Genomic DNA, 576,716 nt, shown 5'->3' with positions numbered 1-576,716 from the left:
ACAACTATTGTGAGTGATCAGGGAAATGGAAAGAGACCTTCTATGTTAAAGCTCCAAGCCTTCTCTCTATGCCTCCTGTTTCCCTACCCAGCTCCTGCTAGCTATGAAGTCAGAACAGGATGAATCTATTTCCTTTGTTGCAGCTAATGAGCCTTCTCCTTATAGACCAGAGCCCACAGCTCCCTCTTCTGGTCCCCTCAGTTTCCCTTCTCCCTCCTCAGGAACAGGTGTAGCTAGAGTTTTCCTGCCTGGCCCACAGTCAGGACAAATCTCTCTCACCTGCCAGTTCCACAGTTGCTCAGACCCAACCAATTAAACACAGAGACTTATATTGCTTATAAACTGTATGGCTGTACCAGGCTTCTTGCTATCTGTTCTTACAGCTTAAATTAATCCATTTCTATAAATCTATACCTTGCCACATGGCTCGTGGCTTACCAGCATCTTCACACGCTATTTGTCATCATGGCGGCTGGCAGTGTCTCTGACTCAGCCTTCCACTTCCCGGCTTTATTCTCCTCCTTGTCCCGCCTATACTTCCTCCTGCCTGACTACTGGCCAATCAGTGTTTTATTTACCAACCAATCAGAGCAACACATTTGTCATACAGAACATCCCACAGCAAACAGGCCATCCACAAGGTCAACTCTCACTGGTACCCACTTTCAGCTCATCCACAGCCCCTAGTTCTCCTGCTACTTGTTCCCACTCTACCTGGGGACCTCCTCTCCCTCCTTGATCTAAACCAGCTCCGGTTCTCCCTTTTGTGAGAGGTTACCAGGGTGGATGGTTTAGTAAGGGTAAATGTCCCCTTCTCATTATCTGAACTCTCCTAAGTAGAAAAAAGTTTAGGATCCTATACTGTCAATTCTTCCAGTTTTATTAAAGAATTCTAGTACATTTCTCAATCCTATGACCTTACCTTTCACGATGTTCATATGATCCTTACCAACAATCTCCTCCCAGAAGAGCATACACAAGTCTGGGAGCAGGTTAGGGTCCATGCAGGTGAACTCCATCAAATGGATAACACCTACACAGTGAGGGCTAGGGCAGTCCCTGATCAGGAGCCTGAATGGGATTACAATACCCCAGGAGACATTCTAGCTAGGAATAGACTTATAACTGACCTCCTAGCTGGTCTCTGCAGGGCTGCCCTTAAGGCATAAAATTATGAAAAAATCCAAGAGGTCATTCAGGAAAAAAATGAAAACCTGTTTCAATTCCTCAACCACCTTACAAAGGCCCTCTTACAGTATACCAACCTGGATCCTAAGACCCCCAGATAGAAAGCATCTCCTTATGAAATTAACCTTTGGGTCACTCATTACTGTTCTTTCTCCTCACCAGTTGTCACACCTTTTAACATACAAGGGCCTTCTAACATTACCACCCTTCCAAGTTCTCTCCCTTTAGGTAGCATTGGTAGAGGACACAACACTGATTTTTCAACCATGTCTACCTACCTCTTAACATCAAATCTTCTCCCCCAACCAATCCTGGAATACTTCCCATCACACTCATGCATTGAGACCCCAGAAGAGCTATTACCTTATCCTATACATATACAGGAAAGAGAAATACCTCAGGCCTCTTATAAACGGTATACAGATGGCAGTGCCTTCCTATATAAAGGAGTGCATGAAGTAGGATATACTGTTGCTTCAGACACCACAGTGGTCAAAACATGAGCACTTCCAGCCCTCACCACAAATTAGCAGGTTGAATTAATAGCTCTTACCCATGCCTGTCAATCAGCAAGGGGACAATTTCTGAAATTATATGCAGACTACCAACCTACCTTTGGTCTCAGAAGAATGAGACCTCACAAACCCGTAAAGACTCAAGCCCCACCCTATTAGATCACACCCTACCTCTTCCCCTTATACTTCTTCCCACTCACTCCTATTGCTATCAAACTCTATGTATGGAGATTTGAAATTCAGGAGGCATATGTCCAGCAGTTCAACCAGACCACTCATGTCATAAGGTCTGCAGACTGCTGGAGACATAATGCATATTCAGGAAAACACTCTGTCTTTTTTGAAGAATGGGGAATCTTTCACATCCTAATTAAGGACCCATGGCACCCCAGGTGGAAAAAGGGAGTCATTGGTAAGCTTTACTATAGCATTTATCAATCCTGCCCACCAGACATGCTCAAAATACAGAAGGTACACATTCCACTCTCTCAACCCCTAGGAGTATAGTAGAAGAAGGGGTCCAAGTTCCTCAAAGGCTCTTACATCCTTAATATCACCCTTTTTTGATGATGTTGATCCCACTTCCCTGTCACACCATCTCTTGTTTCAGACCCCAACTATTGCATATCAGCTATTGAATAATGCTCAGCCTGACCATTTTGGAGAGTGCTGGTGTGTGTCCCTCCACAGTCAAACTCCCACTCACTATTTGGGGCCTCACCCACTGTCCTATTAGATTCACCTTACCACTTGTTAATTGTTCCAAGCCAAATGTCACTGCTACCCCTTATCTCTCTCATATTCCTCTCTTTGGCATTACAGACTGCTTTAACTCCTCAGGAACACACTTTGTGGGTACTCTGGATTCTGCAGACTTCAATAATACCATTACTCTTGGTACTATCACCCAGCCCCTATGTCCTAACATTCACAATGCCTCTATTCTCTGTGGTACTCAAGTTTATCACTGCTTACCTGTTAGGTGGTCTGGGACTTGTGCCTGGTGTTCCTGTTTCCTAAATTAGGGGTGGTACCTGGTAAAGAACCTATGCCAATTCCCATTGTCAAGTTCATAGCAGCAAGGCATGACAAATGAGCTATCCAAATAATACCCTTTCTAGCAGCCCTGGGCATAACTGCAGGTGTAGCCACTGGAATAGGACTAACTACTTCCCTAGCTATTTACCATCAGCTTTCTTCACAATTCATCCAGGATTTCCAATGGGTAGCTCAGACTATTCTTACCCTTCAGGGAAAAATAGACTCACTGGCCAGCAGAAAGAGGTGGTCTTTGTCTCTTTCTTGGGAAAGAATGTTGTTTTTATGTCAACCAATCAGGTGTAGTGAAAGATAAAATCCAACAACTCCAAATATATGTTCAAACTCAGAAACAGCTTGATACCTCTAGCCAGTGCATCACTAATAGTCAGATATGGAACTGGATGCTACCCTTCTTATCCTGTCTTTTCTTTCTTTTCTTAGTTCTATTAATTGCATCCTGCCTTGTAAACCTCTTGTCTAGATTTCTTCAACAACAGATGCAAAATATTTCTAACCAGACTTTTAACTAGTTACTATTACAGGATTACCAGCCCCTAGCTACAGAGACAGGGATCTGCTGAACCTGGTTGCATCCTGAGGAGGAAGATCAAGATTGTCCTAAGAACCTCGACGCCCCAATTCAGCAGGAAGTAGTCTAACAATAACTTTGCTCCCTTTTTAACTCCTAGTTACTTATTACTAAACAAAAAGAAGGGAATGTATGGAAAAGGGACAGGATAAAGAAACCCACCCGGACCCTGGAGCCTAGAACCAGTGAAAGAAACAGCTTAGATCTGGGACCCAAGCCAGTGAAATAAACACTTTATCCCTGAACCCAGAACCAAAGAAAAAGACTTTGTTCCTGGAATCAGAGCCATTGAAAGAAATATGCCATGGCCTTAGAATTAGAGTCAATAAAGGCCAGTGGAAGAAACACAGTTTGGCTCTGAGATCAGAACCATCTCTGCCCCTGACTAACTGACCAATGAAATCAACCAGTCACAGAGCAGGAAATGAACCAAGTCATGAGCACCCTGACCCTGGAACCCAGAGCCAGTGAAAGAAGCACAGCCTGGATCTGGGACCTGAGCCAGTGAAAGAAATACTTTATCCCTGAACCCAGAACCAAAGAAACATGCCCTAACTCTGAAACCAGTGCCAAAGAAATGTACTTTGTCCCTAGAATCAGAGCCAGTCAAAGAAATATGCCCTGGCCTTAGAATTAGAGCCAGAAAGCTAAGAAAATCCAGTGGAAAAAACAGTTTGGCTCTGAGATCAGGGCTATCTCTGTCCCCTGACCAATGAAACTAACCAAACCCTGAGTAGAAAAAAACTAACCAATCCCCAACAGAAAATCTCCCTGGAGAAACTCTGCCCCTAAGAAATTCTATATAAAATACCCTGCCTGTTCAGTTATCAGCTGTTCTTTCCCACCCTGGTAGAGGTAGCTATGCTGCTGGACAACTCATTTCTGAATAAACCTCTTTATCAAAAGAGTCTTGGTTGTAAAGCTCTTCATTCACTGGCACAGAGAAGAAGAACTTTGCTGAAACATCCCTGGCACAGAGAAGAAGAACTTTGCTGAAACATCCCTTAGAGGACTGAGCAGAAACAACCTTACAAAGACATTTTCTTAGGGGGCTGAGCAAGGTAGAGCAGAAAAGAAGAACCTTGCTGAGATGTTCCTTAGGGGACTGAGCAAGGTGGAGAAGAAAAAGTAACAACTTTTTGCCAGAGCTGGGAATATTGCTACATTTCTGCAGGGGTTTCCCCTTTAGCAGAGTAAAGCAAAAGAAACAAGATCTTGTGCTAGAAAAGGAGCCCCTTAAGTGGGGGCTGAGCAAAGCTCAGCTGTAGTGGCTCTCCAGAAGAGGTGCTATATCTGTATTGCTATATTCTGTGGAGAGACTATCCCCTACCATATCCATTCAAGATATAGCCTGACTCCCTGAACAGCCAGGATATCTTTCCCTTCAGGGCTGATTGTCCTATTGCAACTCCAGCTGCCAGAGCTATTCTAGCAGCTAGAAGTATCTTGTGACTCCCCGAGCAGTCAGGATACCTTTCTCTCCAGAGCTGAGCTGTTTCATTGCAGCTCCAGCTGTCAGAGCTGTCCTAGCAGCTCAAGGCATAGCCTGAGTCCCCAAGCAGTCAAGATACCTCCCCACCCCCCAGAGTTGCAACACTGGCTTACATCTCTGAAAGCATCACATAGTAACCCCTAAATAATTACTTATTATATTTAACACAGTTAAATAATCCTGTGTCCAAGAATACAATGTTATATAACTAAGTTTCCAATTCTTCTTAGATAGCACCCTGCAGTGAATCCAGAACTTCTTAAATGAGCACCTGACATCAATGATAGGGTAGTAACACTGCTTTGAGTCAAGCTAAAATGCCTCCATCTTATGCATCATTTCAACAATGTATACAAATAAGAAGACTAGTTCATGGGGCTGGAGGAGAGATGACTCAGCAATAAAGAGCACTGGCTGCTCTTCCAGAGGAGCCGGGTTTGATTCCCAGCTTTCACATGGTAACTCATTACCACTTGAGACTCCAGCCATAGGGGATCTGATACCTCTTCTGTCCTCTGTAGGCATCCACATGCACATGGTTTACTTCCATACACTCAGACACACACAATTTCACATAAACTTAAATAAATAAATCTTTTTTAACAGTAGCATAATGAAAAAGAAGAAATTTTAGCACTATTAAGGAAAGGTTTTGAGGTCATGAGCTACCCCAAAACACAAAATTTTATTTAAAGATTTAAAAATTTTAAGTATGTGTGCATGTGTGTGTGTGTGTGTGTGTGTGTGTGTGTGTGTGTGTTGTGTCATGTCATTCATGTGAGTGAAGGTACCTATGGGGCCCAGGAGAGGGCATCAAATAGATTGGAGCTGGAGTTACAGGTGGTTGTGATCCAGCTGATATGGGTGCTAGGAACTTAACCAGCTCTTCTTCAAGAACAGATGTATTCTTCACAGTGGGGGTCATTACTCCACACCCAAGCACAAGATTTTATGAAAGCAAATATTGCAGATACATTTGAAAATTTTCTCCAGTCTAAATTTTGTCATCATTTCTTTCTAGAGAGAGCTTCTGTCCTTATGTGAGTATGGACACATTCTGTATATGTACAGTTTTACTTAATGAATGCATGTTGATCCATGTTATGTAACATATTAGGTGGTTTATAACTTTATTCAAATTATACCTATGTACCATGCCATACTATACTTATTTTGTAAGCATTATTAGTCGACTTACTTTTTACTTCTCTATAATATGTTTTGCAATTCAACTATGTTATATACCTTCATTATATACCTTCATTTACATTAAAGACTGTTATAGCTTTCCACTGTATCAGTGTCACAATGTGTATATCTGTGTAAATAAACACAAACATATTAACAATCTACTTTCAATGTCTGTAAATAAATACTGTGTACTTCCTGAGGCTCTGAAATCATCAACACTACTGGATTTGGGGCCCAAGAACATATTGCCTTAGGCACAGATAAGATAGTTTCTTACAGCTATTTATTTTAAAGGAGTCTTGGTCTAAAAATAATACAAGAAAATGAACTTAGCCTATATTCATGTTATTAGAAACCTGTGTATTTATACATTGGCTGCATTATGAAAGAAGTTTTTTCTGGTCTTAATTAGGAAATAATTGATTATGATTAACCACGTGTAATATTATTTCTATCAGTAATTATATTTATCATTTTAAACAGAATGAAATCAGAGAAGCATGTTTGGAAACATAATGTGTTTTTAGCTGAAAATTGCTTATGTTTTAAAATGTATGACTGTGGAGAATTATAGTGTAATAACAGAATAACCTTGAGTAATGGTAGTAACATGCGCTACATTAATTTCTAAAATGTTGTGCTCAGCAAAGGTAAGCATAAAAAATAATTTCATATCCTAGTATGAGAGGGAATCAAAGACAGGAGATGGGAGCTTTTTCCCCAGAGTCTGCAATCATTGCTCCAATTTCTAAGGACTGATGGTAAACCCACAATGTGGGATGATGGATATTTACTGCCATGATGTAAAGGAAACAGACTGTGCTTCTGAAAACTCTGTGTCGTTTGTCTTCTTCAAGGTATCTAATAATGAATTTCTATTGGTTTCCAGATTGAATAGGAACACCTTTTCCTAGAAGGATGAGGCACCTTGCCATCTGTTATCTGCTGTCATTTATTTAAGGCTTGTGTGGACCTTTTATTTCTTTTTTGACCCCAAAGCATATAAATAAGCATATGTGATTCTGTATTTGAAGACTGCAAAGGCATAAGCATTTTTAATGGTTGAGTTTCTTTAGTCGCACATGTAAAATCATACTCCTGCCATCAAAGACCCAAGTATCAGTATGTATGGAAAGCATCTACTGCTGAATTGAATAATAATGATAGCAAGAAACTTGTCTACTTCCTGTTAACAGTGTTCTCGTTAATAGTCTCATACACTAGAGGGAAAACGCTGCTCATGCTTATATTTTTCTCAGCAGAGAGCTCATACATTATTAGTGTTGTGTGCTTTAGTTTTTCTTCATAAAAGATACATCCTGCCTGTGGGAGACTTTTGGAGGCAATTAGTTCATCAATGATTACAATCCTCAATTTAGAAACTTGTAAGACTAATTAGCAGAAGTCGCTTATCAAATTTAATAAATAGGTATATTTTAAATAATGGGTGTAAATTGTATCAGTTCTACAGAGCTATTGATGGTTGTACTTTTCAAGACCAATTGAAAATGAAGAGGTAAAAAATCTGCCCAATCTTTTTAAAAATATGGAGGTTTGAAAGGTAAATGTATATTTTTGATTGTTGGTGATTTAACACAGAAACTCAGATCAAGTCTAAGGTCTAAGTTAAATGGTAACAGTGCATGTGTGTATTATACTGATGGCCAAAGAATCAATTCCTACTTTTGAGTACAGGTTTTTCTTGTGCATAATAACGTGCTCCTTCAAATAGAAAAAAATAACTAATGGAATGTTGTAGGCGAAGGCAGGAGGATCATTCATTTAAGGCCAGCCTCATCCACATGAGATGGTGAGACATCCTATCTTTAAAAAAAAAGAAACAATGAAACTGCTAGCAGCATTAAGTTCTTCTTTAACTGTAATTTTAAATTTATACATACATTAAAAAACAGGGATTCATAACATTCATAACAATAGCATAGAGTAGGAAGGGCATTTATAAATCAAAAAATTATCTTTAGCAACCATCCCAGACTTTGCAGCTCTTCGTTCTCATAAAACCAGAAAACTGAAGCTGGTGAAACTCAGTGGTAAAGGCACTTGCCACCAAGCCTGACAACCTAAATTGACCACAGGGACACAGGGTGAAAGAAAGAACCAGCTTCCATGAGTTGTTCTCTGGTCACCACTTGCAAGTATTTGCAGTTCATGCACACTCATGCACACATGTGTACCCATGCATGCATGCATGCACACACAATAAATACAGTGTAAGAAAACATCTAAAAATGTGCTCTAAGTACATAGCAGATCTGTAAACTATGAAACATAAATTTTATTTCTTGGATAATCATGTTAAAATTAGAGATAGTCTATCAAGTCAAGCAAAACAAAGCCACAAAAGATATAACTGTCATTTCTAGGAATGTCCCAGAACAGTCAGGTAGTGTCTTCCCCACCACTATGATTGTGCTGTAACTTAGGTGTCTATACTTTATAATTTATCTCAGAACTTCTGTCAACTGAGGTATGAAACTAAGTGAGCCACTGTACCAAGGCATACTCTTTTCTGCCCTTTCATTAGAACTTTAAAGTAACCAAGAAGCATAATTTCCTTGCAGCTTTTTCACAAGAACTTTGGAGCCATTATATGGTATCCCTCTCAAGCTGAAGAGAGGCACCAAGATGTTACTACAGTTAAGAATAAGAGACAAAAATCACAACTTAATGATCCCAAGCCTTTCCACTTACCCAAGGGAAAGGTAAACGCCATGGATTACATTGTAAGAGGTGGAACTTGAGACATGTGAAAGGTAACCTGAATAAACATTATTTGGAACTATTATTTACTCAACTGAGACCATCCCTTCAACAGGTCTGGGTGCTCCACGTACCTGGAGGATCCATCAGGACTGCAGAAGTATGCTGCTGAGGCTGTGCAGAAGAAGCTGATCCAGAGCCTCCATGTTTGGGAAGCCTACATGCAATTATGCTTGAAGACAGCAGAACTACTTTCTTCTGATACTTGCTGAGAAGACAGATAAGGTTGAGTAATTAACACCAGCTAAGAATAGTCAGGAAACAGATGGGGGAGAAGACTTGTGTATGAACCCAAGATAGTTCAAGGTGAGAGAAGATTTTAAAATAGGAACATTTCATTTAAATAAGTCTAAAGCCAATTCAATTTATCACCATGATTATTTAAATCGTTGTGCTTCAGCTTTACTTTTTCTCAATGTAGAGAATTATGAGTGGGATTGGTTATGTGTTGAGCATATGTGCTTTGTAAATAAATATTTTTTTTATTACAAATGAAACTCAGAAGAATTCTAGGTGCAGATCTGAATGCCAGGGCACCCTCCAGCATGTCCTAGAGGCACTTGTTGACATATCTGGATTCTTGTGTCTTGGAGCAAAGACTTGTACCCAGGATACATAGTTAGGGCTAGAAACAGAGGGGTAGGGTGGAGAGGAGAGATGAGAAGGGGATCTGTGGTTGGTATGTAAAATGAATAAAAAATTGTTTTTAATAATAATAATGATGATAATAAATAAATAAATAAATAAATAAATAAATAAATAAATAAATAAATAAATAAATAGGAAAGCTCCCCTGAAGATGAGAGTGGGCTAGTGAGCTGAGCAGGAAGCATGATCTCAAAGAACAGGCTGTGTGACTTTTTACATGCCACAAAAGAGCACTTTCCCTCCACAGTTTATAAACCAGAGACTTTTTAAAAAGGTATGCACCTGTCCTTACATGAGGCCCAGAAGAGGGAGGGCTTCCAGTCTTTGCAAATTGCCTGGGACATATTTCATTTGTTCTGTGCAGCCCAGGTGAGGGAAGGCTTCTAGTCTTTCTGTGCCACATGACCTTTATCTTTTTTCTTCCTGAGTCTTATAAGCCTCCTCTACCCTTCATGAGGGGATCTTTCAATGCAGAGGAAATGGCCACACAACAGAACTTCGTAGCAGGCAGCTGATGGGAGCACAAAACAACACACTGTGCTTTTTCTACCTGAGATTTGAAACCAACAAGAATTGAGTCCAACAAATGAAGAGTCAAATAGCCCCTTGCTGACTAGTAACAGCAAAATTCCACCTTGTACAACTTCCTCATCAATCGTGTGGCCCCTGAAATACTTACAATGTGCTTCCTTTCTTCAGTAGATGGGAGAGGAAGATGAGAATTTGGCTTTGGATGTCCAGCTCATGCTCATGCTCACTACTGGATAACTTCATTTTGTGTTAAAGGGTGGAAGTGATATAGAACATGGGGAAATTTTAGGAAAGCCCCTTTATGAAAATCACAACGTTCTTCATTAATACTGCTTAGTATTTTTTTAAATCTCTTAATTCACTGTGCCTAATCATTTAGTATTATTAATCATTAAGAAATGTGTCCACCCTCTTTTGTTAACTTGACAACAACCTAGACATACTTGGGTAAAAGAAATCTCAATTCAGGAATAACCTTCATTAGATTGGCCTGTGGGCATGTCTGTGGGGACCTTTTTCTTTATTACTGCTTGATATGGGAGCACACAGGCCACTGTGGGAGGTACCATCCCTGGGAAGTAGGATCTTGGCTATACATGAAAGGTCACTGAGAAGTCATAGGCACAATGGTGTAGTGGTATTTCCTCTGCCCATGACCTTGGGCTCTACGGGGCCCAAAGGAGGTGGTGCTTCTTGCTGATGACTTAGGTGACCTCTTAAAAGGAAAGGGAGAGAGGTCACAAGGTCCCTTCTCCCTAGTTCCTGCTTCCAGGCACGGGCTGCCAGGTGGATTTGCTCCTGGGGAGGACAGAGGACGACTTCAGCTGTTTACTCAGTTTTGTATTTGTGAGTGTATTTCCTCAATTTATATCCTAATCAATTCCCTACTACTTCTTAAGCAGACTCTCGTGGATTTCTTGCTTTATAATGGGAGTAGGCAGCATTTCTCAACAGTCTCGGCTTCAGTACCTGCCCCCAAGTTCCTGCATTAGTTTCCCTCCATGATAGCCTGAACCAGTAAGCCAAATAATTTCTTTCTTCCCCAAATTGCTTTTGGTCATTGTTGGATAAGAGAAATCAAACTAGAAGCATATTCAATTGAGAAGTCCTACCCCATCTTCCTGAGACTGCCTCTCTCTCTCTCTCTCTTATTGATATCTTATAATACACCCTGATTTTGGTTTCCTCTCCCTCTATTCCTCTTAGTTCCTCCCTACCCCCATCCAGATCCACCCCCTTTCTGTCTCTCATTAGAAAACAGACTTCTCAGGGATAATAATAAAATAAAACAAAAACAAACATATTGGAATAGGACAAAACAAACAAACAGAAGGAAAAGAGCGCCCAAAGGCATAAGAAACAGAGATGCAAAGATCCACTCATTCACACGTGCAGGAAACTCATAAAAACACAAAACGCTTGAAAGCCATGATATATACGCAAAGGACACTCTACCTTCTCTTCTGCAGAGTTCCCTGAGCCCTGAGGGGAGGCATTTGATAGAGACATCTCATTTAGGGCAGAGTGTTCCAAGGTCTCTCATTTTCTGCATATTGTTTGAATGTAGGTGTCTGTATTTGCTGCAGGAGGAAGCTTCTCTGATGATGGCTGAGCAAGGCATTCATCTGTGAGTATAGCAGAATGTCATTAGGAGTCATTTAATTGCTGCATTCCTTTAGTAGAACAGTAGTATTTGGTTTTCTCCTAGGTCCCTTGGCTCTCTAGTTTCAGCTTCTTGGTTAACCAATCAATGTTGGATATGGATTCCATCTCATGGTGTGGGCCTTAAGCCAAATCAGATATTGGTTGATTTCTCCCCCGGTCTTTGTGCCATCACTGCACTAGCATATCTTGCAGGTAGAACACCATTGTTGACCCAAAAGTCTGTAGCTGGGGTAGTGTTTACTTTTATCCTTTGGTAGCATGCTGAATACTTTTCTGTACCAAAGATGCTAGAACATGGGGGGGGGGGGAAGGTTCTATGTGGGCACCAGCTCTACCTCTCCATGTTCAATGAGTTGTGTAACTGTTGTCTTCAGCAACAGGGCTTTGCTGTCAGGTTGTGGAGAGCAACCTATGACCTTGGCAATGCCCTGTTTAGAGGTTCCCATCAGACTCCTTTGGCCAACAACTCATAATCTGAAGGTTCTGAGGCTACTTTCCAATCATCACATCTTTGAAGATTTCCCAGGAATGTTGTTAGGTTGAATATTCTATAGCAAAAATAGTCAGAAATATGCTGAGGAAGTTGTTCTCAAAGATTCCAAGGCCACACATATGGGCTTATTTACTTACATTTGCAGAAATCTTTTAACTTGTCACATTTGAAATTTTTAAATTTTAGTGCCTCCCCTGAAGCCCAAGGATGTATTCTGAGAGGCATTTCCTTCCAGATTTTGTAAAAAGAATTTTCAGCCTTGTATCAGTGTGAAATGGGCCTCAAACTTTTTTTCTTATGAGCAGTTAGGACTCTTGGTAAGCAACGTGGAGCTCAGGTCGGCATGGATTCATGAGGCAGTAATAGAAAGGGGTGCAGTGCTCAGAACTTGGATGTGCTTTGAAGACAGGGCAGCCAGGATATGAAGGAAAAAAAATATCACAAGATTCTAGTGTGTTTTGAACTGAGCTACTGAAAAAAAAAAAGGAATTGCAGCCTAGGAGATGAAGTGCCATCTGAAAATTTCACCCAAGAACGTTTAAGCATTTTAAGTTCTGTCTTCCTGGTTGTATCTTTCAGGTCCATCCAGAGGTTTAACAGATGCCTGCTTATATCTATCATATTATGGCTTGCTTCTCTTCCTGGTTTTTTGCCCAGACAGATCTTAGTAGTATCTCAATGTCAACTCTCATTGTGACAGGGTAGGCTTAACAGTTTGTCTACCATGGACCATTCTGTGATGGCTGCTGTTATCTTGGGGCTTTGTTTGAAATAATGCTTTTAATAATCTAAAATAATATATTAGGATTCTAAGGGGAACTAATAATATTAGAAAAGAGTTATTAAGAAATGTTTAAAATGTGAGCTACACTTATTTATGTGTTTTGTTATTAATGCATTAAATAAAAGAACTAACATTAAATCCAAAGACAAATATCGAAGTAATAACAAATGTAATTAGTTAGCGAAAACGCAGTGTGTTTTCATAGTCATCCCGGTGCATGGAATGCCTTGGAAGATGATTTTACCTCCTTGAATGGAACATACATGAACTTTGGAATGAACAGACTATTGTATGAATGACAGGAAAGTAGTTCTCTAACACTGATTATATATAAAACATTTCTCAAACACTGATTATATAAAAAACACATCATCCCATTTATTTGTCATTGGCCCACTTATTGACAAAGAAATGTTGAACATTAGATATTATTCCTGTGTTTTTGGTTAGGAATTCAGCACATTGAGTTTCATATGTTTTGTTCAAACTCTTCTTGAAACTACAAATTTCCTATGTAGCACATAAACCAAGGGATTTCCGACTTTGCTTGATACACAGTTCTCTCTAGGAATCCCTGTGATGCCTTAGCATTTGGATAGGAATCTCTCAACTCTGTGACCTCCTTCATGTCATGATCCAGGTGAGGTCACTTTAGTACCTACCACTGGCCTAGAAATGAGCATAAACCTTTAAATTCCTTACATTTTGACTTGAGATGAAAATAAGTGAATATCTTTATAATACAAAATAAATATCAGAAGATTAAATGCCACCATTTTTCACTGTCTTTATGAAAAAACACCACAGGAGTTAGTGGTGGTAAATACTCAGTATTTGATTGCTGGAAAAGTCCAAGATAGCCCTTCTTGGTCTTTCTCAGCCAGTGGATATATCTCTGCTTGTGAATTACATACAGAAGCTGTACGAGGCACAGCACCCAAGAATCTAAATTAATGGCAATCTCACCCAAAATAAATAGGCTAATTAACATTACTATAATGAAAACACAAATCCTTACTCCATGTTCCAAGTTATATAGTTTATTTAATGAAACACGGACAGACATTTCTTTAACTGGGGAGAAGTAATCGTTGCTAACACCAAATTGTCTCTTTTTGCATCAGAGGCCTATAGTATAGTAACAACATCATGAGCTCATTTATTGATTTTAATGCCAGGTTGTTTGCTAAAATAGAAAGTCTCAAGTTGCTTTAGGATTCTTAGAAATTTAATACATACAGTGATGTGGGGGTAGAGAATTTCCCTTGGCTAGTTTTAATTAAAAAATACAATACAGTGAAAGATAAAACCCTAGGTTGATCAAAATGCTTTTTGTTCAGTGGGGAAAAAACCCAGACTTGTTTGCATTTACATTAATAATGAGGAACTATGAATCAAACTGAATACTTCTGTTGTTGCAGAAATGGCAATTTGTTAGTGCTAGAAGTTTTATTTCTTATTGATTAAGTAATAGATATAAAGAGACTCGCTGTTTTTTGGTGTTCTGACTTAAAGAATGTTAGCAGGAGATGATTTCAGAGGGGTTTTGAGTAATTCCCTTTTAAAGGACATGCATATTCTGTGTGTTTTTGTCTTAACCATATATTTTAAAAGTAGAGGCAGGTAATAAACTGAATGCCAACACTTAATTTATTTTTTAAAATCCAATTCTGTGCTAGAAAAACACATTGGAAAACAGTGTTCTAATAACTTAAGTTCCTCAAATGGCTGGGTTCCTCCCTAAGAAAGTACAACACATTGCATTATTTAGGGCATGGATCCAAAAGGTCAGAACAGAAGGACTTCCAGGTATCATATCTTCCCACCACTGCCCAAATGCCAAAGGAATATTTACACATTGTGTGTTTTCCATTCTTGAACTTTACTTTTAAAGATTTTATTGTTATTTAATTATATGTGTGGGTGATGTGTGTGTTGGGTGTGGTGTTGGTGTCTATATGTATGTGTGTTGTGTGTGTGTGTGTGTGTGCCTATGTATGTGTGAAATATCCATGGAGGCCAGAGACATCTGATCCCCTCAAAGCTGCAGTTTTAGGCAATCGATCGGAACCAAACTCAGGAACTTAGTAATAAGAATCTTCTTGATTAATTGGTGAGCCATCTCTCCAGCCTTCTTTAACTATTCTTCACATGGCATGTTAGGTAAGTTTTGTATTTTGTGGTACATGGCAGAAGATGTGACAGCAATCCAAAAATCTGCTAGCTGTTCCTATTTTTATTGTGATTAAAGGACTTGTTGGAAGAACTGTGACCATCCTTGCCCCACTGTTTGATGGGAATTTGGTGATCCACCTTAAACAGTCCTGACCTGTGCTTGGTTTTACTGTTTGCTTGCTTTCTTTTTGTTGTTGTCGTTTGTTTGTTTTGATTTTTATTTAGGTAAGTGCATTATACTTGGAAAAACAGCTAATCTCTGGGTTTCGTAGGTTACAAGGTAAATGGTAGCTTCAGGTAAGCAAAGGGGTAAAAATTTAAGTTTGGAGGCCTGACTCTGTAACTGGCCAACTGAAACCGATGAGAACAGTTTCTCTAGGAGACGAAGTCTTGAGTTGAGGATTGTTTCCTCATTGAAAATGTGAGGAATAGATGAACACTGCAGGGTGTGGAGATGGAAATGATGCTGCATGAAAACTGAGTGACTGGAACCCTCAGACGGTTTTTATAAAGGGGAGCAGGGTGTTAGCATGACACAATATAAAGAGGCCCTAAATGTGCTTACGTTTAGAAAGAAGTCTGATAAATGGAATAGAGTGAGGGCTGGTGATGGGGATAAGCACTAGAAGCAGAAAACCCAACCCTGGGAGTTGAGGACAGTAACCAGACATAAGAAGCTGATTTCTAAAGCAAAATGCCAATTTGCTCATTTACGACAGGGCAGCAACATTGAGTCTAACACGTGTGATGTTGATACTTTTTCATTCTGAAGATCATTATCCACACAAATTAAATGGGATACAGTGTAGTATTAGTGATTTCCACTTGAGGTGCTATCTACAACTGCATAGCCATCCTGCTTCTGTGAGGAGAGGAACAAAGATCGCCTTTCACTCCACGGTTTAATGAATGGTGCACTTCTCAAGACTGTAAAGGACACTTAGATATTACTGTCATGGGCACTTCATGTAAGGATAGCCAACAAGTGACGCTTCAAAGCTAAGCAAAGGCAGCAAACTCACTGGAACCTGGAAAATGGCATTCATTTTGCATCAGGGTTAGTATCAATGAGTCCTTTGAAGGCACCGCTCTCCAGCCACAGGGCCTGGATGGGTTAACTGTCTTTTCCAAATCTCAGATTTAACCAGATCAGTGATCTGTTTGGTAGTTTGTTCTGTGTGAAATCACCAGGCAAGAGAGTTATTCTGGGTGTAATACCATGGCACTTGGCTTTGAGTTCAGTAGCATCTTTTTTTTTTTTTTTTTTTTTTTTTTGTTGGTTTTTTTTTTTTTTTTAAATTTATTTTAATTTATTTTGCAATACAATTCAGTTCTACATATCGGTCACGGATTCCCTTGTTCTCCCCCCTCCCGTCCCCCTCACCTTCCCCCCAACGCCCCCCCCCCCCATTCCCATCTCCTCCAGGGCAAAGCCTTCCCCACAGACTGAGGTCAACCTGGTAGACTCAGTCCAGGTAGGTCTAGCGGGAGATCCCAGCTGGATCAACAACAGAGAGGGAGAACAAGGAATAGGAGACCATGGTAAATGAAGACCACATGAGAACAGGAAGAAGCAAAGTGCTAGAGAGGCCCACAGAAATCCACAAAGATACCCACACAACAGACTGCCGGCAATGGTCGAGAGACAGCCCGAACTGACCTACTCTGGTGATGGGATGGCCAAACACCCTAATTGTTGTGCTAGAAACCTCATCCAACTACTGAGGGATCTGGATGCAGAGATCCATGACTAGGCCCTGGGTGGATCTCTGGGAGTCCAATCAACGAGAATGAGGAGGGTTTATATGAGCGAGAATTGTTGAGACCAAGGTTGGATAAAGCACAGGGACAAATAGCCAAATGAATGGAAACACATGAACTATGAACCAATGGCTGAGGGGTCCCCACTGGATCAGGCCCTCTGAATGGGTGAGACAGTTGATTGGCTTGATCTGTTTGGGAGGCATCCAGGCAGTGGGACCAGATCTTGTGCTCATTGCATGAGTTGGCTGTTTGAAACCTGGGGCCTATGCAGGATTGTTTGGTTCAGTAGCATCTTACTCTTAGGTTTTGCCTTGGGTAGAATCACACTTTCAACAATATGGCGGTGTTTTCTGTACCTGGTCAAGTTGATATCTGCTTCAGAATCTTTCTGGCTACTTGTTGAAAATAGTAATTCTCATATTTGAATTTGTGTGGATGATCTTGTGGGCAGGTCCTAGGCACCTGTGTGTATGCTCTTGGGTGACTCTGGAAAGCTTCTAGATGCTTCTCTTTCTGTCCTGCAAAGAGGAACTTAGAAGCTACCCAGCAGGCCCCATGTTAAGGTGTTGTGTGTGGAATCTGTGGAAAGAGCTCCATGCTCATCTGCTCTAGGCTTGGTTTTCACTCTGAAAACAAACCCCTAGGGGCCACATGCTCTAAGCAGGCCTACACACCTATCTCTACTCTTCAAGTGAAGGGATCAGAAACACAGCTGGGCCTAAGCAAGGCAAAGAAAAGGGACCCTAGGTTCACACCTGACCCAGTTCATTGTCAGGTGCATGAAGACATAGAGGCTTTATGCAGCCAGTGTGACTATGGGGTGTTGGCTGCAACCAAGCAGTTTCTACTGTTCAGTCTCATGGCCTCCTTACAACCTCAACAGTGTCTTGGAATTCCAAAGACTTGGTTTATGCCAATTTACTCATATTTATTGTATCACTCATTGAAACTTAAAAATTAAAGACTTGATTATCTGGGAAAAAAAGAAGAAAAAAAAAAGACTTGTGGAGTCTAATCATTGTACGCCACTACCACCATGGACTTCCCAGTACTGAAAATCCATCCATCCATCCATCCATCCATCCATCCATCCATCCATCCATCGAGTCCAAATCAGAAAAGAAGTAAAAGTTATTTCTATTTGTTGCAGGTTGTCCTATCTGGACACCCCTTGGGGGAGGGGGTGAGAAGGCACCGCGTCAGGAAGTCAGGTGAAAAGCAAGCAGCAGACTCATTTATTGCTGACACAGGACGAACCTATATACCCTCTCCCAGTTTCCCATTGGCAACCAGAGACTCTCTTAGCTGTGCTGTCTCCTTTTCATTGGCCCCCAGCATTCTGATGGTCATGTGTCACCAATTACCAGATGCAGCAGCCGACTCCAAGTTGGCTCAGTGGGGAGTGGCTAGTATGCATGCCTATGCGCACTACCAAGAACAGGGCAGCTGCAGTTTTATCAGGCTAGCTGCTGTGCTCCTCCTAAAGTTGGTGACCTGATTCTATGTCAAGGAATCTCTAAAGACTCTATAAAATTATGGCTAGAAATAATAAATGAATTAAGTGACTTAACATATACCAAGTAGAAATATGACCAATGCTAAAGAATAAATCACTGTATAGTATTTTGTTGCCTCTCAGTTGAATGGCAGTAAATGTTAGATGAGTTTAGAATAGAATCCAAAGGTGGCACGGCAGCCAGGCCACGTTTATGTTAAAGAATTAGGTTTGTTCACAACAATTGCAATTCTTTATGTGGAAGAATCGGGGAGTCAAAGACTGCAATATCCTTAGATGAGGCTGTCTGGCTTGCACCAAGAGGTCTTCCCTTAAGTTAGGCTCACTCAGTTCATTCCATCCTTCAGTATGTATGGCCTCCTATGACCAAGATAGCATTCTGGCAATCAGACACATCTTATTTCCCAAGATCTCACAATGTGGTTGGCTGAGGGGGCTAATATGTAAAATCCAAGACATTATATTATGCAATAATCATCATAACATTTATTCATGTATTCATTCAACACGTGGTTGGGGCTCTCCCTGTGTTGCAAAGCTGTTGTAGGCACATGATGAACGATGACTCCTGTGCTTACTTTTTATGTGGCTCTTAAGTATCGAGCTGGTAAATTCTATTAAATGCCTTGATCATTTTTTTTTAATCAGCAACTTACCCTGAGTTTAGAAATCACTAAAATGATGAAATTTAATGAGTTTAAATGATAGGTGATATTTTTCAACAAGGATAGATTGATTTTTATTTTTTTATTTATTTATTTTACATTCTGTAAGGGAGAAAATGGTCCCAATGAAGGTTTACTCAATCCAAAAGTATTTATCTAATTGTCATTGTCTAAGAGTCATAGAGGAGGAGGAGAATTACCTGAGTTTCAAGTTGATCCTTGGAAATGACATAAAGGTGTTTTACTTGTTTAAATAAATTATTACTGGAATGGAATTCAAAAGAATTGTCCAGCTGTTCATTTAAAGAAATGCTGTGTTACTGATTTTATTAATGAAAATTACAATTTTTCACATCCTTATAAAACATTTGAATGGCACAGACAGAATTAAAAATGGCTTTAAAGCAGGTGGTGAAAGTGCCTGTGTATGTTCTTGAGATGCCATTTTCTTGTAGAATAGAAAAACAGAAACTAGTATCATCCTGATGTATATACTTATTTCTATCAAGGTGCTCTGGTAGGAAAATGATGGTTGTTTTTCCTCCCAGTGAGAAAGGACAAATATAAAGTACAGAAGTGAAAATTGGCTTGATAACTCAGAGCAGAAGAGGATTGCCTTTCTCTGAAACACCCAGGTCTCAGAATCAAACACCTGGACCTTATCAAGCCAGTATCCACAAAAGAAATTATTCTGCTGCAACTGGAGACACCTGAGTTCTATAACCAGGGGGACATTTAATGTTGTTTCTTAGTGCAGATGAAGGAAATCTCATTAAGTGATACATTATGTGGAATACTTAATTTTAATATTCAATTGATAGGTAACAATTATTTAAATTTAGGTGATTTTTTGACATTTGCATGTACTCTGGAATTATCAGCTTAGGACAGTTAATATATTCATTACTACACACACTGTTTACTTGCAGTAAGAACCTTTAATGTCCCATGAGGTATGAAGGAACAGGGATTCTGCCATTAATAATAACATGGGTGAATGCAGAAGATGTCATACTTAGGAGATAAACCAGATACATAAAAACAAATACCTCATCATCTCACTCAAAAATGGAGTTCAAAATCTCTCATTCCCAGGAGCACAGGGGAAAATAGCCGTTCCCACAGGATGAGGCAGGAGATGGTGGAGAGAGAAGAAAAAGATTCATTCAGCTCAGACTCCAGGACTCGGTTCTGGAAGTTTAATGTGCAGCACAGACCCATAGCTAATGAGTTTTGTTTTCATTGAATAATTTGTTGGAAAACAAAAACTGCAGTCACAGTTCAGAGCTATAGGATTTGTATGAGTACTTGATCAGGAAAACAATTTCCCCCAAACAGTAGAATTAAAGAATTATTTCCAAGGACCCTAGCACTATAGAATAATGTGCTGTTTTGAAATGTGAGTTATGAATTGAATTGAATCTGAGGTTAAGTTTTTAAGAATAAAATTTTAAAAATGAGTAAAATAAAAGTAAACAATAGGTTTGTCACTCGAGGTTGCAATCCTTATACAGGATAACAAAAGTTTGTGGTTACAAAGGGTAAATGAGGCTTGCGGTTTTCTTGAAACATCCTGACTGCTCAGGTTTTAGAAAGCAAAGCCTAGAGTTCCTTACTCTCTATATACATGTGTAATATTACATTTATTCCTGCCTTTTTAGCAGCTCGAGTCCCATGGCCTCTGGGTGTATTAACTAAAAGATTAAGGCATAAATTATCATAAGTAATACAAAGCTTCCACGGACAATGTAAAAGAAAAAAATGTATTTCCAAAGGAATGTAGTTCATGCTGGCCATATTAATTAGTACTCCAGAGAAAATTACTATGTCCTTTAGCATATATTTTTTATAATAGAAGAAAAATTAAATTTTGCAGGGAGGGTTTTAATTACTCATAGCCACCACAATAGCTTATATATTTTCATTTCTCCATTCGTCATGTCTTATGAGTGGCTGATGTGCTTCCCTGGACCTTCCCTCGTCTTTATTGCACACTTTACATCTTTCTATGGTGTACATTTTCTGTCAGGCAGTGTTAGCTCTGGAGGCTTGGATGCATTCAGGGTTGAATGCCTCAGCAAAAGAGCGAATTCTTCCAAAAGGCATTCCATGTCTGGCTGACTCTCATTAGGTGATATCAGTAACCATTTGTATCAGTGCCTAAATCCAAGATCTCATTAAAAATAATGCATTCCAAAAAAAGATATATTTATGTTTTTTGTTTGGCATACCATCACTTGGTTTCTCAGTGTTAGAGTTTTTACAGAAAACACAGGTAAAGTGTTTCCCCATTATCTACTAATATTTTAGATAGTTAATTGGTTTGACATTTTATAATTCTCCAAAGGTGACCACAGTTTTTACTACTATTATTAATGTAACTATTATTACTGTTATGGATCCAACTATAAATTGGTGTCTCAAACCATGCATTCATTTTTACTGGTTTCACCATTGTTTGCAAGTACTTTTTAGGAAATAAAAAAACACGCTCACAAACATAAAAATATTTCTGTATATATCACCGAATTTATGAATTTTATTAATGCAGATAAATACAATTTAAGATATAAAATTAAAATAATCTAACAATTTCTCTCTGCATTTCATTCCTATACTTTCTCAGCATAAGTCAGAAATGCATTTAGAATACATAAAAATAGAATTATGTCACTGCTCAATTATTTCATCCAACAATTCACAAATATCACAGTGTTCTGAAATATCAGCATGCAAACAGCCAACACTTCTGTCAAGAATGATGTTGAAGTAGTTTAAGATTTTTCCAGCAGTTCTCCTGGTCCTTTAACTACATTCAATGAGGTAGCAGAATTATATTTTACAGTGTCACTGGAATAATTCTATCTATACTCAATATGGTTGTATAGGTTAACCATCTCTAACACAAATCTAAGGCATAAAATGTTCCCTATCTAAAAGTTATTAAACAGGATGTGATATTACAGACAGAAAATTCTGTACCTCATTCAATGGACATAAGAGATGCAGCCTATGCCATTGATTAGATACTTAGTTTCATTTTACTTTCTGTTTTTAAGCACTTCAAATATTACTTTATAAATGTCAGTTTAACTCTTCATAAAATCTTTGTTTTAAAGGACAGACTGATAGTTTTATTGACAGGTAGAGAAACAAGAAGTCAGAGAGGAGAGGCTGGCGAAATGGCTCAGTGGTTAAGAGTACTGGCTGTTCTTTCAGAGGAGCTCGGTTTGATTCCCAGCAACCACATGGCAGCTCACAAGCATCCATAATCCCAAATCAAAACAAGAAAAACCAGCAAATGATATCAGGTGGTGGTGGCGCACACCTTTAATCCCAGCACTCAGGAGGCAGAGCCAGGCAGATCTCTCTGTGAGTTCAAGGCCAGGCTGGTCTACAGAGGGAGATTCAGGACAGGCACCAAAACTGCACAGAGAGACCCTGTTTCAAAAACAAAACAAAGCAAAAAGTCAGAGAGGTCTAGTATACAACCCAGGCAAGGTAACTAGACTTTAAACATATTTCTGCAGAAATCTGATTGCTTTTGCTATATTAACATAACTGCTTCCAATAAATATCTTGTGGGTTTAAATGAACTGCCACTTACACTCAGTAAACAAGTTCGTTATTTTGAATGTAGCTGTTGATGGATGTTTAAGTAGAGGGAAAATGGACCTCTACATTCATTTAAGCAGCTCACTATTTTTATAAAATGATGCATACATTTATCACTTTGTTTTTGAGCTTCTAGGAGGCACATTTTGCAGATCAGTTTGTCCTTCTACCATCAGTTCAGTCATCTGTATAGTGACAGCAGCTGCTCCCTGTTCGAGAACTGCTTGCCGAGTATCTACTATGGCATGGAACCTGCTGGCCACCACTGAGAGGATGGGGAAGGGGATCTTTTCTTTGTTCTCAAGGCTCTCAGGATGACCATCCAGTGACTCAGCAGTAGCAGCACCACGGACAGATCTCCAGGGGCCACTTCTTCACAGAACTGTTCTGTATATATAGAGTAAAAGGCTGCAGAGTATAGCTCAGTTGGTCCAGTGTTTGCCTAACACGTACAAAGCCTGGACTTTGATTCCCAGCACTGGATAAAACCAGGTTTGGTGGTATACACCTATAATCCTAACACTTTGGAGGTGGAGGTGGGAGGGTCACCAGTGGATACACAATGAGTTTGAGGCTTTTGCTGGATACAGAAGTAAGAAAAGAAATTTAACAGTTTACATTCACTTATACTTTAGTATCCAAGCTTTTCACATGGTATTTCTTTACTTGGCCCACAGCCAATCAGTGGCCAATCTTGACCTTGAATTTGCCCACTTCTTTGTAACTATATAATTTCAGATCATGTCTCATGGTGTTATTATTAAATAGTCTCGCTGTTTTCCTCATCTTAAACCTTGCCCTCTGCAATTAGTCCCTAAACCATAGTTACAGTGATATTTTGCACATTCAATTTTGTCAAATTACTTGCAACTGAAAAATTTCCTATTTTTAACAACTCTAATTGCTCTCAAGAGAAGTTTAAAACAATTTAATACAATAGAAACTTACTGTGATAAAGTTCCAACCCATTCTCCATCCTTCTGTTGCCCTTCACCACCTCAAACTCAAAGCTAATGAGTACGTTTTATTTCTAGAACATATTTTACTTCTTTTGTTGTGGTACAAAGAATGAAAGCCAGGCCTCACACATTCTGGACACATATTCTACTACTGACCTATGTCCCTGCATCCCTAGCCTAATCTTTTAACTATTATATAAGCTTCATTAATTACCTGAAGGATCTGGGCCTTCTCCTAAAACATATTATGCATTTCCCACACTCATAATCAAGAGCTATGGTTTCCCACTTAGAGAATCTCAGCTGATGTTTCCAATGATGACTAATTTTGTTTTTACATTCTATACTGTATCATGATGATGTTTGTCAATTTGATTTGTATTTTCTTAGTTTGTCTGCATTTTGCTTTGTTTTAAGAACCCAGGAGGCCAAGCAGTATCTGTCATATATACATACATACATATATACATATATACATACATATATATACATATATACATACATACATACATATATATATATATATATATATATATATATATATATATGACAGACTCTGTGTTACAGTCTTGTGTGCATCAAATCTATCTGTTTATTTAGCAGTTAATCCATCCTTCTGTATTAGTTAGTTTTATTGCTTTGACAAAATTCTTGTAAGAGGCTGAGGCTTGAGACACAGCCCACCATAGAAGCATGATGGTAGGAAAGAATGTGCTGTTAGTCTTCGATCTTTGCAGAACAAGAAACTGACAGCAGACAGGAAGTGGGGCTGGAAAGTCAGATCCCAGGATCACCCCTTAGTGACAGTTTCCTCCATTGAAGTTCACTCTACTCAAGTTCTACAGTTTTCTGAAACAGTGCCAGCGTATGGGGACCAGGTGTTCAAACATATTCCACAGTCAAACCGTAACACCCTCTTATATATTTTTACCTCTCATTCTTATTAATAGTGCTACAAAACCCCTGAAACCAAGTCGGAAACAGTGGTCTTTATGTTGCCCTTAAATGTTGATTTCATTAAGTCATTTTATTAACACCAACACTTCAAACATTTTAGTTCCATCCAGTTCAGTCTTCACTTCAGACCTGTCCCATCATTCACTAGGACCTTGCAGTGGTCATTTGATCATTCATTTTATTTCTAGCCTTGTTCCTTCAAATGACATAACTTTTAAATCATGCTTATTGTTATACTAATTAGAACATCTATATCATCCTCGGTCTAACACAGCAAGGATGGAACGAGCTTTACACCTTAGGTTTTCTGCATCTTATTTCTCACCTCCCACCAAGACTCCTTCTGCTGCAGCCAAGCAGCACTCAGAAAAATTTCTATAAAGGACCAGTGTCTTGGTCAAAGTTCTATTGCTTTGAAGAGACACTACTACCATAGCAACATTTTTTTTTAATTTGGAAAATTTTTTTATTCATTTTACATACCAATCACAGATCCCCCTCCACCCTCCTCTGGCCCCTCTAGCCTCCCCCTCTGAACTCACCCCTCATTCCCTCCTACAAGGAGGCAAGGCCTCCCATGGGGAGGTACATTTAGTAGAGGCAGATCCAACCCCCTCCCCTGCCTCAAGGCTGTGCAAAGGGTCCCATCATAGGTAGTGGGCTCCAAAAAGCCTGCTCATGCACCAGGGATGGATTTTGATCCTACTGCCAGGGGACCCATTAAGCAGATCAAGCTATACAACAGTAGCTTAGAGAACTACACAACATAGAGAATCTCAGCTGATGTTTCCAATGAAGACTAATTTCATTTTTACATTCTATACTGTCTAATGATGATGTTTGTCAATTTGAGTTGTATTTTCTTAGTTTGTCTGCATTTTGCTTTGTTATAGGAACCCCAGGAGGCCAAGCAGTATCTGTCATACATATATGTTATATATGTATGACAGACTCTGTGATACAGTCTGGTGTGCATCAGATCTATTTATGTGTTTATTTAGCTGTTAATCACTTATGCAGAGGACCTAGTCTAGTTCCATGCAGGCTCCACAGCTGTTGATCTAAATTTCATGAGTTCCCACTAGTTTGGTTTAGTTGTCTCTGTAGGTTTCTCCATCATGATCTTGATGCCCCTTGCTCACAGTCCCTCTTCTCTCTCTTTGACTGGTCTTCTGGAACATGGCCTGGTGTCTGGCCGTGGATCTCTGAATATGCTTCCATCAGTTACTGGAGAAAGGCTCTATGATGACAGTTAGGGTGTTCATCAATCTGATTACTGGGGTAAGCCAGTTCAGGCATCCTCTCCACTATTATTAATAGTCTAAGCTGGGGTCAATTTTGGGGATTCCTGGAAACTTCCCTAGCACTCAGTTTCTCCCTATCCCCATGAGGTCTCCTATTGTGGTATCTCTTTCATTATTCTCCCATTCCATCCCTGTTCCAGCTTGACCATCCCATTCCCTTATGTTCTCATCCCCCATACCCTACCCTCTATTTCTCACCCCTCATCCCCAGTTTACTCATGGAGATCTCATCTATTTCCCCTTCCCAGGGTGATCCATGTGTCCCTCTTTGGGTCCTCATTGTTAGCTTCTCTGGAGCTGTGGGTTGTAGTCTGGTTATCCTTTGCTTTACATCTAGTATCCACTTATGAGTGAGTACCTACCATGTTTGGCCTTCTGAGTCCGGGTTACCTCACTCAGGATGATTTTCTAGTTCCATCCATTTGCCTGCAAATTTCATGATGTCATTGTTTTTTACTGCTGAGTAGTACTCCATTGTGTATATGTACCACATTTTCATTATTCATTCTTCAGCTGAGGGGCATCTAGGTTCTTCCCAGGTTCTGGCTATTATGAATAATGCTGCCATAGCAACACTTCTAAAGGAAAGTATTTCATTGGGGTTTGCTTACAGTTTCAGAGGCTTAGTCCATTGTCATCATGGTGGGTAACATGGCAGCACACAGGCAAACGTGGTGCTGGAGAAGTAGTTGAAAGTTCTACGTCCAGATCCATAGGCAGCATGAAGAGAGATATAATCACTGGGCTTGGCTTGGGTTTCTGAAACCTCAAAGCCCACCCCCCAGTGACACACTTCTTCCAACAAAGTCACACCCCCTAATCCCTCTAAACAGTGCCACTCCCTGGTGATCAAGCCTTTGAATCTATGCCTATGGGGGCCATTCTTATTCAAAATAGCACATTCTACTCCCTGGTCCCCATAGTCTTATAACCATATCATAATGCAAAATTTCTTTCAGTCCAACTTCAAAGGTCCCCATAGTCTATAACAGTCTCAATATTGTTGGAAAGTCCAATGTTCAAAGCCTCCTCTGAGACTCATGACAATCTCTTAACTGTAACCCCCTGTAAAACCAAAAAATAAAAAAAAGCAGATTACATACTTCCAACATACAGTGACACATGATGTACAGTACCATTCCAAAAGGGGAGAAAGGGAGCATCGTGAAGAAATCCCGGACCAAAGCAAGAATGAAAGCCAGATGAGCAAACTTCAGACTCTGCATTTCCAGGTCTAAAGTCAAAGCACTCTTCAGATCTCCAACTCTTTTCAACTTTGTTCACTGCAACACACTTCTCTCTTGGACTGGTTCCACATCCTGTTTGCAAATCTACTCAGCAGGCACCCCATGGCTCTGCAATCTCCAACATTTTAGGGTCTTCAGTGATATTCAGGCTCCACCTTCACAGTTCCACACAATGGCCTTTCTAGACCTCCATGCAGGGACATCCCTGACACATGCCTGGCCTCAGTGGCTTTCTTTAGTCTCAGAGGGAGATTCTACAACTCCTTTCTTGTATCCTTGACTCTAAAGCCAGAACCACGTGGCCAAAGCTGCCAAGTTTTACTGCTTGCTGGGGCTAGAACATGACTTATAGTCAGGCATGATGGTGCATGCCTTTAATTCTAGCACTAGGGAGGCAGAGGCTGGTAGATCTCTGTGAGTTTGAGGCCAACCTGGGCTACGGAGTGGGTTCCAGGAAAGGCACAAAGCTACACAGAGAAACCCTGTCTTGAAAAACCAAAAAACAAACAAACAAACAAACAAAACCAAAAAACCTTTCTGTGCCCTGCCATCTTACTTCCTCTCTCCACCTAGCTACATCACTTCATCTTTCTGCCCAGCTATATCACTTCCTGTCTGTCTGCACAGATCTACAGACCTCTATGGTTAACTAGTGCTGGGATTAAAGGCGTGTGCCACCATGCCTGGCTCTGTTCCCAGTATGGCCTTGAACTCATAGAGATATAGATGAATCTCTGCCTCCTGAATGCTAGGATTAAAGGTGTGTACTACCATTGCCTGACCTCTATGTTTAATATAGTAGCTGACTTTGTCCTCTGATCCCCAGGCAAGCTTTATTTGTTAGAGCACAAATAAAATATCACCACATTACCCTCTGAAACTTCTTGAACTGTGTCCCCCACAGTTCAAGTCACTCTTAGCACCACCGTCTTCCACAATCCTACTCGGATGGCCCATTAAGACCTACTTAAAGTGTCCAATATTTTCCTAATCCAAAGTCCACATTCCTTCAACAAGCAACATGTTCAGGCCTATCACACCAATACCCAGTCTCTGGTAAAAACAGTAAATATTTTTGGTTTTATGACACAAAGTCTTTCTTATGACTACTTGACTTTCACTGTATCATAAAAGCCGTGGTAGATAATACAGAAAAGAGAGTAAGGCCACAGTTCCATAAACTATCACCAACATTTGAATTTCAATTTCATAAAACTTTATTTTGCCAAGACATATTCTTCTCCTCCTCCCTATGCCCACAGCTATCCAGAATATAAAGGAGATTCTGAGCTCAAAGATTATAGAAAAATCACCTCAGGAGCCAGATCTGACCCAGGGGCTATCGTCTTCTGACCTACGTGCTAAATCATCCTCAGAGCTCTGAACATGACATGATGTTTCAGGATTATTTTGCTTTGCACTAAGGAAGTTCTGCTAAATGAAGCTAAAGGAGAAGTAGCACTTGAGTGTTGTCTGCCGAGGTATCTGTAGTTGCTTTCCCCATGCTGAGGAGGTGCAGATCTTCTCCTCTTTATCTCTGACCTCTGGTGCGCTGCAGCTACTTTTGACTTTTCTGTCTCTGTCACACATTCATGGATTACTTTTTATCTGTTTTTTTTTTTACTTTCTATCTCTAGCATAAATTACTCCTGACCGCTCTTGTCTCAAAGGACCATTATGGAGAAAATGACAGCAGAGCAAGAAATTCACCTGTTCAGGCAATCAACTCATGAGCAGCTCGAGTTCAGGATGTAGAGTGAGGGTTTCTGGGTTTCCAATGAAAACTGAACTGTGTCTCCCAGAGTTGGCCGCCAGTATCATGGGCCTGAACCAGCTGTAGAGAGATTAAAGTAACCGGTTGTCTGGGACTTTCCACACAGAGTATAAAAGAGGGCTTTTATTTGTCTACTACAGGACATTGCAGGATATTCCGAGCAAACCCACTACCAACCATCAAATGCAGACTATAGTGGTAGAGTTGAGTCAGTAAGAGAGGGCAGATTTACACTGGATCACTCATCTCTTGAAGAGAGGACCCTATGCCATTAGATGTCGAGTCCATTTAATTATGATAATAATAGGAAAATCCAAGGACCAATGCCTAATCCATTTAGAATATACAACGTTGAGTAATTTTCAGACATATCTAAAGTGACTTTTACTCAGAACAAGGGATCAGAGTTTTGGGCAGGGGATGACAAGAATGGAATCAACTCTCAAAATAATCCAGTGTAATGGGTTATATAGTAATACTATTAGCAAACATGACAGAAAATATGATCTTTTTTTAACTACAGAAAACTGATGAAAATACAACAGATTACTCAGATTCAAGTAACTTAATAGTGTACAGAACCTTGGTTTGTTATTAATTAATCTAGTTATGAATAAGTTATATTTTAAATATATCTATCCTCAATTATTTTGGTTATGTTAGTATTATAGAGCTGAACATAATTGTGCAAGTTCTCAAATTTATATTTTATAATACGTATATAAAAGGGGTGCTATGGATAAGAATGAAACATCTAAGTAAGATATAAAATTAGTTTGACTGGTATTTAAATAAATTAGACTAGACTGGACATTTACAGTCATTTAAACTACATGGAAAACTCTTTATAAATTTAAATTTTATTAAATTCTCATAAAATGGAACTTTATGAATGGCCTTTATTTACATTTCATAATTTATGTATAAACTTACAACCATTTTTTCTTTTTCTTTTGTTCTGTTTTGTTTTTAAATAATTTATTTAACTTTATTTTATGTTCATTGGTGTGAAGGTGTTAGTTCCCCCTGGAACTGGAGTTACAGACAGTTGTGAACTGCCATGTGGGTGCTGGGATTTGAACCTGGGTCCTCTGGAAGAACAATCAGTGCTCTTAACCACTGAGCCATCTCTCTAGCTCCTTGTTTTTGTTTTTTAGTTGTTTTTTTTTTTTTTTTTTTTTTTTTTTTGAGACAGGGTTTCTTTGTGTAGCTTTGGTGCCTGTCCTGGATCTCACTCTATACCAGGCTGGCCTCTAACTCACAGAGATCTGCCTGGCTCTGCCTCCCAAGGGCTGGGATTAAAGGCATGTGCCACCACTGCCCGGCATTACAAACAATTTTTAAAACTCATGTAGCAAACAAGATAAACAAAAAAGAAATTATATGTTTTGGTCTAGCGTTAAAATTTCATAAAGGCATGTTAGAAATACCATTTCCCTCATAATAAGTAGATCTTTAAAAAATTCATAGAGGAGAGAAGGGTCTTAAGATTTTTCTATGTGACTTTTCAAAGGAAATGTTTTTCAACATACAATTTTGGGTATAATAAGTGTAATTATAATGTGGTATTTTGCACCTATCAGATAAACACACAAAAATTCGTTTACAAAGTTGTGTTGGTATTCAGATACACCTGCTATACTGGTAAACAGATGACTATGGTTAAATCAAGTTCCATCTGATGGAACTGTTTATAGATACATAAAACATATGAGAGGACTTTTTCTTAATCACTTGTATATGCATGACCATCGATTTTTCTCATTATCAGTTTTTCCTCAAAATTTTATTACTTTATTGGAGATTTTTCAGAAGTAAATGAATCTTCTACCCAAGGATGCTTTTAAGGCCACTGGGACTCTGTTTATGTGGCTATAAAGCTAATATTGCATCATTTTCAGAACTAACATAGAATGGGTACCGTTTTCTCATAAGCTCGTTGGCTCCAACCCTCCTCTCATGTCTCTCTCCTCTCAATCAAATGTCTAATGCAGTGAGTGGAATCATCTTAGGATCCTGGGCAGCATCAGGATGGAGTGAAAGTCCATCCCCCAATCTTTCGACATAGTTTTGGCATTCAGAAATTCAATGTGTAGGATGCTGTTGTAAATACATTAATCACTAATAGAGATTGAGAAAAGAAAATAACATCTTTCAATATCTGGAACATACTGTTCCATTTAATTCTAAGGCAGATAACTGGCTGCAGCACAGATTAGTTATTCTTCTTACACTACAGGGGCAAAGATGAATCCCATAAAATACAGCCCACATCTTCATATAGTGCTATAGTTAATATTGAATTTGTAGATTTGAAGTTCCCTAAGTTAAACATGTTTACACCATGGGTTTATACAACCCATGGTATATGCAAATAAATATTTGTTGAATAATCAAATAAATATTATACTTTTTCAGGATTTAACAAAAAATTCTAAACAAATTATTACAATAGTTACTGATACTCCCAACTTCCAGTTTTTATGACTCTGTATAGGCACATTGGGTTTATTAAGGAAGTTATAGCTCATAGAAGAAACATGACTCAGTGTTGTATGGGCAGCAGATAAGTGAATCAAAACATACGATTCTAGAAAATGTGAAGGAAAACAGTGGGAACTTGTTCTCCCTGATATTAAACAACAACAAATCAGTAAATAAAGCCTGCCATGATGACAGCATTGGGTTAAAGATGAAGTAAAAGGAATAGTTCCCCTGAACACTTGATTTCTCAATTATTGTTATGGATTTCCAATATAATCATGTACTCTTATTTCACTTTTCCAAGAGAAAATAGATGGTCTTATGAACAGGAAAGCATTATTTCCCTACAGATACCAGATATCAACGCTCTGGCCATAAGGTGTTTTACTATTTTGTGAAGATCAGTCTTCCATACGAAGTCATCACACACCCAGGTGGATTTTCAAATAGAGAAAACTGTTTTTGAGAAAAGGAAATAATAAGAATTTAAAATTTATTTCTGCCTTCAGAGAGACATGGGTTCTTTTGATAAAGAGGGAAATAAACCTCAAAAAATCTAGCAGAAGAATAATTTACAATAAAATGAAACTATTTCTGAGTGGCGTAAATGAGCAAACTCAGAGAAGGCAAAAGAAATCTTATCGTTTGGTTAGATTTTCTTTTAGACATTAATTTTTGCTTAGGGAAATATATCTGCCACATTTATGTATTTTCACTTGAGTTTCATGCAACTAATTTCCATAAAAATAAAAACTTCATTCACATAACTGGAGAAACAGAAATATACACACAATAAATGCCACTCTCTCAACTTTTCAGTGTTTCTTATTTTAATGGATAATATAAATATCTAAAAACATAAAATATTGTATAAATCATAAAATTGTTTCTATAAATTGTACTGGGATGCAAAGTTTAAATTTCTCTTAGCATATAAAAATATCATTTGAAAAATCAAGGTAAAGTCTTTGCTGAATAAATTGTAGGATTATCTTGTAGTTATAATAGTTTATATTTATAAGGTATATTGTAATTTGTAAAGCATTTTATCATATTTTATTATGATTGTGTTAGTAACATCTTCCTTAGAATTATATCTGTAACATAGGCCATGGACATCAACATGGCCCTCAGCCACTGCAGGACCATGGACCCAAACATGGCCTTTGGTGGCAGCATGGACCAAGGACGTCAACATGGCTGGGAGTTTGACCATGCTACAGTGAGCATGTGGGTGTAACTGGAGGCTTTTCTCTGCCCCCCCAGTCCTGCATGCATTTCCAAATAATAATTCAGAGGCTTATACTAATTATAAGTGTTTGGCCAATGGCTCAGGCTTATTAATATCTAGATCTTATATTTAAATTAACCCATTTCTATTAATCTATACATCACCACATGGCCTGTGGCTTACCAGTTCTTTCACATCTTGCTTCTTGGGCAGCTCACAGCATCTGTCCTGACTCTGCCCTTCTTCATCTCCATCTTTAGTTTGAATGCACTGCTTAACCTTGTTCTGCCTGGCTATTGGCCAAAACAGCTTTATTTATCAACCAATGAGAGCAATATACATTCACAGCATACAGAAAGACTATCCCACAATATATGGGCAATATAAATTTGACTGTTTTTTTCCTTATTCTCTTTTTTTAGGGCAGGGGGAGGTCACAAGGGTGGAGGCAGACCTGCAAGGACTGGGGAGTGAGTGTGATCGTGATGCATGATATGAAATTACCGAATAATCAATAAAATATTATGTTAGAAAAAACTATATATCTGTCTACTATAAGTTATCCAGACAGCACAGGTAAAAAGGATAGAGAGGAGAGAGGTAAGGAGAGATATTTCAATGATGTCTTAGAAGCTACTGATAAGGGAATGTCTGTATGCTACAAATATGTGTTGCTCTGATTGGTTGATAAATAAAGCCATTTGGCCTATGGCAAGGCAGCTTAGAGGCAGGTAGGAAATTCAAAGAGAGAGACAGGAAGAAGGCAGGGAGAGAGGAACAAGCTGCCCAAGGATCAACATGTAACAGGACACAGGTGAAGCTACAGAACATATGGCGGTACATAGATTAATAGTTATGGGCTAATTTAAGATATAAGAGCTAGCTAGCAAAAAGCTTCAGCCATGGCCATGAAGTTATAATTAATATAAGTCTCCGTGTATTTGTTTGGGGGATGTGAGTGGGAGAGATTTGTCCCCACCGCCAACTGGCCAGGACACAGGAAAACTTCCAGCTACAAGCTACCCTGCATAATTTCAAAGAGTGAATGTTTCATGCTATCATAAATAATAATAATAATAATAATAATAACAACATCAGTAAAACCAAGTAAGATTCAGACTGAAACATGTTTGCCATATGTGTCAATGAGGGAAAGTGGGGGAGCACACAGAAAGATGTAGTCAGAAGATTTACAAAGTTAATGATATTGAAGCATCAGGACCATTTGGAGACACAGTCTTCTTTGTGTTCTTAAGGACATGACTTGAAATCTTTATTCAACTTCAGTATGCCTCAAAACAGTAAGTGTCATGCCCTGAAAAGCCTGAGTAACTCTGTTGTGGAGAATGGATGTGGGAGATGGTGAGTATGGACCCTTCTTCCAAGCAGCCTGCTGGAGATGGACGGACTTGTGTGCATCCATGTAGCTGGCTGAACAGACATCATGGATGAGTCTGCAGTATAATCACACAGCACCCTACACTCAGAGGGCATCAATATTTTGGGTTTCATGCTGTCTTGGGATTATTTACAGCTGGACCTTTTAGATGTAAGAACCTGTCCAGGTGAGCAATGCTGACAACAATGGACAAGGCACAGAAGTATAAACGGGCTGAAGAGATGACTGGGGACATGTGATAACTCCTACAGAGGACCTGGCTTTGGTTTCCAGCACACATATAGCAGCTCACAACTCTCTGTAACTCCAGTTCTAAAGGACCCTATGCCCTTTTCTGGCTCTTATGGGTACCGCATGCATATGATATGTTGCATACATGAAGACAAAGCACTCATACACATAAAATAAAACCAAATAAATACTTTTAATTTTATCTTGTTATATATTTTATTTATTTATTTATTTTACATCCTGACCATAGTTTTCCTCCCCCTCTCCTTAAGGTCCCTCTCTCTACTTCTCCCCTGCCCCCGTCTTGCATCCCATGAATATCAATAAAACACTGCATAACAAGTTGCAGTAAGACTAAGCACCTTGCCTTGTATTAAGGCTGGTTAGGTGACCCAATATGAGGAATAGGGTACCAAAAGTCAGCAAAGAAGTCAGAAACAGCCCCTGTTCCCAGTTAAGAGTCCCACAAGGAGAGCAAATTACAGAACTGTCACATACTTGCAGAGGGCCTAGGTCAGTCCCATACAGGCTCCGTGATTGCCAGTTCAGTTTCTGTGAACTCCTGTGAGCCCAGGTTAGTTGATTCTGTGGGTTTTCTTGGATGGAACTAGAAAAAAAAATTATCCTGGGTGAGGTAATCCAGACCCAGAAAGACAAACATGGCATGTACTCACTCATAAGTGGATATTAACTGTAAAGGACAGCCAGACTATAATCCACAGACCCAGAGAGGCTGGGTAACAAGGAGGGCTCAAAGGGAAAGTAAAATAGAAGAGATTTCATGGATGGCCTTGGGGGTGGGTAGGGATGGGAACATGAGGGATCAGTGGAAGAGGGGTGGAGGAGGAGAATACTGAAAGAGATGACTGGAAAAGGGGTTCATTTTGGGGTCAGGTTAAAACTGGTGCAAAGGAAACTGCCAGGAATCTACAAGGATGACCCCAGCTAAGACTCCTAGCAATAGGGGATGCACAGCCTGAACTAGTTATCTCCTGTGACCAGGCAAGATCTCCAGTGGAGGGAGTGAGACACCAACCCAGCAACATAGCCTTTGGCCTATAGTCTGTCCTGACTATGGGATATGCTGGGGTAATGGTGGTACAGAGACTGTGGTACCCAATGACTGGTCCAGTCTCAGACCCTTGCCATGAGAGTGTCCGTCCTTGACACTGCCTAGAACTCCAGGACCCAGAGGCTGGATGACCCAGAGACCTAGGATAGAACCAAACATGACTGGAGAAAAAAGAGTCAATGTAGTGATGCTTAATGATATTCTACTCTACTCACAGCTGTCCTCAGAGAGGCGTCACCCGACAACAGATGGAAACAGATGCAGAGACCCACAGCCAATCATTAGGCTGAGTTTGGGGAATTCTGCTGAAGAGAGGGAGGAAGGATTGTAGGAGACAGAGGAGTACATAAATATTTTTGAAGTACAAAAGTATAAATAAAATATAAAAATATAAATTTAAAAATAAAACGAGAAATAAAATAAAAAGGAAGCATTACAACCTCAGTCATAGTTTCTTTCTGGTTGAGTGTGTGTGGCTTCACTCTCTCCATGGATTGTTCTTTTTTAGAGCACTCTCTCTGGAAGTGAGAGGTGAAGAGCTACTGTTCTCAGGTACCTCAAACAAGTTAAGCCCCTGTCCCCTTCCTGATAAGTGGGAGGTCCACTTTACCCAGAACACTAAGGTTCAAACATTCCTGTGCTTGCTTTTGTCACTGCGGGGGGCGGGGGTGTCTCTTTTGAGTCATTCCCACCAGGGCACAGCTCAAAACTGAGCAAAACCCTCCCCTCATTCCTGTGTAGCTCACCCAAGTAGCAGCAGGGAGATGCCTCTCAGTTCACTAACTCCTGGACACATGGTGAGAATCTCAGCCTCAGGCTCATACCATGTCTGCCCCTGTCTCCACTGATGACCTTGTTGGGTCTGTGTCTCTGCACACGGAGAAGGGAGAATCCAAGTCCTGATTTCAACTCCACATCTGGTACAGTGTCTCTTTGGTTCAGTGTTCTTGCAGTGTCCATGTCCAAGGTGGGAGAATACCTCACTGGCATTTATTTCCCTGACTCCAGACTGGTAAAAGCTGTTGGGTTACTTTTCTGTGATAAAAATCCCACCCAGACTTACTTCTTCAGTTCTTTGTCTTATAGGAAGAGGGTCTATTGCCTTTGTACACTAGCTTTGCTTTTCACTGGGTTATACAGAGTTGATGTCTAATCTGCCATGTTATCCATAGTTCTTTCTTTGATATATGTCTCCAAAAGGGAGATAATGTATATATAAAAAAAAAAACAGTTAGTGGAAAATCCCTCGTTTCTTGCCTGATGTTGATTGTTTCTAACAGATCCAGGGACTCAGCTCAAACTTGTCCTAACTGTTGAGTCAGGCCCTGTGTTTTACATAGAGGTATCTGCTTTACCCTTTTTAGTTCTGTGTGTTTGTCTCACATTTAAAGCCAGTGGAGTGGGTTTAATTGTGTGTCCATTTGGCAGAATAATAGTGGTAGGGTTCTCCCTAGTGCTTGTGACTTGTCTAGTCTCAAGTTCTTGGCCCCAATAAGAGTGCCAGGTATGAGTTTCATTTTGTGGAACAGGATCTAAATAAAAATTTAAAAATTAGTTGGTTATTCACACAATGTTTATGCCATTATTTCACCAGTGGACATATCTATCAATAACTCAGACTAAGAATATATTGCTACTCATGAGGTCACTTGGTTCCTGTTCTCTAGGAGAAGTATGTAGAAAAAATTATTCCACAATTATAAAATAAATTATAGTTGTACTTCATTAGAAGGTAAAAAAGAATGTAATAAGAGTATAGAATCTTGAGAATAATACATCCTTGTGTGTGTGTACAGAGAGGAAGGGAGGGAGGGAGGGAGGAAGGGAGGAGAGAGAGAGAGAGAGAGAGAGAGAGAGAGAGAGAGAGAGAGAGAGCGAGAGAGCATGAAGTTGGGAGGGAATAATAGTAGAGGGATAGGAAAGAACTGGAGGAATGGGAGGTATATTTAACCTATAATGATTTGAATGAGTATAGATTCACATACTTGAATGCTTGGTCTCTAGTTGGTGGAACTATTTGGGAAGGATTGGGGGCTATGGCCTTGTTGGAGGTGTGTCACTGGGGGTAGGCTTTGAGGTTTCAAATGCCTGTACCATTTCTAGTTAGCTCTCTTTGCTTTGTGGTTGTTGTCTCAAGATGTGAGTTCTCAGCTACAGCTACAGCTACAGCACCATGACTGCCTGTTTGCTGCCATGTTATCTGCCATGATAGTCATGAACTCACCCTCTAAAACAGCGAGTAAACCCCCAATAAATTCTTTCTTCTACATGTTGCCTTGGTCTTTGTGTCTTATCACAACAACAAGAATGTAAACATAATACAAACACATTATATGCATTTATTAATATTAAATAAAATATTTTAGAGGAAAATAAAGGAACAGGAAGAAACGTGGGACTCTTGATGATAGTTAGCCAACACATACTCAGATGAAGTGGGGTTGGAGAGAAGGGTGACACAGTGTGTGAGTGTTCCCAGTGCCATGTGGATGATGTGTGGAGGGGCTTGATTTATTCTGTGTTTAAAAAAGAGTACCTTCCTTACTGATTGTGAATTTAATTGAGGGAGAACATTTAACCACTATATGGGCAGAAACTTTTATACTATTTTTTGATACATGATTTTTAAAAAATATGTATAGACCCTTATAATGTATAGCCTTTGGTGTATAACTTTTGCCTCTCAATTCTATTGGAAAGATAAGCAAGAAAAAGATAATATGCTAGAGAGATGGCTTAGTGGTTAAGAGCATTCTTTGTTCTTGCACAGGATCCTGGTTTGGTTCTGAGCATGCATGTAACAGCTCACAACTGTCTGTAACTCTAGTTCCCGGAGATCTGACTATCTATGTTGACTTCCAAATGCACCAAGCACACACATTGGGCACATACATACAAGCAGGCAAAACACACACACACACACACACACACACACACACACACACACACACTAAAAATAATTGAATTTCAAAAGGAGAGAAAAAGATTTACATACACATTATGATGTGCACTTATAAAAGTAAGAAGTAGAAATAATTTAAAAATTAGCTGTAGCAAGACTTATATATAAATTATTCACCATGTTCTCTATCTATGTGTCTTTGAAACCTCTTAATTATTTTGTAGGGTAAATTTATCAAAACAGCAACATTCTTAGTGTTGTAGAGGCATAATTTTGCAGAGAAAGTATGGAAGAGCGGCATGCATTCTACAAGGTTGCATAGGTGTGTGAAGGATCCGGATCTTGACACAGGTCATCTGAATTCAGAGCCTGCTCTTCCCCACTGCATGACGTCACTGCTTGCCAACCAGTTGAGCAGGTCATAGACTATGAGATGAGGTATTCTACATGCATTAAAATCATCCTCAAAGAATACTTTATGATTTAGATATAATGTTTACAGGACAGACATCCATAAAAATTCATTCTGATATATGAAGCTCTATCTGTGACTTCAATTGTGTAAATTTAAAATGTGCGTATATGCATGATGAGATTACTCATCTGTATCAGACTACGATTCACTGGAGGCTTCCTCCCTAGATCACAGAACTCTGTTATTGCAAGGGGCCCTTTTCCAAGTCAATTTCACTGAATACACACTTCAGAAACAGCTCTGACTATAAATCTCAAAGACAGAACTTGCAAGTTACTGAAGTGCTGCATAAGAAATATTCACAGACTTGCCTGAGAAGCATTTTTTTTCTTCTGTTTGAAAGATTTGGAGCTGTGCAGGAGAGAGAAGAAGGTTGAGAGAACAGGCAGATGGGAGGAAGGAATTGAGCGACCTCCATGCTTGGGAGGAAAACATCCTTCCTGTGCAAGCACGAGGGATGTGTAGACACAGACCTAGTGCCAAATAGTTCTCTTGATGCTAACTCACATGTGTGTGATCATACTCTCTCTTGTGCCACAGACTGTCTACCTCTATTCATGGCAACAGAAGCAAGAATTCTGGAGAGGCTGTAGCTAGAAGACAAGCACTGTGGTAGCAGCTAGGATATCTTTCCTGTTATATAGCCATCAGAACAAAGGAGAGGCAATAGAGCAAAATGCCAGGTATGCTTGACTAAAAATGCTGATGGTAGGTGATTTCTATTATTCCTTAAACTTAATGGTATTTGAAACTCTTCTAGCATATTTAACATTTATGTTCAGAAATGGGTGATCAAGATAAGGATGTAATCCTCCTTGTTATAGGTGTCAAGTGTCTGACAACCCGTCTTACAGTGGATGCAGCTAACAGAGAGCTTGCAGCACTCCTGATTTGTCTTTGGAAGTCTAAATCATAAATAAATAAGCTTCGAAGCTTGAAGTCTCCACTATAAACCACAGGGGCATTGATTCTGGCATTGACTAAAGAGCCTTAACTTCAACAAGGACTAAAACTAAATTATTTTTGTCTTTTCACATATTTTGTCCTTCTGGCCTGGGTTTTGATCTACGATTTCTTCTTAGTATCTCCTTCCAGGGTAATTATCTCAATTACATTTTGACTTATTTTATGACAAATTAATGACCATCAGTCCAGAGGCAGAAACCATATTTCCATACATGATGATCAATGAACATTTAACTCATTGGACTGACCAATTGGGCTGCTTGGGTACAGTTGGGAATCATCAGAACCACTGGAAGAAATAATGTGGTAGAAGCAGATTACTGCTTGGCTTCTGTAAAGGGAGTCCCATACATCATTTTGAGAGTCTGAACTGAGGAGTTTTGAGGGACTGTAATAGTTCTTTGCACACTTTGTTGTTCTTAGTGTTGGGGCCAGGATTTCATGTAGCCCAGGCTGATCTCCAACTTGGTATATAGTCAAGGATAACACTCAGGTTCTTGGTCTGAGGAAGTGGTCTTCGGTACTCAGTTATTAACATCTATTGCCCTGCCTTTGCTTGAACATTGAAGTAGGCTCCATGTCTGTCACTTCAGTAGCAGAAGAGGGATTGGTAGAAAGACAATGGATTCACTCTCTCGAGTAGAACAAATTGTTTATTAAGTGTAGTCCAGAGAACACCAGGCTGAGCACTGACTAGAGTACAGCTTATAGAACAAGGTGGTGGGCTGTAGGGATCTGTGTGAGAGAAGTATGTTAATAGTCTCAGTGAGTTCTTTTGTGTGTAGTTTCCCCAGCATGTAGTTTATGCCGTGGTGGGAGGAGCATCTAGATCGATCAGTATACAGTTCTGGAGGGTTAGCATGAGATGCTGTGTATTGATTTCCAGTTGTGTAATGTCTGCCATGCAATTAGAAACCATGTCAATTAGGTCATGCTCAGAAGGGCAGCTATGGTGGAAGGGCCGGGTCATAGCTCTGGGGTGTCAGGTTGCAACATTCCTTAAAATGTATTATTACTGTCTCATCATGCAGAGGGCCTAGTCCAGTCCCATACAGGCTCCACAGCCATTGATCCAACTTTCATGAGTTCCCACTAGTTTGGTTTGGTCGTCTCTGCAGGTTTCCCCATCATGATCTGTAGCTAGAGTTTTCCTGCCTGGCCCATAGCCGCTCAGACCCGACCAAGTAAACACAGAGACTTATATTGCTTACAAACTGTATGGCTGTACCAGGCTTCTTGCTAACTGTTCTTACAGCTTAAATTAATCCATTTCTATAAATCTATACCTTGCCACGTGGCTCGTGGCTTACTGGCATCTTCACATGCTGTTTGTCATCATGGCGGCTGGCAGTGTCTCTCTCAGCCTTCCACTTCCCAGCTTTATTCTCCTTCTTGTCCTGCCTATACTTCCTGCCTAGCCAATGGCCAATCAGTGATTTATTTATTGACCAATCAGAGCAACACATTTGCCATACAGACCATCCCACAGCACCTCCAGTTTTCTTTTATTTTTTTCAAAAAGGCAGGTTTTAACCTTAACAAAGTAAAATTACATATAATTTGGGAATTTGGGCGTAGCTTCTCTTACTACTTCCTGCTGGAGGGGGGCGCTGTATCTTATGGGGACACAAAGAAAATTTTAGAATTATGGAATAGTCCATGAGGCTGTATTATCTGAGCCAGTTGCCTTCAAACCATTCTGGATGTTGGATCATCTGGGCCCTGGTGTCATCGGAGACCTTTCAGGGGGTCTTGGCTGGTCAAACCTGATGTATCTTAATCTGGAACAAATCCATAGCCTCTGGCTTTCTGTGGAAACAAAAGCAGAGTCTCCTTTCCAAAGCAACACATCCTTACATCCAAATTTTGAAGTCAAGGTATCTTCAAAATATACATATTGGTTTAACTCAACATCTTTTATGATCAAATGTTTTTCTGCAGTTAAAAATCCCAAAGACAACACAATCCAGATTCTCTGTGTAATATTCATCTTCATGTGGCTTATTTTTTATATTAATTTTACTGTCTCTTTAAAGACTTTATTTTTTAAAACTAGGTATTGGTTTATATAACTGTATTTATCACCTTTTTTGTCTCTTTCAAGCCTACGTATATTTTACACACATTGTAAACTATTACATCTGAATCTGTCTTAGTGTGAATCTATTCCTTTAAACCGCAGCAGCTGTGGCTGCTGGCTCCACCCACCTCAGCTTCCCAACATGGCGGTGGTACATTTTCCACCAGCTCTGGGAGCTATCGTGGGTCTCTATGCTTTTATCCAAGCAGTGTGTAGCCCAAAAACCTCTTTTTATGTTTTGTACTAGCAAAGTCTAAATCCACCATGCAGCTTAATGTGCCACTTGCAGAGGCCTCATTCCTGCCATACTGCAGGTCAAGCACACACGATAGGAACCCACCAGTAGCTCAAACCGGCAGCTGCCGCTCATTTGAGAGAGACAATTAGGAACTGTTTTTAGCTCCATTTTAGAATCTTTTCTCAGGTTTTAGGTGGAAACTCTTGCCACCACGTTGGACGCCATTTGTAGCTAAAGTTTTCCTGCCTGGCCCACAGTCAGGACAAATCTCTCTCACCTGCCAGTCCCACAGCCACTCAGACCTGACCAAGTAAACACAGAGACTTATATTGCTTACAAACTGTATGGCCGTACCAGGCTTCTTGCTAACTGTTCTTACAGCTTAAATTAATCCATTTCTATAAATCTATACCTTGCCACGTGGCTCGTGACTTACCGGCATCTTCACATGCTGTTTGTCATCTTGGCAGCTGGCTTTATTCTCCTCCTTGTCCTGCCTATACTTCTTTCCTAGCCAATGGTCAATCAGTGTTTTATTTATTGACCAATCAGAGCAACACATTTGCCATACAGACCCTCCCACAGCAATGATCCTGATGTACTTGCTCATGGAATCCCTTTTCTCTTTCTCTCCTCCTGGACTCCTGGAACTCTGCCTGGTATTTGGCTGTGGATCTGCTTCCATCAGTCATTGGAGAAAAGCTCTGTCATCTGCTTGGGGGGACCCCTGGTGGTAGGTCAGAATCCATCTCTGGTGTATGAGCAGGCTTTTTGGAGGCCACTACCTGTGATGGGACACCTTGTGCAGCCATGAGGCAGGGGAAGGGCTTAGACTTGCCTCTACTGGATGTGCCTCCCCATGGGAGGCCTTGCCTTCTTGTAGTGGGGAGTGGGAGTGGGTTGGGAAAGGGAGGCTTGGGGGGTTGGGAGGAGGGAAGAGGGGGATCTTTGATGGCATGTAAAATGAATGAAAAAAAATTCTTAATAAAAAAGAAAAAATTATTATTATTATTATTATTATTATTATTATAGGTAGTATACAAAGAGGTTTCAGTATAGCATTTTTCAAACAAAGTTTTTATTTAAAAACATTCTCTTCCCCATCTACATTCTTCCCCTGTGCTTTCACATGTCCAATAGCCGTCTTCCCACACTCACATCACATGCGTTCTATTGCCCCCTCCCCTCCCCCCATTTCTCTAATTCTTCTCTGCTCCTCTATTTAGATTGCTGGCCTGTGCTCCCTCTCATCCTTATTTGCACATATACAAAATATTGAAAGTTAGGATACGTGTATGAGAGAGAACATGTGAATTTTGTCTTTTGAAGTCTGATATGTTCAAGATCCAACAGTTTTCTTGAAATTTTCATAATTTTATTTGCCTTTTCAGTTGAGTAAAATTCCATTGTGCATGTGTCACATTTTTGTTATTTACTCTTGGGCTAGACATCTAGAGTGCTCTATTTTATTTTATTTTTCTGCTACTAGGAATATAGCACCAATAACCATGGATCCCTCTATGGCAGGATAGAGAGTCCTTTGGGTATAAACCCACAAGTGGTAGAGCTGACTTATATGGTAGTTCTATCTTTAATTTTTTGGGAAAGAGATTTCCATGATGGCTGAGCAAGCTAACGCTCTTAGCAGCAGTAATGAAGGGCACCTATACCTCACCGTTGCCATCATTTGTGGGCCTCTGTTTTCTTGATCATAGGCATTTCGACTGAAACAGAATCTCAGAATTGTCTTCATTTGCATTTCTCTCACAGTTAAGGTTGCAGAGCACTTTGAAAATTATTTGCCCATTTGTGTTTCTTCATTTGAGAATTATCTGTTCATTTCTTTAGCCCATTTATTGTTGTAGGGTTTTTTAGTGTACTTTTTTTGGTTTTGCAGCTCTTTTAACATGTTCTAAATAACCATCTCTTCCCTGAGGCATAGTTAGCAAAGATCTTCTCCACGTTCTCTAGGCTGCCTGTTAACTCTGTGGATAGTTTGGTTTTTTCCTGGGCAAAATCTGTTTATTTTATATCATTCTGTTTGTTGATCTTAGAACTGTTCTGTACACTGGAGTCCTGTTCAGAAAGTTCTTACCTGTAACTTGAAATGTTTTCTCTAGCAGTTTCAGCATTTTAATGTTTAAATTAAGGGTTTTTTATTCTTTTTTAAAATTGATTTTAGTGCAGGGCTCAAGATGCAGATTGAATTCCCTTCTGCAGTATCCAGTGTTACCAGCATGAGTTGTTGAATAGGCTTTTTCCCTAGAATATTGTTTTATGCTTTTGTCAAAAACTTAGGTGGCCATAACTGGCTGGTCTATTTCTGGGTTTTCCACTCTATTCCACCAGTTATATGACTGCTTCTGTGACAGTAGCATGCTGTCCTTGTTACTACAGTTCTTGAGATTAATTTGAGGGCAGGTGTTGTCACCCTCTCCCACAGTGTGGCTTCTGCATAGGATTCTTTAGGCTGCATGTGTCTTTTGTGTTTTTACATGAAGTTTTGGATATTTTTCTAGTCTGGTAAGACTATCATTGAAATATTGATGGGGTTGCATATGTTGGTTGTTTTTGATAATATAGCCTTTTTAAAATATTATTTCTGCTGGTATAGTAGCACTGAATGCCACTTCATCATCTGGCATTTTCTTTAGTTTTTTTTCTTCAATGGCTTAAAGTTGGGAGGTTAGAGCATTCTGATACTAGCAGTTCGGGATTCTTGAATCATCCTTGTAAAGACTCTCTAATAGGGAACTAACCCTATTTTCTGGTCTTTTATCAATTGTCTTCCCTCCACACAGATTTTAAATCATTTACCATGTGACTCAAATATGTACATTGAGGTTCAAAATACTGTTCTAAAGCTTGGCTGTTCACAATGTGTAAAGAAAAAAACAACAAAGTTAGCTTCTGCAAGGAGGCTGTAGTCTATGGACAATACAAAATTTCACTTTGGTCTGTATTTTAATTGAAATCCCAGGAAATTCCTAGTCACATTGTGCTTTGAGATGCACTGGTCTAGAGTAACTGCCTGCCCACTGACCTTTGTAGTTCAACTTAAAACCATTCTGGAGAGGTCCACTAGTCCTTTTTTAGTCTCTCTAAACTCTTTGTTTCAAGCTTTTTAATTAATGTATTGATTGTGTGAGTGCATGTGCTTGTATGTTCATATGTGTGTGCCTGCCACGTGTGTGTGTAGAGGTCAGAGGACATGTTTTAGGAGTTGATTCTCTCACTGGAAGATCAAAGTCAGGTCACTAGGCTTGCTTTCAGAACCTTTACCCGCTGAGTCCTCTCACCAGTCCTCAAATTCCTTCTGTGTGTGTGTGTGTGTGAGTGTGTGTGTGTGTGTGTGTGTGTGTGTGTGTGTGTCTGCACACACACACACTCACACACACACACACACACACACCACATACACGTATATAAAATCAGATTGTAAGGTAGCTTTCAAGACTGGAGCAAAAATGAATAATAGCATCCCATCCTTTCTTCTATTCTTGTCCCCAGCATTTTTTATGTAGTTGTTTTATACTCATAAATATTACTTTTATGTTTCTATCACTTTTTTAATTGGAGGCATTATCTGTTAACTTCACTCTAAAAAGAAAGTTTCTGTAGTCTCTCATTTCTACCTACAACCCACATAATCCTCTCTAATTAGATACAATTTTTATTTAAATCACTATTTAGTGCTTACATTGCTGTAGCTCTAGAAATCTTGTATGTTTTCTTTCTTATACAGTAGGGGTGTTTGTCCTCTCTATTCACCCCCTCCTCCCTCCCACCCTTCTTCAGCATCCAGTGGGAGTTGCATTCAACACAATAATCACCCTTTGAGGTAGAAATCCTGTGGTTTTAGTTCTGGGAAATTTATTTGAATGGTTTCCTTGAAAAATGTCCTACCTTATTTTTTCATGCGTTGTATTTTTTGTTGTTGTTATTTGTTTGTTTTGTTCTCTCTAGAACATCATGAAGATTGAAAAATGAACTATTTCACTAACTTTTTTTCTCTTTATGTTTATCTTCCATTGTTCTAATTTTTCATATTTTAGGACCCCTTCCACTCATATACTAATTAAAACAGTGTATAGAATTTCTATGCATTTCTCTCTGTTCTCTGAGTATAGTGAATTTTATACTATTCTGCTTTTGTTCCTTAACCATAGTCCATACCCACCATGGTGGTTTGAATGAGAATGGCCCACATAGACTCATATATTTGAATACTTGGTCCTCAGTTGGTGGACTGTTTGAGAAGGATTAGGAAGGGTGGCTTTGTTGGTGGTTGTGTGTGGTGATATTTTATTTGTGCTGAAATGTGATATTTTATTTGTATGTTAATAAATAAAGTTTGCCTGGAGACCAGAGGTCACATAGTGAGCCACAAACAGAAGTAAGGCGGTGGTAGCACACGTATTTAATCCAATCACATGGCAGGCAGTGTCTCTGTGTGGTCAAGGACACAGCCAAGCGTGGTGACAAGAACCTTTAATCCCAGTACCAACCATAGAGATCTGAAGGTCTATATAGACAGGCAGTAATGAGGAAGTGGTGTGGCTGGGCTTAGAGCCAATGAGAAGGCAGAACAGGAAGGCAATAAAAGTGCAGGTTAGACAGGAAGAAGCTCTCTCTGGGGAAACTACGGCATGGTGGTAAGCTAAGGCTAGTCATGACTGTTCACTATTTCTCTGATCACTTTGGCTATTACCCCTGTATTTGGCTCTGTGTTTCTTATATAATAAGACCGTTTAGAAATTCATCTACAGATTTGTGTTACTGGTGGTAGGCTTTGCGGTTTCAAAAGTCCAAGCTATTCTCAGCTCTCTCTGCCTCCTACTTGAACACAAGGGGGTGAGCTGTCCACACTGCCCTAGTGCCATGCCTGCTTGCCTGCTGCCATGCTCCCTGCCATGATAGTCATGGACACACACTCTGAAACTCTCTTCTATAAGTTGCCTTGGTCATATTGTTTTGTCGTGGTAATAGAAAAGTAATAAGTGTTAACGACATTATTTGAGATTTCTTTCACTCACTATTGTTTATACATTTCCCATTTATTTTTATTTTTTATTTTTTTGTCTCTTGGGAATCTGCCCATGCAACATAGGAGTGGGCCATAACAAACTGAATTGATGCATTTGTGTGTGTGTGTGTATGTGTGTGTGTGTGTGTGTGTGTGTGTGTGTGTGTGTGTGTGTGCATGTGTGTATGTATTCAGGACTCTGTAATTGGTACATTTTAGTCTTGGATTGTCTGTTTGATCTGCCCTATGGGGCCATTTCTGTGGAAAGCCTCCAATGACTGTATTTATGAGTCCAGAGAAAATTCTTCAGAATTATTTTGAGAATAAGAATATAGGTGCTTGAATTCTGAAAGTCCCATTTAACATTTCATTTAACTTCTTGGCTTTACATTTTCTTGTGCTCAGCAGGGCCTGGTATTCCCTTTGATGGTCATGCCTCAAAACTGTCCATACTTACCAGATCCCCAAACACTGATGAAGTGAAACTAGCCACCTAGAGTGGTTATGTGCACAGCATAATGCTTAGTCGGTCCCTAGCTCACCCATCCATCTAAGCTGAATATCCAGGCAAGTGAGTAAGACATACATTACAAGTATCCAAACCGTTCAATCTTCTCAGCCTCTGCCCAGGCAATATAGTTAAGTACATTGGAAATAAAAAACATCAACTGAACTCCTTTTCCCATGGAACACAGACACCAAAATAGATGGTTCTAACAATGTGCTCATAGAACAAAATAATTGGAAACACCTCAAACCAACTAAAAGCAAAAGGTATGGCTGGTCCAAGGATCTGTTTCTTTCTTCTCCAGAGAGTAGAACTCAGTGTTTCTGTTTGGGTAGATGCTGGGCAGCTCCACAGGGGCACAGGAAATGTGTGCACTGAAGGGTCTGACTGTTTCTTATGGTGGCATCTGAGCAAGTTTCTGTCCTTCAGTCATGATGTCACCTTCACAACTCTTGGTGATGAACCATTCTTCGATTCTGTGGTTAGATTCTATTGCTGCACAGTTCCTAGCACTGAGACTCAGTATTCATCTCCCCCGAGTTTTCCAAGCAGTTACTCCATCTATCTGCTTTTCCTTCCTTCAGAACCATGTTCTGATTAATCCCTCTCATGTCTCTTTGGTTTCGTGTTTTGCAAGGCTCTTAAGGATTACTTTATTTTCTGCTTTGAACCAGAAACCCCTAAAAACCAATTTTTGGAAATTTTTTTTTTTACTCAGAGAAGAACACTGTAGGTAAAATAAATGATTCATTTAAGTAGATTAAAGCTAATTACTCACAAAGAGGTAACTCTGAAGGCTCACTTGATAAACTTTGGGAAATCCACTCCAAACACTGGAATTCGCCGCAGGACTGGCTCAAGTGTCCTTTAAGAGCGTCCTTCTGATATCTTAGTTTGCTCATGAAAGTCATGTCTTTGAGTGCAAATGCTTCAAGAGAGCAAGGGGATCTGGGGAAACTGCAAAGAACAGAGTTAGGAAAGAAATGATTTAAGCAACTCAACCCAACAGATTTGCCTTTCATTCATGTCTGGAGATTTAGATTTGGATCATGTGAATCTGTAATATGAATTAATAAGAGACCCCCAGACAATTCTTTGCCACTGTACATAATGCAACATGGCTACTGTGGGGTTTTGATTTCAGATTGATTGTCCAAGCATGCAGCAGCTTTCACAACTGCCTGGAATCCCATGGGAATGAAGCATTACATTCTGCTGCCCCCTGGCAGACACTGTGTTTACTGAATATTGTGAGCTGCCCTAAGTGCAATGAAAACCAGATAGAGGTTGCTGTGTGTGCCCAATAGATGATGGGATAGTCTTTTAGTGTTTGTTGTCTGATGGACAAATATTATCACTTTCACAAGATTTTAATTGGGACTTCACTGAAGCAAAATCAACTTCTCTGAGTTCTTGGCTATGATTTTTCTTTCAATGATGATAGAGGAGCACGATAAATAAATAACAAGACAAAAGGTTTACTGCCACTGATGAAGATATATTATTTTATATTCAGCCTGCCAGTTATAAAGCTAAATAGGGGTATATTTCAAGTTCACTGTGTTTTTAGAGGTCGTTGGGACAAAGAACATTTCCCAATGCAAGCATTAATTGCACATACATTGAGGAGGAAATGTGTTGACTTGGGAAAAGGACCACACCATCCACCATTTTGTCCATGCTAAATTGCTATTGTCACATGACAGAAATAACATATGTTCAGACTCCTCCATATAAGACTCAAGTTCATGTGATTACAGATCTGTAGAGTGGATGTACAAAGTGAAGGCACTAAAGAGTATTAAGTACTAAACTCTATGGTCTGTGATTGTTTTTGACAGCAGAGAGATAAGCTCAATGATGACAAAGGAAGAGACACTTTCTAACTGCATGTAAGTTTTGCTAACACGTGTGCTTATGCCGAATATCTGCTAAGACATCAAGTGAAAAATAGCTTTCCTCTATCTGCATCCCTTTTCCTTTGGGACAACTCCGGACCTGACTAGAAGATGACAGTTAAAGGAGATCAGAGGTGGATGCCAGATGGAAGCATCAACCAATGGCTGTGGTTTATTGTGCCTTGCTCACTTTCCTTGGGATGGCATGTAATGTGTGTGAGCTTGAGGAGGAGTAAGGACAGCCTCTGCTGTCAGTTCTCAGACAGCACCCACTTTCCTTTTATAGGATCATTCTCTTACTGTCTCATTAGCTTGGACCTCTCCAAATAGGATAGATGAAGTGACCAGCAAGTCCCAAGGATGCTCTTGACTCCACCTCCCCAACTTTTGGATGAAAAGTGTATACCAGCAATGTGGGCCTTTCTTTTTTCTTTCACTGGGTTCTAGAGATTCAATGCAGGTTAACTGAGCCATCTCCCAGCCACTCCCCAGGCATTCATGATTTCCAGATGAGATAGAACAACTTTTTCTCAGTTAATTTCTCACAACACTGGCAGCATGGGGAACATCACTTCATCTTAAACTATGTGTGGACTGTGAATTGTGGTGGGGGATCTTTGCTATGCTACATATTTCCAACTACTTCATTTCTTGGGACTTTGATAGTGATAAACTGATCTGGTGCCACATTGTAGAAAGTAGAAAATCCAGCTTCTTCATATGCTTCCTTGAGTAAATCCCCTGTATAGGTGTTAAGTGTAAGATCTGCTTCCATTTAAAACAATTGAAAGTGCTATGCACAATTATCTCTTCCTTAAAAAACAAGACTTCTGAGAGATTAGGCTCTGATTCTTATTCCAGGGCTAGCACTGATCCATTGGCAACTTTTGTGTATATGAAGTTCTATGCACTAATTGTAGAATAATTTAAAACACACTGGAGAGAGCAATTTTCAGAAAGTTCCATTACAAGGCTAGTGCTGAAGTTAAAGGAATTCTGTTTACTTTCCCCAGTCAGCATGGGCACATGTCCCCAGATATGGCTCTGATTTATACGTCAGTGCTGGTGGTCTTTGTAGCCTAGGTTATTTATTATATTTTTATGTCGTTAAAAATTTAATTATAAATTCTTTGTTTAAAGAAAAACTATAAAGAAACCATGCAAAGGTAGTTTATTCATTTATTTGTGTGTGTGGCTAGTCATTTTAGTACCATTTGTTTAAAAATAAAACTATCCATCCGCTATGAAATTTCCTTTGCCTTTAAGACCAGGTGAGTATTTGGGTTGCTTCTGTTCCACAGCCCACAATTCCATATAAACCAGCATACCTCACTGTCCTACTTCTCTGTTCTTTTGTGCGTCCTTGATTACTGCATTGTCTGGACATTGGCTATTCTCAGCCCTCCAGCAGAACCCACTTCAGAACTATATGAGCTGCTCCTCTTTGTCTACCTTTGCCACAGTTGTTGGCATGTGTATTGTTGTTGGCATGTGAACACAGCCCAGTTATTTTCTAATTTGCATGGCATTTTATGTATAATAATTTAATAACCATCATTTTAGGGTTGAAAATTTTCAATATTTCCAATTTTCATTTTTATAAACAATGTCAGGACCATCATCATATTCGGTTTTTCTTCTTAATATTTACTTCTTTGGTCATGTTTCCCAAAGAATAACCCATATGACCAAATTTTAGGTAGTTAATTACTTTAATTTTAAAGGATTTTCTACACAGTTGTGAGAATGATTGATGTTGGAACATTCATTCCTTTCGTCTCCATCCCTATCACCAGAGACAAGTATTATCCTGTTCTTTTGTTCTCTATTACCCTTATTTTTCAAAATAACATTTTCATGGAACAGTAATTAAATTGCTAGCAGGAGCTTTTTTTTTGTAATTTGATTGTACTTCTCTATTTTTAAACTTTATTTGTGTGTTTATTATGTATCATCAGGCTTGTTTAGAAAGTGCCTTTACCAACCAATCCATCTTACAAGTTCCATAATCCTTTTCTTTTCATTTTTATTTACTTATTTTTATTCATTGATTGTTCCACACATGTATATAATGAACTGTAGTAATTTTCAACCCCATTCACTGTCGAGTCCCACCCAACTTGTTGAATGGTTCTGAAGGGGAGAGTGTGGAATTGGGGAATGATAGCTATGAAATATAGATGAAGATGAAGAAAAAGACAGAGACACAGGATAGCTTTGGGAGGACACTGGGTCAATACCATAGATGCCTGAGTTTTATTACTCACAGCCTTTATATACCCAAAGCAAGGGGGGAAAAAAGACCTCCCCCTTTCAAGGAGATCACAGTTCAAGGTACAAAGTACAATCAAGTGTAAACACCTCCTAGTACTCAAGACATCTGGTGACCACGACTTATGTCAAAGCATCCTGTAAATGGACCTTGAAGTATAAGACACCTGGCAACCATGCCTTTGGCCAAAACATCCTGTTATGCAGCCTTGCAGGGGAAGACAAGCTCAGACTCTCTGACCTGAGTCAAGATGAAAACAAGCCACAAGCTGGGGTCTCTATGGGCCCTCACAAATCACCTCTCTCATCCCTCTACAACCGTTCTTCCCAACAGCAACCCCTTGCTAGTGTGTCTTCTTTTCACGAGATAATTTCTGCTCATAATATTAGTTTGGGCTACTGGGAAATCCAAGGCTAAATTTTCATGCAGATTCTGCTTTATTCTTATATTTTTTCATCATATATCTTTTCCCTTCTCCTTCTACCTAATTTTTTCTCATTTCAATGCATTTAGGAATCCATGTGCTCACATTTTAAATTTATATTTTTCCATTGTTTAGCTTTTCAATTAGTTTTATAAATGATGAAAATTTTATTAACATTATGAAAATGTCAGCCAGGCTCTATAAACATTTTCTTCTGCTTACTGTTTATAGACAGTAAATTATATTTTTGAGTGTGTGTGTGTGTGTGTGTGTGTGTGTGTGTGTGTGTGTGTGTGTGTGTTGTTGTGTAGCCCAGGCTGGCCTAGAACTTGATGTGCTCCCACCTCAGCCCTCTGAGGGCTGAAATTCTAGTGTCACAACACCGAGTTCTGATCAACTCTTAATTCTCAGATGTTAGAAGTCTGGTAGTAATTATGGTTTGCTTTTAACTCAGTTCCTGTTGAGTGTCAGTGGGAAGCATCTACAGGTGTTAGTTCTAGTCCCCATAAGTCTGCATCCATGGACAGGAAATTGGTGTCACAGAGTCTTACCCCTAAAAGGGCTTCACATTTGATTTGATTCCCTGCTGCTTCTGTCTTCAACTTCTTAGTTGTTTTGTCTTAAACTCGTGATTTCTTAAAGTATTCTGATGAGTCAGTGGAGAATGAGCAGAATTACGCACAGTTCTCACCTCCTTTGGCTCATCGTTTCATATTGCTTTTCAGATAGTCTGGAACCACAGATTTCTGGTGCATCCACATTGTATGGAGCTCTGCCAGATTCATAGAGATCACAGGGGAACATGACACATGGTTCGCAGGGCCACTAATGGTCAGAGAAGACAGTTTCCATTGGAATAGCAACATGGAGCCAGAGAATTATAAAGTTATAAACAATGAGTCTCATCATGTCTTTATTCATGTTGGAACCAACCTCTTAAAAATTAAAATGGGCCGGGCGGTGGTGGCGCACGCCTTTAATCCCAGCACTCGGGAGGCAGAGCCAGGCGGATCTTTGTGAGTTCGAGGCCAGCCTGGTCTCCAAAGCGAGTTCCAGGAAAGGCGCAAAGCTACACAGAGAAACCCTGTCTTGAAAAACCAAAAAAAAAAAAAAAAAAAAAAAAAAAAAAAAAAGAGAGAAAAATTAAAATGGTTGCAGAGAAGGGAAAGCAGATACATGTTCCTACAGTTCCTTTAGCTCCTAACCCCTTCCTTGCTCACCAGAAAGATTCAGACTGTTTTAAAACATGTCAAGAAAGGTCAAGATAAAAGCAATTGACCTTATCTATCTGTCTGTCTGTCTGTCTATCTATCTATCTATCTATCTATCTATCTATCTATCTATCTATCTATTTGCAGTATCATTACTGTTAGGGAAGAAAAATACATCACAGATATGAACTATCAGCTTGAATCATGTATTTTCCACAATTTATCATGAAGTTTAATGACATTATGTTTGTACTTTAGACTATCACTGTACAATATAAAAATAAATGATAACACTTGAGTTAATAATTTAAAAATTTAGCACTAATTTTCATTATAGTAAACAACAAATAAAGCTATCATAACTACTTGAGAAAGACACCATAGAACAAAAAGTAAAAGCTTTACTTTTCTTACTAAATAATTACACTTTTGCCTTTTGTAGAAGGGATTCAGTGTAACTTTGGGTATGGTATTTGTGAATATTATAAGTTTCAGGGGCTTCCTGAGATTGATGAATTGTATTTTCTGAGCCCTGCAAGTTTTGTTTACTTCCTAAATGTTAAGTAGTCTCTTCCCAGGGTTGAATGTTTTAATTCAGGGGAAATTGTTACATAGCAAGTATTCCCTGTGACCAAGTGACCACCAGAGAAATAAAGTAGACATGGCTTAACAAATAATTTTGCAAAGTGTAGGGGCACCACTCAAAAGTGTATAGTTATGGCAGAATAGTCCAATCCCAGGATATCCCTTAGAAGTAGTTGCAAAAAGAGACACTCTAGTGGGTATACATTAAAATGCCTCATTTTTCCTAAATGAAGATGTGGCTAGTGTTGTGAAACAATATTGAGTTCCAGACTTAGCTAAAAGTTTGGTTGGAAAGCTATCATTTGGAAAGGACATAATCAGAGCATGGTGTTAACGGGGATGTACTCACTATTTTTATCTTTACTGTAAAAAATATTGGGGGAAAACCACTTAAGAAAGTAAAGATTTGTTTTAGCTCATGGTTTCAGAGTTTTCAGCCCATCATGGTAGGGAGAGTACAGTGGAGCAGAGAAACTCACATCATAGTGGCCAGGGAGCAGAAAGGAGAGTGCATGCATGTGCCAGCTGGCTTTCTCCTTTCCCAGTTTCATTCTATCTCAGTTCACAGCCTATAAGACTATTCTGTTCTTGTGTAGAGTTGTCTTTTCTCTCTTAATTAATCCTCTCTGAAAATACTCTGGAGGTTATTCGTGGACTTGGTCATGTGACCGTTCACTCTCTGCCCTTAACCTTGTTATATCCATTGCTGTGTACTGAAGCTGTCCTGAAAATTGCTTTCCCTGATAATAGTAGTTCTGTTAAAAAATATCATTTATGGACTTACAGAGCATCATAGACATCATGATGACATTCACATGGAGTTGCTTATAACCAAGGAAATCACTTGACTGAATAGGAAATGCAACAGTAAGACCATGTTTACAGAATGCACTGATGTTCCCAATGGACTCTAGAAGAGCTGGTTTGGTAGAATGCTAGAATGGTATTAGTTTATTCTTATGGGACCAACTACGATGTGATACTTTGCAGGGCTGAATCAGTGTCCTACAAAATGTGATGTATATTCTAATCCAATATGTAGTATTTGGTACTTGTGCTGCCAACTTGACACAAGCCAGAGTCGTTGGAGATGAAGGAGCCTTAATTGAGAAAATGCCTGTATCAGGTTGGATTGTAGGCAAGCCTGTAGGACATATTCTTAATTGGTGATAGATGGAGGACCCAACCAATTGTAGGTGGATCTACCCCTGGCCTAATAGTCCTGGTTTCTATAGGAAAGCACGTTGAGCAAGCCATGGGGAGAAAGCCACTAAGCAGCACCCCTCCATGGCCTCTCCAACAGCTTTTGCCTCTAAGATCCTGCCCTGTTCTGACTTGTCCCTGCCCCGACTTCCTTCAGTGATGAACAGTGACATGGAAAATAAGCCAAATACACCCTTTCCTCCCCATGTTGCTTTGGTCATGTTGCTTCATCACAGCAATAGTGACCCTGACTAAGATAGCACTCTTTTCCCCATAACCAGGAATCACACGCAGATCCAGAAATCATGAAGGGGAATTACAGTGGTTCTTCTCACTCTAACCCTACAAATCTACCACAAAGTTTTCCTCTCTGTACCCCGTGACTTTAGCTATCTTTGTCACCATTTATAAATTCAAAGGGGAAGAATGTTTCTTTTAGGGCTTTGATAAAATTTCCTTGACTCGGAATCTGAGATTGTCACTGACTACCTTGAACATTTCATGGACTTTTGGACTGTTCTGCTCTCATGAAGGGTGGTCTTTTCTCTCTTAATTAATCCTCTCTTATAGACAACTCCTAGGTGAGATTTACCAATCTCTTTCACTCTTCTCAATCCAATCACGTTGAAAAGATAAACCCAGAGTTCCAGCGAAAATGCGTAGCTAGACCTCTCTGGGTGCTACCTAATGAGAAGATACTTGTGTCCCCTATGAATGTGCTCTAAACATAAAAGGAAGATTTTAGTAGCTACTTAGGTAAGATAAGCCAGTATGGAGATGTCAGTGAGCTGCTCTCCCCAGTCTTCCTTGTCACCACCGAGCTCTGATAAAATTCCATTGACTTGGAATCTGAGATTGTCACTGACTACCTTGGACATTTCGTGCCACTGGCTCAACAGGAGAACAAGGGAACTGCTGTTAGTGGACACTGGCCACCACTCTGAGATAAGAATAAGAAGTGATTCTGGGGTGTAGGAACTGCTGTTAGTGGGACATTGACTGGAGCTCTGCAACAAGAATAAGAAGTGATTCTGGGGTGTAGGAACTGCTGTTTTTGTTTTATTTGAAAACCAGTGCTTCTTGCTCATGTGAAGATACTGCTTGTGTTTTGATTTACTTTCTCTTCTGCTCACCATTTGTTAACTTTTAAATTTAGTGAATATAAGACTTCCATTCACTTACTTTTGAATCATGCAATTAGTGATGACCAGGGATTTGGACTGAAAAGCTATTCAGCAATGTGGAATGTGCCAATTTTTGTTTTCCTAAAAATCTCAATTCCTGAATTTTTGCTAACAAACCAGCAATATGATTTTCCTATATTTCTAGAATAAAAAGATAAAGTGACCCTGAGCAGCTACTCCTAATGTTCATTTTCATTCTGTACACATCCTTCCCCTGTTTGGATCCTTTTCTGTTGCCCTCCATGTGCCTTTCCTTTATCTCATCCTCAGCAGCATGGTTGCTGAACAAATTGCTTCAGGCTTTTAAAAGAAATGAACAAGATTGGTTTCTGTCATGATTAACTTTGGGGATTTAGGAGGAGGCTGCTTACAAAGTTTGGGCAGAAACCATCCAGCCTGTGTGCTGCTGGCACTGATAACATGTAGACTCTGTGGAGAAGGTCTGAGAACTTAGCTTGTATAACTATTAGGCACACACTGTCATCAAGGTTGGAGGAGTGGTTTTATTACTTTCTGCATTTTTCAATCAGTTACTTAACTTGCAAAGAAGGCTCCACTATCTACCTCTCCCTGACTTAGAAAAATGTTTTAAAACATTGTAGAGGTAGGGGTGGTTGTGTGTGTTCTGTACTGGGGCTGTGTAGCTGTTTAGATGAATTGAAAAGAGGAGGAAAGAAAGAAGAAGGGAAGGAAATAAAAAAAGGAAGAAGGGAGGGGGTTTATGAAATTCAGGAAACTAAAGAAATATCTAAGACTCTAAAAGCTCAAAGGGTTTTAAGACTCGTGAGCCTCCAACTAAGGCTTTTTGTTTGTTTGATTCATTTATGTTCTAAGTTTTGGGGTTTTGATTTTGTATATATGTATGTATATGTATCTATGTGTATGCATATGTATATATTTTAACACAGAGTCTGTATAGCTCAGGATAGTTTCAAATTATCCCCTGCCCATGCTGCCAAATGACAGATGAGTAATGGGGACAGCTTTCCCATCCTTACAACTTTGGGGCTGGCTCACCAACATGTGGTGATATATTGTGTACCCCAATAAAGCTTACCTGGGGATCAGAGGACAGAGCCAGTCACTAAATTAGACATAGAGGTCAGGCAGTGGTAGCACACACCTTTAATCCTATAATTAGGGAGGCAGAGATCTGTCTGGATCTCTGTGAGTTCAGGGCCATACTGGGCTACATGAGAGAAACAGAACCAGGCAGTGGTGACACATGCCTTTAATCCCAGGAAGTAATATGGCAGGACACAGAAAGGTATATAAAGTGTGAGGAAACAGGAACTCTCTCTCTTGAGGCTGAGGATTTCATAGAGGTAGGAACATGGCTGGCTTGTTCTGTTTCTCTAATCTTTTAGCTTTCACCCCAGTATCTGGCTCTGGATTTTTATTTTTATTATTAAGACCTTTAAAGATTCATGCTAAACCCACACCTCTGCCAATCAGGCTGGCTCTGTTGTGCAGTCCATCAGCCTGTTTTCTCACGGATCCTAGAACTGTCAGTTCAGGGTGACACCACCCACAGTGGGCTGGGCCCTCCCTGATCAATCACTAATTAAGAAAATGGCCTACAGCCTGATCTTATGAATGGGTTCTCTTAATTGAGGTTCCCTCCTCTCAGATGACTTTAGCTTGTGTCAAGTTGACATAAAACCATACAGCACAAATCCCAACAAACTAGTTGATTCAACAAGGTAGACTTAGGTACAATCTTCTCTTTTATCTGTTTTACGTTCTGTCTGGAGTGAACAGTGTTTTTTTTCTCCAAATCTCCCCAGGAAGTTACTTGTTGTCTCTGCAACTGAGAGACAAAATAAGAAATCCGAGGACATATACTTAGACTGAACTACATAGGAAAATCCCAATTAAACAAGCAAAAAAACAAACAAACAAACAAAAAATACAAGGACTTACCAGGTGGCTCATCTGGCAAAGTCACTTTGGCAAAGTCTGGCAATGTAAGCTTTATCTTTGGAACCCATACAGTAGAAAGAGGCAAGCAATTCTTGAAATTTGTTTCATGAGTTCCACATGTATACCATAGCATGTCACTGTGATAGATGGATAGATAGATAGATAGATAGATAGATAGATAGATAGATAGATGTAATAAATCAAAGCAAAAAAAAGGGGCTAGAGATGTAACCCAGTGGTACAACACACACTCAACATATGCAAGGTGGCCCTAGATGATTCAAAGCAATAAAAATGCATTTTTGAAATACTGTAAAAAATAGATGGGTATGGTGAAGGTGAGTTGAAAATCTTGAGTCAAATTCTGCTTTTAGAAAATTCATAATTTTTGTCAGCTTAGATGAAGTGGTTATAGGTTATAAAGAAATAAAAGCTATTGATTTTTCATGAATAAGATATCAGAACTTTGATAGACTCAGTTCTTTAGTTATGAATGGTATTGTGTTATTATACTTACTTTTACATCGTAAGATATATTGCAATGTATCTAAGTACTTACAAATGAAAGCAAGATAGCATAGATGCAAGTATGATGGGAGTCAGGCCCTCAGATGGTCATCTCGATCTGTGGTCCAGGTGTTCATAAAAGTGTGATAAACAAGCATGAAGAATTTGAAAGTATGCTTCCTGTAAACTGACATTTCCTGTCCTGTCTGCATGTTCTCAAATAACCAGCAGCTGCTACCCAAATTGCCGTGCAAGTCCTATATTACTTATAAATGCACAGCCAATAACTCAGTCTTATCACTAACTAGCTCTTACATTTTAAGTTAACCCATATTCCTTATTTATGCTCTGCCATGTGGTGGTATGTTATTAGCATGGCACATTCATTTCCTGCTCCCTCTGCATCTGGATGATGACTCCTCACTCCTCCCTTCTCCTTCCAATCATCCTTAGTTTGACTTTCCCACCTAACTTTATTCTGTTCAGCTATTGGCCAGTCAGCTTGTTTATTAAGCCAATCACAGCAACAAATCTTCACAGTGTACAAAAGGATTTTCTACAGCTTCCCATCTTTTTTTTTTTCTGGTGTGAGATTATTTCCTGTGTTTTCATGGGTGTTATTTACCTCCTTGGGTTGGAGTTTTCCTTGTAGGACATTCTATAGAGCTGGATTTGCAGATATATATTGTTTAAATTTGGCTTTATCATGGAATGTATTGTTTTTTCCATCTATGGTGATTGACAGTTTTGCTGGGAATAGTAGTCTGGGCTTGCATCCATGGTCTCTTAGAGTCTGCAAGACATCTGTCTAGCCCTTTTGACTCTTAAAGTTTCCATTGAGAAGTCAGGTATAATTCTAATAGGTCTGCTTTGTATGTTACTTGCTCTTTTTCCCTTGCAGCTTTTAACATTCTTTCTTTGTTCTGTATGTCTAGTGTTTTGATTATTATGTGGCAAGTGGATTTTCTTTTCTGTTGCAATATATTTTCTATCCTGTATGCTTCTTGTACATTTATAGACATCTCCTTCTTAGGTTTGAAAATTTTTTCTTCTATGATTACGTTGAAAATATTTTCTGAGCCTTTGAAATTCATTTATTGCTATTATTCTTAGGTTTGGTCTTTTCATAGTGTCCCATATTTTCTGAATATTTCACATCAGGACTTTTTAGGTTTAACATTTTCTTTGACTGATATATCTATTTCTTCTATCATATCTTCAATGCCTGAGATTCTCTCTTCCATCTCTTGTATTCTGTTGGTGAAGCTTGCCTCTGTATTTCCTGTTCACTTACCTAGATTTTTCATTTCCAGAATTCCCTCAGTTTGTGTTTTCTTTATTGCTTCTATTTCCATTTTCAGGTCTTGAGCAATTTTGTTTGTTTTTTCTTGACTTTCTTGGTTTTTTTTAAAGGATTTATTAATTTCCTCTGTTGTCTTTTCCTTGATTTCTTTAAGGGACTTATTCACTTCTTTTTTTAAGGACCTCTATTACCTTTATAAAGTTTGTTTTATAGTCTTTTTCTTTCTTTGTTGGGGCAATGGTGTCTCAGAACTCATGAGAGATGGCCTAGAAACCTAGGGTAGAACCAAACATGACTGGCAAAAAAAATTAGTCAATGAAATGATTACTAATGATATTCTGCTACACTCATAGATGAGTGCCTATCCCAATCATCATCAAAGAGGCTTCCTTCAGCAGCTGATGGGAGCAGATACAAAGACCCACAGCCTAACATTAGGCAGAGCTTAGAGAATCCTGTGGAAGCGGGGATAGCAAGGATTGTAGGAGCCATAAGTGTTGAGGACACCACAAGAACACAGCCCACAGAAGTAAACAAGGGCTCATAGGGGTTCACAGAGACTAAGGCAGCAATCTTGGGGCCTGCATAGGTCTGTGCTAGGTCCTCTGCATAGATGTTATGGCTGTTTAGCTTTGTGTTCTTGTGAGACTCCTAACAGTATGAGTAGGGCTGTCTCTGACTCTTTTGCCTGCTCTTGGGACCCTTTTCCTCCTACTGGGTTGCCTCATCCAGCCTTGATATGAGGGTGTGTGTGTGTGCCTAGTCTTATTGTAACTTTTTATGTCATGATGGGTTAATATTCCTGGGAGGCCTGCTCTTTTCTCAAGGGGAAAGGAGGAGCAATTGATCTTAGGGAGAGGGGAGGTGGGGGAACTGGGAGGAGTGGTGGGAGGGGAAACTGAAGGCATGTGCTATATGAGAAAAGAATAAATGAAAAGAAAAAAAAGAATTTGAAAGGGGCAGATATAACGTACTTCATGGACCAGGCTAAACACAGAAGGAAGTGAAGCCCTTGACAGGGTGAAAAACATAAGAAATGAGAGAAGAGCAACTATGAGACAGCCAGTCAACCATAACTCTCAGACGCAAGAGATGAGAGGACATCTACTCGCTAGGTTGGATATTGGTGCCAACACTTTCTGAAGTGGAAGAGTCTAAGTTGTGGTCATGCTGAAGAGAGGAATAGAGGGGAGAATTTTAACAAGTCAGGTCAAAGAACCATGTAGCCAGGTTGACAGACATGTTTTAAATATTTGTAGAAATCTCCAAAATAATGTAGAGAACTGCATGGAAAATGAATAAGATATGGGTAGGTAATTCACCCATGAAGAGAAGATGGTGTGAGATCAGGTCACTCAGTCCTCTAAGGAGGATTGATGTCTGGTAGGAAGTCCACACAGCAGTTAATAACCAGGAGTGGCATCCCTCAACCTTTGAACTCTATGAGAGTCTTTTCTTGGTTAGATCACCATGCTTCACAGTCCTGATTTGAATGCTTGACTGTAAGCATTGGGTACCAGTTTGAAGGCTGTGCAGCTTGGAGGATGTAGGCCTGGCGGGCAGAAATGAGTCAGTAGAGGTAAGCCTTTGATAATTACTAGTCCAGACTCCAGTTCCTGCTGTTCCCTGCTCCCTGACTGCCATCACGTGAACAGCTGCCATCTTGCCATGCCTTCCTTACTGGGATGGACTGGGATCCTCTGAACCCATGAGCCCAAATGACCATTTCCACCCTTAAGCTGTTTCTGTCAGATATTTAGGTCACAGGAATACAAATTTAGACTATAAATATAAAATGCAAAATATAGACGCTGTGAGTGCTTGAAGGAGAGTAGTACTTAGAGCTTAAGACAGGGTTAAGAGGTGAGGAGGGTGGACGGTCACAGTTCTTACTTAGCGGAACATTAGATTGACCTCTGAAAATTTAAAACTCCACCTTGGCCAGGCAGGCACATTTGGCTCACGCTATTGATTTAGCATTTGGGAGGCTAAAGCAGGAGAATCTCAAATTCAAGGACAAATAGGAGACACATCGGGGACCCTGCTTCAGAAAGAAAACAAAGTGCCAGAGCTTAACAGAAAAATAAGCAATCTCTTACTCACACCTAAATATTGCATAAAATCACCTGTGTCTCCTCCTTGACATAAGGCCCAGTTTACAGCATGCAATACAAGTTCAGCACTGCTTGACAGGATGACTAGGGGAGAAGTGTAGGTCAGGGATGATTCAGCTAGGAGCAAGCAGAAGGCTGTCACCAGGGAGAGGAGACACAGGAGATGACCTAAGGGGCTGGCATTTGTGCTCCGGAGGCTATAGATTAACTGTTCTCTGGTGTGGGCTGAGACTCCAAGCTTCCTGTGTACTGTCATAGTCCTATGCTGCCTCCTGGGAGACTGCCATCACTCCCATAGGGGACACTGTGCATACGCAGGAAGTGAGACAGGCGGCATCTATGCGGATATGCTTGGGATGAAAGATCAAAAGTAACTTTCTTTCATCTCTCCCTCATCTCCTTCTCTTTTGTTTTTCTCTTTCATTTTTTTTTCCTGTATAGCATAGAGACCAGTGGAACCCTGCTATCCCTGTGAAACTTGAGTAACTGATTTCACTGTGGTCATTGCTAATGGTTGTCCTACATCTGCTGTATGATTGTCATCTGCTCTGTTTTTTGAGACAAAACACAACTTCTTTTTTCTTTTCTTTTTTATGGGTCACTGAGGCTTTTGTTTTGTATGTAGAGCTGCTGGGGCAGAGGTCTTACCTGCGGCCACCCCAAAGATTACAGTGGGCTTCAGACACTTAGCTTGGAGGTGAGGTGACAGAAACAATGATTCAGACCAATCACATGATTACAAGGTTGGATTTCCCAGCAGGGCTCCAGGTGGTCAGATGTGGCTGTCTAAGGACATCGAAGGAAGCAGTGGCATGGGAGGGACAAGTGCTGGGCCAGCTTTGAGCCTCCTCGTTGACATCAGGGACAAGGTCTAAGCAGCCAGTGGCTCCAGGGATATCCATGTACACTTTACTTGGCCAGGGGGTTCCTGAAGGAGCTGCCGGCAAACTTGGCCTTGCAGCCCAGCTCTTCCTCGATTCTAAGGATCTGACTGTACTTGGCTAGGCGCTCATATCAGCATGGGGCACCTGACTTGATCTGCCCAGTGTAGAGTTCCACCACCAGGTCAGTGATGAAAGTATCTTCAGTCTCCCCAGAGCAATGGGACACCACGACGCCTCAACCATTGGACTGACTTTGAGCAGGAGGCAGTTGCAGGACTTCTCACTCTCAGCCTTGGCAATCCTCTTAGGGTTAGTTACTGTGAGATCATCCCCAACCATCTGGATGCCTGAACTATCTGTGAACTTCTTCCAGGCTTCCCAGTCATCCTGGTCAAAGGATGGACATCACTGGATAGTCCTGGATGAAGGACTTATACAAGTCAGCCAGCTGGTCAGGCGTGATGTACCTGCTGGCATCATCAGGAGATTTGAAGTCCAGGTCATACTTGCCAGATCTGAAGAACTCAGAGGCAGCCACATCCATGCCGATGACAACCTGGTCAGTGTAGCCAGCCTTCCCAATTGTGTTCTTCAGCAGCTCCAGGACTTCTTTGTTCTCCAGGATGTTAGGCATGAACCTGCCCTCATCAACCACATTGGTGGCATCCTTCCCGTATTTCTCCTTGATGACATTCTTCAGGTTGTGATAAACCTCTACCCCAATGCGCATGACTTCCCGGAAACTGGACACCCCCACGGGGAGGATCATGAACTCCTGCATGGCCAGCTTGTTGCCAGCATGAGAACCGCCGTTGATCACATTGAAAGCGGGAACCGGCAGGATGACTTCAGGGTTGCCAGCCAAGTCAGCGATGTGATGGTAAAGGGGTACTCCCTTTTCTGCAACACCAGCTTTGCAGACAGCCAGGGACACTCCCAGGATGGTGTTTGCACCAAATTTCGATGTATTTTCAGTGCCATCCATCTCAATCATCAGTTTGTCGATCTTCTCTTGTTTCACAACACTCAGTTTCTTGCTAATGAGAGCAGGTGAGATAGTTTTATTGACGTGCTCAACAGCCTTTGAGACACCCTTTCCCTATGTATCGAGTCTTATCATTGTCACGGAGTTCCAGGACCTCATAGATGCCTATGGAGCATGGCAGCTCGGAAGAGACCTTTTGAGGTGCAGAGGTCAACCTCAACAGTGGGGTTCCTATGGGAGTCAAAGATCATGGATCTTGAGAATAGACATGGTGTGTTTCTTGCAGCCGGGTTGCTGTGTAGGAAATGAACAGATGTTTCTGCAAACACCCTGGAGAGAGTTTCAGAGCACATCTTCTTTACCAGTTTCTATAATTCTCTTTTTGTGAAGTACCAAGCGAAACCCAGAACCAATTGGATCTGGGTTCAAGAGCAATGGCAGTGGGCAGAAATCTTGGAGACAGACAACACAGGGCAGCCTGGGCCATGATCAAGCCTAATTTGCAGGTGAACCATCCCGGGGATCTGAGCCCGACCTCAGAGCACCAGGCTTCTCACACTATTGTCTTTAACAAGAGGGTTAATGAGTCCATTCACTTAGTTGTGTCTATAGCTCTGTTTACAGTTTGGCTCCCTCAGTATCTCACATTGGCCATATTATTCTTATTCCCTTTACAATCATGAAATAAAATGTCAGGATTTTTATCTTCATGGAGTTTACATATATACTATCCATCTACATTTAATTCTAATCTCCCTCGTGAGTCTATTCCAGTCTGAGTAAGGCCTGCAACTAGAACGTCAGAGCACTCATCAAGTGTCATTTATTTATTACAATTCACACCCTGAGCAGCACATTGGTAACATGGTCACTGGTCAGATTCCAAGAATTATTCTGGAAAAACCTTTGGATCAATAATGTGAAGACATTTGAATTGAGATTTTTATTTGTTGTGAATTTTTCTTCTTCACATTCCATAATAAAAAGCAATGTTGGCTCCCTTTATCTTTATTTTTATTTACTTTCTCACTTGTTTCATCCATTTCCTGGTTTATTGCTTACTTTCAAGTGTGTGGATAGGCTCCAGGGCCTCACGTATGCTCCTGTACCATCCATGGCCCTCTTTCATCCTTATAAATTGACTTTGTTGATGGAGAAACTTGGAGGGTTTCTTGGGTCTCTTTAAAGTCTGTGTTTCCTTAGTAGAATGTGCCCATGGAAATCTGTTGTAACATTGACTATTTTTGCAAAACTAAATATAGTAGTTATATGGTATGATTTGAAATAGAAGGCTCTAATTAGAACATTGACATGGAAGGATACACTCCAATGACTTATTTCTCAAGCCTTTTCTTCTGAATACATCTTGTTAAGGATAGGGGTTTCAACACATTGATTTGGATGGAAAACAAAAACATTCACATCATTTCGTGGAAGAAGTACATTCTTGATGAAAGGATGAACAGGATGAAGGTCATGAATTGAGCCATCTTCCACTAAGTGAGGAGTAGCAAAGAAGCCATCATGTCTGTAGTGATGTGGTACAAGGTGCATCTCAGAAGATGAAGCCAGAGATGTAGTTGGATGAGATCGGGAATGACTATAATGGACATGAGAAGTTAATCATCAGGAACTTGTGGGACATTGTAAATTCACTGAGGGAGCAGAGAAGGCACTGAGCAGAGAACACCATGCAAATGACACTTAGCACTCTGACATATGAACAGTAGTCCAGAGGGAAGGCAGGAGAGAAAACAGACATCATTTAGGAGGCCATTGCAGGCTAGAAGGGATATCCAATGTTTTGGACCAAGTGGTAGGGGTAGGGATTAAGTACTGATCAGATCATAGACATAACTTGAATGTTTAATTGGGAAATATTTCAAACATGGGTTATGAGCACAGAGAGGAATCTAAGATAGCTCCTGGGGCTTTGGGTTGCAACTAGAAAGACAGAATTATGTGGAACTGAAAGACAAAATTCAAAAGAGGAATACATTTGCAAGGGAAAAACTGCTTTGAATACTTAAGGATAGACATCACAGTGAATGTCACAGTGAGGTGTTTAACAAATTTATATGGAGTTTAAGGAAGAGATTTGAACTGTGGTTAAAATATTCAAAGGTTTGAATGCATATTTCACTAAATGCCACCATGGGAGAGGTTATATACAGAAAATGCAAGCTTGGACAGGTCATCAGATCAGTCTATGCTTTTAGTTAGGGAGTTATGCCTTCCTAGAGACCCCTATTAAAAATGGCTATCATCAAAAAAGCTAATGTGATCTCAGTGTCCTCCCTGCATTCTTTCCTGTGGGAATGATAAAATCAGCCTATGTCTAGCTCATGCCAGTCCATCCTAAGGCACACTCCATCAACCGGTCCTTCAGTGTGAAGTTAGGAATGTGCCTTCATGTCCATGCTGACTCCATGTGCTCATCTCTACTTTTGAGTTTTGTGGAGCTAATGGAATAAAACGATAGGGTATAGTTCATCTACTCACTTATTTATTGGATGGTATATTCTTTTGCTATTGAATATTTTGTGTTCTTTATGTATTCTGTGTATTAATCCTCTGTAAGATGAACAGCTGAAGGAGATTTTCTTCATTATATATGCTATCTCTATCTTGGCAATTGTTTTCTTTTCTTGGCAGAATGTTTCAGCTTCTTGCAATCCAGTTATCAGTTCTTTCTATTATTTCCTAAACATCAGAGTCCTGCTTAGAAGGTTCTTGAATAGGCAAACATCTTAATGTGTTTCTCCAATTTCTTCCTCATAGAAATGTACAATATGTGGCCCCAAACAAAATTATAAAGTTACTTTAAACATTATGAATTTTCTGTGTTTGTGATTTCCTTTTTGCTATTTAATTGGGAGATGACCTAGTACAAACTTTATAGATGACAATTTCATGTCATAGTGTCAGAAGTTGGACTCACCTGTTAAGTTCCAAGCTGTAGGACTTATATTAAGGTCTTTGTGCTGTGGGATGTCATTCTGTAAGCTGTGACTATGTGTTGCTCTGATTAGTTGATAAATACAATGCTTATTGGCCAGTAGCCAGGTAGGAAGTATAGATGGGGTGAGCAGATGAAAAGAATTCTGGGAAGAGGAAGGGCTGAGTCAGGAGTCACCAGCCAGACACAGAGGAAGCAAGATGTCAAGGCAGAACTGAGAAAAGGTACCAAGCCACTTGGCTAAACATAGATATAGAATTATGGGTTAACTTAAGTGTAAGAGCTAGTCAGTAATAAGCCTGAGCTAATGGATGAGAAGTTATAATTAATATAGGCCTCTGTGTGTTTACTTGGGGGACACGAGTGGGAGAGATTTGCTGTGACCACCAGTTGGCCGGAACACAGGAAAACTTCCAACTATATCTTTGGTTAAGTTTGAGTTGACTTTTGTACAGGCTGGAGGGTAGGGATCTAGTTTCATTTTCTGTACTTGAATATCCTGTTTTTCTCAGCATCACTTTTTATTGTTGTTTGAGACAAAGTTTCCCTACATTGTTCAGGCTGGCTTGAACTCTAATCCTAATGTCTTAGATTCAGCACCACATTTCAAAGATACTATTGCTTGATCAAGGCGTATATTTGACATCTTTTGAAATAATCAGGTGAATATAGTACACTGTCTTATTTCTGGGTTCTTTATACTGTCTCATTGGTCAATATTACTGGTGCAAGGAACAGGGTGTTTTTGTACAATGGATCTGGGAAATAATCTGAGTTCAGGCATATGGTACCTCTAGTATTTCTTCATCCTTTTTTTCTCCCTCAAGGTCATTTTTGCTATTTGGGGGCTACCTCTGCTCTTCCATATGAGTTTTGGGATAGCTTTTCTAGCTCTGAAAAAGAAAGCAATTGTAATTTTGATGTGAATGGCACTTTACAAAGAAATAAAAAATATCTTAGCTCTTAGAAAAATGGGTATCAAAACTATATTGACAGTCTATCTCACACCAGTCAAAATGGCTATTATCAAGAAAACATGAATGGTAGATATCAGCAAGGATACAAAAAAAGGAGATCCTTAACCACTATTGATGGGACTTTAAATTAGTATACACACTGTGAGAATCAATATAGAAGTTTTTTTTTTTAATTTTTTTTTTAATTTATTTTAATTTATTTTGCAATACAATTCAGTTCTACATATCGGTCACGGATTCCCTTGTTCTCCCCCCTCCCGTCCCCCTCACCTTCCCCCCAACGCCCCCCCCCCCCCCCCCATTCCCATCTCCTCCAGGGCAAAGCCTTCCCCACAGACTGAGGTCAACCTGGTAGACTCAGTCCAGGTAGGTCTAGTCCCCTCCTCCCAGGTCAAGCCAAACAATCCTGCATAGGCCCCAGATTTCAAACAGCCAACTCATGCAATGAGCACAAGATCTGGTCCCACTGCCTGGATGCCTCCCAAACAGATCAAGCCAATCAACTGTCTCACCCATTCGGAGGGCCTGATCCAGTGTGGACCCCTCAGCCATTGGTTCATCCCTAATCATCAGGGAAATGCAAATCAAAACAACTCTGAGATACCACCTTACGCCTGTCAGAATGGCTAAGATCAAAAACACTGAAGACACCTTATGCTGGAGAGGATGTGGAGCTAGGGGAACTCTCCTCCACTGCTGGTGGGAATGCAAGCTTGTACAACCACTTTGGAAATCAATATGGCGCTTTCTTAGAAAATTGGGAATCAATCTCCCCCAAGATCCAGCTATACCACTCTTGGGCATATACCCAAGAAATGCTCAACCACACCATAAGAGCACTTGTTCAGCTATGTTCATATCAGCATTGTTTGTAATAGCCAGAACATGGAAACAACCCAGATGCCCTTCAACTGAAGAATGGATAAACAAAATGTGGTACATATACACAATGGAATACTACTCAGCAGAAAAAAACAATGGCATCATGAGGTTTGCAGACAAATGGATGGATCTAGAAAAAATCATCCTGAGTGAGGTAACCCAGACTCAGAAAGACAAACATGGTATGTACTCACTCATAGCAGGATACTAGACATGAAACAAGGATGACTTGTCTGCTACTCACATCACCAGGGAGGCTACCCGGAAAACAGGACCCCAAGAAAGACACAGGGATCGCCCAATGACAGAGAAATGGAATGAGATCTACATGAACAGCCTGGACATGAGTGGGGGTAATGAAAGGCGAGGGTCGAGGGAAAGAGAGCTTGGGGGAGCGGGAGATCCCAGCTGGATCAACAACAGAGAGGGAGAACAAGGAATAGGAGACCATGGTAAATGAAGACCACATGAGAATAGGAAGAAGCAAAGTGCTAGAGAGGCCCACAGAAATCCACAAAGATACCCACACAACAGACTGCCGGCAATGGTCGAGAGACAGCCCGAACTGACCTCTCTGGTGATGGGATGGCCAAACACCCTAATTGTTGTGCTAGAAACCTCATCCAACTACTGAGGGATCTGGATGCAGAGATCCATGACTAGGCCCTGGGTGGATCTCTGGGAGTCCAATCAACGAGAATGAGGAGGGTTTATATGAGCGAGAATTGTTGAGACCAAGGTTTTTTTTTTTTTTTTTTTTTAAGAAACTAAAATGAGGACTGGAGAAATATCTCAGTGGTTAAGAATTCGGTTCTCAGCACCCATGACAGATAGCTCACAACCAGCCACAACTCCAGCTCCAGATAATCAATGCTGTCCCTAAGCCTTTGCACTTGCACCACACACACCCCCCACAAGTACACACACAAAATAAACAGATAAATAAATAAATAAAACAATTCTTAAAATGTACTAAAATTGAAAATTATGTACTTGTAATAACAATGAATGAAAAAAGAGGACTTGCATTTGAAAGAGAACAAATGAAAGGTGTATATGGAAGGGTTCAAAGGGAGTAAATGGAAGGGGTGAAATTATGTAATTATGTTATAATCTCAAAAAATAAAAGATGTAATAGACATTACAATAATATAACTACCCTATAATCCAGTGATGCCAACCCTGGGTTTATAGCCAAAGGAATTAATGTAGTAAGAAATAGAGATACAGGGAAACACATATTTATTCACAATAGTCAAATCACAAGATTGCCCTAGGGTGCCCGCAGGTGAATGGATAAATGATGGAAATGTGGTTCGTATACACAATGGAGAGTCATTCAACTATTATGAAACACAAAATCATGTACTTTGTAGGAAAATGGATGGAAACAGATGTAGTGATATATTGTATACCCTGATAAAATTTGCCTAAAGATATGTCTAGATCTCTGTGAGTTCAAAGCCACCATGGACTACATGAGATTGACTCAGTCTAGGAAAGAAACAGAGCCAGGCAGTGGTGGCACACACCTTAACCCCAGCACTTGAGATCTCATGCCTTTGCTTGGGAAGCACACACGCCTGTAATCTCAGGAAGTGGTGGCTGGGCAGAGAAAGGAGTGAGGAGATAGGAACTAGAAGTTTTTCAGGCTGAGGAGTCCTAGAGGTAAGAGGTGGCTTGTTCCTTTGCCTCTCTGATCTTCAGGCAAATTTTATTAGGGTACACAATGTGTCACCACATTATATAAGAGGTGGTGGCTGTGGCTTGTTCCTTTGTCTCTTTGATCTTTCAGCATTTACCCCAATTTCTACTTCAGGTTTTGTGGGAGCCCATTTTTAGGTTCTTAGTGGCTTTACCCAGCAGGTCCACATAGAGAGGATGTATAGCTGGAGAGTTTCTCTCTGGGTCCTGACAAGCCCTGGCAGTCCCACAGCCCATTTATAAAATAAACACTCAGATGCTTATATTATTTAAACTGTTTGGCCTAATGGCTCAGGCTTCTTGCTATCTAGTTCTTCTATCTTAAATTAACCCATTTTTATTAATCTATGTCTTGCCACATAGCTTAGTGGTACTTTACATCCTGCTCCTCATCGAGGCGGCTGGCAGAGTCTCTCTGCCTCAGCCTTCCACTTCCCAGCATTTTCTTCCCTCTTTGTCCCACCTATACTTCCTGCCTGGCTACTGGCCAATCAGCGTTTTATTTATCAATCATCCACAGCAACGATGATTGAATCATGGGCCTGAGTGCAGGTGTCTGAAATGGTCTGCAATTGGCTGTGCTGGGGGGAGGTCTTTTGCTCCACCTCTTGGCATTTCTATAAATATCTTAGGTCAGAGACAGTCAGGTCCCGGTTGGAATAGGTTCCAGGCCCTCTCAAGGCTATCCTGTATTTTCTATCTGTTTATCTCCACAATCTAAATCCTTTTATCTAATATTTCCTGCTACTCTCACTCAAGAAAACTCTGGGGAACTGTGAGGTTGGTGGGTAGCTGCCCTACAGTTTTTTTTTTAATTAAAAGTCCATTTAATATTCAAGCTACAACCAGAAATCAGCATGTTAAGTGAAATAAGCCAGGCTCAGAAAGACTAATATTAAGTGGTTTTGTCAAGTGTGGACTCTTAAAAAAAAGATTAGAAGTAGGAGGACTGTATAGAAATCAGGAAGTCAGCCAGAAGCACAGACAACTCTGATTTTAGGAGGACATATTTGTTATAAATTACATATATGGAAATGTCATACTGAAACCTGTTTTTTTTCAATTACTATGTAGTAAGAAAAGAAACTTCATTTAAAATCGCAGAGTATTCAAAATGATATAGAAGTCATTCAGTGTACACAGAAAAGGACTAAAGCATGGCATCAGAGCCTGTATTGCCGCCCATTTACATGGGCTTCCGGATTAGTGCTTTTTACTTAGAAAAAAACAATTTTAGTTAGATTTCAGCACTTGCAAGTTCTTCCACAATAAAACAATGTAGCACTAGATTTATGTTCATGAAAATAAAAGGCTCATGTGATGATTTTCCAATGAGACAGATATATACTATATATAAAATGTATAAATATATATTATATTAATTATATCATATATAATTATATATATAATTTATGAGAGGATGGACTTTGTGAGTGGTCTATATTTTCCTAGTTTTTAGAGTTCTATTATATAAATGTATGTGCTTGTGAGTAATAGGCATTCACATATTTCTAACGATATTTGAGGTAACTTATTATAATTAAGATGTGGAACAGTGTAGATTAAAAACCATCTAGATATTTTTATTTTACATGTACGAGGGATTGCTGGCATTCATGTATGTGTAACATGTGTTGTCATGAATACATGTACTGGTGTCTTGAGGAGTCCAGAAGAGGGGTTCAGATCCCCTGAACCCTGAGTTATAGGTGTTTGTAAACCACCAGGTGGGTGCTAGGAACTGAACCTGGGTCCTCTGCTAGGACAGCAAGTGATCTTTACTTCTGAGCCATCTCTTCAGATCCATCAGTGAAATGTTTAAGTTGGATTCATGACTAGAGATAAGAAAAAAGATTAGAATTCATACAAAACTCTTGTTGTCTGCATTCAGATTTGTCTTGGATAATTCTGCTAGAAGAGCTTTTAAATTTTTGACTAAATGCATGTATTTAAAGTGCTTTGAATTTAACATCAAACAATTAGGAGAACACACTATTTATGCTTGATAACAGTAACAATTCTTAAGATACTCATAAAATGAATTATACAAACAGAAAATGTAGAAAGTCAGAAATAAAGGGACCACAGAGAGAGGTCCATTGTTCACATCAGAAAGCACATTAAACACGAGTAAGTCCAGTAATTCAGCTCTTAACAAGGTAATTATGGCATTGACAAGCTAAATGAGAATTCAGAATGTAAGAGACACTTGGCAAATTCCCCACTAGATTCTCAAAATTGCTAAAACCTCTGCATGCCAACTCCAGTAATTAAATGAGGCAAGGTTCATGGAGAATATTCAAAGAATTCCAGCATAAGATGCTATAAACAAGGAAGACATTAGCAAATTGATAGTATTTATCTCAGAGAAGACCTGGTATAAAGTTTGGGCCATTAGGTTGCAGTCCTCTATCAAAATGAAACATCTTTTCTTTTTAAGATAAACTAGCTATTTAAGAGTTTCGAACAATGTGTTTTGATCATATTGAACCCCTTCCCCTGTTTCCAGATCCACTCTTCCTTCCCAACCCATCCAACTTTATGTCCTTCTTTCTAAACCTTCAAGAACAACTTGTACTGCCCAAATTCGTGGCCTTAAACTGGAGAATGGTCAACTTACCAGGGCTGTACTCAGAGAAAACTCTCTCTCCCTCTCTTAGCAGCTAACGATTGCCATATCTGTGGTATGAATCTTAAAAGGTCTTAGTAATAAAAACAAACCTGGAGCCAGGTATTGGGGTGAACGCTGAAAGATCAGAGAGACAGAACACGCCAAAGCTAACCTCACCTTCCAACTTCTCAGCCAATCCTGTTTCCTCAAACTGGGAGCCTCTGAGTCCTCATCTGGAATGCATCTCAACTGAACTGCTGCTCAAAAGCCTGAAAGCTTAACCAGGCCCTAGTTCCTGGTTTTCATGCCTTACGTACTTTTCTGCTTCCTGGGATTAAAGGCATGTGTCATCATGCCTAGTGGTTTCCAGTGTGGCTTTGAACTCACAGAGATCCGGATGGATCTCTGCCTCCAGAATGCTAGAATTAGAGGTGTATGTGCCACCATTTTCTGACCTCTATGACTATCTAGTGACTGTTCTGTTCTCTGACCCCAGATAGGTTTACTAAGGTGCACAATATTTTGGGGGACATAATATCACCACAAATATCCTCAAGGCTAGGCCTGGGGAAGTGTGACTAGTTCCTCTCTCCACACTGGGATTTAGTCTGGCTTGGGCTTGGACAGGTTATGTCTATGCTGTTGTAACTGTTGTGAGTTCGTATGTGTAGCTGCCCTGCTGTGTCCAGAAGATAATGTTTCCATGGAGTCATCATCCTTCATCTCCCAGTTCTTCCTCTTTTTCTGCTCCTTCTTCCATTGTGATCACTGAGGCTTGGGAGGAAAAGGTATGTGGTATCTATGTTCTCTGCAGGGCTGAGAATTCAGTAGTCTCTTATTTGCTACACTGTGGACAGTCATGTGGATCCCTGTGTTAATCTCCATCTATTGCAAATAGAATCTTTTCAAATGGAAGGTGAGAAATGCATTGATCTGCGGGTATAATGGTAAGGTTGCTTTTTTTAGACAGACAATAAACAACTTTATAATGGAAACAATACTGATTTCAGAGCCACAAAAAGTGTAGAGTAAAATCCTGGCGTTATTAGTAGTTGTTTGACTGTGGGAAAGTGAGTGGATCTTTCCTAGTTGCTTCATATGTAAAATAGGAATAAAATACAAGTTCATGGATTACTGTAAGACATAGTAGGTGAAATAATGCAAATGTAAGTAAAATATCCAGCAGAATACCAGACAGAGAAGAACAAAACAAAACAACTAAAACAAAACCAAAAAACATGTGGCAGAGACAGACCGGTGAAACTTGATGGTGGCATTGACATTCCATTGGTATTTATTCATTGTAATTAAGAAATTATTTGTGGCCCGGCACGGTAGCATATGACTTTAATCCAAGCACTGAGAGACAGATCTCTGAGTTGGAGGCCAGCCTGGTCTATAGAATGTATTCCTGTATAGCCAGGGCTACACAGAGAAACCCTGTCTTGAAAAACCAAAAAAGAAAAAAAAAATATTTCTGAATCTTTTTCTGCCTAAGTTCAGATCGTTGCTACATGGATCTGACCTGGCTTAACAATGTTCATCAATAATCTGTTTTTGTGGGAAATGTAGTAGGTTACAATCACCATCACTTTTCCACCACCAGTCAACACCATCATGATCATTATAACAAAATACACATACTTATTATGCTCCAAATGTTGTACTAAATGCGTACTTGCAAATATGAGATAAATATCAACTGTTGAATTCTTTTATAGTCACGATTTTGTATATTCTCCAAGAAGGTTAAGAAATTGTTCATTCAGCTCTGAATAGTGGAGCTAGCACTTAAAACCGCATTATTCACCAGCAAAGATTGGACACCTTGACATCATCATTTTGCCATATTTAAGAAGTTCAGGAAGTTGTACACCTTATCATGAAGTGCTTTGGTATTTTCATTTCATTGATTTCAGAGTCCTCTTATGATAAATTCTTGTCCTAAATAAATTCAGTGATTTTGGTATTAAATTAACTAGAATAAAGAGTTCATCAAAAAGGGAACAAATCTTTGATCTAGACATTTCTCAAGTGAAAGTTTTTCTAAGCGTGCACATGTTCTAGGAAATACTGAAAGCATAATGAACATAAAAAAGTGATCAATGTCACAAATGTTTAATGAAGTATTTACTATAATAACTGAAATAAATAAGATTGACATTGTAAAAGACAGTTAACGTCAACATTGACAAAGTCTTATGGAATTGCACATCATTATACACAGATGAATAAAGTATTAATCAGATGTTTTGTGTGGAAGTGCATGCTTGAAATCCCAGTGTTCAAGAGGATGAGGCAGGAGGATTGCTGCAAGTTCTAAGGTAGACTGAGTCAAGAGTGAGGACCAGCCTTGTCAGAGATGACAGGATGTGGAGACCCACAGAGGTTTCTTAGCGAGAACTTACTCAGGGTCTGAAAATTGAGCTTGCTTTACCCAGCAGGACTGCAAAAGGGGACGATTTGACCACAGGCATGGTTACCAGGTGTTTGGAAGGGTCTACACTTGGCTGTGCAGTGTGCTCTTATCTAGCAAGGGGGAGGTCTTTTGCCCCACCCCTTGGCATTATTATAAAAAGCCCTTTTGAATAAATGGAAAAGGTTGTTGGATATCGACCCAGGTCCTCCTGAAGCTATCCTGTGTTTCTGTCTTTCTTCTAGTCAACTAGGTCTCTCTTTCTATCTAGTATTCTCTTATCCCTCTCTCTTCCTCCTAGGAACCCTTGAAATGGCGAGATCTGGCCTCCCACAACAGGGGACTTGTCCCTAAATAAATAATAATGGTATTTGGAGAAGAAGAAACTACCTGGTAAGTTTGAAAAATATTTCAGTTTTACAGTTTATCTCGTATACTTGGAGAAACTCTTGTACATGTGCGATAATGAGGAAACATATCAGTTGTCCAGAAGTTTTCTTTGTGCAGCCAATAATTTATGTTCAAATAAGGAAATAGAGATTTTTTATTTATAAAGTAGAATGTTCATACAAGGTTCAGAATAAAGAATTCAGTATATGTATCAGCAAAATGGATAGATCTTGAAATTTTCAGAAAATTTAAAGTGTTAGAATGCCACATTGTGATACCATCTTGTAAGTGTAAAAATATTATGTATATATTGATAATATTTATAGACATATGTTGGAAGTTTAAAATTGTAAACTTATATGGTAAATGAGATAGTTTATTTTAATAGAAAGAGAAAATGCATATAAACAGAGCCTGTTGGAGAAAAGAGTAATTTAACATTTTGCCCTATATTTTATTTTATGACACAACAAGAAAAGCCACCTGAGGTGCTATGGGACAAATATGAAATATCCCCCAAAGGCTCATGTTTTACTCTTGGTCCTTAAGTATGGGAGCTTTATTGAGAAGTTGAAGAAATGTTAGGAGGTGGGCTTAGCTAGAGATCAGGTTAGTGGAGGACAGGGCTTGGTGGTGTATCATCCCTGGTCTCTTCCTTTCATGCTCTGTGCTTGGTAGATACCATGAGGTAATGAACTCTGCTCCTCCACCCTGATCTGCTACCGTGATGTTCTACCCAAGTACATGGAACCAAAACCATTGACTGAGTCCTCTGAATCCGTGAGCCAAATAAACCCTTTCTCCTTAAAAATTCATGTCAAGTACTGTGTCACAGTGACAGCACAGGGGGAAATAGAAAATACAAAGCACGCCCCGTTTGGGGATATAAATTCTTACCTTTGTACACTGTTATGTTTACACATTTCTTTCAAGATGAAATATAACAATATCAATGACCAGGATTCAGTGGCAGGATCCTGGGGGGAAAGAAGTCAGGGGTCGGAAACAAAGAAGAGAGAACAGGTGGACTCAGAAGCTCTTGCACAGATATATCTTACACCAGGTAGGTTTATTAAGAAGTGCAGCCTCTTTTATCCCATTTCTAGGGGAAACTAGGACAGTGTCATCGAGAAGCCATCATAGAATGGGATTCAGTCAGTGAGCGGCCAATCAAACAATGGTACACAAGGGGAACACTGGGTATCTCAAGAACATCATCGCCTCAGCACACAGGGGCCTTGGGACTGATAACCACAGCCCCTTAGGGTAGGAAAAGTTGAGTTCTAAGGATCTGAAGCTGGAGCTCCACCAAGGCCCTGGCCCCAGGCCATGACTAGCTCTGCTGAGAATATTCCTGGTTTGGGAGAAGGAGCCATGTTCCTTCTCCATACACCAGTGCCTCAGTTCAATCTAGCCCTCAGCAGCAAAAGAAAGAACATTTTGTAATTTTTTTCTAATGAATTACTTTTCTAAATGAGACATTAACCTAAGTATAACTACTTAAATAGTATGCAGAGATATAGTCTATTTTTAGAGAGACTTCATGAAATTATGGACATAGCTATGCCTTACATTCACAAACTAAGGAATTTCATTTTTATTTTAAAAGGTCTTTTTTTTTCTTTCTCATTAAGTGTGGGGAGACAAGAATTAACCAATGGTTCTTAAACCTGGCTGATTTTCCAATTCACCTGGGAGTCCTATGCACAAAAGTCTGGACATTGGCCCAGGTTATGGATCGCATTATCTGGATCTACCGATCCCAGGTACTTGTTCCCTTTATTGCTGCTGCCTTTGGGAGCTCCCAGTGAGTTTAGTAATTAGTTCTATCTTGAATCCTATCACCAAATGCCTTCACAAGTCCCCTTCTTCCTGATTATTTTATTTTAGAGGTTAATTGGTTCAGAATGGGACTGGAAATGTGTTCTTTCTCAGAGAGGGATGGGAAAGGAGTGGCAGAAAAGGCTTCCAGTTTGTAAAGAGGGGGGGGCTTTCTTCAAGTCTCACTTACTATACAAGTCAGCCAGGGTCTGAGATGGCCCACAGGTCTCAAAGCACAGGTGCTCCCAGGAAGGTCCTTTTCTGCATAGCACACCCAGTGTTCCCACCACTGTTGAGTATTGTGATTTTTTTCCTCCTCTAATCTTTAAGAATGTTACAGGATGTTGAATGTCAGGAAGAGCTTGTGATTTCAGCTGCCAGGAAAACAAACATTATTGCCATTTGATGAAGCTTCATGTGTCTACACAAAAGTAACCCATACACAGAGATCTTTGCTCTTTAATTGCAGTAGCCCTTGTCTTTCATTTGCAGGTGAATATTTCAAAAGAAAAAAAAGAGGATAATTTGTGCCTCTGTCACATGTCTCTGTGAGGCTGGCCTCCCCACAAATCCTTCTGAGGGTGCTGGAGGAATCCTGTACCTCATATATTTGTGGCTACAAATATCAAGGTTACATCAGGAATGTCCCTTGACAGACTTCTCATCTATATTTGTCATGTAGCATTTTTCTGGACACTAAAACAAGGAGAACAACAGAAGGGAAAATGTCAGGGAAGAAGTTTCCCTGTGGTAAAATTCTAAGTCAGTCAAGATAGTGTCCTAGGAAATGTATGTGTTCAAATTATTTTTTCAACATAAAAAGATAGAAGCAGTGTAGCCTAACACAGTGGATGGACATCTTGGTGAGTGCAAAGCTAAAACAAAAGATACAACAACAGAAAAACTATCTGCAGCACGTAAGGAAGTTATCTCCAAAGCAGGAGCACCCTTGAACAAAGGGAACTTGGCCGCATTTGGGGGAATGGTTAGCTTACGGTCATGATTGGAATCCATGTTTGAAGATGAAAATGGAAGACAAGAATGTCTTTGTATCTACCGCTTTGCATCATGAAGTTTTAGCTGACAATAGAGGAAATGACCCTTCAAAGAAGTATGGGTACAGATAGGGCTTTGTCCTCAAAGGTCTTGTTTAATGGCTGACAGTTGCCTGGTACCTCCTTGTTAATAAGTGACAGTCACATTTTCTTTTCTTTTGGTTGTTCCCTCTAATCAGAAATGGAGTTTCCTTTCTACTGTAACTCTGTGCCTTCAGTTCACGCAGACCCCATACCTTCTACTTTGTCCACACCCAAGGAAAGAGAGGAACCTCCAGAAACTGGAGAGATGTTCATACTGAAAGATCTGGCCTCTTCCTCCCCTCTTGCTGTTGTCCCATCTTCTTCTCAGTTCTCTGATCTCCTGACTTACTCCATGTGTGCGTGCGTGCGTGTGTGTGTGTGTGTGTGTGTGTGTGTGTGTGTGTGTGTGTGTGTGTTACACTCTATTCAGGTGCACCTGTGTGTATGGTTGCATGCTCACATGGCATCCACAGAGGATGGCCTTTGTGCTGTCTTCACATGCCACCCTTATTTTATATTTGAGACAAGGTCTCTCACTAACTACGCTAGGCTACCTGGCCATCAAACCCTAGAGATATTTTTGTCTGCAGCTCCCCAGTACTGGCATGTACTGGCATTACAAGCACCTGTCAGCATGCCTGGCATTTTATCCATGGGCTCTCATGCTGGTGAAGCAAGAACTTTACCAACTGAGCTGTCTCCCAAGTCCCTGACTTTCCTTGTCATAGCTGAATGCTTGCCCCTGAAGTTCATTCTGATTCCTGCTTTCCACCTTCATCCTCCAGTCTGCTGCTAGCCTCAGCCTTGTCCTATTTAACTGTTCTTCTGTTTCTGGAATCTACATCTACACAGCATTGTCTACTGCTGCTCTCACAATTAGAAAGAGTGTGGACACCATGCTATGTCTAAGATGGGGACTGATGCTCGTGGGTCCCAGTTTGGTCTGAGGATCAAAGAAGAGTTCACATTAGTTTTCTAGTACTATGGGAATGTGTGGCTGGATAGAATCTGTACACATTTGTTGTATGTGTGCAGAGCTTTGCTTGTATTCTTCTGGTCCTGCATAACCAGAATATTTTTGAAACACTACAATTTGATTATTCTAAATATACACCATACATGAAAAGAACTCAAATTTTGCTGGGTGAGCCTATTTCAAATCTATACAGCCTTATTCTTTACATGAACATTTCTTTTTGCTTTAAAATATTCCAACTTTTGTTATATAGCCTATTTATAGCATGCACTACTACATAAATAGGGAAAATGTGTGAAATAACTGATTTCCTCTTCCCTAAGTCTGGTAATATGAGTTTTAAAAATTCATTTGGCATATAATGGAGAGGAATTTCCCAACAAGGATAGATAGAACAAGTTTCAAATAATGGCAGAATTCCTGGAAGTATGTGGTCTCTAAAAAGGGGTTTGTTTGTTGTTTGAACCCTTGAAGACCAATTGTGCTGCCCAAATGGTCTTAGGTGTGTGATCTTCCACAAGAACAATCAACTTACCAGGGCTACACTCTTAGAGAAACCTCTCTGTCTCTGTGTCTGTCTGTCTCTCGCGCTTTCTCTCTCTCTCTCTCTCTCTCTCTCTCTCTCTCTCTCTCCCAATAGCTGTCAACTGTCCATAGTTCCAGAGTTTTGGGTGGGATTGTGTGCCCAGCTCCCCTCTCCTTGCTGGGATTTGGTCTAGCTTCAACTTGCACAGGTCTTGTATGTACCATCACAGCCACTGTGAGTTCATTATGAGTAGCCACCTTGTTGTGTCCAGCAGATAATGTTTCCTGTAGCTATATATACTGCCTCTGCTCTATACTCTTTCTGCTTCTTTTTCTGCAGTGATCCCTTTGCCTTGGAAGGAAGGTTGTATGTATCTTACCTTCAGGGATGATCATTCTGCATCTCTTATTCTTTGCACCTTGGCCAGTTGTGGGTCATCGTATTAAACATCATCTGTTGCAAATATGTTTCTCAAATGAGGGGTGGGAGATGCATTGATCTATGAGTACAACAATAAGTCAGTAGGAGTCAGTTTCCTACTATGTGCTTTTAGCAATATAATAGTAGTAGGTTTTCCCTTAGGAACTGTGACCTGTTTAGCCACAGGTTCTTAGCCAAATAGTGGTGCTAAGTATGGGTTTTATCCTAGATTATTGGGGATGGCATATAAAGATACAGTGGAAGGGTTTAATCACCTTTTTGTACTTTTATTGTGGAGATAAGTGAAGAGATCAGAGTGACAATAGCATTTCCTTCTTTAATTTAGTACATTAACCATAAATCTCCTCTCACCTATACATAGATTGATAATATCAAAAGAAGAAGCAGTTATAAGGCCTCAAAGAAAGGGGGAATTGAAGGCAAAGATTATTTAAACACAGAATATCAAAGAAAACAATTAAAGTGTCTTCAGACACTATGAGGGTCTCTGATCAACAAGCACGTTCTTTCTTGGAAAGGGCATGCTGGCATCAGCACCCTGAACAAAGGTCACATTTGTGACATTGCTGATGCCTTGATTCTTGTTCATTTCATTAATGTGGAAAGAAAATTCAAGCTCCCATTTTGGAATGTGTCTAATATTGGAGAAGTGGGAATTGAGGTTGAGATCAACATAGCTCAGCTGTTAACAACACATATTGCTCTGGCAAATCACCTAGGTTTGGTTCCCAGTATCCACATGGTGGCTCATAACCATCTGCAAGTCTATTTTCAGGGGAATGGATGCGCTCTTTGTCTTCTGGTGGCACCAGGCATACACTTGGCACACATACATCCATGTATGCAAACACCCTTGTACATAAAATAAAAATAAGGTTTCTAGCACAACAATTAGGGTGTTTGGCCATCCCATCACCAGAGTAGGTCAGTTCGGGCTGTCTCTCGACCATTGCCAGCAGTCTGTTGTGTGGGTATCTTTGTGGATTTCTGTGGGCCTCTCTAGCACTTTGCTTCTTCCTGTTCTCATGTGGTCTTCATTTACCATGGTCTCCTATTCCTTGTTCTCCCTCTCTGTTGTTGATCCAGCTGGGATCTCCCGCTCCCCCAAGCTCTCTTTCCCTCGACCCTCGCCTTTCATTACCCCCACTCATGTCCAGGCTGTTCATGTAGATCTCATTCCATTTCTCTGTCATTGGGCGATCCCTGTGTCTTTCTTGGGGTCCTGTTTTCCGGGTAGCCTCCCTGGTGATGTGAGTAGCAGACAATTCATCCTTGTTTCATGTCTAGTATCCTGCTATGAGTGAGTACATACCATGTTTGTCTTTCTGAGTCTGGGTTACCTCACTCAGGATGATTTTTTCTAGATCCATCCATTTGTCTGCAAACCTCATGATGCCATTGTTTTTTTCTGCTGAGTAGTATTCCATTGTGTATGGATGCAGAGATCCATGACTAGGCCCTGGGTGGATCTCTGGGAGTCCAATTAACGAGAATGAGGAGGGTTTATATGAGCGAGAATTGTTGAGACCAAGGTTGGATAAAGCACAGGGACAAATAGCCAAATGAATGGAAACACATGAACTATGAACCAATGGCTGAGGGGTCCACACTGGATCAGGCCCTCCGAATGGGTGAGACAGTTGATTGGCTTGATCTGTTTGGGAGGCATCCAGGCAGTGGGACCAGATCTTGTGCTCATTGCATGAGTTGGCTGTTTGAAACCTGGGGCCTATGCAGGATTGTTTGCCTCGGCCTGGGAGGAGGGGACTAGACCTACCTGGACTGAGTCTACCAGGTTGACCTCAGTCTGTGGGGAAGGCTTTGCCCTGGAGGAGATGGGAATGGGGGGGGGCGTTGGGGGGAAGGTGAGGGGGACGGGAGGGGGGAGAACAAGGGAATCCGTGACTGATATGTAGAACTGAATTGTATTGCAAAATAAATTAAAAAAAAAAAAACAAAACTTGAAAAAAAAAAATAAAAATAAAATAAAAATAAATAAATCTAAAAATTACACAAGTGCCTTGATATTGGGGTGGTTATGAGATGAGTATCTTCTCAGGGAAACTTTCAACTAAAGTCAGGTGACTTCTGTGATGTTGATAAAATATTCACTGGTGAAACCACACTGACTGATCGCCCATGGACTGTAACTGAAGTTTTCTCCAGTCCTGCCCAGCCCCATGGACCCCACAGCTGCTTATAAAATAATCACTCAGAAGCTTATATTAATTAAAACTGCTCAGCCATTAGCTCAGGCCTACCACTGACTAGCTCTTACATTTAAACTCAGCCCATTTCTGTTAATCTATATGTTGCCATGTGTTCTGTGGCTTTACCTGTGTGCCATTACATGCTGCTCCCTAGATGGCAGGCTGGCATCTGCTGTTGTCTCAGACTTCCATTTCCTAGAATTTTTCTCTCTGCTTGCCCCACCTATACTTCCTGCCTGGCTACTGGCCAATCAGCATTTTATTTATCAACCAATCAGAGCAACACATATTCATAGCAAACAGAAAGACATTCCCCCATCACTAAAGAAACTGCCAGACATTCTATAGGACACAGAGAGAAGTGACAGAGAGACTCTAGGCCTGTGGGCTGAAGATGGATGCCCCAACTTTGCAGAGGAACTTTGATGACTCTCCAGGCAGACAGCTGTCTCTGTCATTCTAGATTTTTAGAAGTTGCTTACAATGCACTTCCTATTTACTTAGGTAATATTATATCATTCTGAGGTCTTTGATGTAGTTGAAGACTAGATAGTTATAATTTTCCTTGGTTACAATACAAGATGAATTAGATATAAAACTTTAGACTCACAAATACAGGATAGATAGAACATTTTCTTTAATTTTGCCAAATACAAATAGACTAGATATTATAACTATAATTCCTGCTTGATTACTGTTTCGTTATATGTAATTTTAATAGGTTAAATTTAAAACCTTCCTTTTGTTTAGACAGAAAAGAGGAAGAGATGGGGGAATGTCTTTCTGTATGCTGTGAATATGTGTTGCTCTGATTGGTTGATAAATAAAATGCTGATTGGCCAGTAGCCAGGCAGGAAGTATAGGTGGGGCAAGCAGAAAGGAGAATTCCAGGAAGTGGAAGTCTGAGACAGCAGATGCCAGGCCGCCATCTAGGGAGCAGCATGTAATGGCACACAGGTAAAGCCACAGAACACATGGCAACATATAGATTAACAGAAATGGGCTGAGTTTAAATGTAAGAGCTAGTCAGTGGTAGGCCTGAGCTAATGGCTGAGCAGTTTTAATTAATATAAGCTTCTGAGTGATTATTTTATAAGCAGCTGTGGGGTTCATGGGGCTGGTCAGGACTGGAGAAAACCTCAGTTACAATGGACCAGAGGACATCAAACAGTATAGAAGGATGCTCAGTATACACCAGCAAACAGGCACTTGAAATCACTGCACATACGCCATGTTTTTCTCTGCAGGAAAGACTTGGGTGGACTAATGTTGAAATGACAGCATACTTCACATTGATGTTTGTCCCCTACATTTCCTTTTAGGAACTACACTTGGATCACATTGTAGTATTGATGAGATCATAAGTCAAGCTCCCTGGGGAAAATGGGTCAGAAAAGCTATGCAAGGAAATCCAAGCATCCTTCTCCAGAACTAAAACCTGCAGCAGAGCAGTAAAAGGATGCAACATCATTAGAAATGATTATTATAACTGAAGAATTGAGTGACAAACAATAAAAACTACAACTATGGCCTTACAGTCAAACAAATCTGAAACCACCGGTATTACTGTGGACAGGGCTTACTGACTAGCAGATGTCTAGAGGGATTTGAACAAATGGGACTTTTTATAAACCAGACAAAACACTTCTCTGTCTGACTGGGCTGGTTCTGACTATGTTGCTCTAGTTTTGAAAATAACACAGGTGACTAAATACAATAACTGCTTTAAACATGACACTCATATACATATATATGTAGCACAGAACCTGGAGTTGGGAGTTATTGTCACACCTTCTATAAGTATATTGATTAAAAGCAATATAGAGTGTAAGCAGAAACTTTTGAAGACCCTTGTTTTCTTGACCATTTATTTTTCTGACCTTTTCCACCATGTTGCAGATTGTCTTAAGTTGCTACAGGATCTTAGTGTGCGAGCCTCTTGAGCACCTGTGAATCCACAAAGGCTCCTCCACATGGTGGCGCTCTGGTTGTGCCTTTAGTGAAATTGCTTGCTTTTTAAAATATTTTTTGAAAATGATTGCTCAAAATTTGAAGTTAAAATAATAACAATAATAAAATTAATTCAGTATTGAGGTGTCTCTGACCTTAGAGAAAAAGTGTTCTCTCGACCTTCTCCTTGTGTCATTTGCCTTCTGCTCTAGAAGCCTGTGAAGGACCTTCATTTTTGTTGACGCATTTCCTGCCACCAGGATGCAAAAGTGAAGGGCTGGCAAAGTCTGCCTGCTTCTGAGCAATAGGAAGCTGGTTTAATGACATTCCCGATGTCTTCTTACTACTGCTCCTCTGCTGCACATTCAGGAACCCTGCCCAGGGAATTCTTGGCCCTCCCTTCTCACTGCTTCCCATCAACCTCAAACAAGATGTGTGAATGTCACACAAGGGAGAATGGATGGACTCATGAGATGAGGATATTTAAACTCCAAATTGCCACAGAGCAAATTGTCCTAGAATGGAAAACAATCTAGATTCATTTTTCCCCCCTAGAAGAATCTACCCAATGGTAGAGGAGGGTTCTGGCTATAGACACATGGAGAAAGGTGTGGTGATTTCTAACAGAACGTTCACAGCAGTTGTTTGCTTGTCAGTGGCCATCAGGATGCTGCATACTGTGAATAGCATTAATGTATTAACTGGGTCATGTAGAGCAGATCATTCAGTTAAGTTGTTGAAGGTGCGATTTTTAGTAAAACCAAAGTCTATTTTTTTCTCTGTGGCTTTCTCTAGTTGAAGTGTTTTAGATTTCCACTGTGGTATAGCAGGATTTGTAAATTTAATGATTTAGCAATTACTCATATGTTGGTTCATAGTCCATCGATTTCATAGATCAGGAGAGTATGCATGGCAGATTCAGGAGGCTGTATGTGGTACTGAAGATTCAACGTTGAATGTCCCAAGGTTGAAATCAACATGCTTCCTAGCTCAATAGGCATTGAGAAGATTCCTTCCTCAAGCTTAAAAGACTGAGCTCCACATTTTTCTGCTGGCTGTAAGCCTAAGATCAGTCTGCCCCATATTGGCCACTCCAAGACCCTTTATATGTGGCACCTAACCAGTCATCTACTGCAAGGTTCTGCTTCTTCCAGGCCCAGCCTAACGAATTTGTCTAACTAATGTGATGAGCCTGAGTGAAGCCCTGGTCCTTAAATGCCCCTACTGCTGATTTTTGTCAGACACACCCAAAAATCTCTGTTTCTTAAAGTCAGTTTATGAGGGTTCTTAACTGTATCTACAAAACCCTTTACCACAGAACCCAAGTTAGTGTTCTGATGAATGACGAGGGAGAAAGTGTGTGCATGCTGGAAACAAACATGTAAACCAAAAATAGCTGCGTTCTCATGACTTCAGCCCTTCACCACTTGTAGCATGAATCTTAAATGGTCTTATTAATAAAATCAAACCCGAGGCCAGTTATTGAGGTGAATGCTGGAAGATCAGAGAAGCAGAATAAGCCACAGCTACCTCACCTCGCCAATTCCTCAGCTGATCCTGTTTCCTCAGACTAGAAGCCTCTGTGTCCTCATCCGAATGGGTCTCAGCTGAACTGCTGCTCCAAAGTCTAAAAGCTTAACCAGGCTAGTTCCTGGTCCTCATGCCTTATAGACCTTTCTGCCATCACTTCCTGGGATTAAAGGCATGAGTCACCATGCCTGGCTGTTTCCAGTGTGGCCTTGAACTCACAGAGATCCAGATGGATCTCTGGCTCTGGAATGCTAGGATTAAAGACATATGTGACACTATTTTCTGGCCTCTATATCTAGTGGCTGTTCTGTTCTCTGACCCCAGATAAGTTTATTAGGGTGCACAATATTTTGGGGAACACAATACCACCACAACCACTGTTTAATGTCAGCGCAAAGTGAAGTTGGAGAGATTGTTTTCTTTGGGGAGAGGTTAAATATATATGTATGTATGTATGTATGTATGTATCTATCTATCTATCTATCTATCTATCTATCTATCTATCTATATCTGTCTATATCTATCTATCGTCTCTATCAATAAATCATCTATCTATCTATCTATCTATCTATCTATCTATCTATCTATCTATCTATCTATCTATCCATGTGTGTATATACTATGGCACAATTGTGAAAGGTCATAATTGATAACTTCTCTTTACCATAAAAGTTCCAGGGACTGAACTCCAGTCATCAGGCTTGGCAGCAAGTGCCTTTACTGAGACATTTCACTTGCCTGGTGTTGTAAATTTGACACAAGTACATCCTATGTGGCTCTGACTAGCTTCATCAAACTCCCTATGCATCACAGACTACCTTGAAACTTGCGGTCTCCCTGCGTCTGCCTTCCATGTGCTAGGATCTTCAGAATGTAGGACAATACTTAATAGGCTATAGTTTCCCATTGTAGGTGCCTTGCTTGCCTGAGTCAGAGAGTATGAGCTGGAGGAGAAGGTACAATTATGGTGCTGAGGTTCTGAGGAGGGGAGAGGAGGTTCAGAAACAGCACGGGTTCCCAGGGGGAGGCTTCCAGTTTCCAGAACCAGTGATTTCAAGACAGGCTCCACAGATCCAAGCCTCAGCTTTTCACAGGGATAGAGGAAAATGAGGAAACAAGGAATAGGGATGAATTAGTAACTTAACAACCTTGCTTTTGATTTAAATGACTGCCCTTTGTAATAAGATTATAATACTCGTTACCCCCACCCTCCCCTTCAAGCAACCTTCAGTGCTAGACTAGCAGCATGAGGAGAAAATTTGTATGCTTATCCACAACTAATCTTTTAAAATGATTTATGTATTGTGTGTCCATGAGTGTTTTGCCTGCATGAATGTCTGTGTACTACATGCATGTGGTACTTACAGAGGCCAGAAAAAGGCATCAGGTACCTAAATGGTTGTAGGCTGCCATGTGGTAGTGGAAACTGAATCCAGGTCCCCTGCAAGAGCAGTAAGTATTCTTTACCACTGAGCCATCTCTCCATCCCCATAACTCACTTTGTAATACAGAATGCAATACAGGCCTTTTGATATCCAGGTCAGAACTTGGCTGATAAATATGACATCATCATACTCAGGAAGTCAGGGAGACCCTTCTAGAGGAGAAAAAAAGTCTCTATGATGAAAGCATCAGACTCCAACTACTTCAAATGTTTATTCTTTCTTTCCAGATACTTTGCTTTTGTTATCAAGAACATTCATTGTGTTTTAAACTTTTAGGTTATTTTACACTATTTACATCCTGGCTCCCAGGAGTAACGAGATTGACAGCTCAGAAGAGTCAGGTGTTATACTGATGCTGTCTGGAGTGGTTGTCAGTGGGAGTTAGTGATCCTTCTGATTTCCTCACCTGGTCTCTCTCCTCAGTTCTGACATGTGCAGAATGCTCTGTGAACATGATAATTATACCCTTCCTGGATTAGAATCTGTATCTGGAAAGGATTATTAAGAATTAGCTATTGGATGGAAATGGATAAATATATAAAAGGGTGTTGTCATTCAGTCATTGCTAGTATATACCACAAGGCATTTGAATCATATTCTCTAATTAACTCATCAGCCAGCAAGGCAAGTATTATCTTCTTGGCTCCACATGTGGACAATTTTCAGAGAGATCAAATAACATGGTCAGTCTGAAGTATAAGAAGTAATATGTGTAATTTAATATCAGAGCTCTATAGTTTGGATTTATTATACTAAACATAAATTCCCATAAACCTTCTAGATATTTTTAACCATAATAATAATTATATAGTGAGGCTGGCAAGATGGCTCAGTGGGTAAAAGTACTGGTGACACATGCCCAAGTACTCGAGTTTTATCTCTGCTACCCACAGTAGAAGGAGAGATAGATTTGCCCCTGAGAGTTATCTTCTGACTGCCACAAATACACTATGTTGGCATGCACACACACACACACACACACACACACACACACACACACACACACACATACACACACGCCACATGTAAATAAGTGAATAGATAACTGAAATATAGATAGATAGATAGATAGATAGATAGATAGATAGATAGATAGATAGATAAAAGAATTGTATTCTGAATGAGTTGCTATTGTGCAATGACCAAAATACCAGAGAGAACCAGTTAAAAGACGAAAGATCGATGGTAGTTGTGTGACTTCTTATGGACACCCCAGGACACTGACAGCAAACCAGAGAAACAAGTCCACTTACCTCCAGATTAGTGAACTAGAGAGTTTGTTGGAATTGCTTACAGAAGCATAGACGAATCTTTGCAATGCCGGCAAGTCCATCCTAGCATGGACAATGACTCACGAGAGCTGCATCCTTAGAATTCTCTGCATAACTTGGTGTCAGCTCACCTGGCCAGAGTCTCATCTCCCCAGCAGCCTTTACTTTTTATATAACACTGGGGATCAGCCTTGTTAATCTTGTAAATTCTAGGAGTTTCCTGTGACTTGTGACTTTATTTCCTGGGTCTTATGAGTGTCCCATTTCCCGTAAGTAGGGGATGTTTCACTTCAGGAGAATTGGTCATACAATATTAGCTCATGATGTGCGAGGTTTCATATTGTGGAGAGAAGAAGAGATTGGAGAAGAACTACTCAATTTATGGAAGCCAAAATGGAAGCAAACAGCAAAGAGAGGACTAAGGGCTAGGTACAATCTCTACCTATACATCCTCTGAGATCTTCTTCCTCTAACTCGTTCTTACAACCTATAATGTTCAGAATCTTCCAAAATAATACTATCAGGTGAGGTCAAGACTTTAATGCATGAGACTGTGAGGGAGAATATATACAGATCATGGTGTGTTCTGAGATGAGGCATCTGCTGTGCTAGACACCCTAGACCTGGACTTGATGGTGGTGATCCACACTTGATACTGCCCATCACGGCAGTGGGTCTGAGTGTCCAAATGATAGGATGTAGTGACTCTCAGTGGTGGCTCATGGACTGGGTAGCTGGCTACCTTACTTCCCAGTTAACCTGTCTTCATTTCCTCCCTCACTTCATTTGCTCTTTATTCTATGACTCTTACAATAGTAACCGATGACACCAGCATGACCAAGACTATGGCTACATATCTTCAGTCATGCCTACTTCATTGCTAATGTCTCCAGTATCAAAACTAACAGAAACTATGTGGTTTATTACCCGAATTCCAAAGGTTCTGTAATAGTTACTGTCTCCGTTTACATGCGAGAGAATAAAAATGCTTGGAGAAAGATTTAGGAATGGAGAGAGAGCTCAGCATTAAGAGTGCATACTTGGACAGTTGAGCTGAGTGAAGCTCCTAACACCTGTGTCATGTTGCTTAGAACTACCTATAACTTCAAGAACTGGGTGATCAGCAACTACCACTGCCCTCCGTGGACATAACCACCACCCTCCCTACACCTATGCATTATTAAAAATAAAACAAATCTGAAAACCCAAAACCAAACCAACCAAGCAACCAACTAACCAACCAACCAACCAACCAACCAAACAAACAAACAAACAAACAAACAAACAGAAAACCCAACTTACTAGAAGTCCAGGCTTTAGCTATCCATTAGCAGGAAATTCAAACCATCTTCAAAGCCCAGGCAGTTTTCTAGGACATGACATTCCTTGGGTTCTTTTCACACAGTGTTTACTGTCATCAAAAGTAATCTTTTGAAACATAAGAGAATATAAATGGACTTTTCCTCCAAGAAGACAGAAAGGTACTGTGTTACAAGACCGCCCACACTATCTCCTGCCCAAGTACATGCTCTTGTGTCCTTGCACAAACCTCAGATACTGAGCCAAAGGATCAGACACTGGGCTCTCACTGTTAGCCTCCCTGCCTCCTGTTATAAGGAGGACGCTTTGCTAAGCACTGTGGATACAAAGACGGATCACACACAATCAGTGCCCTAGGCCAGGGAGAAAATAGACTTAATACTCTAGCATCTGCTCCACTTGCTTTTCATGGTGAGAGAAGGAAGTGAGAAAGCGACCATGGACAGTGCCCTGAGAAGGAAGTCCCAAGGGCTCTGCCGCTGTCCTGTGCATCTGGGGAAGAGGTAACAAGCAAGACTCCAAGTCAGGAAAATGTAGATGTTGCCCAGTTCAAGATCAGGGATTTTTTTTTTCTTTCTTTGAAATGGAGCAATTTGGCTTTGGGAGCTGAGGTGGGAAAGAGCAGTGAATGAGCGTTCCCCGAGGCACTGAGGAGAGGCAGGCAGAATATGATTATTTTCAGTAGTGAAAATGAGTCTGTGCTCAGAAGCCTAGTGACCTGAAACAGCTATAGGAAGACAGACAGCTCTTCTCAGCGTGTGTGTGCACATATGTGAGTGTGCAGGACATATGTGACTGAGCCTCTATGGACATGTATTTGTACATGTGTGTGCATGTGTAAGCAGATGCATATGTGCACATACATGTCCCTATGTCCTGTAAGTTCATTCTGGTGTATGGATGTGTGGTTGTGAGTGCATGTACACATGCCAGCATCTCTGTGGGTGTGTTTTTGGACATGTGTGTGCTTATTTGTGCCCAGTTGTATACATGTGTTGTAACTCTTGTCCTATGCATTTCATTTGTTTACCTGTGCAACTATATTTTGAGTGCTCATGTCTCTGCACATGTCTATTGATGAAGACATGTGCATGTGTGCCAGTCATTGTGCCCCTATATTTTTCTCTTGCTTAAGTGACAGTGTGCAATTGTCTAGCTATGTCCATGTATGTACAGCTGAGTGTGGCTCCTTGTACACGTCTGTACACTGTTTTGTTTTTTTTTTCTGGAGCTGAGGACCGAACCCAGGGCCTTGCGCTTGCTAGGCAAGCACTCTACCACTGAGCTAAATCCCCAACCCTGTACACTGTGTTTTTGTGTTGGCCTGTATGATTGTATATCTTCTCTGTATGTGCCTATGTATGTGTGTGTGTGTTTCTTGGTGTGTCCTCATCTGTAGGTGTCTGTGTACATATGTGAAAGTGTGCTTATGCAAGTGTGAATGTGTCTCCTTGGACATGCATGTGAGCTGTGTTCTTGTACATGCATGTGTCTGTGTGCTCCATGCCTACCTGCCTGTGTACATATGTATGTGACTCTGCGTATGTACCAAGGAAGGAATCCAGCAGGATGAATTCTTGTTGATGCTCTGGACATAGAACTCTTAGACCTTATTTTAGAATGAAGCACTACTGAAAATTCTAAGAGTGCATATGGCCAACCTCTTTGGAATAAGTAGATTATTAACAATAAGTTAGTTATCATCTGATTCCAAGGGTAACTTTCAAAGCTGATCACTTTCGCCCCAGAGCCACTCAGTGTGTAAAGGGTGGTGAGGGGGTGAAAGGATCCCTTCTCTGTTGAGATCCATGGTTTCTGTAAGCCACCTTCTCCATGTCCTTAGACCCCTGCTTGCCAGAGAAACCACTTCCTTTGTCTGCTGTTGTTTACAACAGACGCTGTTTTACAGCCCAGTTTTAATTGTCCTTATGAACACTGTAAACAAAAAGAAGGGAGAAAAGCCACAGTAACAAACAGCATTTGTTCCTAGGCAATTTTAAACAGAGCTGACGAAATGATAAATATATTTTGCAATCCTTTCATTTTGATAAGGAACCTGGAAACATGATTCTTCCCAGGGGGTTCAGTCCCTGGGGCAGGGATAATTAAGGATTTGTGTTCATTATACACACAGAGCTGAAGGGCTCTGCTGCCTGTCTCTCTAGTATTTGATTTCTAAGCAACTTGGCTTCTGCTCAAACACAGATTTTGTGGGGAGGTGTGTGTGAGAGGTGGTGGTGGTGGTGGTGGTGGTGGTGGTGTGGGTATGTTGTATGTACTTGTGTGGTACACCTGTGTGGATAGGTACACTTGTGCATGTTGGTATGCACAGCGTGTGTCTGCATATGTGTGGAGTGAGCTTAAGGTCAACACTGGGTATCATTCCTTGTGCCTGTCCACTTTCAGTTTTTTGAGACTGTCTTTTAGTGAACCTGCAGTTTATCACTTGGGCTAGACTGGCTGTTGGTCTACCTGTCTCCACCCCAAGGCCAGTGCTGGGGTTTCAGGCGTGCCCTACTGTGCCGGGCTGTTTGTGTGGGTTCTGAGAATCTGAACTTGTCTTCGTGCTCCTGGCAGGCACTTTACCAAATCAACCACCTCCCCAGCCCTCAGATACGGCTTTGAAACTTATTTTGGAAGATGAGTTTAGAATTTTTCATCTGCAACAAAACTCTGATTTTGCAGGTGTTCATGTCATAATGAAATTCCAGGCCTAGAATATAATATGCTTTTTAAATGGAGTTTATTTTCATCTGTTCATTTGAGTATGTCTTAAATAGAAAATAGAATACTTCATATTTCATTAACAGCTGATTGTAAAAGCAAAAACTCTAAATGTAAATCCAAAGGCAGATATTATCAAGCTTTGAATGCCTGGTTTTTAAAATCACCTCTGGAACTTAGGAGGTTGTCTTTGAACAAAGCTTTGGTAGGCATTGGCAAAGATCCAAAGCAATTGTATGGTGTGCACTCCAGTGACATGATCCAGCTTTTCTGGGTTAGAAATGCCTCCTTTTTGTCACTTAATGAGGAAATAAATCTGAGAATACATTGCCTTCACCTTTGTAACAGTGAGCCATGGTACTTTAAGTCACATCTATCAAAAAACCATGGTTAAAATCAATAGATTGGGAAGACAGGGAGATGGTAGAAATCTTGGTACTTGTGGTGCTAAGCTCACACTGTGCCCCTTGCAAAATCTGAAGTACATTAGCATTAACTGACTGTGCCGCAGGTGAAATGCCCTGGCCTACTGAAACAGAACTTGTGAGTGACAGTAGGTGCTGGAGGATTGGCTGAATGCAGGCATAGAAATATCCATAGGAAGGAGGGAGTTGAGCAGGGCTCTGCTAGGGGGCCAGAGGTCTGTTGTTTTTTTTTTTGTCTGTTTTAAAAATTGATTCTTTGTGGATTTCACAACGTATATCCTGATCCTATTCATTATCCTGTTCCTTCATATTCGCCCTGTGGCTTTGAAACCTCCCTTCTCACAAGGCAAGACAGTCCTTCAAATTTCCTGCTGAAAATTTCAAACTGAAAAGTTTGCCAGATACTCTGGGCCTATAAGCTGAAGATGGATGCCCCAACACTGCAGAGAAACTTTGGGTGACTGTCCAGGCAGCCAAATGCCTCTGTTGTTAGATAATATTACATCCTTCTGCATCTTTGATGAAGCTGATGACTAGATAGTTATAGTTGAAGTTTTCCTTAGTTATGATAGAAAGTAAGTTAGGTGTAAAACTTTGGATTCACTAAGAAAGGATAGATAATACGTTATTTTCTCTGAATATACTAACTACAAATGGACAAAATACGGTAAATGTAATTCCTACTTGGTAACTGTTTTTGTTGTATGTAGTTTTACCCTGTTAAAGTTAAGACCTTTCATTTTTATTTAGACAAAAGGGGGGAAATGTTGTGGAATATTATTGTAAGGTGTGTTACATTTGTTTATGCTGTGTAGCATTTGTTTAATGATGCAAAGATGTGTTGCATTCTTTTGTGTTGCATTTGTTTAACTCTGGTGAAGCTGTGTTACTGTGCCTGTCTAAAATGCTTGATGGTCTAATGAAGAGCTGAACAGCCAATAGCAAGGCAGGAGAAAGGATAGGAGGGACAGGCAGGCAGAGAGGATAAATAGAAGGAGAAATCTGGAAGGAAAAGAAGAGAGAAAAAGGAGCAAGAGAGCAATGAGAGGAGGACGCCAGGGGCCAACCACACAGCCACACAGCCGCACAGCCACACAGCCACACAGCCACACAGCCACCCAGCCACACAGCCACCCAGCCACCCAGCCACCCAGCCGCACAGCCGCACAGCCGCACAGCCGCACAGCCGCACAGCCGCACAGTCACACAGCCACCCAGCCGCACAGCCGCACAGCCGCACAGCCACACAGCCGCACAGCCGCACAGCCGCACAGCCGCACAGCCACACAGCCACACAGCCACCCAGCCGCACAGCCGCACAGCCGCACAGCCGCACAGCCGCACAGCCGCACAGCCGCACAGCCACCCAGCCGCACAGCCACACAGCCACACAGCCACACAGCCGCACAGCCACACAGCCACACAGCCACACAGTCACACAGTCGCCCAGCCGCACAGCCGCACAGCCACACAGCCACACAGCCACACAGCCACCCAGCCACCCAGCCGCACAGCCACCCAGCCACCCAGCCGCACAGCCGCACAGCCGCACAGCCGCACAGCCGCACAGCCGCACAGCCGCACAGCCGCACAGCCACACAGCCACACAGCCAGCCGTAGAGTAAGTGTGAAAGTAAGATATACAGAATTGAGGGAAAGGTAAAAGCCCAGAGGAAAAGGTAGACAGGATAATTTAAAGTTAAGAAAAGCTGGCTAGCAATAATTCAAGCTAAGGCTAGGCATTTATCACGGATGTTTTTTTTTTTTTTTTTTTTGGTTTTTCGAGACAGGGTTTCTCTGTGTAGCTTTGTGCCTTTCCTGGAACTCGTTTTGTAGCCCAGGCTGGCCTCGAACTCACAGAGATCCACCTGGCTCTGCCTCCCAAGTGCTGGGATTAAAGGCATGCGCCACCACCGCCCGGCAAGGCTAGGCAAGGCATTTATAATTAAGGAGAATCCTCCATGCGTATTTATTTGGGAGTTGGGTGGCAGGCCCCCCAAAAGAGAAAAGAGCAAAAGAGTAAAAGACAACCAACAACGCCTCCCAGAATAAAATAAAATTTAAAAGAAAAACAAAAAACAAAAAACAAACAAACAAACAAAAGTCCAGCATGGAAGCTGTAGTATGACACCTTGAGTCACACAGTATATACTTTAGTCCATAATCTTTACTTGTAAGTGTTCATTGAGATGAATCAATGGTCTTGTATGAGGCCGCTGGCATATCCTGTTGTTGCCTTGTGTCATGGAGATCCTGCAGCTTTTTATCTGCAGGTCCAGCCCCTCACATCTCCAGCAGTTCATGGTTGGGGTGGGCCAACTCATAGCCCTGGTTCTGAACCTGTGTGGTAGCTGGGTTCATCAGCCTGCCAGCTTTCCCCCATCCCTCATCATCACAACCAGGGCAAGCTCTTCCACATTACCATGGCTGGCAAGCTTACCCACTGCAGCAGGCAGCAAGGAGCAGGATCAGTTTTCCTGCTCTCATGCCCCCAGGGCTAGTTCATCTGTGTCCCCACCAACAGGGTCAGCTGCAGTGTGCTGCCCAGGTGAGGTTCAGGGTCTACTCTCTTATGTGCTGCAGCTGGTGAGGTGCAGGGCCAGCTCTCCCACTCTCATGATCCTGGGGCCAGCTCTACTGCCTGCCGCAGGTGGCAAGGGGCAAGGGGGAAGAGGACATCTTTTCCTGCCCATGCCACCACATGGCAGATGAGAGAGGGTGGCCAGGATCAGCTCATCTGCTCTGGTCCTGGGGTCACAGGGGTAGGAGAGCTGACCCTGCCCTTCACTGGCTGCAGCACTTGAGAGAGTAGGTCTTATACCTCACCTGGGCAGCACAATAGAGCTGACCCTGTTGGTAGGGGCACAGATATGGTGATACTTTATTTGTGCTGAAATGTGATTTTATTTGTATGTTAATAAAGTTGCCTGGAGATCAGAGCTAAGAGCAAGCCATTTAGCAGAAGTCTGGCAGTGGTGGCACATGCCCTTAATCCGATCACATGGCAGGCAGAATCTCTGTGTGTTTAAGAACACAGCCAAGTGGTGGCCCAAACCTTTAATCTCAGTATGAACCATAGAGACCTAGAGGTCTGTATAGACAGGCAGTGATGAGGAAGTCGTGTGGTTGGGTTTAGAACCAATGAGAAGGCAGAACAGAAAAGACAATAAAAAGATAGGACACGGGCTGGAGAGATGGCTCAGAGGTTAAGAGCATGGACTGCTCTTCCAGAGGTCCTGAGTTCAATTCCCAGCAACCACATGGTGGCTCACAACCATCTGTAATGAGATCTGGTGCCCTCTTCTGGCCTGCAGACATACATGCAGGCAGAACATTGTATACATAATAAATAAATAAATCTTTTTATAAAAAAGACAGGACACAGGAAGAAGGTCTCTCTCTCAGGGGAAGGACAGCAGAGAGTGGTAAGATAAGGTGGTCTTAGCTCTTGGCTACTGCTCGATCTCTGGGCTTTTAACTCTTCATTTGGCTCTGTGTTTCTTATTTAATAAGACCACTTAGAATGACATCTACACACAGATGACCTGGCCCCATGAACATGCACGGGAGATCTGGCCCCATCCCTCATCTACCATATGGTAGAGCAGGCAAAGGAGAGATGCCCTCCCTTATCCCCTGCCCCTCATTGCTTCTGACAGGTGGGATAGCTGGTCCTGGGGTCATGAGAGTGGGAGAATTGGCACTGCCCCTCACTAGTTACAACACTCAGGAAAGCAGGCCTTGCACCTTGCCCAGGCAACACAGTAGAGCTGACCGTGTTGGCGGGGTCTCAGGTGACCCAGCTCTAAGGGTGTGAGAGCAGAGGACTGTTGCTAAAGCAATATTGAGCATAGAATTTTTCTGTAAGAAAGCATAATGAAGGAAGCAAATTAAAACTTTAGGGAAGTATTTAAAGAAGAAAATTCTGCACAGAGAGGACACTGTCACAAAGGCAAGGGCAGAGAGAGTCATTTAAAATTACTGTCAGCAGAATCAGAAACTATTCAATTCTGCCTGGATGGCTTATTCCCTACCAGGATTCTGATTTATGATCACTAGTGAGTTAGATGTGAAGGGATAGAACGTTCAGAGGAAATGGCTGTAATATGGTGCTCAGATAAAATCTAGGAGCAAGAAGACTCCAGTGGAGAAGAACTCATGCTTTACTTTTGAGAACCCTGCAAAGGGAGCTGTTGTCTTTCCATTTCACAGATATGGTGGGGGCTCTGTGACACACTGGCTAAGCTTAGAAGTCATCTCTATAGGGTGTGTATACTATGAACTCTTAGATATGGAATCATGGCATTCCTGAATGTTAGAGCTGGAGGAAGCTTCACATATGAGCACATTAAGCCTTTTAGGTACTCCTTACATTTCTGGTGTGGAGGCAGATATACCAAGGTGGGAGGCTTAGCCAACAGTCACTCTACTGGATGTTAGCTGAGTGCTGTGTGATAAGGGGTCTTCTAGAAGCTGAATACTTCTCTTTAGTGATCAACAAAGTTGATTCTGTTTTTTAAAGTAGGTGATAGATTTAGGCAAGTCCCAAACATGAACAGAAAATACCAATAAATTCCATGCATTCCACCATCCAATATTGGGAGATATCCCCTTTACTCTGAGACTGAATCAGCAATAGTGTGCTTTTAAAAAATATGCCACAGAAAACCTAAACCAAGAGGTGGTTGCCCAAGAACAGACTCATCTAATCTCTTCACTTAACTCTTATTCTGAGATGCTAAACCATGGCTTTTCACAAAATCACTCATTTTCATTTTATTGATTTGATAAACTGTTGAACAATGTTCTTAAGTTAACTTCAGAGATGCAGTTCCAACCTCTACACATGACACCTGAGCCCACAGACCAGTAATGACAGTCGTTCTTCTATAGCTACCAAAGCAGATCGGTGCCACGTGGCGATAAGCACTATGGACACCGGCCGATAATTTCTGTTACGGTATTTTTATTTATGCAGTTTTAGCATATTAACACCACATGGGCTATTGTAGGGTCAGCTAGGAAGTTCAGGTCTGAATAAGCAAGCTTCCACAGGCAGTAAGCCGTCGCCCATTGTCTCCTTTATGTGTCTTTCTTTGTTTAGTTGTTTAACCGGTTTTCTGTTTCCTACTTCCAAAGCCTCTAAAAGCACTTATATAAGCCAACCAGACCCACAGCCTTCAGAGTCACCACCGTCCTTGTACTGTAAAGTGCTTCTGTTGTTACAAAAGCCACCGCTTCATCCTCCCTTGCCCTCAGCCCAACCCACCACCTACGGGAATCGTCCTTACTAATGCTGCCTCGAGTCAGATCTTAGGACAGAACACCACCATTTTACAGGGCTTAGTCAGTTGACTAACCTCATTGCTGAGGTTCAAGAAGGGCCCCCTTAAGGAATAACCTTGCAGCACTATTGAAAAAGAATACAAGAATCATTTTCCTCATCTTTTGCCAAAGGTACTATCAGCCATTAACCTAGAACGAGGAAACTTTTAATATTTTTCAATATTATTAGATGCTACAGCTGACCTTCCAATCAGAAGTCAAACAGTCCAAACTGACTTGGTGATTCAAATATAAGATGTCAATGGTTATACAAAGACCTGGCCCAAGTATCTCTGACAATGGATTCACTGAGTTCATGGGCTTACTCTATGATCACACGTTTCCTGAATGTATAATTGATATGTCTACGTCTGTCACTGCCGAGAGAAAGTGACAATATGTCTCAGACTATTTGACCCCTCACTCTTCATTGCCGTTGAGTGTTCCTGAATCTCCAATAGGTAATACTACTACTCTCAGGTCTGTTTTTGGTGAGTAGATATTACACAACACTTTCGCTTCTTGATTTATGCTTTCATCAATATCTTAAATTAATGCGATATTCTTCAGACTATCAAATTGATGAAGATTCAGAATTATAACATGACACAAAAACAGCAGGCTTCCCTGACCTGTGGAGTGACAATCATTGTTACAGGAAATGTGGGGTTTCTGTCATTGTCTTACCACCCTCCAAGTTCCCAGCGCCACCAAAATGGAACTTATCATCCAGGAGGAACTGTGGAGTTTAAGTTTATCATGTTCTACTCATGTTGCTACAAGCAGTGATTTGAATGATAATGCCCCATGAGCCCCATATGCTCATGCTTTTAAACACTTGATTTCCAGTTGTTGAAACTGCTTAGGGAGGTTTAGGAGGTATGGTCTTGCTGGACTAAGTAGGTCACTGGTAGGGAGGCTTTGAGAGCCTAAGATCTAACCCTACTCCAATTCACTCTCTCTGCTTCCTGGTTATGGTTCTAGATTGTGAGCTGTAAGCTTCCTGTTCCAACTACCATGCCTGCTGCCATGCCTGCCTCTTCCTGTGACAGGGATGGACAATTATCCCTCTAGAACTAAAACCCAAATAAACACTTCCTTCTAGATTGTCTTGGTCATGGTGTTTTACAGTCATAGAAAAGTAACTAATGTATCATCACATATACCATAAACTGAGCAGCTTAGAAACTGTATATGTTCATTTCTTTAGTTCTGAGACTGGGAATTCCAACACCAAGGTGAAAAACACATCTTATGTCTGGTCAGAGCTGATTTCTTAGAGCAGTGCTTGACCCCTGCATCTGTACAAGGTAAATGGGGCAAAGGTCATCCAGGCACTCAGGAAGCTGAGGCGTGAGGACTGAAAGTTTGAAGCCAGCCTGGAAGACAGAGAAAAAGGAAGAAAATGATAGAAAACAAATGTTACTAGCAGGCTGCCTGGTCCCTAGTAGGAGTGTTTGATCATGGGATATCAATAGTAATAATAATAAAAAGAAAAATGTTTATCTGTACCATGTCAAATTTAAATATGGCTTTTTATACATGTAATGTTAAAAATACATATATGTGAAACTTGTAGATTAATTAAAAGCATTAAATCATAAAAAGCTACTATATAACAAATGTGTCCTATTAAAAAGTTGGTTTTGTCATAACAACTGAGTAAGAAGGATGGCCAGGTGCAATAACAATCTGTCACTGTGACCAAAATGGAAAATTTGGGTTTGGTTTAGTAGGTTAGGAGGGCATCATTGAATGTCATGAAAGTGTGGTTTAGATTCCCACACCAGTCACAATTTTTTTTTTCAAGATAGGGTTTCTCTGTGTAGTTTTGGTGCCTGTCCTGGATCTCTCTCTGTAGACCAGGCTGGCCTGGAACTCACAGAGTTCCACCTGGCTCTGCCTCCCAAGTGCTGGGATTAAAGGCATGGGTCACCACTGCCCTGCCCAGTCACAATTTTTTAAAACATAATTTTTTATGGATCCTTTGGGAATTTCACATCATGAACCTCAATCCTGCTCATTTCCCAGTCCTTCCATATCTGCCTTCCACCCTTGTAACTTCCCCTTCTGAATATGACCTGCTCCTCTATCAACTGTAGCTCACAACTTTCACTCAACTTCTGCAGTTCTGCCATGCATGTACCAGTCTGCTCCTCTATCTTTCCTGAATCTCCATCACATATTCATTTGTCATAGTGGCATTGGAAGCTACAGTGTCACATTGTATACCCTTTTCCCCAGTCAGCTTTACATGCAAGTGTTCATTGCAATGAGTCATTGGTCTGGTTCAAGGCTTCTGGCTTCTTCTACACCATCAACACTGGACCCTCACAGAGACTCCTCTTGTTTATTCTGCTGTTGTCCTGAGACATGGAGATCCTGCAGATATGGTTCCACAGGACCAGCTCCTTCACACACTCCAGTAGCTCATAGATGTTGGGGTGGCCCAACTCAAATCCCTGAATCTGGGCATGGGTGGTAGTTGAGTTTGTCAGCATCCAAGCCACCTGGGCCAACTCTCCTGTACTGCTCAGGCAAGGAGTGGGACCAATCACTTTTTTTTTTTAAACTAGGTGGACCAGTAAAACATCCCCTCTTCCCCTGCTTGCAACTCACAGTATGGCCTCATGGAAGGGAAAGTATAGTCTCTGTCATATAATGAAATAAAAAAGCGCACAAGTGGTTCAGAAATGAATTTGATATGCATGTCGATGCAGCGGACAGTGGACTGTCACCTTGCCAGCACCCTTCATGAATGAACATATAGGAGGAATTGACTAAAAGCATAAGGGTTAGAACAGGTTGTACCACATTGTCTAGAGTAATTGAATCTGATTAGTATTGAGAGTTGGGACTGCTAACAGACATTTGCTACTAGGAATTCTTCTGAAATTGAAGAAGCCTGCAGAGCATGTCTTGGTGCATCTACACATAGTGATAAAAGTAAATGAGAATTGCCAACAACCATGTCCCCACAGGGGTAAGCAACTAAATGATATATCCTTTTGGGAAAAAAATATGAGTTTTTTCTCATTAACCAAGCAATCCAAAACTCAAAGAAAATTCTGAATAGGTGCTAGAGGAGGAAGATAAGCTACTGAAATGTGTTAGGTTGCAGTAGCTGAGACTAATACTATATAAGTCAGTTTTGCATACTACAGACAACCAGTATTGAGACGGGTCTTTGGTGGGTCCAATGTGAAAAATTTGTAGGTCTCTGTAGTCTGAGGGAGCAGGTCATTCTAGATACTCACCTGCTCTGGATCAGACCCTTTCTGCCCATCTTTTGACCTCAGTTGCTATGGTGATACTTGCATGTTAAATTGTATGGATTGAATGTCCTTCATGTTCTGCTGTAGAGTTTTATAATTATTTGAGCATTAGCAAATTCCACTTAGGGTTCAGATGCTTGTGAAAACCCGCAAACATAATGGAGTCTTGAGTCAGAGTTTAGGAGGTGGTGAATCCCATTCTTGAGTTTTTGAAGCTCCTGAACAGAATTGATCTCTGGCAGCTCCCGTAGGAACAGGTTTGATGTGATCCATGAACTGGCTTTTATCCCTCCCATTTCCATTCCTTCTGTTTCTTGGACTCAGTTTCCAAAATACGTCAGTTCAAAGTTTTGCATTGATCTCAGCATTGTGTCGTGACCCATTGCCATAGGTGTTGGCTAACGTAACATCTTTCTTCTCTGTGGGTTCTCTTTCTGCCGTGGATTGCCTGTGTGTTTTCATGCTCATGTATTCCTGTCATTACTGTGCTCAGCTCCTCCAGCATTAGATGTGTTTGTGCTCTCTTCCTCCGAGTTTCCCTTCAGTCTGTGTGAAGTTGTTCCTCCACCTTTCTGACTCATGTCCTTATCATTCACCCGAATGCTGGGTCCTGATGTCTGTGAAAATCACAGATCCATTTGTGAAGGCAAAAGAAGTAGCAGTCCAGATGTCAGCAGAAATGTACGGCCATTTAAAAAAGGAGTATGTGTGGATACAAATATATACCTACTTTATGACTTGATGTACATTATTCTAATAATCATATAGATAAGATGACCATCTTAATTCACCACCAATTTGAATAATCGGCTCACCAGAGCTTCAGAGTGATCACTGAGGCTTCATAGATGCAGCCTGACTCTCCATAAATAATTGTGCTGAATTGATTGTTCAGGAAGATTTTATTTTATTCTACACAGATTTGCATTTGTTCTAAATCAGTGAAAAGCAATTCAAAAGAGCCACTACTTGATTTTCAGTTTCAATTAGAATTCAGAAAAATCAAAGCACTATGCTCCATGTCATTTTGGGTACTGATTAATAAGGTAATAATATTACTTAAATGCTATACCAAAGAAAGAAAAGCCTGCTCCCCATTTCTCCTTTAGCTGTACACACATTTCTATAGCATGTGTAATGGTGTGTGTGGGAGAAATAAATCTCATCCAATTAAGTTCCCCTTCAATAGTATCCTTCAAGTGATGAACACCAGACTGTTGCAAATGGCTGAGAAAATTAATTCTGAAAAAATTTTACAAGAATGTAAGTCAATTAGAGTGACTCAAGTTCAGATTTCAAGTATAAAATTGGAGAAAAAAATCACAAAATGAGCCTCAAAGACATCCTCTAGGAGGGTATTTTAGGGCAATCTAGGCAGAGATGTGTTCTTTACCAGTGGGATGGAAGGCACACCTTGCTGTATTAGGAAAATATGCTATTTGTTTAAAAAATTTAAACTCCAAAACATCAAAAGCATCAAAAGATCTCCTTAGATACATCTGTTAGATATAAATCTGTTTCACAAAGAGAATAATTATGCAACTAAGTTCTAAGATTTATCTTACTCCATATTTTTATCTGATAAATTTTGTTTTAAGTCAGATATTTGAAATCTGTTTTATCTTATCTCCTTCATAGATACTTCCCTCTCATACACACATCATATTTTATGAATATCAATTACAGTTTTATATTGTTCAATTATTAAGTTACTGCTTGCCCAGCCTTACCTTTATAACCACAGTTAGACATTGCTCATAAAAACCAGCTAAAATAAATTAAACATTTTCAGTTAAAGGTAACATTTCTTACCTCTTAGTAATAGTGTAAAATGATTTAATGTTCTCAGTGTTGTGCAATGTCCTTCTTTCCTATTTTCTCAAATGATGTTCATTACTAATCCCCTATATTATTTAAATGTCAAGAAACCCTCAAAAGATACATATGTAATGCCCATATATAAAAATCATGGTATTTTGATGGAATTTTTAAATTTTTCTGATTCTTGAAATATCTGAAAGATTTCTAAAGCATTTTAAAACAAAAACTGTTTAAGTTAGGTTCTTAACAAATGAATTAATATGAACTTTAAGAATAATAAAACAAAATATTAGTAGTTTGCATGTTTCTTGAGAACTACAAAGACAACCTGACGGTGTTCCATCACTCAGCCTAGAGCCTAGTGTAGAAGAATGTCTAATGAATGCAGTTAGAATAAAGGAAAACGTAAGCATCATGATACAGAGATTTTCCTATATTCACCATATTTCTACTTGAGGAAAATCATTAAGTTTGGCATCTTCCTCCCAATGTAAAATTTCTTCCCTATCTTCTGTGGATACCTCATTGACTGAAGAGCACAATTCCTTGTTGCCGCCATACACAGAAGCATCAAGAATCTAGAAACCAGTCTCCATGTAACTTGAAAGTGGAAACTACAAATAAGGACACAGACACTGTTGGGAAGTGCTTCTGGGAAAGACAGGGTCCAGGCAACCCTGAGTTTGGTTCTCAGAAACAGATGAACTGAGCTTGGGGACACTAGCCCAGCACTTGGGAGTTAGGGGTGGAGGATTAAAAGTTCAACTCATTATTGGCTGCACAGCAAGCTGGAAGATAGCCTTGGCTATATGAGACCCCGTCTCAAAGGAAAAAAAATCACTCAAAAGAGGGTGAATTACTTCCAAAGTTTCTCTGTCTGTTCAGTTCTCCACCAACAGAAGGAACAAGTTCAATTCTAAAGCCAAGTTGCTGATGTCCAAGTGAAGGAAAGAGAAGAGATAAAGAGGAACACCTCATCAGCACTAGAGAAAATCATCAGGAAGGAGTACCAAGCTGTGGAGATGAAAGTGAAAAGAGCGGAGAGGTCACAAGGCTAGCAGCAGAGTGCTTGCCCTTATCCCAAGGCCACTGTGACCCCACAGTGAAACAGCACAGTGTAGCAAGCCTGGTATAGCTGTAGGTGTGCAGATGGCTTCCTATGCCTCACAGCAAGCATTTAGAGAAAAGAAAGCTCAATTTCATTCATTATATTCTCTCAAAGTGCATCAATATTCAAATAGTGCCATACTTCAGGCAACTCAGCAGCTGTCTGGAGTCTGCTCACTATCATTCAGAGAAAATCTGCCCACGGTAGGGTAGAAGGCTAACGGCAGTGCTGTAATAGACTGCAATTAGGTGATGTATAGACCTTACCTGCATCCTATGATTCAAAATTTCTCCAGCTGCCAGCAAACACCTCTCCTCATATTCAACACTGTCAGGAAAACAGTAAAAGATTTTATATGCAAATGTTCTGATTGAGCTGTGTGAGACACATTAGCCAACTAGGTGTACCTGTTTAAAAAGAAAAACATAAAACTAGAAATCTGCAATTTTTTTCCTTCTGAAAATAATTTCTTGTCCCTGTCTTTCTTTATACAAACAAACAAAAAAAAAAAAAACAAAAAAAGCAAAGTGATTAAATTGTCCTATTTTGGCAAAGTTTGCAAAATCCTAACCTGGCAGGGGCTGGTAGACCAAACGCCTGAGGGGATAAGGAGAAGAAGGAAACCTTGACTGCTGTTGAATGTGCAAATATTTCAAGTTAAAAAAAAAAACTGATGAGGGAAAACTCTATTGTCTAGAGTCTCCCTGAGTCACCATTTCTAAACTGCTCACAAATGCAAAACTCTTACTCAGATTCCCAGAGGCACACAAGGCTTTGTCAATTTTCTTCACCTAGGTTAGAATTCTGCAGATGTATGCATGTACCATGAAAGCAGGGTAAATTGCCAAACATCTAAGTACACCTAGTACTCTGGTTAGTAAGTAATGCTGCCCAGCCTTCCTTAACCTGTCCCTCTCAGAAGTGGTTCATAACTCCAAAAGCATATTTTCGATCCAACAATTAAAAGGTTAATTTTGTCCAGTTAGATTTTCTCAGAAGCCTTTTGACAATTGGATGCACATATGATTATCAATTATTGTGAATATCAGACTACTCTGTAATTCTCTCTGTTCCATTTATTAATGGGAAAAGTAGAAACTAAAGGTTATTATAAAATGGGAACTTTCAGCCCATAAACAGTTTCTGTATCACCCACCATCAGCTCTTGCACCCAAAATCCTAACAGGTTTTTTATTAGGCCAGTATTTATTGCTGTGTCCAGACCTTCGTATTAGCTGTAGAATCACCAATGCTCTATAATAGAGTAGCTGGTAGTAAGATGCAGCCATAGTAAAAGCCTAAACATCAACTCACATTGTGTCAAGGAATTCCATTCCACAGACTTACTTAGAAGGAGGAGACATGGAGGAGGAGCTGATGGCTTTAAAAAATGGCTTCCAGACTTCCACTGTCTTCTAGACTCTAAGAAAATAGATGGCCTCTAAAAAGAAATTGATGCATTGAATATGGGAATAAATGGGAACATGAACAAGCCACAAGTTGCAGGGCTTTGTAATGTTAAAAGCTTTATGTTGGTACTTGTGGGATGGTAAGGTCACCTGCTGCCATACCTCACGACTTGAGTTCTGTCACCATGACTCACATGGTAAAAGGAGGGAACCTAATCCAGTCTGCAAGTTGTCCTGTTACCTCTGTTTGCCATGATTCATGTGTGCATGTGCACACACACACACACACACACACACACACACACACACACACACAATAAATAAAAATATAATTTTAAAGACACATACCAGTTTCAAAAGCTTGAAATTGATTGTGATAACAACCAGTTAATATTTTCAATAGAATCAAGAGTCTAGGACAAAGGACAAAGACACTAAAGAGTTGGCTGTCCAGTTGCTAGGCTTATGATGTCTACAGAAAGCTATATCTTGAAAAGCTACAGCATTGATGTGATTACTGTCCAGTGGAAGGAAACTGGATGGGTCAGTGAGTAAAAACATTTGTCACACAGGTCTAATGATCTGACTGCAATCCCCAGAACTCATGCGAAGGTGGGAGGAGAGAACCAGTTCCTCAAAGTAGCCCTCTGGCCTCCACATGCATATTGTGGCTACACACACACACACACACACACACACACACACACACACACACACATAGTGTCACGGAGAAACTCTTTGCAGAAAATCATGGTCTGGGGTCTGAAGAATTAGCTCAAAACATGCATAACCTGTTCCCCCCACAATCTCATGGAGACATGGTTCATCAGTTAAGAGACTTCCTGCTCTGCAGAGGACCTGCACCTCTGCCAGTTGATATCACCCACTTGATGACTCACAACCTTCTGTATCTCAAGTTCCAGGAGATCAGACTCCCTCTTCTGACCTTCTCAGGCACCAGGCACATGGTGCACATACATGCATGTAGGCAACCATTCATACACAGAAGATAAAATTAGTATTTTTTTAATGATAGGCTGGGAACTAGTGCATGTCTGCATTCATTGTAGTAATTCTTACATCTCTTTAGGTTTAAATTTTTTTCTCTTTGGCCATGATACCTTTATAAATTTGAACTCTGCTGTCTTCTCAGCAATATTTTTTTCCTACATTAACATGAACTTCAATGATTATGACTTTCCCCAAGAAGTCGTTCACTTTCCCAGTTGCTAACAATTCATTCTCATTGGCCTTTGTTTAAAGGGTAGACACATGCCTTCAAAGCTGTGACCTGGGAACTAACTATTCTTAGAGGGTATCCTTAGAGTGTGGCAGGCTCATGCCTTGGGCAAGATCAACGTGGGTGAATCTAAGAATCAGTACCAGGAGCCATAAACACTTCCCACTGTCTGCTATGTGCTTGAATGAGTATAATGTGGAAATGGAAACCATCCTTAATGCCACTTTAAAGAAGAACTCTGGGACTGCAGATAGACCTCAGTGGTAGAGGACTTGCTTAGAATGTGTGAAATTCTGCATTTAATTTTCACCACAGGAAAACAAGGAAACAATATCAACAGAACTGGGATGCAGTTCCATGACAGAGTGCTTGTCAATCATGTGTGAGACCCTGGTTTGATCCCTAACTAAAACTAAAACAAAGCAATCTAAGTATTCTGGGTTGGACAGAACTTGGCATCCTCTCTACAGGGTCACTAGAAAACAGTGCAGGGGCTCCATCTGAGCTCCAGTAGATGATGTGGAAATGGAATCCTGCTACCTAGCAGGGCAGTTGCCAGGGAACTTTGTCCTCTGGGCTTGGTCCTTCTTTCAGCTGCAACACCCATGCTCTTGACTTGGTGTGAGTGGAAGAGAATTGGTGGAGATGTGTTCTGGAATAGCCAGCTCTTCTCAGAGGCTAGGGAGCCCCACAGGCTGTAAGGCAGTGCTTTATTCCACTTCTTATGCAGATAAAAGTTGTGAGGGTGATTTGGACACATGTGGAAACCTTAGACAAAGTCCACACAGAGAAGCTGCATGTTTTTCTCAACTGTAATTTAACTGTGTTTGTTACACAAGTAATTCAGGACACAAACACCTTGCTGCAGCCTCTCTCATGTTCTTTCTTTATAGAATCATAGGTAACACTTTTAGTAACACAAATGTTATGATAAGATGTATCCAGAATCAACCTTGGCTTTTAATCATTATAAATAAGTTGATCCTTTTTAAAAGATTTATTTTATTTTTAAAGTTTTATTTAATTATATATTGAATGCTTTATCTGCATGTACACATGCATGCCAGAAAAGGGAATCAGATCTCTTTATAGATGTTTGTGGGTCACCATGTGGTTGCTGGGAATCGAACTCGGGACCTCTGGAAGAGCAGCCAGCTCTTAACTGCTGAGCCAGTTCTCCAGCCTCAGCCCTTAATTTATTTTTAATTAAGTGCATGTGTGCATGTTTGCATTGGATTTGTACATGTGTGAGTGTAGGTACCTGCAGAGTCAAGAAGAGGATGCCAGATTCTCAGAGCTGAAGGTATGAGTGGTTGTGGGTATCCCAAAATGGGTGCTGGGAATTAAACTTGAGTCCTTGTAAAAGCAGTATTCAGCTTTAACTACAGAACCATCTCCAACCCCAAGCTGGATGATCTTAAAGTATTCAATGCCTCAGACTTTCAGTTTCTTTAACTGTAAACTGATATATACACCATATAAAAATTAAAAGAAATAATTTCAGTGTTGTGCTTAGCAAGGATGTGTGATACATGTTGGAGGTCCAGGAAGTGTCCGTTATTAGTTATACTGTTCATGAAATATCAGTTTCCCTGCACTCTGTCTTTCTCTTCCCCACTTTTCTGTCTTCTCTCAAATTTTAGATTACATATGTATCTTAATAATACTGACTTACCACTTTGCAGTTTTCAAGTAATGCACATTAGTTCTTGGCATTAAATATTTTTAGTATTTCACATGTGTTATGCTAGAATACACTTAACCATGTCTGTGTATGGTATATATGTGTATGCACATGCTCATCTGTGTACATGTGTGTGCACAGATGTGTGTGGTTGCAGTTGTGCTTTGATTCCTGTTGTCTTGTTGACAGACTCACCTAGTATTGTATGCATATTCCCTGTGGCCCCTTGAATATTGTCTAGATAATTGTTTAAAACTCTTTAAAATGAATAACTGACTCTGATCAGCAATCGTTCAAGATAGGATTTCTACTTCTTTCTCCTTTATCTGCCTCAGAACATTCTCCAGTGCTTGATGCTACCTGATATTGAATGTATCTTCTTGCAGGATAACTAGCCTTGCAGGACAGTTTTCCTCTAGTGGTCTACCTTATCTCAACGGGCTCATTTAGTGCATCCAACTATAGCACCCCATCCAATCACTTGCAGATAGATGTCCCTGGATACATCTCTTCGGAAATTCTACTGTTTCCTCAAAACATAATTCATTAACTTGTTTTCTATATCCTAAAAAGATTCCTTCCCTGACTTCGATATGACCAGTGAGACACATTTCACCTTTGCCAATAGAGGTGGGAAATAGAGTTATTGTTGACTTTCCCATATCCACAACCTTTACATCCTACTGCCCACACACTTTCCTTTCATCCTTTTTGCAAGTTCATTTTAATATTACTTTTCTTTCTTGTCTCACGTCTGTTCAGTCTTCTTTATCAAGACAATATAATTTATATTTACATTATTATAATAGCTTTGGAGGAAATAACATTAAAAAACAAAAATAGGTTTGATATTACCATAAAACTAAACACAGAGGACTAAAGAATCATGTGAAAGGTTCATTAAGCCACCCTCAGAAAAGAAGACTTAAATGTTTAAATTCAGGGAAAAAACAAAATAAAATCAATTTAATACTATTTAGGTACCATCTGGTGCCTGTTCAATTTAATTAGAGGTGTGGATCTAGTTCTTAAAAATATTGATCCACTATTATTATAATTTGAGTGAGAAAACCAATAACCAGCATTTTTTTTTTACAAGGCTGGTTCCCAGTAGGTCTGTGATAAGATGGCCAGAAGGAAGGGAATGTGTAAGAGATGGGGGCTTCTCAGGACTGGTGGCAACTTTCAGGGAGATGAGAGTAAAAAGAGATAAAGAAAAGCAATTTATTTTGGTCATTTTAAGGACTGGGTAACATGTATTCAGCATTGATAGTATGTTGAGCAAGGATTCAATCCTATTATATACACTTTATCATCACAACAAACTCATATGACATAACTTTGTCATTAGTTTCATTTGAATAGTTGATGGTCTAAGTTCATCAGTGATAAGCCTCCCATCTGAAGCTCATTAACAACACTGGATCAGGCTTCTATTATCTCCCTTTGCAATGCCCTCCTCATCTTTCCCTGCCCTAATTTTCCTGTCCCAGTCTTTCACAGTGCAATACTCAGACTGATCTTTTAAAAATATGTATCAGAGCTGAAGAGATGGCTCAGAGGTTAAGAACACTGGCTGCTCTTGATGAAGTCTTGAGTTCAATTCCAGCAACCACATGGTGGCTCACAACCATCTATAATGAGATCTTGGTGCCATCTTCTGGCATGTAGGCATATATGTAGGCAGAACACTGTGTACACAATTAATAAATAAATCTTTTTTTAAAAACAACATCAGATTACATTATTCCTCTGCGTGAAATCCCTCAGAGTCTAAATGTGACCCTTTACAGTTCATCTACTGAAATCTACCTCTCTGGTGCAGAGTATTAAGTGGTGGGTACTTCTGAGGTGACTAGATGACAAGGGTGTGTTTCTTCCTTATCCAAACACCTCAGAGAATCTTGTGAGTATGTTGCAAGAAGGCAACACTCTCTAGCCAGTTGTCACAGGACTCTGAGGCTTTTTGATTGTATCTTTTCCAGCCTCCAGAAGAGAAAATCCTTGCTGTTTGCAAGTCTGTGCTGTTTTCTTAGAGCATATGAAAAAGACTGACTGAGGTCTCCCTGCGTTTAGAATACTGCTGAAATCCTGCATGGTGGACAAGCCCGGACCTGATCTGATGCACTCCTTCACAAATGTCTCTGCCATGGTGGCCACAGGCTGCTACTGACACCCAGATTCCCCACCTCCTTATCTTTTACACAAATGTTCCTCAGCTCAAACAATCTTGTCCTAATCTTCCAGTTGGCTCATATCTACCCATGCTTCATGGTTTCATTTCAACTGCACTTTTGAAGAATGCTTCACTTCACATTTAAGAAAAAAAAAAATCAGGGGCAGGGTGTCGAGTAGCCCAGGCTAGACTCAGACATTCTACATAGAGAATGATTTTGAGTTCCTGATTCTTCTATCTACACCTCACAAAAGCTGGGATGACAGGTGTGTCCCTGTATGTCTGGCTTGTTTCTCTTTCAAAAACTGTTCATTTGGTTTTTAAACTTTGCTGTATTAGGATCCAACTTATAGGTAAAATTAATTCTTGGTGAAACAAGACACATAAGTTCATAGAAACGCCTACCCTCAGAATAGAGAACATTTTTATAGATGTGAGATTTTCCCAGGGCTGGAAAGATGGCTCAGGGGCTAGGAGTGCATATAGATCCTACAGAGATGAGCTCCAGCACACTCACTGGGTGACACCAGCAGCACGAGTTACAGGAGGTCAGGCACGTGTGACTTCCACAGATACCATGCACCTGTGAATGTGCCCCCCGTTGTACATAAAAACGTGCATATATATACTTTATCAAATATGTGTTTTCCAAATATTCCTTCTGAGCCTGTGGTTTGTATTTCTGTCGTCTTGAAAGTGTATTTTAAAAGCACAGAATTTTAATCTTGGTAAATCCAAGTATTCCACTTTTATGATTGTTTCTACGATTGGTGATTTTTTGTTGTTTGACATTCACTCAAGGTCAAAAATCTTTCTTTGTGACCCTTTAAAATTATAGTCTTAGTTTTATTATTTAAACCAGTTAAATTTTGCACTTTCAGTCATGAATGAAGATTTATTTTTTAACATAGTTTTTATTGATTAGGCCCTGGCTAGGCCTACAACATCTAACCATGCCTGTCTTGAGAACTCTTCACTGGCTGCCGCAGACAGATTGCTTTGTACAAATTGGGGCATGGGCAGTGTCACATCTCAGCTGTGCTCTCCAGTGAGTTCTGTATATTATCTTCATTTTAAAAATTTTTTAAATTATGTACTTGTGCTGGGTGGTGGTGGCCCATGCCTTTAATCCTAGCACTTAGGAGGCAAAGCCAGGTGGATCTCTGTGAGTTCAAGGCCACCCCGGTTTACAGAGTGAGATCCAGCACAGGCACCAAAACTACACAGAGAAACCCTGTCTCAAGCCACATCCCCACCAAAAAAAAAATTACATACTTGTGTGTATGTCTGTATATGGGTATGTGCATGTTCTTGCAGTGCCTATGGGGTCCAGGAGACTCTGTTGGATCCTTTAGTGCTAGAGTTACAGGTTATTGTGAGTGTTCAGATGTTGGGATGAATTGAATTGAAGTCTTCTGCAAGAGCAACAAGTGCTCTTAATCACTGAGCTATCCCCCAGCCTCTACCATCCTTATTCTTATGATGTTGCTTTTTCCCTAAAACATAAACGTCTAGCAAAGTGGTATTAGTTTTGCTTGCAAGCCTCTCTGTAATCCAGATCTTGCTGAAGTGATCAAATATGTCACGTTCTGTCTATCACATCCCAAGTGACATCTTGTGACAAGTTGGTTTCTTCATGTCTTCTGTGGTGTGATCAGGGACTGAGCAGGTCATGCTAAAGGCAAGTTTGTGCTGTGTTCCCCAGTTAACCAAACATATAGCATATAGTCAAATATTTCTATGATTTACTACCTACTACTTCAGTTTAGATCAGGTTGTCAAATAAGAAGTTGAGTTGTCCTCTGAAATGTTTTGGTACTTTCTTGTCTATAATAGCCAATTTGACTTTTTGCTTTCTATTTTCATACATCAAAAATATATCCAGCTGCTAATTCTGCAAGATTGAAGTCATTGATTCATTCAATGTGTAAGTAGTGTCAGCTGATAAATGTTAGAAAGTCTCTACATTGAGATTCAAGGACTGATAAGAAGCTTAAGTTCTCTGCCTTTAAAGACATAACTTTTCAGAGGAGCTAGATGTTGAATAAGAAACCACAAGTGAACTGGGAGGAGCTTGCAGAGAGGAAGGCGGGGAATCTTGGGACATACAATGCCATTGAGAAGTCCCATCATTTCATGCTTCTTTGCATTAATCATGTTCTGTGGTTTGACTGTTTCTGTAACACTTGAATATATTTTAGAATTCATAGTTAATTTTGCATACTCATATAAAGTAAAGTAATAATGGGTTGAGGATGAGCAGATGTAGGAACATGTGGTTGTGTAGTATAGCAACAGTCTAATGTGCTAGCAAACAGTTTATCTAATGAATAATAGAAAGGCTAGATCCTTATTTGATAATGAAATTAATTCAAATTTCTGCATCTCATTACACACACATGTCCAGTTTACACAGACCTCAAATATAACAATCCAAAAGTACTACAAAATGTAGAGTATTTTAACATTCTTGAGGTAGAAAATGCTTTCACCAGACTCAAAAACCATGAAATAAAAAGGTAATGTATTTGATAGTATAATATAAAAAGAACTAATCTGTGAATGGCAAAAATTTTAAAGAACTATGATAAGAGGCAATGAATTAGTGAGGGAAATATCTTCAACATATATTATGAAAATAGAGTTTGCATCTTTTTATGGTATTTAAATCAGTAAGGAAGACACTTAATCCTTGAAGAAATTGGGCCAACTATAAATCACAGTTAACAAATAAGCAGCAAATAATATTAAAACACAAAATTAGGAAAATTTAAAATTTTTAATTGAAACAATGAAATATTTTTATTCATCAAGTGAACAAAGATGGTTCTGTTTCATAATGTCTGATTTCAGCTAATATTATAGAGAAGCAAAAAATCTTGTACAAAATTGGAATGTACAGTTTTCTTCCCTTTGATATACCATCTCCGGAGAACTCGATCAAAAATACATGAAAACCTTTATGCTTGGAGTTTTCAAACAGCATCTATTTCAGAGAAATTTTGTCTGAGATAATAACTTGACAAGTATGAAGTGCTATATTGATCACAGTCAAAAAGATTTAAATGAACTAATTAATTACCATAAATAGTTTGAATAAGTTTCAGTGTATCAATTCAAGAAAATAATTGATGTCTATTAAAACAGTGAGATACTTTTATTTTTCCATTGTCTATTTCTGGTTTCTTTCAAAAATCAGGTGGCATAGGTATGTGGACTTATATCAGGGTCTTCAATTATTTTCCATGGATCAACTTGTTTGTTTTTAGGCTAACATCACGTGGTTTTTATTACTATAGCTGTGTACTACAGCTGGAAATCAGGGAAGGTGATACCTCCAGAAGTTCTTTTGTTGTACAGGACCGCTTTAGCTATCCTGGGTTTTTTTGTTTTTCCAAATGAAATTGAGTGTTGTTTTTTCAAGCTCTGTAAAGAATTGTGTTAGAATTTTCATAAGAATTGCACTGAATCTGTACATTGCTTTTGATAAAATGGCCAGTTTTACCATGTTAATTCTACCAATCTATGAGCACGGGTGATATTTCCATCTTCTGATATCTTCTTCAGTTTCTTTCTTCAAAGGCTTGAAATTCTTGCCTATAGGTTTTTCACATACTTGGTTAGAGTTACATCAAGATATTTTATATTATTTGTGGCTATTGTGAAGGGTGTTGTTTCCCTAATTTTTTCTCAGCCCATTTGTTGTTTATATATAGGAGGGCTACTGATGCTTTTGAGTTAATCTTGTATCCAGCCATTTCACCAGAAGTGTTTATCAGCTATAGAAGTCCTCTGGTAGAATATTTGGGGTTGTTTATGTATACTATCACATTATTTGCAAATAGCAATACTTTGACTTCTTCCTTTCCAATTTTCTATCTCCTTGATCTCCTTTAATTTTCTTCTGGCTCCCACTAAAACTTTAAGTACTATATTGCATAGATATGGAGAGAGTGGGCAGCCTTGTCTTGTTCCTGATTTTAGTGAAATCACTTTGAGTTTCTATGCAATTTAATGTTGGCTATTGGCTTGCTGTATATTATCTGTATTATATTTAGGTTACATTCTTTGTATCCCTGATCTCTCCAAGACTTTTATCATGAGGGAGTGCTGGATTTTATCAAAGGCTTTTCCAGCATCTAATTAGATGATCATGTGGTGGTTTTTTTTTCAATTCGTTTATATGGTGGATTACATCAACAGATTTACATATATGGAATCATCCCTGAATCTCTGAGATGAAGCCTACTTGATCATGGTGGATAATCTTCTTGATACATTCTTAGATTTAGTTTGTGAGTATTTTATTGAGTATTTTTGCATCAATGTTCATGAGGGAAGTTGGTGTGTAATTCTCTTTATTTGTTGGGTTTTGTGTGGTTTGGGTATCTGGGTAACTGTGACCTCATAAAATGAATTTGGCAATGTTTCTTCTGTTCCTATTTTGTGGAATAATTTGAGAAATATTGGTATTAGCTCTGCATTTTCAACCAATGGTGCTGTTCTAACTGGATGTTGGCATGTAGAAGAGTGCAAATAGATACATATCTATCACTGTGCACAAAACTCAAGTCCAAGTGGATCAAAGACCTTAACATAAAACCAGATACATTGAACCCGATAGAAGAGAAAGTAGGGAATAGCCTTGAATGTATTGGCACATGAGACAACTTCCTGAATGAAGCATCAATAGTGCAGGCACTAAGATAGACAATTAACAAATGGGACCTGATGAAACTGAAAAGCTCCTGTAACATAAAGCACACCATTAAAAGGACAAAATGGCAGAATGGAAAAAGATCTTCACCAACCCCACATCTGAGAGAAGGCTGATCTCCAAAATATAAAGGCCTCAAGAAACTGGACATCAACAAACCAAATAATCCAATTAAAAATGAAGTAAGGATCTAAACAGAGAATTCTCAAAAGAGGAATATCAAATGTATGAGAAGCACCTAAAGAATTGTTCAACATCCTTAGCCGCCAGAGAAACGCAAATCAAAATGACTCTGGGATTCTGTCTTACACCTGTCAGAATGGCTAAGATCAGAAACACAAGTAATAGCTCATGCTGCAGAGGATGTGGAGCAAGTGGAACAATCCTTCATTGTTGGTGGGAGTGCAAACTTGTACAGCCACTTTGGAAGTCAGTGTGACAGTTTCTCAGAAAATTGCAATAGATCTACCTCAAGACCCAGTTATACCACTCCTGGACATACACCCAAAGGACACTCTATCATACTACAAGGACACTTGCTCAAGTATGTTCACAACAGCTTTATTTGCAATAGCTAGAGACTGGAAATTATTTATATGTCCATCAATCAAAGAATGGATAAAGAAAATGTGGTACATTTATACAATGGAGTATCACTCATCAGCTAAAAACAACGACATCATGAAATTTTCTAGCAAGTGGGTAGAACTATAAAAAATCATCCTGAGTGAGGTAACCCAGGCCCAGAAAGACAAACATGGTACGTATTCACTAATAAGTGGATATTAAATATAAAGTAAAGGATAACCATGCTACAATCCACAGATCCAAAGAAGTTAGGTAATAAGAAAGACTCAAGGGGGATGCAAGAATCTCACTGTGAAGGGGAAATAGAAGAGATATCACAAGTGGAAGTGGGAGGGGTCTGGATGGGAGTGTGGGTATTGGAAACAGGAGGGAGCGTGTTGGGGGAGGATGGAGGGAGAGAGTACTGGGAAAGACAATTGTAATCAGGGGCATCTCTTGGATGAACTAGAAACCTAGTGCAATGAAAACACCCAGAAACCTATGAGGGTGATCCTAGCTAAGACTCCAAGCAATGGGAGATACAGAGCCTGAACTGGCCATCTCCTGTAGCCAGGCTAGACTTCAAGTGGAGGGATTAGGACACCAAACCAGGCACAAAACCATCGACCTTCAATTTGCCCTGCCTACAAGATATGCTGGTGTAAAGGTGGCACAGAAATTATGAGAGTGGCCAACCAATGACTGGTCCATCTTGAGACCCATACTGTGAGAGGGAGCCCACCCCTGACACTGCCTGGAGGGCCAGGATATGCAGAGGCTAGACATCTCAGTGACGTAGGATTGAACCAAACATGACTGGCAAAAAAACCAATCAATGAAATGATTCCTAATGATATTCTGCTATACTCAGATTGTTGCCTAGCCTAATTGTTATCAGAGGAGCTTCACTCAGCAACTGAAAGAAACAGCTGCAGAGACCCACAGCCAGACATTAGGTGGACTTCTCAGAATCCTGTGGAACAAGGGGAGGAAGATTATGAGAGCTAAAGAGGCCAAGGGCACCACAAGAAACCCCACAGAATCAAGTAACCTGGGCTCATAGGGACCCACAGAGACTGAACCACCAGCCAGAGAGCTTGTATGGGACTGACCTAGGCCCTCTGCACATATGTGACAGTTGTGTAGCTTGGTCTTTTTGTGTGACTCCTAACAGTAGGAGCAGGGATGTCTCTGACTCTGTTACCTGCTTTTAGAACCCGTTCTTCCTACTGGGTTGCCCCATTCAACCTTAATAGGAGAGGAAGTGCCTACCTAGTCCTACTGCAGCCTGATATGCCACGGCTGGCTGATATACACAGGAAGTCTGTCCTTTTCTGAAGAGAAAAGAGGAAGAGTGGATGGGGAGGGGAAGGTGGGAAGAGGGAATGGGAGGTGGGGAGGGAGGGAGGGGAGAATGCGACTGGGCTGGGAACAATTAATTAATTACTTGAGTAATAAAAATAAATATGCAAAAAATTAGATAAAGGTAAATCACTATCATTAAATAAGAAAACAGGCTATAATACAATACATACAGTGTCAACCATTTCACATATAAATAAAATGTGTGTGTGTGTGTGTGTGTGTGTGTGTGTGTGTGTGTGTGTGTATGTGTGTGTATTTCAAATATTAAAAATATCTGTCTCTGGGGAGCAAGAGTGAAATCATCCTTTCTATTTAAACAAATTTAATTCTTTTTTAATTCCATTTATCATGAGTGTAGTTGTCTTCATAATAAAAAAATTATTCATGTTAATCAGAAAGGTAGAAACAAAAACATAAACACAGAACATAGAGGTAACAACCATTCCTGCTTCTGCAATGCATTTTGTGTCTGCATATATGCTCTTTAAATATGCTTGGAGCATGACAAACAGGTACCTGGTGTGACTGCTCTTTCAATTACCAATTTATTCACATGCTGTGTATCATCTTTGAGCTCCAAGCTCTGTTCATATTGGGGGAGGGGCACTGGAAACAGAAGAAATGGCACCTAAGCTCTTTCAGGTCCCTAGATCTGGTGGTTTAAGGCTTGTGTATTGTAACCCTTAGTCCCTTGTTGGGGGCACTGTTTTCAGAGGTTATGGAACCATTAGAAAGCTGAGCCTTGTTGGAGGAGGTGCATCACAAATGGCATGCTTTGAGGGTTTAGAGCCCTGCTCCCTTCTCTGTCTGTTTCATGACAAGGGGACAAGTCAGCTTCCTGCTCCTGCTGACACCCCATGTCTTCCCTGCCAGTATAGATTCCATCCCTCTGGAATTGTGCACCCACACATGTTCTTTCTTCCTTAAGTTGCTTGTGGTCATGAGATTTTTATCACAGGAACAAGAAAGTAACTAATACACTAGGTTATACATGCAGCAAGTGTTTACTAAACCTCTTAAGTACCTGGAGCTGTTCTAGATGTGACAACTGTGTCTTATTGTGGCTGTCTTCTGTTCTTACCAGAAACAGAAGCCTTCAAAATCCATTTTATATTCATTGATTTAGAATAAATAAAGATGCCTGGTCTGCACATGATATATTCAGCATTTACCTCATTGAATATGCTAAAATTCTTTAAATAATGAGGGTTTTTATTCACTCCAATCTGAGGTCACAATCATTTAAATACCTTCCAGTGAACATATGCTTGTAAACCCACAGCAGCTGAATTAATGAGAATATAAATGTGTCTGTTGATGGAGAAGGAGAAAGGACCAAAGGAAAACCACATGGAGTCAGGAAGTGAGTTCAGTATTTATCTTTCGTACAGCTTCCAAAATGTGGAATGAAGATAAAGGCCATGTGGAATATTACCAATAATATCAATAATATTATGAGAAACACAAGCAGATTTTTTCCTATTTCTTGCCTTAAATTCTCAATTGCTTTCTCTCTGTATGTGTGTTAGGAAACTGGCTTCCCTGATGGCAGATGCGGGTGTTGGCAAGCTGAACTGAGCTAAAATTTGGTGCCAGGTAGAGGTCCAGAAACAGGCAGGTCCTGGCAAGGGAGTGGAGTGAAGTAAAAAGTAAATGCTCGAAACTGGTAAAGGAGGAAGTGAGATTTGGGCAAGCACAGCGGGTGACCATGTAGGTGTGACATAATATGGGCGTATGATGTGTTCAGAACTAAGAACACATTTAATCTTTATAGCAGCGTTTGAGGCCAGAGAGAGAAGTCTTCATTGTTGAAAGCTTGGTACCAGCTGGTGGTGCTGTTGGGCTATTGCAAAGTGGGAATGTTTCCTCCTGGTTGAAGGAAATGAGTCAGTGGGTGCTTGCCTCTGAAAGCCAGGGAGTGCTCCAGAGGTCTCTCCTCTTCTCTTCTCCCTTCCTCCCTGACACCTGCACCATCCCTACCATGATGTTCTGCCCCTCTCTAGGCCCAGAAACAATGGAGCCAAGTGACTGTGGATGGGAACTAATGAAACCATGAGCTGAATAAACCTTCTATCTTTTAGGTTGGGTTTCCTCAGGTGTTTTATAAATGCCAGTGAAAAACTGAGCACACTGCGCTCCTGGTGACTTGCATTTAGTCCCTCTTTACCATCTGATCTCAGAGGCAGAGATGGGGCCTATGCTGCCGGTCGAGCTTCTCTCTGAGTTATCTGTGGAAGCCAGCTTAACAGGAAGCTCATTAATTAAGATGGCTAGCCATCTCTACAGGATGAAATCATCGGGAACCTGTAAGGGACAGGGGAATCATTGCCCTTGTGTATAATCACACTTCCCTAGATGCTCTGATGATTTGCCTGGACCTATTGCTTTGGCTTTTGGAGTCTTTCCTTCATCACTATGTGTCAATGTGCTCTTCCAAGACTGCATTTGTGCCTCTGCCCAACCCCCCAACATACACACTTTTGCTTTAGATATAAATGAGAAATTGTGGTGATATTTTGTGTACCCCAATAAAGCTTATCTGGGAATCAGAGAACAGAGCCAGTCACTAAATTAGACATAGAGGTCAGGCAGTGGTGGCACACACCTTTAATCCTGTCACTCGGGAGGCAGAGATCCGTCTGGATCTCTGTGAGTTCAAGGCTACACTGGGCTACATGAGAGAAACAGAACCAAGCAGTGGTGACACATGCCTTTAGTCCCAGGAAACAGAAAGGTATATAAGGTATGAGGAAACAGGAACTCTCTCTCTTTGGGGTAGAGGATTTCGTAGAGATAAGAAGTGGTGGCTTGCTGCTCTGTCTCTCTGATCTTTCAGCTTTTACCCCAGTATCTGGCTCTGGGTTTTTTATTAATAAGACAGTTTAGCAATTTGTGTTACAAGAAATAGATTAAAATATTTTTCACAGTATAGATCATTTGTTATATATCAGTATTTATGCCAAATAGAAGCTGACAACCTCTTAGGAAGAATTTTAGATCATTTCATATTCCGCTTATTTGATTAGGCTTGGTGCTTTAACTGTGTCAATTAGATGGAATAGAGAAGATACTTTATTCTCCTCAATTAGGTGAATACTACCCACCCAGCCCAGACTCTTCATTCTCAGCCAGGGGCATGCTGTTACATTCTCGAATGGCATTGCATGCAACCCATTAGCCTGAAAACATGTTTTGTGGTATTAGCCAGTGTATTGTTTTCTTTGGGGCTTTTTAAAATTTCTTTGAGTCTTTTAAGACAAGTTTTTGTTCCACAGCCTAGGTTAGCCTTGAACTCATAGTGATCCTCCTCAGCCTTGCAAATACGGGAATCATAGAAGTGAACCACCGTACTTGGGGCAATTTTCCATTTCTTTAGATTTCTTGTTTCATGTTTGTACGCTTAACCATGAAAAGAATAGTTGGCAATCAGTTCCTTTTTTTTTCTCCATTTATTCAACGTATCCTTTGGAATTCCTCCATTGGTGATAAATAACTACATTTGTTACAAATAGAAGGAGCTTAATTGAAAATGTTGGTTGTATTATATGTGGCCATTTGTAAGCATGCAGAAGCCAGATGCCATCTGGGAAGTAGAAACCACTTTCCAGTGCAGTATTTTTAATTATGTCTTTTCACCTGAGCTGTAGGGCACAAGTTCCATTTTCTCTCTGCTCATTATTAATAGAACCACTAGCACAGAGCTTTCTAATTTCATATTTTAGGTGAATTTAGCATGCAAAGTATTCTGAAATGGCATTAGCAGTGTAGTTAAGATAATATCTCAGTTCTGGAAATTTCTTCTCTTCATACGGACCTTTAGATGTTACTCAGACCGACTGCTCCCCTGTCATTTTGGAGCACTTACCCAATCTATGTGTCACTGCAAGTATGTTCAGTGCATGGTAATGATTTTATTTACATTTTAGAAGCATTTGAAACTTATGGAAACGGTGTGTCTGGGTCGGTTATTTATGACTTTGTGGTATGGCTTTGTCCACTCTGCAGACTTGCAAGCAGCTTAGAATTAATTAACCTTAGCAAAATTGAATTCACTAGCCTGCATTCCTCAATATCCTTGCTAAGACGTTAAATAATAAATGAACCTCATGAGCATGGGAGAGGAGGGTTTTCAGGGAACAGAAGGGAGGACGAGGCCTCCCCAGTGTCCGTTCTCAGTCCTGCTCCGGTTCCCCTCTTCCTCTAGAGTCAGACGCTCTCGGTCCCTCTTTTCCTGGCAACAGAATGAGAGGAATAGCAAGCCCACAGCCCCGTCGTGCTGCCGTGAGAAAGAAAGAATGCCTAAAATGGGCTTTGAGAGCCTCGAGTAAAATACGCTGCGCTTCATGTGGAAATTATTATTAGTTCATTCTTCATGCACTTTCAGTCCTTGCCCTCTAGGCTCAGACTGCCAGCCAAGACACCAATTACTGTCGATGGGGCTGTTGGTTCTTAGACGTGAACACCTGTCCTCAAGCAAATGAACTGAGATAATATACACCAATTTACCATGTGTGGATAGACCCTACAAATTGAATCTCCAAAATACAGTCTGGGTTGAATAACAAACGGCACTGGGTTTAAATGACAGGAAATAGACTGGATACAATAGCTCGGGCATCTGTGTCTACGCAGGTCTTTGTCCACCCAGTCTGGTACTGTCACACCAAGCCGGGCTTCCCTCTGCATTCTCAGGACAGACTAAGGGGCCAATTTAGACATTCATTCTCTCTCACTCTGGCACTGCCCGGGTGTGGGCTTGCTATTCCTCCTTTCCTATTGCAGGGAAAGAGGAGCAGAGAGTGTCTGACTCCAGCTAGGAGAGGGGAACAGGGGCAGGACTGGGAATGGAAACTGGTTTGCCTCGGCCGTTCCTTCTGTCGCTTGAAAACCCTCCTCTCCTGTGTTCATGGAGAAAGTCACTGAAGACTCGCTGGCTTTCCTGGGGCAGCCTCGTGCTGATTAGTTCACTGAAGCTGGGGCTTGGCAGACCTGGGCCCACACTGCCCAGCAGATGAGACCAAACTGCAGTTGGCTTCAGGGCCATTACCATTCATATATAGAGAAACACGCGCTAGACAACTGGACAAGCTGTCCATTAAAAAAAAAAAAAAAACATTACCCAGAAAATTACAGGAGAGAAATTTCCAGAATGAAAAAGGCAAAGGGGGAGAATGGTGCAGTGGTTGAGGGAATGGACGGTCAAGGACAGTGAGACGCTGGTGTTCATCTTATCTCTGCCTTGACCAGCTGGGTGGCTGATGGAAGATTATACTCCCAAATGTCTGTGGTCTAAAGTCTGTCTCTCATCAACACTACATATTTGATTTGCTCACTCTCATATCCCTGATGCCTGGCATTGTGTTAGGCACACAAGATTTGCTGAGACAATGAGATGGGTGAAGGGGTTTCTGTCACCTGTGTGACTGGTTGGTGCAATGATGGGTTTAATGTCATGATGGCTGTGGTATCTTGGTCTGGTGGCCTCTGGGGAAACAACTTTTGAGTGAAGGGGGAAAAAGTTTTCATTGGAATGTGGTCTTCTTCTTCTTCTTCTTCTTCTTCTTCTTCTTCTTCTTCTTCTTCTTCTTCTTCTTCTTCTTCTCCTCCTCCTCCTCCTCCTCCTCCTCCTCCTCCTCCTCCTCCTCCTCCTCCTTCTTCTTCTTCTTCTGAGTGTCTTGCTCTTGCTAAGAGGTTAAACATACCTAGGCTTTTTTGTTTTTTGTGATTCAAACCTGTCCCTTCAAGGTATTTACAGTGTGTAGTCAGGACTTGATATCCAACATATTTCACTTTGTCCTACTACAAAGACATTGGTTCAGCCATGTTCGTTGCTCCTCTATTTGTAGTAGCCAGAAATTGTCCTAGATACCATGTGATAGAAGAATGGATAAAGAAGACATGGTACATTTACACGATGGAGTATTACTCAGCCATTAAAAAAGATGAGCTCTTGAAATTTGTAGACAAATGGATGGAACTAGAAAACAATCACCCTGAATGAGGTGTCTCAGACTCAGAAAGACAAATATGGTATGTATTTGCTTATATGTGGGTATTAGCTGTTAAGTCAATATAATCAAGCAATAATCCATAGGGGGTAGGTATAAAGTAAGGGACCAGAGGGAACAAAAAGATCTTGTTAGGAAAGGGAAAGAAAATAGATAGAGATGGATAGAAGGGACACTGGAATGGGAAGATCAAGTGGGGAGGGGGAGGGAAAGGGGTTTGTGGGAGCGAACACAAGGAGGGACAGCTAAAAGGAGCATTTGAGCAGTAGTATGGAAAGCTAATATAGTAGAAATTTCCCAGAATATACACATCTATGAAGGCGATCGAAATGAAATCGCCAAATAATGGGGGTGACAGAATCACAACTGGCCATTTCTTGTCACCCAGTGAAATGTCCAGTATCTGGATTGGGTTATATCTAAATGAAATGTGGGCCACAGGGGACTCGTGGGAACCCCCAAACAGCCCAGGCTGTTGCCAAAACTATAGGTTGATCTTCACAAACTGACAGCAAGGCCCCATTGCTTAAGATAACACCTATATCAAGCATGGAAATGTCTAGCTGGTGCTTACATAGAGCTATGCTGCTCTATGTAACCCCTGTGTTGCAGCATCTTTGGTACAGGAAGGTTCACTGCATGCTATCAAAAGAGTCACATAAACACCAAGCCAGCCACAAACTCTTTGTCTACAATGGTGTCCTGCCTGCAAGAAATGCTAGTGCGATGGTGGCACAAAGCTTGTGGGAGTAACCAACCAATAATTGATTTGACTTAGGTCGTAAGGCCCCTTCCATTAGATGTAATCCATACCCAACACTGCTTAGGTAACCAAGAATCTCAGACTAGATAGCTCAGAGGAAATCAAATGTTCTGGTAAAAAATAAAACAAAACAAAACATAGTAATAGAATGACAGCTAATAATATTCTGCTATCCTTTAAAGATCAATGCCTTGTTCAGCTGCCATCAGAGAAGTACGGCAGATGGGAACAAATACAGAGACCCACTGCCAGACATTATGCAGACAGTGAGAGACCTTGGAACACTTGGCCATAAATCAGATGTCTCCATCAATTCCTTCCCCTCAGAGCTCAAGGAACCCTGAGGAAGAGGAGGTGGAAAGAGTGTAAGAGTCAGAGGGGATGGAGGACACCAAGAAAACAAGGCCCTCTGAATCAACATGAGCACAGCTCAGATGAACTCACATAGACTGAAGCAGTAAGCACAGGACCTGCATGGGCCTGTAACAGGTCTTCTGTGTATATATTATGGCTTCCAGTACAGTGTCTTTATGGGATTCCTGGGTGAGCAAACAAGGGGGTCTCTGAGTCTTATGCCTTCTCTTTGAACTTTTTCCTCCTGTTTGTCTTGTCCAGCTCCAAAGTTCATAGTTTTTGTTTTACCTTATTATATCTTATTTTGTTATATTTTTAAAATAAAAATGAATGAATGAAAACCTAGCCTCTAGGGTAAAGGTTAACAACTGAACTGTCACTTATACCTGCGGGGAGATGGAAAATCAGTTTTCTCCAGTAGAGATAGACTGGGTCTATCAACTACTCCAGGGCAGGCCACGTGTTCAGGAGCAGTTGACCAACATATAACGGACTCCATGATTCTTTTTTATGTACTTTTATTCAATTAGAGTTTTATATGTACTTTTCATGTATTTTTATTTGGTTATAGTGGTTATTGTTTGTTTGCTTGTTTTGTTTTTTGGTCATGCTCTTATTTAGTTTTCTTGTTGTACTGGATTTTTGTTTCTTTGTTGAGACAGAACTTAAAGTTGAGTGGGTAGTAGGGGAGGATCTGGAAGGACTTGGGAGAGCAGAAGAATATGACCAAAATATATTTAAATTTAAAATTTGTTTTAAATAATAAAAAATAGAGTAAACAATAAAAGAAAATAGAATTTGCATCTGTTTGGGAACATGTGCAACTTTTGTAGCTTTTCATGAATTCATCTAAATATACATTGGTTTAAATATTGTGAAAAGAAACAAAACAACAGCAACAAAAAGAGGAGTTGAGAATGAGATAAGAAAATTGAAAGGAAGCTTCCAAATAGGCACCCTAAAGTGTCTGTTGTTTAAAAATGATGTCCCTAATTCTACACCTTTATTTCCTAGCCTTGTCTCAACAAAAGCCTGTGGAACATAAAAAGAAAAAGACATCAAGGCCTGTTTTTCATTTCTCATGTACTTTTACAAAGAAGGGTTGCTTCAGTTTAGCACTTCATAATGGCACGGAGTATATGCCCCAGAGTGCCTAGTCCCGTGTCCAGATTCCATCCCTGAAATAGTGCTGCGCACAGCTGGGTGAAAGGAGGCATCTACAGATGGGCTATTAGGGGTGTCCATGCTGCAGACAGTCTCCCCTCTCCCTGGATCATGTCTGTAGAGCCCTTCAAATGCTCTATTGCAACTGCCTCTCACAGAATTCTTCACTTCCAGACAAGGTAAGCTCTAACAGCTCTCTCCATCCTGCTCCCCTTTCTATTGCGGCTGTCACCTGAATTCCCTTGCTCTGTCTCACGGTTTTAGGACCTGCTACGTGATGATGAATGGGCTGAGCTTGCTATGTTAAATATAGAATAATGAGGGAAGAGCTGCATAGATCAGTTTAGGTTCAAATGCCACTAATTCTGCTGCCTACTTATAGTCATTTTCCCAAGCTATAAACTTTTTCACATCGTACTCTTCTGTTTTTTTTATTCACTCAGCACACTTTTCTGTCTTCAATGTTTTTTCAAAACCTTTTATAGATGAATCCAACAAAAGTAAGGTGACAGAATCCTGAGTAGTACAGTCCCATCTTCCAGGGTAGAGCAGGGCAAGCAGGAAGTGTGCATTGGCAAGTAGTCCACCTAGGACAGCACTTTTCAGCCTGTTGAAGTAGTATCTTCCATCCAGGAACGTGGGCTCATAAGGACAAGAACCTCATCTTCCTTTGCTTCAAATCTCCTGTTGTTTGGCTACTACCTCAAATGGATGCACGCTTTAGTGAATGTGCTGGCTAGTTTTATGTCAACTTGACACAAGCTAGAGTTACCTGGAAGGAGGAAAGAGCAATAGAGAAAATACCTATAAGATCTGTCTGTAAGGCATTTTCTTAATTAATGATTAATGGGGGATGTCTTAGCCCATTGTGGGTGGTGCCATCCCTGGGCTGGTAGTCCTGGGTTCTATAAGAAAGCAGGCTGAGTAAGCCAGTAAGAAGCACTTTGTGGCTTCTGCATCAGCTCTTGCCTCCAGGTTCCTGCCTTGTTTGAATTCCATCAATGGTGGACTACACTGTGGAAGTATAAACTAAATAAACCTTTTCTTCCCCAACTTGCTGTTTGGTCACAGTGTTTCATCCCAGCAATCAAAACCCTGTCTGAGACAGTGGGTGTCCTTTGGCTGGTCTTGTTTCTGCCCATCAGCTATCATCCTTTCCTGGGTACACAGTTGAATTATAGGTCTGGATGTATAGGAGTTGATCCTGGTCATAGATGGTGGTGGATAAGGAAGAGTTGGGAGAAGCATAAGTTAAAAATCATTTACAACTCCTCAAATAAATATAGATAAATACCACAAAGTGGAAGCTACTCTAAATGGAAAAAAGAGGAATAAGACATTTGAGAGAATGAGTTTTTGGTGAGGGGGACAGTGTGTGGCAGGGTATTGACATGGGATTTGGGAAAGATAGCTGTGACATAAGTTCCTGAGGTAAGAGATCAGAGAAAGAGAGAAATATTAGGACAATGAAGATGGAGGCTATGAAGCTAGTTTCAAAGACAAACAATACTTGATTCAAGTGCAACTTTGCTTAAAGAAACTACAAGAGCCTTTCTCTCCATTTATTTCAGTTTTCTGCAACAAAATACCCTGCCCTAGTGTTTAAAACAATGCCTGCATATTAGTACACTGTCTTAGTGAGGGTTTACTATTGCTGAGAAGAGACACAATGACCATGGCAACTCTTATAAAAAATAATTGAGGGTGGCTCACTTACGATTTCAGAGGTTTAGTCCATTATGATTGTGATGGGAACATGGTGGTGTAACGGCAGATGTGGTGCTGGAGCTGCAAGTGCTACATCTTGCAGGCAACAGGAATTCAACTGAGTGTCAGTCTGAGGGAAGCTTGAGCAAAAGAGACCCCAAAGTCTGCCCCCACAGTGATACACTTCCTCCAACAAGTTCATACCCCTTAATAGTGCCATTCCCTTTGGGGCCATTTTCTTTCAAACTACCACATAGATTCCCTGGGCCCTAAAGGCTTATAGCCATATTATAATGCAAAAAAATGCATTCAGTCCAACTTCAAAAGTCCCCATAGTCTATAACAGTCTCAAACTGTGTCAAAGTCTCTTCTGATTTGCATGGCAATCAATCTCTTAATTGTAATCCTCCTGTAAAAATCAAAATCAAAAAGCTGATCACATACTTCTAACATACCATAGCACAAGATATACATTACCATTCCAAAATGGTAGGGAAAGGAGCATAGTGAGGAAATACTGAACCAAAACAAGACCAAAAAGCACTGGGCAAACTCTGAACTTTGCATCTCCATGTCTGATGTCAAAATGCTTTACAGATCTCCAATTCCATTCAGGTTTGACTTCAGCATACTTCTTTCTTTTGGACTGGTTCCACTCCCTGTTAGCAGCTTTCTTTGACAGGTATCCTATAACTCTGGCATCTCTAACATCTTGGGTTCTCCAAAGCAATCCAGGCTTCAACTTCATAGCTTCACACAATGGCCTCTAACTAGGCCTCCACTCAAGGACACCCCTGTCACATGCCTGGCCTCAACAGCTTTCTTTAGGTGTGGAGGTAAATTCCATAACCTGTTTCTTCAATCCTTAACTAAAGTGAGAACTATGTGTTCAAAACTGTCAAATTCTGCTTCTTTCTGGAGCTGGAACATTGGCCCCTCATTCAATGACATCTTCCCCAGCTATCTGTCTTTCACTACCTAAGCTCGGCTGTTCTGAAACTTGCTCTGTAGACCAGGCTCACCTCAAACTCAGAGATCTGCCATCGTCTGCCTTCTCGATGCTGAGATTAAAGGCATGCACAGCTACATCCATCTCTAAGCTTTTAGTTTTTTCCCCACAAGTGGGATCTTTCCCTGAGGTCACCACTCCCTTTATTCCATTTCTTAATCCATTTATCTCCTTGAACATAGGATTTAGCTCCATTCTTCTTCCTGGTGCTCATTTTCTCCTCGAAATGTACTTTTTGTAATTTACCATGCTCAGCTTGCTACTTTTCATTATAAATGTTCAATAGAGTTATCACTAACATCCACACTATAGTGTATACTAGACTGTTCAGAGATTTCTTCTGCCAACAAAATTAATCCAAAATTCTTCACTTTAGCCTTAGACAGACTCTTCTGACAAGGGCAAAAGGCAGCCACTTTCTTCATCAAAATAGCACAAGAAGGATCTCTAGGCAACATATTAAAATTCTTCTCTGAAACCTTTTGAGTGAGCACACATTTCAAGTATCTTTTAGCACCTCTGTCTTCCATGCTCCTACTAGTATGGCCCATTCAGCAGTGCTTAAAGCATTCCACTGCTTTCCTAACCCAAAGTACCAAAGTACAAATTCCTCCAAACAAACACATGGGCCAGCCTATCACAGCAATAATCCAGTCTCTGGTACCAACTTCTGTCACAGTGAGGGTATACTATTGGTGTGAAGAGACACCATGACCATGGCAACTCCTATAAAGAAAAAAAAATTAATTGAGGGTGGCTTGCTTATATTTTCAGAGGTTCAGTCCATTATGATCATGACAGGGAGCATGGCAGCGTGCAGGCAGATGTGGTGCTAGAGCTGAGAGTGCTACACCTTGCAGGCAACAGGAAGTTGATTGACTATCACACTGAGGGAAGCTTGAGCAAAAGAGACCTCAAAGCCCGCCCCCTACAGTGATATACTTCCTCCAACAAGTTCACACCTTCTAATAGTGCCACTGCCTATGATGGCCATTTTCTTTCAACCCACCACACACATGTAATGTAAATGGAAAGGAAGTCAGAAGAATAGAGGATTGGCTAGTTGTAGGTCTGTGTTACACCTGAAAATGGGATAGAAAACTATGTTCCCTTACTCTGCTTCCACACCTAACAGAACGAGATAGGCAAGGTGACTTGGACAGATGTGTTTTTCTAACAGAAGAAGATGGAGTGTTGTGCCAGCTACCAACTTAGCTGTTCTCTGGTGAATGGTCTTTTCCTTGGTTGCAGACGGCTTGCTTGCCTCTCACTCTGTCTTCACACATCACAGACTGAGAAGGAGCAAGCTGCTTTTTTTTTCCAAAGAGCATTAATTCCCTCAAGAAGGTCTTATGCACTCAAACACATCTACTTCTAAATACCACATACAGGGCTCATTTTCAAACACCTCAGTACCGGACATTCAGGTGTTAATGTCTGAATGTTGTGGGGACACAGTTCAGTCTACACTAAGCATGTAGCTATTGATCATTCTATAGTATTTTTCCTTTGATATCAGGCAAGCTCTTTAAGAAACCATGGGAAACAAGAGCCACCAGGATATGATTCTTGAATTTTTTCAGGATGGATAATTCATTTAGGAAAGAATAGCTAGGGAAAGGCAAAATCTTAGCGCTTCTAAGTAGTGCTTATATGGCTGTGACTGATGGTATTACATACTTACCAACTGCAGAGCCTCTGTCTTTTCTGCTTTTGGTTTGACCATCGGATCTGTTGTGGCCAATAGAATGTAAGTAGACATGACATTTTCTACATATTGCAAAAGCCATAGAATATTTTTGAACTGACTGGCTTTGGATCTCACTATCCTTAATTGAGAGGAGCATGTTCCAAACAGTGGCTACTTATTCAAACTGGGTTACAGACTGAGAAACCCCTGAAAGCAGAGCTGTGTGGGGGCTGTTGGAGCTACATCAACTTTTGAAACATCAGATAATTTGTGCATGAAGTAAATGTGGTACCACTGTAAGCTGATAAAGTATGTATTTATTATGGGGAAGAAGAGCATGAAGATGAACAGAGATACTGTGGTAGTTGGAGGGGGAAATGGAGGCTGAATATGTTCACATTTTGTGCATAAATATATGAAAATTTCAAAGAATAAGTGATTATAATAAATTGTGTCCATGTAGATATAGGAGATATTATCTATGTAAGAGTGATTCAGTGCAATAATTAATATCATGTACATCTCATTACAGAGAAAGAATTAAGAAACTATGTGTGTGAGTGTGTGTGTGTGTGTGTATTACAGACTTGACACAAGGTCATGTATCTAAGGACACTGGTAGACATGAAGCCACACTAGCAGACTTAATGCCATACTACTCTATTTTATCTTGTGATTTCAAACAACCACAGGTAACTGCTGTTTTATGTTCATTTTAACAAGTGTTTTGTGGTTTGTTTGTTTGCTTGTTCTCTGTCTTTTAACATCATGTTGCTTGAGTCCTTGATAAAATTATTCAAAACACATGTTCTTTGGGTAACCTGCATGTACTGCATAACAGTCCAGAAGTAATTCCTTAGAACTTGTGACTATGTCAAACTTTCATTTTTTACACTAAAAATGAAATTTGTAATCATGAGTTTTCTAATCATCTGGGCTTAACAAGAGATATTTTCCTAGATTATCTAGATATTCTCCTGAGAGTGATAAAGGCCCTAAAAGACAGAAAAGGATGGGGGAAATCACTCAGGAATGCAGAATAGGAATGGCCAGAGAACTGTGAATTCACTGGCTTTGAAGCCAATAGAAGAAGCCATAGTTGCAAGAAGGTGAAGTATTTCCATCAGAAAATGACAAGGCAGCAGATCCTGGAGTCTCCCATGGAGACTGTGGGCCTGAGGACATCTTAATGTCAGCAGGAACATACGTCTGATGTAATCCTACAGACATGTGCAAAAACTCTTTGTGTTGTCCAAAGTGCTAAATTTGTGCTAAGTTGTTGTATCATGTATATAAAAAATATGTATATATGTATGTGACATGTAAGAAATATATAATATATATAAAAGCATATATGTTTCTTAATTCTCTCTGTAATGAAATGTACATGATACTACCTATTGCCCTTAATCACTTTTACATAGATAATATCTCATATATATAATTTATACTTTTTAATTTTTATTATAATCTTTCATTCTTTGAGAATTCCAAAATTTTTTGAAGGTGATATATTTTATTTTATTTTTTAAATTATTTTTTATTAAGAATTTTTTAATTCATTTTACATACAATCTCAGATTCCCCTTTTTCCTCCTCCCACCTCCGGCCTTCCCCCACCTACCCATCTTCCATTCCCTCCTACAAGAAGGTAAGGCCTCCCATGAGGAGTCAGCAGGGCCTGGTACATTCAGTAGAGGCAGGACCAAGCCCCTCTCCCTGCCTCAAGGCTGTGGGAGGTGTCCCACCATAGGTGGCAGGCTCTAAAAAGCCAGCTCATGCACCAGTGCTGGATCCTGATCCTACTGCCAGAGGTCCCCTTAAGCAGATCAAGCTACACAATTGTCTCAGTTATGCAGAGGGCCTAGTTCAGTCCTGTGGAGGCTCCACAGGTGTTGGTCTAAATTTCATGAGTTCCCATCATGATCTTGATGCCCCTTGCTCATAGGATCCCTCTTCTCTCTCTTCTACTGGACTTCTGGAACTTGGCCTGGAGTTTGGCTGTGGATCTGTGCATCTGCTTCCATATGTTACAGGAGAAAGACTCTATGATAACAGTTAGGGTATTCACCAATCTGATTACAGGGTAAGCCAGTTCAGGCACCCTCTCTACTATTGTTTATAGTCTAAGCTGGGGTCATCCTTGGGGATTCCTGGGAACTTCCCTAGCACCCAATTTCTCCCTATCCCGATGATGTCTCCCTCGATCATGGTATCTCTCTCATTGTTCTCCCACTGCAGCCCTGTTCCAGCTGGACCATCCCATCCCCTTATGCTCTCATTCCCCATCCTCTACCCTCCATTGTCCACCTCTCATGCCCAGTTTACTCATGGAGATCTCATCTATTTCCCCTTCCAAGGGTGACCCACACATCCCTCTTTGGGTCCTCCTTGTTAGCTAGCCTCTCTGGAGCTGTGGATTGTAGTTTGCTTATCCTTTGCTTTGCATCTAGCTTCCACTTATGAGTGAGTACATATCATGTTTGTCCTTCTGAGTCTGGGTTACCTCACTCAGGATGGTATTTTCTAGTTCCATACATTTGCCTGCAAATTTCATGATGTTATTGTTTTTTACTGCTGAGTAGTACTCCATTGTGTATATGTACACAATGGAGAATTCCAAATACTAAGCACAAAGTGTGATCATAGCCAACCCCTATTTCCCCCTCCAACTACCACAGTATCTCTGCCAGCCAATCTTCATGTTCTTCCTCCATTACCCTTCTCCCTTTTTAAAATCCACTAAACCCCACCCTAGCTGAGGCATTATTGGCAGTTGATGACTTCTGGATGAGGAAGAATCATTCTTCTTTGAGGGTGTAGCCACTGGTAGGTTTACATGCTCCAGCAGATACCCACACCTGTGCACATATAGGAAACATTGAATTCGCTCACTGTAGTCTTATAGCTTACCTGGGAATATGCATGAGGTCTGGCACTTGATATTGAACAAATGATCCACCTCCAAAGATGGATACATTTATCATTTTTCTTAATGGTAGCTGTCTCAAAGGTATTCAGCAATGAGCAAAATTAAAGCAATAGCTTCTGCTTATTTAAAGGTTTGTGTTTGGAAACAACTGTGTACGCTTATGAATCTTTTGCCCTATACTTTGAAATTTGGACATCTCATCACAGCATGGTTTTGGCAATTCAAATTTTTCATCATGTAGGTTTTTTTATGATATAAGAATTTGTAAAGGAACAGCCGTATGAAACTGCATTTTTCTTTTAGAGATTCTGCTTGATAATCTTTGCGATGGCATCTTGGTTTTCTCCTAAGACATCCCTGGCTAAGGAGTCAACTGTGTCAAAGACAGATGGTAGCTCCTCTTCCTCTCTTAGCATCTGTGGAATGGAAGAATTTGTCATTCTACATATGTTCATAAGAGACATTGCTATTGCATATACTCCAAGTATTTATGTCTTTCAAACTCTTGATTTTTTTTTAGCTGTTTGTATGTTCTTTATGATATTCAAGTACATCAGCACCATTTGGTATGAATTTGGGTTTATACATGAAAACATGGCATTGTTTTAGAATAGACTATGATAGTTTTCTGGTAACAGAGCATATTTTTAATGTGCTTTTTCAATAGATAACAAATTTGTCATTTGGAAAACTATTTTTAAAACATAGGTATGTAGATTAAGTCATAACTTGAAAAGAGTGTCCCTATGCTTGAAATAAATCAACAACCTTTTCATGAACTTAGAAATAACTCTGTTTTGCTCAATGTAAACATGGGAATTACTCCAAAACACAATGCTACCAAAGTGAAAAGTTCTGGATATTGAAATTAAAGCTTTACAAGAGAAGAATGACAGCTAAACATGCATTTCATTTAGGATCCTATAGTGGTTCTATATGCCCTCCACAGGAACCAGGGTTGGCCAATATGAGAGAGGTTATCTTGAAAATTTATGTCTAATAAAAATAAATAATTTCTCTACTCTGGTTCAAATTAGCATATAAAATTAAAAATTTTAAAATAACTTTTTAAAGTTCATTTTGGTATTATCATAATCATAGATGTTATATTTATTATTCCAGGTTTTTGATTTATCATTTGGTACAACAGCTGCCTAAAGATGAAACAGAATGAAAAGTAAGACATGATAACTTTTAAATGAATTAAGATTATAGCATATATATCAATCCATTCATGAAAAAAATATGAAATAATATGATTTACATGTGACAGTAGAGTGATTACCTGAGTAATGGAAGGTGAGGTTACTGTGAAAGAGAATGAATAAATAGAGAAACAAATAAAACAAGCGGCATATTTGATACATTATGAATTCAGGAACATGGTTATCTTAACCTTCTACACTAGAATTCAAAACGGATTAATCTGTTTTCATATGTTCTTGGGGACAGTGGTTCAGTTTTGAAATACAAAATATAATGACTAAAGGAGCAGTTAAAAAAGTGTTCATTTGAACCAATGCTAGAAGTTTCTGGTTTATTAAGACAAGGTAGAAATTAGGCGTGTATATGTTTTATGACTAAACTTCACAAAATAAACAAGTCTGAATGTGTGCACTCCTGGGCAAAGCTCAGAACATGGCCAGCCCTAGTGACTCTCTTCTTAGTGGAGCTCAGTCTTGTGAAAGCTGCAGATGAGGTCTTAGTAGCTCCTCTACTGAGGAACAGCAGTCAAGCTTATACCCAGGGTGATCTTTTTGTTATTCATTCTTTTGTGTTTTTCTTATTTTTACGTTCATGTTTCATAGTGAGTAATAAGCTTTGCAGATCTTGGCTCCTTTTATTAGAAATATCCTTATTCTTATCTGGTTTAATTGACAGATTAACTATATGCAAAGTTTTATTTAAAACAATTTCCTATTCGAATTTGGTAATGTTCCCTGCTGTCCTTGAGCATACAATTTTTATATTTGATTAGATTTATTGTATATATTGATTTATTATCTTTTCTCTAAAGTATTTCTTGATCTCCTTATTGTCTCTGAAGCCTTGAAATTTCACTGAAATTATCAGTATGTGGGTTTATGGCATACGACATTGTATCTAATATGACTTTAAATCCACAATGCTTGTTATATTAGTATCTGAATATAGTTGGACTGATCCTCCAGAATAAGAATGAACATTGTAAATGTGCATATGCCATATATATGTAACTTTTACAAATATACAAACCAGGAAGGCATTGTTATAAACTTCTTTAGTCTTTCCAATACTATATTTGGTCTTGCTTGAATATTTTCTTAAGTGCATTGACTGATTTCTTTTGTAACTATAATTAAAATTTTGGTTTTTATAAGCCCTTTTTCTCTGGTGACTTCTGTTCTTGTTTTATGGGTGCAATATCTTCTTACACTTCTCTGAGGGGGTTAGTTGAATTATTTTTAACTTTCATTTGGGTTCTTAAGTCATTCCTGTTTCCTATGAGATTAATTTCTGCTTTATTCATTTTAATTCTGTTTGGAGCTGCTATTGGTTTTCGTCCAACATGTATTGATCCTTAGATATTGCTTTGTATATTTTAAATGAAAGATTAGAATCATTAATAGAGATAGGTTTGTTATGTTATGGCATGCTCGATATTATGAGAGTTGTTTTATTTGTTTTAATCAGTCTGTCCTCTTAGGTATAAGTTCTGTCTTGTTATGTAGGTTAAAGAGGACAAAAGTATGAAATAGTCTGGCTGACTTGTTTATTGTATTAGTCAGAGTTCTCTAGAGGAATATAACTGAAAAAATGAATTTGTATATATATATATATACATACATACATATCATATAATATATATTCTCTCTATATAGGATTTGTTAGAGTGGCTTACAAGCTGTGGTTCAGTTAGTCCAACAATGGCTACTTCCTGATGGAAAGCCCAAAAACCCAATACTTGTTCAGTCCACAATGCTGGATATCTCAGCTTGTCTTCAGTCTTCACTGGAATCACAAAAACGTAGGTTCTAATACCAGTGAAGCAATGCCTTAGCAGCAGAATAAATGGACTTGTCAGCAAGACTGAGGGGAAGCAGGAAAAGTCAAAAGCTTCCTTCTTGCGTGTCACTTATATAGGTTGCCAGCAGATGGTATGGCCTGGATTCAGGCTGGGTTATCCCACTGCAAATAATCTGGATTTAAGGAGTGTCTTCCTACATCACATGATCCAATTAACTAAAAATCCCCCAAAGTGTGCTCAGATGCTTGGATTTTTAGTTAATTCCAGACATATTTAAGTTGACAACCAAGAATAGCCATCACAAGCCCACCCCTTAATCAAACTGACAATATATCTTCTTATGTCTTGCTTAATTTCCAAATGAAAACAATAACCAGGACATAATTACACCTAAATAATATGAATATTATTTGTACAACCACAAATACATTATATATTTTGGAAGAGGTGGCAATTGTTTGGGTGGGAGCTCCACTTCAACCCCTGGCACCCTGGCATCCCTATACCCAAAGAGTCTGGAATGTTTGGAAGGAGTCTGGTAGAAGAGCCATCTCAACTCCCCTCCCCTATCTCTTTCCCTAAACCTGCCCCTTCAAAGCCTGCCAAACACAGCTCCTCCCCCAGAGAGGCTCAAGACTATGCTCACAGGGTATATAAGCTGCATCCCAGAAAACAGACATGTGGTTTTTCCCATCTCCTCTCTGCAGGCAGGGGAATCGCCTGGGAGTGCTTTACCCATTAAACCTGGGCTTTCCAATTTGGTCCGATTTGGTTTGTTGCATCAGCAGAAGGACCTTCAGGAGGCCTAAAACTTATCAACAATGTCCCTTGAGGGACATTCTTTTAGCACCTCATAACTTAAATATGGTAAGCACTGATACTCCTTTAATTAATATAATATTACATGATATACTGAGGAAAGAAAACATGGATATCTGCACAAACACATTCTCAACAAAACATGACAGAAACATTCATGCCAATTATAATCCTCACTTCTGTAGCTGGTTGCATAGCTTTATCAAGCACTTTTAACTACCTTACTCTATTCTCCATTCTGTATTTTCTCCTCCCTCAGTGAGCACCCCAGAAGGTCTTGGTTCCTTTCCCAGAAGAGCGACCCATACCTTCATTCCTGAAGGGTCTGTGCCCTCTGTCATCCTGCTTGGATTAGGCTGTTGTAGATTCACATTAGCCTTAATAACAGGACATGGTAACACCAAGAGATACCCCAAAGGAACTCCTGCTGCCATTGTAAAAAAAAGTATCCAATTTTCCCCTGGAAAAAAAATTGCTTTAGGATTTCTGGATCAGTCACTCCTCCTAGCACTGTTAATTCCTTTCTTAGCCTATTGGCTTAAGGGCATCAGATGTCCAAAGTGGCCAGGGGGGTATATGAGCTTCCAGTTCAATAGAATATATTTGTTCTATCTCTAGGGAGGAGTGCTCCGCTGCCTGGAACCAACATTTCTAAGCCAGCAGAACTTAAGGTCCATGCAACAGAAAGGAAAATTAAGTCGGCATTGGTTAACTCTGATGAATAAAAGGCTTACATCATTGAGGAAAATTTTTCTGTCAAATAATTTCAGGGTCAGTACCTGAACCTACTGGACAAGCTGTGTGTTGTGGATGACAGAAATGTGATGATCTAAGCCCTTTAGAGCCCAGAAGATAATTATTGAGTCCCAAATGTTAGACAATGAGCTATTTATACTGTTGAATTTTGGTTTTACTTTGATCTGACTGTAACTTTTCCCTTGTTCTTCCCTTTTGGAATGAAAAAGTATGTAATTTGCTTTTGGTTTTTCAGGAATAAACAGCTAAGAGACTGCTTTTTTTTTTTTTAACTTAAACTGTGTTTTCTATTGTGATAATTATGTGAGATATTGGAGACAAGAAATAAAAAGTGTATGGTATAAAGTGATGTGTTTGTCAGAATTGGCAAGGGGAATGTCATAGCTAGTTTTTGTCAAATTTAACTAGTTTCTGTCCAACAATTGTAAAATAATAAAAATCAAGTTTTTTTTTATACCATCCCAGGTAAAGGGAAAGATGATGATTCTAAAACTCTTAAATTCTATATTTAAGTTAGAAGAGTGATTTGTAACTCTTTTGCACCATTGACTTCATCATTAAATATGAAAACTTTGAAAATCAAAACACACAAATGATTATGTTGGGAACCAAACAGGGTTGAAACATATGTGCAATGATAAGTAAAAAGTCAATTATATATGTATATATTATATATAATTAATTATTCACATAGGAACAAATATAAGGAAAACCATTATTGGTATTTTCCAAGTATGACTATTCAAGAATTATAGCCATTTTTATTTTTCATTAATTTTAGAGCTGTCTTACATTATTTTTTCTTAAATTTTTAATTTTAATCTAGATTTATTTGTTATTCTTTTTATAGCCTCTTAATTAGGACATAAAGTATAAGAATATTAAATCCATTAGTAATGTTTTTATAGTGTCTCATACTTTTTGGTGTATAGTTGTTTTATTATCATTGTTTCTATGTATTTTCTAATCCATTTAGGATTTTCTCAATGATCTGAATTATTCAATAGAATATTTTAAAACTTCCAAGTATATAAGTGATTAAAATTAGTTTTTTAAGCTTATTTTCAATTTAAACCTAATCAGTAAAAGATACAGTTTTGTTATGTCATGATGTTTTGAAATTTAAAGATACTAACCTTATGGCTCATTAAATGATCAGTATTTTACAAATACTCTATATGTCTCTAAGAACTGATTTCTGCATTTTAGAGTATATCTGTTTCATAGAGCATGCTTATTAATAGACATATTTGCATCTTATATATCTAGGGCTGAAGAATATATCTCAGTGGTAAGATGCTTATATAGCATGCATAACATGCAGGTTAATTCCCAGCACTGGAAAACAAAAGCATAAATCTTACACATCTTCATTAGTTTTTTGTCAGCTTGGTCTATCCATGACTGAGAAAGTAACAGTAAACATCTTGCTATGGTGGGGGAGGTACCAATTTCACTGTGAAATTTTATCAATCTTTGTATGTTAAGAGGATATATGACTAGGTAAGGGCTAAAATTCTACATGTTATTGGTGGAACATAGCATTTCATATTATATTGTTCAAAGCCTTTGCCATACTGTAAATTCAGATCATGTATCCTAACTATGTTTCCATTTTGACACATCACTCCTGCATCATAGCTTCAGAGGACATTGATTCTCACTGGTGTATATTTTCTCTTCCCCATAGAGACCCATATTCAGCTCTCTTTCTTGAGTATTTTGTTTTCCTTCATTTAAAAAAGAGGAAGTTTTTGGGGGTGGTCATAGGGATCAGTGGGTCAAAGTCCTTTCTTAGCAAGACCAATGATTTGACTTCAGTCCCAGATTTCTCACAGAAAGAGAGGAGTGCCATAGCTGTCCTCTAACTTCTGCATGCACAGAATGATATACATGCACCTGCATGCGTGCACACACAAACACACACACACACATGCGCACACACACATGCATGCACCTGCATGCACACACACACACACATTCATGCAGGCACACACACACACACACATGCACACACACACATATGCATGCAGGCACACACACAAACATGTGCATACACACATACATACACATGCATGCACACACTCTCTCATGCACCTGCACACACACACACACATGTGTGCGCACACATGCATGCACCTGCACGCACACACACACACATTCATGCAGGCACACACACACACAAACACGTGTACACACACATACATACATACACATGCATGCACACACTCTCTCATGCACCTGCACACACACATACACACACACACACACACACATGTATGCACACACTCTCTCATGCACCTGCACACACACACACACACACACACACACACACACACACACACACACACGGGCATTAGACTTTCTTCATGAATCCCCCATTTCTCTGTCATGCCTATGTTGTGTGTGGGTGTATTTCTTTTAATAATCATCTTGGGAAGTTATCAGCTTTCTAAAATCTCAGAAATGGTGCCTTTTTCAGTTCTAGAAAATTCTTGGCTCTTTTCAGTTTGGAATTGCCTTTATCCTTTCTTCCTGTTCCTCTTTCAGGAGCTCTGAATAGAGATTCTGTGTTCTAACCCTGCCTTCAACATTTAAGTTCTACTTCCCATTTCTTGAATAATTTCTTTGTAACTGGTGTTACATCCGGCTGATTTTTAGACTCAGTACTCCCCTTCATGAATTTCCCTTTCAGTCAGCAGCTTATAATTTGTGTTTAAACATTATATTGAATTTCTCATTTCAGTGATACATTTTTCATTTCTAAAAGTTTTATTTAGAAGTTTTGAAAATCTTCCCTGGTCAGCATTTTTAAAATAATCTTTTATTCTAGATTATACAGTTGCCTTTTTTCCTGTCAGCATATTTGTTTCATACACTTGACTTGATGATACCAATATTTGCTGTTCATGGAGCATTATTTTGTTAAGTTGTATGTGCCTTCTTATGGCTGGTGATGTAGTTCAGTGGTTGAGTGCCTTCCCTGCATGTGTGAGTTCTTGTACTAATAACAAACAATAAAAAAACTTTCTTTCTCTCCCTCCTTCTCTCTCCCCTTTATGTAATACTTTTGTGGGACTGAAATTTAAAAGTCGTTATTTCAGAGATTTTTTTTTTCTTTCTGTAGGTAAATATGGAGTAGGATCACTTAATATTTGACTTTTAGAATTTATGAACTAAGTAGGCAGCATTAGTTAACTTCTTTCCCAGCTAAGAGTAATGGTGCATCTCTGTCTTTCCAGGTCTAGAAAGTCATGTCCAGACTGAGCAAATATTCTTCCATAACCTTACGCTCCTTCTTCTCTGCTGACTGATTGAAACAGAGATAATTCATCAACTGTGAGGATCCTAGGCTCCTCATGGTTGTTTCTCCTCCCACATCCCCACTGAGGGCTCCTTAAATAGTAATTTTGATTGTTCTCTATGCTTGGGGTTCATTAAAGTCTGTGCTGTATGTCACCATGGCCGATCCATTATGTCTCTGGACGCCTCTAGAAGTCCCTAATTCTCTGACGACTCAATCATGCACTTAGAAGTTATTTTGAAAACTCCATCCAATAGGTGCATTTAATGATTAGACTGTAGTTTCTAAATACCATTTTGGAAACGTGGCTGACCCAGGACTAGCTCAGAGAAAATATACAGTGAGCCTTAGACTTCCTTTTGTGTCAGAATCAAATAAGCTCTGAGAGAATAAATATGTTTCAGGGAACCAGGGACTAGTTGTGCATCACTCAAACATCAAAAAGGATACCAGGTTAGCTCAGTGGCAGAGCGCTTGCCTAGCAAGCGCAAGGCCCTGGGTTCGGTCTTCAGCTCCAAAACAAACAAACAAAAAAGGATACCAGGAATAATTGACTCTGACCACTGAATACATAAGATTCAACTACAGTATTAGATCTCTCTCTCTGTCTTACACACACATACACCCCCACATATGTATGTATGTATGTATGTATGTATGTATGTATGTATGTATGTATATATGTATATCTGTTATCAGGGATTGAACCTAGGACCTTAGGCATCAAGTCAAGAGCCTCACCATGGAGTTACATTCCCCAGCAGTTATATGTATTATAATAAAGGCATTTTTTATAATAGCTCCTCATGCTTGGAATTAGTAATTAAAGAGAAAGCTAACTATCTGGTTCAAGCTTTTCAAAAGATTATTATTTCAAGCCATGGTAATGAAATATGCTGTTTAAAAATCAAATAAAACCACAGTCCCAGTCTAAAAATGGTAGTCATGCAAAAAGAGGGTACAAGAATTAGAAAATGATCATTTTCAAAGCCTTGAGTAAAAGTTTAGAAAAGGACCATAATGAAAGGCTAAAAATCATTAGAAGAGCTGGGTGGCAATGGTGCACACCTTTAATCCCAGCACTCAGGAGGCAAAGATAGGTGGGTCTGTGTAAGTTCGAGGCCAGCCTGGTCTAGAGATCTCTCGAGAGATCCAGGACAGGCACCAAAACTACACAGAGAAGCCCTGCCTCAAAAAACCAAAAAAAAAAAAAAAATCATTAGAAGAAATGTTCTTGAATTCTCAGATATGGAAGCATAATCCCCAAACTCACTTGGAATTGTAGAAGGAAGAAAAAATTGCCTGACTGCAGAGGTATTCTGCATCCACTATCTTCATGGATGGATTAAAAACAGCCCCAAGAATGGGTAAGTGGTACAGGATTTGCAAAGAAGTCATGCTCTACATACTACCCTGAACCAAAACGAAGGCTAGATATATAACTTTCAAAGTGTCAGACACTACATGTGCTAATAAAAAATTTATAAGTATGGGAGAGCCTGGAGTATTGGCTCAGCAATTAAGAGCCCTTGCTGGTTCGATTCATGGCATCCACATTAGGCAACTCACATTGCCTCTAACTCCTGTTCCAGGGGGTCTGACATTCTTTTCTAGCTTCCCCAGGCCACTGAACATATGTGGTGCATGTACACTCAGGCCCACATACTTACACATAAAATAAAATATTTTCTTAATTATTTCTTTTATTTTGAGATTATAATACAATTACATCATTTTCTTTTTTCCTCTTTCCTTCCTCCAAATCCTCACACATATCTGCCTACTCTCTTTCAAATTCATGGTTTTTTCTTTGATTTATTGTTTATACACACACACACATACACATGAACATAAATACAACTTTCTTAGTCTGTATATTGTTACTTGAATGTATGTTTTTAGGGATGACCATTTAGTATTGGATAACCAGTTGGTGTGCTCTTCTCTGGGGAAGACTATTTCTCTTTCTCTCCACACTCCTTAGTCACTTGTAGTTCTTTATATACAGTTGAGGCCTCATGCATTTTCACCTTCCACATTAGCTTGTCTATTACATTGTGTCTGTCCAGCTCAAGTTTCGGTAGTCATGTTAAGTGAGACTTTATTGGTGTAGCTTCTGACGTTCTTAGGAGATACAATCTCACAGCAAACTCCCTTTTGCAATCTTTCTGCCCATGCTTTCAAAGTGATTCCAGAGTCTCAGATGTGGGGGTGTTTTATAGATGTATCCACTGGGACTGGGTTTCACAACTCTGTAGTGGGTAGCTGTTCCAGCTTTGACCTTGAAGCACTGCCTCAGTGAGGCAGCCGGTAACTGCCATGCCTACCTATGATCTGCCCCTGGGGTGTGGCCACGATGGGGGCCATTAAGACCCAAGATATGTCTGAGCTGGCCCTCTTGGCTCCTCATGATCCTGGGTGCTGGATGGCAGACCCAGTCAGAGCTCTCCAGAGAACCCCGCTGGACTGTACCTCACCTCTCCCGGATCCTGTAACCAACCCCTTTACTGGCTGTAAGTTACCCCCAAATAAACCTTCTTTTAACTTCGTGGAGTTGCCTTGTTAAATCCCCACATTACAACCCTTCATTTTGATTGGTTGTGGCTTTTCTGTATGGTCTCCATCTTTTGCAAAGAGAAGTTTCCTTGATGAGGGGGTGAAGACTATACTTACCTGTATGTATAAGGACAAATATTTAGAATGTAGTTAGTGATTATTCTGGTCTAAGTTCTCCTTCAAGTGGTGGATGTAAGTTCCCCTCCAAGATTCATGACTACACTAGCCCTGGGTGGTTGGCTAGGTTTCCAGTACCAGGCATGAGTTTCCACTTTTTGAGTGGACTGTAAACCCAATTAAGGAGCTGCTGATTATGTTCTATTGAATTTTGTACCTTAAAGGAGAAAGATGAGAGAAAAATAGAAAAATAAAGTTTTGATAATACAAGAAGTATAAGGTAATAGAGTTTTATATACTTGAAACAAATTAGATGTGAAAGTAGAGAATTTTAGGTCCATATGGATGAACCCCAGACTAAAAATCTTCAGCTATGAGTTAAATAGTTGTAATAAATAAGAAATATGTAACTATTTGAATACAAATTGAGGAGGACTCCACAGTAGTTTATTTTCATTGTGATTTATTTTTCACAGATTCATGTATTAGCAATCTTTGAATCATTGTATATAATATATAAAAATAATAATTACATTGTAAATAATGAGAATGGGAAGTAGTTATACATAATAAAACAATAAATCATGTGGTAGTTGACTTCAAATACTATAGAAATATCATTATTAATTAACTATAGAAAGATACATAATAGATAGACAATGATGATTATGATTGACAGAGGTGGATGCAGATGATGATAATGAGAGATAAATAGATGGTGAGGATGGGTATATGATAGATAATAGATAGATGATACATTATATATAGTGATGATAATGATACCTGGATAGTTAGGTAAATGATAGAGGATAGATAGATGATGTTGATGTTAGATTATAGATGATAGTTGATACATAGATGTTAGATGATAACTAGATATATAATTATGGTGGTGATAGATGAGTAGATAGATAGACTGACTAACTTCAGTCATGAAAATAAAACAGATGGGGTAAGGATGCTTTTCATCAGCTCTTTACATTTGAAGAGTTTCTAGAAGCAAGTGTTATCTAGTACCAATGTGCACCTACAATGCCAGACTCTTGGTTTCTAAACAGCATTCTTTAGTAAAATTAAACCTGTGATTATTCAAGAAATCTCAGATGCCAGCATTGGGACAGAGAAAATACAAAATAAACCTGGCATATCTTGGGGATATCAGAAGGCAAAGAAACATAGAAAATAATAAAAGCGCATTGAAAAGACTGGAATACCCAGTGGGCACATCTTTGGAAATTAGAGAACTGAGGTAAATGACATCAAGCAAGTATAACTCACAGAGCAAACTATTTCTAGGAGGTCATTCTAGTATCAATATGAAATTGAACATAAATTTAAAGGAAAGAAAAAAATTTCTTTCTAATATTGTAATATCAATACAAAATGAAGTAGAAAAGATGTATTTTGGTTTTGTAATTGTCATTTGGTGAGTATTATAGTAGTAATTGCTGCAAGCAAAAATCATTAATGGAAGCTGAAATGAAAAGAACAAGGAACATGGGAAACAAAACACTTTCAAAATTTTAAAGCATTTCTCATGTGATAGTTTAGTCATTGTAGGGGAACATGAGTGACATCGGAGGAGAAGCCAAGTATTTACTCCATTATCCCAGGGACCAACTTTAACAGCACTCTCAGCAACACTTTGATGTGAAGGTTGATGTTTGGATCATAAATCTTCCCCCAAGACTCAGGTGTTGAAAGCCAGGTCCTCAGATGGCTCTGTTGGATAGTGCTGCACTTCTAAGAGGTGGGGCTTAATGGAAGATCATTGTGAGAGATCTAAATTTTCCCCATTTTACAACCGGATCTAGGTTTCAGTGTTTAAAGAGCGAACAATTTTTTTTTCCAACGAAGGGCCATTGGTCAACACCGCCCTGACAGTAGAGATGAGTAGGGAAGCACGTACCAGGCCTGAGCCAGCCCCTACAGTATCGTAAGACAGTAACCAAAAAGAACAGTTCTTGTAACCCTCTGAAACAGGCCCAAACTTGCCCCAGGATGCCCAAAGATGGAAACACTAAAACCTCAGCCAATCAAAAATATACCAGTATAGCTGCTGCTTGTTGACCAATCATGTTTGAGATGACCTAACTGTTCCTGAATTCCCCTAGCTGTGCTTAAAAGGAGCCTCTACGTTACTCTCAGGGTCATCGCCATTTTGTGCAGGTGAGCAACCCCACATATGCTGGTAAATAAACACTCTGCTTTTGCACACTATTTGAGTCTGGAGTCTTCTTTCAGCGTTTTCTTGGACCCCTATAATTGGGTATACCCTTGAAGGGGATATGGGGTCTAGGTCCTTTCCCCTAGATATTTTGGGGTTTTTTGTTGTTGTTTTGTTTTGTTTCTTGGCCACTAAGACTTGGGGAGAAATTCTCTGCTGTTGTGAACCCTTGCCACAATGTATTTCTTTGTGTTAGGTCCAAAGGCAATGAGTCCCAGGGACCACAAATTGTCACCTCTGACACTGTGAAGCAAAATAAATATTTCTTCCTTACACCTTGATTGTCTAAATTATTTTTTCACAGTGGTGAAAAAGTGGACAACACATAGAAGAATGGTATCATACTCTTTTGAGATATTCTTGGTTTAGACAGGAATGGAATAATTGATGAAATTTAAATACAGTCATAAGCATTTTTTAATTTTTGGTATTATCATAAATTTGGTTATATAAATATTAACTTGGAGGAAAACTGAATGGAGACTGTACTGGAATTCTTTGTACTATTTTTGGAAGTACACATTTATTTCAAAGTGAAATGATTAAGAATAAAAATTAAGTTGATATTTTAATTTTAAAACATTTTATCTCTTGAAATGTAACTTTACTTTCCAATCCCTGTAAGACTTAAAATTTGAAAATCTGTCATTCTATTTTCACACATTCAAATTTTTGTAAAATTTTGTAAAAGGAGCTTATTTTGTGAGTGTGTATGATAATCCCTAGAGTAATAGAATCATTAATAATGACTAATTGAGTAACACATTTTTACAACAGGTACAGAACTAATAGACAGTTTAATTTGCACACTGTAACAGGAATAGACAATTGCTGTTATAATTTAGTATTTATCAGTAGAAGTCTGTTTTTGGGTGAAAATGATGCTAGGGTTGAACTCTGGACTTCCTTAAGCACATATTCTACAACAAAACTATAGCCCCAGCACCTTAAAATTGGTTTCTAAACTTGAGACGTTCTCATGTAGGTGGTGGAAGGCTGGGTAAAATGCATATGCATTTGCATCTCTTATTCAGCAGGTCTGAGTGGAACCTGAGAATGGACATTTCGAGAACGCTTTCAGTAAGATTGACAGGGTTAATCCTGGGACCTCACTTTGACAAACACTGCTGTAGAAGATGGTTCGAAATTATAGAGTTGATCTATCATCACTTCAGGTCACACTTCCTGTTCTACAAAATTGCATGCAGAAAATAAGGACACTTATTCCAACAGTGTATTTTAAAAATATTTTTTAACTAAAGTATAATCACATCATTTCCCTCTTCCTTTAATACTATTTTTCCCATATCACTTCTTTCTATCCCCTCCCATTTTTCCCTTGTCCTTATCTCAAAGTAATGACCTCTTATTATTACTGTAATATCTATCTATCTATCTATCTATCTATCTATCTATCTATCTATCTATCTATCTATATATATGTATAGTAGAGAGAAAGATAGATAGATAGATAGATAGATAGATAGATAGATAGATAGATAGATAGATGCACTGATACGTAAATACAACTTGCTGAGTTGTTTTTGTTATTTATGTTATATGATTTCAGTGCTCACCACTTTGTTTTGGATAACAATTAAGGGCTCATCCATGGGAAAGGCTAATTCTCACTCTCTTGGCAGTCATTAGTTATCTGCAGTTCTTTGTCTAGAGATGGGGTGCTGTGAGATTTTCTCCCTTCTTCGTTAGCATGTCTATTAATATTATCATTGTCTGGGCCTTGTTTAGGCAGCCATTTTAACCCTAGAACTAATCAAGAATAAAAATATTACAAAACGGGGCTAGAAAGATGGCTCGGCATTTGAGAGTATTTACTGCTCTTGCAGAGGAATTCATTTCAGTTCCCAACACTCATGTTCAGTGGCTTAAAACCACCTTAACTCCAATTCCAGGGGATCTGAGACCTCTGGTCTTCACAGGCACTTGAATGCATACACATGCACAAATAAATAAATCTTTAACAGTATTATAAAACTATGAAATATTTTCATGGTAGTCTGGAAGCATCCTTTAACAACCCCGCTCCTCAAACCTAAACATATCTGTATTAGTTCCTTTTTTCCCTTTTTGTTTTGGTGGAATATCTAATGGAAGAAAGGAAGGGTTAACTTTGGCCCGTGGCTTCAGGTAATCAATCTATTATGGTGTGGAAGGCATGGCAGAGTAGGCATTACAGTAGAAGATGTTGGCTGTAGCTCCTCGCCAACTGTAGAATCAGGAAGCAGATATAGGAAGGGAGGATAGCCTGGGCTATAATCCCCAAGGTATGCATCTAATTGCTTCTCCCCGCCAGTTAGAACCTGTGCTCTAAAGTTACCACATCTCTAAAATCAGTACTTCCAAATGGGGGATCAAGTGCTCAAGGCCACGAGCCTGTCAGAGACTCTTTTAGTTCAGTCCATGACAATGTCCCCCAAAGGAGACAGGAAATGACATAAACGTAAGTGTCATAACATTTCAAGTTTATCAGTACAGAGAATAAAAATTCTGTTAATTCTGTTATTTTATCTTTTGAAAATAAATGTATTAGTCAAGCTTTCTTTATCTACCACCTTCTTTCTCTCAACAAATATGCCTAAGTAGACTTTATATTTTTATTTCCTCTGAAAACCATGCCTTTTACTGAGCTTACCAGGGCACATACTACCCTCCTGGTATTTCTCTGTAAGACTCACTCTAGTTACTACCATGGTATGCATGCCACTTCAGAACCCTTAGAGTTACTGTACCATGCCATGTAGGACTGTTGGTTGCTTCCTTCTTTTGGAAGCTTGCATGGGCACCTTATGATACCATGAAATCTAGTCCTTAGAGAGAAACCATTCAGGCCAATTTCAGTGGCCTCTTGGCCCTTGTGTCTGAAATGCAGGCATCTTCAGCAATAGGGATTTACCTTACACCTTTTTGGGGGTAGGACAACCAAGTGAAGTAACAATAGTCCCTAGTATTTCAAGATACTCTTGGACAGTGCTGACTAACAAATGTTTCTTCTAGTAAAGTAAGTAACTGCACCCATAAAGTCTCACCAGCAAGACTATCTAAACAAAGACAACAATAGATGTGACAAAGTGGGTGGAAGAAAGACCATGGGGTCTCAACCGACACCAAGTACGATAGTCAACTAAGGAATGCTGAGAGTGGGAGAGATATTCTTACCCAGGGAAGCACCAGTTGGCTCTCTAATACCAAATGGTCAGCCCTGAAAACATACAAGTAGCATACAGACTGAACAGGTTATATTTAATAATAAGTATTATATATACATATATGAATGTGACAGCATTTATGAAAAATGGTCACGAATTTGAAAGAGAGCAATAAGGAATATTTGGGAGGGTTTGGAGGGATGAAAGGGAAGGGAAAATGATATAATTATAATATCAAAAATAAAAGAAATAATTTTAAAATAGAATCTGTATCTCAAGATGAAGATCTAATTAATGTAGACTTGAAAGTTTAGAAAATGGTGAGAAAGATAGAAAATTGCAAAATAAACTCAAAGTATTCTTTAAAACAAAAGTTGACCTTTTCAGGGGCTTAACCTAGTAACAAGAAGGATTGTTCCTTGATTATAGCTCCTTTTAGCTTATCAGTCTCACCTACAGTTGGGAAAGAAGACAGCCAGTAGGACTTAAGGCTCCAAGGAGATAGACTGAGAATGTTGGTCTGGAGAGATGGCTTCCTTGCCTTGTAAGTGTAAAGGCCTGAGCTCAACTGAAAAAGTCAGGTTTGGTGGCACATGGTTGTAATTCCAGAACTGGGGAGGCAAAGGGCAGACAAATCCCTGAAGCCTCCCTCAACCAGCCAGCTGAGGCTAGTCTAATCTGTGAGCTACATTTAATAAAAAATGCATCTCTTTAAAAAAAGTGGGGAGAAGAAAAATGAAAATAGAGGACAGAACCTGAAGAAAAGCATGCATGGTTGTCCTTTAGCCTCTGTGTGTACGCATTGGCATACTACCTGCAAATACCTGAACACACACAGACACACAGACACACAGACACACAGACACACAGACACACACACACACACAGACACACACACACACACACACAGAGAGACACACACAGAGTCAAAGTCAGATAATGGGTAATACAGAAAAGAAAATTAAAGCCCACCACTACAAATGCCTTGCACGATCACTTTCTCAAGATACAAATAGATAAAAAATAGTGATATCTAATTTCAAAATTGCAACAAGTCCCTAGTCCTCACCTTTCCATCAGCCACATAGACAAGTATAATATCAGTGCTTACTGCTGAGAGCTATAAACAGATGATCACTGAAGAACAGTGCTTAGGGAAGATGAAATTCAAGAGGGGAGACAAAAGACATGAGACAAGAAGATTATGAAGTGCCTGGCTTATGCAGCAACAGAAAACGTTAAACACAGTCTACTGCCTCCCAGAATACCATATACTAGAGGCCTGTTTTCTCTGTTCCAAATTCTTGTCCAATTTTTAAAACAAAAAAATTGAAAATTGTGTTAACAAAGGCAATAAAAATTAAATACTGAATCAGAGCCAACATTACAACCAGAGTCAGATATGACAAATCTTGCAATTGTCAGTTACAAAATTTAATATAATTATGATGATTGGGATAAGGATATTGGTTAAAACAACAACTGACAAGAAGAGATATAAGTATAGAGATAAGAATTCAATGAAAGAAGCAGAAAGGAATGTTAGAAGAAAAATGGAGAAGTTGTTTGGTAGGTTACCAGTGGCGTGAAGATCTTCATGAAAGACTCACTGTGCTGGAAGATGGGAGAGTCTGAAATGCAAACAAGGGGAGAACAGCATAGGCAAAGAGCAACACACATCTTACCAAACACAGGAGAGAAGAGAGGGACTGGGCTTTGGGAGAAGTGGATGAAGTAACAGCGACCAAGAATTTAGGAAGAAGGAGAGTTCCAAGAATGCACAGAGGATACATAAAATAAACAAAAGACAAACAAAAGCCTACAAACACCAAAAAAAGTAGAGAAAACCAAAGACAAAGAGACTATCTTGAAAGAAGCCGGAGAATAAAAACACATCTATCTGTGCAGGAGAATAGGGAAATTGGTAAACGTTGAAAGAAAACAAAACCGCCAGCCTAAAATTCCATACACAACAAACTCCATAGTCAAAAATAGAGAAATGGAAAGCTTTCTCAAAAAAGTCTAAGAAACGTCATAGCCTTCTAGCAACAGTAATAACATGGTATTGGTTATTATATTGTGCAGACATATGCAAGAAATGACAGCCAAGTTATGAGTGATGTGAGGGAAAATTGGTGATATCTAGATATTTGTTGGATACATTAAGTAGTGTCATTTTACTTGAAGGTAGACTGAGAGTATTTAAATGTGCACATATATTTAAGACTATTATATATAAGTATATATTATTTACTACAGTCATAGTGCAAATTTTTAAGGAGCACAGTTGATATGCTAAGAGACTAAATAAAAAGAATTCACATGTAACTTAACTAAAAAGAAAGGGGAAAGGAAAGATGCACAAAACAAACAGGATGAATGGAGAATAACAACATGGCAGTCATTAATCCAACCGCATCCTAATCACTTTCACCTGGATGTCAAAAATGTATAAACAGATGGCAGAGATTGCCTGCCTGAGTGAATAACCAAAGATGCTCAGGGGTGTGTCATTCACATGTAAAGGTTCACAGAAGTCAACATTAAAAGAAGGAATATAATGCAATGAGTTTACTCTAAATAAAGGAAAGGAGAAGTATTCCTACTAGTTTTAGACAACGTACACTTCCTAACAAAACTGTAGTAGAAGTCATAGGACCATTACATAGGACTACAGGTGAGTTCACCCAGCAAACATAATGAGTCCTAGTGTGGGTGTTCCTGCCAACACTGTTTCAAAATACTAGGCTTGTGGTCATAAAATTGAAAGAAAAATACACCATCTTCCTCTCACTGTGGCATACTTCAACATTCCTCTCCATCACCGACAGAGCTAACAAAAGTGAGTAAGGTTCCAGATGCCCTGCAAAGTACCATCACTCATCTGGATGTAAGTGACATTTATAGAACGCTCCACGTAACAGCAGCAAAACAGACATCCACTGCAAGTTCACATGGATCATTTACCAAGGTCGATGTCATTCTGCACAAAAAAATATGTACTTCACAAATTTAAAGGTTTAAAAACAATAAAAATTATCTTCAGAGGATATGAAATTAAATATAAACAGAATGATAGCTGTGCAATTTCACTAATTTTAAAGATCAAAATACAGGCAATGCTTGAGTCAAAGAAAGTTTGACCTAAGCATGTACGTATACCTATACATGAATATATACATAAATATAAAATATTTTCAGCTCAGTGAAAATGGAAATACATACTACAAAATTTGTGAGATGCAGCAAACACAGTGCCTGCTGGGAAGTTTATGGTACTAACTGCATACTTTTAAAAAGAAGATTTAAAAGCAGTTAATCTTCTCCTTTAGGTGACTAAGAGAATTAAGCCCCAGATAAGAAGAAGAAAAGATCTGCCAAAGTCAGAGCAGACAATAGTTTATTATATTTGAAGTCTAACCTGGCAAGGTCCACAAATTCAAAAGAAATAAAATGTCATCATTCCTAGAGGACATGATTTTGTATATGGAAAACAGTGAATACAGAATCACACTGGTAAAGGATAAATTTGTATGACACAAAAGCCAATTGTTTTCCTATGTGCAAGCAGAAGCAGGGTAAGTACCAAGAAAAGAGAACACATTGTAAGACAGAGAAGTCAATTGTTGTCCCATTTGCTAGAAGAAGCAGAATTTAAAATTTAAAAGAACTATTGACACTAGCAACAAACTAGGAATACTTGTGGATATAAACACAAATATATAAACACATATCTTTACACAGAAAACAATAATCAAAAAGGCATGGTCATGGTGAAAGAATAGATGCCCATCTGTTAACGAACAGAACAGAGAAATCAGAATTACAATTTAAAAAATTAGAGTAGTTTTCTCTGAGAGTTAGGTTCTTGGGTAAGTCGACCTCTCTCTGAAAACGTCAAATGGAAAGTTACAGAGATGATTTGTGAGTTTGATACTGAAAGCTGCTCTTGTAGTGTGATGCTTGCAGTGCCCTTTGTGTTATCTCATTCAACTGTCTCAAGGACTAGAGGAAGTAGTATAAAAACACTACTTTAAATTTGTTTCAGAAATGAGATTCCTGTGGTTGTAAGAACACCCAGGTCCACTTTACACATTAGTGGGAATAGGAGTGTGTTGCATACTCCATTTTTTTTCTTAACAAAGCCCTAATGATTCTAGCACTCAAAAAGTTTTAGACAAATGAGCTGTGGTGGTTTGAAAGAAAATGACCCCCAGAGGGATTGGCACTGTTAGGAGGTGTGGCCTTGTCTTGTTGGAGGAAGTGTGTCACTGTGGGGGTGGGCTTTGAGATCTCATATATGCTCAAGATACATCACAGTGTCTCAGACCACTTCTTGTTGCCTACAAGATGCAGGACTCTCAGCTACTTCTCCAGTACCATGTCTGCCTGCATGCTGCCATGTCCTACCATGATGATAATGGACTGAACCTCTGAACTGTAAGCTACCCCAATGAAATCTTTTTCTTTTACAAGAGTTGTCATGGTCATGGTGTCTCTTCACAGCAACAGAAACCCTAACTAAGACATCAGCTGTTTCTCGAAGTGTATGCGCCTAGCATTCTACTTAAGTCACACCAGATGAAGCAAGTTTTACTCTGTATCAGTAACAGGATTAATTGTCAACTTGACAGAATCTAGAATCACCTGGGAACAGGGTCCCAGGGTGTGTGCCTGTGGTGGATTATTCTGATTATATTAATTGAGGAGAGAATTAATGCCCATTGTGGCACCTAGAAACTGTCTCACCAACTTGTTTACATCATTTAAATCAAAAGATCACAGTCTCAATCGTAAAATCCAAGTCTTTATTTGGTTTAAATCAGGTAGATGAAAGATGCTGTCTTTGGGACAGGGAACCCTGGACTTTGTGCAAAGTGAGCAGCTACTTCAAGATCCTTATCTGCCTTGACTTCCCTGCTGTGATGGACTTGAACTGTGAAAGGAAACAAAGCCTTTCTCACCTAAGTTTCCTATGTCAGAGTTTTTTTGTCACAGTCACAAGAAAAGAAACTAAGACAGCATCTTTCATCTATTAACATGACTTTTAGGATTGAGACTGTGATAGTTTGTTTAAAATCATGTAAACAAGTTGGTTGGGAAAAAATGTGTTTGGGGGCCTTATTCCATGGCAGTTTATGGATAAGATCCTGGTCATCAGAAAATGAACGAAACATGAATCCTCTCACCCTTAGGGACTTTAGTCTGGTGGAGAAAATGCATTTCTAAGTAACTAATTTCATTAAAATAGACAATGTTAGAAGCATATGACTTATAATGCCACAGAGGAAAGACTGTGCATAGGTCACATCGAAGACCTTCTGACTTGATGCTCCCTATAGTTTCAAAGACTTAAATGTACATTGTAGCATATGATTTTCTAACATTGTGTTGAGAACAGTTGCATTTATGTTCAGGGGATATTGCCTGTAGGTTTTCTCTCTCCAAATTTGTGTTTCTGAGTTTGGTATTAAGACAGTGATTGTCCCACACACTCAGTGGGAAGTGTTCTTTCTGTTTCTGTTTCTAGAAAATGGGAGGTTTTTCTCTTAGCTACCATACATCACTAGAACTCACAATGAACCACCTGGTGTTTTGACTTTTGGAAATACATTGTTAGCTTGATTCCTTTCATATATATGGGGCTTTTCAGAATTAGCTGCTTTTCTTTGGTTTTTTTTTTTTTTTGAAACTATTCCTACTCTGTAGCACTGTCTAGCCAGGAACTAGTGCAGCTATGGCTAGGCTCCAACTCACAGCAAACCTCCTGCCTCAGCCTTCTGAGTATTTTGGTAACAGGTATGATCCACTATGCCTACCTGAGCTTTGAAACATTTTATCTTTCAAGAAACTGTTCCATCTTAACTCATCAAGTGTGTGAGCACAGAATTATATAATTTGTACTTAGCTTCTTTTCATGTCCTTGTCTTGGGCAATGATGTCTTCTGGTTCAGTTTTTAATTTGATACTTATTCTCTCTTTTCCCTTGCTCAGTTTTAGCTAGATAATTTTTTGTTTGGGTCCAGCTGAATTTTCAAAGAATCCACTTTTGATATTGTTAATTTTCCTCATCTATTTTCTTATCTATGGTTTCATATGGTTTTATTACAATTTTATTATAGGTATCTTTATATTTATTTGGGTTTATTTCATACTTCTCCCTTTGTTTCTAAGGTAGAAGTTTACTTCTTTCAGATTTTTTAAAATCAGGCATTTATTGATGTATATACATACACATACACACACATATATTCAGCATTTATCTTGTTTTTGTCTTAAAAGTTTTGAGATGTATTTTTCAGTCAGTTGAAAAAGTGAATTTATTTTCTCAAGTCTACTTTGAACAAGTATTATTTTAAAATATTTTGTTTTGTCCTCCAATTTGTGGACTTTCCTAGCTATCTTTGCATGTGTGTGTGTGTGTGTGTGTGTGTGTGTGTGTGTGTGTGTGTGTGTGTGTGTGTGTTAAGGTGTGTGCACCCACACTGAAACCTGAAGTCAGCTTTGGGTGTCTTCGTCCAGTCACTATCCCTCTTTAAAACACTGTTTATGATGTTCACCTGCATGTACATCTGTGTACCACTTGCCTGGAGGCCAGAAGAGGACATCAAATCCCTTCTAACCGGAGTTACAGATGGTTGTGAGCCACCATGTGGGTGCTGAGAATTGAACCTGGGTCTTCTAGAAGAGCAGCCAGTGCTCTCTCTGGCTCTCAACTCCTTTTTATTATTTATTTATTTGGTTGGTTGGTTGGTTTTGCCTGTTACTAAAACTGAAACTCAACAATTTGGATTTAGTCAGTGAGATTCAGAGATCCGCCTTTCTACAAGGCTAGGGTCAGGAACAGGCATGTGTGGCTCTCACATGGGTTTGGGAGATCTGAATTCATGTCCTCATGCTTGTGTGTGTGTGTGTGTGTGTGTGTGTGTGTGTGTGTGTGTGTGTGTGTGTCTGGCATTTTGCCAACTGAGCCATCTCTCCAGTTTCTCTATTACTGATTTATAACTTATTTTAATGTGGTTTTGGCAATGTATCTAACTACTTTTTAAGTTTTGTTCTCCACTCTAGAATTTGGTGTGCCTTGAACAATGTTCCATGTGAAAATGAAATGAATGTATATCTGACTATGGTTGGAGCAGGCACTCTATAAATATCACTTGGGTTGACTGGTTTACACTGTTGCTCAGGGCATTTGATTTCTTTGCTAATTTATCTCTCAGTTACTGACAGGGATACTGAACTTTCCACTCTCACATTGGCTTAGTTTATCAATTTGTGCATTTCTATTAATTTTTACTGATACTTTTTAATGCTGTCATTAGATCCTATGTACGAAGAATATGTAAAGAACTGTTCTTTCTAGCATTAAGGGTAAGCCACAGTAATCCTGAAAATTTTTTTCCTGAAAAAACTATTTTTAATATATTTGTTAAAAAAATAATGTAATTGTCCAACTTTATTCTGGTACTTTTGACATAGCTTTTATTTTCTTGAATCTTTATTTTAACCTATGTGAATCATTATTTTAGATGAGTTTCATGTAGGCTACTCACAATTGGCTCTTAATCTTCTCTCCCCTGAGACTACCTTTGTCTTTGATTTCATGTATTTAGACAATTCACACTTAAAGAGATTAATCAATACCACTGGCTCAATATTTTCCATAGTTGTATTTTTGTGCCATTAGTATTATTTTTTTCTGGCTCTCTCCCATCCTCTCTCTGTCTTCCCTTCTAATTCGAATTACTCATTTTGTGTGATTCCATTTTTACCTCCTCTTTAGCACATCATTGTACCTTTAAGATTTTGTTATTAATAACCCTAGAGTTTCTTGTTTATTTAAAGGAAAACTTTAAATTGAAGTTTGACGGATATGGGAAAAGCATGCTGGTAATAATGATGGAGCTTAATGGGTTTTCACAGAGTGAACCCCATGTGTCATTGCAACCTCAGTTAGGAAGCACAACTTCCTTTTACCAGTCATACGACAGCAACCACTGTCCTGACTGTACTCCAGTGTTGACATTGAAAAACATCCTTACAACTTAATCTTATTTGTTACTTGTTCTGGCATGTAAATGATAGTTGGTTGTTTTAGAGAGTTTGGACATCTCTGGTGATATGTTTACAGACAGTTGATCTTAGTATGACAAAAAAAAAAAAAAGAATGATTTAAAATGTGGATGCTTCCCTCTGCACAGAATATCAACTTTTTTTTTCCTCCAAGAGGTGGAAGGTAAGGCCAATTTCATGACTGTTTTAGCTTCAAGGTCTTAGGTCAATTTGGGTTTTCAGTCACACCTCCAGCACTTAAATGTTGCTCTAGCCCCAAGTCTCCTGACTGAAAAATTAATATTGAGCCATGGATACACAATGCTGCTTCAAGAAAACATAATTATTCAATTGAAAATCTTAGTACCCAACATGGGATACATCCCTAAGAGTTATTGGTCAGGGAGGCACCAGAGGCACCCATATTAATATATCTTACTGCCATTGCACTTAGTTGCTTGCCTTACCTAGATGAGAATGTAGGACATAGAAAAATCAACCTAGACTAAGCAGGAAACTCATTCCTTGCTGGATAGCTTATATAGTATCTTAAAGCACTAAGTAGGCTGCTAGAGAAAAAAATAAATACATCAGTAGTCTTATGCAGCACTGGGCCCTGGGCACTACAATCTAGACCTGGCCAGCGAAGTGTGCTCACTGGTGCAATAGCCCATGAGAATTACAGGGAGAAGCAACTCCCTTCTGTTTGGATATGCATCCTGCCCCCCCCCCCCCCCCCGGAGGGCTTTCATGCCTGGTACTGCGACTTAATCAACACACAGTGGCTGGGGAGATCACAGACCATGGGGGGCGGGGAACCTATTGCTTTTCTTTTGCTGAATGGTCATGTAGCCAAAGTGCATTCTAAATATTTAAGTTTAGGCTCTGTAGATTTGGACTGCTCTGAACTTCAGTCAGAGATGATCCATTTTGAAGTGGGCAGTAGTCAATGCCGAGACTCATAACTGGTAAAAGTGCCGAGAATAAATATTTCTGAGTACTGAGCTGACCTTAGGTTGTTTGTGTCAGCCCTCCCCCAACCAAGGCTCAGGGAACTTTGTGGAGGAAGGTACAGAAACATGTAAGAGTCGGCTGATAGGAAAGAGAGCTGTGAAATGTTGACTTCTGGACACAATGTGGCTGTTGCATGCTTCACCTCATAGCAGCTCTAGTTACTTGCACAAAACCAGCACAAGACCAGCCAGTCAAAATTCCAGCAAAGATGGGGGGAGGAGCCCGGAGGCAACACCCCTAATGGAGGAGATATTGGCAATTAATTGCTGTGCAGGAGGGGAATCATTTTCCTTTACGGATGTGGCAGCTTGTAAGTGCTCACACCCCAGTGGATGGTCACACACCATGTACGTATGGGGAGCACTAATTAGTCTTGGGGCTATTAATAACAAAAACTAAAAAAAAAATGGAAAGAGGACATGAAGCAGGAAGAGAGATGGGCTGGGGGCTTCAGGGGAATTGGTACTGGTGGATGGATATGAATGTTATGCATTATAAAAATATATGAAACTTTCTAAGAATAAAACATATTATTTTTTAAAAAAAATGATATTGACACTGCTCACAGAATCACTTGGACCTTTTAGGTGTGTTGACTGCTGATTGAATAGTTTTCAAGTGACTTTGTGGGTTTTTTTTTTTTTGGTGTGTGTGTGTGTGTGTGTGTGTGTGTGTGTGTGTGTGAGAGAGAGAGAGAGAGAGAGAGAGAGAGAGAGAGAGAATGTATGAACGCATGTGTGTGCTTCTTAGCTCATATCTTCTTTTCCCTGTTACACAATTAAAACTGAGCACTGAGCACCCTCAATGTATTTGCCAGCAGAAGGGCCCTTACAGTCTTCAGGCAGCTATGGCACAACAAGGAGACTTCATATTGATTTTATTCTTAAAATATATAAATCAATATTTTTGCCTGTACCTTGACTGGCTTCAGCAAGAACATGCACCTACATCATCACTACAGGTTTCTTAACTAACTGAATGATATTTATAAATGACAGTCTTTCTGGTTTTTTTTTTTTAGAAAATGATGGCCACATGAACAGTTTGAAATATTTTGTAAGGATAAGGCATGAAATCATTTCAGTTTACTTGAGAGTAAATTAAACACTCTGATGAAATGACATTCTCAGAATTCTTTGGTTCAAGGAAATCTTTTTTTTTAATGTATTTATTTTTATTTTATGTGTAAGAGTGTTTGCCTGAATGTATATATCTATACCACGTGTGTGTCTGGTACCTGAGGAGATCAGAGGAGGAAATTGGATCACCTAGAACTGGAATTACAGACAATTGTGATTCCCTTCCCCCACCCCCACCCCCCTCTCTCTCTCTGTGTGTGTGTGTGTGTGTGTGTGTGTGTGTGTGTGTGTGTGTGTGTGTGTGTGTGTCTGTGTGTGTGCGCGCGCGCGCGCTAGGAACTGAATTCTGGTCCTCTGCAAGAGCAGTAAGTGCTCTTAACTGCCTAGTCATTGCCCCTACTCCATTCAAGGAATTCTTGATTTCTCAAGGATCACTGCTAATAGCTAATATACAAATCATGTGTATTTGTTTCCCCCAAAGGAACACACTCACATGTGAATATTCTCTGAAACAAAACTTTCTTCATAACCCTTGTTCCACTGTGGATGAGAATAGGTAGTTCTATCTTCTCATTCTGTTGAGGGTTCATTTCCATGGCCATACTGAACTAAAATTATTAATTGAAACTACTTTCATAACTCTGATGAGTTCATAGCTTTGTTGTTCTGACGGGGCTTGTTACTACATTATCCAGAATGACATCTTGTATATGTGTATGTTGAGCAATGGTATGTAAGTTGGCCTTGGTGATCAGTTCAATAGAAAGTTAGTATTTCCTCAAGTGAGAAGAGACTGAGGCATTCCTGTGATGGTTCTGTTTTTTTTTCAGGCTAGCAGGAGGAGGAAGTGAATTGTAAGACTAATTGCTAAATGGTCTTATTAATAAAAAACCTAGAGCCAGATGTTGGGGGGAAAGATGAAAGAACAGAAAGGCAGAAAGAAGCCAACCATGTTCTTACCACTAGGAAATCCTCAGCCCAAGAGAGAGCTACTTCCTGTATACTCACACCTATAAACCCTTCTGTGCCCTGCCATCTTACTTCCTCTTTCCACCCAGCTACATTACTTCCTCTTTCCACCCAGCTCTATCACTTCCTGTCTGTCTGTATAAACTTCCAAACCTCTAAGGTTAACTAGTGCAGGGATTAAAGGTGTGTGCCACCATGACTGGTTCTGTTCCCAATGTGGCCTTGAACTCACAGAGCTCAGGATGAATCTCTGCCTCCCGAATGCTATGATTAAAGGCATGTGCTACCACTGTCTGACCTCCATGTTTAATATAGTGGCTGTCTTTTTCCTCTGATCCCCAGATAAGCTTTATTGGGGTGCACAAATAAAACATCACCACAGTGAATGGCTTAAAAAGAAATCATCTAAGAAATATATTTGCACAAAAGAATTTTTTAAAAAAAATTTATCTGTCATTTTCAAAATTTAATATAAACGAAACCTTAAAATTTTGGGGTCTAAATGCTTATGGTTTGTTTTTTGTTTGTTTGCTTGCTTTTTTTTTTTTTAAGAAGAAAGTTAATTAAAAGCTTTCCCAAAGATGATAGAGGATTAAAGGAAGGGAAATCTAAAATGTCTTTTTTTGCCTTGCGCCTCAGGCTCACTGGCATGATCCGAGGTTCATAACCGAGTGATTCCCATAGCTCCCTTCATGTCTATGCCAGTACTGTTGCTGATCTTTTAGAGATTTCAGATGTCTGATCTCAGATTTCTCCCTTGTAAAAACTATTTCTAGAGTCTAGGGTTTTAGCCAAGAAATCTCTGTGCCATTCTTGTCATTTTTTTATTCTGCAAGTTTTAGGACAAGTGTCCTAAGATGATTAATCATCATTATAAATAACACACTAGGGCCGGAGGATGGCAGTAAGTTATGACTTGGTTCATTCATTGACAATCGGGTTGGGAATGAAAAACATGAACAAACACAATGGCAAAGATGAGCAAAGGTATGTTATTCCAAACCCCAAAGATATTTTTTGGCCATGACAAAATACTCTTAGAATAATCTAAAAATTCAACAATAATACTGATGAATATGAGGATTACTGTTAAAAGATGTATATGAATAGCCATATGGCTAGTGGAAAATAAAGCAATATTTGGGGCCAGAAGAATGTATTTTTTCTCTGTTACAGGGACATGAATACCAGACTGTTAACTGTGGACTTTATAGTTATAGCAGCAAGATGAAATGTCATGGGGATAAACATTGAATGAATCCATATTTGGCTGCAGGGACTGGCTGTACCAGGAGCTTGCTTACAGAGACAAATTCAGCAGATCAACTAGATGACCAAATCTACATGTTTTCTTGTTTGTGCACCTAAGTAGTTAAATAGAAGTGAAATACTGACCAGTGCATAATATTTAATTATGGTCTCACTAAACTTAAGTATGAAAAGCTTGGAGGTCAAACGGTAAATATAAAATCTTTTTTTTCTGTTTTTTTGAGAGGAGGTAGAATACAGATATTGATAACATGGCCTATACTTAACAGTGTGTTTTTCTGAGTCTTATTAATGACAGTCTTGAGTGTCAGAATATTACCTGAGTCTGCTCTGTAACCCAGACTAGCTTTACACCCATGGCCATCTTCCTCATGCTAGGATTACAGGTATGAGCCCCCATGTCTGGCTTATCATTTTTTTTTCTCACTGGAGATCTATAACCTGTCAAAGAGATCTTTTCACAATTTCTTGAGAAAGCAGTCAAAAGAGAACTTAAGTAATGGGATCAGATTTTTAACTATTTCATATAAACCATCACATTGGTTTCTGCTTTAACTGGGTTTGTTGTGTCTGACTTTGAAAGCCAATGAGTTCCACAGAGATCAGCCAGCTGAGTTGGATGGGCTTCCTTCCTCATGCCCTTGTCTTTGGAAAGACCATAAATAGACTCCTAAACACTTGAATGGGCAATGCTGCTCAGAAGCTCCCTGTTTCAAAGCAGCATGTTTACCCATCATGATTTCCAGTCTAGTGTAGGGACTCAGATCCTTTTACTGACACAGCCCAGCAGAGTCTCTACCCAACCCCTTTAAGATTCCAGTTTTAGCCTATCTGTGGTCCTAAGCTAATCTTGGAAAAGCTTAACAGAAAACCATCTAAATCTTTCCTTTTTAAGTTTTAAAGGATCTTAAGACCATGTAAATTTTGGAACTCATTAACAATCTAGATCTAGTGAAAGATCCATCCAAATTGTCTCACTGTTTTTCTCAGGCATTTCCCACTACCAGTATTCTACCCATAGAAGCCAACTTCTGCTACTCAGTGCTGTCTATTTCAGTCATGGTGGATTGGTATATCCAAAATCAATATCACACGATGGAGGCTTTCCCTTCTGTGGGGGGATGTGGGTAGAGGTGATGTCATTCATTCCTATGGCTTTAAATTTCCCCTATTTATATCCCCAGCCCAGACTTTTCACTGTAGTTCAAGCTTCTAAATTCAAATGCCTGCATGAAGAACTCTCCTGGTATTTCAAATTTAACTCCTCTGAAATTAAATTCTTTCTTCCTGCCTCTCCACCCCAACCTGCTTCTGCTCCTCCCTCAGCCTCCAACTCCCAATCTGTTCCTGCTTCAAACTCCTCTCTGTAAGCCAATGCCTTCAGTAGCCTTACTACCCAAGCCTGGAACCAGACAGCCTTCCACAATTCAACCTCTCTCTGTGTTTGCACATAAAACTCACCATTGTATTACTTCACCTGCTTTCCTATATCAAAATACCACCTTAGGGATCTTCTAAACAATGGATTTGTTTTTCTTACAATTCTGGGGATTAAGTTGAGGATCACAATGCTGACAGATTTGGTATCTATCAAATGTTCAATCTTCACATGAAGGATGTCTCAGGACACCAAGTTCTGTCTCTGTGGTCCTTATTTTTGTCAACTTAACACAAGCTAGAGTCACTTGGGAAGAATGGAGCTTAATTAAACAATTCTCTCCTTCATATTGGCCTGTGGGTATGTCTGTGGAAGGTTTTCTTGGTTAATGATTGATGTGGAAGAGTCCAGACCACTGTAGAGCATTCCACTCCTGGGCATTGGTCCTGGATTGTATAAGAAAGAAATTTTGGCAAACCACTAAGTAGATTTCCGCCATGGTTTCTTCTTTGAACTCCTGCCTTGAATTTTTGCCTACATTTTCTTCAGTAATGGACCATGTTTGGGACATGGAAACCTAACAAAATCTTTATTTCCCAAGTTGCTTTTGGTCAATGTTTTTTATCACAGTAAAGAAAAAGTAAACGAGGAGAGTTCCCATGACTGAATTTTTCTCAAAGCCAGTATCTTCAGACGTTATCACCTTGAAAATTAAAGTTTTTACATGTGAATTGGAGGCATGGCCTGAATATTCATTATATTGCTATTATAAGAACTTTTCTACATGTAAAATATCTTCAACCCATCACTTACTTCCTCCTACCTCCTTGTTAACATGAGAATCCATCACCATGATATTTCATGTAAGCTGATTCAACATCTAGAAGTTTCCTCTTTGGTTCTGTTTTTATCCACATACCCTTTCAACTCTCCTTTGAGGAGCCAGTGAGACTCACAAAACTCCACATTGTGTAACTGTCATGCTTTAAACATCTTTTTGGTTTCCCATTGGACCGATAATAAAAAAAAAATAACACCTCCCAATCATAACAAGCACTGTCCTGCAAGAGCTGGCTGCCGAAGATGACTTCAGTATCACATTCTGCTTCTCTTTTTCCTGCTCAATGAATTCCTGAGCCAAGGGCCTTCTGGAATATGTTAATCACTCTTTTATTTTGAGATCTATGTGCTTTGTGGTCCCTCTTCCAGTTTCTTCTTGTAGTTGGTTGCTGTGTATCATTGTATCGCTCCATGAGGTGCTACCCACTCAGAAAGATACTCAATATACTGCCAAGTCCTCCTGCGCACCATTGCCATCTCCTCTACCACCATTGTTTCTCTCCCTGGTGCTAGCCTCAAGGTCCAATTACTTCCTACTTTACTACCTGTTTTCCTTAGAGGTACTTAAGTTCTGTGAGATGAAGACCATGCATGCATATCCATTTCAATTATTTTAATCCTGAAGCAACTGAACTGCTTGTTGATGATTACTTGTTGAGTGCAAGTGTAATTCAAATGCATTCAACAAAGCATTTTTATTTTGAGCGCTGATCCTATATTGCTGTCCTTGCCATAATTTGTTGATAGCCTAGTGATTCATGAATATTCCTGGTTGATATATTAAATGCAAGATTTTCTATGATATATAAATTGACCACAGGGTTGAAAGATATATAACTTCTGTGATTCTTGCATATTATGGCTAAAATTGTGGACATTATAAATTTAAAAGTATTTTCCATGCAGCCATCTCTCTCTTCTTCACTATCTACTTTCCCTTTCAGCCTACCAGGACCAAGGTTAGGCTCAGCTTGAGGGCTGGTGTTGTATATCAAGTATAGAATCACTGTTTGGTGAGGTAAGCTGTATAAAGAAGCAATTCTGAAGGGCATCACCTATTAAATTCAAGGCAGCTGGTTCATGTGAATCATATAGATGAAGAAGAGGCTCAATATAACTCTCAGAGCAGAGCTGGGAAGACCTAACCCTGGAGAACTTAAATGGAGGAAGATGAGTTTGGAGTGAATGACTGAGGAAGGGTTTAAATTGTTGTTAGATATTACACCTGAGGTGGGTACAATTGCCCAAAGGTTTTTTGCCTCGGTTTCCCAGTCAATAATGTAAACACATCCAGAGGATGTCACATCCCTGGTTCCACTGCCAACAGTAGGATTAGGAACTTTTGAAAGACTGGCGTTTAATTCCTTTGTTCCAGTTTGAATAGTCTTTCCATGGTTATTTACTTCTTTCCCTGAAGAAGTACAGATGAGTGTAGCCTATTTTCATACTTGGGGGCTTTTCTCTTCTGCATCTAATCTAGTTAATGCAAATGAAGGTTAATGACATATCTGTGCACTGTCAGTTACTTACACTGAGGTGCTCCAATGTCCACATACTATGGACATTGTATGTCCACACACTATGGACATTGTATGTCCACAGACTTACAAATACAATGCATATATGTATGTGGTACATCCTCGACACCTACTAAATGAGGATAAAATTCATCCTAACATTACTCAGCAAAAGTCATTAGAAAGAGATTGAGATAGGACATGAATGATTCTTTACCTCCTCCCTTCACACTCCCTGCTCTTCTTAGAGCCTTCCTTTGTATGCAGCTTTGATTATCTGGTACTCACTAAATACCCCAGGCTGGGCTCACACCAATGCCAATCTTCATTCCTCTGCCTCCTGAGCACCGGGAGGACAGGACCTAGACCACTCCCAGCTTCAGTATCCATTTCTTAATCACTTGTTATATGATTTATCCATCAGGTCAGAGTTATTTTAGGAAACAAGAGAATATGAGTTTTCAAGGGCCATACAATCAAATTTCTCCTTGAACATGGGAAACATAGTCATGTAAGTGTATAGACACAGCACCAGGTACAGTGGAACTTTTATAACTCAATAAAATATTCTCAAATTCTAAGTTGCTGTCACACTCTGCTGGGTCAAAACACACAAATTTCATTGATACAACACAAAGTAAAATAACTAGGAAAAAGGATAAATATCAGTGTACAGTATAAATTATATCTTTTATTCATAATTTTTGAAGCAGGGGTGTATACATGGACTGTATACCAAAGTAAATTATATAGTCTTAGTATATATAGTCTTAGAATAAAAGAACTTTAGAGTCATTATTAAGGGGATTTGGGTGGGGAAAGTGTTTTAATTTGAATGTTCCAGAAAGGGTGCTTCCTGGTCCTGATAGTACATACAGACCTCTCAAATATCAGAAAGATCTATCAGAATAAAGACCCATCAAAAAGAATGCATAATTATGGACCAACTTTTTCTATGACAAAGTCAACTCCATAGAACTAGCTTACTGTTGAGCAGATGAGTACCCCAGAACCAAAAACCCTTCCAGAAACTTCTAGGAAACAAATGGACTACATACAACAAACTTACATCTCTCTACTTGGAATTATGCCCTATCTAGGATGTCAGAAGCAAAACTTTCAGAACTGTTCTTGAGAAACACAACACACCAAGAAGGGTAATTCATAATATCCCTCCATTTGTTCATGCCGTATACTGGTGTATTTAAGATACTCGGGTATTTTAAAACAGCGCGAGATATCTAAAGACAAACAGTAAAATCAATAAATTGAAAGTGACACCCCTCACTCTGAGGTGGTGGATTTGTGACTACTGTTTGACAGCAGGGGCTCTGAGTTCTACTGAACCCCTATTTACCGGGCAAAAATTCAAGGACTCAGGACAACCCGTTTATTGTATCATCCTTTGATGCAAAAGGAAGAACTAAAGAGAATAAAAGCAGTAAGGGTGGCCTCCAGAGAAGCAGAGCCGGTGTAGCAATCTTGCAAATTAATGAGAATTCACCCAGGACTCGAGAGCCACGGAGAGGGAGAGAAAGGAGGAGACAGAGGGGCGGGGGCAAACCTCTTCCTCTGCAGCTGGCCCAGTCCCTCATTTGTTGCTCCAATAAGCAGTAATTAGGTCCTGAGCTAATGGTGTCAGCTGATCTGCTGTTTTTAGGCTAGACCCAGAGGAAATCTCCATGGAAACCCTGCTGGACTCGTCCCCCCACCTGGATGCCTCCAGCTCCTTTCCGCCACCTGGCTGCCGCCCGGCCCGTTGCTACCTCCTCCTGCCTCTAACCTGCAGCCTGCAGCATGCGCACTGCCCCCGGGATCCCTAAATGGGACAATTCTGCCCGTGACGTCAGCGCCCAGCCGTCTCCACAGAAACTTTTGTCCCATTGGCCAATCAGAGAGCTTGGAAGGGGCCTAGGGGTGGGGGGTGGGAGGAGAGGGGAGTGGGAGGGGTGGGGGTGAGGGGAGAGGCGAGAGGTTTAGTGTGTGGAGCTGCTCGCGCAGCGCCCGGGCTGTCAGTCCCGGCTGGGGCCGCCTCGAGACCTTCCAGGAGACGCGCACCCCCGCACCCCGCGCCCCGCACACCCTCGCTCGACCACACACACGCACACGCTCAGCCTGGCCGCGCGGGAGCCACTGAGCAGCCGGAGAGCACCGGGACCGGCTGCGGGCGGAGGACTGAGCCGCGTTCCCACTGGGGCTTTCGCCGGGGAGACCGCAGCGAGCCGCCGGGGTGGGCTCGGACACCTCAAGGAACGCGGCGGGGGTCGGGCCACCGGGCTGGCTGAGCCCTGCGACCCGCGGGGGCCTCGGCAGGGAGTGCAATAAAGAGCAGCGGCCGCAGCCAGCAGGACTAGAACTCCCCTGGTTCCAGCGCCGCCGTGACACACGGGTGGAAATCCTGATGGAGGGATCGCTGACTTCGTTTGCTTGGGAAAATCGTCAGGAGCAACTCCGATTTGGCTCCTCGGAGCAGCGGAGGGGGGTCCATGACGTGGCAGTGGGAAAATAGACAACCGAAACCTCCCGCGTGAACTGCAAACTATAACCCAGGGAGGGGGAAGGACTGCTCGCTTCATCTTAATTTCACGCAAGAGGTTCTGGGCGGTAAACTTATTTCCATGTCTGTACCCACTTCAGCAGAACCCAGAGGGTCCTATCTTGGGGACACCATCATCATCCCGAAGAGCCCCAGCCAGCGGCCTGCTTTCCTGCTCCCACATTCCCGGGACCGGATCCCTGTTTGGGGTACTCCATCTATCCTGTAGAACTGTGGTCAGGTGTCTGTGAATACTGGGCCAATCTCTGAAACCTAACTCTTACAACCTACCTGCGATCTGGAATTTAGCCCAATACATCTGAAGAAATGGCATGTTGAGTCGTTTTTAGGAGACCTTGGTTTTCTTTTAAATTCCTGTAAAACGGGAATCTGATAGGCTGACCAACATGACAGGTAAGAACTTTCTGTCTCTCTAGTCCCGTCACAGAGAAGGCCAAGGCTGAGCTGGACCCAGCAAGAAGGAGAATCCAGGGACCCGTGTGCCCTTCCGAGCTCGCTGACTGAGGGCTGCTTTCGCTAGAGGCGCAGGGTTGGCTCCTGGACCATCCACTGGGGAAGCTTCTGGGGCGCGCGCCAGGAGACTGCCTTGTGCTCCACCTGCCCTGCCCTGGACACAGCCCTGGGGCGAGGCATCGAGAGACCACCTCAAGTTAATATTGGGATTTTTAATAAACCGAGAAATGGGATTTTAATTATTCAGAAACCCAGCTCCTCTGGGCCAGCTGCTGTTGGGATGGTGCTGGTCACACAGCATTAAACGGAACGGACCGTTAAGAGCACGAGAAAAGCGCCCGAGACAGCCTTTGCAATTACGAACGAACCAGACTTGGTAGCACAGGGCATTGATTGCTGGTGCCCATCCGGACCCTCCTCCTCTCTCCCTGGTCCTCCCCCCACCCCAACGGAGGCAGGCTCCCCGAGGCTCGGCCAGGACCTCGCGTCCTTGCATCGTGGCCCGGGCTGCATATTTCATGAGCCCGGGGTGAACAGGTGCGAAGTGCGCTGGGAGCATCCGGCCCACGGCAGCGCGGGGGGAACATGGAGAGCGAGCGCGACATGTACCGCCAGTTCCAGGACTGGTGCCTTAGGACTTACGGGGACTCAGGCAAGACCAAGACGGTGACCCGTAAGAAATACGAGCGGATCGTCCAGCTCCTCAACGGCTCCGAGTCAAGCTCTACCGACAATGCCAAATTTAAATTCTGGGTCAAATCGAAGGGTTTCCAGCTGGGCCAGCCGGATGAGGTCCGCGGGGGAGGCGGCGGCGCCAAGCAAGTGCTCTTCGTGCGGGTCAAGACCACGGTGAGCCGCCTTCTCTGTTATTTGTGTGCCAGAGCAGCCCGGAAGGGAGGGCGGAGAGAGGGGAAGGCAGGGAGATGCTGGAGCCACTGTTGGCTCCTTGCCGCCCACCCCCTCAGCCCCCTCCTCAAGTCTTCCCAGACGCAGTGGCCGGGAGTGATTTCCCTTCTTTTAGAAAGTCTTTGTGGTCCCTGATTTTAAAGCAACAGCGAACCTGCAGAGCAGGCGGCCCTGTCTGCCTCGGGGATGCGCTGCAGGACGGTGGCTGGAGCTTGCCTTCACCGCGTCTGGCGGTGCCTGGTGTTCCCCTGGCCAGGCCATTGTCCCATGTCCTTCACTGGGCTCCTGGCGCGTGTCCTACCTCCGCCGGGGCGCATAAAGGCCAGGCTGGAAGCCCAGCCGCACGCTCTGATGACACGGTGCTGATGGATAGATAGGCTACTGTGTCTCTTCATTGGCACAAAGCCTGAATGTGGCGGTCGAGGTGGTTTTGGGGCTTTCCCCAAGACACTATCCAGTTTTGTTGTGAGACAGCCAGCGGGGAGACACAGGACAGTCCGCGCGACTTGGTCGCCCCCTGAGGTCCTTGCCACGATTGTTTGGTTGGCAGATAAGGTCCTGGGCATTCCTCCTCCCCGCCCCCATCCCCTTCTTCACTTGCACCACTGAAGCTTCCTCAGCTAGGCGATGCACAACAAAGAGAGACGGGTTTGGGCGCGATCAAACGGTGTATCTGTTCCTCTTTCTGGGTTGGTTCTGGTCTCCTACCCACAAAGCTGTAGTGAACGAGGAACCGGCTGTGAGACCGGTATATCTCATTCTAAAACGCAGATGCCTGTGGGGCTGGGAGGCTTCAGCAGCATCCGCTTCCTTTGCAAGACTATGGGAACAGGGGGCTACAAGTAAGATCTCAGGTCAGATGTATAACACCTAGTTGCCTCATGATGGGTACTCACTTAGAGAGGGGGTGGAGGAGCTAGCTAGCACCCTTTGTATTTTTGTCTCGCTTTGGGATTCGTTGAGCTTTGCTCCTTCCCCCCTACCCCCACCCCACCCCCCTTTTAACTGGCGACTATTTCCCAGTGCACAGCTCCCTGAGGATGTTAGAAAGAAGGCTTCAGAAGGAGAAGGTTTTGCTTTCTCTAAGGTGCATGAAAGGCTCTGCCACGCTCCGTCTGGAGGACTCTCTCAGGTTTGGAAAGGAGCTTTGGGTTTCCCAAGATTAATTGGGAATGGTTGTTTGAAGGACGGAGGTTTCTTTTGGAATTTATATGGAAAATCTGAAAACAAAGATGAACTGGAAACACAAAAGTTTTTCCTCTTCTTCTTCTTGAGGTTCAGTTGTTGAAGGGTTTGCAGGAGGTAGATGTAAATGCTGCCTTTGCTTTCTTCTGTAGCACAGAGCGCTGCTTAAGACAATGGTGAGGTATTAACTTGCCTTGCTGGATGAAAATGACTAGCTGGGCATCATTTAGAGTAAGGTTTCTTTACATCTGTATGAGTGTTACAGAGAGGAATTGCTTTGTTTCACATGGATGGGGACTAGTATTAAGAATGGACAGAAAAAATAATTTATTGTTAAGCAAAGTGAATTATAATTCTAGCTGAGTAAAATGTTGTATCTTTTAAAAGTACTACTTAAATGGTAATCTATAAATATTAAATATTATATTATATATTATTGCTAGCCAGAAAGTTTTCCAGTTTTTCATTCTTTTTGTGTTAAATTTAGATTCTCTGTTTGGGTCCAGTGAGTTCATGCTTGCATAGATTTGATTGCAGCCTTTATATGTATTAGAATATGTGTCCCTTTAAAGACTAATTAAACTTCCAAATAACATAAATTTGATAAAGGTTGTACAGGCACCAAGACAATCGTGGGTGTGAGTTATTCAAACCAGCATTCACATGCTGTGACACCCATATTTTCATGTCACAAAAATAAACGTGGAGTTGTTAGAGAATTACTGCTAAGACATCTAATAGAGAGTGACAGGTGCAGGGGGGATAATAATGTAGCACGTGTTTCTCTTTCAGTAAAGATTCCATATATTAATGGGAGACAATGTGATCTGCCAGGTGATATTGTTAAATGATTTCCGTGTAGTATTTAAAGCACTCTGTGTTCCATTCAAGCCTAGTTTGAAACGTTGAATAGGATTTTGATTCATGAGCTCTTCTACTGTTCTTTATGAAAAATTTTCTGCTGCTCCTGACACAGAATTATAGGCTCCACCTTCTCTGAGAGGCAGCCAATCACAGTTTCAATCAGTTAAAAATAAATAAAATATCCCTTTTATCCTCCTTCCCAATGTCTAAATGTATTCCTTCACTCCCCCCCAAAATCAAAACATTCATTTGTCTTCATCATGGCATGGATACAATCGCCAAAAAGACAGAAATATGTTTTCTTCTCTTTCAAAGCATGTATATCGCATACATTGGTTGAAATGAGGAACTGCCTGTGATTGGTATTTTCAAGTAGATGGAGAGTCATTCTGAGCTCCTTAGGGTCTGATGGACATTGGCTAGTTTTCTTTTAGTGAGATATGCTTTGCTCCTGATGTTGCATTAATCCACTGCTGCTGATAATTAGACATCATTACTGCAGCAAAAAGAAAAAGAGAAAGAAGAGAGAACAGGCCTGGCTAGCTAATTAACTACTTTCATTTAATGAAAGGGAGACAGATAGCAACTGGGAGGGTACAAGAGCAGACTAGACACACTACAGAGTCTTAATTGCAACAAGACAGTCTGTCAATCTCACAGTTAGAGGAGCTGGGGTCTACTTCTTACTTTCTCCAAAGAATAGACACAGCTTTGCAGGGACTCTTTCTCCTGACCCTCAAATTTAAAACTGATTGTAAATAAAAAATTGTCAACAACTAGGCGGACTAAGTATGCCCTGTAATATTTGTCCTGACTGGGTCTGAAGCTGAGGGGACTTTTCTGTCACTGATGTTTAGATAACTCAGTGGCTGAAACAACACTGTTTGGTCACCAAGCAACACCATCCTGCAACTCAGCCATTTTAGGTCTGGACGGGGACCTGAATGTGTGCTCATATGCAGTTCGCTTAACATCCCATCTGCTTATTTTTTGTTTGATTTCATGCAAACGCTCTTAGTGCATTTTTAAAATTAAAAGTGTAAGAAATTCTGAGGAATGAAAGAATAGATACCTTAAAACTCTCCAAAAAAAAAAAAAAAAAGACTCAGCAAATATCTGACAGTGATTGTAACAAACTCAGTCAGAGACAATATCAAATAAGCAGGAGTATGGCTGTTCTCTTTACTGCTTTAAAAGTTCATTAGAAGCTTTTGATCCTTATTGACATGACATGTTGTTTTGTGACAACAATTAATTGAAACACAGACACAGTCTGAATTACCACAATATATTCTTCCACTTGATAGTATGGATGGTAAGTTAAAAATAATGAGAAAATTTAATCTTTCTGTATTATGAATAATGCACTGTCTTGTACTTTTAAAAACCTCATTACGTTGTATAAAACATTAATGAGAAATTTAGTAATCCCATGTTTGCAATCCTTCTTTTAGCTTTAAAGTAGTGAATACTGAAACTGCATAATCAAATCATAGAAGATTTCCTTGACCTATATTTGTAGGGAAAGACACCAAGGTGTAAGTTTTGCCTCCCTATACTCTCATCTATATTTACTTTACTGTGGAGCATAAAATGCAATTTCTTTCACAAAGGAATATGCAGTGTCTTTAGTGATGTGATTTAAAAATGATGATTTATTCAGTCCTCCAATCTGTAGCCTCAGAGTTCATATTGTTCTTGCTGTGCATACTACTAATTGATAACTGTAAAGTGATTACAATGAATATTCATGGACAAGATCATAAACAGTTAGCGTTTTGTTAGTTCTCTTACTATGGTGGGGTTCATAAATCCTTTATTCTAATCAGAGTGAGAGAAATAATAACTTAGGAAGAATCTGCAACTACTTCCTCCTTTTCTAACATCATGCTTTCGGAAACATCTCATGTATTTGACCTTCATCTGGAATTTGCTACAGATCTCAGAGAGGAGAAACTGTGCTCACAAATCATTATACTATGTGCCTGTCTAAGAGACATAAGACATCATAGTGTCATGTTTTTGCTAATCTATTCTTAGATAGAACCAGTTGCCACTGACAACCAATACATAGCACATAGTATCTACAACATCAGTTTTGGGAGTTAAATGGGGCCCAGAAATAATGCCAGCAATGCTGCTTATGGAGTGTCTTTAGTTGTTTCCTGTGGCATTGTCAAAAGGATCAAACCATCTATGGTCTTTCCTGTTCAATTTCTGTGTAAGCTCTCAGACACTGGGGACCTCCAGCGTAGGCCACTTGCATGAGTGTCAAATGGCAGGACACTTAGATATAAGCACCCCTGAAGAGAAGGACTAAGTGTGTGAAGACTATCCCAGATGAGGATCCTAAGAAAGTAACTCTTGACTTTTCCATCCATTCTCCATTGTCCTAAGAGTAAATACAATGCGGGGGTGTCAACACTAGTATTTACCTAGTTCTTTCTGTGCCAGCTGAATCCTTTGCTTCAAGATTTTATTTTGTAGACTCACTGCACAAAACAGAAAAAGGCGAAGAAGCAGATACTAGGATATGCAGCAAAACTTTTAAGACCTTCAATTTTGTGTTGGGGTCATATAGCTGCTTTTCTCACAGCTATTGTATTTGCTAAGACTTCTACTTTGATTGTCTAATTAAGGATGATCAAGATGAATCCAGTATGGTTTAGGTTATATCTTTTTTCCCCAAAATCTCTATATGCCAATATATGGATAATGGAAACTAGTTGGCAGGAAGCAGGGCATTTTATAGGGTATATGTCTTTTTTTTTTTTTTTTTTTTTTGGTTTTTCGAGACAGGGTTTCTCTGTGTAGCTTTGCGCCTTTCCTGGAACTCGCTTTGGAGACCAGGCTGGCCTCGAACTCACAGAGATCCGCCTGGCTCTGCCTCCCGAGTGCTGGGATTAAAGGCGTGCGCCACCACCGCCCGGCTGGGTATATGTCTTTGAACATCATTCAATCCTTTGCTCTGCTGGTAGTAAACCTGACATCCAGGTAAAATCTATATATAAAATACCAATAATGATACTTGCCTGGTTTTGCAAAGCAGTGACTAATAATATAGAACATGGCTTATATAATACTAATATTAATTATATCTGATATGTTATATATGTATGCTAGAAGCATGTGTCCTAAGTAGCATATTCCTGGTACATAGTAAATGCTGAAAAGGTAAACAACAAGAAATTATTATAACTATTAACAAAGAAGAGAACTCCAAGTTGTGATTATAAATTAGGCATATGTTATGAATTCAAAACCATGCCAAAACAAAGAATTAAAACACAATGTGCATGTGTGTATGTATACATGTGTATTGTTCAGATATTTATTATCATTTTTTGTAAAAAACAAATGACTTTAATTTATAAATCCTATGCATTCTTATGACTTAAGAAATGCCAATGAATAGATGGAAGGAAGAAGTTTACCAAATGTCTCATCTAGAAAACCACTACCATCAGTCAATTACTTTGTTGTCTCTCAAAATGTATATAGCAAAAGCAGTTTACATATATTGATTAATAGTTGCATAAGGACAAACAGAAATAATATCCCCAAACTGGATTTGCAATGTTAGGCTCACTCAAGTAAAATATATATAATTTTACCAAAATGTAACAAAATGTATAAAATTGAAACAACTGCTAATACACAAATTAATTAAGAGAAAAAAATAAGGAAAATCAAGTGGTTGAATGACATTGTTCTTTTAGGTGGAAATTTCAATTGAATATGTTATTATTAACTTCCTCCCACTATAGAGGGCAGGAGTATTTTCCTTTCCTCTGAGCTTCTTGTCACTTAGCTCCTGGTTTTTATTGCATTTATTAGGTTAGAGTTATTATGTGTTAGATAAAAATATTTATTATATAGTGTAGTTGTGTTTGTGCTGTAAAGGTTTTCATATTTATACTATAGAATTTGGCTCTCACAATGTTTTCCTTTGTTCATGTCTAAAACTATCTCAGGCATTTTTACCTAGTTTTCTTTACCACTATTTTTCAGGTTTGGCTGACTCTTAAATCTGATTACTACTCTTTCCTTAATGAATAGTTTGTGTGATGTGTTCTTTGGGGCTTGTGTTATTGAAAATATTTTTTTTTTCTTGGCCTCTACACCTAGATAACAACTTAATGATAGATTCTTCTAGTTTTCCCTCAGAACTTTGCAGAACTCTCTTGTATCTTGTTATGAGGAAAATCTTTTTTTTTTCCAGTTTCATAAGTTGTTTACTTCTTTTTCCTTGGAATTAAATCATTTCTCTAAGATGAATTTGCATGCTATTTCTCTATATTTTTATAGGTGATCATACTCATGAGTTGTCTGAGTTTTCTGAAAATTCCTGTGTTATACTTTCTACTGGGTACTTCCACAAAAATATTTCTAAGTTTCTCAATTGAAAATACAGAAAATGACATTTTTTCTTCATAGCCTACCCCAGCCTAGGTCCTATAAACTGGAATCTCTCTTCGAATTCTCCTTTTCCCCATGTATGGCAACACAGTTCACTTTTTCATATAAGCTAAAAGTCTACGTGGCGTGGCAGATTGACTTCCTTTCTTCTTATAATCAGTTCTTGACAAATGGTTCCCTTCCTGCCACTGACTCCCTCGGTCTTGTGGCTCTCAGATTCTCATCACCAGCCGTATGCACCATACGATGTTCCAGTTGCTTGGTAATTTGGTCATTTCTCCAAAAACTGTTTTGAAGATAGAGATTCAAACTCTACCGTAACCTGACCTAATGTGGGATTTGGTTTGTGTTCATTATGAAAGAAATAAACATTGTTTACTAGCTGTTGTGTGGCTATCTATTTATGTGAATATGAGAAGATTTTTTTTCTCCCTTCTCTATACTTACATGTCTGTCCATCTGCCCAGGTAGTCTTAATCACTTTAGCTGTATAGTTAATTACTGCTAAGTATATTCACATTTGTGTGTGTGTGTGTGTGTGTGTGTGTGTGTGTGTGTGTGTGTGCTTGAAACATTCCCTTAGAACATCTTGTATACTGTACACCCTTTACCCTTTGATTTTTCCTCTAACCCCTGGATTTGTCTTTTTGTAACTGACTCATTGTGCTTAAGACAATGTATTCAGAATTCATTCATGCTGTAATATGAGACAGAATTTCCTTCCTTTGTGTTTGAATAATATTCCATTTCATTGAAGATGTACAACCATGTTTTGTTTATGCATTATGCTGATGATTATGTAGGTTGCTTCCATTTCTTGGTTATTATGAATACCACTGATATGGAATTGTAATATATAAATATTAAAGTAACAATTGTTTTTTAATATATACCAAGATATGTGACTGTTGAGTTATCTGGCAGTTATGTTACTATTTTATAATCATCATCATCATCATCATCATCATAATACTTTCAGGTAACTAGCAACTATTTTCAATGGCAGTCATAGCCTTTTTCAGTCCTACCCTATAGTCACAAAAATGAGCACTCTTTAAGGCCATCTTAAAGACTGGTCAACTATTGACTTTATTTTCCCTCAACAGTTCTTAGTGTTGGGGCTGGAGAGACGGCTCAGCAGTAAGGTGCATGTATTGCTCTTGCAGAGGACCTGGATTCAGTTCCTAGTCCCTACCATGGGCAGCTCAAAGCACTACACACTCAAAGCTGCTACACACCAGCTTCAAGGAATCCCATGGCCTCTTCTCTCCTCTAGCCTCTGGAGGCACTGAACTTATGTGCACCCCTCCCCCAATTTTTATATTTGCATATAATTAAAAATAAAAATATCTTCAAAAATTTTTCAGAGATCATATATCTTATTTTAGCAACTGAAAATATTGAATGCTAATGTGATTGATATATTATATTGATACTTTATGCTTATGAAGTTCTTTAGGTAAATTATTGAATAATTCATTTAAAGTGAAATATCGTTTACAATCTTCACAATAATCCTGTGGTGCTATCAGTTTCTTATTAAATTAAGGTGGATTTATCAGAATCACTCAGCTGTGGGTAAGAAAATATTTAAATGGGATCGATGATCCTTGAAATAAGACATGTATTTCTAAATATTTAAGTAAGGTATTCCAATGACTAAAAATCTTGAATATTCCCCCAAAATTAGTTATTGCAGATTAATACCCTATACTAATAGTTAACACACTGTAAAATTTGTTAAAACACAAATATATAAAGATGAGCTTTAGGTCTGTCTATCTATCTATCTATCTATCTATCTATCTATCTATCCATCCATCCATCCAAGTTTCAGTATTTTGTTCCTTACATTGATAGCTTGTCTTTCACACTGCCTTGGGCACACATGTGACAATTTCTTCATGTATCTGTCATTCTGATCCTTAGTCCATAATTACTTCACCATAGTACATTGTGATTCACACTATTCACTTCAACTAACATATTGCCTCCTGCTGTATAAGGCCTGCCTCTGTACTTAAAAATCACAACACTAATCACAGCCCTGCAGATTCACGGCATTACAGAAAACATTTGTGCATACTTGATGTCTACACCATTGGAGAAATAACTTCAAGGTGTTTTTAAGGGATGCTACACAATCTCAAATAACTAAAACATAGGCTACAGTAGAGATGATGTTGAAAATGTGAGCTGGGGTGAGATTATGAGGGACTTCTAGTGCTTACATTAGCTTAGATTTTATTCCGAAAGGAATGATGGCTGCCCAAAATGTCATGACTTAAGTAGATTTGTGGCCATAAACTGAATGTTCTCAATGGTTTATGAATAGTGATAAATATAAATTAAATGAGTAAAACATTAAACTCACACAATTCAACATATTATTTGAATAACATTACAGGTAATAAAATAATTATTAGGCTTCAAATCAATACAATTCAGCAACTTCTTGTTGCTGAGTAGTTGAGCCAGGCTACACATATCATATTTTTTAATTCTAATAAAATATTTAAAAATAGGAATCTATCAAACTTAGGAAAAACAGATTGTGTCAGGCCACTTTGTGATAAATAGCACTTTTGACTTGAAATTTATCTGTTGCCTGCAGATTATGTAAATAGCTCCATGTATCTCTTGAGACACAGAATTTGTGCTTTCAGGCAACAATTCAAGTATGTTCCTGAGCTGTTTCTTGCCTATATGTTGATTTTATTCCCATTTTATTACTCTGTCCATGCCATGGGAAGTCCCATGATTCTCCAATTTTTGTGTGAATCGTGGCAAGAAAGTTTTAAGACAATTCCCCAATATGCCCACTTTTGTGTAACCTCATATCATGGGCAAGGCAGAACCTACACGTGTGCATAGGCAAGGTCAACCTTAAGACAGGAATGCTTAAGGTGTCTCTGACCTAATAATTTCAGTCTTTTTATACGTGAGGCTGCTAGGAAAAAATCGTATAGACTCTTGTGCCTTCTCTTAGGCTCTTTTCCTTCTGTATGGTAGTTTTTTGTCTTTTATTTTGTTATATTCTTTAGAATGAATGAATGAATAAGTAAACGAGAACCCAGCCACTAGAGTGAAGGGTAACACCTAAACTGTCATTTATACCTGCTGGGAGGAAGAAAATCAGATTTCTCCATGGCACCACCCTAGGACTGGCCTTATGTTTAGGAGTAACTGACCCACATACAATGAACTGCACAGTTTTTTTGTGTGCTTATATTTGGTTATGGTTTGATGTTTTAGTGTTCATTTCACTCAAGCATAGTTTTATTTTGCTTTCTTGTTTGGGGATGATGTTGTTGTATTGTTTTGTATTTATTTTTTTTTTGGTTCTGAGAAAGAACTTCTCGTTGGGTGGGTAGGTAAGGGGAAAGGATCTGGAAGGAGTTGGGGAGGGGAAGAATATGAGCAAGATTTATTTAAATTTAAAAATTGTTCAATACAACTATAATAGAAAGTAAAAATATTAAAAAAAATTAAACAGATTAAAAACATAAGAAGAAAAAGAAAGCCTGCAATGTATTCAATACCAGGTTGACCCTCTCTGTAGAGGAAGAGGGGACAGGTTGCTGAGAGCTGATAACTCTTAGGTTGAATCTGTGTGTTGGTCATTATAAATGGTCCAGGAGTACACACAAGAGTGCATGCATCCATAATGAATGGTCCTGCAGTACACACAAGCATGCATACATCCATTATGAATGGTCCTGCAGTACACACAAGAGTGCATGCATCCATTATGAATGGTCCTGCAGTACACATGAGAGTGCATGCATCCATTATGAATGGTCCTGCAGTACACACAAGAGTGCATGCATCCATTTGACATTCTGGTTTTATCTCCCTTGCTTATGCTTCAAATTGAGGTGTGCATTTTTAATATTTTGGAGACCTTCTGTATCATTTGTTGTATAGATAGATGTATATCCTCATCATCTGTTGGCTACTTGTATGTCTTCCTTTAAGAAATATTTGTTCAGTTATTTGGTCCAGTTTTTTTTTCCAGACAGACAGCAGCTTTATTAGTGGTGCTGGTTTCTTCATAGACCATTCAGTGCTCTGGTGTCCGTGGTGGCCTTTGGGACAACACTGGGGAGCAGTTACTGGAGGGGTATAAATAAAGCTTTGGTGCACAGGTTTTGGGAATGGGGCACAGGTAACACTGCCACGCAGTGCTTCACAAAACTAGCTCTCAGTGGAAAATGGGGTTTTGGCCAAGGGGGTTACTTCTAAGTGACTGCACATGGGCTGTTGCCTCAACTGTGCTGACCCTGGGGCAGCAGGATGACACCTAGGGTTGAGGCTCTGTGTGGCCCTGTCGCTTTGCCTTCATCTGCAGATAGCGGCCTTTGCCTTCTTCAAAGCGCTTCTTCTCATCCTCAGTCTCAGGCACAAGCTGAGGTACAGGCAGTGGCTTGCCATCCTGGTTCAGGGACACATAGGTGAAGAAGGTACTGGTGGCCCGATACCGCTTCTGTGAGTTGTCCACTACAGGGTCAGCGTCCACCAGGACCTCAATTTTCATGGGCTTATTGCTCGTGAAGGTCATACGTCCAGAGATGGTGATGACGCAGCCTTTCCAGATTTTGTCGTGAAAATTGATTGCATCCACAGAAGCTGTGACTATGTTGGTCTTGCAGTGGCGTGCAGCCACAATCCCAGCCACCTCATCCATGAGCTTCATGGTGACACCTCCGTGCACGAAGCCATGAAGGGTGCAGTCCGAGGGCCCCACCAGGTGGATCAAGCTGGACTGGCTGTAGCTCACTGTGTTCGACTCTGGGTTCAGGACAGGCTGGACAATGTCCCTGTTCCTCCACTTGGTCTCCATGCGCTCCAGCTTCTGGGCTTCACAGCGTTTCCGACCCTCTTCCTCCAGCTCCTGCCGTGAATACACAATAGGAGGCACCTCGAGGACCTTGTCCACGTTCTTCAGCGACAGGGGCACATACCACAAGGTGGCCTTATTGGTCAGCTTTTTGGTACCTGTGAGGATGTTCTCTGACATCACGTGGACCTGGACCTCCACAGAATGCTTGGAAGTGTGTAGGTGATCTCTGCACTGACATGAGCCACCTCACTGATGCACAGGGGCGACAGGAAGTCAGTGTGCTCTACCCGGGCCAGGACAGCCACACAGCGCTCCCCATTCTGGCTATTACAGTGCCGGGTGCTGATGATGACCCCTGCCTCCTCAATCATCTTCAAAATGGTCCCTCCATGAACATTGCCAGCCACGTTGGTATCATCTGGCCGAATGATCCGGCAGATCTGGATGGCGGACGGTGTGTCTGTGGCGGGGCCTGACATCTTATCTGCGATGGTGGACGGCAGCGGGAGCTGAGAACAGGTGTCTAGCAGGCCTGGCGCCGAATCTTGGTCCAGTTTTTTTTTTTTTTTTTTTTTTTTTTTTGTTTGTTTGTTTGTTTTGTTTTTTGAGACAGGGTTTCTCTGTGTAGCTTTGCGCCTTTCCTGGAACTCGCTTTGGAGACCAGGCTGGCCTCGAACTCACAGAGATCCGCCTGGCTCTGCCTCCCGAGTGCTGGGATTAAAGGCGTGCGCCACCACCGCCCGGCTTGGTCCAGTTTTTAACTTGGGATATTTATGTGCTTTCTGTTGAATTGTTTGGTTTCTTACACATTTTGAGGTTATTCTTTTTGTCAGATATTTAATTTTCCAATACTCTCTTATGTTCTGCAGGTTGTCGTTGTGTGATGTGAGTTTCCTTTGTTGTATAGAAGCTTTGTAGTTTGACGTGACATCACAGCATTCTATTTTTGCTTTTGTTACTAATGCTTTTGAGTTCATATCTAAAGAATGTCATCACTCAGACAAATTTTGTGGAGTGTTTTTCCCAATATCATCTTTTCGTACTTTGAAAGTTTAAGTCTTGGATTTAAACCTTTGATTAATTTTGATTCCATTTGTATATAAGACAAAACTTATGCAATCATATACACATTGTGGAATACTATTTAGTTATGAATAGGCATTCGTGACAACATACCTAAACTCGGAGGTCATGATGCTAAGAAAAATGAGATGGGCAAAGAAAGACAAACACTGTATGATCTTACTCATACATGGAATTGACAAGAAAAAAACCCACTGGATTTATGGAAGTAGATAAGAAAATGGTGTTTACCAGAGGTTTGAATTATTCATGGGTAGGTGAAAGTGAGGAGATGTTGTTTGAAGATATGTAACCACAGATGAATAGGAAGGATGAACTCAAGTGATCTATTTACTCTGCAAGGCTACCTACAGTAGTTATGAAGGCAGGATGTATTCTTGAAAAAACTGTGTAGTGTGCTTGTCAGTTAGCTGATCCAACCCTTCCATAGTGCATGCATACTTTCTGTATTATACATGTATATTTATATATGATAATCTATATAGTAAATACATTTTCATCTGCCAAGTTGACAAAGTTAAAAGGGCAGAAGACACCTCAATACACTGAGAGCACACTTGATCAACATCCGACAGAATCTTGGGGACTGAAATCCCACAATTACAAAAAAAAAAATGGATTCTGCTAGCAAACAAAAGGAGGGTTGGAAGTGAGTCTTTCCCTAGGGGAGCTTCCCCATGAGAGAGACAAATTCAGCATCATGAGAAAAGAAGCAGAGGAGCTAGTTAAAACATGCTGGCTTTCTGACCTACCGCTAGATAATGGACCTTTTGCACCATTCAGTTGGTAGTAATTTGTTATTCAGTGAATGATAATTAGTACATATACCTTTCATGTAAAATTTCCCAAGGGATTAGTGCAATTAAAACGGGTTAAGTTAGATTATGATTGTTAAGCTCTGAAGAAGCAGATGGAAACAGTTTAAATTATTATTTTCTCTAAGATTTAATTCATGATCATTTTTTTTTTTTTTTTGGTTTTTCGAGACAGGGTTTCTCTGTGTAGCTTTGCGCCTTTCCTGGATCTCACTCTGTAGACCAGGCTGGCCTCGAACTCACAGAGATCCACCTGCCTCTGCCTCCCGAGTGCTGGGATTAAAGGCGTGCGCCACCACCGCCCGGCAATTCATGATCATTTTTTGGGTTATGGTGAATGGTGGTCCATAACAAGATAATCTATAATTTAATAAAACAAATAACCTATGATAAAGCATTGAAACATTTAATGCCAATCAATGACATTAAGGTATACATATATGTATGTATACCTATACACACATATACAGAGATATGTGTACAGTATTTGCATATATTTGATATACATACATATATATTATTCATGTATGCATGTATATTTATAATTCTATTAAAGTTTTTATTCAAAAAATTATTTAATTGTACTAGATCTGTCACAGTAAAGTGCAGTGTGGCATACTGTCTTCCACAGGAAGAGGAGCATCTGTAAAAATAAATTATTATAACCAAGATGTTTCAAAAAAGATTCAGCAAAATGTAAACTTTTCTGATTAGAAAGAGCTATTATGCAACATAATTCAGAAAGCATATAATATAAGGTAATGCTTTTTAAAATGACCTACCCACTGCCTGGGGAATAGACTATAGGAGAAAGTAGAAAATAGCAGGATCAAGCATATATATATGTATATATATATATATCTCTATATAGATATATATACACACATATATATTTATATATATTTGTTAAACTACTAGAGGGAGATGGAAAATAGGTTTTCCTCTTTCTGTTGAGTTTATTTTGATTTTCTCCTGTTCTCACTGTCTGGAGTTTGCTCAAGTGTTCCACACTTCCTAATTTTAATCAAGTGTTCATTTAATGTAGTTATCTCCACAGTTATAGATTTTTCAAGTGTTTTGGAGCCATTAGGAAACAGGGAGGCTGAGGAAGATTCAGAATGCAAGTGCAGGAAGGCAAAGCTTGGTATAGATAACAAAGAGAAAACTGCCTTATGGGCGGAAAGCTAATCTTTCTGTTGCTGGCTATTTCTCTCCCGTTTATTTATGTTTTCAGCAATAAAGACAATTCTATGGAATACTGAATCTAATTGTTGTGTACAAGGTGGTAGCTATGGAAATCATTTGAAGCACAGTCTTTTAAGTTTTTTTGTTTGTTTGTTTTTTCATTTTGTGAGTGGTCAGTGGCAAAGTGAAATTGTCCCAAGCCTGGGTGAGACACATGGGGCCTTTCTGTTGGTTCTCACTGCCAGATGGATGGAGGATTTTAAGGGTTTAATCCAGGGACATGGGGCAAAGCTGAATGGCCCATAAGGGGATCTAATGTCTTGCTTGGTCATAACCATGGCATGCTCTCCACAATTGACCTAATTAGATGAGATTTCAAATATACCATCAACTGTTTGTTTTAATATCAGATATGGGTCACTGTTCTCCAGGACTTTGTGCTTATTTGCCTATTGGTGTTTGCTGGGGTCAAGGCAGGAGTTTTTGTTATGTTTGTTTTAGCTCATTCTTTCTTTATAAAAGTTATCCTTACAAAACCATTAATTTAGTTGTTGGGCTCCTTAATTTGGAATATGTTAATTTAGAATTAGCAGCAACTTGAACAAGAGTAGGGTGACATTTAGTTTGAACTACGTATTAAGGGTTTTGTAATTTTCCTAAATTTATAATTAAGATCACAAAGGGAACATGCTCATGATGAGAAAATCTTTCTTAAACCACCTCTATCCACAGATAAACAATTGAGATGTGTATTCCTTTATAAATCCCTATTTAATAAATCTGGTGTTAGAATAAGTGCCCTTTAGCTCATTTGCATATTTTGCTGACCTTGCATGATGTAGAATGATTGGTGTATCCTAGGATTTTTAGATAAGGCAGTAAGATAACATTCTCAATTCTAAACTTGAAAAATCAAGACTTTCAATCATGACTGACAACCAACATCAGTTTAAAGTACTGAGAGGGCAGCCCTGGGCTGTTGCCTGCTGGGAAGAAGGAGAGCACTCTGCACAAGACTTCACCAGTGAGAGAAATTTCTTTGCCATCAATGGCAAAACTGAGTTCTTGGGCATGGCTAGGCATAGTCAGGAAAGGGGAAGAAAGGAAGGAAAAGTAAGGAGTAGAGAGGAGCAGAAGAGAAAAAGTGATAAGTGGCATTTGACCTGCCATGAAAGTATGAATTGAAGGTAAAATCCCAACAGTGAGAGTGTCCATAGGATGCCACATCACCACAATGGCTGAGTTTTTTGTTTCCTGAAAGCTTGTCATTACTGAGAAGGAAGTTTTCCTACTGATGTGCCTGCTGCCATAATTTAATCAATGCCTACTATTTTATCTTCTCTAAACCCATACTTAACAAAACCCTATTATTTTGGTCCCCACTTGATTGTCCAAGGAGAAAGCACGTGCTGGTTGGACTATTGCCAGTGGTGGTGGAAACATCTGCTATACTTCTCAGTATAAATAAACAGTTCTCTAAAGATTTCAGTGTTTTGTGAGTTTTTGGTTGGGTCTGGAATCTCTATATTTAATTAACTTATGTCCATCTCCAAAATCCCACTGCAAGGCAGCTATAGGAACAATGCCTCTTAGAGAGGGAACCGAATGGAGTTCACTGTTGTCTGGCTTTCTTGGAATAGTGCCCTCGGTTTAGCCAGCCTCTCTTGATTTCTCTCCCTCTGCTGTCTTCCTACTGTATTATTTTCTAAAGCATGGTACCTAGTACATTTTTTTTAGTTATAATGATGTGATGATTTAATGTAACTTTTGATTCAGCTCTCTGATTTTAAATTATCACTACTAACGTTTTCAATATGCAAGTGCATCATTTCAATAATTATATGGCTCCACAAATAATCAAGTGTCTAACGTTTTCTCCACCATTTCCAGGTAATGTGTTACTTTATTCATTTCCTACTTGAGGCCTTCCTTCTCAGAGAATTATAGGGATTACTTATTTTAAAATATATGTGAGCGAGACTCAAAACATTTAATACCAGGGCCTTTGGGAGACATTTGTTTGTGGATTAAAAATGAGTTTTGGAAACAGGATGACTTATTTTTTAGGTACTTATCAGTCAACTATGTATCTTGTTTCCTTGAGGGCTTCTGAATCTTGGTTTTATTAAAATGATCATGTTTGTTTACATGTGGCCAGATAGCTTAAGATGATGCTATTCTAATGAGGACACTAAAATTTCTGAAAACAGTATGAAGCACTGCTCCCAAGAAATCATTGGCAGGAAGACCACACATGTGTATGGCAAGGGCAGTTTCATGGCTTTTCATCTCTTGGAGTTAAAGCAGAGTTGACTTAGTTATGGATCTACCCAGTGAGAGAGACCGTAGAAACAATCTGCTCTCTGTTTAGAGAGCCAGGAAATGAGACTACCTCACAAGAGAAAGGTTAGGAGTATCCTCCCCTCCCTCCTCCTCCATCTCTTCCTCCTCTTCTTCTTTTTCTATTCTGTCTTCACTAGCAGCCTATCAGGATTGCAAGTACAGGTTCTAGGGTCACCTGCCTGCTGTTGTGGTGCCAGTACCAACGGAAGAAGGAACCCCAAGGGGTAAATTTCTTTCTTTTCCAAAGGAACGTGAGCAAAGGACAAAAGAATGAATGTAAGAACCCATTGCTGGGCTGGAGAGATGGCTCAGTGGACAACAATTGCTCCTTAAACATGAAGTCCTGAGTACAGTTCAGCCCCCACATAAAAATCTTGGTGTAGTTGCACGTACACCCAAATCTGCAGCACTGTAGGGGAAGACACAGACATCCCTGTGATTTTCTGTCCTCCAGCCTTGGTCCAGATTCATTGAGAGACCTGGTCTCAAGAGGAAAAGATGAAGAGGCCTTTCCGGGCCTCTGCTTGTGCATCCTTTGTGCACATGTATACAACACACACACACACACACACACACACACACACACACACACACACACACACACACATTGCCACTGCAACTTCCCTTTTCTTTTCTGCTATGCTTTCCTGAAGATGGCTGTAGTGACTTCTGATTGTGCAGCAGTAGAAATTTAAGATTTCAAGAGGAGCCAAGGTTTTCAGGCCAAGGAATCAGAAAAGAGGTGCATATGTTGGAGAAGAACTATACAGTATCAGAGAAATCCCACAGAGAACATCCCTTAAATTTTGGTGTAAATTGAATAGATATTTATGCTATGAATCTTCAGAGCATATTCAAAGCATCAGACCAAAGTCTTTGACATGGTAAAAACCCTGGCATAAGTTCCAGACTATCTCCCCAAACACATAAGCAGGATAGATGCAAAGAAGCCCAAGTAACTTGGAAGAGTGAGCTGAGGTTGAAATCACTGTTGAGAAGGCCAGAGTGAGAAACTAAAGGAATTCCATATGCAATATCAAGACATATCACTCTTTCATCACTAGGGCAAATTTAATAGGACCACAATCTTACAACATAATATTCAAAATGTTCAAGAGATAAAGTGCAATTGTTAGGTCATCTGAAAAAATAATATAAATTAGGCAAATTCTAACATGAAAAATACTGCCCAAATACCAACTCTGATTTTGATAGATGTTGAAATTATGAAGGATTGTAAAAGGGGACATCTTCATATTTTACACAGGAGGTATAAACTCTCCTGGATGAATGCAAAGATAGATGGTCTCAGCAGAGAGAGACATAGCAGAATCACTTACACTCAGACTGAGAAGTATAATAAGTGATTAGAATTCACTGCCGTATTTAAGTGTAGAATGGAGATGGCAGATGAAAGACAGACCAGTAAATTCATGCTGTCTGAGAGGCAAGGATATTAGTCAATTTTTGCATTACTGTGACCATATACTTGGCACAGAATAACTTGAGGAATGAAAGTCTTATTTTAGCTCATGGTTTCTGAGAAAGGTTCTGTCCCCTTGTCCTGTGGCTTCTTACACTTGGATAGAACATCATGGGAGTGTGAGCAGGTGACAGAGGAAAACTATTCAACTCACAGCTTACTATACATAAAGCAGTGATCCAAAGGACTTCTCTACCACTACCTGAAGAGACCTACCTACTGCCACTAGTGCAGCTGATGCCAAAGTTTCTAGAGCCTCCTAAAAGAATGCTACCATCTGAGGATCAAACATTAAAACCACAAATCTATGGCAAATGTAATTTAATCTTTGAGACAAGGTCTCATGTACCTAGACCAGCTTTGAAGTCACCGTTAAGTATAAGAGTGATATGAACCCTGAAACTCCTGCCTCCATTTCCCAAGTGCTAGATTACAGGTATAAGCCAGCATGGCCAATTTATATTTAAATCATAACACAGTAGAAAAATTAAATATATATGGGCTCAAGAATCTTTTGGATTATCTCAGGGAATTGTATGTTTGTGGCTGCTGGAATCATAGAAAAAGAAATTTATTAAGAGAAAAGGGAAAACAATGCTTGAAAGTTTTTCAGACTTGATTGAAAATTTAAGCTGTTCACTGAAAATCATGATAAACTTGAAGAAAGCTTTTCCCAAATGTGCTATACAGAAAGCAATGCAAGAAAGCTGTATCAGACAGAAGCAGCCATGACAAATTGACAAATGACACATCATAAGTTGGTAAACAATAATAAGCATTACTGCAAACTCCACATTAGAACCATGGAGGCCACAAGACAATTTGATTGAGTCATCCTGAAGTGCTCAAGAAGAATTACACAACTCATGTGAATTGTAACTCACTAGATGCATTTGTTCATGAACACAGAGACAGAGTGCAAGCTTGGGGTTGTCCTAGATGCTTCTCCAGGTTTCTTGATGTCATCATATGCCAGTTTTCTAGAAAAAGACAGTATTTAGAAATATTCTCATATGAAGAGAAACCATGAATTGTTGCAGCTAGGGTACAATAACTGCTGAATAATTTTCAGGATGACGGAAAATGATTCCAGGAAAGTATTTAGAAGTTCATTATTATAGCAAGAACAATATTAGATATTAATCATTTTTCATCATGTAAAGCCTTTCAAATATGCATGATTTCTGAAAAATAAAATTACAGAATTGTGTGCTAAGTTTTCATGTATGCATGTATAATACAGGTGACTGCATGGTTTTCATGTATGCATGTACAATACGGGTGACTGCGTTTGCATGCAAGCCTAGTCTTTGACTATGGAAGACTTTAGTTATAAATCTACAGAGAAAGAAACCTGGAATTCTCCAAGTATTTAAAGATTAGAAACCATACTTCTAAGTAATCTCTGGATAAAGGATATTTGAAGAATATTTATGGCAGTAAATACTTATCCTACAAGAGAGGGGATGTCTTAAATCAATAATCCGGGTGCCTGCCTGAAGAATGAGAAAAAGAAGAGCAGACAAAACCCAATAAAATAAATTCAATTTTAGTTAATTTTTAAAATATTTCTTAGAGGGGAGGGAAGGTGGAGGAAGAGGAGGAGGAGAGAAAGGAGAGAGACAATGTGTGTGTATGAGAGAGAAAGTTGTGTGTGTGTGTGTGTGTGAGAGAGAGAGAGAGAGAGAGAGAGAGAGAGTGTGTGTGTGTGTGTGTGTGTGTGTGTGTGTGTGTGAGAGAGAGAGAGAGAGAGAGAGAGAGAGAGAGAGAGAGAGAGAGAGAGAGAGAGAAGAGAGAAGAGAGAAGAAAATACATATGCACACATGTACCACTCTAGTTGTAACTGAGCTCATGTGGACGGTCTTGGCTGCAGGTGTCTCCTTCATTCTGGTCCCATTTCAGTTAGTTCTTGATAATTTCATTACATTTGAGATCCCTGTTTTCAAAATGTTACACAATGCCTTTAGTCTCAGCATGAGGAGCTAACCAGGTCTTGGATTCCAGGGAATCTGCATAGTTGCACCACTTCTCTATATGCTTCTCCTATCCTGCAGCTTGGTCCCATGATTTATTTGGTGAATAAATGGAATTTGCACATTTGGTGCCCCTTCCCCAAATGGTTTGGGATCATTCTGATGTCATCAGATGAACATACTTACACTCATGGGATGCTAGGAGGCTATGCCATGACATTTACTAGCATTCAGTTATTTCTAAGGTTCACAAACCATGTTGGGCATAGAAAAATAATTGAAAGATACGGCATCTGCTCCATTGGAAATGTTGGGAAGTCCTATGGCTTCACTTTCCTAGAATCCTTAGAGTTAGAGGATGGGAAGGTGTGGAGAATTCCTTCTCAGCAAACAAAAAAATGAAATTTCTGTTGCCTTTTAAAAACAAGACTTATTACTTTAATGATGTATGTGTGTGTGTGTGTGTGTGCGCACGCGTGCATGTGTGTGTGTGTGTGTGTGTGTGTGTGTGTGTGTGTGTGTGTGTGTGTTGTAGGGGGTAATGTGCTTGTGTGTGCTTTCTTCAGAGTCCAGAAGCATGGAATCTCCCGAAACTGCAGTTACAGGTATTTTTGTGATGCCCAACATAGGTGCTGGGAACTAAATATGGGTCCTCTGTAAAAGCAGTGTGTGCTTTTTTTTCTATTTAAAAGTTTTTTTTTTCATTTTACATACCAACCACAGTTTCCTCTCCCTCCCCTCCTCCTACTTTTCCCCACCTTCCCCCCACCCCACACCCGATCCACTCCTCAGAGAGGGTAAGGCCTCCCTCCTATGGGAGTCAACAAAGTCTGGCATATCAAGTTGAGGGAGAACCAAGCTCTCTCCACCCTGCATCAAGGCTGAACAAGGCATCCCTCCATAGGGAATGGACTCCAAAAAGCCAGTTCATGCACCAGGGATAAATCCTGGTTCCACTGCCAATGACCCCACAAACTGCCCAAGCCACACAACTGTCACCCACGTTCAGAGGGCCTAGTCTAGTCCTATGCAGGTTCTCCAGCTGTCAGTCCAGAGTCAGTGAGCTTCAACTAGCTTGGGTCAGCTGTCTCTGTGGGTTTCCTCATCATGATCTTTCCCCCTCTTGCTCATATAATCCCTCCTCCCTCTTTTCAACTGGACTCCAGAAGCTTAGCCCAGTGCTTAGCTGTGGATCTCTGCATCTGCTTCCATCAGTTACTGTATGAAGGTTCTATGATGACATTTAGGGTAGTCATCAATCTGATTATAGGCACCTCTTCACTATTGCTTGGGGTCTTAGCTGGGGTCATCCTGTGGGTTCCTGGGAATTTCACTAGCACCAGGTTTCTCCCTAACTCCACAATAACTCCCTGTATCAAGATATCTCTTTCCTTGCTCTCCTTCTCTGTCCCTCCACCAATTCCCTCATGTTCTCATCTCTCATCCCTTCCCCCTTCTCCCCCCCAATGCTTGTGCTCCCAGTTTATCCAGGAGATATTATCTATTTCCCCTTCCTATAGTGATTCATGCATGTCCCTCTTAGGATCTTCCTTGTTACCTAGCTTCTCTTGGGTTGTGGATTGTAGCCTGGTTATCTTTTGCTTTATGTTTAATATCCACTTATGAGTGAGCATATACCATGTTTGTCTTTCTCACTCAATGTTTTTTTTTCTAGTTCCATTCATTTGCCTGCAAATTTCATGATGAGTAATTCTCAATTGTGTAAATGTACCACATTTTCTTTATCCATTCTTCGGTTGAGGGGCATCTAGGTTGTTTTCAGGTTCTGGTTATCATGAATAATGCTGCTATGAACATAGTTGAGCATGTGTCCTTGTGGTATGATTGTTTATCCTTTGGGTATATGCCCAAGAATGGTATTGCTGGGTCTTGAGGTAGATTATTTCCCAATTTTCTGAGAAACTGCCATACTGATTTCCAAAGTGGTTGTACAAGTTTGCACTCCCACCAGCAGTGGAGGAGTGTTCCCCTTACTCCACATCCTCTCCAACATAAACTGCCATCAATGTTTTTTACCATAGCCATTCTGATAAGTGTAAGATGGTATCTCAGAGTCATTTTGATTTGAATTTCCCCAATGACTAAGAATGTTGAGTAATTCCTTAAATGTCTTTCAGCCATTTGAGATTCTTCTGTTGAGAATTCTCTGTGGCCCATTTTTTTTTTTCAAGACAGGGTTTCTCTGTGTAGCTTTGCGCCTTTCCTGGAACTCACTCTGTAGACCAGGCTGGCCTCGAACTCACAGAGATCCACCTGACTCTGCCTCCCGAGTGCTGGGATTAAAGGCGTGTGCCACCACTGCCTGGCTCTGTGCCCCATTTTTAAATTGAATTATTTGGCATGGTAAATAAGACAAAATGGCAGCCTACAGAATGGGAAAAGATCTTCGCTAACCCCATATGTGACAGAGGATACTATGTTCTTAATCACAGAGCTGCCTCTCAAACCATGCTGTCTTTGTTCATGTCTCTGTTCATTCTGAGATCAGCACAGTCTCACTAGAAATGTGGGAACTCTGCTTTTTCCATTTGTAGTATAGGCTTCATGGTTATGGTGTAAGCTGCTCATGATGACATCTTCAGGCGTTATATTTCTGACACTCAAACCTTAGACTCCTACTATTTACTACAAGTAAACTTTTGAAGCTTACAGTGAAATTTTGAACATTTTGAAAAGGGTATCCCCTATGGCCTGAATTATAAAAAGGACCAGGGCATACCTAAAAGTGCCAATGACTGCAACTGGTTAACACTTCATAGTTTCTCCAGAGCCATGTCATATAGGAACTGTGCATGGCTGTGAGGACTGTAAAGTCACTGCATGCCATACACACACCAGCTCCCAACCATTAAGCAGTCAAGGTTTCTTCCTTTTTCACTCACTCTCACCCTGTATGTCTTATGACAATTGATATCAACAAATCCCAAAGTACCATCTACTTGGATGAATGGCATTTTATCCCCCTAAAGATAATAGAGTGATATATTAGAATTGATACAATCACCTATGAAACTTTTCAGACAATGTGCTTGAAGAGATGGTTAGGCCTAGGGCATCAGAGTAGAACACAGACTACCAGGGGCAGGGCAAGGTTGTACTTGTGTGCTGTTAACATGGTAACCTTTACAAGGCTATCCATTACTTCCTTTACTTTTTTTGAGACAGGGTCTCATGTAACCCAGGATGTCAATTGAACTTCTATTTTTTCCACCTCTGTGTTCTCAGTGCTAGGATTATAAGCATGCTCCACTGTACCTAGAAAGAATATTTACTCATTTTTCCTGCCTATTATCCAAGACAGACTTTGGACAACATACATTTTCCAATACATTTTTATGACAATAGGGTGTTTGTTTAAACAAAAATGTATTAAGAAATGATAAAAGTACAAATATTTAGGAGCTTCAGGAGGATCCTGATAGATACTGTAAGGACCTGACTTTGTTAGATCATCTTGGGGACCGTTGGACAGAGCACAAGGACCAATGCTGGGCTGACACTGTCTGCAGTAAAAGATCCACAGCTCTCTGTCACATTTGCATCCAAGCCAAGGGTGAAGTAGGACATATCTGTCTTTATATGCATATGCTTCATATCTGTTGACAATTGTTTTGGAGACAAATGAAGGTGGCTTCAGATAATATAGACAGTATTTAAGGGAAACCTAAACAGATCATGTGCTATGTAATTACTTATAGTATATTCATTTCAAACTACATTCTTAATACTTTTTAATTCAATACTTGCTGTGGGATGTTCTGTATGGCAAATGTGTTGCTGATTGATCAATAAATAAATCACTGATTGGCCATTGGCTAGATAGGAAGTATAGGCGGGACAAGGAGGAGAATAGAGCTGGGAAGTGGAAGGCTGAGTGAGAGACACTGCCAGCCACCATGATGACAAACAGCATGTGAAGATGCCGGTAAACCACGAGCCATGTGGCAAGGTATAGATTAATAGAAATGGATTAGTTTAAGCTGTAAGAAGAGTTAGCAAGAAGCCTGCCACGGCCATACAGTTTGTAACCAATATAAGTCTCTGTGTTTTCTTGGTTGGGTCTGAGCAGCTATAGGACTGGCAGGTGAGAGAGATTTGCCCTGACTGTGGGCCAGGCAGGAAAACTCTAGCTACAAATACTAGTGCAAAATTAGGTAGCGTAAGACTGATATGGTGGTACCTGGCTGTCAAGGAACCTAGACTTCTATTTTTCTGTGTATTATCTTCAACAAATAGCTTTCATCCTTAATGTCACTTGGTATAGTAAACATATTGCCCATTCTGTCTTCTAGATAGAAAACTCTGTATGTGTGTGTGTGTGTGTGTGTGTGTGTGTGTGTGTGTGTGTGTGTGTGTTAAACCCTATACAATCTCATTCCATGGGTGGGCTCCTATATCTACCACCACATTGAAGGTACTAATCAGTCCCTATACCACAAGGGCTCCTCAGTTTACCTTTTACGGCCATATCTCATTTCCTTTCATTGTCTCATAGCCCCATCCATAATCATATAGTCCTTTGGGATTGGCACTTTTTTTCCACCCAGCATTATTCCCTGGAGTCTCATTCAAGCTGTTCTATGTATCAGTTGCTTGTTTCCTTTTGTTGTTAGTAGAATTATGGGGTATGGATGGATGGGTAGATCACCACTTGCTTTTAACATTGGTTGAAGGATATCTGTTGTTATTTTGATTTTGTACTACTACACACAAAGCTGCTATAAATATTCTTGTTCAGGTTTAGTGTGAACGTAAGTTTTCACATATCTGGGACAAAAGCCCAAGAGTGCAGTCACTGTGTTACAGGTGATTGCAAGTTTAGTTTACCCAGCTGCCAAATGGTTTTCAGTGTCTGCCCCATTTCAGTTTGTTATCAATAATGTGTATATGATACTATATGCCTGCCCTAGCTATTTTATAATATGATGTTAATGTCAATAACATCAAAATGAAAGTCATAACTTCTTTTTTGTGAGTCATTATTTCATTTGTGTTGGAGGATAGCTGCACACTTATACTTTTGCAGGAATCGTTTTAATATCATATCAATTTTTATTTTGGAGAATCCATGACTAATTTATTACATCCATGATCAGTAGCTTTTTCCAAACAAGGCTTTGTTCCAAATAATTCTTGCTTGATAATTGTTTTGTTATATGTAATTTTACTATGTTAAAGTTAAAACCTTCCTTTTTGAAAAAAAAAGAAAAAGAGGAAGTGCTGTGGATTATTGATTGATAAATAAAACACTGATTGGCCAGTAGCCAGGCAGGAAGTATAGGTGGGACTAGCAGAGAGGAGAATTGAGAGAACAGGAAGGCAGAGAGGAGGAGACACCAGCCTGCCATCCAGGGAGCATCATGTAGAGGCAGCAGGCAAAGTCACAGAACACATGGCAACATATAGATTAACAGAAATGGGCTGAGTGTAAGAGTAAGAGCTAGACAATGGTAGGCCTGAGCTAATGGCTGAGCAGTTTAAATAATATAAGCGTCTATATGTTTATTTTATAAGTTGGCTCTGGGACTGCCGGGGCTTGGCGGGACCCAGAGAAAAAAACTCTAGCAACAGGTATGTGCTAGAAAATTTAAGAGATGGGGAGCACTGTGAGACTCTTGGGTCATTTGCAGCTTGTCCTTAAAGGAGACAGTGGGACCCCAGTCTTTTCCTTTTTTCTCTTTTGTTTCCCGGTCATGCTTCTGCCATGATATTCCACCAGAGGTTCTAACATCAAGGCCAACCATTCACAGGCCAGAACCTGCAGAGCCATGAGGTAAAATAAATGTCTTCAGTTTATAAGTTGGTTATAACAAATGTTCGTTAGAGTGGCAAATTGCAACCATTTCTGTAATCAATATTAGAATATTTAATAAGAATACATATTTAGAAGGATGAGTGTATTTGTTAAATGGAAGCTTTAAATGCAAATATTTTCAGTGTTAATATATGAGTAACAAAAGATCAGATCAGAGTTTTTTTAAGTTTGCAAAAAAAGATATTGAAGTGACAAAAATAGATTATGGTAAGTTTTGTAGACATGCAACTTATTAGGAAATAATACCCTTCTGATGGACTAAACAGTATGGGCTAAAATTTGCCTCCTAAAATCCGGCCCCTCAATAGCAAAACTGACTTTAATCATCTTAGTTCATGGGTTTGAGGCTTGAGGGTACAGTTTGTAACAGCAGGGGAGGCCCCGCGTCAAGAACACATCTCTGCTCCGGTACATGAGGAAGACTTCACATCTGGGTGGACCAGGAATAAGAGGAAGGCAATGCAGTACTTTTCAGGCTATCCACTTCCCTTTTCATTCAGTCTGACTCTCCATCCCATGGTATCAGTCCCATCCACATACAAAGTGGGGAGAGGGGCATCTTCCCCCTTCACTTAAATCTTCCTGGAGAAACACTCTCAGATACTCATAAGAGTATGTCTTCTTACTTCATCTGGACAGTACAATAGAACCAACCCCAATGGCAGAGGTGTAGTTGAACCAGCCTCGAAGTTCTGAGCATGAGAGAGCTGTCTGCATTACTCACTCAACTGTCAGGTGACGGCACTGAAGGGGGAGAGATACCCTCCTCTAATCCACTCTACCCTCACCAATCAATAGCTGAGGCAGGTGGAAAAGCTGGCCCTGAGGTCATAAGAGTAGGCAAGCTACCCCTGTCCCCCACCAACTACCAATCCTGTTGGCAGAGGTGTGGGTGAGCTAGCCTTGAAGTTATGAGAATAGAAGAGCTGTCCTCATTACTCATCTGTCATGTGGTGCATGGGCAGGGAAGAGATGCCCACCTCCACCCATCAATCCCTGAGATAGGCGGGAGAGCTCTCTCTGCCTCTCATCAGCTGCAGCACTCAGGAGAGTGGCCCCTACACCATGCCTGGGCAATACAGTTGAGCTGGCCCTGAAGGTGTATGTGTGGAAGATCCCACCCAAGGATATGAAAAGCAGGAGAACTGGCAACTGTCCCTGCCCCTTGCTCATTGATGCAAGAAGTGAACTCACCAGGGCAATGCAGGAAACCTCACCCTGGTGGTGAGGACAAGGAAGAGCTGGCAGGCTGACCAACCTTGCAACTACCTAGGCCCAGAGCCAGGGTTATGAGTTGGCCCAAACCAATATCACCCCACCTGTGATGTGCTGGAGCATGTGAAGGGACTGGTCCTCCAGACCCAAAGCTTCAGGAACTCCAAAACACAGGGCAGCATCAGGATAACCAAGAAGAGTCCCAGTGAGGGCCCAGCATGCACAGTGTGGCAAAAATCAGAGGCCTTGAACCAGACCAATGACTCTTTGCAATGCATACTTGCAAGTAAAGATGTATGGAAACAAGGGTTTACTGGGTGACTCACTGTCACACTACAGCTCCCATGAAGAGATTGATTTGTCTTTTTTTTCTCTTAAATTTTATTTTCTTTTATTTTGGGGGGAGATTGCAAGGGCAGAGGGCAGATACAAAGGGATGGGGAAATGAAAGGGATGGAGATGCATGATATGAAAGACACAAAAATAAATAAGAACAAAGAAGGTTAAGAAAAAGAGTGTGTGTTCTCAGAGATTGTAAATTCAACCAAATTTGTGAAGAAAAATTACCAATACAAGCCCCCAGCTTCCTGTATGATTTCTAACTCAGAAAAAGTGTTTACAATATTTAATAAAATCTCAGCAAATTAGACCTCAGCTGATTTTATTTAGATCAATTTGAGTAAATCAGCTTTGTTGAACTTCAATCTCTAGCTGCTTTCAAAGGTTAGAACATGTGCAATTTAGTAGAATTGTTTGTTTTAGCTAATAATTTCATGTTCAGAAAGCAAAAGAAACATTTTTATTTCTTCATAAATTTCTGCAGAAACATAGATTATACATATTTGTATGTGGAACAAACTTAGATCTAGATGAAAAGAGGGGTAAGTTATTTATTCAAACATCAATAATAGAATATAGTTTTCTTGGGACTTTAATATGATAATTTCATAGTACTATTGATTCATTCATAGATTGAAGTGAAAAAAATTCAGGTATTTTATAATGTAATTCTTGCCTAGAAAGAAGTTTGAAAATTATCAAGTGCATCTTATGTAACTAAGAACTGCCATGTGAATGTGGTTGAACTCTGAAATGTACTGGCTATGGACCAGTGTGGATTTGACCAGGCAAAAAGAAAAAAACTGTGAAAGAAATTGTGAGAGGCAGGAATACCATTTTATACCTGCTGAGAAATATTGCTGAGGAAGAATATCAAATTGTGAGGATTTATTCAGTATACAGTTAACTATGGACAGATCTTAGTCAGGATGCTCATGAGGGATCAGAATATGCTGTCAGAACAGGAAAACAGATGTGCTCACAGGACAAAAGCCAAAGACATATTGCTGGTATGAATGAACTCAAGGATTCCATATGGTAAGAGGTATGCAACAACGAAAGAAGAATTAAACACAAGACCCAAACATTTGAATGTTCAATGTAAGAAAATAAAAACACCACAACTATTTTGTCATCTCTTATATCCACATCTAGTAAAATAAGAATTCTTCCTAACAAGGGTAGAGACAACAACCAGGAAGGACTTGATCCTAGTGTGAAAAACAGCTTCTCAGATGAGAATTCAGCATAATGGAGGCTTCACCTTGCTTACACTTCTCTTTCCTCTGAGAGTGAGAACTGGGACAGTCCATGTTCTGTATGACACTTCTATTAGGTTTGTGTCTCAGGACATATTGATTATGGGAGAAAAGCCGATGAAGTGCGGTGGGAGTTGGGTGGCTTGTGGTCCAGTTGATGACCACATGAGTAAACAGAGTGACTCACACTGAAGTTCCAGCTCTGCTTTTCCCCCTGTGGTGCCGGTGACACATTCTGTTCTTGTTAACTCTTGTTCTGCTGACTGCTGTGATGAGGCTCTGAAGAGGGAGGGTATCAGGGCTGAAAACAAGAAAACTCTGCTCTTGTTTGTAATCAGATATATGAATATCCTTTAAAGAGTTACCTGTCTTTGACAACAAAGTAAGTATTTCCAGCAAATTTATTCTTGCCTCTTCAATGTGTGATGACTTCAGATTCCCATGTTCAACAGCAGTGGGATCATGGGGAACAAAAGCTGAGATGTTTATTTAAAAAACACAGAGATTTTTTTGAAGTCAGATACTCCTAGAAGTGAAAAAGAAATTATCAAAATAATCAAAATGTGTAATTTTCCAAGGTAGCCACCTTGTCAATGCACTGGAAATAGCAGGAATTTATGGTCTCATGTTTCTGGAGGCTTAGAGTTAAAACCAAGGTGTAGGCAGTATTGACTCTTTTTCTGAGAGCTATGTGGGAAGAGTCCTGTCCAAGCCTCCCACCTGGTTCCTGGCAATCATTGCCACTCCATGACATCATAATTCTAATGATCTCATGTTAGTGTCAGTGGATATGGTAAACAGCATATTCACAGAATTTGGTAATTTCTGAGGTCAAGGGTGAGCTAGAGAAATGTCTTGATTTTAGTGATAGACAAAGTGATTCAAAATAGGAAAGCAGTTAGGGCAAGGGAATAAGAGAGATAAAAAAAAACACATTTCAATAGGTCAGACAAGTGCAGTGTCAAATTTAAGTTTCACAAAATACCAATAATCTTTGAACAAGATGAATCTTCAAAGTTGGAAAATGCAAGATATATAAAAAGATGTCTCTATCAGGTCTATGCTAGGGGAGTGCCAGAGAACTCCGAAGAAAGAAAATAATGTCCAATGTACTCAAAGAGAAAACATACTATTCCAGATCATTTAAGTAAACAGGTGACTTACTTTTCAAGAGACATAACAGAAAGGACACAACATCAAAGGCTTGACAAGAAATTAGAGGGCAGAGTGAGACATTTTGTGTGAAAGTTGAAAAGTCTTTGCCTTTAATGCAGAGTCACCAAAAAAAATTGTTAGGGATGTATTGTAGGTACAAGGAACGGAGAGACCTCAAAAGGAACTGTGAGGATGTCTGAGGAAATGGTGAGCATAGGAATTAAACAACTAGGAACTAAGGAAAAGGTGGTGGTGATGTTTTAAACAAAAATTAACTTTTAAGTAGAAGATGACTTTAAAGCACTTAGAGCTGAGATACTATTTATTTTAGGCTTTATTAAATGCTAACATTAGACAGTAATTTTTTATTTTCTTTTTTGGCTTCTGAAGTAGTTCATCTCACTGATTTTCAGTCTTCATTATATTAAAAAAGTATTTCAAAGGATCAATTTGGCTACATGGCAAACATCTCTGATACAAAATATTTTTATTTTTTATTTTCTACTTCCCTAATTTTTCAGTTTTATTATTAAATAATTCATTTTTCTTTTTAGTTTAAAATTAGCAAATTTGGTCAGGAAGATATGAATGAGAGTCTTAGAAATTTATTGAATCTGTTGTTGGGGAATATTATTTTAAGTTATGTTACTTTTGCTTATGTTGCATTTCTTTAACTCTGTGAAGCTGTGTTACTGTGCCTGAATAAAACACCTGATGGTCTAATAAAGAACTGAACAGCCAATAGCAAGGCAGGAGAAAGGATAGGCGGGGCTGGCAGGCAGAGAGAATGTGTAGAGGGAGAAATCTGGGAGGAAAAAAGAAAAGATGGAGAAGTGAGGAGATGGAGAAGGGAGGACATCAGGGCCAGCCACCCAGCTACACAACCAGCAAGCCACAGAGTAAGAGTAAGATTTATGGAAGTAAGAGAAGGGGAAAAGTCCAGAGGCAAAAGGTAGACAGGATAATTTAAGACAAGGAAAGGTGGCTAGAAACTAAGCCAAGCTAAGCCTGGGAATTCATAGGTAATCATAAGCCTGTGTGAGTGAATTTATTTGTGAACTGGGTGGTGGGCCCCTCAAAAGACCAAAAGCTCCTAATGACATTAATATAGTATAATATATGCATAGTTTTTATAAATAGTTCATATGCCCCCAAGAACTGTGGGAATTCTGTACTTGTGAGGTTGAGGCTAAATATGTGCTTATTGGGTCACTTGTTTAATGTCAGATTAAGTATTGTATTTCTATAGTAAGAGGTAGCAAAGTTAGGCCAGACTTAAGTCAAAGATGTAATTAACTTCCTATCACTATTTGTCAACTATTGGATATGATTCTGTGAAGATTTGGTTTGTATAATAAAAGTTATAATGCTGTGGTCCAAGGCTCTGAATCAACCTAAGTAGACACAAGAGGCTTCCACAAAGCAAGATTTAATACAGAGCAACACACACACACACACACACACACACACACACACACACACACACACACACAATTGATGAATGTGACAGAACAGACTCAGGAGCTGAACTGAGACCCTGAATGTTCATTTCATCAAGTATTTAAGCACAACCCCACAAACATCTGTTACAAGTTACAGTTACATTTTTCCACCAATCTGGATTCAAGGAGTAGGGGCTTTCCCTAGGTGTTCCATCTCTGCCAATTGACATAGAATGTAGGCTTTTCAGTTCAACCAATCAGATTCATCTGTTCTTTCTGTTGTTAGGAACAGTCATAATGTTTCTAGAGAACTAAAGATGCATAACAACTATTTCTATGATTTAAGAAGGAGGTGGATCAGCTATTAGGAGGTTCTCAGCTCCTCCAGGACGTGGGAACCTGAACTTTGATTCACCCTAGAGGGAAAATGGAGTCTGAAGTAAAAAATGGCAGTACTTAGGACAAGGTACTTTTTGTCTGTTCCCAAAAATATTATTGGTGACATACAAGTTTACAATCGTATCTCGTGTTTGTACAGTATCTGTTTTATCCAAAATGATGTAATTAACAGTATACTAATCTGTGTGATAACTATTATGCGAACACTTATTACTGTGTTTTAATTTTAACCTGTGACCTGATATTTGTTAGATCACCTGCCACAATCTTAGTTGGACTTAAGGTTTTTATATGTCATACTCACTTTCAACTTTAATATCTTTATGTAAATAATCACCATACAGTCACTCACATAAATCTTGGATATATAAGCCTAATCCAGTGCTCTGGAATTTGTAGTTCCGGATCATTATTTAATGATTATTTGTAGAGCATTGAAGAGATACATAAAATCATATCGTCATTTGTTCTGTTACAGTGTCTCATTATGAGAAACTATTTTAATCTCTATCCAAAGAGTGTATTTTCATGTGATATCTTACAGATGGCCTTTTGCCATCCTTCTCAAGAGATAACCATTCTCAGCTCTTGTAATTATGGTGAGTGAGGATCAATCCATCTGTTTGTAGAGACCCTGATTCCCAGTGGAAGTTGCCGTTAGTAAATCTGAGTTCCTGCCAAAACAAGAGATGTCAAAATGTATTTGCAGCCGGGCGGTGGTGGCACACGCCTTTAATCCCAGCACTCGGGAGGCAGAGCCAGGCGGATCTCTGTGAGTTCGAGGCCAGCCTGGACTACCAAGTGAGTTCCAGGAAAGGCGCAAAGCTACACAGAGAAACCCTGTCTCGAAAAACCAAAAAAAAAAAAAAAAAATGTATTTGGATGCTATCTATATACAATTGATCCAATGTACATATAAATGTATCTTCCTCTACTATTTGAGTTGTAACTTAGACAACAATCTTCCAGTATGAAGTTTGGGCAGAAATGCAATGAGGCCACAGAAAGTGGGAGGTGATACCTGGAAATGCACCTCAAGTCCAGTGTGTGTCTCCTGCATTCAGGTACATCATAGTCTAGGTGACGTTTGAGAAATATAGTTTGAGTGGCATATAGAAATAAATATTTTGAACTCAGTTTAAAGTATTTAATGTTATATATTTTTTATATTGATTTGTTTCTAAATTGGGGTATGTGACGGGGATTCTTGATTGTCAACTTGTCTGCATCTGGAATTTAACTAAAACACAAGTGTCTGGGTTCACCTGGGAGGTCTTTTGTTCTTAATTAAATCATTTGAAGTCGGAAGACTCACTTTTAACCCAGATATTTGAGGTGGGAAGAGCCACCTTTAATCTGGGCCACACCTTGTTGGCAGCCTAGATGAAGGACATCCAAAAAGGAAGTTTTCTCTTTACCTGTTGTTCTTGCTCTCGATGGCAAGTCCATTCCTTCAAGAGCAGTAGAGCCTATTTCTTCAGGATTCCAGCATATACTGAAGGCCAGCTGAGACATTCAGCCTTGTGGACTGAACAACTACTGGATTCTTGGAACTTCTGTTGGTACACAACCATTGTTGAACTAGCTAGACCACATTCTATAAGCCATTTAAATAAATTCCTGTGCGTGTGTGTGTGTGTGTGTGTGTGTGTGTGTGTGTGTGTGTGTGTGAATATATATTTCTTCCTCTACACGCACGCACACACACACACACACACACACACACACACACACACACACACATTCATATACACACATATATTTATATCTCAGGATACATTAATTTAAAAATACTGGCTGATAAAGGTTGAAGATTTAGCTAGCTCAGTGGTAGAGCTCTTGCCTAGTAAGCACAAGGCCCTGGGTTCAGTCCTCATCTCCGGAAAATAAAATACTGGCTGGCGTCTTACAGATCTTCAAGTGTTTTTTTGTCTTGATTTTTGATTTTTTTCTTCTAACTTTGTTAAGGATGATGTTGGCATTTTGAAGAAGATTTCATTGATTATATGGATCACTTTAGGTATTATAGGAAGCTTTAACAATATTAATTCTTTCAGTCCATGGTCACAGAGAGGTTTCAATTTATTTGTGTCATCTTGAGTTGCTTTCATTGAACACTTGATTTCATTATGGACACCTTTCATCTTGAAGGTTAAATTTGTTCCTGGTGTTGTTATTTTTGTAGCTATTAGGAATAACTTTGTTCTCTCGACTTCCCCAGTTAGCTCACTGTCATACCTTAGAAATGCTCCTGTTTGTGTGTTTCTTTTGTATTATTCAGCGTTACTAAGGAGTTTATTAGTTACAACAGTATTTTGGTAGTGTTTTGTCAGGACATCAGGTCATGTCATTATCAGAAAAGATAATTTGACTTCCTTCTCAATTTTTTTCTGTTGTGTATCCTCTCTTGGCAGAACTCCCAGTACTACATTTAATACAATGTTGAAAATGGGCATCCTTCCTCTTTGCCTAGATTTTAGTGTAAAAGGTTTCCATTTCTCTTCATTCATTATGTTCCTCCTGTTCTTCTCATCTGGCTTTTGCTATGTTGAAATTCATGTTCTCCACCAATTTACTGAGGTGGAATATGTTTTCCAATATAAGATCAGACATGAGGGAAAATTCAATATATAGTTTGGTAAACATTAATGTTTTTGTCAATAGAAATATTTCCAAGGTTCTAAAATCATGCTTTTCATATCATAGATGCTTATTATTTGCTGAACAAGTCCATGTTAAAGTCCAAATGCCATTGCTCAAGATTTTGGTACATCCTTCCTTTGTATTAATGCATAAGAAGTATGGTTTTCTCATTTGCTTTTATTCATTAGTCTATGCAAACACCAAACTGCGCATTACATTAAGATCATGAGTATTGAATTCATACATAAATTCTGTACAGGGGAAACATTCATTTTCATTGAACTATTAAGCAGTCATACATTTTTCCAATATATAATGACTACAAGTCAGCAATGGCTAACTATATCATCATAGCTTAAACCTTACAAGGCTGAATTTTTCTCCTAATCATCTGAGGTAAGCTTTCTTTCTTTAATTTTTTTGTAGTGTTGTGGCTGCTCTTCTAGATGGGTCAGATTCAGTTCCCAGCTCCAACCTGGTAACTCACAACTGTCTGTAACTCTAGTTTCAGGGAATCTGATACCTTCTTATGGCTTCCCTAAGCACCAGACACGCATGTGGTGCACATATGTATATGCAGGTTAAACACTCATACACCTAGGAGCAAAACATCATTTAAAGTCTATAATTAAAAAAGAAATACACTGTGCATAAAATAGCTAATGTAATCATCATCATATTCTGTTAAAATTACAAATAAAAATGATAATGAGATGCCATTATTAAATGGAGATGCTACTTATTAGATGTACAGAAATCCAAACCATCCACTGTAAGTGATGGGGAGTGTGTGGAGCAACAATAATGCCCATCCAAGGTGGTGGGAACGCAACACAGTTCATCCACTGTACAAGAGAGTTCTATAGCTTCTAAAAAGACTAAATATACATTACTATACCACAATCCTTGCTATTTACTGGAATATGCTAAAACTGAAACACACAAAAATCTCCGAGTGAATCCTTATATCAACTTTATTAAAAAATAGTCAAAATTTGGAAGGCACAAGCCATCCTTTAGCAGGTGAATGGGTAAATCAACTAGTACATTCAAATATTTTTCAGCAATAACATGAAATGGGACTGCTGAGCTATGAAAAAGCATAAGCAATGTTAAACAAATGCTGATAAGTAAAAGTAACTAATTTGTCAAGGGCTTTTCCAGCATCTAATGAGGTAATCATGACATTACCTGGATGGAGAGGCAGGACAGCCCAGAGACCAGAATAGAACCAAACCCGACTGGAAAGCAAAAGTCAATGAAATGATTCCTAATGATATGCAGCTATAATCATAGATCGGTGCCTAGCCCAATTGTCATCAGAGGGGCGTCATCCAGCCTCTAATGGGAGCATATGCAGAGACCCACAGCCAAACCCTAGGAGGAGCCAGGGGAACCACACAAAAGAGAAGAGGAAGGATTGCTGGAGTCAGAGGTGTTGAAGACACCACTAGAGCACGGCCCACAGAATCAACTAAGCAGTTCTCACAAGGGCTCACACAGACTGAATCGACAAACAATGAACCCTGTATGGGTCTGAGCTACGTCCACCGCATGTAACTTATGGTTGTGTAGCTTGGTGTTCTTTTGGGACTCCTAACAGTGGGAGTGGTGCCTGTGCTCAGGACCCTTTCCATCGTACTGGGTTGCCTCTTCCAGCCTTGATATAAGGGTTTGTGCCTGTTCGTATTGTAACTTGTTAGGCTATGTTCTGTAGATATCCCTGGGAGGCCTGCTCTTTTGTTGTTGTTGTTGTTAAAGGAAACAGGAGTAGATCTGGTGATGGGGGGAGTGGTGGGAGGACTGGGAGGAGTGGAGAGAGGGGAAAGTGTGGTCAGGATATAATATATGAAGAATAATAAAAGAAAAAAAGAAAAAGAAACCAACTTGGGAAAGCTATAAACTATATGCTTCCAAATATAAAGAGCTCTGTGGAGAAAATAAAAACAGTATCAGTTGGGAAGAAAGGTTAAAAATAGGAGACCTGAGTAGGAAGTCACAAGAATTTTTAGGCCTCCGAAACTATTTTGTATCTCATTGTAATAGCAGCTATGTATCATTACACAGTAGTCACAATCTTTGACTACTCTGACTGTGTAGTATTTTTGTTTTTGTTTTGTTTTGATTTTTAGAGTCACAATACCAACATTTTTCAGAAAACCAAGAGAAATAAAGCCTTGTGTTAGAGAAATTTATAGAAGCTAGTTATTGTTCTAGTTGAGGAGAGTCTTATGAAAGGTGTAAAAATGATGTGTGGCTAATATTTTCACAGAAAAAGAGTCAAAAATATTGACGGCAGGAAAAAGGGGCAGTGGCTAAAGCTTTGGCAATTGTGCTACTTGCAAAACGTTTTTCTTTGGAATACCACATGATAGCTTTGGATTCCAACGCCAAGAGTACATGCTAAGATGGCAGTAGTGAAGATTTAAAAAAGACCTGTGTACTGTCAGAGCTCCAAGGTGATTGAGGCATCATTCTGCAGATAAAGATGGATGTTTGGAGGTAAACATGGTAATGGATGTTACTCAATCTCCTAATTTCTAGACCTAATATATTTCTTTTGTTTTATGTTTTAATAATTATACAAGTTACTCAAATAAATTGGGAACTTTAGACTTTATGCTACTGAAAATAAGTGTGTGTGTGTGTGTGTGTGTGTGTGTGTGTGTGTGTGATGAATGCACATGGGCATACACTGAGGTTAGACAAGGCTGTCTGCTGTCTTGTTCTATGATGCTCCACCCAATTCTGTGTGATAGGGCCTCTCACTGAACCTAGAGCTGAAAGCCAGCAAGTTTCCTTGATCTTCCTGTCTCTGCCCCACCCCTACCCCCACAGGGTTGGTTTATAGGCACTTGCGCAGCTTTGAGGGTCCTTTGGAATGTGTACTAGAGATTTGGACTCAGGTCCTTTTTATCCACTGACCCATCTCCAGATGGAGAACGGAAAGGTATACTGTGCTCTTTCGGTGGATTTGGTGGCAGTTAGCAGAATGGATTATGGATAAATTAAGGTATCATGTAGAACACTCATTTGGTAGTAAACACCTCAGATGGGTTTAGTGGCACTGGAAATGAAAAGTAGATTGGCATGAATTGTGTTTGAAAAGTCAACCTGGTGTCATAGTGCACAAGAAACTGGTCTTTAAAGATTATGTGCCAAAGTGTAAGGAACCGAGTTTGGGGTTACCATTTCAACGTTTTACTATGCTGCTTTGGATAGTGTTGGATCTTAAACTAAGCCCACGCTACGTTTGCAAATAAACAGTGCTTTAAAGAAAACAAGTAGGTTTTTGAGAGAATATTAGAACTTTACTCTCAACAATGGCATAAGGAAAAAGGAAGACAGTGATGCTGAGATTGTCTTGGGTGTCAGCACAATAATAGCAAAAGGCCAATGACAGATAGTCCTGGTGGTGCATGCCTGGAGTCTCATCACTGGATGGTGGAGACAGGATCAGGAGGAGTCCAAGGTCAGCCTAGGCTACAAATACTGTGACTGTGTTCAACCTATGTTACATGAGACCCTGTCTTGGAAACAAGCAGTGGACACCAACAAAAACAAATGTCAGAAGAAATTTATTCTAGTGCATAGCAATATGTTCATCTTGTAAATATTGAAACATTTTTTTAAAATCACATTCATTGAAAATTTTCTAACAGGGGAGTCTCAGTAAAGGGTTAGAAATCCAGACCAGCCAAAGTGGATGAGCAATGAATATTTTACAAAGTTACCTTCTTGGCAGGGTATTAAGGAGATGGAAGAAACAGATTATTTTTAACTTTTTATAGAAAAAATCCAGTTCCTCACATATTCCCTGTACTTCCCTACCTGTCCAACTTCATGTTCTTTTCCTATCTCTTTAAAAACAAATACACAAAAAATAAAGAAACATATGCACACAAAACCCACACAAAAACACAAAAATGAGTATCAGTGAACAAGCAAACAAAACAAAAAAAAAACCAAAAAGACAATTCAAATAAAACAAATGAAATGAAAAGTCTACAAAAATACCAGTTGGGTTTGTTTTGTGTTGGCCTGGGGCCTGCCCTAAGTGAGGTTAATACACCCAGTGAGACTCCACCGGAGAAAATTGATTTTTCCTTTGCCAGTGGACTATCAATTGGAGATAGCTTCTTACTCAGAGACGGGAGTCCTGTATCTGTGTCCTTCTGTCAGTACTGGAACTTCATGTGGCTTGAACCTGTAAAGCCCTGTGCATGCAGCCATAGTCTCTGAGTTTATAGATGCACGAGTCCTGATGTGTCTGAAAGACACTGTTTTCTTAGAGTCCATCCATCACCTCTGGCTCTTAGAACCTTTCCACTTCCTCTTCCACAGAGCTAGGGGTGAGGGCTTTGATGAAGATATTCCATTTAAGACTGAGTGCTCTAAAGGCTCTCACTCTTTGCACAGTGTCGAGTTGTGGGTTTTAGTGTTTGTTCCCATTTGCTGCAAGAAGAAGCTTCTTTGATGATGGCTGAATGAGGCACTGACCTATGGGTGTAGCAGAATGTCATCAGAAGTCATTTTTATTTAACAGAATAATGGTATTAAGTTTTCCCCTAGGCCCATGACCTATCTAGCCTCAGGTTCTTGGCCATGTTAGCAGCTTCAGGTATGGCTTCCATCTCATCCAGTGGGCCTTAAATCCAATAAAAACATAGTTGGTTTATACGCTCCTGGAACATTTGTGCCACTATTGGATTACCAGTATATCTTGCAGACAGGTCACTGCTGTATGTCGCAGAAATTGTAGCTGGGAATTATTATTATATGGAACTTACCTTTTGCATCCTGCAGCATCTAGTGCCATGAACACTAATCTGTATCGGTGATGGTTCTAGTTAGGCACCAAGTGACTTGTGTTCTGTGGCATATGTAAGTGTCCTCTTTAGCAACAGGGCCTTACCATCAGATTGTGAAGAGAAACCAGTAGCCTTGACAATAGCCTGTGATATTTGGGGGCTTCCACAGGGACCATTTGGCCAATGACTCAACAAGATACAATGCACACTGGCACCGAAGGTTTTACTTGGTGGCATGTCTAGTTGGCACACTGTCTTCACTAATGTTTGGTGACTCAATTTAGATTCCTTTTATATATGTAGATCTTTTAGGAAGCTTCTGCAGTAGTAGACTTCCAGTGACTTTTCAAATGGCCTTTAGGGTTAGTTGTTTCTCTCCAAATTCCTTTCTTTGCCCATCCCCCTCGTCCCTTAATTCCCCTAAGGAAAAGAAATCTTAAAATATACTTATATTCCAGGACTGAGAGCTTTTATTGGGCATGTTAATTTGCATCTGCGTGATAGCCAAAGCAGTGGGGGAAAATCTGCCTGTAGGTAGCTAACAGCTTTTGAGTATTACTCAAAGTTGTCTTTGACCTACTTTATAACTTGGCCAGGTAGCTAATGATTCATTGGCATTTTAGCTCTTCTAGAGGAAAAAACTGAAATATTCCTATGTATATTGGATATAAAAGACTGAGTACAATGTCAACAGAGATATCACTGCTTTTTACTTTTTAAAAAAGATTTAATTATTATGTTATATTCTATATGAATGAGCATTTTACCTGTATGTAAATATGTGCAGATGTGCACACCTGGTGCCTTGAGCTGTCAGAAGAGAGTGTCAGATGCCCTGGAACTGGAGTTACAGAAGGCTGTGAGCAATCTGCAGGAACAAGTGCTCTTAACTCCTGAGCCATCTCTTCACCCTCATCACCACCTTCTTAACAATGGCCTGTAACTGTTATGACCCTAGAGCAAGAACAGTGGTAGATGGAGCGATCTCTTTGTCTTGGCAGCTGTAGTAATTAATTCTTGGTTAACTTGAGTGGGTTTATAATTACCTTGTAAGTGCACCCCAAGGTTTCTTTCCAAGGGTGTTTCCTCAAAGTTTAACTGAGGAGGGTGGGCTCAGCTTGAATGGAGTTGACACTCCACCATTTGCTGGGTCCTGAACTGAATATAAAGGAAAAGGCAAGCTGAGCACCAGCATTCATCACACTAGGATTCCCGATAGCAATGATGCAACATGACCAACCATGGTCTGTTCCTGCTGTCATGGCTTTCTCTCCACAGTGGACCGCAGCCTCACACCAAAAGAAACCCTCTCATCCCAAGTTGCTTTTGTCAGGTCTTTGGTCACAACAGTAAGAAAAGTAAGTAATGTCATTTGCATTCAGTAAGTAGGGAGCAGGTGAGAATGGATGCGTGCGTTTCGAATTGCTCCTGTTTGTGAAATTTGTATATGAAGTTTGCTGCTGCTGTGCTGCTACACTATGTCCTGAATTTACAAAGGTAGAAGAGGGAAGCAGAATGATTTGCTGAAGGATGAACATAATATAGCTTACAAAAGAGTGAAGTGTGTAGAGGGTGAAGTGGTTCATATTGAGGACCAATAGATTTGCCAGTGTACCATTCCCATCACGCATTCTTCATATTTGGGTTAAATGGGAACGTGATGACAGGTATACAGGGAGAAAAATCCATCTTAAGTGCCTGCATATCTACTCATTTCTTCGTGTGCATTAGCAATTATGAAACTATCTTACAGGGGTCTGGCTTCGCTTAAATATGTTGTAAAACTGAAAGTACAGCCATGTCTTGGCAAAGTGTTCAGAGCTATATTTCAAAGCAAGAGGAAAATAACACTTCCCAGGATAAAACAAACCATCTTGCATCAAAGGCCATGAAGATTTCTAAGCAAAGCAACATTTTTCAGCAACGAAGATATTTTACAAATATGTATGATTATTTCTCATAACTTTGTCAAGCCTGACTTTAAACTTAAAAAAAAAAAACGTTTTCCTCTACAAAAGAGCTGTTGACTATCATGTGTTAGGCACACGGTGTAAACATTATCATATCTCTGCTCTGAGTAGGAGGAGGGTATTGTGATCTTTTGAAGCAGAGGGAGAAGGCCTCTCTGACCTTCTCAGTGAAGTGGGACCTCAGTCATGACTCGAGCACTTTAATCGTGTTCTTAGGAAGGTGACTGCTACTTAAGCAAAGACAACGAAGTTTGATAAGTTAAGATAATGTAAACTCTCTTGAAGACTCAAAGAGAACTTTGTACAAAATAAATTTTCATGGAACACAGTGGGAGGAAAAGTGTTGGGGTCTGGGAAGAGTATGTTTCCTCCTCACTGTAGGCTTCTGTAGGAGGCTTGGAATGCTTCCTTCTGCAGAAACAGTCCATTCCTTTCTCTGAAAATCACATTTCTAAAAATAAAAAAAAAATTGTCATTTATCTACCATGCCCTTGCTTACACAAGATGCCTTTCTGTAGCATTAACTTTTTGTGGTCTCTCCTCTCAATTTCAAATTCAGAAAGGGGACTTTAACCCGATTAGTAGTAGTTATGGGGTATCTATCGTATTGAGGATACTCAGTGTAGACTTTGGTGGAGACGATTCTCTGCGAATCAGATACGAGCAGGCTGACACCTTTACTGTAGCCAAAAGATGAAAACAATAATGGTAATTATCTATGAGAGCCATATGAAATTCTCTGGCATGAAGTCCTAAGTGTGATTTAATAACTTTCTTATTTGGCCCAAGACCAGGAGAAAGATTGGAGGAATCCTGGAAGGCAGTTTCTGTGGTTCTCCATCACATTTTCATGCCTTGTGAGCAGAGGTGCTGACAGCCTTTGCTCCTGTCCTCTCAAGGATAACAGTAGGGCTGTCTGCCCACGGCTGTCAGGCCAGAGGTAGCTTCTCTCTTCAGAGCAAAAGGCTGGCTTGTTCACTGCTCAACTTTATAAAAATCACCTCCCTACAGAGTCAAAGTTTTGTCCCTACAGACAAAGTTTCTTTGCTGCTACATATCTCATTAAGTGTCTGTAGGTGGAGTTTTTCTCTTGGGACCACTGGCTCCCAAGTAACCACACAGAGACTTACTATTATTTATAAATGCTCAGCCAATAGCTCAGGCTTGTTACTAGCTAACTCTTAACATTTTAAACCAACCTATATTTCTTATCTATGCTCTGCCATGTGGTGGTACCTTTTTTCAGCATGGCATGTTTAGCTCCTGCTTCCTCTGCTTCTGGCTCACGAATCCTGAGACTTCACCCTTCTTCTTCTCAGCATCCTCCTAGTCTGGCCCTCCTGCTCAATCTCTTCCTGCCCAGCTATAGGCCAGTCAGTTCTTCATTAACCAATGAGAGTGATACACATTTACAGTATACAAGGATTGTTTCACAGTACGTATCCAGGTGTCATCTGGCTTTCCTCTGGCTTGGTGAGAACTGGGGCTTGGAGTACTATACATATTAGGTATTTTGGCTACTGTTATCCCTGTAATGCAATCAGTGGTCTTCACAGTCCAGGGCAGTGGTATGCTCTTCAGCACCCATGAAACTATGGTAAGTTAAGTCATTATATTGTAGGTAGAATATGAGCTCAGATCTTTCAAAGACATGGCGGAATTATCCAGACATAAAGATGGCCATTACTTTAACAGCTGACCATGTAAGCCTAAGGTAGGGAAGTAAGTATAGTGTAAAGTGGGCTGCTAGGAACTGGAGAGATAGCTCAGTGGTAAGAGAATGTACCACTCTTGATGAGAGTTTAACTTCACTTCCCAGCACACATATTAGGTTCCTCACAGCTATCTGTAAATCCAGTCCAATGAGATCTGATGCCCTCTTCTGGCCAGTATGGACACCTGCACATGCATATACACATCCCCCCTCAGACAGATGCATATACATAATTAAAAATAAAAAAATTAAAAGTAGACTAATAATTGAAAACTTGGAAAAATATCACCAAAAATGTTAACTAGGGATAAACTAGAAGGGGGAACATCATGAAAGAGAGGGTGGAGTGTAAGAGATAAGAGCCATTTCAGCCCTAACCTAGGATACTGTTTAAGTTATAAAACTCACAATGTAATGTTTATAAAGAAGATTCTACACATTATTTCTCAATCTAACTTCTGTTTTCTGAATTGCAATTTCTCCCAGTATATTAATTCTGTGATACACTTTTTCTTTTTTTTCTTCTGTTGTTTTTGTCTTATTTTGTTTTATTTTGTTTTTTGAGACAGGGTCTCTCTGTGCAGCAGTCCTAGCCTGCCCTGGGACTTGCTTTGTAGACCAGGCTGGTCTGGAACTCACTAAGATCCACCTGCCTCTGCTTCCTGAGTGTTGGGACTAAAGATGTGTGCCACCGCGTCTGGCTTATTGTTTTGCTTTCTATATACTTAAAAAATAATAAAGGATTGCATATTGAAAACTAGGACCCTGCCATACTAGAAAAACACTTTACAACTGATTTGTAGCTCGGTCCCTGCTTGCTCAGAGTTTGTGTTTGTAATTTGTGGCATATGTTTGTAAAAGCTTTGTCCCTTCACATCTCAGTGAGATTGACTTGAGCATTCATTCTGAAGTTTAAAAAGGCTTGTGCTGTCACTCAAACTCCTGTGAATTAATAAGGGTTTTATTTTCAGGTCACTTTTGAATTTGAGCGTTACCTTTGCAGAAATCTTGCACTTTGCTCTGTCCTTTTGACTCTTCTGTTGTCCCCAGACTGACACCTCCTGAGCATGGCACCCTATGTCTTCCTTGAAATGTTCTGTCATTGTGGCCTCCTGGCCCCTGAGTGCATTCTCTTTCTTTCTGTGACTTTTACTATCATTTTGGAGAAAGGTCAAGTACGTCATCCCAGTGGAAATGCCCTTAGGCTTCTCGTGTGGGTTGTGTGTCCTCTGTTATAACACTGACTCTTCTGAAGATACACTTTCCGTAGGGATGTTATACCATGTTACACAGGCATATGTGTGTTCATGTTACATCATAGTATATTATTATGGTAATAATGGTGCGGATAATTTTCTCATAGGAAGTAACTTAGCACTTACTCAAAATCAGCACTAGCTTCTATTATAGGAATTAACTGAAGCTTTGAGTTCACTGCTCAGACAATACACTCAGTGTTTTGATAAACACTCTATTCTCCAGGCCCTGCGTGTGTGGACGTAAGTGCCTGATTCCACGCAGGCTGTGGCAGATGATTCACTTGCCCAGTTATATTTATTCAACCCTATTCATATATTACCAAATTTATTTTTGTTCTTATTTTTAGTATTTTCTTTATTGAGCTTACTAATTCTTTAACTCACATATTTATTTACAGAAACTCAGTTTTTCCTTATAATGTAGTTTGATTGGTTTTGACAAATGCTTAGTCATGCATATACCCCCACAAGTTTAATAAAAAACATATTAGCTCCCCTCAATTCCTTTATTCTCTCTCTTTAGGAACAGCTGCTTAGTGCTTTGCCTGGGTATGGCAAGGTGTATCCAGACACTTATTTATTAAACTGGCTTTTTTGTTTATTATTTTGCAGTCATACTGTACAAGTCAATTTTAAAATGTGATCAGACACCTGAAGAAGCAGCTTCAGGAATGGGAGTTTCATTCTTTGGCTGGTGGCTAAAGGATACAGCCCATCATGGCAGGCAGGGCCCTATGGCAGGAGGCTTCTCTCTATTATCATTGACTTGGGAAGCAGAGGAAGAGCACTGCTTGCTGTTTTTCTCGTTATGCTCTTTTTATTCAGTTTTAGACTCCATAGGGTGATGCTGCTCACATCCAGGGCAGACCTTCCTCTGCCAGTTCATCTTTCCTGGACAAGTCCTCAATCATTCCCAGGGGCTTCTCTTCTCCCTAGGTGCTTCTTATTTTGGTCAAGTTTAAAATGTAAACTAACCATCACACACACTGAAGGACTCTTCGTTTAAACCAACTTCAAACATATTTTTCTATGTATCGTGTATGTGAAATAAATCACAGTTCAGGTTTCACTGTTAGTCTGTTGTCCTTGTTGAGTTCTCGCAATATAAAGTATGGGACAAATCTCATTTGTGTTGTGGTAAGTGGGTTTCTACTTATTTCTATCAAATTCATTTTCACTTTATATCTTTATCAATTAAATTGCTCTAATTTTGGGTTATAAAGTTAGTGCACTTACTTCTGTCATCCAGTGCCAAATGGTCAACCCTGAAAACATACACACAAGTGACATCGTATTGACTGATAGGTCATAGTTAAGAAGATCTATGCACACACACACACACACACACACACACACACACACACACACACACACACACACATGCATACAATAACAAAAGAAGCCTCACATTTGAAGGAGAGTGGGGAGGGATATATTGGAGGCTTTAGGGAAGAAAAGGAAGGAAAAAAGTTGTAACTGTATTTTAATCTAAAAAAATAGAAAACAAATAAATGAAAAAGGAAGGTTAACTTTAAATATTTCCCTTCAGCCCAATACTAAAATGTATCACTCGGGACATTTCAGTACATTTATTTCTAGACTCCATTCTTCCTGTACTCAGTTTATAACAAATCAGCAAAAATATGAAACCACTCACAATGTATTAATGTATTGATTTTTATTGACCAAACTTAGACACTGTAAAAATTACAATATTTTTACAAATTACAATTGCACATTAGTAAGAGTATCCATAAGTCTTTGCAGCTCTCACCAGATCCTCTTGCCACCATCCCGCAGTAACATGCTCAACCTTTATATTCACTTCTTTAACCTTGTCCCCAGGCCACTAGCAAGTAATCAACTGTATATCAAATCAGCTCTCTATTTTGGATGTATTCCATATCTGGTATGATAGAAAGTATGAATTCTTCCAGTGAAAATCATGTTCCAAATTTCAGTCGTGTTTTAGCGTGTCTAGGTGCATCACTGTTTTAGGCGAAAAGTCCTTTACACAAACATGTCCGATTTCGTCTCTACTTAGTTGATGGGAACGTCTGTAGTTTCCACTCTGGGTTATCAGGATAGTAATGACAGGAACAATTGTGAATGGGTATTTATGTGGACATTTGCTTTCAGTTCTCTTGGATACAAAACCAAGGAATTGAGTGACTTAATGCTTCACCTTTTAAGGAGTTGCCAGGTTGTTTTCAAAGCTGCCATGTTGTTTATACTGTTGAGATTTCCAGGGCAGTGGGTGGACAGTCTCATTTTTTCTAAATCCTTGCCAACACTTGCTATTTACCTTCTTTGTATTAAACATATTTAAACGTGTGGTATTGTTAGCTGATGATTTTACTGGAACGTAACCTCAGAGGCAGTGAAAGAACATCTGTGCTCAGTAATTGTTTAGTAAGTCTTATGAGTTACTATTCTTGATGTCCGTATTATTTGTCACTAACAACCAAGGAACCCGTCTTCTCTCCTCCTTCTGTTTTTCTGTTCCTTTCCCATTGCCTCTTTACTCTTCAAAATGTTTTTTATTGAAATAGAATTACGTCACTTCCCCTCATCCCTTCCATCCCATCCCTCCAGCCTCTCCCAGTTGCCCTCCCTTGAAGCTTTGCATGCCCCCAGCTCTCAAGTTCATAGTCTCTTCTTCTTCAATTATATATGTCTCTCTCTCTCTCTCTCTCTCTCTCTCTCTCTCTCTCTCACACACACACACACACACACACACACACACACACACACACACACATATATATATACACACACACACACACAAATGAGCCCATGCCTGCATGTGCACCCCTCTGCCCATACACATAATCATGCTGAGTCATTTATGTGTCTATAGCTTCAAGGCTAACCTCTCTGTACTCTGCACTGGACAACCAATAAGGGGGCTTATCATTGCAAGACACTAATTCTGCTCCTCCCAGCAATCACTAGTTACCTGTAGTTCTTTGTTCAGGGGTCGGATTTCCCTTCTTTCACATTAATGTGTCCATTGATATTGTTGTTTCTGTCTTATCAGCCATTTCTAGGAGAGACTGTTTCCACAGCAGACTTCCTGGTACTCTGGCTTTTACAACTTTCCACCCCCTCTTGCATGATTTTTTTTGAGCCATAGCTGCAGAAGCTGTGATACAGATGTGTCCACTGGGGCTGAGCACTCCAGGATCCATTGATCTCTACCTTGTGTCCAGTTTTGGTTTTCTGTGATGGTCTCCATTTTCTGTAAAGCCAAACTTCTTTGATACTTGTCTGTAGAAATGAGGATATGATTTAGAATGTAGTAATGAATTATAGTGGTCTAGCAGACAGAGAAGGAAAAGAAGGGACAAATAACAGTAAAGGTTGCTGATTAAGCCTCAAGGGATCACATTTATATTTACCTAAAATTATATTTATTTTATATTAAAAAATATATGTATATGAAGTTAAACCACATAGACTGACACAAGAACCATTGACTAACAAAACACCCAGTATCAGACATGAGAAACTTCCTTTCAAGATAGTCCAAATGACTCCTAAAACAACATAGACTATTGATGTAGTCCTTGGTTGCCTATCAGAGGTTGAGGGTGAGTTCCTATTGCTGAAGATACCACACACTTAGGACAAATGACTCAGAGGATGTGAGCTGGATCAGACCTCAAAGACTCTTTTTTTTAGTCCAGCTTCCATGGTTCCAGAAAATAATACACAGTTTCAAGGGAGGGAAGCAATTAAACAGTCTTACTCAACTACAGCACCTATGAACCATGATAATGACTAGCATGGCAAGATAGGCATAATCATATCACTGGCAACCAACAGCTGTCTAATTGGACTTAAGACCCAGTCAACAGGGAAAATTCATGTCTGGTATGCGAAATCTAGGCAGCTTCCTGGGGCTAGTGCGGTCATGGACCTTAGAAAACATTCTGCTCCTGTCACTTTGCTAGACCCACATAATCCCTTTCCTTTTAAAGACAGCACATAGTCTTTTAAAGACTTACTATAAAGTCAGGTTGGCTTCAGAAGTTTTTTTTTTAATAGCCCAGATAGATCTTAAACATGATCCTCCTACCTCAGACTCCTAAGAGCTGAGACTGTAGGTAGGCAACTCCATGCTCTACCCAGGGAGGTCTTTCCTAGTTTAACACATTGCCTGTGCCGTGTAGACTAGGCTGGCCTCCTGCCTTAGCCTCCTGAGTGGTGGGATCACAGGTGTACAGCAACAAATCCAACTTACTTTAGGATTTTAATGGCCAGAACTAGTGACTTTAAATGCCTGAAACCAATGAATTTTCTTATCTTTTTCAAAAGACTGGCATCCATCAACACAATCGTTCTCCCGTCAGTCAGGGGGTTTATGACCCTCCCTTAACATTACTGCTTGTGCATAGCTTTAAGGCCTGTCAGAGATGGAACCTTGGTGCCTCCGTTATTAGCTGAGCACAAGCACATCTCTGTACCTGCGGCCGCCTGCATTCATCAGAAACAAACAAACAAACAAACAAATGACAAACAGTGAACTATGACAGCATGGATACATCATTCTTTGGTTTTTCCCTTCAAGCCTTTTATTTTGCCTGCTGCTTAACTATTATCCACTACCTCAGGGAATGGCAAAGATAGAAACCGTTTCTTGCAGGTGTTTCTCACAGTTTGTTTCCACAAATGGTGATAAAGGAGAAGGCTTTCACAATGGATGAGTTCTGAGTCTGGTAAACAGCAGACAGCCTGTTAGGTGTGCCTTCCAGGTGACCAGTGGACTGGTAAAATAGCACAACAGGACCTTGGGGTTGAGGCTTCATAAAAGTTGTGGCTTTGTTCTCATTTACAAGGCTGCACAGGAACATGGCTGTACATTTTTCAAGGCTACCGTGGAGTTACAGAATAGCAGAAGGAGCAAGGGCAAATTAAACCAACAATTTCCCCATTCTTATCAACATTTTTCTTGAACTGATGCTTGAGCCCTGTGGATTCTGAGACTCAAACTCTGGTCGTCAGGCTTGGTGGCAATTGACTTCATCCACTGAACCGTCTTGCTGGCCCTGAACTTTATCTTATAGTCTGCGAAATCTGTCCACATTTTCCATTGTCAAGTTCACTTCCACCAGCAGCACAACAGAATGTGCTAAGTGAATGATAAGAGACAATGTGCTAACCGGTATCCACTCTCCCAACTGTTGTATGAAGTTGTATCCACTAGCTAATTTCTCAGAATTTGATAAAATAAAATTGACATTGAAGAAATGATCACAGAGTAGTTGTGAGCAATTATAATTGAAGTTGCAGTGGATATTACCATTCACACTGAAAAGGACGAACGTACCATTTACTGAAAGGATGCTTTCCTTAGTAAAAACATTACCTTGATAGAACACAAGGCAATATAAAGGTTTGATATTCATACATCTTTCAGACTCTGTAAGTGTGGCAAATACATGCTATTTGGGAATCCATATAACACCAACAAAGGCTGGGACGCATCAAGATATAGGGATCGCCATGGTATGTTAGTCACTATATTCTTAACATGTTCTTTCAACATTTATTTGATATATACAAGCAGAAACTGATTTTTTTTTTTCGAGACAGGGTTGCTCTGTAACAGTTCTGGCTGTCTTGGTACTCACTTTGTAGACCAGTCTGGTCTTGAACTCACAGAGATCCACCTGCCTCAGCCTCCTGAGTGCTAGGGTTAAAGGCATGTGCCACCACCACCTGTATCTGATTCTTTTCTTAACAGAACATTTCTTTGTTTTCATAACAAGTAATTAAGATATGCTATTTTATTTATGCAAAATAATAAATGAAAAATAGATGTACAACATGGTCTGCTATATATAAACATTGTACAATGCTTTTATGCACATGCAACAAAATTCATATCCGTAATGGAGAAGTGTGTGGAGGCTCCTGACACAACTAAAGAGACAAATACACTACATGTCCAAATGAATTGAAACTGGTGCTGGAGAGAGTGAGCCATGCAACCTAGTTTTCCCTGCAGTACCACTTGCCAAGACTGAAAGAGTGAGTGAGTGGATAGGGGAAGAATGGCATCCTTGTAGGCTGGAATGTATGTGTAACTGAATAAAAGTTTAAGTCAAGTTTACATTTTATATTAAGGCTAATGCTAACAGCAACACAGTTATCAAAATGCCAGTTCATTTTCTACTAGAAGCAGAGCAGTTACACAGAGAAGATAAGTCTGAATAAAGAGTAAGTCCCACTTTTAAAGTTTGTGTGTTTATGATAAAACATCTTGCTTTCAGCATCAGGGTGTCCTACTGGGCTTTTCTACCAAATGACTAAAAATTTGGAAATATTTAAGAACCCTCTTGCTATTTAGGGATGGAGAGAATAATTCTGATTAAGACAAGCATACAGTTATAAAGTCTTACTTCAGGAAGGGGTGGTTAAAGTAGAATTTGCATTGGTGACTCATAACTAATGTTTCTGACTTTTGTTAAGCGACTATAATCAAACATCTGTCCATTAGAATGCCTTTACTTCACCAAGGAGATAGAGGCACAGCTAGAGGAATGTTAGCACCTCCTTCATTCTAGATCCGACTGTCATCTGCTCTAATTTCCTCTGTTAATTAAATTGTACTTAACAGCCCAGACTATGGCTGTTCAGGGATTTGGCTATCACTGCTTAGAGGAGAATACAGAGAATAATCTAGAAACTCTCCTATTTTGTTCCTACTTGAAATTCTGTGGTAACAGCACAGATTGGTAGTACAGTTGTTCACTTGGATTCTCACCTGGTCTATGCCAGTGAATTAATTGCAAGTCATGTCCCTATTTCAAGATGAAGCCTTATCAGCTGTATTTTTTTCTTCACCAAGCAAGTCTACCAAACAGTTCTACAGAGGAAACTATACTCTTTTTCCTTAATAATACTCTGGTGAGGAGAAGTGGAACTCTGTTCCACCTGCTTCTGCAGGCAAGAGGAAAACAGAGCCATCTGCTTGGACTCAAGACACTGCTGATGCTAATGCCAATGGGAAAGACTGGGGAAGGAGCTGGAGTGATTGTTCAATATTTCCTGGCACTGGGTTTATTGCTGAGCTAGCTTCTCAGTCTATCATTTCTGATTATCAGTGGGATGTTAGCCATAATTAACCCTATATCGATGATGAATGGTCTGGGTTAAGTGGTTTGTCTTCTGCTGATCCCAGCTCAGACTGGAATGCACCAGCAGAGGAGTGAGGGAACTGGATAGATGAACAAAGAGCTTCACTTCTGAAGTCCCAGGAACTAATCCTCAATGATCAAAGGATTTCAGATGATGATAAAGAAAAAGGAGAGGGAGCTCTTCCAACTGACCTACCCCTTGGGAGAAAAATAACCAAAGCACATGGAAACTTACATACATGTAAACTCTTACAATGGAAAATTTGGGACATTAAATTAAACTTACTGTCTCAGGGAGCATCTGATGAAGACTGAGAGAGAATATATATATATATATATATATATATATATATATATATATACACACACACACACACACACACACACACACACACACACACACACACACACAACAGTAATGTACTAACCAAAAATGACAAGCAAAATTAAGATTATATGTTTTTATAGTCATCAATAATCTGAATCCTTTGCTGGAAGAAAGAAGAGGTAGGGAGTACTATAAAATGAGGATTAGATAATTATTAACTTTTGAGTATTTTCTGTCACACAATGCAAAAAAGCATCATCTCTGTGCATATTCAGACTGAATGGGCATATGCTCCTTTGTATGAATATACATGGAGGTTAGATATCAACATAGATGTCTTCCTCAATTGTTCTCCACCTTATCCTTCAGAGATAGGATTGGAGATCATGACTAGATGGATTAGGCAGTAAAGCCCTGGTCTCTGCTTCCCCAGGCTTGGATTGCAGGCCTGCTCTACTGCATCTGGCTTTTTAAGTGAGTGATGGGGATCAGCCTTCTGAGGGGTTTCCTGTGATATTTGAAAAGTTTTGCTGAGCATTCTGCTCTTTATGTGTTTCTCTTGTTCAGAACTTTACAGCAGATTGGCATGCTTTCAGACAGGTCCTGGGTCTACAAGTAATGTATTATATTATTATCCAAATACCTTCTTACTGTAGATTTCTTGAAAAGTAAAGATGAAAAGAATACCACTTCTGATTACTGACACCTGCCTGCTGTTAGTAAAAATTAGGTAATGAGTATTTGGTATCTGCTACTAGATTAACATATTTAAATATGCTTTCCTTTTTCCAATCTCTTCAATTATAATACACACACATTAGATAATTTATTTTGAGAACTTTCATTAGAATTTGTATTATGCTATACACACAGTGTAGACACATATGTCTTGTTTAGTTTTGCTTGAGACAAGGTATCACTAAGGAATCCAGACTAGGCTGTACATGAGCTCCTACTGCCCCAGGCTCCTGTATGGTGGAATTACAGTCATACAATTCCACACATGAATCATGTTTACCTGTTCGTGTCTCCAGAAACAAACAGTACTTGGAGAGGCAAACATTCAAGACCTGTTTGAAAGTATGCCAGTCTGCTGTAAAGTTCCGAAGAAGTGAAACACATGAAGAGCAGAAATTTTCAAATGCTGCAGGAAGCCCCACAGAAGGCTGAGACCTTTTCCATCTACCTTCTCATTTTATGAAACCTCTGCACGCTGGAACAGGAGGCTCTCTAATTGTTTGCAATTCTCCATGAGACCCTGGGGACATAAGACAAAGCTTTCAATGTCAATAGACACAGTCTGTGGCTTATACACAGAGTCATCTCAAAGGAGAAATACAGACTCACATTTCCCCACTATGGCCAATACAGCAGATTTGGCAATTGAGGGTAATATTACTGAAGAGAGAGTAGGAAGACTTCTGCCACTATGAAAATAATTAAGTAGTTTGGAAAATGATTTAAGATGCATATTCTTTGTTAATTTCTAAGATAAAACCTTCCAGAAGAATCTAGAAATTGATCACCTTATAAAACTGGACGTTTCAGAACAAATACAGCAAGAAATATCTGTGTTAACAGTCAGTTTGTATTTTAAGAAATATATGAAACTTAAAAATCTACTTCAATGATACTTTATGGTTTAGTGTCCAAATATTTGCCTTTACCTCTGTATGTGTGTGTGTGTGTGTGTGTGTGTGTGTGTGTGTGTGTGAAACCAGTGACATTTCTTAAGCAAACTGTTATACTTAATTCAACTTAGCAAGTGCTTTTGTTTCTCTGAACCCTTTGTCCAGATAGTGACTGACTTTGTTCTAGGTACTAGAAAAGAAGCAGTCATTCAACAGCACACTGATTCTTCGGGCATTTTCATGAAAACCTAGAAATCCGATCATGCAGTGTGCATTCAGAGATGCTTATCTCTTACAAAGTTATTAATTTCAATTTTTTAAGCATTGCATTAAAAGACTGCAGAAGCTTTTATTATGAACAATCCAGGTTACAACAGGAAATTGTCAGTTGCTGCTCTAGAAAATGGCAGTCCCACATTGTGCGTTATCAAAAACTCTCAAAAACTTCAAGTAGAGAAAAAAAGTATTTGAGGGGTGTGTGTGTGTGTGTGTGTGTGTGTGTGTGTGTGTGTGTGTGTACGTACAATAGTGTTTGTTTCCTTCCCAACCTGGCAGTTTGGGAAAGTTGGGCTAGAGATAGAGTCTCACGTTGTAACCCAGGCTAGCCTGGCACTCACCATGTAACCTCAAACTCCTAGCATTCCTTCTTGGCTCAGCTTCTCAAGCACTAGGGTTATGGTTTGAACCACCATTCCGACTCTGGGTACCATCTGATGATTTTGAAAGCAAGGAACATGTGGATGTTCCTGTGGATGTAGCTACCTGAACAGGCTGTGATAAAGAATTACCATTTAAATCTTTTAGGTCCTAAGCCACATTAGTTCCTGTATGTATTTTGGCAGTAAGTGTGATGCCTAGAGGGACAGGCACTCTACCCCTGAGCTAAAGCCCCTGCCCTTCTGTGTGGAAATTTGAATTGTCCTTTTGTGATGCTTCTACTAGGTACTTGATTTATCAGGCCAGGAATGGTAGGGAAGGCCCCAGGCTCTAGGCAGCTAGAAGGCTGAGACTAGTTAAGCTGCAGACCTGAGGGAGGTGTGGGTGGTGGGTGCCAGCACCAACAAAGTCTGCCCTGTCCGATATGTATAAATCACCCTTTTGACTCTTCACTCCCAGATTCCAGAAAAAGCCAGGCAAAGGGGAGGGAGATACTAGGGTTAAACACCTGGAGAAAGTGAAGGGGTCGGACTCAGCTGTTTCTGGCCCAGGAGGTATCAGAAAGACCCTAGTCATTCTCTGCTGTCCCACAGATGGCTTTGGCCTTGCTGAACTAGAGCCAACTAGGGTGGGGCACATTTCTGTAGTGACAGGGTCTGGTGATGTGTACCTTACGCCACACAAATCGAGCTCAGCAGGCTCTGCAGGAAAGGGATGCAAGGCTACGCAAGAGATTGGAGCTGCTGAAATGCTAGGTTCAGCAGAGCCTGGTCAGGTTTTAGCGTGTCTTGGAACTCTGAGGGCCCCAAAGGCCCAGCAGCGCTTAAAGGGGCTCTGATCTCATCCATGTCTGGGCACCTAGGACACTGTGTGCTAAAACCTGCAGGAAGAGTCTAGGCCTTCCCCCGCCCAGCTATTGCTATGGCAACCTCTCTGTTTGAGGCTGCCGGACCCCAGGCTGCAGCACAGCTCCCCCTGGCGGAATGCCTAGTACCAAGCACACCCTGGAGTCCCACAGAGGCGAGGCCCAGCCTACTGGTGCAGGCTTTGGTCCTCCCAGCCCCCTCCCTTGTTGCCATGGAGACCGCCAGGGCAACCTCACCAGTACCAGCTGCAGCAGCCAGAGCCGCTCAAGAAGAAACAACCTAAGCCCTCTTTTGCCTCAGCGCCTCTTCCAGGAACTCAAACCCAGCAGCTACCACAGCCAGCCTCCCACAGGCAGGAAGTGAGAGGGCAGAAGTCCAGAGCGGCCTGGTTCCTCCTCCACACCTATTTTACTTGGCTTTCCGTTCTGAATTTTATACCTTGGCATCTTTTATGATAAAGAGTTCACAGGGGAAAATAACACGGTTCCTTTTATTCTGCCTGCTACATCTTTCCTGTTAACATGCAGCGTTTAGTTCCATGAAACAATGTCTTGGACCATGCTTAATCATCAAGATATTTTAACAGTCTTCCTTCCCTCCTTCCTCCCCCTCTCCCTCTCTCTCTCTCCCTCTCTCCCTCGCCTCTTCCTTCCTTCTCTCCCCCTCATTTCGACTCCCCCCTTCCTGTCTTCCTTCTTGCTTCATTACAGCATATACGTGAAAAACCCAGTTTCATTAATCAAAATGGATTATATTTATAGGACTGTCTCCTTGTCACTATGCACCAGTCAAAAGGAGTTTGTTTGTTTGTTTTTTCTTGGCAAATATTTGACACTGTTTTGGGTCAGGATATCAGAAGTTCCAGGAAGATAAAGAGTGGGATGGTTGGAAGCTCCTTTGCTGGATTACTTCCAATTCCACACTTAATGTAGTGCCATAGTCTCTCTTTTCTGGACTCTATTCCTTTTCCGTTTGGGACTGCTTTTGACATTTTCAATTGGTGGGGGTAGTGATATGGGTCAGAGGACTGTGCCTTTGGATTAAACAGTCCAGATTGATCACAGTCAGCTCAAGAGCAAAATTCAGTGCATGGGTGCATCTCTACTGATTAGCGGTGTGAATACACTCAGCGAAAGGGGTCTGCTGAGAACAGGTGGAGCCATCTGTGACCTTCAGTTGCCAGCCTTAGCCTGGCAGGCTGTGAACTGCCTTGGTCAGAACCATTGGTTTTTCAGATTACTTTCCCAAGCTGTGTGTATGCAGACAGCTTTGATTTCGAGAGAGGACCCTAGGAGCTTCAGGTTCTGAAATTTATGAGTTTCTTGAGAGGATCTGTAGTTTTGAATAGACCATCCTTTTCAACCGGGCTTTTATACTTACTCTTTGGAAGAATCCTAGCAATTGAGGATGGATGTTTCTTTCTCAAACCTGATAGATGGGACAATTAATAATTTTGTTTGGCCACACTTTCTCTCGTGAGGGACTTATAGCTGTTGAAAGATTCTGATACAGTTCAAGCCCCTGGTGAAACTATGGCTTGAGTTGCTTGAAGTGGCTTTGACTTTCTTTTCATTCAAAATGTACCCAGGGTTTCCTGAAGAAACCCAAAACACACGCTGCCTTTGCCACACTTCTTAATCCTAGGGATGAGACTTTCTTGATACAACCTTTAATTTTCCTTTGAAGCTGCTCACATTTTTTCCTGGTACCAGTTTAACTGAGGCTTTGCCCCTTTTCCTTCCCAGCCTCCCTCTCCTCCTTTCATTAATAATAGTTTTCTTTATCAGCTTATAACCAAGGTGTGATTTGTAGATCCTCCAAAACCATGAAGGAAAAGAGGAGGCTAGAGTGATTTGTGGAAAAGGCAATACATAGATGTTGCTGTACAACTGAGAAGCCTCCCGTTTTCCTCCACATAGTTTATTAGCAAAAATTAATAGTACAAAATAATGGATTTCGCTGTAACACTTTTAGAATACATGTGAAACTTGTATCATACTCACTTCACATTATCATCTCTTTCCTCCTCCCTTCCCAGATCACCTTCATTCTTACTAATAGTTTGGCTTCTACATTCATGTCCTTTTCTCTGCTGGATTCCACGTGTGAGAGAAAACATGCAATGCTGGTCTGACTCAGGCCTATATCACCTAACATGGTGATTCCTCTTCATTTTCCCACAAATGACATGGTTTCGCTGTTATGTATGACTGCATAATCTTACATGTGACTATATAACACAATTTATTTACCCAGTGTTCCATTTTCCTAGAATATTCCATGACTGGACTGTTGTGAACATACGCATATACACATGAATATCCAGGTATTTCTGTTAAATGATGATATTAATTTTCTTGGATATGTACCAAATTCATTCTCAGTCCAGTCATTATTTGTGTTTATTAAGAAACTGCTGATTTTTATATATTCATTTTGGTGATAAGTTGGTAGGCTTCAGCAGATCTAAAAATATTTTGGTGGTGTCTTTAGTATCTTGATATTGGATAGCTTCCTATTGTCTGAATAAATTAACCTCTTCATTAGTCACTTTTGGCTCTTTTACTTATTTATTCTTGCTTTATCTCACTGGTTATGATTTCAAGTTCTGGGACTACAGAGGTCGTCTGGTGAATAAAAGCTCGTACTGAGTTTGGTTCCCAGTATCCCTGTCAGGTAGCTCACAACTCCCAGGAACCCCAGCTTCAGGGGATCCGACACCCTCTTTTTACCTCTGTGAACACCTGCACCTCCAGGAACATACCCTCTCAACCCTGTATCTATACATAATTTCTAAAAATGCATACACTTTATTGAATTAGATTTTTAGTCTCTCTCTCTTTTCACCTATCTGTTCGCCCTTTCCTGTTCTGTCTCAGCTTCTTGGCTGGTGCATTCGTTTTTACCCTGTGTTTTGACAACAGTCTCTGGGCCTCTTGTAGGCGGTGTGTGTCCCATTCTGAATGTCTGATGGTTTCACTTCTGAGGTGCAGAGAAGCTGTCAGATGTTTCTGATCCGCCATCCTGGCTGTACTCCTTCCCTCTCCGAATGTTGTGTCTTTACTTTCTCCTGGTTTTATTTTTTCATGATGACTATTTTCTGGACTTCCTCCTTCGTTTGCCATCTTGTTCTTTTTCCTACTAAATCTGCACTCTCTTTTGAAGACTTCTCTGAACTTTAGATTAGCTGCTTGTAAGACATTTTATCTTTCCTGTATCCATCTCAAGGTCAACCTGCCAATCACTAAGCTGTGTCTGTATAGAAACTGGCTGCTCCCACTCTGTTTTGTGTCTCACTTAAAAACCTCAGAGTGGGAATGGGGGGGGGGGTTGGGGGGAAGGTGAGGGGGACGGGAGGGGGGAGAACAAGGGAATCCGTGGCTGATATGTAGAACTGAATTGTATTGCAAAATAAATTAATAAAAAATAAAAAAAAAAAAAAAAACCTCAGAGAGTACTAGTCACCTAAGATCGATCAGCTGCATGAGACTACTTGTTGATTCGTTTGATCTTATCAGACTTTCTTATTGATATTTTGCATGCAACAGGAAAATAGTGTCTTGAAGCCTCACTCTAGTAGCACAGAAAGTGATACATTTATAGCTATGTGCTTAAGTTACAGCTTTTCTCATCTAATGCAGAAGCAAACTGGATAGCATGTGTTAAGGGCAAGTTGGGAGGATGCTTTAGACACAACAGGTTTATGTGTTGGGATGAGGATGAGAAAAATTCAAACATGGAAGTTGCTGGAAAAAGAATCGTCAAGTAGAGGGAACAGTTATGACAAAAATCTCACGGAGGTACCTTATTCCATTCAGCTGCTATGACAGACTTCCATAGGCTGGATGTTTTTAAAAGAAAATAAAAGAAAATTCTCACTTTTTGTAAGTTGGAAGTCCATGATCAAAGCCTTGGTATTTTGTGTCTGGTAAGGGTTGTATATCCTCAAGAGGGGGAGAACACTGTGTTATCACGTGGTAAAAGATGGAAGGGAATGCAGAGAAGAACCTTTGTCTTCTGAAGATTCTCATGAGAAGAATACCTAATTCCATTTATAGCAGAAGAGCCCCACTGACCTCATGCCCTCTCAGTGCCCATTGGTAAACATCTTACCTTTGGAGGCATTCTGTCAAGCCTCTGTATATAAGGAAAGGTTGGTTGGCTTTAAAGGATAGAACTAAAGTAGTGAGAAGAGGAAGTGGGTGGGGTAGGGGTGGGAATGGACAGGAGATGGCTTTTGAGGACTCCGTGGCCCTCAACAATGGTGGGTTTCTTCTTATGTGCAAAGAGGGTGTTTCTGAGAAGGGTAGTAGGACTTGTTCCAGCATGTTCAAAGATCATCTGGCTTTAGGGTGGAGATTGAATTAGAAAGGTGAGAATTTGGACATGGAGAAGTGAAGTATGGTGGAGCTTTCCCATCGATGTCAGAGAGGGACATGGAGGGGGTGGTGAGGGAACAGACAGGTGGTATTTTTAGTCATCTTTCTTCCTTGTCACCCACTGCTGTGTCTTCATCTCATTTTTGTCCTTAGAGGACTCCATGCCATATGGAGCTTTCCACATCTCAGATCCTGACCACAGAACTCTGATGGTTATGATTCTTAATCTCTTAGGGCTCTCTCAGTGGTAACCACACAATATGTGCCCAAAAGAAGGTAAAGGACGATAGGGAAAAAAAAAAATGGGCTCCGGAATGAAATAGCCTGGACTCATATTCATGACAGGTGCCAATTTATGTTAGCAGATGAGCTTGGTGCTTGGAAGAATGACAGAGCACCCAGAATCCCACTCTAGGAAACATCTCATTAGGACCACCCGGAAGAGGCTCCAATAATCTACATCCAACTTACAACCAACATGCAACTTCTGAGTAGGGAGAGAGCCACAGCTGGAGTGGGGGTGGGGAGGGTTGTTATTGGGATGGTCACATCTTCAAATTTCCCGTCCTGGGGAAATTTTTGTTTGAGAAAATATTTTCTGTTCCTTATTGATTTTAATTTGCTTTTCTTTGAGACTATTTTATTTTCTTGTTAGTGATAGAAAGGAAAGCGGAGAAGCATGTAGGGAGATAAAATGCCAAATAATAATAATGAAGCAAGGAAACCTAGGCCCAGTGCTGTGTGGTGGTCTTCATGTTTTGCTGGTTTCGCAGTAAAGCTGCAGCTATTCTCCAGTTTCCATCTTGACATATGACAGTCTGGTTGTCTAGTCAAGGAATCTCTCATCATTTTGCAATCAATTATCAAGGCTTCTCTGTATTGTCAGAATAAATTGGTGAATTAATCCTAAATAAAGCATCTCAACTTTATCTTTAAAAATGATTATTACTTTCTAGCTAAATATGTTTTCATTGTTTTTTTCTCCAATGAATAAATATACATATCACACACGTGCACGTGTACGTGCAGACACACACACACACACACACACACACACACACACACACACACACACAATCAATTTAAATATAGTTCCATTCAGATTTCACGTCTCTTTGAGCCAGAGTCTCCCTGTATAACCCAGGCTGGCGAGGAGCTTACCAAGTGCTGGTGTTATGGTCCTGTGCCACTGAGGTCGGCCCATCTGCAGGATATTTAGGGAAGATTGATTTTTTTTCAGAATATAAAGCTATTCTTAACATCTTTCAGACAAAAAATTGAAAATATTATTCATAAAGTGAAAAGCTGGCAGAGAATTAATCTGCAGCTGGTGTAAAGAATGCATGTAAATAAGGAAAAGACGGGTTAAAAACTGGCAACACACAGGAGAAATTTGGAAGGCAAGATCTGTGCCAGTTATGAATACAGATAATTTCTGATCTCCTCCTCAACCTCAAGTCATCAGAGAAGGCAACTGAAGTCAACACCATCCCATCGGAGAATGGCAGAATGATTGAATGGCACTATCATTCCCATTGGAGAATGGCAGAATGATTGACATCCCAAGTGTTGATAGGAATGTTGAACAAAGAGGATGAGCACTTACTGTTACAGGGACAGTAAATTGATGCAGCCACTTGAACAAAGTCCTCAACATCATATATAACAGTGAAATACAGGGCTGGAGAGATACTCAGCAGGTAAGAGCACTTGCTGCTCTTATAAAGGACCTGGGTCCAGTTCCTAGCACCCACACAGCAGCACACAACTACCTATAACTCGAGTTCCAGGGGATCTGATGATCTCTTCTGGCATCTACAAGCTCATGTGCATTAAAAAAATAATCTTTAGAAGATTATAAGAGCCATAGGGGATGGAGAACATCAAAGAAACACGGCTCTCTAAATCAACATGATTAGAGTTCGGATGAACTCGTGGAGGCTGAGGCAATCAGCGCAGGGCCTGCAGAGGTCTGCACCAGGGCCCAGTGTAGACATTATGTCTTTCACTTTAGTGTTTTTGTGGGCTATCTGAGTGTGTGAATGAGTGGCTCTCTGATTCTTTTGTTTTCTCTTGGGCTCTTTTCCTTCTGTTTGTGTCTTGTCCTACTCTGATGTGTCAGTTTGTGTTTTATCTTACTATATTACGTTGTATTTTACTATTGTCCCTTAGAATCCTGTTTGTTTTGTAATGAGAGACAGGAGGGGAGTGGTTCCAGATGGGAGTGGGGGTGGGGAGGAACTGGGAGGAGCAGAGGGAGGAGAAACTGTAATCAGTATATATTATGTGAGAAAAAAAAATCTATTTTCAATAAAAGGAAAAATGAAAAGTTACTGGAAAAAATCTTTTAAAAAAGCTAAATATGTATAATATGTTTTGAAGAAACTCTCCTACTTGACTGGGCATTTGTGCTGGCTGCTTTTATTTCAACTAGACACAGCTAGAGTTATATCTGAGAGGAGGGAGCCTCAGATGAGAAAATGCCTCCAGACATTTGGCTGTGAGCAGACACACATATAAGGCATTTTTTAAATTAGTGAACAGTGTGGGAGAGCCCAGCCCCTTGTGGGTGGGAGCACCTTTGGGCTGGTGGTTCTGGGTTCTTTATTTAAAGCAGGCTGAGCAATCCATGAAGAGCAAGCCAGTATATGGTATCCCTCCATGGCCTCTGCATCAGCCTCCACCCTCCAGGTTCCTACCCTGACTTCCTTTAATGGTGGACTATGATGTAGAAGTATAAGCCAAATAAACCCTTTCTTCCCCAGCTTGCTTTTGGTCATGGTGTTTTGTTATAGCAACAGTAACCCAAACTAGGGCAGTATTCAAAAGCAATAGGTAAGAGGCAGAGAAAAATATTGCAATAGTATTATTTCCAACCGCTGAAAATAAGAGGCCCCTCTTGTAGCTGGAGTTTCCTCCAGTCCTGCCTGGCCTGTGGTCAGGACAAATCTCTCTCACCCACCAGGCCCACAGCTGCTCAGACTCAACCGAATAAACACACAGAGACTTATATCGCTTACAAACTGTATGGCCATGGCAGGCTTCTTGCTATCTAATTCTTCTATCTTAAATTAACCCATGTCTATTAGTCAATAAGTTGCCACATGACTCGTGGCCTTCCACTACCTTACATCTTGCTTGTCATGGCAGCGGCTGGCACCATCTCTCTGCTTCAGCCTTCCACTTCCTAGAATTCTCTTCTCTGCTTGTCCCACCTGTACTTCCTGCCTGGCTACTGGCCAATTGTGTTTTACGTATTAACCAATCAGAGCAACACATTTGACATACAGAACATCCCACAGCACTTCCCCTTTTCTTTTTTTCAAAAAGGAAGGTTTTAACTTTCACATAGTAAAATACAGATAACAAAACAATTATCAAGCAAGAATTACAGTTACAATGTCTAGTCTATAATATCTAGTCTATTTGTATTTGGCAAAATTAAAGAAGATATCCTATCTATCTTATATTTTGAGTGTAAGGTTTCATATCTAACTTATCTTTTATCATAACTTAGGAAAATAATAACTATCTCTATTCTTCAACTACATCAAACACCTCAGAAGGATATAATACTACCTGAGAAATGGGAGAAGGATGCAAGCAACTTTCGGGAGTCTTTCAAGAGTAGACAGAGACAGCTGGCAGCCTGGGCAGTCATCCAAAGTTCTTCTGTAAATTTGGGGCATCTGTCTTCAGCCCACAGGCCTGGAGTCTCTCAGTCACTTTTCTCAGTGTCCTGTAGAATGTCTGGCAGTTTCCTCTGCGAAGCAGGAACCTGAAGGACCATCTTGCCTTGCAAAGTTCAGTGGTCACCTTCCTGTGGGTCCTGCATGTCCAGTTGATCAAGCAGTCTAGGCAAGAACAGTTTCTTGCCCAAATGGCTATTTTTGCCAAGGTGAAGATAAACTCCATATAGAGTGTCTTCGATGCCCATCCTCCTCTCTGAAGTAAATCGGTGTTGCCAGGAGCAGACATGTCTCACTGTCCAGAAAGTCTAAATTTTAAAAAATATTTTAAATGCCATGTTCTGTAGGTCTTTGAAGTGTTTGAAGATTACCTGTCTATATGAAATATATCTATGTATACCTAGAAAACTTAACATGACTATAAGTTTGGCTATCATAGAAGACTAATTAATCTGTATTTCTTAATTATCCATTACAATATAAATGAGTTACATAAACATAATACCTTAAACAAGAGTAGAAATATACACACAGTCTAACAAAATTAACTTTAAATTTGTATCAATAAACTAAAATCCATAGCAATGTAAAACATTTCTAAACAAGCTGTTACTCTTTAAAAGTAAGTTCATTAATCTACCCTTTCATCCTATCATTATCTATACTATCCCCCTTTCTTCTTTAGAAAGAGATTGCATTTATAATCAACCTGTTTTAAATAAAAATATTGGTTTTTCTCTGTCCCACACCAGAGGGCTCTTTTGATTTGGGACACAAGAATCTCTTAACCTTTTCTTTTAGCCATGTGCCTGGGTTTAGAGAAGGAGTGAGCCAATTCCATTTCCAAAGCCAGCTTGGTATATTTGGGAATTTGGGCGTAGCTTCTCTTACTACTTCCTGCTGGAGGGGGCACTGTATCTTATGGGGACACATAGAAAATTTTAGAATTATGGAGTAGTCCGTGAGGGTGTATCATCTGAGCTAGTTGCCTTGAAACCATTCTGGATGTTTGATCATCTGGGCCATGGTGTCATCGGAGACTTTTTAGGGGGTCTTGGCTGGTCAAACCTGATGTATCTTAATCTGGAACAAATCCATAGCCTCTTGCTTTCTGTGGAAACAAAAGCAGAACCTCCTTTCCAAAGCAACATATCCTTAGATCCAAATTTTGAAGTCAAGGTATCTTTAAAATATCCATATTGGCTTAATTCAATAGCTTTTACTATCAAATATTTTCCCTGCAGTTAAAAATCCCAAAGACAACACAATCCAGATTCTCTGTGTAATATCCATCTTTACGTAGCTTATTTTTTTGTACTACCTGTACTGTCTCTTTAAAGACTATTTTTAAAAGCTATCTATTTGTTTATATAACTGCATATATTCCTTTTTCTCTCTCTTTCAAGCCTACATACATTTTTACATACATTGTAAACCATTTAAAGTCTTGTTCCATCTGAATCTGCGTTATTGTGTAACTATTGTTTTAAACTGCAGCAGTTAGTACTAAAGCAGAAGTCTTGGCTGTTAGCTCCGCCCAATTATTTTTTCAACATGGTGGAGATAATTTACTGCTAGAGCTGGGAGCCATAGTGGGCCTATGTTTTTACCTAAGCAGTGTGTAGCCCAGAAACCTCTTTTTTTTTTACTAGCAAAAACTATATCCAACACACAGCATAGTGCACAGCTTGGAGACACTTCTGTGTAACATAGCATAGGTCAAGCCTGCACGCACCCCACGAACCCACCATAGAATATCTCAAACCCTCAGGCTGCCACTAACTTGACAGAGATGACTAGGAAGCTGTTTTTAGCTCCGTTTTAGAATCCTTTTTCTCAGGTTTTAGGTGGAAACTCTTGCCAACCCGTTGGGCACCATTTGTAGCTGGAGTTTCCTCCAGTCCTGCCTGGCCCATGGTCAGGACAAATCTCTCTCACCCACCAGGCCCACAGCTGCTCAGACTCAACCAAGTAAACACACAGAGACTCATATTGCTTACAAACTGTATGGCCATGGCAGGCTTCTTAGGCTTCTTGCTATCTAATTCTTCTATCTTAAATTAACCCATGTCTATTAGTTGATAAGTTGCCACATGACTTGTGATCTTCCAGTACCTTACATCTTGCTTGTCATGTCAGTGGCTGGCAGAGTCTCTCTGCTTCAGCCTTCCACTTCCCAGAATTCTCTCCTCTGCTTGTCCCACCTGTACTTCCTGCCTGGCTACTGGCCAATCCGTGTTTTATGTATTAACCAATCAGAGCAACACATTTGACATACAGAACATCCCTCAGCACCCTCTAATGCTTACCTTGAGAACAAAGAGTAAATTAAGGCAGATAATTTAATAAACCAGTACATACCACAACACATGGCATAACAGTGGGACACCAGCAGTCTGTGTTGAGCAGTGAGGTAGTGATTGTCTCGGGGTAGGCAAGTATGGGTTATCACCAGGCATAGCCACAGGAGGTTTGTGAAGTTTACTGTTCTGTTAACTGGCCTGACTGCTCCTTGCATGTGTGTACTTACTTTACATAATTTCACAACCTTCTGTACATTTATAATATTTTTGCATTTTTTCTACATATTTTTAAAGTATTTTTAAGGGGATCTCTCATTAACTGTTTCACTAAGCAGTTTTCTTCACCTAAGCATTTAATTCTCCCCTGTTGGATTTCAACATGTTTTTTTTTTTCTTATCATGTATCTTCCCATCTTTGTGTGTATCCTACATTTCTAATGGACTTTTATGGTAAATGTGGCAGGGACTTCCAAACTGTCCTCCATCTTTGTTCTTTTCATCCTTTTGAGTAACAGCACATCTTGGATTTCAAGGGGCACATGGCTGCCTGTTGCCCATCTTTTCTAAGTTTGTGTGCACACATGTATGCATGCAAACTTCCTAAAACAGCCTTGGATTTAATTCTTCAGGAGCTAGCCGCATTAGTTTTTTTTGAAACAGAATCTCCCATTGTCCCATAATTTGTCAAGTAGTCAAGCTAGTTGACCAGTGAGCACCGGACTCCACCTGTCTCTGTCTCCCCAGTACTTAGAACGTAAACCTGTGCCACCAAGTCCATTTCTGAAAACAGAATCTGGGAATCAAACTTGGGTCTTCGTACTTGCAAAGCAAACATTTAACTGGCGAAGCCCTAGTCCCATGGGATACCTGGCTGCATCCTTCAGCTTTGTTTCTACCTGTGGTTATGAGATGGTACTCAGGCCACAGTGAACAGTGGGAACAGCGGGCGCTGCTCATTCCTATCTTCTCTTCCATGTTTCCTCCAAGCTCGAAGATGTCAATGTCTTGGAAAAGCCTGGCAAACAAGAGTTCCAGGTGCCAGATCTGCCATGCTGCAGAGAACCATCAATTTCTGTTTTATTTCAGTTAAAATATTTTGAGCTTTTTTTTTCATTATTATAATATAGAATATAGTCTCTGTCTTACACACTAAGTATGTCCTAAATACTGTGATTCATACACATCTTTGGGTACTTGGTTAGGCTCATGTCTTTTTCTGAGATGTCCTAGCTCAATAAAGTCATCCAGGCTATGCTGTATGTGTTAGTCTGTCTACTGCTGTTTTGTAGACATGTCACCTGGAGAGACATATTCATTTCTCTGAGCTTCAACATTCTCAACATAAATTGGGACTAGGCAGTTACTATGAAGAGTTAACACTGATAATTAATACCTGTGAGAGTTTAAAATAGTCAACAAGAGGAAAGTTTCAATAATCACTGATGGTATAAAATGGAGGAACAAATGAACACAAGGGCTGGAGAGGTGGTCAGTGGTTAAGTGCACCTGGTGCCCTTCCAAAGGAGCCAAGTTTGCTCCCCAACACCCATGTCAGATGGCTCACAGTTACATGTAAATCCTACTTCATGAGACCTAGCACCCTCTTCAGGCCTCCACAGACACTGTGCCCATGTGCTAAAATCCACATACAAGCACCTATACAGAAAGCTCAAAAATAAAATCTTTTTTTTTAAAGAGCCACTCATCTTGTTTTATAACTCCTGCTCGTCAGTAAACTTACAATTATTTTATAGGATATATACTATAAAATCTGTAACAGTGATTCTCTTTCTATGTTTGTAATTAGCATGTGCACACACTAACCACACAAAATATCTCACAGCACCATTGTTCCAATAAGCACAGCCAGAAGACTGAGTTATTTCCCAGATGGAGGAACAAAACTAGTTCTTAATTTTAGCCATTTTCTCTTCACTGTGCACAATTTCATTTCCTGTAAAACACTGGCAAAAATAATCTCTGCTAGTCAAGTCCATAGAAATGGACTTAGCTGTTACAGTATGTGAGAAACCCTAAAGATCTCTAAGGTGTTACAAAGAAATCAGACTTAGAACTGTAGTATTTCCCTTCTAGAATCTTCTAGCAATTCTCAATCTACAGGACATCCCTTAAATCCTATAATAGGGTGATACTGTGTTTGAGATTTGTTTGCCTGGAAATATTCATTCTTCAATGATAATTGCCTGTTCATATAAGCATTTATTGGTATACATTCACTCAGATTCCTGGAGTGATATTCCAGCGCCTTCTGACTGTGGATCGAGACTTCTGCTGACAGACGACCTGCTATTCTGTAAAGCTGATCTGTCATCTCTGTCTGGCTGATTTAAATATAGTCGTTCCAAGGCTATATGCAGTTCTCCTGCTGCTTATGCAAGGGTAGATTCTTAAGACGATATTGTCCTGGTTAAAGATTTATTGTGTTTTTTAACTCTGAGATCTCTCTCTCTCAAATTTCCTTCCTTTTTCTTTAAAAACAGAAACTCTTATTCCTTAACCAAGAGCAAAGCAAAGCAAAATGTGTCACCTTGCCCTGCTTCTCTGCAAGAGAACAGATCTGGTATTCTTCTAGTCCTCAGTGTCCCTGCAGGCAGATCTTGGCCTGTGAATGTTCTGTTTTACTGTGCAGGTTCTACTCATGTCTAGTGCCTCATTGCTCACATAACCCTGGGCATTTGCCTGACTTACAGAGCTCAACAGCTTAAACCTGCTGTTGCTCAGGCTTTGCAGTTATTTCATGGGGAAGCCTTCTTTGCTAAAAGAGTGTTTGCTGTGGAATAATGCTTTTGTACACTGGTTTAATAAAACGCTGATTGGACAGTATCCAGGCAGGAAATATAGGCAGGAAAAACAGACAAGGAGAATTCTGGGAAGTAAAAGGCTGAGTCAGGAGATGCCAGCTCACCCTCCAGGGGGCAGCATGTAATGGCACACAGGTAAAGCCATGGAAAATGTGGCGACATATAGATTAACAGAAATGGGCTGAATTTAAGTCTAAGAGCTAATCAGTAGTGAGCCTGAGCTAATGGCCAAGCAGTTTTAATTAATAGAAGCCTCTGTGTGTTTATTTGGGTCTGAGTGGCTGCAGGCCCAGGCGGGACCTGAGAAAACTTTAGCTACAAATGTTGAAGGAAGTAAATGTTTTTATCCCTGGAAAACATGCTTTTACTGTATATTTGTTGTTGTCTTTGAGATGTAATATTGGCATATTTCCCAGGTTGGTCTCAGATTCAGTGTTTCTGCTTTTACTTTTGAATTTTAGGGTTACAGATACATGCTCCCACACATGAACTATGTTTAAAAAAAAAATCAAGGACACATTTTGAGATGCACATACAGCAATGTACATAAACATTTTGTTGGAATGTTTTAGTTCTCTATAAGTTTTCAGTATTTTTGAATGAATAGGTTTGGTGTATAAAATTCTGTGAGCTGGCTTTTTGTGAACTTGAGTAGGGTTTTATCATTGCCATTCAGGGGAGTGGTGGTTTTGCTCTCCATGGCTCTTGGCACCCTATTTTCCACTTCACTCCTGCCTGAAGAGATTTTACATTTACAGCAATATTATGCAAAAGTGCAGCATGCTAAATATACGCCATCCCCATAGGCTCATCCTGGCCAATGTCATCAAGATTCCTCACCACCAGCAAGCCATTGATAAACCACTGTCACCAAAATGTCATAATTTACACCATGCTTCATTGTCACAAATGTAAACTGGCATGCATCCAACAGTATAGTAGCAACCATCATAATCCAACTGTTCTAAAAACCTCCTCTTCATATTCATCTCTCCACCCATAACCCCAGCACCTACCAGTTCTTTTCTGTCTCTATAGTTTTGGATTTTGCATGAGTATATAAATCCCTTTTAGAATTGTGCCTTTCATTTACAAGCATACACTTTAGATCCCTCTCTGTCTTTTCTGGTGTGGATGGCTCATTTCTTCTTGGTGGTAGATAATATTCTATTCTCTGGTTGCCATATAATCTACACATCTACTGAAAGTCGTCTTGTCTGTTTGAAAGTGCTGGCAATTATGAACAAAGCTGATATAAGTATCCATGTGTAGATTTTCTTTGTGTGTGTGTGGGTATAAAATTTTAACTTCTAGTGATAAATGTTAAATAGTGTGGATACTGAATTATATCTTAAGAGTGTGTTTAATATTTTTAAAAGAAACTGGTAATTTGTCTTCCAAAGTTGATATATGCATTTCATTCCCATGAGTGATGGTTGAAAATTAAGTGATTTTGTATTTTGGAAGCTTTGGGTGGATTTTTAGCCCTTCCAATAGGCAGGTAGTGGGATTATTGGCCAATCTGCACTTTCCAAGTGGCATATGATGTAGAACTTTCTTTTAGACTCTCATTTGTCTACTTTATAACCTTAGTTAATAGAGATACTGTCTATTTTTCTCCTTGTTTAAGGTTCGTGGCCTCTTTGTACATTGTGAATAACTTTTTAAACATATTTTTGTTTATACACATACACACATTACAGTCTGTGCTTCATTAAACAATGATTTCTTTCTTTTTGGAGTTTCTTTGTAACTTTAATTTATTTTATTTTTTGAGGTTATGAATCAATTACATTTCTTCTTTCCCTTTCATTACTCCAAAGCCTCTCATATACCCATCTCCATTCTCCTTCAAACTCATTGCCTTGGTTTTTACAGTGACAATGCATTTGCATATTATATCCTAAAGAAAACCTGTTCAGTCTGTATAACATTTGTATGTATGCTTTCAGGGCTGACCATTTGTCAGTAGATGATCAGTCTGTATGCTCTTCCCTGGGGAAGGCCACTTCTCTCTCTCCTAGCTGCCTACAGTTCCTTGGGTAGGGTTGAGGCCTCATAGACTTTTCTCTATTCAGTCTGGAATGTTCTTTGGTATCATCCTTGTATAGCTCACATTTGGGTAGTCATGTTGGTGAGACATTATGGGTGTAGCTTCTGATGTTACTAGGAGGCACCATCTCACAGCAAACTTCCTGATATTCTGGCTATTAGAATCTTTCTGTCCCCTCTTCCCAAACATTTCCTGAGCCTTAGGTTCAGAAGTGTATTCTAGATCAATCCACTGGACTGGGCTCCACAACACTTTGTTCAGTTGTGGTTTTTCTGTAACGGTCTCCATCTGTTGTATGAGAAGTTCCCTTGATGATGGTTGTAGACTACACTTATCTCTGGGTATAAGGGCCAATGTGAGTAAAGGGTGTCCTTAGAAATAATGCTGATTGAGTAAATTAATGGCTATAGATTCTCCTTCAAAAATTATGACTTTACTGGTGATGAATAGTGAGGTATGTTTTCAGCACCAGTCATGACCTCCCTCTTGTTGAATAGGCCTTAAGTCCAATAAGAGAGCTGTTAGTTACTGACAAGGTAAGATTGACACTTGCACATTTAGGGCTATTATGACATGATGGTCATTGAAGTGGTTCATATAAATCATAGCTGGGCAGAATTGTTGGTTGTCTTCTTCATATGGAAGCTTGCGTGGTGACTTATGGTACCATGAAAGCTAGTCCTCAGCAAGGGGACATTCTTATCAGTTCTAGCTCAGGGACCTCTGGGCCCTGTTTTCAAAGTGCATGATGTCTTCAGCATTGGGGAGTTATCTTGCACCTCTGGGGGTTAGTCAAGGGCAGCAGCAATAGGCTGTACATTTGGGAGTCTCTTAGACAGTCCTGGCCAACAACACAAAAGACTGAGTCTCATGTGTGGCATTTTGTTGTTGTTGTTGTTATTATAGTTAGGTAGATCATCTGAAAATACATGTATTACAGCTTTTTATTTAGTAAATAGAAGTATAATTCCTTGTGGCTTTTCAGACATCCTTGTATTTTACCCACCTTCTATCCTCCTTCTGTATTTGCTTCCCTTTCCCTTCCCTAAAGAGGCCCATTTTCCATTTCCCCTATCAGATTCCTTGGATATTTCTGTTCCCCTTTATCCTCTTCCCACCTTATTCTGCATTTACCTCTCCCCTGACCTGAAGATCTGCCCTTCTTCCAGTTTCCTGATCAGAGCATCCTGCTATCCCCTCTCTATTACTGCCCAACCTCCTATCCTGCAAATGGCCCCATTTTCCTTTTCTGGTTTCTGTAGTTACTACAGGCTATGTGTTTATATCTGAATATTTCCAGTTAAAGCCTCCATGAGATAAAACATGCAACATTTGACTTTCTGGATCTGGATTATACTGCACTGAATATGATCTTTTCTAGTTCTATCCATTTACCTGCAAAATTCATGATTTCATTTTTCTTTATAGTTGAAAAATATTCCATAGTGTATATGTAGTGTATTTTCATTATCCATTTATTGGTTTAGAATATTCAGGTTGATTTTATTTCCTAGCTATTGTGACTAGAACAGCAATGAACATGGCTGAGATAGTATTTGTGGAGTAAGATGTGGAGACCTTGGGCTGTGCCAAGGAGCAGTATGGGTGTGGTATTGTATTCCCCCAAATATTGTGCATGCTAATAAACTTATCTGGGGTCAGAGACAGAGCAGCCACAATATTAAACATAAAGGTTAGGTAGTGGTAGCACACACCTTTAATCTTAGCATTCCAGAGGAAGAAATCCATGTGTTCAAGGATACAGCCAAGCATGGTGACCTAAACCTTTAATCCCAGAAAGTGAGCCTTTAATCCCAGGGAGTGGTGGTAGAAAGCAGAAAGGTACATAAGGCGTGAGGACCAGAAACTAGAAGCATTTGGCTGGTTAAGCTTTCAGGCTTCTAGCAGCAGCAGTTCAGCCGAGAGCCATTGGGATGAGGACACAGAAGCTTCCAGTCTGAGGAAACAAGACCAGCTGAGAAGCTGGCCAGGTGAGGTTAGCTGTAGCATGTTCTGTCTCTCTGATCTTCTAGTGTTCACCCCAATACCTGGCTCAGCTTTGATTTTATTAATAAGACTAAGATTCATGCTACATATGGGTCTTATGATAGATTTACTTTTAGCTTTTTGAGAGTTCTTTACACTAATCTCCATAGTAGTTACAGCAGTTTGTAATCCAGCCAATAGTGAATGAGGGTTCCACTTTCCAAAACTTCCCTCTTTCCTTAACTCCCTCCAGCATTTGTCATTGGTTGTTCTGTTGATTTTTGCCATTCTGACTGGGGTAAGATGAAATCTCAGGGTTGTTTTGATTTGCATTCCCCTAATTGCTAGGCAAAGCTAGCTTGTAGAATTGTTATTTCATGCATCTTGCCTTTGGTGCTGTATCCAAAGTGTTGTATTCCTGCCCACAGTCATCTGTAGTTTCTTGTATATTGTTTCAGTTTTACCTATGGTGCAGTTTCAGTTAGTGTTTGGAGGGTGCATATATGCATGTACTACGGGATCTCTACTGCACACTGTTGATCTTTGGCTCTATGTATTTTTTGCCAATGTCAGACTGTCTTAATTGCAATATAGCAGTTTTCTTGTGAGTCTTGAAGTCAACGAGTACGAGGCTTCTAGCTTTTGTATTATGTTGTTTATTTTGTTGCCTGTGTCTGTTTTCTTCATTATATCTTCACCACTCTACATGGCTATATGCCAATCCCCAATATTTGAAGAAGTCATATTATCTAAATAAAGTAGGAACTAAGGATTGTTGAGTGCTTCTTAAATTTCAGGAAAAATTCAACTGATACTCAAGTAAAATCCAGTGCTTCAAAGGAGAGCAGCAGAAGCATGCCTCAGGGATTGTTGACAACAAAGTTGATGTAAGACTGTGTCTGATAGGCCGAGCTCCTGGAGTGTTGACAACCCTGATGTAAGACTGTGTCTGATAGGCCAATCTCTTGGAGTGTTGACAACTCTGGTGTTGTTAGGGTCCGAGAGAAGCCACCAAAAAAGACCATCAATCACATATATAATCAGCAAGAACATTTATTATTTCCAACTTGTTGGGGTGCCAAATAGCAACCCCGAAGGGGGGTCAAAAGCTCCTTTTAAGCAGAGTTAGGGGACTTCCAGGGAGGAGGGATTAATCTGGTGCTGATTGGTGGAGGAATGATTAGCCTGAGGGCTGATTGGTGGGAGGCTCTAGTAGTTAGGGACCTTCTAGTTGTAGGGTAGGGACAGCGATCTTTAGCTAGCAAAAGCCTGTGTGGTGCCTGCTGATTGGTTGCCCCTGAGAACTGCTTGCTCAGTTCCAGCCAGTTCCAGTAAACTGAAACTAAGACCTGGTCCCTGGCAGGGCTATTAGAAAACTTTGATGGCTCTGGTCTGGCTCCCCAGTCCTCTCATCACCCCCCCCACCTTGAGTAATGCATCATCTCAAATCCTTGAGGTTCTTTTCTTCTAAGTGTATAGGCTTTTAAAGTTTCCATCCTTTGTAGCCTTCTATCAGGTGGGACCATGGAGACATAGCTTCATAAAGTATTGAAATAGTCGCTATTTCCCCCAGAGGTTTCTATCTGGGCCTTATCTCTATCATGTCTAGGGCAAACATAAAAATGGGTGACTTCTTGCAATTTAATATCAAATACCTTAATCCCACCATAAAGCATTCTGGAATCAAAACATAGATCAGGATACCAGGTCCCTAAAGGGGCTGCATGGGAAGTCCGGTTCAGGAACTTTTGTGAGCCAGCATTGATGATTTTCCATGTGAAATTAAAGGGTAGGAGGGGGTTGAGGTCCCCCATGGTGACCTGACTAGAAAGCCCTGGCAAGCATGTGCTAAGGAAGCATAGGGACAAGCTCATCACTTAGCTGGATTGGTGACTTTCTGGACTCTCAGTTTTAGAGGGTTCTGTAGAAGTGCAAATGGCCCTCCAAAATCCATGGTTGACCACCTCTGTAGTGCAGTACTCAGGATCAGTGTGTGGGACCACAGACTTCACATGTGGGAATGGTGAATCCAAGTGGGACCTCATCCATTTTGACAACTGTGGGCATTGTCAGGATGGCAGTGTAAAGTACCTTCCAACCAGGTTCCAAGGTCTCTTTCCTGTGCCTCTTGATGATCATCAGGTCCAAGTCTCCTGGCCAGAACCATGGGGCACAGGATGTGGTGCTTTCTCATAGACTGCACACAGCTGAGGCCAAAGTTGTTTCTGAACCTAAGACAAAACTTATAAGGAGGAGAGAAATCCTTGGTCATCAAATTCAGCTAGTAGTTCTGCCCTGAGATTAGGCAGAAAGGGTGGTAGCCTGACATATATGATCTTAAATGGGGTCAGTGCTAGGGTAGAGGGAGTTTCTCTTTGACTCAGCATTTCAGCCTATTAAGGGTAGGGAACATGGGATGCCATAGTTTCTTCTTTAATTACTTCTAGCTGACATTAGGGTATTGTTGTCAGGGCCCAGGAAAGCTAAAAGGCTAGTAGTCAAAGGCTGGACAAGGGGGGTATTTATCAGAAGCATATGGTCTTCTGACCCAGCTGTAGAGACAGGGAACAATCATATTGACTGAACTGGTCCATATCTACTTTCAGCAAGTCCAGAGTTCATAACTGTTTGGAGCAGGTTGTAGTCAGCATCTGGTGTTTGGATGTGTCTGTCAGCCAAGTAGAAATCTGTTGAGAAGACATAGACTAGAGGAAGAAGTTAAAATTTAACTTTTAGATTCATAGTCTTAGTAATTGAGGAAGGGGTCTTGGGGTGGGGGACTTCCTGGCCAATGTACCATCTATTAGGGTCCACGAGAAGCTCCCAAGAAAGACTATTATTATGCAATCAGCAAGAGCATTTATTATTTCCAACATATTGGGGTGAAAATAGTGACCCTGAAGGGAGGTCACAAGCTCCTACTAAGCAGAGTTAGGCAATTCCAGGGAGGATGGATTAATCTGGTGCTGATTGGTGGAGGAAAGATAAGTCTGGGGACTGATTGGTTGGAGGCTCTAGTGGTTAGGGACCTCCCAGCTGTAGGATAGGAACAGCTATCTTTAGCTAGCAGAAGGCTGGGGGTGGGGGGCTCCTACCGATACAGCAGAAGGCTGTGGGGCACCTTCTGATTGGTTGCCCCTGAGTTGTGATCTTCCTGAGAACTGCTTGCTTAGCTCCAGCCAGTTTCAGTAAACAAACTATGGCCTGGTCCCTGGCAGGGCTGTCAGAAACCTCTCATGGCTGTGGTCTGGCTCCCCAGCCCTCTCAGTGTAAGACTGTGTCTGATAGGCCAAGCTCCTGGAGTGTTGACAGTCCTGGTGTAAGACTATGTCTGATAGGCTGAGCTCCTGGTGAAGCTGTTTTCCACTGTGCTCTGTGCTGGTAAGCTTGGACCTCCTAGTAACATGGCCTTTTGTTTGTGCTGAAAAGAGGATTAATATTGCATGTAAATAATTGTAATTATCTTCTCATTGAAGAAACATAAACTTGGAATACAGCACTGTTTTCATGGTTAAGTTGTCAATTTTGGAATAAATAGGATTTTTTCTATATCTTCGCAAATGAATAGCTGATGAAAAGTTAATAAATTTTGTATAGAGTTGCTTTTCTCAGACTTTTTTTTTTGAAGATTCAAAACCTCCATTTCCTCTTTATGTGACGTTTATTTTGGCCTGCTTTTCTTTCCCTGAAATATCATCTGGTTAAAATGATACCTGCTCCGTATTTGTTTCCCTTTTAAAAATATTGCCAGTAGCTTAAACACATGGAAAGAGCTAAGAAAAAGTACAGTGCATACTCAAAATCATAGTTTGATTTAAAAGCATGTGATTTTACACAAAATTAGTGAATATCTGTAGTGATCAATACCTAAAACTCAAATCTTGTACCTTGAAACATTCTTATAAATCACTTAGTCAGCCTGATGCTTTGTTTTTACAGATATTTTGTGAACTGAAGCCTTCTAGGTCAAATGGCAAGATCTTTCTTTGTGATAAAAAAAGAGCAGTTTAGAGATTGTCATGTTTACTTTAAAATTAGTTTTTCTACTTGAATAAATGGTACCTTTCACTATAAATAGAATCTTGAAGGTGACTGAAAAATTAGAATATTTACTGGTGGCCTTTGTTGAGTTATTGGGTTTGGAATTCTTGAAAAGTGAGTCCAGAAACATATTTGTGTCTTTATCCTTCCTCTGTCTTTGTTTCTCTGTCACTGTCTCTGTTTCTCTCTCTCTCTCTCTCTCTCTCTCTCTCTCTCTCTCTCTCTCTCTCTCTCTCTCTCTCTCTCCCTCTCCCTCTCCTCTTATTATATAATCACTATAGTTGTTGAAAATTGGCAGCCCTTCTTTCTGCTTTTGGATCTAAATATTTCACTATTATTCCTGTCCATAACAACAGCTAATATATGATTACAATGATTTTTACCAGTTAGGACACCTGTCAGATAATAGCTTATCTGAGGAGGGGAGGGTGGTAGACATTTTTACCCCTGACTCTGACACAGTGTATACCGTGGTATATTGGCCTTAGTTAGTTGTTCTCAGTGAATTCTATGTGGAAAAGGAGGGTGAAGTTCAGCAGAGACTTGTGTCATAGACTCCACTCATGTGTTGGCTTAGCTTTCTCACATGTGCTTAGATATCAATTTTCTTCAACAATACCAAAGATTTTCATAGGATCTTGAAGTATCATGTTAGATGAATTAGTTTCCTGAATTCTTGCTGTCTTTGCACACCTTTACCTTAAAATTTATTCCATAAAATAGTCACTGAATTCAGTAAATGTGCTATTCACTCATCTTAATTGATATAAAACAATGGTATTATGGCTTAGTCTTTGATAACCAGAGTTAATGCTAATTTTTTTAGAATCAATAGTTTGAGAAATGTGACCATTACTAAAAATTAAATTACATAATTTATACTACAAAAAGTACTCAGAATTTGTCAATGCCAAACTCTTTTATAGTATAGTTATTTCTATGCTCTTGAAGGGATTATTCTAGTATGTAATATCAGGCTGAAAACATCACATGATATGGCACTTCTGTTCATTTCCTCCCAATTCTATGTTCAGTGATTACATAGTGGAGGCTTGAAACAGCTATGTTGGAAGTGTTCAACACATAAACCAGAAAATACCATAAGCCAAGGGTTGACTTATTCTTTTATCTATTTGCATAGCATAGAATTTGAATTATCAGTTTAATGATCAAAATTTGTACATGGGCGAGAAAATATTTAACAGTAAATCAAATACCACATTTATACACAAAAGTATTGAGAAAACTGGGTGTGGTTAAGATGAAATTTTATTTGTCATCTCATAGACCAACCAAAGCCATAGGCCAGCTGAATTTTTTAGAAACACAGAAGTCCATGAAAACATCTTGTGAGAATTAGACTCCTACATAGAATTTATCATGAAAATATACTTTATTATTATGTAAAATTACAAGCCACACATTTTTTATGTCAGTGAAGTTTATAACCTTTATAACTTGTGTACAACTTTTATGAGATAATTGCCTAATGTTTACTAGCCCACCCCATATCTGCTTCCATTATAGTTTAGTTTGAGCTGCTTAGCAACACTTTTCAACATTAGTGTGTATGTGGACAGTTTGATTGTATATTATTTGAGTTTTCTCATTCCATACTGCTAGGAGTAAAACGCATGGCCTCATGTACATGAGGCCAGTTCTATGCCTCTGATCTAAGTAATATCTCATCCCCTCATCTTACTTTCTTCCCACACATCCCAAATTATTAGATACTACATTTCAACAGTGTTGTTGAAAATCATTCATGTACCATATTATTCATCATTTAAAGTGTAAACTTTGGTGTTTTCAATAAGTCCAGAGGGTTGTACAACAATCACTATCATCTAAATTTAGAATAATTTTATTCTTCTTAAAAGTCCTTAAAGGCCGGGCGGTGGTGGCGCACGCCTTTAATCCCAGCACTTGGGAGGCAGAGGCAGGTGGATCTTTGTGAGTTCGAGGCCAGCCTGGGCTACAGAGCAAGATCCAGGAAAGGCGCAAAGCTACACAGAGAAACTCTGTCTCGAAAAAAAAAAAATTTAAAAAAAAAGTCCTTAACCATTAGTATTAAGTCTTTATTCTCCCTTTTCAAGACTAGAATTGGTCAAATTTATGTTTGCATGAATTTCCCTGTGTCAGGTCCTTCATATGAATGGAACCATACAATGCATGGTCTTTAGTGTCTGATTCTCTAACTCAGCATCTTCATTGTTTATTCATGGCTTATCATTACCAACACTTTGTCCTTTGTTTATCAGAATGGTATTCACTTGTATGGTTATGCCATATGCATATATACCTCATTTAAAAAACTTTAGATTTCTACAATTGGATATTAAAAGGTACTGGTATTATGAGCAAGGAACTTCAAAATATGATGTTGAGTTCACTTTCTATTGGCTATCTGCTGCTGGATATGGGGCCTACCCTTAAGAATAGTTTGTTTCCCCAGTGAGAATCCCTTGGAGAAAGCTAAATTCTCATTTGTAAGTGGTTATCAATTGGAGATAGCTCTGGGTTAGGGATGTGGGCATGTGTCCACTTCTCCTTTCAGATCTAAGACCCAATCTCGTACAGACCCATGCAGGCCCTGTGCATGCTGCTACAGTCTCTGTGAGTTCATATAAATGTTTGTACTGTTACATTTAGAAAGCCTTGTTTCCTTGGAGTCCTCCATTCCTTTGGCCCGTACACTCTTTCTGCCTCCTCTTCTGCAGAGTTCCCTGATCCCTGAGGAGAGAGATTTGATGGAGAAATTCCACATAAAGCTGAGTGTTCCAAAGTCTCTCACTCTCTGCATATTGTTTGATGGTGGATCTTTGTATTTTTCCCATCTGCTGCAGAAGAAATCTTTGATGATGCCTAAGTAAGACACTGATCTTTGAGTACAGCAGAATATCATTAGGAGTCTTTTTTTTCTGAAATTCTTTAGTAGAACAGTAGTATTTGGTTTTACTCTAGACCCCTGACTATCTAGTTTCAGATTCCAGTTACAAAGCAACATTGAGTATGGGTTCCATCTCATGAAATAGGCATTAAGTCATTTGAAATATTGATTGGTCACTCCCACAAGTTTTGTTCCACCATATCTTGCAGGCAGGTCACCATTTTATACTGAAAAGTCTGTAGCTGGGTTGGTGTTTATATTTCTCCTTTGGTAGCATGCAGTGTCTTCAGGTGACAAGAACACTAGCCCATAGGTGTGAAGGCTGTATGTAGGCACCAGCTTGACTTGTCCATGCACATTGAGTTTTGAAGGTATTGTCTTCAGCAATGGAGCCTTGCTGACAATTTATAAAGAGTGACCTATAGCCTTGGTAACAGCTTTGTTTGTGGGTTCCCATGAGAACCCTTTGGCCAACTATTCAATTAGATGTAATCCATGCCTGGTACTGGAATCTTCATTTGGTGACAAGATATTATCATGTGAGGGCTTTTTCTTTTCTTAAATTTTGTCTTTTTTATTTTAATTTTATTTTTTTCCTCTATCCCCCTTTTGTTAAGCCCTACAAGTTATTTGTGTGTATATTATGACTTTCAGTTTTGTGTTTTTATGGATTCTGAGTGTAAGAATAAGTGAATCTCTGAGTCTATAATCTGTTTCTTGTGCTTTTCTTGGGCTCTTTTATTTCTGGCCTTTGTTGTGGTTTTTCTATTCTGAAGTGTTTGTTTTGTATTATCTTATCATTATATTATATTTTGTATTACATTAATTCCTTAGAAGCCTGTTTTTCTAAAGAGAGACAGAAAGGGAGTGGATCTGGTTGGCAGTGGGTGGGGAGAAACTGGGATAGTAAAGGGAAGGAAACTGTGATCAGGATATCTTATTTGAAAAATCTACCTTTAATAAAGAAAAACAAAAGGAACAAAAGCCTTCATGATGAACAAGTGTATATAATGAAGGGTCAACAAAGAATTGTAGAGGAGAGTGAGACAAGGGAAAACAATACACAACCAAAGTGTGTAAATGTGGGAAAGAGATTTCTGTACTAGAGAAACTTAACAAAGGAAATGTACACAGGGGAAGACAGCACACATAACTAAGCTAAGGAACTTGACATCCACATGTGCAAAACCTTGGATTATCTAGGGAGTGCAGCTGTTCATCAGGGATTGACTGAGTGTAATGATCTCTTCACAAAGAAAATGTAAGTTATTAGTATTCTCTACAATATTTTGACTCAGCATATTTTTGCAATAAATTTATAAAATAACGATGCACTAATTACTATGTTGCTGTAATAAAATAGCCCAGAGAAACAAAAAAAAAATGCTGCTATGGACACTTGTTCAAATGTTGTATGGACTCCGTTTATCATTCCTCTTGAATATACATTGGTGTAGACCAGCTAGGTAATATGGCAAATCTGTTTAATAAATACTGAGTTACTGCTGAATTGTCTGAAGAGTCGCTGTATAATTTAGCATTTTAGTAAACATGTATGAGGCTTTTAATGTCTCTAAATCCTCAATATATATTTTCATTCTGGCAAAGCCAGTGAATGTGAAGTGGTATCTTAGGACTCTTCTGATTTACACTTCCCATCACTAACAATGATCACTTCATGTTCATTTGCTCTTTGACCAGCATCTTTAGAAAAATTCTTATCATAATCAATTCCAAATTTTGTTAATTACCTGAGAATTTCAATCACATTCACTCACTTATCCCTGGCACCTCCCAGAGCTACCTTCCTTCCCACACTGCTCTTTGTCCTTACATTTATTTTTTTTTTTTTGTAAAACCTATTTAGTCCAAATTGTGCTGTCTGTATGCTCTTAGGTTATAGCCATCCACTGTAACGTGCTCAATCTGCTAGGGAAGTGCACCCTTAAAGAAAGCTGACTCCCCTTCTCCCAACAGCTCTCACTTGTCAATAACTCCTTGGCTAGGGTGGAACATGATGCCCACCTCCCTTCTCTAGGATGGGATTTCCCCTGTCTCTGCCTTCTGTCTCACCAAAGGAGCACTGAGATTAAAGAAGTACACCACCCTGCCTGGCTTGACTTGGTTCTGGGAAAGTTCTCAGAATTTCTACAGTCATCACTTTACCCCACAAGCCATCTCCTTAGTCCCTACCTAATGGATTTTAATGTCATCATAAAGTTCCCTATTAAGAGGGATAGGTGGAAGAGAGGCATATGGAAGAGAAGGCAGAGTTCTGAAGGCCCAACTGTGGAGTGTTAGCAGCCAATCAGAAGCACAGGAGGAGGGACTTGTTTTCCTCCAGGAATTCCAGACGGAACACAGCTTTGTTGACACTTGACTTTGGACTTCTGACCTCCAATACTATGAAAGAATCACTTTCTGTTTTGTTAAACAAGTAGCTAGAGAGTAATGAAAATTTATCCCCCAGCAATGAATTCTTTAATCTTTCTTTCCTGCACTAGAAAGTGGGTATCATCAAGTTCTCAATTATATATTATATATTTATATATTATATTAAGGTATAATATATATTACATCAAGTTGTATAATATATATCAATTATATACACCCACATATATATGTATATAGACATACCTTGATAATTCTAGTAACTAACACAGAGCTTGCCAATATTTATGATTTTTCAGATACTTTATAAAATGGATAAATAGGTTACCATTTTAGATTTAAGTGGGTAAATGAGTAAGATTCAAATTAATCTGGGAAAGAAAATACATTGCCTCCATTTGTCACATTATGCAAAGTGTACATTTGGTTATTTAGCAAAGAAACAGAAGTAGGCACTGTATAAATTTTATGATGTGGAGAAAGGCAGATAAAGTTTTAGTGAAGACTTTACTGATGGACAGAGTCAGAATTTAGATTTATATTTAGGAGGATGGATCTTTTCTGAGGATGGAGGATGCAGGCTAATGTGAGACCTCTGGAACAAGTTGTGCTTTCTTGAACACTTCTCTTTAAGCTTTGTGTTTCCAGGTGGGTCATTGTTGAGTTCCATGTATTCCTTGCTATGCAATCGTCTTGTGTCACAAGGCAGAGTGGTGCTATTCTGGGGATCCCAATATAGAAATGCTGCCCCAAGGCTTTAAACAAGACATGTGAGAAGGATCTGAAGCCAAACTAGAAACTGTCAGCATCACAGGTGACATGTGAGGGAGCACTTCAAACTGAAAGGTGGTAAAAGATCTAGCAGTTGAGCCTACTACACAATCTCATATATGACGTTATATGAGCATGCTGCTCCAGATTCTGCTATGTACAAAGCCTACTGCAAATTGATATAGATATTGATTGCTTTTCATTTTGTAGGAGCTCAGCCTGTTGGCATTGCCATTGGCAGACAACCTTGCCTTTGACTCATTAACTGCTTAAAACTTTTACTTGGAGTAATTTACCTCCCATGGTATTATTTTTAATTAAAAAAATGATGTAGATGATTTTTCTTTGGGCTGCCAGCTCACAAAAAATGGCACAGAGACTTATTATTGTTTATGAAGCCTCGGCCTAATGCTTAGGCTTCTCCCACTAGCTATCATAACTTAAATTAACCCATTTCTACTCATCTGTGTTGCCACATGACTCGTAGCTTTTACCTCTTCTGCATGTCTTGCTCCCACTGTGTCCAGCTGGCAACTTTGCCTTTCTTCTTTCCAGAGCTCTCTCTGTCCAGAAGTACCTGTTATACCTCCTTCCTTGCTATTGGCTGTTTAGCTTTTAGCTTTTTATTAAACCAATCACAGTGACATATCTTTACACAGTGTAATCAAATATCTCACAAGTTGATATTAAAATTACATCTTTTCCCTCTTCCCTCTCCTTCCCTCAAAACTTCCCATGTACCCACCCTTATTTTCTTTAAATTTTATGCTTCTTTTTAAAAAGTTTGTTAAATATATGTATGTATGTATGTATATATATATATATATTTATATGTATATATATCAGTCTATATTATGTTACTTGATTGTATATATTATCAGAGCTGACCATTGGTTATTGGATAATCAATTGATGTGCTTTTCCCCATGGAAGACTTATTTCATGGTATTTTCAAGCAACAATGGCAAGGTCATATTACACCAGGTTATTCTTTAGGAACACTATGTACATGTGTTTATACATATATGTATTGTGTGAGTGTATGTATGCATGTGAATGCAGGTATAGATGGTTTTTGCAAATAGGAATCCATTTTATACTGCAGTCACATAAGATTAACTTTTTCATGGAATATTAATCTTCTCTAATGTCTCAAGCCTACCATTTAATGTGATTTAGCATCCATTTCAACTATTTATTCTTGCCTGGACTTCCCTCTGCTGAAATATAAAACCTCCCTATATGTCAAGTTATATTTCTTCCACAGAGCTTTCTGAGCAGGAGGAAACATGGTGATCCTTGGCACCCCTACAGGACCTTAATTATATTGCAATGTGATTATTAAAATGACAAGTGCTGCCACCCTTCATTGAAGGCTTATAGTTTGACAGATTGGGTAACATGCTTTACATACCTGAATTCTCTTAGTGCTCACAATGTTCCTGTGAAACAGCTCCTATTGTCTCCACTTTACAGTTGTGAAAACTTGAATTTAGAGATACATAAGCAATTTGTTCAATATGAAGTTTTATTTGGGAGATCCATTGTTCACACACTGGGTACTCCTTAGAGCATTGGTTCTCAACCTTCCCAATCCTTTAATACAGTTCCTTATCGTGTGGTGACCCCCAACCATAAAATTATTTTCATTGCTACTTTATAACTATGATTACTATTTACTGTCATGAATAGTAATGTAAATGACTGATTTGCAGGATATCTGATATGTGACCCCCATGAAAGGGCCATTTGATCCCCAAAGGGCTCACAACCCACAAGTTGAGAATCACTGGCCTCAGAGAATGACTTTCTGACCTTCAGTTCATCTGCCACCCAGTCTACAATTGGAGAGAGGTGCCTTTTGTGTCTTAAGTTATGATGTTTAGAGGTAGAGGCTATATATTATTATCCTTGTCTTTTATTTTCTAAATACAGCAGTCATGACCTAGCAACTCAAATATTGTTTTCATGGATTGAGCAGTATCTAAAATGGAATTACTGCAGTAAAAATTACCAGGTGCTAACATGTAATTTATAATTTTTAAAATTATGCTAATGGCTAGGAATCATTATGAGAACTCAAAGGATGAAATTGATGGGTAAAAATGATTTACTTCATATTAACCATGGTTTTCACTAACATTTTATAATTCGGTATGTGTAATACACAGATTTATGGGATTGTTGGGTGTGGTGGTATCTATATGAGGTAGAAGGACTGGGAAATTGAGGCCAACCTGGACTACATAGAGAAATCTGGTCTTGAAAGAACAAGGAAGGCAAGAAGATGATTTGGTTCATTTTATCAAAATATTTTGGTTTAATCACCTGTTAAATGCAAATAGTTTCATTAATCTCATGTGTTTTGTTTCGTTCTTTTTGTTGGTGTCTTGTTTCATGGCCAGGATGGCGTCGGAGTTGATGAGAAGCTGTCTTTAAGGCGAGTTGCTGTGGTTGAAGATTTCTTTGACATCATCTATTCCATGCACGTGGAAACAGGGCCAAATGGAGAACAAATTCGGAAACACGCTGGACAGAAGAGAACTTATAAAGCAGTAAGTGGAAGAGGAGAGAGAGAAAGCATGCATTCTGAATTTTGTTACTATTTTTGATGTTGACGGGAGAGCAAAGGGTTAGTAATGTCTCGTATTAGAGCATGGTCAGACTCAGCACTTATGCCACAATTCATTATTTGTTGTTAGTCATGGGCTCACAGGTCTATTGCATAAAGTTTAAACCTGTTTCTATAATTCTTACACTAATTCCTTTAAATATGTATAAACATAATATTACCAGTCAAACACCTATAAATAGGAAGACATAGTTGAAATGTATATTCAATGTGTCATAATATATGAATTATGGACTGGGAGATAAGAACATGTTTATAATCATTCAAATTCCTATTTCTTACCTCTCAAGTTAAATGAATGTATTTGTATATTTCCTGTTCCATCTTAAAGCAATATAGATAAGAAAATTATACATTATTCTTATGTTATTTTATATGTCTTAATTTTCCTGAACAAAATATTAAAATATGTTATTTTCATAGTACTGATGCCCTTGAGTGTTTAAAAATTGAAATATATTATTCTATTGTAAATTATGTGAAAAGAAAATTTAATTAACTATTTGATAGTGGAATATACATTGTTGAAATGGAGTTATATTTTAGTTTTGAAGTTACTAATTGTACCTAGGTTTGATATACACATTTTAATCTACATTTTATTTAATTAAAATTTTTATAAAACCGTATTACTATAGATATTTCACCCTTTCTAGCAACATTGAAGGGTAAATTACTTTTTGCCAATACAAGCAAAGTGTACATTATAAGAGCTTTCTCAGCAGTGGGGGTAATGTTCTTTTTATGACTTCTTACTGAACTTCGCTTTTGGCTACCTTTATATGAACTGTTTTCAGCTATCTTGATACACAATATCAGTCTGGATCCATTTTTTTTTCAGATACAGAAAAATGTGTGAAATGCTCAAAGTTTCAAATACAGGTACATATGTTTGAAAATTAGCTCTGAGCATAAGAAATAGCTTCTTTTCATAACTATTTTTTGCTATATTGCCAGGGTCATATTGAATCTTTGTAGCTGCATAATAACCCTTAATACAATGTTGTTATTTATCCCTCCTTCTATACGGTTTTGTTTCTTGGCTGTTTCTCAATTGCATGGTTTGTGGGCAGGCACTAGTGTAAGTTTCCTTACATAATTCTGCCACATAAACTTCCTTTTGACTTATGCACCCCAGGAGGCATTCCTATGACTAACGAAAGCAACCTAGCATCTTGGGATGTTTTATGTAGACTAATATCACTGAACATACTCATTCCTCTTGTCTCCTAAACCAGGGTTGTTCCTCTGGATAGTAACAGAAAAATTATACATTGATCTACTAATACCACTAACTGTGGACTCTTAGGATAATGCATTCTCATGAACTAGCTATGTGCACTTGACAGGACTTTGTGTGATAGGTATATACAAATTCTATCGGATTAAAAGAAAATAAAGAACGAAATAAAATGAAAATATGAGGAGAAAGCGTCTTCATTGTTGGTAGTGTGGTACCAAAAGCAACTTGAAATTATTTAGCCTTTAAAATGAATTTATCAGATATTTTAAATTCAAGCAGAGGCATGAGCCAATACCAGATCCAAGCTTTCACCTCATGTTTTATTAGGTGACTGTGGATAATCTAATTTACAGATGCTAAATATTTACAACGAATTTGTTACTGTGTTTCCAACACATACAATTTTGTATCCACATTTCATGAAACCCCTTCTGCATTTTGAGGTAGGGGAACTAGTCTCAAAAGCTTAAGCAGCACCTGAAACTTGTAGTTCCTCTTGAGAATGTCTTATTAGGAGATCCGCTCCTTCCTCAAGTTTAGTTCTTATTTCCACGTGAAAGCTTTATTTCCTTGTCCTAATATCAAGAAAGTTCTTTGTAACTTAAGTTCTTCCTAGTTCTAGCTCTCAAATGAATTTTAACTAGGAAACGTTTCCGTTTTATATCTCTAATTCAGTATGGGGAAAAATCTGCAATGTCAGCGAAACTGTGCACATGACTATACAATGCGTGGAATGTAATGATAAAAATTAATGTAAATGTGCAATTAACGGAGCTTAAAGCTAAAGTGCAATTACAACGGAATGGCATAGTGCTGTCAAAGGCTGTTGGGCCAGAACTTAGTTCTCAACGGTACCACTGGCTTCACTAGCTAAAAACCTTTTGCAATGCTAACAGTTCCAATTTGACTTCAATTTTTTTCTTCCTTCTAACACATTAGCACATAGAGCATGCATAGTTATGTTTATTGACCTTTTTCTCCCCTTTCTACATGGCCAAGAAACCATACTTGTACAACTAATCATAAAAGCATACCATGTCTTAACAATATTATCAATAGATTTAGTGGTCATTTTGTTTACTTTGCCTTTTTTGCAAATATTCTTTCTATATTTCCACTCTGCAGGAAATGGTGGTCTTTTAATATTGAATTAACTATTGAATGCTATTTGATTTTCTATCTGCAGTATATCATTCCTTGAAATATCTAGGCATTATACCAATTAAAGTTTATCTCTATCTAATTTGGCCATAGAAAAATTTGGAAGGTGTCTATAGTCTAACTCATGAGCTCTCAAAATCCACAAAAATGACACATTTTTGGAATATATGAGGTCTTTTGATACAAATTATTTAAGTAGTTACTCATTATTTTATAGGACATTCTTATTTTTGAATAAGTTTATTATTAACAGTTACTCTAGCATCAGATATGTTTCCTGTAGTGTATTTGACTATAGTCAACTTATAATTATCCACATTAACATAATGGACCATTTAAGTAGCACTTGTGTTTGAGCTTAAAATAAATCTTCTTATGGAAAATTGAATACAGAAATACACTTTAGCGATGTGCAATATTACTTCAGAATTAATGATACAATAATAATTTACATATATAATTTAGAATATTGTCCTGTGCTTCAGTCCTTAACTGTAATTAGCTTTGACCTAAATGATTCCTTAGTGAAGACACCACTGTTCTCCAGCTGCCTTTTGCCCCTCCCACTTCATCATAAGCTGAGCACAGCTGCTTGCTCAGCAATGTGTTTTTAGTTAGGGCCTGGGGAAAGACAGTGTCATCAATGTGAGAAGATCGACATGTGTATGTGTGCACACACATACATAATTTGTAGTATGAAATAATAAATGTACATGTACTACTCTCTTTCTCTCTCTCTCTCTCTCTCTCTCTCTCTCTCTCTCTCTCTATATATATATATATATATATATATATATATATATATATATATACACACACATATAATGCCAATAATGACATTATTTAATTCATGGTAGAGAGCTATATCAAAAAAAAATGCTAGAAGCCAGGCAGTCACAGTTCTAAATTTCAGCGTTGACATTTATTTGCTGTCTGTGGTGCTATAGGAAATTATTTGCATTTTCTTCTTGCCTTTGAGAAGAGGTACTGATGTGCATGTTGGGTTAAATGACTTCACATATGTAAATGGCTTGACACGTGTTGATTTTGTGATGAGTGCTATGCTTTTCTCTACCCAATCAATTCCTGGGATCCTCGCAGAAGAGTGTACAGGACAGGTGGCCTAACTTAGCTCTCCAGACAGAGAATTATGGGTCCCTCAATCCTTGGTTTTGCTGGTTTTAAAGTTTAGGTTTCAAGATAGCAAAGTTTCATATTCAAATATTAATTTTTGCTTATTAATTTTCTGAGGAACTTATCATCTTAATTTTCTGAAAAATATTAAAACTGATTTTTTAATATTTTAAAATGTTATTTTAATAGAATATTTACTTTAATAAAATATGAAATTTTAATATGTTTTATTAGCGTATATTAATGACAGTTAACAATGGGGTTCATAAAATTTTCTTGCATTTACATAATATATTTCAATCATATTTTCTCACTGATCATTTTCTCTTTTCCCTTCCATGTTTCCCATGATCCCACTTCTACTTTAGTATCCTTTTTTCCTGATGACCCGATGAGTTTCACTTGGTTGCTTACAAGAGCTTGTGAAGGAGTTTGTTCACAGGAGCACCTCATCATCAGCCACACTGCTAGAAAGAGAAAGTCTCTCCCTCCATCACCAATCATAAAACCTGCTGTTTAAAGACTTGTTTTCAATGGGAATGGAAGATTTTGTTTTAGAGAAATAGCCTAGAGATAGCATATTTACACAGGACTTCATTTCTTCTCTGACAGTTTTAGGGAAAACACTTGCTGTGTAGTATCTAGAACACACAACTTTCAAGCTTTAGTTTACATCACTTTTGTCCTATACTTATCCAAATACCCGCTGTTTCCTATGGATCTGCCTTTAAAATTGATATTTTAACTTTCATTTAATTCTACTAATCTGTTATATTAGAAACTCCCAGAGTTCTTGTGAACTCATGATGAATGGCAAGCCTTTTGGTGTGGAGAGGCTAAAACATAATAAGTCCTAACAATTTATTCAAAAATATTTTTGGCTCCAGGAGCTGCCAACTCATGGCAGGGCTTTATTCCACTTATTTTTAAAATGGTTTACAAAGTGATAATAATATGTGAGACCATTGTTATCCTTTGAACAAAAAATGGAAATACTCACCAACGTGAGCAAACAGGAGGTCATAAGTCATGGCCTAGTGTATGGGATGCTCCTGGCTTTCATAAAATCAGACTGGCTCACAGGCATCACTCAGAGGTAGAAAAGCCTTGCTGTGTTGAGTTCTACAGGGATGATAATCATGGTGATGATGATGATGGTGATGGTGATGATGATGATGATGATAAAATGGGCATGTAACATGCTTTTCACAGTTGTATGATTTTTAAATAGCAATCAAAGAAAGACCGAAAATACCTATGTCCACAGACTGTTCATTTTTCTCCACTTTTTCAAACAAGCTTTCAGAATTATGCTGGGATTATGTATATGCAGCTCCCTAAGTGTCTTTAAGTTCCAGAGCAGCAGATGTCAGCGCACTTCCGTGGCACTTTTCCTTGACCTGAAAGTGATGACCGTCCTGTAGACGCACTGCTTGTTCATCTGTTTTCTTCTGCATCTGTAGCTAGAGTTTTCCTGCCTGGCCCACAGTCAGGATAAATCTCTCTCACCTGCCAGTCTCACAGCCGCTCAGACCTGACCAAGTAAACACAGAGACTTATACTGGTTACAAACTGTATGGCCGTGGCAGGCTTCTTGCTAACTGTTCTTACAACTTAAATTAATCCATTTCCATTCATCTATACCTTGCCACATGGCTCGTGGCTTACCGGCATCTTCACATGCTGTTTGTCATCGTGGCGGCTGGCAGTGTCTCTCTGACTCAGCCTTCCACTTCCCAGCTTTATTCTCCTCCTTGTCCCGCCTACACTTCCTGCCTAGCCAATGGCCAATCAGTGTTTTATTTATTGACTAATCAGCAACACATTTGCCATACAGAACAACCCACAGCATGTATCTTTGCTGTAAGTGCATAAGACATTGTGAACTTCTGGTATTGTGGCAGTTTGGTGCTAGTGCTCAGTGGAACAGGGCTATTTGGATATTTACTGATCAAATAAGACATGATGTATACATTTCTGTGATTTGTACCAGGAAATCTTTGGTCTTGTCTTAGGATCTTTTCCTGTTGCCTTGATAAAAATCACAAAAACAAAACAAAAACAGTTCAAAGGAGGAAGCTTTTATTTCAGTTTACAATCCAAGGGTACAGTCCCTCATAGCGTGGGAGTTCAGAAATCAGGATCTTGAAGGAACTACTCAAATTCCATGAAGAGAGTGGAAGCAGATACCCATGAATGCTGTGTTCAGCTCACATTCTCTTGTTAAAACAGTCCAGGAGCCCAGCCTAGGGACTTATGCCACCCAGAGTAGGCATATCTTCTCACTTCATATAATCTTTACAAGATAATCTCTGACAGGAATTCATGCCCATAATCCCATCTCCCAGGGGATTCTAGATCTCACAAAGTTGTCAACTGAGATTAACCATTATGTGCTCCAAGCATATTTTAATTTTTTTATCACAGTACCCGAAGTTTAGTGTTTAGAACTTAATAATGTATTTGAGTTGGACCACTGGCCTCATTGTTTATATGACAATCCTATGTTCTCAGGCAAAAGGAGGCTGAGAATAAGTAAGTTAAGCTGCCAGACGTGCTTGGGTTAAGCATAGGTCCAGCAAGGGAATCTAAGACAAAGCATGGCCGAAGCTTCTGTCCTCACTGTGGATACATGCCCTCTCTAAACGCTGTCTCTGACTCAAGTGGAAAACTTTGTTTACAAGATGAAGTTAGAAAGGTTTGAAATTAGCATTCAAACATCTTTATTTTCCAAAAAGAGAGAAATTCATCCCTTGAAGAAACATTTCTAAGGGATTTGAGCACATTATTTTGAGGTGAAAGCATTAGATTAAAAATCAGGAAAATTAAGTACATTCCTCAGAAAAGATTCTTTGTAGGTGTGACATACTATCAGAATAGAAAACAAGGTGTGTGTGTGTGTGTGTGTATGTGTGTGTGTGTGTGTGTAGGTGTGAGTGTGTGAGTGTGAGTGTGTATGTGTGAGAGTGTATGTGTGTGATAGAGAGAAATTTCTCACTTTTCTTGATATTTTTCATCTTTTTCTGTAGATCCAATATAATAATAGTTTCCTGCTGAAATAAAAATGGGACACAGGAGATATTCTCTGAGTTTCAACTAAGTTCCTATCTGTAAGCCATGTTCTTTGACTTGTGAAAAGAAATCAACATAAAGTAACGAACAAATGGAGCATCCTGTTTACTTTATACAGTATATATTACTTATTTCACTTATTATTAGAGATTCTAGTGCCTTAAATAAACAGCCATTCTGGATATCTGAGACAGGGAAAAGCAATAGTACACTATTCCAAATTAATCAATACCATTGAAAACAATAAATGAATATCTTGAAAACATTTTCATAGTTTCATGGAGAGTTTATAGGTAAATATTGTTCAATTATAGGTAGCTTACAGGAAATTTTTTGAGGTTATTTTCTTCATTTTTATAAGTGGCTAAGGTGGAGAACCCAAATTTCTTTGATACTGCTGTAAAATGCCAGGCTCCTATTGTATGCTTAATAAATGCAGAAAGGAGAAGTTATAATCTATGAAGATTTTGCCTTGTTGACCAAATAATATGAATGGTTTGGATAAAACAGTAATAATGGAGTAAATTTCTGGCTACACCCGACTGCTGTGAACATGGTGTGCAGCAGTTGATGGAATAAGTGAGTACTGTCCCTCACTTCACACAGTTTTGGAACGCTATTTAAATAAAACAAAATTTAATGTAGGGCAGGGATTTTTCTTTGACTGACTCTGGGAAAGCATTGATTCTCCTTTAATACTGGAAGTATTGTGACTATTTATGACTATCCCTTGCATTGACCAGTTCATTTCAACTGTACACATTAAATAATGGTGCCACTTCTGAGGTGAGTCCAGTCTATTGTGACTTTCAAATGCATCTACTACATATTTTTTACCTGCATACACACACACACACACACACACACACACACACCCTTGTGTACACACCAGTATACACACACACTCATATTGAGGTGTTACCCATTTTGTTCGGCATATTGGAAAAAGATTAAATTTAAAAATCACACACATAGTGTTGCATTCTTTTTTTTATGTTAAGACAGTCTATCTGGGGACAACTACAACTTATTATTTATTCAACCTAATAAAACATGTAGAAAAACCCTAAGGTGGGAGGAAGCAACTAAAACGGAGTCATTGACACGGCCATTTAATTCATCTAGTATCAATCCTAAATCAGAAGGTCAGTTTGCTTCACTTATCAAAACTGACATAGTGTTATCTATAACAGTGGCAGAGACGTCACCCAGATCTTTGATACTCTGGAGTTATTTTTGCTGTCAGTGGAATCAGCCAAAAGATGTGAGAACTTACAGAAGCAATTTAATCATTGACTAATATCACATTATATGTCATAAATGCATCAAATTATATTTCACAAATGAATTTCTTATTAAATAATAATGTCCAAATGAACATTTCTTGAAGGAACTCAACCTGTGTGAGAATTTCCGTTAACGCTGCGTCTACCTAGTAAATTGCAACGTCAGTGCGCCCTAGTGGTGAAAGTGAGATACTGCAGCTTCAAAAAGTACTAGGCATGGTTAATACTGGAAGGGTTTCCCACTCACTTCCGAGGCTTATTCTTTCCTGGGTACCATCATGTTATACTAAATAAAGCCCCGAATTTCTCAAGGCAACGTGTGCATATGTCTAAATGGTTATCTGGTATTGAATTGGTATGGGATATAATTTCAAGAACTAGCATGAGGTAATAGAAAGAACGTTAGCAGCTATGATGCCAACAAAATTTGAGTCTATATCCTGAGAGTGGAAATTCTATGCTGTTAGCATGGCATGTGATTACTTTGAAGTTGCTATTTTGAAGACCATAAATCATATATGTACAGGTAAACACAATACTTGCTTCAAACACTGTAGTCATTATTGAAATGATATGATTTTTTTTTCCTAAAAAATAAAGTATTGTTTATGTGGGAAGAAGCGAGAGAAATAGATGTTTCTATTTACGTTTGTGATGAAAAGTCTGTTTTCTTTCATGGAAACTATGCTTCCCAGTGACCTACAGACATCACCTCCTAGGCATTTAGGCATTCCAATCCCTGAACTGAGAAGGGCTTTTACCAGGATTATGAAAATCAGTTATATTCATTTCATGATAAATGAAAAATTAATGAGTTTTTTTTACCTATTTTTTTTCTGTGCTACTCCTCATGCAGATCTCTCCCCTCAGGCTATGTCTTCTCATGGTCAGCAGGCATCACGCTGTACTTGAGCACACTTAGACACTGTCGTGATTAGTAAAGATGTCTGTAAAGAAGCTGAAACGGTGACTTAGAGGCTTCTGAGAATTTGAAGTTTGTACTGAGTATTTCCTTTCTTTTCACTTTGGTATAGAACATGTAAACAAGATAGCTATTGCTAGATAAATCCAGTAGGTGTGTAAATATTAGTATAGTTATTACATTATATGTATTATAAAACAGTATCTTCCAAGAAGAGGTGGTAGAGGCAGACAGGTGGTATTTCCATAAGTACTACAGGCCATTAAAAGAGTCTTCCTTAAGATTGCATTTTCAGAAACACAGCCCCCTGGCATGGTGGAAATCAGAACAATTCTATTCATTGCTTGAAAACTCACCTGCAATCATTGTGAGCATCCCAGATATGCAACGTTTTCTAAAGGGAACCGTGTGATAAGTTCTTTATGTAGTGTCTCTAAAAATCTCATTTTCCAGATGTTGAGCGATTGAAAAATTCAGATAACACATTTTGCCTCCATGGTGCATTACCATCCTGTCATGCTCCGAACCTTGCCTGTGTAAGCAAACACGGGTGGTACCAAAGGACCCAACTCATTAGCTGAGTCTCATAGTCAAAGGTTTATTTATTTGTATCTAACGCGTACGAGTGTTTTGCCTGCATGTATGTATATGCAGCATGCATATATGATGCCCACAGAGGTCAGAAGAGGACATCAAATCCCACGGTACTGGAGTTACAGACTGTATGGGCTGCCACGTAGGTGCTGGGAATCAAGTCCAGGCCTTCTGCAAGAGCAGCAACTGCTCCTATTGGTTGAACCGTATCTCCAGCTCCTAGAGTCTGAAATCTAAACTTCATCTGTTCTTTAAAAAAAGCTTATTTTTTACTTTTCATTAGGCATAGGTCTATGTGTCCGTGTGTAGGTGTGTGCATATTAGTGCAGGTCCTAGTGGAGGCCAGAGGCATCAGATCCCCCTGGAATGGGGGTTACAGGTGGTGGTTAGCCACCTTTTGTGGGGACTAGGAACTGAATTGTCCTCTGCCGGTGCTCTGAGCACTCTTAACCACTGGATAGTATCTCCAACCCTACACTTCATCTGTTTCCATCACCTTAAGATGGCTCACTTGCCCATGCTGGGTATTTGCAACAGCTGTATACTTGGCATGCACGCACCCAGGAAATCGCTGATGCTGCCTGGACTGGCAGCGCACAGGAAGGGCACAGGCTTAGAGGGGAGCAGGAGGCCGGGCGGTGTTGGCACACGCCTTTAATCCCAGTACTCGGGAGGCAGAGGCAGGCGGATCTCTGTGAGTTCGAGGCCAGTCTGGTCTCCAAAGGGAGTTCTAGGAAAGGCTCAAAGCTACACAGAGAAACCCTGTCTCGAAAAACCAAAAAAAAAAAAAAAAAAAAAAAAAGAAAGAAAGAAATAGAGGGGAACAGGAATGCGACAGAGAACACTAGAGCAGGGAGGAGCCTGTCTGTCCATCTCCCCTAGCCCCAGCGGATGCAGGATTGCATCATACTCTACTCACTCCTCAGGGGCAGTAGAAGTCTATTTTCTACTCTTATGCACACAATCACGTATTTTAATGTAGTTCTTCATGCTTCTGGGAATTCTATGAACACTGGCTTTGCTGAGTCCTATTTTCACTCAATATTTAGGGATTCTTTCATTTTACTATTAGGAACCACGTATGAACAAAACCTTTTCCAGGGCCCATCTGCTCATATTTTATTCATCTAGTGTCAGAATTCTCTTTTCCAGCAATCTGTTCCTAGAAGCCCAGTAGTCCTCAACAAGAGATGACACAAAATGGCACTGTTAACTTTAGGGAAGCACCTTTTGGTTTATTTGAATTATGATATGACCACGCTTGATTATTTTAATTATTGTAAAATAAAGCTCATTATTATAAGAAAGGAAAGAGGAAAGAAAGCTCTTGGGTCAATAATATCTGCCAAATATGACCTGAGTTTGATCTCCAGAACCCTTGTTAAAAAAAAATATAGGGTGGTGGTGGCACACACCTTTGATCCCAGCACCTGGCAGGCAGAGGCAGGCTGATTGATCTTTGTGAGTTTGAGGCCAGCCTGGTCTACAGTGAGTTCTAGACAGCCAGAGCTGTTAAACAGAGAAACCATGTCTGGAAAAAAACAAAACCCAAAAACCAAAAACTTGTGCAGTGGCTCAAGCTTGTGCTCCCAGACTTCGGGTGTAGACACGGATGGATTCCCAGGCCCTCTGGCCAGCCATCCTAGACTACTTGGTGAGTCCCAGGCCAGTGAGGGAATCTGTCTATAAAGAGGCAAATGACACCCAATGTTGTCCTCTGGCCTCCATATATGTGCCCGTAAATCTGCACACATGCACATGTATGTGCAAATAGAAGAACATTTTCCTTATAAAGCAGTGTATCTCTATTTGAGGTCTAATTAATAAAGTAAAATTATTTCCAATAAAAATGCTTATCATTTAACTTGAGTCACATTTTACTTCTCTTTTATCCTTGCTTTTCTGGGGAGGATGATGTAGTTGAAGATTCATCTGCCATGCTCTGGGATTGTTTCCTCTGTGTGTTTGCCTCTTGAGGGCCTGCAGTGACTTTCTGAGCCTTCCTATGTCTCCGCAGAAAACTGACTTTTTTTTTGCCCCTGTACCACATTCCATTATTTCTTGCATTTCACACCAAATTTGAAGCATTTGCCTCAAATCTTCAAATTACTTTTAGCTGTTTGAAAAAAATGACCTGGAGTGTCTAGAAATATTCCTGCTCCCTTTAGTCTTCTGTTGGCTTTGCCAACTTTCATTTTAAATCTGGCCACTTCCCACCACCTTCTCTCAGCACCACACAAAAGCTTTTGGATAGAGAGATGCATGACTTTCCTTTTCAACCAGTGCTTTCATATTTCGTGGTATATCCCATTAGGAATTATCAAGGCAATTAGTGGACTGCAATAATAACAAATACAATGAAGACCAGCAACAATCAATCATATGTCATGAATGTGTGGATATGACAGTTTATAGTGTGAAGTATGTGGTTTAAAGATATAAAACATTATTTCATATTAATATGCTTACTTAAGATTGTCAACAGACTGTTCCCATATTACTTCTGCACACCTTGACTCACATTTCTGTTCTCAGATTCTCCAATGTTCCTGACCAAATAATGTGTTTTAAATTTGAAACAACAAAAACCTTCAGACGCTAACCCACATATCAAGTGACATTGAGTTACTTATGTTTTGTCTAGAAATCTTATTTTTATTTAACATTCAGAGTCTGGAGAGATTGCTATTCTTCCACATGACCTGATTTTGGCTCCAGAAACCACATCAGCTGATTCACAACAACTTGTAACTACAGTTCTAGAAGATCTAATGCATTTATCTGTCCTTTGTAGGCACCCATCCATACATGACATATGCACACAAAGACACATATGCACACACACACACACACACACACACACACACACACACACACACACACGAATAAAAAATAAAAACGATCTCTACATATGCCTGGTTGGGCTAAGTCATCCTTCCCTGGCTCAGATAAGTACAAACTGCCTGATGAACTGATGAAAAATGACAAGATTAAATCTAGGAAGTGATTAAAGAAAGAAATAAAGAAAATGTGGTGAAAATAGCAAACTGGAGAAATGATAATAGTGTTTAGCCAGGAAGAGCAAAGCCGGCAGTACTGCAGGACTGAGAGAAACCCAAACCAAACATGAGAGCACTCCACAGGTCAGCAGTGGTGGGCTTGGGTTGATAGGCCAGTCTACCAGCACACTGGTTTTGACATTAGATATATCATGAAGACACAGAAATTCAGTTGGTCATTAGCAAGGATTTATAGAACATATAGATACAACACAGCACGGCCATTCCAAAAGAGTTTCGAAGCTAAGTTCATGGTCCCTATGTGAACACATTTTGATTGGCAGGTTGGCATGCCTGACTTTTGGCCTAATTGACTGTGGCTATTTCCACACTTTTCACTTAGCAGATGTTACATGTTGAATCTTCATCACAGTAGCTTTCAAAAACCACTGCAAAATTAATTAAGTAATTACCAATAGGTGATTCAAATAATGTGGCCTATTTAGTCACATTAGTTCTTAGAACCTTATCTAGCAGCATTAGTTAATAATTACTGTGATTATCCATTCAATAAGACGCAGAGCAACTGCATCTCAGCTGAGAAATGTCTTAATTTTTATGGGTATTCATTTCTTATACATCGTTGAAAATTATTTCTTCGGCAGCAGCAAAATGGTGCACATAGCTCTTCTTTCCTTAGCATCTTCATTTTGTAACATCTTATAAGCATGTCAGGCGTCATTTAAAATTTCACTCTTTGTCAAATGTGAGAGTACTATAGGCATTTCAGTCTTAAGTCCCTTCTATGAAATGTTGTAATTCACATGACATGTAAAGTAAAGGTTGAGACTTACTCAGTTGGCAGTGCTGCCCAGGCTGAGGTCTCTCTTCTTTAGACAGGACTCTCTCTGTACACCACGGTTGTGTGACATTTTGTTTGTGTTCTGACAAATAAAGCTTGCCTGGGGGTCAGAGGGTGGAGCTAGCCACTAGTTAACCATAAAGGCGGGGCAGTGGTGGCACACACCTTTAATCCCACCCTTGGGAGGAGGAAGCAGGAAGTTCAAGAGTTCAAGGCCACTCTGAGCTACAGGAGATTGAACCAGTCTAAAAGAGAAACAGAGCTAGGCTGTGGTGGCTCAGGCCTTTAATCCCAGCACAGGGAGGTGGAGAGGGGACTATAAGGTGGGTGGAGAAAGGATCTCTCGCCCATTCAGTCTGAGATTCCTAGAGACAGGACCTCCCCTCTCCACATTTGGTCTGAGGATTTGTAGAGACAAGATCTCACCCCATTCCATCAGAGGCTCGGGAGAAGTAAGAAGGCACCAGGGGCTGGTCCTTTGCTTCTCTAATCTTTTGAGTTATTACCCCGATATTTGACTCCTGGTTTTTAACTAATAAGACTAATTAGGATCATGCTTCACACCACTGTATGTGACTTTACAGATATGAATAAGATTTGTATTTATACATTCTTTTCAATTCTATTTAACTTAATTTAAAAATACTGTTTTCTACATCTGCACTATCACAATATATACATTGCAGGTGGTTTATTATAGATGTTTTCTCAAAGGAAGCGAAAAGAATTTCACTAGGTGATCATTATGTAATTTATTCTTCACCTATTATGAATAAGGTTTCATAAAAGAAAAATACAGAGGTTTGACCTCTGAGGGCATGCTGTGCAATAACAGGAAAAAGTTGTGATTTTCAAAGGTGTTAATTCCTATTATGTAAATTAACATAGATATAATTTTTATACATTAATGTGATTATAAGAAGTTTTCATTGCTTTCTAGCTCAGTATCTGAAAAGGGTCACATTCTACCCGCACAGCGTATTGCTTCTTTGTCACTGATGGGCTCAGTGGCGGAATGCTTGTCTACCATGCCGGAAGCTCTTGGTTTGGTTAGTAGTACTGCAGGCAAACCAAAGCCAGCTTCCCACGTGAGTGACTGTAAGACTGCGCCTTCCTAAGTGGAGGGTAGTCTCTGGTGTGCTTGGGTCAACACGGTACAGTACTGAATACAAAATCTTGTGGTTTGCTGGGTTCTGTTTGGTGTTCTCTGAAACAGCGGTCCATGCTTACAACTCTCCCTGCTTTAGAGCTTTTTCAGCTCATTGACTTCAAATCTTAGGCTAAGACTGGTATCTAACCAGAAGTCTGCATTCTCCTTTTTGTTAACTTTTGAAATTAGTATTATTTTGAGTTAATGTACAAAATAGTGGGTTTCTGTATGACAGTTTCAGATATTTATATATGTTTGCACACACATACACCCATCATATTTACCTCTTTATTCCTATTGTCCTCTCCTCCTTACTACTGGTCCCTTCCAACCCCCAAATACTCCACATTCCTGCTTTGAGGTCATATATAAATGACATGAGTCGATTTAAAATTTAATTAAAACACATAAAATTACAGAAAAACACATGCTGGATTCTCTTCCTCAACACATTAGTTCTCCCTTCTCTCCTCTTTTCTCTCTTTGAATACTTTCCTTTCCTAAGTCCCCCTCTGTTTACACGCCATGTATATGCACACATACATGTGCACATATATCTAGTTTGTACATATGAAAGGACACATGTATTTGCCTGTCTAATTTGCTTACCATTTTCCTGCAAATGACATATTTTTATTCTTCTCTATGGCTGTATATATGCATTATATATTTTCCTTATCCATCCATCTGTTACTAGGTCTCAGTTCAGTTCCCTATTTTGGCTTGAAGAATAATGCTGTAGTAATATGTTAGTGCAAGGATCTCCATGCTATGATGCCTTTGATTCCTTCATGTGTATATATATATATGTATATATTCCCAGCAGTGGTGTACCTGGATCATGTGGCAATTCTGCTTCTGCTTCATTGGTGAACTTTCATACTGAGAGCCTTGGTGGCACTAATAGCTGCATAGCATAGACCAGCCATGTAGACAGGCTCATTTTGACCTTCGTCTTAACAGCATTTGCTGTCATTTTTTTCTTTCCCTCTGTCTCTCCCTTCTTCCCTCCTTCCTTTTTTCCTTTCTGTTTTGAGATGAAGTTTCACCCTATACCCGGGTTTGTTTGGAATTCACCACCTTTTGCAATCTGGCTTCACAGAAACTCTCTTGCTTCAGTCTCCTGAGTGTTGGGGTTATAGGCATGGGCCTCTAGCTTGAATGGTAGCCATTCTGATTGGGTTGAAATGGTATCCTGACGTAGTTTTATTGTGTTTGTCCCTGATTAATTAAATAAACCAGGTGCAAATAAGAAATGCAAATGTCCGATGCCTAGATGAAATCCTGTTCCTTTAGAAAAGAAAATGACTTAATTCCTTTAACTCACTGCATTAATATCAGAAGTCCTGTTTCTCGATGTTAGAATAATATGCCATTACTGATAAGCCATAACTTTAGCTGCCAGTTCTTCTGGAACACGATTGTCAGTTAAATTCTTTCAGGTAGAATTCTGCATGTTACTAGGTATTCTGATGCTTTTCTCATGAAAATTGGAAACTGAGACCAGGTTAGAGTTGTCACCTCCTGTTGAGAATACTGAACCCAAATGAGTTAGAGCATTTTATATATATACAGAACCTCATGCCAGCAGACATTGTAAACATGTTAGAATACTTACCCTGCACTCTAAGGTTACTTTTCTGACATTGTGTTCTGCATCCTTTTAAGTGAGAGTTACCAGAGGTGCATATAATTTAGAGTAACCCAATAGACAAACCCGAAACAACATTGTCAAACCTTGCCTTGCATTTGATTGCAAGACACACATCCCTCTGAAGCATAGATTTCTCATTTTTTCAGAAGAATTGTCATAGAGGAATAGAGATCTGTTCATAGGACTATTGAGAGGGTTAAATGGGAAATGGAACTGTACATTAATGGGTTAGTAAGGATTTCCTCTGTAACATGTCTGGACCAAGTCATGGTATCATATAATCTGTGTGAATCTTAATCATGAGAATGATTAATACTTTACACTCGTGGACCTGAGAACTGTGTGCTTATGTACAAGATGAATAGTCTTTCTGCCGAAAGGAGACATGTAATTCATTTGATGTTAGATAAAGATGGTTGGTATTGAGAATGAAATCATGGGACAAATAATCTCACTTCAAATTCTCTGGTATAAGTTTTTCTCTCGGTTTTCAGTACTTTGTGTCTTGAGTTAGTGAAATAAAGATGAGTTATACAACCATGAGACACAAAGTTAGAAAAATTCAGCAAGACAATTACTTGTTATTAAATGATTCTAATTAGTTTAACCTTTACATTTACATGTTTAGATCCAAGTTGGACTAACAATTTATTATTTAAATAAAAAATTATCATATTTAAAAAGTGTATGTAAAGGGCCATGTCTCAGTAGGTAAAGCGATTGCCCATAAGCAGGACTATCTGAGCCTCAGTCCCAGCACCTATGCCAAATGCTGAATGTGGGGATGCATGCTTATAATCCCATCACTGGAATGGAGGTCAGTGGGAGCCCTGAGACTCTCTGGGTCGTCAAATGGATAAGCTAAAGGTTCAGTTACAGACCTGTCTCAAAAAATAAGTTAGACAATGATTGAGGAAGACTCCTAATGTGGACCTCTGGCTTCCCTACGACCAATCACATTAACATAGTTTCATGTCAAAAACATTTTGGTACTATTTGCTGCTGAATTTACCGGATAAGTTTTGCAAGTTGGTTTCCTTACAGCTGGTTTCTTGATTTCAATTCTTTTTGGTACTCGATTTTCTGCCTTTCATTTTACTGTGTTGGATGGGAGGTCAACAGCATTTGGAATCTGATTTTTTTTTTGGTTTTTCGAGACAGGGTTTCTCTGTGTAGCTTTGCGCCTCTCCTGGAACTCACTTGGTAGCCCAGGCTGGCCTCGAACTCACAGAGATCCGCCTGGCTCTGCCTCCCGAGTGCTGGGATTAAAGGCGTGCGCCACCACCGCCCGGCTTGGAATCTGATTTTAAATACCGGATCTCTTTTCTTCCCAACTACAGGACATTGATTGGCAAGGCAGAGTGCCCTTTTTCTTTCAGTTACAATCTTTGTCAGTGGACTTCTCAAAAATATGTTCTTAATGGTTAGCTTGTTTTGTTTTTGTTAAACATCAAGAGGGAAAAGCAGAAGTGACCCCTTTACAGCTTGATCATTGAGCTGATCTTGCAGGTGGATCAGTTTGTCATTATTTTTCCTAAGTAGTTCTGTGGACTCAACATGACACAGTTATAGTCATCTTGAGTCATACCTGCTGTGGTTGTTCCTGAGTAGTCCTGGCCAATTGCCCTTACACAGTTTTCCACAAATACTAAACATAGACATATCCATTTGAGTGGAGCTTTACCAGACTCTAGTGCTAAAAATGGACCTGACTGTGCTCTGTTATCTTCAGATATACCAAAGGTATGTGCTGGCTTGGATAATGTCACTTTTGTCTTGAGTACATTGTTTATATATTCTACCCAAATTGTGGGAATTCATTAACATTGCCACCCAGGACCATGCTTTTGTCCTGAATCTGGCTGCCTCTTTCTTTGGTCTCATAGTCTTTTGGAGCCAGTTCCTATGGGCTTTTTATAGTTTTATTCTTCAGTTCACAAAAAAAAGCTGTCATCCAATTTGGGGGCTAGAGAGATAGCTCAGCAGTGAAGAGTATTTGTTATAGTTATGAGTAATGGAGAGTTGGTCCCAGCACCTGCTAAACAAGCTGTGAGTCCTGCACATGCCTGTAAACCTAGCTCTAAGGGCCACAAAGAAAAGAGGAGTTTGAGATGGTGGCTGGCTTCCAACCCAGCTTAGAATGCATGAGCCCTGGCTTTAGGGAATGATTTTGCCTCAAAGGAATAGGAGGACACGAATAGAGATGACTCCTGGTGCCTGAACCAGAAGCACGGATGTGGTCACTTTAGAGAAAGAAATCAAGCAAATAGACATTTATGAATATAACACGTAATATTATATTAATACCATAATATAATATTTGAATTGCATATACATATGTAATTATGCAATTAGTTATAGTATTGATAGGATGCTAGATACAATATCTGAATAAATAAATATTTTCAACTTTAGGTTTTTTTCTTTGTAGGTTTTATTTTCTCCAGTGCTAGGGATGGACCTCACCTTTGTGACATAATGGCTTTACTATCAACATGGACATCTAGCCTCTAATATTTTGGTTTTGTTTTATATTTATAGTTTTTTTCTGTTTAAAATTGTGTGTGTATGTGTGTGTATGTGTGTGTGTGTGTGTGTGTGTGTGTGTGTGTGTGTGTGCATGTGAATGTATGTGTTGCATGTATGTGTGTGTAGGTGCATGTGTACCTGTATGTAGAGGCCAGAGATGGAAACTTTCTTCTTCCTCACCATTGTATATCTTACTTTTTGAGACATGGTCTTGTAGCTTAAGTTTTTCTGCCTGGCCCACAGTCAGGACAAATCTCTCTCACCTGCCAATCCCACAGTCGCTCAAACCCGACCAAGTAAACAGAGAGACTTATATTGGTTACAAACTGTATGGCCGTGGCAGGCTTCTTGCTAACTGTTCTTACAGCTTAAATTAATCCATTTTTATAAATCTATACCTTGCCACGTGGCTTGTGGCTTACCGGCATCTTCACGTGCTGTTTCTCATCATGGCGGCTGGCAGTGTCTCTCTGACTCAGCCTTCCACTTCCCAGCTCTATTCTCCTCCTTGTCCCGCCTATACTTCCTGCCTGGCCACGGGCCAATCAGTGATTTATTTATTGACCAATCAGCAACACATTTGACATACAGACCATCCCACAGCATGGTCTCTTACTGAACCTCCAGCTCACGAGTTCTTCCAGGCTGCCTATGCAGCAGACTCCAGGGTTTTTGCTGCCTACACCTTCCCAGTGGTAGAAGTACAAGTGTGCACTGGCACCCAGCGTTCTACATGAATGCTGGGGATCTGAGCTCAGGTTCTCATACTTGCCTGGCAAGAACTTTACTGAGCCATTTACCAACATAGCTATAGTTTTACTTGGAACTGTTGTTATTTATCACAGGAAGGGTGTTGGGGCTTTATTGAACAGTCAGACGTGAAGGACACACCCCAGTCAGCCAAGAACTTATCTCTGAAATGCATTGCTACTTATGAATACCCATTTAAAGTTGACTTAATGTTTTAAAAATTCCCTATCAGCCAATGTAAATAGTGCTTTCATTGGCATGGCCATAGGGGCCCTTACCATATGCCTCATATTCAAAGGGGCTTCTTAGCAATCTTTTAAAATTATTGTTCATAACACTAAAGAATGATATCCACAGGATCAAGTGAGAATATTTTGTCTACAGATTCTGTTAAATTTAATTTCTCAAATATAGGTAATTTAAGAGTTTTAAAATTTATTTATAAAGATATATTTTGTGAACCTAAGTTAAGAATGTTGCCTCAGAGTTTGTGGGTTTTGTTTGCTTTTTAGTTAACATACAAAGTAATATTTTTCATTTTGGTGTTTTCATATATACTTTGTGTTGGTTGATCCTCCCATTCACAGTCCCTTCTTCCATCTGTTTCCCCTACTCTTTCAACCCTGGTAGTGTCCTTTGTACTTTCTGGTTACAAGGACTATATTACTGCTTACCCACTTCCTCACACTTTTGTCCACCATCATGGTACCCTTTTTAGTTTCTTGGTTTGTACTTATGCATCTAAATATTTACCTATATGTGATGGTCAAAGCTAGGATTTGCAAATACATATGCAATATTCCTGTTTCTGAATTTTGTTACCTCACTCAATGTAGTAATTTCCAGATCTATTCATTTTATGAAGAGTCCATATTTTTCTTTATGGCTGAATAAAAATCCATCACATGTATGTTTCAGAGTTTTAGTGTCCATCTATCTGTTGATGAGTTCTTTGGGTACATGCTCAAATTGTACAGTTGTGTCATATGGTAGTTCTACTTTTGATGTTCTGAAAACTTCCACACTGATGTTTATAATGGGTCCCTCTTTTCCCACATCATCTCAAAATAGCCTGTTGTTATTTTTTTGATCACAACCATTCAGATGAGAGTGAGTTTTAACTTGCATTTCCCTAGTTAAGGGCATAAGACACTTTAAACAATGTATAGTAATCATTTATGTTTATTCTTTTGAGAACTGTCTGTTTAATTCGTTGACTCATTAGTTGATGGGTAGTTTTAGACTTTTTATGTTTAAGTTTTGTACTTATTTCTTTCTTTCTGGTCTTAACACCCTGTCTGAAGTGTAGTTGGATTTTTTTTTTATTTTGTAGGTTGTCTGTGTGTTTAGTCTATTGATGGTTTCTTTTGCTGTGAACCTTTGTCATTTAATGTAACCCCATTAGTCACTTTTGACATATTTCCTCTGCTATTACAGTCTTATTTTCAGAGAGTCATTACATAAGCCTTTATCTGGAAGTGTTTCCCTATGGTGGTTTCAGCATTCCACATTTTAAATTAATGTATCAAAAATGGATACATTTTGAATTGATCATTATTCAAAGTGAGAGATATGGACATATTTTCATACTTCTGAAAGTGAAATCTGGGTTGGCCAATACTACTTGTTCAGTCTTTTTATCTTTCATCCAGTGTGTGTTCTTGACATTTTTGTCAAAATATAGATTTGTGGGTTTTATATTCAGTTCCGTTGTTCTACACATCTATTTTGATGTTGCTACTGTGATGTCTATGTCATCATGGTGCTGTAGTGTAGTTTGAGATTATCTGTTCAATACATCCTGGATATTTTTTGGCTAGAATTGCTTTCCCTGTCTATGGTCTTTTGTGTTACCATTTGAATTTGAATTTTTTTCCTAGTTCTATGAGGAGTGTCACTAGAATTTAATGAGAATGTCATTCAATCTCCAAGTTACTTTAGTAAAATGGTTGTTTTCGTAGTATTAATTCTGCCAACCCAGGATCAGGTAAGGTCTTTCCAACATTTTTTTTTTTGTTGTTTAATGCCTTCTTAAAAAACATTAAATCTTGTTATTTTTTCAGATTTATTAGTGTATAAATAAATGACAAGATATTATATCCATTTTGAGTCAATGACATGGTATCTTGGTATAATAATATATTGTGAAATGATTGCTATAATCAAGAATCCTCACATAGTTTAAGGCAAAAGAGAAAGACAACCTCTTTCCATTCTCTTTGACGAGAGTAGTAATAAAGATCCTTCAGGTCTCTCTCATGAGGGCTCCATCTGTGACCTATTCATCTCCTAATACCACAGCACTAAGAAGTGAAACACATGAACTTGCAAATAATGCAAGATTCAGGTCACAGCAGAGCATTTTTAAAAACTGTTTTTTTTTTTTTGTTATTTGTTATTTGAGTTCTTCATGTATTTTCAGCATTAATACTTTTATATATACATAGTTTGCAAATATTTTCTCTCATCTCGTAGGCTAATTATTCATTATATTTGTGGTTTCCTTTTCTTTGAAAAAAATTATATCAGTTGCAATCTCATTTTTTGTTGTGATTTTGTTTTTGTTTTTGAGATCATGTCTAGAAAGCCATCACTCATTGTTAAGAATTTTACTTATATTTCTTTTTAGTATTTCAAAATTTTCAGATCATTTAAGTCTTCCATTCATGTCGAGTTGATATTTTAACACAGGAGTGGCCTAACTTTTTCTTTAGTGTCTAATTTTCTATTCACCACTTATTGAAATGATTGCCCTTTCTTCATGTACATTCTTGGCATATTTGTTGAAGACAAATTTATCATAATCCATGGATTTATGTTCAGTATATCTTACTCCATTGATCTATCTGTATATTTGCATCACTATCAGACTGTTTTGATTGCTGTAGCCTTTGAGGATAGTTTGAAATCAAGTAGTTTATGCCTTGATATTCACTTCTTGCTCAATTTCATTGACATGTCAACAGCCTCTTGTGATTCTACACAAATTTAAGGGTTTTTTTTTATGATTATATGAATCCCAGTGGGATTTTATAGTAATCATTTTGAGTGGTAAGGAAACTTTAATGGCTCAGCCGTTAAAGGCTAGGCTCACAACCAAAAAACAATTAATTATTTCAATCATTAACATAGGGTATTTTACCATTTACTGGTATTTTCAATTTTCTTCATCAATTGTTGCTTACTTAAGCTGTGTATGGTAGCTGATGCCTGTATTCTTAGCATTTGGAGGTCAGAAGCAGGATTTTCATGAGTTTAAAGAAAATCTAGGCTAAATTGTGAGTTTCAGTCAAGCATGAGCTGTACAGTATGACACTATCTCATAAATAAAAACATTTGTAGTTTTTAATGCATGGAACTTTAAAACCCTCTATTAAATATATCATTTATTTTATTTTTGACACTGTTTAAGTAGTATTTATAAATTGGAGGATAGTTTTTATATGTAGAAATACAACTGGTTTTTTAATGCCATCTTTTATCTTGCATGTTTCCTGAATTTAACTAACAGCTTTTGATGGAGTCTACAGTTGTCTGTACATGTAAAAATCATGCCATCCATAAACAGAGACAATTTTGATTTTTCATTTCAAATTTGTAGTTCTTTCTGTGGCCTCTTTGTTGTGCTCATTTTTTTCTACAATCCAAATGATTGTTTTGCGTATTATCTTAGGGGTGGTTTGCTGTACATGGATTTATATAGTCTTTTTATAGCATGGCCGCTTTCTCCTTCAACCATGGTTGACAGTTTTGCACCCTTTTCTATATTATTCAGCTATAAGGCTGTTTGTTTGAAACCTTTCCTTTTTAATTATAATGCAGGTGTTTGTCACTAACACTTTTCTCTTAGAGCCCTTTGTCTTGTATGCCAACCATTTGGTTTGTTTGTCCATTTCAGTTGTTTCAAGGTATTTTCCCTTTTAAATTTATTTACCCATTCATTGCCTAGAAATTTGTTAACTAATTTCCATGAATTTGTGACTTTTCCAACTTTCCTCCTATTGATAATTTCTCTTTCTTTTTAAAAGATATTTTATTTCATTCTTCTTTGTATGTTATATATATATATATATATATATATAAGATAGATATAGATATAGATATCTGTGTGTGTGTGTGTGTGTGTGTGTGTGTGTGTGTGTGTGTGTGTGCTTTTGTGTGTACATGTGCTTTTAGAGGCCAGAAGAAGGCATGGGTTCCCTTACAACTGCAGTGGCAGGCTGTTGTTAGCTGCCTGATGTAAGTGCTGGGACATGGACTCTAGTATTCTGCAAGAGCAGCAAGCACATTTAACCACTGAGTGATCTCTACAGCCCCTCCTGTTGATAATGCCGAATTTCACATCAGCATTCAGAAAACAATAAAGTTTTGTGGGGTCTGAGTCTTGTTTCACGGCCACAGATGTTTCTTCCTGCAAGCTGTTGTGTGTGCGTAGGAAGGATGCACATTCTGTTGCCATGGTGGTTCAATGGCCTGCTTGTATTTGTTCTTTGACCTAAAGTGTCACTCAAGTCTGATGCTTCTTCGCTTTGTTCATGTATGAAAGGAAGGTACTGAATTCCTCCATTGTTACTTCATAGTCAACATTCCACTTGTGCAAGGTTTACATTCATAGATTGAACAACAATAGACAAAAAAAAAGGTTTTAAAAAACCCGTATTTGAGCTAAACACATGGAGACATCTTTCTTATCATTATTCCATGGAAGAGCTCTGTATGACAATGATTGCGAAGCTTTTATCTTTATTTTTTATTTATTTATTTATTTATTTATTTTTTTATTTATTTATTTATTTATTTATTTATTTATTTATTTATTTTACATCCCAACCGCAGTTTTTCCTCCCTTCTTTCCTCCCAGACCCTCCCTCTTACCTCTCCTCTTTCTTTACCTCCATCTACTCTTCCTCCCCCATTTCTTTTCAGTAAAGGGTGGGCTATGTTTTGAGACAGGGTCTTACTATGTAGCCTGGGCTGGCCTGGAACTCATTATGTAGACCAGGCTGGCCTTGAACTCATAGAGATTTGCCTACATCTCCCAAAGACATGCACCATCCACTCCCAATTTGCCTAATAATTAAACTGTGTAAAACAGTGCAAGTGATTTATAGGTGATTTAAAGCATCTGGGAAGATATGTGCGCATAATATGCAAATACTATGCCATTTCACATGGGTGATCTGAGCTGCTATAGATTTGATGATACCTATGAGGGTCCTAGACCCATGCCTCCATCAAATCAATGGATGGTTCTATTGCTGTCTGCCATGTTCTTTAGTTATATTAGTACTTGCTTTATATATCTAGGTACTGTGTTGAGTGTGCGTATACTTACAATTATTATATCCTTTTGATAATTAATCCCTTCATAATGTTATATTGATTTTTATTTTTGTGGCAATTCTATTGTATCTGATGAAGATATGGCCACCTGTCTCTTTCTGGTTGTCAGTTGCATATTTTTAGACATACTCATTTTCAGCCTGTATACATTTTATTCTTAAAAGAAATCTTCCATGGATAGATGACTTATATGTGGATATTATCTTTCTTTTTACCATTCAGTTCTCTGTGTTTTTTTGATTGGAAAACTTAATCTGTTTGCATTTAGAATAATATTTTATGAGTAAGGATTGACTGGATTTGTTCATTTCTTTCAGACTGTTATGTAGTACAAATTACCTTCCTCATAAGCCATCTTCTTTTATGATGATAATTTTTGAAATCATGTCTTATTTTTTGTAAATTGTCTGTTTGCTATGGACTTTTTCTGTTACTATGTAGCTTACATAGGGCATCTCATAGTTATACTATTTTAAGCTGATTACACGTCAATGTTGATCACATTAAAAAATGTATGCTGGAGTGTGAGGGTAGGACAGCTGTTGGGATCCAGTTCTAAACTGAGGTCAAATGATCACTTCTCTCTTCTTTCAGCAATGCATAGGATCTCCTTCACTAAGCTTCTGTGCATGGGTATAAGGAATAGTTGTACCATGTAACATGGTAGCATGTAATTGCTGTTCTTACCTTCCTCATTGAGTTTTCTTCCTATTTCTGTGCCCCATCCACATGGTACTCTCTTACACTGGTATGATAGTCTTGAATAGTGGCCTCTTGTTTCAACTAGTATACTTTTCCATAATAAAATGATTCTGGACATTCTTCTTTCTCTTCCTTGGGTCAATCCTAGAAGTCTTATTTCAGAAGAGATCAGGAAGGAGTAGAGATTATGGGTGTTTAAGAAATAAGGAATAGATGTGAAAACCTTCCATGGGTCTTCATTTCCTATGCCTGAGCAGCTGCTGTGGTCTGCGTGCTCTTCACTGGGAAGGACCACCTCTCCTGCTTCCAGCTTTCCTCCATTGCCTGTAGTTATTGGTGTAGGGTTTAGGTTCTCCATCTTGTTTGCCGTGTTCACTGGTATCATCCTTGCTCAGCTCATGTTTGTGCAGTCATGTTGCTGAGACTTAATGAATATGGCTTCTGATTTTACCGGGAGATACAATCTCACAGCAAAGGACCTGATTCTCTGACTGTTGTAGTCTTTCCCCCTCCTCTTCCTCAGTGTTCTCTTAGGAGTGTTTTGTAGATATCTTTATTGGGACTGGGCTCCACAACTCTGCATTTTGATGGGTTGTGGGTTTTTGTAATGGATCCCGTGTGTTGAAAAGCGAAGTTTCCTTGATGAAGAGTGAAGATTACATTTATCTGTGGGTATAAGGGCAAATGTTTAGACTGTTTTCAGGAATTACGTTAGTGTAGTAGATTAGTGGTTGCATATTCCCCTCCAATAACCATGATTTCACTAGCACTGAGTAGTTAGGTTTCCAGCACCAGGCATAGTCTCCCTCTTGTTGAGCAGGTTTTAAATCTCATTAGAGAGCTGCTGTATGCTTTTTTGGAGGAGTCAGTGGGGACCCCTGAGTAAGGCAAACTGACAGCAATGTGAAGCTCAGAAGGCATGAGCTTTGTGATGCTGGATTTCAGCGTGCGCTGCTTCTTCCATGCTGTGCTCCTTCTGTGGCATACGGTAGCAAAAATGACCTCCTCATGAGCAGGGGAATTGGCACACACGTTCTCTCAATGATACATTGGCTACACATTTCCTTCTTCTTTAGGGTAACTTGAAATACATCAGTATTTGTAACTGTCAAGCATACACCTAAGAAATTATCCCACACGTTTGCATCTAATTTGTAACTCAGTTGTTCCTTCTACTGACATTGTCATCTGTTTGGTGACAATCGTAGAACACTAGGAGAAATCTAAATGCTGCATCAGACTTCTAGTAGGACTGTGTGAGTCAGTACTAGATTTCATAGAGAGACTTAACATCTATGTCTTTGCATCACAGAGTTATCTGCTTCAGTGAGAGAAACACCCTTATAAAAAGTTTAATATTAAGCAAGTCATCACAGCAGAAGTGTAGATTGCTACCTTAAATCAAGATCATAGGTCTGAACATAAAGTTTTGCATAGAGTGTAGGAAATACTGCTCTGGCAACATGAGCTATTCTAGACATAAATTATGAAAGTTGCATAAAATAAATGAGCGAGGTGGCCCAAGCTCATTCCCAAGTGTGTCATTTTTTGTGGAGAGGATAATTGACTGCTGTAGTATATACGTGAATTTAACTTTTATTCTCTTAAAACACTTTAAAGCGATAATGGAGAAATGATCAGCCTGCAGAATCCAAAGTTCATTGCCTCTCATTGAGGCTAAATTTTAAAATATATAGATGAAATAAGCCAAAATTTGATCTTGCTATAAGTAAGTTTAAAGAGCAATATTCAATAATGCTGAAAATCCACAAGCATCTCTGTACATTGTCATTATTTTCCTAAAAGAAATGCAGAAACAAAAAGCACATATCTACCCAGATGCAGCCAATGCTCTGCCCATCACACGGCATTACTGGCTGTTATTAAGAGTCACCTGATCAAGCTGGATAGATATTTCTTGAAATGATGCATGGTTTGCCGTGCATGCCTTCATTGTGCTTACTGCCAGTCTGGAATAACGCGTCTTATTGGGAAAGACAGTGATTATTTCTGTGGAATCTTGCTCGGTCAGCTCCTGTGATCACACTGATGTTTTGTGAATCATTTCAGATTTCAGAGAGTTACGCCTTCCTACCAAGAGAAGCGGTGACGCGGTTTCTAATGAGCTGCTCCGAGTGTCAGAAAAGAATGCACTTGAACCCAGACGGAACCGATCACAAAGGTAGCCAAGTGGCCAGTACTGAGATTTGAAGTATTTTTCCTTCATAATGTCAATTTGTACCTTACATTTTATAAAAATGTGGAAGATTGAAACAGTTCAACAAGTCATATCATCTCATTTATTCAAGTTGGGAGCAGTGGATCCTGAATACCCACTTACAAAGTAATTCAGGATCCACTCCTAGAAGGCAGGTTCAACTGTACAAGTGTTTTTTTTTTTAATATATATTACTGTTTTAATTTCCATCATGGTATTATTTCATGGTATTTTAGATATACTCAGCAAGAAAGTTCAACACTATAAATAAGCTTTCCAGTCTATAGAATTCTTATTTCCAGAAATCATAGAATACATGGAATGCCTTCAATTAAAATTTTTATATAAGCATAATTTGGCTTTTCCATTCATTGAAATTATACAGATAATTTTCCTAAGCACTAAGTTATCTCAATAATCACATTAATCTTATAGGCACATTTAAGATCCTTCTATGTGGTGGAAGATAGCTTAGCTCCTAAAAGAAAGTAAAAATAAAAAGCTAATTTCTTTCAACTTCCAGTATAAATATATATATAATATATATAAATATATATATTATATTTATATATATTATATATATATATAATATATATATAAAACAACTGCTCACTGAAAGATTTTTTAAATTGCTTAATCAGCATATTATTTTTATTTACTGTTACTCAGGATATTTAAAGTCACTATACAGTAAGAAATAGTGGATTTGTTCAGTCTGTTAAATTGGGCCAACATAGTTTGTAGTAATTTGCATGTTATAATTTGTGCAATTCATCTACAATGCTTTAATGTTTTTTTAATCATTAATGTGCTGAAGACTATATTTTAATTAGACACCCTGATTCACCCTGAAGGTGCAGCTGGAATACAATGTCACATTCACCATGGATTTGAAATGTTCTGTTGCAGATAATGGAAAGCCTCCTACACTGGTGACCAGCATGATTGACTACAACATGCCAATCACCATGGCGTACATGAAGCACATGAAACTGCAGCTGCTAAACTCACAGCAGGATGAGGTAAACCAGAAACATCTGTGATTGCATCCCCTGCAATGGGAACGAAGCTCCAGACCCATGGCTGTGGGGCTGAGCATGGTACCACTCGAAGGCTGTAATTTATATTGTTAATGAAAAAAAAAATGTCGCCGGGATCTCACTGATATGGAAAGGGTACAGAGACTCCACAGCCTGGATGCAGAGTCTCTGGATGAATTCATCTTCCTTAGTGCTATGTGAGAAAGATTCCTTTTTCTCACTAAATTGCCACTGGGTGGTCTTGGCAAAGAGCTAGGAAGTCCTGAGTATCTGTACCCAGAGAGCAGCCAAGGACAGAGGATCTCTGAGACTGTCTTCTCTGTGAAACTAAAAAACCAACTTAAGATGATTTCTAGTGGAATAATTTCCCCATTAGTCACATCCATATCTTTTAAGTCATTTTCCCATGAATTATTTAATAATGCTTTGTTTACATGTCTGCATTTTTGATAGAAAATTTGTTACAATTTTTAAATAACAAATATTTTCATGTTTCAGATTATTGTGTTTTATTTGAATCTATCAATCTACTATCATATGTCAGAACCAAATGTGTGTTTATTGATATTCTCTAGAATTCTAGTTCTAATATTGATGAAAGAATTTAAGTTGTGTGTGTGTGTGTATGTGTGTGTGTGTGTGTGAGAGAGAGAGAGAGAGATTGCATGTGTGTTTATGTGTATCTCTGTGTATGTTTGTATCTGTGTACATGTGTGTTTGTATGTGTATGAGTTTGTGTGTGTATCTCTGTGATTTCAAGTTTGCATGTGTGTCTGTGTGTGTGTGTATCTATGTGTGAGTGTGTGTGTGTGTGTCTGTGTGTAAGCTACTTGTATTCTTCATAAAGAAGCAAAGGCAACACACTGTATGAATTTAGTAAATTCTTATTCACTAGTGGTCACCACTAACTAGTAGAAACATTCAGATTATCTCTGTTGGAAACAGACATTCAGCCTAATAAATTCCCTCCTTGAACTTTCCCTGAAACAGGAAATGTGGTTAAATATTTACTTTAAAATACTCGATTATTTATAAAACATGATCAAGGCCTATTAAAATTACTTTTGGCTACTTTATTTATAAAATTTAAACCTATCTTTTTGTTTTTCTCTGAACTTGACAAAGGTTTAATCTTGAAACTGTAACATTATTTTACCTCCATAGATTTGGGGTTCACTGTCTATAAATATCTGTGAAGTGGCCATATTGCATTAAATATTACGAGATGGCCAACAATAAATGATTGAATCAACAGCCATAAAGTCATTATACTAAAGACCTCAAAGCCAGGTTTTTAAAATGTGTCTGTTACTAAGAATGGAACAACTGACACCATAATCATTACAGAATTGAAGAAATAAGGTCTCATAGAAAAGTTAGAGCTGTCAAATTATTTCTAGGAAGCTAATTTGGAGGCCCATAAGCTTACTTCTCTGCCCAAATTATGATCAGCTTTGTGCCAACCACACAGTCCACATATTCTGAGTCCTTCTGATTCTAAAGCATGATACATGTTTGAGCTAAAAAGCCGAGCCTTTAAAATTATAATTAGGGAAATTATCCTTATCATCACAGTTTGAAATTATTAAATTGGATGCATACTGTTTAAAAATATTCAAAGAAATTACTTGTTATTAGAGTATTTACAAAATTTTAGAAAACTGTAACTACTACAGATTTGGGAAGGTGAGTAAGATAAGTCATACTGAACTGAAATTCAAACAAGGCAACTTGTAGGAGAAAGTTCTTTTTGGCTTGTGGTTCCACAAGGTTAGAAACTATGACAGCTGAGTGAGTGAAGGAGGGGCAGGAAGCCAGGGCTCCCGTCTTGAACTGCAAGCACCAACCTGAGAGTGCAGTAGAAATGGCATGTGGCTTTGAAACCTAAAACTTTGCCCCCAACTATATACTTCCGCTAGCTAAGTCATACCTCCTAAACCTATCAGAACAGTGCCACCAACTGAGAACTCTGTATTCAAACAGCAGAGTCTAGGGAAGACATTCTGATTCAAACCAACACAATCTGCTTCGTGGCCCCCTAGGCTCCTGCCCATATCACAGTGTAAAATGCATCTAATCTAACACCCAAAAGGCCCATAGTTTTTCAGTCGCAAGACTGTTTAAAAGCCCAAAGTCTTTTCTGTGACTCAAGGCAATCTCTTAACTGTAAGCACCTGTAAAACAACAACAACAAAAGCTAACTATGTCCTTCCAACATACAATGATACAGAATCTATAGTAGCAGAAGTGAAGGAATACTGGACCAATGTAAGACTGGAACTTAGTAGGGAAAATACTAAATCCTATAGTTCCATGTCCAGTATTAAAGGACTTAGATGTTTCTGTCTCTCCAGCTTTGCTTCCTGAAACATATTTTTTCTTCTTGGGCTGGGAGAGTTTGTTTTAGAATGGACCACTGACAGGTCTCAGACAGTGGTAGGTGAATGGTGGTGGAGCCTACAGAAATATTCCTCTGTTTTCTCCCAGTTCCTTAGTGATAAAGGAAGCAAGAGTAAGGTTGTTGAAGTTGTCAGAAGTTTAAGAAAAAAATGGAAAAATTGAAATTTCGGTGGTAAAGAGTAAGGAATTTTGATTCATGATCAGATAGATTATGTAAAATAGTTTAAATGAATACTCATGATTATGTTCATTTGTGTGAGACCATGGGTAGAGTGAGGGAAACTGAAACCAGTTATTTAAGTATTATAAAAGATGAGATCATATACACCTATTCCAACAAGGCTACACCTCCTAATAATGCCAATACCTATGGGCCAAGCATTCAAACACATGAGTCTATAGTGGCCATAGCTATTCAAATCACCACACTCTCAATTTTATGTCCTCTGTTTTAACCAACTGAGTCCAATTAGCATGTCAATATGTGCATCAATGTAAGGCCATTCCCTAGAGCATGGACAGCCTACCTAGGATCACATGGCTGACTCTCTTTGAGTGAATTCCCTCTGTGTTTCTAGCCAGTCTAGGCACACTCACAGAATGCTGCTCTCAAGGGACCCAGGGAATGTTGAAAATGAAAAGATGACAATGTTTTATGATACTATGAAAAGTTCTAGCCTCCAAATTATGGGTACAGAAGACAGAGTAGAAAACAATTATTAAAAGCTTTTAGAAGACATTTCTTTGCTTTGATAAGAAAGTTAGTTTCAGGGATGTGGTACAGGAAGCAATTTAAACATTAAGATATTTAACATAGTATTGCTGATAGTGAATGATTGGATAAATTTTTCAAGACTAATGATAAAAGATTATCAGTTTTTTACTGCCTTGTATGGTAATGATTGGGTCACTTACATACTATGGTGTAGACATTGGCCATGAATTTGTGAGTAGAGAAAAGGCACATTCAGAAATGTGAAGATGAATTTTCAATTACAGTTAGATAGGACTGAGAACCATGGAGGTATTTCAGTCCCATGAGGCATGGACTTACCTGTACAGTCATCCCTGGTTATGTCACAATACCAAGCAGATGCTTGTGTAGAAAAGTTTCAAATGAATGTTTGAAAAATGATCCTGGAGAAACAACTACATAATAATAACAATTGCACTTTCTAATTTAACCTTTGAAAATTTAACCCTTAGAAATCTTCTGTTGGTTTTTATCTGATTATAGTTAGCTTTATTTCCACGCTAACAAAATAATAATTTTATATTCTGTTAATTTTTATTATTTCATTAAAAAGAATAATTTAGTTAAGAATTAGAAAATAATTGTAAGAAAATGTATAGAATGAGTACATGCTTTTAGTTGAGGTTGTATGATTATACATTTATACAGCTTGTATAAATGTGTAAAAACTGGTATTTGAATAAAGAGAATTATGATAAGTCATTTACACTTCATAGGGTAATGTTAAAGAAAATTATAAATTTTCCAATTTTTGATTCACCAATGATAACAAGTACTTAAAGTTGGTATCTTTTTTTTTTTTTTTTTTTTTTTTTTTTGGTTTTTTTCGAGACAGGGTTTCTCTGTGTAGCTTTGCGCCTCTCCTGGAACTCACTTGGTAGTCCAGGCTGGCCTCGAACTCACAGAGATCCGCCTGGCTCTGCCTCCCGAGTGCTGGGATTAAAGGCGTGCGCCACCACCGCCCGGCAAAGTTGGTATCTTTAAAGAGCTGAAATGTGTGGCAAGTGTGCTGGTTGGTTGTTTTTTTGTCAATTTGACACAAACTTAGACAGACCTGGGAAGAGAAACCTTAATTAAGTAAATATCTTCATCAGGTTACTTGTAGGCAAGCCTGTGGGGCATTTTTTTTGATTAATGGCTGATGTGAGAGGGACCAGTCCACTGTGGATTGCACCACCCTTGGATAGGTAAAAAAGCAAACTGAGCTTTCCATGAGGGTCAAGGCAATAAGCACTGTTCCTTGTGGTCTTTGCTTCAGTTCCTGCCTCCAGATTTCTGCCTTGAATTCACATCTTGACTTTCCTCAGTGGCTATGACTTGACATATATAAGCTAAATAAACCCTCTCATCCCACAAGTTTCCTTTTGTCATGGTCTTTATTCACAACAATAGAAGCTCAATTAGGACAATAGCTCATTTAACAAGAGAGCTTGTTAATCATTTGTCCAAACTCTAAGAAAGTATGCTAAGTGTTATGTAATGATGATAAATTTATACTGATTAGCTACAGTGTTCAGCAATTTTTATAGTCATTTTACAGAACAGGGAACATGATTGAGACTTTGTATCTTGCCCCTCTTTAAAAACACACACACACACACACACACACACACACACACACACACACACACACACACGCAAACACACATTTTACATATACATAAATCCTATAGACATAATTTTATTCAGTTAGATCTCATCAGCTGTTTGTGTTATCTGTAAAAAATACTTGATCTGGCAAGATAGTTCAGCAGGTGAAAGATGTTTACTGCCAAACTCGGTGCCCTGAGTTCAATCCTCAGGATGGACACACATGATGGAAGGGGGCAAATGACTCAAGCAAGCTGTCTTCTGACATGCACAATAACTCTCCAACAAAAATAAATAAATACTAAAGATTTAAAATATTTATTTATAAAGACAATTTTTAGGGTTAGAAAAGTGGCTCAGTGGATAGAGTACTTGCCTCATAACCATGAAGTCTGAAGTACCCCAAGACTGAAGAAATAGCTTCTTTGAGTAGGAAAAGTTCTTAGTTGTTTTTTTTAACAACACAAAAGCCAACAGCATGTTGTAATCAGCAAAGAAATTACTTTGAAGTAAAATGACAAACTCATTGCTTCAATGAAATCGGAGTTAAGTATCCTAGTTTCAAAGAGAAGTTTCCTTGATGAGAGGTAATGACTACACTTATCTGTAGTTTAAGGACAAATGTTTAGATTGTTGTTAGGGATTATGCTGGTTTACTACATTAGTGGTTGTAGATTCTCTACCGATATGTATGACTTCACTAGCACTGAGCATTTAGCTAGGGCTCCAGTGCCAAGCTTGTTTTCCCTCTTGTTATGTGGGTCCTAATTCCAATTAGGAGCTGTCCATTATTGTCAAAGTATGTGTGCCACTACTGCCGACTTCCTGTGCCATGCTGGTAGATGATTTGGTCATGGGTGCCATAGCTGGGTATGACTGTTGTTTGCCCCCTCCTTTGGAAGCTTGCAAGGCTTCAACCCTAAACAAAAACGCACAAGCCACTAAAGAATGTTGAAAGTTGGAGAAATAGTCTTCCCTAAGGAAGAGAACACCAATTGGCTATTCAGGTCACCCCTGAAAACATACGTATAAGTAACATTATACAGACCAATAGGGTTATATTTAAGAATGTACATGTATATACATGTACATATATGCACATAACAAAAGATAATGAAAAAAGAGGCCATGAATTTGAAAAAGAGCAATGAGAGGTATATGGGAAGGTTTGGAGGGAGGAAAGGGAAAGGAGAAGTGTTGTAATTACTTTATAATCTCAAAAATTAAAAAGTATACCAGTCTTGGTTTATTAATTGTTCACACTTGACATTTTTGCTGAACTAGCCATTTGTTAGACGTTTTTGTGACCCGACTTTTAATGAAAGAGTTTTATACAATGTTATATAGAACTCCTTTTGTGATTTCAGTGCTCTGTCTACCTATAACATATCTTTGTATGATTTATTTACATGTAATCATCTACCTCTCCTCTATGAATGACCTATCATCCATATATAATCTGTCTTTCTATCATATACATATATCATTTATCTAGTATCTATCTACGTATCTATAATCTATCACATATATATCATCTATCTATTCTCTCTAGTATATCTATCATCTATCGTCTCTATCTATCTATCTATCTATCTATCTATCTATCATGTATTGTCTTTATTTGTAAAATATGTTAGGATATATCAAATACATAGAAAAAAATATATCTTGGTTTATTATTAGAGTCCATCCTGTTTGCTGAAAAATTCCCACTGCATTATAAGATCTGTGCTTATAATATTTTACTGAATCATTTTGTTTATGCAAAACTTACATTTTTCATCCCATCATTTTTTATGGTTACCTCTTTTAAAATAAATTCATTAACAAGAACATTTTTATTTTAATGTTCAGGCTAATTCCTAAATTACTTCCTCTCTAAACACATTATTCTACCTTTACAACGGGATTGTGCATAATATGCTGTTTGAATCTCCAAAATTCTTAACATTTCTTAAAGGTAGAAATAATTTCATCATCTATTGTTCCAAGTATTTATCAGCGTGTCCCACTTTTTTTTGTTGTTGTTTGTTTGTTTTTTTCGAGACAGGGGTTCTCTGTATAGTTTTGGTGCCTGTCCTGGATCTCACTTTGTAGACCATGCTGTCTTTGAACTCACAGAGATCCACCTGGCTCTGCCTCCCAAGTGCTGGGATTAAAGGCATGTGCCACCACCGCCCCGCATGTCCCATGTTTTATAAAGTCGGATAATAATTTACTCACTGGCTAACCTTTCGTTGACCACATAGATAGACTAGTCATTTTTTGCACACAGTTATGTTTTATGGTGCCTAATGATATTTTCAAACCATTTCAGGATGAAAGTTCTATAGAAAGTGATGAATTTGATATGAGTGATTCAACACGGATGTCAGCTGTGAACTCTGACCTTAGTTCGAATCTGGAAGAAAGAATGCAAAGTCCCCAGACTCTCCATGGCCAGCAAGATGGTAAGCCTTTCACATTGAACAAATGAGTAAAGGAAGCAATGAGGCCCAGCAATGAGCAAGAACATGTTAAAATCAGAGCCACCTCTTTACTCTTGTGTCCATCTTAAAAAAAAAAAAAATCTGTTTCTATGGAGACTTTTTTCTGGGCACTCAGGTTATGTCATCCACTTTATTATTTTTAGATTTAAGTACTCTTTTCAAAATTAAAGTGTTAGACTGATTTATAAAAAGATGTTAGCTATGAAATCCAAGCACATCCCTGTTTTGCTTCTCAAATATAAAATGTGCTACAGGAGATCTATGATGATGTTTTCTGGCTTAGGTCTCTTATGTCACCATTTATTTTTGAGCAGATGAAGAGTTTAAAGATGATTAAATTTTCTTTGATCTGACAGCCTAGTCCCAAATATAAAGGACCATATGTTAAAGGACAGTCTTATCAAAGGGACACTATAGGAAGAAGTTGCTCTTCTGTGATCCTGAGCTGCTTTCCCACCAGAGAAGGAAGCAAAGATTGTTGTTTTCTATCCTAGAATCTCAGGAAGATTCCTAAGTCTCCCCACTGTTGATCTGGGAACAAATATGGACATTATAGACAAATTCAATTGAAAGTCAGCGCTTCAGGCCTGATATGTTCAAAGAACTTCAAAAATTCTTTGTAGATTTTTGTCATTGTAAGTATAAAATTCAATGCAAGTAAATATAATAGCAGGTGTAAAATGAAGTTTTGTAAGTCAAAACCAGAGAATTTCATTCAAAATTTGTTATTAGTTCAATCATGTATAAGTTTACATGACTTCTGGCTGGTAAGTTGTTTCACTACATCAGTACATAGGAAAAAAAGCTTTTCTTGGTTTTTGTTGTTGGTTTTGTTTTTCCTGAAACTTGTTATTAAAACCTAGTTTTAAAAGTTGCCAGTGTTTCAGATTGATTTTGCATTCAGTCTACACCAGAAAGACTTAAGATATCCCTAGTGTTAAATATGTAAATGTCCCCATCATGGGACACTTCTCTTTTCCTCCTTTAGAGGAGTCTAAGTGGAGTGGATGTCACATCATCATGATTTATAAAAAAGAAAAGAGAATGTTGTCAGTGGCTTCAAGATGATATCTAACTTGCTATACAGTAGAATAGCTGTTCAGTACAAAGGGCTTTTTTTTCAGAATACTATAAGGAAATTCTTGTCACTTTGATGTAAAATAAATAGATACTCCTCTCATATTAACGGTGCCAGCATCACAAAATAACTGATATGTGTATATATTTATCAGTTATGATATATACACTGTAATCAATGTATTTTGTCTATTTATATTCTCATTCTGATCATATATAATTTTAGAGAATGGAGAGAATGTACATTTTAGAGCAATGCCTCTGATCATGAAAATGTATTGCTTTATTGGTTGGAATTACCAGTTGTAGGCCTTTGGCTAGGGCACAACTCATGATGAAAATCTATACTGACTTAGTAAGATGCCATGAAACAACTTTCCCAATATTATCTCTGGGGAAAACACTCTGCTGTGCTGATGCCTGCTACATGTGAATGTTAGTTAGCCCTGCCCCAGCCTCCTTCTAACCCTCCTCTTACATATTAGGGGCTATCCCTCACACTGCCCCATCTCTCCTTCTAGTGTGTGAGAGGTTTTCCCCATCCTCATAGATTATTAGGATCATGACCTCAAAGTAAGATAACGAGATATCTGCTTTCCTGTCATCTCGGTGAGCTCCTGGCCACTTTCTGCTCACAGATGTTGGGTGTATTCCTTGACTGTGTTCTCATACTCACCACTTGGGAGAGCAAATCTAGTCCTGTTACTTTCAATACCATTTGCACCCACATGTTCCTGCACGCACAGGTTTTTTTTCAAGAACTGAGATCTATAAAAGGACATCTGCTAAAGGCCCACTTCCCTTTCTTCATCTGTTAATTGCTGTTAACATTCTTCAGAGAAATTATTACCATGTGAAACTATATCATTTTCTCATTTATTATCCTTTTCCATATTGCGAGAATTATTAATTCATAAGTCTTCTCACACTATGAGTTTCCTGTCATGTGCTCCATTTCAGATAGTTCCTACATGTTCCATCATTTAAATAATTAAGGTGTAGCTTTCCAATGTAATTATGGTTTGTAAAATGAGTTTTACATATTTTCTTTCCTTTTCCTTGATAATGGTATTTTCCTAAGTAATCCATGCTACCACCACACTGTATAATTCTTATACCCCTATGTGCATATGTGAGTGTGCACATAATTGCACAAAAACCTACATATACTTGCACTATTTTATCATGCTTGTTTTATAATTATAGTGTGCTTTTATCTTATGCCTTTCATACCTAATTGTCTTTCTTTTACAAGTGAGATATATACATACATATAGATATATGTGTGTGTATGTGTGCATTGGCACGTGTCTCTACAATATTGTGTGCGCAAACATATATATGTGTGTATCTTTGTATGTAATGGTAAGCAAATAAATACAAAAAATTAAAAAGCATAGCCCCAATTTTAATGTAAGATATAATATAAAGAAATGAAAGTGATCTATCTAACCTGTATGAGAAACTACTTTGCTCTTTAAAAATAAGAATTTATAGTAATAACATTTTAAATATATGTGTCTTTTAAAAATTATTGGGCTGTTTTAAAAACTGTGTCTAGGTTAGTTTGGGGTATGTTACTTCCTTGTGGATGGTGTACATTAATCTTCGGAGTGTGTGAGAAGGTAATGACTTGTGATGTAGCTTATCTAATTTTGGGTGAGCATCCTAATGTGGGTCCACTGTAGAGTTCATGGGGCAGAGCTTCTCAGCCTCCACACTGTTGATCCCTGACTCATTGGGTGAACTTCTAGCAGCCTCCTTCCAGCTACTGACTCCATGGTAGTCACATGTTTCCCCCTAGAGGCAAGTGTGGCATCTCCAGATTTGACAAAGGCATCCTTGGTGGGTAGGGATACAAACAGTTCTATAGTTACAAATAACTGGATTGGGTAAGAAAGCAGAGTCTGTGCAAGACAGAAGCTGATGCTCGGAGAAACCACAGGGAGATGTTTTGAAGGGAAATTTGGAGAAAAGAGTAGGACACGTGACACAGGAGACACCTATGAGGATGGGAATTTTCTATGATCATGTTGTTCCATATGATGGTCACCGTCCATACCATAGGCTCAGTATCCAGTTAGTCTGAGTGGGGAGCATTTTCAATATTAATAGCATATAATTTAAATTTGAATAACTACATGTGATAGCTGACAGTGCAAGAGTAATATTTTATTGTGACCATGTGAGCTCCTTTGTCTGTACCCATAAATCAGATGTGTCCAAAATGTTGGGAGAAATCCTGGGATAAACTCCTATTTTAATGATTGATTAAAACTTCTATTTTACTGTATCTAAAATCTTTTATTGTCCCTGTAATTTTTGCATGTTTCTTCATTTTGACAGGGTTTCATGTAGTGCAGGCTGGCCTCAGATTTCTAGGCCTTCTGTCTCAGCCTCACTATAACCAGCTGAAACCTAACCAATGTGATTTTTTAAATTCTGAACAAATAAAAATTTTAGATGTCCTATTTTCCTTTAAGATCAAGTTGAAAATATTTGTTAAAGAGACTGAAGGTAGGGTGCTGTGGCTTTTTGAAATTCCTTTAATGTGGGCAGGTTTACACAATGTCTTTATTGAGCACCATATAAAATGGAGAATGAAAATTAAAGCCTTTCTTTTCTGTTTTCATTTGACTATGGTTATGAAAGACTTGCAATCTAGTCATCAAATTCTTGTGTATTGGGGGAAGGGAGGAAAAGCAAGAAAGTTTCCTATGCTGGGTTAGATAATTAAGCAAAGGTCAAGAAGACAGAAACTGGATGAAGAATTTATGAGAGAAGTATTTCAAAGTCAGGGAGAATACTTCCTTTTGCTTATTTGCAGTTCATGTCACTCTCCTCACTCAGTTAAAAATATAAAAATAAGAAATACATAAACTCTGTTTAAAAACAGAACCAAAAATATAAGAAATATGTAAAAATCACAGTCTTTACATAGGAAGCATTTTTGATTTAAAGAAAACCCATGGTCATGTTTTAATAGTTCAATAAGTTTAAAATAATATCTTTGGATTAAATTCAAAAGGCTCTACTTACATTTGAGTTTGCCTAAATTGAGGAAGCATGTGGTCCTCAATGTTGCTGAGTTAGGGAGCTTGTTATGAATACAACTTTGGCATGCAATGGCTGTGGCTGACTCACAGAGTTCCAGGAAACATCCCCAGAGTGAACAGATCACATGGATTCTGAGACTGCCTGTTTGTTACTTTTCATGCTATGGCATCCATTTAAATAGGTCCCAGGTAAAAATGACACCCACTAAATTCTCACCTTTACATATCAGATACTATAATCACTGGAGCAACTCCAAACAGCTTTTCTTCCTCTGAGTTGTTACTTTGTCATGAGATGCCTGAAGTATCTGACACTTGCTTTTTGGGGTTGTCTGTGACAGAATAGCCAACGAGAGTGTCCGCCCTAGGAGCAGGCTGGAAACTTTGGCTTGATGATGCATTTGATTTCCTTTGGAAGGGTCAATTGTGTTTTACAGAACAATCTGCTTGGTTTTCTAAATTAAATACTATACTGTAAACTACTTCTGATATATTTTGTAAGAGCATACTTGCACCTGATTTAACACAAAAACTTGCATCAGAAGATTTCTTTCTTTTTGTAGACACAGTAAGTTGTTGCTTTTTCCCCGTTTTCCTTAAAAAAAAAAAGATAAGAATGCCTAAGGAAGCTGAGGCACATCCATATAATTATCTTCTTTTCATGTTAATCAGCTTTAAGACTAAAGGTTTACAACAGAAAATGTATATTTCTGTTCTTAACACCTTCCTATTATTGGGTAGTAACTTCATGTACATAGTGTCCTTGGGTAGCTAGTCAGTGTTAAAACTGTGGTATGTCAGCTTAACCAATGCAGGAAATTAGAGATTTATTTTTTCTAGGCAAATTGGGTTTTGTGTTGTGTTTGGAATAGTCATGCAGCAACACATCCTTAGTAATGTGTCACTATGTGGTTGTACCATTGTGGGAACGTTGGTGTGCTTCCATAAATGAAGATAGCTAAGATGTCACTGAAGGATGTAATCTTATGGGAACACCATCACACATATGCTCTGCCATCTACTGAAGATAATGTGGCTCATGACTATTTCATTATTGGATAAACATCTTGTTAACAGTATCTGTGTGCCAAGCACATGAGTGTTGAAATGTCTAGAAAAAGCAGAGGAAAAAACACATGAAGATTGAGTTTTCAACAGTCACTTTAACTTCTACCTGAAATTAGCTTTTCAAACATATATTCTATGCAAAGTTTTCATTCAAGAATACATTTGATAATTCTGCTAGCATTTAGAAATACATGATTCATTCACTAGAATTAAATTTCTTATTTCATGGTAATATATTCTTTATAGAAATGCTTTGATATACTCCAACTAGTCAGGTTATTTTTTTATTTAAAAAATAGCATTACATTGGAATTTAGTGGCTAATCCAAATACAAACACTGTACTGTAAAGTCCGTATATAATTGTGTATGTGTATGTATGATCTTACAACAATCATGCTTAATTATAGTAAGTTGTGATGTTACTCAAACCTATATCACTACTAAGAGAATGCATTTCCAAGCTAGGAATATTAACTTCAGAATAAATAATTAAATAATAGTATAAATATGTGAGGAATGGTGGCATAAATCTGATGTCTCAGCACGCGGGAGATTGAGAATAGAGAATCTATTTTAAGAATCTATAGAGACTCTAGTTTAAGATCAGTTCATGCTACAGAGTAAAATTTTATCTCCTTAAAACATCAAACAAATAGATAAAATTAGCTTTGTTCCTTATGGAAGAAGTCAGTTTTCTCATTGCAGTAACAATATCACATGATAAATAGGCAACATTGTTTTAGATAAAAAGGCAATGTCGTTTTAGAATGGATACAGTCTATCCTAGTGGGATAGGTATGGTGGCAGGAGGCAGCTGGTCAGAGAGAGATGAGTTCTGATGCTCAGCTCCCCTTTCCTGTTTAATCAGTCCAGGACTCCAGGCCACTGGGTAGTGCTGGTCACATCCATAAAGCTTCTTCCTTCTTAAGTCAAACATTTCTGGAAATAACCCCAGTGACACATTCAGAGGTATGTTTACACGGTGATTATAAATTTAGTCAAGCTGACAATGAAGAGTAGCCATTATCCCTTGTGTTGTTTATGTACAGGTTACTATGGGAATGAAACACCTGGGCAATTTTCCGTATCTAATGTTTCTAATTCCCTTCTTCTGAATAGAAAACACAGTTTACCTGTAAAACTGACTTTCTGAGTAAACATTCAGAAGACAGTTTCTGAGATTTCAATGTCTCTTACTTTGAATACCCTCTTGAGAAACTAGTGCTGCCAAAGTCAGCTTAGTCCTGTAAGGTCTTGTTAGATGAGAACAAACTATGTCAACAAGTCTCTTAGAATCTAGACTGGAATTGATGCTGTGGCGTTATTTGATACTTCATATAGTAACACACTAAAAGAGAACTTTCCCCCAAATAATAACATAGAACAGTAGCCTTGAAATGTGTTCTTAAGAAATCTATTTAACTATCTTTATATTAATTGTTTTCAGCTTTCTTATTTTCTATAGTAAACATTTTGAGTCAATTTGCTTCCATACTGGGGATTTCTGTCTCCCTCTAAGACCTACGTTACATAGAATGCACCTCAAGTAGGATGTACTCACCTAAGTGTTGGGGAGTCAAAAAGGAAGTAAATATATTATTCAGAGGTGTGATTCTAAAAAGTAACTGTTTGGACCTTAAGTAGATGGCGTACAAGAGTAAGTGTCAAGAAATATAATCCTCTCCATCCATTCCACATGTGAACTGACTCCTAGAATGGTTAGATAATATAAAAATGAACATAACGTGTTAGAACTACATGAAATTGTCCCATTCCATTGTCCATGCCAAAAGCTCTAAAGTAACCTGACCATTAATAATATCAAATTAAACAGTATTTGAAATAAAGTACGTTTCTATTGCAGTGAGCAGCAAAACCTATACAAGTAAACTGGCAATAGCCCTGGGGAGGTGTGAATGGCATAGATTAAAAATAGAAAACTCTAGTTGTGTGATGAATCAATAAGTAAAGATATATGAAATAAGGTCCCACATTTTCTTCTATCCCAATTTAGACTGTGTGCTGAAGTGGCAGCATAAATCTGCATTACACATCCATCTTAAAATGTACAGACTGTTGAGCTACTGTGCACATTCTCATGAGGCCTATCAAGCCAAATGAACATGTGGAAGTCAATGTTTCCAATCTTACTCCTCTGCAATTCTTCCTAGCTGCCCCTAATTCCACAATGGCAGCCATGTCAAGCTCAGAGCCTCATACTCAAATGCTGTCCTAATTAGCACTTTCTAAGTTTCTTTCAGAATGAGAGTTCATATGTGAGGTTGTACAGGGTTCAGCTCTATCCTTTCTTATGACAGTTGCTATGGGTTCTTTTATAATTTATGAACATGCCTCTCTATTGATCTAAGAGAGGGTCAGTGTGTGATTATTTGCTGAAAATTGTACACATTGGATGTAAATTAAGAATACTCACGTACAGAAATGACATACAACTATTCAGTGTTTATATGCAATCCTCTTTTACTGCTCAATGGATATGTAAGTAACATCTTAGTAAAAATAGGCTCCTGACTAAAATTGCATCTAATTTGGCTAAATACGGTGTAATTTTGTGTAATTTTTAAGGCATATAAACCAACAATAAATGCATCCACCGCTCAACATTTAATTTAGTTGGGAAATCTAATAAAACATGTTTTTAATAAGAATGATGTAAAACTTTACTTAGTGGGAAATTAAATTTAGTGGTTAATTTTTTATGATGCTGAGTTTTAATTAGAAAACCTATTAAAAGCGATTTTAGTCTGAATGTCAAATTCCCCAGAGATTCTCCTGTCTATGTAAGTCAGATCATTTCTTCTGCATTTAAATTTTTTTTTACTTAGCACTTTTGGAATTTTTCTGGAAGTTTTATGTGGACAAAGTTGTTTTTTTCAAACACAAATGTAATAAAATTAACTTTAAAATTAAACCTGTTTGTAAACATGGTTTTGTTCTCTATGTTTAAATCCCAAACATTTCTGGATTTAAAACACCTGGAAATCCCACAATGCTGACATTTTATTCTCATCAAGTTTCTTTAATACCAAATTAAAATTATTTATTTAATGAACTTATTTAATTATTTTTGAGTCAAGGTAGTTAAACTAATGAAGCTTATAGAATGTGTTTTTAATAGCATTTGCTATATAAATAATCAGATCATAATTTTCAGAAATATAGATGAACTGTAAGTAATATAAAAAGAGCAGACAACTAGAAAGTAATTTACTATGAGTTGTAAAGAATTTTGATTCTTAAATCCTTTAGCTATATTTGTGTGTGTGAACTTGCATGCCCATGTATATTTAATTATTAGAAATTCCTTGTAAGTGGTAATTATGTTTCTAAAAGCAGAAGGAAGAAAAATTTGGCTTACATCTAAATCCTAAATATTAAAAAGAAGCTTAGTTCTACATTTACTTAAAATGCATTTTCAAGGTTATTACATTTGTCCTTCATGTGGAGTTGCAGTGTTGAGAAGTTTGCTTTCTTTCCCCAAGTTAAAACTCTACCTCTTACCGTCTCATTCATATTATATAAGTGGTTTTATATAAATAAGTACTTAAAGAATTACTTGTATTTCCATCTGGATCTAGGATCTTGCCACGCCCCGAAGGCTACCTACTCTTAGCTAGATCCTGCTCCTCTATCTTAGGGAACTAGGCTTAGGACCAGGCTTGCTTTAACACACCTGCTTTTTCAGCAAAGGATATCAAATGACTTGGGAATTTTGCTTCCCGCCTACTTATTTTGAGATATTGCACTTGAAGTTTGTCAGTATTTTTGTGACCAGATTTCCTAGTCTATGAATGACTGCACGAATCTGCATGTTGAGAGATGAGAGAATCCTGCTAAAACTGAGAAGTGGATTCAAGACCTTTTCAGTCTGAATACTAAGTCATAATACTAAGCCTAAGATGTTGCTTCTTTTGCTTCACTCTGCAAAAGAGGGAATCCCTGCAGAAATGTAGCAATCTCCTCTGGCTCAGGAGAAAATTGTTACTTTTTCAGCTCTCTCCTGCTCTATCCACTGAGAGACCTCTCAGCAGGGATCTTTTCTATGCCAGTGAATGAAGATCTAAAACTCATTTGAGAAAGATTTATTTGGGAAGGAGGAGTCCAGGAGAGTAGCTGCCTCTACCAGGGTGGAGAGAACACCCCACAACTGATCAGGCAGGGCAGTTTATATAGAATGTCTTGGGGGTGAAGTCAACCAGTGATTGGTTAGTTTTTGTTTTGTTTTGTTTTGTTTTTTTTCTGCACAGGGATTGGCCAGTATTGTAGGCTAGGGACAGAGATGGCCCTGATTTCAGAGCCAAACTGTGTTTCATTCATTGGCCTTTCTTGGCTTTTTGACACTGATTCTAAGGCCAGGGCACATTGCTTTTGCTGACTCTGATTCTAGGGACCAAGACTATTTCTTTGGTACTGGTTTCAGAGTCAGGGCATGTTTCCTTGATCCATTTCTCTGATTAAGGTCCCAAACCCAGGCTGCATTTCTTTCTCTGGTCCTGTGCCCCAGGGCCAGGGTTCTACTGTCCTGCTCTGTGATTGGTTGGTTTCACAAGTCAGTTGGCCAGGGGCAGAGATAGCTCTGATTTGAGCCAAACTGTGTTTCTTTCCTTGACCTTATCTGAGCCATCTTTCCCTAGTTCTGGGCTCCAGGGTCAGGGTGGGTTTCTTTAGCCAGCCCCTTTTCCCTATACTTGCTATGTATTATTGACTAGTCTGTCACTTGCTGTGTAGCCCAGACTACCCTCAAACTAGAGGTGATCCTCTTGTCTCAATATGCCAATTGCTGTGATTATTCATAAACTACCATGTTTGGTTTACTCAAATACAACTTTTAAGTCTATCTAGAAATCATTCTCTGCATCTTATTGCAGCATGAGAACCACCTGAGTTTCCCTTACGTGATTGTCTTGAGCAATAGTTTTCTTTTCTTTAATTTATTTCTTTGGTGTTAATACTGCACAAATATATTTTATAAACTTTCATATAAAGGCAAATTAATTATGTATTTCTTTACCATTTCCTTGTGCTCATTTGAGTCAGCTAGCTATTATTAAGGAATAGAAGAAAAAAAAAAAAACAGCTTTACTCCTTAGGCAATTCAGCAACTCAATAAGTTCAGTGTTGAATAGGGCTTTGAAGCTAGGGTTATATTACAGATGGCCAAACAGATAAATAAGCTACATCATAGAGCTAAATTGACCATAAAAATCTTTATTTATTGGGTTGATAAGAATCATAGTAAGATTGTGGGTTGATAGAAAGAAAGGACAGCTGGAGGGTATTGAAGAAATGGATTGAAAGGATAGTTCTTGTGTTTATTATAAAATTGTAGTATAATTGTTTTCTTATCAGTTGCAGGTCTCCATTTGATTGGGTGTGCTTTGGGGCCAAGAAACAAACCTATCTTATTCATCTTTGCACACTCACTTTAGAGTGAGACATCTGGAAAAATAAACTCATTTCTGAGCTGAAACTGTGTTATGATGTTTCTCACCTGTCTGCTTGTCTCGGTAGTAAAATTAAATTCCATTTTTATTTATATTTTGGTGATGTGTGCTCTCTGTGTTTACCTCCCAGGTTCACCTATAAACAATGAAACTGTAGTGTGTGATCTTAAATTGAGCTCTTTAAGAAGACAGTGTGAAGAAACTGTTAAATAAAATGATTTATTAATGATTTTTATGAAATATTACTTTTAATAACGTTAACTATTCACATTAGTGCTTACAAACATCACATACACACTATATATATATATATATATATCATAAATTTATTATGAAAATAAATAGTAAAACAATTAAAGCAAAAAGAAACTTAAGTGAGACTAGGTGGCTTGTGCCTACTCTCCCAGGAACATTTACAGTCTAATGTACGTGAGAATTATCATTTTTCCTGCATCTCTGAGTGAGTTTAATGCTCTTTAAATGGAAAACATGGACTACAGGATTATGGGATGATGGAAGGCTTATCATCAGTCTTCTCCCAGATCATCCTCTGTGCTTCAAAAAGCCATTTGAATAGCTAGATTGCACACATTAGGAGTGCTTAGAAAGCAAGGAGATTGCTGAAGGAACAGACTAAATTTCTTCTTGCAAAAGTGATCCAAGACTCCTTGCCTTCTTTTCCAGCTATCCATCATGCATTGGTGGAAAAAAATGTGGTCAAAATCTATAGGCAATATGAAACCTCACAGTTATCTCAAGAATATCATCACAGGCACCCTTTCCTTCCTGTTTACGAATACACTTACCTCCTTGGGTCTTGAATGTAGACAGACATGCATGTTAATTAGTTTTTCATCTCTGTGACCAAATAAGATAAACAAGTTAAAGCAGATGGAATTTATTTGGACTCATAGTTCACAAAAATCAGACCACAGTCATTAGCTCCATTGATTATAGCTCCAAGTGAGGCAGAAAAATCATGTAGGAAGGAGCCAATGGCTGAGGCTACTCACCCCATGGTGGACAGGAGGCAGAGTAAGGGAACACAGGAAATGCCAAGGGACATGGCACCATGTAAGCCCCAAAGGCATGCCATCAGTGATCAAGTTGAAATAATGCCATTATATTATGACCTCACCAAGGGATTCATTTATTCACTGGATCAAAAATCTCAGAAGCAGATCTGCTCTGGAAGTGCTGTGACAGACATGCCCAGAGGTGCGCATTACTAAATTCCGGGGCATCTCTCAATCCAAAGCAGTAGACAGTCAAGATAAAGCATCAGGAATGAGCATGTGTGTGTGCAGGTTTGTGTGCCGTGAGTAATGAGAGGAGACAGCAGAGGAAGAGAGGGTGACAGGAGGAAGTAGTAGTAGGAAAGAGAAGGAATAGGAGGAAGAGGGAGAAAGAGGAGAGGAGGGAGGGAGTGGGGTGAGAAAGAGGCAGTTGAAAAGAAAGCTGTTTTAACAATAATTGCTACTTTCAAGTTCCCTAAAAGGACATTTTTTTCATTCTCATTTTTTTGGACTTCATAAAATTGTTTCATTATATATTTGGTGACCTGAAATGTCAGGATGTCTTCCAGAATTTTGAAGATTTTTTAAATTCAATATCTCCAACTAGTCTCTCAGCATGGGGATTTATTTTAGTAACATATTATTACTTTGAGATTATAAAAGCTTGGGGGAATAGCTCTTAGCATTGCACAGAATAAAGAGCTCAACTCATCAAGGCTTGGCTTTGTCTTTATCCAAATCTATGATAAAACAGCCGAGGAAATGAGACCAGAATTTTCCATACATCAGAGTTGGTGCACTGAATGCTTATCCTAGTGTCCTTATGTAGTCTGCAGGAGCGTAAACCATCTTGTAATGCATGCCAATAGTATCAGTAGCTTTTTCTTCTGAATGTCCATGTGCACAAATCTTTTAGAGTCAGAAAAATATAGCCCAACTCTCACATAGTGCAACTATAAAGTCAGATTATTTTAGAGTTATTTCTAACAGAAAATGAGCATAGATGATGATGGAAGCTAACCCTTCTTGATTGTTTATTACATGCCACGTACAGTTACAGAGTTTACTTACTAAATTTGCTATAACCCTATAACGAAGCTGTTATTTTCTTGATACAGATGAGGAAACCCAAGCTCATTCATTAAACTATTATCTCCATAACTTGGAAGTGCTAGAAGCATGGTTAGAACATAAACATTCAGCTTTCTAGAGAATCTGGTGTTAGATGTGAGTTTCTAAGCCGTCTCATGCCCTCCTCTGTAACTATCACTCACTGGTTTCTATAGCCTGCCCTTGCTTCTAAGGTTTAAACCATAGAGACTCAATCATTGCACCACTTCTTGTCACCTGAACATATAATTAATGTTCTGTTACTTTCATGTAGCTTATGCTTTTGAATCCACTTATAAAATAACTCCTTTGAATGATTTTTCCATACCCTCTCACTTCACATCTACATCCTTTTCATTTTCCATGCAATATAGATCATTTGGTATCATTCCTAGCTGTTAAAATCTACTGTTTTTGACCACCATGGTGCAGAGTGTGCACCCTCTGAAACTGTAAGCAAGCTCCCAATTAAATCGTTTATAAGTTGCAAAAAATAAATCTGTTGGTTCTGGATGGTTTTCCAAAGCAGAAGCAAACTTTGAATTCTGTTTATTTTAATAAGATCTCTTGACAATAATTACTCTGTGCTTAAAATTCTTATTTCTTTTTATCTGTTAAAAGTGTAATTGACTTCTGACAATTCTTTCATCCTTCTCTATTCTACCCCTGTGTAATAAGGACAATAAGAAATTGTGACTGGCTTCCTCTATTGCTTTCATTGTTTTGAATCTTCTCATTTCATTTTACTGTGCTCTATTCTAAATAATGGGGCCAGGCTTTGCCAGAAAGTAGAATAAAAAATTTTCATTCATGACTATCTACTTATGTCAATAATGATTTGCATTTTCTCATAAGCCTTTTATTTTATAACAGTTTTGAGCTTTACCTCACATAAAATAACAATAAAATATATTTTTTGAAGAGTACCATTTTTCTACATAAGCATCAAAGTAAATGAACTGCTTGAAGTATCAGCCTTGGAAATACCATACCCTAAAATAAATAATCACAGCAGTATTTAGATATAATAAACATACTTAAAATGAGTTTTAAATTGTATGGAAAGTAGAAATGATCCAAAGTATAATTTATTCATCTGAGTAGACCTGGATGATAATCAGATACTTGATCCTAAAGCAAAGTGTGAAACTAAAACAAAACAACAACTTTCAACAGAAACAAATTGAGGTTAATTGTAATTGTGAACAGGAAAAAAAACCCTGTACAATAAACTTCGTTAAGTGTTTATAAGACTCAAGGCTTTGGAGGATGTATTAGCGGACTGAAAAGTTAGCTAGTTACCACTTGTAGTCACTACTTATAGTTAGCACCTATTTTTGTCTGAGAGTTTTAAATGGTATCTAGCCCTCCCTGTGTTACGCAGCTTGCCAACCACCGATCTGTGAACAGTACACTTCCTGCATCTTTTATCTATAGATAAACGAGAAGTCCTTAATTGTTATAATGAAAGAAAGGTGTTACACTAGGCAAGAAAAATTTTATACAGTAGATATTTTGACATTTCCTTTGTAAATGCTTTTTGAGCCATGGAGGTGAGAATATCCTAATACAAGGTAAGAAGTTGAACAAACCAAAATTGTCTGTTTTCACTTTTCAGTTGTTTGTGGTTATCGTATGAAACAGAGGGTTGATGCCGTTTTCGTGCATAATCCTTGTGCTTTGTTCATATAGCCATCATGTCCCCTACTCCTCCTGGTTCCTCTCCTCTACCAAATATGCCACCTTATGCTTTCATGTCACATATACATAAATATAAGCATATATATGATGAAATCTAGCTTCTACATTTGAGAGAAAATATGCAATATTCATCTTTTTGAGACTGGCTTATTTTGCTCAACATAATGAATTCCATCCATTTCCCTGAGAATAGCATAATTTTCAAAATGGTCTCTTGTGTTATGATTCCTTCCCATTTTACAAAATAAGCTGTTTCTTTTTCCACCATAAACCATGTTGAAATGATTTTATGCTAAAATATAAGGTCTTGTTATATTCATGAAAGTTTCCTAAGAGTTCTTTGTGCAGAAGATCCCAAGTATTTTCACAGTAATGATGAATGAGGGCTATGGAACCATGGGAATTGAGCTCAGGCCCCAGTTCTGTGACTTCACATGTGTGCTCTGTGGTAAGGTCATCTAAGGAGATTCCATGTGAGATTAAAAGGAATATTTGCCTCAGTCGCATCACAGAGTCTATTAAAGGAACCAATTAGATTACACAGCCTTGTACAATACATGTATCAGCTGCTTCCTGTGTGTCACGATTATATGAGGTGCTGCAAAATAGAATACTAAAGTTGTGATGCAATTTAGCAGAGATGCTTTAGATAACAATTATAAATGACAGGGAAAAAATGGGAACCACAATTTTGAAGGAAGAGAGCCTTCAGAGTAGGGCCCCAGTCTTACTGGAAATAAAAGAGCAGAAGTTCCTCTCAAAGGAAGTGTCTTTCTGTATAATGTGAATGTGTTGCTCTGATTTGGTTGATAAATAAAATGCTGATTGGCCAGTAGCCAGGCAGGAAGTATAGTATAGGCAGGATAAGCAGAAAGAATTCTGGGAAGAGGAAGGCTGAGTCAGGAGACACTGCCAGCCACGATAAGAAGCAACCAGCCACGTGGCAAGGTATAGATTTACAGAAATGGGTTAATTTAAGATGTAAGATCTAGCTAGCAAGAAGCCTGAGCCATTAGGCCATACAGTTTTAATTAATAAAAGCCTTTGTGTGTTTATTTAGGTCTGAGTGGCTGCGGGCCCGGGCAGGACTGGAGAAAACTCTAGCTATAGAAGTGGCCACGATCTAGAGGCTAGATGACAACACACATGTAGGAAGAGAAAAATGACAAAGGACTCCAAGAGTAGCACAGGCAGAAGTAATGTATCAAGGTCTTGTCTCCAGGAAGCTGCTACGCTGTATAGTGGGTCAACGTTTTGATGCCAACCACACTGTGACTTTACATTCCTTTTCTTCTCACAGCTCCTTTATAGAGAATTTGGGGCTTTTCAGATGAACTGCCCTTAGGCTAAGCTTGGTGTAGCAAAAAGAATCAATTACTTGGCTTGAAAGGTTCAAATGCTTACTTTTGAGTTAAAGCATATATACATGTGCTTTAATTGTGAACAGACATCTAAACATCTCAGAGAACAGGTTGTAGGAAAGACAAGAATGGATAATTTTATGAGAATATTTTCATCTTTACAGAAAAGTTTAATAAATGAATCACAGCAGAAGCAAGCTGCTTGGAGAGAGATGATATGCAAAATTCTCTGTGAAGAGCTGAGTAGCAGTAGCCAGAATAGGAGTGTAACTTGAGAGGATAAGGTCTGCACACGCCTGTGCATGGTGACTCACTCTCTGGTCAGGATGACCGGGAGCTTCCTATGGCTTCTCTTTACCTTGTCTAGCATTGTGTCCTAAGGAATCACACCCAAGAGCATGAGCAAAAGGCACTTGGGAATTTTTGCTTTTTTGTAGAAGGAGTCTTAGAGATGCACAAGCCAGTGTAGTGTGGGGCTGGCTAACAGGGACAAATGGAGTGGTCTAGGATGCTGTTAGATTGTTTGATTGGGTTGAAACTAAGGAGTCACTATGAGCAGTTTTGACAAGGGCAGACTTCTTATGGGAGAGTCATTGTTCCTTGGATAGGAGTAAGAACAGAATAAATTGATCTCCTTTTAAGTCCACTTTCCCAGGAATCTTGAAACATCTTGCCATCAGTTCCTGTGAAAGAGGGCCCAAGGGAGAAGATGGTGGTGGCTCTAATGCTGATGGAATACACAGTCTGAGCTAGAAATTACTGAATGACCTTTAATAATTTTTTTCCAGAACAGAAGTATGGATATAAATACATTTCAACTTAAAAGAAAAACTGTCCTTTTTGTGTGATAGGGAAGCTTTGTGGATATTGTACCCTTTGTACATTAAATGCAAATGTTAGCAATGACCACCACTGAGCTGTAGCAGGGGACTGAAATGACCACTTCTCAAGTTTCACAGCTTCCTTCAGATAATCATCACTGCCATTGTTTTTCCTCTTTGGTACCGCATGGGTGTTTGAACATTGTGTTTATTATTGCACCTCTATTATTTTCTAAGTAATCTTTACATGCTTCAAAAATCCTCCTCTAGGCCTGATGGATGCTTTAAACCATTTTCTCTAATTTTTGTTATCATCTAAACAATTATTTCATCATTGCTTTCTATATTGACTTGTCATTATACAGTCATGCATTAACCAAATAACAAAGATGCATTTTGAGAAATGCACAATTAGGCAATTTTATCTTTGTGCAACTTTTGTGGAATACACTTACACAATGAAGCTGGCTACAGTGTTTTTAGGCAATACAGTTCTTTTGGTTGATGGGCATGAATTGTGGTCCATTGCTGGGCTGAAAATTAGGCAGTACATAATTATACATATATGTGTGTGTCATCTTGAACATGATTTATTAAATATTTCATGTTTCATCTTCTCTTACACATTTGCCTTTAAAATGTCTTGTATGTAAGAGAGGAACACACTGTGGTTTGTGACAACAAATCTACTGAAGTGACTTTAGGACTTAGGAAGTACATTGTTCCACAAGACTCATTTTATGTTTTAATGTTTGGTGTGTGTGTGTGTGTGTGTGTGTGTGTGTGTGTGTGTGTATGCACAGTCTGAGAAAGAGAACATTCATGCATGTGGACATGGTACATTTGTCCCCACATGCATGTGGAGGTCAGACGATGATGTCTGGCGTCTATCCTCACCTTCCTCTTGTTTGAGACACGGTCTCTTTTGCTATTTTCCTGACGCTTGTGCCAGGCTACCTGGCTCTGGAGCTTCTAAAGATCTGCTGTCTCTGTCTCCCAACTGGCTATAGGAGTGCTGGGATTACATACATACGTCACCACGTCGGGCTATTTTACATAGGTTCCCGAGACCAAACTCAGCTTTTCTCACTTGCACAGTTTATTTATTCACTGATCTATATGCTCAGGGCAAACTCACTTTAATGTCTACAATATATAGTATCTCTTCAGAAACGAGGCTGACTGAAGATATATTAACAGACAAAAAAAAAAATCCTTGATAAGAAGAGCATAAGTCTGAAAAAGCAGAAATAACTTTATCTGAGGTACTTTGTTTTTAATGAGGACCCAGTTTATGCCCACTAATATGAGTGTCAGTAACTATGTCTATGCTGATAGGGTTATGACACCCTCCTCCAAAATCAATCTTCAGTTCTTTCTAATTTAAAAATAAATACAAGCATTAATCTCATCTGCAAGGGAAATTATATATTTATTGCTTGCATGTTTTAATGTTGGCTAAAACCTTTTCTGATCAGTAAAACATCAACAGATTTCAAATAACCTGAGATGAGAAGAAAGAATAAATGAATATTTATAAATGGGAAATGAAAATCTATAGACTTAAAATGTTTTTAAGTGTAAAAATAACATCATTTTATTTGATGGCTTGTTGTCAACTTACTTAGAAATTTAATTTTTTTTTGTTTTCCCCAAGATATGAAACAGCTACCCGCTAGCACTTGCATTATGTCTGCGGAAAGGAATATCCTGGAATACTTAAACACTGCACTGGATTAGACAGGACAGGATGGGAAATTTGCCAGCTATTCAAATCACCACTAGGGGTCTTCAAATAGAACATTTCTGAGTATCTTTTACTTCTACAATATTTTTAATTAGCTAGCTCATATGAATGAGGCTGAACTTTCCTCTTTTTTATCTCCAGTATCATTTATTTTGTGGACTTTAATTCTACCCATGGGTAGGATGCCCAGTAATTGATGGATTTTTCTGTTTCTTTCCCTCATATTCTTAAATGCTGAATTGTGACTATTGATTTTAAGAAAATTTAACTGCTAATGGTTGACTAGCCCTTAGGTTTAATAATAATACATATTTAATATATTTATATGTATGTGTGTATTCATAAGTAAAATTAGTATTTATATGTATAAATATATCCATTAAAGACAAATAAATTTGTCTTAGTATTTGTTCAGTAGACTATGTGAATCCCATTTGCTCTTTTTTAAAAAATTAATTTATTTTATATTCCTTCTGCAATTCCCTCTCCCTCTGCTCCTCCAAGCTCCTTTCCCCAACTGTCCCTTTGCACCCCACCCCCAAACACTCCTCTTCCATTTCTTTTCAGAAAAGGTCAGGCCTCCCAAGTATATCAACAAAACATGGCATATCAAGTTGCACTAAGACTAAGTATCTCCCCTTGTACTAAGGTGGGCAAGGTGACCCAATATAAGGAAGAGGTCACATAAGCCATCAAAAGAGTCAAAGACAGACCCTGCTCCAACTGTTAGGAGTCCCACAAGAAGACCAAGCCACACAACTGTCACATAAATGTAGAGGCCCTAGGTCAGTACCCATACGGGGTCCCTGGTTGTTAGTTCACTCTCTATGAGCCCCTATGAGCCCAAGTTAGTTGATTCTGTGGGTTTTCTAGTAATGTCCTTGACCCATCTGGCTCCTACAGTCCTTCATCCCCCTCTTCAGCAGAATTCCCTGAGCTCAGGCTAATGTTGGGCTGTGGATTGCTTCACCTGTTTCCTTTACATGTTGGATGAAGCTTCTCTGATGACTATTGAGCTAGGCACCAATCTTTGGTTGTAGCAGAATAGCATTAGGCATCATCCATCACAATGACTCTTCTTTCCCCCAGCCATGTTTAGTTTTATCCTAGGTCTCTAGGTCATCCAGCCTCTGGGTCCTGGTGCTCCTGGGTCTCTCAGAGCATGGGTCTCTCATAACCAGTCATTAGTTGACCACTACCACAGTCTCTATGCCTCCTACCCCAGCATATCTCATAGTCAGGACAGACTGTAGGTCAAAGGTTATGTGACTGGGTTGATGTCCTAATCCCTCATTACATGAGATGGCCAGTTTAGGCAACATAACCCCTATTGCCAGGAGTCTTAGTTGGGGTCATTCTTGTAGATTCCTAGAAGTTTCCCTTGCATCAGGTTTCTACCTTACCCTGAAATGTCTGCCTCCCCCCCCCAGTCATCTCTTTCAATACTCCCTCCCTCTATCCCTCCATCTGACCAGAGTCCACCCATGAAATCCATTCTATTTTCTCTCCTCTGGGAGATCAAAGCATTCACCCTTGAGCCTTCCTTGTTACCTAGCCTCTCTGGTTCTGTGGATTGTAGCTTGATTATCAGTTATTTAACAGTTAATATCCACTTATAAGTGAATACATACCATGTGTGTCTTTCTTGGTCTGGGCTACCTCACCCAGGATGATTTTCTCTAGTTCCATCCATTTGCCTTCAAATTTCATGATGTCATTGTTTTTAACAGCTGAGTAATACTCCATGGTGTAAATGTACCACATTTTTTTTTTATCTTTATCCATTCCCCAGTTAAGGGATATCTAGGTTATTTCCAGCTTCTGGCTATTATGAACAAAGCTGCTATGAACATAGTTGTGAAAGTGTCCTCGTGATAGAATGGAGCATCCTTTGGGTATATATACAAGAGTGGTATATGTGGCTCTTGAGGTAGATTAATTCCCAAATTTCTAAGAAACCACCATATTGATTTCCAAAGTGACTGCAAAAGTTTGCACACCCACCAGCAATGGAGGAGTGTTCCCCTTACTCCATATCCTCTTCAGCATAAGCTGTCACTTGTGTTTTTGATCTTAGCCATTCTGACATGTGTAAGATGGAATCTCGGAGTTATTTTGATTTGCATATCCTTGGTGGCTAAGGATGTTGAACATCTCAAGTATTTCTCAGCCATTTGAGATTCTTCTGTCGAACATTCTCTGTTTAGATCTGTACTTCATTTTTAATTGGACTGATTTTTTTTGATGTCTGATTGGTTTTTGATGTCTAGTTTCTTGAATTGTTTATGTATTTTGTTAATCAGTCCTCTGTCAGATGTGGGGTTGGTGAAGATCTTTTCCCATTTGTAGACTGCCATTTTGTCCTATTGATAGTGTCTTTTGCCTTACAGAATCTTTTTGGTTTCATGAGGTACAATTTATTGTCAATCTTAATGTCTGTGCTACTGGTGTTCTTTTGAGAAGTTGTTTCCTGTGCCAATGCATTCAAGGCTATTTCCCACATTCTCTTCTAACACGTTCAGTGTATTTAGTTTTATGTTGATATTGTTGATTCATTTGAACTTGAGTTTTGAGGGTGATAAATATGAATCTATTTGGATTCTTCTACATCCTGACATCCAGTTATACCAGCACCATTGCAGATGCTTTCTTTTTTCCATTGTATAATTTTGGCTTTTTGTTGAAAATTAGGTACCCCTTGATCTCATTTACTTGTCTTATTGCTCTAGCTAGAACTTTGAGTACTATATTCAATAGATATGGAGAGAGTGGACAGCCTTTTCTTGTTACTGATTTTAGTGAAATTCCTCTGAGTTTCTCTCCATTTAATTTGATGTTGGTTATTGGCTTGCTGCATATTGCTTTTATTATGTTTAGGTATGTCCCTTATATACCTAGTTTCTCCAAGACTTTTATCACAAAGGAGTGTTGTATTTTGTCAAAGCTTTTCTGACATCTAAGGAGACCATCATGTGTTTTTTTCTTTCAGTTTGTGTATATGGTGTATTTTACTGTTTCTTTCACTCATACATATGCTAAATTGTGACTTGATTTTAAGAAAATACAACTGTTAATGGTTGAGTAGCCCTTAGGTTTAATTATATACATATTTAATATATTTATATATGTATGTGTTATGTAAAATTAGTAGTGATATATGTAAATGTATCCATTAAAGAGAAATAAGTTTATCTTAATTTTTGTTCAGTAGAGTATGTGAATTCCATTTGCTCTTAAAGAATGTACTACCTAGCAATACATTTTTCCATGCCAATTTGTGAATGACCCTTCAGGGAGTTTTCAGACACACATGCAAATTAAATATAAGCTGAGAGTTCACCGTTCAGGGACCTACATTATACTCAGTGATGTGGCTAAAAATAAATGCTTTCCATTTGGTTATGGGTAATAAATGCTACCATAGCCACCACTTAGAACCCTGAAAACATTAAATACCACTATACAATACAACTTCCCTTTTATATTCTTTCATATAAAAGAATATCTTAGCTCAAATCTCTGTGAAACAAATGAAGGGTTCTGTCTTTGAACTCTGGTGCACAGAAGGAACTCAGTGCATGTAGAAGTGACAGCTTTGTCTTCCTGTAGTGGGCTCCAGGTGACATCTGAAGAACTAAAATGCTCTGCAGTGAAACTTTCTTGCATCTGCAGTACTTTGAACAGTTGCAGCTTGCAAATCTTAGCAGAGATAACTTTTTCTATAACCCTATTCTCTTACTAAGATAAAACCTAAAGTTGGATTATAGTCTATTTTTTTGGAAGAATTGGAGGAATATATGAATTCAACAAAATTCCAGGAATTCTTTATTCAAGATAATTATGAATACTTACATTATGAAAAGATGACAATCTGAATGCACAGAAATATCTCATTTTGATTGTTTTATCATGTAGTAGAGTACCTCACAATGTGTTTGTTTTTAGATGACACTGTATTTGGGTATCATCACAAGGATGCCAATGCAGCAGAGAAATGTTCTTTGTTTCATCCAGTTAGAGCTAATTTCCTTTTGTTCTATGCTTCTGACTAGCTGTGTTTTACATGCCTTTTGCAGAAGCATAATGCATCTGCCAAAGTGAGTATTTGGAAGATGCTAGAAATGGCTTCTCTTGACTAATGTGAATGATACTTTGAGTGGTGAGATTTACATTGTCTATAGAGGCTACTTCTTCCAGGCCACATTCTGCTTTGCTCACTGCACTGTTGGGAAGCTGCGCTTGCACAAGCAAAGGGTGGTAGAGTGTGGAGCAGGTAGGAAGTGACCTTTTCAAGCAGCCAGCTTTTCTATAGTTTGTTCACAACAACGCAATGGCCACCTAGACTGTGCTGTCTTTCCACAACCCCCTTTTCTGTGGTGCTTGGGTTTAAGTCATTTCCTTCATCTAACTTCAAAACCATCTACCCTTCCTCCAGCCATTTTCAAGCTTCTGCTAAAGACATTCTGTGAATTTTCATTTCAGACATTTCTTTTCCCCAGCTCTATAGTTTCCATTTGGTGATTGCTAGGGGCTTTTGACTTTCTACCAAAAGCATTGCACCAATGAATGGAGTGTCTCCATCTTTTGCTGCAAATTAGCATATTAATAATGATTAGTTTAAAGCCCAGTGCATGCTGAGTTTGGTCTGTGAATAATCAATGAATCATCTTTTATTTATTGTACTTTCCCTTTAAAGAAGTAATTTTCCTTAATAACATACAAGGTTATACTTTGGGATTCTGTGTATAACAGGATGACATGTGACAGTGTTTTATGGCTGTTGGGCCAGTGTTACTCTGTGCACCCCTGCATGGCTTTAACGTAAGAAGGTCACCATTTATAACTCCCTTGTTGCTGATTTATCGAGTCTGTGGTTTCCTAGCTTCCACAGTTAATTTTTTTTATTAATTTTAAAATCATTCTCTATGTATAACAATATAGTTTACATGTTAAACCACTATATAGTTTTCAACGGGAGGGGAAAGGGAAAAAGAATTCAGGTTAAAGATCTCTATTCCCAAAGGTTTAAAATAAATAACTTTTCTAAGTGGGTCAATGTAATAGATGTCTTGTTCCTGTTGAACTAACGGGAAATAGAATTAAGAAGCAAGCCCAGTTTCTAGTCAGCGCCTCAAAGGAGTGCCACATGTTGGCATGTTGGATTCTTCTGTGCAAATAATGACTCTTGCTACTTTAATATACAGAAATCTAAATTCACATATTTACTCAAAAAAGGAAAAAGAAAGAAAGAAAAAGGAAAGAATGAAAAAATAAAAGCTATGGAGTTCAAATAAAAAAAATAGATTTGTATCATTTTTCCCCAGCATGTGTGTTTTTCCCTATATTTCATCCTTTTACAAAACCTAATACACTCCCTCGACAGCCTTTTTGAATTGTAGACTGTACTCACACTCACACCTCTCTACTTAAAGATATATGATCTGTATATGACAGAGAACACACACTTTTTTTCTTTTTGAGTTTTGGACAGTATGTATGGTATTATACAGTACTCAGGCTAGATAAGATTTTGTTCTAGATACATGTTCACCTTGACTAAAATTCAGATGACTTTCTTAATAAAATTACTGCAAGAATACTCAGAAATAAGCAACATTTTTTTTCTGCATAATTCAGCTTTACTGTTTTACTGTTAAATTTTGGGTGTAGGAGGAGGGAGGATAAATTAATAGACTAAGATATTGTCTTTAAACTTGTAGCTGTTTTCTGTGTTGAAGCCTCTCTGCCAGTGCCATCTACAGCCTAGACCTGGCTGACTTTTCTGTACTCTGCAAAGCCTTTGCAGCCACAGCAGGCCTCCGTTGCATGATCCTCATAGGCCAGTAGCTCTCTCCTCACTTCCTACTTTCCTTCTACATCTCTAACTTTTCATTCTCACTTTTTGTCTTGATCTTTCCCTTTTTCACTATTAACTTGTTAGTGATTTGTGGTTCCTTAAATATAGGATTTCTTTTTACAATCACTTTCTGCGTGCATCATTTATACTTCTCTTCAAATGACACCTACTCAACTGTGTTTTTTTTTTTTCTCTAAAACAGAATCCTCTTTCAACCCAGACTTACATACCCAACTGCCAATTTTGCATTTCCACATGGACACAAAGTAAAGTATTTAATCCATATTAAACTGAGTTCATCTTTACACAGTGATGATTAAATTAAACCTGCTGTCCCTGCAAACTTTGCCACATCAAACTTACCTCCATTGTTCCTGTCACTCTAGGCAGTGGTCCACTACTTCCCTCTTTTTCTAATCCATTATTTTGTCTATAAGAAAATTCTGATTGTTGTTCATCCTACCTTTAGAGCCTGTCCAAATCTGAGCAGTTATCTTCACATCTGTACGTACTTCCTAACACAAACCACAACCATAATTTGTCCTAGTGATTAAAGTTTAAGTCTATTTTCCCTGCTGGCACTTCTGGCTCTAGCCCTACTCTACGACCCAATCTCAGTTAGGATGACCCCTTGAAACTACAATCAGCCCACATAACTCTTTTGCTAAATGGTTTAGTGGTTTCCACACCTCTCATCATAAAGTGTAAAGTCAACAAAAGCCACAACAAATATGAGTTCCTCACCATGTTTTAATCATACCAGAAGTATAGAGACTTCAGGGTTCTTTGTGATTAGTATAACTTTTGTTAAAAATTCTCTTCTCTGTGTATCTGATCCCACAGTTTTCTTCAATAGTTTGCTTAAATATCACCTTTCTCCATGGCCTAAATGATCCTTTTATGTAGATTACAATGCCTCCATATCTCCCCAATTTAATTTTTCTCTATAGTACTTGCTTTTATAACTTACTTTTTGTATTTTATTTGTTTCCTTTCATATACCACCAGAATATAAGTGTGTAGGAGGGACATCAACTGTATTGTTCATTCTGCATCCTTAGAATAATGTCTTCAACATGTGATTTTTTTGAAACATGTTAGTATGTTTGTGCTGATCTTTTGGATTCACGTTGCAAGCTTAAACTTTTTACATAATTACAATCTAAACCGATGAGATATTTTGACTTTTTGACTTTTTCAAAGCCTCTAGAGTTTTGTATTGCAGTTTTCAATTATTCGTGTAGATGGGCTAGTAGATGCAAACAATATTCTAGAGCAAGAGCTGAATGTCATCTTGGGAAAAGGAGCATATGTTTATGTTTCAAAAATACTTTTCAATGTTAAAGCCCTTTTCAAATAAAAGGAACTAAAATCTTTGCATAGTGGACCACTTTAGAGAGCCAAAGTGAGGATTCCATGAAAACTCATCACCAGCAAAGACAGTCTGCTTTTAATTAAACATTGAGAATCAACAAGATAATAAAAGTCTGAACATGCAAATTATATGAAAATATGTTAATATTCTTGATCCAGAATTCCTAAAGAATTCAACAAATTTAAAGCTTTGAAGTCTTAATACACCTATAATTAGAGACCATATTTTTTATCAGGTAAAAACTGAAATAATTGTATAAACAGAAAAAATAAAGCTAGTCAATCATTAATTATGAAAAAGAATTAGTGAACTTTATATTTTAATGTGATAAAATGTTGAAATCTTTTGAGAACTGCTCTGATAATACACAGAACTGAATCATTCATTTCTAATAATGAATGCTTTACCATATGACTCCTCAATAAAGAAAAAATATATGTTAATTCATGCTCTAAGTTGACTAGATTTTCATAGTTGTCATACTTATTTCTTTTATTGAAGATAATTTTTTTCTCACATAATATATCCTGATTGTGGTTTACCCTCTCTCTACTCCTAATTTCTCCCCACCTCCCCTCCCACCAGATCCTCTCCCTTTTTGTCTCTCATTAGAAAACAAACAGGCTTCTAAGTGATAATAAAATAAAAAAGATAAGATAAAACAAAAGTAACACATTGTGATTGGACAAACAAACAAACAGAAGGAAAAGAGCCCAAGAGAGAACACAAGAAACAGAGACCCACTTTATGACACACTCAGGATTCCCATGAAAACACTAAGCTGGAAGCCATAATATATACACACACAAAGGATCTGGTGCAGACCTATGCAGGCCTTGTTCATGCTTCCTCAGTCTCTGTGAGCTCATATATGCTTCGATCATGTTGATGTAGAGGGCCTTGTTTACTTAGTGTCCTCCATTCTCTCTGGCTCTTATACTCCTTCTCCTTCCTCTTCAGCAGGGTCCCCTAAGCCCCGGGGGGAGGGCTTTGATAATGACATCCCATTTAGGGCAGAGTGCTCCAAGGTCTCTCATTCTCTGTGTAATGTCAGTCTCTGGGTCTCTGTATTTGATCTTATCTGCTTCAGGAAGAAGCTTCTCTGATGATGGCTGAGCAAGGCATTGTGATCTATGAGTACAGCAGAATGCCACTAGGAGTTACAGGTGATATATTGTACCTGTGATTTCGCAATGTTAACTTTGTGTTTAGAATGTACATTATAAATCAGTTTATCCTGTGAAGCTTGGTTCTATTTATAGACATCAACTATGCTTAGATCAAACTCTTAAATATGGTGTTTTGAAAACATGCATGAATATTTAAATTTTTTCATGTTTAATAACTGTGTTACTTAATGTCAGATTTGACATTTCAACTTTCTTTTGGTAACATATTGACATTTCCTCTGATATTCAAACAAAGACCTCAATTTAATCAAAACAAACAAACAAACAAACAAACAAATGTTCTAAAAAATCCTCTAGCTTGATGACTAATCTATCAGATTTTTTTTATGGGACCTGGGGAAATGGTTTAATGGGTAAAGTGCTTATTGTGCAAATATGTGACCCTAAGTTTGGTTCCTCAGCACTCACATAAAAGCATACCTGACTTCAGATCTATAGTACCCACTTAAAGGCTAAATGTGTTAGTTACCTTCTGTAGACCCAGGATTGTTGAGGTAGAAGACAAGGTCAGAGAAAAGTAGATCTTGAGGACATCTGATCTGGCAGCCTAGTCAAAAGAGTCAGCTCCAGGTTCAGTGAGAGACTGTGTCTCATAAATAAAGTGATGATCTATTAAGGAAGAAAGCCAATATCTACTTCTGGCCTGCACACCTATAGGCACCTATTGACCAGTACTTCCAAACACACATCTGTACACACAAACAGGTTGTACCTATTGTTAGGCTTTAGGTGTGGTGAGCTACATTTAGGTAACATATTTTTCTTTCAAAATTATTCTGCTATGCAGTAGTGAGCAGATGTAAGTGAGTATGTATTCTAATTTAAAAGAAGTGATTCATTATAGTTTCATTGCACTTCATAGTGCATAGCAACCCATTGAGATATTTTCATGGAACTTATTTGCATGCCAAAATTCTTGTTAGTAGCACAAATGATAAAAGCTTATGAATTTCAGCCTAAAAATCTCTCATTCCTTTTGATGAGACTATATTAAGTATTCACTTTTAGAATGCCTAATGTTTTATAGTTTTCATCTTGAATATATAATACATTGTAGCATCACTTGAACTTCAATGGGCAGGTAGACAAGATGTATTTAACTAAAGAACAATAGACATAAGTTTATTTGCAGGATAAAAACTGGTAATTAGTTCTTACTATCATGTTTTAACCTCCAAAATTAATAACTGCTTATAGGTCCATATTCAAATGGATTTAAGAGATGATGACGGAGGATGTTTGAGAGAGTAAGTTGTATGTGTTCTCTTCTGGGCATGATAGTCCTTACCATACTTTCTAAAGTTGTATCTGTTCTAAGTATCTGTGCTGGTTTTTCTGTAGGATCACATTCTTATTTCTTCCAAAGAATATAATAGCATCCTTATGTGGATATCCTTTTCTAATTGATCACCTGGCATTACTGAGTAAATTTAATAAAATTCAGTAACTTTATAAATTGTATTCTATTACTCAATAAATTGAACATATTATGTTTTGAAAATGATATATTACATATAAGTTAAAATACCATGAAGGAATAAAACTGATGGGGTTTTTTTTGTGGAAAACTTTATGTGTTAGAGTGATTTTAGCAATCCCTTTGAGTAGAATAAATGGATTATGTTTCAACAATTTATGGGAGTTGAATCGAGTTCTCCAATTCTGGAGAAAATGTTGCTGCATAAAGACAAACCATGGGAACATATATACTAATTGGCTGTGTTGCTACTATTTATTGTGTTGAACATTTTACAGTTCTCAAGTAAAGTGTATGCTGTATGCCCACTGTTACTCATATTGCTGTGCATTTGATTAGTTTCAAAGGATGTTTTTCTTATCTATGTGTTCCAAGAACATGAAGGAGATACTTTATAACTTTAACTGCATGCTAATATACTAGGATGAAATATATTCGATCATGTTGTCCTTATAGGAAAAACCCAACTGTGACTGACAATTATTACTGACACTTCAGAAGACCTTCTGAAGTAAAGAGTGTATTGTCAAAATGTTTATGATATTGTATATGTAGAGTGGAGTAAAGGGCACACCCCTGGGCTATATACATTCTCACAGAACAGACTAATAATTGGAAAACTATTTGCACATGGTATTAGTGAAAACCCTTTACTGTAGACATCATTTTCCTGAATCCTTTGACTTGCTCCATTGTAGTTGAACAAATCAGAGCAGTCAGCTAAGACAGATCTCAAACTCTCTTTCCTCAGGATTGTCTGGCCCTTTAACAATACTTCATTTGCACCATAGAAAGTAGTGATAGTGTTCTGATTTTATCATTTAAGGTATGCTGCTCTTTCTATGATCTATGTTACTCATAAGTGTTAATTCTTTAAAAACAGGAGATATAACCAACCATTCAATTACATCGCTTAGTGTATGTCACAGAAAAAGACATGCCAGCCTTCCACTGAAGAAATGGAACTGTTCCTTACACATTAGTGTCATGTAATAACAACTCTTACATACAAATTCTAAAATGTAATTTTTGGAAGAAAGATACCCCACCATGAAGGAAAAGAATTAATCTATAATATTCAGTGATTAGCTACTAATTTATTCATCATCACAATACAATAACAGCCAGCAGAGTATGTCTGGAAAAAACAGTTTTTGCAAGTTTTCATGATATTGTGAGTTATACAAAAAACAGGTATTTCATTTGGGGCATGACATGAACTCTTTCAGGATGTTCAGATTAGAGGTGATGTGATTAAATTTAGGAAAGCAATGTATTTGCTTATCACTTTACTAATGTGAGTGAGTCTATTAGTCATCTTTCTATTGCTATATTGACATAACCAAATGGTTAATTTAAGAGAGAAAGGTTGTCTTGGTTTGGGTTATTATTTTTGTTATGAAATCCCATAACTAAAAACAACTTTTGGGGGGAAGAGTTTGGCTTATGCTTTCACCTCACTGCTCATTATTAAAGGAAGTCAGGACAGGAACTCAAGCATGGCAGGATGCTGGAGGCAGGAGCTGGTGCAGAGCCCAGAGGGGTGCTGCTTAATGCTCACTATGGCTTGCTCAGCCCGCTTCTTTATAGAACTCAGGACCACCATTCCAGGGGAAGCCCCACCAATGTGGCTGGGTCTTCCCACATCAATCACCAATTCAGAAAATTCCCTGTTGGTTTTCCTACAGCCCGATTTCATAGAAGCATTTTCTCATTTGGGAAATTCCCTCCTCTCAGATGACTCCAGCTTGTGTTAAGTTGACATACAATTAGCCAAGACAAAATGTTTCTTTAATTTAGCCCATAACCCACCAAGGCAATTATTTTCCCTTACTCTTTATTTAATTCAGGTGAGGGTTGAGCCTATGTCCACTCACTACTTTTTGTTGTTGTTGTCGCTGTTTGTTTATTTTTTAACACTTTGATCAAAATATCTCTGAGAACAATCTGTATTCCAATGAACATCTCGTTCCAGCTAGAACCTCTCTATCTCCAGAAACTTCCAGAACTTCACAAAGTAGTACTACTACCCGCAGAACAACCATTCCATACATGGGCTGTTTGAGGAGCTATTTCAATACTGAACAGTTACACTCATGCAAGGTTATGAGTGGGGAGTGACTAAGGAAGAAAACTATCATTGTAGAAGCGTATCAGCATCAATATGAAAGGCAGTGATGTTACTATGCTTCTCGGCCGTGAAACTGATTGAATGATGGACAGCATTTTATATGGCAAACTGAATTATGTATAGTCATGTCTGTAAATTAAATTTTAGTATCATATTGACCTTTTCTTCAAATATTTAAAACATTTAACTCTAGGTGTTGATGATATTTATATGCATATACACTACCAAAATCCAAGTGAATTAATTCTTTGACAGCATAATATTGACATATTTTCCTCTCTGCCTATTTGAATTTTAATATATAAAAGCATGCTGAATATATGAGTGAAACTGAACCTGTTTTAATCTTTTTAGAAAATCCTATGATCTCTCTTTTGATACTTGGCATACTAATCAGATTAAATATATCTCTTGAAAAATTTAGAAATTTCAAGGAGAGAATGATTTAAAAATAGCAGTTGCTTCCTCGGTCATATTTTATAAATATATTGGGAAATATTCAAGCATTTTTAGCTCATTTATAATACTGTGGTAGAGATATCATGTTAAAATTCATAACGAAGGCTCATTTATGGAGAACCACCATTCTCCTCCTCGACCCTCAAATGATGGACAGTTGAGATCTGAGGTTCATCATCCAGGGATCAGTTTCTACAGTTTTTAAAAGCCTTTGGTCCCTTTCATTGTTTCTCTTCAATCAGGCTTCTGTCGTCTTTTCTTCTTCCATTTGAACCATCTTGTTAATTGTTAATTTCACAGACTTTGATGTTTACAACATCCTATTGCAGTTCTTCAGCCCCCTTCTTTCTGTTGTTACCCTTAACTCTTTTATCCTTATTGCATGTTTCCCTGTTGCTTCTTTATCTTTTCTTTTTTTCTCTGTCTTGGAAGAATTGATGCATCTTTGAGAATACACAATTCTAATGATTGCATAATTATTTCCCTTGGTAATCAAAGTAGTTTCAAACGTAACATAACTAGAGGAATTACAGCAATTCTTTTTAGTTTTATTTTGGTTTACTTTTGAGATTTTAATCTAATTACAGTGTTTCTCCCTTTTCTTTCCTCCCTCTGAGCCCTCCCATATTCTTTGCCCTACTCTCCCTCAAATTTGTAGCCTTTTATTTAACTAATTGTAATTGCAGACATACATGTATTTGTCTATATTCATATATTCCTAAATATAACCTGCTCATATAATACCTATATAATGTCACTTGTATGTATATTTTCAGGCTAGCCATTTGACAATGGACAACCAAATGGTGTGTTCTTCCCTGGGAAAGACCACCTTTCCCACTCCCAAATCTCCTCAGTTGTTTGTAGTTGTTTGTGTAAGGCCAAGCCCTGATCAGCTTTTTCTGTGCAGTTTGGCAAATCTATTGGTGTCATCCTTGTTCAGTTCCTAATCCCTGGCAATGACCTATAAGCGTTTGTCCTTATACCTACAGATACATGGGGCAAACATCTTAATGTTGACTTAGTAACGGCTTTTCAGGTTTTCTAAACACTACTTCAGTTTCTTTTAAATGCAACAGTACTTAGGATACAATCTCTATGTCAATAAGTTTATGATATTACTACCAGAATACTGTTATAACTATAAATACAATAAACATTTGCTATTATAAAAAGTAGCTATATTTCATGTATGCATAGGTTTTATGAATTTTATGACTCCATGAATGTGCAACTAATTGGAACAATATCCTCATCCTTGAGTCACTTTACAATAAATTCAGTTTGACTCCAGCAATGCTGGACATGTGACCTGAAAGAGCGATCTTTTGGAAGTGTAGTGCAGTAGCCACCATCCCCAGTGGGGAATCTCACAGAAACTGTTGTTTGTCCAAGGAGCTCAGAAGTTGGCACACTTACAGATGCATCAGTGAACATTATACAGGCTCATAATGCTCTTCTCTCCCTTCCCAAACAAATGCTTTTCAGGATTTGGATGCCAGGATAGTTTTCTCACCCATCATGTGTCAAAGAGCACCATTAAGATAAACTCACTCACTGTACTCATTCAGCAAATATTTCACATTTGTGGTATAAACTAATGAAGAAGCTAAATACTTATAATTCTTCATCATGTTGTCTTTGGTGGTTTTTTTAATATCCTTTAACATTTAAATGAAAACCTCAGAATAATAAGACTGCTTTGGTGCAGTGGGAAGGGGCTTGGACCTGCCTAGGCTCAGTGTGCTGGGCTCTGCTGACTCCCCATGGGAGACCTTGATTTGGGGGATGTGGGGATGCGGGGTGGCTTGGGAAAGAGGGCTGGGGGGGTGGGAGGACGGAGGAGGGAGGAGGGAGGGTCTGTGGATAGCATGTGGAGTGAGTAGAAAATTTCTTAATAAAGAAAAATGAAAAAAAATAAGTAAAAAAAGACTACCTCGTTTGGTTTAGACCTCCAGATTTCCTTCTCTGAGGTATGCAGCTTAGTTAGGGCAAACCAGCTTTATTGAATCCTTTACATTTATTTGAAGCTACATATTCTCAAGATTAAAACAAAAGGACTGAATTTCTGAAAAATGTCTTTGTAGCTAAGATTGTAATGTAGTAGATAAAGAATGAAGTTTCTACATAGATAACACCTTTATTCTGAGGATGTAATGGTTTTTCAAATTCTTCATCTCATTTTTACCTAGGGATTCCTTCTGTAGAGTTTTCCCAAATTCTGAGAAGTAACTATTCTTACCTGGGGTTATATAGACACCATACATGTCCTCTCCAAATAGTCATTTTCTCCACAATATGCTCTTAGTTACTTTTCTATTGTGCTGACAAAACACCATGACTAAGGCAACCTATAAAAGGATTTGGGGCTCACAATTACAGAGGACTAGAGTCCATGGTTGTCATGGTGGGGAGCATGGCAGCAGGCTGGAAGGCATGGTGCTGGAGTAATATTAAGGAGATCACATCTTGATCCATGAGTACATGGCATAGAGGGAAACACAGGATAGCAGTCTTTTCAAACCTCAAAGCTTGCCCCTAATGATACAACTCCTCCAAGAAGGCCACACCTCTTAATCCTTACCAACCACTTCCACCAACAGATGACCAAGTATTCAAACATATGAACCTATGGAGTCCATTTCCATCCAAAGCTCACATGTGTCCTGTGCATCTAAAAATAACAAACTCTAACTAGCAAACATCAATATTAGGTACTATACTGGGAACTTGAGAAAAATCAAGGATAGAAATTGGAAAAGACAGTAAAACATTTCTCTCATTAACTTATGTTTTAATTAACTTACATTTTATAAGGGATGGGGGAAGCACAAAATAAATACTACAGTAAATATAATATTTCAATGAAAATATAAGCAATATAAAGATAGTAAGGGAAATCAGATTGTATCCTTAAATATGTAAACAGAGTCATGTCAACTGATTTAATTTAAATCAATTTGAGTGACAAACCTTTACAATGTACAAGAGGCTTATTCCACAGCATTTCCCCCTTTTCTAATTAAAAAGGAAGGTTTTAATTTTAGCATAGTAAGGTTCTATATAACAAAAACAGTTATCAAGTAAGAATTATAGTTGCAATATCCAGTCTGTTTTTGACAAAATCAGAGAAAACATTTAATTATTCATCCTATCTTGGTGAGTCCAAGTTTTATATCTAATTTACCCTTTTATTATAACTAAGAAAAATTAAAACTACAACTATCTAGTCTTCAGTTCCATCAAAGACTCCAGAAGGATGAAATTTTACCTAATGACAGGGACATCAGGCTGCCTGAACAGTAACCCAAAGTTTCTTTGCAATGTTGTGGCATCCATTTTTGGCTTACAGGCATAGCATATCTGACAGACTTTCCTGTGAAGCAGGGGAAGGACTGTCCTACCTTGTCTTGGCAAATTTCAGCAGTCACCTCTTTTGTGTCCTGGTGGTCCAGTTTGGGATACTTTGTATTTGGTAATCAAGTTGATGAGAATTGAATTTATTGATTTAATTCAGTAAACATTTATTAACCACCACTCCATAGAAAGTGCTCTTAAAGGAGTTGCAAAAACAGAGTAGAAAGAAGGTTCTACTTGGAGCTGATCAAAGACCAAGGAGGGAATGTGTTGATTACTTTTTGCTGCATGAAAATGTAGCTCCAAAGCACAACTGTTTGAAACAGAAAGCTCTTTATGTCTTTTGTGACCTTGTTATTGACAGAGGTTAGCTGGTGGTGCCAAACCTGTGTCTGTGGGGCACACTTGGCAGGACGGGCAAGATGTGACTCCCTTAACGTCTTGCTGGGTGAGTTCTGGCAGGCTCATTTCTGCTGTCAAGTTGGTTCACTACAAATGGGCCCCTTCTTTCCCATCCTGTCACCAGACATAGCCAGGCAAAGGAAGAAACTAAGAAACCAACAGCTTTTCTTAAAATTCAGTTCTGAATTTACAGGGGTCCCTCCTTCTACATGCCACAGATTATAGAAGACCCAGAACAACCCACACTCAAACCCATATTCTGGAAAGGTATGTTTTTAGGGGGGTGAGACTATGGGATATGGAGACCACTCACTGACAGGTTATTGTTGGTTTGTTTGGTTTTGTTTTTAAAGAGCAAACCTAGGAAGCAAAGTCAAATTGCACAGAAGTCCTGTGTAAACACTGAATAAGAGCACTTGTCAGACTAAAGGCCCTCAGGCGTGGCTGCCAAAAACAAGAGGCCACGGAACTCAACCCTAAATGAGTGGTTCTCAACCTTCCTAAGGCTGTAACCCTTTAATACAGTTCCTGATGTTATGGTGACCCCCACCCATAAAATTATTTTGTTGCTACTTCATAACTGTAATTTTGCTACTGTTATGAGTCATGATGTAAATATTTAATATGTAGGGCATCTGATATGCGATCCCTGTGAAAGGTCGAGACCACACAGGTTGAAAACCTTTGGTCTGAAAGAATAATCAGGAATAACCTGAAAAAGAGCTACAGAAGCACATACCAGGAAGAGAGAGGGAGACAGGGTGGAGAGGAGGGAGGGAAGGGAGAGAGGGAAGAAGTCAAAGTACATGCGTAAGCACACAAGACACATAGACCTTGATACCAAAAGATCTTAAATTATGTACAGAAATATTCTAGTGACTTTAATAAGAGTGTCAATGGTTCCTTGGCACATACTAAACAAAAGAGCTGGAACAGAAGGAAGGCAGGTCTTTGAACAAGGCATCCTTTACAGAATGGGACAAGATTTCAGAGTTGCCGTGAGGATTAAGTTATATTGAGTGTCCAGCATGTGCACTTACACTAGTTACATGAATATGAAAGCTGTGTGTGCACAAAGGACATATCAGTGTGTATCTCTAATATCCTTAGTGATTCCCAAGACTTATTTTGCCATGATTAGCGTTTGATATTCAACCTAAAGTGGATGGGAAATCAACAAAGGATAGAGTTGGCATTTGATAAAGTACTTTCAAACAGAGTCCAGAGAACTGATTAGGAAGGTAGAGGTTAGAAGATCAGAATCTATTCCTGCATTTTCCAGGTCAGAAAGAAAGGATGTCAGAAGGCAGAGGCTGTGGGAATGAAGCTGAGAAAAATACAGTAATTACTATCTGAGCAGACATTATTTAATTTTATTCCTTAGAACTCTAGTTGTCCATTCATTTAATGATTTACTCATTATCACAGTGTGTATGTTTGTAATTTTAAGGATTTCTGAAGGTAGTCACCATGATATACTATGATACTCAGTGATTAAATACATTTTTTTATGCTCAAGGTGTTCCATTTAGCTATGACAATTTCAGTACTGAAGACAATTAACAACATGACAAATACATGTTCATATAAGAATATAGAAGTGTCAATTTACCCTAATAGAAACATACTGGATGGTTCCAGTGAAGGTTGCTTTATACAGAAAAATATCAGATAATCTTAAAGAAATGAAGACCTAGGAAATAGGCCAAAGCAGGAAGAACATTGGAGAAATGAGAAACAGGCCACTGAGATCAGCATTTGAATGCAAAGCCTCCCCTGAAGCTGTAGAGCCTGGTAAAGTACAGTGTCTGTGTGGTCAGAGCATGGTATAAATAACAGGTGGTGGGGAGCAGATCATAAAGAAAATTATTGGCAGGGTTTTCAGAAGCTGAAAGCAGTAGGCACATCAGCCACACAACTCTTGAAACTGTGCTCTGCCTTTTTAACAGTATGCATGGAATTTCAGATAATATTATAGATAAAGGAAAGTAGGCAAAGCTATTAATAACTCACACCATTGTAATTAATACTGATTTTTATGAGGGGTATTTTTTTCTCCACTTGCTGTCTCCATGGCAATGTGCAATTAGAATTGAGATGTAGAAGGCATGACTGTTACACTAATGAAACATTCGAGTATAGCTTCCTCCATGGTATGCTCCATGGCATGGACACCCAATCACGTAATCATTTAGATTTTAAAATTGTGTGAAATATAGTACAGCTAATAGAGCAACTGTTGTTTATGACTATTATTATTAATAGGTATAGTTTACAAATATTTTAGGGTAAGACCAAGGCCATCAATGGGCCATTTATCCAAGGCCTAGTCTTAGTCTGAAAAACAAATGTAATCAAAGGCTTGACCAGTTCAATCAATTGACAGGTCCAGAAGGAGCAGGACTTTTGGCTTCATCTATAATTAACTTTAGATTCCCAATATAGATTTTTTTGAAGAGAGAGGTTTTAGCATATTTTCTCAAAACCTGAGCACAATCCAATAAAATTATATTCCAGTTTTTCAATTTTTGTGACTATACATCTGCATAGTGTTTTAATTTTGGAGGAAGAGAGAACGCATAAATGAGCACGTATACAAGAGGCTAAATTTCACAGGAGTCCTCAGAACTCTCAACAATATAAATCCTCAGTATAGGGGTATAACCCTATCCCAGATTAGTCTTACAACTGCCTGTTTCTAAGCTTTTGAGCAGAATATGTCAGTGTTAATCAGGACTCTGAAACTATCTCAGTGTCTTGAGATGAATGGCACCAAATGTAACTGACCCAAAAGGAGTATTGCATTGTGCCCAGGCCTTTTCAAAGTCTGTCAGAGGCCAGTGCATGGCACTTTAGAGCAGCAGATACTCTGCAGTTCCAAAGGCTGATGCCAGGCCAAACACCAGCCACTGATCTCTCAGAAAAATGAGTAAGCTGCTTTGGTATTTGAGGACATTTGAAAGTAACTACATAAACTCAAAGAGGACACCCTCACATCAAATATTTGATAGGTCTAAGACTTTATAGCTGAAATGATTGACAGTTATCATTTCTGTACAAATCCAGTCCACAGAGCCTGACACAGGTGGATAATTTTTTAAATTACCAAACAAAAACAACAACAGCATCATAAGGCATACAGTGATATGAGGAAGTGTGGTTCAATCAAATGAACAACATCGTATCAGTGAAGTTTCTGACAGAAGGCTTGGAACACTGCTGTGAAAGACGAATTATGAGCTCAAAGAGAATATAGACAACTGGATGAAAATCCTGAAATCAGTGTATCATAAAAGTGGGAATGTTGGTGAAACAATATAGTTGACAAAAATGATCAAAAGAAATGCAGGACTCCAAAAATACAGTGACTAAATTGAAAATTTCTCTTGAAAAGTTTAGTAGCAGATTCAACTGGAGAGAAGGATCAGTGAACTTGGAGACAGGTCATATAACTGTCATTGAATAAAAGGAATGAAAATTAAAACTAAGATAGTGTAAGGATCATGCCAGACATTGTCAAGCAGACAATTTAAGAACAATAAGAGAAAAAAGTAGGCAGGGAATTCATTTAAAGAAATATTGGACACCAATGTACAGATCTGAAGTCAACTCTAACTAGGATAACTCCAAAGAGACCGTCAGTGAGACAGTACAGTCAAACCTCTGACAGTCAGAGTAGTGCAATCAGAGAATGAGACTCGTCCTGTCCGTGGGGGCTACTGTAAGGTTACCTGTGACTTCTCAGTAGAACTCTTGCAGATCAGTGGCAGCAGAGGGCTAAAAAAAATGTTGATCATAGATACCAAGTTCAGTAAAGCTTTCCTTCAAAAACAAGGGGCGGGCAAACAAAGAATTGTGTCACACAGTGAAAACTGAGTGAGTTTCTTCTCCTCAGTCTGCCTGAAAGAAATGTGAAAGGGGTCCTTCACATTTAAGTGAAAAGATGTTAATCTTAAAGATGGGAGGAGAAAGAGCACTGGTTCAAGTCATCATGGCCAAATTAATAAAAGCAAGCTTTTTAAATTCATAATACACAGGCTACCTCCTTCTAAGGTAGGTTCAAGACGTCAGCATTGGACATGGGGAAAATTGGGGATTTTACAGCCTGGGCTAGAGGGTTTCCAAGTGGAGAGTCTGGTGTGCAAAATAGGCAGGGTTATAGGAGCAGGACATAAACATAACAAGTTAGTCCTAAGGACTTCCTGAAACAAAGACACGATTGCAAGGTGGTCTTAACAACAGGTGGTCATAACAAGGAAGCCATAACAACCCTTTTGAAACAAAGGCAGGCTTGAAAGATGGTTATTAACTTTTTGAAACAAAGACATTATTGACATTCCTGGCCATACAGAACCGTTTGTACTTAAGGTTACAGGTGGGGCACAGTCTGATCCTTGAAAAACAGAGTAATAAACAGTAATGGACCTAGTTTGTCTTTGTTATAAGATGGCTTTTAAGCCTAAAATGGAGGTGGGCCAGTTCTTCAATGTTACACTACAACACAGAACTATACAAACTGTCCAATAAAATTAGGTACAGGTACAAAATATAGTAAACTGTACTGTTTTAATTTTGGCCACTTTTACAATATATGAAATTGAAATGACAAAACACAAAAAATATCTATTAATCGGTATTAATGTGCATGCAGTGTATAATAGATGGGACATAAACAATATAAGGAATAGAGGGTTGGTATGTTCTTAAAGCTGAGATGATGTTAAACAGAAATGTTCTAATTTTAAGGTGCTCCATGAAATGCCGCAGTAACTACAAAGCAAATGTCAGGATCATAAATGGAAGGAAAAGAGGAAAAGTCTAAGCATGCTACTGTCACAAAAGTTAGTGAAACACAAAGAAAACAGACAAAGAGAAAGGCAGAAGACAAAGAGCTAAGCAACACACAAAGCCAGTTTAAACCGGTGGGACTGCGTCCTTCCCTATGCAGATAATTATTTGAAAATTAAATAAATGGGTTAACTCCCTAGCAAAGCAGCTGAAGGCATGTCTTAGTGGTTAAGAGCACACACTGCTCTCGCATAGGGTCCAGCTCACTTTCCAGCACCTAAGTCAGGCAATTTGCAACTGTTGCTAACTTGAGTTCCATGGGATCCAAGGCCTTTCTGGGCCTCCACCGGAACTATACTCATATGTACATACCCACACACAGTATACATGCATTCACGTAATTAAACCTTTCTTAAACATTACAAATAATTTTTTAAGTCTTCGGTAAAAAAAAAAAAAATCAACTAAATGAATTAAATAACTGAAAACAGATTCAAAGTACATTTTCAGGAGGTACATTGCATACAGAACATATTTAAACATTATTTAAAAGAATCTGTTTTGTTTTCTAAAATTTTATGGAAGTTTGCAATGTAGCCCTGATTCTTCTGAAACTTATCATGAAGACCAGCACGGCCTCAAACTCTGACGTTTTCCATCCTCAACCTAAGTGCTGAGATTTACGCATGCTGTACCTCCATGCCTTTTTTGTTTTGTTGTTTTGTCTCCTTGGCCAGTCCCGTCTTGACTAAATGAGGGAAGCAGATGTTCCCTGTGGGGCTAGTGTCAGGCAAAACAGACACTGAAACCAACATCTGTAAATGCAGAGATGGACATTATACAACGATAAAGCAGGAGTGGCTGGGCTTGGATCAGACAGAACACACACTAAAACATCAGCCAATGCGGAGATGGACATTATATAACGATAAAGGTCCATTTATCAAGGAAATACGACACTTATACGTAAATCACAATTGTGTCTGGAATTGAGAAGGTACTGGATTCCATAAAGAATTTGCCGGGCGGTGGTGGCGCACGCCTTTAATCCCAGCACTCGGGAGGCAGAGGCAGGCGGATCTTTTTGAGTTCGAGGCTAGCCTGGCCTAGAGAGCGAGGACCAGGAAAGGCGCAAAGCTACACAGAGAAACCCTCTCTCGGAAAACCTAAAAAAAAAAAAAAAGAATTTGCTCACATTACTGGCACACAAGTTTCCAACACTCATTTTCAACATTATATTCTTGCAGTTTTCAACAAATTAAGCCTGAATCAGCATCCATGCAGAAGCATGTTTGATTGGCAGTTACAGCCATATGTGCCTACAAATATGACAGTTTTGCAAAAAATCAACAATTGATTCATTTGAATCAACGAGCTCCGTGGAATTTACAATAATCCATTACGGTTTCGTGTTTTATAAAGGTCAAATTTATCATGCTTTATCAGTGAAATGTATAGTGTACAGTCCAATTTTGGGATCCGTTTAAGTTTTAAAGCACACCCATATTATCACTATCTTGTTGCCTGAGGTTCTTATTCTTCTTTCTAGCCATTTGACTCAGTAAGTCATACTCCAGTCCTCTACTTATGTCTACCTTTCTGTCTGCCATCACCAATGTAGTTGACCTAGCAAATGCCTGATTTTAATTATCTTACATTTTAAGTTTGGGAAATTCCATTTAATTCTTTTTATATACTCCGGTTTGAGTAAAATACCATTGTTTTCATCTTTCCTCTTAAATATAGTAGTCATATATATATATATATATATATATATATATATATAATTTTATTTTATTTTTTTCACTTTACATACCAACCACAGTTCCTCTTCCCTGCCCTTCTCCTGCTCCCTCCAACCTCATGCCCAGCCCACCTCCCATCCATTCCTCAGTTATTTTAAAGTAGCTTCAGAAGCTAGTTTAAATGTCTGGGACATCTGTGTCTTTTCCATTATCTATTTTAAAAATTAGTTCTTTTATCTTCTTGGCCCCATTTTTTACAATATTTTTAAATATTTTGAAAAAACTTAAATTCAGGATATTATTTATGAAAAATAGTTGGAAATCTTGGGAAAATGACCTATCTCAGAAATTTTCCCTGGTGGGCAAGATCATTTGAGCCATAATAAGTGATGAATTTATTTGATATTGGATTTCTACTCTCACAGTGAGCCTCTGACAGCACTAGGTACATTTTTAATAGCAATCTGCTCATTTTCTGCTGGTCTCCTTTGCCTTTTCTTCTGTGAAGTAGAAGGATACTCTGTATGGAACAGGGGGCTACTTCCCTGTACTCAAGACTATTTACATCCTATCTACCATTTTCAATAGGCAACCTATTTTTTCCCCCGCTGGTATTATGGGATTCCAGAAGATCTACTCTTTTTTTGTACATTCAAAGCCTCAGTCTTTCTCTTCACACAAAAGTTGGTAATTACCCTTATGGAGGAAAGGTAGCATAGAAAGTGTGTTCACATTTCTCTCTTTAGAATTTTTCTGAGTTCTCTCTCAGAGACCTGGGGCTCTTAATTTGGTTGGCCTTTGGCTGTCTGGTGCCTGGACATGTATTTCAAACATGTATTTTAAAAATTAGCTTTAATTTTATTTTCAGTCAGACCTTTGATAGACTGTTCCATTCTAGCTTAACCTAGTGTGTCCATTTTCTTGTAGCAGGGCAGACATAGGAAGGCCTCCTCTACCCCTTGTCATCATGTTCTATGTATAATTATATCAAAATAATTAGTGTTTTGAAAGATAATGTGTTTTGCTTTATTTGTGGCTAGACAACAAATGTTTACAATTTCAAAACTGTCTTGCCTGTATTTCCACCACCTCCATGTGCTTGATGCTGGAAAGATGACTACCCAATGGATACTTCAAAACTGTGAGAATAAATTAGTATAGTTGGGGACCAGGCACTAATTCTTTTCACCTGTTTACCTCCAGGTATATGTTTTTTAAATTCCCTCCTAATTTCCCCAGTATTTTTATAGGTTCTTAAGAAATTTAAGCCTTTGACTCATTTGGAATATATTTTGTTTTACAATTTAAAGTATGTTGTAACTATGCCCCTGTGGTTATTTTTTTTTTTGTTTTTTTGTTTTTTGTTTTTTTTTTGTTTTTTGTTTTGTTTTTTTTGTTTATTTTTTTTATTAATTTATTTTGCAATACAATTCAGTTCTACATATCAGCCACGGATTCCCTTGTTCTCCCCCCTCCCGTCCCCCTCACCTTCCCCCCAACCCCCCCCCCCCCCCCATTCCCATCTCCTCCAGGGCAAAGCCTTCCCCACAGACTGAGGTCAACCTGGTAGACTCAGTCCAGGTAGGTCTAGTCCCCTCCTCCCAGGCCGAGCCAAACAATCCTGCATAGGCCCCAGGTTTCAAACAGCCAACTCATGCAATGAGCACAAGATCTGGTCCCACTGCCTGGGTGCCTCCCAAACAGATCAAGCCAATCAACTGTCTCAATGAGGGTCCACTTTCATTGTTTAGTCATGTATTTATTTTGTAAAAATATTGCTTCTGTTGATATCAATATATTTAATGACCAGTGATTTTTTTTTATATTTCTCATCTGGTATTTTCCTGAATTATTATTTATCTATTTTGTTTAATAGGTATTAAAATTATAGAGACAACATGGAATATTACTGTCTGCTATAAAAGTAAAAATGTTTGAATATTTGCTTTTATATTTGCTCATTGAAATTTGATCACTCTCTCTATGAGGTCTTGTCAGAGAGAGTCCTTAGAGACTGTTGGTGAACTATGCTGCTTCCTAGCTACCATGGTCCTTATTTGTAACTCTCTAGAGCCCAGTGATGGAATGCTAAATAACCTAATGCCTACCAGACTATCCACAAAGAGGTGTCAAATCAACTACCTAAGTAATAACTCATGCTTGATAGAAACATGTTTAAATTGACTTCACTTACTGAAATGGTATTTACCTATTTATTATCATTATTGAACCATACTTACCTGTTACATAAACAAGTTTGTATTTTTCCCCAGCATGTTTAGAATTCTAAGATACCATTATTCACTTTACTAGATATTAAAATCATACGGGTGATATTTAAAATCCTTCATAAACTGTATTGCATGCATGCCCTTCTGTGGAAAATACATTAGAGCAGAAACAAGGCTGGGCATGGTGCTGCAAGAGGCAGAGGCAGGCAGATCTTTGTGAGTTCAAGGCAAGCTTGGTCTACAGCGTGAGTTCCAGGACAGCCAGGCTTGTTACACAGATTAAACCCTGTCTTGAGAACCCAAGAGAGAGAGGGAGAGAGAGGGGGAGAGAGAGAAAGAGAGAGAGAGAGAGAGAGAGAGAGAGAGAGAGAGAGAGAGAGAGAGAGAGAACAGAAACAAAGATGAATATTTAGCTCTTGTATTTTCCATCATCTGTAATCTCTATTATTAATGGTAGCATGCCAGACACCATAAGAAAAAATTTTATGTGTAAGTACAACTTAAATTCCTATATTGTGATATATTCTTATCTCCCCTACTTTGATTTTTAGGAAACTGAGGTATGTTACAATTAGTCAGGCATCTCCTTTTGGGAAAAGCAAAGGGTGATAGCATGTCATACTGGAAGCAAAAGGCAGGAACTAGGTCACATCTCCAACTAAGGCAGCAGGAGAAACAGACAGGGGAGCCCTGCCATCCTCTAAAGGGCACAGGACTAGTTACCTAAGGACTGCCCAATAGGCTCCAACTCTTAATGGTCGCACAGCCATCTGAAGCAATGACAGAAGCAGACACATAGATCCCAGTCAACCCTTTTAGAACACATCTGCTGATGTTATCTCTCAGTATTGCCACTCTGTGGACCAAGGTTTCAACCCATTCGAAATCCAAACTGCAACGATCTTTATAACTCTCTTTTTGTTGTTTTTCAAGACAAACAGGTTTCTCTGTGTAACAGTCCTAGCTGTCTTGGAACTCACTTTGTAGACCAGGCTGACCTCCAACTCACAGAGATCCACCTGCCTCTGCACCACTACTGCCCAGCAATAACTCATTTTTTAATAAATATGCTGTTTCCTTTCTCTGTTTTCTCTAAGATAAACATAGCATTATAATTTATTTGACACACTAATTATTATGTTGCAAAATAGAGGTTCATATAAATAATACCTGAGGGAAAATTATCAATTTTAGATTTCTTAGTGTAAGAGTGACTTATGGATGTTCTTACTTGGTTATAACTCATTTTTAAAACTTACGTGTGAGGTGTGCCACGTTATGACTGACTTACAAACTTTATAAAAATAATATTGTCTTCTTGAAGGGACAGAGAACTGGAAATACTGACTACATATAATTGTTCTCCAGGTAGTCATTCTTAAAGGAACAGCAGATGGTAAACATTACTATTAGAGTAGGAAATTATTTCAACACATTTTTTAAGCTAAGAAATTCTTAGGAAATAAAGGATTCTGGTTGGCTGGTTTTGAAAGCAAGCCATATGTTGTTTACTTGTTTTGGCATTTATCCAGTTTCCCTGAAGATGAGAGAAAAAAATTAATAAAATCCTTTTACTAATTAGATAATAACGAACATAATGAAAACAGGTGCTATAACTTTTTAAATTTTGAGACCAAATCTTCAGATAATCCCTAGAAAAGAATGTCGTGAGGTGGGGAGGGGATGATTCCCATGTATCCTAAAGTGGAAGTACACAAAGCTCGGCACACATCACACAAATAGAACTCGTACTTTTCACTGAAATAAAAATCAAGAGCACAAATCAAAAAGAGCTTTAAAATGCCATGTCCACTTTATGTGAGTTGCGAGATGAAGACGCATGCCTTTAACTCAGTATTGAAATCTAGCTCATAGTAAAGCTTTCCAAACACATTAGAGTGAGAGGCCAAGAACAAGGATTCTTGCAGTTGATCAATGGGACATTGACATCGCCTTACCTAGGGTTCCTTTCACCTCTGGGTGATAGCAGCATTGCATCCTGTTCTTCAGGGGCACTGCAAGAGAAGACAGGTGTTGTAGATCCCTGGTTTAGCCAAAAAAGGAGCCCAGTGGGAGCTGATGGGAGTAATGGTGCTGTATGTTAAAAGCAGCTACTCCTGATATAAAGGATTAAGAAATGGGAAGATAATGGGGAAATGACCTGTCAGCTCTCAAGGGTGGCACTGGGGAGGTGGCTCAGTCATGCAAGGACATAAATCTGAGGTCAGATGATCAGCACTCAAAAGCTAGGCACAGCCATGTGTAACACCTGTGTTGGGGAGGCAAAGGCAGGTGATGCTGGGAGCATGCTAGGCAGCTGCTGATGCTGGACTGGCAATGAGGGACCTAGCTCAGAAGAGTACCGTAGAGAGGAACTAAGAATAGCAGTGGGTATTGATCTCTGACCTGCACCTGCTCTCTGACCTGCACATTCGTGTACACTAGCATGTCCGTGCCTCTCCATCAGCAGCACTCCTGATGTCACATGCAGACATGCGCACGTGAGCAAAGTGTCAAAGTCTCACTATGGGTATAATCCCGTCGATTTTTAAGGTAAACCTGTGCTACCAAGAAGGGAGAAGTTTCCCAGAGTCTTTCCTTCCCATAAAATGGATATCTGCTTCTGAATCACAGTAATCTTTCTGAAGGAAATAAGTGTTTAAAGAATACACATTTAGAACTATTAAAATGCATGGTCAGCTATTTACAATCTATCGTCATACCTAATATTTCTGTTTGAAAATAGTATATGAACTGAAACCATCCGTGGCCTGGCACTTGATCTCCATGGCTGTTGTGTAGGCACTTACATTGGGAAGATTTTTTCTAGATGATTGGTGCTGGCTTTGATTGTTCTCTGGCTAATATATGTATGCAAAATGTGGCTGCAGCGATTTGCTTTTGTTAGCATCTCCCTTCCCCCACTCTGAAACCTGAAGCCTCCAGACATTGATGCTGGAGAGAAAATGGACGTGTGTGTGTGTGTGTGTGTGTGTGTGTGTGTGTGTGTGTGTGTGTTCTCGAAACTGTATGAGTATATCTAACCATCAAGTTAATACACTGGTAATAATATACAAACACTTCCACAAAAGATGAAGCTTCTCCCTTTACCACTGTTTCTAATGTATTTTTGTTGTTTTGGGAAAACCAAAGAGTTAAGCAGAATGTGTTAAACTGGAGTGGGGTAACAGAGCTTTATGGACCAGTTACAACTGGAAATTCAATATAGCTGAGAACGGCACTTTTATGAAATAACTCCTGGATCATGTCTCCGTGTTCTTCAGCTCTGATCCCCCTGTAGCAAAATAGATGCTCACAGTCAACTTGTTGGGGGATTAAATCTTAAAGGAAGGACCCATCGCCCTGGAGGAAGACTGAGTGCAGGCTTCTGAGTCTTTGAAGGCTCATCTCAGTAGTCCCACTGCTAGAATGTGCTCTGTTGTCATAGCAACACCATCTCCTGCTTCATACAGGAAAGATTAGCTCTTACTGTGCAGAGGAGAGAATTTAGGGGAAGTCAGACTAATCCCTGGGTACACTTCCCGAGAAAGGTTGGACCTCGCCTGAGGGATGCTGGATCAGCAATGATAGAACTGGCCTGCCACTGGTGTTTAAGTTGAAGAGCAGGATTCACCGTAAGTGTGGGCTCCTTCTTAGTAAAAGACTGGTGAGTGAGGTTTCTGTAAGCCTCGCTGACGACTGTCCCATGAAGCAGCAAAAAGGCAGCGGGGAACTGGGAAGGGAGCTTCCGGGAGCGCCTAGTTTAAGGAGCATATTGAGATCACAGGATCAGAAACTTTAGGGACAAAAGGTAGATACTTTTGAATTCTAATGCAAATCCTGGGAGCAAGGCCAAATTAAATAAGCAAGAAAATGCATTGTTTGCTCTTTGGCACTTCCTGCATTTATCCCAAGTCCCATGCTTTGAAATTTAAAACTCCAGAGGGAATTTTTTTTTTTTTCATTAAAAAAGCCAGTTGTCTAAGGAAGTTGTGTTTATTCATCACCAAAAGTGATGACATTTGATTTGGGGACTGTTGAGTTTTCTTTTGTCCATTATATATATATTTATCTTTAAAAAATGCTCTTAGAAACCCAAAGTGGCATCATTCTTTAGGTGATTACAATATGATGAAAGGTATTCTTTAGGGTAGAGTGCATTGTTTAGCCATTGTGTTTTCTGCTGGTACTTGGTTGAACATGCTGGTATAAAACACATACAACGTGTTACTCTTTCAGGATTGTGTGTTATCTGCTGCAAATGGACTTTGTTCTGGGGGAGTGTTTGTGTTTCCCTCCTTGTTTTGTCTTTACAAAATTCATTTTATAATAATTTGTCTTTTATGTTAAGAGCTATGAGTTTGCAACGTTTAATATCAATGTTCATTGTGGAGATGTCTAATCTTTCAAAAACTTAATCATTTCAAAAGACATTTTAATGCACGTATAAAACAGGACACGTGCTTGAAAGAATAGATTTTTACATGCTATATTGCTGGTATAATTTTTAATTGTGATTTTCCTTGAGTGAACACTTATTTCATTTAAAATACTCACGATGACAATTATAGCACACTGTATTCATAATGATTTGCAATTGTTTAGATCTATGTATTTATAAGATGTATTCAGAAACTGGGGTTTATTTCCCATGTACACAATGCTGGGTTACTAATGTACTACACGCTACAATTCACATGACAGTCTGTGCTAAATATAGCCATTATCATAAAATTCTTAATTACCATTTGAAGTGTGTGCTGGTTTAATTTCCCAGAATGGAAGAGGCTTGGGTGTTGCTGTGAAAACAGACTACACATGACACGCACATTCCACTTCTCTGAGACTGATTAGTGCTGAAATAAACCACAGGTCTTGAATCTTACAGATGCATTAAAATGTTACATAAAATTATTATTTACATATATCAAGAAGTGCCCACAGAGTGGTACAGGTCATGTTCCATTTACCAGTGCCCCCGTCATAACTATGTAGTGTCTGGGTCTCCTAAGAAAATGGAGACCCAGAAAGCCCCTCTGAAAAAGTAGTACAGCTTATTCCAATCTCTTTGATTCAGTGGTTTTTAAGAGTTAGAACCCTTAAAATCCACAAACAGGAAGAGGAAAATCTACTTTCTTTTGCTATCCCCGCAAAACAAAGAAGAATAAGTTGCTGATTTCCATAGACTGAGCAAATACGAGAGAAGCCAATGACCAACTTCAAAATTATTGACTCAGGCATTATACATGACACTAGGCTCAAAACTGACCAAATGACTGAAAAAATGTAAAAAAAAAAAAAAAAAGATCGAGAGAAAAGGGACACCACTAAATGTGATACACCATATAAGTAGATAAACAGATTGTAATTTAAACCTTTAAGCGGGATTTAGGCCATTCACTACCTGAACTAGAGTTTTACAACAAATTTTTAAAAAATCATGTGTCTGCTTAGTTTTTCACACCCTCCATTCTGTCCTGTGTCTCTCAAATACACAGTGACACCTGCCCTGGAGACACAGCTTGGTGATTTGCTGTCTCTCCAAGGCAAGTTTCATCTGCCCCTTCTGCTTTGTGGAGGTTCTGCCTGGTGAAGAGTAGATCATCTTCAGTGCACAGCTACTCCTCAAAGGCTTTATCTTCCAAAGAGTCAAATGCCCAACTCTTAACCCAGTGTCAAGGCCAGAGTTCAGGTGAGGAGTGAAAACCTTGCGACTATCAGGGTCTCCCAAGACCTCTAAAGTCTCTGATGCTCCAGACATGGACACATGATTTGTGGGGTGGCTGGCTACTGTGCAAACCAAGGCTAGCTTGTAAACTGTCCATTATAGATGATAGTTCATATGATATTAGGGAAGAGATTGTAAGAAGAATTCTTAGCAGAAAAGGCAGGGTGGGGATGTGAATACTGCTTGCATTTGCTTCTAAAAAGGAAATTAAGATTCAATATTATGAGACAGCATCAGATTAAAAAGGTCACCTTAGATAAGTGTTAAATAATAATAACATTTTTGCTGATGTCAATAGTGTCTTTTTATATTCTGTACATTTGATTTTGACTTGAGACAAACATTTTGAATGCAAAAGGTGAGTTTGAATTGTCTGTAATAAAATATGTAGCAAATAGTGGGGAAAATGACTATAGAAGTTGTGGAAAGATGAGAATGATTCTGAAATACATGTGGGTAATATTTAATTATGAATGGGGCTCAGGAGCATCTGTAAAAGAGTAAGAAAAAGGTTTAATGCCCTGTAAAGATGTATGTTACAAACATTGGGTAGGATGGATCACTAATATGGGGTAGAGTTGGCAGCAGTAATTAGACTATAAGCCTAAACTCGAAAATTGGAAGCACTGAATAGGTGGAGAAGAAGTAATACATGCAAAAACATATGTAATTTATTCATGTATTCAGATGCATGCATTTGTTTAACCAAGAACTGTGTAACCACTGAAGAGTTACAGGTGACAACACAGGCAGTAATAAACGTGGAATGAGATGCTGAATTGAGGCTTCCATAAAAACACTCCATTTGGAGGTCATAGTGAATACTCAGAAAAATCATAGCATCCTGTGAGGGTGATAGGACAGCAAGTCTAGAAGCTAGATTTAGCGGGGACTTGTGCACATTGTAGAAAGAACTGTCATGCCTCATATGCCCAGGTGCCACCATTAGACCTGAGGAAATCAACCAGAAGAGGGTATGTTCTGGAGGTATAGAGAGAGGAGGTAGCAGGAACTTTAACTTTAGAGATCTTAGTTTTGATCATTAAGACAAAGTAATAAATACTATATTTTGTTACTATAATTAGTTTATATATATGAAACTTAAAAAAACTGCAAATTTGTTCTTTTGCTATCTTTTATTTTTCACCTTAATATTTACATGTTGTAAAACAATTAGACTATGTGAAAACTTCAAAGTTGTTTTTTTTTTCCATTACCTCTACAACTCTTTGGTATGCTTAAACAATATTTGGCTTTAATTACTAGATTATAATAATTTTTAAAATGTAATCATTTTAACTAGGAAACATTTTTTACTTGGCTCTTGAGCTCAATGTTTGACAAAAGTCTATTTAATACAAAATAAAAAATATACATATACATTCTGTTACAATTTGGGTGGAAATTTGGGGAAAGAGCCAGAGGATCAGGGAGTTTGCTGTGAGATTGTGTCTCTTAGTAATGTCAGAAGCTCCACCCATAAATTCTCACCAATCTGATTGCTAAACTGTGAGCAAAACAAAGATGAAACCAATGGATATGCCAACTGGGTGGGGGAAAGGCATCACCGCCCCCACACAAAGAACTACAGGCAGCTGAGGACTAGAAGAGGTGGTCTTCCCCAGGGAAGAGCACACCGTTGTTTGTCCAGGATCAAACAGCCAGACCTGAAAACACACATACAAGTAACATTATAAAGATTGAGCATTATATATATATATATATATATATATATACACACACACACACACACATATAAAAATTAATGAAAAAAGAGGCTACTAATTTGAAAGAGAACAAAGAAGCATATGTAGGATGTTTTTGAGGAAAATATAATCATTATACAATGGAAAAGTTTTGGAACTATGAAAATGAAAAAATATGTATTTGTAGAAATTAGTCAGTTAGGGACAAAAGCATCAGATTGTCTTTGCTGCCAGGATAATTGGCATAATTTTCTGTCACTATAGTTCTTATGTCATAATAATTCTATTAATTATAAAAACTATCTCAAAATTAATGATTATTTGATCTATCTCAGTTTTAGCTATTGGGGAAATCCACCAACCCTGCTAATAGAGGGAGCCTCTGTATCTGAGTTAATTCCTTCAGTCACTACTTTTATAAAATACCTGAAAACAACTGACAGGAGAAAGAATTACTTGGATCATGGTCTCAGAGGGACAGTTCATCTCAGAGGGAGCAATAGTAGGAGTAGCTTGCATTTCTGGGCAAAGGGGGTCTGAGGCCCTGAGGACATCACTGCCAGAGTTAGACCACAAATCCAGGAAACAAGAATTGGAGCTAGACTATATGCCGCCAGCGCCCAATGCTTGCAGGCAGGCTCTACTGGCCCAAGGTTCCACTGCCAAAGGGCACTGGCAGGTGGAGAGCCGTGTGCCCAGCATAGGCCTGTGAAGGAGATGTCACAATCTCACCGTAAGAGGATGTGATGGAAGGAAAGAGGAGAACATGATTTGTTAGAAAGTGTGAGAGATCACAAAGTCTAGACAGAGTTTATCACACAGTTCTTCAGAAGAAAGCACAGTCCTTCTCTAGCCCTTTAATAACTAAATGGATTCACCATGATTGTCTCTCAGATGTTTCTTAGGATAAATTCCTGAGATATGTTATAGGAAAAGTTCAGATGAGTACAATCTTTGATCCATGAACCAAAAGATTGGGGTCTATATAACGTTACATATACATATGCATATGCATGTAATAAAAATTAATGAAAAAAGAGGCCATGAATTTGAAAGACAGCGAGGAGGGGTATACAGAAGGATTTGGAAGGATAAAAGGGAAGGGAGAAAGTATGTAATTATATCACAAAAACAAAATAAACAATAAAACCATTTATAAACAGTTGAGATCTCTGTGTTTTCATGAAGACTACCCGAAGAAGATGTTGGGGAGGGAATGCTTCCTCTAATTAAGTTTATCCTGCTACAAAATTTACCTTTACATAATGCATACAAAATATACATTATCTCACAGAAATGTTGCAAAACCCTTTCTGATACATATACTTATGTGATGGTCTAGTTTTGTGAGAAAACTGATAGTTAGAAAGGTCAGGGGGTGTTTGTGAAAGGTGTGTAATTAATAAGCAGAGAATTATTCAAATTCACTCTGGAGCTAACGCTTTTAAGTGATGCATAGAAGTCATTTTGTGTGCCCCATGGAGGCGAAGTGATGAGGAAATAATTGTTTTTATTGTTCTTGCCTTGGATATTCATGGGCCTGAATGTCCTGTGTTATGAATAAGGAGAGCATTGCCACTTTCAATATTTCACAGGAAAACATTCCACTCCAGGAAGAGGAAAATGATGAAGACGAATCAGAGCTTTATTAGAATGTGATCTTGGGACTCATATTATTTCTCCATCTGTGAATTCATCCACCCACCCAACCATCCATCTAGTGATTCATTCATTCTTTCGTCATTCCTTCAACAAACTATATCCATCCCTTGTTCTTGCACTCACTTACTCATGAAAGGCTGTCTATCTCCTCAAAGATATATCTTTTTTTTGATAGAGATGATGCTCAATGCTCATCAAAATTAAATAATCATAGCAAGCATCCCATGATGAGAGTATCACAGCTGCCCCTCTTCTCTGTAATGATTTTAAGGTTCAGAGCATTTTGACCAACCACACAGCTTATGAGAGACAGGGCTAAGTCCTGAGTCTGTGCTTTTCAGAATGTCAATCCAGGGTTTCTATCTACAACATAATTTATCCTGCTTTGTAAAAGGAAAGCATTCTGTGCTGAAGGCTACCATAACTTGTAATGCTGAGAAAAGGAAGAGTGTGGGACTAGCACCTGAGAAGGCTTCAACACGTGAAGTTTTCTGATTCAAAATGCACAGATAATAGTTGTGTCATGGGATTAAAGGAGGTAATGATGAAGAAACTTGCCTACACTGTGCTTAATGCATGACAGTAGCCACTTAGAATCATTTTCTATCTATTAGACAGAAAATGCTTTGAGTTTCTTTCTCTTGTTCCTTTTGTGAATAATATTGATTAGAATATACACCTATTGATGTACATCCTATCTTTCTTCCTTATGTAAACGTTTTATAGGTATAGATCAATAAACAAGTTCCCCCACATTTGTTTACCCACACAAATCTGCTCAGATTCACAATAACAAGGAAAAGATGGGTGGAGTATTCTCAACTCTAGAAAACACCATCATGGTTTTCAGACATTGTGTCTTTGCAGAGAGAAGAGCTTGTTGGGAGGATGTGCCTCAGAGTTTTTCATTTATGGAAGCTCAAGATGCTAGTATTGGAAAGATTAACTGCCTCTGTCTCACTAATAGATTTGGTTAAAGAAATTGCAATGAAAGGCGGAAAAATTAAAAGAAAGAGAGATACTGTTTTCTACCAAGACTTAAAAGAAGCAAAAGGATTAAAATCTGAGTGAAAACATCAAAACATACTAAAGGGTATTCAAAAAGCTTACACACTGTATGAAAATGTGTTCAATTGCTTCCTTGAATTCATGCCTAATTTTATATTGATACCTGATAGTATACTTTAATTTTGTGTATGTATGCGTGCATGTAATGTGTCTGTCTATATTTATGCATGTGCATGTGGAGACTAGACATGTTTGGGTGCCATTCTTCAACTCTGTCCAGCTTCTTTTTTCTTTTGTGCTTTTTAATTTTTTCATTTATCTTACATACCAACCACAGTCCCCCCTCCCCTCTCTCTTGCCATTCCCTCCCCCACCTCCTGTCTACTCTACCTCTATAGCCATCCATTCCTCCATTCAGAAAGGAGCAGGCTTCCATGGGAGTCACCAAAGCATGCCATATCAGGTTGCAGCAGGACCAAGCGCTGGGTGAGGTATTCCGGCATGGAGAATAGTTTCCAAAAAGTCAGCCCATGTGCTAGGGACAGATCCTGGTCCCACTGCTAGGGGCCACACAAACAGAACAAGCTACACTAGCGACACCCACATGCAGAAGGCCTAGGTGCCCTTCACCTTCTTTATTTGCAAGATCATCTTTCACAGGCTTGGGACCAGCCAGATAGGATAGGATGACGGGCTATCAAATGCTAGGGCTTTGCTGTTGCCAGCACTGCTCCCCAGTACTAGGATTACAAATAATGCACCACGACACCTGGCTATTTTTTTTTTCCCCACACATGCATTCTTGAGATCAGATTCAGGACCTCCAGCTTGTAAATTAAGCACCCGGTGAGCCCCCTGCCACAACTCACAATAAATTTCAATCACATTAATAATTTCATGCAACAGAAAGCCCTTTAAAAATCTTACTTTGTCTGTGAGAGACTCATTTTGTCTCATTCCTTTGAATAAAAAATAACTTTAGTATTAGAAATCCCATGGATAATATAGATTAAGAACTATAACCCACATTCGAATATGACTATACAATGATTTGTGGAGCAAACCCAAGGGAGTTTTTTTTTTTTTAAAGGAGAATAAATTAACTTTACTCAGCACAACCAATAACTCAGAGATTTATCTAATAATAGTTACTCTAATTAGAAAAAAATTATTAAGGAAGAGAAAATAAAGCTCACTTATAATGCTTTCAAAATGCTTCTAAAATACTTAAAAATATTAAAAACTCCCAGAAGCCATGACTTTAATTAGAGAATGCTGTACATGTGTGCCTTCTCCCTAGAAATTGCTTTAAGCATGGGGGAAATTTAAGGGAGAAACTCATGTATTTTTTAATGTGATTTTTGTTGTTGTTGTTTTCTGCATGTTCATTAACCAGGCCTCCAGGGATTCTCTTTTCCTGTGAGGAGACATGTGCCTCTCTGAACACTGGCCACGCAGGGGGAACTGGGGCTTTTCTTTGCCCTCAATTCTTCCCTTTGGTTGCTGCTCTTCACATGGAGGATGGAGGGGAAAGGCTGTGGCCAAAAGAATGTGGGCTGCTTTCTTTGTTCATTTTTTCTCTTACAGATCTTCACAGCATTGTTCCCAAGACCTCCCAAGGTTTCACTTGAGCTTAGAAATTTAACCTCTTATCTCAACCTCCATTTTTTTCTTGACTACCAACCATGGTTGCCCTAGTGGTCTTTATTTTTATAACGTTGCCTTGTGGTTTTTCGTTTGCTTGTTTGTGACGTAATGAAGGGAGGGAAGATGGGGGAAGATGGCTGAAAGGAGGGAGAAAGACAAGAAGATAGGAAAGAAAAGGAAGATTTCATTATTAAAAGATTGACTATTTATGTCTATGTGTTATTGTATGGGTGTGTACCCCTGCATGCCAGTGCCTACAGAGGACATAAGAGGGCATCAGCTTTCCTGGAGTGGTAGAGGCAGTTAGTTGTGAGGTCCCTCTCCCAGTATGAGTGCTGGGATTCGAACTGCAGCCCTCTGAAAGAGCAGCAAGCACTGTTCACAACTGAGCCATCTCTCTAGCCTTTGCATTTTAGTTTTTAACTTATCAAGGGGAATATCAGTGGTGAGGCTAGTGAGATATTACTCATAACTCCCTTATATCAAATACTTAGATCTGGAGGGACTAGTAATCACAAACAAAAGGTGCTACTGAAATTTTGAGAAAAAAACTAGATAATGGGAAATATTGTCATTTTGTGTTTTATGTACTGGAGAGGAGTTGTTAATCAGATAAAATATTCTGGGGTGATCTTATCAACTCATTATGTTCTCTGCACCAACTCTAACCTTCCTAAAACTCAATGTTCTCTTGTGATAAAAGGATGAAAGTTAAAATATAAAATACACATATGACCAAATTTGTGAGAACCATTTTATCATAGGATGGTCTGGATTCTCAGTTGTATCACGGATGCTAGGACATACCTCACATGGTTCTTCTTCGTCATTTCCAGCACCTAATTAGAAACACAAGACTGCGCCACACTATACCATAGCCTAATTTCTCAATCTGTGGCAAGTGGCCTCAGGCTGCAGATGACTGACCTTACACACATGCATCCATTGGGAACTTAGCCCCACATCTCCACTGCTCTTTTTATCCTTACATCTTAAAGGGCTGAGAATCGGCCTGTGCTTGAATTTCTTTCAAAACTTGGTTAGTAAAAATTATAAAGTTACTAACAGAATGATGGCTTCAGAGTATAGAGTCATGAACACTCCTGCCAAAGTGCAGAGGTGCATAAAGACAGTGGACTGTCTCTCAGTCTCCGTTCTAGGGACACCATCCTCTCAGCAGATAAACTCTGATGGCAAGAAAAGCACATTTCTGGATAAGCTTGGTCAGTCTTTGGTAGATCAAGAGATATTCATGTGTAACTATGGTCATCAAGAGATTGAAGGCATGGACTTCATTTTTAACAACATCTTTAACTAGTTGATGATGAAAAGAACAATTTGGTAATAATTTCCTGAAGTTTCTAATGTTTTTGTTTGCATGCATGCATGTGTGTATAAATTGAGAAATCCACAGGCATCTGCTTAAAGATTAAAAGGAATTCACTAGGAAAGAAAACTCACTAAACATAATAGGAGAATCATCGCAGGGTCATGGAAGGCTGGGGTACTGCCCCACGCTGTTCTACTGCCTGAGTCAGTCAGCACTATCCAAGCCCATGAGGGAGAGAAGAGACCAGCATACCTTAGTCCCAGGTCTTAAGTGTAGCCCTGAGGCCATGCTCCAGGGACAGGTACTTCAAGGTCATAGGTAGAAGAGATATCCACTACATATCCCCCTTTTGTCTAAATAAGAAAGTTCTAAACTAATACAAAACTATCTATAATAGGAACAATTATCAAGTATTGTCCAGGAGAGGGGAAAGGTAATGACATAAACAAAAATAGAAATACAATCAATAAGAACAACATCAAACAAGAAACATACACTAAATGTTCAGAAATGTCCAGACCATAGGTAAATGGCATGTTTCAGAGATTACTCCAATAGCTGTCCTACCCTAAAGATTCTAAGTTTAGTATCTAAAATGTTCTTAGCTAAGATATTAAAGGATTATAATGTAACTTTCTAGTCTTCAACCCTGTCAATGACCTGAGAAGGAAAATAATATTACCTGAGAAAACAGGAAGGGCAAGCAAGCTATTTCTGAAAAAAATGTGAGTATAGACAGAGACAGCTGGCAGCCTGGACAGTCACCTAAAGTTTGGGGTATCTAGTTTGGGCTACAGGCCTAGAAAATCTGACAGACCATTTTTAGAAGCAGGAATTTTGAAAGACCATCTTACCCTGTCTTGGCAAGATTCAGTAGTTGCTTTTCCTTGTGTTCTGCTCGTTTGGAAAGGACAGCGTGCACACTGTCAGCAGTTGAGGCAAGGGCAGTTCTTTGCCCAGCAGGCCATTTTGTGCCAAGAAGAAGACAAACTTTCATATCGAGTGTCTTAGAAGCCCAACATTCTCTTGGGAGATCAGTGCTGCCAGGAGCAATCATGTCTCATGTCAACAGAATTCTAAATGATCAAAACAATTAAATACCATATCCTCCAAGTCTATACAGTATTTGAAGAGTACCTATCCATCTGACATATGTTTTTGTAAATCTGGAAAACCTAGCTAATATAACTGTAGATACGACAAGCATGGGTGACTACTACTCTGTAAGTCTTATCCACCTAAATAACTTAAGGACTAAGGCTTCACATGTCAAGGTAAACAGTCTGTAAATAGATGTACAGTATAAGGATAATGACATCAAAATTGTGACAATACACAAAATATCTTAAACAGAGGTTGAAAATTTTAGTGCAATATGATAACAATACCTTTAAATGTATCAATATACAAAATATCCTAAACAGAGGTAGAACACACAGACAGTATGACAAACATAATTTTACATTTGTATCCATATACAAAATATTGCAAATAGGAGTAGGAACATGTGTACAGTATGACAATTATAGTTTTGAATTTATATCAACATACAAATTATCTTAAGTGGAATAGAAAAATAGTTTACGTTGTGTCAATATACAAGAATGAAGGAGACGGAGGCAGGAGGAGCATGAGTTTGAGGCCACACCCCAGGGGCAGGTACTTTAAGGTCATAGGTAGAACAGATATCCACTGTGTGTGTGTGTGTGTGTGTGTGTGTGTGTGTGGTATATGTGTGCTGTGCATGTCTGCAAGCTATGTCAGATACATAGAGGCCAGTTCTACTTTGTGGAATTATTCCTCTGCTTCCACCTTAATGTGGGTTCTGGATATTGAACTCAGGTCATCAGGCTTGTGTGGCAAGTGCGTAACCCACTGAGTTAATTATGGTATTTGTCATTTTTTTAATGTGACCAGTCACTTCAAAAGACCTAACACTTTGAGAAGACTAGGACTGACCTCACAGTTCTTCATAGAAACCTTAATTAACTGTAGCAATAGCATCATTCTGTAGTTATACAAATGGAAAATAAATGTGAGCATAATACTATGTAATTGTGATTAATAGTATATTACGACAATAACTGTGGTGATGACTTAGCTGTACAATAATACAAGTGACAGTGAACACATATGCAGAACACATATAGAAACGGAGGCTCTGCCAAATTAAAAATCATTCTTAACATATTGGTTGGCAAGTGTTTGCAGAGCTGAAATGTGTAAATTAGAGAGTCACTGGAGTCTGCTAGCCAAAAGTGAAAACCACAGTGCTTTCCAGCTTGCTAATTAATGCTGCATGTCCAATGCAACTACAGGAAATCTGCACCACTCAATCCAATGGGAAAAGCAGTGGCCTGGGTGTGAAGAGAACTGAGACACACTCTATTCTGTTGCAATATGGTGGGGAAAATATCCAAAAAGAGCAAATCCCACAAAGCCATGATATAATTATATCATTGAGCTTCTGATGTTTTGGTGTCTATATTGCTTATACATTGCATACATAGTATGCAATTACAGAGTTTTCCTATTCACATTATTTATGAAGTTAGTGCCTAGTGCTAGTCCTCAAAGCTAGCTACACATTCATGCCAAGATCAGCACACTTCTTGTAACTAAGCAGTTAAGTATCTTTAGAATCTTAATAAGTTGGTGGACTTGGATTCTGTCCTTTGTTTGTAGTTCATGTTTTCAGAATTTGTTTTGAACAAGCTAGTGACCTGTGGTACATTGGAGTGTAGATCCAGGCCACGAAAGAAGATCTGGAGGTGAGAATGGCAGTACCCACCTCATCTTAGCTTTCTCCACCCGCTTTTCTCCTTTTATTTCACCCACCATTCAGTGCTTTGTTTAGAATTTATGTTGCTCTAACTATGAAGTAAGAATTGAATGCACTGTGTTCCTGGATCTTGGTCTATCTTCCTCAAAATAAATCCAGTAATACTCATGAGGAAAGCACTCACTGTGTAAGGATAAAGTCCAGAGTTCAGATCAGTCAAACTTGAGTGAAACCTAAGCAGGTCTGGAAGCTGCCTAGAGAGCAGCAGGAAGAAGAGATGGGGTCCCCACCTATACCAACCTGGGCCAAGCTAGACTACCCGGATCAGTGAGTTCTAGGATCAACTAGAGAGCCTGTCTCAACAAATGAAGTGGAGACTTTAGAGAAGATTCTCAATGTCAACTTCAAGCCTTCACAGGTACACACACATGCACACACACACACATGCACACAAATGAGGGGGGGAGAATTTCAAATATACAGTTGGTTAGAGTCCATTTTCAAAGGCTAAAATGTAGGCAGGCTAGGACTGTATTTAGACCTTTGCTTTGCTTAAAAGATAATATCAAAGCAGGAAAGTGTTTTCTAAGGCCTGGAGTCAATTATAGCACAGTTTGATCTACTGTGAAATAGCAACAGTTGCCCAAATGGATTTTAACTGAAAAAAAAGTGAGACATTTTCTTGATTTACTTTATTTTGTTGGCATATTTAAGACTGAGAATGGATTCTGTTGGTTTTGTGGAAAATGCAGTAGGAAATAATATAAATAGAACCAAATATTACAATTCTGGTGCAGTGTTGTAAAACTCTGGATAGTTATTCTTAATCACCACCCACAAAGCCTCATCATAAGTAAGGTACATAAGGAAGAATGGGGTGGTGGATGAACATAGACATGTGGCACAGTGCGCTTGTGGAGGTCAGAGGACACACTGGTTGTCAGTAGTTACCTTCCCAGTCTGAGGCAGGGCCACCTTGGTTTTTGCCACTCTGTACACAGGATAGCTGGCCCATAAGCTCCCAGCCTGTATCTACCACCTATCTTTCTTTAGAGACAATGGGATTGTAGGTACATGTATGTGACCACTTTTGTGGGATTCTGGGGTATCTACATGGGGTTCTCATGCTACACTGCAAGACTTTTTCCCACTGAGCATTTCTAAAGCCCCACACTGCCTTGTGTGTGTGTGTGTGTGTGTGTGTGTGTGTGTGTGTGTGTGTGTGTGTGTGTGTATGTTAAAAATCGAGGATGATTTTACAAGAAAGTTTATGTATGGCACAGCTCCACCTTAAGGCTTAAGTGAGGGACTAGCCTTGCATTTTCTCCTTGCTCTGTCAACATCCCTGCCCATGTTTTTCATTGTCTGGACTATGATATAATTCAATAGGCAATGGAGCCTAGGAAATGACATTTTCAAAGTATAGAAGAGGAGTCAATCAATGTACTAAACTACAACCAATGACTAGTATGGAAGATCAAGGAGTGCATGAGTGCTTTTCAGAGTACTTGTTTTAGGATTTATTTGTTGAAAAAAATCCAATGAGGGCTGATAGCCTAGTTTTCTCAGAACCCTGGAGAAGAGAGTCCCAGTGTTCTCAAAGCATATACTCCTGACACAACACACTTAAAAGGAAGAATTTCTCAGGCTTGGCTAGAAGGGTTTAGGAGAAACCCTAATGGGTGTGTACTCCAAACCCTCTCCTCCCATTTGTTTTAAAATCCTGGCACCTTAATAGGTCTGCCATGAATCCAGGATGTCTCTCTCTGCACACACTCCCACCATACAGCACATTTCTCTACCTGCTTTCTCATGGCAGAAAATATGAAGAAAAATAAGTCTTTCATTCTACAATTAGAGATAAAATGTTTAAATCACAGGTCCATGGTAGAAGTAATATTTTTTCAGGGTGGAATTTCAGCATGGATTGATCTCCCCATCGATTCGTCCTTCTGTGAAATGACTTGCAGAAAGCCTCTGTGCACATAGATAGCTAGGGGGTTAGCGGACAGGAGCCAACAGGAACTTGAGAGCCTCAGAAGATAGACTCTGAAGATTAAATAATGCTTATCAGGGTTATTGTTCCCTCACCGTGTGAGCAAAATCACTAGTGTCTCAGCACAAGGAACCTGTGATGATGCACAGCTTGGCTTCATCTGGGATCAGCTTACACACGTGACTCTCTTCACTAGTGTTAAGGGTGATGTCTTTAATGTTGTGAGCTCCCTGCCTTCTCACACTTACATCACTCTTTTGAAAAATATCCTTCCATGTGTTTTCTACAAAGTAAGACTCCTGTGGCTAGAGGTCCTTTTCCTTCTTGGTTTTGATAAGTGCAGAGAACAATAACAATAGACCTTTCTTCTGAGAAGTCCCCAGAGGTAAGTAGATGGGATTAAACTATCTTCAGGTTCCATTTTTCTGAACCTAGCTTGCTGGGTTGTCCATCTTATTTAATTCTACTGCTACTCACAGTCACTCCCTGTGACTGCACATACAACCAGCCAATTGCTAAGTATAAGTGTATTAATTTCTCTCATTTGGCACTTAAACTCTTGCATAAGAAATGCTTCTAGGGCTGAACAGTTGACCCTGTGAGCAACAAGGATTTGGTCTTCAAGCATGAGGACTCAATAAAGAAATTCAAGCAAGGCTGCATGTACCTGTAACCTCAGCATGGAGCTGCATGTATGTGTAACCTCACCACTGGGATGTGAGGAAAAGCAGACCTGTAGAACTCACTGGCTAGTAAACAGCAAACCTTCAGTTCAGTGAGTGTCTACAGCACTAAGGTGAAGTACAAGTGAGGAAGAATCCCCAACACCCTATTCTGGCCTACATATGTGCTTGTACAGATGTACATATGTGAATGCTAACATGCATATATATATATATATATATATATATATATATATATATATATATACATACATACACACACACACACACATATATATATAAATAAAATGTAAAAAACTCATATCACACACATGCAATGCACACACAGGCAGTTCTGATCCTACTTGAGATGAACTGAACCAATATCTGGTGTTCTGGTTTTTGTTGGGTTAGAAATGATTGGTGCCTAAATGTATTTTAAACAGACATCCCTGGAATTTCTTCAGGAACTAAACTTTGAGGGGGTTGATACTTGTCTACCCTTTGTCATGTCTGAATTCTGTTATTACTTATCCTAACACATAATCAAAAAATACTTGTAAATGTGCTTATATACTCTTGTGAATTTACTGCCTAAAACTTATCACAGACATGACATCTTACAGCAATAGCCACATCTAATAGTTCTGTTGCTACAAGGTCCAGGCAGGTTCGGTTGGGTCTGTGCCACCAGGTGGAAATCAAGGTCTCAGTTTCTTTAAGCTGCAATGAGGAGGGCTGGGAAAGAGTCTATTTCTGAGTTTATTTGACTTTCTGGCAGACTTTAATTCCTCTGGGTGTGGGACTGAGGCTCCTGTTTCCTTGCTGGCTGTTAGAGGGATGTCTGTCAGTGCCTTAGGTTGCCCTGATATTGTTAGTAGCTGTCCTCTGGATTCTCAGGCCAGAAGTGGTCACAGGATTTGTGTTTCAGGTCGTTTCACTTCTCAACACGAATCAGAAGAAAGTTCTATGGTAGTGTATATGGCTCTTTTGTTTGTTTGTTTCCTATTTTAATCATTGTCTTTGTATGTGGACTAGGCTGGCTTCAAACTCCTAATCCCCCTGCCTCAGCCTTTTGAATGCTGGGGTTACAGATGGACATCCCCTTTCCTGGATTACCTCTGTGATTCTAAGGAAGGGCTCACATGATTGATTAATCACACTCAATCTGATATCTGTCTCTGAGATCAACTGTACCACATAACACAGCAGGATCAAGGGAGTAATGTTTGATGATATTTTCAGGCTCTAGAAATTAGGGTGTGGGACAGTGGATAGGAGGCCACTTAATTTCTCACCATCTCAGTCTTTAATGCATATGAAAACTAGTTTAGAAGTGTGTGTGGAGGATCCATAGCCTAGTTCTCATATACACACTAACAGTGAGGTGTGAGCTCCTGTGATAGTCTAGGTCTATAAATAGTTATTGAATATCTGCCTTGTGCCAATCAAAATTGGTTGAAATAGATAAAAGAGCTTTCTTCCCAATAGTTCCCCGCAAATGTTTCTAAGACAGAGGTGCTTACTCAACATTTGCATGAGTTTACCTGGATACTTTCTCAGAAGTTGTATAAAAAGAGAATCTCTACCATTTAAGCTTTAGTTTTCCAAATCCCTCGCAGGTAAAAGAAACATTGAATGCTTCAAATATGCTACTCAGTTATATCCCACTCCATGGCCACTCAATGTGTTGTCTCCTCAGGCATAACTCCCCTCAGTGTTTTGAAGTATTCTGTTATGTAGTTTGGATCCCTTTGACATTCACTTTGTATATCTGTTCTGTTTTCTTAGATATTCTTACTGGCTTTGATGGGATTGTTTGTGTGGTCATTCTCAAGTGATTGCTAGAATTTTAGTGAATTTATGTATATTTTTACTCAGTCATTGTTTTCATGGGGAGGATATTTCCCATCCCATCATCTTCATGATGGTGATATCACTCTATTTCTGGGTGTCCTGATTTGTTTTCTGTTGGCGTGATAAACAATGTGACTCAAACAATTTGTTAAGAAAAGGATTTATTTCATCTTACATCTCCAGCTCACAGTCCATCATTCTTTTTTTTTATGGCAGTCAGGGCAGGAGCTCAAGGAGGAACTGAAGTCGAGACCAATGAGGAGTGCTGGTCACTGGCTCCTCACTTTCTTTCTTCTGAAGTTCAGCTAGCTTTCTTATACAGCTCAGGACAGGGGTGCCACTACCCAGAGTAGACTAGACCCTCTTATGTCAATGAACAATCAAGAAAATATACCACTACCACATCCACCACCAATCTGATCAAGGCAATCTATCAACTGAGATTCCCTCAGCTAACTCTGAGCTGTGTCAAGTTGATATCTGAAGCTAACTGAGACAATAGATTTTCTCAAAAGCAAGAGGAATATTTCACACTAGTAAGACAAACTTAAAGTTCGCTTTTTTTGGGGATGGAGGTTAAAAAGAACAACTGTTTCACCAGATTAAGCAAGACAAACACAAAAGTTGATAATCTATTGGAAAATCTATTGCAGATAGACAGAACCCATGGGATAAAATGATCACATACTAACATGTAAAGATGATAACTAGAAAAACAATGAAGTTCAGTGGTAACAGTTTTTATCCTCTCTAGGAGTTAGCAAATACCACGTTCCTGTGACTCATTTCCTTTGCTTCACAGCTTTTATTCTTTCAACATAGAAAGAGGAGATACCTACAAAAGCCAGAACTTGTCAATCAGGAGGGAAAGGACACTCTACAGCTCTCCCTGTGGGTCATTTATACACCTAACATTTGACTGCCAACCCACACACGACACCATCACACATCACTAAACAATCTCATATACCCAAAGACACTTGTAATGAGTACTTCACATAAATCACCTACAGATTCATTTTTTTCCAAATGAAACTAAAATACATATAAGTTATTTCCAGCTTTTGTATCTAGTGTTTGTACAGAGAAGACCTGTTGTTCTGAAGTGAGGTGATGTTTTATTTTCCCTTAGTTCCTTAACAATGGAAATATACAATACACAATTGATGGAGTAATTAATGTGTTTGCTGACTAATTTATATACACCCGTGGAGGTGAAACCTAGGGATAAGAGTGAAGTACTTGACAGTAATCAAAGATATCCCCAAAACATTTGTAGCCCAAGACTTTACCTCTGGTTCCAAACCATAAATTGTACTGGTGATGAGCAAGCTTCACTGTACATGCCAAAATTCAGTTTCTTCATTCAGATGTCAAGCTATTCAGGAACTTCCTGGGTGCATGTCTTAAGTGAGGTCTTCTCTTTGCCAACAAGAATTGTCTTGTTGTCTGTTCAACAAGAGCAGAACAAGGGATGCTTCAGGTGTCTTCTGAAAACACATCTCCTAACCTGCTCTGCTCTTTGTCCTCTCTAAAGGATTGCCCCAGATTCCATACAAAACCCAAATTTGATCCAGATAGCCAGAGCACCCTTTCTCTGTTTGCTTTCATGTATTATCCCTCCCATGAGGCACCTGGGAGATTTCATGAGGTGGAGAGTCAATCTGATAGTATTCACAAAGATCAAAAAGAAGCTAGCCAAGATCCTATCTGGCCAAAGGCATTTGTATCATACATGAACTTATTACAGGTGGGTCTTTATATATTTTTTATTTCTTTTCAGCTCTTAAGAATAAAGTACTTTATGATTTATTATTGACACAGTAAAAAAATATCCCTCTTAATTTGTTGCTGGGCTAAGTGCCAATATAGGGCAACCTCCTTTTGTATCATATTAATTTTAGCCTCAATTAGAACATTTCTTTTTCAGAATAACTTACTTTAAATCTCTGGGGTTTTTTTTTTGTGTGTGTGCCATAGTTATCAGCTTGTAACAGTTAAGGATAAAGATCTGAGACATTTCTTCTAGAAACTATCAAATAATCTTCTAATGGAATGACCATTTACTACTAATGTATGATAATATCTTATTTCTGTTGTCACCTTAATTTGTTTTCAGCTAAATATCCCTCAGGTGGCTTTCTCCCAGCCTTCTTTGAATACACTGGCCACTATGCAATAATTGTCTTAGGTTCATCTGAATCTTAACATGGTATTTTGTCTTTGTAAATGTTGACTCCTATATAAAGCTAAATATTACATAGTCTACAGAATTGTCTTGATTTTAATTAATGATAGTAAATAGCTTCATAGTATATGAATACCATCAACACTTGGATTATTGCTTCCCCTAATCTATGATGTTGTTCAATCTATTTATCTATATCTGGTTTTGAATCTTTATCTGTATCTGTGATGTTAGTTTTGTGTCCAAAACTAGACTATGTTCTTCAGAGGAGCACAAAGATGTATAATATGTAAAATGTCTAGGGTGTGCTAAAATGACTCAGCAGTTACTGTACTTACCAGGCAAGCCTGATGATCTGAGTTCAGACCCCCAGAGTGTGTATAAATACTGGTAATCCTATAATTTCAGCCTCAGAAGGTGGAAAAAGGGGATTCTCAGAGCAAGCTGGCTACCCAAACTAACTATGTAGAGGCACCCTGGGTTTGACTGAGAAACCCTGCCTCTGTAAGTATGATGGAAGCACACCAGGGCTGGTTTATATCAACTCTGAGCCTCCACAGGAACACAGGCAAAAACATGCATACACATACATGCATCACACACATATGTGCACACACAAACACAGTGCATCATATAAACTCTCTCTCTCTCTCTTTCACACACACACACACACACACACACACACACACACACAAATAGAGAAAGGGAAAAAAAGATGCAAAATGCTTAGCTTATGAAAATTTAAACTCCAATTTGGTTAATAATACACATTTCAAAAATCAAGGAAAGGAAAGCCTTGCAAAAAAGGGAAATAAGTTGGCTCCTACTGATGTGTGCCAAATCAGTTCTGGAGAAAGGGACTTGAAAACCAACAATGGTATTGACTAGTTAGGTATAATTTAAGACAAATTAAGTGGCAGGTTAACTAACTCAGGAACATCTGTTCTAGAGTCTGTGGTTGTATCTGTGCATGGTCTGTGTGTGTAACTGACATATATTTTCAAGTCATACTGAAAAGATTAAAATGTGCATACACATAATTTTCTATCAAAAACTCAATTCTGTAAAATACTAAGCGAGCCAACAGATAAACTTCAAATATTATTTTGTAGTTTAGACAACTAACAAGCCACTGAAGTTATTATATTAATGTTCATGTACAGGACTGAATCATCTTAGAATTGGGAGGCAGCTTAGTCATGGGTCATTTGATAGTTGCTTAGAGGTCACAAAGAGATAAATGGTCTCTCCTGAGACTAGACTGATGTCATCTATGAATTTCTCCAAGTTCCTTCCTTGGGTGACATACCTAATCATCAAGGAAACAAGAATCCATAGCAAAGTACTCGTAGTTCTTTGAAGTCCATATCCCTGTTTTATCATGCAGGAACTCTTCCTAGCTTGTTGCATGCCTCTGGAGCTGCTGTAAGCTGTCCTGAATTGGATAAGCTTCAACCAATAGCATTACAGATATGCATTAATCTTTAGTCCTTCACACTCTCCCTCTTGTACCCAGCATTCCCTGAAAACCTGAACCTTGTTTTACCTGACTTAAATTGTACCTAAATAATCATGACTGTCACTTCCATGGATGTTAGTGATTTTCTTTCGCCTGGAGATGCCTTCATATTAATTTCACTTCTATATTAATCATGCGGGAATCTCAGGAACCAGATACTGTTCTACTCTTGACTTGATAGTTCACTTTGGTCTAAGATCAAAGTTTTATATGGTTTACCTTTGATTTACCATGCCCAATAGAGTATCTTGTCCACTATGAGTGCCTAATAGATGTTTGTTTATTTTCAATACTTATTTTATTTTATGTGTATGAGTATTTTCCAGCATAGGTGTTCATGTGTCATGTACATGCTGTGTCCACAGAAGCCAGATGAGGACGTTAGCTTCCTTGGAACTGGAGTTTCAGGAATTTATAAGCCACTATGCAGGTGCTGGATCTTCTGAAGTATTCATGCCAAGTGAACCACTTCTCTCGTCCCTGGTAGAACACTTAATACAAAATAAATAATCAAGGTTACCTTTTGTTGATAGAAAAGAATTAGCTTCATTGTTTAATCATTGCTTACTTACATGCCTTGAAAGAGCTACCTTATATCTATGCATACTTTATATTACCTTCTTATATTAAATTTGACTTTTAGAATGAACTAAGGGCTACCAAACAAAGGCAACAAGATCACCTACTGTAGTATTCATTCAGTAAAAACCTGAAGGCATTATTTTCTCAGCCTTGGTAAAATCAATTTTATGATTTACACACCAGTGTTCTGTACCTTCTCAGTGTTTGTCATACATGCATTTATTTACCATAGCAAATTTGTCCTTGGTATGAATACTCTGACTTCAAGCCTTGGCTACATTTTTCTGTACACATTCAAGGTTACATTGTCAAATAGTCTATAATCCAAAGAACACTGTGCAATGCAAACAGAAGTGACCGACTTTTGTTTATTCATTTATTTATTCGGAACAAGGTTTGATTTGATAGCCAAATTTCTAACCCATGATCCTCCTGCTTTAGCTGGTCAGGTACTGGATTGTAACATTTTAATAGATATTTTTCCCATCTTGGGAGTGCAGGATGTTAGGAATCAGGCTTTAAATTCTTGTGTGTAAGATAACAAAAGATGATAGTGAGAATAACCTGCCTCCTGCTCTAGAGCAGAGGGTGTCTGGAGTGAGGGGGGTGCGTCTGTTCCTATTAGGCGTGCACATGGGTCTAGATTTTGCAGGGCATTGAGATTACAGAAGACATCTACAGATATTAAGGGTGCTTGCACCTGATCTCACTTTGCAGATAGATTTAGAAAGAACTTTGAAGCATTCTTTTTCTTCTACATATAAAGTACTATCTTTTGGAACAAAATTATCTACATTTATACTTGGGGATTTGAAGTTTGTTTTATACTGATATATGAAAAAAAATTCAAAAATACATCAAAGAACAACTTATCCTAAGTGAAGAAATGTAATGCATTTAGGCTAAAAACAACAACAAAAAAGTCTTGTTAGAGCCATAAGCATCCAACCCAGATTTTAGAAGTAAGCTTCCAAGTATGAATCTTTAAGTAAGGATGGAATTTTTCCTGTTTGTTTTCTAAAGGAAGTTGGTCAAAGGCCACGATGAAGGGCTACGGAGAGTGACTAAAAGCCAGGTGCTTCAGGAGTGTTCATACACATACACACACACACACACACACACACACACACACACACACACACACACACACACATACACACAGCACTGATATACACAGACTCACAATTCCATAGTCAAATACACACAGTAACACATATACACTGTAGACAGTGTTAAAGTTTAGCCAGCTTCATAGGGAGAAAGCTAAGCATTAAAGTTGGTTGTCATTAAAATGACTTCCATGTAAAACGCTGATAGGAGTGTTCAAGGCAATCGGTGTTTCTAAGATCCTTACTACCTGATGGTTGATATGGGGAGTAAAGAAGGAGAAAGAATAAGATGGATAGCCTTCCGCTTGGTATTACAACATTTCTGTGGAAACTAGAGCAAAGCTAGCAGGCACACAAGCCTCCACAACACTGAATCCACTCCATCAAAACTCAGCTAAGGATACATCAAATCCAAACATCCCCCAGCCTTCCCCACGTCAGTGGATTCCACACTATTGCATCACCATATTCCACATTCTCATCTGTTGCTAGGTACCCTGGGCACCTCTGTTTACCCAAGCTCCAAGTGCTGTTTTTTCTTCAGACTTAATACAGAGTCTTGATTCAGATGCTATGTTTCCTAAACTGAATCCTGGAGAGAAGACCCATCAGCCTTGATTGAGTATCTGACGCCCCTCCCCTCCACACCCACTACAATTCAAAACACTTTTCTCAGTCTAGCAGCCTGTCATTCACATCAGCATCCAAGGTGGATGGAGCCAACTGCACTGGGTAAGAAGGCAGAGGACTCCTCGAAAGCAATGAATTGGTCTGATTGGTTAACCGCGGACTATAAGATTTGGTAATGTGGTTGAATGAGGCAAGACAATAAAAAATTGCTAATTTATCCTCTATTTAATGTTTATTCAGTGCTCTATATTGATTTATATAAATGAAAACCTCTGAAATTTGTTTTAAAATTGATTTTTTAAAAATTTTATCATGAAATGTTACCTTTAATCATTATAATTACAAGATATGTAAGTATATCTTATACAAATAAACACAGTTTACTGATTTGTTCTTTAAAGCACATTGATTTACTTAGGAATCAAATATGTAAAGCTATTGAGTTTAGTTACCTTGGTAACATCTGGAGTGAACTACTCCATCCAAAAATATTTCTTACATTGCTTATATTTTATGTGAAATATAGTTAAATGATATTTGTAAAAGATTCTCCCAAATGGTAATTCTCATCCAACCTAATATATAAATAAGTTTATTAGTGTATTACCTATTTATTATGATCTCAGATTAAAGAAAAAATATAGTAGGTTTAATTTTTAACTATAATAGAAATTTAATTTGCTTTATGCTAGCATGGATTTGGCTTAAAATGTAACACATATTTAGGTTATCTATTTGATATTGGTAAAGATTTCTTACAGGGAATGTCTGATATATTTTTAGAGGATTCTAGTGAACAAAAGTTAGAACATGTGTTTATAAGTGAAGACAATTATATTTAAATATGTCCATAGTGTTCTCCTTTAGATTTTCTTTGAATGAAATAACAACACAAAATAAACAACCCATTGTGTATTAGCATAAATGCTTCAGTTAGAATAAAATAACACACATTTTTCAAATTGCTTTTATAGGTCATTTCCTTTAAATCTGTATTAGAAAATAATACATTTCATTGTTAAAAAGTTGGCTTTGTTTTCAAATTAATAGCTATGAAAACTACCACTATGTTGTTTGGCACAGTCTCTTGAGCATTCCTGTGTATATATTATTTATTCATAAACTGGTTTTGATTAGAAATATAAAGTGTATAATGAAGTATAATTTTCCATTTAAATATGTTTTAACTTTTACACAAAACTGTTTAAAATTATTATTTAAGTCATTTTATTTATTTATTCATTTATTTATTTATTTGTTTGTTTATTTATTTATTTATTTATTTATTTATTTAAATTCATTAAGTGCATTTCCTTGCCTTCCATCCTGGGACCCTGGTGTCCATCCTGGGACCCTGGTATTCATCCTGTGATCCTGGTGTTCAACCTGGGACCCTGGTGTTCATCCTGGGATCCTGATGTTCATCCTGGACCCTGGTGTTCATCCTGGGGCCCTGGTGTTCATCCTGTGGCCCTGGTGTTCATCCTGGATCCTGGTGTTCATCCTGTGGCCCTGGTGTTCATCCTGGGCCCCTGGTGTTCATCCTGGATCCTGGTGTTCATCCTGGGACCCTGGTGTTCATCCTGTGGCCCTGGTGTTCATCCTGGGATCTTGGTGTTCATCCTGGGACCCTGGTGTTCATCCTGGGACCCTGGTGTTCATCCTGGGACCCTGGTGTTCATCCTGGACCCTGGTGTTCATCCTGGATCCTGGTGTTCATTCTGAGATCCTGGTGTTCATCCTGGACCCTGGTGTTCATCCTGGACCCTGGTGTTCATCCCGGACCCTGGTGTTCATCCTGGGACCCTGGTGTTCATCCTGGGACCCTGGTGTTCATCCTGGGCCCCTGGTGTTCATCCTGGGCCCCTGGCTGTCTCATTTCTTCTCTTCATTCTTCTGTTCTTATTTCTCTCCCTGCCCACCCCAGCCTTCAGAGATGCCAAATTCGATGGTTTCTGATTCTTTTAACTGATCCCTCTCAACTTTCCTTCTACCCCCTTTATACCACTGTCTTCACAAAAGTCTGAGTAAAATCTGTAAAACCGAATTTTATAGTCAGATGTGTGCGGCACAGAGAATATCATAAAGCAACACGACATCAGAAAAATCTTCTTTCTGTTGTCCTGTCCCCTCCCTGCCAATTCCATGTTACCTCCCCAAACAGATCTAACATGCTGAAGTTTGCTCTGAGTGAGGGCCCAGACCTCTAACAGGCGCATCACTTCCTATTCTATTACTCTCTTCTTTTCCTGTTTTGTGTTAGCTGCTCACCATGATCTCTTACAGCGCCTTTGCCCTAAATAACCTTCTGCTCATGACCTTGCCCGTGCTCACCTCCCTGCAAGGAAGATTCCCAAGATGTTCACCTGGCCAGTGTTCTTACCTTTAGGAGTTCAATTCACATTACCATAATTCCGGAAGTCTTTGTTTCTTGCCCTGGATAGGCAGTGTATTTGTCTGTATTGTGTTTACTTTTCTGTCCCTTAAATTATTTGTGAACTCACTGGACGCAGAGTTTTTATAGGCCAAGTATTTATATACATACTGGATAGAGAGTAGGCCTAAAAGAGATCTTTTGGATAAATAAGTAAACAGACCTGTTTTAGAGTTTCAGTGTGTATTTCTATGAATGGAATTGATTAAAAACATTAACTATTCCATTACACCCTACAAAACAATGCATATTTCATGATATCCAAAAGTGTGCAAAAATCATAGTGTATTTTATTCCTCTTATTTATTTATATCACTATAGTTAAGATTCATTAATACCCTCTAAAAAAACAGCTTCTCATATCTGTTCACCATTACCCTTTGTAGACTATGGTAAAGTTGACATAAGAAAAATAGAATGTAATTGTTTTATGTAAATTTTGTCTATGTATTTTCTTTTTATACATTGAAACAAAATCAGCTATGCTGTGGGATGTTCTGTATGTCACATGTGTTGCTGATTAGTCAATAATTAAAACACTGATTGGCCATTGGCTAGGCAGGAAGTGTAGGCGGGACAAGGAGGAGAATAAAGCTGGGAAGTGGAAGGCTGAGTCAGAGAGACACTGCCAGCCGCCACGATGAGAAACAGCATGTGAAGATGCTGGTAAGCCACGAGCCATGTGGCAAGGTATAGATTTATAAAAATGGATTAATTTAAGCTGAAAGAACAGTTAGCAAGAAGCCTGCCATGGCCATACAGTTTGAAACCAACACAAGTCTCTGTGTTTACTTGGTCGGGTCTGACGGCTGTGGGACTGGCAGGTGAGAGAGATTTGCCCTGACTGTGGGCCAGGCAGGAAAACTCCAGCTACACAGCTACTCCAGCTATAGCTTTTCCTATCAGGACTTCATGAACCACATTTTCCTAAATATTAAAATGAAGTATGAGTAGGTATATAATATTCTAATTACTTCTCTTATTAGCACACTTTTCTATTTTTGTAAATCTCTGCCATTTCTGAATCATTGTGCTATTCAGCTCCACGCTGATACACATGTATTTTTAACTTCACAGAGCTGCATACAAAGATTAAACCCTCTACACTTAAAAGTCGTTAACATGTACTTCCTGGGACAAAGATTATGTATGAGTGGTTTTAATATATTTTACTTAATACTTAACACCCATGAAGCATATAGCAATGTATCTACCTGGCTAGTAGTGAATTGCCCCCAAACCTGAATATTCTTAATGGAGGAGTCTAATCGATTTGCAAAACAATTGCTAATTATATCATTTTTTTGTTAAGTTGCCTTTTCTTTCAGATTGCTTTTGATATTGAACTATGTTCTTTTTAATTTGATATCATGTCTGTGTTTTAGTGTGTTTACTAGATTAAAACAATAATTGCTGCTTCAAAACAAGGTTACTGCTTAGTTAAATTACATTTCTGAATAAAACCAGAGGCATATTGCTGCGTATCTATCAAAACTTAGCACTAGTTGGAGATGATCTAGCATATTACTCAAACTACACATCTTTCTTCCTAACAGATGACTCTGCTGCAGAGAGCTTTAATGGCAATGAGACTCTGGGGCACAGCTCAGTCGCTTCAGGGGGAGCTCATGGCAGGGAGCCTGGGGACTCCAGCAGTGACGGCAAAACTGGGCTGGAGCAGGAAGAACAGCCACTGAATCTGAGCGACAGCCCCCTCTCTGCGCAGCTGACTTCAGAATACAGGATAGATGAGCAAGGCAGTAATGGGAAAAGCAAGTTTAAGAACCTTCTAATCTCTGACCTCAAGATGGAAGGAGAAGCAAGAGAAAACGGAAGCAAGGTAAGACTCCATTACAATCACTGGATGGTTTGTGCAAGGTCACGAATATCAAGAAGAAGCGCACATACACATTACTAATAAACTCATATTATGCATCCTGTGTGTTCACAAAACATTATGTCAGGAGCAATAGAGCCAAGTGAACCATGGGTATTATTTGATATAAGAATTGTTTGATTTAATGTAGTATTTCATTTCTATAATCTACTTATGGATCAGTCCCTGGGAATTTGCCAAATACAAGTGTGAAACGTTTAGTCTCAGTTTACAATTTGGAACAATCATAGCATCACTTTCTTGTTTCTCTAGACTGGATGGACGAATGGGCAGTAAGGTTTCAATTAAATTCTCCGGTTTGCTTTGGAGACCTGGGGGCTTCATCACTAGTTTGCTTTAGGGATGCCAGAGAACTGCAAAGTATCAGTGTTCAAGTTGGAATTTGTAGATTAAATATGTACAGAAAGATGTAATGGATCCCAAACCTCTTTCAGACATATTATCTAATTTCTAGATGGTTATATTAAAGTAAATTGCAACCTCGATTTGTTCAGGTTATTAATTAAAGCATTTTAATCTTTGAAAGTATCTGTACTGGAAATTCTGCTATGTTCATGTTTTAATTCTGCTACGTTTTAAAGAATCAATTTCTTCTACAGATGTCAATCATCTTGTTAGCATCTTAGTTCAGCTCATCAAGTTGTGCTGCAGAGGAGATGTCCAGCTGTCATCAGAGAATATAAAAAAGTGTCATTTTCAAAGGTGCAGCACTTTGGACAGAACTGAGAATTTTATGGCATTCTTCATTGTTGATGTCCTTGATTCTTCCAGACCATTAACATCTAGTTGTAGACCTGGCTTTTGACATCATCCTGTAAGCAAGATGTCTCAACCTGGATTAATTTTGTAGTTCAGGCACTATGCTTCTGAAATTGGCTCTATTTAAATCTCCTCCTGGCCCTAGGGTGTTCTGTTTCATCCTCTTCAGGCGAGTCACTTGACATTATAAGACACTTAAGCTCTTCTGCCTGAGGGAGACTGCTATCATGTTTACCCTGGTAAATGCATAAATACATTCTTTGGTGGTTCAAAGTTAGATCACACAGCACAGGAGATGTTCTACTTGCTAACATTTGAAGTATTTCATACATCTTATAAAAGAGAATGACACACTTTTCTTCATTCTATAGTATCTTGCCTTTAAAAAGTCTAGATAACCACAAAACATGTATATGAATATAATCAGGACAGTTTGCTTGTCATCATGATCATTCTGAATTTTAAGATTTGGGGGCTCTAAGCGTGCATAAGATCACTCAATTTTAGGACCTCCCTTCAACTCCACAACCATCTTCATGAAGTTAAAGTGTTCCCAATTCAGCATTGAACTTTATCTTTACTTTTCTAATAAAGACATCACAAAAAGGATAAACAGTGGCAGAGCTTTCACTGCCTTTTCCAACATAGTGTGAAATAAATTTTTTAAATTTTATTTTCGTGTCACTTAATGGCACATGTGGGTGCATGGTTTCCATCTTCTTTGGAGATTTGTGGGACCTTCAGGTTCTAAACATGACAGGACATCCATATCTGATTCTTGAAAGGGCAAACCACCACTAATAAGAGTCTTGACCACATGACAGTCATTCAGGATCTGCCGGGCTTTTGTTCATAGAATGCCTTTCGTCATGGGTAAGATCCATGCCATAGAAGTTGGGTAGATTTTGTCTCAAACACACTCAGGAATTAGCTTAAATTTCTAAATGCAACATCTTTTTCCAGACAAACAAAGCACAGAGCAAAGGAGGACTTGTAAGGGTATTGTGTCCAATTCTGGTTCTCTGTGACTTCTGGGTCTTGTGTTTCTTACATTGACCATATCTGGTGCATTCACATTTTACTAACCTTTCTTGGAAAAATCATCTTCTTGGCTCCATTTTTGGCTCCTAGTTAAGACACTTGTACTTCCTTGGTGCTGTTTAGAGAGTCCCAAAGCAAACTCTTCTTTCTATGGTGTGTGTTTATTGAATCTTATGTCTAGAATTATCCTCAGTTTAGTCTTTTCTTCTTTTTCCCTCTTAGTCATTTTTACGTGAGAAATTGTGCTAACTAAAACATATTAGTAATATTAGATATTGGATTTTTTCCGTGCATAGAATTTATGTGTTGTTGCCACACACATATCTTTACTGAAAGTAGCAAGTAGGTAAAACTGCTTACCTATATCCCTTAATGTATTGCAGTCTGTATATGGAAACACACTATGGAGACATATGCCTGAAATCTTTCAGGAGACTGAGGCAGGAGGATCACAAGGTTGAGATTAGTTTGAGCTACAAGACCCAGTCTCAAAAGCCATAGACTAGATACATAAATAAAAACAAAAGCTATCATATTAGAAATCTGAAATTTATACAATAAAAATACTTGGTACATGTTCAAGAGTAGATGTGGTAATCCCAGCACTTGGGAGGCAGAGGCAGGCAGATCTTTGTGAGTTCAAGGCCAGCCTGGTCTACAGAGCGAGATCCAGGGAAGGCACAATGCTACAAGAGAAACCCTGTCTCAAAAAAAAATAGATGAGTAGCAAAAGCAACTCACAGAAGTTCTAGACTTCTTTGTAAGACCCTTAATCTATAGTTGTGAAAGATGATAGGGTGAAAATAATTGTTTTTATGATTTATTTTATGTGTATGTGTGAATGCCAGCATATATGTACATGTACATTTGCATGTGGTACTCGTCGTGAAGGCCAGAAGAGATCACTGATCTCGTAGACTGGAATCACAGATCCTTATGAGTGCTATATGGGTGCTGGGAAGCAAACTATTTTCCTCTACAAGGGCAGCAAGTGCTCCTAACTGCTGAGCCATCTCTCAAGCCATGAAAAGTTTTTATGACAAGTTCAGATAAATATCTATTCCTATGCTAAAATAGTAAGAGTTAAATTAGGAAAAACCATTGAGATTGAGTAATCTTAAGACTTGCTGCTTAGAGGAAAGAAGCAATTGTAGGATTGTCACTTTTTTTCAGGAGTCTCTTGCTAGACACTACGAATGGCCTTAATTCAGACAGAGGAAGATAATGGTCTCAGGAGTCACTGTTCATTCTGAATTAGGGATTGTTTGGAAGAAGTCTGGTGGAGGATCCACTTCAACTCCCCTCCCCATCTCTTTCCCTAAACCTGCCCCTTCAAATCCTGCCAAACACAGCTCCTCCCCAGAGAGGCTCAAGGCAACTCCCACAGGGGATATAAGCTGCATCCCAGAAAACAGACTCTCATAGTTCTTCTGATCTCCAGTCCCCAGTCTCATGTCCATCTCCTCTCTGCAGAGCCCGGGGAATCACCGAGGAGTGCTTTACTCATTAAACCTAGGCTTTCTGATTCGGTCTGATTTGGTTTGCTCTGTTGGCGAAGAGGCCTTCAGGAGGTCTGAGACTTACCAGGGATGACTTTCTAACATTTGAAGACCTTGTCATTGTTATGCAAGATAAATTATGTGCATAGTATTTATTTCCCAAATATTTGTTGAAGGTTCTGCCTCCAAAGTATTATTACAGAAATCAAAAATATATAAGTGAACAAAGTAGGTTGTCTTCAACTCATGATCCAGCAGAACAGGGCACATGTCTGGCCACTGTCTGATCTCCTAAGTGGCACAATCAGAAATGAGTGGGATGGAATGAGATCATGCCCAAGGGATAGCAGTGATAACGACTGGTTACAGAAAGGGGCATGGAAGGGCAAATGTAGACTTCTAATTAAGAGAATAGATTAAGCAGCATGTGGAAACTCTTTTGAGCATATATCTGTGAGCTTGCCTTCCTGGCTTAGAGAATTTTAGAGAACTCAGAAAGGCTAAAGTCCCTTAGTCAAGGCTTTAGGGCATTTTAAGACTTTGGCTTATGTTCACTACAGTTAAGTATGATAAAGATTTCTTTAACTGGGTTGTTTATGAACATTATTCTAGCAACATTGTAGAGGGTACGATGTGAACCAGAAGGAAGGAGGAATGGGGGCCTGGTTACAGAGCTATTACAGCAAGTTATAAGAAAACTAATGGAAACAGGAATCAAATAAACAGGGAATGGAAAAAGAGACATAGGGAAAAATGAGCTCGCTATTTTTCTTTTTCTGTTTTTAGTGTGTGGGCTGTGTGTACGTTTGTGTTGTGCATGTATGTGTGTATTGTACATGTATGTATGTGGAGTTCATGTGTGTAAATATACCCATCTGCATGTGCTAGATTTGTCTGGAAATATTTTTCTGCAGTTAGAATCCATACATGAAATATTCTATGGTTTCTGGTTTTTAATCAGCATTATTTTGCTCTAACACTATCAAAATAATTTTGTTCCAAGCTTTGTTCCATGGACACTATCGTATGGATCCTCATGGAACTTTCTGTGAAATCTTAGGTAATTATACAGTCACCAATTTCTCTGTTTGTTGAAGGGATCTAAAAGCTTAATAATGTAGAATCACCGAGAAGCTTAGATTCATGAGTTTAACACTGACCTATTTCACACTTTTATTGAGAATAATATCAAACAAAAATGATTTAAAAGCATTTCAAGGCTTGAACAGTGCATAGAAATGCTTGGAAAGCAGAGCAGAATTGGAGGATACTTTTTAGCTGATTGCTTATTATTATGCAAATTCACTCAATAGACCAGAAAGAAATCACATTAACCAATCTAAAGACAAGATATATTGCACCCAAAGAATTTAGGTGGTATTTATTTTCTTTGCTCATGGCCATAGTTTAAGGGGCAAGTTAATAACATTAAAATTCAGAACTGAGAAGAAATGACAATGATCTTGGAAAATGAGACCCACAAGGAAATATGAGGGAACTAGCTATATAGAGAAAGAAAAGGCAATAAATCACAAACTTAGTGTCGACTCTAGTCTAAAAGTTATTAATTATTGGCACTGAAAACAAATCCAGAATTCTAATGGAGGGAAATATAGAACTCTAGAAATGCCGAAGGGTTGGCATTTAATTGTTATTTTTCTAATTTTGAGTATTGGTAGCCTAGTCACATTTTACATAATATGGTAAACTATACTAATGCAATCTCACAAGAATAATGTCTCAATAATAACTGCCATTACATGTAAAGCATATTAATACTATACTCACATCAAGCAGGGTTTGTGAGTACTGTTTCATGCCTAATATGCAATCTTGGTTATATTGTTCGGGCTCAGGCCTCAGGATGCTTCTGTTTTTACTTATATAATGATGTTTCTTTCTCCCACATGTTCCTTGTCATATTTTTTCAATTAATTTTGCATTTACTTTCACATAAATGAATGTTACCATTCAAATTAAAGACCATGAAATATTAGTTCTAATTACCATGAAAATTGATATAATATTTTTTAAACTGTGAATAGAAGAAAGAATTTAAGGAATGACCTCTCTTAAGATGTGCATGCGCGAGATGGTCTTTGAAATGCTAGGGGCCAAGCTTTGACACTTGTAATTAGATTGCCTGTGTTTGTGGGTATTCTAACTTACTATTGTTTAAAATTGATGATTTTTCAATAGCAAACTTTTTTGGTGTTACATAGAGATGTTGGTCCAGATGAGTAATTGTTTAGGATAGAAATAATGATGTATGCTCTTTTTCACAATATCAGCAACTGCAGTGGATTGTACTTGGCACTATCTTGGTTGCTAGAAAGACCAAGTTTAGGAATTTGTATTTTGATGAGAATGATGAAAAACATGGAAAATGAGATGTATGAAAGAATGTCATCTGGGCCTACTAATCATGTATTTGTGAATGAATTCTTTCTAAATTTTTTATCTTATTCAATTTGTGTGTAGTGTAAGGGCATGCCAGGGCTAGTGTGTGGACCCAAAGATGGAACTCAGGTGGCCAGGTATTGCACACAGATGCCTTTACTTTTGTAGTCATCGTGCCAGCCCTTCAATTAATTTATAATGATTAAATAAACCTAGCCTCTTGGTGACAAACGGGCAATTTCAGAGACAAGGGACTAGATTAAAGCAGCACCAGGGAAGGACAAAGATGATGAACAGGAAACAATAAATCACAGACAGGTCAGGAGAGGGCAGCATATTGACTGAAGGAAACCTCCAGATCCTTTTAGAGCCTTTGGGGCATGGTGGGTGGGGGGCATTGCATGAGAGCATGGGCAGACTGAGCCTTGAGGTGAATTGCTCAGGTGTCTCTGACGCAAGGTGGCTTTAAGTGACACAAGAATGAAGAAGACTGCTAATAGGGGGAGGGCTCGAGGGAGCATTACAGGACAAGAAGAAATGAGATCCAAGAACTATTTAGAAAAATAAACGTGTTACACAGGAGATAGAGGGCTTAAATTGCATTGAGAGCAGCAGAGTAAAGGGAGTATTAGGTCTGCTACTGGTGTATTATATCAGCTGTAAGAAGGACGAGCTCTTGTGCAAGGCTTCATAGTCAAACCTCTAAGCATTGTCATGGTAAGAAGAGAAGGTACATTTCACCAGCTGTGTTTATAGGAAAGGAAATCAAGGTCAGATTGTAATTAATTTGACTTAATTGTCAATTACGCAATTAAGTGATGAAGCCTAGTGTTGAAAACAAGTCTTCTGCTTCTGCAAGCACTATGTGGGTGTTGGGTTCTGAACCTGGATCTCCAGGAAAGTAGCCAGTGTAACCTCTGATCCATCTCTACAGCACCAGACTCCTTTAAAAGTCATTGTGGGGTTGGCAAGATGGCTCAGTATGAAAGGCATGTTCTGCCAAGCTTCAGAATCTGTGGAAGGAGAGAATTACTCAAGCCATTTGTTATCTGACATCTACATAACTGTAAAAGTACCTGTGTCTACATACACACACACACACACACACACACACACACACACACACACACACACACACACACACACACACTGATAAAAATGCTGCAATGAAAAGTCATTGTTGCCCTGCTTCCCATCACATGTGCTTATTTTCTCCAATATTCTGATGTGATTACAAGAAGCAGGGTAGAGGCAGATTTTTATGAGTGTCTCCTGTCCATATCCAGCACACTCTGTCATCACACGTTTGTTATCTCAGGATAACAAGTATTGTAGACCAGAGTCTTCTATAATTTATGTCCTGAAAGGTTCAAGGTAAATGGGATCTGTGATTCTGCCTGTGAAACAAAATATGCACTCTAAGTTCCTTTTTAAACATGCAAGAGTTCAGTGAGGTCAATAAAAAACCCAAGTGGCCCCTAGCCACCACTGTCTTGCATTCATAACTAATGTAACTAAAGTTATAAGGTGCATTTTTTTTTTTTACCAAGACACAAGACTGACTGACCATTAGATTTCTTTTTTTACTTTATAGTTCAAAACAATCTTATTTTAAATGATTTTGTGGTTAATGGTGCTTATTATTCTTATGGGATTTTTATCTTGGTTTGTGTGGTTTGTGTGTATGTGTATGTGTGGGTACTTTATGAATTGTACTCATTCTTAGAAATAAGGTCAAATGGTTAAAAATATTCTTCCATTCTGTAGGTGTCTTGGCAACAGTAACAGAGTTTTAAGATAGAATAATAAAATGCTCTAGTTTTAACAATCTGAAATGATTTGTGCATTTCTCATAAGAGCTGGTGTGATTAGAACTCATTGAAACAATACTAACCTAAATTTGAGAAAAGAACAAAGGAAGAAAAATGAAAACCAAATTAATCAACCAACTGTCTCAATATAAGGTTTTATATTCTTATTAATATTAAGCATTCAAGAATCAGTCTTAAAGGGCACATCTGAAAATAGTTGATGGCGTCATTATTATTGTGATTGTTCAAACTTTATTTATTATTAATGTGTGTGCATGTGAGTTACGTGCCATTGTGAGTGTGCCACACATGTGTGTGTAGGTCAAAGGACAACTTTGTGTGATTTATTCTCTGCTTTTTTCCCACATGGGTCCCAGGGTATAAATTCAGGTCCTCAAGCTTGAGAAGCAAGCACTTTTACCAATGGAGGCATCTCACAGGCCACTATTGTCATGTACTTTATACTTTTGAAATGGAAATATTGAAATTTGTCGTGCCAAGAGGATAGCTTGACTTAATGGGCTCAAAAGCATGAACTAATTAATTTGTCCTGGGGACCAATGATGAAAGTAGAATGTTCTGTGTTATTACAATAGTTAGGGAACAACTTAAAGAACTATCTTATGCCATCTTCCCAATGATCCATTAGAAATAAACTTGTTATTTTTCCTGGTTTTACATATAGGAAAATAAAATCTCTATAAATCAAAAAAAATCTCTAATTTAGCTCACATTTAAACCACTGCAACTTCAATGTAAATTAAGATAATCTTGTAGAAGAGGAAACAGACAGAATATAAGAGTCCAATGATAAGAAGAGTTACTAAACATTATCTTCACTGCCCTGGGCCTTTGCAAGGCTGGGCCTATCTCCAGCCAGTTGTGGATGGAGGAGGAGCTGATGGGGCTTTAACCCTCCCTGCTGATCTACTGGCAACTGAAGGGTTCTGGGAGGACAGTCATTCATTTTGCTTGCAACCCAAAAGCAAGGCTGCTAGGCTCCAATAGATACTTCCGACCCCATAGCTATGTTAAAATCTATGGGTGTGGGTGACCAAAGTGAGAGAAAGATGAGAGAGTGGGGTGAGAGGAAGGGAAGCACAATAGCACAATGTGTGTGTGTGTGTGTGTGTGTGTGTGTGTGTGTGTGTGTGTGTGTGTGTGTGTGTGATCAAAACACAAACACACAAAACAAAGTCTCTTGATAATAAACAGGAAGACGCTTGACTGATGGCATGCCCTTGACTACTACAATACAGCTCCTATTTACTTCCTAGTCAGAAAGCCACATTTATCATATTTATGACTTAGTAAGTCTTCACTTTTAACTGTGAATAATAATGTTTAACCTGTAAGCAACTATAAAGTATGAACAAGATGGAATACATTTTTTTATAGGCATTTGTTGCCAGTGTGGTTCCTACTGGCACCAGAATTTAAAGCTTCTTTAGAAATGACAAGAATGTTCTCAACTCATGCATTTTATTTGGGAAACTTAATACACCTTTTCAGTAGCCTATAAATCACCTCCTGAGATTGGCCACATAGAGAAGTATATTAAATTCTTCAAGGGAGTAAATACTGCCTTCTCTTTCTCTCTCCTTGTGATCCCATCCTTCCTTCTAGTTCCACTTAGTGTGTAGATACCTGAAACATGCAATTCTCTCCAGAGGCAGTAATCCCATCGCATATCTCTATGAATAGCATGCACTTACAAAACAGTTCCTAGGATACCTTGGAATCCCTACTTGTTAAAGTATGCCTTGATCCCATTGGAGTCAATGTCCAACTAAAATGCTACTTCTCTGGTACCATGAGTCAAATTAATTCCACCAAAAATCAATGTTTTGTGAAATTCTAGGAGAGGTCTATGTAAACCAGGGACAGAGGGGGGGAGTGACGGTGGCATGTCCACATGCTGAAGCAATTTGTATGCCTGAGGCTCACTCCCTATCGAATGCTTATTGAGTTGACAAGTGGTGACGTTGGACTATGTTACTGTGCTCTTGATCCCATCTGATTTTTCATGATAGCAGTGTCTTCACATTGTCACCTTGGTTGTTAAACTCACCGGTACCAGTCTTTGGACTTAGCCTGTCCTAGTCCAGGTGATAGGATACAATTGACCTTCTGAGCAGAGATTCCTCACTATTTTACCCCACAGTAATTTAAATGAAATAAATTTTCAGCATGAGGGGTTGATGACAAAGGCATCACAGCAAACTGGGGAGCACTGGGGATCATTAAAGAATGTAACATCATCACGCTAGTTTTGTGAGTTTTAAACCACAATGATATAAAGAAATTAAGCATCTTTAATTAATTTCATCTTGGTGTTTATGGAAAATTTAAAACCTCAATATTCACCTGTGATGTTTATTTCTATACTTTCATTAACTAAGACATTATTCCTGGGAATGACTTCTGTATTACTGAAGGTTCTCCAAGAAAGCAAAATCAACAGAATATATAAAATATAAGGCAGATAGATACATATTTAGATATATATCTAGTAAAAGATGACTCATGCAAATGTGGAAGCTCCTGATATGCCAACTACAGATTGTGATCCAGGGAAGCTAGTGAGATATCTCTAATCTAACTCCACAAGCCTGAAAATGAGGGAGACTTGTAGCATAAGTTTTAGTCTAAGTAAGAAGGATGAAACTCAATTGAACAATGCCAGTGTCTTAGTTAGAACACGAGGAGATGGATACCTAATTCCTGAAAAGCGTAGATTCACTTTTCCTGTCTTCTGCTCAAGTCTTCAATGGATTGGATAACACCCTCTAACTCTGATGATGTAATACTCTACAGCCAACCTGCCAGGCAAATGAAAATCACTCCCTGCCCCAACATGTAGAAAGCAAGGCTTTATCAGCTTTCTGTCATATATTCTAGTCAAGCTGATTCATAAAAATAACCATCAAAGGTTGACTCTTATGAACCCAGTGTCCATCTGTATCTTCTTACGCCATGCTTAAAGCAAAAGAAATGATAGCAACCAGGTCATAATTCTGCATAACAAGAAACTGTAACCATTCTAGATTTAATATTGAAGAGACTAACCTCTCATGTTGAGAGGAAGTAAAATGCTCAAGTGATGTTTATTCTTATCTTGTTATTCAGTAGCTTAAATGCTATGGTATAAAATCAATAGTACCAAATTCTAACATAAAGTCACTATATTATATTTTAAATACAAAAACAGGAAATCAAATATATTTCAATACATTAGTATACAGAAAACCTATTTATAACCAGAGAAAGTAAAATACTTATGACAGTTATGTATCTCATTTCCATAACTGGCCTATGGCAATAGCTGATATTTATAACTTCCTACTTCTGCTTCTTGATCTTGGCTTCACCCACAGCTTTCAGGGCACACCGCTAGTACTCAGTGTCCTTTGTTTGGCAGAGTGATCCAAATCTTCAGTCTTGCTTGTGTGTGTGTGTGTGTGTGTGTGTGTGTGTGTGTGTGTGTGTGTGTGTGTGTGTGTGTATGTGTGTGTGTGTAGTCACACATGTTTGTATATGTATAGGTGCACATGTATCTCTTTGTACTCATGCTGTAAAGCCTAGAGGACAACCTCATGTATTGTTCCTGGGAACCATCCGTTTTGCGTTTTGAAATGTTTTCTCATTGAAACTTGGAAATTCTTGATTAGGTCAAGTGAAGAGCCAGCAAACCCTAGTGTTCTGCCTGTCTCCTTCTCCCTCTGTGTGCAAGACCACACTAGCTGTTCAGTTTTTAACATTGGTTTGCAGATTCAACCCAGATCATCATGCTTGAGTGGTGAGCACTTTACTGACTGGGCTAACTCCCTAGCTTTAAAACATTCATTATTGGATTACAGGGACACCAATGAAAGTTGAGAGACGGTGAACGTACTCCATGACAGGTGAAGTCATGCCCTAACATTAAATCAATAAGGAGGCATGGTGCAAGAAAAGAAAGCCTCCTTTTTCAGAGGAGGCTTGGGAATGTAAATTTATGATCGTCGGGACATATTTTGCTAAAATATATTATATTATTTGGGTTTTAAAAGAAACAATTTTCAAAAATAAAACAGAAAAGGAAGTTATTTAGAAACCTTCAGCTGTCACTAAACTGAGTTAGTCTCTTATCAGCTTGAATTACTCATAAAATAAGGGGCTAATCTGCACTGCACAATATATACTTGTGCAAATCCCTGAGTTAAATACTAGGAATATAATGGTCAAATTCAAAGTCAAATGAAAAATATATTTGAAGTGTTTAGAGTGGATCCAGGAGAAAATTCTAAAGACCACTGTTTGGATTATAACTATAAATCACCAAGCAGTGCAGCATGTTATGCATAATGTGAATGAGGAAGAGTCTGAAATTTGGTAAATGATGGGAGTTGGTGCATGCTTGAGACAAGAGGCAGGACTGAAATGAAAAATGAATTAGAAGGCCCAGTGAATAGCAGTTTCCACTGAGTGTAAAAGGTTGGACTTTATCTCAGAGAGAGAAGGAAATGATTCCCAGTATCTAGGAAGATGCAATTCTGACTCATTGGTGAGGTGTTTAATATCATCAAAACACTAAATTTGCAAAAGTGATAAGGAAAATGTTATTTCACCCATTAAAGAAACACTGATAAAAAATCCCAGTTATCATGTTGGAAAGGAAGATGCTGATATTGAGTAAAATACAATTCCTACTCTTGAAAAATTGGTTGAGTGACACATAAATAATAGAGTATAACAAAACAATGAAACAGTGAAGATGCTTGTGTCCATTAAAGAGGTCCAGACCCCTGGAAAACATGAGTAGGAACAAGAGGAAACTTTAAATTTTTATACATGTCCTTAGGAAGCTCAAAGAAAGGATGATTTTCGGATCTCAGTGATTGAGTAAATGCTGTAAAAATGAATATAATAAAATTATGTCTGTGCCGCATGAGAGCAGAGAATGGGGGTGATGGATTTCCTGATACCCCTCTGTCTGAAAACAAGACACTGTCTGTTCTCAAAGTGTTTCATGCATGAGATAAGTATCATTGAGGATTCCCAATATTAGGAAAGATGTTCAAAAGTTTTAAACTTGACTATAAGTAATGATTAGTGTGTACAAAAATTTTAACATGTCGCAATAGTTTCGTTGCTAAATAGGCTAAGAACTTTATCATCTTTTGTTTCAAACTTGATTCTATACTTCTTCAGCTTAATTAGCTGCAGAGAATGAATTGTGTGTAAGCAAAATTCAAAAGAACTGCAATGCCCAAGGGACGTGGACTTAAAAATACTGAAGACCTGAATTTTATCAGATCCAGTAACATAAAACAAAAGGGTGTCAAAATATAAAATTTCCGCTCTCTGATAACTTCTTCAAAAGTTGACTCCATTCAGTTTGCCTCCCTTGTAAATGCCTTATCTAAATTGTCTGCGAGATCTTAAAACCCCTCTGCTGCTTGTTCCTTCTTCCCTCCTCCTCCCTCTCTCTTCCTCTGTATCTGCATCTGGTGCTCTTCCACCCACAGTTGCGTGGGCAGAGTTTGAGCCAGTTTCCTGATGGAGTCAGACTGTCCGCACTGACCAGGTTTCTGAGGCTGGGAAGCATGTCTGTCAGCTGCCTTGTCTCAGCACCACTTGCCTTGGTGAAGGTGTTCACTGCCAGGGGTGCCTGGACTTCAGGGCTGTTAGGGAGGGCCACTGTTCATTGGTTTGTAAATGTGCTCTCGTCTCCAGTTCCAGAGACAGTGTTTTCCCTGGCTTCTCTAAAGAGGACCAGACCTCTCCATTATCCCCTGTGGCTGTACTATGAACCCTGCTCTTTCTAGCAGCAGTTACTTTCCCATGGCACTCACATGTGCAGTTTGGCTCACTATTCCTTGTTCACAATATTTTCATTCATATAGTCAGAGCAGAAATTAGACTGCATGTAGGACTAGGATTAATGCTGATGGAGATCTTAGAATACCAGCTGAGATTGGTTTTTACAATTGTCTCTTCATGTCCTGATTTTCACTTATGAATAAGACAGTAGAGATGCATGTTTTAGGAATATTAGAAACTCTGATTTAACATTTATACAGAAACTTTTCATTAAATAATGTATTTATTTATATGTTGTTTTATATTTTGTTCATCAGTTAACAAATACTTATTGAGTCTCTACAGCAAGGAATACCAAAAGAATACAATAATGAAAGAAAATAGGCCATCTTTGTTTCAGGGAGGCATCACAAGTCTGTTTGGGTTGAGCTATTCCAAAGAGAGAATTTACAGGTTGAATAAGAAGAGAGCATGTAGTAGAAACACAGTGGCAGTGATTTGGATTTGGAGACTCAAGACCACCTTGGGGAATAAACACTATCTCAGCAGGGAACTGGAGAATGAATGAGCAGGAGCTGGGCAATGAGCTTGCATCTAATGATTCATGACTTATTCTAGGCATAGTCAACATTAGGAGAAAGGAAGAAAAGGAGAATTAAAATGTGGAGAGATAGTAACAATGTTGAGTATGGAAGAATACAGAGACAACATCTGCACAGACTTTTTTGTGAACTTGATGTCTCTATTAGAAGATGTGATGAGATTTTCTTTCTGTGAATGTTGAGTTGGGAGCTGTATGAGACAAATGGACTAAAATGTCAGTTCAACTGTTTAAAATAGTCTAACCAAGATGCTCATTTGTCTATTTTCCAGCACTGGCCAACTGAGTGGATGGTAGGATGGGAGCAGAAACCACTAGAGTCAGTTTCTGGGTAGATATCACTCCCTGCAGTCCTTTTGATTCCTAAGTCTGGCAGTCACTGCTTCACACAGTCCTTGCTTCTTCAGCACCCTTGACTCTCACTCAGCGCACAAGTGTCACACTTAGCTCTGGGCTTAGAACTTACCATTCTCCATGAATAAATCAGGGTCTTCAAGAAATACTTCTTGAATAAGTATATAAGAGAAATATATACTTCTCTTATAGTTTCATCATGATTATTGCTTTCTTTACCTACCCCTGCCACACACACACACACACACACACACACACACACACACACACACACACACACACCTCATTGACTTGGTGTGCCTTTATTTACTGTGATTTACCATTTTCCATGGTGTCATTTTAAATATTAAATTTAGGGACAAAGGTTTAGGTGGTTGAGGTGATATGGCTGCTCAAATATAGTTAGAAATACTCATTTGCATATTTATTTCCCATATTAGTTCAGATAGTCAATTTCTGAGAAATTAGCATGTAGCATTATTTCTAGGAAATATTTATTGAATTAGTTAACTTAACAATATAAAATTAAAAACTATAATCATTAAAAACTTAAAAACTAACTACAAAATCTCCTTCTGATTTTGGAACTTCAAGTCATGCTAAAATAAAATACAGGACTTTTTAGAAGTTAAAGTTAACATTTTCCAAAGAGTTGAGGTGTATCTGATTTGAAATGGTGATGCTGAGAAGAATTGTGCTTTACAAGTGGGAATAATTTTGCAGGGATTTTATAGTGTGTACTATGACACCTTGGAATAAAGTGACAACGAAAAATATTTAAAGGTTGTGTTTTTTCTGTATCGTTATATGTTTTCCCTTAAGATTTTCGGAATCATTTCTCAGTGAAGACACTGTGTCTGAGAGTCTAACCCTTCATGTTTTGCCTTAGCTGCTTCCTGCATTCACAGTTAAATGACTTCCCTGTTCTCAGTAAATGCATCCAACTTCAGGTCTGCCATTCTCCCACAGTCTTGTTGAATTGTGAAATCTTTGTTATCATTATTATTGAAGGACTTTTGACTCTGTGTCACCTTATATCATCCTTGTCTGTAGCAAATGACATATACATTGCCCTTCTGAGGAAGATCATGGGGCAAGCATCCAGACTTGAATCCTCTCACAACTCTTCTATTTAATTTGGGAGTTTCTCACCAGGTGTCCAGAGCATGATGGGACATTGAGATCTTGATCTATTTACAGTAGTCATTAGCTCCATGTTTGATTTTTTTCTCATTAAAGACTGATTCAGACTAAAAATTCCCAACAAGAATTTTCTGGAACCTGAAGATCTAGCTCAGTGGGCAAAGTACTTGCTATGCAAAGCACAAGGAACCTGATTTGCACCCCCAGCACCCAAGTAGAAAGCTGGGCATTGCAGCACAAGATTGCAACCATGTTGCTGAAGTTTTCCTGATCCTGCCTGGCTCCCGTGGCCCCACAGTCTTGCAGCCACTCAGATCTAAATGAACACCCAGAGGCTTATATTAATTACAAACTGTGTGGCCTACTGGCTCAGGGTTCTCATTAGCTAGCTCTTACATGTTAAATTAACCCATTTCTATAAATCTATACTTTGCCATGTGGCTTGTGGCTTACCAGTACCTTTACATCTTGCTTCCCATGGTGGCAGCTGGCAGCGTCTCCTCTGTTCAGCCTTTCTCCTTCCTCCTCTCCAGTTAGAATATCCCACCTAACTCTATTCTGCCTCACCATTGGCCAAAAAACTTTATTTATCAATCAATCAGAGCAACACATATTCACAGCATACAGAAAGTCATCACCCATCATTCCCCTTTTCTTTCTATTCAAAAGGAAGGTTTTAACTTCAACATAGTAAAATTACATATAATAAAAGAGTTATCAAGCAAGAATTATAATATCTAGTCTATTTGTATTTGGCAAAATTAAAGAATATATCATATCTATCCTATATTTGTGAGTCTAAGGTTTCATATCTACCTTATCTCTTATCATAACCAAGGAAAACCATAATCATAAATATCTAATCTTCAACTACATCAAAGACCCCAGAAGGATATAATATTACCTATGTAAAAAGGAAGAACATTGTAAGCAACTTCTAAAAATCAATAATGACAGAGATAGCTGCCTGCCTGGACAGTCATCCAAAGTTTCTTTGTAACATTGGGGCATCCATATTCAGCCCTTAGGCCTAGAGTCTCTCAGTCACTTTTCTCTGTGTCCTGTAGAATATCTGACAGTTTCTTCTGTGAAGCAGGAACCTGAAAGACCATCTTATCTTACAAAGTTCAGTGGTCACTTTCCTATGGGTCCTGCATGTCCATTTAATACAACAAACATACTGTTAAGCAGTCTATGCAAGGGCACATTTTTGCCCAGTGGCTAACTTTTGCCATAAAGAAAGCAAACTTCATAATGAGTTTCTTCAAAGCCCATTATCTTCTTTAAAGCAGATTGGTGCTGCCAGGAGCAGACGTGTCTCAATGTCCAGAAAGTCAAAGTTCTTAAAACATTTTAAATGCCATAGTCTGTAGGTCTTTGAAGTATTTGATGATTACCTACCTAATTGAAATATATCTATGTATACTGAGAAAACTTAACTAACATGACTATAAGTTTGATTATCATAGATGATTAACTATTAATCTTTATTTCTTAATGATACATTACAATTTTAAATGAGTTGTATAAACATATTACCTTAAATAAGAGTAAAAATATACATACAGTATAACAAAATTAACTTTAAATTTGTATCAATAAACTAAAATCTATAGTAATTTAAAACATTTTAAACAAGTTGCTGCTCTTTGAAAGTAGATTCAATAATCTACCCTTTCATCCTATCATATTTGTATCCTACATTTCTATATCATATCCCCCTTTCTTCTTTTAGGAAGATATTGACTATGACCAATAACAATTTGTAACCGATCTCTAACAAAGACAAAATATCCACAATCCATATTTGGGAAATGTGGGCATAGTTTTCTAGGCTACTTCCTGCTGATAGAGGGCACTGGTAATCTTATGGAGACACACAAAAAAATTTTAGGATTATGGTCGAGTCCTGACTGGAGTAGTCTGTGAGGGTGAGGCTGTATTCTCTGAGCCAGTTGCCTTGAAGGTGATTTTGGATGTTGGATGATCTGGGCCATGGTGTCATTGGAGACTTTTCAGGGGATCTTGGCTGGTCAAACTATATTAGCCTGGAAGCAATCCATAGATTCTCATCTTCTGTGGAAACAAAAATAGAACCTCTTTTCCAAAGCAACATATCCTGAGACATAAACTTTGAAGTCCAGATACTTTTAAAATATACACACTGATTTAACTCAGCAGTTTTTACAATCAAATGTTTGTCTGCAGTTAAAAATCTCAAAGAAAATATAATCTAGACTCTCTTGTGATTTCCATCTTTATGTGACTTATTTTTTATATTGCTTTTACTGTCTCTTTAAAGATTTTATTTTTTAAAACTATTTCTTTATTTAACTGTCTATCCTCCTTTTTTCTTTCTTTTAAGTCTATGTACATTTTTATACACAATGTAAGCTGTTTAAAGTCTTATTTTATCTGAACCTGTCTTAATTTTAATCTATAATTTTTTTCTGGCCAGGAGAGACTTTAAACTGCTAAACTGCATGGCCAGAATGAAAGGCTGCTGCCTCTGCCCATTTTAGCATTTCAACATGGCGGAGGTAATTTACCTCCAGCACTGGGCCATGTGTACCATCAACTCTAGGAAGCAGTGGGTCTATGCCTCCATTAAAGCAGTGTGTAGCCCAGAAACCTCTTATTTTATGTACTAGTAAAAGCTAAATCTGTCACGCAGTGCGCTTGTGTGGCTTGAAGACATCACTGTGTACTGCAGTAGGGACCCCCCCACCCCCCACCCCCCGCCCCGTTGCGCTCAAGCCCAAATGCTGCAGTGTCTCACCACTCACATGGGATATGAAGCAGGAACCTGTTTTGGGCTCTGTTTAGAATTGCTTATTAAATATTCTCAAGTTTCAGGTGGAAACTCAAGCCATCCCATTGGGCGCCATAAAGACAGGTGAATCCCAAGGACTCACTGGCCAGTCAGTCTCTGGAGCAGTGAGCTCTGTAATCAGAGTGAGACCTTATTTTACAAACAAACAAAAAAACAAAAAATGTAGTCATCTCTACAGGACAATCATCAAAGTCAACCCCAAATCACCAAGACACATACACTCACAAGCAAATGCACTGCATGCACACATATATGAGCGTACATGCACACACAAGTGGTCACAGTCCCAACTGGATACACATACATAAGTGGGCACACACACATCTGGGTACAGACACACATATATTATTGTCCAGTTTCACAGACTGGTTGAATAATAGTACTACTACTACATTTTGGTAGAAAATAATGAAGTAATTATAGGAAGAAAATAGTATGAAACACACTTAAATCTCTTCATGACAATTTCAATAATGTAAATATCGATAGGTCAAATACAACAAACAGTTTTGTTCATAGTTGAAATCACAACCCTAGCACATTGCAAAGACTGTGGAAATATGCACACATCAATAAATTCTGAAATCACCCTGCTATAACTGCTATAGACTTGATTGTTTTTCGTAGACCCTCTTACCTAGCTTCCTGTTATTTTAGACTCAGGCCAGCTTCTTGAGAGTTTGATTATAAAGGTCTTATTTTCTGTAATTGTGTTAGTTATGAAAGTAATACAAATGGCATGTGACTAGTCAAGTCAGTTTGTTACCCACATAACCCATGTTCCTTGGGAGGGTGTTCCCTGTCACAATGACACATAAATACTATCTATGCTCTAGGTGGTGAACACTTCTACTTTTGCTGCACTGGTATACACTCACTGATGGCTTCCTGTGCTGATGCTTTACCCTTAACATTACTAATTTTGAAAATGAAGTGTTAAAAATTGTGTCATAAGGATAAGGCAAGAGAACTGCAGCACAATCCCTCAGCTAACCTTGTCATGACCACAATCATGATCAAGAGTTTCCCCTCAAACTTTTAGGCCAATTTCCACAGGTAGAACACTCTTGTGTCCCAACAAAAATTCAAAGATATGTTTATCTACATTAGCACAAGTCTATATGGATATTATACCCACATACAGAACTGCCTTGATAAAAGACCATTTCTCAATGTGTTATCTACGAGATACAGCTGTCAAAACTATTCTGATTTATGAGCATAATAAAGAATGAGTCAGCACTAAACTCCACAAGGCAACGAGAGAAAGTATTTCGTTAAAGCCTTTCTATTTGGATGTGATGAAAAGGATGGTATTGTACCAGGTAGCATCATGAGCACAAAATCCCATAGTATAAAATCCACGTCAAAGTTTCTGAAAACATGTTAGCAAAACTGCTGTGCCTTCCCTGCACATATGTCTTTTACATTACACTCGGATGAGACAGTCAGGGGGAAGGCTGAGGAGGAAAATAAGTTCCTGTCATGTGCCAGTTTGAGCGAGACTCAGTGCTGTCTGCCCACAGTAAATTTGCACAAGTGTCCTGTCCTGCACCCCCTGCAGTCATTGTCCATTCATGCATTCAGCACATTTCCTAAACACCGAGTGCAAATGCATTTTTATTTGTGCCCATGAATAAAACATTATTTTTTTAAATTAAATGTTTGGGAGTAATGTGTAAAATTGCCAGCCATGTACTTGTCTCTGCTTCTGACATCATGTTCTGTTTCAAGTCAATTCATTCAAGATTTTTTTAAACTCAAGGCGAGCATTTCCTCTGTGCATTAAGTAGTAGATGGCATCCACAGGAGAAAGTCAGGAGGCTCGCCTTTGCTTGCAGCCTCTGGCATTTTTTCATCACTTACATCTTACCCTCTGGTGTGCCTAGCATCTAGAGGCACACAATTCATGAAGCGCTTCTGGTAAAAGAGTGCCTTCATGTAGGTGGGAATGAGGTTGACTGATCTTCCCACATATAGAAAGGGATCCACTAGCCTGGCCCATGATCTCCCTTCCAGAAAATTACCATAGAATTCTTATGCTCTGCAACACATCAACAATTTGTGTAATTTGGTGATTTCAGTATATCCACAAATAATGCATCTGTTATTATGGTTAATTTCAGAAAACTACAAGCAGGCAGATCTCTGTGAGGCCAAGGCCAGCCTAGTCTATATAGCAAGTTCCAGGATGGCCAGTTTCATAGTGAGACCCAGTCTCAAACAAGTGAAAAGAAACTCTGTCCCCTACTAATGACACACTTCCCCCACTTCCTCAGCTTTAAGAAACCAAGGAAGTGCATCAATTTCCAGATCTCTTCCCAGAATTGATGTCACGTAGTCTCTGCAGAGAGGCTTCCATTTCCTAGGACATTTTCAAGACTTAGCTATTTCATATCACTAATTAGTACTAGATTTCTTCCCACGAGCAGGTAGCATCCCATGGTCTGAACACACAGGACCGTATCTTATGTTCCCACTCATCAGTTCATGACAAGTGTATTTTTCCACTTTGAGACTGTTGTTTTGCTATAAACATTTGTGTACAAGGTCATGTTGATATACATCTCTCCATATTTCTTTGGTGTATATCTGAATGTAAACTTACACATTCAGGTGGTTGCTCATTCTAAATAAGGCCAGTAGGTATTCCAAAGTGTTGGTGGCATTGTGCATTTCTTTTCTTTCTTTCTTTCTTTTTTTTTTTTTTTTTTTTTTTTGGTCTTTTGAGACAGGGTTTCTCTGTGTAGTTTGGTGCCTGTCCTGGATCTCGCTCTGTAGATCATGCTGACCTCAAAACTCAGAGAGATCCACCTGGCTCTGCTTCCCAAGTGCTTGGATTAAAGGCATGCACAATCATTGCCGGCCGGCATTTTGCATTTTAAACTACACTGAATGACAATTCCGGATTCTCTATATTCTCACAAATACTTGCCATCTACTCTTTTAATTTAGCTGTCTTACTGAGCTTAAAGCAGAATCACCCTGTGGCTTTGACTCCATTCCCTGACTGATATCTGCTGCCAAGTATATTCCTTTTTGCGGAGATTTCTACTCAGATTCTTTGCCATTTTTCTCATATTTCTCCTTCCAGTATTGAGTTATATGATGTATTTGTATGTTTTCTATAACCCATCATGGGATACATGATGTTCCAATATCTTCTCCAATTCTGTGGCTGCTCCTTTACCTATTTTGATAGTCTCTCTTGAGTCACAAATGGCTTTAATTTTGGTGAAAACTATATAGCTATTCATTCCCTGCAACACAGTAGAGCTAATCCTGAAGGTGTAGATGTGGGAGATCTGAACTTGAAAACATGAAAAGCAGAACTGGCCCCACCCTTTGCTCCTCACTGCAAGGGGTGGACTCACCAGGGCAATGCAGGAGAGCTCACCCTGGTGGTGAGGGCAGGGGAGAGCTGGTGGGCTGACCAACCCTGTAACTACTCTGGCCCAGAATCAGGGTGACCTGCTGGAACAGGTGAAGGGATCGGTCCTGCAGACCCAAAGCTGCAGGATTTCAAAACACAGGGCAACAGCAGGATAACCAAGAGGAATTCCGGTGAAGGACCAACATCCATAGTGTAGCAGAAACTAGAGGCCTTGAACCAGACCAAAAGTTCTTCGAAATGAACTCTTGCAAGTAAAGATATATGGATGAAAGTGTTTACTATGTGACTCACTGTGTCACACTGCAGCTTCCATGGCAACACTGATTTTTTTCTCTTTTCTTCTTTTTTTTTTCTCTTAAATTTTATTTAATTTGTGGGGTGGGGGTTCCAAGGACAGAGGGTGGATATGAAGGGACAGGGAAATGGATGGGATGGAGATGCATGATGTAAAAGATACAAAAAATTAAAAAGAATAAAAAAAAAAAAAGAATCCATTGCTCAATCCACAGCATGGTATTCATCACTAACTCTGTTCTTGTTCACAGTATTGGATGCTGTTTTTATTGTTACCATCCCCTGATGAAGAGCTTGGTTTGTGATGTTGAGTGGCCTTTCTTCTTCTGTTGATCAGTAGATGAGAGACATTTGGGCTTATTTCTCCACCCTTCATTCTCTTCTACTCATACATGTATTTGTCTTGCTAATGAGAGCTTTGCAGTCGGTTTTGAAATTGGGCAGAAAGAATCCTTCTATTTTGTTCTTTAAAATTAGGTTTGGCTGTTCTGAGTTGTAATTTCACATAAATTTTGATATCACCTTGTTAATTTTTATAAACTCTAGTTGAGATTTTCACAAGAATTTAATTGAATCTCTAAATCACTGCCATCTTACTAATACTAAATCCTCCAATCCATTCTTTTCTATTATATGTTAAAATCACCTTTGTGTATCTTAAGATTTAAGTTTTATACTTTTTGTTGAATATATTCTCAAGCTGAATTTTTTTGTTTTTTGACCTCACTGTGTCTTAGGATTTTATCTTTCTTATTCTTCCCTTCTCTTTTACAGAGTGAATATTTTAATCATCATTTTGACTTACTCAAGTATTCTGTTCATTTTTATGGTATTTTGTTTTTGATTCATTATTTATTACAAAGTATACTGTATCACAATAAGCTTTAGATTACAGTGACTCTGTTTCAATGTGACAAATAACACTGTGCTGTCTCCCTCTTCCTATTTTCCTTTGTACAAAGATGCTATTCTTTTATATTTGTGTGATATAAGCACTATACACTCTTCTATTATTTCATGTTACAACTTTATTAATTTTTCTGAATATGAGAGAAGGAAGCAGGAGTCAGTATGTATTTGTGATATTTCTTATTTTGCTTTATTATTTCTAATTCTTACTCATTCCTCTGAATGCATTCTACTCTTATTTTATTTCCCATAAAGCTGGGTTCCCATCAATCTCCTTCTTGCTTTTGTTACAAGTATGTGGCTTTTCTACATGTTATTGACTCAATAACACATTTTATACAGTTGTGTTTACTATCCCTTACGATAAAACTGGAAATAAATTTTCATGCACAATATCATTTGGAATTATAAAATCAGTAGTAATTTATTTTCTGTGTGTGTTTGGGTATGATTTAGTTTCTAAATTTTTTCCAACATAAAAATTTTCCTTTTGTAATTTTTATGAAGTGATTCTGTAGGTAAAAAATAATAACCTCTGTTTTTGTGTATCTGGATATCTTTGTTTCCCACACTACTTTGCATTACTTATTTTTATATCTATTATCCCTACATTTCTTTTAATTGAGAACTTCATATAAGCACTGCTTCTACATTACTCCTACCCCTCCCTCTCAAATTCATGGTATAATTCTTTAATTATTGCTGCAAGCTTTTTTTACATATTTACATATATACATCACATATACATATATACATACATGCACACATATACATACATATGCGTACACATATATGTATTCACTATGTATATATAACCTATGAGTCCATTAATATTTGCTCAGATATACATGTATCTAGGGCTGGATGCTTGGGACTGACAACCTTTATGGTAGTTCATTTCTGGAGAAAACTACATCTTATCTCAGCAGCCATTGACAACCAGTAGCTCTTCATCTATAGGAGTTGTTATGTAGAAGTCCCCCTGTTGACATTGATATGTCAACTGGTATTATGCAGTTCTTGTTTAGGTGACTGTTTTGGTAAGAGAATTCTCAATATGGGTCCATTTGCCCTGTCATGTCTAGGGAACACTAATAGGTAACTGGGGCTCTGCAATCTTTCTGCCTCCTCTTCCACTTTGTTTCCTTAGTGTTAGGCATAGGTTTGCATTTCAGATGTATCAGTTGGGCTTAGAAACTCCACAGTCACTTGTTCTGTGCATTTGCAGCCAGCTATGGACCTATGTAATATAATAGTCTCCGTATATTAGGTGGAGGAGCTTTTTTGATGAGGTATGAGAGTTTCAGCTATTTATGGACATAAAGAAAAATGTTTAGAATACTGTTAGAAATTATATTAGTGTAGGAAAATTGCAGTAGTGGGTTCTTCTTTAAGATCCATGACATCATTAGCCCTGTGTGGTAGCTGATTGATTGACTAGTTGGCTAGCTTTGCAGTACCAGACAAGAATTTCCTCTTGTTGAATGAGCCGTAAGTCCAATTAGATCACTGTTGGTTCCCCCAACATAAAGGTGACATTATTGCATGACTGAATATTTTTGAGACCTGTTTCTGTTTTGGTTCACAGTTTTTACAGCTGGGTGGAGCTATGGATTGTTTTTCTCTCTTAACAGCTTGCATAGCACCTTCTAATACTGTGAAAAGCCAGTCCTGGGAGGGGTGAGGGAGGCTTTCAGGCCAGTTCAGCTCAACTCCACTAAGTCCTGTGTCTGAAGTATATCTATCTTCAGCAATAAGGTCTTATCTTCAAGTTCTGGAGCATTTTATTTTTAAACAGCTGCTGCATATAGGATTATTAGTAAACAGTTCTCTTTGTCAAACATTTAAGTACAAAGTACCATTGCCCAGGAGCTCTTGTTGTTGATGAGGAGTTGTGAATGATGAATCACTTGTCTGTTTTTTTCTGTATTTTTCCCCTTGTTTTCCTTCAGTGTTGTGTAATGCTTTTGATGCTTCTTGAGCTTCCTAAATACTAAGGCAATGCTTTCTAAAAATGAAACATTTCATCCTTATTATTTGAAGATGTTTTGCTTCTTTCCCAACTTTCTCTCCTGTTTTCATATATACCACTTATCAGTGTACTTATAACCCACATCTCTCTGAGATTTTGTTCAATTTTCTTTATTCAAATACCATTGTCTTTAGTTCATAAATTCTGCCAATCCATTTTCACATTTGAAAGTCCTCCACCCCCCCCCCCCTTTGCAAGGTCACATTAAATGTGGAACTTTTGCAGTAAATATTTCCTTTCAGCTGTTGTATTTTTGAACTTCAGAATCTTCACATTTTGCAATTTGGACTGATCCATAGTCTTTGTTTGATATGAACACTCACCGCACTTTCTTTGTCTCTTTTATGCATATCTTCATTCTCCAAAATGAATTTTTTATCTGCATACATATGTATAGATGTGGGTATGAATGTGTGTGTGTGTGTGTGTGTGTGTGTGTGTGTGTGTGTGTGTGTGTGTGTGACATCAGCTCTCTTCCTCTGTCACTTTCCACCTCATTTTTTGAGACAAGGTTTCTCACTGAACCCAGAGCAAAAATAAACATAGATTTGAGGTCTAAATATTTTAAAAGCATAGTTTTAATTTTTGTAGATTTCAACTTAAACTACACAAATGTTAAGCACAGATTCAGTGTTAGTAACTGAGAATGTAGAGAAAAAAGATTTTATAGTACAGAAACTGCTCTCTCAGGTCGATCTTAGTGTCTGTCATTAACACTCTCTCATTAACATTTAAAAAAGATTTATGCATATGCTGATGAGGAATTAACCTCTGAATCTGTAATGTCAAATATTTTCCATAAAAAGCTTACAGACACATGCTTGAAGAATTTGGTTATTTGCAATTTTAGGTAGCACTACTAATTTTACAAAAAAAATGATTTTATTAATTTTACTTGCAGATGAACCAAAAAAAATGCAAAAGTCGGACTTAACTATCTCATGTCATGTCTCCATAGAAACCTACGTGTGCATATATACAAATCTATTGAATAAGAGCAGCACTGGTTTATGTATATATTTATTCATATATGTGATCATAATAATTAACACAATAATTACAGAAACTTTGAGAGGGATCAGGGGATAGTGGTGTCAAGGTAGGGGTAGGAGGGGGGAGAAGGAGGGCCAAATGATGTAAATTTAGTAGAAATATATGAAACTTAAACACTAAATTAAAAAATAAAATAGATAAATTTAAAAAAAGAGAATGTCTAAGTGAATGAAATGTTCCACATTGTCCAATGCAACAACCCTTTTCATATGAAGCTAGGGGATTACACTGAGTGTGACTGGCAAATGTAAAGTCATGCATGTTGGCATATGCTTAATCTCAGCACTGAGGAAGTAGTTACAAGAGGATTAGAAGTTCATTTTCTGTTACATAGAGATTTTGAGGACAGCCTGGGGTACATACGTGATCGATAATAAATCTTTCCCTTAGCTACCACAAACCTATACACCTCACTGCCATTCACCATCACCCATATACATATTTTAAAATGTTCTATTATGGATTCTCTTTTAACAATATAAGGGTAAATCAGTCATTACCTGCAAGAAAAACTAAGTACATGAGATAATTTAATGTCTAGCCAAAACTGATTAAAATGGTTTAGTGAATATTTGTTATTCCCACCATCAAAGTACTACTTTTGAGGCAAATATGCACCAATTTATAGGTTAAGCTTTACCTGGTGGAGTTTACTGACTTCCTCAGTCTATGTATCAGGCTCAGTGTGCGGTGGTGTTAGGGAGGGAATGTGTTCTAGACTGGATACTATGCTAGAGGTTAATGAATAAGTTGTAGAAACAGATGCGGGAAAGCTGAAGGTTGCGATTCAATTTTTTGCTTTAATTGAGAGGTCTAGGGATGTGTCAGATACCAGGAGAGAAATGACTCAAAAGACTGGCCTTCATAAAAACAGTCGCAGGCCCAGAGTGTGCAAAAAAATTTGTAAAGTCATAAGTTATTCTCAGGCAACTGAGAAGTGGAGTCTTAAGCTATGCGTGAAGGTGCATACCTATGATCCCAGCACTGAGGAGGTGGAAGAAGATCAAGTGTAAGAAAAGGAGCTTAATCTGAAGAATACATTTTGTTAGTAAGATTAGTAAGTAAATTTAAGTGGCTGGATTTTGTGAAAACAAACATCATTTGGATTGAACAGCACAGGGCCAGATAGATATTGAGTTGATATCATTTTGAAGCACTTTGAAGTCACTTAGGAGCTGGCATCATTTTTAATGGGAAGGAACTGTTGGTCAGGTGATGAATATCACCTATGTACTGGGATGTGAGGAAAGGTAAAAAAATAAACTGCACAGACAGTGTGCTCTAGGGGCTTTATCAGTAAATAACACAGACTTCAAAGTAAGGGTTGTGTTGATAACACAGTAAAGAAGTCAATGTTGAATTAGACAATGAAGACCTAGGAGTATTGGTTGCAACCTGTTATCTAGGTTTTGGTGACAAACAGATCCTGAGAAAATGTGTTGTAAGTGGCAAACTCCACCAAACAGGTAGGTTCTCAAGCGTGAGTGGAATGTGTTTGCTGAGCAGTGAGAGATTTCAGAAGTCACCAAGAAGGATTTTGGAAAGATGTGCAGTGTGATAGGATATTCAGATGTGGACATCTATAGTTTGGGTAGTGACTCCATTCAGTTAGAAGTAAGGCATGAAAACAAACCCACTTCATTCTCCAAAAGGAATTTATTGTTACATAGTTTTGATTTTAATAATTCAGTGACATCATTTAGATTCCCATCTCTGTCCTGATGTTCTTCTTTATTTCTTTCATGATTCATATAAAAATGTGGCTAGTTATTTGTCTCTCTTCCCTAGTAAAGACATTCTTTCAAAGAACTCTAATCTCCCATTTTAGTTTGCAAATTTGTCTCCAGTCCCTACATAGTGTCTGCTACATCATAAGTCCTGAATAAGCATTTTTTAACCATACTAACACATTTTAATTCCGATCTAAGTGGGGAAGCAAGGATACTAACATAGTGACGAAGCTTATTGGACATTCTTATGATGCTTCATATACCATTATTGAGCCTCTTTGGTAGCATATTATTAAAATAATCACAACAGTAATTATTTTTAGTTTATTTATTAAACACATATAGTACTTATGATTCTAATGGATTTTATTATTAATGTTGAATTATTGTACTGTCTTAGAAATTCCCCCAAGAAATTTGTCTGGAGTTTGATAATTGTTTTGCTTCAACTTTTAAAATATGCTGAGAAAAGGATACCACAAACCATCTGCATTCCACAGAAAGTAAATACTATAATGAGCTTAAGTGGATATCCCAGTAGCTCTTGTTGTCACTCACTAGTTACAAAACCACTCCTTCTTTCTGATGTGATAGTGTAACTACATAAGTTCCCATTGACATGAGCTGGACTTACATTACCTACTGGCTGGTCGATGGCAAAATATCTTCACTTTCCAGTTCAAAGACATTGTGTATGGAGACTGGATAGATGGCTCAGTGGTTAAGAGAATGTATTACTCTTCCAGTGGACATGAGTTTCATTCCTAGAATCCACATCTGGTGGTTCAAGACCACCTATGACTTAAGCTCCAGAGATCTGATGCTCTCTTTGGCCTCTACATACACGTGGCATGCAAGCATACACACTCACACACAAACACAGACATACACATACATGCATGTGGATGCATACACACAAATTTTTAAACTTTGAAAACAAAGACATTGTAAGCTATAAATTTCTATTTTCCTTGCTGATTAAACCATGGCATCCTTCATCTCACTAAGATGCAATGATATGTTGCTGCACATTCTATCAGTGTTACCAATTAGAGTTTAGTCTTAATTCTGGATAATTTACTATTGATTTTAAACATTTGTTTCAAGAAATTGTGGTAGAATTTTCAAAATTTTGTTTGGTGTCATGAACTGTATAAGATTTTTCAAACTTTCTGTTTGGTTAGGCTATTTTGTTTGTTTATTGTGAGGAAGGGTATTGCCATGTAGTATGAAATGGTCTGGTACTTGCTATGCAGCATAGGCTAGCACTGAATTCATAGCAATCCCCCAGATTTACTGGGGTTACAGACCTACACCACCACAACGGGTATTTTTGCTCTTTATTCTTTGGTACAGTTTCATTAGCTATGAAAGCTAATGTATGTACCATGTGCCATGATTGTCTTCTTTTCCTTCCCCATGCTATGTACAGCTGTGTGGTTGGGAGCGATATGTGAATCCAAATTATTAACTTGGACTGGAATGCAGTCTATATCATTGTACTTCTTCATTGGCTCAAATTCTGTAGTTACCAAAGAATGCTTCATTCATTTCACTAGTTACAGTAAATCTGATGTCTGTGATCACAGTACCTATGAAAGAAGATCTGCTCCACATGGACAAGCTTCTATGAAGTTATCAGGGCTTCTTTATATGTTTGGACCTTTCCCCTGATGAGTTGACTTTTCCTAAAGTGGTCAAGAAGTGATCAAATCTCAGGCATCTTCTTTCACTTGTATGTTTCCAGCCTCAAGCACCCTCTAAAACTCTGGAGCTCTCAACTGTCCTGTGGATTCACTGGAGCTCTGGGGTAGGTGAAAAGAAAGGTCTAGTGGTAGTTGTGTCAGTCAAGGAGGGCAGGGTCATACTACTTTGTATGTCAATTTTACTATGCTAGCAAATAGGGACCTTTTCCTTAAAAATAATCAATTATACCTTTTCTATAACAGTACATTTAACCAGAAACCCACAATGAGGTCTACTTAATATTTTTGTTGTTATTATTCACTTTTATACTATTACATTCATATTTAATTTTTTGAGAATTTATAAACAAATAGTACTGTATTTACATAATCATTTCTACCCCCTCCAACTCTTCCATGTCCCCTGTCTTCCTTTCAAATTATTGACTTCTTAATTATGCTTGTTTTATATATATATATATATATATATATATATATATATATATATATATATATATATATATACACTCTCTAGGAGAGTATGACTTAATTTAGAGGAAAAAACATCCTACAGAGATGCATCCATATATTTACCTGTATAAATAGTTTGGTTTTTGTATTATTAAAGTTCCATGTATGGTGGTAGTACAACTGGTTTACTATTCATTTATAAATAAATAAAATCACTGTAAACATTCAGGGTTTTTTATTGTTGTTGTTTTGTAGACATGTTTCACTGTCTTTTCAATGGGGATCTTTTTTTAAAGTTCTGTAAGAGTATATGTCTCATTTACAACAAGCTGCCTCACTGAATGTGAAAGGATCTGTATCATCTTGTATTCCTGCTAGAAATGTGAACTAGTTCCATGGTTCTGTATCCTCATTAGCTCCAGGTAATGCCAACTTGTGAATGTGTGGTGGTATCTTACAAGTTTAATTTGATATTACTAATTACTAAGGATTTTTTGACATTATTTTAGCTTCTTTGGCCAATGAACTTTAAAGTATCTGCTGGCAATTGTTTTTTAGTTAAATCTTGCCATAGTTCATGTTCTCTCTCTGTCTCAAATGCAAAAAGTAAAAATTTCAACAAACAAAAAAACCAGTAAGACACACACACACACACACACACACACACACACACACACACACACACACACAAAGAAAAGAAAACAACAAAAAAAACTATTTAAAAAAGCTTACAAAAAATGGAGTCTATTTTGTGTTGTTCACCTTTCTAGGTATGGGAGCTGCCTTTAAGTGTGTTTGAGATATCTGGTAACACTCCATTGGAGAAAATTTTGTATCCTAGAATTGTCTTTAATAATGTCTTCCATACCGTGGCTTCTCTTAAAATTTTATTATGAACTTCTTTTAGAATACAGAATTTTAAAATTTTAGAGAAATCTAATATATCACTATTTTTTCTTTTAAGCTATATAACAAAGTTATGGTATTTTAGCTAAGAAGTTTTTACATAACCTAAATCATAAAGGTTTTGGAAATATTTTATTTGTATATTTTATTGTTTTAATTTTATTTTGTAGTCTGATATATTTAAAGATAATTTTCTATATTCTTTATAGATGTAGTCTTACTAGTCAGCTTGTATTACTAAACTTTTTATCATATGCGATCTAAATTTATAGTAACTTTGGGTTTTCACTCCCTCAAGAATTAGTATATACTTATATCTATTGAAAATAGATGCACATTTAATTATATATTCTTAAAGCCAAATTTCCATCATACTTTTCCAATATATATTTACTTCCTCAAAAGCAAATGTCATGTTTGCTCTCAACATTTCTATTTGCTTTAGGAAAAATAAAAAGAATGAAAAAGTGAAATTGTGAGATTATTTCTCCATTCTTTAAGATATTTATGTAATTAGATTTTAACAATATATTAAACTATCTCAAATGGATCAAAATGCTGGTATGAAGTAAAAATATAAACTAAACCATGTGATGATATGACAGTTATACAAGTTTTATATGAGCCAGGGATAAAATGATCTATGAACAGTCATGATCAACAGTTTCTATACATTTTAATCTTTGTTAAACCAGTTGTGAAGATCAATGACCTGTAGTTGAAATACAGAATGAAAACTAGCCTTTAGTTCTTTTTTTAATTTTATAATTTAATTTAATTTTATATATCAGCCACAGATTCCCCTGTACTTCCCCCCATCCCCCTGCCTTACTCCCAGCCCACCCCCCATTCCCATCTCGTCCAGGGCAAAGACTCCCCTGGGGATTCAGCTCAGCCTGGTAGATTCAGTCCAGGCAGGTCTAGTCCCCTCCTCCCAGGCTGAGCAAAGTGTCCCTGCATAAGCCCCAGGCTCCAAACAGCCAGCTCATGCACTAAGGACAGGTCCCAGTCCCACTGCCTGGGGGCCTCCCAAACAGTTCAAGCTAATCTACTGTCTCACTTATCCAGAGGGCCTGATCCAGTTGGGGGCTCCTCAGCTATTGGTTCATAGTTCATGTGTTTCCATTAGTTTGGCTATTTGTTCCTGTGCTTTTTCCAAACTTGGTCTCAACAATTCTTGCTCATACAATCCCTCCTCTTTCTCCCCAATTAGACTCCTGGAGCTCCACTTGGGGCCCAGCCATGGATCTTTGCATCTGCTTCCCTCAGTCATTGGATGAGATTTCTAGCACAACAGTTAGGGTGTTTGGCATCCTATCACCAGAGTAGGTCAGTTCGGGCTTTCTCTCGACCATTGCCAGTAGTCTATTGTGGAGGTATCTTTGTGGATTTCTGGGGATCTCTCTAGCACTTTGCTTCTTCCTATTCCCATGTGGTCTTCATTTATCATGGTCTCTTAGTCCTTGTTCTCCCTCTCTGTTCTTGATCCAGCTGGGATCTCCTGCTCCCTTAAGCTCTCTTTCCCTCGACCTTCATTACCCCCACTCACGTCCAGGTTGTTCATGTAGATCTCATCCATTTCTCTGTCATTGGGCGATCCCTGTGTCTTTCTTGGGGTCCTGTTTTCTAGGTAGCCTCCCTAGAGTTATAAATAGCAGTCTAGTCATCTTTGTTTTACATCTAGTATCCTCCTATGAGTGAGTACATACCATGTTTGTCTTTCTGAGTCTGGGTTACTTCACTCAGGATGATTTTTTCTAGATCCAGTCATTTGCATGCAAATCTCATGATGTCATTGTTTTTCTCTGCTGAGTAGCACTCCATTGTGTATATGTACCACATTTTGTTTATCCATTCTTCAGTTGAAGGGCATCTAGGTTGTTTCCAGGTTCTGGCTATTACAAACAATGCTGATATGAATATAGCTGAGCAAGTGCCCTTGTGGTATGATTGGGCATTCCTAGGGAATATGCCCAAGAGTGGTATAGCTGGGTCTTGGGGGAGATTGATTCCTAATTTTCTAAGAAAGTGCCATATTGATTTCCAAAGTGGCTGTACAAGCTTGCATTCCCACCAACAGTGGAGGAGAGTTCCCCTTGCTCCACACCCTCTCCAGCATAAGCTGTCTTTAGTGTTTTTGATCTTAGCCATTCTGACAAGTGTAAGGTGGTATCTCAGAGTTGTTTTGACTTGCATTTCCCTGATGATTAGGGATGTTGAGCAATTCCTTAAATAGCCTTTAGTTCTTAAATTGCAGTGGTCAGTGACTGTCTTTGTTCTTTAAGACTGCTTTAATAAAAATATAATGAACTGAGTAGCCTATACACAGCCAACATTAGTTTCTAACAATTCTGGAGAAAGGGAAGGCTGTGAGTTTGAATAGATTCCATATTTCATGAGGGATCTGGCTGAGAAATTCAGTGTTCTGGTTGCATCCTCTTATGAGAGATGCAGCAGAGTAGCTTTCTAGAGTCTTTTAATTTATTTTATTAAATAAAGACATGGATCCCACTCACAAAGCCTGACTCCCATGAAGCAGCTGCCCCTACCAAGTTCTACCTCTTAATACCATTACAGTAGTGGACAGACAAGATTTTAATGTGAACTACGGGGGAAATAAAATAGCACCCTTAGCAATACATGAGACATATTAAAAATGTAGTGTATGTAACCTATGAACTTTGTGAGGAAGTTTATTTCAGAGAAATGGGATTCACTGTAGTTATGAACTGTCATAGGATCTCAATTATACAAAAACAGATTTCCTTTAAAATTTTTCCTGTTCTATAAAAGTCAAACTGGAGAAATTAGATTCAATTTTTTCAGATGCTGAAAGGTAATGGTTTTATTTAAACATGTAAGGTATCTGTACCATGTAAATAACAAACAGTGTTTAATTATAAACTCAGTTTTTGAGTAAAATGCTGTTTGGAAAATCATGGTTCATATACCTTTACATTGTATATTGGTTTAGGTCTCCTCCTACTTAAATAATACAACAATGCCACTTTATTTTTTTCCAAAAATATTAAAATATTTTATATCAATATGATAAATAGCTATATTTCATTTTAATTAAATTCAACGAATATTTAAAAACAGAACTTACAAAGGACATATAAATCTATACAAGTTAGAGAAAATTTTTCCATCTCAGTTACACTTATTTTTCTATGTTTTCTTACTTATTTTTATTGTGGCTTAAGAATAAATCCAAAAGAGCTTATTCTCAGGCTTGGCTTTTTCTATAAAGGCAAGTTATTTATTTGACCAAATGTTTACAACCAATTCCATTGCTTATTTGGTCATTAACACATCAATGTCCTGATTCCTTCATCTATGAAATAGAAGTGGTTGACACCCACTGGCTGTTTGATGTCTCAGATCAGCCTATTTTCAAAAGGGCTTCTCTTTGGAGAGACTGAAGAGGCCATAAACCCACCATAATAACATGTCTCTCTATATTTCATGCATCTTCCAATATACACAAAAGATGCATTATGATTAGAAGTTCATCTCCAATCTATGCACATAAGTTCCTTGCTACAACACAAATGTTTGTATTTAATTTCATTCAACATTATGACATTCATTGTGCATCCCTAAAATAAAAATATTGAGAAAGACTAAATATGTTGGTTTTTAAATGGTAGCCCAAAGAAAAAGTATTTGCGTGACTAAAGGGAGGCTAAGACTTGAGGGAGCAGTCAGACATGAGTGAGTAATAAACTGTTGATAAGCTGTCCTGAAGACCTGAAACGCTGCCTCCTAATAATTGCTGCCATAAAATAAGTCTTAGGGCGCTTTCAAATAAACATGGACAAAATGTGAACAATATGATGTCACTTTGTGCAGTCAAAATGCTAGCAGTTAAGGCTTCGATGCACTCACACCTATTTTGCCTGTCAGGCAAAGAACGCTTCCCAAAAGATTGTGGAGTATGGCTGGCTCCACATGACATCTTCAGGAGCCTGATTTCTGGACTCTCTGGAATGTCCTTAAAAGTGGCTTCATGAGAGACGTAACTGGGCTGGCTGGTTCAGGTTGATTCTTCAAATAGTTTGAGAAGTTTTAAACTAATCTTTACATTATTAACTATACTACCATATTAATGTATTGTATTATAATATAAATTATGTACAGCCCTCTTGTTGGTCATTAGCTTAACCTTTTGTAGGATTGCTCTCTCTAGGAAATAATATTCTAGTAATTTTTGTCCATAAACACTAAGTCATTTATAACCCATTATAATCCTGTTCAGTAGGTACTATTATTAGCCTGCATTATTTTAATTGACAAGCAAAATGGTATATATTATGTCCAACACGGTGTTTTGATTGTGCTCAATTTTTAAGGTGACACCTGAGAGGTTAAATGAGCCATCCAAGATCACACAGGTCATAAAAGAGGGAAGAAAAACTGGATTGCATATGTTAAAGGTAGTCTTTGGCAAAGGCTGACAGTTTGCAAAACCTTGAAGCCATATCATTAATTTTGCAAAGTACAGTAATGGTAATTTACCTTATTTGTGCAAATTATCTTTTAGCCATGTGCTTCATACTTTAAAACAGCCTAGTCCTGTGAAGTAGATACTGTCACAGCCATTTGAGCAGTGAGAGGGGAGCGCACATGGACTTTTGCTACAGGGGAAGCAAACAGTAAATTCCAAGACAATGGGGGTGTTTCAAAGTCCAAACCTGGTGGTACTATGAGAGCAGAACTTCTTGCCAAAGAAAAGTGCAAATGCGTGTTCAGAAAGTCTTTTCTGACTGTAGCTAGATGCTTTGCGAAAAGCAACAGACTTTACCTAGGGCTAAGATTTCCCCCTATCCACTTAACTAACACCGTTGTTTAGAGAAACCAGGTATGCCTTTTTTCTTAAACTGTAGTTCTTAATGTATTTTTATTTTTATGCCTTCATTTAGACTTTCCATATTTATCTCTGAAGTAGTAACACAGTTGTTAAAATTAAGTTTCCAAGGCAATGATCATACAAAGTCCCTATTCTGGCAAAGCAAGTTTCTGAATCAAATGACTGTCATATTTTGAGTTATTTTGGGGATGTGTGGTGATTTTTACAGCATCCGTCCATGAGGTCAGTCCAATTTATTCATGCCCTCATTGTTCAATGTGGAATAGTTCTGTGAAAGAAACGGCAGATTTGGACCCAATATGAGGAGAACATGTGTGAGGTGCTGTGAAGAGAAGAAGGTAGAGGGAATCATGTATGTCTTGCTCTGGTCTGAAGGAAAATGAGAATTAACATGTTCAGTCGGCTTCATCGGAGTTCACAGTTTAAACATTGAAGCCGTCTCTGAACACAGAGAATTTAATCAGGTTTGCCATAATTGATAGGTCCTCCACAAAGAGAGGCAAGAACTTCTATTCCAGAAATAGAATTCTGAGCTCTCAGAAATTCAGTTTGTTGACAGCAGGCCACACAGTTCAAGCTTTAAACTTACTGTATGTTTTCAGGTCTGAAGGTTGGGCTTTCTTTATCTTGACTGACTGTAATTCCTTCCCTATTACAAGTGTGTATAGCAGACAGCTAAGACTCCATGCCTTATATAGTGTGTAGAAAAGCTGAATTAGCTGAATTATTTGATTTCGGCAAATACATTATAAAATTTTTCAAATATTACACAGTGCCACCTATAATATATTATGCTTTATATATTTAAAGGGAAACCTTGATAACTTATTAAATATATTTTTTTTATGACTCCAGGTAACTTCACCTTGCTAGTAATTCAAACTGCAAAAAAAAAGTCTATTTTTATAACTTAACTCCTCCATTAAAGTCAATAATTTGGCTTAAGTGTATCTCTGCTATTGGCACAGTTATATTTTAGTGTAATCTTTGCACTACCTCATGAATAGGTCATCATTGACAAGAAATTAAAGGAGCATTGACCCTTTAAGATCCCCTATTATAGAGGTCACTCAGATGTATTTTACCTTGCTAACAGATTTGAGGACAGTTGTCCTTGTTTCTTATGATGCTATTATCTGCTTAGCAGGGTCCATCTATGTATTTAAATATCATGTGTGAAATCTATATTGTTAAGCTGGCCTTGCACTGACTGATCTCTGTACCACTCTAGATAGACTTACCTTAATAAAACTCAAGTTTAAACAAGATATAAAAGTGGTTTGAGTGGGTGGGGTATGTGTGATGTCCCACATTGGAAGAGTGTACAGGTTAATTTGAAGCATAGTTGGAACTTGATGCAGGAATCTTACAAGGATGTCCTCTGGGCCACACAGCTCCACTGGATTCTGCTTACTGCCATGCTCAGATAAGCGCTCTTCCTGTAAAGACTGAGTTGAAAATGCATGCCTTCGAAAGGGGGGCTTGAACCTGAAATGTTAGTAGTTTCATCTGTTGGAATAGAGGCTCTTTCTAAAAGGGAAAGGTATCGGGATGAGGAAGAAATAGGAGCTACCACAAGGCCTATGGCAGTTTCAGACACCAGATATGTGTTTATATATGTCTCTTTCTTTGTTTTGCAACTCATTCTGATTTTAGAGCTAACATTCTCTCCTGTAGTTAGTTCTAACCTACCAGAGGTACCTGAATGTCCTGGAATTAGTTACTTTTCTACTACTTTCTACTGCTAAGCCCAAACAGAACCATTAATAACATGGATAACACATTGTATTAGAGTTCTCCAAAGAAATAAAATCAATAAAATTTGGGAAACAAAAAGGAAATAGATGGTAGATAGATAGATAGATAGATAGATTGATAGATAGATAGATAGATAGATAGATAGATAGATAGATAGATAGATAGATAGATAGACATGACAGAGAGACCAGTGAGAGTGAGGGAGAAAGAGAGAGAGAGATGGGGGATGAAAGACAGAAATATGAGTCAGTGAATTATGGGAACCAAGAGGTTCCATATCCTTTTGTCTGAAAGCCAAGCAGCTAGGGAAGCTATCTGTAGTGTTAAGTGTGAGTTTAAAGGCCAGATAACTTGGGAAACCTATGGAGTGAGTCTCAGCTTGCCTCCACTCATGCAGTCAGACACAGTAGGTAGAATTTTCCTTGTTTCTCTCCATTTGTCCATTTTGTCCATTAAAGCATTGGATGATGCCTACCTATTCTGGGGAGGAAAATCTAATTTACCAAGTCTACCAATTCAAATACTATTCTCACACATAAACCTCTTGACAGACATATCTGTGCATCATGTTTAATTGAATATTCAACCATCTTATTACCCAGTTGACACATGGAATTGACATTGGAATTATGTAGTGTTCTTATTACCATCCTTATGTATTCAGTCGTTTTTGTGGATTTTAGTTTTAAGAAATTTATTTTAGCCTTAATATCTACTTATGAGTGATTACATACAATATTTATCTTTCTGGCTACCTCAACTCAGAATGATTTTTTCTAGTTCCATCTATTTGTCTGCAAATTTCATGAGGTAATTGTTTCTTATAGCTGAGTAATACTACATTGTGTAAATGCACCACATTTTCTTTATCCATTCTTCAGTTGAGGGGCATCTAGGTTATTTCCAGATTCTGGCTATTATGAATAATACTGCTATGAACATGGTTGATTAAGTGTCCTTGCAGTATGATTGAGCATCCTTTGGGAATATGCCCAAGACTGCTATAGCTAGGTCTTGAGGGAGATTGATTCCCAATTTTCTGAGAAAGCGCCATACTGATTTCCAAAGTGGCTGTACAAGTTTGCATTCCCACCAACAGTGTAGGAGAGTTCCCCTTGCTCCATATCCTCTCCAACATAAGCTGTCTTCAGTGTTTTTGATCTTAGCCATTCTGACAGGTGTAAGATGTTATCTCAGAGTCCTTTGATTTGCATTTCCCAGATGACTATGAATGTTGAATAATCCTTTAAGTGTATTTTAGCCATTTGAGGTTCTTCTGTTGAGAATTCTTTGTTTAGATCTGTACCCCATTTTTTAAATTGGATTATTTGACATTTTAATGCCAAATGGCTAGATAACAAGGAGAGCCTAAAGAGGGACACATGAATTTCCTTGGAAAGAAAAAAATAGAAGAGCTCTCCTGGGTAAACTACGGGGAAGTAGGATGGGGAAATTGGGAACATGAGGTTGGGCAAGCTGGGTACAGGAGGCCAGTTGGGGCTTGGGGGTGGGAAAGAAGGGGAAGTAATGAAAAAGATATCTTGATAGGAGGGGCCATTTCAGGTTTAGGGAGAATCCTGGTGACAGGGAAACTCCCAGGAATCCACAAAGATGACCCTAGCTAAGACTCCTAGTAATAGTGGAGAGGGTGTCTGAACTGACCATCTCCTGTAATCAGATTGGTGACTACTGTAATTGCCATCAGAGAGCCCTTATTTGGTAACTGATGGAAGCAAATGCAGAGAGCCACAACCAAGCACTGGGCCGAGCTTCAGGGGTCCTGGTGAAGAAAGAAGGAGGGATTGTATGAGCCAGAGGTTGGGGGAGTGTCAAGGTCGTGAGGGAGGAATCCACAAAGACAGCTGACCTGAGCTCATGGGAGCTCATGGACTCTGGACCAACAGTTAAGGAGTCTGCAGGGGACCAGCCTAGGCCCTCTGCATGTGGATGACAGTTACATAGCTTGGTCTGTCTGTGAGGCTTCTAGCAATGAGACATGACCTATCTCTGCAGCCCTTAGCTGGCTTTTAGGAACCTATTCCCCATGCTGGATTACCTCACCCAGCCTTGATATAGAGGGAGGAGCTTGGTCCTGCCTCAACCTGATATGCCATGCTTTGTTCAATCCCATGGGAGACTTGCCCCTTTCTGAATAGAGACAGAAGAGGAGTGGATGGGGATGGAGGTTGGTGGGAGTTGGGGGTGTGGGAATTTGGGGTGAGGGAACAGGAGGAGAGGAGGGAGGGGAAACTGTGGTTGGTATGTAAAATAAATTAAAAAATTTAATTGAAAAAATAAATAAAAGGGGAAAAAGGACATTTATTTATCTTTATTGTGTGTTTCTATGTGTATGTATGTGAGTGTGTGTGTATGTGCATGTGTGGGCCACAGTGTGCTTATGGAGGTCAGAAAACAACTTAGGCTTGTTCGAGTCTACCAACATCTAGGTACTGAACCTCAAACTCAGGCTCTCAGGCTTGGCAACAGGCACTGTCACCTGCTGAACCATTTTGCCAGTCAAAATTAGGCCATTTCTAATATGCATATCTAAATGTGTTAGTGTTAGTTCTACTGTGAAATTCAGTCATGCAGATTCTAGAGCAACATGTGAAGTCCCTGCATCATTTGAATGTAGAACATTAAACAACTCCAACCCACACAAAAGACATACCATATATATTGTCTCTCAGATTTTCTGAGGGTATGTTCCCTTTAATATTTTAAACGAATTTATCATTAGATATTAAAAGATGGAGTGGGCTTCCTGTCACATCCAAGAAGTATTCTCTTTAGAAGTTGGCACTGAGAAACACAGTGCCTCATGAGTTGATTCCCACATACATTGTAACAGTAAATGGCCATTCCATAGTCAGAAAAAAAAAAACTGTAGTTAAGATAATCAATTATCAGAGATACTGGTTGGGTTCAAGTCCTGACTTCATTTGCCAGTTATATAACATTGAGAAAGCTACTTCATCAGTTTATATGGCCTTCAATTATGTTATATGTGCATGACTTAGAATGATGCCTGACATGAAATCAAAGCTCATTAAATATTGTTTAATGGATAAAGGTTTATTGAGGGAAGACATTATTCATATAGTTAATTTGGCAATTGAAGCAAAAGGGTTTTTTTTCTGTTGCTATCATGTTATTTTAAAAACTTTTTCTTTAATTGTTTATTCTCTTGAATGTGTTTAATTTTTAAAATGTATCTAACTCCAAAGTATGATTATCCATAAAGTCAAAAAGTAGCCTTATTACAATTCCTGTCAATATTTGTGTCTTAGGTATGAAAACCTGGTTGTTTTTGACTAATGATACTGGCATTTCTTTTCTCTATTCAACTAAACAAAGAAGTGGGTACAACACTAATAAATTATTTAATTACTTAATTACACTATATATGTAAAAGTTGTATAGCAGGTAATAACACTTCTTCCTAAGGATTTCTAAATCACAGACTACTATTTTAGAAAGAAGTAGAAATAATATGTTGTTTCTTTAGGTGTAAGAGGGCTTCTGAATGAACTCTTTTTTGTTTGTTTGTTTTAATATTAACATGTACAATACATAGAAGTGTTTTCTGTTATTTCTTTAGAAAGGAGGGGAGGAGAAGAAAGAGAGGGGAGAATGTGTAGTGAACTGTAAACTTAATCTACAGCTTTTGGCTTCAGGCAGAACTGAGCTCAAATAAGCATATACAATTGTCTTGATGAGCCACATTTGTTTAGCTTTTGGGAAGCTGTTTCTTTATCTGAAGAATTGGGATGATGGAAGCACCTCATTGGATAGATGTAAATCCAGAGGCAACCAATAGGCTAATTATAAACACTATTTCTTCTTTGTCATGTATTCAAAATGTTCACTATTTGTTTTATGGTATTTGATATCTCTGAAAATCTTAGTGTCAGTAATAAAAACCAATTACAGAATGATCATCTTTAAATTCTCTTGCATCTCTGCTTAGTATCTCAGTAGCCTTTGGTAACTGCTGGTATCAGTGGGTCCAGATAACAGCGTCTTGTCTAGGTACCTAGTATCCAGTTAAGCCCTTTATCATAATAACACACAGATTTCCTTTCAGGTTCTTCTCCCAAACTAACTATCAAATTAATCACTAGATCCTAAGGAAAAAATGTGATTATACATTATCTCCAAATTAAGTATCTCCAAATTACAAATAATCTAAATATGTTTATTTGAGGTAGAATTGTTGCATTTACATACAGATGCATGGGTACTTGAACAAACAAGTAGGCCTCTAGAGAAGTCATCAACTGCTAATATGTGAGAATGAATTTAAAAATATTTAATTTTCAAATTTTTAATTATTTATGTTGAAATATGCAGTGCATCCACTTAATCATATGGCTTTAACTTTACTGTGTCCTTAGTAGATGCTAAGATATAGAAGCAATAAATGTATCAGTTAGGAAGAACCTTAATGAAGTTTTACTATATGCAAATCAAATGAGATTTTAAGATATTCCATAGATAGCTTACAAATCTTTTTTAAAGTATCATGCAATTAATACCATTATTATCAGTAGTATTTTTAAAGTCTTTGCTAGGCAAATTAATTAAGTATCCTTTTTCTTCAGTTTCTAGTGTGTTCAAAGAAAATGAATACAGCCAGATCGGCTACACACCTAGGTCATATCTACTTCCAGCAATATGACTCAATATTTCCATTGTATATTAATTACAGATTGATCTTTTTATTGATATAAGCATTGAGTAGAAACAGTAATTACTCTTGAAGCACTAAGTTCAATAAGAATTTTATGGAGAGATAGAACTGTTAGGTACTGCTGTAGACACTCTTGAAATGTACCAGGGTAGGGGAGGAAATAAATTCTTAAATCTATTTCAATTAAACTTTGATCAAAATTTTAAAATGCCATAGACCTAGAGTTACAAAGTCACAAAAATTATTTTCGAGAAACTATTGGAATAAAAAGTAAAGCATTAAAGTGATGGTTGAGGCAGAGGTTTGAAAAATGCCAATGTTGTCCTTTCTTTCCAGTCCCCAGCACACAGCTACTCCAGCTATGATTCTGGCAAGAATGAAAGTGTTGACCGGGGTGCAGAGGATCTGTCACTCAACAGGGGAGATGAGGATGAAGATGACCATGATGAACATGAGGATTCTGAAAAGGTGAACGAGACAGATGGCGTGGAAGCTGAGAGGCTGAAAGCTTTCAATGTGAGTCCCCCACATTATGTGGCTATGTTTTGACCACTTCACATTCATGCCATTGCTTGTTGGTCAATGTGAATATTCTAGAACCAAGTCTGTTTAATTTTCAGAAGGATTATTAAAGTATATCAAACACTCTTTGACAAGCATACCCCAGAATTGCTGTGTTTTGTTTAGAATTTTAAAGCCAAGTGGGTGCTGAGAACTGGAATTGTGCTGTGTGAGTATGCATGTCTGCCTAGGTTGAAGGGGGCTCAGATTAGCCCTCAGATGGTTATGCCTGTCTGTCATCAGTTATTTCCTTTGCTTTCTTAATTGTGCATGACAAAAGAGTCAACTGTTGGTTCTCAGAGATGAGTCCACTGTGCAGTGTGGCAATGTCTCAGTCCCATTTATCATTAAAAGCAGATGTAATGGGTGCTCAGCTGTCCTGGTTCTACTGTTATTTCCTGATTTTTTTCATTCTTTTCTGTCTGTTTGTCTGTCTGCTTTCCTCTCTCTCTCTCCCTATCCTTCTCTCTTTCTCTCTTTCTATATATATATATTTATTTATATACTTTATTCAACCATTTAGAAAATCTTTAAAAGAATGTTTGCTTAAATTTTCTGGCTTTCCATTTGCAAAATTCTCCAGTGCATAAACCAGAAAAAGAATTATTTTCCTCTCGGTTATCAAGACAGGAAGCTAGGAACAGAAGAGAGCAGTCCTCCAAACCCTTCTCCTCTGTCTCCCTCTTGCCAACAGATGTTTGTCAGGCTGTTTGTAGATGAAAACTTGGACCGAATGGTCCCAATCTCTAAGCAGCCCAAAGAAAAGATCCAGGCTATCATTGACTCATGCAGGCGACAATTCCCTGAGTATCAAGAGCGTGCCAGGAAACGTATCCGTACTTACCTCAAGTCCTGCAGGCGGATGAAAAGAAGTGGTTTTGAGATGGTGAGTTATAAATTGAACACAGCCCTAGATTCCATCCAAACCCCACATGTAAACCATGGCACTATTTCGTTTCCATCTTAGTGTCTTTATGTTTATTTTTCCATAACGTCAGGTCAAAGGGGTTTTCATTTGCTTGTGTTTATCCCCCACTTTCCTTTTCATTCACCCTAAGCATTTATCCCCTTTGTTTATATGATAAGGACTCTCTTGGGAGATGAGTGCTCACAGAACCATGTGCTAACACGTCATAGAAAATAAGGATAATACGAGAGAAAATCAGGGAGAAGCCAATTGTCACACACACATCATCTGTGTTTGTTTTCTTTCTGTGAGTACTCAAGTGCATGTGAGGTTAACCAGTCGTGAACTGAAGGTGAAAGTGCTGCTTTAGGCGTGTGAGAATGGCTAGCTTTGGAATGGAAGGAGATGGGTGCCTCTGCTGTCTAACAAATAAGAAGCCTGGAAAACGAAGGTGGGGAATGAAGGTCCTCACATTTAAAACTAAGCGCCTGTTGCCCTAGGAAGATTGACCTCACGTGGTGAACCAGGCTGTGCACCTTCCTGCTCTGTTGTGCTTTGTAGGAGATGAGTTAGCCTGGCATTGATTACTTTGGGGTAGAAACTGGTAATCAAAAACTGTTCCTTTATCTACACAAATCTAACTAACATTGATGTGTGCTTGATGTTTCTCACTTTCCAAGGTATATGTGTGTGTGGTTCCACAAATGTTAGCTGCTTTATAGTTCAACACTTACTGAAGCTCCAACCTAGGGCTCAGTATACTACAAGGCAAGCAAATGCTCTATTGCTACACTATGGCTCCTGCTTTAAAAGTATTTTAAAAACTTTCTGGTCATTTTGTTTTTTCTCCCATTACTTAAAAAGGCTAAATGAAGTCTAGATCACCGATGTTTGTGATCTGGCCTTCTGGCTGTCTTAGTGTGATGGGTAGAAGTTGCTAAAAATGAGATGGTTTCAAAGTATGGCTTTATAGTTGGAATTTTATGGAGGTAAAATCATATGAAATGAATGACAGTAATAGAAATCCCATCTATTGTCAATTTTCATATTGCTCTCTAAAGCGGATATGGTCTTCCTATATTGTAGAGTACATGCTGAGAGCCTATTTAGGGGTTCTGCATCCACCACCTTCAGCTGTCTGATTTGGGTAAGTTGTCTCTTCCTACTGTGCTTGGATCCCCCTCTACAGAACATAATCACCCCAGTTCATAGTTCTGGGAGAATTCTCATCTGCTAGCACAGACAGTGCTTCCTAGAAACCCTTGCAAGTCATTTCTGGCACAAAGTAAGTCTTCAAAGGATCTGAAACAAGAAAACATTATCATCTATTATTAATTTGTCATCCAAAGAGAAGTTTCTTGTGATGTTCTTATTCAGTAACTTCAGAGCCTTTCAAATACAAATGTGGCTCTTATGATTTCTATGTTGAATTCAAAGTTTGCAGTACATAAGCCATTTAATAAGCAAAATGGTAGAACTGAGTGACTAGATTTAGATGATACAGGTAATAGAGTGCAATAGAGAGTGAGAGACGTGCTTGAAGAACATGAACTAGTTTCCTTGTTATATATTAGATAACTATTGTTATCTAATAATTATGTTTCACACAATAGGAGGAAGTTAAGGGACAAAACTGATCTTATATCACAGAGCTGACTTTGACATCAGAATCAAGCATACTAAACAGTTGGTATAAAATTCCAGATGCTGGGCTAGAGAGATGGCTCAGCCTCTACAGCCTAGACTCACAAACAAAATTTCCATTTGTAACTAAGTGTATTTTAGGTTACATTACACATATATTCTTCTTTTAATAAAAATGAAGGTAGCATATATCAGTATCATTTTTGCAAGTACCTGCCACCACTCATCTTTCAATGAGATTTAGAGATTCCATCCTTTGGTAAAATTTATCTTATTTTTTCTTGGTATATAGTATTAGATTAATAATTCTTTGAGAGAAAGAAATCAGCACTGTACAGAATTCTTAATTTTTCTAAGATCTATCATAGATTTTGCATCATTTAAAATATCACTGTCATTTTATTAATTACATGCATTCACTTTATCACAGCTGTTTATTTAGTAGAAATTTCTGCTGTATGGAAGAAAAAAGTAGATTAATATAAAGTCAATAAGTTTTACATACTAAACTTAAACATGCTACAAAGAAATATTTAACCTTTAATATTTTTCATCTATTCAGTTATTCATTTATTCAGTGATTCATATAAATATAACTTCAAAGGTAAGAGAGAGAACTATGACTCATCTGGCTTGTTACTGAGGAAAGAATATCTTTTCCTGGTCATTATGATTCATTGAGATGACCCCTTATCTGACATGAAGTGCTCAAATGCAAGCTGGAGGGTCCTCTGTAACTATGTGAAAAATGTAGATGAAAATGGAAACTGGAACTTAAGCCATTTCCATCCTTTCTGTTATTAATCCTCCATAGTCTGGAATATCCCCTTGGAAATGAGAAGCACACTCTTAAATAGGCACACTTGAACGTTCCTTTCACTTTCTACATGAATTTCCTTACGATGGAATGTTGAGTAGGATTTTGTTCCTTTTAAAAAAGTCATCCCTATTGGACAAGAGAAAGAATGAAGCATTCTTAGAATGACTCTCTTTACATGTACATCTTGTTCTCTAAGATGCATCAAGTCAGGAGGAAATCAACTCATTTTAAATACATGGAAAAGGGAACTATAAAGTGTATTTTGTAGGAGGCTAAGTACCAATCAATAGACTTAGTTCTCCACTTTCTTGGGGTCCCTGAGACCAGAAGACCCTGAAAGTAGTTTGAAACTCTCAAAACTGCTGGATTATGAGTTTCTTGTTGACTTTATGAAATTCAAAGTGAGATTCCTACTTCGTGCTTTATCACAACATATATATATATATATATATATATATATATATATATATATATAATTGAGGATCTTAATATTCACTTTACTTCTGCCTCTGGCCATACAAAATCTATTCCTTTTTAATATTCATGTCATTTCTGTTGTCCACTGAATTTAATTAGAGTTACCTGCATGACTATTGATGTCGTTGCAATTATGTACTTAAGCAAGGGCAACTTACCAGTCCCTATCCCAGCAAATATTATGTGACTGTAGGTCCTCAACAAGGGGCAGAGCCTAATGAGCCCCTTCCCTGCCTGTGATGGAATGTTGATGGACACAATCTTGTGTAAGTCTTGTGCTGGTAACCATTGGTACTTGGAGTTCAACAGTCACGTCATGTCCAGAAGACCTCTTTCACAGAGCTCTTTCCCATCCTCTGTCCCTTAGAAGCTTTTAACCGCCTCTTCTGCAATGCTCTTTGAACCATGGAGAGGGTGATATTTAGGGGTGAGCACTCAACAGTTGTTTATTCTCAATACTTTCACCATATGAGTCTATGCATTAACTGCTATTCAGTGCAGAAGGCAGTGTCTCTGGCCAAGGACATCAGTAGTAACCTCTGGGTATAAATGTGGGTTTTAGAAGACTGAAATACTTTTAATTGGCTTCATTGAATGCATTAAACAAACATTAGAATATATGTATATCCATTCATATATATGCATATATATATGTATATATGCATTTATATAATGCATATATATGGATTTTTATTTTCTTAGAATTACCAAGACCTAGTAAATTTTGATTGCTTTAGCAGAAAAAAAATTGTTTCGTGTTCTGCATGGTGTTTCTAACACGTGAATTACAATCACTGCAAAAAGATTCTTTGCTACACATTTTCACCAAGTCCTTATCACCAAACTCAAACCCTGGCATCTTAAGCATTAAATAAAATAGCATGTTTAATGAAAAATAAATTGAATAATTTTGATCCAGTGTCCAGCCAGTATTCTCAGACTGTAAAACCTCAGTGAATTAAGCAGCCATTAAATTAAGCCTTGGAAAAATATTGTGTGCTAAATTGTTATTGATTCTACTGTGTAGCTTTGACCCTTAAGTTACTTCAACAACTGCTCTCAAGAACAGGAGTTGGTTGTTCCAGGAAATGAATCAGTTTCTCCAAAGGGCTGTGATCTTAAATTCAATAATAGCTATAATAGAAACTGACGAAAGCAAGTCTATAAATAAGACACAGTTGACGCCTACTGAGGTTACTCCTGTACTATTTCTCTCTTTCCTAGATTTGCATAGAGACCTCTGTCACCTGGACACATTTATGTGCATTTCTGTAAAACTCAAATGAAAATATTTAGAAAAAATACAGTAAAAGGGACTTAATGCAATACCCTTCTTTTTTCCTTAATTGTGTCATTATACTGATATAGTCCAAGTAGCTTAGGTTCTGAATTCAATGAGCTCATCTTCTTGAAAAAATCACATACCTAGTTGTTTATGAGACTATTTTCCCTGTAGAAATAAGTCTCATCTAAGTTTTTTTATATAAAATTTTACTGAAAATAATGTCCACTGAGTTACTTAAATACGAATTATGAAAGACTTCATTTTAAGAGATTCTCTTAGAGTTTAATGCAAGGGAAACCACTTATGAAGAAACAGAGCTCGCCTTTGTCTTCACCACTAGAGCTCTTCATGGAGTGTCTTCATTTTTGTGCCGCACTGTCAGGAAGTCTGAGGCAGATGTCACCACAGTCTCAGCGGTCCTTGTCTCTGTACATATTTCCATAGTAGTTATCACACCTACTGTAGGGGAAAAGTGCGGGAACAATTTTTAAAAGGGTAAGAAATGAGTCTAGTTCTAAAACCACCAGAAAACTATCCTTTCACGTTAAAGAAAATCTGGGTTTTGACCAGTGGCTTTTATACATTTCTTGTGCTTGTCACATGCCACACAAAGACCTTGCCTTCAGTCCCTGCTTACATATCACAGGGTGCAGTGGCATCTCTGTCCTTTCACGCAGGGTTTATAAATGTGTATCAAAAGGCTAAGAGGTGGCAGAGTTGGGGAAAGACCTAATCTCACAAGCCTGCTGACATGAATGTGATCCCTAGCACCTGTATAAAAAGCTAAAAGTGGGGACACATGTCTAATTTCAACACACCGACAGCTAGATAGACAGGAGAATCAGCTGGAAGCTCTTAGCCCAACTGGTTCAGAGTGTGCTGCACAGCAGAGGCAATGAGAGCCATAGAGCCTGTGCCTCAAAGGCAGAGGGAGAGAACTGACTCCTGGAAACTATCCTCTGACCTTAACATGTACATTCTAGAGTGTGTACCCGCTTGCTCGCTCTCATTCTCCTTCCCTGCTCTCCTTCTGTCTCTCCTTCCGTCTCCCCCAACAACAATTAACTAAATGTCTTAAGGTTTTACCCATCACACTGGTTTACCCATCACACTGGTCCTTAGCAACATCTCTGTGGCACCTCTATACTTTTAACTACTTATATTATTTTTCATATTACATATATATATATAAATATAAGTATATATTATTTTAATATTACATATATGTAAATATAAATATATATTATTTTCATATTACATATATATACATATATGTATATATTTGACCAATTAGCTTAGTAGAAGCTAATTAGCAAGCACATTAGGGTTGAATTTCCAGACTGTTATTTGAACCCTTTCCCCCTTTGTAGCTGTCAACTCCTACTGTTGCAATTCTATAACAGAACACACTGTAGGCTATTTTCACTTGATCTGAGTAGTTCACTCCTAACAGTTCAATTTGATTGCGTTCTATAATGCACTCCTGAGTAATTCTGACATCTTACCTTCTGATGTCACAATTCTCACACATTCAACTTTGAGGGTCTGAGTTTCTGTCAATGAAGGCTTTATTAGTGTAGAGACATTAAATCTTAGGCTTCACTCAAACAGCTTATGCATCAGTAATAAAAGCTTCCCAACAGTTAGAGAGATGGCTGAGATGGTACAGTTCCTGCTTCACAAATGCAAGGACCTGTGTTCAGTCCACAGAATACATGAAAAAAAATGCCAGCTCAGTGGTATGTGCTTATAAACCTAACTCTGGGGAGACAGACATGCATATCCCCAGGGTTCACTTGTCAGCCAGCCCAGTTACTTTGCAAGCTTGGAGCTGAGAGAGTCCCTGTCTTAAGAGAAAGATGGGTGGTGCCTCTGGCATGTGCACATACTTGCACAAATACACACACCATGGAGACATCTAAAGTTTCTTGTGTGTTCCCCTGATTTTATAGAACCAGTGTCCAGTCTTATTTTCTCTGAATAAATAATCATTCAGCACCTGTTCCTCTTCTCACCCCCTCGTTCGAACATTGATTTATCAACAATGTCTTCCTATTAGATGCTCTGTTTGACCCTTTGAAAATGAGGACTTCTGTCCACAGATTCCAGTCAAGTTCTAGTCATTCCTCATACAGCTGATCTACTTTGCCATTTCAGCTTCCTCAGAAGAACACTTTCACTCACAGGTTACACCATTCTCACCATTCTTGGGTTCATACTATTTCAGATTCTGGCTCTTACTTCCCTGCTATTGATTCTTGTGAAGAACATGTGACTGCTTTGCACCAAATCCCACCATTGTATTTCCTACATCAACCCCAAGTTCTTCATCTCTTGTTCCCCTGCCTCCCCATTTACCTATGTCTGCTTTGGGCAATTGATTTTAATTGTGTATTTAGTCATGGACTGCATAGCACCCTAACCACAATTGCAAGTTTTTCTCAGTGCACAGTACTGTGTTCTAGAATAGAGCAACAGTCATCAGCAGAATTTTGATATTTTATCCAAATGTTGATAGTTGCTGCTCTAGCATACTGGCAAACAGATTTCCCATAAACATGTTTTTAACATGGATACTTTATCTACCAAAACTTTACCTGCCCCTTCCTTGTTGGTATATGTTGGAAAACATTGTTATTGTCATTTTCACCCCTGCCTAAAAATTCAGAATGAGACTCTGTTACTCACTGAATACTGTTTATTCTTTCTGTGGTATATTTTCTAAATAAATGCTGTAGCTTCTTATTTTTTCTGCTATTTTAGTTTCAGTCCTTCACATCTCTCTTTTTTTTTTTTTTTTTTTTTTTGGTTTTTCGAGTCAGGGTTTCTCTGTGTAGCTTTGCGCCTTTCCTGGAACTCACTTGGTAGTCCAGGCTGGCCTCGAACTCACAGAGATCCGTCTGGCTCTGCCTCCCAAGTGCTGGGATTAAAGGCGTGCACCACCACCGCCCCACTTCAGTCCTTCACATCTTGTGACTACCTTCATACATAGTCTTCTAGCTTAATTCCTTGCTTGTACCTTGCAGAAGTCTCTGTATCCACTCTACTTAAAGAGAAGCAGAATTAGTGTTACAGGAGCCTGAAGATTTTAGAACTTTGTGTCTTTCCTAACAAAAATAAGATTAAGAGTTATAAAAGTAAAATAATTGATAAAAAAAAAGTAAATAAGACTGGTATAGTGGTACAAACCTGTAACCTCTGCACTCAGGAGGTAGGAGCAATAGCCTTAGGTGTTCAAGGACATTTCCACTGATATTTATAGTTCAAGGCATGCCTGGTATCTATCAGAAGGCAGACTATCTGGTAGACTCTTCTGTGAAGCAGGAATCTCAAAAGACTGTCCTGCCTTGTTTGGGCAAAATTCAACAGCCTTTTTCCTGTGTGTCCTGCATGTTCAGTTCTTACAGTGTACTCTCAGGCTGTCCAGGCAAGAGCAGTTTCTTGCCCAAATGGCTAGCTTTACCATAATGAAAGTAAACTCCATAAGGAGTTTCTCTGATGCCCATCATTCTTTTATGAAGTAAATTGGTGCTGTCAGGAGCAGATGTGTCTCTTGTCGTGAAAAACCTTGAGTTATTAAACATCTTAAATGCCATATTCTGTAAGACTTTAATGTTTTTAAAAATCAACTATCTAAATATATCTCTGTATAATCTTGAAAACATGCCTAAAATATCTGCAAATTTGATTGTAATGGATGACTAACTACTAACCTATGTTTCTTGATTATCCTAAATTTTTTATAATACTAGCTTTCAAAAACTAGAATTTTACCTTAAATTTTTAAATAAACTGCATTAGTACAATACCTTAAACAAGAGTAGAAACATACATAGTGTAACAAAGGTAACTTTAAATTTGTATCAATACACTACATTCCCCTAAATGATAGCAAACATTCATAACCCACCAAATAACCAACAGTCACTCACACCATTTATTGGGAATAGGGGTATAGTTTTCTTTAGACTGCTTCCTGTTGTCTGTGGGTGCAGCATCTTTAGGAGTCCCTGGGAAAACTGAGATAATGGCCAAGTCCTGAGAAAACCAGCAGTAACCTTCATTGATATGTATCACCTGTCAAGTTTCAGAAGGTCTCCCTTGATCAAACTTGATCCATATTAACCTGGAACGAATCCACAGCCTCTTGTTTCCCGTGGAAACAAAAGCAAAACCTCTTCTCCAAAGCACTTTTGACTTCCATTTGACAAATGTATTCTTTTACTTCCATTTTAAAGTTAAGGCATTCTTAAAGTATCTAGGCTGGTTTATTTAAGCAGTTCCCCTTTCAATCCCATGTTTCTTAGCTGCTGTCATTTTTTTTTTATCAACTATCAAAAAATTCAAGGTCAATACAGCAACATACGGGATGCAAACTCCCTGTGTATTTTCCATATTATGTGGCTTTTTCTTTTACATTATTTTTACTCTATCATTATAGACTTTATTATTTTAAACTACTTCTTTCTTTCTATGACTGTCTATACTCATTCTTTCTGTCCTAAGCCTATGTACATTATAAAACACACTGGAACTTAAAAGTTTTTTCCATCTGAACCTCTTTTACTGTGTATCTTTCAGCCTTTTTTGAATGTGTGAGCAAACTTTAAACTGAGAAACTAGAGCTGGGTCCTCCTCTGCGTGACACTACTGGCTGGCTCCACCCCACTCTCCAGTTGTGAAAGCTAAGCCTACAACTTGCAACCCAGTCAGAGGTGCCTGACCAGGAACTGCATTCAATCCCCCAGCTATGGAATGCTGGTGTCCTGCACCGTGGAGGGCATTTTTGCTTAGTTTTTTGTGCCCACTTAATGCTGCTCAAGGGCTCACTGTACTGCAGAAACTCTTAAAGGAGCTCTGTTTTTGTTTTTAGCTTTCTCAGGCCCTATGGAAATTCTAGAACCTCACATTGGTATGCCAAAATCTTGTTACTTGTTTTTACTCTTTACTCTTTGTGGGGCCTGCCACTCAGCTCCCGAATAAAACACATGAGGAATTCATTCTTTCTTATAAATGACTGACCTTAGCATGGCTTGCTTTTAATCATCTTTTATTAACTTAAATTATGTCGTCTACCTTTTGCCCCTGGGCTTCTACCTTTTTCTATTTCTGTATAACTTTTCTTTTCTTCTTATTCCATGTTTGGCTCCTTCTTTTCTTGATCCTTCATCCTTTTCTCCATTGCTTGATCTTGCTCCTCCCAGACTTCTCCTCCTCTTTATTTTCTCTGCCTGCCAGCCTCATCTGTCCTTTCTCCTGCCTTGCCATTGGCCATTCAGCTCTCTATTAGACCAATCAGGTGTTTTAGACAGGCAAAGTAACACAGCTTCACAGAGTTAAACAAAAGCAACATAAAAGAATGCAACACATCTTTGCCTCATTAAATGTTCCTTAGCATAAAATATAACACATCTTAAAATAATATTCTACAATATACAAGCAATGAATAGAAAGAAAACTGGATATGTATTATAGTTAGAAAATGCACTACATAAACATTTGAAACCCCTAACCTATTTCTCTTGGCATCCCTATAGACACTTTCAGATGCACTACAAGTCAATGCTACCAGTGAAACTGTGTTTTTCTGCTCACTCAGAGTACTTCTAGGAACTCAGCACTCAAGGGACCCACTCTAGGACCCTGGAGTCATTTCTCATAGAGTACCTTCCTCAGTTTTGGCTTCCAAAGTGTACAGCTTCATCATCTCAAAAATAGTTTAAACCCCATATCTTAGACTATGACTTTCTGAAGCTGGAGATTCAAGTTCAATTCTTGTGTTAGTTCAATTCCTCTAATTGGATTATATATTTCAGAGACTCAATATTCTAAATGAAATGGCTGCTGGGCCATTATGTGTGATAATATATGTAAATATTTGGCAGGCAGGCAATTTTCTACTTTTTTTTTCTAACACCTTCAATTACTTCCTTTCATACCACAGTCTATCATACAGACTTATTGTTGCTTCCCTTAATATTTTGTCTCTTAGTTTGTGGATTTTCTCAAGGATTATGGTAACCCTCTACCCATTATTTCCTACATGTATTTTAATTAAATAATAATTATATGGAAAAAATATTTATGCCCAATATATTTGTCACAATTACTCCTCACAGAATCACTTAGTTTAAACATTTTGCTAAGTATTACAGAATACTTCCTACCTATACCCCTCATCTTCCCACTATAGACACAAATACTGAATCAAATATGAATAAAAAAAATCTTGCCCAAAAGGAAAACAAGTAAATTTCTAAAGATGTAAAAGAGTTAAGAAATGTACTGCCATGGTTACAAATACTTACTGGGATAGGATAGCAGCCTGGAAGATAGAGTAAGAGAACATAGAAAAGTTTAGGACTGGAGGCTGAAGGATCATCCAACTCCAGGATAGATGGATTTTAGTTTGTGATCAGACAGGACTATAAACTGGGAATTGTGGGTAAACAAGGGATGCCCCTGGCCCCTGCAAATAATTGCTATTTCAAAACAGGGGAATAAGCCTCCATTTCTAACTTCTAGAAGTAAAAATATCAGGCATTGTATGCAATGAAATCAAAACCCTACTAGGTGGGTCAAATAGAACATAAACGTTAGCTAAGGAGAAAATTGATAGCTAGAATGTATAAATAAGAAAATCACCTTCTTTTAAGACGGAAGAGATGGGGGAAAGGAATCTCACTATAATAAAGATAGATTCCTTTAGCAAATCTAAGGAGAAGTTACAAAAAGGAAGGGAAGATGATGACCAACTTTCTGAATTGATCAAACCATGAAGGCTCCGGCAGGGGTGGGGAGGTGAGGAGTCAGCAGTAGAAATAAATCAACTTTGTACCTAATACTACTGCAATAACACAAGAGCAGAGCAGAGCAGAGAAATCTTAACATTTACCAGGAAGAAACAGCTATTTGAAAGAGAAAGACCATCAGACCGAAGACTTTTCCACGTGATGTCAGAGCAGGCTCTGAAGCTACTGAGAAAAATGTGCTCCAAAGTTTTGTTTTTGTCTATTTGCTTGTTTTAGCAAAACTCCTTTTAACTTACAAATTAGTGTTGAGCAAACCCCATGTTCATTATGAGGAGGGAAAAAATAACACAAAAATCTACTAAAGTTTCTTCTCACAAGCTAAGGTCAGGGCAATAAGAAAAATAAACTCAGGAAACAGTGGGCAATTAGCAACACTGGTAGTAAGTAATTAAGGGAGGACCCTGATTTTATATTCAGTGGGTCTTCATTCTACATTTTACCAAATTATTGGTCTTGCATCCTTGAACCTTAACTTCCTCATTGGATAAAATGAAACGATAGTACTTATCTTAAAGATGAAGACTAGCATTGCTTGAAATAACAGATGTCAAAGTTCCTGCCTGGCCCACATGAGAGTGGTGATAACGTACCTTAGAACCCTAGGTTGAACTCTGCTCTTGTAAATCCGCTAGGTGTCTCCACCTGGTGAACAACTAGAATTGGACCAGATGTGTGCTCATCTGCTAAATCAACTTTCTAAGAGTAATCTCCAGTCTCTCTTTCTTCTATGTACAAATTTCACTTTTTGTGCATCTTTTCCGGTTTTCTTGTATCCTGTCTTATTGCTGTTACCTATGTAAAGTCTTAGCTCCTGAAGGATTTGACTCCTGTGTTTTTGAACTTGTTTATCTCTGTAGTATCCCCACTGTCTTAACAGAGTGCAAGGACTTGATCACGAAAGTTGACAAACTCCCATTCAACTGCGTTAAAAATGTTGAGTGAAAGAGTGAGTGCATGAAAAGATATAGAATAGTGTTTTACTTTGTAGTTGAAAACAAGTGAAAGTTACATGGCTTTTATTGTGTAACATGCTTCAGTGTCTTGGGAGTTAACTTCTAAAACTTACTGCTAACTAAAAATTAAGACTCATGTATTTAAATATTTAAATTTTTCCTCTAAAGACATTTATATGATACTTAATTTTAACTCTCCTTTGACTTTTGACACATTGATTTTTATTTTTCTGTAAGTGGTAAATATTGTGACTAAGTAGTTACAGTAGTGACTGTCTATGAATAGAATTAATGTGCAGTAAATGGTGATAGAAAAAGATGTCATGATGTAAAATTGTGTATTGTTATATGTAGTAATATATAACCATATGTTTGCAGAAGTAGGTGATGTTTTCTAGTGGAGATTAAAGGGTCAACTGGTTAGAAAGGATAGCATGATACTTTCATTATCTTGCATCTTGGCCAGCTCTATTCTCAGTTGGCATTTACCAAACTCTGCAGCTATGAATGAAGCTGCAAGACATTAATTTCCAATTTATTTATGAAAGATCATTATTCATGACCAAGAATATTCAAAAATCAAGGTCAAGACATATGAACCATTAGTTCATAAATGAAAGCTTTTACTTGAAGTATGTGTGGTGGCTCCTCCCTATCATCTCAGCCCTGAGGAGGCCATGGGAGAGGGATGGCTGCAAACTCAAGGCCAGCATCCACTATAGTTAGGCACTGTTCCAGTACATCAAAAATGAACAACAAAAATTGAACTTACATTAAAAGCCAAAAATGCCAATTATTTTATATTCCACTTTTGTTTTAAAAATGTAGTTTTAAATTTCTTTAAAATTAATCAAAGTAATTTTCTCAGGAACATGATGCTAGTTCTTCCCCCACAGACCCCCTGGCCCACAGCTGATATTTTACTCCCCCCTCCACTTTTTTTAGCTGTGTTTCTCTGTAGTACTTTATCTGTCAGACAGTTCCTTTCTACCTGCTAGAAATGTTGTCCTCAGCACTTCTGAAAACTTGCAACCTAAAAGCAATCCTCTAACTGCAAGTCTCAGTCCCATGGAAGAACGTTGACTCACCTCATCTATTTAAGTCATATGCTGACCTCTTCGGCCAGTCACTGGGAACTAATCAGTGAGCTTCCATAACTTCTTGACCAAAACTCAGGAGGCCAGGTGAGATCAGTAAGGCTCTCTGTTGCTTGCCATTTTTATCAAAACTATATTAAGGACGCTATTAAGGACTGTCAAACTACTATTCTGACCACATTCACAAGCCTTGGTTTAAAATCTTGAGTTACCTGGAGTTCAGGTTTCGAACAATCCAGACCACAGACCATGGTGGAGTGCAACCCTGCTTGTTGAATGGCACTCAGAGTGTGTGCACCCCGGGAGAATAACACAAACACAACTGTTTCAGTGTTTCAAAACATTCACAGAAATTCGCAATAAGAAAAATGAAACATCTATTTTGTCAAATAAGTTTACTACAATGTTTTGAAAAAATACTTGTCTCTATTAGTTAAGAATTTCTGAAGACAGATTATAAATCTATTGCTAATGTTTTAAAAGCTGTGTGCTAGGCACAGTAGTAGCATAACCTAGAATAGAAATCATAACCATTGAAGTTGCATGTATTTCTCTGAATTTTATACATTTCTGACTTAGAGATAACACTCATTAAATGTATTTGTTGAATAAAAGAAGATGGTATTGACTTGCCATATGTACCTTCCTGCAATGCACTGTGGCATGATATTCCTGTTTGCTATTTAATTACTGCATTAGTTACTTTTATATTGTTACAAAATACCTAACACAAATCACCTGAAGAAATGAAAGGTTTAACTTGGCTCAGAATGAAGAGATACAGTCCTTTATGGCGTGGGAAGATGGCTGTGAGGATGTAAAGTGACTAGTGACATTGAATCTGCAGTAATGAAGTAGACAGGGATGAATGCTGGCACTCAGTTCTTTCTTCTTAGTGTGGAATCACCTTCACAGGCATGCCCAGACACGACTCTTAGATGATTCTACATCCAGTCAAACTGACAATCAAGATTACCAATGACGTTGACTGAATCTCAGTTTTGTGATTTATAAAACTAAAAAGAACGGTTCCTAGTAGAGGGGCTCAGAGCAATCAAGTCACGAAGCAGTTGCTGACAAATACCCGGGTCAGTCCAAAGCAGTCAATTCATTGTCTCTATAATACTGATGTCAATGAACCATAGAGCCCTGCAAATAAATGGGGTCTTTTGGAGTTTAATTTTTTTGCACAGCTTTTATGATTATTCCTTTATGCATTTAAATACCATTTGGGTAAACTGTGTTCATATCAAACAAAAAGCATGATTATTACTTATGAATTTTTTAAGTAACCAGAATGCAAGGGAAAAAAATCTTAATTCACATATGCTACATAATTTTCATCACTGAATCACTTTCTCTAAGTGTCTTAGAGAGTACATTCTATTTACGACCTTGGTGGATGCCATAGTTGCTTCTTCATGTGGTCTTGTTTAACACTTAATCAAGCTGCATTTAAAGAGTAGAGTTTAGAGAGCACCGTGACATTAACCCACAAGTAGATTTATGTTCTTGATTTTTTGAAACTTTTTTATAATTGTGATTGTACAGTATCTTAAATGTATACTCAATCACCGGAGCATCCTGAGGTTGTTTAATATGCAATTCTACAGTGAAAAATTGGCACTATTTGTTGATACACTTCCCCTGGTTCTGAAAAGGAAGATACATTTCCATGGTGCCAACAGAAATCACATCTTAAGTTCCAATTAAAATGTGACTTTTCCAACTCCAAAGCTCCGTGTGGCCATTTAGCCATCTGTTGGATGACACAACCCCACTGATTTTAACCTAGATAATTATGACTGCTGGAACAGTGCAGAGGAAAGTTCAGCTTGGGATCCAGTTGAGAATGACTGTTAATTATGAAGAGATAATTACTAAGAGCTTATCTCACATGCAGTGGGGAGAAATAGCAAATTTCTGGTATAGGTATACAACACACACACACACACACACACACACACACACACACACACACACACACACACGCAATGTGCATTTGTCTATATTTTAATCATTCCAGAAATCTTCCCTTAAGATACATATGCCTCATAGTATGTCTACTAAAATCACATTCACCAGGAGAGGTACTGTTTTTCATAAATTCTTCCTTGGATTCTTTGTGCTTTTTCTTGGCTCATTTACTATATGTAAGCATTTGTATTTATGGCCAGTCTTAGGAATAAGGGAAGGAATCTAGCCTTTGCTACTGTTGAAATCTGACTAAATCCCTTAGCATATTCTGAAGTTACATCCCAACTAGAACAGAAACACTGGAATCAGCCCTCAGCTGTTAAGTTTGATGACAGAACAGAGGATTCAGGTTACCATTGTGCCCACACTTCATACCACAGAATATTGCTTGATAAGATGTCACCAGGATCAATTTTCTTCTCACCTTCTTGGTATAAATAACTGAGCTGAGTAGATAAAAGACAAATTGTGAAGGAAAACCAAGCCAATGGTTTTAATCTCAGCTATATTGTCATTAGATGAAATATCACTGAACTATGTATGGGACACTGAGAACTTTACTATTGACTCACCAGTGTTAGAAGCAAAGGGCTTTCTAGAACTGGTAGCTCATGAAGAATCTCCTGCACCTTCATTGCAGGCATGAAACAGAGCACAACCAAAGGGTTCATGTGAAGTGATTGACACTTCTGTCTAATCCAACATTAATAGTTTGTGACTTTAGATTGTGGCAGAACATAGTATTTAGGAATTAGTAGAGAAGTGTAAGGCAAAGATTTAAATCACCCAAAAATAAAGATGCTAGAGAAGCCCTAATTAATTCCTTGATTAGAAACAAAATGAAGTTAGCTGTAATAATCCATCTTCCAGTTTGTATTATCTCACTGGAATTATGAAGTGAAAATAATTCTTTACTATAAATTATTTACAATTTCACATCATGCATGTTTGAATCCCAGTGAATCTACATGATTAATGGACTTGGGCAAGTCATGCAGTCTCTTCAAACTTTGATTTAACTTTCTCTAAAAAATGAATAATGTAAGTACTTTTCTCAAGGATTGGAAACTTAGATGATGAATCTAAGCTTTTTGTATTAAGTTATGAATATCCTAAGGTCCCAATAGGAATTATTATTGAGAATCATCTCAAAATTATATTCACATGACATAAGATTATGCTTAGAAACACACATAGATTATACATTTGAGACTTGAGGTTTTTAAAAACATCTCACACTGAGGATTCCTAATTCACTTTGCCATTCTGTCCAATGATCTTGAATAAAAGAGAATTATAATACAAATTTGTATAGGATGACTTTTCTCTTCTTGTTTTTGGATCAGCACATCAGTTTGCAGATAAGTGTTTTTAGTAGCATCTTATTTCATTAACTATTAATTATTTAGAAGTGCTAATTACAATACAATGTAAAAGAAAAAATGGAGAACTGGAATCCAGGAAGCCTAACTCCGGAACGTAGATTTGTTGGTTCTAGGACGGCAAATTAATCTATCTGGCTGCCAGTTTCTTCAGACTTCTGAGGAAAACAAACTGTCTGTGACTTTGTTTCAAAGGTCATCTATAGTTGTCACATTACAGTTCCACAAGAAACTTAGAACAGCCCAATTTTCAAAATTCTGTCTTTTGTGTGTGAGCAACATTGAATCTTGTGTCTGTATGTCTGCTTATCTCCCCAATAGTTAGAAGAGTCTACGACTGCTTTAATTTTGAACTTAATTTTCTCCCCAAGTCTGAGACTTAAAATTATCAGGTGACCTAAAAGGATAATTTGTTCCACTCAGGCAGAACTCTCTCCTTGTGCCTGAATAGACCAGTCACACATATGGGAAAGACCATATAATCCCCATGATTTTCTCTCAAGAAAATTATGCAAGTTCTTTTGAAGGCCAACTTTTATTCTTAGAGTAAAAGCCACATCTCTGGCTTAATTCTTCAATTTAAAAAAATAAAGAATTTCTATGAAATAATTTTATCTTTTTTTTTTCCAAAGCTGAGGACCAAACCCAAGGCCTTGTGCTTGCTAGGCAAGCGCTCTACCACTGAGCTAAATCACCAACCCTCTATGAAATAATTTTAGCTAAAAATATTTCTTTTACTTTCTGTTCATGTTTAACAAACTTCCTGTTCAACAAACTTTTACAAAAAAAAAACCATACTCAACACATATTTAAGAAACTTGCGTGTTCATTAGTGAAATCCCATCAACTTACTAAATTTTATAACTTTTTATATCTAATTTGGAATAAAGATATCAAAAAAAGAGAAATATAAAAATAATAAGAAACAGAAGTATGTATCCCTGTGCTGTGTGTGACTATTGTTGGTTATACTAAGTAAAAGAGGATTTCTGATATGGAATTGAGATTATCAATTTCATTCCTGGAACCAGATGAATATCTAATAATGCAGATAGACTTTTATAAACTCCTAACACCCATTTAAATAATACCAGCTTCATATCAAATGAATTATTTTCTTTGTTCATAATGAAATGTCTTTATTTCCACTTCTACTGTAACTTTACCTCAAAGAAAGTTCCATAGAAAAGGGTATAGATAAGATTTCCATATAGTTTAGATTCTAATGCTTTGCCAGACAGTGGTCATTATTTATTGGGGGACTGATTTTATGGTACAACATATATTTGATGCTGTGCTAGAGTGTGTTTTCCATACTTGAAGTAGACAGTGAAATGAAGCCATACAAGTTTTGAGACAAACTTTTCCTCTGGGTTTGCCTCATTTGAACCTCTCGGTTCTCAAGGCAAAAGCCTGGCATAATTTTCCTCAGAAACACATCTATCATGTGTTCCCGGCTGTTTAAGGGGCTCTCTCTTCCCTTTATTTGGGAAAAGTAACATTTGAACCTCGTGGTTCTTTATTGTCAGATGTCTAGCCATCATCCCAGACAGCTCAGAGGACCGGAAGAGAAAGACTGAGACCACCTCTCCCTCTGACCCATGGAGTATGGTTTGGAAGTGGAAACAGCAAGGAAGCGTTTGAAAAAAATTCCAAAAATGCAAAACTGCAGAAATTCCTTCCTCTATGTGTTAAAACACTGTGGACTGAATTTAGCTGCTCTAGAGTACTATTTCAGACAAAAGCTTTGTATTTCAATTTCCTGAAGCACATTTTATATAACAAAGTCAGTAAAATGAGACACATACAACAAAGGCATATTCAAGGTTGCTAAGAGAGCAAAAAAAAAAAAAAAAAAAAAAAAAAAAAAAAAAAGGCCTGAATCATATGAGAGACTTCTAATAAATAATATCTATGCAAGGCTGGCAACATCGTCCCTAGGTAAAGAGCTTACGCACAAGCCCAGTGACATGAGTTCAAAGCCTTGAATCCACAGTGGATGAGAAAATCTGCTTCTGGAAGTTGTCTGCTGATTTCCATGTATTTCCTGGCACTCACACACTTGTGCTTAGACATACACAATGATATTTCTAATTCAAAAATAAATAAATAGCCACACATACTTTGTGGTGAGGCTTTGAAATTTCTGAAGTGGCATGCTAAAATGCATACTAGGCTTCCAGGATACATATATTTTTCAATTTCCCAGTGTTTTGTTATTATCTCTGTGATTTAATTTTCATGTTTTTTAATCTATCTTTTGCTTATCTTAATTAAAAATGTGCTATATCATTAAGTATTTCATCTTTCAGTTAGATGGTTTTACATGTAATTATGTGAAAAAAGAATGAAAAACTTTTCAATGATTATAGTAAATGATCTGGAGAGTTGCCCACATTTTATAATTAGCTCGGTTAGAAGATTAATTAATTTCTATGTAGCTTATGTAGAAGATATATTTTCCAACATGTGCTTACAAAATTATTAATATAAACTCATATTCATATTTAATAAATAAAAGAAAACATGGATTTAAACACACAGGCAAATAATCTCACATAAAACAAAACCCTGGGTATACAGAAATTATTCTGTGGCTGGTTCAGTTATCTTGTATTTAACCAAGGTGAGAAATGTTCCAGGTACTTTAACCATATGTATTCTTCATCAAATTGAACCTCAATAAGCATTTGCACTATTCATATTATGATTGTTTGGTATATGGGCATGGGAACAAACATTCATAATTACATTGTTCTGATAACAAGATGGGAGGCATAGACAGGAGATAACATGGAAACTCCTGGACCAGCTAGCCTGGCAAACACAGTGATAAAACAGACCTTCTCAATCAAGGTGGAAGATGAAGACCAGCATCTGAGGTGATTCTATGGCCTCCGTGCACATGCTGCACACACACACACACACACACACACACACACACACACACACACACACACTTTTTTAAAATCCAGATTATTTTGGCATGGTGTGGTGTCGGTTAATTTTTGTTAGTTTGTTTTGTTTTGTGACAGTCCTGTTTGTTTTTGTTCTGGTTTGTGTGTGCATTGTCATGTTCATAAAAGAGTTAAAGGGCATGTTTTATTTGCAAACTATGGTCAGCAGTTTTGCCATTGCTTGTTCATACTCCAACATAATGACCCTAAATAAGTACTCGTGACAACGGAGACACAGGAATGAATGATAGCTCGGTGTAGCAGCTGTAGCTCTAACCTTTAACTAGCTTTCATTTTTCATCTTTACAATTTCCATTTCCTCTATTGAAATAGATTCTCCTGCCCATGTTGATGGCCTTCTGAGCTCTTCTGACATGTGGTCTGTTAATGATACTGTTAATAATTTTTCATATTCTTTCTCTCTTTTTTTTTTAGTCTCGACCTATTCCTTCCCACCTTACTTCAGCAGTTGCAGAGAGTATTTTGGCTTCAGCCTGTGAAAGCGAGAGTAGAAATGCTGCCAAGAGGATGCGTCTGGATAAACCCCAGGTACTGAGCAGTGTGGAGGAGTGCGGACTCGTGAATGGATCTGACACACAGACAGACTTCTGTTCTTAGGAACTTGGAGTTGAAAAATGCTGTGCTCTGGTGATCCATGAATACCAAACAAAAAAGTCTGTGGTGAAGAGGGACAATAGCAAAACTGAATTAAACTTCCTACACCCACATAATGGCTAACTAAGAGGTTCTGACTTACTGATTATCATATTATTCAAATTTATCTTGTCGTTTATGATCGTAACTCAAACGTGTTCATTTGTAATGAAAATGAACCTTTCTTTAGTGCTGTCAGGTCTGTACTGGCATATATTTCTAGACTGATTAGTGGTGGTGGGGTAACTATACTACCAATGGCAAGAGATTATGCTGAGGGTAATCAAAGTACGGATAAGCTCTGAAAGGTTAGAAAGTCTGAAGTGGGGACCTAATCTAATGGCTATCCACGTCCTGACCTTACTCTTCATAGGGAATGTCTGAGAGCTCTGTTCTGGAGGCTTTGGCTGTGCAGTGGAATGTGTGCACATTGGGTGCACTGTTTGCTGCTGCTTCCCTTGGTGGATCTTTCAGTTCTTCTGTGTTTTCCTGTCCTTCCTTCTTACCTACCCAATCAACTTCTCTCCTGTCTCGGTCTTCCACTCTTAATTATCCTTGGTGAAAGATCTAAATTGCAGTGTGTTACATTATATGCTATCAACAAAGGCTTGCTTTATTCTGATTTTTTTAAATTTTATAAAGTAGGTGCATCCTACTTATGGCAGCTGAGGTGATTGCAGGGCAAATTGTTAGTTCAATATTATTTTTCTCAAGCAAGCAAAAGAGGATTTATATTTCAAAATTAGAATATCTTTTAAATGTTTCAGAAGGACATTATTTTATGCATTGATTATTATTAAATATTATGTACTTATAGTCCGAAGCATTGCAAAGGATGAGGCCCGTAGTTAAACAAGATGCAGTATCAATGTTGGATAAAACCTATTTGAAAAATGCCAATTTGGGCTTTATTGGTGTCCATGTCTTCAGTTTAGATGATTGATCATCATTATAATGGTGAAATTTATCATAAGGTGGGACACAGTACCATATGCATTGCCGTCTGGCATCATGGTGAGCTTGTGCAGTTGTAGAATAGCTATCCCTCATTTTGATTCTCGTGTCTACCGTAACGGATTGGACAGCCTTCAGAAAGCTAGGTCAGACCTGTGTGCTCCAGTTTCCTACTGAGAAATAATAATTGTAACAGTACTAATTCTCAGAGTTATACAAGCACCTTAAAAATGAGAGTGCATGCTACATAGTAAGCATTTTTTCTGGGAACAAAGCAAACAGCAACAAGGTCCACCAGAAGGTTCTCCTCTCTGGGTCCTTTGCCATTACCTCAGTAGCAGCAAAACTGGAAATAAGCATCAGTAGTTGGACTAAGTCCATTTGAGAGAAGGTCTTAATTTGAATATCTAAAATATTACAGTTGTAGAATGGAAAGGACTGTCCTGCTTGATGTACATCCACGTGCACCGCCCACTGACTCTAGCATTTGCACAGTATCAGTAACACACATATTTGATGAAAAGTGACAAATTCATGTTGTATCACTATAAGATCACTCTACAGTATCCATCTTGTCAGGTTACATACTGGTGTGTGTTCAAGCTGTAACATAGATAAAGACATATATTTAACTCATAAAGTTATTGAGGTGGTTTGGTAAGTCTTTATGTATGAAAGAAGAGTATATTTTATATTTCATATATTGTTAAGTATATATGTACCATATGCTTGATTATCTCGAGCAGTAGAAATATCACACTTACTTCGATAGTCATTTACTCTGTCATTATTGAAGGCCTTTAAATCAGGCTAGTATTTTTTTTTAGAGCACCCATCAATTAAAGAAAAACTATCAGCAATATTTAGGAATGAGATTGCCTGTTACTGTTCCTTATACTGGGATAGGTGGGTACCAGTGGTCCCTGACTCTTCACTCGAATTTTTCTATTCCATTTTCTTTGTTTGCTTAAACATGGTGGTTGTATCATGAAAAGCAGACTACTTTAAAATGGGTATATGTAGGAACATTCTTGCTGAGCCCTAAATGGGTTTGGAAGGCTCAGGGTGGATGTGATGAGTAAGAAACCAATGTTTTGAGGCCAGCCTGGTCTTCAGAGCGAGATCCAGGATAGGCACTGAAACTACACAGAGAAACCCTGTCTCAAAAAACCAAAAAAAGGAAAGAAACCAATGTTTTAATCATATCCTATGGGTTGAGAACATGGCTCAGACAGTAAGCACTGGCCTTACAAGCATTAGTACCTCATTTCAATCCCTATAACATACAAACAAAACAAAGCAACAGCAAAACAGCTGGGCAGAGTGGCATGGACTTGCAGCTACAAAGCTGGAGGGGTGACACAGGCAGTTCCCTGGTGCTCTCTGGCCAGACAGACTAGCCTTTCTGGGGAGTTACATACCAGTGAGAGACTGCCTCAGCAGAAAGTAAAAGTAGATAGCACTAGGAAGCAATATCCAAGGTTGCCTTCTGATAGCCCCCTTCATACCCACATGAAATTAAATGAATCAATTGTATTTTATTATCTTTTTCTAAATCAGACACTTTACAAGTACCACAACCCTACAAAACTGGTAGTAATGTTCTCATAAACATAAAATGGAGGTCCAGAGAGGTGTGGAGACACACGTAAGTTGAAACTGCATGAAAACAACCACCTATATGCTTAAGCTCTCTGGAAGCACATTTGAAGTCATGTTACGTGTAGTGTCTTCTCATTAGTTATGTACCCCCAAGAAAAGGCCAGGGCCTGATTATGCACCCTGAATGCTAGTACAGCATATATAATTAGCATTTCAAAAAATTCTAAACTATTTATTCTTACTACAAGTTCTGTAGATATCATCTGAGATAACACATGAAGACTTCTACACATCATTCTCCTTTCAACTTGACACTGATAACATCACTTTGATGTTAGATCTAAACCTATGCCTAGTTATTTGGGCTCTTGGCATTGAAATCGTGCTTTCTGTGTGTACCCATAACCAAACTCACAATTCTTAGAATTTACCCATGGTTTAGAAGTTTTCCATCAGCCCCTGGCTGAAATAAAGGCATAACATTTCAGAAACTGAAAGGTCAAACTCTGTTTTTGTGTTAAGCCCCACCCTGACCCTTCATTGCCACTGGCTGGCCACATAGTGAGTTCTAATTATGTATGTCCTTCATAGTTTATGATGTTTTATGAGTTAACTGGATTTTTATGGAGCTGTTTGAACTATGAACATAAAAGGTGTTATGGATGTGTTAAATTCTTTATTCCAAAAGTCCATTTCATACAAATCTATGCAGCACAGGCCTGAAGCCAGCCAGTGGCAAGGTCGGAGCTGAAAGCTTCATCAGACATCTGAGTTCACAGAACTGAAGTGAATCACCACACACATCAGGATACGTGCAGGGTTTCTGTTCCTGCACATGAAAATCTGGAATTTGTTTAGGATGAAAGAGAAATTCTCCCTCAGTTTGGGTGGGTACTCAAAAAAAAAAAGAGGAACGCCAGAGTTTGCTTTCATGTCTCTGACAGTGAAAGTTTGAATGAAAGTTTCCTGTGTCTGTCTAGCTCTCTTCCTTTCGGTTATCGCTTTGAGTTTTTCTTCTGGGTTGGTTTGTTTGTTTTTGCTTTCTTTTTCCTTTGAAACAAAGTCTTGCTCTGTAGCCCAGGCTGGCCCCAACTGTTCAGTGATATGTTGGGTTGTAGGCAAGTACTACCAGATATACACTTGAATGTTATCTAGGTCACAGTGCCTTTAAAAGGACATACTGGAGGAGAAAGGGGGAGAGTGACACTGGCCCCCTCCCTGCTGGTTGTTTATTTCTTACCCATGTCAACTTTTTGTGAGGTTGGTTTTTTTTTTTTTTTGAGGAGTGTCACACATTTTATCCACATGCTTGATGGATGATTAAGATTAAGAGTTCAGAAATAATGGCTTTCTTGATTTATAGCTTCCAATCTTCCAGTTATATTAATTGGTAGTTCTAAAGGAGAGTTCACCTAAAGTCAAATGGCTGGTGGTTTCCCCAGCAGCATTCTAGAAACTCCTGTTCTTGAAGGATAAAGCAGTGGATGCTGGGAGACATCCCCTTGCGCAGTTACTGAGAAAGGTGGAAAAATCGATGCTTGACTCTGATGTAACACCTTTGATTCTATTCAAAAACCCAGTGGGAGGGGTTGCCATGTTGGTTGGTTACTTTGGTCTAATAAGAGATAAAGGAAGAGAATAATAAAATGCTAAACACTGATTCTTTAGTAAGCTAAAAAAAAATTATTGGCAGAAATCCTGCATGAATTTATTGGATCAAGACTTAGAAGTATCTAGAAAGACCATAGTTCCTTACTATTGTAGTTTTTAATTTAACGGTGATGCATTTACTGAAGTCTGCATTTTTTCATGCCTTTTCCCTTGGTCTTCTGGCGCACTAGAGAGTGGACCTGTTGTTAGACACATGGCATTATTGGTGCAAACACTGGAATTGTAGCCATGTATGTGGAGGGAATCTTAATACATTTTATTTTGTCTTGGATACATTTGGGAACTACCAAAAATGCAGACTGAGACAATTCCATCTCCTTAAAATCCCCACCCGTGTGTGTATGCATGGTGTGTCTATGAGTATGTATGTGCATTTATGTGTGTATTACGGCATGTGTATAGAGATCAGAGGACAACTTCACCTTCTCCCTTGCTGGAGACAACGTCTCTTTGCTATCTACCTTTGCATAAACCAGGTGAGGTGTCTCATGGGATTTAGGAGATTTTCTTGTCTCTGCCCCATCCTAATTTAGGAGTGCTGGAAGTGCAGACGTCTATGCTCTGGGCTCTGGGAATCAGGTCCTCATGCTTCCAGGGAATTATTTTACCTACTGAGTCCCTAGCCCCATGGACCAGGTTTTGCGATAGGAAGTCTCTTCAACATTTCTGCAGTTTTATTTCCTTAAGACAATAACCTTGACCATACACTGAATATAAAACTATATTTTCAGTAGAATCTTTGATTTAATTACAAACTCTCCTAGTAACTAAGATTTGACTTGAAGTCTGTTTTCTTAGTCTGCTAGTACAAATCTCCTTGTCACTGTTCCTAGGCATCCTCAGTCTCTATTACGCTCCTAGCATTTTCCTTTCTTTCAGACAATATTTTGGAGCAAGATCTATATCTTCAAATCTTTTAATATGTTTAAACATTGCTCTTCTATCTGTAGGATGAAATATACTACCTAAGGAAAACAAACTCCATTGACAGTAATTGTAAAATGTTCTTCATTTTTTATTTTATGATATTTTTGGCTTTGTGTGGTAGAGTATGTGTTGCTAGGCATTGATGTCCTCATTAATATGAATATTAATAGTAGACACATGAAAAGATACAGCCTTATCGGAGACATCTTAGACGTATGGCCAAGGAAATTGTCATATTTTATTAAACTGGATAAACCAATGTTTAGAGCCGTTGAAAAAATTTCCCAGAGTCACAGGCTTGCTTGGGAAGACACTCCTCTTTAAGTCAGTCATCTTGCATTTGATGATCATACTGACTTAAAAGTTTTAAGGTATTTTTAGTCATAAAGCATGGATTTTACAATTTGAGAAATTAATAAAGAAATGTTTACTGAACATTCCATTCCCTGCTTTTATAGCATACTTGCTTCTTACAAATTATTAATTAAAAATTTTCATTTATTTTACATCCTGATCAAAGTTTCCCCTCCCTCCTCTTCTCCCATTTACTCCCCTCTCTTACAATTTCATAGATAAAAATTTGTAAATTTTAAAAGAGTTACACTATGACTCTCATTCCGTCTGCTCTCTGAGGATCTACTCTGTCACTATGAATCTTCTGGGATTATTGGAAAGCTTCCTATTACTTCATTAATTCCTTTCCATAGATTACTAGGGCCAGATTCTACTTATTCTAATGCAATCTTCATGTAAAAGGACATCTTGCCTATTATTTCGAAGACAATTTCCAAGTAGCAGCATTATGAAGGGAAAGAATCCCCAAGGCTCCTATAAAATCTCAATAAACAGAAGATCTGTACCCTTGTAATGTCTCCTTTTAAAACCTGATATAAAAATTAAATTTAATATAAATTAACTATGATCACAATTACAGAATAGTGTCCTCCAATGTTCATATTAACAATGCCTTAAAGGAGAGTAATAAAGTAGCATAGTAATAAAAGAGTATCTTAATGTGTAGCTGTGTGGACACTGGGGCACTAGAAGGGATGAGGAAATCAGCAGGTGCTTGCACCTCTATGTTACATTCATGAGAATCAGAGGCTAAACTGTCCTCTGGTCCTGGCCAAGTGCCAAGTCGATGATGGGTCAGTTAGACACATTTTCCAAAGATTGTAACATTCCAAGTGAAACAATGCCCTAGTCTCTAGATTTACACAGGATGACAAGCCTAAGATAACACACATGTGAACGCAGACACTAAATCCTCTGATTATTCCTAACAGTCATTTTAAGTTTTTGCCTCCAAGCATTCAAAATATGCTCTCTGGCTGGACACATGGATCTTTGGCTGGACTGTGAAATCCATGTGGGAACAAAGACAGTCACACAATCCTGCACAGAGTGAGTCAGGCTTTAGCAAACCCACCCTTACCTCTGTTGATGCCTATAGCACATACTCTACCCTGTCCCCAAGATTTGGGACACTGTCTCCATTGCTGGGGGAGGAATCCCATAGGGCTTGAATGCAGGATTAAGTCATGAATCTTGAGGTCTCGTGCATCCCACCCTCTCTGTCATTCCCATTTTGAGGAGACTGAACTCGAGTCTCCAAACCCTCTAGTTGTCCGTCGGCTTTGTTCATGTGACTTTTCCTTCTGTGCTTTTCTCTCTAATTTTTATAGAGCTTGCAAGGAAGACGTTTATATGGTATAAGATAAACATAATGAAAGTTCTTTAGTTTTCTTGTTTCTTTTTCTTCTTTTGCTGTTGTTGCCGTGTTGATAAGGCTGAGGTCACTGAGTATCAGGGGCCATATCTGTTAGACCTCAGTCAAGAAGCTCAGTCACGCGTGAATGTTCATTCCAGTTTTATTTTTGCTCAGGTCCATTTATAGCCATTATTCATAATGTGACTATTTCAAGTGTCACCCACTGTACACTGATAATCTTTTCTAATTTGGAGGTCTCCTGTCCTTCAACCATCTGCTTCACACAACAGGACACCACAAAGTCCAACCTCTGCAGAAAGGATGGCGAGGGAATGCCAGTCCCAAAAGTCTTCTGAAATGAATCTGTCCATGAGTTTCTTTCACATGTGCATGGACTGGATCCATACCAAATGAGGACTGTAGGAGTTGCTCTTCCTTGTGTTGATAGGTGTGTACTGAAACATCTGTATGCTCACATGGCCTTGAACCCTCTATTCCCATAGGAATGCAGGGGTTTTTCATATAAGAAAAGTCACTAACAATTGGATCTGATATTATGGGCTTACATTTATAAGTAAAATGTGCTGGGCAAATTAGAAAACCAATCCGAAGACTTGTGATGCCAAAATACTCATTCCTGTGCCAGAATTGGGAAGAACATTTTTAAAGAATTAATCTATAGAAATAGTATATATATACATATATATGTGTGTGTGTCTGTGTCTGTATATGTGTGTATGTATGTATTTCTATATATATATATATGTATACATATATATGTACGTATATGTATATATAGTTTTTGAGGCAGGTTTTCTCTGTGTAGCCCTGGTGGTCCTGGAACTCACTTTGTAGAGCAAGCTGACCTCAAATTCATAGAACTACTTTCCTCTGCCTCCCCTGTGCTGGGATTAAAGGCCTGTGCCACTACTTCGCAGCCCATAAATATATAAGGTGTAATTTTATGTTTTATTTTATGTATGAGTGTTTCCCTTCATGTATGATATGTATATTGTATGCTTGATACCATGAAGTCCAGAAGAGGTCACTGGATGCCATGAAACTGAGTTACAGACAGTCCTAAGCTGCCATGTGGGTGCTGGGAACTTAGCACAGGTCCAGTAAAGTAGCAGGAAGTGCTCTTACCAGTGAGCTGTCTCTCTATACCCCATTATACACCTATTATTAGTCAAATTTCTTTGACAATTTTACACAAGTACACAATGCTGACAGCCTACTCTTCCTCCCCATCCTCCCTCTTCTTCCTGTGTTGTATGAAAGGCTTTGCTGGGGAGATGGGAACAAATGTCTATTCACCACAGACCAGGAACCAATGACAGACCAAAGCGTGATACCACCAAAGTCCAACTTGGTGAACCAATGAGTTTTATTGGAGTTACTTACGGGAGCAGAAATGACTCAAAAAACAGCTGCATCACCAGGGCCCACCAGGGTAGGTGACAGCTCGTGAAAGCTGAACACCTGCAGGCCACTCAACAGATCACACACTGTCTTTTCCAAGTGCCTCAAATGGCCCGAGCCTCTTCCAGGCACTCCTTGTTCTTCGAGACAATTCTGCTGCTCTCCTCTTCCAGGAGAGACTGAGCAGTCTTTAAAGCTCATACATCTTAGGGAAGGAGGGGCCTAGAGAATCTGGTCAGTTTGAGGGACTTCCTGAAGCTATTGAGAGTTCTTTGCTTCCTATCTTGAGGAGTTTCCCTGCAGATTGGAATGTTTGAATCTTGGAGGAAATCGCCACATAATACCCTACCTCCTGATCCATTCAACTAAGATAAAACAAAGTTATCTGTGCAATGAAAGCATTTTTTGGAATATAAAAATCACACAGAGACAACAATACATATTTGTCATTTATGTTTTAAAAATTGAGTTCATTATTCACATTTCACGAGAGTTGAGTGAAATGGTGTCAATGGTATTTTGAACCAACTCTGCAGAGAAAAATATTTGACCACAACTATTAGTATTTTGTAAGCAAACTAACTGCATTGCTCATGTCCTGTCAGCATTAGCTTGATAATGGCTAGACTTCAAATGCAAATGAATTCCAATTTGTGTTCACAAATGATAACTTTTTTACTGGCAGGTTTTTTTTTTAAATTTTCTGTTGAACTACAATTTTTCATAAATATTAAATTATCTCAATAAGGAATGGTTGATGAAAGTTTCTTCTATATCCATCCTAAAATGATTTCTTTGGCCAATATGCATTACTGTGTGATAGACAAGTGTAGCCAATGTAGAAAGGAGGGAAAAGTTTGCCAAGGAGCTCCTGACCTGGCTCAGTGTTTTTGTAAGAGTGGATTTTTAATTCTGGAAAATTATGAAGCAGTCATTGTAACTCTCACATTGAGTCTAGCTAAGGCATCATTTTCATCAATAAGCTCTCATTGTATTAGAAGTCAGCAAAGCACAGATGGTATACTGTGTGGATGGATTGTGGTGAGCCACCAAGGTGGAGAGTCCTGTGAAGTCTTTCTGAGCACTTGGGAGGGACTCAAGTGGAGAAACTCTTTTAGCTAGACCTTGAGAAAAGAAGATGTTGACAGGCAAGAAATCTTCCAGATGTATTCTTGACATGAGGAGCATTTCCAAACAAATAGATGTCCTTTAATATCTAAAAACAATATTCTCCATAAATGGAGCTTGGGATGTGTGTGTTCATTTGTGTTACATGTGTACAATAAACAGACATGTGTGTGGAGATAAGGGGTTAATGTAGGGCATCTTCCTCAACTGCTGTCCATCATATTTTTTGAGACAGGATCTCTCACTGAACCTGGAGCTCACCAATTGGCTGGACTGGCTGGCTAGCCAGCCCCTGGGATCCACCTGTCTCTGCCTCTCCAGCACTGGGAGTGCAGGTATGTGCCACCACATTTGGCTTTTGACGTTGATGCGAGGGGTCAGAGTCAGGTCCACATGCCTGCATGACAGGCATCACTTCATCAACCAAACCACTTCCCTGACCTCAGTTTGGTGCTTTTGATAGGAAATAGTAGGACATGGAGCTGGATGCCAAGTAGATTGGCAGGATTCTGGTGTGCTTTGTGAAATAATGCATACATCGAGTGCCTGCCAGAGGGGAGCAGCAAAGAAGATGACTTCCCATGTCTAGAGAGCTTCAGAAGCAGGTGTGTAAGGGAGTGCCTGTCCATACAGGTCTAGGGAAGCTGAGTTCCTCCCACAGTGTGGAGTTGCCTCGTATGATGTGTTTTTCTAGGTTCTCTCTCTCTCTCTCTCTCACTGTATATATATATATATATATATATATATATATATATATATATATATATATATATATATAACAATTTGGAATATATGCCTAAAATAATTATAAAAGTTCAATTACAACAAAATAATCATAAATCATATTTATTGTTAATGTTTCTACAATAAACACAAGTAATATTGACATGCCATTTTTATTACCACAGCCTAGATCAGCTGATTCAGAATATTTATAATAATTTATGTCCATATAGCTACATGTGAAATTAATATTCTACCTTAGAGATATTTTATAGCAAAAAGCAGTTGTTAGTTTTATTAAATTAGTCAGATAATTTTTATCATTAAAAAAAGAAAGTGAATTTATTTCTGTTTGAATGTATCGTTTCACTCATTTTTCTTATATAACTAATTGTATTTATTTAAATTTAATTTAAATAAATAATTTCACTCATTTTTTCCCTACACACACCAGTCTATGTGTATCTAAATGGTGATGTAGCAATATTGTTCTGTCTGTCTGTCAACAATAGTGTAAGGCACACATAGATCAAATTGATTCTCTTTTGAATGAGTAGGACAAAGAGAAGCTCAGCAACTTGGCTTATTTTGTGTGATCTTTCTGAATTCTTTGGGAAGCTGTTCACAATCCCCACTTTCTGATTATTTTGTTTCTCTATCACTTGCCTAGTTTACTGTTTCATTTCCTGGCCTCATGGAAAATTCTCACATATTTAAATAGAAGATTGTATTTTTATTTTTAGGCTTATCTTTAGTTTATGATGTTCTCAATTGCAAGATGGTAGATACCACTCTACAGGATAAATAGGTGGCTTGAATTCAGACACAGAAACTCAGCATAGTATACGGATATGCTTTCTGTGTCAAAGCCAGAAAAACACACGGTTGATTGATTTCTCCATGAATGAGGCACTTTGTTAAAGTTATTTTAAAACAGCTATTTTTAGGCTTAGCAGAGAAATGATGAATCTTATATATTTGATTTGTGACAAATAAATTCATTTTTATCTTGTAATTTGTTCATTCATTGTCCCATCCTTTCCCCTTAATTTATATACTTTACAAGCCATTAGTAACTGAGAAGGACCAATATTACATATATTGGGAAAACTGCACTAGAGTCACACATCTGTTATGAAGTTAGAGGATATCAAAGCTCAGAAAATTGGATAATATTTTTCAAAGAAAGAGACTTCGTGATTCTTGACACCACATATGAAGTAGATACAAAGAGACTGGTAGCCTCAGGGGATGCATAGTGTATAGGCAGTCAGTCTTAATCTGAGACTTAAGTGAACATTGCTGGGGCTTTGAAGGAGAGTAAGAGTAGCCCTCATTAAGAATTCTTTTTCACTGTCAGTCTTTCTATGTCCTTTTAGCTCACGGTTACTAGTCCTACTGTGTACCATTAGAGCATTGGCGGTAGGCTTAGGCACTGCAGATGAACAAGCGATCCTCTGAAGCATGTTCTCAAGCAGATGTTTATTTCAGTCGGTGCTCTGCCTCGGTGGATGACTTCTCTCTCATAATGGTGTGGGAAGACTGGTGGTCTTCATACAGCAGCCTTTTTGACTAGTGCATTATAAGTTTCCAAAGTTTCCAGCCTCAGGAAGCTCATCTTTATGGTCCTCTCATGTCCTTTACTTTGTCAGCAATAATTTTGAGGAAAAAATGACTTGACTTGGACAAGGCAGTGACTCCTACACTTCTCCATGGCACCTGCATTAACCCTCACTCACACTCCAGGAATGAGACATGTATGGAAACCACTACTCAGTGTGTGAGGATTCTCTGGAGAGAGGTTTTCTATTATCATTACTGGCACCTTCATCAGGAAGTAAAGCCAGGTGTGGTGTATCAAGTCAGATTTCTCCTTAAGATCAACCAGTTCCTAAGTAATTTTCTGTTCCTATATAAAATTTCTGGGCTCTTTTATTTAAGAAAATGTAGTGGGGCATTCTAGCAGCTACAATCATATGACATGTGTGGCATGAAGTGCCTGTCACACTTCTGTGTCTCTAACTTTTGTGTTTTCTGATTCCTTTATGAAAATCTAAGTGTCATTTACTATATACTATAGTTCTGATTTCTGGATAGAGACCAGAAAGTCAAAGATGAAAGAGGGCTACACCTAAATGTTGAACCTAAGTCATGAAATATCTCAATGTGAGCAAAAGCTTTCCAAATGTTTCAGAAAAGAAAATCCTCAAGTAATTCAAGTAGACAGATGTGAAACACTTTGGGTTAATAATGTCTTTCTTTTGGCTAATTATTATTTTGAACAGGGCACAGTAGAAAAGAGGACAGAATATCTGTCTTCATCTTGGGTATCTGAGAAGGCAGAAGAGTAAGGTAGCCTGATTTAAGCCCTTAGAAAACAGAATGAGAAAGGTAGGAGTATCAAGGTGTCCTGTGAGTCTATGTGGGCATGCACACAACAGTGCTGCAGCTCAGAGGCTGCAAACACGTGTTCTCAGAAGAAGAATCTTTTTACAAGTCATTTAAAGAATGAAGTGGTATATTACAGGGCTTAGGGGGGTTACTGTTTTGTTTTTTTTTTTTTAAAAAAAAAAACCTTTTTTTGTACAAACCTTGACAATCTGAGTTCGGTCCCCAGAACCCATGTGAAAAAGCTGGATAAGATGGCACACACCTGTAGTCTCACAACACCTAATGTGAGATGTATGGTAGAGATGGAGAATCCACGTGTATCTTGGGCCAGCTCACATGGAGAGTGAAGTACAGGAGCCAGATGTAGTTGAAGTTTCTCTGGTCCTACCTGGGCCCTACAACCCCACAGTCCCACAGCTGCTCAGACCCAAGTAAAAACACAGAGGGTTATATTAATTAAAACTGCTCTGCCATTAGCTCAGGCCTACCACTGACTAGCCCTTACACTTAAAATCAGCCCATTTCTGTTAATCTATATGTCACCACGTTTTCCATGGCTTTACCTGTGTGCCATTACATGCTGCTCCCTGGACGGCAGGCTGGTATCTACTGCCTCAGCCTTCTTTTTCCCAGAATTCTCCTTGTCTGCTTATCCTGCCTATAATTCCTGCCTGGCTACTGGCCAATCAGCATTTTATTTATCAGCAAATCAGAGCAACACATATTCACAGCATACAGAAAGATACTCACAGTAGCCAGACACCTGCCTCAGCACAGTGGAATGAAGACAAAAAAAGTCCTCTGACTTCTGCACAGACAGCATGACACAGGCACACCTGTCCTCACTCAAATACACACATCACACATACCATGGGCACATGCCTGTGTATACACACACACACACACACACACACATCACATACCATTGGCACACATAGGCAGCATGGCACATGCTTCAGTCATTAGCAACACATAATAATGATACATTTATTTATATATGTAGTTATTATTTCTTTTTAAGAACATTAAAATAAAAACCAACTTCTTTTCTGTGAAAACAGCATTCCTAAAAAGGATTAGTTTTCAGCTTAGGTTTTCCATCCCTTGCCCTCTCTCTTTTCCTCCCTTCCTTCTCTTTTCCCTACCTTTTCAGAGATTCGTTGCTTTTGTTACTAGAAACATAGTTTCCCTTTAAAATGATAACAAAAGACAGATCCAGTGCAGAAAATCCATCCCCCTTTTGATTTGGGGGCAATGGTCTGAATAATGAAGATCAGAATGCTTCATGAATTTCAGCTCTCAGCATGCAGGAATTTGAATATTACTATGAGTGCAGAACTCCAAAGGCCACATTAGTTTAATTCAATTGCATCTTTATACCATTAATTACTGCCTATGAAACCAGTTTGTGAAGTCCAAGGAGGCTTTCAAGTTATCCCTGAGACCGTCCTGTTGTCTGTGAATTTTCTTAAGTTCCACCTTGAGTCAATTCCTAAAATGCAAGACCCTTTCTGTACTTATTTATATTGAACTAAGACTTAATGATTATTCATATTCTAGTAGCCACATCTGTCAAACATTTCATATGCCCAGGTCCAGACTTAAATTCTTCAGTCTTCACCTTCCAGTATTATTTTCATTTAGTAGTTAAAAAAAAACAAACAAACAACAACAAAAAAAAAAAAAAAACAGACCACAAAGAGGCAGAGCATCACACAGCATCATACCTACATTGAGAGTTCAAGTTTGTGTACATATATATTCCTGTATTTGGGTTTATCAGACACAGAGTAATATGCATGCCATTGCTATTGTTATTCACAACTCAGTGTTGCAGAGGCAGATCAGAAGTGCCTTCTGGCTGTGCCTGGTTTCTGTCTTCCTCAGTGACATTTGATGGATTGAAGGTGTTTGAGTATGGATCTTAGCTAACTCTTCATCAGCAGACCCACTTTCTCTCCAGCTGTTCACAGTCCCTGCCTCACACCTGGCTTTTATTATATATTCACCTCAAGGTATATCTGCTGGAAGATGCACCTCCTGCATGAAACATTGGTACACATGATGATGAAGTCCCTTTTCTACCTCATTATTTAGGAACAACTCTGAGCACAAGGTATTTTAGTGTTTGACACATGTCCAGCTACACTGTAATGGCTTCCAGGTGTCTCTCTGAATAGTGTCTGACTCTGTGATTTTTATCATTCTGTGGGATTAAAACAGCCTTGATTTTTTTTTTACCACTCTGAGCCCCAAAGACACTCAGTTTCATATTAGAATGAGGATAGGCATTTAATAATAATTACATGTCAGCTAGATGTGACAGGACAAATAATCAGTCTTAGGGACAAAAAGAGACTTTCCACAAAATGCCCACTAACATTAAGAGTGCCCAAGCCCAAGAACAGTTAGTTAGTCATCCACATTAATGCTGCAGTTTCAAATGTCAAGAGGCAACCTAGTAAATATCACTTTGCACCAAATAGGGAAAAATCACACACAGTATAGTAGGAACCAAGTGTATGAGCATGGAACAGACAAAGAATGCCTCAACATTTAGTTCTTGGCCATTGTTGCTTTTCACTGCTCTGCAAGAGAAAGAAGGCAGCTATTAGGTTTCTGACAAAGCAATTATAGGGAGATGCAGATGCAGGGAGCTGACCTGACATTTGCCCCTGGATAGTTGTCATAGCAGCGGGCTGAATACAGCAGATTGTTATAAATGCTACTGCAGGCCGTGGAGGATGTTCCACACCAAATAGAGCACTTTAGAGCATCAATATACAGGGAGATGAAGCCTCATGGCAGCCATCTTCTTTCTTCAGCTCTAATCATATGCTTCAAATATACATTTCATGGAAGATCCACTTTTAAAAGCAATGATAATTTTGTGCCCTTGAAGGACTGGCAGAATGTATACCATGAGTAGACATTATGTCTCTAATGCATAGCTCCTTGGAGAGAAAGTAGTTATAAACAAAGCTGCTAAAAAAAGAAATATTTTCATTCTTGAAACTAGATATGACCTTCTTATAGAATAATATATAATGTGTCTATATGACATTTTTATTTACTTTGTTTTTTAGAAATATATGCATGTATACATTTATATACTGTATGTATATTCTGTATCTGAAAACTATATACAAAGGTAGCTACTTAAAGTTATATTTAAAATGTTCACACATATGCAAATGTGTTAGGTACACATAAAAGAAAGATATTATCAACATACTAAAGGTGGTTTGCGTCCATGAGTTATACCTAGTGTGGAACTATGCATGCAAAACATAAAATCACTTCTAACTTCATTCAAGAGGGAAAATATTTACAAATTATCATTGAGTTTTTATATGTGAAGATGAGAAGGAGGGTCAATGCAATCATTTATGCATTATCAAAACTCTATAAGTGTTACTAGCAGGAGACTAATATCTCTCCTCACTTTTCTGTCCTCCCACTCATAGTATAGACAAACTCATAAAAAATGAAATTTTCTTTCAAAATGAAAAGAAATGCTAGAAATCAAGAACATGACAGAAACAAATCATTTGAAGTGAAAATTGAAAAGCAAAAGTGGAACAGGAACATTGGGTGTGGTAATTGATTTATATCCCTTAATGCCACACTGGGTGGTGGGGTCTTGTTCTTTTCTGAATATAACAAATGTATATGCACCCCATTATGCTGTCATTGTTGATTAGGTTAAAAAAAGTGTATCTCAAGGGACACACACAATATCTGTTCCTCAATATCATGTTGATTTCTCCATGTCCTATGACCCAAGTATGTGGTGTCTTCAGGGGTATGTAGTCAAAAGTTTTCTCTCATTCTGCCCGGCCCCACAGTCCCATAGCTGTTTATAAAATAATCACTCAGAGGCTTAATATTATTTACAAACTGTATGGCCTATGGCAAGCCTCTTGCTACCTAGCCCTTATGTCTTAAATTAACCCATTTCTATTAATATATGTTTTGCCACGTGTTCTGTGGTTTTACCAGTCTGCTGGCATCTTGCTGTTCCTTCGGCAGTAGCTGGCATCTCTCTGGACTCCACCTTTCTCCTTCCTTTCTCTCTCATTGGATTTTCCACCTGCCTCTAAGCTACCTTGCCATAGGCCAAAGCAGCTTATTTATTAACCATTGGGAACAACATATATTCACAGCATATAGAAAGACATCCCACAGCAGGGGTAGGACCTTACCTTCAAGTTCTGAGGTAGAAATGGCAATCACTTGTATCGTTTGGGGAAGGGGTCTATGCGACCTCAAAGGGACATAGCCTGTACCTGGACTGGGCTTTTGTTTGATAGCTTTTGACTTCTGGGAGAGCTGCTAATGGAACCATGATCCATTGGCATGCTCTATATCCACGCACATCCTGGAAGCACTAAGAACACTTGATGCATTAAAAACAAACAAACAAACAAAAAAACATGAAATTGGGAGATAAAAATGGTGGATGGATACGTAAGAGGATGGGGGTGGGATTTGATTAAAGCACCCTGTACGAAATTCTCAGATAGTAAATTTTAAAAAACATAGGTAGCAAGGAGATGGCTCAATTGATAAAGCCCTGGCAGGCAAGTGTCATGCCCCATGCCAGGTTAACAAGAGTCCAGTGAACACCTAGTGGAGTGGGTGTGGTGCCCCTGAAATTCCAGTGCTAAGAAAGCAGAGGGGGAGTCTCAGAATAAACGTACCAGCAAGTTCTGGGTTCAGTGACAAGACATGTCTCCACGAATAAGGTGGAAGGCAACTGAGGCGAACTGAAGTCAGCCTCAGGCCTCCACAGGCAGGGGCAAACAAATACACCAGAACCCAGACGGGGAAACACAGGTTTTGATATGGAGAGCCGAAGGGTACAAGCAGGCTCTGGAGGTTTGTTGTTTTCCTTAGATTCCTCTAGAACTTAAGATGCTCAGATGGTTTTTCTTCTTGTATACAATGTATACAATGTCTACATAGTAACTTAGACCACACTATTAGAAGATTTTTGCAAAGACCAGTAAAGCTCTATTCAATGGCATCTTGAGGGCAGATACCATAGTCCTTTTTATCCACATAAACACCTGGGACAGAAAAGCAGTGTGGTATTGGGGGCTGGCCTCAACCTTGCACCCTAGCTCAGGCCAGGCTCCCAAGAAGCACTGGAGTGTCTTCACACAACTCATTGCAATGTCCACACTCCCAATTACACTGTAGTATCCTTTTGCAAATGGTTCATAAAATGCATGGGGGGGGGGTTTCAGCTTATCTGCATAATTTAGTCTTGGATGAATTAAAAATATTAATCATCTGAATGATTGGGAACAAAAGTGAGTTTAAAAACAGGGAAAAAAAACTGCTTATCAGTAAGTCTGTCTCCTGTAGAATGCCTGGGTTGCCACAAACAGCTAATCCCAACAAAGGCAAATTCTGAATTGAAGACAACGCTGAATTCACAGAGATATGATTTGTGCAGTTCCATTATTCTTCACTTTAATTTTCTTTTAAATGCCATTTTTAGAGCAAAATGCCCCCATTCTGAACAGTTGGGTGATATTTAGACTTCAAGCTATCATTTAAAGCTGTTAGTAAACTTTAAAAGTTAAAAAAAAAAAAGAACAATTTGGATATTTTTCTGTAGACATTGGGCGGAAGGTACAGCTAAAACTAGATACAGGTAATCCTAGGAATGCCTAAATAATCTTCAATTTTAGCTCCATTTATACCATTTTATTTACTAAAGAAACATAAAAAAAGAGGCTATTTTTAAATTTAAAATTTTAATTCCATTGGCATATTGTTTTACATTAAAATAAATCCTATTAAAACTGTATGACTAGCCTTCTTTCTTTTTTCTAATTTTAATTATTTTGTTATGATTTTTGTGTCTATCATGCTGGGGCTTAGACTCAGGTCCTACTCCACATGCTACAAATGAGTCACACCTCCCAGCCCCATTGTTCTTTTTACATTCTGTGTCCTAATTTTATAGTCGCAAAATTAGCATAAACTTGAGGCACACTAGTGGATAAGATCTACTTTGTATAAGGATTTCCTTTAACCTACCTTAACTATGTATACAATGTTTCTGGCAGTCTCTGCCAGAGTAGAAGGATTAATTAAAGGTGTTTCTGTGAGCAACAACTGGTCCATAATGGAGAAAGGCCATTGCCGAAGCCTCCAAGTTTGAATTTGTGTCCTCTTGTCATCTCCAATGCGATTTAGCAAAGACTCTGGGCAGGCCTTGTTTTAGGACAAGAATGAAGTTAGGACTAGAGCTGAGTCCTTAGTCCACTGAGTGCTTCATCATCTGTGGGAAGGAAGAGCGTGGATGGGAGGGGATGATGGTCTGGAGGGAAAAGAGTGGGCTTGTATAAAAGCCACTTCAGTAAGTGACTGTTCCAGAACCTGGAATGTGAAGGAGTACCCAAATAAACTTTCATTAGTCAGAAAAGAAGAGTGTAAAATTCAAAGAATTTGGAGTTTTTGCTCTGTCATACTCACACTCTATCTGAAGTTAGCTGAAGACTTCCCACCATATCCTTACAGCTCAGTACAGCTGCTCATGTTATAAGGCTGTAGTCTTCAGCAAGAGTGTAGCTTTGGGATCAATTAGATCCCTGTTATACCCATCTATTATGACTATGTTGTACAATATTGGAAAATGTCATTCTTCTCATGGAAGACTGTTTCCTCCTCTATAGCTTGGGAAGTCTTTTTTCTGTTTCATTTTACTTAATTCATGTGAACAAAGCAGGAGTATGTAAGCATGAGCACAGCACCTACCTCAGGGCACATACCTGGGAGAGGTGGCTTCTTCATCAGGGAGAGCTTGTTCCTTTTTCATTAGAGCCCTGTTGACTCCCGGCATCTTTTGTGTAGATGTCTGTCTTAGTTAGGGTTACTATTGCTGTGAAGAAACACTATGACCACAACAACTTTTATAAAGGAAAAACATTTAATTGGGGTGGCTCACAATTTCAGAGGTTTAGTTCATTGTTATCATGGCAGGACATGGTGGCAAGCAGGCAGACATGGTGCTGGAGAAGGAGCTCAGAGTTCTACATCTTGAGCTGCAGGCAACAGGAAGTGAACTGTGACACTGAGCATAGCTTGAACATAGAAGACCTCCAAGCCCACCCCCACAATGACACACTTTTTCCAGCAAGGTCATACCTCCTAATAGTGTCACTCCCTTTGGGGGCTATTTTCTTTCAAACCACCACAATGTCTTTAGTTAAACCTGACTCTCTTGCCGTGTGTCATCCATTCTTTCACCATACCCTGTCCCTGTTGATGGAACAAAGCCGTTTAAATTTTATTCAGAATGTGTGCCCAACTGCTTGTCCATACTCCCTCCTGGATCAGTATCAATGCATAGTGTATTCAAAGCAGATATCAAGATATCAATCCAATGTAGTCTATGACTGTCCCTTCTTTCCATACTGCTTCCTGACACAGGAGCCATGGTTCTGGCTGGTAAACAGAGCTCAGGGCTAGGGCCTAGAGGAAGGATCTGTTACAAGCAAAAGGATAGATTCTATTGGTGGAGGATGTGTAGTACATGGAGCCTCTTTCATAGGAATGTGTTCTATTCACTGAGAGACAAAGCTCAGGATTAGGACCTAAACAGTGGTTAGGATATTGGGGGATTCTGGTAGAGGCTGGCTCCTAATAGAACAGTGAAGGATCACCAGATGGTTTGACCATGTCACTCCAGCATTCCAGGTGAAGAGGTATTATTCATTTTCTTCCAGTGGAAAAAAAAGGCCTATATGATTGACAATCTGATTTCTCCAATGCTTACTCTAAGCTATGCTTCCTGCAAGTACCCTCCTAGACTGATTCTGTCTGCCATACTTTAAATTCCATAACCTTCTCTTCAACAGTCCGTACCTTAAAGTTAGTACTATTTGTCTTATACTGCTAAACCATTAACTATCATATAAAGTATACATTTTAATTATTTACTTATTAATGGCCAGCTTTATTCCTAGAAAAACCAAGCCTTTGAGAGCAGAGAGCTTTTGACAGATTTTGGTCACACTTCTGGTACAAAATAATCAGAGTGAATGAACAAATATCATTGTTTGCTTTCTCTTTTCAATTAAATACCCCCATCCTGTTGACTTCATAGTAAGGTTTGGAAATCTTGTGACCTTGATGCTTCTGAGATGGAAAGAAGGCTTGTCTTATAGTGTAAGAACAAGAAGACACTGTGGTTGAGCCTCTCCATTGGGAGGGAGAACTCCATGTCTGGATCTTAGATGCTGAACTAATAGAATGACAAATCACTCATGCCCTTTTTCACCTCCCATGAAGCCATAGCTTAGTGATGTCTAATTCATAGGGTTGTTGTATGAGTTAAGCCAACAAGCAGGTCAGAGCAGTTCTTGATGTGATCAAGGCTTGATAAACACCATCTAATAGCACTTCTCTTCCTCCAGACACTGCAGTTTTGTGCATATGACATCTGCTGGATTGAATATCTATCTTTAGGTCCTCTATTCTATGCATGTGTAATATCAGCTGGTTTTCTTTTAGCTTTCAATTACTTATAATTAATTATTTGTATATGTGTTACCTGCATCCCATGCTAATGTGCAAGCTCACTGGAAGCAGATATTCCATCTATGTTATTCTCTGCATCTGCAGCCACAGTGTCTTGCACAGGGTGTGTGTTCAATATATACTACAGTATGCATTTTATTTAATTATAGGTATGTTTTTCAGTGATGCTAAAGTTAGTCCTTTTTATGTAACATAGAGCACCTGTGACTTAGTGTAAAGCTACAGCTTTAGTCCTGCTACATTTATCCTATGTAACTGCACTGTACTTGGCATTTTCTTTGGGCCACCAAGGAGCCCCTAAGTAAAGACATGGAGACTTACTTAGCTTAGACTTTTCCTACTAGCTCTTTTAACTTAATGTAACCTGTATCTATTCATTTACATTTTGCCTCTGGGCTTTTTACCTTTCTTTCATTCTCATGTCCTACTTTCCTGCTTCCTCCATGTCTGTCTGTCTGACCCATGGCATTTCCCTATCATTTCTTTTTCTTCCTTCCTCGAGCCTAAATTCTTCTTCCTGATTACTATCTCTGCCTGGAAGTCTCACCTATACTTCCTCCCATGCTATTGGCCGTTCAGCTTTTTATTAGAACAATCAGTTGCCTTAGGCAGGCAAGGTGAAACAATAGCACATCTTTATGTAATTAAACAAATGCAACATATCTGTACATAGTTAAATGAATGCAACACATTCTTAAATGGTTAAATATCCCACAACATTTCCCCCTTTTTGTCTAAATGAAAAGAAAGATTTTTAGCTTTAACATAGTAAGATTACATACAATAAGAAGAATTATCAAGTAAGAATTACATTTACAATATCCAGTCCTTTTGCATTTGGCAAATTTAGAGAAAATACTCCATTATCTAGCCTATCTTCATGAGTCCAAAGTTGTGTACCTAATTTACTTTCTATCAATAACTTGTATTAGCAATGCAAAATAATGTTTTTAGAACTCATAAATTTTCTTAGATAAACAATTTAAGCTTTTTGGAAACTGAATAATGCTCAACTGAATCACCAATGTGTTAAGGAAGAAATAAGAAAGAAATTAAAGACTTCCTAGAGATCAACAAAAATGAACACACCACATACCCAAACTCATGGGACACTATGAAAGCAGTACTAAGAGGGAAATTCATAGCACTAAATGCCCACATAAAGAAGTTGGAGAAATCTCACACTAGTGACTTAGCAGCACACCTGAAAGCTCTAGAAGAAGAAGAAGCGAAGTCTCCCAGGAAGAATAGACGCCAGGAAATTATCAAAGTGAGAGCTGAAATCAAAAAAAAAATAGAAACAAAGAGAACAATACAAAAAATTAATGAAACAAAGAGTTGGTTCTTTGAGAAAATCAACAAGACAGACAAGCCCTTATCCAAACTAAACAAAAGACAGAGAGAGAGCATCCAAATCAACAAAATCAGAAATGAAAAGGGGGACATAACCACAGACATTGAGGAAATCAGGTCATACTTCAAAAACCTCTACTCCACAAAACTGGAAAATCTAAAAGAAATAGATAATTTTCTGGATAGATACCACATACCTAAGTTAAATCAAGACCAGATAAACTATTTAAATAGTCCAATAACCCCTAAGGAAATAGAATCAGTCATTAAAAGTCTCCCAACCAAAAAAAAGCCCAGGACCAGATGGTTTCAGCGCAGAATTCTACCAGATCTTCAAAGAAGAGTTAATACCAATACTCTTTAAATTGTTCCACACAATAGAAACAGAAGGAACATTACCAAACTCCTTCTATGAGGCTATAATTACGCTAATTCCTAAACCAAACAAGGATACAACAAAGAAAGAGAACTACAGACAGATCTCCCTCATGAACATTGATGCAAAAATACTCAATAAAATACTGGCAAACAGACTCCAAGAACACATCAAAACAATTATCCACCATGATCAAGTAGGCTTGCAGGGATGCAAGGGTGGTTCAACATTTGAAATTCTGTCAATATTATACACCATATAAACAAACTCAAAGAAAAAACCCATATGATCATCTCACTAGATGTAGAAAAGGCATTTGACAAAATCCAACACCCCTTCATGATAAAGATCTTGGAGCGATCAGGAATACAGAGAACATACCTAAACATAATAAAGGCAATTTACAGCAAGCCAACAGCCAACATCAAATTAAATGGAGAGAAACTCAAAGCGATTCCACTAAAATCAGGAATGAGGCAAGGCTGCATGCTCTCCCCATACTTATTCAATATAGTACTTGAAGTTCTAGCCAGAGCAATAAGACAACATAAGGAGATTAAAGGGATACAAATTGGAATGGAAGAAGTCAAGCTTTCCATATTTGCAGATGACATGATAGTATACTTGAGTGACCCCAAAGATTCAACCAAGGAAATGATACAGCTTATAAACACCTTCAGCAACATAGCAGGATGCAAGATCAACTCAAAAAAATCAGTAGCCCTCCTATATACAATTGACAAACAGGCTGAGAAGGAAATCAGAGATACATCACCCTTTACAATAGCCACAAATGATATAAAATACCTGGGGGTAACACTAACCAAGAAAGTGAAGGACCTATACGACAAGAACTTTAAGTCCCTGAAAAAAGAATTTGAAGAAGATATCAGAAAATGGAAAGATCTCCCATGCTCATGGATAGGCAGGATTAACATAGTAAGAATGGCAATTTTACCAAAAGCAATCTACAGATTCAATGAAATCCCCCATCAAAATACCAACACAATTCTTCACAGACCTGGAAAGAATAATACTCAACTTCATATGGAAAAACAAAAAACCCAGGATAGCCAAAAGAATCCTGTACAATTGTGGGAGCCCGTTCTCGGTTTCCTCGTGGCTTTACCCAGCAGGTCCGCATAGAGGATGATTAGACCACAGGCCTGAGTGCAGGTGTCTGGGATGGTCTGCACTTGGCTGTGCTGGGGGAGGAGGTCTTTTGCTCCACCCCTTGGCGTCTCTATAAAAACCCTGGGGCAGAGACAGTCGGGGCCGTTGGAAAAGGTTCCAGGCCCTCTCGAGGCTATCCTTTATTTTCTATCTGTTATCTCTGCAATATTCTCCGCAATAAATCCTTCTATCTAATATTTCCTGCTGCTCGCACTCAAGAAAACTCTGGGGAACTATGGGGGTGGTTGGGTAAACGTTCCACATACAATAAAACAATCTCTGGAGGCATCATGATCCCTGACCTCAAGCTCTACTATAGAGCTACAGTAATAAAAACAGTTTGGTACTGGCATAAAAACCAACATGTGGACCAATGGAATCGAATTGAAGACCCTGACATTAATCTACGCACCTATGAACATATAATTTTTGACAAAGAAGCCAAAAGTGCACAATGGAAAAAAGAAAACATCTTCAACAAATGGTGCTGGCATAACTGGATATCAATGTGTTGAAGGCTGCAAATAGATCCATATCTGTCACCGTGCACAAAACTTAAGTCCAAGTGGATCAAAGATCTCAACATAAATCCAGCTACTCTGAACCTGCTAGAAGAGAAAGTAGGAAGTAGTCTTGAACGCATTGGCATAGGAGATCACTTCCTAAATATAACACCAGTAGCACAGACACTGAGAGAAACAATCAATCAATGGGACCTCTTGAAACTGAGAAGCTTTTGTAGAGCAAAGGATATGGTCAACTAGGCAAAGCGACAGCCTACAGAATGGGAAAAGGTCTTCACCAACCCCACATCTGACAGAGGACTGATATCCAGAATATATAAGGAACTCAAGAAATTAGACATCAAAATGCCCAACAGTCCAATTAAGAAATGGGCTATAGAACTAAACAAAGAATTCTCAACAGAAGAAACTCAAATGGCTGAAAGACATTTAAGGAATTGCTCAACATCTCTAATTATCAGGGAAATGCAAATCAAAATGACTCTGAGATATCACCTTATGCCTGTCAGAATGGCTAAGATAAAAAACACTGAAGACACCTTATGCTGGAGAGGATGTGGAGCTAGGGGAACTCTCCTCCACTGCTGGTGGGAATGCAAGCTTGTACAACCACTTTGGAAATCAATATGGCACTTTCTTAGAAAATTGGGAATCAATCTCCCCCAAGATCCAGCTATACCACTCTTGGGCATATACCCAAGGAATGCTCAATCATACCACAAGGGCACTTGCTCAGCTATGTTCATATCAGCATTGTTTGTAATAGCCAGAACCTGGAAACAACCTAGATGCCCTTCAACTGAAGAATGGATAAATAAAATATGGTACATATACACAATGGAATACTACTCAGCAGAGAAAAACAATGACAACATGAGGTTTGCAGGCAAAATGGATGGATCTAGAAAAAAATCATCCTGAGTGAGGTAACCCAGACTCAGAAAGACAAACATGGTTTGTACTCACTCATAGGAGGATACTAGATGTAAAACAAAGATTACTAGACTGCTGCTGACAACTCCAGGGAAGCTACCTAGAAAATAGGTTCCCAAGAAAGACACAGGGATCACCCAGTGACAGAGAATGGATGAGATCTACATGAACAACATGGATATGAGTGGGGGTAATGAAGGGCAAGGGTCGAGGGAGAGAGCTTAGGGGAGTGGGAGATCCTAGCTGGATCAAGAACAGAGAGGGAGAACAAGGAATAGAAGACCATGATAAATGAAGACCACAAGAGAATGGGAAGAAGCAAAGTGATAGAGAGGCCCACAGAAATCCACAAAGATACCTCCACAATAGACTACTGGCAGACTACTGAGAGACAGCCCGAACTGATCTACTCTGGTGATAGGATGGCCAAACACCCTAATTGTCGTGCTAGAAACCCCATCCAATGACTGAGGGAACCGCCACAGCTGGGCCCCAGGTGGAGCTCCAGGAGTCCAGTTGGCAAAAAAGAGGAGGGTTTGTATGGGAGAGAGTTGTTGAGACCAAGGTTGGATGAAGCACAGGGACAAATATCCAAACTAATAGAAACACATGAACTGTGAACCAATGGCTGAGGAGCCCCCAACTGGATCAGGCCCTCTGGATAAGTGAGACAGTTGATTAGCTTGATCTGTTTGGGAGGCATCCAGGCAGTGGGACCGGGTCCTGTACTCAGTGCATGATTTGGCTGTTTGAAACCTGGGACTTATACAGGGACACTTGGCTCAGTCTGAGAGGAGGGGACTGGACCTGCCTGGACTGAATCTACCAGGTTGAACTCAATCCTCAGGGGAGAACAAAGGAATCCATGGCTGATATGTAAAATTAAATTAAATTATAAAATTAAAATAAAAACAATTTAAGCTTTTATATATCTCAACCTTATAAACTTTACATCTCTTATATAAATTTCTTTTCTGATTTTGGTAACAAGGAAAACTATAATCTCATTTTCAATGCCATCAGAGACCCAAGAAGAATATAATATTACCTGAGTAAACAAGAAATGCAAAGCAAAGCAACTTCCAAAACTATAGAAATGACAAAGACATCTGACTGCCTGGACAGTCACTCAAGGTTCCTCTGCAATGTTAGAGCATCCCTCTTTGGTCTACAGGCCTAGAATATCTGACAGACTTTTCTGTGAAGTGGGAATTTTGAAGGACTATCCCACCTTCTCTTGGCAAAGTTCGACAGTCTTTTTCCTTCGTGTCCTGCTTGTCCAGTTTGTACACGATGCTGTCAGCCGTCAGGGCAGGGGCAGTTTCTTACCCAAATGACTAGCTTTGCCACAGTGAAAGTGAACACCATATAGAGATTCTTTGATACCCATTATCCTTTTATGAAGTAGATTGGTTCTACCAGAATAGATGTGTTTCACTGTCATGAAAATCCTTAGATTATTAAACATCTTAAATGCCATATTCCATAGGTTGCTGAAGCATTTGAACATCACCTATCTGTCTACAATATATTTCTGTATGACCTTGAAAACATACCTAACATGATCATAAGCTTGATTGTTACAGATGACTAACTACTAATCTGCACTTTTTAATTATCATAAACAGTTTGTAATAATATCTTTCAAGGACTAGAACTTTATATTACATTTTTAAATGAGCTGCATAGGTACAATACTTTAAATAAGAGTAGAAAAAATACATATGATATAACAAAAATGGCCTTAAATTTCTATTAATATACAAAAATCTATATCAATGTAAAATATTTGAGATGAATAGTTGTCTTTTTATCATATATTCCCTCTGAGAAAATCCTGAAAATGGGAACAGGGACTGTCTCTGACTCTTTTAGTGGTTCTCCTACTGGGTCATCTTGCCAAGCCTTTATACATCGGGAGGTTCTTAGTCTTACTGCAACTTGATGTATCATGTTGTATTGATATCCATGGAGGACTGGCCCTTTCTGAATAGAAATGGAGGAGGAACAGATGAAGGGAAGGGGACCTGGGAGGAGAGAAGGGATGGAAACTGTGGCCAGGAAGCAAAAAAATTTATTTAAAAAAAAAAGAATGTCAGTTTGGAAACTACAGTGACTTACATTATCACTGTGATATGAAATGCAATTCTTGAGGGTTTTTTTTTAATTCAGGTTACCTTTTTTTTTCTACCATACATAGCATTTTCAGGGGGAGTATGCAACCCATCATGTAAAAAACATTTCAGATGTCATGAATCTCAAAAAGGGGCTATACTAATGCATCTATCTCAATTCTGAACAAATTTTGTTATGAAGTTCCTTCTACTTACATGAACTAGGGCACGTGTCAGAGTTTTAAGAAGTTGATGTCTTTTGGACATGGAAATTTAAATCTCATATTTGTCTGTGCCTCTTCCCAAAATGTTATCCATATATGATAAATGCCTTCAAAATTCTGAAAAAAAGTCAATATCCAGCCAATTGTGTTCTAGAAGAGAAATACAGACCAGAGGGAAAGTGAAAATACAACTGTGCGGCAAACCTGGAGAATGCCCTTTCCAGACTGGACTAAGAGGTCTCCAGGACAGTGGAGTTTAGGGAAGATATTTAATGGACATCACGCCTAGTAGACTTGACCATGCAGAAAAGTATCCCAGGGCTTATATTTGAATTAGAGTTTAGGAGACTTTTGTAATGCTTTACAAGGCAAACAACACTCCCTTGCCAAAAAAGAAGAAAACAAAAGAAAAAGAAAAGGAAAAAACAATGTTAACTTAGAATAACCATGACCATATTGCTTGCTGACTAACTTGACACTTAAAAACAAAACAACAACAACAAAAACCCACTAATATTCTAAGTCCTTAAAAGACAGAGATCCATCTTCAAAATGAATAACTGAGGCAAGCTTCACAAGGGGGGCGTGTGTTTGGTGAGTTACAGTGTCAGGTAGGGGTGGTGAAGCTGGCAGAGCTGGCAAGTGAGAGGCTGTTACCACAGAAGCACCAGTGTGTCACCAGAGCGACAGAAAGGGACAGAGGCCTTGGGAGGGTCTGTCAGACAGAATCCAGATGAGCCACTGGAGGAGCACAGCAACTGGCAGACCTTGGCATGTCCGGGGAGGACAGCGGTAAACAATAGCACAGACACGAGCACTTACGACCGATAGACTCTTTTCAGCACGTACATTGGTGTCGCAGCAGCAAGGACAGAGGTTCATAGTGATTATATGCCTGGAAATCAAAATCAGGGAGTTAATCTGGATGGGACAAACTACTGCAGAGCAAGGTGAAAATAATCATATCAGAAAATCTTGTTAGCCGGGCCGTGGTGGCACACGCCTTTAATCCCAGCACTCGGGAGGCTGAGGCAGGTGGATCTCTTTGAGTTCGAGGCCAGCATGGTCTCCAAAGCAAGTTCCAGGAAAGGCGCAAAGCTACAACAGTGAAACCCTGTCTTGAAAAAAAAAAGAAAAGAAAAGAAAATTTTGTTGCAAGAACATCTAAATCTAAATTCTATCCTTATATGAACCAATTAAACAGAAAATATATTCAGTGGTCTTTGTATATGAAGGTTATCTACTGTAGAATATATTTCTGTGTAGTTTGGACATACAAAGATATATATGTACACATGTGTGAAGACATACACATGTGAAGACACACTGGTGTGCATGCAAATGATCTTTTGTGACTTCAAACAAATCTGTTATCATTCTTCTTTTTAGTTTTTTGATTCACATACAATTCTTAGAAATAAATTCTCTCTTGGACACTCATTTCCAATTGCTTTGTCACTTTATCCAACTTCCTTTTACTATTAGATGTTCTCTCTGTCTGAAAGAACCTCTGTATCTTACGTATTTCATTTCTTCCCCGCACATTCACCTAGGTCTCATGAGGGTAGGTGAACTGGTCTGTTTTATTTCCCGATTGACAAGCACACAGCACTTAGTTAAGTGCTTAGCCTAGTAACTGGAAAGCATTCACAGAACATTGCTTAAAGCTTTCAATAACAAATAAAATTAGATCATTAAAAATATTCTAGATTATGAATAGGAGATTTTTCAAAGACGCTATTGGTTAGGACAGGGGTCTTTAGAACAGAAGACCAGACAGAGATGACAGTATCATTAGTCAAGTGAAAGCATTCAGAAAGCAGAAAAAATTACACCTGGAAACTGGAAAGAGTGAAAAAATAGGTTAACTTAGACATACTGCCTCAGGGTATTCATGAGGTCTGTGTGTAGCTGTGTCCTGCAGGTAGTTCAAATCTAGGCTTGAGCAAAGGTCTGCATCATGGATTTAGACTTAGAGACCCTTGCTGAAAATCTGTAGATGCCGGCAAAGGCAGAGATATAACGTTGCAAGGGAATATAGAGAATGGAGACTTCTAGGAAATCAAAATGGAAGGAAAAGTTGCTTATTATTCCCACTGACATGGAGTATATAATCCAGAATCTTAAGGTGGGGGAGTGGGCAGAGAGCTGCTGCTTACCAAATTCAAGTAGTTTATGAAGATTTAGTAGTTTCATGTATATATGTATATAAAAATTAAAACAAAGAATTACTAAAAATTACCATTTTTTGATAAATTGGTTCATTGCAAACTATTAATTTTTCGTCTTACATATAAAGCAATATAGAAACATTTATCCTCTATCATATTAAAACTGTAACATACTACATTCATAGCCAATATGCTAAGTCAGACACTTCACATAACCTGGAAGTAAACAGGAAGGAAACAATTCTATTAAAGTAGGAACATTAGCAAAGAGCTCAGGTCTGCACGTCTACCTAACACACACTCAGGCTTACATAGTGGACTTTAAATTCCTCATTAGATTATTTATTTTTAGATCATTCTGTGGTTTCTCATGCATGCTCCTTTTAAAATTTAATTTCACATTAGTATAAAAACCATTATCCCTCAGTGAGTCAGACTTTGCTGTATTGATGGTTTTCTAATTACCTTGGTTTGACTGCTTCATAATTAATATATTCAAACTACCAAAAATGGATGGGTAATTTTTATACCCAGTTTAAATTATAATAACCTATAAGCTTGTTTTTAATGTGTGGAAATTAAGATCTCAGTTACATGGCTCTTTCAAGATACATAATCCCCATGGAAGTATGTTTACCATGTGAACATTGTGTTCATCAAAGATAGCTGTGAAAGAATCCATTCTGTAGAGTGACATTAGGAGGGATTGTATTCCATTTTGCTTACTCAACCATGATAGCACACCTGTCTCTAATTTTGAAACTATCAATGATTACTTCACAGCAGCAGAGCTCAAATAACATCATTAGTCAGGATTTCCTACTTGCTCAAGATAAAAAAAATGAAAAGATTAACCTTTTCTATCATTTCTGGGTTTTGTATTTTTTGAATATCTGTGTCCTGGATGAATTTTTCTTGTGAGTAGTAAGAATTCTCAGTGTCACACTAAGTGACTGCTATGATAAATAAGTCATATCTGAAAGATACCATTACGTTGGAAGTCATCTGCCTGGCCCAAAAGTATTTTTAATCAGTAGAGTCCAGCTGTAGATAAAAATGATGACTTCATAGATATTTTGAGGCCTTCATAACGTAAATTCTAATAAAGAAAGAAAGCACACTGTATTACTAGTATAAATCACTTCTTATTCTTAAAGTGTAGTGAAGATTAATGCTAAAAATATCTACTGTTACTGAAAGATTTCTCTGTGATGAGAAATTCTGCACGTGACACACAAAACTACTAGGAAAAGGCCTTGCAGTCTTTTTTTGGAATCTCAAAGGAATTGTCTTTAAAATATTCACTTTTGCCAAAATAACAAGCACTGACCTATGGAAAGAGATTTCTTAATTTAAGTGCAGGGACATTTAATCAATCGCTAAGGAGCAAACTGTAACATTTAGGTTGAAAACTGCCAACAATCAAACCTCACGTGCATGGCAGAGATTCTTACCTGTTGGTGACTGTGTGCTCTCCTGGTTTCTTCTTCAGAGATAGGCATCCACTGTAATTTGTTTGAGGTTTGTGCTAATGTATTTATTTTGTATTTTTGATGCCAATGAATCTTAAACCTGTGCTTCACACACATGCACACACACACACACACACACACACACACACACACACACACTTCAAAAAAATTGCTATTATTTTAGACTTTTGGTTCTTATGTTGTTTTGTGTATTTTTACAAGCATATTTATATAAGAAGCATAATAAATTCTTAACTGCATGTTCTACAAGTTAGTATATAATTTTAATAAGCATACAAAGTAACAGGTTTCCATATGGTATTTTCATGCAGGCTTAGTTTGTTTACACAACCTACTCCCTTCCCCCCATCTCCTTGACCCCACCCTAGTTGTACTGTTCTGTCTTCAGCACTTCCTGTTTTAGGTTCATGGGGGTTAATGTCGAGAATATGTAAAGAACTGAACAAAAACAAAATACAAAAATACCATTCAACATGTTCATCCAATTAACTAAAATAGTTAAAAATACAATGGCCAATAAACAACTTTAAAAATGTTCAGCATCTTTAGGTATTCGGGAAATGGAAATTAAAACTTCTTTGATATTCCATCCCAACCAGTTGGAATGGCTATCATCAAGGAACCCTTGTTTTTTATTTTATTTGGGAAGTAATTATAAACATTCAGAGAGTACAATTTGATGTTTTATATACCTGCATAGTGCAGAATGATTCAATCAAGCTAATGGGCATAGCCATTGCCTCACTTCCCTATCATTTATTATGATGAGATTCTTGAAATCTAATTACTTTGAAATATAAAATACATTGACTATCAAAATCACCTTGATGTGATATATATCTCAAAACTGACTCCTCCTACTTGTAATGTTGCACTCTTTGATTGACAGCTCCCTATTCCTTCCCTCTCCAGCCCTCACATAGCCTCTGTAACCATCATGGTACCCCCATTCTCTCAGTGCAGCTTTTTTAGTTTCTACTTATACATGGAATATTACTTTATTGCTCATGAAATCATATATGTTGGTGTGTTTAAATAACTCTACAGAGAACATATCAGACAAAAAACTCAAAAGGTTTGGTGAATCTCTGGATATAGCTATCCTCCTAAGAGTTTAATTTCTTAGATCAGAAATAAATATAATCAAACTTATTATTGCATGATGTGAAGTCCATCCAAATGTGACTTTCAATAGTGTCTGTCTGTGTTGCTTGGGAAAAATTTTTGCAATCTTGGCATCTTAACCTTTATAGCCCTCAAGTGGAGATGATTATATGGAGTCCTCCTAAGTGCATGTAAGATATCAATTTCTGAGTGTTAGCATATACCAGCCAGGGCTAAAGTCTGTAAGGATGGACTAAGTCATCAAAGGCCTATTCCCATTATCCCACAGAATATGTTCAGGCACAGACATGGCAGATAGCTTCTTGCTGGTTGAAGAGCATTTTCAATAGTGCTCTGGAAACTCTTATCAATGTACTTATTTCTGGAATGCTGTCAATGGGAGAAGAGAAGCTTTTAGAAGCAAGAAGTATTTCCGGTGGTTTGAACATGGACTGAATTGTACTCACTAGCCCCATTTGTACTCATAAAGCAAGGGAGGAATTTAAAAATATGTATCTTAAGTAAAAATGTTCCATCATATAAACTGCAAACAACTTGTAGGGACACTCGAAATCTACAATCAGCTTACAGAAAATTAGGGCAAATTGAAAACTTCATTGTGTGTACATGTTTACTGTTCTTTAGCAAAAAGATTGTGGATTAATTCAAGGTTCTTCATTTTGAAAAGGTGAATCAATAATGCCTTGCTCTTTACGCATCTCCTGATGTTCTAAAAATAAGATTCCATGTTCTAGGAGAAGTGTTTTGCAAATTCCATGGTGCTGTAAAAAAAACAAAAGTGACAAGCAAACACAAATAGGGTGTGACTGATACTGACTCCACCCACAATCTAACTGGTGTGTTCTGCTTGTCTGTATAGAAAATGTTGTCATAAAAATAAAGAATGTTTGGTAAATATAGATAACATAAAATCCAAAATCAAAAATCCTGGAAGTGTTGAGAGAGGAAGTTAATCTAATGTTACCTTTTCAAGGCCATATTTATAAAAACCTACTGTTGGACCCTCACAGGAAAGCAATTAACTTTCAGTTAAAGAGAGAATTTGTGGAAGATATTGAGTAAAAATTTCTTTATGTGTCTGAGGGTGTTAGGACTCCACCTGTGTGGTCCATCAAGGAACAAGAAAACAATTGCAGACCCCAGTATGAAGCTGTCCAGTTTCTGGGGGTGGAACACAAAGGAGTTCAAAGGACATATCACAGTCCAACAGCTGAAAGTAAAGTCTCTTCTCCAATCCACCCAGTCTTGCCCTCCTTGGAAAAGCAAATGCCTACTCTCTTATAAGCCCGCTCTACCCATGAAATGCAAATGTATGTTTATGTTGAAGGTAGGAGGGAGATAAAAATAGATGGGGCCAGAGTCTAATTGTAAAAGTGAACAAAAATACTTCTTTATTCTGTTAAATATTTTTATCAAAACGTGTGTGTGTGTGTGTGTGTGTGTGTGTGTGTGTGTGTGTGTGTGTTGAGAGAGAGAGAGAGAGAAAGAGAGAGAGAGAGAGAGAGAGAGAGAGAGAGAGAGAGAGAGAGAGAGAGAGAGGAGGGGGAAGAGATGTGTGTGAATTGTCTAGAGTATTATTTGTGGTTATTCAATTGTTGACCCTTATTTTTATGTACTATAAATTTTGAAATATTTCTAATAAAAGGGAATGTTACTCATTTTTCTTGTAGATTAACTAAATGTATTTCACTGTGTAGATATCAATCTTTGTAGCATGTTAATATGGCTCTCTTTTATAAACAGACTTCATAAGTACTCAGGGTAAACTGATACTTATGAAAGAATGGAGCACTCACTCACTATTAAAATATTAATTATTGGAAGATGATGGCAAAGGTAAAACATGACTCCAAGGCATATATACCTTTTAATGTTATTAAAATTATCTCTCTTTAAAAATGATTAGCCCTCAAGACAAAACATGAATTAACTTCCATTAAACTTTTGTCCAAAAGATACTACAGAACATATTATATTGGCAGATTTGTATATTTTATTTCTCTAGGTATAATGGACTGCCAAAACACTAATAATGCAAATCTGTGTTTGAATGCAAATAATCCCCAGAAAGTTGGCTTTGCTTATTAATGGAATTAATTTTCTGCCTTCCCAGTATGGCTACAGGCTACAGCAGTTTTGAACAGCAGTTAATAAAGTAAGAGTCAAATTTTTAAAACAGTATACTTAATAATACAAATTAATTCTACCATACAAAGAATACATGAGAAAACACTACAGTAATAATGTCGCCTCTTTTACATAACAAGACCCTCTCTGGTGAGAGGATCTTCCTGTCACTTTCAAACAGGACATGAGAGACCACTGTATCTCAGGAGAGCTGTCACTTTCCTAGAACCAAAATCCCAGATTATTTATGCAATGTGAGTGGTAGAACTGAGGATTGCCCTCACAAGTAGCCCAAGAACAGAGAGCATTCTGATGTCCTTTCCTTTGAGACTTCAATAGCTATGTCTTCACAGAAGGAATATCTTAGAGCTAAGTCATTTCCGTAACGCTTTGATGCAGTCATTTGGTGAGTTCCCAGTAAAATAAAGCTGTTAATCTTGCTACAGAGAAAGGATGTAGTGTGGCACATGTCAGTATTCCATAACTCATAACCTCAGGGAGACACTCAGATGTTTTCCCTAAAAACCATACAGATTTCATAGAGATCAGTTTAAGAATATAATGCCTTTAGAGGAAATAGGTGGACACATGAGAAATTAATCTGAGTATACTTATTACTTGCTTTGTATTACAATAATAAAACCCCAGAGGTAGTTATAAGTTTATTTGCCTCACCCTGTGGGACATGTTAGCATGCAATCAAGGGCCTGTGTTGCTTTGGGCATATGATGGGATTACCTGGATTGCAAAGACTGAGAAAACAAGGCAAAGCAAACCTTTTACATCCTGAACCATAAAGCAAATGAGTAGCAAGGGAAGGGTGGTTGAGACCCCACAGTCCTGTGGGAACTCTGTCCCCAGTGACCTTAGGACCTTCCATTTGTTAGGCAGCTCTGAGGCTCCCAGTAACCTCACCATGGGGACCAAGCTTATAACTCATGGGCCTTTGGGGGAATTCAACAACCAACTTTCACAGCATGTGTAAGCATCATAGATCCATCTATTCATTCTTTGGTGAGCTTAATAAGCTCACATTTACGGCATATATGCCACACCTATGTTAATATGGAAGAGTTAATATAAACAGTTGAGTATATGTAGTCAGAACTGCTTGGGACAGGTGTAACAGATTTATAGTGTTTGATATTTTTTTAATATTTGCATAGAATACTGGTTGAATGTCCAATATCTCAAATTATTTTTAAATATCTAAAATTATCAAAGTCCCCATTCACAAAATAAAAATGTTAACATTACTTGCACATTCAGTTTTGAATTTCAAGGCAATGCTTTTACTTCAGATGGCATATAGATAGTCCTATGCCCATAAAGAGATGTTGGCACACCTACACAGGAAACTGTTTCACTGGAAGAACTGATGAATCAAGTAAGAGATATCCCAAGATCTGACTTGATTATTTCAATCCCCCTGTCCAACACAGTTGGTCCCATGATAGCTGTTTGTACACTACTCACAGTGATTTATTAATGAGTCTTGTTCACATCACTGTCATTAACCTGATTATCTGTGTCCTGCTTGTTATGACCTACACTTTCAACAACAACAGATTTCCAGAAACACCGTCTTCACTGTCCCACATTATTTAAGCTTCATCTTAAGTACAAAACAAAACAAATTTAATAAATGCCTATGTATCAAATAGAAATGTATTTAAAAGTTTCAGTTATCAGAAGTGGGTCTCATGACTCCATATTCTTTTCTACAGAGAACCATAGTCTTAAACCCACCTTCTCTGGGTGCTCTTTCATTGGTAAAAAATTAAAATTAGTCAACTAGAGCTACCAGCTGGACAGTCAGGAAAGTAGAGCTGGCAGCAGCAACAGATGCTAATTCTATTTTGGTCTTTGCTTGACTTGACAGTTTCTCCCAGAAAAAGTGCTATATGAAGGTAATACACCCTGCAAGGGTTCTGTGGTTCAAAGGGCAAGCTTTGCAGTTGCAACCTGACACTCAAACTGTATACCAATTTAGATCAGCTCATGTTTGCATGAGATAAATTCAGAAGCATCATTTTGTTACTTTTAAAATAGTTATATTAGTAAATAAATTACAACAGAATCCAAATTTCATGCCATGTAAATTTTCTTTTCCATTTCCTCTCTCTTCTTATTTTTTACTTTGAAATTAAGTCACTGGTATTACTGTACCATTAAGATTGGGATGTCATCAAGTTGCGAGTTCTCTTTTATAATCTTACTGGAAATAAATATGAAAGCTGTAGATCATGTGCCCCTTACCCATGGCTGAGTGAAACAGACTCATTTAAGCTGAGTATATCACCTTACACAAGAACAGAATCATGCCAAGTTTTCATCATAGGAAAGGTGAGATATCAATATAACATAGCTCAGCTCTAGAACAATCTTATTCACTGTTTCCCTTTTGTAGCAGCTGGGAAAAGACCTGACAATTACATGCTCTACTCAATGTTTACTATATTCTGATCTGAAGCCATGCAAAACACTCCTGATTATGAAAAATTCACTCCTAAAATCTATTAGAAATAGATTTATAGAAATATTTCTTGTTGAAAATCAAAGAAGGCTAAGGATATGGCTTGGGGGTAAAGATCTTGTCTTGCTTGGAGAAGGTCATTCGCAACATAGAAGCATTAAGGGAAGGATGAGGTCAGAAGAAATATAATGTACAAAGCAAGTGAAATTAAACTAGTCATGCTGCATATATTTTAGACTTTATACACTCACAGCTAAAGAGAAATTCAATCATTTTGTCATTGAAAATATACCATTTATTACTAAGTTAATTTTTTTGTTGCCTTACAACTCACCTTTTTGACTGGGGTAAAGGTAGTTTCATGGACAATGGTCAATGGGTATGCAAACAGAAGGGCAAAAAGTTGAAGGACCCGGGTGTTTGCTAAGGCCTTTGTCAGGCTCCTGGAATGAAGGCAACAGGCCTAGTGAAGAGATTGTACTCAATCAAAACTGTTGATGTTTTTAAACTATAAAATAAAACAGAAAGGGGATGAGGAAAGGAAGAAACAGGAAAGGAAATGAGGAAGAAATGAAAGGTGGGAGCTAGGAGAAGTGAACAAATAAAAGATCAAATTTTGTTAAATATTTTTTATCTTCCACTGTAATCACTTTCTGTGTATTTTTAGTCTTTGTTGCTGAAAGTTGTTTTCTATTAATTAAAAGCCACCTTCTCTCCCAGTCACTTCCCCAATATCAGGAGAGAAATATTAAGTATAGATCCCAGGTGCATGCTCCTACTTCTCTGTAAGATGAAACCCTGTTCCCCAGCCTGACTCCACACAGACCTGGAGACCACCATTCTATGCCTTTGACTTCTCAGCCACCTCCCCTGCAGCATCTGCTTTATTACAGCACACACTTATTCACTTAACAAATGTCCTTGGGCTTCATCAGTTTTATAGTACATATGAGGGTTTCTTTACCTGTTTTCAAGGTCGAACAGGATCCCACAATGTACATGTCCCTTGATTTCTCTGTCCATTCACTTGCCAGTGGTTCTTTAGGTGACTTTCACCTGTTGGTGCTTGTGAAGCACTCTCTTTCTCTCTCATTTTCAATTTAGTTGGAAATTGTCATGTTTTCCATCTATAGCCTGTCCACATTGTTGCCTTGCTCTTTTTATTATTGTCATTGTTATTTAGCAAGGATGGAGAAAATATACACATTAGCTTAATGTTCACTGTATGGGACTTTCTTGCCCAGTGGCAGCCATGTGGCTGGCTGTGAGAGTGTGCAAGGTGAAGTCGAACAGAAATGTCACAATGATGCATTGCTGTTTCATTGCAGGATGAAGCGACTCCTGCTGACAAACAGTGCAAGCCCGAGGCAGCCCAGACCACCTACTCAACATCTACTGTTCCAGGCTCACAGGAGGTATTGTACATCAATGGCAATGGGACCTACAGTTACCATAGTTACCGAGGGCTAGGAGGAGGACTGCTAAACCTGAATGACACATCTAGTAGTGGTGAGTCTTTATAACAGATTGCATTTTGTGTGTTCATTTGGGGCTGGTATATTTTCTAAACCTGAGAGAAAAAAAAAGGTTATGCTGTTATCCATACTAGCCAGTGACAGTGGGGTGAAAACAAGGGTATTTGAAAGCACAATGTTTGTCTTTCTGCCTGGATCTCTATTATATATTGTCACAGCTTCTGTAAGTAGCAGCAGTGTTGTTCAATTGAATGATTGCTGTTTTATATTAGACAAAATAATTCAAAGAGAATAAGAGCAATTTTTCACAAGTAGCAATTCATTCTGCATCTGATGTTATAAGGTACAGTTTGTCAAGAATGATGCACTAGTTCATAGAGATGTGTGAGTTGGAGAATTTGAGGCATTGGGAACTTTATGGAATGTATGAGATTTTACTAAAAACACATGGAATGGAACAAAATACAGAAGCTACCATGCCTCCTCAGCTAGTAGATGAGCATCAATAATGCTTTGTTATTAGTGAGCAATGCCTAGACCCAGCTTGTACTTGCTCATGCTTTTGGATTTCTTGCATTTGTATGTCACAACATCTCAAATGAATCAGAGATTGAAAGGCTTGATACAGATCAAGCAACTCTTAGTTACGTGATTACCCTCTGGCAGCAGGCTCCTGGTTGGTGTGGAGGTGTTGCCAGAGTCCTCTTGCAGGCCAGGTCTAGAAACCCTGGACTGAGTTTTGTTGAGTTCTGCCTGCCCTAGCCACATGATTTGGAGCAGAGGTGTTGCTCCAAACTGGAAAGTTATTAGTTATACTAGAAAAGATGAATAAGTCAATAACGTATCCTTTAAAATTGAAAAGGTAGTGTTCTTAACTTCATATTACACAACTGCTAGGGAGGAGGTGGGGTGGGATAAAACAGTTTGTACAATGATGGCTAACATTCACAAGACCCTAGTTTCTATTCTCAGTCTTTCTACCTCCATCAGGATGCTCTGTAAGCTACAGGAGGTGGTAGGAATGTCATGTTTAGAGCCCAGTCCTCAGCGGTACCTTTTTCTTTGTATCCTTGCAGCCATGGATCTTTTCATTGTCCCACTGACAACTGCAAAGAAAGATTTCTCTGATCAAGGCTGAGAGTAATCTTCTTCTGTGGGTACAAATGCTTTACTTTGAGGTGTGATCTTCTCGATGGCTTGACACCTCTTCTTTTATCATTTAAAGCATTGTTCTTGATCTCTATTAATGTTCCTCATTTGAAAGTTGACTGCACCAAATTTTAGTCATTTCTATAATATCTGCAAAAAAAAAATGCTAACTTGGGTTCCCTTGGTAGTGGGAAGGAAAATAAATAGAAGTGAACAAAATTAGAATAAACCAAGATAGTTTTATTCTTACACAACCTCTATTCCTACACAAGCAGAATAATTTATCTTTGTTCCATAAATGGCTAAATCATGCTGTGGGACAATACAATAAGAAAATATGAGGCTTCTTGTTTTTAATTAAGAGCCTCACAACATGGATGACAGAGAAGCAGCCAACTGTGCTCCCAGACTTCAGGAGTTCTGTCCTATCCTGTGATATTTGTCTGACTTAAGAGGCTGTCATTAAAAATATGGAGCCATCCTGGTGGGAGAAACGTGTACAAAGACAGAGAAGGAGGAAAACGCATACAGAATTTCAAAAGTTGTTGCTGTTCTTGTTCTTGTTGTAGCTGTTGCTGTTTTGTGAAGAAAAGAGACCAATTGGGGTGCTGATCTTTACCATAGAATAGTAACAGGAAAGCTTTTCTTACATTTCAACTAATTCTCCAAAGAGAAAGCAAAGTTGCCTTTCAAATAAAAACAAAGACAACTAAAACAAAACAAGAGTCAAGTCTGGCCAGATTGTGTAACCATTTTAACTGCTGTCAGAAAAATAGCATCACCTAATTCTCCTGCCTGAGATCAAGCCTCCTGAGTTTCCTTAACCTGATGGTTCCTCTCTAATTTCATTTGTTGCTCATCCTTTAAGTCTGTTACTTAGGACTCCCAGGTGTACTCACACACCCTCGGAAAATTCCTGAATTTATCCTGTGAAGTATATAACACAGTGAATGTGCACACACACACACACACACACACACACACACACACACACACACACACACACTCACCTTGGTGTCCATTCCTCAGTCATTGGTGAGATTCAAAAGCCACAGCAGAATTCTAGAGCAGATGCCAATCATGCAGCTGTGTAAGTGGTAGAAATGCAACTCTTACAAATTCATAGTTTGAGTGTAGATAGAGCAATATTATATTGAGACCTACTTTGTTTGATACTCTTTTCCTCTCCTCCCCCTAAAAACCTTCAATTTCATATCATGATAAAGACTTAAAGAAGCTAAAGGATCCTTTAACAGCAATCTCTTCCTACTAGGATCTCTGAATTTTTAATAAAAAAAAATGTTCCTGCTGACCTCTTCTGTCAGTCAAAGCATCAAAATGAAAGATGGATGTTGTGAAGCCTGGGAGCAGAGTGTGCTGGGAAGAGCCCCTCAGTTCTCTTACTTCTCTGCCATCAGTGTCTACAGCCTACATTTTCATGTTATACACCATCCCCCATCTTTGCTTCTTGAAGGTTATAAAATAAGAAGTAGGCATAGGCAAGTTGGTGGCTAGCTTATGATAAAAACATGTAGATATGGGCCAGAATTATGAGATGAGGGTCACTTAAATACGCTACAAAGAATAATTTCCAAGCCCTGAAGACTGCCTGTGTGCTGTGAGAAAGCACACCATGAGATTAACCTACTTGTTAACTGTAGTTGTTTTTTTTTTCCTCTTTGGGGGCCCACCACCCATCTCCCAAATAAATACACAGAGACTTAATCTTACTTATAAATGCTCAGCCCTAGCTTGGCTTGTTTCTAGCCAGATTTTCTAACTTAAATTATCTCTTTTTGCTTTAACTACATTTTGCCTCTGGGTTTTTTACCTTTCTTTATTCTATATATCTTTCTTTCCTTCTTACTCTATGACTGCCTGTGTGGTTGTGTAGCTGGCGCTTGCATCCTTCTTTCCACCTTTTCTCACTCCTCACTCCTCCAGAGCCTAGAATTATCCTTCTATTTATTCTCTCTTCCTATTTAGCCCTCTCCTGCCTAGGTATTGGCCATTTATCTCTTTATTAGGCAATTATGTGTTTTAGGCAAGCAAAGTAACACAGCTTTAAAGAGTTAAACAAATGCAACATAAAAGAATGCAATACATCTTTGCATCATTAAACAAATATTACACAGCATAAATGAATGAAACACATCTGAAACTATTATTTCGCAACAGTTAACCTACTATTATTTGTAACACTTTGAAAATGAGATGACTTTCTTTGAGCCTGTGGCTTTGGACTAAGTGTAACAGCAATTAAACAGCTAAATAAAAATCTTGGCAAACATCCTGTTTACACTGACACTAAAGAAAATTGCTCCAGTGTAGAAGGAGTTTGGCATCCATTGATGGTGATGGCCAAGGGAATGATTAACTCTATACTATAAAGGGACTCAGAACAGCTTTTCATTCTCTAAGAATCTAGAATTCTTTTAACACTGGTATTGCTTACTCCTGTCTTGGTTTTGTTCAGTTTTGTTTCAAGTACAGAAAGACTACTAAGTTGATTTGGTACACAATTTCATTTAGCTTGGGACTCTCTCCATAAATTCTGTGAATGTAAGCTATTCTGACTTACAGAAGACCCAGTTCCCAGCACCCACACCAGGCAACTCACAACCACCTGTCATTTCAGCTTCTGGAGGCCCAGTGCCCTCTTCCAGAATCTGCGGAAATACCCCCCTGCAATAGAAATAATGAAATAGATATTTTTTAAGATGGTCTTTGTCTTGTTTAAATGTCAAAACACTTTCAATCCTACCTTATTCTACTGCTTAGCTCATTGCACACTTTGCAGAGACAATCATTTATGTATTTTGGATGCTAGGGATGAATGGTTTATATGATACAAACACAAAGAAGGCTGGAAATTCAAGTCTGTGGTAGATTATGTGCTTACCACATATCATTTCCTGGGTTGGATCCAGCACAGAAACCAAGAAGCAAAAGAATGCATAAGAAGAAAGCAAAACAAAAGAGAGGAAGATTCCAGTTGACTCATCAATGTGTAGGTCCACAGGGGTTTTAGTAGAGTTTTATAAACTCCTGTTTCATTTTGAATATAATAGCAGTTGGGAAATCTGGCCTACACTGGAGACTTCACAGCACAAGAAGAGTCTGTCTGTGACCATTGCCAGAGTGCCCTTCAAATCCTTTGCTAGCCAACCCAACATTTGTTTAGAGCTGGCAATGGCCTACACCCAACAATCCAAATTTTCAAATTGGAGTATTATCAAAATGACAGCAGTTACAATTTGTATAAAGAATGTATTCAAATTAACCAAATGAAAGGAGCAAGAAGCAGCCAGTCATCCCGTCATTATCCTTCCCATTGACATGGGGCATTCTGTCAGGAAGCTCACATCACACCATCTACAGAAGGCTATTGTGGCTCACTGCAGTTTCCCATTGGACCCCTTAAGTCTAAATTATGTGCAAAAGGCATCATTTATTTCTGGTTGTTTCCTCTCCACACACTCCATGGGGAGTAGACTTTTCAATCTGTTCTTCAACTCTGGTATAAAGTAGGCTGACATACAGACCAAAATCTACAGGACCAAGTTGTTGTAACAATGGGCCTTAATAATTAACATTTGTATGGTTATTTCTAGTCTGCCTGAATCTATGTATCAGTCATCTTCCTTGTTTTGTCATGACATGAATATATGGGATTTCTACTTTAAAGGTTTTTTTGATCAAAGCTTGTCACTGAGTCTAGAACAGATACACTTGGTCATAGGCCTACCTAGAGGTTATCACAATAGTCATACAAGACTGAAGCCTCCTTTTTTTATGTGGACCTTACAAGTCTAGCACCTTAGCCCCTCAGCTATCACAGGTGTTATGGGAAATATTCAAAGAAGCCCTTCCATTCATCCACCCCTTTCACACTTGGCTTACAGGTTCCTTCAGTCCACTAAAGCAAGCTCTTCCTTACAGTGTTGCAGCAGTTGATGGGTAGGTTGTCATTAACTGCACCAATTGTCAAATGTAAGATGATTTTACCCTTATTTTCCAGATTTTATGAGCATATTTGAATACTCTAATGATTAGAATTTTGAAACATCCATGGTCTTGCCACCTAGGGCAGAACATTCTCATCACCTGTGTCCTCAGCGTTCTCTGCTTCCTGCCTCTTAAGCATTGGCTTTTTGACTTTCCATTCATTTTGTCCATTCTGCAATTTCCCTTCCCTCCTCCGCCCTTTGTCCCTGTAAACACCTTGTTCTGCACGCTGCTCAAGGAAAAGCTCATTAGCTGTTACCTTTTCTTCTGCAAATGTCTGTGTCCTCATCCTCCCCTCTGAGCTTTAGAGTTTTTATATCTAAGTTTTGACTAGACAATATGGTCCAGCCATCCCAAGAGACCTTAAGTTAACAATGCAAAAATGACTTCTTCCTCCCCACATGTTCCATAGGACACGGGCTGTCTTGGAGCTGATCTTGGGTACATATAACTTCCCCTGCACCTCACTCATGTCACTTTTTAGATTCCTTGAAACACCTGTGCTGTTTCCCCCATCACTTCCCAGGTCAGTTTTCTTCTTGTATGTTCCCATAATGCACTATGAAGACTTCTTGTGTCTTCATCCATTTATTATGTACATTTTCCACAGAAAATAAGCATAGCTTGGAGACACACAGATGACTTTTTTCACCTTCCTTATAATTGATATCAGTAAATAAGCTGGTTCATATTTGGACTCGATAGACACTAAATGAAAACATGCATCATGATTGTCTATGTAAAAACATTCTCCCAATGAAACATTGTGCCTCTTTGGACATCTTCACAAAGTCCGGTTAAGCATAGGAATGATAGAAGTTGAGGATATTTTTTCTTATTCTTTTCTCTCTCTCTCTCTCTCTGTGTGTGTGTGTGTGTGTGTGTGTGTGTGTGTGTGTGTGTGTGTGTGTGCATGTGTTGTACGTGTGTTGGTATGTGTCAGTGCATGTGTGCAAGTGCACATATGCACATGGAGGACAGAGGACAGCCTAGGATAACATTCTTTAGGTTTGGTATTAGTTACTTTTCTGTTGCTGTGATAAAACACCATGACAGAGGCAACTGATAGAAGGAGGTTTTATTTGGGCTTATGGTTCCCAGAGGATAAGAGCCCATTACCATTGTGATGGGGAAGCATGCAGCCAGGCAGACATGGTGGCTTGAGTAGCAAGCTGATAAGACACATCTTCAAACTGCAAGTAGGAAGCAGAGAGAGTGAAGTGGGAATTGTGCATAACTCTGGAAACCCGGAATTGACCCCAATAACACACTGCTTCCAGCAAGACTATGCCAACTAAATCTCCACAGTAGTGCTATCATCTAAGGACCAAATATCCAAATGCCCAAAAATATGGGGACATCTCATTCAAACAACCACAGGTTCCATCCACCTTTTATTTGAATCAGAGTTCTTACACTGGCCTACAACCCAAGTAGCAAGTAAGCCAGCGACCCTCAGGAATTTAACTGTATATGCTATTCAAGGGCTTGGATTATATGCACACTCCACCACAACTGGTGTTTTTCAGGAGCGCTCTGGGAATCTCAGAACCTCATGCTATAAGGCAAGCATTTTACTAATTGAGCCGTGCTCCCTCCTCTGAAGATATCATCTAAATGTCTGGCATCTTTTTCTTAATACTCTGAAGAGTACAATATTGAAGGAAGAGAAACATTTCATTTCAAATATTTCACAGAAGTATTTTGAAATTCATCAATTCTGCCTGAAAATACACTTGGTTTTTAAACCTATGATTCAGGAAAAATGATTACTGTAAACATCCAGGGACCTGGGAGGTACTCATGTGACTATCTTCTACTCTTAATAAATGGTGATGGCTTGACAGTCACATGTGAAGAAGTAATGCTGCTTCATGGGGAGGGGCCTTCACCTCTTGCTCCACATCAGCTAAATGCTCTGGCTCTGTAATCTATCACAGAAAGCTCTATAGATAATGATTTTACATAGCAATGTCTGAAAGTGAGTAGCAGATCCTACATAATCCTCTACAGTGAGCTGGTAGGTCCTTTACATATGGAAAGATGTTCATAATAACATATTATGTGAAAAAGGTGACTTATGTCGTCAAATTAGAGTCCATGTAATTGGGAGTCTGCAGTTATTATAACTGTGGACTTCTTGTTGAAATGCAATGAGTTGTCAAAACAGAGTGAAATTTTATTTTGTTTTTTTAAAGCAGGGTAGATAGTTCAGTGAGTAAAGAGTATGCTGGTTAAGCATGAAGATCAAATTTAGAAGACCCAGCATTCATATAAAAAGCCAGAATGCCTGTCGGCCCAGCACTGGGGAAGCAGAGACAAGGGGATTCCTAGAGCTAGCTGCTTAGCTAGTTAGAAACCGTGAGCTCCAGGTTCAGCGAGAGACTCTGCCTCAAAACAGTAGGTAAAGAATGGCAAAGAAAGATATCTAATATCAACCTCTTGCCTTTGGTACCTGAGGATACGTGTGGACACATACCTGCATACATACACACACAAACAAAATCAATGTATTATAGGTAGATTTTTTCCACTAATAGATTCAACTTGTTGCACTTGTATTTATATACACATGTGTGTGCATGCACACACACACACACACACACACACACACACACATTTTATTTATTGTATATACAAGTATTTGCTCTGCATGTGTGTCTGTAAACAAGTATATCTGGTACCAATGGCAGCCAGAAGTGGATCATCTGGAACTGGAGTTATAGATGGTTGTGGGCCACCATCTGGCTGCTGGCAATCAACCCTGGTCCCCTGGAAAAGCAGCTTGTGATCTTAACTATGGAACCATCTCTCTAGCTCCTATTGTTACATTATTTATTTATTTTGGTTCCTTGAGATAGTCTTTAGTGACACAGACTGGCCCCGCAGGCACTAAGCAGTCCTAATCTTTCTATATCTCCCAAGTGGTAGCACACAGGTATGTGTATCACCCTAGTGAATTGTAAGTAATTCACAACTAAGTAATTGTAATACGTAAGCTCATGTCTCTAATACAGTGATTCTTAACCTTCCTAATGCTAAAACCCTTTAATACACTTCCTCATGTTGTGGTGACTCCAACCATAAAATTATTTTATTTTCATTGCTATGTCATAACTGCAATTTTGCTACTGTTATGAGTCTAATGTAAATATTTTTGGAGATAGAGGTTTGCCAAAGGGGTTATGACCCACAGGTTGAGAGTCACTGCTATACTTTGATTATTTAATCAGGGCATTTTTCTGCTCTACACTGCTCTTGTTGTATCCACATTGTGCTTTCTTTTTTTTTTTTCAGATCCAATTTTATCTAGATCTGTGGAATCCAATATGATAGTCACTTACCATAGGTGACTATTAAATTGAAATGCACTAAATGAAACAAAGTTCAGAATTCAGGTCTTCCATCGTAACAGGCTCCATTTCAACTGTTCAGTAGCCAAAGCTAATGGGAAGCCTGAGAGTGTAGTGAATGGCACAAAGGGCAGTGCTGCTCTCACAGGCATTTTGTTAAAAGTGCTACTTCACGTGCTTAGATTGACACTGGATGGTTTTGTTGCTGTGGAAATATTTTTCTGTATTGATTACAGCAGATATTCTGCCTTTGATTACTTGTGTAATAGCATGTAAGGTTGACTCCTGGTGTTTTTTCTTTAACTGATCTCCATATTTTTTGAGACCAATCTTTAAATAATCAAAAAGTTCATGGATTTGGCTAGAACGGTTGGCCAGTAAGTTTCAGGGATCCTCCTGTCTCTGCACTCTTCCCCCAGTGCTGGGGTTCCAGGCATATGCCACTGGGTTCTGGGGATCTGATCTCACGTTCTTGTGCTCATACCAGCAGGCATCTTACCCACTGAGCTATCCCCCCTAGTCTCCAGAACCAAAACTTTCTAAGAATCCTCCTTGAATTTCCCATGCACAAGTACGCACAAACATGTGTGTATACACACCTGCATACATGCACACACCCACACCCACACTAGTAAATGCACACACTCTATACACAAAGATTTAAAAAAAAATAAAAGAAAAAGAAATCTGTAGTTCTAGCTCAAGTTGTTTGATTTTTAAATAACTTTCATGCATCTGGGAGTTCTGTGTAAAGTTAATTCCTATTAATTAGTAACTTTGAGTGGAGCTAACTCCTAACGTAACATAGATGTTTAAAAACCTGTGTACATAAACTAGAATTACGCTGAAATTAGAAAACTAAAACAAAAACAAAATTCAGGAAATTCAGTTGTGGCAGAACGTGATGTGATGTTTAGCTGAAGGAAGTCCAAACTCAGTATCTAAAACCTAACCACACTCTTCACACTTAATTTCATTCTTTATCCAGCTTTCTCATGTGGATCAAAACAATCACCTAGAATTCAATTGAGACCGTGAATTATTTAGACACTTTTGTATTGCAACACATAGAGATTTTGGAGAGATGATACTTATCTATAAATTTTAATGACTGAACATGATACTAGTAATTTGTTAGAAAATCAAAGAAATAATATGAATCATCTGCAGAATCTATGAAGCATCTTTCTAATTATCACTGGGCTTTCACTGGGTTCCTATAGGTCAGAGACCCTCAGAGACAGGCTTTGAAAGAGGAGGTGAGTGACCTGGCTTTCCCTGTCTATCCAGCATGTGTAATTGCGTTTACAGTTCAACACTGAGCAGGCTGTTCCCAGGGCTCCTTTCTCAAAGCCCGATCTTTACTACTGCATAGTAAAATGGATTTTTATGCACTCCAAATGTCCTCTTGAGAATCCTGTGCTGTGCACTGCAGGAGAGAAATGGAACAAGACCCCTTTAGTGTTCTGGGTCTGCTTTCTTGAGCCTGCTGATAAACTGCACAAGGACTCTTCAGGTGACATGAGATCATTAAGCTTGGTATGGGCTGTTTTCCTTGCACAGTGCCCTTTGAATGTTGACACATCCTCTGGGGATCTATTTGTATAAATCAGCCTGATTTCAACACTCTCTCTAGCTTCTGGCTTCTGGAAGAAGCCCCTGGGTGGGAGAGGAGTTCAGCATGCTTTGCTGTTCTGGGAAGTCAGCACCATTACCTTCTATAGGGAGCTTAAATGAACTGCCCTTCGAATCCTCCACTCCTAGCTTGGATATTGGTGGAACTCCCAACACAGGCAGCAGGCCACTAACTTCCCCCTACTAGAGATCTTTGTCTGTTGAATCACCCCAAGATGGCTGAATACTCTGCCTCACCTTTGCACTTCCAGTTACAATGCTGGCATTCTTTTTGGTTATTTCAAGTCACGTGGTGGTTTGAAATGACCTTGGTTTTTGGCTGACATGTAGATGTCTGTAGCAGGAATCTTAACAGTTTTTATTAATGAAATCAAAGCTGAGACAGGTATTGGGGTGAACACTGGAAGATCAGAGAGACAGAACAAGCCACAGCTAATCTCACCTGGTCAACTTCTCAGCTGATCTTGTTTCCTCAGCCTGGAAGCCTCTGTGTCCTCATATCTGAATGGCTCTCAGCTGAACTGTGCTGCTCAAAAGCCTGAAAGCTTAACCAGCCAAATGCTTCTAGTTTCTGGTCCTCACGCCTCATATACCTTTCTGCTTTCTACCATCACTCCCTGGGATTAAAGGCTCGCTTTCTGGGATTAAAGGCATGAGTCACCATGCTTGGCTGTATCCTTGAACAGATGGATTTCTGCCTCTGGAATGCTAGGATTAAAGGCGTGTGCTACCACTGCCTATCCTAAATATCTAGTGGCTTTTCTGTTCTCTGACCCCAGACAAGTTTATTAGGGTACACAATATTTTGGGGAATACAAAGCACCACAGATGTCTACCCTAAAATCTCTCCTTCCATCTGTGCACCGGCGAGAACTTGTGGAAACATACACCTGTACTGCAGGAAGTCTGCGTCCATGCTTGTGTGGGCCACTCACTCCAACTCAGAACTGATCCCAAAATTGAATGTGCGGTAAGCTGGGGAGATGACACAATAGCAAAGAACACTTGTTGCTTTTGTAGAGGATCCAGGTTCCATTACTAGCATGCACATGATGGCTCACAACCAGTTGTAATTCCAGTTCCAGGGGATCCACTACCATCTTCTGACCTCCATAAGAACCAGGCATGCACATGCATACATGCAGGCAAAACATACATACACATAAAATAAATGAAATCTTTAAAAAATATCTAGTGGTATATTACTCTGTATTGCCCTTTCTTTATTTGTCATATATATGTGCATATATATATAAATATATAATGTGAATATAAAACTTATGGAATCCTATGACTAGATTATACTATATAAAATGACTACAAGGATGGTTATATATTATAAAAACCTTGTTCCAAAATTCATATTCATGAACACAGTTTGTTCAAAAGGATGAAGCAGCTTATCTTATATTTATGTTCAAAGTAGACATATTTTATTCTTTTATAATAGTCATTTTATGGACCTATACAAAGCCTCTCCCTGCATATTACTGAAGACAGAGTTTATAGATTTCCATTAAGGTTAATGCCCTTTCCCCAGCTTTTCACCTTTGTTATTAAATGGCTTAGAAAGCCAATTAATATTTTATAAGGAATAGAATAATCATGCGGGCAGATCATTGTGGGTCAGAGCATTGAAAGGGATGTAGCAACCTACAATTCTGCTTCACTTTCAAATCTCTTGATGTTTGCTGAAGGAAAGTGAATATTTGATAAGCAATCAGAGAGATAAGGCAAGCGCACACAATCTAGCTCCAAAAACCTCTACTTAAGTTTTTATGTGTCTTAAATCTTTATACTTTACTTCTGCGCCATATTGACAAATAGGATAAAAAGCTGCTCAGGACTGGGAGACAGCTAAGTGTGCAGTGTACCTGAAATCCCAGTATTTCTCCAGCAAGATGGATACAGGACAACCCAAAGAAGCTGATAGGACAACTACCCTGGCATACACAGCATGAACAAGATAGCCTGTCTCAAACAACACAGACAGCAAGTGCTCACACCCAGTGTTGTCCTGACCTCCACACAGGCTTCTGCCACAAACACACACAAAATGAGAAGTTTCTTCAGCACCAATACCCTATTCTGCATGAGTCCTGTGTCTTTCACAGTTTTTGGTAATTGTAGATAGAATATGAATGTTCTTTTTGAGTGCATAGGAAAGCCAGGCTTGCTGACCTTCATTTCTGTTAGATGACTCACTAAATGATAGTCTGTGTACTAGAGGCCTGCGCGTTTTCCTTTCAAAAGGTAATGTCTGTTTTCCTCTTCTAATCTTGAAATCATTTGAATTTGAACACAACAACAAAAAATGTTCCAGAAGTAGCACCCTATTTTACCTCCACTTCCAAGGCAACCAGAGTTACGGTGACCGTGGATACACATCCTCCATAGCAGCTCTTAAAATATGATTTGCTAACACTTTCTAAGTCTTCCTCATCAGAAATTAAAATATAGAATAATTTATCAAGGTTGTAGAAATAGATGAGTCACACTGAAGAATTTCATGTTTTTGTCCTATACATATATAACATGAATATAAAACTTACGGAATTCTATGAATATGTTATGTTGTATAAAATGACCTGCATGACTGTCACCTCCTTATGGCACATTTTGACAGTGATTTAAATCACTTGAATAAAAATTATGTGTCATATGTAACTGCACATTATTGATAGTGATGTGAATATGGGAAAATGGTTTTAAAAAGGTATGTAATTTTGTTTTTTAAAACAGTTGATGAGGGCTGGATAGATGTCTCAGTCCCTAAGAGTATTGATACTCACAGAGAATTGATACTCAGTTCTCAGTACCCCCATCAAGTGGTTCACATTTACCTGTAACTCCAGTGTCAAGGAATCATACCTCTTCTGACTCCACAAGAACCTGCACTTATGTGGCCATATCCACACACAGACACATGGATAAATGTACAATTAAAAATTAAACAACAACAAAATCAGCCACTGATTCAAATACAAAACTCAACCATGCCTTGAGGGACTTTTCTAAAAATATTTTCCAATATAGTAATGACCAAACAGAGAATCAATGTTGAACTTTTAGTATTATTCTATAATTTTAATGTAGTTATTATCAATTTGATTGTCAATTGCTAATAATTTCAATTCTAGAGGAAGTATATCCTCAACAATTAACACGTTTCTTACCTCATTATTATCCAATGATTCTATGATGGTTATAGTTCGCCTAAGATTTTAAGTCACTGTAGAACTAACTATCAAATCTAATCACTATGGGATAAATATGTGTATTTAATATACAGGAATTTAAAAGTATTCATATAGCCGTTAAGCATACAGAAAGAATACTCCTTTTCACATTTTATGTTTATAACAAATTAGATAATTACCTCAAAACTTTAAAGGTAGCTGAGATTACCAGCCCTTTAGAGGAGAACTCCATAATAAACTTTTAAATGTAATTGTTAATCTGTTTTTATCAATTTAACTTGGCCATAGTCCAGACATTTCACTATTAATCAGGTCGGAATCATCCAACCAGTTGAAGACATCACTCAAAAAGAGCCAAGCTGTTGAAAAGAAGGACTTTCCCCTGCTTGAGACTGACTGAACTACAGTGCAGGAGCTTTCTCAGACTGAAGCCTTAGTTCTCCCGGGGCCTGTGTCTACATGTCTGCAGCTAGAGTACATCACCATCTCTGTGTACTCTAAACACAGCTTCATCACTGACTTTGCTGAGCATTTAGACTGCTGGCTGCAGATCTTGAGATATCCCAGCCTCCAAATTGCATGTAGCTATCAATTCTTTATTTTCTATATATGAACACACAGACATGCATGTGCACATATATATGCGTATATGCATATGTTTATAACTAGTATAATGAAGAGCTATAACACAATGAATCATACCAACTTAAGTAAGTCCTTAAACTTTAATAATGTTAATATAGCTGGGGAAATGGCCCAGCTGGTAATGTGTTTGTGATGCAAGCATGCAGACCTGAGTTCAATTCTCAGAGCCCACATTAAACATAACCTAAGTGTGGTGTCACATACTTTTAATCCAAGAGCTGGGGTGGTGGAGAGAAGAGGCTTGCAAAGGTGTACTGGCCAACCAGCCTTGTCTAAACAAGCCCAAGGCCAGAAAGAGACTCTGTCTCAAACAACAGGATGGACAGCTTCTGAGGAATGACACTCAAGGTTGTTGCCTGGCTTACACACACACACACACACACACACACACACACACACACACACACACACACACACATACGCACGCACACATAGCTGGAGTTTTCTCCAGTCCCTCCCAAGCCCGCAGCTGCTCAGACCCAAATAAATGCACAGATACTTATATTACTTATAAACTGTATGACCATAGCAGACTTCGTGCTACCTAGTTCTTATATCTTAAATTAACCCATTTCTGTAAATCTATACCTTGCCACATGGCTTGTGGCTTACCAGTACTTTACATCTTGCTTTTCATGGTGGCAGTGGCTGACAGCGTCTCCTCGACTCAGCCTTCCACCTCCCAGAATTCTCTCTGCTTATCCTACCTATACTATACTTCCTGCCTGGCTACTGGCCAATCAGTGTTTTATTTATCAGTCAATCAGAGCAACACATTTACAGCATACAGAAAGACATCCTCAGCGCGCGCGCGCACACACACACACACACACACACACACACACACACACATACATACACACATATACACACAAATTTTCCTAGTGACTAATGGAGCAGGGCCCAGTCCACTGTGGGTTGGGCCACCCTTGGGCTGGTGGTCCTGGTTTCTATAAGAAAGCAGGCTAAGTGAGTCATAGTGAGTAAACCAGTAAGCAGCCCTTCTTCCTGGCTTATGCATTGGCTCCTGCCTCCAGGTTCCTGCTGTGACTTCCTTTGATGATGAACTGTAGTATCGAAATATAAGCCAAATAACCCCCTCCTGAAGTTGCTTTGCTCATGATGTTTTATCACATCAGTAGTAATCCTAAGTCAATCACTGAGCCATCTTACTGGTCAGTTTTTTTTTTAATGTACTGTAATTGTACATATTTGTAAAATACAGTGTATGCAGTATCAAAGTAATTAGCATTCCCATCTCTTTATCATTTCTTTTATATAATCATTTAACCCAAGTCAGAAACAAAGAAAATGCTGAAATAAAAGAAAATAAGTCTGAATATTACTTTAAATAGGAAACAAGAAATAGAATGACCAACCAACCCAAAAGCTGAGCATTTGAAAGGATTTAAAATTCTCTGTGAAGACAAATCAAGAGAGAAGAGCATAGAAAGATAATAAAACAACAATGAGAGGACATGAGAGAGTGTATTCATGCCATTCAGTGAAAGAGCTGATTTTACAAACATTAACTCTAAGAAAAATAGATCTCCAAAACGAATCTGCAGACATCAAGCACGATTGGAATCACAAACACTTGCCTATTCAAGGGATCAGACCCCAGTGGGTTTGCAAATAATTTTATCCAAAACAATGGGACTTGATAAGCTCAGTTTTGGGTGAACAAATACAAAGCTGGGGCTGGGGGACACAGAAAGTACCCGGATTTTTTATGACATCATAATGATCCTATCAGGAAAGATATCCCAAGGGCAAATTATGGTGCCCCTAGATTTGTGAATATAAACAAAACTCATTGGCTGCTGAATCTTGTAATGTATTTAGTTTGGTAGTTCAGCTATTGTTTACCATTGATAAATATTCACTTCTTTATCTGAAGGTGAAGGGAAGGTCATTTATGAGGTGTCTGGCATGAGCCAGCACTGCAGCAGATACTTTATATATGTTACTCAATGTAGCTAAAATATCGATTTTTTTTGTTGTGAATTTATTTTACCTTTCGACAGAAAGGTACTAAATTATCATCAGTGAATACTTGTATTGAATATCTGCTGCCCTCAAAAGAGAAATGAAACTTAGCTTGTAGACAAAGTTAGCATCCAAACAGCTTGCTAGCCAACAAAGGCACTTCATTTACATTAGATTATTGTGTTTGACTGCAATAGCCAAAGTCATGCCCAGAACAAAGAAACCATTGAACACTATTGAGATTATAGAATGAATGGTTCTGAAAAGATGTGGAAAATATGATCCTGACAATATCAGTGATCACTTAAAACATCTAAGTAACTGACTGCTAATAGCTTTCTTTGCCTCTTAAGAATTTAGGATGTTTCTGCTATGTTACTCTTGTTTATTCCATGTGTATTCAAGGGCTTGGTGAGATTGAAGAGACTGAAAAACTGGTGTCTATTAGGCATGGATTAACTATTGCCAAGATCAATTTCAAAGCTGACAAAGAAATAACTCAGCACAGTCTAAAGTGGGATCAGTTAAGATATGAGAAACACAGAGAGCTATTTGGACAGATTTTTAAAGTGTATTGAAACAGATGACATACACCCATTCATTAAGATAATAGTAAGAGCATGGTGGGAAACATCCTACTCTTGCAAATGTCATTGAAACACTGTCATCCTTAAACTTAATTCTCACCAATTAAACCATCTTAATTCTATGAAATTACACCAGAAATAGAATCTGTGTAGTATTGGGGGAGGTATGCATGTATGGGTGTATGAAAGTGGGATTTGTGCATGTGAATGCCAGGAGACAACCTCAGGTGTTGTTTTAGTTAGGGTTTCTTTGCTGTGATGAAACACCATGACCAAAGCAAGTTGGAGAGGAAAGGGTTTATTCAGCTTAAGCTTCCACATCACAGTTCATCATTAAAGGAAGTCAAGAGAAGAACTCAAGTGGGGCAGGAACCTGGAGCCAAGAGCAAAGGCAGAGGCCAGGGAGGGGTGCTGCTTACTGGCTTGCTCATCACTTGCTCAGCCTGCTTTCTTATAGAACAAAGGACCACTATCCCAAGGATGGCACCACCTGCAATGTACTGGGCCCTCCTCCATTGATCACCAATCAAAAAAATGCATTAAAACTGGGTCTTATCGAGAAATTTTCCCAATTGAGGCCCCCCTCCTCTCTGAAGACTCTAGCTTAAGTCATGTTGACATAAAACCAGCCAGCACAGGTGCTGTTCCTCAAATGTGTCCACTTTTCCATTAAGACAGAGTCTCACTGGCCTGGACCTCACTAAACAGGCAAGGCTGGTTGGCCAGCAAGCCCCAGGGAATCTACCTGTCACCACCTCCTCAACACTGGGATTTCAGGTGTTCACACTCTTCGCTCTTTGTGGTGTGTGTGTTAGGGATCTGAACTCACGTCCTAATGTTCATGTGGCAGGGATTTTACTGACTGAGCCATTTTCCAGCCATGTCTGTCTAATACATATATATTAGATTTATTTTATATGTATAGGTGTTTTGTCTGCATGCATGTATGTGCACCACATGTAGGCCTGATACCTCTAGAGACCAGAAGAAGGCATTGGATCCCCTATAACTGGAGCTACAAATGGTTGGAGCCACTGTGTGGATGCTGGGAATTGAATCTAGGTCCTCTGCAAGAGCACTCTCTCTACCCTTCTCACTATAATTTTTAACAATTAAAAAGAGTTACCATGGTCTTCAAAAATATAGTTCTCATTGCTAAAAATTTTTTTAAAAAGTGTTCTAGTATATCAACATTATCTCAAGTAAATTAAAACTAAAACATTATTATAAAATGAGGCAGCTTTAAACAAAAAACAAAAATGTACCATAAACTTGGAGGAAACAGTCAACTGATAGATTAATTTTAGAAATGAAAATGAATAATTATGAATATATACATTCACTTAAATATTAAGAATCATAAATGGCCATTTATTTACAGCTTAAATATACCTCACACCTTAAAGAATGAATCATGGCTCTTATTTTGGCACAGATTAACATGACATACCTTTAACTTTTGATTCAACTTTTTAGAATTATCATAAAAAACAAGTCCATATCACTTTGACCAACACAGAATACTTAAATAAACATGACTTTATGGAGTTTTGTATTTGCCTTAGCTGTATTACTGAGACTTTTTCCTCTTTTGGCATCTTTTTGGTTTAGTCATTGTCCTTCCAATTTGCTGGCCTGGCTCATCTAATAACCATAATAACCATGCTTTCAATGGTTTTGTCTTCAAAAGTAACTTCCTAGACATAAGTTCCACAGTCTTCATCAAATCTGAACTCTTATAGTGGACATGCATTCTCATTATGTGACAGTTGTGTTTTGAGTTAAGCTTAATCAGTCCAGTCTAGCATTGCATCTTTGAGATGAAATGGAAGAGTGGTAGTGAACTGGAGGAGGGTTGTGTGAGTGCTCACTGAAGAAATGTCTATTACATACTTTTTTCTTCTTACTCACCTCATAACATTAAAGATCTGAATAACAAACACTTAGCAAAAGGGGTTTCTTATGGTTTGGAAGGTGGGATGGCTAATGAAGGTATAGAGATTATGAAGTTCTATCAAATTTGTATAGATTAATAAGTATTGAAGAACACTGTGTAAGTCTTCACTGAGTTGGGATGTTTAAAATTTTAAGACAAATGGGACCTGGTGGTTCATGCTTGTAATCACAGCACTTGGGAGGTGGAGGCAGGAGGATCAGAAGCTGAAGGTCATCCTTCGCTATATAGTGAGTTCAAAGCCACCTGGGCTACATGAGACTCCATCTCATAAACAAAACAAACTGTAACAATCAAAAATCTATAAAAAAGAACTTCAAGCCAGAGGTACACTCTGAGGAAGTCTTAAACTGTACTAATTGTGTGAGGTTCCTTCACCCCAAAGACAACTAACTAGACCCTGTGTTCAACCTTGTCTCAATTCCAGCTCAGGATTCAGCAATCCAGCTTCCAGTGAAACCAGTCAAAACATTCTACATTTTAATAAAAGGATGTAATTGGGCACAGACTTGAGACATATACAGCATTGAGAGGAGGATCCTTCCAATTTCTTTCATTCATTCACTTTGTTGGTATGCATATTGGGCTTCTTGACCGTAAAGTAAAATCAGATTAGAAGAGTGTCCACCTGCAGCCCATAACACCTGCCACTATGATGATTCAAATGGGAGGGGAGGTGGAGAGGTACTTGGAGGGGAGTAGAAGGAGGGGAAACCATAATCAAGATATATTATATGAAAAACAAGTCTACCAATAAAAGGAAAATAAAACACGGGACTTCACAGACAGAGCAGAGACTGTTAACTGTTCGTTTGAGCACAGGTTCAGTGACTCCTTTCCACAAATGTGACAAGCCATGCTTGTCATGTCAATAACATGATTTTGTAAATAGCAGACTAAATGGAAGATAAACCCTGCCTGAAAAATCAAAGCTTGGAAAGGCCACGACAGAAGCAGAAGTGTGTATCTCTTAGAGGTCAGAGTTCTTTGCGCAGTTCTTATGTCTGCTCTAATTAAATTTCAAGCCAAGATGTTTCCCTCTCAGGAGACCTCTACCTCCTTCAGGGATCGATGGAAGAAGGGCTGGGTCTTGACCTGTATCCCGCATGCCTCAAAAAGAACTTGTAGGAAAATGATATTCCTTGCTTTAGCTCACAAAAAGAAATGCCATTTTCTGAATACTTACACATATTTAGAGTCTGTTAAAAACACTTTCGTGTTGCAGAATCACTGCAGTTTGGGATCTTGACTGTTGTGATAAGCTTAGTGATATTTTATTCAATTACTATTAAATTTAGATATTTTCTCCAAGTTGTATGAATTTTAATAAATGCTTGCTGAATTATAAAAGCAAATATATAACTATGAGATTTTGATGTGAAGTGTCTTCTCAATGCTAATGTCTGAACTCAAGATTTTAAATAAATTTGTATATAATTTTTTTAAGTATAAATTACTAAATACTGTCCAAAATCAGAACCACCAGAGTTGGTTTAAATGTATAATGGAATACTGGGGACATCTGACTGTATTTTATGCAAATACAGATGCAGCTTAATAACGTAGAACATCTAGTTCCTCTGTAGGGCTGTTGCAAGAAGTACTTCCTTACTCCAGTTCAAAGAAAATTTCAGTCTAACCTGTTATAAAACTAATCCACCTAGTAGACAACATTATCTTGATGTAAGAAAGAAAGATCTAAATCAACTCCTTTAAAAAGAAAGAAAGAAAAGGTTAAATGAAGTCCTTAATATGCAGCTTGAACTTTGTCCCCTCTATATACTGAACAGAAGTCCCTCGGCCCTCATGTCTACACTGCTTAAGAGGTTGTATGGTTTCTTCACACGTTGCTGTGGTAAAATGCTAGCAGGGTCACTTAGAGGAGAAGGGGTTTATTTGAAGTCACAGTTTTGAATTACCGTTCATCATGGCTGGGAGCTCAAGGCAGCAGGAATTTGAAGCATCTAGCCACATCCACAATCAATAGTCAGAGATGAAGTAGTCACTGTATGAGTGCCTACACTCTTACACCTTCAGGGGCTCAGCCCACAAAGTGCTGCCACTCACATTTTGGGTAAGTCTCAATCAAATTAAGTGAAAACTCAATTAAAGCAATCAAGCTCCACATATATACCTGCCCATAGGCCAACCTGATCTAGACAATCTCTTGTTGAGACTCTCTTCCCAGATAATTCTTGATTGTGCCAAATGGACAAATTATTTTCACAAGACCTGACCAATTGCAAACAAGTCAAAATGTCAGCAATAGGGAAAGGACTCCTACAGCCCGACTCTTGGCTGAGAAGCTCCTGGTAACTTGAAATACATGGACTGTGTGGGTAGTCCATGCTTCAGTGGATGGTCTTACACCCATGCTCATACCAGCAGCATTAACTGGACTCAGTGGACTTTTTAAAAAAGGAAATAAAGTTGGGAGGGAGACTTTGAAGGAGATGTGGATGGAGTTGGAAGGGCAGAAGTAGATGGGTGGACATGATCAAAATATATCTTCTAAACATGAAATTCTCAAAGAATAAATTTTAATGTATAAAAATATTAAAATATAATTTTAAAATTATCCTAAAATTCATTAAAATTCTGAATTTATGGGAGTTATCTTTGTTAATAAATGCAGCAAATAAAAATATTTGCAATTCATCATTGCAATGCTGGTACACTGAAGCATCTGCAACATGTGGGAGACAGACTGAAAATTGAATTCTGCCAAGAACTCATGTTCAAAGGGCTTGAGTCTTCTCTATAACAAGAAGTGATGGCTGGATGCTGCCCAAGATACCTGAAAAAAATCCTCAGACATCCACATCACATCATACTACTCTTTAGTCTTCCAGAGAGCAGATGCACTTGATTATAGAGACCATGACTTTCTCATGACAGCATTCATGAATAAATTCAGTCGTAATTTGATGGGTGCTCATATGTGAGATGTTAGAATAAATACTATTCCTGTCTTATTTTGCGATTCTTTTTTGTCTAGGACCCACGGATCTCAGCATGAAGAGGCAGCTGGCAACTGGCTCAGGATCCTCCAGCAGTTCAAACTCCAGACCTCAGCTGAGTCCAACAGAAATCAACGCTGTGAGACAGCTTGTCGCAGGGTACCGAGAATCGGCTGCATTTTTATTGCGTTCTGCAGATGAACTGGAAAATCTCATTTTACAACAGAACTGAGGCAAACGATGTCCATAGTCACTGAGTTCTGAATTCGCAGTTTCCACTAATGACAGTTGATTTCCCAGCAGAGATACTCCTGGTCTTGCTGCAAAGTCTTCTAAGAGAAATACTTCCATCATGCCACGTCGTCCTTGATCTATACACTGGTGTGTTAAAGAACTTCAAAGGAACTCTGACCTTGAAGTACTTGAGATGCTTAAATGTGCCCAGCCTGTTGCTTTCTGTTTTAGTGTGTCAATATAAATATCACAAGCAATTTTTAAAAGGCTGCATATTCTTAATTCAAGGATAAAAATGAAGAAGCTTGGGGTATATAAAAAATAGCTCAAGATCCAACTGAAATATTAGTGGAACTTTCTACTGACTCATTGGACTGAAAGCTGAAGTATCTGAAAAAAAAAAGCCAAATTTCTTGTTGCTACAGGATATGACAACAATGAAAAGGATCTCGTATTTTAAAAGAAAAATGTAATTTTTATAAAAAGAATACTTGTTTTTCATTCGAAATGGTCATTTTTACTTTGGTAACTTTTTCATAGGTCCTAAAAGAAAACTGTTTTTTGAGAAACTACTGTAAGTACCCTTCCCACATCCCTTTTGCCTTCTCCTCTTTCCAAATTCTTTCTACAAAATAATAATAATAATAATAACACTCAATGCTGGAAAACAAACAAACCAACAAACAAACCCTTTGCCTACTTTCTTTAAGCCGTCTGTCAGGAACTACTTCCAAGAGATGCCTGCAATTCTGTACTTCTGCCAGTCTCAAAACACCCACGCCACACGGCAGCTTACCACAGCAGTTTTCATGACCGAGGTTTCTAAACGTGATAAAAAGATGTGTTGAAACGCAGCACATCGTGCTTGCCCTAAAGCTGCTTGCCCCTGGTTGCGCTGCTGTCCCACAAGAGACCCTCCAGAGCAGCGACTGGATGTAGATGACTGAATGTTAGGAGGTTGCAAGTGACAATCTTAACCTTTGCACTCTCGTGTGTACCTTCCATTTCTGTTGGAAATTGTTTCCAGAAAAGGCTGTTATATCTCCTGATATGATTTGTATCATTTAGATTTTTTTTTTTTTTGCTAAAATTGAGAACTCTCAGCAGATAGAGCTGAACCTTACAATGAACTGCCCCCTCTGTCCCGCAAGCTCTGCCCTTCTTTTCTCCATTTCTAGTGTTAGGCACACACAGAGAGTGGTGTTTTCTGTGCACTGAAGCAAGCCTATTTTTAAAATATTTAAGAAGTACTTTTAGTTCATGCTTGTACTATTTTCCTTTCTGTTGTTTAGCTTTGGTTGAATTACAGATTCTTTGTGCATTCTTGAATTTGCCTTATTTTATGTAAAATGTATGTCATTCGGTTTTTGACAATGAGCTGAAGGCATCAGTGGTGTTCCTTTCCTACTTGTTACATATAGTTTTCCAAGTACTGACTGTGATTGTGACCAGGTAATGTGCACTTTTTCTTGTAACTGTGGACATTGCTATGCTTTTTTTCTTCTAGTGTTTCTAGAATTATTGTTCCTTACAGTTACGTAAACAAAAAACAAAAAACAACAAAAAAAGAAATTTTGTGATACTGTTGGTGAATATAATGTGAAAATCTTATTGAAATATGAGTATTTTGGAAATACATAGATGCACAAACACCTTTTAAAGGTGTGAATTTAGAGTTTGCTTATTTAATGAAAATTTTAAAAAATGAGGGCTGGTATAATTTTCTCTGTTTTTGTTTGGTTTAATAAACAGATTTCTGTGTTAAAACAATGATTCTTGTAAACTTCATTTTGTTTTTTTGTGGTGCTAAGGGTGAAACCCAGAGCTTTGGACACGTCGGGCAAGCACTCTAATCCTGGGCTATTCTGGCTGCCTATAAATTTCAGTACTTAATTTTGGGCAGTTTCTGCTTAAAATATGATGTGCAGTCTTGTGCCTACATTTGAAAAACGAACATTCCAAATTTCATTTCCCTGAATATCCCAAAGCTGATACACTCAAACTACTAAAAACTTCATTCAGAGAAGTGAAGGGAACCAGCAGGGCAAGGCTACTACACAGGATTCTTCAAATCTACGCGAAAGATGGGCTTGTTAGCTTTAGGCTTCATTTTTTCTCAATATGATCTGACTCTTTGAAGCCTTCTGATGGCTGTGTGCTCCAGGGCTAAGGGGGGTAGCTCAGTGTGTGAGGTGTTTGCTCAGAAAGCATGAAGACACACGGGTTCAGATCCCTAACACCCACATACAAACCCAGGCATGGCCATGAATGTTAACAGTTCTACTTCTGGGTGCACTGGCCAGGCAATCTAGCCAATCCGTTATTTCCAGGTTTAGTGAGAGACCCTGCCTCAAAAGAATAAAGTGGACAGTTAATGAGGAGGACATCCTTTGTTGACCTGTGATGTCATAGTCAGAATCCATCACTCAGGATTGAATTTGGTATAAACATGAAACATTCTTCATAATGACCATGGAGTGCAGTAGCCAATGCAATGCTAAACTCAGGAAGTCACACTTGTTTTTGTCTGACATACCTGGCATTATCACTCCCATGGCTGCTCACATAGGACTCATATCCTCAGTGTCTTCTGCATGTATCTGCATGAATAGGAAACCATGTTCCCCTCATTTCCTTAAAGGAGTAGAAATGAAATAACATTCTCCTTTCCTTTTTGCCTGTTATTTGCACCTGAGAGGTAATGTGATCTCTATTTGGGCAGGTGAAATGATTGAACATATAAGGGTACCTTCCACCACACCTGATGAACTGAGATTGATCCCTAGAACACACAGAATGGAAGGAGAGAACCTGTGGAGGTCCTTTGACCTCCACATATGTACTGTGCATACACACACACACACACACACACACACACTGAATTGCTTGAACACTTTTAATGAGAAAGCACATCTTGAAATAGCTATAGAAAGCATACAAGCATGAGTGGTCACTGAAACTTCTTGAATTCTGTAGCTTGGGTAACAACATGGGTAGAGCAAGCATCAGACCAATTGATGGCCAGCATGTACTGAGTTCCCACACAAAGGAAACCATTTCATCTCAAGGTCTCACAGTGACCTTGGGTGAAGCATTAATCTAATTATTCTTTATCAATAAAAATTCAAAAGTCGGATATTGGGGTAAGAACCTGAAGGAACAGAGAAGAACAGAAGCCCCCAGTCTTCTCTTACCTGCTCCATTCCTTCCTCCAAAAGGCCAAGGTCCCTCTCTGCCCTGCCTTACTACTTCCTGTCCTATCTCTCCTCAGACCTCCAAAACTTCTGTGGTTAATTTTGGTTGGCTAGTGGCTAGCTCCGCCCTCTGACTCTAAGCAAGCTTTATTTGTCAGAACATAATCAAAATATCATGCAACACTTGGGGGATTAGCACAGTCTATCTCCATTTTATACAGTAGTCTAAAAATGGCAGAATCTTGCCGAGAGCACAACACTAGAAGTGAAGCCAGCATTTGACGCAGCCACTCCTAAGGGTGGCCCTTTGTGGATGGCTGTGCTGTCCCCTGCTGCTGCCAAGTACTAAACAATTCCATTTTGCACTGTGCCTTAGAACCAGGTGTCCATATCGAACATTAGCAGTTTTATTCTTATAGATGAGTCATAGTTACCTGTTAAACGGTTTGATGAAACACTTCCATGATTGTTGAATTTCCTTTAAGTGATAACCTCTATAGATATAAAAAGGTACCGTAAAACCTACCACTGATGGCGGGAGAGATGACTCAAACACTAAGAGCCCTGATTTCTTGTTCTTGCAGAGGACATGGGTTCTATTCCCAGCAATCACATTGCAGCTAATAACCATCTGCTACTCCAGTTCCAGAAAATTTGGTGGCTTCTTTTAATCTCTGTGGGCACCAGGCATGCACCTAATATCACCATACAGTGAGGCAAAACACCTATGCACATAAAACTAAAACAGAAAAATTTAAAAGAAAAATTGACCACTGGTGGCAATCAAATACACTTTGGAATGAAGTCCCAAAGTAAGTGGGTTTTTTTCTTTTTTAAATTTTTCTTTCTTTCTTGTTTGTTTGTATTTTGAACAGAATTCCACCTTCATCTTATTATCTTCCTCCTGAGTGCTGAGATGACAGATGTGTACTACCACACTGGCCCTAATTTAAATATTGAATCTTATAAAAAATGATTCAAAGGGCCCATCCATATGAACCCACAAAGGGAAGCCTTGTTATGAATCCTGATACCATGGAAGCAGATATTATCTAAAGATGAATATTTGTCAAAATATTTTCTAACTTTGTATGGCCTGTGTTTCAAGTTTAGTTTACATTGAGAACACCTGAAAATAAAGCAGATAGACAATAACATATTATCCATCTTTTCCAACATTTGTGGGAGGTGAAATTTGGTAAAGAATTAAGCACAGGCTAACCTATAGAATGTCACCATATTGACACCAGCTCTCCTTAAAATTTGAGCCTCTGTCCTCTACAGAGAACATGAGAGACTCCACTTTCTTTGCATTCCAGCTTCTGATATTTTTTTCTTTTAACTTTTTGATCTTTTTTCCCTATGAGATAGAGTCTTATGTGGCCCAGGCTCCCCTCAACTTCACTACATAACTGAGAATGGCCGTGAATATTTTGACCTCCCAAGTGCCGGGATGCTCCACTACGTCCAGTATCTACTGTGCTAGGGAGTGATCCTAGGGTGCTTCCTGCATGCTGAGCACGCCTTCCACTATCCAAGAAACAGCCTTGGCTCTCTGGTCCAAGTTTTACAGGCCATCTGCATCTTTTGATTAATGGTCCTGTCTACATCCTTAAAACTAGAACTAGGACAGGTTGTAACTTCTTTGAAGTTTTGACCTTGGCTCCCTTTTCCAAAACATTTATGGATTCTTCTGGGTATACTATGTACACCTGGGCAATACAGGATACTGTCTTTATATTAAGGTCAGGTAATTAGCAATCTTAATTCAGCATTACAAATTTAATTCCATCATTTGACATGTAACAAAACATCTACGAGCTCTCATTGGGATGTGGACTTCTCTAGGGGCCCATCATTCTACCTCTGTAGCTCTCTGATCTCTGATTTAATTTCCTTTACTTTTTCTGTTAAATACCTCTCAGGACTCATTGTATTTCATTGCAGGAAAGACATAATTCAACAGTGTATCTTTATAAACTGTCACCAGCTGCTGCCCCTGTTCTTTCTCTTTGTAGAGGATATTGTCTTATAGAGCTCATTTACGAGAGTATTTCTGGAGTTTGTCATTCCAGCTAGATACAACAAACAAATATGGCAAATGGTAGAGCTAAACCTTTCAAGGGAAATTAAGCAGGAGCATATGACTTATTCCTTCACATTGATTTCTTAGAAGCTCTTCCCACCCAGGCAATTCTCTGGCACCTACTCATGGGTCTCAAATCATTAGGCCAGTAGTGGTATACATGAGATTCCAAAGCTCATTTAAATCCTGTAAGCAATCCAACTTTATCCATAGGACTTCTAATAATAAATATCAGTGGTGTCCAATTGACTTTGAACAATTAAAATATATTTAATGTTTGGTAGGATTACAGCTAGTGTTTTGGCTGTAAACCATCTACAGAATTTAGAACAGTCATTGGCACTTAAAACTTAAAGTTCTTTGCTTCTGCTTTCTCTCTAGACCCATTGTGTCTAGCTCTTCTATAAAAACTGCATTTCTCCTAATTTACTATTTTTCTTCTTTTTGAAGACCATCAGCAGAAAGATGATACCAAGATTATTAGTTATCTTCTTAATTTTATGAGAAAAAATACTATAAAGCATAGAATGTTGAGCATAAATGTTATTGCTGAAATAATGGGATTAGCACAAGTTTTATTCCTAAAAAATCTTGAATTCTTACACTGTTTTTTTGTACTGCAGTGGTTAGAACAAGCTGTCAAGAGAAATGCTTTCTCCTTATTCATTGCACTCTTGCAGTGGCCATCAGTCCTGATGGGGGGACACGCCACAGCATTCACCTTAGTTCCTCTGACACAGGAAGTCCAGAGGTCTACCATGAAGCCAATCATGTGAGCTACATGAGCCACTCAACTCATTTGCATTTTAATCTGTTCAACTACTGCATTTTTGTTTACTTACTCTATTCTGGATGTTGAACTCTGATATAGAAAAATTACTGTTACTGTCCAAGGAGTCAGCATCTACTAGAAGAGAGACCCAGAAATATAGATATGACTGATAAAAAACTCAAAGTTTCAGCTTCACATACAATGGCAGATGAGGGCCCAGCCAGAGTAAATCTGGATCTTGAAGATCTGGGGTGAGGGCAAAAGATAATGGGATCACAAAGAATGGGTCTGTGCAGAATACCTGGCAACTTTTTCAAGTTGTCATTTGAAAGGACAAGAGAAACCAGAAAGATGTTTCTATGGAGGATGTTCCAGCTACAGGAGAGAGCAGCACGAGAAGTGATGAAAGTGTGGAATGATACATCATGACTCCAGCCTTTTGTTGTTAGAGGACAGGGATGAAGAATGAAAAGAGATTCTTGGAGATAAATAAGATGCCAGTAAAAGCCAAGACCTCAGGAGCTGGACTGTGTCTGTAGAGCACAGATATGTTTTAAATAGCCAAGTGGTGAAAGCAACTTGGCTCCCTATGGTCTGTTTGCACAATGCATCATCAGAGAAGAAGTTTAGTTGAATTCTGGGACCTCCTTTCCATTACCATCAGTAAGTGCAAAGGAGAGAAAGATTAGTGGGCCTTGCTTAAGCAGCACACTACAAAGGCAGAGCTTTTTCTTTCTACATCCAGATGCATATGTGCCATTGGCAAGTAAGAGCTAGGGCTAGAGAAATGGCTCAGTGGTTAGGAACCTGTACTGCTCTTTCAGAGGACCTGAGTTCAGTTCCCAGCACCCACATCAGACAGCTTACAACCGTTAACTCCAGTACCTGGGGATCTAATGCTGCCTTCTGGCCTCTGCAGGCACCTGCACATGTGTGGAGCCCATAAACTAATACAGACATACATACACACATAATTTTTAAGTGAGTGCTAAGAAAAAATGAGAGAATGTTAAGAGCTAACATAACTTCTCCTTCAAGAAATAGATTCTAGAAAAGACAGGAAAGTCCAAAGAAATCTCAAAAACAAAACAAATCAAAACAACAAAAGTCCACTCTCAATTTCCTAGTTTTGAGAAAGGAAGAATAAAAGGATAGATGAGCTGCCTGAGAAAACTTACACACCACCCTTCAAAACCCTACAGTCTTCTCTGCCCTTGCTGTGTGAGCCAGAAGGAAAAGCCTTGTCAGGACTTACCATCTTCTGCATTCTCCAGTGGGACAGGATGGCTGAAGACTCAGGCAGATCGTGACAGCCAAGGCAAAGCTTCTCCAGTCTCAAACACAAACTTGACTGAGCATTGGGCCTCCTCTTTCTCCTTCTGCAAGGGCTCACCTCCAATCATTGACCAACACACACATGATCTGCTTCTCTTCCATAAACCTGCAACTGGCATTTATTAAATGAACATGACAACAGGGTTCAGTGTTATGTTTCTGTAGCTGCACACAGCATTCCTGAGCAAATCCCTTTATCCACACTCCCTCTTGCCAGCAGTTATTAATAGTTCACAGCCATGTAAATCTCTTTCAGTTTTTGCATGCTAAAGAGAACGTATGGCACTTTTATTTCTGTGACCGGTCTATTTCAATTAAATTCACATTCCCCGGTTCCATCCATTTCCCCACAACTAATAGGATTTCATTAACACAGAATAAAACCTCATTGTATGCACACACTACCAGCTTGTTATCTGGGACCCAGACTGGTTACATTTTAACTATTGTGAGTAGTGCTGTAATGAACATGAGCATACAGGTATGTTTTTGGTGTGCTAATTTAACTTTATTTGAATATATACTCAAAAGTGGGATAGCTGGGTCATAAGGTGGTTCTATTTTAGTTTTTAAGGAACTTTTTAACTGTTTCATAGTGGGTGCATAAATTTATATTCCACCAAATCATACAGGTACCTCTCCTCCACATCTTCACCAACATTTGCTTTGTTTTGTTTTATGGATAACAGTCATTCTAACTTGAATGCTAGGGTATCTCATTGTAGGTTGCATTATTTTGATAGACAATGACATTAAACATTTTTTGCAATTTTTTGATTGTTTGCTTCTCTTATTTTCTCCTTTAATTTTGAACAGGCTACCGCTTAGGGGACTAGGAGAAATGAAGAGTTAGTCATATTAAGTCAAAAGCAATTTTGCTAAGCATGGTGGCACATAACTATAATTTCAGCACTGGGAAGACCAAGGTAGGCAAATCAAAAGTTTGAAGGCAACCTGTGGCATATAGTAAGACTGCCTCCGAACAATTACAAAAAGCAAAGTTTCTAAGAATCTTATTAGAGATTTGGATATCGGTAAGTATAAAACAAATTCTCACACCTAAATAAGAAATGTATCACTCCGTTGTGTGAGGTCTCCAGCTCTGTTCACTGTAACATCTTATAAAAAAGCAACCAGAGCCGGCTGATTGATCTCAGTGGGAACAGCACCAACAAAGCCTCAGTCTCTGCTCTCGAAAAAAACGCCAAGAAATTAAATGCAAACACTCAGACTCAGTAGTTTCACTTCTGGGCTCTACAAGGGTGAGGCACTTGCTTGGCAATGAGCCTATAACCTCATAATGTGTGTTCCTGGTTTGTATTATTTAGCAATCAAATACAGGTTCCTCATGTACTCTGTTTCTGTTACAAGATGTAACAATGGAGTGTGTGGTATGCCCCATGTGGTCTATAAGGGTTAAATCAACAACTTGACAGGATATGAAATCACATAACAGAAAAGCCTCCGAGCACGCCTGTGAGGAGTATCAAAAATAGATCAGTCCCTACACATGCCCGTTGGGAAATTCTTGATTGGCATTACTTTGCCAGAAAGACCCACCTTGACTGTGGGTGGCACCAATCCCCAGGCTGGACTTTTGGAGTGTACAAAGACGTGGTAAGCTGAGCTCAATATTCCTCTTCTTCTGCTTCCTGATTTTGGAGAAAATGTGACTAGCTGCCTCAAGCTCCTCCCACCATGACTTGCAGCCACGATGGACTGTATCCTCAAACTGTGAGACAGAATAAACATCCCCCCTCAGAAGTTGATTTTGTCCAGGGTATTTTTATCACAGCACCGGGAAAGCAAATGAATACAGTGTTCCATGCAGGGAGCAGAGCAGTGCTGAGCCTTACAGCAGCAGGAATTTGAGTGCACTTTGGTACCCAACCTTGAGCAATTATTCTCCTTCATTCATTAGTATGCAGCTGGCCGATAGATATTGCAAACAGCAAAGGTCAAATTATGATTTTTACATAAGATCTTCAGACTAACAAGTCATCCTTCTGGCTGGTGCTTTCAAAATCAGGCATATATAAAATTTCTTTCTCCAATTTTTTCCCACCAAATTTAATTGGTTTGTCCTTTTTTTTTTTTTTTTATTTCTAAAGCCAATTATATGAAGAGAATCTTTTCTGTCTATACTCAAGGCAGCTAGGTTGGGTTTCCTGCTGTTGAGCCTTCAGGCCAAGGACTTTTAGTAACTCATCCTTCATCTCAGACCCCAGAAGTGGCGGTGGCAGAGAAGCTCAGCCTTGGAGGAGGGGACAGTAGTGTTTCTCAGATCCTTTGTCTGTGCTAGATAAGTCTGAAATCCATGAGGAACAGAGCAACAGCTGGAAGTGGGCAAGACCTTTATAAGACAGGGACTTAGCCACCTCTGAAGGGGAGGCTATGCACAAGGGCACCAGGCTTGGTGGCCTCTCCTGCTGGCTTGCAGTATTTTCTTCTCATTAATCGTAACACTGACTGGGGTGGTGACAGAAAAGGCCAACTCTGCTGACATTTTCAAGGAATCCTAAACACGCAGACAGTAATGGATGCTGGGGAAGCAGAGCCCAGCTCATCTTGGAAAGTCAATATGACTCTCTTTCATCTCCCCCTTTGCCGCCCTGCCAAGCACCTTCGCACACCTCCCTGAATATCAAGCAGGCTGCAAGGGGCTGAGGACATGTTGGTATACATAGCATGTCAGCACAGCTCATCATATTCATATCTAAAGAAATGAAAGTTTTAATGGACAATTTTGAGATCTCTGTGGTTAGAAGACGAGTCCCCCTCATCCATCTATTTAAGCTATGCATACAAAAGATGGAGTTATTTTGGTTGTTTTATGAAACTCAGGCTCAGAATCCAAGCACTTTTAATTGTTTCAATCAAGACAAGAAACAGGCCCTTCAAAACCTAAGCCCTATGTTTTTTCCTCATGAAAATTTTGGTTTTTATGTATATGCCATCTGAAAATGACCAGTAAAGATTGTACATTTACATAGTCCGAGGCAATGCTTTGATAAATGTGTATATTGTGAAATGGCTGAAACAAGAAATTTACCAAATATGTTACCTCACCTTATTTTTTTCAGTACAGAGAAAACTGAAAACCAATTAACTCTCATAATACATGCCTATGAATTTTTAAAAGTTTTGTTGTGAGATAAGTATAAAATGTGTTAGATATCATGTAACCTCTCAAACCAAGCACAGTTTAGTGACATTCCTCCCACACCTCCCCACATCCCTGCGACTCCATCTCATGTGTAGCCCCACCCAGGTCTTTGTTATGCTTTCATGCCCAGAGCATGCTTCTTGCATCCCCATCCTTCCTCATCTTCTGTTACTGCCTTTTCTTGGTCTTCTTTATCCACGCTTGCACAGGCTTGTATGTAAACTTGTAGACATTATAGACTAGGATCCGCATATGAGGGCACACGAGTGTGCTCTGTCTTTCTGCGCCGCCCTGCTATGTCACACTGGTTTTCCATTAGTCACTCCTATGTGTTACAACATATTATCTGTTTTTTAACTGCTTGCAGTACCAAGCTTCTGGCATATGAGTAATGTAGGAGGCATTTAACCAGACTATCGTGTGGTTTTTTCCCCCTTCCTTTGCCTGCAGGTTTGAGTTTTTTCCCCCCCTTTTCATACTAAAAATTCATTAAAAAAGTTGTTCAACCAGAATGTATTAAACGCCTCTAACCTGCGGAACCCCCTGGTGCTCTGAGATCAGAGGTGGGAGATTTAGATAAAGTGGGGATGTGTGCTTGGGGAAGATGTGGAATTCACTGGGGAATATGCTGGCACCAGGCCCCATGCTCACAGCCACTAGGCTAGATCCGTCTGACCATGTGTAAAATGAGAATAAGATCTTTTTCAAACAGAAACATGGTAGTCAGTGTGAAAATGGAATCTCTGAAACACACAGAACAAATTCAGAGCCCAGAAACCTACTCTTTCACATTGCCACTTGAATCTCTCAGTAATTTTAATTTTCCAAAATAATAGTTCCTCCCAGACATAAGTAACCAAGTGAAGGTTAAAACCACAAAAGTTTGACCCAATATTTGAGGGGAGAGATGATGTATTGCCCTGCCCTGCCCTGCCCTTCTAAGCAGCAGGATAACATTCACAGTGGGGGAGGAGGCTCAGAGGTAGAAGAGTGTTTGCCTAGTGTACATAGAGCCCTCCTGTGGAGGCCCAGGACCAAATTAACTTGGCACGATGGTTTACAGCTGTAATCCCAGAACTCTCGTAGTAGGACAGGAAGATCAGAGGCTCAAGGTCATTTTCAGCTACATAGGAAGCTCAAGGCCAGCCCCAGCTACATGAGACCATATTAAACACCCATCCCAGAGAGCATCAATTACGTATATGAAATTCCTACTGGGATACTGGGATTCCATGAACACCAAAAAAGGAAAGAGCTGTAAAACATTTAAACCTTGATCCAGACTTAATTTTTTTTAACTCATTTTCTCACTTAGTTTGTATGTAAACATGTAACAATCGGCTAAGAGTGATATTTGAAATATATGTATATTCATATATTTCAAAATTTCCATTCACATTTGCATCTTATGTATTTAGTTCTATTTTCAGTTTTAAAAATTGCCCAGAAGAGTACTTGTTAGAATTCTGCCCTTACTCCAGCTGCATGACTGCACATGCCCAGTTCAGGAGTTAAGTAAAGGGTCTTGCATCTTACATCATCAGTGTACGCTGGGGACTACGTGTGTGGTGTGGTCACGCAATCAGTGCATGTGTGGTGTAGCACCATAAGCCCACCTGAGCATGTTCACCGGGAACCCTTAAAAAGCCAGACACAGGCACCACCCTCTCTCTCTGTTATGCTCTGTGTTTTCCACCCCACCATCTTTCCCTCTGCTCTCCACACATGCCCCTTCCCAGGCCTGGTTCTCTTGTACCCTCTCCCTCTTCCTCCTAATAAAGCTCTCTGCTACTAGGCAGTCTTGGCCGTGCCTTGTGACTTTTACACCAGTAACCAGCGCTGCCACCAGCGCCGTGTATCATTCATTTCAGTACTGAGCCCACATCCTTACTGAATGCAACAGGCACCACTGCAACATTCAGCCTTCACCCTCTCTGCTTTGCCGTGGGATTGCCTCCATGTTCCTTCTAGTCTGTTGCTTGATCAGCCCCTAGTCTGGCCCATTTATAGACAAATATTGCCGGTCCCTAACCCTTATGATGTCCTGGGACATGAAGGCTTTGTGTATGCTAGTTTCAGTCCTGTCTTGGGAGCAAAGGTTCACGTGTTGCTACTACTACCCCAACACTGAGTAGGAAGAAACTGAGGCACCAGCCATGTGACAACTTGTCGGCATTCCCTGAGCATCTCACACACCCTCCGTGTTAAGGTCTCAGTTCTCACATCCTTCTGGTGATATGAAGGAAGTAATGTCACCTTCATTTAACACATGAGAAAGCTGGAGCACAAAAAGAAAAAGAAAAGAAAAATTAGCTTTTTCAGCAATGCTTTCTGTGAAGTTGGCTGACTGAGCTCTGTAACTTCCTGCACCAGTGAACCAACGTAAGGTTTACACCAAGCCTCGCTTTACGATAGAAAATAAAACCAGCTCAGTATGAACACACACCCATGCCAGGTTCCCAGTCTGTTTTGTCTAATTCTGAAAGTCATGCAGTGGGTTCTACAATGACATGGTTTTGCTTTTCTGTGTCTGTCTCCTACCAATCCTGCCCTGTTTCTCAGGAAATGTGAGGTGAATGAGGTTTGAGTACTTTTTACATTTATTTTCTACCTTGACATTGGACGCAAGGGGCAGAAGAAGAATGCGCATGCCATCTTCAGTGTGAGGATGTTTTCACTTTCTCCTGTGACTGACAGCAGCTCCTGCTTCTTCAGACACAAGAGAAGCTGAGCTGTCAATCACAGCAGGCCCAGAGCTGTTGGCAGCCAAGCCCCCTGAAGGGAGGCAAGGCAACCTCTCCCTCCAGGAGCTCCCTGCCCCTGCGAGGCCTGCCTCTCTCCTTCCCTCTCACACCACTTACTGTGCTGACCCAAGTGGCCAGCTGACCAGTTAAAAGCGATAGACAAAAGGTGTCTCCACAGTGGCCAACTTGACCACAGAGAGAACAAAAGACAGAAGCTAGACTCTGAGAAAGGAGCCCAGATCACATCTTGTTTACTCATCTGTGGGAGCCCATTCTCGGGTTCCTCGTGGCTTTACCCAGCAGGTCCGCATAGAGGATGATTAGGACCATGGGCCTGAGTGCAGGTGTCTGAGATGGTCTGCACTTGGCTGTGCTGGGGGGGGAGGTCTTTTGCTCCACCCATTGGTGTCTCTATAAAAACCCTGGGGCAGAGACAGTCAGGGCCCGTTGGAATAGGTTCCAGGCCCTCTCGAGGCTATCCTTTATTTTCTATCTGTTTATCTCCGTGATATTCTCTGCAATAAATCCTTCTATCTAATATTTCCTGCTGCTCGCACTCAAGAAAACTCTGGGGAACTGTGGGGGTGGTTGGGAAAACGCCCCACACTCATCCATGTCTCTCTGATACCACACAACACTTTTTTACAAACTTCTTATCTGCCTGTATCCATTGACCAAAGTTAAGGCCCCATGATGACGTTTTCACTTGATCATACTCATTCCTCTCTACTCTCTCCTGTCCCCCTCCCTTTCTTATGGATAATCCCCACCCTATCCTGAAATACTCCTCCGTTTACATGCACATCATATGCATGGACTTATATTTACATATGCATATGTACATATATAATCCCAATTCTACTTATGAGAGAAAATTTAAGATGGATCTTCCTGAGTCTGCCTTATTGTCCGAATCAATCATGATCTCCAGTTCCATCCAGTTTCCTGCAAATGACACAATTTCACTCTTCTCTATGGTGGAATAAAATTTCACAGCATGCATACATAACGCATCCTCTTTTTCCATTGGTCTGTTAAAGGGCACCAAGGCTTGTTATCTGCCTGACTGTTTTAAACAGCACTACAAGTGTGGCAGGGAGCGGTTGCAGGTGTTTTCAGTATGCTCCCCCTTGATTCTCACACACAGTTCTCACTCTGGGGCAGTAAGGCTCAAAGAATGGAGCTGCACAGTAGGGGTCAGGCCCATGATTCTGGTCATCATCATTCCCGCCTCAGAATCTAGAAGGGACAGGAGCAAGGGTAAGTGGGCACGACAGTGCCATTAGGTCACTATGATTGCTGGGCTGGTGAACTCTCACAGATGATTTTGTTATACAACTCAATACTTTGAGCGCTTCTAACCCAGACCAGAGCCAAGGAAAAGATGGGTCGCAAATGAGGATGTCTGAGGGAAAGGAAAGTGGCAGCCTGAGGACCTGAGGTGGAGAAATGGTTCTAGCAAGCTGAGTCATCCAGAAGTTCTCAACCCCATGTCTCTTCATTTCCTCAGCCATCTCGCTCCACAGAGATGCCATCTTATCCCATAGAGCTTGGTTGTCTCTGAAGGATGGTACCGAGCTGCTGGTTTACAATAAGAAACAGCCAGGTGGCTTGGCAGTGTCCTCCACCGGGTCGGCAACATATTTTCTGGCAGAACAGTAAAAACCACTCAATGCTTCACTGCACATTGATGGCAGCAGTTGATGATGGTTTAGTCACAATGGACTTTAGTTACTGAGGCTTCTATTAACACAGCCAGAGCTAGTCATATATATTCTGGAATAGAGATCATCAAATTAAGGTGAGCAGATCAAATGTGGCATGCACAACATTTTAGTAAATAAAGTTTTATAAGCACACAGCTGTGCTCTTTATTTGTATGTGTTTTGTGGCTGTCTTCACTCTGAGACAATCAAACCTGAGTAGTTGTTACAGGGGTGCAGCAGGTGTTAGGTCTCAAACCCTGGACTAATGGGCTAACTAAGGGAGGTGCCTATTTAGCATATCAAAGCAGACCTGGCCTCCAGGTTCTCCCAGCATCTCTCATTCCCTACCTGTTACAGGGTGTGACTGGCGTACCCCACCCCCTACCCTAAACTTCTCCAACCCAGAGGCTGGGCTGCCCTTCCTCCAACTTCCCTTCCCTATATAATCCAGCCATTTTTGGCTAATACCTCTCTCTCTTTCTTTCTCTTTCTCTTTCTCTCTTTCTCTCTCTCTCTTCTTTCTTTCTCTTTCTCTCTTTTTCTCTCTCTCTTTTTCTTTTCTTTTTTTTTTTTTTTTTTTTTTTTTTGGTTTTTCAAGACAGGGTTTCTCTGTGTAGCTTTGCGCCTTTCCTGGAACTCACTTGGTAGCCCAGGCTGGCCTCAAACTCACAGAGATCCTCCTGGCTCTGCCTCCCGAGTGCTGGGATTAAAGGTGTGCGCCACCACCGCCAGGCTTCTCTCTTTTTCTTTTACCCTGCTAATCTCCTGGCCTCCTGACTCCAGGCTTTCTCCTCCCCCCTCCCCATCCCCTTCCCCTTTGCTGCCCCCCCCCCCTTTCCTTTTTCCCCCTCTCCTCACATATCCCAGCTCAGGGTCATGTTCGCTCTAGACCCTTCCAGGTGCCTCTGACTATGCTTTTTCTCGTATCTATGATAAACCTTCTGCTCCACCATACCCAGGAGCAGTCATGACCCCCTTATTTATTTATTTATTTATTTATTTATTTATTTATTTATTTTTTTATTTTTTTTTTTTACCAGGAAGTCAGGTATTTTGACTTGCAGGCCTTTTGCAGAAGATGCCCCTAAACTCCCAGTTTGGAGGCTCCTTTTGTTAGTGAGACATTCTTCAACACTAACAACATACCTGATAACAAACAAATTGAGGGGATTGTTTATTTGGTCTCACACTTCTGCCCACTATGAGGTGCCACAGTCTTTGGCCCCTGGTGAGGCAGAGTATGAGGCTAGATGGAGCAAGAGCATGAGGCAGGGGCTGCGCACCTCATAGTGGGCAGAAGTGAAGTGAGCATGCGCACCTTGGGTTCCTCTTTTCTCCCTGTTCATTCTACCTAGGTCCCACCCTGTGAGATGTGCTATTCATATTCGAGTCAGGCCTTCCCTTTGTCCCTTATCTCTGAAAGTGTCTTCCCAACACACCAGCACATTGCTATCCTCCTAGGTGTTTCGCAAGCCAGTAACGTTGATGAACAAAAGGTCATAGGTATTTGATACAGTTCCAGGACAGTCACTGCATTTTCACCTGTCCCTTCTGAGGGTCTCAATAACTGTGAAATTGTTTCTGTAAGAATATTGAGGTTGAGAGAAAAGTCATAGGTCGAGAAATTGACAGACCGATCGATCGTAGGCACTCCGGCTACCAGAAGTCAAATCCGGCTTTGTTTTGCTTTCTGAAGCTGTGTCTTCTATAAGCTGTTCTAGGGACACAGTCATCATGTCACATTCACAATGGGAGTAGTTCCCAAGGCCAAACTGTGGGTCTAAAAATGTGCTGTGTAAAAGGCAACTAGTGTGTAATTTGGGGACCGCCTTAACCTTCAAGGTGATCATCCTTACCAGCTGAGTAACCCTTCACTCTCCAACCTGGTTCACACCCTGGTTAGCCCACTAACCCCCACACAGCATTTACAACTGTCTGAAATAATGTAAGGGATGAATTTCTCTCTTCTCTTAGTAGTTTGCAAGTTCCCTGCAGGCAGAGCCTTTGTTCGGCTTACTTCAGTAGCCAGAGGTTGGAAGAGTTGCATTCCTCACACTTAAGGACAGAGTCCTACCTAAGCTACTATTTTTATGTTAACTCACACAAGCTAGACTCTTGTGGGAGCAGGGACTCTCCGTTGAGGAAATGGCTCTCTAGGATTTGCCTGTCAGCAAGTCTGTAGTGCCTTTTCTTAATTAGTGATTAATTAACTTGGACCTAACGCTATGTGGTTGCTGCCACCTCTAGGCTGGTGGTCCTGGGTGCTGTAAGAAAGCAGGTCAAGCAAGCCATGGGGAGCATGCCCTTGTAAGCAGCACCCCTCCACAGCCTCTGCATCAGCTCCTGTCTCAGGTTCCTGACTTGAGTTCCTGCCCTGACTTCCCTGGGTGACGAACTTCGGTGTGGCTGTGTAAGACAATTACACCCATTCCTCCCCTGGTGCTTCCCAGCAATAGAAACCCTAACTAAGAAAAATTTTTTTTTGTCATAAAATATAACATCCTGATGGAGGGGGATGTGCAGCAAAAAATGCCTTTGCTTGTATACAGTGGAAAAATTCCTTCCGGAACTTTGCAAACCAAAAAGAAAGGTGTTCATTTGTTGCAACACAGTGTTTTGCAAATTGTCACGATCTCTCTTTGGGGTGCTTAGTTGGATAAACTGGATCGATGCCGGGGTTGTAGGGGCTGAGGAGGGAGGCACGACCAAAAAAAGCTTACCATCAACGTCAACTGAACAGTCTCTCAATAGGCCCTTGCAAGCATTCATGGATTGCTGCATCCTGCCCCCTACTGGTCAAGAGAACTAATGACATGTGGTGATGAGCAAAATTACTTCAACATTTTTAAAAAATCTGAAACAGTATTTCTATTTCATAGAGCAAATTTCGTCCTCTAACAGCTTTCCATGTCCCTTTTTCTTTCTTTCTAAGAGCAAGGCAAAGGAGTATAAGACGGTTACCAGGGAAAGAGAGGGCAAAAGGCTGGCAGGGGATGTCAGAAGCAAAAATGATTCTTTATTTCTGTTGCGTTTCTTTAAAAGTTTTTTTATTACATTTATTTAATTACACGCACAGACACACAGATGCACAAACATACGAACACACACACAGAGGTCAGAGTACAACTTTCAAAAGTGGATTCTCCCCGCCCCTCCCCTCCAACCATTTGGGATTAAACTCAGGTCATCAGACTTGGTGCCACCCACCTTTCCCTCCTAAACTGCCTTGCCATCCCTATTAACTGATTTTTGAAGTGTGAGTTTAAAATAATTAACTCTCTAAATTCCCGGGACCTGACATTCTCTCAAAGAATGCTATTGTAAAGGCTAAACTGTACTTCTGAAAACTACACTAGTAAAAGTTAGAAACAATACTTCCATTTCACTTTTATTAATTTATTTTGACTTGGTTTCTCCCAGTTCTTAACTCATGTAGTAAACCCCGGTTATAATGTGATAAACACTGAAGGAACTCTAGCCTGCCTGAGCATGCAAACACGGCTCTGGCAGGCCTTGCCCTTCCCCCATTCCCTCTGCCTGGCTAAAACAGACAGACAAACAAACAAACAAACCAACCTGCTCGATTCCATCCCTAAAGTCAGCCACCAAGGTCTGTTCCCTTTTTTGGCCCCTTCCTCCTCCTGAGGCTGACTACCAAGGTCCAGTTATCAAAGTATTAAAGTCCAGCAATCAAAAGCCCCAATTTGGCTGCCCTAACTAACCTGTCCAATCAAAATGAAACTCCGCATTCTTACGTAGGATTTCTACTTTTCCCTTTATAAACTGCCATTTGCCTGTGGGCCATGTCTGTCTCCTCTCTATCCAGAGGCAGTCCTGTGTCCTTCCTGAACAAATATCCCTCCCCCTCTCCCTTATTCCTTCCCCCCTTTTCTGTCATCCTCTACTTCTGTCTTTGTCTGTTATTCCCTACCCCTTTTCCCTCTGGGGCAAATAAATCTCCTCTGTGCTGAGAACTTAGTCTTGGGGTATCCAGAACCAATGCCAGTCCCTTCAAGCCACTGATTTTAAAGCCAGTTGAATACAGCCACTGATTTTAAAAGTGCTTATCTTGTAACACACTAGATCTCTTTTACTCACAGAAGGACTGATGAATTAAATCAGAGCCTGACTTTTTTTTTTTTCTTTTTTTTTTGGTTTTTTCGAGACAGGGTTTCTCTGTGTAGCTTTGCGCCTTTCCTGGATCTCGCGCTGTAGACCAGGCTGGCCTCGAACTCACAGAGATCCGCCTGCCTCTGCCTCCCGAGTGCTGGGATTAAAGGCGTGCGCCACCACCGCCCGGCGAGCCTGACTTTTTAATCTGGACACATTTGTCCCTTTTGGTTTTATGACTCACTCTAGAGAAAATCATATGTCCATGTGAACATAACCAAACCAACTCTGCCTGTCAATCACTGTGTTCATCCTACAAAATGTAGGGAGTTCTGTTGAGAATAGGCACCGCATGTCTTAAAGAACTGACTGAAGGAGCCAGCTGTGCACGGACTTCTGAGTTCTCTTTCACAGTCCTACTTGAAACATCTCACATGTGGCCAGACAGTGGAGGAGAGGTGCTGGGTGAGGTACCTTTGGTGCCTTCCACCCAAACCCCGTAAGCCCCAGAAGCCTCTAAATCCCAGGCTGATGCAGTTTCCACTTTAAAAGTATACAGGATATTGCCTTATGAAGAATGTGTGGTTCCTTTAAGGAAACAGGAGCAAATTGCTTATTTCCACTTCTTTAGTTGTATTATTCTGCCTTATAAACATTTTTGTTGGAATAGAGGCAAGGAGAGCTTTGTCTATGAGTGGGATCTTATTGAAGCCAAGAAAGAAATCGTGAGGCTAGAAACATACTCTAGGGGTAGGTTGCCCGGGTTTCGATTCCAGCTCAGTATGATGCCCTCAGCAGGCTATTTTACCACATTTGCTTTGGTTTCCTCATTTATAAAAGTTGATGCCAACGCTACCTACTCCACAGGGCAGTTATGGAAGTAAAAGAAGCCACACACAAAGCACATTTTAAAAATAAGCCCTTAAAATGACCACATAGTAAACAGACCAGACTTTTTAAACTTAGTAGTTATGAAAACAATGAATCCAGCAGTGCAAATAATCAATGCTAATATAAATAACTGTAATGAACAAAACAACCACATTTCACATAAAGACAGATATGAAGGGTTATTTCTGGTCAACTTGATTAGCTCTGGAATCAACTAAGGGACAAACCCCTAGGTGAGTCCACTAGAATGGGCAGTAACTCTCCAGGAAGCTTCTAGGCCTTCAATACAAGGTTAGGACTCCTCAGGCATCCAACCTTGTAGAGTGAGCAGCTACCAAGTTCATGGCCTCTCCAGCATTCAGAGGGCCAGCCCCTATCAGGTAGCTGATATAATAAATCCTCTTTCATATATACATATGAAATACACATATTTCATATATGTATACAATATGTAGATAGATGATACATATAGACTATAGATGATAGATACATAAATGATAGATAGATAGATAGATAGATAGATAGATAGATAGATATTCATTACCAGTTCCATTCCCTATTATAAGTTGTCCCCCCCCACACACACACACTTTGGGAGGTAATAAAACAAATTTAATAGTATTTCTCTTATTTGGCACTTTTTCAAAGTAAAATTAGTCTTTTGTAGACACCTCTCTAAATCAAAATCTTCTAATATTTTCTAACTTAAAAACTTATAGAGATCAGTGTTGTATACTGAGCATATCCTTCCACCCAACTGCCTGTCACCATCCCTTTTCTCATCTCTCCCCACTCCAGAGCTGTGGAATAATCCTTCTGTACACTATCAATATGTGCTACTCTCACTGGTTAATAAAAAGCTGGCAGGCCGGTAGCCAGGCAGGAAATATAGGTGGAACAGTCAGAAACAAAGGACTCTGGGAAAAAGAGGTGGAGTCAGAGGTGTCACCAGCCAGATGCAGAGGGAGCAGGAGATGAACATGCCCTGCTAATAAAGGTACCACCACATGGCAGAGCATAAATAAGGAATATGAATTAATGTAAAATGCAGAAGCTAATTAGTAATAAGGCTGAGCTATTGCCTGAGCATTCACAATTAATATAAGCCTCTGTGTGGTAATTTGGAAGCAGCTGCCAGGATGGGAAAACTCTGCCTACACTCCAACTTGCCCCTCTCTTCCTCTAGACAATCTCCTTTCTACTTTCCTTCAAGACACTTGCATCTCATCCATTGACAGAGACTGAGAGGTCAGTGCTCCCCTCTTTACCCTCACAGACACATCCAAGACACCTGCTTCTTCTTCAATTTAATCATCCCAGTGACTTGGCTTGGCATCATTTCTATTATTACACTTCAAAGAAATGAGCAAGATTCAAGTTATAAATGAAGTGGACTAACCTGAACTCAGCCTGTTTGGCAAATGACTCCAGAATAAGTTACTTGATATTCTGCTGTCATGTGCTCTTAAATTTGGTTCCTTTACTTTGAGAAAGCACACAATGGAATATGATCTTCAGTGTAGGGACAGCTTTAATTAAAAGAAAGAAACAAACAAAAAAACAATACTCCTTTCTCCATGAGATACTACTTTATAATCCATTGGTTTTAACTATTTAATAAATGCATCTAAAAAGATACCCCAAAACATCAAATTGCTCTGCGTCCCCTTTCTCACAGGCATGCACATGAATTAAGAATGTAGTAGTAGCCATCATTTTGGTAATCCCAGTAACCGAGAGTCTGAGTCAGGAGAATTTCCATTTTGAGGGAGATGATATTGGCAGTCCACTGACCTTCAGTTTGGAATAAACTGAAACCTAACTTTTCAGTGTCATTCTAGCAAAAAGTTGCAAGAGGGAATTCAGTATTGTTGAGACCAGGTGCCCTGCACTCCATGTTGTATAAAACAGCGGGACTCTGTTTTCTTGCTGTACCTTTGCCTGGGTATCTCCATTTCACAGGAAGAATAGGTTTCATATTAATGTGTCAACTTATTGTGTCTGTGGACAGCACAACCTATGAAGCATCACCCACCCATGAGACACAGATTGATGAATTACTCCTAAAAGTAAAATTGGTACCACACTATAAATATCACAAAGTAGGCTAGAATCATATGAGTATAATAAAGTCACATCAGAAAAACTAAGCCTGAGAATGTATCAAGCAGGCCTGAAGGTCACATCTTCAACTGGACCCCACAAACAGGAGGGCATCTAAAACTAATTAGGTGACATTCGCCTCAGTTTGTCATTTGACCAGTTTGTATGTGCACCAAGAGATAGACAGGTAGAGACCCCGTGACTCTCCCACTGTGAACTTCAACTCAGCACCATCCCCACTGCTGATGTAGCTAACTCTAATTGTCATCCACCACCCTCCTGTTAGCCTGCTGGACCTGTTTCTGTACCTCACCATCATGACTTCTGTATTCTTTGTTTCTGCAGCTCAACTCAGTGTTGAGTCTCAGCTCAAACCTGTGACCCTGTGGCTTGGTTCTGTGGTGGCAGGTCTCCAGCATCTCTCCAGTAGGGTTCATTATATAAGTCTTACATCATAATGACTGTGTCTATATCTCTATGAACCTTTGGTCTCTAGCTGCTGTAGGACTTCTTTGAATTCCTTGAATTCTGCAGTGTGGCCTCTTTTGCAGCCATTCTGTAACTTACACATATACATGTAGATGAAATTACTGTGCCATGTGCTGTCAGGTAACATTAATAAGTAAAATATGAATGAAAGAAGCTGTGTTTGCCAATGCCAGCTGTCAAGGGGAGCTGAAACTCTTTTGCATAGCCAACAAGATTTGTTATTCAGTGAGTTCTCATATTGTGGAGACACAAACCAATCACATCCTTCATCTTTGTTTCTGACATAGTGATCTCACAATTACAGAGGGCAAATTGTTCAAAACAAATCTGCCTGTTTCCCAGAGATGCTTACAATTCTCTGTGGGGGAAAAAATGGGAAGAAATCTTAAAATAGACAAGTGACCTCAAGACTTAAGAGCTTAAGAAAGAGAAAGGGAACAAATGTTGTATTTAGCACCTGGAGGATGTCTCTGTGGCTTTGTGAATGCTTAATTGCTGGGGAGCAAATGTTTGGGCTGCAGCATGGCGATTATTTCTACAGTTCTCCAATTAGCCTCTAGGAAGTGCTTCGAATTTCAAAAGGAAAGTGGGAGCTGGGGATGTAGCTCAGTGGCAGAGAGCATATTTAGCATGCACAAAACCCGCACCAACCTTTAGTATCAAATTAGAATAAAGGATGTAACCCCAAAAGATCATCAGAACTCAACAGAATCAGCATGTTCTTTGGGAAGCATTGACCAATAATGGCAATATAAGGTCCTTGGCAGTGCAAGAAACATAGAAGATTCACATGTTATTGAATGTGTCCATAATGCAGGGTAGTCACACTGACAGGAAGGAATTATTTTGTTGTTTTAAGACAGCATCAAATGTAGCCCAGGGTGACCTTAAACTCACATTTGTGTGTATAAATAATATAAAATATGAATTGAAGAGTCCTGTATTTCATGAACATAGAGATGTTTCCTTCTTTGCATTTTTCGACAGGATCATTTTATGCTCAGTCTTAGAGGCCCTCACCATGCTAGCATGAATTCATTTGCCCTATTTCATTTGCTTTTTATTGACTGGTTTCTCCATTTTGGGGGGGGGGTGTCATTCTATACCAGATAATCCTTTGTAATAACTTTAAACTCTTGGAAACAGGACAAAGTTACACAAATAAATGAATTAATATAATTCTAAGTGTTCTGTTAGGAAAAGTATTAGAATTATACCTTTCTCTTAGAATGAACCAAATGGCATTTATCCCTTTAATCACTGATGGACTTATCCATTTTATTGTTTGCCCTATTGTCTTTGAGCTACACTAAAAGAGAAGTAAAGTCAGTATGGCTTTGCCATCCTTTTATATACATTCCTTTGTTTTAGTGTGTGTGTGTGTGTGTGTGTGTGTGTGTGTGTGTGTGTGTGTGTGTGTGTGTGTGTATGTGTGTGTGTGTGTGTGTGTGTGTGTGTGTGTGTCCACCCTCCTAGTCTATATCACTCACTACTTTATTTCCATGAAACAGGGTCTCTAACTGAACTGTGAAGTAGGCTGTCAGCTAGCAAGCCCTACTCATTCTCTCTCTGACTGCTCCTGTGCTCTGGGGTTACAGGTGTGTGCAGCCAAGGCTGACTTTTTACATAGTTTGCTGGGATTTGAACTCAGGCCTCATGCTTGCATAATAGACACCTGTTCCTTGCTGTGCTGTCTCCCCAGGCCTTGATCTACTTTTGTTTTCTTCCTTCTGCTTTTCCTTTTACTTTGAATCACCTTGTGTTCATCTTTTCATGGATGTAATTTCCTTTCCCTTTTATTAAACAAAGACTCTTTTCTCATGCAATATGATCTGACTACAGTTTCCCCTCACTCTACTCCTCCCAGTCCCTCTCCACCTCCTCTCCCATCCAGATCCACTCCCCTTCTGAATCTCACTAGAAAAGAACAGGCTTCTAAGAGACAACAATCAAACATGGCAAAATAAAATATAACAAGATGAAGCAAAAATGGCTATATTGAAGTTAGACAAGGCAATCCAACAGAAGAAAAGAGTCCCCAGAACAGGCAAGAGAGTGAGAGACATACTCATTCTCACAGTCAGGAGTCAAAAAACCACTAAGGTAATAGCTATAATATATACACAGAGGACCTGATGGAAACCCATGTAGACTCTGTGTTTGTGGCTTCAGTCACTGTGAGTTCTTATGTGCCTTGCTTAGTTGATTCAGAGGGCCTGTTCTCCTGGTGTCCTAGATCCCCTCTGACTTCCACACCCTTCCTTCTGCCTCCTCTTCCTCAGGGTTCCCAAAGCTCTTGGGGGAGGCATTTGATGAAGACATTCCATTTAGAGGTATATGTTCCAAAGTCTCTCTCTGTCTCTGTCTCTGTTTCTCTGTCTCTGTCTCTCTGTCTGTCTCTGTCTCTGTCTCTCTCTCTCACACACATACACACACACACACACACACACACACACACACACTCACGTTAGAGACCCTGTTTCATGGAATTCAGTGTGTGTGTGTGTGTGTGTGTGTGTGTGTGTGTGTGTGTGTGTGTATGTGTGTGTGTGTGTAAAATGTCTGGCTGTGGGTCTCTGTATTTGTTCTCATCTCTCTGATGGTGGCTGAATAAGGCACCAATATATGAGTATAGCAGAATGTCATTAGAAGTCATTTTATTGATACTTTCCACTGCATTAGGTGTCCATACTGCCCATCAAATGATCCACAATTCTGTCTCTTCCTTCATTTCCTCCCTCAATCCCTTTTCCCTTCCTCCTTCCTGATCATCCTGTTCTCATGCCTTAACCCCACTCCATTCCAACCATAAAATCTATTATATTTCCCTCACTCAAGGAGATTATTGTGATGACCCTAATTCTTTCCTCAATATCTATCGTCTATGGGTCTATGTATTATAGCTTGGTTATCATTTATTTAACAGCTAATATCCATATATAAGCAAATACATACCATCTTTATCTTTCTGGATCTGGGTTACCTCACAGAGGATAATTTTTTTTCCCTAATTTCATCCACTTCTCTGGAAATTTCACGAGGTCATTTTTTTTAAAGAGCTGGATAATACTCCATTGTATAAATGTACCATATTTTCTTTATCCATTATTCTATTGGAGGGCATCTATGTTGTTTCTGATTTCTGGCTATTATGAATAAAGCAGCAATGAACATTGTTGAGCAAGTGTGCTTGTGATATGATTAAGCATCCTTTGTGTATGTGCCCAAGAGTCGTATATCTGAGTCTTGTGGTAGGTTGACTCCCAGTCTTCTGAGAAACCATCACACTGTTTTCCAAAGAGACTGTACAAGTTTGCACTCCTACCAGCAATGAAAGAGTGTTATCTTTGCTCTAAATCATGTTAGCATGAGCTGTCACTTGTGTTATTGATCTTAGCCATCCTGATAAGTGTAAGATGGAATCTTAAAGTAGTTTTGATTTGCATGTCTCTGATGGCTAAAGTTACTGAAGATTTCTCAGCCATTTGAGCTTCCTTTATTGAGAATCCTATTTAGACTTATACCTGAATTCTTAATTGGATTATTTGGGTTTTTGATATCTAGTTTCTTGAGTTCTTTATGCATTTTGGATATTAGCTCTCTATTGGATATGAAGTTAGTAAAAACCTTTACCCATTCTGTAGGTTGCTAGTTGGCCCAAATAATGGTGCTGTTGGCCTTACAGAAGCTTTTCAGTTTCATGAGGTACTATTTGTTAATTGTTAATCTTATCACCTGCATTATTGGTGCTCTGTTCAGAAAGTTTTCCTGTGCCAATTAGTTCAAGAGCATTCCACACTCTTCTATGAAGTTCAGTGCATCTGGTTTTATGTTGAGGTCTTTGATTCATTTGGAGTTGAGTTTTGTGCAGGGTGATAACTATGGGTCTATTTGCCTTCTTCTACATGTAGTCATCCAGTTTGACCAGTACCATTTGTTGAAGATGTCTTTTGTTCAATGTGTATCACTGACTCCTTTATCAAAAAACCAGATGCTCATAGGTGTGTGGATTTATGTCTGGGTCTTCAATTCGATTCCATTGATCAACATGTCTGCTAGTATACCAATACCATGCTATTTTTATTACTATAACTTTGTAGTATAACTTGGGATCAGGAATGGTGAGACCTCCTGCAGTTCTTTCATTGTTCAATATTGTTTTAGCTCTCCTGGAGTTTTTGTATTTCCATATGAAGTTGAGAATTATTCTTCCAAGATCTGTGAAGATTTGTGTTGGAATGTTGATGGGGATTATGCTGAATCTGTAGATTGCTTTTGGTAGGATGGCCCTTTTTAGTATGTTAATCTTACCTATGCATGAGAATGGGAGATCTTGCCATCTTCTGATATTTTCTTCAGTCTCTTTCTTCAATGATTTGAAGTACTTATCATTCAAGTTTTCCACTTGCTAGGTTAGATTACGCTAAGATATTTTATATTATTTAGACTATTGTCTGTTAGTCATTTGTATATAGGAGGGCTACTGAATTTTGTGAGTTAATTTGTATTCAGCTACTTTGCTGAAAGTGTTTATCAGCTATAGGCATTCCCTGGTGGAATTTTTAGTGTCACTTGTGTATAGTATCATTTCATCTGCAAATAAAGTTGCTTTGACTTCTTCAATTTGTATCTCCTTGATCTCTTTCAGTTGCCTTATTGCAGTAGCTAAGATTTCAAGTCCTCTATTGAATAGGTATGGAGAGAGTGAACAATATTGTCTTGTTCCTAATTTTAGTGGAATTGCTTTGAATTTCTTTCCACTTAAGCTGATATTGTTTATGGATTTGCTATAATCTGCCTTTATTATGTTTAGCTATGTCCCCTGTATTCTTAATCTCTCCAGGACTTTTATCATGAAGGGGTGTTGGATTTTGTCAAAGGTCTTTTCTGGATCTAATGAAAGGACTATGTTTTTGTTTTGTCTTTCAGTTTATTTATATAGTAGATCATATTTTTTGATTTACGTATATTGAACCACCCCTGAATATCTGCAATGAAGCCTACCTTATCATAGTGGATGACCTTTTTGATGTGTTCTTGGATTTGTTTTGGTAGTATTTTTTTTGAGTATTCTTGCATCCATGTTCATGGGGAAATTAGTCTGTAATTTTCTTTCTTCATTGGGTGTTTGTATGATTTGGGTATTAGGGTACTGTGGCCTCATAGAATAAATTGACCAATGTTCTTTCTGTTTCTACTTTGTTGAATAATTTGAGAAGTATTGACCTTAACTCTCCTTCAAAAGTCTGTTAGAATTCTGAGCTAAAACCATCTGGCCCTGAGCACTTTTTTTTTTTTTTTTTTTTTTTGGTTGTTTGGCAGACTTAATCACTGCTTCTATTTCAGTAGTAGATATAGGTCTATTTAAATTGCTTATCTGATATTGAATTAACTTTTGTGAGTGTTATCTATCAAGAAAATTATTTGTACAAGCATGCAGGAGCTGCCAGCCTAACCCAGGACTGAATCAGTGATGGACACAACTCATCTGAGCAGAGGCAGGGGATTCTAACTCTGGCCAGCAGCGGAATTCCAGTCAAGTGCTCCGCCCCCCACCCCTGCATGGGGCAGGTAGGCAGAACACAGTCAAACACACCAATCAGGAGCCCGCTTGGTGCCATAGGCACCAGGCAATTTGGGCACTATAGTGATTTCCTTGTGATGAGGAAGCATGGATCAGCCCAGCTTCAAGGCGATTTGAATTAGACAGGGAGACCCACATGTAGGCCTGGGCATGCCCACCCTGGGCTCCAAAGAGAAAGCATGGGGCCACCCAATACCTTGCAGTACTAGCCAGAAGGCCACTATTAGAGTGAGCAGAGGTATGGTATGATATCTTATGTGAGAGAGAGAGAGAGAGAGAGAGAGAGAGAGAGAGAGAACGTTTCAGGTCCTGTGGACAGAGGCATATCTGAAGAGACAAGAGAGGAAGGGAGCAGGCTGAGATGGTGAGGGAGCTGAACCCTTGACCAGCGGCCAAACACGAGAAATCTTGACCTGAATGTTGTCTGGACAACACAGCAGAATTGACCCTGTTGATGAGAGCATGGGTAAGCCAACCCTGAGGGAATGAGCCTGGGAAATGTAGCCTCATGCCTCATCTGTCAGCAAGGAAAAATCTGTGCTGAGGAAAAATCCCGCCCCCCATCTCACACCCATCAGTGCCTGGGGCAGGTGGGAGAGCTGTCCCTGTGGTCATAAAAGCAGTAGAGCTGTCCCTGACTCCCACCAACACTCGGAAGATCAGGCCCTGCACCTCTCCAAGGCAGCACAACAGTGCAGGTATGGGTGAGCCAGCCCTGAAGTTGTCAGCATGAGAAAGTGGCCCCAGTTTCTCATCTATCTTGTGGCAACATGGGCTGTGGAAAGATGCCCTCCACCCCATCGCCTGTCTATCAATGCCTAGGGCAGGTGGGAGAACTGGCCCTGCGATCATAGGAGTGGGAGGGCCATCTCATCTCTGTCCTCTACCAGCTTCAACACTCATAAGAGGAGGTCCTGCATGTCATCAGAGCAGCACAATAGAGCCCACCCTGTTAGAGCAGGTGTGGAAGAGCCAGCCTTGAAATCATGAGCATGGGACATCTGTCCCCAATACCTATCTGTTTTCAGGCAGCATGGGCAGAGGAGAGTTGCCTTCCCTGCCCATCAACACCTGAAGCAGATGGGAGATCTGGCACTGTGGTCATAAGAGTGAGAAAGTGCTGTGGGATGTTCTCTATGCTGTGAATGTGTTGCTCTGATTGGTTAATAAACAAAGTTCTGATTGGTCAATAGCCAGGCAGGAAGTATAGGCAGGACAAAGAGAGAGGAGAATTCTGGGAACAGGAAGGCTGAGTGAGGAGATGCTGCCAGTCCCCACCAGTGAGAATCAGATGTTAAGATAAGGGTAAGCCATAAGCCATGTGGCAACTTAGAGATTAACAGAAATAGGTTAATTTAAGATATAAGAACTAGATAGCAAGAGGCCTGCCACAGCCATTCAGTTTATAAGTAATATAAGCTTCTGAGTGATTATTTTATAAGTGGGCTGTGGAACTGTGGGGGTTTGGCGGGAACCGGAGAGAAACTCTCCAGCCGCAAGAAAGTCACCCCTGACCCCCACCAGCTGCAGCACTCAGAAGAGCAGGCCCTGCACCTCACCAGGGCAGTACAATACAGCTAACCCCATTAGCGCAGATGTAGGGGAGCCAGCCCCCAAATTGTGACCATGGGGGAACTGTCCCCATTTCCCATCTGGTGGACCAACCCTACAGCTGCCCAGGCCCAGACCAGGGTTATGACTTGGTCATAACGTCCGCCCCATCTATGATCTGCTAGAATATGTGAAGGGACCTGACCTATAGACCCAAAGCTGCAGGATCTCCACAACACAGGGCAGCAGTGGGATGCCCAGGAAGAGTTCCAGTGGGGGCCCAGCATCAAAAGTATAATGGAGACCAGGAGCCTCGAACCAGACCAATGACTCTTTATAATGAACACTTGCAAGTAGAAATGTGTAGACAAAGGGGTATGTGGTGTGACTTGTTGGATCACACTGCAGCTTCCAGTGAGATTTTTTATTTTTATTTTTATTTATTTATTTATTTATTTATTTATTTATTTATTTATTTATTTATTTATTTATTTTGGTTTTTCGAGACAGGGTTTCTCTGTGTAGCTTTGCGCCTGTCCTGGAACTCACTTGGTAGCCCAGGCTGGCCTCGAACTCACAGAGATCTGCCTGACTCTGCCTCCCGAGTGCTGGGATTAAAGGCGTGCGCCACCACCGCCCGGTCCAGTGAGATTTTTTAATTCCTTCCCTTTTTTATTTCTATTTTCTCATTTTATATTCTCCTTTTTTTTCTCTTAAATTTTGTTTTATTTGGGGGGCAGTAGGCTCAGTTTCAAAGGCACAGGTAGTGAATAGGATCAAGATACATGATGTGAAAAGCACATAGAATAAATTTTTAAAAATGTAAAAAACAAAAAAAGAAGAAAGAAAGTTATTCATTTCTTTCAGATTTTCCAGTTTGTGGAGTGCAGGTTTTTAGAGTATGTCCTTTTGATTATCTAGATTTTCTTGGTGTCTATTGTTATGTCCCACTTTTCATTTCTGATTTTGTTAATTTTTATATTCTCTTTGCCCTTTAGTTAGTTTGGATAAGGGTTTACCTAGCTTATTGATTTTCTCAAAATTCCAAATCTTTGTTTAATTGATTCTTTGTATTGTTCTCTTTGTTTCTATTTTATTGATTTCATCCCTGTGTTTGATTATTTCCTGTTGTCTACTCCTTCTGGGTGAGATTTCTTCTTTATATTCTAGAGCTTTCATGTGTGCTATTAAGTTGCTAGTTTGACATCCTCTTTAATTAGTTTTTTGTAGACACTTAATGCTACCAACTTGCCTTTTCAAACCCTTTTCATTGTGTCCCATGAGTTTAGGTACATTGTACATTAATTTTCATTCAATTCTGGAAAGTTGTTAATTTCTTTCTTAATTTCTGTCTTGACCCATTTTTCATTCAGTAGAGAGTTGTTGCATTTCCATGAGTTTGTAAGAGTTCTTTTGTTTCTGTTGCTATTAATATCCAGCTTTAATCTTTGGTGGTCTGATATCTTTCAGGGAGTTATTTCAATTTTCTTGAATCTGTTGAGACTTGCTTTGTATGTGTATGTGTTCAATTTGGGGGAAAGTTCCATGGGGTGCTGAGAAGAAGGTAATTCTTTCATGTTTAATGTTCTGTATATATCTGTTAGATACATTTGGCTTATAATGTTTCTTAGCTCCAATATTTCTCTCCTTAGTTTTTGTCTGGATGACCTGTCTTTTGGTGACAGTTGGGTATTGAAGTCTCCCACTATCAGTGAGTTAGGGCCAATATGTGATTTAAGCTGTAGTTTTGTGTTTCCTTTAAAAATGTGTGTGTCCTTGTGCTTTGAGGCAAAATGTTAAGAACTGAACTGTCTTCTTGGTAGATTTTCTTTCCTTTGCTGAGTATGTAATGCCCTTCCCTATCTCTTCTGATTAGTTTTTGTTTGAAATCTATTTTGCTAGATATTAAAATGGCTACACCAGCTTGTTTCTTAGGTGCATTTGCTTGGAATACCTTTCTCCAACTTTTTACCCCAAGGTAATGTCTGTTTTGATGTTCAAGTGTATTTCTTGGATGCAGCAAAAGAATAGGTCTATTTTCACATCCATTCTGTAGTTTGTATCCTTTTGCGGGGAATTGAGACCAATGATATTGATAGATATCAATGACCAGTTATAGTTGACTCCTGCTATTTTCTTGTTGGTGGTGGAGTTCATAGTGTTGGTGATGGTGGTGGTGGTGGTGGTGGTGGTGGTGGTGGTGGTGGTGGTGTGTGTGTGTTTCCCTTCCTTTGATTTTGGTAGTCTGTGATTATTTCCTGTGTTTTCATGGTTGTAGTTAATCTTCTTAGGTTGACTTTTCCTTCTAGCACTCTCTGTAGGGCTGGATTTGTAAATAAATACTGCTTAAATTTAGTTTTATCATGAAATATCTTATATCTCCACCTATGTTGATTGAAAGCGTTGCTGCATATAGTAGTCTGGGCTGGCATCTGTGGTATCTTAGGGTCTGCAGCACATCTATTCCAGCTCTTCTGTCTTTTAGTGTCTCCATTGAGAATTCAGGTATAGTGCTAATAGATCTGTATGTTATTGATCTTTTTCCTCTGCAGCTTTTAATAGTCGTTCTTTGTTTTGTTCTCATTCTTTTGTTTTATTCTGTTGATTGTTCTGTGCTGAGGGGACTTTCTTTTCTGATCCAATCTATTTGGTGTTCGGTATGCTTCCTGTAACTTGATAGCCATGTCCTTGTTTAGGTTAGGAAAATTTTCTTCTATGATTTTGTTGAAAATATTTTCTAGGCCTTTAAGCTGGTTTTCTTTTCCTTCCTCTATTTCTATGATTCTTAGATTTGGTCTTTTCATGGTATCCCAGATTCCCTGGATGTTTTGTGTCAGGAATATTTTAGACTTAAGATTTTCTTTAACCAGTGTACTCATTTTTTTCTATCACATCTTCAATGCCTGAGATCCTTTCTTCCATCTCTTGTATTCTATTGATGAAATTTGCCTCTATACTTCCTGTTTGAGTTTCCAAGTTTTTCATTTTCAGAATTCCCTCAGTTTTCATTTTTTTTATTGCTTCTATTTCCAATTTTAGGCCTTGAACAGTTTCATTCATTTCCCTGTACTTGTTGTGTTTTCCTGGGTTTCTTTGAGGAATTTATTCCGTTCTTCTTTAATGGCCTCTATCATCTTCATACATACTGGAATATTCAATTCTTGCTGTGGTAAGGTTGCTGTGCTCCAGTGGAGACATATTGTCCTGGGTGTTAGGTAATGTTGTCTTATTCAGGTGTCTAGGCATCTGGCATTGAAATTGCTTTTAGGTCTGGGTCATGATATCTAGTTTTGACTTTGTTGGGTGAATGTTTTTCCCCCTTGGTTTCTGCTTCCTCCCTGGACTTTAGGAGAGTATGATGGCTCTATGCTTCCTGGTAGGAAATTTTCTGTGGGCCTTTTTCCCTGGCTTGCTTATCTCATGTGATCCCTGGCCTGATTATCTGGTGTGATCTCTGAATATCTCCTGGTGTTGGAGGGTGAGATAATAGGATGAGTTGTGGAAAGAGAGGTTGGAAGAAAAGATCTTTGTGAGGGTCAATGGAAAAAAAGGGAGACTGCAGCAGGTTTTCTGCTGTAGAGCTGGGGATGAAGCCCAGGGTATTTTATATGTAGAAGCAGAAGGAGAGACAGTGTAGAGTCACTGTCAGCCCACTTGTTGCCCTGGCAGGAGTAGCATGATGTGCTTCTCTTATTCTCCAGAGTCACTGCACATCTGTCTCCCTTTGAAAAGCTTTGTTAGCAAAAGAGCAAGGATTGCTTTACTTTTTAAATTTTTAGGACTTACTTTTATTATTTTTATTTATGGGTATATGTGTGTCTGTGTGTCTGTGTGCATATATGCCACATGTGTGCAAGTTTCCATGGTGCCCAGAATAGAGCATCAAATCCACTGGAGTTGTAGTCACAGGCCCTTGTCCCTGAAGCAGGTACTGGAAACAGACCTTGGGTCTTCTGGAAGAGTTGTAAATGCTCTTAACTGCCAAGCCATCTCTCCAGCTCCAAGGATTACTTTTTAAGAGTGGTTTATATTCATCATTTCACAGAAACATATAATCCTAAAATCTAAATACATGCCAAAGAACCATTTATTTCAATCCTTGCGATTCTTAGGTGCATTATTTGAATAAACCTTGCAGAGTCTGAGAGGCCTTTTGCTAAATCGTTGTACATTCTTCTTCCAAGAAACTCAAGCTATGTATTAAAATTTTAATTAAAAAAATCTAATCTACTGAATCATTTTCAAAAGTGTGATATGTGAGCATTTTCCATTTCTGGGAACTGACTATTAGATCTCTTATTGGGGTGGGCCTGGGCATGGTAAAGAGAAAGAAAATACCTTAACTTTTAGTGTGCTAAAACCACTGAGGTGAGACCAGCATCAACTCCCTGGCTTACAAGACAACCTAAAATGATTCTGACACTTCAGTGTTATATCAGATTACCTTATAGTTCTTGACAAGAATAGGCATAGTAATTTACAAGTGAAGTAAGTTACCTACTGTGCTCACTGCAGAGAAGTGGATTGAGATGTTGCAAAGGACACATAAAACGACCTTCAACCAATAGGACACACCTACTTTAACAAATTGTTTCATTGCTATAAATAGGGTACTTTGTTGCTGTTTGTTTCATAGTATTTTTATTTATTCTCTGTGAATTTCATACACACACACACACACACCCGCATGCGCGCATGTGTGTGTGTGTGTGTGTGTGTGTGCGCGCGCGCGCGCGCGCGCGCGCATGCCTGCACGCATGTATTTTGATAGTATTCACTTCCATTTCCTCCATTCAACTCCCTGGTCCCTCCTCCAATACATCTTCATTCTGACTTCATGTATCTTTCACACTGACTTCAGTTAGTGCCGCACATGTATCCATGGGTGTGAGCTGTCCACCAGAGTATGAGCACTCTACCAATAGCTACACTCTTAAAGAAAAATTCTCTCTCTCAGCTTCTATCAACTGCCAATGTCTCCTCAGATACGGATTGGGCCTTGGGAGCCCTTCCCCCTTCATGCTAGGATTCTGACTGATTTGATCTGGTACAGACAACCACAACTGCTATGAGTCCATGAAGACAGAGTCTGTACCATGTTCCGAAGACAGCACTTTGTAGCATTCCTTCTTATTCCCACTCTTACACTCAATCACCTCTTCTGTGATGTTCCCTGAGCCTGAGGAGGAGATTTGATATAGATGTCCCATTTAGGAATGAACAATCAGAGTCACTTATTCTCAACACCTTGAGTTATGAGTCTCTATTAAACACTGTCCACTGCCAGAAGACTGAAAGCAGCACAGCTCTATGGGCATAAACATAAATATTTTTAGAAAGAGTTTGACAACTTGATTATTTAGCAAACTAACAACAGTAGGTCTGTTCTAGGACCTATGGCTTCTCCAGCTATGAGATTTTCACCCTGTTTGTAGTACCTCACACGAATTCCCTTCTATGGAACAGACCTCAGATTCAATCAGAAAGTGGCTGATTGTCCCCATAACAGTGAGACTGTTATTGCAATAGTGGGCATATCTTATGTTGGAGGTTGATATTGTATCCTGCATGAGACCATCAATGTCCTACTTCCACCCAGTGACCTGCAAAGTACCTTCCAGCATTATAAAAACTAACCCAGCAGGGAGGAATTTTTCTTATCAGTTTGAGACTGATTTCTTTATGTCCTGCAACCAGATTATGTGGTGTCTTCAGCAATAGAGGCTTCCATATAGGTATGGTGAGCAACTAAGAACAGTGGCAACATCCTGTGTTATCTGGGGACATCTGAGGCCTCCTTAGTGAAAGTATCCCATGCCTGACCCAAAACTTTTACCATATAAACCTATGTCTTCCAGAAGCAGCATTGTATACACACGCAGTGTTCCTGTGTTCAAACTCAATTAAAAACAATTTAATTAGCTTACAAACTAATGAATTTGCATTTGATTAACCTACCCAATTTCCTCCTTAATTCTTTCACATGTATGTTCTACTATCCCCCAATTATAATTTTTAATTGGATTGCAAGATTATAGGCTTCCTATGTCTTTTTCATGAGCATATTTTAGTGTGTGCTATAGAATGCTCAAAGGTGCAGGCGCCCAAATAAGATTGAAATGTATTTACTGCCTTCTCATATATATCAGCAGTCTAATATTACTATGGGCACAATAGGTCTCAGACCCCTTCCTCTGCACAGCCAAGCATAGTTATTCCTGTTTCAGCTACCATGTCTATATTCCAAATTGAATCAAAAGAAAACAGAAAGAAAAGAGACAATTTCCTTTTCTTTTAATTAAATAAGAAATGAGTGATCCCTGCTCTACCAGAAAACATGCCAGTCTCCAGAAGTCTATGTAGGCTACTTGCCCACCAAACTCCCCACTCTCTTGGTGCCCACTGACCCTGTCCTCAATCTCCACTTTTTCTGCTTCACTGTGTCTCAGCACCTTGGGAGGAGATTCCCTGCTCAACCAGAGGCCATGCTGGCCATCAGAAGTCCAGTCCCCAATTTGAGTGGAGACCCCTTACTCAACCTCAGGCCACAATGGCCAGAAGACCAGAAAGGAAACAGAAACTAAAGAACAAAACACCCACCCAACAATGACAAACCGAGGAATTGGACCTAGACCTACAATTACCCCAAACTCAGATGCCTAGATGTCAGAATAAGAACACAACAACAACAGGCAATATGGCATCACCAGAGCCAAGCTATCCTACTACACCAAGCCCTGAGTATTCCAATACAGCTGAAGCACAAGAAAAGGACCTTAAAACCAACTTTATGAACATGATTGAGATCCTTAAAGAGGAAATGAATAAATTCCTTAAAGAAAGTCAAGAAACCACAAATGAACAATTGAAGGAAATGAATAAATCCCTTAAAGAAAGCCAAGAGAAAAACAAGTGAAGGAAATGGATCAAACTCTTCAAAACCTGAAAATGGAAATAGAAACAATAAAGAAATCAAAAACTGGGGTAACGCTGGAGATGGGCAATCTAGGTAAGTGAATAGAAACTATAGACACAAGCATCACCAAAAGATTACAAGAGATAGAAGAGTGAATCTCAGGCATAGAAGACACTGATACATTGGTCAAAGAAAATGTTAAATCTAAAAAATTCCTGACAGAATACATCCAGGAAATCTGGGACACTATGAAAAGACCAAACATAAGAAAAATAGGAATGGAAGAAGAATCCTAGCTCAAAATCCCAGAGAACATTTTCAACAAAATCATAGAAAAAAAAACACTCCTAACCTCAAGAAGGGGATGCCTATAAAGGTACAAGAAGGTTACAGCAAAACTTTCAATGACTGTAGAAGGAGAAAACAAGATATCCGATGATAAAGTCAAATTTAAATAGTATTTATGTATAAATCCAGCCCCACAGAAGATACTAGAAGGAAAATTCCAACCCAAGGAGGTCAACTACACTCATGAAAAAAATAAATAATTAAATTTCACACAAGCAAAATCAAAAGAAAGGAAGCACATGCACACACACATACAGAGAGAGAGAGAGAGAGAGAGAGAGAGAGAGAGAGAGAGAGAGAATAAAAAGACACAGGCTAACAGAATGGATGTCAAAACAGGATCTAACCTTCTGCTTCATACAAGAAACACACCTCAACATCAAAGATAGACATTACCTCAAAGTAAAAGGCTGGAAAGGATATTCCAAGCAAATGGACTTATGAAGAAAGCTCGTGTAGCCATTCTAAGATCTAAAAAAATAGACTTCAAACCAAAACAATCAAAAGAGATGAGGAATGATACTTCATACTCATCAAAGAAAAAAAATCCACTAAGATTATGTTTCAATTCTTAACATCTATGCCAAAATGCATGGGCACCCACATTTGTAAAAGAAACATTATTAAAGCTTAAATCACATATTGATAATGGGAGACTTCAATAATACACTCTTGCTAACAGACAGGTCATTCAGCCAAAACCAAAGCAGGGAAGTACTGGAGCTAACAGATGTTATAAAACAATTGGGCCTATCAGCTATCTATAGAATATTTCACCCAAACACAAAAGAATATACCTTTTTCTCAGCACCTCATGGATCTTTCTAGAAAATTGGTCATATACTCAATCACAAAGCACACATCAACAGATACAACAGTTATTGAAATAACCCTCTGCATCCTATCAGACCACCACAGATTCCAGCTGGATTTCAACAACAGAAATAACAGAAAGCCTACAAAGTTATGGAAACTCAACAAATCTCTACTAAATGACTCCTGGGTCACTACAGAAATAAGAAAGAAATTATAAAGGCTTTCTAGAATTCAATGAAACTGAATGCACAACATACTCAAACTTATGGGACACAATGAAAGCTATGTTAAGAGAAAAGTTCATAGCAATAAGTACTTTCATGAAGAAAGTAGAGAGATCTCACACTACAAACTTAACAGCATGCCTGAAAGCTCTAGAACAAAAGGAAGCAAGCACATCCAAGAGGAGTGGATGACAGGAAATGATCAAACTGGGGGCTGAAATCAATAAAATAGAAACAGAGAACAATACGAAGAATCGATGAAACAAAGAGTTGGTTCTTTGAGGAAATCAACTAGATAGATGAGCCCTTTTCCAAACTAACTAAAAGACACACAGAGAGAATATCCAAATTAACAAAATTAGAAATTAAAAGGGGGAACATAACGACAGACACCAAGGAAATCCAAAGTATCATTAGGTCATTCTTTAAACACCTGCACTCGACAACATTACAAAACTAAAATAAATGGATAATTTTCTGGATACATACCACTTATCCAAGTTAAATCAAGATTGGACAAACAACTTAAATAGACCCATAACTCCCAAGGAAATAGAAGTAGTCATTAAAAGTCTCCCAACCAAGCCCAGGGTCCGATGGTTTTAGTACAGAATCCTAAGAGACTTTCAAAGAAGAGCTAATGCCAGTCCTCCTCAAATTATTCCACAAAATAGAAACAGAAGAAACATTGCCAAATTCATTTTATGAGGCCACAGTCACTGTGGTACTCAAACCACACCAAAGTTCAACAAAGAAAGAGAATTACAGACCAATTCCTCTTATGAACATAGATTCAAATATACTCAATAAAATACTAGCAAAACACATCCAAAACATATTAAAAAGATCATTCATCATGACCAAGTAGACTTCACTCCAGGGATGCAGAGATCATTCAACATAGAAAAATCAGTCAATGCAATCCATCATGTAAACAAAATGAAAGAAAATAAACCAATCGTAATATCATTAGATACAAGAAAAGCCTCTAACAAAATCCAGCACTGCTTCATGAAGAGATCAGGGTTACAGGGGATATACCTAAACATAATAAACGCAATTTATAGCAAGCCTATAGCCAACATCAATTAAATAGAGAGAAACTCAAAACAATCCCACTAAAATCAGGAACAAGACAAGATTGTTCACTTTCTCCATACCTATTCAATATAGTACTTGAAGTTCTAGCTATAACAATAAGACAACTGAAGGAAATCAAGGGGATACTAATTGAAGTGGAAGAAGTCAAAGTATTGCTAGCTGTTTGCCAATGATATGATAGTATACATAAGCAACCACAAAAATTCTAACAGGGTACTCTTACAGATGATAAACACCTTCAATAAATTAGCTGGATACAAGATTAACTGAAAAAAATCAGTAGCCATCCTATATACAATTGAAAAACAGACTGAGAAAAAAATCAGGAAAACTATACACTTCACAACAGACAAATAATATATTTTATATTATTATATCAGGGTAATTCTAATTAAGCAAACGAAAGACTTGTATGATAAAAAATCATGTCTTTGAGGAAAGAAATCAAAGGAGATATCAGAAGATGGGAAGATCTCCCATACTCAAGGATCAGTAGTATCAACATAGTTAAAATGACTATCCTACCAAAAACAATCTACAATCCACATCAAAATTCCAACACAATTCTTTACAGACCTTTAAAGGACAATACTTAATTTCATATGGAAATACAAAAAACTCAGTGTGGTGATATTTTGTTTGTGCTCTAACAAAGCTTTCCTGAAAATCAAAGAAGTAAAGAAGTCAGCCACTAGAGAGACTTCTTACCTCCACCGAATCCTCAGACCTAAGGGTGTGGGCTCATGTCTCCTCTTGCCTTATATTCCTCTCTCTGCCCAGCCATATTACTTCCTGTCTCCGCCTCCCTAGTGCTGAGATTAAAGGTGTGTGCCTCCCAAGTACTGGGATCAAAGGCATGAGACCCCAAGTGGTGGGATCAAAGGTGTGTGCCACCACTGCCTGGCCTCTATAGTTAACTAGTAGCCAGCTCCACATTTTGATCTTCTTTACTTCTCTGATCTTCAGGCAAGCTTTGTTAGAGCACAAACAAAATATCACCACAACCCAGGATAGATAAAACAATCCTGAACAATAAAAGAACTTGTGGAGGCATCACCATTCCTAATTTCAAGCTTTACTACAGAACTATAGTAATAAAAACTGCATGGTATTGGCATAAAAACAGACACATTGATCAATGGAATCAAATCCAAACATAAATCCAAACCATATGGTCACTTGATTTTTTTAAATAAAGCAGCCAGAAATACACACTGGAAAAAAGAAAGCCTCTTCAACAAATGGTACTGTTCTAACTGGATATCTGCATTTAGAAGAATGCAAATAGATCTATATTTATCACCCTGCACAAAACTCAAGTCCAAGTGGATTGAAGTCCACAACATAAAACTAGGTACAGTGACTCTGATAGAAGTGAAGGTGGGGAATAGTCTTTAATACTTTGGAATGGTAGACAACTTTCTGAATAGAACACTGATAGGACAGATAGTAAGATAAACAATTAACAAATGGGACCTCATGAAACTGAACAGCTTCTTTAATGCAAAGGACAGTGTCAATAGAAAAAAATGATAGCCTAAAGAATGGAAGAAGATTTTCACCAACTCCACATCCTACAAATGGCTAATATACAAAATTCATAAAAAAAAAACTCAAGAAACTATGTTCGTAGTTGCTTTTTTACATAATAACCAGAAACTGGAGAGATCCTAGACATCCCTCAACTGAAGAAAAGATAAAGATAATGTGGGTGGTATATTTACACAATGGAATATTACTCAGCTGTTTAAAAAATGACATCATGAAATTTGCAGGCAAATGAATGGAACTGGAAAAAATCGTCTTGAGTGAGGTAACCAAGACTAAGAAAGACAAATATGGTATATACTCACTTATGAGTGAATGTTAACTCTAAAGGAACTGATTATCATGCTACAATCCATAGACCCAGAGGTTAACGAGCAAGAAGGGCACTATGGGAAGGATCTCCTTGGGAAGGGGAAATAGAATTTATTTTGGAAGTGGACTGGAGATGGATGGAATGGGAACTTGTGGGAAGGGAGGAAGAGGGAGAGAATACGGGAGAGATAACTGAAGTTGGATGGCATGGGGGGATGATGTGGAAACCTAGTGCAGTAGCAACTCCCAGGATTCCAAAAGAATGACCCTAGTGAGGACTCCTGGTAATGGAGGATTTGGAGGCTGAACTGACATCCTCTGTAACCAGGCAAGATTTTCAGTGGTGGGACTAGGACACCAACCCAGCCACAAAACCTTCCACATACAATCTATCCCACTTGCAACATGTGCTGGGGCAATGGAGGTGCAGAACTTGTGGGAATGGCCAACCAATGACTGGTTTAATTTGAGAATCATGCCACAAAAGGGAGCTGACACTGCCTGGACAATCAGGAAGTAAAGGCTAGATAGCCCAGAGGCCTATGATAGAAAAAAACCTATATACTAATAAAATGATTCCTTAGGATATCCTTATGTACTCATAGGTTGGTGACTAGCCCAATTGTCATCAGAGAGGTTTCTGCCAGCAGCTGATGGGAGCAGATACAAAGACCCACAGCCAAACTTTGGGTGGAGAGAGAGCCCAAAATGGAGATCTCCGCTGGGTCCCTCCCCTTGGAACTCAGAGAATTCCAAAGAAGAGGGGAAGGAAGAATTATAAGAGCCAGAGTGGTCTAGGACATCAGAAGAACACTGTCCATAGAATCAACTAAGCAGGGTTCAGAGTGCTTCACAGAGACTGATGCAGCAATCACAGAGCCTGCAGGGGTCTGTGCTAGGTCCTCTGCATATATGATACGGTTGTTAGCTTGGTATTCTTGTGGTATTTCTTACAGTGGGGATGTCTCTGATTCTTTCCTCTGTTCTTGGGACACTTTTCCTCCTACTGGGCTGCCTAGCCCAGTATTTATATTAAGTTTTGTGCCTTGTATTATTGTATGTTGCTATGCTATGTTCAGTGGATATCTCTGGGAGGCCTGCTGTCTTCTGAATGGGAATAGGGGAGGAGTTAATCTGGAAGAGAGGGGTGGTGGTGGGGGCACTGGGAAGAGTGGAGGAATGAGAACCTGCTCTTGGAATGTATTGAAAACAAACAAAACACATACACAATAAAGAACTTAGCACATGTTTTCTTGATTTTGAACACATCGATTCCACTGATTCCTTCTTACAAAAAGAATCAGTCTTGTTCTCAGCTATAGTGGTTATTGGGAAGTAAACTGCTTAAAAAATAGCAAATTCTGATAAAAACTGAAGAGAATAGGTTGAAATTTAGGTGTTTTTGAGACGTTGTTGTCAGACTTGAACATATTCTTAACATTGATTAATATTTAGGAAGGGTAGTTCTTACCGCTCATCAGAACCTACTCTTACAATATTTCAATCATGTCATTTGTTTATCACTTCAGAAACATAATCAGTTATTTAAATAATAAATCTTACAATGGTAGAGATTTGGCTGTGTTCGTGTCCAAGTTGAGTACCTTGATCTATCTTTATTTCTAGCGGAAAATAAGGTACACTCTTTTTTATGGAACCTTTTAGACAGTTGGCTGTCTTAACATGAAGCTTAATATCTACTTCTAAGCCACCAGCTGTCTGAAATTCATTGACGTGGACAATGAACACAAGCTTTGTACTTTCTAAGAATTGCATAGTGAAAGTTCTGATAATGCTCTGGGTGAAGGAAGGAAGGGTTATATGGTCTCAATCAGTGGTGGGAATGACACATGAGGATTTTCCAAGAAGCAATGTGTCTTCACCCTCAACAGAATCTTTATACTATTAAGTAAGGGGCATGCTTGATATAGACCAAGGAAAACTGGAGAGAGAAAACACAAGTCTGTTCAGAGATGTGCTGTGGATGCCAATCTGACAGTCTGGATGTTCTCAACTTGATTATTGTTATAAAAAGAGAGAGAGAGAAGGATATTCATATACTGACAGATGCTACTGTTCCTCAGTGGTTGGGACCCAAAAAAGCTAGCAGAATCTGTGAACTTTTCCATCTCTCTTAAGGCGATGAAGCCCATTATTATGTTGTCAGAAAACCCTTAAACAAAGATGGTGAGGAGCTCAGAACAACAGCATCCAGGACACAGCATCCTGTTATTTCATGTGTCCTTCAGGACAATCACAGATGTACTGCTCTGAAGAAATGAGGCACAAAGGAAAACAAAGGGAAGGCTGCAGAATATGCTTAACCTTTGACCAAGAGAATGGAAGAAGCCAAAGAAAATGCCAGGAACCAATTGTCAAGGGGCATAGGCTGTCCTTGAGAGCCTCTAAGAATACAGTCAAACACAAATGAATAAATGAGAATCTTTATAGCAAATGAATGATCAGATGTTGAAAAGAAAAGGTAAGAAGGTAAAGAATGGATAAAACAATCAACACCCTTGATTGATAAGAGACTCTGATGCCTAAGATGCAGAACACACCAGACTCATTGCTTTTCTTTGTGTATCATTGTACCAGAGTGGCACCACATTCCACCCAGAGTTAGAGCTTAGGCCTCTTGTCATTTCCACAGAATTACTATCTACCAGAGTCCAAAAGCATCACAAGTTATACAGAATATTACGGGTGGAAATGGTCCCATCAGTGTTTTCGTTTGTCTTCTTTTACAGCCTGTCCTTCTCTGGGACTTGAACCTTGTCTGTGGCCTTGATGGGAGATAGAAATCATCATGGTCTCAGATATCCAGGTATTTCTTATTTTTGATTCAGAACACTCAGAAAATCTGTCTTCATATGACGTAGCATGCATATACTTACTGGAAGGAGCTGAAGGCATCTGGCTTTAAGGTAGAGGTAGAGCTGGAGTATCAGTTATGGTTCTCCAGAGAAACAGAACCTATCCCATATATGCCCAAGAGAGTCAGTTCTTCCAAGTACAGAGGCCTGAAAACCAAAAGAGTCAGTGATGCAGGTTCCAGTCCATATGTAAGAAAAGCGAACGGTCTTGACTGAATCCAGTCTCCACTTCTGTTCTATTCAGGCACTCAACAGATTGGATGATACCACAGTGGGGAACACCATCTGCTTCCCTATATCTATGGACATAAGTGTTAATTTTATCTGGAAACAGTACCATAGATGCATCCAGGAAAGATGTTTCTCAGCTATCTGGTAGCCCTGTATTAACCAAATCAAGTTGACATACATAAATATTCATTACAGGTGTTAACTTGACATCAGTATTGTCTTAGCCAGGATTTCTATTTCTGTGATAAAACACTATGACCAATAACAACTTAGAGAGAAATGGGGCTTATACTTCCATATCACAATTCATCATCATTGAGGAGAGTTAGGGCAAGAACTCAAGGCAGGAACCTGAAAGTAGGAACTGAAGGAGAGGCCATGGAGGGGTGCTACTTACTGGATTGTTTCCCATGGCTTGCATGTTCTACTTCCTTATATCACCCAGGATCACCTGCTCAGGGTTGGCTCTAAATGGAAAATGACCCCAGAGTATACTCATCCTTCATAAGACAAGCACAGGTTCAATTTTTAATATCATCTATATAATGGATTTTTTACAGGGAACATAGTATTTAAACTTAAGTTAAAAATGAACTGAATAGACTTGTTTGTCAATAGATAAATTACATAGACTTTTCTGTTAGTAGGAAGACATTTGTCTCTGCCTCTAGTTTTCTTCTATAGATTACAGGAAAATGTCACAGGACTAGCAGACCACAGTCCCATTTTCATATACAGTTCTTGAAAGCCATATACAAAGCACTCTTTGTGATAGTTTCCATTATTGTATTTTTTTTCTTCTGCAATAAAAGCTTCATGAGTTCACTAGGACAAGACATTTTGTGATGAAATAATATATCTATACTAATCAGTGTTCTTTTTCACTCATGTATACATATCCAAAAATCAGTGACAGAATTTTTTAATTAGTATAATCATTATACTCACATCATTTCCTCATTACCTACCCCCCTTGAAATTTCCTATATATTAACATATTCATATAGTAACATGAGTTCAGTTTTTATCCTCATTAGTTAGAATATAAGTGAAAAACAAATATAAAATAGCTTTGAACGTCAAAATATTCACATTTTCAGCGGAAAAAAATACTAGGAGGGTAGGGAATTAGTAACAACAATAGCAAAAAAAAATGAAGGGCTTTGTGTTGTTGCTTACTCAGATGGTATTTCATTAGTCAATTACCTGTTAAAGAAAATGAGCTGAAGTCTATTTGGATAGCAATCAGTAAAAGTTAGCAATTAGTGTTTATTTACCCAGAGCCAGGCTCTATGGGAAATAGTTTACCTACAGGATCAATTGATATTTTCAGTAACCCCAGGAGATGTAGAACTCCAGCACATTGAGAATGGCAAAGCTAACAGACAGCAATGGTCACTGGCTAACACCCAAAGCTGGGCAGTCCCTCCTCCACCTAGTTAATATTTTATTATTCTCTCTCTCTCTCTCTCTCTCTCTCTCTCTCTCTCTCTCTCTCTCTCTCTCTCTCTCTCTCTCTCTGATGTGCCACATGTGTGCATGTGCCCACAGAGGCCAGGAAAGACTGTCAAATCCCTCGGAAATGGAGATATAGGTGTTTGTGGTCTACCTCATGCTGGCATAGGGATCTGAACTCGAGTCTTCCTGACTGAGCAACAAGTGCTCTTAACAGCAGAGCCATCTTTCCAGCCCACAGTCCAGAGCATTTTAATCAGAACATTATTATATGCCATTTCCAATACAGGAGCAACAGTGCCCAGCACAATGAAGATCTCTGTAAATGTGCCACAGGCACCAGAAAAACCACAATAAAAACGAAGGAACAACAACAACAATAAAAACCCCAAACTAATGCAGACATCAGAAACACATATGCCAAACCTAGTCACTGGCTGTCTTAAACCTACAGTAAAAGGATACTTTCCCTTTATTCCTTCTCTAGTATTTATAAATATGGCTCTGGCAATTTCCTAATCTTTCTTTCTGAAATTCATGTTTTGTATTTTCTTTGTTATGTTTTCATTCTCCACATAGTTCACTGTTAAATTTCCTTGTGATCCTTTCTTTTCTTTTCTTTTTTTTTTTAAATAGCTTTTTATCAGCCATACTCCAGGGCAGGTCTCATGCACAGAAGTAGTTGGCCAACACAAAACAGACTCCATGAATGTGTGTGTGTGTGTGTGTGTGTGTGTGTGTGTGTGTGTGTGTGTGTGTGTGTGTGTGTGTACAATTTTGTTTTGTTTTCTTATTTTATCGTATTAGTTATTTTTAATCTATCTGTTTTGATTTTCATTTTTTGTTGCTTGTTGGTGGTTTTTGTTTTGTGTGTTGAGAGAGGGAGAGGGAGAGAAGAAAGAATACAATCAAAATATATTGTGTAAAAGTTCTTTATAAAAAGAAAATGGCTTTTATTTCTACTATGCTGTTTTCTATAAAAACACAGTCTTACTTTTTCGTTAAATCAGCTCTGTCTGATTTCCACTTCATAACCTTATGGTACTTTATACTACCGCAGGAGAAATCTTTTTTCTTGGTGAATTTGACCTGCTTTCATTGTACATCCTTTCATCCTTCTCTTTTGGTACCCAGCAGGGACAAAGGTCTGTTCTATTTCATATAAACCGCATATTTCCCACCTGGCACTTTTTGTGATTAAGGAAATAAGCTTCTCCCCATGGGGTGGAAGAATGTTTGATAGACAAGGTAGGTTCTTAGCAGAACCTTGGAAATGGCGTCACAGTTTGTGTCAAGCACAATAACCTCTGGATTGTTTAATGACAGTTTTTAAATGCTACCTCAGTTACAACGGTGAACATTGAGAGTGTGTGGACAGGCAAATGGGAGATGGAAGGTCCCACGGGGCTTGACGAGTTTTCTGAACTGTAAGTCCATGGAGTATGAACTATTTTTCTGAAAGATGAGGGGAGCACACAAGACAAACATTTTAACGCCAACCTCTTTCCCACAGAAAGTAATGAATTGTATGCTGAGTGGGCCTCTAGGACTCTAAATGCCATGGGCAGTGACATTTCTACTCCGGTGACTCACACAGCAAGAGTGCTTTTACCATGAACTTTGGAGCCTGGAAAAATCCCAGTTAGGATAGAAATCAACCAAAGGAAGAAAACTGATTTCTTGCAGGACATAATTTGTGAGCAGTGCTACCAAGGATATTTTCATTCCCTGTTCTTTGGTTTCAATTCTTCAACTACTTCTGTTAAGGAGTTGACCTTGTCTCCATTTCACAGATGAGAGAGCAGAGGCCGAGGAAGGCTGGCTGAGTTGGCAAGTGGCTGATTTGGAATTTTACTCACTGCTATCTGAGGTGCACAGCTAGTCCATGGAAGCACACTAGTTCCTTATGGCTGGGTTTTGACAAGTACAGGCATGATGGTTGTGCGTGTAGATTAGAGGTCTTTTGCTTCCTAAAGGCCTCTTCTCTCCACTGTCCTTCACTTTTCAGTATCAGGCTATTTACCCTTGACTTAGTATTGTTGGAAGGCCTTGCTGACTGGTCAGAGGTTGCAGTCTACCATGGCCTGACAGCTTTCTTCCAAAGCTCTTGGACTGGGAGACTCCCTCCTCAGCGAAACTTCCTGCTCTCTACCTGTCCTTATCTGGAGACTGTCCCTGAGCCTGGAGGACTGACCTTATCCAAAAACTGTTTCTAAGCCAGATGCCTGATTTATCTTTAGCTTGACATTTGGCACAGATTCCTGCTTGGCACATATGATAACTAAGACTTGTGCTAGGAGCCTTTTGATAGGAGTGATCCCCTTAATGCAAATTAGCGTTTGTCCCTAGACTCCCCAAAACTATATATTTCCTATACTCTGGAATAAAGTTGATCTGATTCACTGAAGTCTATCTCCTGGAGGGCTGTCTCTATCATGTTCATGGGTCATACAAGGATCTCTAACATCACTTCTGCCCCTTTGCTTTCATGGACTGAGGGCCAATGGACCTCGAAGACAATGGGGACCCTCATACAGCATTTATTATTTCCCCCCTAAAATGCCAATGCTTTAGAGCTAGCCAATCAAATGTTTGTACCAGTCATTTCAGTATATGTAGGTTTTTAAACTTACTGGATGAGGGTAGATGAAGAAAGGGGAGCATTGAGGTATAAGTTGAAGATATTTAAAATCACCAGCTCGGTGAGGTTCTCCTGTCTATAAGCAGAACACCAGGCACCTTTTCAACAGTATGATCAAGAGACAAGAAGGAGAACTCCGTGATTCCATCATTGGGCCTCTTTATAGGACTCATTGTCTTTCAACACGCCTGCAACTGATGGGAGAATTTTTATGGTAGTAGCTAAGGCTTAACAAGCATGCTTCAAAAGGATGTTTATGTGTCTTCCCTGTTCATCTGGATGGCTCACCAAGGAGAAAAGCTGGGATCCGATTTTTAGAAGACATTGAGATCTTTATTTATTACATGGAAGTTTTCCACCACTTACGAGAAATGCACCAAAGGTCTCAGGTCACAAATACATTCAGAAAATGGTAGAGGAGGCAGAATGGTGGATGTCTGCAATCTTACTCCTCAAAGGTAAGAGGCAGGAGGATCACTAATATAAGGCCCACCTGGGTTACATAATGTGACTCTGTTTTAAAAAGCAGAGATCAAAATGTAATGGTTTGACTTGTGTCTTTTGACATTGGAACAGAGTGAATGTAGTATGTATTCAGAAAAACAAACAAAACAAAACAAAAAAACTAAACAAGAAACCCAACAACAACAAAACAACTTTTGGCTTTTCTTGGACTGCCTGAATGTGATACAAAGGCACTTACGATGCCCAACCATCAGCTAAGGTAATGATCCTCAGCACGCTATGGTGGGCTGGGTTAAGCTATAACGTCTGGTAGGTTAGCTCCATTAACTACATGTTTTAACTTAGAGTATTTTCAGTTGTTGAGTTTCTCAGGACAAAGCCATCAGGTTGCTCACAGCCGATAATCCCAGGTCCAGGGGATCTCATACTCTTTGATCTGAATGGCGTTGGCACTATTGGCATGTGGCATGCATAAACTCAAGTAGGCATACACATACGCAGAGATTTTTTTTTAATTCAATCTTTTAAAAGTTGCAAAGTAAAAATAAAAAAAGAATAGAATGTCTTATCTCTAGACAACAGTTCGTATATTGGGGGTATTTTTAAAATGTTCTTCAAACTCAGCTGATAAACATCAAGTCATAAATACCTTCGTGAAATCCAAAATCTGCTTCTCAGCAGGGGCAAGCAGAAGTGCTTATATTGTTCTGTCTGGGAAGCGCTTGGTGGGGGGCACTGTGGCTGTGATTCCTGCTCTGTCAGCTAAATCTACCAAAGATTAAATGCTATGTACATAGTAGGCAGTGAGCATAGGTCTTCACTGAAGGCTGGCAGATGTTTTCATGAGAGGTCCCAACCCCCCATCACTGCACACAGGGCAGTCAGCACCTGGCAACCTGTAAATAAACCCCTTGCTCTTTAATTGCTTTGATATGGCACCAGCAGCAGCTGTGGCCACCAGCGTTGCTGAGTAAACAACAGGTTTCTGCACCTGCTGCAACAAAATCTTGACCATAATATTGACCAATCAGGTAAACCCAGGTAATTTAGCTTTCCCTAATGTAAGTAGCCTCAGAGATTAGCAGCTGCCTGACACTATTGATTCTCTGCCTCACATGTGTGATATCTGCCCCATTGTTGCCTCCTGACAGATTTAATTCAGCATCTTCATTGAAAATATGTGTAATTAGTCTCATGGCTACTTCCTTCTAGTTTTTTCTCCTTTCTCCTCTGTCATCTGAGTTGGCAACACCTCTCTGGAGTTCCAAAGTAGAGCATACTCAAACTTTTGGATCCCACAAAAGAAGGATTAAAAGATTGAAGCAGAAATACGAGTTTTTATTTTTACTAAAAGAAAACATCATTTTGGATGTTTGTTCTATATCTCCCTTACTGCAAAGAGGACCATCAAGCTCACAAGGAGCAACCAGGTAGAAATGACATCACATTTAACTCAGCCTTCCACAGAATAAGAATAGCCCACCATCTTCCACACAAGCGTGTACATTGATCTGAGATTCTTAGCAAGAGGCACTCCAAGGTCCAGGAGATGCACACCTCAGGTTTTCAGTCAAACAATAGAAAAATGGAGAATCCAGCATCTTAAGTTCAGTATACTGCCCAGTGTCTCAGTTGACTTCCTGTTGCCTGCAAGATGTAGGAGAAAGAGCCTGGTTGCTGATGAGAATCCTCCCTGGGCAACATCTTTACAAGTGTGTATATTTTCTGGAAGCAGACCTGGGTTTTAGGAAAAACATGCATGCCTGTGAAGTCTTATAGGTAGTGAAGGACAGGATACAGGGGGCTAATTCAGAAAGCAAATTACGAAGGCATCAGATGCTAACTGGCATTTGGTACTCACCTATCTGTCTGCAGTTTTCTCCCCCAAACAATCCTTCTCAGAACTGGTTGTTAACTAAAGAATTTTCAATGTCAAGGTCTTTGCTTTATCAAACAGGAAGTATACTGTTAACAAGAAAAACGTAAAACAGTGTAAACTGAGCCTTGAGAGAAATAGCAGGTAACTGAGTCAGAGACAGCCCCTGCTCCCTCTGCCAGGAGTCCCACAAGAAGACCAAGCCACACAACTGTAACACATGCGCAGAGGGCTCCGATCAGTTCCATCCAAGTTCTCTGGTTGGCAGTTTAGTCTTTGTGAGCCCCTATGAGCCCAGGTCAGTTGACTCTGTGTATTTCCCCCTAGTGTCCTTGCTCCCTCTGGCTCCCATAATCCTTCCTCCCCCTCTTCCACAGGATTTCCCAAGGTCTGCCTAATGTTTGGCTGTGGGTCTCTGCATCTGTTCCATCTGTTACTGGCTGAAGCCTCTCTGATGATAGTTGGGCTAGACAACAACTTTCTCTTCTATCAGGTTTAGTATATCGAGTTTTACATTGAGGTCTTTAATCTACTTGGACTTGAGTTTCTGCAGAGTGAGAGATATGGATCTATTTGCATTCTTCTATATGCTGACATCCAGTTAGACCAGCACCATTTGTTGAAGATGCTTTCTCTTTTCCATTGGATATTTCTGGTTTCTTTATCAAAATTTAAGTGTACATAGTTGTTGGAGGAAATGTTTCACTGTGGAGGCTGGCTTTGAGATTTCTTAAGTTCAGTATACTGCCCAGTGTCTCAGTTGACTTCCTGTTGCCTGCAAGATGTAGGACACTCAGGTACTTCTCTAGCACCATGTCTGCCTGCATGCCTCCTTGCTTCCCACCATGATGATAATGGATTAAACTGTAAGTACCCCAACCCAAGTAAATGTTTTCCTTATAAGAGTTGCCATGGTCATGGTGTCTCTTGACAGCAATAGAAACACTCACTAAGACAGTACCTTTTGACAAAGGGACTGGCTTTCACAGAAGCATGGCTTGGGTTCAGTTTTCTTCACAGGAACAATGTCAGAATGCACTACAACAGGAAAATCATCTTATTGATGGAGTAAAGATCCATGTTCAAGCTCAGAAATCAAAGGTTTTGCAAAGAGTTCAAACATCTAGTGGAGAGAAAGATTTCTGAGATTAGTGTACTATCCATTGAATAAACATAACAGACTTTCAAATAAAATAAAACATGCAAATATCATCTTGGCATGTTCTCTTACCATTTCTTTTAATGTTTGCAGCAACATTACAAAAGAAAAGTGGATGTCTATGTTCTCAAGTAGTGGTCACTGTGAACTGGATTATATCAGAATTAAGGAACTCCTGAGGTTTGTAAGCATTAAGTATTTGATACTGTTTTATGTGATGTGGCATTACATTTGTTATATTTTTCTGTGTATAGGTAAGTATAAGTTTTTAAATGAAAGCATGTAGACTAACCTGATCAACAACTTGAGGTTGTTGTATCAAGTTATGTTGTTATCAACACTCAAAAGTTCCCTGAAGATGGGCTGGAAAGACGTCTTATGCTCTCCAAATGCTTTCTCTGTGTGTGTGTGTGTGTGTGTGTGTGTGTGTGTGTGTGTGTGTGTGTGTGTGTGTGTGTGTTTTAAGAGATATGATGTCTTTATTAAACCTGGAATCTCTAATTTAGCTAGACAGGCAAGCCACCAAATCCCTGGGATTCTCTGACATCCTCCTGGGGTTACAGATATGTGCCACCCCAGTCAACAGTGGTGTAGGGGACCTGAACTCAGGTTCTCTTACTTGTACAGCAAGAACTTGACTCACTGAGCCATCTTCAAAGCCCCAAACATGACATTATTTATTGCAGTGAAGTCTGTTTTTCACCTGCTTTCTTGGTTCTCCAAGTCAACACACAAGCTCACAGATTCTTATTGGAAGAGGAGCTATCATCCCCATGAAGAAAGACCCTTCATCACAACCACACAAATCTTCAAGAAGAAACCCACGTCCACTGATGAGAATTACTGTGCTCAAGTAAAAAGGAAACATTTAAAACTTTAAAGAGTTGCTAAACTTTGTGATTAAAACTGATTCTTAGGTACCCCAAATGCCAATATAGTCAAGTGCTAATAACAGCAATAACTTGAGGCAGCAACCTCAAATTGTTAAGCAGATTAGCCTACATGCTTTCATTTAAAAAACTTACACTTGTGTATACACAGAAAAAAATAAAATAAAAGTGAACTCAGAGGTTAGTCTAAGCTACACTGCATGTTTATATGACCAGTCTCTGAATGCATGACTGCAACAGAATGACGCTCCTGTTCTAGAATCTTTGACTCACAGGGCGACCCATTCTTTTAGAAAGAGCTACCCTGGCAAGATGGTTCAGCAAATAAAGACAGTTGCCTCCAAGCCTGATAACCTGAGTTTTATCCCTGGGCCTCTCTTTGTTTAAGGAGAGAATCAACTCCAACAAATTGTTCTTTGACCTCTATGGATGTACAATTGCAATGATGGTATACATACACAGAGTTAATAACTAACTAACTAACTAACTAACTAACTAACTAAATAAATAAATAAATAAATAAATAAATAAAGACGGTTCTTTTAAAGTGCTAATTACAATTCTCCTAGAGTAGTAAATGGCATTAGGCTTTTGTAAATTTTTTTAAAAAAATTTTATATAAAAGTTTTTTTCCGCCGGGCGGTGGTGGCTCACGTCTTTAATCCCAGCACTCGGGAGGCAGAGGATCTCTGTGAGTTTGAGGCCAGCCTGGGCTACCAAGTGAGTTCCAGGAAAAGGCGCAAAGCTACACAGAGAAACCCTGTCTCGAAAAACCAAAAAAAAGAAAAAGAAAAAAAAAGTTTTTTTCCACTTATATACCAACCACAGTTCGGCCCCCCTCACCTTCTTCTGCTCACTCCTCACCTTCCCCCCACCCAAACCCCCATCCACTCCTCAGAGAGGGTAAGACCTCCCATGTAGAGTCAATAAAATCTGACATATCAAGTTGAAGCAGGACCAAGCCCCTCCCCCTGTATCCAGACTAAACAAGGTATCCCTCCATAGTGAATGGGCTCCAAAAAACCAGTTCATGCACTAGGGATAAATCCTGGGCCCACTACCAGTGGTCCCACATACTGCCCACGCCACACAACTGTCACCCACACTCAGAGGGTGTATTTCCATCCCATGCAGGTTCCCTAGCTATCGGGGACTAAGGGGGTCCAGCCCCTCAATAGTCCCCTCCCAGGGTCTGGGAAGAATCTACAACCAGTTGATAATTAATCTTTGATGAGGAGAAATGGATCTATGTACACGAAACTCCTTAGTCCATATACTTTATTATTCTGTGTCAGTTACAAGCTTATATTCTGCTCTCATATTTAGGTCTTTTCTTGCCTGATTTCTCTCTACACTTGTCCGCGGTCCCCTCTGGGTTCTATCTTAATTCCTTCATCTTGTTCTGCCCCTTCTAGGTTCTCATCCATCTTGTTCCTTCCCATATCATCTTCTCTCCCATCTTGTTCCTCTCTCCTCATCTCGTTCTTCCTCATCTTGTTGTTCCCCATCTGGCTCATCCTCATCTTCCATCTCATTCCTCTAGTACTCTCTTCTAGCCTTCAATCTAGTTCTTTCCCATCTCAGTTTGTTCCTCTCAAGTTCTTACCCGTCTAGTTCTTCCATTCTCTTTTCTCTTCTCCGACCCCCTGTGCCCTGGAAGTCCTGGTATATAAAGCCAGGCTTCCAGGGTCAAATGGAAGGGTGATAAGAATCACATAGGGAGGCAATAACCATTAATTATCATTTGCAACCCCAAAGGGAAGTGACCAATGAGGAAATGAATTAACTAAAGGCTGAATTCAGGTAATATCTAAGAAGAGGGCTCTTATGTGCTCAACTATAATCTTAAACGTGATTGGTAGAAAATGTTAAGAATCTATAAGTTGCTAGGTCAATGGGAGAAAGTAAAACTGTCTTCTTTTTTCCTGTGGCTCCTATCTGTCCAAGCTATCTGCTGTTTTTCTGCAGGGTGGGGGAAAGTGTGCTCAGTCGCTAGGCAACCTGTGTACAGCTGGATGCCTCTGGTGATAGTTAAAGGGAGATCTGGAACTGGAGGTAAGGTTTGGGAAAGGAGGAAGTAATGCTTAATTGGCACATCCGCCAGGCCTTCTCAAACAGGTAGCCTGGATGGTTAAGTCTGTTCTTAGAGAATACAGAGGTATCTCTGATAAAGTACTCTCCTCCATCTGGGGATGGACCTGGCCGGATGCTGCTAATGATGATAATTACAGGGAGGCTTGAACTGGGGTTCTGGCTGAGCATAGCTGTCATTGCAGGAGGTTATCTAAATATTCCTAGAAGTGGTTAAGTAAGGAGTAGCAGTCTATAAAGTTAGTAAGGCTGTAAGAAAGAGGGGTCCGAGCTGAATTGTGTAAAGCTATTACTTAATGTCCACCTGACCTAGGTGGTGTCTCCTTGTGGAATTTACCAGGAGACTTGCATGTGGACTGTTATTACTGCTAGTCCTTGAAAGTGGCCAAGGGAGATATCTGATTCCAGAGAAAGCCTTTCCCGAGGCTGTTCTCCAAATACCTGGAATGTGTATGTCCAGAGAGTGATCAGTCCACACTGTTAGCCCTTCTTAGGGAAAAGTCAATTGGGAAAACTATGAAGGCACACATGATTTTCATAACAGAATGCATCTGATATATAACAAGCCAAGTAACACCAAAAACTCCTTGGGATTTGGCTTCCTCTGGAGGAATTCCCTGATTCCTCCAGGTAGTGACTTTGCCATAACCAGCTGAGTTCTTATGATATATTCCTGCGGCCTGCAGCACCTAGCTGTCAGTCCAGAGTCAGTGAACCCCAGCTAGCTCAAATCAGCTGTCTCTGTGGGTTTCCCCATCATGATCTTGACCCCTTTGTTCATATGATCCCTCCTCCCTCTCTTCAACTGGACACTGGGAGCGGCACCCATGCTTAGCTGTGGATCTCTGCATCTGCTTCCATCAGTAACCAGATGAGGATTCTATGATGACAGTTAGGGTAGTCATTGATCTGATTACAGGGGAAGGCCACTTCAGGGACCCTCTCAACTGTTACTTGGAGTTTTAGCTGGGTTCATTCTTATGGGTTCCTGGGAATTTTCCCAGCACCAGGTTTCTCCCTAACTCCATAATGGCTCCCTCTATTAAGATATCTCTTTCACTGCTCTACTTCTCTGTCCCTCCCCCATCTTGGCCATCCTATTCCCTCATGTTCTCTTGCCACCTCCCTTTATCTCCTCCTCCAACACCCCCAAGCTCCTACATATTTGATAGAGGGCTAATATCCAAAATATATAAAGAACTCTAGAAATTGATACCAAGAAAATAAATAATCCAATTAAAAATGGGGTACAGATTAAAACAGAGAATTTTCAACAGAGGAAACTCAGACGGCTGAGAAGCATATACCAAAAGGATGCTTCATCCTTCTACAGAGAAATTTGCTCAACCATGTCCATTGTTGCTCTACTCATAATAGTCACTAATTGGAAACATTATAGATGTCCTTCAATGAAAGGGTGGCTAAAGAAATGTGGTACATTTACACAATGGAGTATCACTCAGCCATTAAAAATGAATTCATGAAATTCACAGGTAAATGGATGTAACTAGAAAAAAAAATCATCATGAGTGAGGTATTCCAGACTCAGAAAGGCAATTATATATTCACTTATATGTGAATATTTACTGCTAGGTCAATGACAATCAAGCTATAATCAGTAGAACCACAGAACTTGGGTATAGAGTAAAGGACTAGTTTGGGGGGCAGATAGGACTCCCTAGAAAAGGGAAATAAGAGTAGATAGTTATGAATGGAAGAGGTGGGTGGGGATGATATGGGAGGATCAAGTTAGAGGGAGGATAATGAGGGAATGCCCTAAAATTAAGGAGAATTTAAAGGGTAGTATGGAAACCAAATACAATAGAAGCTATATATATATATATAAAGGAGATCTAAATGAAATCGCCAAATAATGGGGGAGACAGAATTCCAACCAGTCATCTCTTGTCACCCAATTAAGCTTCCAGTATTGGGATTGTGCTAAATGTAATTGAGTTGCTGGCCAAAGTCCCAGGGGAGTCTCCAGACAACCCAGGATGTTGCCAAGGCTAAGACTGCACTCCACAAACTAATGGCAAGGCTGCGTTACTGAAGACACCACCTATGTAACTCATTGAGCATGGAGAAGTTGAGCTGGTGACTGCATAGTCTTAACCCCTATGTTATAGCATCTTTGGTCTAGAAAAGACTCTGAACATTACCAAAAGAGAAAAATAAACACAAACCTGGCCACAAGCACTTGCTCTACAGTGGTATTTTCCCTTCACGATATTCTAGTGCAGTGGTGGCACAAAGCTTGTAGGAGTTACCAACCAATATCTGATTTGAGTTAAGGCCTACTGCATGAGATAAAACCCACATCCAACACTTCTTGGATGACCAACAACCTGAGGCTAGATAGCATAGGGAACTAGTGCAATACCAAATAGTCCTGCTCCAAAAAAAAAAAAAAAAAGAATAGAAAGCAACCTCAGCAAAGTAGTGATAAAAGGATTCCTATTGACATTCTGCTATACTCAGATCAGTGCCTTGCTCAGCTTTCATCAAAGAAGTATTCTCCTGCAGCAGATGGGAACTAATACGGAGACCCAGAGCCAGGCATTATGCAGAGAGTGGGAGGCAGCCTAAAAGAGGTGTCTTCATCAAATCTCTCCCCTCAGGGATCAGGGAACCTCTTGGAAATAGGAAGCAGAAAGAGTGTAAGAGCCATAGTGGATGGATGACATCAAGAAAACAAGGCCCTGTAAATCAACATAAACAAAACTCATATGAACTCACAGAGACTGAGGAAGCATGCACAGGGCTGGCATGGTCCTCTGCATCTATATTATGGTTTCCAGTTTAGTGGGGTTTTTTTTGTTTTTGAGACAGGGTTTCTCTGTGTAGCTTTGTGCCTTTCCTGGAACTTGCTTTGTAGACCAGGCTAGCCTCGAACTCACAGAGACCCACCTGGCTCTGCCTCCCGAGTGCTGTGGATTTTCTGAGTGTACAAACTTGTTCTTTCTCTTGGGCTCTTTTATTTCTGTTTGTTTGTTTTGTCCAATTCCTATTTGTTAATTTTTGTTTTATCGTATTATATTATTGTTATATTATATTATATTATATTATATTATATTATATTATATTATATTATATTATATTATATTATATTATATTATATTATATTATATTATATTATATTACCTCAGAAGTCTGTTTTCTAGTAAGACACAGAAAGGAAGTAGATCTGGAGAGGAGGTGGGGAAGAACTGGGAGGAGTAGAAAGAGGGGCAACAAAAAAAGTATTAAAATAAGTAAAAAAGTCCACTGGGTCTCAACATTATAGTAATATAAAAATTAAAATCAGACATGGTAAAAGTGGTGCCATTTATGATATATTCCAACTTGAAACACTTTAGTAAAGTGCAAACTCTAATGTTTAAAAATACCAAACACCCACCCAAACTTTCAAGGAAGACATAATTGAATGAAAGATGTCGTCTTTGGCTTGTTCCTCAGCAACACTTCTCAGCAAGTCCTCCTACAGATTGAATGTAATACTTTTCAAGCTTCTGGCTTTGAGGATGGAGAGCTGACTTCATGGTGAAGAGCATTTGCTTTTAACCAAACTTTGGTTCCCAGCACTGTCATTGTAAAACTCTAGCTTCTAGGAGACCTAAAACCTCTGACCTCTGGGAAAAACTCATGTTTACACACACACACACACACACACACACACACACACACACACACACACCGTGTGTGTGTGTGTGTGTGTGTGTGTGTGTGTGTGTGTGTGTGTGTGTACATACAAATTACTTCCTTTGAAAAATAAACCTTAGGCCAGTGTGGTGGCAATTATAATAGTCAGAAGGTAAAGGCAAAAGGATCAGAACTTCAGTGACAGCCTCTGCAAAATAAGTTTCAGATGAGCTGAGCTACAGGAGACCCTATTTCAAAATGAAAATAGATACCAATAAATGGACCCTGAAGTTTATATAAAAACACGGAAGGAATTTAAATGGCCAGGTTAAGTCATGTGGTCAGCTCAGGGACTGCAGTGTCTTCCTCAGTCCTCGCTATGTTCTAGTCGCAGGTGTACTCTCTGGTCCCAGCGCCATGGGTGAGGCCTTCTCAGAGCTCCTCCCTCCATTTCAACTGTAATTCTGGGCCCAGGAGGGTCCATCTTCCAAGAGATTAGTCAACATCTGTCCCATTCCCCAGCTGTGTGTCCCAGGATGTCACCACTGGCTGCAGCTCCCCACCCCACACGTATCAAACTTCGGTTCCATCATTAAGAATGGAAAGAAGCATGCCTGTGGAATATCACACCCCTTTAATAGAGGCCCTGTTTGCTTCAGCATGTCAAGTAGCAGGAAGCATTTGGGACTTTTGCCAATATATTTATTTATGTAGAATAATGAGCTCAAAAGCAGATCCAGAAATACTTTATCCATGTCCAATAAAAACAGCCCATCTGATATGTATAGAGATTTTCTTTCTTTCTTTTTCTTTTTAAAAACTGTTGGCACTTTTAAAATGCCATTACATCATCTCCTGGCATCCATTGCTTTTGGCAAGAAACCAGATCTCATTCTTGTTCTTCTACATGTGTTGGTAACTTTTTCATCTGGCTATTTTTAAGATTCATCTCTGAATTGCTTTACAGCGGTATGATGAGAATGTACCTACTAATGGCTTTTTTTTTTTTGTATTTTCTGAATACATACAGGACATAAGACTTAATAGAACATTTTTTCAAACTTCCTAATACCACAATCTTTAATAAGGTTCCTCATGTTGTGGTGACTCTCAACCATAAAATTATCTTGGTTGCTACTTCATAACTAATTTTGTGACTGTGTGAAACATAAATATTTTTAGAGATGGAAGTTTGCCAAAGGGGTCGAGACCCACAGGTTAAGAAACACTGACTTAATATCAGTTGTCAACTTGACTGTATCTCAGGTCAACTAAAAGACAAACACCTGGGCAATCCTAAGAGGGGTGTTCTTGATCCAGTTAGGTGAAGTGGGAAGAAGATGTGAGCAGCACATTCCCGGGGAGCTCCAGATAAAAACAGGAGAAAAAAGCATGCCACTGCCACTTCCCTTCAGTCTCACTATCATGCTTATCCATGCTGCTGCATGACTGTGTTCCTTTGCTGATACTGGGAGTCAGCTCTAGGCTTCCAGCATGCATTGTAGACCCACAGCTCTTAAGGTGTTCTCCAGGCCTCCAGTGCCACCCTGGGACTACTGAGTTCCTGTCCAGATCTTACTGTTTAAGTCACTAATACATATATTTATTTTATCAGTTCTGTTCCACTAGAAAACTCTGCCCAAAAAACATGCATTGCATATTTTTTTGAAATCAAAGCTGGACATTTTAATAAAAGGGTTTTTTTTCCAAATATTCTTCTATTTTTTCTTTCTTTCTTCTTTTCTTTGATGCCCCACTTACATTAATGGTAAAATGAAGGCTATTATTTGTAAAAACTATGTTCTCGCCTTTCAGGTTTTACCCTCTTTGACTCCTATTAGCCTGACTGACAATGACCCCTTTTCAATGCCTCTGATGATTTTGGAGTGGGGTTGCTGTTATGCTTCCTGCCCTGGAAGTGCTATATCAAAAATATTATTTTTGGCCTTGGACTCCATTTAGTCCTTTTAAAGACTTCAAATAATTTCCTAAAATTCTCTGCCTCCTCACACACCACACTCTTACTTTTCTGTAGGTCTCTATAGATACCTAGCATGTTATTATGCATATTATGTTATTACATGTGTCGTTGTGACTGTTCTAAAATCCTTATTTAATAACATCCATCTCTATCATCTGTGTATTTGTATTTTAAGACAAATTTATGGCCTTAACTGTAAGTTATTTTGCTGTTTTGAGTGTCCTTTAATATTTTAATTATGTTTTGGATACTGTGTTGACAAAATGTGTGTGTGTGTGTGCATGTGTGTGTGTGTGTGTGTGCACGCGCATGTTGTTTGCTTCTTTTCTAAAATAAAAATAAAAAAAAAAAAAAACACTTCATGACCTGGATAGAGGGCTTAGTCACTAACATGCTTTCCATACAAGCACAAGGACCTGAGTTTGAGCTCCAGCACCCTGACACAAAAAACAGGAGAGGTGGCAAGTGATTTTTATCCACTCATTGGGGACATGGTTTCTGAGACTCAGTGGCTAGTAGACCTGGCTTAATTGGTGACCCTCAAGTGACACAGAAACCCCAACTCATAAAAACCAAAATGAGTACACTGAACCATATCACTGAGTTTGGCCTCTGGTCTCCAAGACACCTGCACACATGTGCACACAAAAAGATATAAAATATGTCAAAAACACTATTTGAAAAAACACAAAATAACACTGTGCTGTGTCTCAGTGTTTGTTCAGGGTGATTACAGCCTGGGTGTCAAGCTGGTCTGGACACTGTGTCTGTCACTTCTCTGTGACAACCTTGAAGTTATAACATCATGAGTTTGTGTGAGCTCTCTCTTCTCTGAAGACCTTCTTCTTCTTCTGTCATAGAATCTATGCTCATCTACAGCCAAACTGAGAGTGGATTATCAGCTAGATAAGATATATTTACTTGATGACTTCCAATGGTTTTAAGTAGATTGAGTCTTCCCCCTACAATCAGGTCCTGTGACAAAATCATGAGACCAGGAGACATCTAAGCTGCAGGTGTAAGGAGACATGGGGCACGGGACTGGAGGAATGCAGATTACAAGGTGGCAGATAAGGATGGGGACTCGGCACTTCTTCCTGTTCTCTTCTCCAGCTCTGTTTCTCATCAGGTCCTCCTGTCAGGGAATTAGCTGACAGAGCCATCTTTGGAGGCCTCTGTGGGTTCAAATCCAGGCTGCCTGGGTCATTTGAAATGTGACTGCTTTCTCCTTGGTCAAGTTATTAACTGCATAGGCCCTACCATCTCCAAGCCCTGCCAGCACCCTCCACATTCATTCCCAAGTATGAAAAGATCAGCTGTCCCTCACTCATGCAGGAGACTCATCCATCCAGACCTTAAATCTTTTAGGGCTCTTTCTTTTCAAAGTTCCTCAATAACTTTAAAGAATTTTAACTAAATTTTTTGTTGAGTTGTTAGCTGGTGACTTCTTGTTACAGATATGACTCATAAATACAGTATGTTTACTCAGCACACAGAAATGCTATTGTGAAAGTAAGGACCATGTAATAAAATTCCTACAAGTTAATTTAAAAGCAAAAACAGACTATAATGATTAGCATACCATTCTTCTTTTTTTAGGTATTGATACCAGGAAAATGATTTTTTTTAACTTCAGATGCCAGAGGTAATCATTACTTATATTTTGATAGATATAATTAAATATATTTTATCATTAGAAATTTGCTACATTCATAGTCATGGTCATATGTTGCCTGCATTTTTATTTTAAAAATGGAATAAAATAGCCCATATCACTTTGCAATGTGTTTTCCAAACAAAATACATGGAATCTTATTCTTTGCCATTGTTCTGGAGAATATTTTTCCATTGCCAAACTTTATATTTACTGACAGTCCTAACTGATATCCATTTTAGGTACATTAAAGATTTTATATTCATATCTTTAAACATTAAAAGAGTAGGAATGAAATATATCAGAATATCACAAATGCAGAATCTAGCAAATAATATATGTATATCTATATAAACAAATGTACATGTGGGTACATTATAACATAAGAAAAGAGAGCAATAAAGGCTTATCATTCGGGACTGAGGGAGGCCTGAAGGCTGGTAATAGATATAAGCTATGAAAGGGGAGCTAAAGCTAACTGTTTTTCTAGTTCTAATTCTGTTGTGGATTTTTTTGTTTTTAGTAATGGATAAATAAATAAAATATATTCAATACTAAAAGTGTAAAATCTAATGTGACGCTCCACAGTTTTCATTCTGAATGCCAATTCTCACTGTATAGAAGTTCATTAAGTTGTATTGACTTTGGGTCTGGTTAATTGGGTGTGTGATATTTTTAAATTCATTTTCAGGGTGTTTTTATAATAAAGTTAATAAAATTTTAAAAAGAGAAAAGTATAGGTTTAGTAGCTATACAAGCAGTTGGGCAAGTTCTAAAAACGTTAAAAATACTGCACTAGATCAAAGGGTTTAACCTTTGGGTTTTCCACGTAGGGGTCATTCACAGTCTTGTTAGTCACTGTTTACATGCCTGCCAAAACATGAGTATAAATATACATAAAATAGATGAGCCCTAGATTAATGAAATATTTTCTAAAGGAGTCAAACTCAACAAGAAGGAAGTAGGGCTGAAACATGATATTCTCATTATTTAATCTTGAGCAGGACCACATAGAATCATAGCTCCCATAAATCAAAGGTGTTACGAAAAATAGGTTCAGAAGAGTATTATTCAATTTTTTGGTAAACTACTAAACAAATGATACCTTTCTGTACAGAATTTTTTTCCTCTGTAAATATCAAACACTAAACATTGAGGATGCTCTATCTCTGTTGCATATTGAGTGATTCAGTCAAGGTGGAGAAAACTAAAACCAAACCCCTTCCATTCTGTGCTCATTCTCCAACACACTAGTACTGCAGTCAGAGTCATTTTCTGGCAGAATCATGTCTGTTCAAACATTTATTGCTGCAACTGTTTGTACAGAGATATAATGACCAGGGAATGAAATTGGCTGGCATGAGGATCTTGGGACACAAACGTAGATGGTAGCGAGCTCGAGCAACTCACAAGCAAGTCCTATCAAGTAAAGAAGTCACCTTAGATTTTTAGTGGATTCTATGACCTCTGGAAATGCTTGTTTTTAAAATGCACCTGCCATGTCTGAATGGCGTGAAGATGTCTGAGCAAGGTAAAAAGTTGAAAGTTTCCTCCCACTGGCCTCAGTGCTGCTCGCAGAATGTCCATTATGATTGACATTGTATAAGCAGGTGAAGTGATTACAGAGGCTGCAAGCTGAGTCAGAGTGGTGGGGAAAAAGAAAAGAACAGAACAGAAGGTAGTGGCTCTGTGGGTAAGATGTATGTGGTGCAAACAGGATCCCCATAACCCACATAAAAAGCCAGGCGCTATGGCACACATCTATAAGCCCAGTCTGGGGAGGTGAAGACAGGAGGATGCCTGAGCATACCAGCCCCCTGAAACCAGGGAGCTCCAGGTTCAGTGAAAAACCTTGTCTCAGCAAACAAGGTAGAGAATGACAAAGGAAGACAACCTCTGACCTTCACACGCACAAACATAGGCAACAGCACAACACACACAGATGTGCACACATAAGAACATGCTCACCCCCCACATATCCACATATAAGCATACACACACACACACACACACACACACACACACACACACACACACACTGAAGAGAGAGAGAGAGAGAGAGAGAGAGAGAGAGGTAAAAAGCCTACCGGATTCTTTAGTAAGAACAAAAGAAAGAATACTAAAACCTAGTCTGTCACTTCCATCAAATGCAAATCTACACACAGGCAAATGCCACAATACCCTCCCCCAGCCCCCACTGTCCCATTCTGTGTACAGAAACATAGTAACTACACCCCTGAGACTGACCATGCTATTACTGATCTTGTCTGTACACAAAGAATAAACACCTTAACCATCTGTAACCACAGAAATAAAGGCTGACACTTGAGTTAATCTGTTCCTTCTATGTAAGGCTCAGTATTTCCTATTGTCCTAGGAAGGGCTCCCTTTCTGCTCCACTTCTCTTCTCCAGCCTAACTGCCTGTAACTCCAGGTACAGCAGTTGTAATGAAGGTAGATTGCAATTTTTCCTTTGGGAGTCCTGCTTACGGTGTCTGGAGCTTCTCAAACAAAGCGGGCAGCTCTATCACCTTGATTCGCTAAGTCCTGAAGGCTAACTGTGAGTTTGGTGATAACCCATACTTGCAAAATTGATCACAAAATTCGAAAGAAAAACATACAATCGTTACCCAGTGATACTCCTATAGACCAGCTCTTTTCTTCTTCATGATTTCTTCTTCATACTGGACTTTTTATTTATACAGTTATAGAAGAAATGGAATAGGAAAGGTTAATTTTTAGTAGATATCTTGGGATTCTTTCTGATAAAGGATATTGAAGAAGATGTGATAGCACTGCACTCCATCTTCTAAGGCATTGTGAGGTTACCAGGTTACTGGAGACCTCTGCCAAGAAATTTCCATAAACAAGTCAGTTTCTAAGGTTCTCACTAAGACTTTCTTCATTTCTTTATATTTTATCTTTAATTCTTATTTTATTGTTGTATAATCATTGTATATTGCACTGAGTTTCATATGAAAATTTTATTTTAAATTACAGAATACTAAGTGTTGTAGAACTTCCTTAATTAAAATGCTCATTTATTTAACAGGTCAGTGAGCAAACAGAAGGAAGAGAGAAAGAGAGGGAGGGAGGGAGAGAGGAACAGGGGAGGGACAGAGAGACAGATGGACAGAGACAGAGAGAGGAAGAAGGAAAGAAAGTAGACTGTAGCATCTCATTATAACTGTCACCCACAATTACGACGGGATGCTGGTGTCTGTCATAAACCAAACCCACAGTTAGATTTATGATCTAGAGTCTGTTAATATAAGCAGTAGAGCTCAGAGATGTGAAATCATTTGAGGCACACTCGGCTTTCAGATGAGAAGGATGGTTGGTCTCTCAATGCAAAGTACAGGCTCCTGGTAAGCACAGCACACAGCCTGTGCCAGGAGAACCCAGCAGGTAAACAGATGACTCCAGATAGCCTGAACCACAAGAGGCAGACATCCCTAACACAGGGGAGTATTTCCTTCTCCTTTTAAAAGGCCATGGCCTGCTAATCAGGAGGGAAGTCAGTATGTGGCTGCTTGTTCTATTTCTGCCTGATAATGCAGATAAAAGGCTTTCATCCTGGATATCTAGGAGAACACAAAGCCTGGGAGCACTGAAGCATCGATTCGGTAGTGCTGCTAATTAAATAGTTTAATAGGCAATCTGTACCTCACAAGACTGATGAGAATTTCACCTAGGCTCAGCGTCCACCACTTCATTCTCGGATGGTCATGTTCTGTCCAGCAGGAGAAAACTGACTCATTCAGTCCAGCCTGGTATTCTATCCATAATGCAGCCCCTAACTTCAATCCGTATCACACAGACCCATCAGCAACAAATATCCCTGCTCTCTGGCGATCACCTTTTTTTTTGTTCTTTTTCCCTGGTAGGTGTTCATTTTCCTATGTCCTCAACATATCTCCACCCTGGCTGAAAAATGTTCATTCTGAAAGCATACTGAAGACCACTATTCCAAACTAAAACAGAGCAACACAGAAACCACACAAGGTCATCTTGACCAACCTTGCCTCCAACTTTCCAGTCTTCTAAGTATGTGTGGTGTTCAGCCCCTGACTTTCTGTAACTGTAACTCAATTGCTTGTTTGTGGCCCCTGACCTGTCAAAAACTGATTTACTGAAGAACTTCACTTTCTTTGGCACATTTAACACGTGAATCACAAACTGAAAATTCTGAGGTACACGATTCCAGACCCACAGGGTGCCCTTGCATCCCAACCAACACCTTTAGATACTCTTGCTGGAACACTTGCCTGCTGGCACATTTCATCTAACTCCTCTTCTTAGGCTATTACTTCTTTTCACCTATGTTCACACTCGTCCATTCTACCTGAAAATCATACAGATTTGCCAGAATTCCATCCTCATCCTTCAGTTCGTTCATTTGATGTATACTACCCAGGCACACTCTCATGTTCATGAAGTTCAATGGTCTGAATCATTGATAAGTGGATGGCATTGCAATATTTATCTTCAGCTCAAATATTTTCCCAAAGTTTCAGAATTGCTTGTTCATTTATTGTCTGTGATTCCAGTTTAGATCTCCCATGGGCATACCAAACTCAATGATTCAACAAAATTTCATACCATTCCCTCATAGTAGTTCTCTCCTTTGTGTGATACTTTTAAGTATTGGTGCCTTTATAAGCATAACATTGAAAATTCAGGGTTATCTTAACCTCATTCTTTCTTGCCCAACTACACACACACACACACACACACACACACACACACACACACACACACACACACACACACACGGGGGGGGGAGAGGCAACAACCCCCCAAATATAGTTAATTCATATGCATAGACATCTCTTGACCCTGTCTACATCATCTCTGCAGTTAGATTAGGTCTCTAACAAGCTGTTGTTATCATCTCCTCAAGGGTAATTCTGTCTATTGTCTGTTACTTGCCTGGCTTTCCTTGTTCTAGATAGTGACATCGAGATAGTATCTACAAAACATAAGACATTTCTGCCAAAGTACCTCAAAATTTCAGTGTCTCTATAGGCGAGGGCTCACATTCTTCATGTGACAGGATCCTGGCTCATCTGGCCCTGCTTTCTTTCTACCACCTACTTATATTTTATGCTTCTGCAGCTGTTGGTTGCCTAACAGCTCCTGTCTGTGCCATGCTCACATAGATTCCCACTTCTTCTTCTTAGGATATCTATCATCATTTTATTTGCTTAAATAAGTTTAAATTAAGAATCAAGAAACAGAGTCTGTAAGGATTTTTAAAAGACTGAACTTTTAATGTGTGTGTAAAGATTGTGGGCCTTTTTAAGTTAGGTTTTATATTGTGTTGTTACTATTAACATGCCATTTGGGGATAAATGGGAATGTCAAGGTTCTAATTGTAAAGTGATGTGTTTGTGTGTCAAATTGAAAGGAGTCAGTTGTGCTGGTTAGTTTTTTGTCAACTTGACACAAGCTAGAGTTATCTGAAAGGAATCTCAATTGAGAAAATGCCGTCATAAGATCTGGTTGTATTTTCTTAATTAGTGATTGATGGGGGAGGGCCTAGTTCGTTGTGGAAGGTGCCATCCCTGGTTTGGTTTCTATAAAGAAGCAGGCTGAACAAGCAGAGGGAGCAAGTCAGTAGACAGGACACTTTCATGTCAGCTGTGGCACCTCCTGTCTCCAGGTTCCTGCCGTGTTTCTGCCCTGACTTCCCTCAGCGATGGACTATTACCTGGAAGTATAAGCTGAAATAAGCTCTCCCCCACCAAAAAAAGAAATAAAGAAAGGAAGGAAGGAAGGAAGGAAGGAAGGAAGGAAGGAAGGAAGGAAGGAAGGAAGGAGGGAGGGAGGGAGAAGGGGAGGGAGGGAGGGAAAGAGGAAGGGAGGGAATGAGGGAGGGAGGAAGGAAGGAAGAAGAAAGAAGAGAAAGAAAAAAAGAAAAGAAAGAAAGAAAAAAGAAAAGAAAGAAAGAAAAAAGGAAAGAAAGAAATGAAGAAAGACAGACAGACACAGAGTCTACAAAGGCTTTTTCCAAGACTTTTATTTTGTTTTGTTTTTACATTTACTTACTCGTTTTGTGGGGTGTGGAACATGTCAACTTGTGGCAGCTGGTTCTCTCTCCTATATGGGTCCTAGGGATCAAAATCAAGTCATTAAGCTTGGGGGCAAGTGAATTTATCTACTGAGCCATCTTGTCTGCTACCTAAAAGACAACTTTTAGCTATGTCTCTGACCTGCATGATGAGTCTCTGTGCTCCTGAAGCTACTTGTGTCTTTTTCTCTATCACATTATTGTAAATTTTCTGCTTAGATATCATCTTCCCAGCAAATCTAAAAGATTGTTATATTAAACAACCACTCTTAATTAATAGTCATTTCTTCAGCCAGTCCCAAGGCCTTGCCTGTGAAAGAGTCCAGCTCAACTTTGTGGAGATTTCCACAGAACATATGGTGACATGTTCAGTGCATTCACTGTTTTAAACCAGTCTAGTTCTGCATTCCAGATAAGTCAAGTGGGAGGTTCTTAGCACTCTCTAGACAGCACACTGCTCTACTATTACTTTAGAGTCATAAACAAATGGGTGGTTGCTGTGGGATGTTCTGTATGGCAAATGTGTTGCTGATTAGTCAATAAATAAAACACTGATTGGTCATTGGCTAGGCAGGAAGTATAGGCGGGACAAGGAGGAGAATAAAGCTGGGAAGTGGAAGGCTGAGTCAGAGAGACACTGCCAGCTGCCATGATGAGAAACAGCATGTGAAGATGCCGGTAAGCCACGAGCCATGTGGCAAGGTATAGATGAATGGAAATGGATTAATTTAAGCTGTAAGAACAGTTAGTAAGAAGCCTGCCACGGCCATACAGTTTGTAACCAATATAAGTCTCTGTGTTTACTTGGTTGGGTCTGAGCGACTGTGGGACTGGCGGGTGACAGAGATTTGTCCTGACTGTGGGCCAGGCAGGAAAACTCAAGCTAGAGGTGGTTGTGAGTTTCCTGTTGGGATCTTCAGCTTCTCCCCTCCAATAGTATTTTGGGGTGTCTTACGGAATGCTTCTTGGGCAGAGGGAGATGTTTTGAGGGAAAACAAAGAACCTGATAGTTAAGCACAGACTGAAATAACATTGAAATAACTCTCTGATATTTACCACTCTCCTTTTCTTTCATTGAATTAGCCAACATATGAGTTTTCATCAGTTGAAAATCTAGCTTCTTTGATAGACATTTACATTTTTGTTTTAGCTGTACCTACTGGTATAGCTAAAGTGCCTATATTTTCAACTACTCAGGAGGCTGAGGCAAGACAATCTCAGAATAAAAAAAAAAGTGCAATATTATGAATTTAAATAGTACATCCCCAAATTGAAGTATTAGTCCTTCCACTATGACAGTGATAGCAAAATAATAATAAAATTTGTTTTTACGTAATGAATAAAATCTTTGAAGTGATTTACAAATAATTTCCAAATCTTGAAAGAACCATGGGATAAATACTAATGCATATACTTTACATTTTGAGTACTTTAATTATATTAAAGTTAGACATTTTATTCCCAACATTCAGTCATATCTCTACCAACTCTTTGTCATCATAATCTCCATAAAAAAGGTGAACGAAATCACTGGAGAGAAGAGAGTACAGAGTTGGGTAAAACCGTGGCAGAAAGGGGCCAGCAAGGACAGTTCATCATGCTTGGCCCAAAGTAGTTCCTGAGATCAAGAAACGAAGTTTTGAGGTTTGTGAGGACACAAGGTTGTCACGATTCATCCCTTTGAGGTAGAGTTCCAAAGGGAAAAAGACACTGAAACCAGAATTAAAAGCAGGGATGGTTTCCCCCATTGAGCAGTTGGGAATCTGACTCTCAGAATGGCCCCTGCCCAGGTGAGGAGTTACATAAAGGATGATCAGAGGCAGACTAGATGGGCTGCCTTGAAATTGTAAGAATATGCCTCTTCAGCAAGGTCAAAAAGTGCTGCATAAACAGAAAAACTACAAGAGGGAGGAGATAAAAGGCCTTTTGTCAGTAGCTACAGAGCTCAGCAACAGACTCTGGCTGAGCAAACACTAACCTGATCTGCAAATACCACCTTTGGGGAAGACCCTGGAAGATGCCCTGGAGGAGGCCAGTAGAAGGGATCCTTCCAACCCAGAGACCTATGAGACCTCAGGTCCCTTTCTCCTATTGCTCAGGGCATCTGTGTGAAAAGGAGAGTAACCAGAAAGCAAGGCTAAGATGGAGAAAGTTAGTTTAATAACTATACTAGATTCCTGAAATCAGTCCTGGTGCATGAAAAGTTGTTTAAGTCACTTCCCCCACGTTAAAACAACGTGGACGACATGGAACAAAGATTTAATACTTTTCATGAATCCATGGAATGGCAATTGGAGAGGGTACATCCCCTGCCCCCACAACAGGAAGAGGGGGATATAAAAGAAACACAGCTGGGCTGGATAATCATCAATGCCATCTTGGTTGGGTTAAGAAATACCCCGAAACTATCTAGGCACACCTTTGAATGTTTGTGAGTGCTTTTCCAAAAGGGATTGAGACCCATCCCAGTTATAGACTTTACCATCCCATGGGCCTAGACCAGCACTGAGGAAAGGAGGGGAGGAGAAGGCCAGCAGAGCATGGAAAGCCCCCTTGTTTATGCTTCCCGATCTGATGTGTAAAGACTTCCCACCACAGCATCCAGCCACTAGAAAATCTATCACGCCCCCCCCCCCCCTTGTTCCTTGAATTGACTCTTGCAGTATGTTTGGTCATGGTAAGGAGAAAATTAACTACTCGTCAAAATCTGTACAGCTTGGGTATTCACAGGTGCCAGAAGCTGATGGGAGTACTGAAATGACAATTTTAGCAATTATCTGGGTGCAGAGTGTTGGGTGAGTGTGCATACGAAAAATTCCCAGCAGACTCAGTCTTGGGTGAATTCACACTTTCAAAGTTTTACACAAAGGAATTATATTATATTATGTTATGTTATGTTATGTTATGTTATGTTATATTATATTATATTATATTATATTATTTGTTTGTTTTGCAGTGCTGGGACTCAAACCCACAGCATGCTACACATGCACGTCCTTATGATCTACATCCTTAGTATGGAAGAGACTCATAGTAAGCAGCCAAGAAAAATCCATCTCCTGTGTATATCAAAAGGGGAAGAATTTGAATGGTCTCAGTACATTATCCATAATAAAGGCTCCTGTCCAGGAAAGACCAGAAGACTTTACCAGAGGCTTCTCTGAGATAGACAGAACTTGATCTCTGTTTGAAATTTTGGAGTTAGTTGTTTTTCTGTTCCTGTGACAAAGTACCTACCAGAAGGAACTCCAGAGAGGAAGGGAGCTGTAGTCTGGATGACAGCAGGGAAGGCGTGGTGACTGGGGTGACTGGTGGTGCACCTGGGTCCATGACAGTCTGTGATATGACTTTACATAAGGTGTCAACAAGAAGAAGGAAGTCCAGGTATGGAGTGGGATGACTCCTCAACCTTTAGGGCCTAAACCCAAATGAGGCATCCTCTGGCTAGGCCCGACCTGATTAAGGTCCCACAACCTCTCAACACAGCATCTTCCCCTGGGGACCGAACATTTAAAGATAGGAGCCTGTGAGACAGTTCTTCATCTTCCAGCCATGACAAATCCAGATACCTGATTGTTGTAAAACCTAAGAAAGAGAGCAGGAGGATGCATAGTCTGAAAAGGGGTTAAGCATATTATAACACAGGATCTCAAGGCCACTTAAGTAAAGCAATTCACTCCCTAATTACAGACTATTTACCTACAGGGCTCCTTACATCCATGCCAACTATGCTCTAGCAAAATAACGAATTCTAGTTGAAGCACAGATAACATTCAGGTAGTTCTTTGGGAAGCTCAAAGATAGAAAAACTAAACTGTGGGATTAGGAGGCTAGAAAGACATCTCAGTGGTTAAGAGTACTTACTGCTCTTAAAGACAACCTGGATTTAGTTCCCAGAACCCACACTGCGGCTCACAAACATCTGTAACTCCTATTCCCCAGGAATCTGGCACCCTCTTCTGGCCTCCGTGCAAGCATAACACTCATGCACATAAATAAAAATTAATATTTTTTAAAAATGCCAGGATTAGGACATTTTCAAGTTCTTGGTACATAGAGCTGTAGGGAAAGTACCAGTTCAGTAAAATACCTAAGCTGCATTAACCCAAAACTCACATTCTGAGGTCCTGTTACTTAAAATGGAATCAACAACACAAAATATTAAGAAAAGAAAAATGGTGAATTCTACCAAACATTAAGAGAAGTCATGTTTTCTATTATCTACAATATCTTTCAAAATGAAATATCTGTGGGACTGCTTCCTACCTAGTCCTGTAAAAGTGACATTACCCAATGCCAAATGCAAAGACTTTATAAGAAAGGATAATACAAACCAATGTTTCTCAATGGTATAGGTACCCAGTTCCAAAGTGAAGTGTTAGCAACTATAACCCAACAGAAAAATAAAGAACTTTGCCTGTTGAACAAGTGAGATTTATTCTGTGTAGCAAAACTGGTTTAACGTCTAATAATAAATTATTGTAGCCCATATCATAAAGCTAAATGAAAATAGTATGCAATCATATCAAATAGCACAAGAAAAAGTTTGACAAAAATCTGGTTCTTCTTTGTGATAAAATTTCTTAACACACTAAGAGCCAAGGGGGCTTTTTCAATTTGATCAAACTTCTCCAGGTAATCCACAACTAAAATCATACTTCCCTGTTGCTATGATAAAACACCATGACCAAAAGCAATTTAGGGGGAAAAATGGCTTATTTGAACTTACAGCAGTTTCAGAGGGAGACAGCTCATAGTGTCAAAAAGGCATGACAGCCGGAGCAAGAGCCCACCCAGCCTGTAGTCAGGAAGTAGAGAAAAGACATATTCTCCAACACACAGAAAGCAGAGAGAGAGGACTGGACATAGAGGCAATCTATAAAACCTCTAATCCTGCCCTAGAGACATATTTTCTCCTCAAGACTCAGCCTACTAAAGTGTCCATCACCCTCCCAAACTGCATCACCAGCTGGGAACTAAGCATCGAAAAACATCTGCTCATTTGGGCATTTTCTCTTCAAACCACCATGCCAGACTACAACACAAGGCAGTTGCTTATCTACACACCATCAACGAGCAATGGGAATTTAGAACTGAAAGCACAATGTCACTAACAGTAGGAATAAAGTAATTATACATAAATCTAACAAAATGCAAGAAGGGTGGATAGCCATAAAATCCCCAGACTCAGATTTTAAAAATATCTAAGCAGATTTAAGTGGAGGTATGTTCCCGTTCATGAGCTGGAAGTTTAATATTATTGCCATTTCTTGCCAGCTTGGTCTATAGGTTCAATTTAAACTCGGTCAAGATCCCAACATGCTGATTTGTAGGTATTGGCAAACTTATTGAAAGTTTATATGGAAACTCAGAAGACCCAAAGGAGCCAATACAGCATTGATGAAGAACAGAAACACAAAACAGGCATTATCTGACTTGAAGACATTTTGTAAAATTAATAACCAAGGCAGCGTGGCATTGGAAAGAGAAGAGAAAGGTTGGTCAATAGAATGAAGTAAAAGGTCCAAAAATAGACCTACACAATAAAATCAGCTGACCTTTGACAGCTTAGTGAAGCAAGGCAATGAAGAAACGACCCACTAACCAAGGGTGTTAGAGCAATTGAGTGTATGAACAGCAAACTAGACACAGACCTTTTTATCTCATTAAAAATTAACTCAAAATCAATGATACACTTTAATATAAAAATGAAAAGCCTTAAAATTACAAAATTTTACAAAGATTACATAGAAGTGAACCCTCCAATAAGCCTTTGGTTGTTGGGGAGGCTCCAGAAACAACAACAAGAACACTATCCATGAAAGGCAAAACAAGTCAAACTTTACCAGCAAATTTGTGCTCTGCAAAATATACAATGAGAGAAGTAAAATAGAAGCAAAGGTTTTTGGAGGAAATACATGCAAAATGCAAATTTATAAATTGTATGTGTCCAAAATACAAAAGCAGCTCACTTATGTGTATACATGCATGTAGAATGGTGTGTGTGTGTGTGTGTGTGTGTGTGTGTGTGTGTGTGTGCACACGCATGCATGTGCACACATACTAGACATAAACCTTGGGCATTTTCCTTAGGCGCCATCTATGTTTTGTGAGATGGGCTTATTCCTTCGCCTGGAACTTGCTAGTTACCCTAGATTGGGTAGTCAGCAAACCCCGGGATCTGCTTGTGTCTGCCTCCTCAATGCTAGGATTGCAAGCAAACAACACTATACCCAGTTTTTCACTGCTGTTGGTTGGTTTTACATTTATTATATTTTAATTTTGAATTATTAAATATTTGAGAACTTTATACCTGTGTACAATATATTTAGCTCATATATAACTTCCACCTCTCCACCTAACTCTTCTCTATCTTTACCTCCTCACAGCTTCATGTACTTCCTCTCTATTCTTCTCATACCCCGTAAACCAGGGAGTTCAATTTGCGCAGCCCATGTACTTGTGGATGGAGGGCCAAACACTAGAACAGGGCTGACCTATAAGGAGCCAAAGTCTTAAAGAAAACTGACTCCCTCCCTCAGCAAACATCAATGGTCAATAGCTGAGGGTGACGGCTCATGAGTATCTCTTTCCTGTATGCTGGAAAGCTGACTGCCTCTTATAATCTTCCCACCCATCTCCTGAGATGGGCTGCAAGCCTTAGAAGGTATATATGTGATATGGTGTCCCATTTGTGACTAAATACTCCACATTCATTTATTCTCTGCACTGTGGCCAGTTGTGAGTTTCCATCTTAATCGTTTTCCACAAAGAGCTGTCTCTGATGGGGTCTGGCAGCTGGAATCCTCTGGAATTTATGGGTGTTCTGAGGAGCTGAACTCAAGTCCTCAGGCTAGCACAGCAAGCACTTTACTGGTCCATAATTTTCCAAAGCCTAAAACCACTCTTAAGCTTCCACAATAGGAAAGCAGTTGTGAAAACTGGAGCAAAGGTCTTCACAGAAGACTCATGGAGTGAGATGGCGAAGAGACAGAAGGGACAATATCAACTGCCTTTTCAAGGGTTGAAAGTTAAGACAGTAATAAGGTACCAACACATAGATGGCCAACCTCAGGCAGCAATAAGGTATCAATCCACATAGATGGCCATCCTCAGACAGCAATAAGGTACCAACACACATAGATGGCCAACCTCAGACAGCAATGGCAATACTGACGAGGAGACAAAGATGCAGCCTTTCTCACTCCTTGTAAAGGGAAACCCAAGTGCCGCAACCATTTGGAAGACAGTTTGGCAGGTTCTAATAAGACCGGGCACATTTTTACTCAGTGCAACAGTTACAACCTATGGTATTTATCCAACTTACATTAACACTTCCTTTCACAAAAGCCTTGCAATGAATGTCATTCAGCCGTGAATGGTTATGTTAGCTTTCAGATATCAGACCACTGGCATGTTAGCAAAAGTTGTCTTAAAAAAAAAAAAAGAGCATAAATGTGGGAAAATAAGAGGATGGGAGTGCAACTTGCTAGGCAAAGCTAAGCATTCTGGGAAAAATGCATACTACATGATTCTGATTCCATGGAAGTCTCAGAAAGGCATATGCCTGGAGACAGGTTATGGGCATGCCCATAATCCCCAGCACTTGGAACAGTAATGAAAGAAGAAAGTAAGTTTGTGGCCAGTCTGGCTGATCTAGTGAGTGTTAGTCTAATATGAGCTACATATCAGGATGTGTTCTCAAACACAAAAATAAAGACCAAAGAAAAAACTAAAAAACTAAAAAAAAAAAAAAAAAAAAAACCTAAAAAAAAAAAATGGAACCAGTAAAAAGTTGTAATTTCTAGGAAATTTGGGAAAGGAGAAAGAATTTAATAGGTAAGTCATCAAACGTAGGGCAATGAAATTATTTTACGTGACACTACTGACAGGTACTTCATAATCTTCATTGTCAAAACCTGTAGAATTTTACAACAATAATTGATGTTAAGAGATTTTTTTCTTTTGCCTTGTTTGTTCTTTTTTTTTTTTTTCTTTTAGAAAAATGTAACTTCGTGTATCCCAGAAACCTTCTTTTGGGCTGTACTAGCAAAAGCTAAATCCACCATGCAGTGTGCTGCACAGCATGGAGACGCCTCTGTGTATGGCGGTGGGAATCCGCCATGCTGTGCTCAAGCTCAAATGCCTCAATTTCTCTCTGCCATGGCCCACACGAAAGACACAAACTAGAAAGTTGCTCTTGGCTCCAATTTAGAACCCCTTTTTAAAGCTTTCTCAGGTTTTAGGTGGAAATTCTTGCCCCACTTTGGAATGCCACATATATTGATAAATCCACGGAGTCTGCTTAAAGGATAAAGGAATTTATTAGTTGAAAAACTCACTACAGCATGAGAGATTTATCACAGGGTCCTGGAAGGCCGAGTTACAGTCCCATGCTGTTCTTCCGCCTGGTCTGTCTCAACATCTAAGCCCAGAAGGGAGAAAATAGAGCAGCATACTTGTGTCTCAGATCTTAAGGGTAGCCCTGAGCCATGCCCCAGGGGCAGGTACTTTAAGTTCATAGGTATATAGGACCTGCTACATCTCTAGGGACAGTGCTTAAAGGTCACAGGTACAACAGCTATCCACTACGGAGATTCAAGAGATCTGACTGAGTACACATCTGTGAAGTAAGCTCATGGTAGGGATTACGTGCTGACTTAAGTCATTTGGAAAGTGAATGAAATGCTAGACTAAAGGCAGTCAAAGCTTCACCTATGCTGCAGATTCTAGTTGATTAAGCATTAGTCTTACGTTAGCACTGCCTTTCACAAAAGGCAAGTGTTAACACTTCTGCTACTACACTGTATATAAAAGGGAAAAATTAGATAGTTGGACAGCAGATGGTGAGAACCAGCTGTCATGGTGGAGTTAGAATGTAGTTGTGGAGAGGGAGGAGAGTAGGTTAATCCCTACAGTAATGAAGGGCAATCTAGGAAGAGTTGGGAGGGGGTGAATATGACCAAAACAAAACAAAACCACCAAAGCAATACGTGCGTGTGTGTGTGTGTGTGTGTGTGTGTGTGTGTGTGTGTGTGTGTGTACAGACATAGGTATTTACACACTGAAGTATTTACATAGAATTTACACACATGACCAAATATGCCCATGGCTGTTTCCTTGATCTCTGAGTTGAAAATGCCTAGAAGTAATTATAAGCTCTCTCTGTCTCTCTCCCCACCTCCCTCTCTCCCTCTCTCTTCTGCCCCTTACTCCTTCTGTTCTCTCTCCTTCTCCCCTTCATGAGTCTGTGTGTTACTTTTATGTTGCTGTGCCTTCCCACTGTTATGTTCCAGAATACCCTATCAAATCCAATGTAGGGGAGAAATGATTAGTTTTGTCTTCCAGTTACAGAAAAGGACATAGAGCATCATGATGTGAAAATACGACAGTGAGCAGGGAAGGCATAGAGGCAGGAGCAGGAAGGTGGTGTACTTCTTCAGCAAGGATCCACCCCCTCAAGGTTCATTAACCTTCCTAAAGAGCAGCACCAGCTAAGGAAGAAGTGTGCAAATATGTGAGTCTATGGGAAAATTACACATACATGTACTTGTATATATAAATATTTCACATGTGTTTACATGCTTACATATATGTCTTTGCTGATATCAATAAGCTCATAGTGATATAAATAAATAATTAAGCAAATGAATATTTGGAAGAGAGAGGAAAAAAGTCTTCCTAGATATAATTTATATAGAAACTGTCTCAAGGAAGGTGCACAGAACTGAATGTGGACTCTGCCAAAATATGGCTCTTCCAGAATCTGCTGATGTGTTTTATTTTGTTTAAAAAAAAGACTCTTTGTAGGTGTAATGATGCCAAGGATCACAGGTGAAGTTATCCTGGACTGTTCAGGTATCCACTGAACTGATAATAAGGGTATTTCTTTTTAATTTTTTAAAATTGTTTCTTCTCTCACATATTGCATCCTGACAGCAGTTTCCCCTTTCCTCCTGTCTTCCCGGTTCCTTCCACATCCTCTTTCCCTCAGATCTACTCCTCCTCCTTTGGGATATCAACCAAACATGGCGTGCCAAGCTGCAGTAAAACTAGGTCCAACCCTTCCTATTAAGGCTGGGTGAACGGTCCCGCAAGCAGGCCAAAGAACCAGAGACAGCCGTTGCTCCCAGTGTTAGGAGTCCCACAGGAACAGCGGGCCAGCACACAGCAACAACACCGCAGAGGATGTAGGTAAGACCCATAAAGGCTCCCCGATTGTCGGTTCAGTCTCTGTGAGCCCCTATGAGCCACAGTGAGAATCAGAGACAGCCATTGCTCCCAGTGTTAGGAGTCCCACAGGAACAGCGGGCCAGCACACAGCAACAACACCGCAGAGGATGTAGGTAAGACCCATAAAGGCTCCCTGATTGTCGGCTCAGTCTCTGTGAGCCCCTATGAGCCACAGTGAGTCGATTCTGTGCGCCATTTTGTTGTGGTTCTCACCTCTCTGGCTCGTACAATCCTTCCTCTCTCTCTTCTGCAGGATTCTCTGAGCTCCATCTAATGTTTGGCTATGGGTCTCCACATCTGTTCCCATCCGTTGCTTGATGAAGCCTCCCTGATGATAGTTATGCTAGGCTTCAGTCTATGTGTATACCAGGTTTTCATTAGGAATCATTTCACTGGCTCTTAATTTGGTCGATCGTGTTTGGTCCCATCCTTGGTCTCTGGACTATCCAGACTCTAGTTCCTGGCCCTCTAGGCAGTGTCTGGCATGGACTCTCTCTTGGAGCATGGGACTTAAGTTGAATCAGTCATCAGGTGCCCAGTCCCACATTTTCTGTGCCACATTTACCCCAGCACATCTTGCAGGAAGGACTAATTGAAGGTTGATGGTTTTGTAGCTGGGTTGGTGTCCCAGTCCCTCCACTGGAAGGTTTACCTGGTTACAGAAGATGTCAGTTCAGGTTCCTTACCCCCCATTACTGGGAGTGTTTGCTAGGTACACCTTTGTGGATTTCTGGGAGTTTCCATTGCACTAGCTTTCTACCTTGTTTCCGAAATGTCCCCCAATTCCAGTCCTCTCCCAGTACTCTCTCCCTCCACCATCCCTATCTAATCTATCCTGTTCCCATCCCCACTGGCCCCAAGGTTACCTACAAAAATATTCTAGGTTGCCTTTGCAGGGAGGTCCAGGTGTCTCTTTGTTACTGAGCCTCTCTGGGTCTGTAATAGCCATTTGTAAGTGAGTATATACCACATGTCTTATCAATAGAAACCAGGAGTCAAATATTGGGGTTATGACTTAAAAGATCAGAGAAGCAGAGGAGCAGCCAGCACCAGTGACTTCTTATCTCTCCAGATCCTCAGACTGAAAGGGTCAAGATCCTGTCTCAGTCCTACCTTATCACTCCCTCTCTCTGCCTCTCTCAAGTGCTGGGATTAAAGGCATGAGTTCCTGGCCTTTATGGTTAACTAGTGCCTTGCTTCATTCTCTGATATCTAGGCAAGCTTTATTTGTCAGAACACAAACAGAATATCACATAGTTCCCTCTTTTTGTCTAAATAAAAAGCAAAGATTTTAACTAACATAGAAAAACTATATACAATAAGTACAATAACTATATACAAATATATACAGGCAATAATTACATTAACAATGTCTAGTCCATTAGCAATTGACAAATTAAGAGAAAATATTCCATTATTCTAAAGTCTTATACCTAATTCACTTTCTATCCCAACTTGCAATGTTTGTCTTTTGGGTTCTGGGTTGTCCTACTCAGGATTATTTTTTATAGTTCCATCTAATTGCCTGCAAATTTCATGATGCTATTTTAATGACTTCTTCTGTTTCCTTGGGATTTATAGGTCTATTTAAATTGTTTATCTGATGTTTATTTAACTTTGGTAAGTGGTATCGATTGAGAAAATTGTCCATTTCCTTTAGATTTACCACTTTTGTTGGGCTACAGGTTTTTAAAGTATGACCTAATGATTCTTTGGATTTCCTCTGTGTCTGTTTTTATGTCCTGCTTTTCATTTCTGATTTTGTTAATTCAGATATTCTCTGCCTTCTAGTTAGTTTGGATAAGTGTTTGTATATCTTGTTGATATTCTCAAGGTACCAACTCTTTGTTTCATTGATTCTTTGTATTCTATTTTATTGTTGATTGAATCTTTGTTTCTATTTTATTGATTTCAGCCCTCATTTATTTCCTGCCTTCTATTCTTAATGGATGTGTTTGTTTCTGTTTGTTCTAGAGGTTTCAGGTGAGCTACTAAGATTCTAGTATGAGATCTCACCAAATTCTTTACAAAGGCACTTAGTGCTACGAACTCTTCTCTTAACACTGCTTTCATTGTGCCCTGTAAGTTTGGGTGTGTTTTATATTCACTATCATTGAATTTTAGGAAGTCTTTAATTTCTTTTTTTATTTCTTCCTTAACACAGTCATTATTTAGTAGAGACTGGTTTAATTTTATGAGTTTATGAGACTGTCCTTTGTTTCTGTTGTTGAAATCCAGCTTTATTCATGGTAGAATGATAGGATGCAGGGTGTTCTTTCAAATTTCTTGTATCTGTTCAGACTTCCTTTGTGACTGAGTATGTGGTCAATTTTGGAGAACGTTCTGTGAGATGCTGAGAAAAAAAATGTATTATTTTGTGTTTAATGAAATGTTCTGTAGATACGTTCGGTCCATTTGGTTGATAATATCTCTTAATGCCAGTATTTCTTAGTTTTTGTCTGGATGACCTTTCTATTGATGAGATTGGGGTATTGAAGTCTCCCACTATAAATATGTGGAAGTCAAGGTTGATGTGTGATTTAAGCTTTAGTAGTGTTTCCTTTATAAACATGGATGTCCTTGTGTTTGGGGAATAGATGTTAAGTATTGAAAAATCACCTTGGTTGTTTTTTTTTCCTTTGGTGAGTATAAAGTGTCCTTCTCTGCCTCTTTTGATTGGTTTTGTTTTGCAGTGTATTTTCTTAGATATTAGAATGGCTATACAAGCTTGTTTCTTAAGTCCATTTGCTTGGGATATCTTTTTCCAGCCTTTTACTCTGATGTAATGTCTATCTTTGATGTTGAGGTGTCTTTCTTGTACACAGTAGAAGGATCCTGTTTTCACATTCCATCTGTTGGTCTGTGTTTTTTTTTTATTGAGTAATTGAGCCCATTGATATTGAGAGATATTAATGACCAATGATTCTCAATTCCTACTATTTTGTTGTTGTTATTGGTGGTGGTGGTAGTGTGTGTGTGTGTGTGTGTGTGTGTGTGTGTGTGTGTGTGTGTGTGTGTGTGTTTGTGGTTGTCTGTGTGTGTTTCCAATTGTAGGATTTTGTTGGTGTAAGATTATTATTTCTTGTATTTATTTTTGTGTGTGTGTGTGTAGTTCATCTTCTTAGGTTGGAGTTTTCCTTCTAGTAACTTATGTTATGTCTGGATTTGTGGATACATATTGTTTAAATTGGATTTTATCATGGGATATCTTGTTTTCTTCATCTATGGTGATTGAAATCTTTGCTGGGCATAATAGTATAGACTGGCATCTCTAGTCTCTTAGAGTCTCCAGAGATATTTCTTGTCCCTTCTGGTTCTTGGAGTCCCCATTGAGAAGTCAGGTGAAATTTTATTAGGTCTGTCATTATATATTACTTGGCCTTTTTCCTTTATAGATTTTAATATTCTTTATTTGTTCTGTGTGTTTAGTGTTTTGATTATTATGCCATTGTTGCACACTGTAGAAGGGAGTTAACCTCATGTCTTTGATGCATACTGTAGAGGGGAGTTAACCCCATACCTTTCTTGCACACTATGACAACCTTCACAGGGAGTGTGGGGTGGAAAAGGGGGAAGCTATGGAGTAAGATTTTAGCAGAAAATTCTTGCAAATACAACTTCAAGCAGGGTAAGATCAACATCAATACGGTCATATAATGCTGATGGGATGGGAATAGTACTTCAACTCTCCTCTTCCTCCCAAGACCCCACACCCTCAGTCTAGTCATCAGAGAGAAATTGCACAAACTCTAGCAGTAGCTTATGCCAATAAATACTTAAGATACTCCTTGAAATCATTACAGTTATCAGAACCAAGGAGAGCTGGGGAAAGTTGCAGAATCAATAGTAGTCAAAAAGGGACCATAGGAAAAGCATGGGATCATGGGACAGAAAAGAACATTAAACAAAGCTAGACTAATCTGAAGAAACTAGGGCTTTAGTTACTAATGGGCCTGTTTTACTTTATTAATTCCAACAGATAGCTCACTCATGAATGGATGATAGTGAAAGAGAAACAGTACAAAGTGTGTGAGAGATCCTTTGACTATTTCTTTAACTTTACAACTGTTTATAAAGGTTATAAAGGTCAATGTGATTTTTTAAAACATACAATCATGTGAAATATCAGGAACTGTCTACTCCAGTGCCATTAACATAACTGTCTATGAGGGATGAGATAGCTTTCTAGGTGCTCAACAACATGCTCAACGGCCATTTCTGGTTTTCTTTACAGAATACACATTGTTTGTAACAGTGTCTTTAGCAATAAAAGGAGATTCCTTTAGCTTCAAAACTACAAAATATGAAGGTTATTATAAAATGTGTCGCATTAAGACTAGCTTTGAGATACTACATCATATTTGACTAAATTTAATCTTTGAATTCCCCTCCAGCTAGCTCTCTTCAGCTTAAACATAAATACTCATTTTTGCTGCACTTCTGGATACAGTGCACATAAACTGTCCATGTAAATAAAGAAATAAGAGTCATATAGTGAGTGGTAAAGTTCAAATCCTAGGTACCAGACTGCAAAGTCCACTCTACACTGTAGGAGGCTGACCAAAATATAACACTCTGGCTTCCAGGCAAGCTACAGAACTCTCATGGCACATTCACTTGAGCACCTGAAATAACAAATTTCAGATGGTCTGACACATTCAGACCCCAATCAAGGAGACAGCACAGACAAGATCATAGCAGAAAAACACATGGTTCTACACAGTCATGGGATGAACACAAGTGGTATGAACATAGGGTAAATATTTCTACATAAAGGAAGGAATGAGTTAAATTCCTTTTTAGGAGCTCAGAAAGACTATACAGAGAGAAGAAATAAAGACCAGATTCAATTATCTACATCAAAATAATTATTGGTGTGTCTTTTATGACCTTTGCCCAGAGCATTCTGGTAGATGTGGGCCAAAAACTTAATTACTATCTGGGTGCTCTAATTTATTATGGCTTGCTGCTAATTCTTAATCCCAGGATAAGGAGAATGGGACTGGTTCATTTATAATAGTCTATCTTTAACACTGTGGCAGTTAATTATCTAGTATCTGAAACTACTCTTTCAAAAACTGGATCCCTAAGTGCTTCTTCCAACCATCCACTCCTCCCTTCCTCTCTCCCTCTCCCTCTGCTCTTCTTTTCTTCCATCCTTCCTTCCTTCCCTTCTTTCTTTCTTTTTTTGTGAGACACAGTCTCGCTGTGTAGCTCTGGCTGACCTGAAATTTGCAATATGGACCAGGGTAGCCTCGAACAAACTCACAGAGATGTGTCTGCCTCTGCTTCCCAAGTGTGGAGATTAAAGGCATAGACTTTTCCATGCTAAGCATCTATTTTCATTTCCAAACACGAGTAATAAAAATAGAGGGAGAAAAGCTGAATAATGCTGTTATGAGTGAGTGAAAGTACTCGGGTGTGAAAGTGTTGTTCAGTTAGCCAGAAGCCTTTCGCAATTAGCTAAAAACTCAAATTGTTTCTGAAGGGCAAGAACATAATATTAACCAACTCAAATGTGATAATGTTAATTTCACACAAATATGTAGCATATAGTCATATGCTATGCTGTATGGAATTAACTAAACTAACAACATGCAGAATAAAGCATACTTGTTACATGATGAGACTATAGCTCAAGAAATGTACATTCCTGCCTTTTACAATAAGAAAAAAAATAGGCATAACTCTAGTTGATTCAGCATAAGAGAAAGTACCAAAATGGAAAATAAATTAAAGCCCGAAACCTTTACTTTTAACCAGTAGGAAACATTTTCTTTTTAAGTCAGATGCTCTAAGTGAAAATCCTAACAGAAAATAATTATTATACATTAAAATTCATAAGGTTGATTTTAATTCATCAAAAACTTGCTTTTATCCCCTTACTCAAATAGTTTCTGTGGAGAACAGCCAAATAGATTTAAAAGAAAAAATGGCAAAGAAAGAACCCAGGAGCTGACAATAAGTTTAAAAGGTAAGAGAAAGGGGAAAACATCATTGACCTGGATGAAAACCTGGGAACTGAACTAAGTGTATGTGTTTGCAGAGACCCAGAGCACATCCTCTACCACACATCAGACAAACCTTCTACCCTCTATGCAAGTTTGTCTGTCCATAGGTACTCACACAGCAACTTTTCAATCTACTGTTCTCCAAAATTATCAATGCCTGAGGTAGTACTAGAGTTAGGTCACATTAGGATGAGGGGCAGCCATGACACCCACATCCTCTTGTTCTCTGCACCATGTGTGTCAGAATCACTGGAACTGTCGATAATGGGCGCAGCTTCTGAGTCTCATTCCTCATGTGCCATTTCTGATGGCAGAAACTAAGGTCCTCCAAGGTGAATCTCAGCACCATAGAGAAAGTCTGATCCAGCCACAATGGTTAATTACAATGTAAGATGTACAGTTACCAAGACACAGTGGTTAAGGTTATTTGCTTTTCTTGCAGAGGATTTGCATTCAGTCCTCAGCTCCCATGTTACAGCTCACAGCCATCTGTAACTCCAGATTCAGCAGGATATGATGCCCTCTTTTAACCTCCACAGGTATCACATGCACATGGTTGGAAAACATTCACACACATAAAATAAAAATAAATAAATGTTCTTTAAAAGATATGCCATTAATGAATGTAAAACTTAGAACAAGGCATAATAACACCTGAATTTGTTTACTTACAAATTTAGATTAAAAATGCCTAAAAATATCACAATATAAATAAAATATTTAGCAGTATTGGATCAATTTCAAGCAGGTTTCAGTATTGTTGAAAACAGTTTGCTTGCAAATTATTCTCCCTCTCTCTTCAAAACAATCATGACTGGTAGTGAATTCAAGATAAAAATATGAAAACACAGTATTGCCTTTTTCCAGGCGATTGTTGTGCTTTTATCCTCACCCCAAGTCATTCTACAAGCTTTTTCTTTAATAAAGATAATTCCCTGGATAAAAGTAAAGAGGATAAAAGGAACAGAAATAGAAGAGCGAAGAAGCCTGTTGTATGTGGGGATCAGCAAGTACTTACTCTCACACGACAGAATGAATACTTCTATTGTTCAGAATATCTCCTGATTTGTTCATACACAATTAGTATGCCATCATTAAATCTCAATGAACTGTTACTGATCTAGAACTGCAAAATCAAATTTTGATTCATTGATTTAGTATTATTCAAAACATAACTCAGGTGAACATAAAGTAGGCTGTTTTACACCTTCTTAATTTAACACTATAAAAACCACACATCTCTGAATAAGTCAATAGAGGGGAAATAAAGGTTTACTCCTTCTAATTTACTCTTGTAGCTGATTCTATAAGAGAAAAACAAGGAAGAGATTTCCACTTACTTTGAGAGTTACACCCTTCCAAAGTCAACCTCTGACCGAAAACCTTGTTGTCAAAGAATGGTGAAAAAAGGACAGTGTGTACATGGAAGACCCCGATCCTCAACCCTAACTTCTGTTGCCCTCTCTCTAAGTAGGCCTTCCCAGGCTCACTTTCCTCCTTCAGAATTAATGGCCCCACAGTTACACTTGGGCTTCCAAATCTGTCCTGTTGGTAGCCATTGGTGTTCAGTCCCCCAATAGTAAGTGGTAAATTCACATTTCTACATTGGAAAGAACACGGAGATGTCTGCAGTCCTCTGAACAGAATCTTTCTGCTTAGGACCACTTAAGAGCAGCGAGCTTTGCCGGGTCGTTTGAGAACCACAGAACCAGCCTGAGTCTGGCTTCAAATGCATCCTCCTAGGCGCTGCTGTTTGTCATTTAGCTGAGTGAACAGACTGTACAACAGAGGGATCCGCCACTGGGTGGCAGCAGAAATTTGATAAATACACTGCATAAGGATAAATTTTGCTGCCTCTGTCTCTGTTTGCTTAGCACACTAAAAGACAGTTTTATTGTCATCAATTTATCTTTTGATAGATGATGCTCATGGAATTTATTGCTATGATGAAAACAGGATACTCAGTTTTGAGAAAAACAAACATTAGAAACAATGAACTTTACAACTCAATCCTCTGTGAATATAGTATAAATGTTAATACTACTCAAGATGACTTCAGAGTTGAGCAAACATTACTTCCTAGATATTAAAGATTTCCATTACTTTATGTTTTGCTCAAAAATTCACACGTGTTTAAGAATAAACACTGAAGAATTCATAGAGAACAGAGTAAAATTATTTAAGATCTCTAAACTTACATTTAAATGTCAATAATCACTTGCTACCTTAGATAATGTCATTCTAAGGGTTGGTAAGGTGAGGTTGGCTGTGGCTTGTTCTATTCCCCTGAGCTCTCAGTTTTTACCCCAATATCTGGCTCCTGGTTTTTTTTTTTATTAATACGACCGTTTAGCAATTTGTCTTACAGTCATGTTCACTACATAATTATTGAAGTTAGTCTTACATAGTCTTTGGTTGTTTAATGTATTACAAATTATAGCCTTTGCCATTAATTATCCTGTCATATTTTTATTTAATGACTATATAATATTTCCTCACACAGCTAAATCAATTTAAATAACTAATTCCTTTTTGTTAAATATTTGCCAATTTTTCAAATATTGACTCTTACAGAAAAAATGTTGGTTTTGAAGGACAGGTAGTTGGGGGTGTTTAGTCTTCCAATGATGAGTGGTAAATTCATATCACTATGTTGGAGTCATTCTGACCTGTGCCTTCATACCTTTCTGATGGCCACCTTTTGCTTAGAATCACTAAGAGTGGCCCCATGTCACACCCTGAGATCCAGGATTCTGAATCTTAACAAGCTGGCTGGGCTGTTTCAATGCAATGAAGTTTCAGATTCAATATTATACTGAATGACATCATGTATTAGAGGAACTCAGTGGTCATAGTAAGAAGGAATGCACACATGTAGGAAAACGTGTACACTGAAGTTGTCTCAGTTTCTTTTAGTAAATGATGATGTGTCTTGAAGCTAGAATCATGTTAAAAGGATGCTAGCACTTATCAATAATTCATTTCTAAGTTTTGAAATCTATCCTTTCAAATTGGTGCTTTAATATACACTTTCATCTTATTCTTTTTTTCTCCACTCCCCTCCCACTCCCTTCCAACTGGTTGGAACCCTTCCTTGACTTAACACCCCACTTCTGCTGTCAAGTCTCAGGCATTCTACTTTGTTCTTTATTTTCTTATCATTTCACCTTTCCCCTTCTCATTATACTCTTCCCAGTTCCATGACCCCATATATACAGATACAGAAACCATATGGTCATCTCAGTAGGTGCAAAAAGTGTATTTGACAAAGTTTTATACACCCCCATGTTAATTAAAGTCCTGAAAAAATAAGGCTGTGTAGTCAACATACTAATAAATGGGAAAAAATTAAGAGTATTCGCTTTAAAGTACAGACCTGCTCAAAGGATCCTACTGTCTCCGCCCCTCTTTAATACAGTGCTTGAAATCTTGTCCATAAATATATGGGATCATTTAACACATATATTAATTTTTTATTTAATATATTACTATCTAATATATAGTAATATATAAGTACATACCAATTAATATATTAAACTTTAATATGTATTAATATATACATATTGATAGTTATTAATTTACTGATATTAAATTAATTGGATCAAATATATAATTTAATATATATTAATTTTTTTTATCTGTACCTATGTATTAAAGGATACATG

At 38.9% G+C, this 576,716-nt stretch overlaps 2 protein-coding genes, 1 long non-coding RNA gene and 1 pseudogene across 7 annotated transcripts; 1 reads left to right on the top strand and 3 right to left on the bottom strand.

Annotated features, from left to right (window-relative positions):
• Nucleotides 1-62,671: 62,671 nt before the first annotated feature.
• On the bottom strand, nt 62,672-64,269 carry LOC128112408 (alpha-enolase-like; annotated as a pseudogene).
• A 33,798-nt stretch (nt 64,270-98,067) lies between these two features.
• Nucleotides 98,068-106,864, bottom strand: LOC128112407 (uncharacterized). Its single transcript, XR_008218980.1, has 3 exons — nt 106,533-106,864; nt 105,452-105,592; nt 98,068-102,873 (listed from the first exon to the last, which is right to left on the bottom strand). It is a non-coding gene; the product is annotated as an uncharacterized LOC128112407 (long non-coding RNA).
• Nucleotides 106,865-168,073: 61,209 nt separating this feature from the next.
• Nucleotides 168,074-490,547, top strand: Nol4 (nucleolar protein 4). 5 transcript variants are annotated; one of them, XM_052741636.1, is made up of 11 exons: nt 168,074-169,900; nt 254,550-254,699; nt 282,248-282,359; nt 283,305-283,417; nt 290,497-290,629; nt 364,501-364,784; nt 407,222-407,401; nt 408,141-408,332; nt 428,193-428,306; nt 466,917-467,097; nt 488,582-490,547. In XM_052741636.1, exons 1-11 carry the CDS (start codon nt 169,637-169,639, stop codon nt 488,773-488,775), a joined length of 1,917 nt encoding a protein of 638 aa, XP_052597596.1. In that variant the 5' UTR covers nt 168,074-169,636; the 3' UTR covers nt 488,776-490,547. The 5 variants fall into 5 exon arrangements, with proteins under 5 accessions (XP_052597596.1, XP_052597600.1, XP_052597597.1 ...); XM_052741640.1 differs by lacking the exon at nt 408,141-408,332 and adding an exon at nt 255,596-255,658; XM_052741639.1 differs by lacking the exon at nt 168,074-169,900 and adding an exon at nt 170,973-171,089.
• On the bottom strand, nt 180,433-181,806 carry LOC128112581 (cytosolic acyl coenzyme A thioester hydrolase-like). Its single transcript, XM_052741641.1, is given in 2 exon segments — nt 180,433-181,481; nt 181,484-181,806. Coding segments are annotated over 2 exon segments (1,017 nt in total). The 5' UTR covers nt 181,748-181,806; the 3' UTR covers nt 180,433-180,728.
• Nucleotides 490,548-576,716: the final 86,169 nt, after the last annotated feature.

This window comes from Peromyscus californicus, unplaced genomic scaffold (assembly GCF_007827085.1).
Source record: "Peromyscus californicus insignis strain IS unplaced genomic scaffold, ASM782708v3 Scaffold_17__1_contigs__length_78620276, whole genome shotgun sequence".
Lineage (NCBI taxonomy): Eukaryota > Metazoa > Chordata > Mammalia > Rodentia > Cricetidae > Peromyscus > Peromyscus californicus.
This window is presented reverse-complemented; position numbering and strand designations above follow the sequence as displayed.

What these genes read in the sequence shown, in the direction of transcription:
- Nol4 (XM_052741636.1), top strand. Translation starts at nt 169,637, where the DNA reads ATGGAGAGCGAGCGCGACATGTACCGCCAGTTCCAGGACTGGTGCCTT. An exon ending in TAAACTCACAGCAGGATGAG is followed by an intron (nt 283,418 to 290,496) that starts GTAAACCAGAAA and finishes AAACCATTTCAG; the next exon opens with GATGAAAGTTCTATAGAAAG. An exon ending in GAATGACACATCTAGTAGTG is followed by an intron (nt 467,098 to 488,581) that starts GTGAGTCTTTAT and finishes TTTTTTGTCTAG; the next exon opens with GACCCACGGATCTCAGCATG.